This window comes from Hyla sarda, chromosome 2 (genome assembly GCF_029499605.1).
Source record: "Hyla sarda isolate aHylSar1 chromosome 2, aHylSar1.hap1, whole genome shotgun sequence".
Lineage (NCBI taxonomy): Eukaryota > Metazoa > Chordata > Amphibia > Anura > Hylidae > Hyla > Hyla sarda.
Window position 1 is genome coordinate 313,664,874 of NC_079190.1, and position 576,716 is coordinate 314,241,589.

Here is a 576,716-nt window from a genome sequence, read left to right on the forward strand (position 1 = left end):
CTCGGAATCAGAATGATAACTAAAAGCATTCCAGAGTTATTAATGTTTAAAGTGACAGTGGTCAGATGTGCAAAAAACGCTCTGGTCCTGAGGTGTAAAATGGCCTGGTCCTTAAGGGGTTAAAATAAAAGGTTAGTTAACCCCTTAACGACGCTGGGCGTAAATGTATGTCCTGGTGAGCTGGTACTTAACGCACCAGGACGTACATTTACGTCCTATGCATAACCGCGAGCATCGGAGCGATGCTCAGGTCATGCGCGGCAGGTCCCAGCTGCTTATAGCAGCCAGGGACCCACCGGTAATGGCGGACATCCGCGATCGCACGGATGTCCGCCATTAACCCCTCAGATTCCATGATCAATACAGATCACGGCATCTGCAGCATCGCGGTCACTAAAATGGATGATCAGATTGCCCGCAGCACTGCCGCAGCGATCCGATCATCCAGAACAGCAGATGGAGGTCCCCTCACCTTCCTCCGCTGCCTTCCACGGGTCTTCTGCTCTGGTCTGCAATCGAGCAGACCAGAGCAGAAGATAGCCAATAACACTGATCAGTGCTATGTCCTATACATAGCACTGAACAGTATTAGCAATCGAATGATTACTATAAATAGTCCCCTATGGGGACTATTAAACTGTAAAAAAAAAAAGTTACAAAAATGTGAACTGCCTCCCCCCCCCCCCAATAAAAATGTGAATTGTCCCATTTTTCCTATTTCACCCCCAAAAAGTGAAAAAAAAAATATTTTATATACATATTTGGTATCACCGCGTGCATAAATATCCGAACTATTAAAATAAAATGTTAATGATACCATACGGTGAACGGCGTGAAGGTAAAAAAAAAAAGTCCAATTTATAACATTTTATTCCCAAAAAAATTTATAAAAAATGTATTAAAAGTTTTATATAAGCAAATGTGGCATCAATAAAAAGTACAGATCACAGCACAAAAAATGAGCCCTCATACTGCCGCTTATTCCGAAAAATGAAAAAGTTATTGGGGGAGATTTATCAAAACCTGTGCAGAGGAACAGTTGCCCATAGCAACCAATCAGATCACGTCTTTCAATTTTATCAAGGCCTCTGCAAAATGCAACTCTGCAACTGGGAAACTTTTCCTCTGCACAGGTTTTGATAAATTTCCCCCATAGATCTTCAAATGGGGGATTTTAATTGTACTAATGTGGTTAAAAAGTTTGCTATTTTTTTTAAGCGCAACAGTAATAGAAAAGTATGTTATCATGGGTATCATTTTTATCATATTTACCCAAAGAATGAAGAACACATGTCATTTTTACCATAAATTGTATGGCTTGAAAAAGAAACCTTCCAAAATTAGCAAAATTGCGTTTTTTTCTTTTTAATTTCCCCACACAAATAGTATTTTCTTGGTTGTGCCATATGTTTTATGGTAAAGTGAGTGATGGCATTACAACAGACAACTGGTCTCGCAAAGAACAAGCCCTCATACTAGTCTGTGGATGAAAATATAAAAGAGTTATGATTTTTTGAAGGCTAGGAGGAAAAAACTAAAACGTAAAAATAAAATTGTCTGAGTCCTTAAGGCCCAAATGGGCTGCGTCCTTAAGGGGTTAAACTGCATGGTCGATGACTACTAGAATACAAAGTTGTGCATTTTTGGTCACTTCATGTACCATAAAAAAAATGTATAAAAAAAAAAAAGGCTCATCAAAACAAAAATGGTTACGATAAAAATTACAGACAACAGCACAAAAAATGAGCCCTTATAGAGCCCTGTATGCGGAAAAATAAAAAAGTTATAGGGGTCAGAAGATGACAAATTTAAACATACTAATTTTGGTGCATGTAATTATAAATTGGGTATCTTTGTAACCATATGGACCTACAGAATAAAGAAAAGGTGTCATTTTTATTGAAAAGTACACTGCATAGAAAAGGAAGCCTCCAAAAGTTACAATATGTTTTTTTTTGCACCCCACAAATAAGGTTTTTTTAATTTATTTTTTGCCGCAGATTGTTATAAGTGGTCATTACAAAGTACAGTTGGTGATGCAAACAACAAGCTCTTATATGGGTCTGTTGGTGCAAAATGGAAATTTTTAAAGGAGGAGGAGGAAAAACATAAGTGCAAAAACTAAAATTGTGTAGGGGTTAACTGATGCTCATCAATCATAGCGCAACAAGATGGATTATAACCAAACACCACTGGGTGTAGCCGTGTGTATACTGAGGGCTTCAATCACCTCACTTAATCCAGCATTCAAAAGAGTAATACATGGAACAAATATCACTTGCTTACTTTTTTTTTTTTATAGAAAACTAGTTGAGTACCTGGCTTAGCCCGGTTTTTCCATCCTCATTGGGGAGGAAAATCAACAAAGGGAGGAAGCTTTTGACTTCATATCCCATCCCCATAGTCCCGTCCCCATATCCCATCCTCCTCTCTTTGTGAGATGGGGTGTGGCTTGCAAGCCGGATTGACATTCACCAGGAGATGCAGAGTGGAGCTTGTGGAGTAAGGTACTGGAAGTCCCATATATTCGCATGGGACTTGAAACAAAAACCCATCTTTTATGTAAGGGTGTAGGTAAGGGTTAATTTAACTATCATATCTTTTTACTTGACATAAATAATGTGTACCAGGTTTTATTGAAATATCTCCAGTTGTACGGTAGTTTCCCCTTGATTTGCATGGGACTTTAAACAAAAACCCTGACCCTCACAAATGGGCTAGTTAAGGGTTAAATTAACTATCCCATATTTTAAGTGGACATATAAGCAACATGTGTCCAAGTATTATCGAAAATATCTCCATCCGTTTGGAAGTTATGCATTAACATATTTCCCATAGACTTGTATGGAACTTTAATCAAAAACCCTGACCCTGGCAAATAGGCATGAATAAGGGTTAAATCACCTATGCTATTTTTGTTGTTGATATATACCGTATTTATCGGCGTATAACACGCACTTTTTAGGCTAAAATTTTTAGCCTAAAGTCTGTGTGCGTGTTATACGCCGATACACCCCCAGGAAAGGCAGGGGGAGAGAGGCCGTCGCTGCCCGCTTCTCTCCCCCTGCCTTTCCTGGGGTCTAGAGCGCTGCTGTCGGCCCTTTTCACCCCTTGGTTATCGGCGCCGCTGCCTGTTCTGTCCCCCTGACTATCGGTGCCGGCGCCGATAGCCAGGGAGAGAGAAGCAGCGCCGACAGCCAGGGGGAGAGAAGGGGCAGCGGCACCCATTGCCGGCGCCGCTGCCCCGTTGCCTCCCCCCATCCCCGGTGGCATAATTACCTGAGTCGGGTCCGCGCTGCTCCAGGCCTCCGTCGTGCGTCCCCGGCGTCATTGCTATGCGCTGAACGGCGCGGCGCATGACGTCAGAGCGCCGCGCCGTGCATAGCAACGACACTGGGGACGCACGACGGAGGCCTGGAGCAGCGCGGACCCGACTCAGGTAATTATGCCACCGGGGATGGGGGGAGGCAACGGGGCAGCGGCGCCGGCAATGGGTGCCGCTGCCCCTTCTATCCCCCTGGCTGTCTGCGCCGCTTCTCTCCCCCTGGCTATCGGCGCCGGCACCGATAGTCAGGGGGACAGAACCGGCAGCGGCGCCGATAACCAGGGGGTGAAAAGGGCCGACAGCAGCGCTCTAGACCCCAGGAAAGGCAGGGGGAGAGAAGCGGGCAGCGACGGCCTCTCTCCCCCTGCCTTTCCTGGGTGTATATCGGGGTATACACGCGCACACACGCACCCTCATTTTATCATGGATATTTGGGTAAAAAACTTTTTTTACTCAAATATCCTTGGTAAAATGAGGGTGCGTGTTATAGGCCGGTGCGTGGTATACCCCGATAAATACGGTAAGTAACGTGTGCCAAGTTTCATGTTAATATCTTCAGCCATTTGGACGTGATGCTGGAACATACACACACACACACACACATTGGCCCTCATTTACTAAGAGTGTTGTGTAGGTTTCTTTGTGGGTTTTAATTCCCTACAATTTATTTTCCACGGTATTTTATAAGGTTTCCCTACATTTTCCACTTTCCCTACACTTTGCTTTTTTTTTTACACATGCTCTGACCTGTCTGGTTTTCTTCAGCTCAAATCCACCACATTTTATGTGGAAACCTTAGTAAATATGTTGGGTTTTTGTGAAAAAGTCGGGAACACGGCCCACCATGCCCTTTTCCCGGCAGCCATGCCCATTTTTCGAGTTTTTTTAGCAAAATGGAGAGTTAGTCGGGTTTTTTTCAATTCTGGCGCAATGCGACAGAATCTGGCGCACAACCCGACAAAACATGTCGGGTTTGCAATAGTAAATGAGGGCCATTGAGCTTTATATATATAGATAGTTATCTCTTCACACATTACAAAACAGTGAATAAAGCATATTCACCTAGGTGCATGAAGAGTCTGTACTATGTAGGCTTGGAATATGCATTTATTTTACTCCAGCAGGAGCCTTTAGTCTTGTTTTGTAATGTTGGAGGAGAAATTTTCTATAAAAATCATGAAGTAAGCAAGTAATATTTGTTCTGTGATAACCAATGCTCTACATGCTAACATATCCTTTATAAATTAATCATCCGTAACCACTGAGGTTTAGATGACCTATACAATCACTGGATCTTCAACACTTATTAATCCCTGATTGAGCTACTGTAGAAGTCCTATCCTCCATGCCAAAAATACTGACCCCCCCCCCCCCCTAATGCTTTGGAAGACCCAAAAGGATCCTACAAGACAATTCTTGATGCAAACCTGCTGATATCCCTTATTACTCATTAGTTGCCGTTAAAATCATTGTAGTTTTTTGGGACAGTTTTGAAACTTGAATGCTGAACAAGCACGCATGTTCATGCAGTTAGGGATCGTGGTCAGCAAAGCGCGCACCTGCCGTGGTGCAAAAAGATTCTTGCAGACAATTTGGTAGAAGAATGAATGAGCCACACTCACCGGATTCGGGTACAAAAGCAGTGCTGTTCTTTATTTTTCAAAGGTGCAGTAAAATCGTATATCGTAGCAGGACATAGAAGATGCCATTCAGATCATTCTTGCGTGGCAGCCGTTGCACGTGCGCATGCACACTTCATCAGACCCTTCCCTACTCCATGCACGTCACCATTAAATATCCTCACCTGGTGACGCATACGAAGGAGGACACTCAGGTTTACAATAAAACATACTTTAACCTCTTCAGGACACAGGGCGTATGGATACGCCCTGCATTCCGAGTCCTTAAGGACCGAGGGCGTATCCATACGCCCGTGGGAAATCCGGTCCCCACCGCTAGCCGGTTGGGGACCGGAGCCGTATGCCTGCTGAAATCATTCAGCAGGCACCCTGGCACATCGCCCAGGGGGGTCCTGAGACCCCCCCCATGTCGGCGATCGGAGAAAATCGCATGTCATTTCAGACATGCGATTTTCGCCAATTCCGGGCTGATCGGGTCTCTGGTGACCCGATCACCCGGAAAATAGGGCTGATCGGAGTTGTCAGCAACAACCCCGATCAGCCTAAAGGATTGGAGTGAGATCGCAAAGCTGCGATCTACTCCTATCCCCTGCCATTACTCAGAACGGAGTTCTGACCAATGGCAGCGCAGGACAGGGGGTTGCCATGGCAACCCCCCGTTCTGCCTGCCCCTGGATGTCGAGGGGCTCTGGGAAGAAGATGGAGGCCGTACCTGCAGGAGAAGATGCCTGGGGACCTGGGATCTTCGCTGGAGCCTGCAGGATCCTGATCAGGTAGGGAATCGACAGTGGGGGGGGGGGGGAATTGAAAGTGAAAGTAAATCGATCTTTACTGTGGCAACCACTAGGGGGGCCAAATTGCAACTCCCAGCATGCCCAGAGAGCCAAAGGCTGTCTGGGCATGCTGGGAGTTGTAGTTTTGCAATATCTGGAGGGTCACAGTTTGGAGACCACTGTTACAGTGGTGCCCAAACAGTAGCCCTCCAGATGTTGCCAAACTACAACTCTCAGCATGCCTCGACTGCCCAGGCATGCTGGGAGTTGTAATTCTGTAACATCTGTCCCTTCAGATTTAGCAATTTTCATGACATTTTTGAAAATTGCTGCTCTACTTTGAAGCCCTCTAATTTTTTCAAAAAGCAAAAGTATGTCCATTTTATGATGCCAACATAACGTGGACATATTGTATTTGTGAAGAAAAATTTAATTTATTTGGAATATCCATATTCCTTACAATTAGAGAGCTTCAAAGTTAGAAAAATGCAACATTTTCAAAATTTTCATGAAATTTTGGGATTTTTCACCAAAAAAGGATGCAATTAACGCCGAAAATTTACCACCAAAATAAAGTAGAATATTTCACGAAAAAACTATCTCAGAATCAGAATATTCGGTAAAAGCGTTTTCGCGTTATTAATTTGTAAAGTGACGGTGGTCAGAATTGCGAAAAAGGGCTGCGTCCTTAAGGGGTTAAAATCAACAACAAAAAAATAGAATGATATGATCCAATAAACTTGCAATGTATTCTACAAAAAGACACTGAAATCCAATCTTTCATTTAAACCGAGGTTCCCTTGTGCATTGGTTCTGATAATCCACCGGGCTTCTGCTTGAGGGTGCGTTCACACGTGAAGATTTTCTGCTGCAGATTCGATTTTGCAGATTTTGCTTCCCATTGAAGTCAATGGGCAGCAAAATCTGCAGCAAAAATACAGATGTGTGAACGCACACTGAAGGAGGATTTTCCTCAAATCACACCCTTCTCTCTTGAACACCCTTTGTAAACCTTGAAACATTAGAGGGGTACTCCGGTGGAAATTTTTTCTTTAAATTAACTGGAGCCAGAAAGTTACAATCCCACGTGGGACGCCAATCCCAGACCTTCCATTGCTCCCGGAATACCATCACCAGCAGACCAGTTGTCGCACCCGAGCCGACTGACACTCCTGCCGGAGTGCCAGACTAGTGCCGTCTGTGCTAAGCCGGTAAGCGAACGAGGTCCCGAGCGCTGCAACTGCCGCTTGCTCCCCTGCCATCGGAGCTCACGATACGCAACATCTATTTGCGCCCCCTTGCCAACGGGGCTGCTAAGGGAGATCTATCAATCTGTGCCCCCCTTCCACTCATTGGGGCACATGAGGAATATAAGGCTGCGACCCATCTACTACAACAGATCAAGCCAGAAGCATTGGTGTGAGATACTCACTATCATTCATTCAACAACTTTTTTATAAATTTTTTCATTAACTTTATGTTACAATATCCATACGTTTTTTACGGAATTATTTTTTATTGGTATTTTTATTTTTATATTTTTTTATCTGCAGATTCATGGACTTATTTAAATATTAATTCACACATTTTTTGATACCTCACTAGGGCCCAGTGAGATTTTCATTAGATTAATGCCAGTGTAATGTGATATTTTGCTACTATTTTATTTATATATATATATATTACATTTTATATCTGAATTAAAAGCAATTTTTGAATAAACGCTGTTACATCTATCTTTGTCCACACCATTATGCACCATTGGTGAGGTCCTAGAGGCATAAGCTATGGGTTTTTATTAATTTACATTATTGTTGCCGGTGGGGTCCGGCCTTAGCTTTAACTGCCTCGGTCCCTCTGTTGTGAGCTGCACCTTATTTTTAAATTTTTTTATTTACAAATCTGTTTAACTTTCTGGCACCAGTTAATAAAAAATAAAAAATAAAGTTTTCAACCGGAGTACCCCTTTAAGTTACTGCAATCTCCTCCATGTACCGCATTCAGGTGCTCAATGAATGAATCTTGGTGAGCCCTTCTTTGCCCGCACAGAATAGATGTGCTCACGGAACCTCGTGTGAACAGGTCTCTTCGTGCTGCCCATGTAGAGCCTACCGCAACTGCAGGTTATAACTTACACAACCCAAGGAGTTCTGCATGTAATCAGACTTTTTACTGTCACATCTACACCCCCAACACATGTTTTCCTGGTTTTAAATACGGACACCAGGTGCATGAACCGCCTACAGGGCCTAACTTAGTAAGCCAATCCGCGTCATGATTTATTTTAGAAGAAAAATAACTTTTCATTACCGGATCCTTCAGATTGTTACATCTGCGGAACATAACCATTGGTCTCTTAGGTACTAGTTTATTCAGTTCCGAATCGTTTTTAATCAGGGACCAATTTTTATGTATTGCTTTCCTTATTAGGTCAGCCATCGGGCTAAACTTAAAAGAGGAAGGGGTATCTTTTTTGCTGCTTCTCCCGAGGAGATCTTTTCTGTCCTGCGCTAAAGCTCTATTTAAGGCCCTATCCAGAATCTCATCTGGATAACCCCTCGCATGTAATCTCTCCCTCAGTTCTCCAGCTTGTAGAAGAACGTTCTCATCCGTACCATTAACCCCTTAGGGACTCAGCCTATTTTCACCTTAAGGACTCAGCAAATTTTCGTTTTTGCATTTTCGCTTTTTCCTCCTTCCTTTCTAAAAATCATAACGCTTTCAATTTTGCACCTACAGACCCATATAAGGGCTTGTTTTTTGCGTCACCAATTGGACTTTGCAATGACATCACTTTTTTTTTTATTTAACCTGCGGCGAACCCCCCCCCTAAAAAATTGGGCTAAAACATGCAATCTTCTGATTGCATACACTGATCAGTGCTCTGCCATTGCGCAGGCATGGAGCAGTAGGTCACTAATCTGACAACAGAGAGGCAGGTGAGCACCCTCCCATCGTCCGGTAAGCTGATCGGGACATCTAAGCTAAGCTCCCGGGATACTTTTACAATCGTTTTAGTCTCAGCAATCAACTTTGATCGCCCAGTGGGTCCTGGCTGCCCGTAGAAACCGGGACCCACCTGGTTTAACCCGTTCTCTGTTGGTGAGAACGGTATAAACACGGTAAACGGGACCAGGGCGTACAGGTACGCCCTGAGTCCTTAAGGATCGGGATGCAGGACGTATACATATGCCCTGCATCCCCAAGGGATTAATTCGGCACAACCGTAAAAATTGCCCATAGGGCACTGCCTTTTTTACATGAGTTGGATGATAGCTGGAGAAGTGAAGGAGAGAAATACATGCTGAGGGTTTTCTATAACTCACAGTGGTGACCTGTCCTTTGTCTATTTTCACAAGAACATCTAGAAACTCCAGTTGCGTACTTGCAACTTTGTATGTGAACTTGAGATTCATATTGTTTTCGCTGTTTAGGTACCTTACAAAATCCTCAAAGTTCGTCACAGTGCCATCCCAGGCCATGAACTCATCGTCCACGAACCTGAGATAGCACCGGACGAACATGAGGAAAGGATGTTTCTCCGTAAACACGAACCTACTGTCAAAAATAGCCACATACAAATTGGCAATGGTACACGCAACAGGGGTGCCCATCGCCACACTCCCCTATTTGCGTGTATCATTGCCCATCAAACTGAAATCAGTTGTTATTAAGAACAAATGTAAGAGAATTGCAAATAAACTGAATAGTTCCTTCTTGTCTGTCTGTGTGAATAGTTCTCTGATGCAATCCACTACTAGCTTCTGCTGTATACTTGTATACAACGACTCAATGTCAGTTGATGCAAGTAGACAGTTCTCTGACCACGGTAAGTCCTGTAGACAATTCAAGAACTGGTTAGTGTCCTTCACTAGCGCTGGTACTTCTTGCTAAAGGGGTCGCAGAATCCAGTCCAAAAATTGGACAATGGTTCTGTGACGGACCCCACCCCTGAAACAATAGGTCTGCCTGGGGGTGAGGTCAGGGTCTTATGAACCTTTTGCAAGAAGTACCATTGTGGGAAGGTGGGAAAAAGGGGAATTAGCTTCTCCGCTTTAATTTAGAGATAACACCCATTTCTACAGATTTTCTCAGTAATGTTTGCAAACCGGACTTGATTTTTTCCACGGGGTTCCCCCGCACAACCCTGCTATCAATTATAGACTTATAAGGGCAAGGCTCACCCTCATCCAATAAGTCTACCAAATTATCAAGACATTCAAGCTCTCTTTCAGAGGCTTCACACAGGGCACTAAATCCTAAGGGACCAATGCACACTGGTCATTCACCCTCCTGTCTTGCCTGCGTTATTGTTTTATCATTTTTATTAGCAAACATTTTTTTGAGATTCAGCTTACATACGTCTTTAAACATGTCTATCTCAAAGTCCACTACATCAACGTTTTCTACTACACAGAAGTACAATCCTTTTTTCAAAACATCATCAAACGGGAGACAAGGTAAGTTTATTACTGTAATGTCATCAGAGGTTACAGTTACTCCTGCCAAGTCACTTTTTTCCTCTTGAATTGTTCCTTCTTTCTGTAGGGTTCTACTTTTCTTCTTCCTTCACCCCCTATGTGTCCTTCTCCTAAAGGAGAATCCCTGAATTATATATATATAGTTGCATTGTCAGGCATTTCAGCGCTGTTCGCTACATTACTTGTTAGGCTACCAGCACCCTTTTTACTGTTGCTGGATAAAGACTCCTCTGTTCCACTCAACTCAGAGTCAGAAGTTCAATAGTCTGAGCTCCTTTTCTTTCCCTTAAGGTGCCTATGACGCTCTTGTCTAAATCGTAGTGCATTTTGTCGCATATTAACTTGTCTTTTTTTTTGTCTTTCACAATGGACTGGATTGCTCCAATATTTTTCTCCAGTTTTTCTCCGGCTAATTGTGCTACAGACATCGGGGCACATAGCACTGTTTTAGTTCTCAGCAAGCCCTCCCCAATAGTGTTGTATTCCTGCTTGTTGCGTTTTATGATAGCATGTAACATGTTCAGAGAGTACTCATGATGAATTTCTTGCCAAATATTCATGAACAGTGGATCCTAAGTAAATTGAGACGGTTCCTTGAAGTTCCTCAGACCCCTTGAGACCCGTTCACATTCAAGTAGGGCCAGATTAATGTAGGGGCGGATGGAGCGGCAGCTCCAGGCCCCTACGTTAACCCTACGTTGTTTTTTCGTGACATACTCTACTTTATTATGGTGGTAAATTTTTCTAACTTTGAAGCTCTCTACTTGTAAGGAAAATGGATATTCAAAATAAATTTTATTTTTCTTCACAAATACAATATGTCCACTTTATGTTGGCATCATAAAATGGACATATTTTAGCTTCAAAGGGCTTCAAAGTAGAGCAGCAATTTTCAAAAAATTCATGAAAATTGCTAAATCTGAAGGGACAGATGTTACAGAACTACAACTCCCAGTCCAGGCATGCTGAGAGTTGTAGTTTGGCAACATCTGGAGGGCTACCGTTTGGGCACCACTGTAACTGTAAGATGTTCCTTCCTAGTGGTTGCAACAGTAAAGATCGTTTTACTTTCACTTTCAATTACCCCCCCCCCCCCCCACCGACGATTCCCTACCTGAGCCAGGATCAAGCAGTCTCCAGCGAAGATCCCGGGTCCCCAGGCATCTTTTCCTGCAGGGGCCATGGCAACCCCCTGTCCTGGGCTGCCATTGGTCAGAACTCCGTTCTGCTAATGGCAGGGGATAGAAGGAGATTGCAGCTCTGCGACCTCACTCCTATTCCTTAGGCTGATCGGGGCTGTTGCTGACAACTCCGATCAGCCCTATTTTCCGGGTGATCGAGTCACCAGAGACCCGATCAGCCCAGAATTGGAGAAAATCGCATGTCTGAATTGACATGCGATTTTCTCCGATCGCTGACATGGGGGGGGGGGGGGGGGGGGTCTCAGGACCCCACTGGGCGATGTGCCGGGATGCCTGCTGAATGATTTCAGAGGACATCCTGATCCGGTCCCCAACTGGCTAGCGGCGGGGACAGGAATTCCAACGGGCGTATCCATATGCCCTCGGTCCTTGAGGACTCGGGATGCATGGCATATGCATACGCCCTGTGTTCTGAACAGGTTAAAATAGGCCCGGCGGCCCACCACAGCAATGTTAACAGTAACAGTAAAAGAGGGCCGGCCCTGCGATGTCCCAGGCCGGCCCACAGGCTTAGCTATGGCCCTGATGGTGACGTGGTTGCGTTACCTGCATGCAGGGCCATCAGGGGGGTACTGACCGGGCCTCATTGTCCGTGGCGGCCCTCACATTTCTACTAAATTACTTTTTTCTAGGGCGCGGGCCCCTTAAGAATAATAGCAGGGCCGGACAGGCCAGGTGCTGATGGGGGGGGGGGGGGGTAGTGAGAGGAGCAGGGGGGGGTGATGAGAGGTGCAGGGGGGGTTATTGGGGTGATGAGAGGTGCAGGGGGGGTGATGAGAGGTGCAGGGGGGATAATGAGAGTTGCAGGGGGGTTATGGGGTGATGAGAGGTGCAAGGGGTGGGTTATGGGGGTGAGAAGAGGTGCGGGGGGTTATAATAGTGGTGAGGAGAGGTTTTGCAGGGGGTGATGAGGAGTGATGAGGACACAGAGGATAAGAGGAGATGTATATGTATATGATGTGAATGCATGTGTGGCAGTATTATATTCCGGGTACAGTGTGTGGCAGGATTATATTCAGGGTACAGTATGTGGCAGTATTATATTGGGTGGATACAGTGTGTCGCAGGATTATATTCAGTGGATACAGTGTGGGGCAGATTATATTCAGGTTATAGTGTGTAGCAGGATTATATTTAGTGGGTACAGTGTATAGCAGCATTATATTCAGGTTACAGTGTGTAGAAGCATTATATTTAGTGGATACAGTGTGGGGCAGCATTATATTCAGGTTACAGTGTGTGGCAGGATTATATTTAGTGGGTACAGTGTATGGCAGTATTCTATTCATGGTACAGCGTGTTGCAGGATTATATTTAGTGGATACAGTTTATAGCAGTATTATATTCAGGGGTACAGTGTGTAGCAGTATTATATTCAGGGTACAGTGTGTGGCAGTATTTTATTTAGGGTACAGTGTGTAGCAGGATTATATTCAGTGGATACAGTGTGGGGCAGCATTATGTTCAGGTTACAGTGTGTAGCAGGATTATATTTAGTGGGTACAGTGTATAGCAGCATTATATTCAGGTTACAGTGTGTAGCAGGATTATATTTAGTGATTTAGTGGATACAGTGTGGAGCAGCATTATATTCAGGTTACAGTGTGTGGCAGTATTATATTCAGGGTACAGTGTGGGGCAGTATTTTATTTAGGGTACACTGTGTAGAAGGATTATATTTAGTGAATACCGTGTATAGCAGCATTATATTCAGGTTACAGTGTATAGCAGGATTATATTTAGTGGATACAGTGTGGGGCAGCATTATATTCAGGTTCCAGTGTGTAGCAGGGTTATATTTAGTGGGTACAGTGTATGGCAGTATTGTATTCATGGTACAGTGTGTTGCAGTATTATATTTAGTGGATACAGTTTATAGCAGTATTATATTCAGGGGTACAGTGTGTAGCAGTATTATATTCAGGGTACAGTGTGTGGCAGTATTATATTCAGGGTACAGTGTGTGGCAGTATTTTATTTAGGCTACAGTGTGTAGCAGGATTATATTCAGTGGATACAGTGTGGGCAGCATTATATTCAGGTTACAGTGTGTAGCAGGATTATATTTAGTGGATACAGTATATAGCAGCATTATATTCAGGTTACAGTGTGTAGCAGGATTATATTTAGTGGGTACAGTGTATAGCAGCATTATATTCAGGTTGCAGTGTGTAGCAGGATTATATTTAGTGATTTAGCTGCTGTAGTGTGGAGCAGCATTATATTCAGGTTACAGTGTGTGGCAGTATTATATTCAGGGTACAGTGTGGGGCAGTATTTTATTTAGGGTACACTGTGTAGCAGGATTATATTTAGTGGATACCGTGTGGGGCAGCATTATATTCAGGTTACAGTGTGTAGCAGGATTATATCTAGTGGATACAGTGTGGGACAGCATTATATTCAGGTTACAGTGTGTAGCAGGATTATATTTAGTGGATACAGTGTATAGCAGTATTATATTCAGGTTACAGTGTGTAGCAGGATTTTATTTAGTGGATACAGTGTATAGTAGTATTATATTCAGGTTACAGTGTGTGGCAGGATTATATTTAGTGGGTACAGTGTATAGCAGTATTATATTCAGGTTACAGCGTGGGGCAGGGATATATTTAGTGGGTATAGTGTATAGCAGTATTATATTCAGGTTACAGTGTGTGGCAGGATTATATTTAGTGGGTACAGTGTATAGCAGTATTATATTCAGGGTACAGTTTGGGGCAGCATTATATTCAGGTTACTGTGTGTGGCAGTATTATATTCAGGGTACAGTGTGGGGCAGTACTTTATTTAGGGTACAGTGTGTAGCAGTAATATATTCAGGGTAGAGTGTGTGGCAGGATTATATTCAGTAGATACAGGGTCTGGCAGTATTATATTCAGGGTACAGTGTGCGGCAGTATTATATTCAGGGTACAGTGCGTGGCAGTATTATATTCAGCGTACAGTGTGTGGCAGGATTATATTCAGTGGATACAGTGTGGGGCAGCATTATATTCAGGATATAGTGTGTGGCAGGATTCTATTTAGTGGTTAAAGTGTATAGCAGTATTATATTCAGGGTACAGTGTGTGGCAGGATTATATTTAGTGGATACAGTGTGGGGCAGTATTATATTCAGGGTACAGTGTGTTGCAGGATTATATTTAGTGGGTACAGTGCATAGCAGTATTATATTCAGGGTACAGTGTGGGGCAGTATTTTATTTAGGGTACACTTTCTGTCAAGGTTATAATGATTACTGTCTTCATGCAGAGGATGAGGATCTGCTGACAAAGTGAGGAGCCAATGATGTCTGGATGTCAGACTCTGCAGAGAAGATGGAGCTGGAGGAAGACCTGGTCTCTGGACCAGATGAGGAAGAAAAGATAACAGAGAAGATATCACTCAAGTCAGAAGACGTCACTCAGGTCACTGATATCATTGTGTATTCTCCTGACTGTCCCTTCAGAGCTGTAGTCACTTGTAAGTTCTGCATGGATAAAACTGTGTCCAATCTGTGTCTCTCCAGCTGTTACAAAACTACAACTTCCATTGCCAGAGGCTCTCCAGACATGATGGGAGTTTTAGCTTTCCAACAGCTGGAGAACCACTTCAACCGAGGTGAACGGTGGGGGTCTCAGCAGTCAGACCTCCACCCAAAAAATGGGCTGCTTATTATAAAATGCCCTGACCAGCCATAGTTTCCAAGACTTTTCGCCAAGGCAAACCATGTGAAGAACAGCGTGACACCGCCGTGCCCTTCACACATGGTATGCTGAAGGGCCACTGAGACTTGTCCGGGCAGTGGAGGCCTAAGACACAGTGGAGGATGTGGAGGCAGAGTAGCACACTGTCACAGGACCAATGGGCTGACAGAGTGTAGCAGGAAGCAGCATTGAGTACACACCAGGGCTTCAGAATCCCAAAGAAAAAACAACCAATTTTTTAAGAATATTTAGGACAGCGGGTGCTACCTATATATTGCCTGAATGACACAGCCTGGAGTTGGCTGATGCATGAGAACACACTAGGGCTTCACAATCCCCCCCCCCCCCCCCCCCAAAAAAAAACACAACAATTGTAGAAATTTATGAAGAAGACTTTTGGATAGCGGGTGCTACCTATGAGAAAATTTGAAATTCCCAGACCCAGGCCCAGCAGCGCCATCAGTAAACCATATATTGCTTGAATGACACAGCCTGGAGCTGGCTGATGCATGAGTACGCACCAAAGCTTCACAATCCCTAATAAAAAAGACAAACATTTTAGCTGAAAAATTTTTACGAAAATTTAGGACAGCGGGTGCTCTCTATATATTACCAGAATGATGCAGCCTGGAGTTGGCTGCAGCATGAGGAGACCATTGAAATGTGTGATTTTTTTATTTGAAATTTAAATCAAAATTTGTGTCCCGGACCCCGCCGTGTGGGTACAAAGGACCTAATCTCACAAGCACCCACAGGGCTCATGTGGCCATAAGATGTAGGCGTAACGTCTCCATAGCCCTGACCGGACATTTTTGGTTTTTGTACCTTTGTGTAAGAACAAGCGCATATCCAAGAGCCCAGAAGACTCTATAATGCAGGACGGTGGACTACCAAAAGACATTCTTCTATAAAATAATTTTTTATGAAATAAAGAAGCAGAGTTCATCCCTCTCCGTATTGTTTTTGAAAATTTTACTTTAAAAAATCACACGCAACAAGCGTTCAATGGTGTAATGGTTATTATTCTGGAAAATTCAAGTTTATTACTGTGATAATTATCAGAAAATTTGAAAAAAACACTACCCAAGAGTGTTTAATAACCCCATACATTGCACCATAAATGTTGAAATTTAAATTAAACATGTATGTATGTATTTCAAAAATCCTAAAATTAAAGGCCCAAGCCCAGAAGCATCATGAAGTCAAGTAGTTCCTGAAAGACACAGGAGTAGTCAGGAGTAGGCATCAGCAGTACCCAAGAGGCTTCAATAACCCCCTACATTGCGCGATCAATCGCGAGATCGAGCAATAACAGGTGTGTTATGCCCTCAGATGTCTGGGGCTGCACGCGCAAAACACTGAACGGACCAGCGTGTGTCTATCTTTCACCGACAGGTGTGGGTAACCTGCTGAACCCCATTCGCGATAGGGATCAGGGATTGCAATTATTTGCCAGGAAAGAAGAATCACAACTAAGTGCGGGTCATAAGCTCTTGTTCTTGCCCTTTGTACACACCGCATGTCTCTACTACCGATTGGATGGTTTAGTGAGGTCCTCGGATCAGCCCCGGCGGGGTAGGAGAAGGCCCTGGCAGAGCGCTGAGAATTTAAAGATCATTGTTGAAATGTGCATTAAGCATGTATTAGCTACTGCTAAACTTCCAAAAATTAAAGGCCCAAGGCCAGAAGCATCAGTGAGGCAAGTAGTTCCTGAAAGACACAGGATGAGCCAGGAGCAAACAATGGCAGTACCAAAGAGGGTTTCATAACCCTAATTGATAACCCAAGAGGGTTTCATAACCAACCATAATTGGGAAATGTTGGTGTAGCAGCATGGTCAATCTACTCTGAGGCATCTGGCATTGGTGGCTGGAAATCCTGGCTGATCCATCCCTGATTCATCTTGACAAACGTCAGTCTCTTCACATTTTTAGTGGACAGACGAGTTCGCCTTGGGGTGACTATAGCCCAGGCCGCACTAAACACCCGCTCTGACGGCACACTACTGGCCGGGCAGGACAGCTTTTCCAGGGCAAACTCTGCTAGTTGCGGCCATAAATCAAGTTTGGCTGCCCAGAAGTCCAGCGGATCTTCAATGGTTGTTGGCATGGTCATGTCAAGGTATGCCACCACCTGCTGGTTCAGGTACTGCTCCATGTCTACCTACTGCTGATGAGTTGCTTCACTATGCGGGTGAAGAAAGCTACTCATCAGCGACTGTAGACTCAGGCTGCTGCTGATTGAGCTGGTACTGCTCCTGCCACACCTCCCCTCCCCAGCAGCCATGGCAGTGGAAGGTGAGCGCAGAGGGCCCCCCCCCGAGTCAGACCTGCGAGTGGATGGACCATGTGGCCGATAGGCATCGGCCAACTGACTACGTAGAATCTCTCTGTAGTAGGTCAGTTTGTCCTCCCTCTCAGTGGGTGTAAAAAAGGCCCCCATTCTGGTATGGTAGTGAGGGTCTAATAAGGTGAAGATCCAGAAGTCATCCCGCTGACGATTTTTGACAATTCGGGGGTCACTACGCAAGCAACTGAGCATGTATCGTGCCATTTGCGCCAGTGAGTCGGAGGGACTGCCTGCCTCCATCTCCACTGCATGCTGCTACGGTGTGTCTGGGTCCTCTGTCTCGCCTTCCTCATAACCCTCCAGCTCCTCTGGTTGCTCCTGCTCCTCCTCTCCTGTGCTCCGCTCTGTCCCTCATCCTCCTCCTCCTCCAGTTCCGCCCCCGCAGGGCTCATGTAGCCTTGAGATGTAGGCGCAACATCTCCAATGCCGTGACCAGCCATGGTTTCAATCATTTGTTGTAGGAAATGTAGGAGTGGAATTACGTCGTTCATGTCGTAATCCAAGCGACTTACAAATAATGTGGCTTCCTCAAAGGGCCTCAGCAAACGGCACGTATGAGCTGCCACTGGTTCACATTGAAGTTACACAGGGGAGTACTCCTATCTGCTTGGATCATCAAGAAATCGGTGATGGCTTTTCTTTGTTTGTATAGTCTGTCCAACATATGGAGGGTGGAATTCCAACGTGTGGCAATGTCACAAATAAGACTATGTTGTGGGATACCGTTCTGACGCTGCAGCTCAAGGAAGGTGTGCTTGGCGGTGTACAAGTGGCTGAAGTGCATGCACAGTTTCCTTGCCATTGTCAGGATGTTTTGCAAAAGGGGTGAAGACTTGAGGAGGTGCTTGACAACCAGATTCAACACGTGTGCCATGCAGGGCACATGTTTCACACTTCCTTGTCGCAGCGCGGACACGATGTTCTTCCCGTTGTTGGTCACCATGGTTCCCATTTCCAGATTTCGTGGAGTTAGCCATTCTCGGATTTCTTTACGAATCAACTTTAGCAGTTCCTCCCCTGTGTGACTCTGTTCGCCAAGGCAAACCATGTGAAGAACAGCTTGAAACCGCCGTGCCCTACACACATGGTATGATGAAGGGCCACCAAGATTTGGACGTGTAGTGGAGGCCGAGGACACGGTGGAGGATGAGGAGGCGGCATCGCACACTGTAACAGGACCAACTGCCTGAGAGCAAGAGTGTGGAGGAGGAAGCAGTGTGACCTGTCCAAGTTGCTGTTGTGGCTGTGCAGGAACCACATTTACCCAGTGGGCCGTAAAAGACAAGTATTGTCCCTGCCTGTAGTTACAGCTCCACATGTCGGCGCTGCCGTGCACTTTTGAACACAACGACAGGCTCAAGGACAGGCCCACCTTCTCTTGTACAAACTTATGCAGGGCTGGTACTGCCTTCTTCGCAAAGAAATTACGGCTTGGGACTCTCCACCTCGGCTCGGCACAAGCCATCAATTCTCTGAAAGGTGCAGAGTCCACCACTTGAAAAGGGAGGGACTGCAACACCAGCAACTTGGACAGGAGCACATTTAACTTCTGCACCGTTGGATGAGTGGGCGCATACTGTTGTCTCTTGGACAAGGCTTCGCCAATGGATTGTTGGCGGAGTGGCTGACTAAAAGCGGGAGAAGCAGGAGCGACAGACGGAGGGTTTGACACACAGCTCCCTTCGGCTGAGGTGGTGGAGCCTTGGCTGGATGAAGGAGGGAGTGGATGGCCACTGGGTGATGCAGCAGGCTGGACCACTACATGGGAGCCACAGTTCTCCCTGGCCGCTTTATGGTGGCGAAGCATGTTGTGACGCAGGGCCGTGGTGCCGACATTGGGACCCTGGTCACGCTTCACCTTCTGCCGACAGATCTTGCATGTGGCTACGTGAACCTCCTCTGGATGCCTTATGAAAAACTTCCACACCGCCGAGTAGCTGATTTTCCCACCCGCAGTCCACACTAATTGACTGCTACTGGTGCCGTCTCCAGGAACCCCTGTTCCACTACCTCCCGGAAAGGTAGGCTGCCGCGAAGCAGGTGGTCTCCCCCGGGCATGTTTAGCTCCTGAATTACCACTCCTGCCACCACGCTGACTGCAAACCGTGCTACCGCCTTGCTGCCTCAAGGGCAACCTGCAACTCTCTTCTCCTGATGATGATGAAGCCCCTTCTGCACCCGGCTCACAATTGCGATCGGCATCATCAACAGGTGTGTGCACATCACTGATGTCCTCCTCAGGTTCCCCAACAGTGTCTGCTTCAGGACCCTGAACCCTTGCAACACCGCCTCCCACGTCACTCTCTGCATCACTACTTGGCCGCCTAGCGGAGCAAGCGGCGCATGTCTCCTCCCCTTCTTGGCTGTCCAGTAGCTGCTGACTGTCCTCTATTAGATCGTCCTCAGTAAATAGTGGAGCTGAACCCACAGCATAAGATACTTCTTTAGGAGAGGGAACAGCATAGGACAAAGGCAATGGGAGGACAGGGACTGCTCCCGGGCCATGCCAATTGAGGGTTATGTCTGAGGAACCCACCGTCTGTTGACTGGGGGTGTCAGATGTCACTTGTGATGATGTGGATGAGCGTGTTAACCAGTCGACGATGGCAGATGGGTTGCTGGTGGAGACACGACCGCTGGCTGATAACGGGAGCTCAGGCCTCTCGCTGCGACTCCTGCTGCCTCTCGCCCCAAGTCTGCTGCCAACTCTGCCTGAAGTATTTAGGCCTATGCCCCTCCTCTGTGCACGTCCTGGCACTTCTCTCCCTGACATACCTAGTGCGTTTATGAGGGAATTACAATACGCTACACTACTCTTCAAACAGTATTTGTCTAGAACAGCAGCAGTTGATTACTTATGGCTGTCCTTTCACAGTATGTAGGCCCTTTACAGATTAACAGGTACAAGATGGTACACTACTTGGATGTACGTATGCGGTATGCACTGATGAGGGCAGTAATATGTGCAACAATAGGCAGAAAAAACTCTGTATTTTTTTAAAACACCAGCCGGTGAATACTATTGTTTGGACTTTGACAGTATGGAGCACCTTGACAGATTAACAGGTACAAAATGGTACAATACTTGGATGTACCTATGCGGTATGCACTGATGAGGGCAATAATATGGCAACTATATGCAGAAAAAATAAGTATTTTTAAAAACACCAGCAGGTGATTACTTTTGCCAGGAGTCAGGACTTTCCCTGTATCTAGACTTGTTACAGATACAGAATAGTAGACTGCTTTGATGTAGGCATGTGGTATGCAAGTATGAGGGCAGACAAATGTACTACTGAAAAAGAACGTACCGTACTTGTGAAAAGCAGCAGGACCCAACATGCAGCACCACAATAAAAATAATACAGGGATTAAACCCTAAATTGCACTCTGTCACACAATTGTGAGCAGCAGATTATTTCTGGAGCAAAAAAAATACTGAATTGCGCTGAAAAATGAGGTGGTAAGATGGTTGATAAAGTGGATATATGTGAGGGGGGAAACTTTTCAAGATGGGTGGAGATCATGGCGACCATTTTAAAGTTGGCCATTTTGAATTCAACTTTTGTTTTCTCAATATTAAGGAGGGTCATGTGACACATCAAACTTATTGGGAATTTCACAAGAAAAACAATGATGTTCTTGGTTTTAACGTAACTTTATTCTTTCATGAGTTATGTACAAGTTTCTTACCACTTATAAAATGTGATCAATGCGCTGCCCATTGTGTTGGATTGTCAATGCAACCCTCTTCTCCCCCACTTCACACACTGAGAGCAACACCGCAGGAGAAATGCTAGCACAGGATTCCAGTATCCGTAGTTTCAGGTGCTCCAGAATGGGCAAAACAAAAATTGGAACAGGACCCTCAGTTTACGCAGAAGATTTTGTTCTGTGATGAGGCAAACTTTTATGTGAATGGTTAAGTTAACAAACAAAACCACCGCTATTGGTCTGACACTAACCCACATTGGATAGTTCCCTCCAAGACTGTTGGAAAACAAAAATTGATGGTATGGTGTGGTATATGGGGTACAAAGATAGTGGGGCCATTCTTCATCAATGGAAACCTCAAGGCCACAGGATATGTGAAATTGCTACATGATGATTTGTTTCCCTCTTTATGCACTGAAGCTGGCACGTTCCCTGAGTTTTTCCAGCAAGATGGTACACCACCCCATTATGGGTGTCAGGTCCGAGCATTCCTAGATGAACAGTTTCCTGGAAAGCAGATTGGTCGTCATGGGCCAGTTGAATGGCCCCCAAGGTCTCCCGATCTGACCCCCTTAGACTTTTATCTTTGGGGTCATTTGAAGACAATTGTCTATGCTGTGAAGATACGAGATGTGCAGCACCTGAAACTACGGATACTGGAAGCCTGTGCTAGCATTTCTCCTGCGGTGTTGCTATCAGTGTGTGAAGAGTGAGAGAAGAGGGTTGCATTGACAATCCAACACAATGGGCAACACATTGAACACATTTTATAAGTGGTCAGAAACTTGTAAATAACTCATGAAAGAATAAAGTTACGTTAAAACCAAGAACATCATTGTTTTTCTTGTGAAATTCCCAATAAGTTTGATGTGTCACATGACCCTCTTCCTATTGAAAAAACTAAAGTTGGATTCAAAATGGCCAACTTCAAAATGGCTGCCATGGTCACCACCCATCTTGAAAAAGTTTCCCCCCTCACATATACTAATGTGCCACAAAAAGGAAGTTAATATCACCAACCATTCCCATTTTATTAAGGTGTATCCATTTAAATGGCCCACCCTGTAGAATGATATTATGGTCCAATAAACATGCAATGTATTCTACTAACTACAAAAAGACACGAAAATCCAATCTGTCATTTAAACCGAGGTTCCCTTGTGCATTGGTCCTGATAATCCACAGGGCTTCTGCTTGGAGGAGGATTTTCCTCAAATCACACCCCTCTCTCTTGAACACTGTAAACCTTGAAACATTAAGTTACTGCAATGTCCTCCATGTACAGCATTCATGTGCTCAATGAATGAATCTTGGTGAGCCCTTCTTTGAGTGCACAGAATAGATGTGCTCACGGAACCTCGTGTGAACAGGTCTCTTTGTGCTGCCCACGTAGAACCTACTGCAACTGCAGGTTATAACTTACACAACCCAAGGAGTTCTGCATGTAATCAGACTTTTTACTGTCACATCTACACCCAACTTTTACCAGGTGCATGAACCGCACTGATGATTGCCTACAGGGCCTGACTTAGTAAGCCAATCCACGTCAAAATTTACTTTATTTTGGACTGGATTCTGTGACCCCTTTTGCAAGAAGTACCAGTGCTAGTGAAGGACACTAACCAATTCTTGAATTGTCTACAGGACTTACTGTGGTCAGAGAACTGTCTACTTGCATCAACTGACATTGAGTCATTGTATACAAGTATACCACAGAAGCTAGGAGTGGATTGCATCAGAGAACTATTGACACATACAGACAGACCAGAAGGTACTATTCAGTTTATTTGCGATTCTCTTATGTTAGTTCTTAACAACAACTTATTTCAGTTTAATAGGCAAAGGTACACGTAAATAGGGTGGTGGCGATGGGCACCCCCGTTGCGTGTACCTTTGCCAATTTGTATGTGGATATTTTTTACAGTAGGTTTGTGTTCACGGAGAAAAATCCTTTCCTTAGGTTCGTCCGGTGCTATCTCAGGTTTGTGGACGAGGTGTTCACGGCCTGGGATGGCACCGCGACGGACTTTGAGGATTTTGTAAGGTACCTAAACAGCTAAAACAATATGAATCTCAAGTTCACATAAAAAGTTGATAGTACGCAACTGGAGTTTCTAGACGTTCTTATGAAAATAGACAAAAGACAGGTCACCGCTGTGAGTTATAGCAAACCCTCTGCATTTCTCTCCTTCACTTTTCCAGCTATCATCCGACTCATGAAAAAAGCAGTGCCCTAGGGACAGTTTTTGCGGTTGCGCCGAATTAACAGTATGAGAACTTTTTTCTACAAGCTGGAAAAAAAAGAAAGGAATACCCCTTTAAGTTTAGCCGGATGGCTGACCCAATAAGGAAAGCAACACATAAAAATTGGTTTCTGATTAAAAACGATTCGGAACTGAATAAACTAGTACCTAAGAGACCAATGGTTATGTTCTGCAGATATAGCAATCTGAAGGCTCAGGTAATGAAAAGTTATTTTTCTTCTAAAATAAATTGTGACGCGGATTGGCTTACTAAGTATGGCCCTGTAGGCGGTTCATGCACCTGGTGTCCGTATTTAAAACCAGGAAAACATGTACAAATTGGGGGTGTAGATGTGACAGTAAAAAGTCTGATTACATGCAGAACTCCTTGGGTTGTGTAAGTTATAATCTGCAGTTGCAGTAGGATCTACATGGCAGCACAAAGAGACCTGTTCACACGAGGTTCCATGAGCACATCTATTCTGTGCGGGCAAAGAAGGTCTCACCAAGATTCATTGAGCACATGAATGCTGTACATGGAGGAGATTGCAGTAACTTAATGTTTCAAGGTTTACAAAGGGTGTTCAAGAGAGAGGGGTGTGATTTGAGGAAAATCCTTCTTCAAGCAGAAGCCCGGTGGATTATCAGAACCAATCCACAAGGGAACCTCGGTTTAAATGCAAGATTGGATTTCAGTGTCTTTTTGTAGTTAGTAGAATACATTTCATGTTAATTGAATCATATCATTCTATTTTTCTGTTGATTTTAAAGTATGTTTTATTGTAAACCTGCGTGCCCTCCTTTGTATATGTCACCAGGTGAGGATATTTAATGGTGATGTGCATGGAGAAGGGCAGGTCTGTTGGGGTAATAACTAATTTATGAATTATGGTCAACAAAAATATTAAAAATATTATGACCGTTATGAATTGCCAAAAATATACAAACAATGCAATTCACCATATCTGGGCCCGACTATTTTCCCAGATATGAGTTCTTTGAAGTAGTGGTAGAAGTAACTTTTGCAATATAATAAAATAATAAAGCAGTTATTATAAAAATTATATGTACATTTATTGGTTACAATTGATCAACATTAAAGAGTAATAAAACCAGACCATAATATACAGGTAAATGAAATTATATAAAGAATATCAATGACCTAATGTCAGATATAAATCAATGATACATTAGTAATGTTATTTAATAATTAAACATAATCACAGAAATGAGTTAGTTCAGACATCATCCATATTACTATGTATAGACACCATCACATTATATGATATGGTATGGGCATTTTACATATCTAAAGTGGGAGTAATGCCCTGCCCAGTTCTAACCACAACTATCTCTGGTAAGATACGGTATTAAATATATAATTTATAGTATGCTACTAATTAGGAAGACTTAAATTAAGTTTCTTTGTGGGAATTATTATATCGTGGTGGAGCAGAGCAAGATCCCATCAGACGATGCTAATATGCAATATGTGATTGCATTGATCCCCATAAGACGCACCCCGTTCATCTGCAGTAGAAGGGTATGTGGCTTATAAACTACTATTACCATCTCATAATTGAGAATATATAAGCCAGGTTTTCTCCTCTAAAAAATATAATTCTGTCCACATTAAAAATGAGGTAACTTACTCAAATATGAAGCCTGTGTATCTTACCGAGTGTATGTAAAAGTGATAACTATTTAATTAATGAATATTACCTTAAGCATTTAAAATCAGCTAATGGTTTATTGATTATAAATGATGCGCATTGAAGATGATTTTTCCCAATTTTTGAAAGCGCTCTGTATATTTTTATTCTTTTACATTTTGTTTTTGGTGAGAATGTGGGCCCTGTGTGTTGTATGTTGAGTATTTGTAAATGTTGGTATTGTTACATTTGTATGGCATGTCTCCATGTAGACACTGATTGCTCAAAAATGTTTGAGGAATGACCAAACTGAAAGGAAGACAAAAAGCCAGACTCAATGGGGTGGTGACCAGTGACAGAGGAGTGGGATGAGAAAGGCGGGGCTTATAGGAAGATTGACAAAACAGCCTTGGTCTAATGAAACACGGTCACATTAAATTGAAGGAAATACAAACCTACTGTTTAAACTTGAATGTGTTATAGTACCTGCATACACAATGTGATATACATTCTACATTGTATTTATTTGAATAACATCAATTTTAAGTGGATAACTTTATTATGATATTTAGTGTAATACGAAGATGCTGATTGTCTTGAACTTATAAGGTTAAAAAAAAAAAATTCAAGAGCCATGATAGGATATCAGAGAATCCATGTAATACATAAGACAGGATATATGGTGACCACATGCAGAATGAAGTATTACTGCAATAAACCACTCGATCTGAGCTGGTGGTTCAGAGAACTAGAGTTGAAGGTATTCACTGAGATGTGTAAGATATCTGAAGGTATGACACAATGAGTACGGGTACACTTTAATTACCGAAAGAAGAAATGTATAACCAATCCTCAAGGATTTTACCCCAAAAGGTACATAATGATATTCAAATAAAATAGGTTTGCTTCAGTTAACAATTTTATTAAATATATAAAATAAATAGAATAAATTGCACTATTTAGTACTCTGGCACAGATGTAATAAAAGGGGGTGAAAAACCACTGGGCCCTAGTGGTAATAATCACCTAAAAAAAATATTAAAAAAAAAAAAATATATATATATATATATAATGTCCCGTAATCTGGCAACTTTATAATTTAAGTATAGTTTGCTGAATAGTTCCGGTCTATAAGAGTTATTAAAAGTCCTCTTATGTGTGACTGATATTAGAATCTTTGCAATAGATATTGTAGCAAATGATATAACATAAGTATTGTAACTTGTGTCTTTCTCTGAGTATTATAGTCTCTTTGTTGAGCCCAATGGAATACTGCCAGTAATATTGTATCTCAAACGCTCTTGTGGGACTCTGTATGCAATATCCTCTCCATTCACCATGTACCGACGGCGTGGGCAAAGGCTGTTACTCCTGCAGGGATGGATTTTCGAGGGTATGCGCTTGGCACAGCGCCTCTTGCGACCTCCGCACTGATGTAATTATAGTGCGGGCAACGCTGTCACTGCTGCAGAGATGGACTTTTGCAGATATGCACTTGGCACAGCGCCTTTTGTGACCTCTGCACTGGTGTTGTTATAGTGCGGGCAACGCTGGATGGTGTGGCGTCCCTCGTGGTAAATGGATGGAGTCTTGGGCGGATGGATAGGTGAATCTCTCCCAGCAGGTTCAGGCTGTAGCAGGCATAGTAAAGATCCGGAACAGATAAAGCTGGAATGGTTGCCGATCGCGATCTCTTTCAATAGATCGCAGGTAATGGTGCCAGGTTCACATCTAGTAAATGGTTATGCGGTGCGATAGTGCATAAATGTATATATCCTAGACGTGTTTCAGGGTTCTTTTGCTGGATAACGCACGACCCTTTCTTCAGTAGGGATTAAAAGCAAATATGAATTGAAGCTTTTCCTATTGGTTTATATGGTGGTACACATTTGGATCTAATTATTTGTAGATCAGAACTAATATCTGGCCTGGACTATATATTCTTAATAGGATTTATAGCCTGATTTACATTATCTATATCCCAATTCACATTGGGCGATAGCGTTATTTGTAACCTAACATTGTTTGTAACCTAATTCACATCCTAAATTTATAATGGAGAGAGCAGCTAATTTATATGGACCAAAAAACAAGTAAAATACACAAACACAAATAGACAAAATAAGATAACTTTCTCAATTCTAGGCTGTATAATGCTAGACTCGCATGTATAAATTGAGTTCTAGAGTTATACTTTACATAGATGGAAGCAAATGAGTTGATATCTAACAATAATAAAAAATAAAAATAAAAGTGAGAATAAAAATGAAAATATGAATAAAAAATAAAGAATAAAAATTTTATAAAAAATAAATAAAAAATTGAAAAATTAAATAAAAAATAAAATTTAAATAAAGATAAAAATAATAATAAAAATGAGAATAAAAATAAGAATGAAAATAAAAATAAAAATGAAATAAAAAAGTTAAAAAAGAAAAATGTACAGCAATAAATATTTGTGCAGAATTGGAGACGGAGACAAATTCATATGAGAGTGAGGGGGGGGGGGGGTTGAGTCACCACCAGCGGGCGCCTTAAATATAATATACAAAGGCGTGCACTGGTCGCAAGGCAAACCCCCTCAAAGGAAACCTAATAATTCTAAACTTGAATTCAGACCATTAGGTTCCAGAGTGCCAAACTCAAAAATCTTCTTGCTTTCAGCTTTAGACTGAAAACCTCCAACCTCAAACCTCCAATTTGGTTTGACAGTCTGGAAACCTGTAAATAATAAACTTGATGGATCTTTTTTGTGATATTTGGTGAAATGTACCGATAACGGGTGTTTTTGATCCCCTTTTTTAATGTTGTTGATATGTTTGGCAATTCTAATTTTTAATGGTCTTTTCGTTCTACCTACATATTGTTTATTGCAGCCACATTTTAATATGTAGAGTACACCTTTTGTAGTACAAGTAATAAATTCATCTATTATCCATTTAAAATTGTTACTTGAGGATATTATTTCAGAGGTCTTCCTGGGTCCTGTGGTGTTTTTGCAATTATGACATTGTCCGCAACAAAAAAAAACTTTTGTGGCTAACCATGTTTCGCTCTCCTTTTGTTTTGCAGGGGGTTTAATAGAAGGTGCTATTAATAACCCTAAATTGGGTGCCTTTTTATAAACTACTACTGGATGTTCTGGTAAAAGGGTTCCTATTGATTTGTCCTCCTTAATGATTTCCCAATGTTTAGTAATAATTTTTTCTACTTTCTTGTAATGTCCATTAAAGGGTAAGATTATTTTTAGGTTTGAAGTGGGATTATTATCTTTCTGTGGTTGTGGCTCAAAAAATGTTTTTCTATCCATTTGTTTAACTTTTTCTAAAGAAATTTTTAATGTTTTATCTGAATAGTCTTTTTCTTTAAACTGTGTTGTTAAATGGTTTGCCTCCTCAAGAAATGTTATATCTTCTGTACAGTTGCGCTTTAAACGGCAATATTCCCGTTGGTACATTCAGTAGGCAACGGGGCAAGTGGCAACTTGTGTAATTAATGTAACTGTTTTTTGCAGTTGGCTTTTTGAAGGTGCTACAGAGCAAAGATCCATTTGACTCCCTAATTTCCAGATCTAAGAAATCAATGTGAGTGCTACTAACAGTGGACGTGAAAGACAAATTGTGATCATTGATATTTAAATTGTGAATAAAAGATAACAAATCATTATAAGGCCCATCCCAAATTAAAAAAATATCATCTATATACCTCCGCCAGAGCACCAGGTACGGGCCTATTGAAGTAAAAGTGTTCTTGAATCCTTGAGCGAACCAATCTGTAGTTTGTAATTCAAGTGTTCAAAGTCCGAGAGCGGCCAGAGAAAGGGGCCATCGTAAAGATCAGAGACACATGAAGGAAACAGCCTCAGAAGCCAAAGGGACTGAATGGTGAATGAGGCTGCCAAGGCTGCAGCGCTCCTGTTCTCCCACAATAACATGTACAAAGTGTACAGGTGGAAGGGCAATGGGGAATTTTTTGGTTAGGTCTCTTGCAGGAACCAGCTATGCATGCTGAGAGAGACAAATGGAAGAAGAAAGAGGTGGTACAGGGCAAAGACGGCATCCAGAGAGAGTTGGTTAGAAAATGTATGTGCCAGCAGTCTTGTACCCAGGGGCGGACACAAACAACAGAGGGCCCCTGTGCAAAGAATATGCCTGGGAACCCCCACCCAGGTAATATGTTTGCTAGGTAAGCAGGTAGTACGTTTGCAAGTAGTAAATTAGGTAGCTAGAACATTCTCTAAGTACCGTATATACTCGAGTATAAGCCGACCCGAGTATAAGCTGAGACCCCTAATTTCAACCCAAAATCCCAGGAAAAGTTATTGACTCGAGTATAAGCCTAGGGTGGGAAATACCTCATCCCCCCCTGTCATCATCCAGACCCGTCATTAACATCCTCATCATCATCCCCTTGTCATCATCCCACACATCCCCCCTACATCATCCCCTTATCATCCCACACATCCCCCCTTCATCATCCCCTTGTCATCATCCCACACCCCCCCCTTCATCATCCCCACCCCCCTTCATCATCCCCACACCCCCCCTTCATCATCCTCTTCTCATCATTCGCCCTCAGTGGTCTTCAACCTGCGGACCTCCAGAGGTTTCAAAACTACAACTCCCAGCAAGCCCGGGCAGCCATCGGCTGTCCGGGCTTGCTGGGAGTTGTAGTTTTGAAACCTCCGGAGGTCCGCAGGTTGAAGACCACTGCGGCCTTCAACATCATCCAGCCCCCCTCTCACCGCCTTTAGTTCTGAGTACTCACCTCCGCTCGGCGCTGGTCCGGTCCTGCAGGGCTGTCCGGTGAGGAGGTGGTCCGGGCTGCTATCTTCACCGGGGGCGCCTCTTCTCCGCGCTTCCGGCCCGGGAATAGAGGCGTTGCCTTGACAATGACGCAGAAGTACGTTGGCAATGAACGCACCTCTGCGTCGTTGTCACGGCAACGTGACTATTCTGAGGCCGGGCCCGAAGCGCTTAGAAGAGGCCTCCCCGGTGAAGATAGCAGCCCGGAACCACTATCCCACCGGACCACCTCCTCACCGGACAGTCCTGCAGGACCGGACCAGCGCCGAGCGGAGGTGAGTACTCAGAACTAAAGGGGGTGAGAGGGGGCTGGATGATGTTGAAGGCCGCAGTGGTCTTCAACCTGCGGACCTCCGGAGGTTTCAAAACTACAACTCCCAGCAAGCCCGGACAGCCGATGGCTGCCCGGGCTTGCTGGGAGTTGTAGTTTTGAAACCTCTGGAGGTCCGCAGGTTGAAGACCACTGCGGGTGGGGGAGTTCACTCGAGTATAAGCCGAGGGGGGTGTTTTCAGCACGAAAAATCGTGCTGAAAAACTCGGCTTATACTCGAGTATATACGGTAGGTAGGCAAGTAGTAAGTTGGCAAGTTATTTAGGCAGGTAGTGAGTTCAGTTGGTAGGAAGGCAAGTAAAAGGTTTGCCGCTAGGTAGGTAGGTTATACATTTGTTAGTTAGGCAGGAAAAGCATTTGCTTGGTAGGTAATATGTTTGGTTGGTAGGTAGGCAGGCATATGTTTGGTTGGTAGGTGGGTGGCCACGTTACATTTGGTAGGTAGGCCCTTAGTCCAGTGTTTTCCAAACAGGCTTTGGCTGTTTGGGCATGCTGGGAGTTGTAGTTTTGCAACAGCTAGAGGCACTCAGGTTGGGAGACACTGGACTAAGGGCCCAACTACCCACCAAAATGCCACCTTCTGTTGCAAAACTCTAACTTCCAGCTTAAGACTGTCCGGGCATGCTGGGAGTTGTAGTTTTGCAATAGTTGGAGAGACAATGTTTCGAAAACACTGCCGTAGTCAGTGTTTCCCAACCTGGGTGCCTCCAGCTGTTGTAAAACTACGACTCCCAGTATGCCCGGACAGTCTTAAGCTGGGAGTTTTGGTTTTTCAACAGCTGGAGGCACCCAGGTTGGGAAACACTGGACTAAGGATCTACCTACCAAACCTGAGTGCCTCCAGCTGTTGCAAAACTATAACTCCAAGTATGCCTGGACAGCTAAAGACTGTCCAGGATTCTGCTGGGAGTTGTAGTTTTGTAACAGTTGAAGGCACCCAGGTTGGAAAACAATGGACTAAGGACCTACCTACCAAACCCGAGTGCCTCCAGCTGTTGCAGAACTATAACTCCAAGAATGCCAGGACAGCTAAAGACTGTCAGGGGAATGCTGGGAGTTGTAGTTTTGCAACAGCTGGAAATGCCCAGGTTGGAAAATACTGACTAAGGCAGTGTTTTCAAAACAGTGTCTCTCCAGGTGGGGCCAAACTACAACTCCAAGCATTCCCGAACAGTCTCTAGTTGTCCAGGCATGCTGGGAGTTATAGTTCTGCAACAGCTGGAGGCACTCAGGTTTGGTAGGTAGGTCCTTAGTCCATTGTTTTCCAACCTGGGTGTCTCCAGCTGTTACAAAACTACAACTCCCAGCAGAATCCTGGACAGTCTCTAGCTGTCCAGGCATGCTGGAAGTTATAGTTTTGCAACTGCTGGAGGCACACTGATTTGTAAACACTGGTGTAACCGGGCAAAGGGCAGCGGGCCCCCTCACACGCTAGGGCCCCTGTGCAGCTGAACCGGCTGCACATATGGTATGGCCGCCCCTGCTTGTACCCCATAGTAACATATATGACCCCATACACAAAGCAACGGGGAGCTATGAGCATAGTAATGTCAGTACATTGGGTCGCCTCAGGATTCAACAATGCAGAAAGAAGGTTTGTACAGACGTCATCATTTACATCTGACATATGACCTAGGTAAAAACAATAAAAGGTACCTGACCAACACACTCCATAATCATCTTACCTGTTTCAGAGAATATGAGTAGACTTGATCTAACTGCCTGGGATGGGTCAATATCAGTATGTTCTTGTCTAATTGTACTGATCCCTAACCATAGATACAGTAGAGTATACAATTAAGAACCTTTTGTAAAATTGTACCTAGTTCAGATTCTTTAATTGTCACCCATTTCTTCAAAATCTATGCACGAAATAAGTGAGGAAAGAGATGATTGCATATGATGATCGCGTGTAGATGTATCTCTGATAACTGTTAAATCTATCTCTGTGCATAACCATGGTTGTTCCAAAGGGAAAGATAAACACAACGGATTGTTAGGAGGTGATGTTGTATGAGGAGAATCAGTAGGTGAACATGTACAGATAGCAGGATGAGTAAATGATAACTATCGTAAAGTATAGGATACTTGAGGATATGAGGCATAGAGTCAAATTAGGGAATTAAACTGGGGAATGCACATTAGTCAAGACACGTCTGCCTATACACACTTCCATTACCGAGCCTACAAAGAAATCTAAACCACACTTTAGAAGTAAACATGAAGCCCCTGCTGGGAGTTTTAATCCCTTTGTGTATATTGATGTTAAGGAGTCCCAAGGGGGCCCCAGATGAGTTTCATAGCTATAGGTCAAGTAAAAAGCCAGAGTTGAGTCAATAATATCCCAGATTTCCATTAGTAAAAATAATTATATCTATTATAACTAACAAAGATTAATACATTTCTTTGTAAATGCTCTTTAAGGTCAGGCCGAACAACTAAGAGCCACATCCGCTAAAATATTCCAAAATGGTACGGCATTAGATATGATGTATGGTGTAAGAGGAAAAAGGGGGGTATATAAGATGTTTGGGAGACTTGATGCGCATATATCTCAGCCAATATAGGATCATTAAGATAATTATACTTATAATTGTAATAATCTTGCTTTGTTGTGTGTTGTGTTTTGCCTTGCCTAAAGAAGAAGAGTGGGACGACCATTGAGAATGCCACGCCAGTGATGACAAATGAGGACTTTGAGAGAGCTTCAATGCCATCTATAACACCAGTGACCCATAGGGATAGCATCTGACTCAATATGTGTAAAGTCTGAAGCTAAGGGGGTTCATGGATAAGCCATGGGTCGTCTAAAGTACAGTGAAACATTCCAGAAAACACATTGGGGCAGATAAGTTAGGATGATGGAAATTAGGGAAAGGTAAAATCATCATTTTTAGGGGGGCTTGTAATAGATGTATTCCATGTAAAAAAAAAAAAAATCATTTAGGAGCCACCCCCCCCCCCTTCCCCATCTGCTTTCCCCCTTTGCTCCTTCCGGTATCTTGGCCCCCATCTGCTCTGACCCCCACCATCGTGTAGAGGAAGTGGAGTGCCACAAGGACAAGGCACATTCCTCATGATATTTGCTCACTCCTTATATGCTAGAACATCCCACTAGTGAGGGTGGGAACTTATGTTAATAACAAAGGTGATATAAACTTTGAACGATTTGAAATAAAGCTCAGTGGAAAGCACACAGAGAACGCAGAAGCATATGAAACCGACAATGACTCTGTCTGATTTACTTCTCTATGCTTTGGTATATACATTCTGTATACGGATTTGGCCGGGAGTAAGATAGCTACAAGAACACTGAGATAAGCCACCACAATAGTTCTTCTGGATAAAAGAAAGATGGCTGCCCGAGGTCCATGGGAACGCCTGTAGTCATAACCAGTTAGAAGAGAAGAGTGGGCTATGGGACATACTCTCTCCCTGACTCTTCATGGCTCCACCCCTTCAGATAGCCTCTGGGAACTTCTGTGGTGAGGATCTGTGTTGCTTCCTCTTGCTATCTTTTGCAGTTCTCCCCCTCTGTCTTCCTTACACCTGCTTTTAGCTTTTTTTGTGACTTAAAGATCCACCCAAACAAATATCAGATCATCCAATGATGACGGGGGTGGGTGTGTGTATAGAGATCAGGGCTAGTCACCTGTCTAGTCACATGACATCACAGCTAATCATTAATTATAACCGTATATTCTATGTGTGGTTAAATTCACCATAAGTGATAGATATATCTACATTATACAGTCATGGCCATAAATGTTGGCACTCCTGAAATCTTTCAAGAAAGTTAAGTATTTGTCACATAAAAGTATTGCAGTAACACATGTTTTGCTATACACTTGTTTATTCCCTTTGTGTGTATAGGAACTAAACCAAAATAGGGAGGAAAAAAAGCAAATTGGATATAATGTCACACCAAACTCCAAAAATGGTCTGGACAAAATGATTGGCACCCTTTCAAAATTGTGGAAAAATAAGATAGTTTCAAGCATGTGATGCTCCTTTAAACTCACCTGGGGGCAAGTAACAGGTGTGGGCAATATAAAAATCACACCCGAAAGCAGATAAAAAGGAGAGAAGTTCACTTAGTCTTTGCATTGTGTGTCTGTGTGTGCCACACTAAGCATGGAAAACAGAAAGCGAAGAAGAGAACTGTCTGAGGACTTGAGAACCAAAATTGTGGAAAAATATCAACAATCTCAAGGTTACAAGTCCAGAGATCTAGATTTGCTTTTGACCACAGTGCGCAACATTATCAAGAAGTTTGCAACCCATGGCACTGTAGCTAATTTCCCTGGGCATGGACAGAAGAGGAAAATTGATGAAAGGTGTTAACGCAGGATAGTCCGGATGGTGGATAAGCAGCCCCAAACAAGTTCCAAAGATATTCAAGCTGTCCTGCCGACTCAGGGAGCATCAGTGTCAGTGCGAACTGTCAACATTTAAATGAAATGAAACACTGTGACAGGAGACCCAGTAGGACCCCACTGCTGACACAGAAACATAAAAAAGCAAGACTACATTTTGCCAAAATGAACTTCAGTAAGCCAAAATCCTTCTGGGAAAACATCTTGTGGACAGATGAGTCCAAGATAGAGCTTTTTGGTAAAGCACATTGAAAATGGAATGAGGCCTACAAAGAAAAGAACACAGTTCCTACAGTTAAAGATGGTGGAGGTTCAATGATGTTTTGGGGTTGTTTTGCTCGGCTTTGGGTGCCTTGAATGCCTCGGCTTTGGGTGCCTTGAATGTGTGCAAGGCATCATGAAATCTGAGGATTACCAACAGATTTTGGGTCGCATTGTACAGCCCAGTGTTAGAAAGCTGGGTTTGAGTCCGAGATCTTGGGTCTTCCAGCGGGACAATGACCCCAAACATATGTCAAAAAGCACCCAGAAATGGATGGCAACAAAGTGCTGGAGAGTTCTGAAGTGGCCAGCATTGAGTCCAGATCTAAATCCCATTGAACACCTGTGGAGAGATCTTAAAATTACAGTCAGTACATAAACAAGGTGTATACAGGCACCGCTACACTATTTTAAATCTTTGCTGTAATCAGATCTCTGGATTTCACACACCTGGACATCAAAACTCCCTTCGGCCACAACTTCAGTAGTGCTCACCGCTTGAAACAGTAACAATAGACTTCACTTAAATGTAGAAGGAGAAAAGGAGCACATACCAGGAATGTAGAATGCCATGTTCACATTTATTTCTTCAATTTGGGGTAAAACAGTGTGGGGAAGAGGGGAGGGTGGACGACTTCTTTGGAGGAACATCACCGTGGGATACATAAAAAACTTTGACGTACAAATGGATCGGGAAGGATACATGAACAGAGAAGGTAAACATACAAATACAAAGTGATGATAAAAACAATACATCTTGTCTGAGAATCTAGAAGGTTGCAACAGACTTTTTATATGAAAACTCCCATTTCGTTAAATTCATTAAGGCCCAATGGCCCCGTTGCATTTTTGCGCAGAATCCATCTAGATTCCTGTAACAATAACTGTGGATGCATATCTCCGCCATTTAGAGATTGTTCAATTGTCTCCAGAACCATATATTTAAACACTTCCCCATACAGTTTTACCCCAAACTGAAGAAATAAATGTGAACATGGCATTCAACATTCCTGGTATGTGCTCCTTTTCTCCTTCTACATTTAAGTGAGATCTTAAAATTGCTGTTGGGAAAAGGCGCCCTTCCAATAAGAGAGACCTGGAGCAGTTTGCAAAGGAAGAGTGGTCCAACATTCCAGCTGAGAGGTGTAAGAAGCTTATTGATGGTTATAGGAAGCAAAGTATTTCAGTTATTTTTTCCAAAGAGTGTGTAACCAAATATTAAGTTACGGGTGCCAATAATTTTATCCAGCACATTTTTGGAGTTTGGTGTGACATTATGTCCAATTTGCCTTAATTTCTCCCTTTTTGGGTTTAGTTCCTATACACACACACAAAGGGAATAAATATGTGTATAGCAAAACATGTGTTACTACAATCTTTTGTTGAATTGAATTTTCTTGAAAAATGTAAGAGGTGACAACATTTACGTCCATGACTGTATATATCATGGCTACTATAGTTATCATTATGTGATATATTATTCCTGAATTAACTTATCAGGCAACACAAATTACATGATTGGACATCCCACACATTATTTAGACAATTGAACACAGCATTTAGCTACATAGCTGTATACATAATAATAATAATAATAATAGTTATAATGCCACTATCAGATATATATATCTATATGTATCAATATTGTTATAATAGCGGCAGGGACGGACTGGGTGTGAAAACCAGCCCTGGAAAAAATTACATACCAGTCCCATGGTATAGTTACGTCATTATACCAGCACGTCGTCATTTTCTTGTTCATAAAAGGTAAAATCATGCATTTTAAAGCATATTAATTTCCTCACATTAGGTGCAGTGTAGTTCTCCCCACATTAGGTGAAGTGTAGTGTAGTTCCCCCCACATTAGGTGCAGTATAGTTCTCCCCACATTAGGTGCAGTACAGTTCCCCCACATTAGGTTCAGTACAGTTCCCCCCACATTAGGTGCAGTACAGTTCCCCCACATTAGGTGCAGTACAGTTCCCCCACATTAGGTGCAGTATTGTTTCCCCACATTAGGTGCAGTATAGTTTCCCCACATTAGGTGCAGTATAGTTTCCCCACATTAGGTGCAGTATAGTTTCCCCACATTAGGTGCAGTATAGTTTCCCCACATTAGATGCAGTATAGTTCCCCCACATTAGATGCAGTATAGTTCCCCCACATTAGGTGCAGTATAGTTCCCCCACATTAGGTGCAGTATAGTCCCCCACATTGGGTGCAGTATAGTTCCCCCACATTGGGTTCAGTATAGTTGCCCACATTAGGTGCAGTCACTGAGGACAAGCAGGGATCTGTACACTGAGGACAAGCGGGGCTCTGTACACTGAGGACAAGCAGGGCTCTGTACACTGAGGACAAGCAGGGCTCTGTGCACTGAGGACAAGCAGGGCTCTGTACGCTGAGGACAAGCAGGGCTCTGTACGCTGAGGACAAGCAGGGCTCTGTACGCTGAGGACAAGCAGGGCTCTGTACCTGAGGACAAGCGGGGCTCTGTACACTGAGGACAAGCAGGGCTCTGTACCTGAGGACAAGCAGGGCTCTGTACACTGGGGACAAGCAGGGCTCTGTACACTGGGGACAAGAAGGGCTCTGTACCTGAGGACAAGTAGGGCTATGTACCTGAGGACAAGCGGGGCTCTGTACACTGAGGACAAGCAGGGTTCTGTACCTGAGGACAAGCAGGGCTCTGTACACTGGGGACAAGCAGGGCTCTGTACACTGGGGACAAGCAGGGCTCTGTACCTGAGGACAAGCAGGGCTCTGCGCACTGAGGACAAGTGGGGCTCTGTACCTGAGGACAAGCAGGGCTCTGCGCGCTGAGGACAAGCAGGGCTCTGTACGCTGAGGACAAGCAGGGCTCTGTACACAGAAGACAAGCAGGGCTCTGTGCGCTGAGGACAAGCAGGGCACTGTACGCTGAGGACAAGCAGGACTCTGTACCTGAGGACAAGCAGGACTCTGTACCTGAGGACAAACGGGGCTCTGCGCACTGAGGACAAGCGGGGCTCTGTACCTGAGGACAAGCGGGGCTCTGTACCTGAGGACAAGCGGGGCTCTGTACGAGAGAGCAGCCAGGGTGGCGGGCGCACTGATCAGTGGCACAGTTAACTCCAACGCTGCGCTGCTGCGCTTAGATGTGAGGTCACATCCCCGCCATGGTCACGTGACCTCATGTCTAAGCGAAGCAACACGCCACGCTGGAGTTCAAAGCGCCTCTCCCAGGTAGCTGACCACCCAGGGCCATAAGTAAGAAGCAGGGCCGGCCTGGGACAGTGCAGGGCCGGCCCTCTTTTTCTGTCAAGATATTTATCGTCGGCGCCAGGCGGCCTATGCGGGCCGCCTGTGCAGCCCGCTGGACCTATTTTCATGTAGGGGTCTGGAGCCCCTACATTAATCCGGCCCTAAAGCGCCCCCAGGCCCAGCCCACTGGGATAATTTCCCGGTATCCCGGTAGGCCAGTCCGGGCCTGAATAGGGCAAGACAGCATATTCATGCTACAGAGATCACATTATAAGATCATATATAGGAATGGTTTTATGAAGACATTTGTATTAACCTGTATTTCACCTTTGGCTGGCTGAATCTGCACCTTGTTGACTGATTCCCCTCAGGGACATGTCTTTTGTTTTTCATTAACCCCTTAACGACCAAGGACGTATATTTACATGCTTGGCCGCCTCCCGCGATATAACGCGGGGTCACGAAGTGACCCCACGTCATATCGGGTCGGTCCCGGCATGTATCTGAAGCCAGGAGCCGGTGCTAATAGCATTTGAACGTTGCGTCTAAAACGAAAGTGAAAGATGCCCGGCTGCTCAGTGGGACTGATCAGCTGGGACACGGGCGGAGGTCCTCTTACCTTCCTCCGGCATGTCCCTTCGGCGATTGATTGCTCCAAGCCTGAGATGCAGGTAAAAAAAAAAGTTAATAAAGATCATTTAACTCTTTCCCTAATAAAAGTTTCCCATAAAAAAAAAAACATGTAAATAAAAATAAATATAAACATATGTGGTATCGCCGCGTGCGTAAATGTCCGAACTATAAAAATATATAATTAATTAAACCGCACGGTCAATGGCGTACGCGCAAAAAATTACAGATTCGAAAATAACGTATTTTTGGTCACTTTTTATATCATGAAACATGAATAAAAAGTGATCAAAAAGTCCGATCGATACAAATGGTACCGCTAAAAACTTCAGATCATGACGCAAAAAATTAGCCCTCATACCACCCAATATGCGATAAAATAAAAAAAGGGTCAGAAGATGACAATTTTAAACGTTTAAATTTTTCTGCATGTAGTTCTGATTTTTTACAGAAGTACCACAAAATCAAACCTATATAAGGGGGGGGTCCATTTTAATCGTAGGGACCTACAGAATAAAGATAAGGTGTAGTTTTTACCTAAAAATTTAAAGTGTAGAAATGGAAGCCCCCAAAATTTACAAAATGGCGTTTTTTTTTTAAATTTCGTCGCACAATTATTTTTTTTTTTCAGTCTCGCCGTAGATTTTTGGGTGCATCATATGGATTTTAAGGTGCAAAATTGAAAGGGTTATGATTTTTAAAATGTGAGGAGGAAAAAATGAAAGTGGAAAGTCCTTAAGGGACCTATTGTGTTTTAATCTCTACTAACACAGTTAAGATAGAAAGAAGAAAAATATCTATTATTTGCTTCTCTCAAGACTCTGTCATTGTTTGGTAAAAACACTGTAGACAGACCATTGTCTCAAATTTGGTTTCTGTCTACATGTCTCTTAGAAGAGATAACACCTTTGCAATCATTGAAAGGAATACACATTTCTAGAGAGATACTTTGGCCTTCTTTGGGCCTTCTGAGAATTCATACAACATGGCAGACATTTTTCCATGTTTTATCGTTCATATATCTTTCATATCATAATATCTGATTATATTGGTAACCAAATAGCAACAGCTGTCACCCAGGAATGAGCTGAATGGCATCTGCTAGGTCCTGCTACGATATATGATTTTACTGCACCTTTGAAAAATAAAGAACAGCACTGCTTTTGTACCTGAATCCGGTGAGTGTGGCCAATTCATTTTTCTACCATATTGTCTTTTGTTCTTTTATTTGTTTTCTATGTTAGACCCTCTGCTCTTCCATCTTCAGTATGTTATGGCTGATCTAAAGATTCTATCCTACAATGTTAGATGCATTAACTTCCCAGCTAAAAGAGGCCAAATCTTTTATTACTTTAAAAAAGATAAAGTAAACATATGCCTACTACAAGAAACTCACTTCCAACATAACCAAATCCCTAAAATGACACGTTCTTACTTCAGCCAATGGTACCATTGTGGCTCTGTTAATAGAGCATCCAAAGGAGCCTGTATAGGCTTCCCCCACAATACACCTTTTGTCCTCTTATTTGAAAAAAGTAGGTTCATTTTTGGTAAAGGTTTCCTGAAGGACCCTTCCCTAGACTCCTCAACAAATAGATCCACTCTGTCATGTCGGCCATCCACTCTGTCATGTAGGGCGATCCCAGAAAAAATGCTGTGTGTGTCACAAGAGGGGGATACGGAAGGACACCACCACTCAATGTGACACTTGTCCCAATCATCCGGCCTCTGCATTAAAAACTGCTTCAGGGAGTATCACACTTCCATGCAGTACAACATTTTCCCTATTTATTTTAATTTCCCATAATTTGACCCCAATGTACCAAGTCCAGAGTACATTCCAAATTTGAACCTAATAAACCACAAAATGTCCCCCAAAAAGATTTCATAAAAAAAAAAAATGATGAGACCTCTGGGGGGTATTTTTTCCAAAAATGGGTCATGGGTCAATGAGTCACTATCATCGGGGACTTTTTATGTTGCCTCAAATGCGCAGCGCTCTCTTTTCACCTGAGCAGGGTGCGCATTTGAGGCAACAGATTAGGGACGGCCACACACATCACATTTCCAGAATGAGGATTCAGAGCATAGGGTTTGGGGTGGGCATATTTTTTAGTTTTGGCTCGCGGTCATAATTCTGGGAACATAACCTATTTTATTATTTTAGGCCCCCATGTACCCCACTTTAGTAACTTAGTGTACCCCATGTAATGCTCCTTGAGGGGGCTCCTGCTGTTCTGGCTCAATAGGCAGCTATGTAAATGCTCAAGGCCCCTGACTGTGCTCCTGCTCTTCCGAGACCTGGTGTGCACCTGCAGAGCTGTTTACATCCCAATATGAGGTATGTTCTTACTCCAAAGAAATGTATTTACACATTTATGGTGACAATTTCTACTGTTAACACTTGTGAAAATGAAAAATTTAGGGTAACCCCAGCATTTTAGTGTACCAAATAAAATTTTTCCTTTTCACATCCCATTTTAATGAACATTTATCAAACACCTGTGGGGTGTAAAGGTTCACTGTACCCCTTGTTACGTTCCTTGAGGGGGTGTAGTTTCCAAATTAGTAATGCCATGTGTTTTTTTTTTTGCTGTTCTGGCACCATAGAGGCTTCCTAAATGCTACATGCCCCCCCCCCCCATTTCAGCAAAATTAGCAAATGTGACTCCTTCTCTTCTGAGCATTGTAGTGCGCTCGTAGTACACTTAACATCCACACATGGGGTATTTCCATACTCAGAAGAGATGGGGTTACAAATTTTGTGGGGCATTTTCTCCTATTACTACTTGTAATAGTGTAAAAATTTGGGGGAAATTTACACATCCAAAGTTTTCAAACACTTGTGTTAAGGCTCACTGTACCCCTTGTTACGTTCCTGGATGGGTGTAGTTTCCAAAATAGTAGGCCATGTGTTTTTTTTTTGCTGTTCTGGCACCATAGGGGCTTCCTAAATGCGACATGCCCCCCAAAAACCATTTCAGCAAAATTTGCTTTCCAAAAGCCAAATGTGACTCCTTCTCTTCTGAGCATTGTAGTGTGCCTGCAGTGCACTTGACGTCCACACATGGGGTATTTCCATACTCAGAAGAAATGGGGTTACAAATTTTGGGGGGCATTTTCTCCTATTACCCCTTGTAAAAGTGTAAAAATGTGGGGGAAAACCAGCATTTTTGTGAAAAAAAATCATTTGCACATCCAAATTTAACAAAAAGTCGTCAAACACCTGTGGGGTGTTAAGGCTCATTTTACCACTTGTTACATTCCTTGAAGGATGTAGTTTCCAAAATAGTATGCCATGTGGGGATTTTTTTGCTGTTCTGGCACCATAGGGGCTTCCTAAATGTGACATGCCCCCCAAAAACCATATCAGCAAAATTCATTCTCCAAAATCCCATTGTCGTTCTTTCCCTTCTAAGCCCTCTAGTGCACCCACAGAGCACTTTACGTACACATATGAGGTATTTCCTTACTTGAGAGAAATTGGGTTACAAATTTTAGGGAGATTTGTCTCCTTTTACCCCTTGTAAAAATTCAAAAACTGGGTCTACAAGAACATGCGAGTGTAAAAAATGGAGACTTTGAATTTTCTCCTTCACTTTGCTGCTATTCCTGTGAAACCCCTAAAGGGTTAACACACTTACTGAATGTCATTTTGAATACTTTGAGAGGTGCAGTTTTTATAATGGGGTCATTTATGATGTATTTCTAATATGAATGCCCTTCAAATCCACTTCAAACCTGAACTGGTCCCTGAAAAGTTCCGATTTTGAAAATGTTGTGAAAAATTGGAAAATTGCTTCTGAACTTTGAAGCCCTCTGATATCTTCCAAAAGTAAAAACATGTTAACTTTATGATGCAAACATAAAGTAGACATTTTGTACATGTGAATACAAATATAAAATTTACTTGGTATGTCTATTTTCCTAATAAGCAGAGAGCTTCAAAGTAAAAAAAAAAAAAAAATATTTACATTTTTTCATCAAATTTTGGAATTTTTCGACAAGAAATGATGCAAGTATCGACAAAAAATTACCACTAACATAAAGTAGAATATGTCACCAAAAAACAATCTCGGAATCAGAATGAAAAGTAAAAGCATCCCAGAGTTATTAATGCTTAAATTGACAGTGGTCAGATGTGCAAAAAATGCCCAGGTACTTAAGGTGAAAATGGGCTGAGGTTAAGTTCGGACCTCTACGGCACGTTTTATTGGGCAATTTGCATATAACTGGTTGAAGATCAACATCCGCAACCAGAAAGTGCCAGTGTTTCCTCAAAATTGCCATAACTTTGTTGGTATAGCCGTCATAATTGCCAATACACCTTGTCTTCTGTTGGCCATCCTCCTATGGCGGTGTCAGAAGGGTGTTCCTGTCACTGATATGCTCCCTTTGAAAGGACCTTTTCAAATGTTTCCTTGGGTATTGGTGTTGTTTAAACCTCCTGTACAGGTTGCCACTTTCTGCTAGGAATTATTCTTCTACAGAGCAATTTCGCCTCACACGTAAATATTGTCTGACCAGAATGTTCCTTTTTAAGGAACCTGGGTGCCAACTATTTCAATGCAATAAAGCATTGGTAAATGTTGGTTTCCTGTAGATTCTCTTTTGAATATCACAGGACTCATCAAGGTTAATGTGTAAATCTTAGACATTAATTTCCCTACCACCAATTTCATATGTAAATAACATACCAATAGTGTTACTATTTAAAGAGGACATCTATTAAGCACCCCTTAAAATAGGACGTGACTCGTGTATAAACTGTGGTGTGAAAGAGAGGTGTACAGATGAGAGAGGGATGTAGAGGTGTGACAGAAGGGTATCAAAGGGGTGTACATGGTGACAAGTGTAAAGGAGTGTACATAGGTGACAGAGGAGCAGAGACCGAAAATAGACCTGGGCATTTTAGACTAAGCAGCCCATATCGGACATGGGTGTGGCTATGTATATACAGTATATACACTAACATAGATAAGACAATTTCCTATAATAAATACATGTGTAATGCTGCTGATTCGCAAGCATCTTAGTACTTGCTTTTCCTTCAATAGTTGACATTATTTTTACCATGTCTCTGCTGTGCATCCTGGTCTTCCTCCTCTGGATTCTCTCCTGCTGCTTCTGCCAGTGCTGCAGTTTCCCCTCTGGCCTCTAGGAATGCAAGCACTGGCTGAGACTTATAGGGCTCGTGTGTGCTCCCTATTGGATTTCCATCCAATCCTTTCCAATCCCTGAGCAATATTGTAGGTTTAATGCAGCAAACATTCCAGCTTGTTTTGTTCCTGTGTACCTTGTTCCTGACTCCTTATCTAGCCTCTTCCCTCTGTACCCTCCTTCCTCTACGACGCAGATCCCTGACCACACCTCTGCCTTCTAGCAGCTATGTTCATTTAGCTGCACCTGTGCTATACAGCTCTGCTTAACCCCTTAAGGACTGAGCCCTTTTTCACAATTCTGACCACCGTCGCTTTACGAGTTAATAACGCGAAAACGCTTTTACCGAATATTCTGATTCTGAGATATTCTACTGTATTTTAGTGGTAAATTTTCGGCGTTACTTGCATCCTTTTTTGGTGAAAAATCCCAAAATTTCAGGAAAATTTTGAAAATTTAGCATTTTTCTAACTTTGAAGCTCTCTACTTGTAAGGAAAATGGATATTCCCAATAAATTTTATTTTTATTTCTAAATCTGAAGGGACAGATGTTAGTTTGGCAACATCTGGAGGGCTACCGTTTGGGCACCACTGTAACAGTGGTCTCCAAACTGTGACCCTCCAGATGTTGCAAAACTACAACTCCTAGCATGCCCAGACAGCCTTTGGCTGTCTGGGCAGGCTGGGAGTTGCAGTTTGGCCTTCCTAGTGGTTGCCACAGTAAAGATCACTTTACTTTCACTTTCAATTCACCCCCACCGTCGTTTCCCTACCTGAGCCAGGATCCAGCAGTCTCCAGTGAAGATCGGGGGGTCCCCAGACATCTTCTCCTCCAGGTACCGGCCTCCATCTTCTGTCCATGTTCCCCTCGAATCAGTTCTGACCAATGGCAGGGGATAGGAGGAGATCGCAGCACTGCGACCTCACTCCTAGTCCTCAGGATGATCGGGGCTCTCTCTGACAGCTCCGATCATCCCGATTTTCCAGGTGATTGGGTCACCAGAGACCCGATCAGCCTGGAATAGCAGAAAATCGATGTCTTGCCTCTACAGAATCTGCTGCTGCACGTATTCCATCTGGTGTCAGCTCACCCCACCTGCCTGTATCCCTGTTGCTTGGCACCAGGGTTTTCTGGCCTGCTTGGCCAGCTGTCACTTAACCGGGACCACTATTGTGGTAGCAACCTGGTGTACCACTGCAGCTAAGACCAGCTTTCACATCGTAGAGTGGGATAAGAGGTGTAAACCAGTGGAACACTTAGATTCCACTACCAAGTTTGGCCCAAAGTGGTAACTGGCACAGCATCATATAGTTACCAAATAACACCGGTATATGGTGTTGAAGAAGATATTATAATATTACTGTTCATACTGTTACTGACAAAATCCTGTATACTGAGGCCAATATTACCAATAATACTACTGTAGTATACGTGGAGGAATATCAGCATAATACATATTACACTGTCACAGAATGTAGAAATGCCTGAAGAAGCTGATGCCAAAGAAGCTGCACAAGATCAATGAAACGTGTTGCATCTTGGGATTAAAGCTTTTATCGTTTTATTTGGCTGTGCGTACCTGAGTTCCGTCAGCGCCCTGTTGAGCCGGTGTTTCGATTGAAGCAGATCCCATCTACAATTACATTTTAGCCAGAGGGGAGCAAACGGCTCTATTCTTTCTATATGCGGTTACCATTGTTGTGTATGTTGCTACAGAACTTCTCAGGGTGAGCGGCATTCATGCATTTCCCCTATTTTCTAACTTTATATATGAATTACACTATGGAGCAATCTTACCTTTGCTTTTAGACAGAATGTAGAAAGGCTTTTTTTAAAACATAACCTTTAATTTCTTTAAAATAATATACAGGGTGGGCCATTTATATAGATACACCTTAATAAAATGGGGATGGTTGGTGATATTAACTTCCTGTTTGTGGCACATTAGTATATGTGAGGGGGGAAACTTTTCAAGATAGGTGGTGACCATGGTGGCCATTTTGAAGTCGGACATTTTGAATCCAACTTTTTTTTTTCAATAGGAAGGAGGGTCATGTGACACATTAAACTTATTGGGAATTTCACAAGAAAAACAATGATGTGCTTGGTTTTAACGTAACTTTATTCTTTCATGAGTTATTTACACATTTCTGACCACTTATAAAATGTGTTCAATGTGCTGCCCATTGTGTTGGATTGTCAATGCAACCCTCTTCTCCCACTCTTCACAAACTGATAGCAACACCGCAGTAGAAATGCTAGCACAGGCTTCCAGTATCCGTAGTTTCAGGTGCTCCAGAATGGGCAAAACAAAAATTGGAACAGGACCCTCAGTTTACGCAGAAGATTTTGTTCAGTGATGAGGCAAACTTTAATGTGAATGGTGAAGTTATCAAACAAAACCACCGCTATTGGTCTGACACTAACCCACATTGGATAGATCCCTCCAAGACTGTTGGAACCCAAAAATTTATGGTATGGTGTGGTATATGGGGTACAATGATAGTGGGGCCATTCTTCATCAATGGAAACCTCAAGGCCACTGGATATGCAAAATTGCTACATGATGATGTGTTTCCCTCTTTATGCACTGAAGCTGGCACGTTCCCTGAGTTTTTCCAGCAAGATGGTGCACCACCACATTATGGCTGTCAGGTCCGAGCATTCCTAGATTAATAGTTTCTTGGAAAGTGGATTGGTCGTCGTGGGCCAGTTGAATGGCCCCCAAGGTCTCCCAATCTGACCCCCTTAGACTTTTATCTTTGGGGTCATTTGAAGGCAATTGTCAATGCTGTGAAGATAGGAGATGTGCAGCACCTGAAACTACGGATACTGGAAGCCTGTGCTAGCATTTCTCCTGCGGTGTTTCTATCAGTTTGTGAAGAGTGGGAGAAAAGGGTTGCATTGACAATCCAACACAATGGGCAGAACAGTGAACACATTTTATAAGTGGTCAGAAACTTGTAAATAACTCATGAAAGAATAAAGTTACGTTAAAACCAAGCACATCATTGTTTTTCTTGTGAAATTCCCAATAAGTTTGATGTGTCACATGACCCTTTTCGTATTGAAAAAACTAAAGTTGGATTCAAAATGGCCAACTTCAAAATGGCCGCCATGGTCACCACCCATCTTGAAAAGTTTCCCCCCTCAGATATACTAATGTGCCACAAACAGGAAGTTAATATCACCAACCATTCCCATTTTATTAAGGTGTATCCATATAAATGGCCCACCCTGTATTTTAATCCTCCAGAACCACCTAGTGTGCAAAACATAAATCTATATATATAAAACTCAATGTGTGTGTGTGTGTGTGTGTGTGTGTGTGTATGTATGTATGTTTGTATATGTGTATATTCCAGCATCACGTCCAAACGGCTAAAGATATTAACATGAAGCTTGGCACACATGTTACTTATATGTCAACAACAAACATAGGATAGATGATTTAACCCTTACTCACCCCCATTTGCCAGGGGCGGGGTTTATGTTTAAAGTCCCATACAAGTCAATGGGAAATATATGTTACTGCATAACTTCCAAACGGCTGGAGATATTATGATAATACTTGGTCACATGTTACTTATATGTCCACTTAAAATATATGATAGCTCATTTAACCCTTAACTACCCCCATTTGTGAGGGTCGGGGTCCTATGCAAATCAAATGGAAATGTATGTTCCCACATAACTTCCGTACGGCTGGAGATATTTCAATACCTGGTACACATATTACGGGTCGGGCTATGAGGTCGGGATAGGAGATCGAGATAGGAGGACGGGATAGGAGGTCGAAATAGGAGGACGGGATCGGAGGTCGAAATAGGAGGACTGGATAGGAGGTCATGATAGGAGGTCGAGATAGGAGGAGGACGGGATAGGAGGACGGGATAGGAGGTCGAGATAAGAGGTCGAGATAGGAGGTCGAAGTAGGAGGTCGAGATAGGAGGTCGAGATAGGGGGACGGGATAGGAGGTCAGGATAGGAGGACGGGATAGGAGGTCGGGATAGGAGGTCGGGATAGGAGGTTGAGATAGGTGGTCGGGATAGATGGACGGGATAGGAGGTCGGGATAGGAGGTTGAGATAAGTGGTCAGGATAGATGGACTGGATAGGGGGATGGGATAGGAGGTCGGGATAGGAGGACGGGATAGGAGGTCGGGATAGGAGGTTGAGATAGGTGGTCGGGATAGATGGACGGGATAGGAGGTCGGGATAGGAGGTTGAGATAAGTGGTCAGGATAGATGGACTGGATAGGGGGATGGGATAGGAGGTCGGGATAGGAGGTCGAGATAGGAGGACGGGATAGGAGGTCAAAATAGGAGGTCGGGATAGGAAGTCGAGATAGGAGGACGGGATAGGAGGTCAGGATAGGAGGTCGAGATAGGAGGTTGGGATAGATGGACTGGATAGGAGGTCGAGATAGGAGGTTGGGATAAATGGACTGGATAGGAGGACGGGATAGGAGGTCGGGATAGGAGGTCGAGATAGGAGGACGGGATAGGAGGATGGGATAGGAGGACGGTATATGAGGACGGGATAGGAGGTCGGGATCAGGGCCGGCCTTAGGTGTTCAGGCGCCCTGTGCGAGCTAAACTTGTGGCGCCCCCCCCCTATTACCCCATAAACATACACAAAGATGAAAAAAATCTTTGTAACAAATATTTTTTTAAAATATTTAATCATTCCCCTGCCCCCTTAATGAGTCCCATGTCCCCCTTAATCAGATGCAGTATAGTTCCCCCACATTAGGTGCAGTATAGCTCCCCACAGTAGGTGCAGTATAGTTTCCCACATTAGGTGCAGTATAGCTCCCCACATTAGGTGCAGTATAGTTCCCCACATTAGGTGCAGTATAGTTCCCACACATTAGGTGCAGTATAGTTCCCCCACATTAGGTGCTGTATAGTCCCCCCACATTAGGTGCAGTATAGTTCCCCCACATTAGGTGCAGTATAGTTCCCCACATTAGGTGCAGTATAGTTCCCCCACATTAAGTGCCATATAGTTCCCCCACATTAGGTGCCATATAGTTCCCCCACATTAGGTGCAGTATAGTTCCCCACATTAGGTGCAGTATAGTCCCCCACATTAGGTGCAGTATAGCTCCCCCACATTAGGTGCAGTATAATGTTCCCCCACATTAGGTGCAGTATAGTTTCCCATATTAGGTGCAGTATAGCTCCCCACTTTATGCGCAGTATAGCTCCCCCACATTAGGTTGGCAGTATAGTTCCCCACATCAGGTGCAGTATAGCTCCCCCACATTAGGTTGGCAGTATAGTTCCCCACATTAGGTGCAGTATAGTTCCCAACATTAGGTGCAGTATAGCTCCCCACATTAGGTGCAGTATAGCTCCCCCACATTAGGTACGCAGTACAGTTCCCCCACATTAGGTGCTGTATAGCTCCCCACATTAGGTGCAGTATAGCCCCACATTAGGAAGAAGCAGGTTCCCCACATTAGGTGCAGTATAGCTCCCCACATTAGGTGCAGTATAGCCCCATATTAGGAAGAAGCAGTTTCCCCACATTAGCTAGTAGCAGGTTCCCCAAATTCGGTAGCATTGTCGTTCCCCCATTCCCCCCCCCCTCCTTCCCCCACCGACTCACACACACACAGGCAACCACACATGCACACACACACACAGACAACCACACATGCCCACACACACGCACACACACAGACAACCACACATGCACACACACACAGACACCCACACATACACAACCATACCTGACCTGTGCTTCTCTTCTCTCCGGCGGCGCCCTGACGAGTGACGTCACTGACGTCCTGTGCGGGTCTGCGGAGGTACGTCACATGTGCGACGTCCCTCTTCAGACTCGGGATGCCAGCCAACCGGAGACGCGGAGGAGGTCGGGGTAAGTGAAGCCTTCCGGTGTAATGAAGAAAACTGTGCCCTGAAGCTGAATGTGACCCTCCGCATAGGGACACAGTTGAGGGAGGGTAGTGGGAATGTAATGAGAGGGAGCGGCCTGCAAAGCAGAAAACTGTGTCCCTGTGTGAAGGGTTACATTCCGCTACAGGGCACAATTTTCTTCATTACACCGGCATTTAGCGCTGCTTGCACGAAGCAGGGCTAAATCTCGGGCGTCAGGCAATACAAATTATATATACTTGGTGCAAGCTGTGTCTGCCGCACAGCTCACACACCCCTAAGGCCCGCCCTGGACGGGATAGGAGGACGGGATAGGAGGTCGGGACATGAGGACGGGATATGAGGACGGGATAGCGGACGGGATAGGAGGTCGAGATATGATGACGGGATAGGAGGTCGGGATAGGAGGTCGGGATAGGAGGACAGGATATGAGGACAGGATATGGGTTTGGGATATGACAGCAATATATGAGGACGGGATATGAAGTCAAAAGCTTCCTCCTTTGTTTATTTTCCTCCCCAATAAGGATTAGGAAGGAAAAATCGGGCAACGAAGGGTACTCAGCTAGTAAGAGATGAAAATTAATACACAACATGCTTGAATATAGATATCAATAGATATCTAATGATGCTTGATGGGGTATAAGATATCCAACCCCAAGATTAACATTCAAGTACCGAAACCAATTCCTGCATATAAAACATCAAATACAATGAATATATCCCACAACCAAATCCTGCATATGAAACATCAAATACTATGTCTGTATCCCAATGTGTCCCCAACCCCCCCCCCTCCCCCCTGCATGTGATAATGACAACAATGACCGTGTTCATCAGGGGACCTTATAGTGCAGAATAAAATTGACCAAGATAAGGCTGCAGAAAAAAATGAGATACACAATAAGCCAGTGGGTGATAATAACCAGGTCCACAATGGGACAACTCACTCAGATCCAGGTGGTCTTAGCACTGGTTAAGAAAGAAACCTGAGGATAATGATGCAGTGGTGAAATAAAGTCTCTCCTACTTCTGGCAGTGTGAAACCCTGTTATGGGTAAGAAAGCAGCAAGTTGGCTGAGTTCTGAAGGGGGAAGGGAGCGATGCAATGACGGAAATAATGATTGCAGGGATTAATAAATGGGAGAAAATGGCTGAGCAGGATATATATCTGGGAATGGAACTGTGGTCGGGTCACAGGTGGGATATGAAAAAACAACTATCCTGGATTGAGCTCTGCAGATGGGGGGGAGAAACATTTTGATGGGTATACCAGAGAACAGATTTTGTACTGGGTTAGCCTTACCAATATAGGAAATAAGTGGAGTAGTGATAATACCTTTATTGGCTAACTTAGAGGATATAGATTGCAAGCTTTCAAGACTTCTTTGGTCCCTTTATCAGACATGTTTCCCGTAACATGCCTGATGAAGGGACATAAGATGTCTTGAAAACTTGCAAACTATATCCTCTGTTAGCCAATAAAAGCATCATCAATGCTCTACTTATCTTCCATACCAGAGAAAAAAACTTATAATGATTCTACTGTATCTGCTACCTATACAGGGATGGGGCGCTCTATACACCCACAGTCTACCCTCCTTATATCACTATATATACACTTCTGATATTAATATTTTACACTCCCTATATCACTATATATACAATGCTCAAAAAATTAAAGGGAACATTAAAACAACACAATGTAACTCCAAGTCAATCACACTTCTGTGAAATCACACTGTCCACTTAGGAGGCAACACTGGTTGACAATCAATTTCACATGCTGTTGTGCAAATGGAACAGACAACAGGTGCAAATAAAGGAGTGGTTCTGCAGGTGGTGACCACAGACCACTTCTCAGTTCCTATGCTTCCTGGCTGATATTTTGGTCACTTTTAAATGCCGGCGGTGCTTTCACTCTAGTGGTAGCATGAGACAGAGTCTACAACCCACACAAGTGGCTCAGGTAGTGCAGCTCATCCAGGATGGCACATCAATGCGAGCTGTGGCAAAAGGTTTGCTGTGTCTGTCAGCGTAGTGTACAGAGCATGGAGGCGCTACCAGGACACAGTCCAGTACATCAGGAGTATAAACCTACAAAGACATCTGCCCAAATTAAATAAATAAATGTCACAAATTGATAATCATAAAAATGTTATGCTTTATTTATACACAAAAATTTATATAACAAACAATGGATATACCCATCTTCCCCTAAAAAACATATACAAATGACATAAGACAATGTTAAAAAAATAAAGTAGATGGGGGGAACATCCTGGACAAGAGATAATGATATTAAAGAGTATAAATATATTCGCACTCACAGAGGTATATGACTAACAAGGAAATATATAAGAATATATGTTCATCAATATTGCACTATACCCATAACAAAGAAAATTATAATACTGTTCCTTATGTGCAAAAAGGAAAAAGGAGGTTCTACAAGTGATGATGATCACTGCAGCTTTAATAAAGTGACCAGTGCATGTGCACATTTGCAACATAAGGTGCAGGGCAAAGTGCAAAGTATCATATCATAGCATGTAACACTCTTCCAATATACCATACCCATCAGTCTGAGGTGCGCAGAGTATACTCCAGGATGTCCCCCCATCTCACACTCCAACGTGTTTCGTCAAGCTTCCTCTAGGAGTGGTGACCACAGACCACTTCTCAGTTCCTATGCTTCCTGGCTGATGTTTTGGTCACTTTTGAATGCCGGCGGTGCTTTCACTCTAGTGGTAGCATGAGACAGAGTCTACAACCCACACCAGTGGCTCAGGTAGTGCAGCTCATCCAGGATGGCACATCAATGCGAGCTGTGGCAAGAAGGTTTGCTGTGTCTGTCAGCGTAGTGTACAGAGCATGGAGGCGCTACCAGGACACAGGCCAGTACATCAGGAGACATGGAGGAGGCTGTAGGAGGGCAACCACCCAGCAGCAGTGCAAGGATGAGCAGGAGGGGCACTGCCAGAGCCCTGCAAAATGACCTCCAGCAGGCCACACATGTGTATGTGTCCACTCAAACGGTTAGAAACAGACTCCATTAGGGTGGTCTGAAGGCCTGACATCCACAGGTGGGGGTTTTGCTAACAGCCCAACACCGTGCAGGACGTTTGGCATTTGCCAGAGAACACCAAGATTGGCAAATTCACCATTGGCGCCCTGTGCTTTTCACAGATGAAAGCAGGTTCACACTGAGACAAGACACAGTCTGGAGATGCCATGGAGAATGTTCTGCTTCCTGCAACATCCTCCAGCATGACCGGTTTGGCGGTGGGTCAGTAATGGTGTGTGGGGGGGGGGGGGCATTTCTTTGGAGGGCCGCACAGCCTTCCATGTGCTTGCCAGAGGTAGCCTGACTGCCATTAGGTACCGAGATGAGATCCTCAGACCCCTTGTGAGACCATATGCTGATGCGGTTGGCCCAGGGTTCCTCCTAATGCAAGACAATGCTAGACTTCATGTGGCTGGAGTGTGTCAGCAGTTCCTGCAAGAAGAAGGCATTGATGCTATGGATAGTGTTGCTCGCGAATATTCGCAATGCGAATTTTATTCGCGAATATCACATATTCACGAATTTGCGAATATTCGCGAATATAGCGCTATATATTCGTAATTACGAATATATATATATTTTTTTTCCACAGTACACATCACAGTGATCATCCCTCTCTGCTTCCAGCTTGTGTGGTGTAAAGAAGGCTCTAATACTACTGTGTGAGACTGGTGTGTGAATTTTCGCATATGCGAAAATTAGCATATGCTAATTTTCACATATGCGAATTTTTGCTTATGCTAATTTTGTATATGCTGATTTTCGCATATGCAAATTGTCGCATACGCAAATTTTCGCGTATGCGAAAATAAAAGGAGAATATTACGAATATGCGAATATATGACGAATATTCGTTCATATATTCACGAATATACGCAAATTTGAATATGGCCTATGCCGCTCAACACTAGCTATGGACTGGCCCACCTGTTCCCCAAATCTGAATGCGAAGTCCCCGATATCCCAACTCTGCTGTGGGCTTCTTTTGCATGTGTCAGCATGCAGAGTACTTTGGTCGAAAAGAAAGGCTCCGCGGGCTGGTCCATGTCTCGCCTGTTTCTCCTGCCCCACTGGGAGAGGATCAGATGGGACAAGTGGGACAGCTCCATCCCTTACAACTGGCACACTCCCTGGTACTATGGGGATGTTGTCCGGTTCATAGGGGAACACCATCTGGAGGGACTCAAGCCCGATTTGTGGAAGCCTAAGACTGTTTACAAGCTCATCAGAGCTAAGGACTTGCTGGAGCCAGTTCCAGGGCATCTTAAGGCCACAGCAGAGATTGTTTGGGACAATGTAGCCTCTGCAAGGCTAATTAATGGACACAGGGACTTGTCGTGGATGGAATTCAGGGGGACTATCTCTGAGGTCATTCATGCATGTCCGTGGCCTGTGCAAAACCAGGTACTGCCCCAGGTGCCCCTATGCGGAGGAAACATCTATGCACCTCTTTTGGCAGTGCCCCTTTGCACAGGGCCTATTGAATGCCCTGGAACCTGAATTTAGAGACTCAGTACCCAGGAACTACCTATCGTACCATTCGGTGCTTTACGCTTTGCGCCATGGCCGTGTAGGCCATTTTCCGATACCCAAGTTGTAAATACAGAGTACTTCCAGTCAGCTATGTTCGTGTATCACCGAATAGCGCTTACCAGGGGTTAGAAGTTATGTACGGGACATCCCGGAATGCTTAATATGGAGCTGCTAATTTAAATTATCATAACACATTAGAGTATATAGTGTATCCCTTATCTTGTTATGTGGTTATAGTAAGTTTTCATTTACTCTTGATTTATATGGGGGCATGTGTTCTCCAAAATGAATTGCTGAATGGAGAAATACAAAGAAAACCACTACAACATGACTTAATAATTACCGTAGTCTCCTAAGTACATTGTGTATCCAGTATATGAGCTCTGTCAAGGGAGTGCTTTCTGTAATTCTCGCATTGTCACTGACAGAGTAGCCGTACAAAACAAAATGAACTTTTTACATATACCGTATATACTCGAGTATAAGCCGAGTTTTTCAGCACGATTTTTCGTGCTGAAAACACCCCCCTGGGCTTATACACGAGTGAACTCCCCCACCCGCAGCCATCGGCTGTCCGGGCTTGCTGGGAGTTGTAGTTTTGAAACCTCCGGAGGTCCGCAGGTTGAAGACCAATGCGGCCTTCGACATCATCCAGCCCCCTCTCACCCCCCTTTAGTTCTGTACAGTACTCACCTCCGCTCGGTGCTGGTCCGGTGCTGCAGGGCTGTCCGGAGAGGAGGTGGTCCGGTGGGATAGTAGTTCCGGGCTGCTATCTTCACCGGGGAGGCCTCTTCTAAGCGCTTCGGGCCCGGCCCCAGAATAGTCACGTTGCCTTGACAACGACGCAGAGGTACGTTCATTGCCAAGGTACTTCTGCGTCATTGTCAAGGCAACGCCTCTATTCCGGGCCGGAAGCGCGGAGAAGAGGCGCCCCCGGTGAAGATGGCAGCCCGGAACCACTATCCCACCGGACCACCTCCTCTCCGGACAGCCCTGCAGCACCGGACCAGCGCCGAGCGGAGGTGAGTACTGTACAGAACTAAAGGGGGGTGAGAGGGGGCTGGATGATGTCGAAAGGCCGCAGTGGTCGTCAACCTGCGGACCTCCGGAGGTTTCAAAACTACAACTCCCAGCAAGCCCGGACAGCCGATGGCTGCCCGGGCTTGCTGGGAGTTGTAGTTTTGAAACCTCTGGAGGTCCGCAGGTTGAAGACCACTGAGGGCGGATGATGAGAAGAGGATGATGAAGGGGGGGGGGGGGGTGGGATGCTGACAAGAGGATGATGAAGGGGGGGGTGTGGGATGATGAAGGGAGGTGGGGATGATGACAAGGGGATGATGAAGGGGGGTGTGGGATGATTACAAGGGGATGATGAAGGGGGGTGTGGGATGATTACAAGGGGATGATGAAGGGGGGGTGTGGGATGATTACAAGGGGATGATGAAGGGGGGTGGGGATGATGACAAGGGGATGATGAAGGTGGGTGGGGATGATGACAAGGGGATGATGAAGGGGGGATGTGTGGGATGATGACAGGTGATGATGATGAGGGTCTGGATGATGACAGGCGGTGATGATGATGAGGATGTTAATGACGGGGGTCTGGATGATGACAGGGGGGGATGATGTATTTCCCACCCTAGGCTTTTACTCGAGTCAATAACTTTTCCTGGGATTTTGGGTTGAAATTAGGGGTCTCGGCTTATACTCGGGTGGGCTTATACTCGAGTATATACGGTAATCAAAATTTGATATTCATACAGGAATTACTGTTCATTTTAACATAGACATCAGAAGTGCTCCCATTACTGTTTACACGTGTTCTTATTTAAAACAGTAGACTTTAAGCCAGGAATGAGCTTTGGTAGTTGTACTTCTATAACAATGACTTTGGGTTTCTGGATACAAAGTAAGGTGTCCCCCATTTGTAACCATGAGTCCTGTACAACTGCTCTGACCCTTAGCATTTCCACCTTGGAAGAGTGTAGACAGCTGTACATTGTTTCTCTCATCAGTCTGTACATTTAGACCAAATTGTATTTGCCACAGTATATATTAAAAAGGAAAGAGTAACAATGTTAATACACTATACTGTCTTGTTTGTTTTATTTCTTTAATCGGATGAAAAGCCTAAGTTGTATTGAGTTGATGGGGATTTTTTTTTTTATTGTCTGCATTATTTCTAATAAACTATTAAGATTAAAATTCTTTTTTTTAAATGTACACTACTGTTACACCAAATATGATTTGCATTAGTGTGACACAGAGCCCTGCAGGCCCCAAAATTCCCAAGTGTGAAGTAAACTGACTGATATTATTTCAAAAATTTACACTACTGTTACACCATATATGAGTAGCACTGGTGTAACACTGTGCCCTTGCAGGCCCTGAAATGCACTTTTGTGATGGAAACTGACTGTTATTATTTCACAGTCAAAACCTTTTTTTTTTTTTTTTTTAAATGCAAGCTATTGTGACACCAGATATCAGTGGTGGCACTGGGCAAGTGGGCACAATATACACTGTGAGCTAGCCTGGCACACACGCTGCCAGGCAGGCAAATGCTATTAGATTACACGGGGGGAAAAAATGCAGACTGATGTTTGAGCCATAAAAAGGGATTTTTTTGGGTGCTGTCCTTACAGCAGAGATCAGATGAGTCCTTCTGGACTTTAGTGGACACTGAATACTGTAGTTGATTGAAAGAAAACAAGTTTTCCACTGGAGTACCCCTTTAAAACAGTGGTTCCCAACCCGGGTGCCTCCAGCTGTTGAAAAAAAGAAGTGTGAAAGAAACTGACTGCTATATTACTGCTATATTGCAAGCTATTGTGAGACCAGATATCAGTGGTGCCACTGGGCAAGTGGGCACAATATAAGCTGTGAGGGAGCCTGCCACAGACGCTGCAAGGCAGGCAAATGCTATTAGATTACACACACGGGGGGGGGGGGGGGGAAATGCAGACTGATATTTGAGCCCTAAAAAGGGCTTTTTTGGGTGCTGTCCTTACAGCAGAGATCAGATTAGTGCTTCAGGAGTGTAGTGGATCCTGAATAAACCACTTAGCTATTGTTTTCCCTATTAAATCAGGAGCAGTTTCACTATCCCTCCTCTCTCTAACCATGCAGCTTCAGAATGAAGCTAAAATGGAGTCCGTGCAGGAGGTGGGAGGCTCTGGAAGGGAGGGTCTGCTGCTGATTGGCTGTAATGTGTCTGCTGACTCTGACACACAAGGTCAAAGTTTACTGCAATGATGACGAATAGGGGGCGGATCGAACATCAAATATGTTCGTGCGGGGAACAGTTCACCGGCAAACAATTTGCGACCTCTCTACTCCCCATATCACTATATACACTCCCTATATCACCATATACAGAGGCATAACTTAAACATGAGGCCCGCATCATTTTCTGCAGACTTCACATAGTAATTCGATCACCTGTGAGATGGCTGTGCTGTCGCTGCAGCACCAATTTCAAAGTGGCGGCGGGGCAGATATTAGATCAGGGGGGAGTAACTAGTGATCCATGGGTCCCATGGCAAATCCTGCCCAGTAGATCGAGACAAAATCCCCAATAATACCGGTATGTGAGGAGGAATATTATCACCATACATATTACCACAATATTGTTATGACCAAATCCTGTATACTGAGACCAATTTTACCAATGATACACTATACAGTGACCCCCCGACCTACGATGGCCCCGACATATGATCAAATCGACATACGATGGCCTCTCAGAGGCCATCGCATGTCGATGTCAGCATCGACATACGATGCTTTTTTATGTCGGGGCCATCGCATTAAGTGCTATCCGGCAGCGCCAAATGCTTAAGCTGCTGCCAGATAGCAGCTTAATGTTCCCCGTGTGGTGCGGTAAGTATTACTTACCCCTCCATGATGCTCCGGGGTGCCCTCCGGGTCCAGCGCTGGTCTTCCGGTGTTTTCTCGGCCCTCTCCGATGACCAATAGGAATGGCGTACGCAGCGGCGTAATGACGTAGCTACGCAGGCCAAGTAAGGCCTTGCGGAAGAAAGCAGAGGACCGGAGAAGACAGCAGAGGACCGGAGAAGACAGCGGAGGACCGGAGAAGACAGTGGAGAGCCCAGCGGAGGCCCGGGGACACCATCTCGAGCGGCGGGGACAGGTGAGTACAGCTTCCTATACTTTACATTGCACGAATCCCTCAACATACGATGGATTCGACAAACGATGGCTCGTTTGGAACGAATTACCATTGTATGTTGAGGGACCACTGTATAGGGAGAAATATTATCACCATATATATTACCACCATACTGTTACTGACCAAATCCTGTATACGGAGACCAAAAACACCAATAGGTGATGTCTTCTCTGAACTGAGTAATTTCCTTTTTCCTTTTCTTCTCTATCTGGATCAGAACGCTATGATGACTTCTCCCAGCCAATACTTGTCTCCGCAGAATCTGCCAGACAAAATTTTTGGTTCCTCTCTATAGCACCATCCCAACCTCTTTACAAACTCCCCATGTGTATTGCTTTATGTACTGTGACATCACTGTGTGTATTTTCCCTGTACTGTGACATCATTAAAGAAGTCTGGTGGTAGAGTTTTCTTTTCAGAACAATGCCTATAACTAGTAAATAAAATAATAAACCTGTACGCACCTCTAGATTTCTTGCTGTGTCTCTGGTGTTCTGTCCTGGTATCTAGCTATGATTATCTAGCTGCAGCTTGACTCCTAGGCCTGAAGTAATGTCCCGCCATGGCCAGTGATTGGCTGAGCAGCAGTGTTACACACTGGGCCCCGACGTCACTCCAGGTCCAGGTGTCATGCTGCAGCACAGGTAAAGAATCGCAGCTGGGGACCAGAGCAGGACACTGTAGACACAGCGAGAGTGCTGTAGGTGAGTACAGGTTTATTATTTTATATACTAGGTATAGGCATAGTTCTGAAAAAACCCTCCCACTGGATAACCCCTTTAACCCTGTACTGTGCACATTAACCCTATACTGTGATGTTACTGTGCATATTAACCCATATGAACGTTTTATATGTCTTTGTTTTTATTTTAGGGGTCTGCCTCCCACTAGGGCCATCACGTCCCCTCCCATAGACTTGAATTAAGGGGTAACGAGGGGGCGGAGCCGTGACGTCACGATGCTCCGGCCTCTGTATCGCACATCATTACAGACAGAGCGAGTTTGCTCTGTGCAGTCATGACAGCGGGGTGCCGCAGCCGAGATCACGGGGATCCCCAGCGGCGGGACCCCCGCGATCAAACATTTTATCCCCTATCCTTTGGAGGGCGGAGTACCCCATTAAGGCCCTTTTTTTTTTTTTTTTATTTGACATGTGTCTCTTTAACCCCTTAACGACGCAGGACGTATATTTACGTCCTGCGCCGGCTCCCGCGATATGAAGCGGGATCGCGCCGCGATCCTGCATCATATCGCTTCGGTCCCGGCGCTCATCAACGGCCGGGACCCGCGGCTAATACCACACATCGCCGATCAAAGCTGACCGCCGCTTCTAAAGTGAAACTGAAAGTATCCCGGCTGCTCAGTCGGGCTGTTCGGGACCGCCGCGGTGAAATTTCACCGCGGCGTCCCGAACAGCTGATCGGACACCGGGAGGGCCCTTACCTGCCTCCTCGGTGTCCGATCGACGAATGACTGCTCCGTGCCTGAGATCCAGGCAGGAGCAGTCAAGCGCCGATAATGCTGATCACAGGCATGTTAATACACGCCAGTGATCAGCATAGGAGATCAGTGTGTGCAGTGTTATAGGTCCCTATGGGACCTATAACACTGCAAAAAAAATGTAAAAAAAAAGTGTTAATAAAGGTCATTTAACCCCTTCCCTAATAAAAGTTTGAATCACCCCCCTTTTCCCATAAAAAAAATAAAACAGTGTAAAAAAATAAATAAATAAACATATGTGGTATTGCCGCGTGCGTAAATGTCCGAACTATAAAAAATATATCATTAATTAAACCGCACGGTCAATGGCGTACGCGCAAAAAAATTCCAAAGTCCAAAAAAGCGTATTTTGGTCACTTTTTACACCATAAAAAAAATGAATAAAAAGTGATCAAAAAGTCCGATCAAAACAAAAATCATACCGATAAAAACATCAGATCACGGCGCAAAAAATGAGTCCTCATACCGCCCTGTACATGGAAAAATAAAAAAGTTATAGGGGTCAGAAAATGACATTTTTAAACGTATAAATTTTCCTGCATGTAGTTATGATTTTTTCCAGAAGTGCGACAAAATCAAACCTATATAAGTAGGGTATCATTTTAACCGTATGGACCTACAGAATAATGATAAGGTGTAATTTTTACCGAAATATGCACTGCGTAGAAACGGAAGCCCCCAAAAGTTACAAAATGTAGTTTTTTTTTCGATTTTGTCGCACAATGATTTTTTTTTCCGTTTTGCCATGCATTTTTGGGTAAAATGACTAATGTCACTGCAAAGTAGAATTGGCGACGCAAAAAATAAGCCATAATATGGATTTTTAGGTGGAAAATTGAAAGGGTTATGATTTTTAAAAGGTAAGGAGGAAAAAATGAAAGTGCAAAAACGGAAAAACCCTGAGTCCTTAAGGGGTTAAACGGTAATAACTTTAGAATGCTTTTTGTGAGCAGAGCGATTCTGAGATTGTTTTTTGTGACATGTACTTTTTATGGTGCATTTTTGTTGACATATTTATTTTATGGTGTTCATTGTGCGGTAAAAGTGATGTTATTCTGTGGGTCAGTATGATTATTGCAATACCCCTTTTATGTAGCATTTTATGTTCTTTTTCCTTTTCTGAGAAAAAATCATTTTTTTCCCTTTTGTGTTATCATTTTCTGACAGCCGTAACTTTTTTATTTTTCATCAGACGCCAAAGAATGAGCGCTTATTTTTTGCGGGACAAGCTGTACTTTTTATTGGTATAATTTTTGCTATACATGCTACCATGATCTTTTGTATTCCGCTATTTGTACCAAAATTGGCGAATTTTGTGCTTTTTTGTTGTTGTTTTTTTTGTTTATTTATTTATTTATTTATTTATTTTTTGCGACGTTCACCGTGTGGGATCATTTACATTATAGCTTTAAAGTACATGTCATTACGGATGTGGCAATACCTAGTATGTATAAGAACGGGCTTTTATTGGGAAAGGGGCATTTATTTTATTTTTTTACACTTTTTTTTTACAGGTTATACTATGCTGCAGTACTTTTGTACTGCAGCACAGTATAACCTGATGAGCTGCTTAGAAACACAAAAAGTCCCCAGACTAGTACCAAGATCAAAAAGTACGGCACAAGTCGACAGGCACCAAGGTCTGCTGCGTATTAACTTGTATACAGCGTACCTGGACAGCCTGGGTTTGGCTAGGTATGTGCTGACATCAATCAACAAAGTTACTCACATACTCAGATGCTTTCTCAATAGCTTTCTTTATTTTCAGTTTCATAACTTCACATTACTTAAAGGGGTACTCCCGTGGAAAACTTAAATTTTTTTTTAATCAACTGGTGCCAGAAAGATGAACAGATTTGTATATCACTTCTATTAAAAATCTTAATCCTTCTAGTACTTTTTAGGGGCTGTATACTAAAGAAAAATCCAAAAAAGAAAAGCATTTCCTCTGATGTCATGACCACAGTGCTCTCTGCTGACCTCAGCTGTCCATTTTAGGAACTGTCCAGAGCAGGAGGAAATCCCCATAGCAAACTTATGCTGCTCTGGACAGTTCCTAAAATGGACAGCAGAGGTCAGCAGAGAGCACTGTGGTCATGACATCAGAGGAAATGCATTTCTTTTTTGGATTTCTCTTTACTATACAGCCCCTAAAAAGTACTGGAAGGATTAAGATTTTTTTTTGATAGAAGTGATTTACAAATCTCTTTAACTTTCTGGCACCAGTTGATTTAAATAAAAAAAAGTTTTCCACGGGAGTACCGCTTTAACGACAAAACTTCATGCAAACAGATGTCTGATCTTATGCAGGTCAGATCTACGCGTACATTTCACGGCAAACCCCCTTAGTTATGCGCACAGAGGTATCTCTCTAGATTATTTAATGGTGATGTGATATTTGTAAATGATAGAGCTTCTTGAATTTCTAGAGCAGAAAGAGTTAACTGTAAGATTGCTATGCCCTATATCTATCACTTGACCTGTCCTACCTGTGCTAATGTCTAAGGGGGTTTGCCCTGAAGCGTAGAGCGCAGCAAGATAGAGCACAGGTCTTTGTCCATTTGACCTGCGTAACATCAGACATCTGTTTGCATGAAGTTTTATTGTTAAATGATGTGAAGTTATGAAACTGAAAATAAAGAAAGAAAGCTATTGAGAAAGCATCTGAGTCCGTGAGTAACTTCGCTGATTGATGTCAGCACATACCTAGCCAAAGCCACGCTGTCCAGGTACGCTCTATACAAGTTAACCTGATGAGCTGCACACACTACAGCCTGTGTGATCCAGCCTGTGGCTGGATCTTACAGGCTTCCATAGGTGGCAGACAGGTGGCTACCATAGCAAGCAATGGCCACCCGCGATCGTATCGCGGTGCCGCCGTTGGTGAACAGGGGGCGCATCCTCCTCCTGTTAACGCTATAGATGCCTTTATCAGGATTGATCACCGCATCTACAGTGGGGATCATAAGTTTGGGCACCCCAGATAAAAATTTGTATTAATGTGCACAAAGAAGCAAAGGAAATATGGAAAAATCTCAAAAAGGCATCAAATTACAGATTAGACATTCTTATAATATGTCAACAAAAAGTTAGATTTTATTTCCATCATTTATACTTTCAAAATAACAGAAAACGAAAAATGGCGTCTGCAAAAGTTTTGGCACCCTGCAGAGGTAATATCTTGTTCTGCCCCCTTTGGCAAGTATCACAGCTTGTAAACGCTTTTTGTAGCCAGCCAAGAGTCTTTCAATTCTTGTTTGAGGTATCTTTGCCCATTCTTCCTTACAAGTCTTCCAGTTCTTTGAGATTTCTGGGCTGTCTGTCACGCACTGCTCTTTCAAGGTCTATCCATAGAGTTTCAATTATGTTGATGTCAGGAGATTGTGAAGGCCATGGCAAAACCTTCAGTTTATGCCTCTTGATGTAATCCCCTGTGGATTTTCGAGGTGTGTTTAGGATCATTATCCATTTGTAGAAGCCATCCTCTCTTTAACTTCAGCTTTTTCCCAGATGGCATCAAGTTAGCATCCAAAATTTGCTGAAATTTTATTGAATCCATTTTTCCTTCTACTCGTGAGATGTTCCCTGTGCCACTGGCTGCAATACAACTCCAAAGCATGATTGATCCACGCCCATGCTTGACAGTTGGACAGAGGTTCTTTTCATTAAATTCTGTCCCCCTTCTTCTCCAAACGTACCTTTGCTCATTTCAGCCAAAAAGTTCAATTTTAACCTCATCGGTCCACAGAACTTGTTTACAAAATGCATCAGGCTTGTCTATATGTTCATTTGCAAAGTTCAAACGCTGATTTTTGTGGTGAGGACGTAGAAGAGGTTTTCTTCTGATGACTCTTCCATGAAGACCATATTTGTACAAGTATCTCTTTATAGTGGAATAGTGTACCACAACTCCAGTGTCTGCCAGATGTTTCTGGAGGGATTGTGCAGTCAAACGTGGGTTTTGAATAGTTTTTCTCACAATCCTGCGAGCTGTTCTGTCTGATATTTTTCTTGGTCTTCCAGATCTTGCTTTAACTTCCACTGTTCCTGATGACTGCCATTTCTTAATTACATTCCAAACAGAGGATATTGACATCTGAAAACCTTTTGCTATCTTCTTATAGCCTTCTCCAGCTTTGTGAGCATCAACTATTTTCAGTTTCAGATTTCTAGACAACTGCTTAGAAGAACCCATGGTGCTGATTGTTGGGGCAAGATGAGTCTGGGCATTTAAAACCTTTGAGATTGACATTACCTGGTCTTCCCAGATGATGTTTGAGAACAATCCATGACACTGGCAGGTCTCAGCTTTGCAAAGGGGGCAGTGCATGCTATAAATTCTGCAGGGTGCCCAAACTTTTGCAGATGCCATTTTTTAGTTTTTCTGTTATTTTAAAAGTCTACCCCTGCCGATCTCTGAAGCTGCGCGTGGCAGAGAAGGAGATTGGCAGGACATATACATATGTCCCAGCGCGTGAACATTTTGAGTTCTGAGAAGTATGCACTATAATATATATTACAGTGATTTCACCCTGGGGTTAGCTCTGGGATCGTCCTTGACACAGTCACAGGACACGTTTATACTTCATTCAGCAGGCAAACAGCAGTTCTTTATGCAGTCTAGCTCCCCACCAGCTTTATTAGGTTGCAGGATAAGTAAAATCATAACACAGGAACAAACAAAATCCTAGACCGTCCAGTCACTAACTACACAACCCAGCATGCCCTGACTATCAACTGGAGGGCTTTTCCCTGCCAGTTAAAACATGTGTCCTGCAACCTTTTACTCACTATTCACACACAGCACATGCAGCCTCTTGCCTTTTGTCCTTCGACCCCTTGTCTGTCTTGTTCTGGAAAACGAACACTTCACCTGTGTTATCACAAGTTGTCACAGTCCATTACAATGTTTGGGTCACTCACAGCACCTGGCTTTGTACTCCTCACAAGTACCCTGTCTCCCCCTACAGCCACCTTGCTGTCTTCTGGGGAGAGCCCAGACTATTATGTTTCCTTTCCTTATATGCAGACTTACTACACTTCTGCTGGCCTCATTACCGTATTTTTCGCCGTATAAGACGCACTTTTTCTTCCCCAAAACTGGGGGAAAAAGTCGGTGCGTCTTATGCGGCGAATACACCCCTATCGCGGCGGTCCCTGCGGCCATCAACGGCCGGGACCCGCGGCTAATACAGGACATCACCGATCGCGGTGATGCCCTGTATTAACCCTTCAGACGCGGCGATCAAAGCTGATCGCCGCGTCTGAAGGGAAAGTGACACTAACCCGGTTGTTCAGTCGGGCTGTTCGGGACCGCCGCGATTTCACCGCGGCGGTCCCGAACAGCCCGACAGAATAGCCGGGTTAGTGCTTACAGGACACCAGGGGGGAACTTACCTGCCTCCTCGGTGTCTTCTCCGTTCAGGGATCCCCTGTATGGCCGGCGCTCTCCTTCCTCGTAATCACGTCGTCGCGTACGTGCGTCGGCGTGCGTAATGACGTGATGGCGGCGCCGGAGAGCGAGGATACCCGGCCGGCAGCAGAGACGTTCCGGAGCGACGGGGACACGGCGACAACGATGGAGCGACATCCAGGGTAGCAGCGTATTACCTCCTCCTGCAGTGGTCTTCAATCTGCGGACCTCCAGATGTTGCAAAACTACAACTCCCAGCATGCCCGGACAGCCAACGGCTGTCCGGGCATGCTGGAAGTTGTAGTTTTGCAACATCTGGAGGTCCGCAGGTTGAAGACCACTATTGGGTTCAAAATCTTTATTTTTTTTAGATTTTGCCCCTAAAAATTGGGTGCGTCTTATACGCCGGTGCGTCCTATAGGACGAAAAATACAGTAATTAGGCACCTGATGAGCATATCTGCTACCTATAGCTATATATATGTTTCGGTGGCAAGAGATCACCGAAACGTCTGCTACATCATGGAATCAACTACATGATTTTCTTGTGAGAAGGTGAGAGGGATGGTGGTCGATGGACGCTATGTCACTGTGAAGGGAAGAGTCATATAATCATATTTATATTGACTTATCTCATATCAACCTATGCCCTATAACAGACCTTTGTAGGAATGTTGTACAAACAGGAATATTTCTTACATGACTTGGGGCATGTCATAAAACACAATATAATGGCCATTAGAACAGGGGCATATTTTGGGATGTTTTATAAATTAACCTGGAATGGGCCAACCTAACCTGCCTCATGCACATAACATGGTAGCCTTGGGATATCTGGCCAGGTCATAGAGAGGCCAAAGCACAGGTGGCAGCACAGGTGGCATTGTCTCTCTGGTATGTGCCCACCAAACCTGTGTTGGTGCCTGGGGATATCTGGCCAGATAGGAGGGTCTTAGGACATTGTATAAAGTTAGCTATATATACCAAGCTGGATGAAAGGGAGGGGGTGATCCTGAGAGGCAGTTGTGGTGGCGGATGAGAGGATACTGTCTTGTGGAGGTGTAGGGTATTTAGGGTGTTGCTGTTCAGGATAGTTAAGGGAACTGTTAACCCTTGTCACTCGTGATGCCAGGGTGAGGGTTAAATGCTGGGTTTTCTTGATAGGCCTATTGCCACCCTGCCCATGAGTAATAGGTGATGCAGAAATAAAGGATTGTCCACAACCACTGTTAACTGAAAACTTGCTGGAACTTTTTCTGAAGAATTTCTGTACATGTAGTAATAGTAACAGTCCAAATAACAGAGTCTGTTTGCATATAGCTTGAGCAGCGATTGACAGTCGGTTGGGATCAGATAAGCCCAATTTAGCTTCTTAAGGATAGTATACCAGAGATCCGCTGGATTTAGGGGAGTATTTAGGTCCAGTGGTCTTGCAATGAGTAGCGGGGAATTGCTTAGTCTATCCGCTATGTTAGAGGCCTAGGCCGCAAGGCTTTTGCCTAGCAAATCGTCTTGTAAGCTGCGGAGGTCCTACCTCTTCCAGAGTCAGCAACCCAAGAGAGGGATCAAGATGGCGCAGGCCCCTTATATGGGCAGGAGCTGGCCGTTTTGGATTGGTCCGTAACGACTGTCACTCACCGTTACAGTGCATTGTGGGTGAACACGTCACAGGAACCTCCAAAGGTCCTGTAGCAAAACCATAGAGTTCTAACCTAATCACGTGACCCGCAGGTCCTGCTACGCTCCGAACAGGTAGATAACTAAATATATACATATTTATACTTATATTTATATTAATAAGAACTGCTATATAGTCATCGACTAAGTGAGAGGTGACAAGGGGAAAACTACAAAAGAGGGACCCCGACGTCCTAGGGACTCTGACTATGGGGACCTCTATATAGGTAACGTATATAATACGGTACCGGGACACCACAAACCCCCTTACTTAAAATAAGTCGACCTCGACGCCTGTCCCCTAAGGCAGAGAAACTAGGACTAGAACAGGATTATACATATGAAATGTTTTCTATACATCCTGACAAAACCTAAGTAAACATTACACACATTGACATTCTCTGGATACTCTTACTAGTATCTTGACTAGACAATATTGAAGCTATCTAGACATTAAGGAAACTATCTAACCTTTAGTTTCTAGCTCCTTAGACATTTTTTTATAGCTATTTATAACATTTATGAGGCTATAACTATACATTAGTACACATCTTTCATCTTTCATTTAGTCTCAAGCTGTCTAAACATTTTGAAATCATACCACATTTTTCTTTTTGCCACGATGAGTCACCTGTTAGTACACAGAAAAGTATATTGGCTTGCCCGAGGCTATCTACCAATAAGGATGGCTACTAGGGTCTATCGGCTACACGCTACTTACCCCTAGAACACAGCAGTATAACCTACCTAGGTTACCTTTAGAAATACGTGTTTAATTCTAAACTTGCAAGAGCAACTAATGGTAAAACAGCATATCTGGGTCCACTACACGGATTTTCCACATTTTCCGCCAGGTTTTGTTTATTAGTTCTAGTTTTAACCCCTTAAGGAATGTACGTCCTGGTTTGGCGGGACTTCCCACACCAGGACGTACATTTACGTCCTGTGTATGACCGCGAGCATCGGAAGTGTGCTCGCGTCATGCAAGGCAGGTTCCCGCCGGTAATGGCCGACATCCGCGATCGCGCGGATATCCGCCATTAACCCCTCCGATGCCGTGATCAATACAGATCACGGCATCTGCGGCATTGCGGCATTTTGATTGGATGATCGGATCGCCCGCAGCGCTGCCGCGGGGATCTAATCATCCAGCATGACAGCCGGAGGTCCCCTTACCTAGCTCCGGCCATCTCCCGGGGTCTTCTGCTCTGGTCTGCGATCGAGCAGACCAGAGCAGAAGATCACCGATAATACTGAGCAGTGCTGTGTCCTATGCATAGCACTGCACAGTATTAGCAATCAAACGATTGCTATAGATAGTCCCCTATGGGGGACATAAAAAGTGTAAAAAAAAAGTTGAAAAATTTAAAAATAAAAAGTGAAAAAAAGTTAAAAATCCCCTCCCCCAATAAAATAATTTTTTAATAAACATATTTGGTATCGCCGCGTGCGTAAATGTGCGAAATATCAAAATATAATGTTAATGATCCCGTACGGTGAATGGCGTAAACGTAAAAAAATTTAAAAAGTCCACAAATCCTGCTTTTTTGTCACATTTTATTAAAACATTTTTTAATAAAAAATGATCTAAAAGTTTTAGATATGCAAATGTGGTATCTAAAAAAAAGTACAGATGACGGCGCAAAAAAAGAGCCCTCATACCGCCCTATATACGGAAAAGTGAAAAAGTTATAGGTGGTCAAAATAGGGCGATTTTAGATTACTGATTTTGTACAAAAAGTTTTTTGATTTTTTTTTAAGCGGTACAAAAATATAAAAGTATCTAGCCATGTGTTACGCCGAGCGCTCCGGGTCCCTGCTCCTCCCAGGAGCGCTAGCGTTGTTCACCTCCATGCAGCGCCCCGGTCAGACCCGCTGACCGGGAGCGCTGCATTAGTGTCACTCGCGGCTCGCATCCCAATCCCCTCACCTGTCCCGTCCTCCGTCGGCTCAGTCCCGGCACGCGCGGCCCCGCTCCCTAGGGGGCGTGCACGCCGGCTCTCTGAGATTTAAAGGGCCAGTGCGCCATTGATTGGCGCCTGGCCCAATCAGTACTCACACCTGTGCCCTCATTATAAAAACCCACTTCCCCTTCCTAGTATCGCTGGATCTTGTTGCCTCAGTGCCAGTGAAAGCGTTTCTTGTGTATGTTCCAAGCCAGTGTTCCAGACCCTCTGCTGTTGCCCCTGACTACGATCATTGCTGCCTGCCCTGACCTTCTGCTACGTCCGACCTTGCTCTTGCTTAATCCCTTGTACCGCGCCTGTCTCAGCCGCCAGCTGGGGTTGAGTCGCTATCGGGTGGAACGACCTGGGGGTTACCTGCCGCTGCAAGTCCATCCCGCTTTGCGGCGGGCTCTGGTGAAAACCAGTAACCCCTTAGACTCCGTTCCCCTGGTACGGCCCACGTCATCACCCCACTGACACAGAGGATCCACCACCAGTATCCTCACTGTATACCCATCCGGATCCTGACACCATGGGTAGCATTTTAATCGTATTGACCCACAGAATAAAGAACACCTATCATTTTTACCGTAAAGTGTACAGTGTGAAAACAAAACCCTCCAAAATGTGCAAAATTTTGGTTTTCATTTAAATTTCCTCCCTAAAAAATGTTTTATGGTAAAATGAGAGGTTTCATTACAAAGTACAATTGGTTACACAAAAAACAAGCCCTTATATGGGTCTGTACATGGAAATATAAAGGAGTTATGGATTTTAGAAGGCGAGGAGGGAAAAACGAAAACGCAAAAATAAAATTGGCCTGGTCCTTGAGGTGAAAATGGGCTTGGTCATTAAGGGGTTAATAGTGTCCCTTGGGGATTTCAGAAACTTGTCCATCTTATTGTGACTAGTCATTTCGTGCAGACTGCCTCCGCCTGAGCGTCTTATCTGTTATGTTGGCTTATTAGGCATTACTATTTCCAGCACAGGGGGTTTCTCTATTTTTCCCTCCAAAATCCTCAGGAGTCTGCCTTTCTTTCCTTTATACTCCTTCTCACTCCCCTTTGCACGAGTGGACCTCCTGCGATCCTTGTTCCCTCACTACCAAAAATAGCATACAACATAGTTTCTTTATAAATACCTGCTCACGGAGTCACAGTGGACGCAGTCTTGCGGAAAGGTTCCTTACATACAGTTCACAGGCTATCCCCCTTATCTGAGGCTGATGTAAAATTTCTGAAAATAAAAGGAATTTTTTCCCTTTTAGAGACATGCTCCCACCACACATAAAAAGTTTTCCACTGGAGTACCCCTTTAACCCCTTAACGACAAAGGACGTAAATGTACGTCTTGGTGAGGTGGTGCTTAAAGCACCAGGACGTACATTTACGTCCTAAGCATAACCGCGGGCATTGGAGCGATGTCCGGATCATGCGCGGCAGGTCCCGGCTGTTGATCGCAGCCAGGGACCCGTCGGTAATGGCGGACACCTGCGATCACGCGGATGTCCGCCATTAACCCCTCAGATGCCGTAATCAATACAGATCACAGCATTTGCAGCTTCGTGGTCACTTAAATGGATGATCGGATCGCCTGCAGCTCTGCCGCGGTGATCCGATCATCCAGCATGGCAGACGGAGGTCCCCTCATCTGCCTCCGCTGCCTTCCGGGAGTCTTCTGCTCTGATCTGCCTTCCCGCAGACCAGAGCAGAAGATGACCGATAACCCTGATTAGTGCTATGTCCTATACATAGCACTGAACAGGATTAGCAATCGAATGCTTGCTATAAATAGTCCCCTATGGGGACTATTAAAGTGTAAAAATAAAAGTAAAAGTAAAAAAAAGTGAAAAACCCCCTCCCCCAATAAAAACGTAAACTGTCCCATTTTCCCTATTTCCCCCCCAAAAAGTGTTAAAAAAAATATTTTATATACATATTTGGTATCGCCGCGTGCGTAAATATCTGAACAATTAAAATAACATGTTGATGATACCGTACGGTGAACGGCGCGAACGTAAAAAAATAAAGTCCAAAATAGCTGCTTTTTTATAACATTTTATTCCGAAAAAAATTTATAAAAGATTTATTCAAAGTTTTATATAAGCAAATATTAAATATTAATATTATTATTAATATTAAATAAAAAGTACAGATCACTGCGCCAAAAATGAACCCTCATACCGCCGCTTAGACGGAAAAATTCAAAAGTTATAGGTCTTCAAAATAGGGGGATTTTAAACGTACTAATTTGGTTAAAAAGTTTGTGATTTTTTTTAAAGCGCAACAGTAATAGAAAAGTATGTTATCATGGGTATCATTTTAATCGTATTGACCCAAAGAATAAATAACACGTCATTTTTACCGTAAATTGTATGGCGTGAAAACGAAACCTTCCAAAATTAGCAAAATTTTTCTTTTTAATTTCCCCACACAAATAGTATTTTTTTGGTTGCGCCATACATTTTATGGTCAAGTGAGTGATGCCATTACAACGGACAACTGGTCGCGCAAAAAAAATAAGCCCTCATACTAGTCTATGGATGAAAATATAAAAGAGTTATGATTTTTTGAAGGCGAGGAGGAAAAATGGAAAACATAAAATTGTCTGCGTCCTTAAGGCCCAAATGGGCTGCGTCCTTAAGGGGTTAAAGGACAACTGCAGCGCTAGCAAATTAGGGCCCAAATGTAATAATAACACAAGCTATATAAGTTTCTAAATGGGATCCATTACCTGGCTGGTCCCGTTTCTCCGCTATGCCGCCACCGGAAGTCATCTCCTGGTCCCCTAACGCACGTAGCGTTGACCTATTATTCTCTATGTAGCCTCTATCTTGGTCGACGCTACGTCAGAAATGCCCATAATGCGCCGGGGGATTGCTTCATTCCCCTGGAAAGTTTGCCGAAGCTAGAGCGGTGAGGAGCGAGGGCAGAGGCACAGATCGCACGTCTGCAGGACATAAGCCACGCCCCTTGGGTTCGGAAATCTCACTTCACACCCCCCGCTCTTACATTACACAAGAAGCAGGGGGAGAGCGGGAACGTATACAGCTCTGTACACAGCTCCATGCACCGCTTCATCCCTCGCACACAGCTCGGTACTCGGCTCCATCCCCTCCCCCTGCTCTGTCTCCCCAGGACCTCATCTACCACGGGGAGGGTGCAAGTTTACACAGGGAAAACACAGAGCGGGGGAGGGGAGAGAGGACGTCCGTGCAGAGCTCCTTCACCTCCATAATGATGTGTGAGGAGACACAGACTGCACTGCATGGGGCTGAGGATTTGTGTGTGTGAGGAGGACAGACTGCACTGCACGGGGCTGAGGATTTGTGTGTGTGAAGGAGACACAGACTGCAGGGGAATAAATATCATACTGGGGATGAATTCTATGTGTGAGGGGGGGGGACTTCTGAATGACACATGCTGGGAGTTGAAGTCCCTGTTATGTGTGTGTATGCCAGTGTTTCCCAACCAGGGAATGCTGGGAGTAGTAGTTTTGCAACATATATACCGTATTTATCGGCGTATAACACGCACTTTTTAGGCTAAAATTTTTAGCCTAAAGTCTGTGTGCGTGTTATACGCCGATACACCCCCAGGAAAGGCAGGGGGAGAGAGGCCGTCGCTGCCCGCTTCTCTCCCCCTGCCTTTCCTGGGGTCTAGAGTGCTGCTGTTGGCCCTTTTCTCCCCCTGGTTTTCGCCCATCCCCGGTGGCATAATTACCTGAGTCGGGTCCGCGCTGCTCCGCTGCTCCAGGCCTCCGTCGTTGCTATGCGCTGAACGGCGCATGACGTCAGAGCGCCGCGCCGTGCATAGCAACGAAGCTGGGGACGCACGACGGAGGCCTGGAGCAGCGGAGCAGTGCGGACCTGACTCAGGTAATTATGCCACCGGGGATGGGGGGAGGCAACGGGGCAGCGGCGCCGGCAATGGGTGCCGCTGCCCCTTCTCTCCCCCTGGCCGATAACCAGGGGGTGAAAAGGGCCGACAGCAGCGCTATAGACCCCAGGAAAGGCAGGGGGAGAGAATCGGGCAGCGACGGCCTCTCTCCCCCTGCCTTTCCTGGGGGTATATCGGGGTATACACACGCACACACGCACCCTCATTTTATCATGGATATTTGGGTAAAAAACTTTTTTTACTCAAATATCCTTGGTAAAATGAGGGTGCGTGTTATAGGCCGGTGCGTGGTATCCCCCGATAAATACGGTGTATATATATATATATATATATTAGTGTGTTGTGTATAACGCTGTCTATATATATATATATATATATATATATATAAAAAGTGGTGGCCTCGCCCTGAGGTAAATACTCAGCCCCTTTTAGCTGCTCTCAGGCCTCTTACCCCAGCCAAGCCAGATCACCCTGCCCTGCACTGATGAGTGGCAAAAACCACGAAACAGCTGTCTGCAGATGGGTAGAAACTTCCCTTTTGGGGAGTAGTCTGGCTTGGCATAAAATCCCAATCAGCTTTTTATATTCCTTAACAGGAGCTAAGCTGATACCAGGGAACATTACCTGAAGAGGTGATGTAATGAGCTGCTTTGCATATTCCCCAATATATATATATATATATATATATATATATATATATATATATACACACACAGCGTTATACACAACACACTAATATATATATATATATATATATATATATATATATATATATATATACACACACACACACACACATATATATCCAAGGAAAGAGACGGCAGTACACAGCAGTTAATCCATCCAGGTGAAATTTATTCATCCCCAGGCACAATGCAAAGTGCTACGTTTCAATGACCTCACATCGTCTTTTTCAAGCAATGCTTGAAAAAGAAGATGTGAGGTCGTTGAAACGTAGCACTTTGCATTGTGCCTGGGGATGAATAAATTTCACCTGGATGGATTAACTGCTGTGTACTGCCGTCTCTTTCCTTGGATATCTTTGCTTTGGAATCTCTAACCAAGACCCGGATGATGGCGTGCACCGACATATGATCTACTACTCTTCGTGGATGTGCTGTTCTTTCTTCTCTTCTATATATACACACACACACACATATATATATATATATATATATATATATATATATATATATATATACACACAGCCTGTGCAGAATTATACACAGCACACTAATATAACTCAGCCCTGGTTGGGATACACTGGCATACACACACAAAAGGGACTACAACTCCCAGCATGCGTCATTCAGGAGGCTTCAGTCTGTGGTATAACACCAGCATGCTGCCTCTGTAGTCTCATGGGGGTTGTAGTTCACCTACACCTCTATTGTATCTCAGTAGTCTCCTGGGAGTTGTAGTTCATCAACACCTCTATTGTATCTCAGTCTCCTGGGAGTTGTAGTTCACCAACACCTATATTGTATCTCAGTAGTCTCCTGGGAGTTGCAGTTCACCAACACCTCTATTGTATCTTAGTAGTCTCCTAGGAGTTGTAGTTCACCAAAACCTATATTGTATCTCAGTAGTCTCCTGGGAGTTGTAGTTCACCAACACCTATATTGTATCTTAGTAGTCTCCTGGGAGTTGAAGTTCACCAACACCTCTATTGTATCTCAGTAGTCTACTGGGGGGTTGTAGTTCACCAACACCTCTATTGTATCTCAGTATTCTCCTGGGGGTTGTAGTTCACCAACACCTCTATTGTATCTCAGTAGTCTCCTGGGGGTTGTAGTTCATCAACACCTATATTGTATCTCTGTAGTCTCCTGGGAGTTGTAGTTCACCAACACCTATATTGTATCTCAGTAGTCTCCTGGGAGTTGTAGTTCACCAACACCTCTATTATATCTTAGTAGTCTCCTGGGAGTTGTAGTTCACCAAAACCTATATTGTATCTTAGTAGTCTCCTGGGAGTTGTAGTTCACCAACACCTATATTGTATCTTAGTAGTCTCCTGGCAGTTGTAGTTCACCAACACCTCTATTGTATCTCAGTAGTCTCCCGGGGGTTGTACACCTCTATTGTATCTCAGTAGTCTCCTGGGGGTTGTAGTTCACCAACAGCTCTATTGTATCTCAGTAGTCTCCTGGGGGTTGTAGTTCATCACTGATATTGTATCTCAGTAGTCTCCAGGGGGTTGTAGTCCATACACCAGTGTTTCCCAACCAGGGTGCCTCCAGATGTTGCAAAACTACTACTCCCAGCATTAAACACTGGCATACACACACATAACAGGGACTACAACTCCCAGCATGTCATTCAGGAGTCCCCCCCCCCCTCTCACACATAGAAATCATCCCCAGTATGATAATTATTCCCCTGCAGTCTGTGTCTCCTTCACACACACAAATCCTCAGCCCAGTGCAGTGCAGTCTGTGTCTCCTCATACATTATGGAGGTGAAGGAGCTCTGCACAGACGTCCTCTCTCCCCTCCCCCGCTCTGTATTTTCCCAGTGCAAACTTGCAGCCTCCCCTTGGTAGATGAGGTCCTGGGGAGACAGAGCAGGGGATGGAGCTATGTAGAGGGGATGGAGCTGTGTACAGAGCTGTATACGTTCCAGCTCTCCCCCTGCTTCTTGTGTAATGTATAGCGGGGGTGTGAAGTGAGATTTCCGAACCCAAGGGGCGTGGCTTAATTATGTCCTGCAGACGTGCGGTCTCGGCCTCTGCCCTCGCTCCTCCCCGCTCTAGATTCGGAAAACTTTGGAGAGCGAAGGGGAGGAGGGAGAGCAGCAGCTAACAGGAAGCTGGCGCAGGGAGTCATGGGAAATGTAGTCTTTATTACATGGCTGCTTACTGCTACAGGTGGCAATTATAAGAGAATGGCTGGGCCAAATTTGACAAATGAGGTATCGTTGGAAAGGTCTTTGAAAGAACTATCAGATGAGGTAAACTTTTTTTTTTTTATGTATGAGTGCTGCAGATGTCCTTTAACCCCTTAAGGACCAAGGACGTACAGGTACGTCCTTGGTCCTGCTCTCCTGATATAACGCGGGGTTACACAGTAACCCCGCGTCATATCACGGCGGGCCCGGCGTCATAGTGAAGCCGGGACCCGCCTCTAATAGCGTTAATAGCTAATAACCCTTTAGCCGCGCGCTCAGAGCGGCTAAAAGCGAAAGTTGCCGGCAAGCTCAGTCGGGCTGTTCGGGATAGCCGTGGCTAATCGCGGCATCCCGAACAGCTTACAGGACAGCGGGAGGGCCCCTACCTGCCTCCTCGCTGTCCGATCGCCGAATAACTGCTCAGTGCTCAGGCATGAGCAGTCATGCGGCAGAATCATCGATCACTGGTTTCCTATGAGAAGCCAGTGATCAATGATAAAGATCAGTGTGTGCAGTGTTATAGGTCCCTATGGGACCTATAACACTGCAAAAAAAAAGTGAAAAAAAAAGGTGAATAAAGATCATTTAACTCCTCCCCTATTAAAAGTTTGAATCACCCCCCTTTTCCAAAAAAAAAAAAAAAGTGTAAATAAAAATAAACATATATGGTATCACCACATGCGGAAATGTCCGAATCATAAAAATATATCATTAATTAAACCACTCAGTCAATGGCGTGCGCGGTAAAAAATTCCAAAATTCTAAATAGTGCATTTTTGGTCACTTTTTATATAATTTAAAAATGAATAAAAAGCGATCAATAAGTCCTATCAATGCAAAAATGGTACCGTTAAAAACTTCAGATCACGGCTCAAAAAATGAGCCCTCATACCGCCCCATACACGGAAAAATAAAAAAGTTATAGGGGTCAGAAGATGACAATTTTAAACGTATTAATTTTCCTGCATGTAGTTATGATTTTTTCCAGAAGTCCGACAAAATCAAACCTATATAAGTAGGGTTTCATTTTAATCGTATGGACCTACAGAATAAAGATAAGGTGTCATTTTTACCGAAAAATGTACTACGTAGAAACGGAAGCCCCCAAAAGTTACAAAACTGCGTTTTTTTTCAATTTTGTTGCACAATGATTTTTTTTTTCCATTTCACTGTAGATTTTTGGGCAAAATGACTGACGTCATTAAAGTAGAATTGGTGGCGCAAAAAATAAGCCATCCTATGGATTTTTAGGTGCAAAATTGAAAGAGTTATGATTTTTTAAAGGCAAGGAGCTAAAAACGAAAATGCAAAAAACGGAAAAATCCCCGGTCCTTAAGGGGTTAAGGTCAAAATAGGCTTGGTCCTCTATGGGTTAAGAACTACAGAAAAATAACATACTGTGATTTACCATAAGTGTAAAAAGTGTAGTGACATCTAGTGATAGTTATGAGAATTGCAGTCAATCCCCCTATGCTGTTTGGTACATCCCCCTATAAAGTACAGTTTCGAGCTTTGTGCCTACAGAACATACAGTGTAGAGTTGTGTGTGTATAGAGTATACAGTATAGAGCTGTGTTTGTGTGTAAAGTGTATAGAACAGGAGACCGGAGGTGTCTGAACAAGAAACGACTACATGAAAACTACCAACATCCCGACTCCTCCCATACATGTGACTAATCACGTGATGATGACATCACGGAAGGTCCTTTAGACTTCTGGGATTCAACATCTGACTTGTGAGTACACGGTGAAGTATGAATATTTGTGGTGCAGTGCTGGTGGTCTCCATAGATTGTGGTATTATTCAGCTACCCTTGTACTCTGTGTTTTTCAGCCATGGGCATTGTTATGTACTGGGGTTGTTTTATGTAAATGTAGCTGTGCGCTGTATCTCAAGAGCAGGCAAGTGAAGCTATTAGCAGCAGATTCCTTTTTATGTCTTTCTGTAAATTTATTGGAACTTTCTAGTAAGTAGAATAAACATAATCCCCCAAGTTGTAGTTTTTGTTTTGTAACATTGCTAGGATGTGATCACACGCATTTTCCATCCTTATTTGCAGGCAGATATTCCACAGCTGCAGATCTGCACCAAATCAATTTGTTTTTGATTCTACATGGTAAAGTTATGTGGAAAGGTGAAGGGTGTCCACTCACCCAGTTATTCATTAGGGTACGTTCACACTGCGGAATTCTGTGAGTAGAATTCCGCGCAGTGAACAGTACTATCAGTGTGAATGGTTCTTCCGTGAGATCCGTTCACACTGCGGAATTCACACTGCGTGAATGGTTCTTCCGTGAGATCCATTCACATTGTGGAATTTTAGTGGCGGATAATTCCGCCGCTGAAATTATTCAGCGCAAAGAAAGAACATGTTAATTCTTTGTGCGGAATTCCGCGAGTACTGCATAGCTATCAATGGTGATGGCGTAGTGCCCTGTGGTCCTACTGCCGACGACGGCGGCCGCCTGACAGAATCTCCGTTCATGGAATTCCGCAGTGTGAACATGCCCTTAGTCTACCAGCAATAGATAAGCAGAATTAAAAGGGGGGGGGGGGGGGAGGGGAGCTGGTCTGACGTGCGTAAAACTTTGCTTTTAATGAATAGTCTAAATAAAAATCACCTCAATATTGTGAAGTATATGTAGAGGCAGTCTACTGTGGGGCTGACCTCTGACACCTATTAGAAAGGATAACTTCACCACCTGTTAAAAGATAGTGGGGTGTCACATACAAATGTAATAAAGTATCTCATATGAATAATGTGGTTAAGCCCGTCTGTATTCCCTATGTGTTTCAGCTCACAGGTCTACGTGGCCTCATCAGGGGCAATCACAGGGTATGCTAATTTTTAGGGATGCACCGATATATCAGCGGCCGATACATATCGGCCGAAAATGGCTGTTTCGGGGAAATGCCGAAACAACAAAAAATGTGCCGATAATGACCCACCTCCCCTGCCCGCCCACAGCACAAGTTGCAAACACTGCCAGTGGCAGAGGCACTTGTGGGGGGTGCAGGGGGGGCCGGCCGCAACATCTGGGGGGGGGCGCGCTCTCCGGGATAGAAATACTTCTTTTTATGTACCCGGGCCAGCTCCCGTGTGAATACTGTATACTAAAAACCAGGGGGCCTCCAGCTGTTGTGAAACTACAACTCCCAGCATGCCCGGACCGGCAAAGTCTGTCCGGCATGCTGGGAGTTGTAGTTTCACAACAGCTGGAGGCCCCCTGGTTTTTAGTATACAGTATTAGGTTTTATATGCTCTGGCCGGCCCCCGCCTGCAGACACACACGGGAGCCGGCCCAGGCACATAAAAAGAAGTATTCCTATCCCGGACATCCCTGTGTCCCGAAAATCTTTTCGGGACATAAGGATGTCCGCCGGTCACTCACCATTCCCCGGCATCCTCCTGCGATCCTCCCTCGGTCCCTCGCTTCTCCGCATCTATGGTCATACGCACGGGACGTCACTGACGTCCCATGCATACAACCATAGAGACGCAGGAGGACCGCAGGATCGTTGCAAGAGAACGTGCGCTGGCTGGGGCCTGGTAAGTGACCGCGTCATCTTGTTCAGTGTTCCGGTCACCGCTCCCCCGGTCCCGGCACCTACTGCTATGGTCCATAGGCCATAGCAGTAGATGTGACCCCGGGCCGGAGGAGCGGTGACCAGATCACTGTGGGGGCAGCAGTACAGACATACAGCCTCCAGCCATACACTGTATATGGCTGGAAGCTGTATGTCTGTGGGGTGGGGGGGAGCTGCCTAATATTGTTGGGGGGCAGCTGCCTACAAATGTGGGGGGGGGAAGCTGCCTAATATTGTTGGGGGGGGGAGCTGCCTACAAATGTGGGGGAGCTGCCTAATATTGTGGGGGAGCTGCCTAATATTGTGGGGGGGAGCTGCCTAATATTGTGGGGAGGGGGAGCTGCCTACAAATGTGGGGGGAGCTGCCTACAAATGTGGGGGGAGCTGCCTAATATTGTTGTGGGGGAACTGCCTACTATTGTGGGGGAACTGCCGACCTAATGTGGGAGGGAGCTGCCTAATATTGTTGGGGGGAACTGCCTACTATTGTGGGGGAAATGCTGACCTAATGTGGGGGAGCTGCCTACTATTGTGGGGGAGCTGCCTATTAATGTGGGGGAACTCCCGACCTAATGTGGGGGAGCTGGCAATCTAATGTGGGGGAATCTAATGAGCGGAGCGCTGCATTTTACCAGAAGACGGGGAGAAGTCATTTTCGGTATCGGTTTCGTCCGGACATTTTTTTTTATTTCGGTTTCGTTTCGGTTCTGAAATTTCCATTTCGGTGCACCTTTACAAATTTTAGAATATCTGAGATACAATAAAATCCTGACAACAAGGTCAAATACAAAGGTTCTGCTGTTCAAAAATAAACCCGTTTAAGGCATACCGTAGCAGCAGTCAGACCTATGTATGCCATATAAGGATACAGGTATAGGTGAGTGCGCCATCCTGCCCATTCCACATAGACCTAGAAATGAGAAAAACAATGCAGTTCCTCCTATAAAGTCTGTTGGTGGACAGAGAGGATCAATGGATCTAGGGGCATAGAGTACTCACTGTTACTGGCATCTGATCCTCCGTCCGTGCCCTTGCAGTGGCAGGATGCTGTACAATACAGCCAGCTTCCAAGGCACGTGAGGACTGTGTGCTGGTGTGAGGTGAAAAATTGAAACCTGTGAAAAAATCGGACCGCCCCTTTCCGAAGTTGCCTTGGAAGCTGGCTGTATTGCATGGCTCCCCGCCACTTCGGGTGCACGGACGGTGGACCAGATGTTAGTAACCGTGAGTACTCTCTGCCCCTGGATCAATTGATTCTTTTTGTCCACCGACAGAATTTATAGGAGGAACTGCATTGTTTTTCTCCTTTCTAGGTCTATGTGGAACAGGCTGGATGGCGTACTCACCTATACAGTACCTGTATCCCTAAATGACATACGCATGTCTGACTACTGCTTCTACATGCCTTAAACTGTTTTCTACCGGAGTAGCCCTTTTTAAAAAAAATTTTTTTATCAACTGGGGCCAGAAAGTTAACCCCTTCAGGACCAAGCCCATTTTGGCCTTAAGGACCAGAGCGTTTTTTGCACATCTGACCACTGTGACTTTAAACATTAATAACTCTGGAATGCTTTTAGTTATCATTCTGATTCCGAGATTGTTTTTTCGTGACATATTCTTCATTAACATGGTGGTAAATTTTTGTGGTAACTTGCATCCTTTCCTTGTGAAAAATCCTAAAATTTGATGAAAAATTAGAAAATTTAGCATTTTTCTAACTTTGAAGCTCTCTGCTTGTAAGGAAAATGGATATTACAAATAAAAAAATGTTTTATTCACATATACAATATGTCTACTTTATGTCTGCATCATAAAAGTGACGAGTTTTTACTTTTGGAAAACACCAGAGGGCTTCAAAGTTCAGCAGCAATTTTCCAATTTTTCACAAAATTTTCAAACTCACTATTTTTCAGGGACCAGTTCAGGTTTGAAGTGGATTTGAAGGGTCTTCTTATTAGAAATACCCCACAAAAGACCCCATTATAAAAACTGCACCCCCCCAAAGTATTCAAAATGACATTCAGTCATCATTTTAACCCTTTAGGTGTTTCACAGGAATAGAAGCAAAGTGAAGGAGAAAATTCACAATCTTCATTTTTTTACACTCGCATGTTCTTGTAGACCCAATTTTTGAATTTTTACAAGGGGTAAAAGGAGAAAATGTATACTTATATTTGTAGCCTGATTTCTCTCGAATAAGCACATACCTCATATGTCTATGTAAAGTGTTCGGCGGGCGCAGTAGAGGGCTCAGAAGGGAAAGAGCGATAAGGGGATTTTGGAGAGTACGTTTTTCTGAAATGGTTTTTGGGGGGCATGTTGCATTTAGGAAGCCCCTATGGTGCCAGAACAGCAAAAAACCCTCACATGGCATACCATTTTGGAAACTAGACCCCTTGAGGAACGTAACAAGGGGTACAGTGAGCATTTGCCCTCCACTGGTGTCTGACAGATCTTTGGAACAGTGGGCTGTACAAGTTTTCATTTTCACGGACCACTGTTCCAAAGATCCGTCAGACACCTGTGGGGGGTAAATTCTCACTGCACCCCTCATTACATTCCGTGAGGGGTGTCGTTTCCGAAATGGGGTCACGTGGGTTTTTTTTTTTTTTTGCGTTTGTCAAAACTGCTGTAACAATCAGCCACCCCTGTGCAAATCACCTCAAATGTACATGGTGCACTCTCCCTTCTGGGCCTTGTTGTGCGCCCCCAGAGCACTTTGCGCTCACATATGGGGTATCTCTGTAGTCGGGAGAAATTGCGTTACAAATTTTGGGGGGCTTTTTTCCCTTTTACCTCTTGTGAAAATGTAAAGTATAGGGCAACATCAGCATGTTAGTGTAAAAAATAAAAAAATTTTACACTAACATTCTGGTGTAGACCCCAACATTTCCTTTTCATGAAGGGTTAAAGAAGAAAAAGCCCCCCAAACCTTGTAACACAATTTCTCCCGAGTACAGCGATACCCCATATGTGGCCCTAAACTGTTGCCCTGAAATACGACAGGGCTCCAAAGTGAGAGCGCCATGTGCATTTGAGGCCAAAATTAGGGATTTGCATAGGGGTGGACATAGGGGTATTCTACGCCAGTGATTCCCAAACAGGGTGCCTCCAGCTGTTGCAAAACTCCCAGCATGCGTGGACAGTCAACGGCTGTCCGGCAATACTGGGAGTTGTTGTTTTTCAACAGCTGGAGGCTCTGCTTTGGAAACAGTGGTGTACCGGACGTTCTTATTGGGGGAGGGGGGCTGTGTAGGGGTATGTGTATATGTAGTGTTTTTAACTTTTTATTTTATTTTGTGTTAGTGTAGTGTTTTTAGGGTACAGTCACGTGGGAGGGGGATTACAGCGAGTTTCCCAGCGCAAAATTTGCTGCATCTCAAGATGCGAGAAACCCACTGTAAAAGCCTCGCCCATGTGAATGTACCCTGTACATTCACGGGGGTGGGGGGGGGGGGGGTTGCACCAGCTGTTGCAAAACCACAACTCCCAGCATGCATGGTCTGTTAGTGCATGCTGGGAGTTATAGTTTTGCAACAGCTGGAGGCACACAGGTTAGGAAACACTGAGTTAGAAACAATGTTTCCCAACCAGTGTGTCTCCAGTTGTTGCAAAACTACAACTCCCAGCATGCCCAGACAGCTGAAGGGCATGCTGGGAGTTGTAGTTCGGCAACATCTGAAGGGCCAGATGTTGCTGAACTAAAACTCCCAGCATGCCTGGACAGTCAGTGCATGCTGGGAGTTGTAGTTTTGCAACAGCTGGAAGAGCACAGATTGGAGACCATTATACAATGGTCTCCAAACTGGGGCCATCCAGATGTTGCAAAACTACAACTCCCAGCATGCCCAGACAGCCAAAGGCTGTCTAGGCATGCTGGGAGTTGTAGTTTTCAGACTCCTAGAAGCAGCAGTGAAGATCTTCACTGCTGCCTCTGAGGACTACATACTTACCTGCCGGTCCCGTCGCTGCTCCTCCACGTGGCCGGTCCTGCCGCTGCTCCTCGGTCCCGCCAGGTAATTCCGCCGGTCCCCACGTGTTCCCCCCGTGTGCCGCAGGTCCCCACGAGCCCCCGCAGCCTTCGTCCCCCGTTCTGCCCGACTTCCAGGGGCGGGCAGTGCGGGGGATCTGAACTTTCACCCCAGATCACTGTGATTGGTCCACAGGGACCAATCACAGTGATCGCTGACCAGGACCATCAATGGATGGTCCTGGGGGGTGAAGCAGAAGTTGTCCCCTGCTGGAAACAGCGGGACTTCTGCCAGTTAACCCGTGCGATGCTGCGCATCGCCGGGTTAACTGAATGTCATTTATAATCGCCGGGATGCGCGAACGCACTGCACAACCCGGCGTTTATATATGCCATTCTGCGGGAAGGGGTTAAACAGATTTGTAAATTAAAAAATACAATGTAGCCCGGACCTTCTAGGTGAGTAGATAAAAATGGATATACGTGGATCGTGCTTCAATAATAATTATCATTTATTATAAAATATAGATAAGATTCCGACACTTCTCACAGGGCCCTTTGCAGAAGAACATACATATTAAAAGGCAACCTAACAATGTATTTAGGCAATAGTAATTAGAACTAAAAACTTGGCATAGAATAATAAAATGAAATAGCAGAATAAGATCTGTACCATACAAATATATATTAAAGAGTTGCTCTTCTAGATATTTAGGGTAGATATGTCCCTTTTAGATACAGTAGCAAACAGTCTGTAATATTAGAAATTTGTTACCGGTCTGTATATGGTAACTCAGACGAGTGTCCGTGGTGTGCACAGTTCTCTGTGCGGTGCTTCCAATTATGAGCCTGGTCCAGTAGGATCTGAGCGCGGTGGCAGTCGCTGTCGGCTGAGGCGCTGGCATGCGCCGAAGATCGCGGTAGTGTCCGGGGACTGCTGGCGCTGGCGTGCGCTGGAGTTGGTATTCCTCACCGCTTTACTAGTTGACAGACAGGACCATGTCCTGGAGGGCTGGAAGTTCACCTCGTGGTGCCGGCGTCTGACGTCAGAGCCGGGATGGCTACACCGGGATGGCTAAACCGGACCGGATCTGAACTGCTGAACCGGGTAGGTAGCAGAGTAAGAGCGCTAATGATGGTACAGTTCATAAAAGGTAACTGGCCATAAATTTAGGCACAGTTCAAGTACTACTATGCCAGTAGATAACGACTAGACGTGTTTCAGGGTTGTATAATGTAACCCTTTCCTCAGTACTACTGAGGAAAGGGTTACATTATACAACCCTGAAACGCGTCTAGTCGTTATCTACTGGCTTAGTAGTACTTGAACTGTGCCTAAATTTATGGCCAGTTACCTTTTATGAACTGTACCATCATTAGCGCTCTTACTCTGCTACCTACCCGGTTCAGCAGTTCAGATCCGGTCCAGTTTAGCCATCCCGGTGTAGCCATCCCGGCTCTGACGTCAGACGCCGGCACCACGAGGTGAACTTCCAGCCCTCCAGTACATGGTCCTGTCTGTCAACTAGTAAAGCGGTGAGGAATACCAACTCCAGCGCACGCCAGCGCCAGCAGTCCCCGGACACTACCGCGATCTTCGGCGCCTGCCAGCGCCTCAGCCGACAGCGACTGCCACCGCGCTCAGATCCTACTGGACCAGGCTCATAATTGGAAGCACCGCACAGAGAACTGTGCACACCACGGACACTCAGCCATTGCGGGAGCAATACCCATCGTCTGAGTTACCATATACAGACCGGTAACAAATTTCTAATATTACAGACTGTTTGCTACTGTATCTAAAAGGGACATATCTACCCTAAATATCTAGAAGAGCAACTCTTTAATATATATATTTGTATGGTACAGATCTTATTCTGCTATTTCATTTTATTATTCTATGCCAAGTTTTTAGTTCTAATTACTATTGCCTAAATACATTGTTAGATTGCCTTTTAATATGTATGTTCTTCTCACAAGGGCCCTGTGAGAAGTGTCGGAATCTTATCTATATTTTATAATAAATGATAATTATTATTGAAGCACGATCCACGTATATCCATTTTTATCTACTCACCTAGAAGGTCCGGGCTACATTGTATTTTTTGGTTTTTCCCTTTCTAGCAATTAAGGTATAGTTGCTTGCCAAGTCTGACCTCGGTGCGTAATAGTTGTGAGCTGCACACACCTACATAGTTTTTTCAGATTTGTAAATTACTTCTATAAAAAAAATTCTTAATCCTTCCAGTACTTCTTAGCGGCTGTATACTACAGAGGAAATTCTTTTCTTTTTGGATTTCTTTTGTCATGACCACAGTGCTCTCTGCTGACATCTCTGTCCATTTTAGGAACTCTCCAGAGAAGCATATGTTTGCTATGGGGATTTTCTCCTGCTCTGGACAGAGGTGTCAGTAGAGAGCACTGTGGTCATGACAGAAAAGAAATCCAAAAATAAAAGAATTTCCTCTGTAGTATACAGCCGCTAATAGGTACTGGAGGGATTAAGAATTTTGTAATAAAAGTAATTTACAAATCTGTTTAACTTTCTGGCACCAGTTGATAAAAAAAATAAAATAAAAATAAAATTCCACCGGAGTACCCCTTTAAACAGGTTTATTTTTGGACAACAGAACTTTTGTATCTCAGGTATTCTGAAATTTGCATAACCCTGATGAGACCACGTGGACCTGTGAGCTGAAACGCGTAGGTAATACAGACGGGCTTAACCACACATTATTCATATGAGATACTTTATTACATTTGTATGTGACACCCCACTATCTCCTACAGGTGGTAAAGGGTTACTCCATAACTCCATATACTTCACAATATTGAGGTGATTTTTTAGACTATTCATTAAAAGCATAGTTTTATGCACTCCCCCTTCTTTTTGATTCTGAATGGGAATAAAATGGGGTCAGTGTTTTTTTTATTTAAAGCTGTGCCTGCAATAGTTTTGGTGTAAATTTAAACCCTTAACCACGTAAGGACACAGCCCATTTTGACTATAAGGGTATGTTCACACTACGGAATTCCACGGGTAGAATTCCAGAAGCAGAAGTCCACGGTGGGAATTTAACATTAGTGTGAATGGGTCTCCGCGAGACCCGTTCACACTGCGGAATTTCAGCGGCAGACAATTCTGCCACTGAAATTGTTCCACGCAAAGAAAGAACATGTTCATTCTTTGTGCGGATTCCGCAAGCAGTGCCCCGCGGCCCTAACACTGAAGTATTTACGGCGGCGCCCGCCAGACAGAGTCTCCGCTCACGGAATTCCGCGAGTAGAGATTCCGCAGTGTGAACGCACCCTAAAGGAGATATCTCATACTAAAAGTTTTCAAATGAGGGGAGTCCAACTGCTGGGTCCCCCCCATAATCTCCTGTATGGAGCCCCATTTCTCCCCAGGAGAGGCATTTCACGCCTCACTCCCCCTATATATCTCTATGGGGGAGCCAAAGATTGCTGGGGCTCCGTACAGTAGATCGTGGAGGGCCCCAGCGGTCAGACCCCCCCCCCCCCCCTCAGTTTAAAACTAATCCCCTATCCTGTGGTGGAATTCAACTGAACTCTGCTGCTCCGGAATCTCTGTGCAGAATTCTAATGCGGACACAATGGGGGCACAAAAAGTGAAAGTAAAAAAAACTAAAAGTTTTATCACAGTGTTAATAAGCCTCTTCCCCAATAAAAAAAAAATGTATCTCCCCTTTTCGCATTTTACCCCCCCCCCAAAAAAAAGTGTTAAAAAATTAATAAAGTAAAAATATTTGGTATAGCCGTGTGCGTAAATGTCCGAAAAATGTAAATGTTATGTTAATCATCCAGCGCAGTGGACTGCAGTGGCCACATCACATTCCAGAAAAATGAAATAAAAAGTGATCAATAAGTCACATATACACAATAGTGGTGCTGATATAAACTACAGATCATGAATATGGAAAAAGGAGAAAGTTAAAGGGATCAGAACAGAGCGATTTTAAACATACCAATTTGGTTGAAATAACATTTGCTTTTTAACCCCTTAAGGTGTTAAGGACCCTTGACGTACGCGTACGTCATGGACAATTCCGGTCCCCGCCGGGCTGGGATCGGACCGGGATGCCTGCTGAAATCATTCAGCAGGCATCCCGTGCAAACGCCCAGAAGGGTCATTAGACCCCCCCCCCCCCATGTCGGCGATCGCAAAAAAACGCAAGAGAATTCACACTTGTGAATCGCTGCGATTCCGGTGATGCGGGTCACTGGTGACCCGCTGACCCGGAGATACAAGGTGATCGGGGGTGTAGGATACACCCCCGATCACCTCCTGTATCTATGGGGAGGTGGCGATTTCGTCACCCCCCCAGGATCGCTGCTATTGGCTGGATGATCGTCCAGCCAATAGCAGCCGGCAGGGGAGGGGTTAACCGCATCCTCCTGCAGCTCCCGCGACTGGCTGGGTTCAGTCAGCGGTCAGAGCTGCTGGAGGAAGACCGGGACCCCCCCCTCTGCTGAGATCGGAGCCCCCACAGAAGAAAAGAAGCCCCCCATAGATCAGGGAAAGAATGCAGCCCAGGGAAAGGTAGGGTAAAAAGTAAAATAAAAGTTAAAAAAAGTAAAAAAAAAAATTCTCCCCGACCCCTAATAGGTCCCCAAGGGTCCGCCGCAATTTTTCAGTGTGACCCGGGCCCTATTAGGTGTTCAGGGCACTGCATTTGGCCCCCCCATTTATTTATTTGGCCTCAGCGCTTCCCCCCCCCCCATACAGTTTATAGTGAAACCAATCACACACAGTACATACTCCCCACCCCCCAACACCCCCCCAACACCGCCACCCCACCACCACCCCCCGCCACCATAGAAAAAGGCGATGGCTCGCCAGGCATTTTCGGCAGCGGAGGCATACGCTTTTCTTGCCTCCAATTCCGAATCTGCCAGTGAGGACGATGAAGATCCAACATTTCTGTGTTCTTCATCGTCGTCCTCATCATCTAGTAGTGATGATGTCCCCCCTGTACGGCGGCGGAGACGCCGCCAGGCGAGGCCACGCACCCCCCATGACAGTGACCCAGTGGCCGGCACCAGTACAAGTGACAATGCCGCTGGTACTAGGAGTCCGACCCCCCAGACAAGTTTACCGGAGCCCCCTTCCGGTGAACCTGTCTGGAGACCCCCAGAGGGTTATCAGCCACGGGTTCCGGAGTTTGTTGGGGACTCCGGAATCCAGATTTACACGGCCGGGTTCACTGAAATTGACTATTTCAGTTATTTTTTCAGTGACGGCCTGGTCAATCTAATGGTGGAGCAGATGAATCTGTACGCCAGGCAGTTCATCGCCCACCACCCAGATTCTTTTTTGGCCAGGCCCAATGAATGGCGCGCCATTGATGCAGCAGAGATGAGGACATTTGGGGCCTCTTGCTGTATATGGGCCTGGACAAAAAGCCTAGTGTCAGGCGCTACTGGAGCGGGGACGTCCTATACAAGACCCCGCTTTACAGTATGGCCATGACACGGAAGCGGTTCGAGGCCATTCGGAAATGCCTTCATTATGCAGATAATGAGGCATGTCCGCCCCGAAGTGATCCCGCCCATGACTGGCTTTACAAAGTGAAGCTGGTCATCGATCACTTTGGGGCCAAATTTTTGGAGGCCTACGTACTGGAGGCCTACGTGAGCTCTCGGTCGATTAATCTCTTATCAGTTTTAAGGGGAGACTCATCTTCCGCCAGTATATTCCCTCGAAGCGGGCGCGATATGGCGTGAAGCTCTATAAACTTTGTGAGAGTACCTCCGGGTACACTTACAAGTTTAGAGTGACGAGATTCCCATATTGAACCCCCAGATTGTTCCCCCACTCTGGGTGTTAGCGGGAAACTCGTTTGTGAGCTTGTGCACCCATTGCTGGATAAGGGTTACCACGTGTACGTGGAAAACCGTGCGGAAAAAAACAGAGAGGCCTCCCTCTAAATTTCCTGCAGACACCTATTCCCAAGGGTGAGTCCCGTGCTCTTGCCCATGAAAACCTGTTGTTGGGGGGAGTTGATCTTTCTGATCAAGTCCTCAAGCCATACATGGCCATGCGCAAAACACGGGTATGGTACAAAAAAGTTGCAGTCTACATGGTACAGGTTGCCATGTACAACGCTTTTGTACTGTCCCAGCATGCAGGCAACACAGGGACATTCCTCCAGTTCCAAGAGGAAGTCCTAAAGGTCCTGATCTTTGGCGACCGAGAAAGAGCAGGCCGGACTTCCCAAGGAACTGGAGTAATAGGTGCCAGGATCGTCCCAAGCCAACACTTTCCAGGTGAAGTCCCCCACACTGGAAAGAAGGGACGAACCCAGAAAAGATGCAGAGTGTGTTACAAGAGGGGGATACGGAAGGATACCACCACTCAATGTGACACTTGCCCCGATCATCCGCGCCTCTGCATTAAGGATTGCTTCAGGGAGTATCACACTTCCATGCAGTACTAAATTTTCCCTTCTCATTTTAATTTTCCATAATTTGACCCTAATGTACCAAGTCCAGAGTACATTCCAAGTTTTAACCACATAAACCACTAAATTGCCCAAAATAATGTTTCATCTGAAAAAAAAACTGATAAGACCTCTGGGGGTATTTTTTTACAAAAAATGGGTCATGGGTCACTGAGTCACTATCATCGGGGACTTTTTATTTTGCCTCAAATGCGCAGCGCTCTCTCTCCACCTGAGCGGGGTGCGCATTTGAGGCAACAGGTTAGGGACGGCCACACCCATCACATTCCCAGAATGATGATTCAGAGCCCAGGGTTTGGGGTGGGCATATTTTTTAGTTTTGGCTATGCTCTGGGTCATCATTCTGGGAACATAATTTATCATTTTATGTCCCACTGTACCCCATTTTAGTTATTTAGTGTACCCCAGTTATTTACCCCACGTAATGCCTCTTGAGGGGGGGGGGGGGTCCCACTGTTCTGGCTCCATAGGAGAAAGCCATAGCTCAAGGACCCTGACTGATCTCTGGCACCTCTGAGACCAGTGTGCATGCTGTTTACGCCAAGATATGAGCTATGTCCTTACTCCTAAGAAATGTATTTACACATTTACAATGAAATTTTCTCCTTTTACCACTTGTGAAAATGAAAAATTTGGGGTAACCCCAGCATTTTAGTGTAAAACATCAAAATTTTCATTTTCACATCCCACTTCATGAATATTTATCAAACACCTGTGGGGTGTTAAGGCTCACTGTACCCCTTGTTACATTCCTTGAGGGGTGTAGTTTCTAAAATAGTATGCCATGTGGTTTTTTTTTTTTTTTTTTTTGCTGTCCTGGCACCATAGGGGCTTCCGAAATGCGATATGCCCCCCAATTTCAGCAAAATTTGCAAATGTGACTCCTTCTCTTCTGAGCATTGTAGTGCGCCCGCAGTGCAATTGACGTCCACAAATGGGGTATTTCCATACTCAGAGAAGATGGGGTTACACATTTTGGTTGGCATTTCTCTTATTACCCCTTGTAAAAATGTAAAATTTGGGAAAAACCAGCATTTTAGTGGAAAATAAGAATAAAAAAACATTTACACATCCAAAGTCGTCAAACACTTGTGGGGTGTTAAGGCTCACTGTACCCCTTGTTACGTTCCTTGAGGGGTGTAGTTTCCAAAATAGTATGCCATTTGTTTTTTTTTTTGCTGTCCTGCACCATAGGGACTTCCTAAATGGGACATGCCCCCAAAAAACCATTTCAGCAAAATTTACTTTGCAAAAGCCAAATGTGACTCCTTCTTTTCTGAGGATTGTAGTACGCCAACAGAGCACTTGACGTGCACATATGAGGTATTTCCATACTCAGAAGAGATGGGGTTACAAATTTTGGGGGTCATTTTCTCCTATTACCCCTTGTAAATATGTAAATTTTTGGGGAAAACCATCATTTTAGTGAAAAAAAATAAATAATAATTTACACGTCCAACTTTAACGAAAAGTCGTCAAACACCTGTGGGGTGTTAAGGCTCACTGTACCCCTTGTTACGTTCCTTGAGGGGTATAATTTCCAAAATAGTAGGCCATGTGTTTTTTTTGTTTTTTTTGCTGTCCTGGCACCATAGGGGCTTCCTAAATGGGACCTCCCCCCAAAAAAAAATTCAGCAAAATTTACTTTGCAAAAGCCAAATATGACTCCTTCTCTTCTGAGCATTGTAGTGCACCAACAGAGCACTTGACATGCACATATGAGGTATTTCCATACTCAGAAGAGATGGGGTAACAAATTTTTGGGGGCATTCTTTCCTATTAACCCTTGTAAAAATTTAAAATTTGGGGGAAAACTAGCATTTTAGTGAAAAATAAATAAAATCATTTACTCATCCAACTTAAAAAAAAAAGTTGTGAAACACCTGTGGGGTGTTAAGACTCACTGGACCCCTTGTTATGTATCTTGAGGGGTATAGTTTCCAAAATGGTATACCATTTTTTTTTTTTTTTTGCTGTTCTGGCACCATAGGGGCTTCCTAAATGTGACATGCCCCCCAAAAACTATTTCAGAAAAACTCACTCTCCCAAATCCCACTGTTGCTCATTCCCTTCTGAGCCCTCTACTGCGCCCGCCGAACACTTGACATACACATATGAGGTATTTCCTTACTCGAGAGAAAGTGGGTTACACATTTTAGGAAGATTTCTCTCCTTTTACCCCTTGTAAAAATTTAAAAAAACTGGGTCTACAAGAACATGCGAGTGTAAAAAATGAAGATTTTGAATTTTCTCCTTCACTTTGCTGCTATTCCTGTGAAACACCTAAAGGGTTAGCAAACCTTGAATATCATTTTGAATACTTTAAGGGGTGTAGTTTTTATAATGGGGTCATTTGTGGGGTATTTCTAATATGAAGACCCTTCAAATCAACTTCAAAACAGAACTGGTCCCTGAAAAATTTCGATTTTGAAAAATTGGAAAATTGCTGCTATATTTTGAAGCCCTCTGATGTCTTCCAAAAGTAAAAACATGTCAACTTTATGATGCAATCATAAAGAAGACATGTTGTATATGTGAATCAATATATAATTTATTTGGAATATTCATCTTCCTTATAAGCAGAGAGCTTCAAAGTAAAAAAATGCAAAATTTTTAATTTTTTCATCAAATTTTTGAATTTTTCACCACTAAATGGTGCAAGTATCGACAACATTTTACCACTAACATAAAGTAGAATATGTCACGAAAAACAATCTCGGAAACAGAATGAATGGTAAAAGCATCCCAGAGTTATTAATGTTTAAAGTGACAGTGGTCAGATGTGCAAAAAATGGCCGTGTCCTACAGTGAAAATTGGCTGGGTCCTTAAGGGGTTAAAGGGGTACTCTGGCGCTAAGACACCTTATCCCCTATCCAAAGGATAGGGGATTAGATGCCTGATCGCGAGGGTCCCACCGAAAATTGGCTGGGTCCTTAAGGGATTAAAAGGCATTTTCCCCCCAAATTTTACTTTTTTTCAAGGGGTAATAGGAGAAATGCCCCCCAAAATGTGTAAGCCCATGTGTGGATGTCACGTGCTCTGCTGGCGCACTATAATTCTCAGAAGAGAAGGAGTCACATTTGCAAATTTTGCTGAAAAGGGGGTGGGGGTCATTTAGGAAGCCCCTATGGTGCCATAACAGCAAAAAAAAAAAAAAAACACATGGCATACTATTTTGGAAACTACACCCCTTAAGGAACGTAATAGGGGCACAGTGAGCCTTAACACCACACAGGTGTTGGATGAATGTTCATTAAGTGGTATGTGAAAAGGAAAATTTAGATATTTTTTTTAAATTAAATTAAAATGCTGCGGATACCCCAAGTTTTTCATTTTCACAAGTGGTAACAGGAGAAAATGTCACTGTAAATTTGTAAATACATTTCTTTGTAGTAAGGACATACCTCATATCTGGGTGTAGGGAGCTCTGTGGGTGCTTTACATTCTCTGAGGAGCAGGATTGCCGTCAGGGTCCTTGAGCTTCTGCATTGCTGCCTATATAGCCAGAACAGTGGGACACTAAGTAACTAAAGTGTGGTACAGTGGGACATAAAATCATAAAAAAGGTTATGTTCCCAGAATGATGACCCAGAGCATAGCCAAAACTAAAAAAATATGCCCACCCCAAACCCTATGCTCTGAATCATCATTCTGGGAATGTGATGTGTGTGGCCCTCCCTAACCTGTTTGCCTCAAATGCGCACCCTGCTCAGGTGGAGAGAGAGCGCTGCGCATTTGAGGCAACATAAAAAAAGTCCCCCATGATAGTGACTCAGTGACTTATGACCCATTTTTTGAAAAATACCCCCAGAGGTCTTATCAGGTTTTTTTAAATGTTTTTTTTATAAAAGAGTTTTTTGGGCAATTTAGTGGTTTTACGGGGGTTAAAATTTGCAATGTACTCTTGACTTGGTACATTGGGGTCAAATTATGGAAAATTAATATGAAGGGGGAAAATCTAGTACTCCATGGAACTGTGATACTCCCTGAAGCAATCCTTGCAGAGGCCCGGATGATCATGGCAAGTGTCACATTTAGTGGTGGTATCCTTCCGAATCCCCCTCTTGTAACACACTGATTTTTTTTCTGGGATCGTCCCTTCTTTCCAGTGTGGAGTGTGTGTGTGTATCTGTGTGTGGTGGGGGGTAGTATGTAGTGTTGTGTGCTTGGTGCGACTGTATTATATAATGGTGTGTGATTAAAAATCACACACCGTTATATGGGGGGGAAAAAAGCTGCGGCCAAAAAAAATGGGGGGGGGGGGGGAATGCAGCGCCCTGGACCCCTAGGGCCCAGGTCACGCTATAAAAACTGGGGCGGACCCTTGGGGACCTATTAGGGGGTCAGGGATTTTTTGTTGTTTTTTTTTACTTGTAACTTTTTTTTTTAACTCCTACCTGTCCCTGTGATGTAATCTGTCCCTGCTCTAAGGGGGATCTTCTCTCCTGAGGGGCTCCGATCAAGGCAGGGCGGGAGGGGGGGGGTGTCCCTGCCCTGGCTTCCTCTTGAAGCTCTGACCGCTGAACTCAGTCAGCCGGCAGAGCGGCAAGAAGAGGTTATTAACCCCCTCCCCTGCCGGCTGCTATTGGACGGACGATCGTCTGGCAAATAGCAGCGATCCTGGGGGGGTGACTAAATCTCCACCTCCCCATAGATACAGGAGGTGATTAGGGGTGTATCCTATGTATCTTGGGGTCAGCGGGCCACACGTGACCCGCATCACCGGAATCGCCGCAAATCCCAAGTGTGAATTCACCGGCGATTTGTGGCGACATGGGGGGGGGGGGGGTCTAATGACCCCCCCCCCCCTGGGCATTTGTGCAGGGTGCCTGCTGATCGATATCAGCAGTCACCCCGGTCCAGTCCCCGCCCGGCGTGCGTCAGGGACCGAAATTCCCATGGGCGTACAGGTACGTCCTGCGTCCTTAACTTGTTAAGGACATAGGGTGTACCTGTATGCCCTACGCCCGGTCCCGGTGTTTAAAGCATCACATCGGGTCGGTCCCAGCTGCTATTCATAGGCGGGACCCTGGGCTAACAGCGCTCGGCACCGATCGTTGTGCCGCGCGCTATTAACCCTTCAAACGCGGCGATCAACGTTGACCACCACGTCTTAAAGTGACGGTAAACGCTTCCCGGCAGCTGAGTCAGGCTGATTGGGACGTTGCGATAAAATCGCAATGACCCGATCAGCTAGGACGCGAGCGGAGACCCCCTTAACTTGCTCCGTCGCGTCTGATCTGGGTTTGATTGCTCCAAGCCTGAGCTACAGGCTTGAGCAATCGAGCCCCTATCTCGCTGATCCATGCACAGCTATGGCTTTGCAGGGATCAGCAAAAGAGATCAGTGTGTGCAGTGATATAGCCCATTATGAAAGCTATAGCACTGCAAAAAAAAAAAGGGAAAAAAAAAAGTTAAGGTAATTTAACCCCTTCCCTAATAAAAGTTTGAATCACCCTTCTTTTCCCATAAAAAAACTGTGTAAATAAAAATAAACATGTGGTATCACCACGTGCAGAAATGTCCGAACTATAAAAATATATCATTAATCATCTGCAAACTTTACCTATTCCCCTGAAACACAAGGACATCAACACTCTAAATTCAGCCTTTACTTGTTTTATCTGGTCGGGCAGGCATCCTCGCATTTCCCTTCAAAAATTGATGCTTCACCGAGCTGATGGGGGAGTGGGTTTCCCCAATCTCCGAGGCTACAATTTATCGTGCCTCTTTAGACATGTTCTGGACTGGATATACACATCCAGCTTCCACTCCAATTTTGAGGTGGAGGCGGACTATACGTCCCCCTGGAATTAGCCTGGGAGGCTAAATTAGTGGGGTCATCCGGAATTTCCCCAGGGTAGAGAGAATGCACTGTTTGATCAGTGGAAGCGCAAGGGATTATGTATAGCTAAACAACTAATGCACCCTGAGATAGGTCGCTGGTTTACCCCAAGTGAGCTCTTACAGCACTTCGACATGCCTCCCTCTCACTTTCTACTGGTGTCGCAATTACTGTCCTTCTGTACCTCTAGACTCTGGGATCCTGTTTCTGAACTACGGTCCTCACCCCTGGAGGATTTGATAGGGACGCAGCCCACAAAGTTTTCTATCTCTGCCTTATATAGATGTTTCAATGACCGTTTTCTGAAAGTGAGAAAATTCAGCTATTTTGGAGGGAGGTGGTGGACTACATTTCCAAGTTTTGGAAGGTTAGCTTACCATTGACGCAGTGTGCTCTCCTGTTCCAGTCTGTTGATGCGTCCATTACAGAAGTGGCGGGCGTGCGGTCACTACCCAGGTTCATTCATGTCATACTCCTGGTGGCTAAACGTATAATTTTACGCGAATGGATCAAACCTGCGGTGCCGTCTTTGGCGGCAGTCGTGGAGGATCTCAAAGACTTTTTGGAGGTCGACAGACTGGACACGGAGAGGCATCGCGAGAGGGACGCTAAAAAATTCTTTGCTAAGTGGCAGACCTTCTTAGCTGCCCATTACACTAAACCACAAATAGACAAAATTGTAATGCCGTTCCGCTACACGGAATGGTACTCTTTGGCTACTCTCAGCAACACTTTGTGCCCACTCCGCCTTTCGAATGACAGGGGATGATTCTCACGTGCTTCTATTCTCTTCTCCTACAGCTACGTCTTCCGCGCTTCTCCATGTCTTCTTCCCCAGCCCTTTCTTATTTTTATTTTTATTTATTTTTTGTGCGTGAGTGGGTATGTGTGTTCGGGTGGATGTCATGTGTGGTATGTGGAGGAGGCCCCTGTGTGTGGGAGTGAGTGTTCTTGCACTATGCCGAAAAACGTACTGATTTGTTTCACTGTATTTTGGATTGCGATTGCCTGTCTTACGGTGATCTGTTTGTCCTCTGATGGGGACTTATATATCGTATTTGTTTTTGTGTCTTTAGGGTCCGGAGCGACCCTCTCTCTGTTCGCACACCTGCCTTGTTATCCTGACTGTTGTTTACCTTAATTGTAAAATTTTGAAAATCCTTTCAATAAACAAAGTTTGAAAAAAAATAATAAAATTGCACGGTCAATGGCGTACGCACAAAAAAATTCCAAAGTCCAAAATAGCGTATTTTTCGTCACTTTTTATATCATGAAAAAATGAATAAAAACTTCAGAACACGGCACAAAAAATGAGTCCTCATACCGGCCCGTATGCGGAAAAATAATAAAGTTATAGGGGTTAGAACAGGGGTCCTCAAGCTACGGCCCGCGGGCCACATGCGGCCTGCCGAGTACATTTATCCGGCCCGCCGCTGCCTGGGACATCCCTGTGTCCCGAAAGATGTTTTTGGGACACAGGGATGCGCTCTCGGAGACCCCACGTTTACTTTAAAAACGCTGGGGCTGCCGGGAAGGTGGTGCACGCAGGGACATCACTGACGCTGTGCGTGCGCCCATAGCAACGGAGCTCGGAGGAGCTGGGCAGCGATGAGGACGTGCGCTGGCCAGCTAGGTAAGTGTTACCAGCGGCACGTCAGCTTCGGTGCTCCGACCACCCCGCTCCTTCGGTCCAGGGAATTACTGCTATGTCCGGAGCACTGAAGTGGGGCAGAACACAGGCATACAGCCTCCAGCCATGCACTGGCTGGAGGCTGTATGTCTGTGGGGGAGCATACTGCACCTAATGTGGGGGAAAATACTTCACCTAATGTGGGGAGCTATACTGCACCTAATTTGGGGATCTATACTGCACCTAATGTGGGGGAACATGCTGCACCTAATGTGGGGAGCTATACTGCACCTAATTTGGGGGAGCTATACTGCACCTAATTTGGGGGATTTATACTGCATCTAATTTGGGGGATCTATACTGCACCTAATGTGGGGGAACATTCTGCACCTAATGTGGGGAGCTATACTCCACCTAATGTGGGGAGCTATACTGCACCTAATGTGGGGGAACATGCTGCACCTAATGTGGGGGAACATGCTGCACCTAATGTGGGGGAACATGCTGCACCTAATGTGGGGGAACATGCTGCACCTAATGTGGGGGAACTATATTGCACCTAATGTGAGGAACTATACTACACCTAATGTGGGGAGCTATACTTTACCTTCTTTACCGTGAGGACTGTGAAATTATGGAACGGTCTACCTCAGGAACTGGTCACAGCAGGAACAATTAACAGCTTTAAAACAGGATTAGATACATTCCTGGAACAAAATAAGATTAATGCTTATGAAGAAATATAAAATCTCATCCCTTCCCCAATATCGCGCCACATCCCTACCCCTTAATTCCCTGGTTGAACTTGATGGACATATGTCTTTTTTCGACCGTACTAACTATGTAACTATGTAACTGCACCTAATGTGGGGGAACATGCTGCACCTAATGTGGGGAGCTATACTGCACCTAATGTGGGGGAGCTATACTGCACCTAATGTGGGGGAACTATACTGAACCTAATTTGGAGGAACTATACTGAACCTAATTTGGGGGAACTATACTGAACCTAATTTGGGGGAACTATACTGAACCTAATTTGGGGGAACTGTACTGCACCTAATGTGGGGGAACTGTACTGCACCTAATGTGGGGGAACTGTACTGCACCTAATGTGGGGGAACTGTACTGCCAACCTTAATGTGGGGGAATTGTACTGCCAACCTTAATGTGGGGGAATTGTACTGCCAACCTTAATGTGGGGGAATTGTACTGCCAACCTTAATGTGCGGGAATTGTACTGCCAACCTTAATCTGGGGGAACTGTACTGCCACCCCTAATGTGTGGGAACTGCAACCTAATGTGGGGGATCTATACTGCCATCCTAATGTGGGGGGAACTGTGCTGCGTACTTAAAGTGGTAGTCCACTGATAAGATAAGTGTGCATAGGAATTTGTTCATGTTTTGTTATCTATAGTCCGGCCCTCCAACGGTCTGAGGGACCGTGAACTGGCCCCCCGTTTAAAAAGTTTGAGGACCCCTGGGTTAGAAGATGAGAATTTTTAACATATAAATTTTCCTGCATGTAGTTATGATTTTTTTCCGAAGTACAACAATATCCAACCTATATAAGTAGGGTATCCTTTTAACCGTATGGACCTACAGAAGAAAGATATGGTGTTATTTTTACCGTAAAATGCACTGCGTAGAAACGGAAGCCCCCTAAAGTTACAAAAGGACCTTTTTTCTTCAATTTTGTCGCATAATGGTTTTATATTTAAGTTTCGCCGTGGATTTTTGGGTAAAATGGCTATTTTACCCAAAATACGTGCAAAGTAAAATTGGTGGCGCAAAAAAATAAGCAATCATATGGAATTTTATGTGCAAAATTTAAAGCGTTATGATTTTTAGAAGGTGATGAGGAAAAAATTAAAATGCAAAAATGGAAAAACCCTGCGTCCTTAAGGTGTCAGGACATACCCGTATGCCCTGGGTCCTTAACAGGTTAAGGACCAAGCCCATTTTCACCTTAAAGGCTGTAGACTTTTGTTGAGGGGGCAGGCGTGACGTCACGAAGGGCGGCCGTGAACACGGAAGCCCGCGCTCAGCATTTGGAACAATAAACTTCTGGACGCTGGAGAGCGGAGCTCCAGAAGCAGGGCAGCGGAGTACCCCTATATGGACCAGAGCGTTTTTTGCGAATCTGACCACTGTCACTTTAAGCATTAGTAACTCTGGAATGCTTTTACTTTTTATTCTGATTCCCGAGATTGATTGTTTTTTTGTGACATATTCTACTTTGTCAATGGTATATTTTTGACAATACTTGCATAATTTCTTGGTGAAAAATTCATGTTATGAAAAATTTGAGAATGTTGAATTTTTTTTTACTTTGAAACTCTCTGCTTATAAAGAAAATAGACATACTTACTAAATAAATGATATATTGATTCACATATACAATATGTCTACTTTATATTTTCATCATAACGTTGACATGTTTTGACTTTTGGAAGACATCAGAGGGCTTCAAAGTTCAGCAGCAATTTTCAAATTTTTCAAAATAATTTTAAAATCTGAATTTTTCAGGGACCAGTTCTGTTTTGAAGTGGATTTGAAGGGCCTTCATATTATAAATACCCCATGAATTACCCCATTATAAAAACTGCACCCCCCAAAGTATTCAAAATGACATTCAGAAAGTGTGTTTACCCATTAGGTGTTTGACAGGAATAGCAGCAAATTGAAGAAGAAAATTCAAAATCTTCATTTTTTTACACTCGCATGTTCTTGTAGACCCTGTTTGAAATTTTACAAGTGGTAAAAGGAGAAAAAGCCCCCCAAAATTTGTAACCCAATTTCTCTTGAGTAAGGAAATGCCTCATATGTGTATGTCAAGTGTTCGGCGGGCGCAGTAGAGGGCTCAGATGGGAAGGAGTGACAATGGGATTTTGGAGAGTGAGTTTTTCTGAAAAGGTTTTTGGGGCATGTCACATTTAGGAAGCCCCTGTGGTGCCAGAACAGCAAAAAAACAACAACATGGCATACTATTTTGGAAACTACACCCTTCCAGGAATGTAACAAGGGGTCCAGTGAGCCTTAGCAGTCCACATGTGTTTGACAACTTTTCGTTAAATTCAGATGTGTAAATAAAAAATGTTTTCACTAAAATTCTGGTTTCCCCCCAAATTTTACATTTTACAAGGGGTAATAGAAAAAAATGCCCCCCAAAATTTGTAACCCCATCTCTTCTGAGTATGGAAAGGCACCATGTGTGGACATCAAGTGCACTATGGGCGAACGACAATGCTCAGAAGAGAAGAAGTCACATTTGGATTTTGGAAAGCAAATCTTGCATAAATGGTTTTTGGGGGATATGTTGCATTTAGGAAGCCCCTATGGTGCCAGAACAGCAAAAAAAACATATGGCATAAGATTTTGGAAACTGCACCCCTCAAGGAACATAAAGGGTACAGTGAGCCTTAACACCCCACAAGTGTTTGACAAATTTCCGCTAAAGTTGGACGTGAACATTTTTCATTTTCACAAGGGGTAATGCGAGAAAAAGCCTCTCAAAATTTGTAACCCCATTTCTTCTTAGTATGGAAATACCTCATATGTGGAGGTAAGTGCTCTGCGGGCGGACTACAATGCTCAGAAGAGGAGTGCCATTGAGCTTTTGGAGAGAGAATTTGGTTGGAAAAGAAATCGGGGGCCATGTGCGTTTACAAAGCCCCTTATTACATTACGTGAGGGGTGTAGTTTCCAAAATGGGGTCACGTGTGTGTGTGTGTGTGGGGGGGTACACTGTTCTGGCACTATGGGGCTTTGTAAACACACATTTCCTTAAATTTCGGACACATTCTCTCTCCAAAAGCCCAGTGGCGCTCCTTCTCTTCTGAGCATTGTAGTTCGCCCGCAGAGCACTTTACATCCACATATGGGTTATGTTCCTACTCAGAAGAAATGGGGCCACAAATTTTGGGGGGCTTTTTTCCTATTCTCCCTTGTGAAAATGAAAAATGTAGGGTAACACAAGCATTTTGGTGCAAAAAAAATGTATGTTTTCATCTTCACATCCAACTAGAGAAAAGTTTCTCATAGGAAACCATTGATCAATGATTCTGCCGCTTGACTGCTCATGCCGTCATTCAGCGATCGGACACCAGGAGGCAAGGTAAGGGACCCTCCTGCTGTCTCACAGCTGTTCGGGATGCCGCGATTTAGCCGCGGACATCCCAAATAGCCCCCTGAGCTAACCGACAATGACTTACTTTCACTTTAGACGCAGCGTTCAACTTTGAGGGTTAATAGGGATAATGTAAAGGGTTAATAGGGCGCGGCACCGTGATTAGTGCCGCGTGCTGTTAGCCCTGGCTCCCGGCCGTTGTTAGAGGCTGGGGCCTGACCCACTATGATGCGGGGCCACACCGCAGCGTTATAGAACGGGAGTGGACTAATGATGTACCGGTACGTCATGGGTCCTTAACGACGCAGAATGTAAATGTACGTCCTGGTGAGGTGGTACTTAACGCACCAGGACGTACATTTATGTCCTACGCATAACCGTGAGCATCGGAGCGATGCCCGGATCATGCGCGGCAGGTCCTGGCTGCTGATCGCAGCCAGGGACCCGCCCGTAATGGCGGACATCCGCGATCCCGCGGATGTCCGCCATTAACCCCTCAGATGCTGTGATCTATACAGATCACGGTATCTGCAGCATCGCGGTCACTAAAATGGATGATCGGATTGCCCGCAGCGCTGCCGCGGCGATTCGATCATCCAGCATGGCAGACGGAGGTCCCCTCACCTGGCTCCACTGCCTTCCCGGCGTCTTCTGCTATGATCTGCCGTCCCGTAGACCAGAGCAGAAGATGACCAATAATGCTGATCAGTGCTTTGTCCTATAAATAGCGCTTAACAGTATTAGCAATCGAGTGATTACTATAAATAGTCCCCTATAGTGACTATTAAAGTGTAAAAATAAAAGTAAAAAAAATGTGAAAAACCCCCTCCCCCCAATAAAAACGTAAATTGTCCCATTTTCCCTATTTCACCCCCAAAAAGTGTTAAAGGGGTACTCCGATGAAAAACTTTTTTTTTTTTTTTTTTTTTTTTTTTAAATCAACTGGTGCCAGAAAGTTAAACAGATTTGTAAATTAAAACAATTCATGTAGAAGAAGAATGAAGCAGTCGGCAACTCGCCAATCCTCAGTTCAGCAAAGTTCTTTATTGCACATATTCACAGTCTGGGTTGCCCAGGGAGAAGACAAAAAGATGGCATAAGCGGGGGGAGGGGGGGTACCACAGAGAGACGACAACGTTGTTTTGCACTACATAGTGCTTCAACTGGCCTACCTCTGAACCGGAACAGCTCACCTTATATACAGGTGTGTAATCATGTTAACCTATCGCCTTCCTTTCACCAAGTGAGGATTCAAACAGGGGGAGGGGAACGAAAACACATGATTATTAACACTTCGATGACCTATAGATACATCTACCTTGTCATTTAATCCTAAAACCCCCAGTGCATCGGTCGACAAAATCCAATGGGTTTCCCTTCTCAGGAAATTTTTGTCGGCCGATATGCCTGGTCTGGCTAGGACTTTTTCTAAACCTGCAAATCTCAGGCTTTCTGGACTTCCCCCGTGTGAGTCTATTACATGTGAAATGAATCTTGGGGCTCCCTTTTTTTTTTTTTATTCTAAGGGAGTAAAAGTGTTCCCTAATTCTGACACATAATTGTCTAATCGTTTTGCCTATGTAATAGTACCCACACGGGCAGAAGATAACGTATACTACATTTTTTGTTTTGCACGTGATGAGCTCTTTTACAGTATGAAACACTGGGCCTATTCTGAATGATTTTTTGCATAAATTATATTTACAAAAATTACAGTTTTTACACCGATAGTTACCTGTGGGGGTGCGGTCACTAAGCCATTCATTACTTTTACTGTTCTTTTTTTATTGTATGTCCTTTTATAGCATCACCTATTGTTCTATTTTTTCTGTATGATATAAGAGGCTTATTGATTGCTATATCTTTGATGTCTTCGTCGAGTTCTAATATATACCAGTTCTTGCGTATTGCTCTTTCTATTGTTTTGTTTACTGGGGTATTTTGAAAAGTGAACGTGAATCTTCTTACAATATCGTCTGAGTGTTTTTTTTGTTTTTACCTAATAATTCACTTCTAGTTCTACTCTCTGCCCTTTCCCTTCCCTTTTTAATTAAGTCTTAATTAGTATGTGCAATAAAGAACTTTGCTGAGCCGAGGATTGGTGAGTTGCCGACTGCTTCATTCTTCTTCTAAATTGTTTGGATTTATCTATTCATCAGTCTGAGCACCACATAAACCTCATTTTAGGAACTGTCCAGGGTAAAAGGAAATCCCCATAGCAAACATATGCTGTTCTGGACAGTTCATAAAATGGACAGAGATGTCAGCAGAGAACACTGTGCTCGTGATGTCAGCAAACAGTTTTGTGTTTCAAAAAGAAAAGAATTTCCGCTGTAGTATTCAGCAGCTAATAAGTACAGGAAGGATTAAGATTTTTTAATAGAAGTAATTTACAAATCTGTTTAACTTTCTGGCACCAGTTGATTTAAAAAAAAAAAATGGTTTTTCACCAGTGTACCCCTTTTAAAAAAATATTTTATAAACGTATTTGGTATCGCCGCCTGCGTAAATATCTGAACTATTAAAATAAAATATTAATGATACCGTACGGGGAACTGCATGAACGTAAAAATAAAAAAAAGTCCAAAATAGATGCTTTTTTACATTTTATTCCCCCAAAAAATAATAAAAAATTGATTAAAAGTTCTATATAAGCAAATATGGTATAAAAAAAAAGTACAGATCACGGCGCAAAAAATGAGCCCTCATACCGCCGGTTATACGGAAAAATGAAAAAGTTATAGGGGGATTTTAAACGTACTAATTTGGTTAAAAAGTTTGTGATTTTTTTTAAGCGCAACAGTAATAGAAAAGTATGTTATTATGGGTATCATTTTAATCGTATTGACCCAAAGAATAAAGAGCACATGTCATTTTTACCGTAAATTGTACAGTGTGAAAACAAAACCTTCCAAAATTAGCAAAAAATGCGGTTTTCTTTTTTATTTCACCACACAAATAGTATTTTTTTGGGTTGCGCCATACATTTTATGGTAAAGTGAGTGATGGCATTACAACGGACAACTGGTTGCGCAAAAAACAAGCCATCATACTAGTCTGTGGATGAAAATATAAAAGAGTTATGATTATGGGGGCGTGACCTGCTATGCACGCCGTCTAGCTGCTTTTTCTGTGAGCTCCGTGACTGCACGGGAGAGAGAGGCCCCCAATATCTGAATGATGGTGCGGAGGATGAAACTAAAAGGCCCCAAAGGCGTGGGAGGCTCCCGGGCTCCCCCGGTACCGATCTCAAATTATTTTACCCCTCTGGCCGGGCTCCAGGACTCCTTGGACGCATTCCCCCCAGGGCCGCCGCCATCTTCAGCTCCCTCACAGCAGCGTGAAGCCCCGCCCACCGTCAGCGGCACCTCACAGCAGGCGCCATCTCGGTCCTCAGGCGCAGGAGACAGGAAGAAGCGGCGGGGAAACCAGGCCTCCGGTGAGTGTGCGGGCCCGGAGGAGATACCCCCTGTCCCGCTGCTGATTGATTTGCCCGTTGGGGATCTGTGCTTACCTGCCCCAGCTGCTCCAACCTCACGGGGCGCCCCTCTGCTGCCGGAACCGCCGGGAGCTGCGGAGGCCGCTCTGCACACGCCACTGCAGCCCCGACCGTATCAGCCCTCAGCTCCCCTCTCCAGTCCTAGACCGGACACCACCTGGGCTGCTGAGCCCCTGCCCACGCCACCTGCGACAAAGGGAGTGCGGTGGCCCCTTCAGCTATCTGGGGTCCCCATCCTGGCTGGGGACATCACCACGGCAATGGCGGACTGTCCTGGATCGCTGGGATCCCCCCTGCTCTACTCTGCTGTGGCAGCCCCCTCATCACCTCCCCCCCTGGGCCCACTTTCCCGGGCCCCTGAGGGGGTGCAACCTCCTCCCTCACCGGCCCCCTCCTGGTCCTCCTCAGGGGGTAGCCCTTGGCCCCTGCAGACCCCGGCTGATGACTTTGGGACTGAGACTGTGGTGCCCTGCCCCCCACAGCTCTCGCAGAGGCCCCCACAACTGCCCGCTCCTGCACTTGTCCTGGACCCTATCCCACCAAACTCTGCTGCGGCCCAAATACTGCAATCCCACCCTGAGCTCCAGGCGTTATCTTTTTTACCTACCAAGGCTGATATTGTGGCCCTCAGGGAGGACTTGCGTTCTGCCTGGAGACGGGACCTCCAGGAGGTGCAGTCTGAAGTGCAAACCCTCTCCGCAACAGTTGGGACTCTGGAATCCTTTCAATCAGACACCCAGAAATCTATTGCTGAGCTTAGGGCTGCAGTCTCTAAACAAGCGGTTAATCAGAAGCTATTGCACTCTCATATGGACGATCAGGAAAAACGAAACCGTCGCAACAATATCAGACTGCGGGGTCTCCCGGAGGCGACGCGAACTGATGGTCTTCTGCCTACGTTAACAGACATCTTCAATTCTATCCTGGGCCGTCCGGCTCAGTCCCCAATTGCTATTGACCGGGCACACAGAGCTCTCCGTCCTCCCAGCTCAGACCCTGCTAAGCCGCGGGATGTTATCTGTCGCATTCACTATTTCTCTGAGAAAGAAGAGATTATGCAAAAGGCCCGACAGCTCAGGGACATTGACTTTGATGGGGCTAAGCTGCAGCTCTTTCCGGATTTATCAAGACACACGCTTCGCCTGCTGGCAGCCCTGAAGCCCCTCCTGCATGAACTGCAATCCCGCCACATTGTGTACCGCTGGGGCTTTCCGTTTGCCTTGCATGCTCATCACCAAGACAAGTCTGCTACCTTGCGCACCCTGGAGGACCTCCCCCATTTTCTCCGGGCATTTGATCTCCCTCCTGTGTCACTCCCGGGATGGGTGGAACTGTCTGCTGACCCCTTCTCCTCCCGCCCCAGCCTAGGATGCGCTCCTCCCAATCTGAGAGGTTCTCCCCGCGGCCCCAGCGCTCTCGACGCCGCCATCGCACCAGATCTGGCTCTGTGGAGAGGCCGGGAGGTTTCCGAGAGGGTTGATTGCTGTCTACCTGTGCTTTGATGTTATGATAATACCTGTGTATAGTGCTATTTACGCTGTCTCACTGGGTCTTTCCTTTTTTTTTTTTTTTTCTTTTCCTTTTTTTTTTTTCCATCTATTTTAGGTGCGGGTGACACAGGCCCATGTGGCCGAGCTGTAGCTATTGCCTGGTTGTTTCCCTCCCGTACATGCCCTCCCCTCTGCTGTCTCTCTCTCTCCTTTTTTTTTTTTTTTGCTACCCTGTCTCCCCGTGCCGGTCACTGGGGCTCCTCTCTCTTTTCTGGCATTTTCCTTCCTGTTGTGATGCTTTTGTCTCCACATTGCCCCCAATAGTTTGAGGCAGGATTACTCCCTGTCTGTGCTTAGCCTTGTGCTATATATTTAGTCCAATTTTGCAGCCGTTTGTTGAGCTGCTATTTTTGTCCTGGTTTTTGTACCTGTTCTCCCCTGAGTGTTCTCTTTGTCGTTGATTCTCCCTCCCCTCTGCCGTACTTGTTTTCCCTTTCTCTTTCCCCTCCTTGTTTATCCCTTCTCTCCTACTCCGGTGTTGTGTTTTTCTTGTCCCCCGTCTGTGTGGTCCTCTGATCCCGTCCCTTATTTCCCCTGACCCTTTTCCCCGCTCTCTGCCGACTCCTCGCTCTCTCTGCTGGGTATAGCTGGTCTGGGCCATGTCGTCCCTTAAAATTGCCTCCCTGAATGTCCAGGGCTTCAACGTCCCTGAGAAGAGAGCGAAGATTCTTTACTCTATGCACAAACAGAGGGCTATGGTGGTCTGCCTTCAGGAGACGCACCTCCTCCTGGATCATGCTGCAGTGCTTCGAAACCGCTATTCTCCTACGTGGTACCAGAGTAATGACCCTAGTCAGAAGGTTAAGGGTGTAGCCATATTGTTCCACAAGTCTCTATCGTTGCAGGTGTTGGACTCCAAGGTGGGGGAGGGGGGCCGTTATGTTTTTGTTACCTGCTCCATTCAAGGCAGGACTTACACGATTGCCAATGTGTATGCCCCGAATAGTGGCCAGCTGTCCTTCCTGCGTACAGTGTTGGATGACCTGACCGTGTTCCCCCAGGGGGTGTTGATGGTTTGCGGGGATTTTAATGTCTCTCTGTTTCCTTCCTTAGACTGTTCCTCGGGGACCTCTGTCATGTCTCATGCTCAGCTAAATAGGATCCGACAACTTCTCTACTCTATGCAACTGACGGACCCATGGAGACTGGCTCATCCAGACACACGTGACTACACTTTCTATTCTCACGCCCGTAAAGTATACACTAGGCCGGACTATATCTTTGTTAGTCACTGTCTTCTCCCTCAGGTACTGTCCTCCTCCATTGGTTCCATTGTTTTCTCATGCACCGGTTTTCTGTGACATATCACTGCCGAATGGTCCGAGGAGAGACTTTATGTGGAGACTTAATGAATCGCTCCTCTCTGACTCGCTGTGTCTGGCTGATCTGAGGGCAGCGATTGCTAATTTTACTCTGGATCATGCCAGCGATCCCACATCCCCTCAGTGCCATTGGGAAACGCTGAAATGTGTGCTTAGAGGCGTACTTATTAAGCATGGTGCCCGTCTTAAGCGGGAGGCATCCCAGAAGTTGCGAGACCTTCTCGCTCAACTAAATTCTTTGGAGTCTCGGCATAAATCCTCTCTCTCGGAGGAGGTCTACCTTGAGTTACTTGCGGTCCGGAGGGAGATACAGGTGCGGATAGATAAACAGCATAACAGATACCGTCAGATTTGCTCTAGTGTGTACTATGAAGGGGGTAATAAGGCGGGTAGGATGCTAGCTAGGGCACTGCAGGATAAAAGGGCGGCCCTCCATGTTCCCTCCATTAAGTCGTCCTCAGGCTCCCTGGTCCACCTGACCTCCCAGATCTTAGACTGTTTTCGTTCCTATTACACTGACCTTTATAATCTGGACTCTCAGACCCCTGCCTCGGGTGACCCCCCTCCAGCTCTCTTAGAATACCTGCGGAGGACCAAGCTGCCCACCCTCCCTCCCCAGTCACTTCTTGATATGGAGCGCCCTTTTGGCCTGGAGGAGGTAATGGAGACTGTTAAGTCCATGCTGTCCGGCAAAGCTCCTGGCCCTGATGGCTATACCTCGAAGTTTTACAAACTTCTTATTACAGAGTTGTCTCCGTGCCTCCTTGGGGCCTTTAATGCGGTTTCAGATGCCTCTCCTTTCCCTCAATCTTTTCTACAGGCCTTTATTACGGTCATCCCTAAAGAGGGCAAGGACCCCAACCTTTGTCAGAGTTATAGACCGATCTCCCTCATAAACGTTGATGCTAAATTGTACGCAAAGCTCTTGGCTGAGCGTTTGTCCCCCTTGCTGGGGGCCCTCGTCCACCCGGACCAGGTGGGATTTGTACCTACCAGAGAAGCTCGAGATAATACCTTGAAGACTTTCTCTTTGATGCATCATGCCCAGGTCTCTCGCATTCCTTGTATTTTACTATCCCTGGATGCCGAGAAGGCCTTTGACAGGGTGGCTTGGGGCTTCCTGCGAGGGGTCCTTTCTAATTTGGGTTTGGGCCCTTTGATGCTACAACGTATTTTTGCACTATACACAAGTCCTCAGGCTAGGGTACGCATTAACGGGTCCCTGTCTACCCCGATAGATATACGTAATGATACTAGGCAGGGCTGCCCCCTGTCCCCTCTTCTCTATGTGTTAGCTATGGAACATTTACTCCAGGCAATCAGACTGAGTACGGAGGTGAGGGGTGTCAAGGTCTGTGGCGAGGAGGTTAAATGTGCAGCTTTCGTGGATGACCTCTTAATATACCTCTCGTCCCCTGAGTCCAGTCTCCCGGCCCTCCTATCGCTCATCTCTGATTATGGTCAGTTTAGTAACTTCAAGTTGAACCTGACGAAAAGTGTAGCCTTGGATGTCTCCCTTGGCCAGATAGGGGTCTCGGCCCTTAAAAGTAGATATCAGTTTAGATGGGCTACTTCCTCTATCACATACCTAGGGGTTCAGGTCCCCAATGATCTCACCCGTACATATGACTTGAACTTTAGCCCCTTACTCTCCTCTTTCTCCTCTGACCTGACTAAATGGGACAGACGTGACTTTTCTTGGATTGGGAGGGTCAACATTATCAAAATGAATCTTTTGCCTCGTCTTCTCTATCTCTTTCAAACTATCCCTGTCCTCCTCCCCCGCACGTTCTTCACTGCCCTGGATAGAATGTGGACTAAATAAGTGTGGGGTCCAGTGGGCCATCGTATGGCTCGGAGTGCTCTGGTGCGTCCTAAGTCTGAGGGGGTCTGGCTCTCCCCGACCCCTTTCTCTATTACCTGTCGGCGGTAGCCACGAGAATATTGAATTGGTTCCACCACTCTAAGGGGAAACTTTGGGTGCGCTTGGAGACCCTCTTGACACCTGTCCCGCTCACTTCGCTCCCCTGGCTGCGAGTATCGTATTGGACATCCTCTCGAATGGCGAGCCTCCCGTTTGTGGCGCGGTCTGTGCTCCGGGTGTGCCATCGCTTTTTTGACAAGTTGGGTCTCCTGCGCCCCAGCGGCCCCCTCACGCCTATTCGTGATAACCCTGATTTCACCCCGGGTGCTGTAACTGGTCCCTTTCTGGGTAAGGTCAGGGGGACGGTCTTTGTTTGCGCCCACGTTTTACACTCGGGCTCCATTAAATCATTGGCGGAGATAGTTCCAGGTGGTTCCCCTGCTCCCCTTCACTTATGGCAATATATGCAACTTGCCCATTTTTACTCTAATTGGAAGCAGGTACTGGACCTTCATAGATCCCCGCTCCCCTTTTGAGTCACTCTGTTTGAGTACTGACCCCCCCTGGTCGTTTGGTCTCTGCTCTCTATGCCCTCTTACGTGATCATACCTGCTCTAAACCTTTGGCTCATCAGGGGGGATGGTCTCGGGAGTTGGGCTGCACTCTAGCCCGGCAGGATTGGACCAAGGCTTATGCCCTTTGTCATGGTGCCTCGGTCTCGGTGAAATTACAAGAGACCAACTTTAAAGTGTTGTCTAGATGGTATCGTATACCTGCATTGTTGCACCGCTTTTATCCCTCCATCTCAGATGTATGCTGGAGGTGTGGCGCTTCTCCCGGGACCATGTCTCATGTTTGGCTGGACTGCCCCCTTCTTCTCCCATTTTGGTCGGGGGTTCTGGAGATCATTAAGAGGGTGACGGACATTGTCGTTCCCCGTTCCCCACAGGCTGTATTGCTGTCAATGCTCCCGGGCTCGATCAAATCCTTGAAGGCGGGCCTGGTGTGTATTATTCTCTCCGCGGCACGTAGGGTCATACCTAGAAAGTGGAAATCTGCCCAACCCCCGACTGTTTCTGACTGGGTCCGTGAAGTAATCTATATACATGGGATGGAGGAATGCATGGCGGAGACGGCATCCAAATCTGAGCGTTTTTTGCTGCGATGGATGCCGTGGTCTGCGTTTTTGGACTCCCCCGCCTGCAGTGCCCTGCACCTGTCCCCTTGAGGTGGGGTCCTGTGGATGCACTTTTTGGGAACTGGTTGGACGCCCCTGGCTCTGGTGGTCCCTCTCCACGGTAGAGTTCCTCTCCCTTTCCCCGGGTTCCCCCTCCCTCTTTCCCCCTGTGTGTCCTTCTTTGTCCCCCCTTTTCCTTTTCTTCCCCTTTCCGTCTCTCTTTACTTCGGTTTGTGTTGTTTAGTCTCCCCTTCTTGTTGTTGTTTTTGTTTGATTTAGTTGATATGTTACGGGCTTATAGTGTCTTCCCCTGCCCATATTCCGCCTACTGATCATTTATTGTTTACCCGGCTTGATTATGCTGGTTTACTTGCTCTCCTGTTTCTTATTCTTATTATTATTTTCTGCATTGGCTGCTACACATCCCTTTATTGTGTACGGGATGACTGGGGGAAGTAGCTCCCGGGACTCCTCATATGCCTATTTGCTGCCTTTATTTGTATTTCCTGAATGTCAATGTATTGCTGCCATCTCATGCAGAAATGTTTATATATGCTTTCCTGTCAGAGGTTTTATATCTTGGCGGATGACGTTTCTAATGTTTTTGTATTACTATTGGTCCTTAACCCGTTCAGGACCCATGACGTAACGGTACGTCCCGACACCCTGGGTCTTAAGGACCCATGACGTACTGTTACGTCATGGGCAGTTCCGATCCCCGCCGTGCGCCGGGCGGGGATCGGAGCGGGATAGCTGCTGAAATCATTCAGCAGGCATCCCGTGCAAATGCCCAGGGGGGTCATTAGAACCCCCCCATGTCGGCGATCGCGACAAATCGCAAGTGAATTCACACTTGCGATTTGCGCGATTCCGGGTCATTACGGGTCTATAGTGACCCGGTGACCTGGAATGTAAGGGGGATCGCGGGTGTCTAAGACACCCACGATCCCCCTGTAGCGATAGGAGTGAGGTGGCACGGGTGCCACCCCTCCTATCCCTGCTATTGGTGGTCTAGACGCGACCACCAATAGCAGATCGGGGGCGGGGGGGTTTACTTTCGTTTTCCCCGTCCTGCCCACCCACAATAGGCGGGGCAGGACGGGGAAACGACGGGGACCGGCGCCGAAGATCCACTTACCGATCCGGGCGGGCGACGGAGGCTGCGGGCGACGGAGATCGGCGGGTGGCGATGACATGCGGCTGGATCCGACGGAAGCCGGTGAGTTGCCTAGCAACATCTGGAGGGTACAGTTTGACACCATTATACAGTGGTCTCTAACTGTAGCCCTCCAGATGTTGCAAAACTACAACTTCCAGCATGCCCAGACAGCTGTTTGGGCATGCTGGAATATGTAGTTTTGCAACAGCTGGAGGGCTACAGTTTGAGACCACTATATAGTGGTCCCTAAACTGTAGCCCTCCAGATCTTGCAAAACTACAACTCCTAGCATGCCCAAACAACTGTTTGCTGTCAGGGCATGCTGGGAATTGTAGTTTTGCAACAGCTGGAGGACCACAGTTTGGAGATCACTTTGCAGTGTTCTCTAAGACTGTAGCCCTCCAGATGTTGCAAAACTGCAAATCCCAGCATGTCCAAACAGCAATCAGCTGTCTCGGCATGCTGGGAGTTGTAGTTGCGTACCTCCAGCTATTGCATAACTACATCTCCCAGCATGCCCGTCGGCGATCAGTACATGCTGGGAGTTGTTGTTTTGCAACAGCTGGAGGCACACTGGTTAGAAAATGCTGAGTTAGGTAACAGAACCTAACTGAAGGTTTTCCAACCAGTGTGCCTCCAGCTGTTGCAAAAGTACAACTCCCAGCATGCACGGTCTGTCAGTACATGCTGGGAGTTGTAGTTTTGAAACAGCTGGAGGTTTGCCCCCCCATGTGAACGTACAGGGTACATTCACACGGGCAGGCTTACAGTAAGTTTCCTGCTTCAAGTTTGGGCAGCGGCAAATTTTTCGCCGCAGCTCAAACTCCTAGCGGGAAACTCGCTGTAACACGCCAGTGTGAATGTACCCTAAAAACACTACACTACACTAACATATAATAAAGAGTAAAACACTACATATACACCCCCTTACACTGTCCCCCCCCCCAATAAAAATGAAAACCGTATTGTATGGCAGTGTTTCCAAAACGGAGCCTCCAGCTGTTGCAAAACAACAACTCCCAGCATTTCCGGACAGCCACTGACTGTCCAGGCATGCTGGGAATTTAACAACAGCTGGAGGCACCCTGTTTGGGAATCACTGGCGTAGAATACCCCTATGTCCACCCCTATGCGATCCCTAATTTAGTCCTCAAATGCGCATGGCGCTCTCTCACTTTGGAGCCCTGTCGTATTTCAAGGAAACAGTTTAGGGCCACATTTGGGGTATCTCCGAACTCGGGAGAAATTGCACTACAAATATTGGGGGGCTTTTTCTCCTTTTACCCCTTATGAAAATGAAAAGTTGGAGCTACATCAGCCTGTTAGTGTAAAAAAAATATATATATATTTATACTAACATGCTGGTGTTGCCCTATACTTTTTATTTTCACAAGCGTTAAAAGGAAAAAAAGACCCCCAACATTTGTAAAGCAATTTCTCCTGAGTACAGAAATACCCCATATGTGGGCGTAAAATGCTCTGTGGGCGCACAACATGGCTCAGGAGTGAGAGCGCACTATGTACATTTGAGGCCTAAATTGGTGATTTGCACAGGGGTGGATGATTTTACAGCGGTTCTGACATAAACGCAAAAATATGAATACCCACATGTGACCCCATTTTGGAAACTACACCCCTCACGGAATGTAATAAGGGGTACAGTGAGCATTTACGCCCCACAGGTGTCTGACAGATTTTTGGAAAAGTGGTCGGTGAAAATGAAAAATTTTATTTTTCATTTGCACAGCCCACTGTTCCAAAGATCTCTCAAACGCCAGTGGGGTGTAAATACTCACTGCACCCCTTATTAAATTCTGGGAGGGGTGTAGTTTCCAAAATAGGGTCACATGTGGGGGGGTCCACTGTTCGCTTTGTAAACGCACATGGCCCCTGACTTCCATTCCAAACAATTTTTTTCCCAAAAGCTCAATGGCGCTCCTTCTCTTCTGAGCATTGTAGTGCGCCAGCAAAGCACTTGACGTCCACACATGGGGTATTTCCATACTCAGAAGAGATGGGGTTACAAATTTTGAGGGGTCTTTTCTGCTATTAACCCTTGCAAAAATGTGAAATTTGGGGGGAAGCGCACATTTTAGTGAATTTTTTTTTTTTTTTTACATATGCAAAAGTCGTGAAACCCCTTTGGGGTATTAAGGCTCACTTTATTCCTTGTTAGTTTCCAAAATGGTATGCCATGTGGGGTTTTATTGCTGTTCTGGCACCATAGGGGCTTCCTAAATGCGACATGCCCCCCGAGCAAAATTTGCTCTCAAAAAGCCAAATATGACTCCTTCTCTTCTGAGCATTGTAGTTCACCCGTAGTGCACTTCAGGTCAACTTATGGGGTACCTCCATACTCAGAAGAGATGGGGTTACAAATTTTGGGAGGTCTTTTCTGCTATTAACCCTTGCAAAAAAGTGAAATTTGGGGGGAAACATACATTTTAGTGAAAACATTTTTTTTTTCTTTACATATGCAAAAGTCGTGAAACACCTGTGGGGTATTAAGGCTCACTTTATTCCTTGTTACGTTCCTCAAGGGGTCTAGTTTCCAAAATGGTATGGCATGTGTTTTTTTTTGCTGTTCTGCCACCATAGGGGCTTCCTAAAGGCAACATGCCCCCCAAAAACTATTTCAGAAAAACGTACTCTCCAAAATCCCCTTGTCGCTCCTTCGCTTCTGAGCTCTCTACTGCGCCCGCCGAACAATTTACATAGACATATGAGGTATGTGCTTACTCGAGAGAAAATGGGCTACAAACATAAGTATAAATTTGCTCCTTTTACCCCTTGTAAAAATTCAAAAATTGGGTCTACATGCGAGTGTAAAAAATGAAGATTGTGAATTTTCTCCTTCACTTTGCTGCTATTCCTGTGAAATACCTAAAGGGTTAAAACACTTACTGAATGTCATTTTGAATACTTTGGGGGGTGCCGTTTTTATAATGGGGTCATTTGTGGGGTATTTCTAATATGAAGACCCTTCAAATCCACTTCAAACCTGAACTGGTCCCTGAAAAATTGTGAGTTTGAAAATTTTGTGAAAAATTGGAAAATTTGATGCTGAACTTTGAAGCCCTCTGGTGTCTTCCAAAAGTAAAAACACGTCAATTTTATGATGCAAACATAAAGTAGACATATTGTATATGTGAATCAAATTTTTTTGGGAATATCCATTTTCCTTACAAGCAGAGAGCTTCAAAGTTAGAAAAATGCAAAATTTTCAATTTTTTCATCAAATCTACGAATTTTTCACCACGAAAGGATGCAAGTATCGAGAAAAATTTACCACTATGTTAAAGTAGAATATGTCACGAAAAAACAATCGGAATCAGAATTATAACTAAAAGCATTCCAGAGTTATTAATGTTTAAAGTGACAGTGGGCAGATGTTAAAAAAATGGCCGGGTCCTACAGTGAAAAATGGCTGGGTCCTTAAAGGGTTAATAAACTTCTTTTTGAATTCGAAAAAAAAAAAGAGTTATGATTTTTTGAAGGCGAGGAGGAAAAAACGAAAATGTAAAAATAAAATTGTCTGCGTCCTTAAGACCCAAATGGGCTGCGTCCTTAACGCCTTAAGGACTTAGGACGTACTTGTACGTCCTAAGCCCGCTCCAGGTGTTAAAAACGGGGTCACGCCGTGACCCCGCATTAAATCGGGTCGGTCCCGGCTGCTAATCATAGCCGGGACCCTGGGCTAACAGCGCGCGGCATCGATCGTTGTGCCGCGCGCTATTAACCCTTCAGACGCGGCGATCAAAGTTGACCGCCGCGTCTGAAAGTAAAAGTAAATGCTTCCTGGCAGCTCAGTCGGGCTGATCGGGACATCGCGATAAAATTGCGATGTTCCGATCAGCTGGGACGCAGGCGCCCTGTGTCTGCGGCGTCCGATCAGGGTTTGATTGCTCCAAGCCTGAACTACAGGCTTGAGCAATCGAGCCCCTATCTCGCTGATCCGTGCAGAGCTATGGCTCTGCAGGGATCAGCATAGGAGATCAATGTGTGCAGTGCTATAGCTCCCTATGGGAGCTATAGCACTGCAAAAAAAAAGTTAACAAAGGCCATTTAACCCCTTCCCTAATAAAAGTTCAAATCGCCCCCCTTTTCCCATAAAAAAAAAACTGTGTAAATAAAAATAAAAATTAACATATGTGGTATCGCCGCGTGCATAAATGTCCGAACTATAAAAATATATAATTAATTAAACCGCACGGTCAATGGCATTTGCGCAAAAAAATTCCAAAGTCCAAAATAACGTATTTTTGGTTGCTTTTTATATCATGAAAAAATGAATAAAAAGCGATCAAAAAGTCAGGTCAATACAAAAATTGTACCGCTAAAAACATCAGATCACGGCGCAAAAAAATGAGCCCTCATACCGACTCATATGCAGAAAAATAAAGTTATAGGGGTCAGAAGATGACAATTTTAAACATATAAATTACCGTGTATGTAGTTATGATTTTTTCCAGAAGTACGACAAAATCAAACTGATATAAGTAGGGTATCATTATAATGGTATGGACCTACAGAATAAAGATCAGGTGTCATTTTTACTGAAAAATTTACTGCATAGAAACGGAAGCCCCCAAAAGTTACAAAATGGTGTTTTTTCTTCAATTTCGTCGCACAAATTTTTTTTTTTCCGTTTCGCTGTAGATTTTTGGGTAAAATGACTGATGTCACTGCAAAGTAGAATTGGTGGTGTAAAAAATAAGCCATCATATGGATTTTTAGGTGCAAAATTTAAAGGGTTATGAATTTTTGAAGGTGAGGAGGAAAAAATGAAAGTGCAAAAACCGAAAACCCCTCAGTCCTTAAGGGGTTAGAGGGGTACTCCGGTGGAAAACTTTTTTTTTTTTTTTTTGTTAAGTTAAACAGATTTGTAAATTACTTCTATTAAAAAAATCTTAATCCTTCCAGTACTTATTAGCTGCTGAATACTACAGAGGAAATTCTTTTTTTGGAATGCAGAGCTCTCACGAGCTATCACGAGCACAGTGCTCTCTGCTGACATCTCTGTCCATTTTAAGAACTGGCCAGAGCAGGAGATAATCCCCATTGCAAACACATGCTGCTCTGGGCAGTTCCTAAAATGGACAGAGATGTCAGCAGAGAGCACTGTGCTTGTGATGTCAGCAGAGAGCACTGTGTTCCAAAAAGAAAATAATTTCCTCTGTAGTATTCAGCAGCTAATAAGTACTGAAAGGATTAAGATTTTTTAATAGAAGTAATTTACAAATCTAAATGCAATAAGGAACACATACGTGCCCTCACCGCATAGCAGAGACAGTCAAGCCTTGAGGTCCAGTGGCGAAGACTCCAGAGGCCGGAAGAAGAACGCATCTATCTGCGAAACAGCCGGCGTAGCCTCCGAGCGCCACATACCAGCACCGATTCCGAGACCCGACCCCCCCGTCTTCGCCACCGGACCTCCAGGCTTTACTCTCTCTGCTATGCAGTAAGTGCACGTATGTGTTCTTTATTGCATTTACGTCGTATACTTCACACTATCATATGTGCACCCCGCAGGAGACTCGCTTTGCTTATATAAGGTGATATTGCTCTTAAGAGTGCTCTCCCCTTTTTCTGTTGCTTTTGTGGATGTTCTAATTTACAAATCTGTTTAACTTTCTGGCATCAGTTGATTTAAAAAAAAGTCCTCCTGAGTCCTTTCCCTTTCTAGAACGTTGGGCCCGGCCTCCTGTTAGAGACAGGGACCTGTGGCTAATAGTGCACGGCATTGATTGTGGTGCCATGTGCTATTAACCCTTTAGACGTTACTTTCAAAGTTGAACGCCCCGTCTAAAGTGAAAGTAAAACAATGCCGGTTAGCTCAGGGGGCTGTTCGGGATTGACGGAGGTGAAATCGCGGCATCCCAAAGAGCTGTGAAACAGCAGGAGGGTCCCTTACCTTGCCTCCTAGGGTCCAATCGCCGAATGACTGCTCAGTGCCTGAGATCCAGGCATGAGCAGTCAAGCGGCAGAATCATTGATCAATGGTTTCCTATGAGAAACCATTGATCAGTGTAAAAGATCAGTGTGTGCAGTGCTATAGTCCCCCATGGGAGCTATAACACTGCAAAAAAAAAAGTGGAAAAAAAGGGAATAAAGATCATTTAACCCCTTCCCTAATAAAAGTTTGAATCACCCCCCTTTTCCCATTTAAAAAAAAAAAAAAAAACCTGTGTAAATAAATATAAACATGTGGTATCGCCGCGTACGGAAATGTCTGAATTTTACAAATATATTGTGAATTAAACCGCGCGGTCAATGGCGTACGCGCAAAAAAAATTCCAAAGTCCAAGATAGTGTATAGTGTATAGTCCAAGAAGATGACCATTTTAAATCAATTTTCCTGCATGTAGTTATTGATGTAGTTATGATTTTTTCCAGAAGTACGACAAAATCAAATCTATATAAGTAGGGTATCATTTTAATCGTATGGACCTACAGAATAAAGAGAAGGTGTAAATTTTACAAAAAAATTTACTGCGTAGAAACGGAAGCCCCCAAAAATTACAAAATGTGTTTTTTTTCTTCAATTTTGTCGCACAATTATAATTTTTTCTGTTTTTTCGTAGATTTTTGTGTGAAATGACTGATGTCATTACAAAGTAGAATTGTGGCGCCAAAATCAAGCCATCATTTGGATTTTTTGGTGCAAAATTGAAAGAGTTATGATTTTTTAAAGTAAGGAGGAAAAAATTTAAGTGGAAAAAACCCTGGTTCTCAAGGGGTTAATAATGGTCCTGTACAGCAACCAGCATAAAGGGAAAAAATAAAATAGTACAAAATTGCTACTGTTTGGTCACATCTCATGCTAGAAACTTTTCCAAAGGATAGGGGATAAGATGTCAGATCGCCGCGGTCCCACTGCTGGGGACCCCCGGGATCGCCGCAGCGGCACTGCACTATCATTGCTGCACAAAACGAGTTCGCTCTGTGTGTAATGACGGGCAATACAGGGGACGGATCAGCATGATGTCATGGCTCCGCCCCTCGTGATGTCATGGCCCATCCCCTTAATGCAAGTCGATGGCAGGGGGCGTGACGACTGCCACGCCCCCTCCCATAGACTTGTATTGAGGGGGGCGGGCCGTGACGTCACGAGGGGTGGAGCCGGGACGTAACTATGCTCCGGCACCTGTATTGCCCGTCATTACGTGCAGAGCGAACTCGCTCTGTGCAGTAATGACAGCTGGGTGCCACAGCGGCGGGGTGCCCAGCAGCGGGACCCCAGCGATCTGGCATCTTATCCCCTATCCTTTGGATAGGGGATAAGATGTCTAGGGGAGGAGTACCCCTTTAAGGACGCAGCCCTTTTCACCTTAAAGGGGTAGTCCAGTGGTGAAAAATGTATCCCCTATCCTAAGGATAGGAAATAAGTTTGAGATCGCGGGGGTCCGACTGCTGGGGCCCCCTGCGATCTCTCCGTACGGGGGCCAGGCTCTCCAGCCAGATAGCGGGTGTCGACCTCCGCACGAAGCGGCGGCCGACACGCCCCCTCAATACATCTCTATGGCAGAGCTGGAGATTGCCGAAGGCAGCGCTTCGGCTCTGCCATAGAGTTGTATTGAGGGGGCGTGTCGGCTGCCGCTTCGTGCGGAGGTCGACACGCCCCCTTCCCGCGGGCTGTCGGGGCTCCGTACAGGAGATCGCAGGGGGCCCCAGCGGTCGGACCCCCCGCGATCTCAAACTTATCCCCTATCCTTAGGATAGGGGATAAGTTGTTCACCACTGGACTACTCCTTTAAGAACTGAGCCTTTTTTCGCAATTCACAGTCAATTTACGAATTAATAACGCGAAAACGCTTTTACAAAATATTCGGAATTCTGAGATAGTTTTTTCGTGACATATTCTACTTTATTTTGGTAAATTTTCGGCGTTACTTGCATCCTTTTTGGTGAAAAATCCCAAAATGTCCTGAAATTTTTTTTAATTTTGCATTTTTCTAACTTCAAGCTCTCTACTTGTAAGGAAAATAGATATTCCCAATACATTTTATTTTTCGTTACAAATACAATATGTCCACTTTATGTTGGCGTCATAAAATGGACATATTTTTGCTTTTGGAAAAAATTAGAGGGCTTCAAAGTAGAGCAGCAATTTTCAAAAATGTCATGAAAATTGCTAAATCTGAAGGAACAGATGTTACAGAACTACAACTCCCAGCATGCCTGGGCAGTCCAGGCATGCTGAGAGTTGTAGTTTGGCAACATCAGGAGGGTTACCGTTTGGGCACCACTGTTTTTGCACCCTCCAGATGTTGCAAAACTACATCTCCCAGCATGCCCAGACAGCCTTTGGCTGTCTGGGCATGCTGGGAGTTGCAGTTTGGCCTTCCTAGTGGTTGCCACAGTAAAGATCACTTTACTTTCACTTTCAATCTCCCCCCCCCCCCACTGTCGATTCCCTACCTGAGCCAGGATCCAGCAGTCTCCAGCGAAGATCCGGGGTCCCCAGGCATCTTCTTTGCAGGTACCCGGCCTCCATCTTCTGTCCATGTTCCCCTCGACATCCAGGGGTGGGCAGAACGGGGGGTTGCCATGGCAACCCACTGTCCTGCTCTGCCATTGGTCCGAGTTAGTTCTGACCAATGGCAGGGGATAGGAGATGACAGCACTGCAACCTCATTCCTAGCCCTCAGGATGATCGGGGCTGTCTCTGACAGCTCCAATCATCCCTATTTTCCGGGTGATCGGGTCACCAGAGACCCGATCAGCCTGTAATAGTAGAAAATCGCATGTCTGAATTGACATGCGATTTTCTGCGATCGCCGACATTGGGGGGGGGGTGTCTCAGGACCCCCTTGGGCGATGTGCCGGGGTGTGCAGGCATTCTGGTCCGGTCCCCAACCGGCTAGCGGCGGGGACCGGAATTCCCACGGGCGTATGCATACGCCCCACGTCCTTAAGGACTCGGGATGCAGGGCGTATGCCCGGCGTCCTGAACAGGTTAATATGGCCATTGTACGTAATTTTTCAAGTAGAATCAGCTGAACCCTTTTTTGTCATTTTTAAATTTTTCCCGATTAATCGATTAAATAATTATTAAAATAATCGTTAGCTGCAGCTCTAGTATATGTAGTGTTTTACTTTTTATTTTGTGTAAGTGTAGTGTAGTGTTTTTAGGGTACATTTGCACGGGAGGGGATTTACAGTGAGTTTGAGCTGTGGCAGAAAATTGCTGCATCTCAAACTTGCAGCAGAAAACTCGCTGTAAACCCCCTCCCGTGTGAATGTATCTCCTACATTCACCTGGGGGGAGGGGGGCAAACCTCCAGCTGTTGCAAAACTTCAACTCCCAGCATGTACTGACAGACCATACATGCTGGGAGTTGTAGTTATGCAACAGCTGGAGGCACATTGGTTGCGAAACACTGAAAGTTTGTTTCTTAACTCAGTGTTTCGCAGCCAGTGTTCCTCCAGCTGTTGCAAAACTAGAACTCCCAACATGTACAGTCTCTCAGTGCATTCTGGGAGTTGTATTTTTGCAATAGCTGAAGGCACACTGGTTGCACAACTCTTTCACAACCAATGTGTCTCCAGCTGTTGCAAAACTATAACACTCAGCATGCATTGACAGTAGAAGGGCATGCTGAGAGTTGTTGTTTTGCAACAGCTGGAGGCACACTGCTAAAACTCCCAGCATGCCCTTCGGATGTCCGTACATGCTGGGAGTTGTAGTTATGCAACAGCTGGATGCACACTTTTTCATAGAAAAAATGTGTCTCCAGCTGTTGCATAACTACAACCCCCAGCATGCACAGACTACCAAAGGGCATGCTGGGAGTTCTAGTTGGAACTCCAGCTGTTGCAAAACTATAACTCCCAGCATGCCCTTTGGCATGCCCAAGCATTTGTACTTCAGGCCTGCTGAATGATTTCAGCAGGCATCCCGCTCCAGTCCCTGTTCTGCGCGTGGCGGGGACCGAAATTCCCACGGGCGTACAGGTACGCCCTGCGTCCTTAACTGCCCGTACGCCCTATGTCCTTAAGGGATTAATGTTTTTAAATGCTGTGATCACTATTTATCACAACATTTTAACCATTCAACCAGCTCCGATGTCCATCATTACCTGCAGATATCAGCTGCTGATAGCAGTGGGAATCTGCCGGTTATGACACAAACCTGACCTGCAATATACCTGTACTGGTACGTCATAGGTTGGGAAGGGGTTAACTTATCAGTAACAACATTAGGGCTGCACGATTTGGGGAAAATGTGCGATTGCAATTTCGATATGCGATTGCGATATAATAAACAAATGGTGAAAGCCCCCCTATTTCATGTCCAGTCCCTTCATTTTATATAGACAACCCCCCCCCCACCATTTCATTTTCATTGACTGAATATAAAATTGAAGGGATTTGATATGAAATGGAAAGAAAAGAGCCTAATTTCTCCCCTGCATTTTATGTGCCTGGCCTGGCCTGTAGTCCGCGTACTCTCCTGGCCTGGTATAGTGTAGTCTGCGTACTCTCCTGGCCTGGTATTGTCTGCTACCAGCAGTTTCTTTGGCATTTTGGATGCCGCGATCAACTTTGATTGTGGCGTTTAAAGGGTTAATGCCAGACATCACTCCGATCGACTCCTGAGCTCTCTTTACACACCCACTGCACGGTTGTACCATTTATTAATAACGACCGTGGTGGGGTTAACTTTCCTCCCAGCGCTGGGCACTGCTTGGAGGAGAGACAGTCAGCCGCACATTTAAACAAGGGAGCAGAGCCAGGCTCCACCTCTTAAGTGTCGTCTTCTGCGTGGCACGGCCCCTCCATGGTGTGGCCCACTGTTTAATTGCAAAATATTGTGAAGGGCTGCATTGACATATCACAATCCCCAATTATCACAATTCGATTGGGATTGCAATGTATCGTGCATCCCTAAACAACTTATAGAGAATTTGGGGATCTGACAGTGCCCATTTATGTCCTATCACTGCTATATACATCATAGGCAGGAACACATTTCTGTCTTAATGATCACAGACACTCAGAAATGGAGCCACGGGATCTGTGGTGTGATTTGGCATGTTAATTACAGCCAGGGTCACGCCACAACAATTCAAAGATTGCGCTGGTATGTGCAGTTTAACCTTATACATGCCACTGTCAGTACTGACCGCTGCATTTATAGGTTTGACGGGGAGTTTCTTCCTGTCATCCTATTAGCGACCCTGCCATGCAATTGTCAGGCCAAATCATTGACTCTGGGTCTGCCATGTGTGGAAGCCTGTAAGGCCCAACCACAGGCTGGGTGTCACAGGAGAACTGTCAATGCAGTACTGACAGCTATACAGATGTACTGCTGTATACTATACTTGCTATCAAATGATTGTGGCTTCAAGTACCCTAAGGGTACAAAAAATAAACTGATTTAAAACACAGTGTAACAAGAAAGAGAGCACTATATTATATGAAAAAGAGAAAAAAAAAACTGAAGAAAAAAAATACATAATAGATATGGCCACATTCATAATGTAAAAATGTCATTTAACCTGCACTATAAAAGCTGTACCTTCAAAAAAGCTGTACATTCAAAAAAGCTAAATAAAAATCATCAAAGGGTAGAATGTAGTGCAAAAATGTTACCACTAAAAATACAGCTAGTCCTTCAATAAGGCTTCCTTTACATTTGTGCGTCGTTATTCCTTTTCCCCTCTGACGCTGTAGAAAATGCACTGGAAGGAAAATGAAGCAAGAATTGATCCCATTCATTTGATTAAGACAGTTCACAATATTTTGGCATCTCAGTTTGGATGCCGGATGATTGGACTCACTGGACCGCCACTGACAGGGGAATGCATCTTGCTGCGTTCCCCTGTCCGGCGATCACAAACAATGGATGCCGGATGAAATACATCTGATGCACTTCTGGCATCAGTTGTGGCAAGTTTCGCCCAGTTTCACTGGAGGCGGATATATGTAACTCTAGCTTTAGTGATTTTTTTTTTTATGTGATGTTTTGTCGTGAAAAGAAAGAAAAACATAAATACAAAAAGTATATAAATTGGGTGTTGCCATAATCCTATTGACCCGCAGAATAAAGATATGTCATTCCTACCTTTTAAAAATAATGTATCTGTTAAAGGGAACCTGTTATCAGATTTTCCCCTATATAACTTTTGGCAGCACGTTCTATAGGGAAAAATAAGCTTTCTTACCATATCCTGATATAGATGGACATTTATCATTCTCTTTAGTCTTTAGAGCCTTTTCTTTGTTTGGTGCATGAAATGTCGCTTGTGCACCGAAGGCCTTTGTTTTTGCGACTTTTGAATGTAAGCAAAAAGCTACATATGATCTTGCAAAAGTCAGTTTCACTTTTCACTCTGTAGTGGTAACGGATTTATTAACCTGTCCATTACCAAGGGCCTACAGGTATGCCCTTGGACCCTGGTACTTAAGGGCCAAGGGCGTACCTGTATGCACTGGTCCCGTTAACTGGGTTTAAACTGTTCTCACAGCAGAGAACGGGTTAAACCCGGTGGGGCATTAACCCTTTAGTTGGCGCGATCAAAGTTGATCGCGGCATCTAAAATGAAAGTGAAACTGTCCCGGCAGGTCAGCGGAGCTGTTCGGGACTATCGCAACAAAATTGTGATGTCCCGATCAGCTTACTGGAAGACGAGAGGGTCCTCACCTTCCTCTTCGCCGTCCGTTCGGTGTAAAGTGTAAAAAAAAAAAGTTAATAAAAGGGAACTTACCTATTAAAAGTTTAAAGGAAAACGGTCACCCGTTCACCCGCATTATAACCTGATACACAGGGTTATAGTGCGGGTGAACAGGAGACAGATGCGGGGTCTCGGACTGCAATACCTACCTGCAATCTAGAGCCCCGATCCTCCAAAAGTCCCCCTCTTCCAGCGCTGATTTGCGCTCTGGAGGCGGGCCTGCCAGCTAGATTAAAATATTCATAAGTGCCGGTCATGTGAGCGCTCAGTAAGCACGAGAGCAAGTCAGCGCTGAAATAGGGGGACCTTCAGAGGATTGTGGCTCCAGAATGCAGGTAGGTATAGCAGTCTGAGACCCCGCATCGGTCTCCTGTTCACCCGCACTATAACCCAGTGGGGTGACCATTTTCCTTTAAATCACCCCCCTTTTCAAATGTTTTAAACAAAATAATAAATATAATCATATATGGTACCACCGCGTGCGTAGATGTCCAAACTATTAAAATATAAGGTTAGCTAAACTGCACTGTCGATGGCGTACGCGTAAAAAAATGACCAAAGTACAAAATTGTGTATTTTTGATCACTTCATATACCATAAAAAAACAAATAAACTAATAAAAAACTATACCATAAAGAACATAAACACTAAATTAACTAAAAAGGGTACCAATAACAACTACAGACCAAGAGATGTAAGGTGAACTTCAGAAACGATGGGAATATCGGCGCTGACCTCTCCTTGGTCAGCGCCGATATTCCCATCGTTTCTGAAGTTCACCTTACATCTCTACGCCATCTCTGGGAAGGCTGCAGACCGAGATCATCATACTAAACGCACATCTTGGTTGTGTGGGAGTACGCACAACCTGGCAGGGTGAGCCTTACTTTTCCCTCCCCCTCCCACACACCTGTGATCCCGTTGGTTCTTCACAAGGGAGCGCCTGTTTTTCTCTTTGCTTTACAACTACAGACCAAGGCACAATAAATTAGCCCTCATATAGCCCCGTAAATAAAAGTTATAGGAGTCAGAAGATTACAATTTTAAACACACTAATTTTGGTGCATGTAGTTAGGATTTTTATAATGTAGTAAAATAAAATAAAACCTACATAAATTGGGCATCTTTGGAACAGTATGGACCTACAGAATAAAGATAACGTGTCATTTTTACTGAAAATTGCACTGTGTAGAAACAGAAGCCCCCAACGTTTACAAAATATCTTTTTTTTTTTTTTTCCAATTTCACCCACAACTATATATTTTTGGGTTTTGCGGTAGATTTTGTTATTAACCTCCCTGGCGGTATGATTATGTCTAGAAATTTTTACCAAAAGTGGTACAATTTTTTTGCATTGAAATTTCACATCTCCCCCCGCCCATTTCACATCTCCCCCCGTCACATTCTCCCTCCCTTGTCTCATTCCTCCCCCCCCTTATCATATTCCCCCCCCCCCCCTTATCACATTCCCCCCCCCCCTTATCACATTACCCCCCCTTATCACATTCCCCCCCTTATCACATTCCCCCCCCTTATCACATTCCCCCCCTTGTCACATTCCCCCCCTTATCACATTCCCCCCCTTATCACATTCTCATCCCCCTTGTCACATCCTCCCCCTTGTCACATCCTCCCCCTTGTCACATCCCCCACCCTTGTCACATCCCCCACCCTTGTCACATCCCCCACCCTTGTCACATCCCCCACCCTTGTCACATCCCCCCCCCTTGTCACATCCCCCCCCCCTTGTCACATCCCCCCCCCCTTGTCACATCCCCTCCCCTTGTCACATCCCCCCCCCTTGTCACATCCCCCCCCCCTTGTCACATCCCCCCCCCCCCTTGTCACATCCCCCCCCCCCCCCTTGTCACATTTCCGCCTTTCACATTCATCCCCCCCTGTCACCTTATCTTGTCCTGCAGTAACATACACTAGGTTTGCCGGACAGATTTCAAACCTAGTGTATTATTTGCTGCAGAACAAGTCCTTTCCCCTTCAGCCAATCACTGGCTTGACAAGTGACACCACTGCAGCCGGTGATTGGCTGAAAAGGGAAATGTCTTACAAGGTGAATAATGAAGAGAGGACACCCCGGACCGCACGGAGGGGAACGGCATCTGCAGGGACAAAGGGGGAGATTTATCAAAACCTGTGCAGAGAAAAACTTGCCCAGTTGCCCATAGCAACCAATCAGATTTCTTCTTTCATTTTCCACAGGCCTTTTCAAAAATGAAAGAAGAAATTTGATTGGTTGCTATGGGCAACTCAGCAACTTTTCCTGTGGACAGGTTTTGATAAATCTCCCCAATGGTGAGCAGAAGGTTTTTTGTGTTTTTCTACCAGGGTGCCTCCAGCTGTTGTGAAACTACTACTCCCAGCATGCCCGGACAGCCTTTGGCTGGTTGGACATGCTGAGAGTTGTAGTTTTGCAACAGCTGGAGGCCCCCTGGTAGGGAAACGCTGACTTTTAGTATTTTGTCTTTACCTGCTCTGGCCGGCCCCCGCCACAGGAGCCGACCCGAGCAGATAATCGCATGTTTTCCCGGGGGCTCTATCGCTATATCGCAGAAAGCAAAAATTGCGATTCCATTGCTTTTGCGATATATCGTGCAGCCCCGCCGGAAACTCTGCAATTCTACCCCGAGCGTGACTCGGGGTTACCGCCCCTGGTAGGGAAAATTAACCCCGAGTCACGCTCGGGATAACCGCTAAGAAGGTTAATTGATTGATGTCATTACAAAGTACAATTGGTGGCGCAAAAAACAACCATTCATATGGGTCTGTAGGTGCAAAATTAAAAGCGGTATGATTTTTAGAATAGAGGAGGAAAAAACTAAATAGCAAAAAGGAAAATTGTCCTAGTCCTTAAAATGGTACTCTGGCGCTAAACATCTTATCCCCTATCAAAAGGATAGGGGATAAGATCTTAGATTGTGTGGATCCCGCCGCTGGGACCCCGCGATCTCTCCTGCTGCACCCCTGTACATCAGCAGCCTGGAGCTATGTTTGCCTCGTGGCTGATGACGGGCGTTGCAGAGTATTGTGATGTCCCGGCTCCACCCCCTCATGATGTCACACCCCGCCCTCTCAATGCAAGTCTATGGGAGGCGTGTGGCGGCCGTCATAGCTCCAGGCTGCTGATGTACGGGGGTGCAGCAGGAGAGATCGCTGGGGTCGCCAGTGGCAGGATCCCCGTGATCTAACATCTTATCCCCTAACCTTTTGATAGGGGATAAGATGTTTAGCTCTGGAGTACCCCTTTAAAGGGGTACTCCACCTTAGACATCTTATTCCCTATCCAAAGGATAGGGGCTAAGATGTCTAATCGCTGGGGACCCCCGCGATCTCTGTTGCAGCACCCCGCACTGTGCGTAATGACTGGCGACGCAGTCTATGCAGCTGAGATTGCGGGGGTCCTGTCCTTTTGAATAGCGGACAAGATGTCTAGGTGAAAATGGGCTTTGGACCTATACCTGTTGGGGACGAAGGTGTATGCATACGCCCTTGCCTCCTGGTACTTAAGGAGGAAGGGTGTATGCATATGCCCCTGGGAATTTAGGTGCGCTCCGGGTGGGGACCAGAGCGGGTGACTGCTGATATCGATCAGCAGGCACCTTGCGTAAATGTCCAGGGGGGTCATCAGACCCCCCCCCCCATATCGGCAATCGGCGCAAATCGCAAGTGAATTCACACTTGCGATTTGCGCTGATTCTGGGTCATACGGGATCTATGGTGACACGGAATATAAGGGGCATCGCAGTTGTCTAAGACACCTATGATCCCCCTGAAGGGATAGGAGTGAGGTGGCAGGGGTACCACCCCTCCTATCCCTGCTATTGGTCGTCAGAAGCGACGACCAATAGCAGATCGGTGGCGGGGGGGTTAACTTTCGTTTTCCCCGTTCTGCCCACCCACAATAGGCGGGGCAGAATGGGGAAACCGAAGAGGACCGTCGGCAGAAGATCCACTTACCCATCCGGAGGCAGCGGGTGACGGTGATCGGCGGGCGGCAATGTCGTGCGGCAGAAGAGGACGGCTCCCTGTATCCTACGGAAGCTGGTAAGTTGCCTAGCAAATCTGGAGGGCTACAGTCTGAGACCACTATACAGTGGTCTCTAACCTGTAGCCCTCCAGATGTTGCAAAACTACAACTCCCAGCATGCCCAGACAGCTGTTTGGGCATGCTGGAATATGTAGTTTTGCAACAGCTGGAGGGCTACAGTTTGAGACCACTATACAGTGGTCTCTAAACTGTATCCCTCCAGATCTTGCAAAACTACAATTCCTAGCATGCCCAAACAGCTGTTTGCTGTCTGGGCATGCTGCGATTTGTAGTTTTGCAACATCTGGAGGGCCACAGTTTGGAGATGACTGTGCAGTGGTCTATAAACTGTAGCCCTCCAGATGTTTCAAAACTGCAAATCACAGCATGCCCAAACAGCTGTCTCGGCATGCTGGGAGTTGTAGTTGCGTACCTCCAGCTGCTGCATAACTACATCTCCCAGCATGCCCTTCGGCAATCAGTACATGCTGGGAGTTGTAGTTTTGCAACAGCTGGAGGCACACTGGTTGGAAAATACTGAGTTAGGTAATAGAACCTAACTTGAGGTTTTCCAACCAGTGTGCCTCCAGCTGTTGCAAAAGTACAACTCCCAGCATGCACGGTCTGTCAGTACATGCTGGGAGTTGTAGTTTTGAAACAGCTGGAGGTTTGCCACCCATGTGAATGGGTACATTCACACAGGAAGGTTTACAATAAGTTTTCTGCTTCAAGTTTGGGCTGCGGCAAATCTTTCACTGCAGCGCAAATTCCTAGCGGGAAACTCACTGTAACACGCCAGTTCGAATGTACCCTAAAAACACTACACTAACACAAAATAAAGGATAAAACACTACATTGCCCCCCCCCCCCCCCCCCAATAAATATGAAAAGCATATTGTATGGCAGTGTTTCCAAAACAGAGCCTCCAGCTGTTGCAAAACAACAACTCCCAGATTTCTGGACAGCCACTGACTGTCCAGGCATGCTGGGAGTTTAGCAACAGCTGGAGGCACCCTGTTTGGGAATCACTGGCGTATAATACCCCTATGTCCACCCTATGCAATCCCTAATTTAGTCCTCAAATGCGCATGGCGCTCTCTCATTTCGGAGCCCTGACGTATTTCAAGAAAACAGTTTAGGGCCACATATGAGGTATTTCCGTACTCGGGAGAAATTGCACTACAAATTTTGGGGGGCTTTTTCTCCTTTTACCCCTTATGAAAAGGAAAAGTTGGGGTCTACATCAGCCTGTTAGTGTAAAAAAATAAAAGAAAATTTACACTAACATGCTGGTGTTGCCCCATACTTTTTATTTTCACAAGCAGTAAAAGGAAAAAAAGACCAAAATTTTTTTACGCAATTTCTCCTGAGTACGGAAATACCCCATATGTGGGTGTAAAATGCTCTGCGGGCGCACAGCAAGGCTCAAGAGTGAGAGCGCACCATGTACATTTGAGGAATAAATTGGTGATTTGCGCAGGGGTGGCTGATTTTACAGCGGTTCTGACTTAAACGCAAAAACATAAATACCCACATGTGACCCCATTTTGGAAACTACACCCCTCACGGAACGTGACAAGGGGTATAGTGAGCCTTAACACCCCACAGGTGTTTGATTAATTTTCATAAAATTTTTATGGGAAAATTAAAAAATATATTATTTTCACTAAAATAATGCTGGTGTTACCCTAATTTTTTCAATTACACAAGGGAAAGTAGGAAAAAAGCCCCCAACATTTGTAACCCCATTTCTTCTGAGTAAGAAAATACCCCATTTGTGGATGTAAAGTGCTGTGCGGGTGAACTACAGTGCTCAGAAGAGAAGGAGCGCCATTGGGATTTTGAAGAGAAAATTTGTCCGGAATTGAAGGCCACGTGTGTTTACAAAGCCCCCATAGTGCCAGAACAATGGACCCCCCCATTTTAGAAACTACACCCCTCCTGTATTGTATTAAGAGGTGCAGTGAACATTTACGCCCCACAGGTGTCTGACAGATTTTTGGAACAGTGATCCGTGAAAATGAAAAATGTAATTTTTCATTTGCACAGCCCACTATTCCAAAGATCTGTCAAATGCCAGTGGGGTGTAAATACTCACTGCACCCCTTATTAAATTCTGTGAGGGGTGTCGTTTCCAAAATGGGGTCACATGTGTCACACTGTTCTCACACCACGGGGGGCTTTGTAAACGCACATGGCCTCTGACTACCATTCCAAATGAATTTTTCCAAAAGCTCAATGGCACTCCTTCTCTTCTGAGCATTGTAGTTCATCCGCAGAGCATTTTACGTCCTAACATGGGGTATTTCCATACTCAGAAGAGATGGGGTTACAGATTTTGGCAGGCATTTTCTCCTTTCACCCTTGGTAAAAAAAAATAGTAAATTTGGGGACAAACTGCACTTAAGTGAAACATTTTTTTGTTCATTTACACATCCGATTTTAACAAAAAGTCGTCAAACACCTGTGGGGTGTTAAGGCTAACTGGACTCCTTGTTACGTGCCTTGAGGGAGTGTATTTTCCAAAATGGTATGCCATGTGGGGTTTTCTGCTGTTCTGGCACCATAGGGGCTTTCTAAATGTGACATGCCCCCCAAAAACCATTTCAGCAAAATTCACTCTCCAAAATCCCATTGTTGCTCCTTCCGTTCTGAGCCCTCTAGTGCGCCCGCCGAAAACTTGACATCCACATATTAGGTATTTCCTTACTCGAGAGAAATTGGGTTACATATTTTGGGGGGCTTTTTTTCTTATTACCAAAATTCAAAAACTGGGTCTACAAGAACGAGTGTAAAAAATGAAGATTTAGAATTTTCTCCTTCACTTTGCTGCTATTCCTGTGAAACACCTAAAGGGTTAACACACTTACTGAATGTCATTTTAGATATTTTGAGGGGTGCAGTTTTTATAATTGGGTCATTTGTGGGGTATTTTTAATATGAAGGCCTTTTCAAATCCACTTCAAAACTGAACTGGTCCCTGAAAATTTCCGATTTAGAAAATTTGGTGAAAAATTGGAAAATTGCTGCTGAACTTTGAAGCCCTCTGATGAAAGCAAAAACATGTCAACTTTATGATGAAAATATAAAGTAGACATATTGTATATGTGAATCAATATATCATTTATTTGGAATGTCTATTTTCCTTACCAGCAGAGAGCTTCAAAGTTAGAAATGATGCAAGTATCGACGGAAATTTACCACTACCATAAAGTAGAGTATGTCAAGAAAAAACATTCTCGAAATCAAATTTATAAGTAAAAGCATCCCAGAGTTATTAATGCTTTAAGTGATAGTGGTCAGATTTGCAAAAAAATGCTCCTGTAAATCAACTGGCTCCAGAAAGTTAAACAGATTTGTAAATTACTTCTATTAAAAAATCTTAATCGTTCCACTAATTATCAGATGCTGAAGTTGAGTTGTTCTTTTCTGTCTGGCAACAGTGCTCTCTTATGACCTCTCTGCTTGTCTCGGGAACTGCACAGAGTAGAAGAGGTTTGCTATGGGGATTTGCTTCTATTCTGGACAGTTCCCGAGACAGGTGTCATCAGAGAGCACTTCGACAGAAAAGAGCAACTCAAGTTCAGCAGTTCATAAGTACTGAAAGGATTAAGATTTTTAATAGAAGTAATTTACAAATCTGTTCAACTTTCTGGAGCCAGTTGATATATAAAAAAAAATTTTTTTTTCCTGGAAAACCTTTTTTTTTTTTTTTTTTTTTTAAATCAACTGGTGCCAGAAAGTTAAACAGATTTGTAAATCACTTCTATTAAAAAATCTTAATCCTTCCAGTACTTTTTAGGGGCTGTATACTAAAGAGAAATCCAAAAAAAAATGCATTAGTTTTGCAAGATCTAGAGTGCTACAGTATAGAGATCACTGTGCAGTGGTCTCTTAACTGTAGACCTCCAGCTGTTGCAAAACTGCAAATCCCAGCATGCCCAGCAGCTGTCTGGGCATGCTGGGAGTTGTAGTTTTGCAACATCTGGAGGGCTACAGTCTCAGACTGTAGCCCTCTAGATGTTGCTAGGCAACTTACCGGCTTCCGTCGGATCCAGGGAGCCGTCCTCTTCTGCCGCACGACATCGCAGCCCGCGCCGATCACCGCCGCCGATCCCGTCCCGCAACTTCCACCGACTGGTAAGTGGATCTTCGGCGTTCGGTCCCCGTCGTTTCCCCGTTCTGCCCCGCCTATTGTGGGAGGGCAGAACGGGGAAAACGAAAGTAAACCCTCCTGCTCCCGATCTGCTATTGGTGGTCGCGTCTAGACCATTAATAGCAGAGATAGGAGGGGTGCTACAGGGGGATCGTGGGTGTCTTAGACAACCGCGATCCCCCTTATATTCCGGGTCACCATAGACCCGTATGACCCGGAATCGGCGCAAATCGCAAGTGTGAATTAACTTGCGATTTGTGCCGATCGCCGACATGGGGGGGGTCTGATGACCCCCCTGGGCATTTGCACGGGGTGTCTGCTGATCGATATCAGCAGTCGCCCCAGTCCGGTCTCCGCCCGGCGTGCAGCGGGGACCGAAATTCCCACGAGCGTACAGGTACGCCCTGGGTCTTTAAGACCCAGGTACAGAAGGCGTATCCATACGCCCTAGGTCCTGTACGGGTTAAGGGATTAAGTGCATATGTTAGATTAAAAATGGCAAAACCCCTCCAAAATAACGCACCTCTACACCAGCCCAGAAATGGCTTACAAAACTGCTGACATCATGGCTCTGCTGCTTTCTGAAGTTTTACAAGCCCAGAAGCTGCTTTATGAGCAGGAATAGTGTTGTTTCTGAGTCTGTGAAGGATTTCAGTTAAGAGTGGTGCCCAGGTTGTCACACACTGAGTATTAATGTGATCACTAGTGAGGTTTATAAGAATTTTCTAGTTTTCCTGCTGCCAAAGCCCTTGGTGCTTGAGTTAGTGAAATCGGAGGGCTCTCTTCCTTGCTCAATACTTAAGACCATATTGGTGCTCCTTCCAAAGCCTGTTAAAGATTTGCTGCAAATGTCGATTTATATGTTGTGTTCTGATGTTAAACTACTGGCTCGGGCGCTTTTAGATTGCCGGGAGAAAGTCATCATCTTCTTAATCCACAGGGACCAAACCTGTGTTATGCCGGGCAAGTCTACTGTGGATAATGGTGGCTATGTCTTTCTCAATCTGCAGATGACTCAAGAAGGTGCTGAGTCTAGGTCTATTTTTCTACTCCATGCTGCCAAAGCTTTTTATAGTGCCAAGTGAAATTACCTGTGGAAAGTTATGGGGCTTATAGGTTTTGGGCCTAGATTCATGTCCTTTGTTCCACTGTTTATTAGAAGCTGTTGGCCGAATTAGAATCAACAGTTAGCTCTAGGACCCGTTTGAGCTGCAGAGGGGCATGCAGCAGGGGCCCCCTATCACTGCTATTCTTTGCATTGACTATTAAACCTCTGGGTTGCTTGGTGAGATCGTCTGTGGATGTTGTGGAGTTCGGTTATAGTGGCATTGCAGAGTGCATAGCATTATGTGCGGATGATATTTTATTGTTTCTGGGTGATACAGCAGGATCAGTAGCCCCTGTTATGTGTTAAGGTTCTGGCTTACTAATTAATTGGTATAAGATGGTCCAGATGTCCCTTTGTTTCCTCTAATCTGCTGCCTAACTTATATAAGAGTTCTCAAAAAATATTAGTTTGGTGCAAATAGCCTTTGTCTTGTTGGCCGTGCTAACCTGACAAAGATGGTGCTGATGACCCAATTATTATAGATTTAAAAAAATTCTCTAGTGTGGATTGCGATGGCGTACTTTTAGAAGATACATGGTCTCTTCAGACAGGATTCAGTTAGAGACTTTGCAACTGGGTAAGGCTTCCGGTGTGTTGGCTTTACCCAAACTTGGGGCTGGGTGGGTTTGTACCTTTATGCCCTACAGGTAAACTGTTTAAAGGGGTTCTCCGGTGCTTACACATCTTTTCCCCTATCCAAAGGATAGGGGATAAGATGCCTGATCGCGGGAGTCCCGCCGCTGGGGACCCCTGGGAGCATGCACACGGCACCCCGTTTGTAATCAGTCCCCAGAGCGTGTTCCCTCTGGGACTGATTACAGGCGACCACAGGGCCGGCGGCGTGTGACGTCACGCCTCAGCCCCCGTGTGACGTCACGCTCCGCCCCTCAATGCAAGCTTACGCCCCCTCCCATAGGCTTGCATGATGATAGATTTTGGGAGAGAAGTTCACCAATATCTGCAACTTTGGCATGTTTATGAGGTTCAGAGTAGGTCCAGATCGCAGGTGATTCATTGTAGCGCTACACTGGAATTTATTGTCTACTCTTCAGATTGTGCTGACGTTATCTTATTGCTCTATAAAGAAATGTTACATTCTTTCAGTAAGAAATTCCCCTTATTGGTTCACAGTAAATGGGAGGCTAATCTGGGACCTTTTTCGGATGAGGATCGGTCTTCTATCTTGTCATTTATACCACTTTTATCTCTTTCTGATGCTAATCGTTTATCACAGCTGTTCCTTTTATACAAGGTGTATAAAACTCTGTTGCCCCTGCATAGGGTTAGTCTCCAACTTGGCTCCACCTGTCAGCAATGTGGCCAGTTGTGGGCCCCCTTGTTTCATACGCTATGAGAATACCCTCTTTTAGTTTCTTATTCGAGAGATTTGATTAATGGGGTACTCCGGTGCTTACACATCTTATCCCCTATCCAAAGGATAGGGGATAAGAAGCCTGATCGCGGGAGTCCCGCAGCTGGGGACCGGCGGGATCTTGCACGCGGCACCTCATTTGTAATCAGTCCCCGGAGCGTGTTCGCTCCGGGTCTGATCACGCTCGACCGCAGGGCAGGCGGCGTGTGACGTCACGCCTCCGCCCCCCGTGTGACGTCATGCTCCGCCCCTCAATGCAAGCCTACAGGAGGGGGCATGATAGCTATAGATTCTCAACTTGCGAATACAGCTACGGCACTGGCGGGAGCCATTATGGGTTCATATGAGACTCACTAACACCCTGTATAGATACACTCCTTCTTCTAGGTAACCATCTCCTACCAAAACGGTGGCGGGGGTGTGGGCGGTGGTCTCCAGCTGCTTCCCGTTGCCAGCCTTGTCTCCCAGAGCACCCCTGTGGGGTAATCCTCACTTTGAGCATCTGCGGGAGTTGGAGGCGGCCGGCTTCTGGAACGATCATGGGATCAAGTCTGCTATACATTTATATGGGGAATTTCAGCCTTTACCTTACATTTTACGAATTGTTCCATAGAGTGCCCATTATCGGTACCTCCAATTGAGTCATGCAATTGTGGCGCAATTTGGCTCTCTTGATGTGACTCCAGCTTTTTCCGAAGTGGAGCTGCTGTTGGGTACCACCAACCTCGCCAAACCCCTGACACAGGCGTATGAGCTTCTACAGTTGGTGGGTCCTGATCCCTTTGCTTTAGCGTTTGTAAAGTGGGTGGGTGATATCCCGAAGTTGACAGAGAACCAAAGGGAGGAGGTTGTTAAAACAGATTATCTAACTGTGGAAGTGCCAGGGATATGCTTATACAGACTAGACTAATACTTCATCTATACTATACTCCTGTTAAATTATTTCATATAGGGCTCCTCTTCTGATACTTTTTACCGCTGTCAGTCGGAAGTGGGCTTCCTTCTTCATGCTTTGTGGAGTTGTCCGTGTGTTGAACCCTTCTGAAGAGCTGTTATGCAGTTCCTGTCTGATCAGTTAGAATTCCCCTACGTGTTTTCCCCGGTAGTTTGTTTGTTTGGGAGTTATCACTGACCTGGAATCGGGTTCCCACAGACTCCTGCTGATTCGTTTCCGTTCTGTGCACGAAAAGTTGTAATCATGGCATGGAAGGACACTAGCAGCCCCCCTATTTCTAGGTGGTTTAACAGGGTTAATAAATATATCCTCCTGTATAGACTGTTATATATCAGTCGAGGGTGCTCGAAGAAATGTGATAAAGTGTGGCTGCCATGGCTGAGTCAGTGGTCCCTCAGGAGCATGTTAGTTCTCCACAGTAATAAATGTTATCCTTAAGCTGAAGGGTTGGGGTGCTTCTCTGGGTGTGTGAGAGGGGAGTGTATGGGTGTTTGTTTGTTGTGGTACAGTGCAGCCTAGTGCTGGGCCTCAAGGATAGACCGTTCTTTTATTTGCCTGTTGTATTTTTTCTGTGCATTTCTTTACTGGTCGCAAGGGCTGGAGGAACTCTGTACTAGTGCGGTATTGTTTCTTGTCTGTTGTTGTTATTTGAAAAAGTTTTAAATAAATGCCTAAAAAAATAAAATTAAATAAAAAGTGAGACTCACTGCACAGAGCTCTGCTTGTCCTCAATGTACAGAGCCTTGCTTGTCCACCCATACTCCTCACAGAGACACACAAACAATAACTGTAGGGACAAAATATACACATTTTTTTAGGGATGTCCCGATACTGATACTAGTATCGGAATCGGGGCTGATACTATCCATTTGCATGGTATCGGGGACTCGTTTAGTGTCCCCGATACCATGTCCGATACCTCCATAGGACGCCATGATATGGACTGGAGGGGGGGCTGTCTAAAGGGGGGGCTGCAGTGTAAAGGGGGGGGACCCACAGTCTAAAAGGGGGGAGGACCCGCAGTCTAAAGGGGGGGGGGGGGACCTGCTGTCTAAAAGGGGGACCTTCAGTCTAAAGGGGGTCCCTGCTGTCTAAAGGGGGTGCCTGCTGTCTACAGGGGGGAACTGCTTTCTTAAGGGGGGCCTGCTGTTTACAAGGGGGCTGCGGTCTACAGGGGGCCTGCTACTAATGTCTACAAGGGGATACTTCCTACTTTTAAAGGCAATCTTTCAGCAGAGACACCTGCACTAACTTGAATTTATAGATAGATAGATAGTGCAGGTGACCCGGTTTCATCCGCTGCTCACCATGTGAACATCGGTCATCGGTCTCATCGCCAAAGCAAATTCCCTTTTTTGCCCAATGGAGAAGAGAGAAATCTTGGCTCTTACTACAGCCGCCTCCATTGCATACAACAAGGAACATATCATCAGGGTAAGCAGCGCCAGAAACTGGGTCACCCTGGTGTCAGATTCCCTTTAAGCCCTTAAGGACTGAGCCCTTTTTCACCTTATGGACTGAGCCCTTTTTTGCAATTGTGACCACTGTCACTTTATGCATTAATAACTCTGGGATGCTTTTACCAATTATTCTGATTCAGAGAGAGTTTTTTTTGTGTGACATATTCTACTTTAATACAGTGGTAAATTTCCGTCGTTCCTTGCATCCTTTCTTGGTGAAAAATCCACCAAATTTCATGAAAATTTAGAAAATGTACCATTTTTCTAACTTTGAAACTCTGCTTGTAACGAAAATGGATATTCCAAATAAATTATATGTTGATTCACATATACAATATGTCTACTTCATATTTGCATCATAAAGATGACCAGTTTTTACATTTGGAAGACATCAAAGGGCTTCAAAGTTCAGCAGCAATTTTCAAATAAAAAAATCCAAAGTGGAATGTTTCAGGGACCAGTTAAGTTTTTAAGTGGATTTGAGGGGTCTTCTTTTTAGAAATACCCCATCAATGACCCAATTATAAAAACTGCACCTACCCCCCCCCCCCCCCCAAGTATTCAAAATGACATTCAGAAAGTGTGTTAACCCTTTGGGTGTTTCACAGGAATAGCATGTTCTTGTAGACCCAGTTTTAGAAATTTTAAAAGGAGAAAAAGCCCCCCAAAAATTGTAACCCAATTTCTCTCGAGTAAGGAAATACCTCATGTGTATGTCAAGTGCTCTGTGGGTGCACTAGAGGCCTCAGAAGGGAAGGAGCGACTGTGGGATTTTGGAGAGTGAGTTTTTTCTGAAATGGCTTTTGGAGGGTATGTCCCATTTAGGAAGCCCCTATGGTGCCAGAACAGCAAAAAAACAACAACATGGCATACCATTTTGGAAACTACACCCCTCAAGGAACGTAACAAGGGGTCAGTTGAGCCTTAACACCGCGCAGGTGTTTGTCGACTTTTCGGTAAAGTTGGATGTGTAAATGAATTATTTTTTTTTTCCACTAAAATGCTGGTTTTCCTCCAACTTTTACATTTTTACTAGGGGTTATAGGAGAAAATACCCCCCAAAATTTGTAACCGCCATCTCTTCTGAGTATGGAAATACCCCATGTGTAGACGTCAAGTGCACTGCGGGCGCACTAAAAGAGTCACATTTGGCTTTTGGAAAGCAAATTCTGCTGAAATGGTTTTTTGGGGGAATGTCGCATTTAGGAAGCACCTATGGTGCCAGAACAGCAAAAAAAAAAAAAAAAAAAACACATGGCATACTATTTTGGAAACTACACCCCTCAAGGAATGTAACAAGGGGTACAGTGAGCCTTAATACCCCACAGGTGCTTGACAAATTTTCGCTAAAGAGCAATTAACATCCACATATGGGGTATGTTCTTACTCAGAGGAAATGGGGCTACACATTTTGGAGGGCTTTTTTCCTATTCTCCCTTGTGAAAATGAAAAATGTAGGGTAACACCAGCATTTTAGTGAAATTTTTTTTTTTTCATTTTCACATCCAACTTTAGCGGAAATTTGTCAAACACCTGTGGGGTGTTAAGGCTCACTATACCCCTTGTTACATTCCGTGAAGGTGTGTAGTTTCCAAAATGGGGTCACATCTAGTTATTTATTGTTTTGCGTTTGTCAGAACTGCTGTAAAATCAGCCACCCCTGTGCAAATCAGCAATTTAGACCTCAAATGTACATGCTGGTGTCAGCATGTACTGACAGACCATACATGTACTGACAGACCATACATGCTGGGAGTTGTAGTTATGCAACAACTGGAGGTACATTGGTTGCAAAACACAGAGTTAGGTAACAAACTCTGTTTCACAACCAATGTTTCTCCAGCTGTTGCAAAACTGCAACAATCAGCATGCATTGAAGGGCATGCTGGGAGTTGTAGTTTTGCAACAGATGGAGGCACACTGCTACAACTCCCAGCATGCCTTTTGGTAGTCTATGCATACTGGGAGTTGTAGTTATGCAACAGCTGGCTGCACACTTTTCCATAGAAAAAATGTGCCTCCAATTGTTGCATAACTACCACCCCCAGCATGCACAGACTACCAAAGGGCATGCTGGTAGTTGTAGTAGTGTGCATCCAGCTGTTGCAAAACTACAACTCCCAGCATGCTCTTTGGCTGTGCATGCTGCGAGTTGTTGCTAAGCATCAGCAGGAGGTGAACAGGACTCACCTCCTGCTGTATTCTGCTGCCAGGACCACTGCTGCTGTATCCTGCCGCTGGGACCGATCCTGCTGCTCCTGTCGCCGCCACAGATCCCAAGGGGACCCCCGCCGGATCGTGGCAAGGTAGGACACCCCTGCTGGCGCCGATCTCCTCCATCTTCGCCGTCCCGATCGCAGCCCAGCAGGGTCGTGATTGGTCGGTCGTTCCGACCGATCAATCACGTGATCGTGAGGCGGCACCCGTGCCACCTCACTCCTGCTGGGTAAGGGTGAATGGGGCTTTCTTGGACAGCCCCATTCAACCTTTTTTTCCAGGTCACCAGAGACCCGCTTGACCCGGAAAAGCCCCAAATCGTTGGTCTGAATTGGGGGGGGGGGGGGGCTCGGAATCCCCCCCAGGTGTTTGCACGGGTTGCCTGCTGATAGATATCAGCAGTCACCCTGGTCCGGTCGCCGCCCGGCGAGCGGCGGGGACCGGAATTCCCACGGGCGTATCCATATGCCCTCAGTCCCTAAGGACTTTAAAACGGGGGCGTATGGATACGCCTGCTGTCCTTAAGCGGTTAAAATAAGAATACTCATACTTGGTATCGGCGAGTACTAGAATTAAAGTATCGGTACTCGTACTCTGTCTTTAAAAAATAGTATCGGGACAAAATAAAGAGTACATGTCGCCAAACTCAGGAAGTGCGTGTGGGCATGGCGAGGCAGAGCCCTCCCAGGCTTCAGTGATATTGCCCCTTTCCTGACGATGCTCACACAATGTGAGCAAGGGGAAATGAAGCTCGGAATTTTTTTTTTAAAGGCATTTTTTTAAGGGTATTTCTAACAGAAAAGGATTGCAGTAACGCATGTTTTGCTATATACATGTTTATTTCCTTTGTGTGTATTGGAACTAAACCAGTGCTGACGTAATTCCACTTCCTGGGGACGGGGACGCCGCAGAGCCGTTGGCGTCTCACCTGCTGTAGCGATGTCCCGCCCCGGCCGGTGATAGGCTTAGCCCACTGTCATGTAAGAAGCCGGCCAGAGCTCCTTACAGGACAGTGGGCTCAGCCTATCACAGGCCGGGGCAGGACATCGCTACAGCCGGTGATACGCCGACGGCTCTGCGGCATCCCCGTCCCCAGGAAGTGGAGTGACGTCAGCACTGCCGGACCGTGAGGCCTGTGCCGGACCAACGGGGGCTCATAGGAAGATATGTATGAGTTTTGTTTATTTTTTAGGCACGGGCATATATAAATGTGTACCACTGCAGTTGTCCTTTAACCCCTTAAGGACGCAGCCCTTGTTCACCTTAAGGACTGAGCCCTTTTTCACAATTCTGACCACCGTCGCTTTACGAATTAATAACTCGAAAACGCTTTTACCGAATATTCTGAAATTGTTTTTTCGTGACATATTCTACTTTATTTTGGTGGTAAATTTTCGGCGTTACTTGCATCCCTTTTTGGTGAAAAATCCCAAAATTTCATGAAAATTTAGCATTTTTTGAACTTTGAAGCTCTCTACTTGTAAGGAAAATTGATATTCCAAATAAATTTTATTTTTATTCACAAATACAATATGTCCACTTTATGTTGGCATCATAAAATAGACATATTTTTGCTTTTTGAAAAAATTAGAGGCCTTCAAAGTAGAGCAGCAATTTTCAAAAATGTCATGAAAATTGCAAAATCTGAAGGGACAGTTGTTACAGAACTACAACTTCCAGCATGCCTGGGCAGTCTAGGCATGCGGAGAGTTGTAGTTTGGCAACATCTGGAGGGCTACCGTTTGGGCACCACTGTAACAGTGGTCTCCAACCTGTGACCCTCCAGATGTTGCAAAACTACAACTACCAGCATGCCCAGGCAGCCTTTTGCTGTCTGGGCATGCTGGAGTTGCAGTTTGGCCTTCCTAGTGGTTGCCACCATTAAGATCACTTTACTTTCACTTTCAATTCCCCCCCCCCCCCCCCGTCAATTCCCTACCTGAGTCAGGATCCAGCAGTCTCCAGAGAAGATCCAGGGTCCTCAGGCATCTTCTTTGCAGGTACCTGGCCTCCATCTTCTGTCCATGTTCCCCTCGACATCCAGGGGTGGGCAAAACGGGGGTTGCCATGGTCCTGCTCTGCCATTGGTCAGAGTCAGTTCTGACCAATGCCAGGGTATAGGAGGAGATCGCAGCACTGCGAGCACAATCCTAGCCCTCAGGATGATCGGGGCTGTCTCTGACAGCTCCGATCATCCCTATTTTCCGGGCGATCGGGTCACCAGAGACCCGATCAGCCCGGAATAGCAGAAAATCGCATGTCTGAATTGACATGCGATTTTCTGCGATCGCCGACATGGGGGGGGGTTCTCAGCAGGCATTCCAGTCCGGTCCCCAACCGGCTAGCGGCGGGAACCGGAGTTCCCACAGGCGTATGCACACGCCCCACGTCCTTAAGGACTCGGGATGCGGGGCGTATGCATATGCCCGGTGTCCTTAAGAGGTTAAAGTTTGCACAATAGGTGCAAGGTCACTTTACAGTACTTATTCTGTACTGATCCTGATTTATATCCTGCATTATACTTCAGAGCTGTACTCACTATTATGCTGGTGGAGTCACTGTGTATGTACATTACTTATCCTGTACTGTTCCTGAGTTACATGCTGTATTATACTCCAGATCTGCACTTACTATTCTGTTGGTAATTTTTTTTAACGTGGAATTTAAGAAAGATGTGGACAAAGAAGAGTAGTTATGATCTCACTGTTAATAAGGAGAAACAGTGACCCCACTGCTGCCATCATTAACCCTTTAGATGCTGTGAGCAATGTATTGATCACGCCATCTAAAGTGAAAGATGCCAGTAGCTCAGTGAAGCTCATAAAACCCTGTGATGTAATAGACACTGCAGTGATGCAGCCTTGGAAAGCCAGGCTGTATCAGCAGAGCGCTGATCTAACTGTTCAATCTTATTCTATAGCATAGCATTGAACAGTGAATGCAATCTTATCATTGCATGTAAAAATCCCTCATGGAGACTTAACCTCTTAAGGACCAGGCCAATTTTTGTTGTTGCCCTTTCATTTTTCCTCCAAGCACTTTAATAGCCTTCTTCCATCTACACACCCATATAAGGGCTTGTTGTTTGCAGGACCAATTGTACTTTGTAATGTCTTCATTTAGCTTTCCATAACATATGCTCCAAAACAAGAATAAAAATATTGGTGAGGTAAAATTGAAAAATAAATATAAAAATTTTGTTTTTGCTAATTTGTTTTCATTTTTACACCATTCACTGTGCGCTGAAAATAACATGAAATCTTGATACTTTAGGTTGTCACGATTAAAACAATACCCAAGTTGTATAGTTTGCATTATGTTTTACTATGAGGTGTGTGATGACTCGCTCTTGCAAATAGGTGCAGTTGCAGTATAGAAGCATGGAGGCAACCTTTACCAAATCAAAGTTCAGTGTTTTATTCACACACGGCACACGGCAAACAGTCTTTAAACTTAGAACAAAGGAAAATGTAACAAAAAGTCCACCTGTAGTCCTTAGGGATTTGTTCACACCTGAGTTCACGCCATACAGCGTCAAGCAAGTCTTTGCCAGGCCTCCAACTAGGCTGTCCAGCAGCATCCACTCTTGGAGCTAGCACAAGAAAGAACTCCACACACAGCTTTCTCTGTCACTGTTTGCTGCAACTAGCAAATCCCCCTCAGATGGTGAGGTAGCCTAGCTTTAAGGCCAACAAAAGCCGGCCTGGATTGTGGGGAATGCCCCCCACCCTACACTTGGTCATTCCCAGTAAGAGCCATCCCGGATTGGCCTTCCAGCCATACTATGGCCACAGTATCAGTCTGCACCGCAGCACAGACACAGGAAATTTACAGGCTCTTACCTCACCAAGGCCAGTAACCTTGGTGACACATACCGCCCATCAACGACCATACCTTTCACCTTCTCACATACACCCCCTTTGTTCAAAGCTGAGGGGGTGAACACTTGTGCAACAGTGGACTCGTGATAGAGCGTCGGCATTGCCTATCAAACGACCCGCTCTGTGTTCAACCTTGAACTTGAAATTCTGAAGCGACAGAAACCACCCTGGCATTTTTGTCCTTGGCCTGGCACATCCACTTAAGTGGAGAATGATACGTCACAAGACGAAACTTCCTGCCCAACAGATAATAGCAGAAAGACTCGAGTGCCCACTTAATGGGCAGGCACTCCCTCTCCACTATACTATACCTGGTCTCGGCCGGGGTAAGCTTACAGCTGAGAAAGACAACTGGATGCTCTTCCCCATTGACTTCCTGGGAGAGTACAGCACAGAGACCTCCCTCAGAAGCATCGGTCTGTACCACAAATTCCCTTTTGGTTTTCACCAACATTGGATACACCTTAATAAAATGGGAATGGTTGGTGATATTAACTTCCTGTTTGTGATGGGTGCTGACTATGGCGGCCATTTTGAAGTCGGACATTTTGAATCCAACTTTTGTTTTTTCAATAGGAAGAGGGTCATGTGACACATCAACCTTATTGGGAATTTCACAAGAAAAACAATGATGTGCTTGGTTTTAACGTAACTTTATTCTTTCATGAGTTATTTACAAGTTTCTCTTTGTTTACAACCATTGACATGTCGTTGAGGTTAACACGTGAGGAGCGGATAGAAATTGTGTTGATGTCTGGTGAACGCAGTAACTGGGTCATTGCAGCAGATTTCAATGCAAGACACCCTACGAGACCACCCATCTCCCATGCTACAGTTAGCAAACTGCTTGCTAAGTTTCGTGAAACTGGTTCAGTGTTGGATTTGCCAAAATGTGGACGCATGAAATCTGTCACTAATGAAGATACTGTTACGCCGAGCGCTCCGGGTCCCTGCTCCTCCCCGGAGCGCTCACGGCATTTCCCCCTCTGCAGCGCCCCGGTCATACCCGCTGACCGGGAGCGCTGCACTGACACTGCTGGCGGGGATGCAATTCGCATAGCGGGACGCGCCCGCTCGCGAATCGCATCCCAAGTTACTCACCTGTCCCGATCCCCAGCTGTCACGTCCTGGCGCGCGCCAGCTCTCTAAGATTTAAAGGGCCAGTGCACCAATGATTGGTGCCTGGCCCAATCAGTCTAATTAGCTTCCACCTGTTCCACGTCCATATAACCTCACTTCCCCTTCCCTGCTTTGCCGGATCTTGTTGCCCTTGTGCCTAGAGAAAGCGTTTACTGTGTTTGCCTTACCAGTGTTCCAGACCTCTTGCTATCTCCATTGACTACGAACCTTGCCGCCTGCCCTGACCTTCTGCTACGTCTGACCTTGCCTCTGTCTAGTCCTTCTGTCCCACGCCTTCTCAGCAGTCAGCGAGGTTGAGCCGTTGCCGGTGGATACGACCTGGTTGCTACCGCCGCAGCAAGACCATCCCACTTTGCGGCGGGCTCTGGTGAATACCAGTAGCAACCTAGAACCGGTCCACCGACACGGTCCACGCCAATCCCTCGCTGACACAGAGGATCCACATCCAGCCTGCCGAATCCTAACAGATACATCAGTGGCTGTCCTAAATTCATTCAGCAAGAGCCCACAGCGTATCACTCGCCGCATGTTACTGGAGAGTGGCATTAGTCGAACATCCTTTCGGCGGATATTAGCTACTCACAAATGGCACCCTTACAAACTCCAGCTACTGCAGCATCTTAACGAGGATGACACAGATCGTTGCACTGAACTTGCAGAATGGGCAAAAAAAATATTTGGAACAGGACCCTCAGTTTACGCAGAAGATTTTGTTCAGTGATGAGGCAAACTTTTATGTGAATGATGAAGTTAAACAAAACCACCGCTATTGGTCTGACACTAACCCATATTGGATAGATCCCTCCAATACAGTTGGAACACAAAATTTGATGGTATGGTGTGGTATATGGGTACAAAGATAGTGGGGCCATTCTTCATCAATGGAAACCTCAAGGCCACTGGATATGCGAAATTGCTACATGATGATGTTTCCCTCTTTATGCACTGAAGCTGGCACGTTCCCTGAGTTTTATAGCAAGATGGTGCACCACCACATTATGGGTGTCAGATCTGAACATTCCTAGATGAACAGTTTCCTGGAAAGTGGATTGGTTGTCGTGGGCCAGTTTAATGGCCCCCAACGTCTCCTGATTTGACCCCCTTAGACTTTTATCTTTGGGGTCATCTGAAGGCAATTGTCTATGTCAGTGTGTGAAGAGTGGGAGAAGAGGGTTGCATTGACAATCCAACACAATGGGCAGAACATTGAACACATTTTATAAGTGGTCGGAAACTTGTATACAACTCATGAAAGAATAAAGTTACGCTAAAACTAAGAACATCATTGTTTTTCTTGTGAAAGTCCCAATAAGTTTGATGTGTCACATGACCCTCTTCCTATTGAAAAAACAAAAGTTGGATTCAAAATGTCCGACTTCAAAATGGCCGCCATGGTCAGCACCCATCTTGAAAAGTTTCCCCCCCCTCACATATACTAATGTGCCACAAACAGGAAGTTACTAATACAAACGAAAAAAAACACAGGAGGTGCGCCCCTAGTGAGGACCGTTTAACAATGATAAGAGTTGACATAAAGATGGGTTCTTACCCCTTGGTGTTGCGCTCAGAGCACAACACCTGCAGTAGCATCAGTGTATGGAAGATAAAGGGAAACCGCTGCCACGAGGAACAAGCCCGGTGAGACGCTCGTCAGTCCGGTAAGTAGCAATAGAGATAATCCGTAAATAGGTTCCTCTCAAGAAGGCGCTGGTACCCGGGGATAGAGGTAAAGTTCTTTTATTTGCAACGCGTTTCGATCCCTGACGAAGATCCCGGTTCGGGATCGAAACGCGTTGCAAATAAAAGAACTTTACCTCTATCCCCGAGTACCAGCGCCTTCTTGAGAGGAACCTATTTACGGATTATCTCTACAAACAGGAAGTTAATATCCCTAACCATTCCCATTTTATTAAGGTGTATCCATATAAATGGCCCACCCTGTAGAACAAAAAGGCCAGCTGTAATCCTTAGGTGTTTGTTGACGCCTGAGTTCACGCCATGCGGCGTCAAGCAAGTCTTTTCCAGGCCTCCAGCTAGGCTGTCCAGCAGCATCCACTCTTGGAGCTACCACAGGAAAGAACTCCCCACACAGCTTTCCCTGGCATTGCATGCTGCAACTAGCAAATCCCCCTCAGCTGGTGAGGCAGTCTAGCTTTAAGGCCAACAAAAGCCGGCCTGGATTGTGGGGAATTACAGGCTCTTACCTCACCAAGGCTAGGAACCTTGGTGATACATACCGCCCGTCAACGACCATACCTTTCACCTTCTCACAGGTCATAAAAAAACAAACACAATTCTGGTGTGTGGAATTTTGTACGCTTATGCGGTTCCTCATACGGGATAAATAATGTTTTATTTTAATCGTTCCAACAATTATTTATGAGGCGATACCAAATATGTGTAATGTCCGTTTATTTGTTTTTGTATTTTTCTGTTTAGGTGTGTATTCACACACTAGTTTAAGAGCAGTTTGCTATTCCACCTGGAGAGGGAATAGTTAATGCTCTGACCGAATGAGAACTCGGGTGGAGGTATTTAGCCAGAGTTCTCCTGCATTCTGGTGCTGGTTAGTGAGTGCAATACTACCATTGTTAAGGATGCCTTAAACTGTGAGTGACTACCGCTGTGCTATTTTGCAGAGTGTCGACACGAGCAAATTCCGACCAGGCAATGTTGGTATAAATTCCCTTCTCCGCACTGACTCCAGGGAGTTCTGTTTATTATCTGGAAATCACATTAGTTTTTACAATCTGACAAAAAAGGGGAGAGTAAAACTATGCATCAAATCATTGTTTTTTATGCTGATTGGTCATTTGAGCATGGCGTAGCATAAGTCACTTATGTTGCAACGTCTCTAGCTTGAGATTTTTCCATCCTTCCACAAAGCCCAATGTTTACACTTCTTGTATCCACAGACTCCATCTCAAGGTTCTAGTCTTAATAACAAGCAAAGAGCAAGCTGAAATGTTTTGAATTAAGGAAAGCAAAGTTCTTCTGTGATATTTAGCAATGGCATATAGCATTTAATAAAGGCATACGAGTATAAATATAGTGATCAATATATCAGAATATTATAGATCCAACACTATGTATGTTTGTGCAATACACTTCCAAGTCTGCTTGAGCATTCACCTTGTATTTATCTTGCCATTTTATCTGGGTTTTTAGCCATGGTTATATAGCATGCTCCTTGTATTTTAGTATGTGTTAAATTAGTCAGTTTTAGGATTATGTCTGTTCAGCTTTGTCGGTGTTCACACTTTGTCTGAGTCTTGCTTGTTACATGTGCCCTGTATCCAGTTTGTATGTTCCGTGTCCCAGTGTGAACAGTGTCCTATATTTATATCCTGTTTGGTTGATCTGATCCTTTGCACTTGTACCTGCTTGTGATAATTCTTAGTAACCTATCTGTTGAGTTTAGTGTTTTGTCTCTGTTTTTCCGCTATCCCCTTCATCTCCTGGATTCTGCTGTATACTCCTATCATGCCTAGTCTTGTTCATTTTATCATGTCTGCAGTTTATCTGATATCTGGTTTAGTGAACGGTTTATTCATTCACTATATTCTGTTCTGTTTGTGAGTTTATATTCTGCCCTCTTAGTATTTGTATTGTCTTGTAGGTTTCTGTTTTCCCATCACCATGACAGCACCACCTGACAGAGGGACTCTGCCAGTAGGGACAGGAGACCTTGGAGAATAAAAGGAAGTCCACTCCTCTCCATCCTCATTGGTTTCCTGTCCCTGTGGGAAGCCCGGAGAAGAGCCCTGTCTCAAGTGGGGCTCTGATTTTTGAATGGCTGTGCAATCTTTTATGCTGGGCCCCTAGGTGTAGGAGGTACGGGATCCCTATATGAGCCCTGGTTGAGGATCTCAGCCAGGCTCACAAACTTTCCTCATGTTTAAATCTCCCACCCTTCCCCCTCTCCCCTCTGCTTGCGGCCCGCAGACTTACTGAAACATTAAACCCCCACGCTGGTATGCGGGCAGGTTGCGGCAGGGCTGTCGGCTGTTTATCGCGGGCTGCTAGCGGAGGATCCCGGTATCTGCGAGTTCAAAGCAGATAGCTCCGGGCGGCTGCGGCCATGTAAGGGGCGGAGGTTAGCGGTGTCACTACTGGTAGTGACGCTGCGGAGGAAGTCGGAGGTCAAAGGAGGCGGATGTGACGTTACACACCGGGCCTCCGATGTGCAGGAGGCGGCAGATTTAGAAGGAAGTCTTCTTCTGCCATTTTGCCTGCTGTTGTGAGCTGGCCAGTCATTCCATAACTGTCCAGCGTTGGAGTGACAACCCAAAGCGTACTCCATCTGACTCATATGCAAAGACTTCATCTTCGTCTTCATCTTCGGTATCAGTGATTTCTGAGTGAGTGTATTCTTTCTATGTTTTTAAAAACTTATTTTCTAAATTATGGTCTTTTGGTTATTTTCAGCACGGTGATAATGCACCTAGAAAATCTTCCAAAAAGACAAAAAATCGTGAATGTCACATATGTAAAGAATTACTACCTCCTGAATATGAAAAAGCTTCATGTCAATCTTGCATTAATAAGCTGATTACGTCGGAGGTTCCAGCCTTAGTTCTGTCTCTTCTGGGACAAATGCAGGATCTTATTAGAAAAGAGATCCAGTCATCCATTCACAATTTAACAGCTGCTATTCCTGTAGTCACTGATTCCCCACCTCTTCCCACTGCTTAAAATATTGTTACTATTCCAGTGGTCTTAAATCAATCTGATTCTGATGAAGAGGGTATTTTTGTGCCATATGGGTCGGACTCGGGAGAGGAGTCAGAGGAAGACTTCTCAGGGAAAGCATTTTTTTTCCTTTGAGGACACTGATCATTTAGTGAAGGCTGTACGTTCCGATCTAAATATGGAAGAGCCCAGGGAACCATGGTCAATTCAAGATATTATGTTTGAGGGTCTTGATTCTAAAAAACACAGAGTATTTCCTATTCCCAAAATTATCTATAAAGTTATTCTTAAGAAATGGGAGAACCCTGGCAAAAATACTTTTTTGCCTAAAGCTCTAAAGAGAAAGTATCCGTTTGCTGACACTGAAACTAAAACTTGCGATCACCCTCCCAAAAATTGATGTCTATTTCTAAAATCTCTATGAAGGGGTCTCTTCCCTTTGAAGACCTTGGGACCCTTAAGGATCCAATGGATAAAAGAATGGACATGTTTCTTAAAAGAAGATGGGAAGCCTCAGGGGCAGCCTTGAAACCTAATGTAGCAGATCTGTGGCCAGATCTGTATTAATTTGGTTAGATCAGTTAGCCTCTAGCATACAAAATAAAGTACCAAGGGAACAGCTCTTGTCTTCCATCTCCACTATCCGTAAGGGGGTCGCCTTTTTAGCTGACTCCACCCCTGATTCTCTAAGGTTATCTTCGCGTCCTGGGGCACTATCAAATTCAGCTAAGAAACAGGCCAGGTGAAGTATCCTCAAAAAATTAATTATGTGCCATCCCCTTGAGAAAGCAAATGATAGGAAGAAAGGTTTTCCCTTTGAATCTGGCAGACGTAACCAGCCCTTCCGTTTTAAGGGGAGAGGTGGAGGTCAGAGTAGAGGAAGAGGTCAGTCGGCGTGCTGGAATAGTGGCCTCATGTTCAACCAGCCCCAGACCTCCTCAAAAAAACAGGGTCTCAATGACGGGGTCCTGCGAGTGGGTGGCAGACTGCATGGTTTCTTTCCAACGTGGCAAAAAATTGTAGGCAGTTCCCAGGTTCTGGACATCATTCAGAATGGTCTGCGCTGGGAATTTTGCTTCCTCCCACCCACTCGCTTTATCATAACCAAAAGTCCTGTAGGGTCAATAGGTCAAATCTCATTACAACAAAAAGTTCCTCTGTTAATGGAAAAAGGGGTTCTAGTACAGGTACCTTCAGGTCAGGAATGTCAGAGATTTTATTCCACACTGTTTCTGGTGAAAAAACCCAACAATACCTTTCGGGTAATTATAAATTTAAAACCTCTAAACAGATTTATAAAATACCAAAGATTCAAAATGGAAACACTAAGATCAGCTGTAAACCTGCTTACAAAATTTTTTTCATGGCCTTACTGGACTTAAAGGATGCCTATTTCCATGTGACCATACATCCGGACTTTCAAAAATACTTAAAGGGGTACTCCGCCCCTAGACATCTTATCCCCTATCCAAAGGATAGGGGATAAGATGTCATATCGCCGCGGTCCCGCTGCTGGGGACCCCCGGAATTGCCGCTGCGGCACCCCGCTGTCATTACTTCACAGAGCGAGTTCGCTCTGCACGTGATGACCGGCAGTACAGGGGCCGGAGCATAGTTACATCACGGCCCCGCCTCTCGTGACATCATGGTCCGCCCCCCTCAATACGAGTCTATGGGAGGGGGCGTGGCGGTCGTCACGCCCCTGCCATAGACTTGTATTAAGGGGGCGGGCCGTGATGTCACTCGGGGCGGAGCCATGGCGTCACGCTGCTCCGTCCCCTGTATCGCCCGTCATTACGCACATAGCGAACTCGCTCTGTGCAATAATGACAGCGGGGTGCCGCAGCGGCAATCCCGGGGGTCCTCAGCAGCGGGACTGCGGCGATCTGACATCTTGTCCCCTATCCTTTGGATAGGGGATAAAATGTCTAGGGGTGAAGTACCCCTTTAAGAATTGCTGTGCACCTAGGCCCCAACCTAATGCATCTTCAGTTTTGTGCCCTTTGCTTTGGGATCTCAGTAGCTTCAAGGATCTTCACGAAATTGGTATCAGAGATGGTAGCACACATAAGGGAAGGGGAAGGAATATTCATCCCATACCTGGACGATTTTCTCCTGGTGGCAGACTCAGCTTCAAAGGTACAGTTTTTTTGTTTCTTGCACCTTACAAATTATAGAAAAACTAGGCTGGATAGTGAATTGGGAGAAGTCGTCTCCATCACCAATCCAGCAAAAAGTTTTTTTTGGGCATTATTTTCGATTCTATACAGGAAAAATGCTTCCTTCCCCAGAATAAAATTGTAAATTTTGTTGAAGAAGTTATTAGTTCCCCTCAAATTACCATTAGGAAAGGAAGGTCTTTTATTAGGTTTATTTACAGCCTCATTTCCAGCTGTGCCCTGGGCTCAGTTTCATTCCTGCTGCCTTCAGGCTGAACTTCTAAAAGTCTGTAATGGGTCACCTGAAGATCTTGATAGAAGTTTTATTTTGTCTCCCGAGACTCTGATGTCTCGCTTTTGGTGGCAAGATAGGAAAAACTTATCAAGGGGGTTAGATTGGAGAATTATGCACCCCACTATTGTTACAACTGATGCTAGTCCTTGGGGTTGGGCAGCTCGTATTGGTGACCAACTGGTGTGGAACCACGGAGTTAGGAAACAGACTCTAGCTCAGTGTTTCCAAACCAGTGTGCCTCCAGCTGTTGCAAAACTACAACTCCCAGCATGCACTGACAGCCGAAAGGCATGCTAGGAGTTGTAGTTATGCAACAACTGGGGAAGAACAGTTTTGAGACCGCTAAGTAGTGGTCTCCAAACTGTAGCCCTCCAGGTGCTGCAAAACTACAACTCCAAGCATGCCCAGACTGTCCACGAATGCTGGGAGTTGTAGTTTTGCAACATCTGGAGGCCATGTCTCCCCCCCCCCCCACACACACACACTCTGCCCGGACTTCAATCGGTGGGCAGAGCGGGGGAAATGAACTTTCACCGCCCCCAACTGCTATTGGTCGGTCAGCAGTCATCCCGGTCCGATCACTGCCCGGCGAGCGGGACGCCCTTCGTCCCCAAGTACCAGGACGCGAGTTTGTACCTGTATGCCCTCTGTCCCTAACAGGTTAAATATTATGCTAAATGCGTTTGGGCCTTTCTAAACCAATCGAAATTTCCTATAGAAATATTTTTTTATATACTCTTCTTCTAGAGCTTTCATTTTGGTCCTCAGATTTTTCTAAATTTTTCTAAAACTTTTAATTAATATTTAACATTTAAATAATACCCCCCTATGGAAAGCCTTAACCCCTTAAGGACCAGGCCATTTTACAACTTAGGACCAGAGCGTTTTTTGCACATCTGACCAGTGGCACTTTGAACATTAATAACTCTGGAATGCTTTTAGTTATCATTCTGATTCCGAGATTGTTTTTTCGTGACATATTCTACTTTAACATAGTGGTAAAATTTTGTGGTAACTTGTATCCTTTCTTGGTAAAAAATCCCAAAATTTGGTGAAAAATTTGAAAATGTTGAATTTTTCTAACTTTGAAGCTCTCTGCTTGTAAGGAAAATGGATATTCAAAATATTTTTTTTTATTCACATTTCCAATATGTCTACTTTATGTTTGAATCATAAAATTTAGAGATGAGCGAACTTAGAGTAAATTCGATTCGTCACGAACTTCTCGACTCTTTCCTAGGAATGTATCCACCTTTTCCAGCCCACCGGAGCACCTGAAGGCTGAACTAATTTACGCAGGAAAAGTCATCAACTGCTGAGCCGAGAAGTTCGTGACGAATCGAATTAACTGTAAGTTCGCTCATCTCTAATAAAATTGACGTGTTTTTACTTTTGGATCACATCAGAGGGCTTCAAAGTTCAGCAGCAATTTTCCAATTTTTCACTAAATTTTCAAACTTACTATTTTTCAGGGACCAGTTCAGGTTTGAAGTGGATTTGAAGGGTCTTCATATTAGAAATACCCTACAAATGACCCCATTATAAAAACTGCACCCCCCCCAAAGTATTCAAAATGACATTTAGTAAGTGTTTTTAGCCTTTAGGTGTTTCACAGGAATAGCAGCAAAGTGATGGAGAAAATTCACAATCTTCATTTTTTACACTCGCATGTTCTTGTAAACCCAATTTTTTTATTTTTATAAGGGGAAAAAGGAGAAAATTTATACTTATATTTGTAGCCCAATTTCTCTCGAGTAAGGACATACCTCATATGTCTATGTAAATTGTTCGGCGGGCGCAGTAGAGGGCTCAGAAGCGAAGGAGCGACAAGGGGATTTTGGAGAGTACGTTTTACAGAAATGGTTTTTGGGGGGCATGTTGCATTTAGGAAGCCCCTATAGTGCCAGAACAGCAAAAAAAAAAAAAAAAAACACCACATGGCATACCATTTTGGAAACTAGACCCCTTGGGGAATGTAACAAGAAATAAAGTGAGCCTTAATACCCCACAGGTGTTTCACGACTTTTGCATATGTAAAAAAAATATATATTTTTTTCACTAATATGTGTGTTTCCCCCCAAATTTCACATTTTTGCAAGGGTTAATAGCAGAAAAGACCCTCCAAAATTTGTAACCCCATCTCTTCTGAGTATGGAGGTACCCCATAAGTTGGCCTGAAGTGCACTACGGGCGAACTACAATGCTCAGAAGAGGAGGAGCACCATTGAGCTTTTGGAAAGAGAATTCGTTTGGAATACTAGTCAGGGGCCATGTGCATTTACAAAGCCCCCCGTGGTGCCAGAACAGTGGACCCCCCACATGTGACCCTATTTTGGAAACTACACCCCTCACAGAATTTAATAAGTGGTGCAGTGAGCATTTACACCCCACTGGCGTTTGACAGATCTTTGAAACAGTGGGCTGTGCAAATGGAAAATTACATTTTTCATTTTCACAGATCACTGTTCCAAAAATCTGTCAGACACCTGTGGGGCGTAAATGCTCACTGTACCCCTTATTACATTACTTGAGGGTTGTAGTTTCCAAAATGGGGTCACATGTGGGGGGGGGGGTCCATTGTCCTGGTACCATGGGGGCTTTGTAAACACAAGTGGCCTTCAATTCCAGACAAATTTTCTCTTCAAAATCCCAATGGCGCTCCTTCTCTTCTGAGCATTGTAGTGCACCCATAGAGCACTTTACATCCACATATGGGGTATGTTCTTACTCAGAAGAAATGGGGTTACAAATTTTGGGGGGCTTTTTTCCCTTGTGAAAATGAAAAATTTAGGGTGACGCCAGCATTTTTTTTTCATTTTCCCATCCAACTTTAATGAAAATTTGTCAAACACTTGTGGGGTGTTCAGGCTCACTATACCCCTTGTTACGTTCCGTGAGTGGTGTCGTTTCCAAAATGGGGTCACATGTGGGTATTTTTTTTTTTTTTTGGGTTTATGTCAGAACCGCTGTAAAATCAGCCACCCTTGTGCAAATTACCAATTTAGGCCTCAAATGTACATGGTGCGCTCTCATTCCTGAGCCTTGTTGTGCGTCCGCAGAACATTTTATGCCCACATATGGGGTATTTCTGTACTCAGGAGAAATTGCGTTACAAATTTTGGGGGTCTTTTTTTCCTTTTACCTCTCGTGAAAATAAAAAGTAGTGGTTTTTTACACTAACAGGCTGGTGTAGACCCTAACTTTTCTTTTTCATAAGAGGTAAAAGGGAAAAAAAGCCCCCAAAATTAGTAGTGCAATTTCTCCCGAGTAAGGAGGTACCCCATATGTGGCACTAAACTGTTTCCTTGAAATACGACAGGGCTCTGAAGTGAGAAAGCGCCATGCGCATTTGAGGACTAAATTAGGGATTGCACAGGGGTGGACATAGGGGTATTCTACGCCAGTGAATCCCAAACGGGGTGCCTCCAGCTGTTGCTAAACTCCCAGCATGCCTGGACAGTCAGTGGCTGTCCGGAAATGCTGTGAGTTGTTGTTTTGCAACAGCTGGAGGCTCTGTTTTGGAAACACTGCCGTACAATACGTTTTTATTATGGGGGGACAGTGTAAGGGGGTGTATATGTAGTGTTTTACCCTTTATTATATGTTAGTGTAGTGTAGTGTAGTGTAGTGTTTTTAGGGTACATACACACTGGCAGAGGTTTACAGTGAATTTATCGCTAGGAGTTTGTGCTGCGGCGAAAAATTGGCCGCAGTTCATACTTGAAGTAGTAAACTTACTGTAAACCCGCCAGTGTGAATGTACCCTGTACGTTCACATGGGGGGGGGGGGGGGGGCAGGCAAACCTCCAGCTGTTTCAAAACTACAACTCTCAGCATGTACTGACAGACCGTGCATGCTGGGAGTTGTACTTTAGCAACAGCTGGAGGCACACTGGTTGGAAAACCTTCAGTTAGGTTCTGTTACCTAACTCAGTATTTTCCAACCAGTGTGCCTCCAGCTGTTTCAAAACTACAACTCCCAGCATGTACTGACAGACCGTGCATGCTGGGAGTTGTACTTTAGCAACAGCTGGAGGCACACTGGTTGGAAAACCTTCAGTTAGGTTCTGTTACCTAACTCAGTATTTTCCAACCAGTGTGCCTCCAGCTGTTGCAAAACTTAAACTCCCAGCATGTACTGATCGCCGAAAGGCATGCTGGGAGATGTAGTTATGCAACAGCTAGAGGTACACAACTACAGCTTCCAGCATGCCGAGACAGCTGTTTGCTGTTTAGGCATGCTGGGAGTTGCAGTTTTGCAACATCTGGAGAGCTACAGTTTAGAGACCACTGCACAGTGGTCTCCAAACTGTGGACCTCCAGATGTTGCAAAACTACAACTCCCAGCATGCCCAGACAGCAAACTGCTGTGTGGGCATGCTATCAGTTGTAGTTTTGCAAGGTCTGGAGGTGCACAGTATAGAGATCACTGTGCAGTGGTCTCAAACTGTAGACCTCCAGCTGTTGCAAAACTGCAACTCCCAGCATGCCTAAACAGCTCTCTGGGCATGCTGGGAGTTGTAGTTTTGCAACATCTGGAGGGTTACAGTTTAGAGACCACTATAGTGGTCTCAGACTGTAGCCCTCCAGATGTTGCTAAGTAACTCACCGGCTTCCGTCGGATCCAGGGAGCTGCTTCACCGTCCTCTTCTTCCGCCGATCGTCGCCCGCTGCCGCCGCCGATGGGTAAGTGGATCTTCGGCGCCGGTCCCTGTCTGTTTCCCCGTCCTGCCCCGCCTATTGTGGGTGGGCAGAACGGGGAAACCGAAGGTAAACCCCTCCGCCCCCGATCTGCTATTGGTGGTCGCGCCTAGACCACCAATAGCAGAGATAGGAGGGGTGGGACCTCTGCCACCTCACTCCTATTGCTTCAAGGGGATCGTGGGTGTCTAGGACGTCCGCGATCCCCTTTATTTTCCGGGTCACTATAGACCCGTATGACCCGGAATAGCCGCAAATCGCAAGTGGGAATTCACTTATGATTTGCGGCGATCGCCGACATGGGGGGGTCTGATGACCCCCCTGGGCATTTGCGTGGGGTGCCTGCTGATAGATATCAGCAGTCACCCCGGTCCGGTCCCCGCCCGCCGCGCGGCGGGGACCGAAATTCCCACGGGCGTACAGGTACGCCCTTGGTCCTTAAGTACCAGGGAGCAAAGGCGTACCTGTACGCCCTTGGTCCTTAAGGGGTTAAAGGCACCCCACACTATTAGAATTCTCGCAGTGCCCTTAATGCGTTTTATGCTGTTTATGATGAATATTAACAGAGATTCTTGCAGCATAAGCTGTGCCGGGAGAGTAAAAATTTATTTGAGCCAATTTTTTATCGATTCGATTTACCCCTTCACTCCTTAACCTGTTTTGGACCTTAACAACCATGGCTAACTTTTTAAATCTGACTTATTTTAAATCTCCCTTATTTGGTAATAACTTTGGAACGCTTTTACTTATGAAATTCTAAGATTTTTTTTGTGACATATTGTACTCTACATTAGTGGTAAATTTTGATATATTTTGCGTTTTTTGTAAAAAAAAAATAATAAAAAAAAAACTCCAAAATTTTGCAAAAAAAATGAAACATTTGTATTTTTCTAGATTTTATATTTTCTGCTTGTACGACAGTCATAACGCACCAAATTAATGATTACTTCACATCTACAATATGTTTACCTTATGTGCTTATCATTTGATAAACATTCTTTTTCTTTTTATAGAATGTTAGAATGTTTATAAGTTTAGCAGCAGCTTTCCAGATTTTCAAGGAAATTTCTAAATCTGATTTTTGAGGGGCCAGTTCCGTTCTGAAGTGGATTTGAGTGGCCTGTATGTTAGATACCCTTATACATTATCCCATTTTAAAAACTTCTCCCCTTAATTTATTCAGAATGACATTAAAGAAGTTTATTAACCCTTTACGCATTTCACAGAAATTAAAGCAAAGTGGAGGCGGAATTAAAAAAAAATTTTTTGCAGATTTTTTAATTTTAATAATTTTTTTTTCTTTAAAACAGTAGATATTGACAGAGAAATGCAACTCATGATTTATTTCCCGGAATTCTGACATATTTAGAAATATGCCATATGTGCCTCTTGTGCACTGCGTGACTCACACATAGGCCTCATGAAGGGGTGCTGTGTGGCTTTTGAGGCCTCCTTTTAGTTTAGGTTATTTTGCTGGCATCATATAAAGTTGCAGAGGCCATGGGGTGCAAAAATATTTTTGAGAGACAAGTTGTTGCTTTCATTAGTACCATTCTGGGGTACATGTGACACTGAACTTTGATGTGGAGGTCAATATGATTATGGCAATACCAAATGTGTGTGTGTGTGTGTATATATATATATATATATATATATATATATATATATATATATATATATATTATGGCAATACCAAATGTGTGTGTGTGTGTGTGTGTGTGTGTGTGTGTGTGTGTATATATATATATATATATATATATATAACAGAATCAAGAGGTATGGGGAGCACCGTGAAACAGGATTCAAGATCCACGTGGGTGCCAGGCTCCGGGAACAGACCAATTCCCACGAAGTGTAGATAAAAGGTAGAAGCGGCACTCCGGCTTGTAGGTGAAATAATCACAAAATTTATTCACACATCTGTGCAGGCAACGTTTCGGCTCGACAATAGAGCCTTTCTCAAGCCAATATATTTTTATTTTATTTTATTTTATTACATTCATATATAAAAACGATTTTCATAAAAAAAAATCCTGTTTGTAAGTCGCCGTATTCTGAGAGCCATAACATTGGAATTTTTTCACCAAACAATTGTGTGATGCTTCTCTTTTTGTGAGAAATGTTGAAGGTTTTGGGGGGGGGACTATTTCTGGGTGTGTGTATGTGTGTATATATATATATGTGTATTTGTGTTCGGGGTCTTAATGCGTGCCGTACCTACCTAAAACTGACCACCTGATGAACTAGCTAACAGACAGTCTGAGTTGTGCCATGTACTGTCGCGTGTAGGTACACATGAATAAAATAGAGGGCAAAACTCCAATATTTAAAACAAAATGCTTTATTAAACAAACCACTACCTAAGGATTTAATGCAAATATGTATAATGAATAAATGATGTAGTAGTGAGTGCCGTCCCACTAACAATAACAGTAGCTGACCCCCACTAGCTCCTAGACGTGCGAAAGGAAAGCTTTCAACACTCGAACTGGGCGCCACTCGTGAGGGATAGGATCAGAACAAAGCGCTATTAACATACGTGATGACCACATGACCAATGACTGAAATGCATCGTGCACTACTGACTATGGAATAGGGGTACAGTGCGTGTAGCACTGAATTCCCAGCACCCTGATTTCTTAACCACGTATGCTGGCACACCATGATGTGACATCTGTGCAGCAGCCCCGATGCTTGGAGAATGACTGGATATAATGGACGGATCACTACAAAGGATTTGACAAGAATACGTACATGTCTGACAAACAACGTAGTAGGGAGTGCTTGCCCCCTAAAGAATAGCAGCGTCTGATCCCGTTGGATCCTAAACATGCGGAAGCAAAGATAGCCAACTCGAGCTGAGAATCACTCATGGGACTTGAGAAAATGCAGTATGATGACAACCTGACCGGACAATGACATTCTACTGCTATACAATTCCCATGCATAAACCTGCAACCTAACTAAATTAATGTAACTACGGCCATACACCTACATGTAATTCCCCTAAACCTTAGGAAACCCGATAACTCAAGAACAGCGCGGCTTCTAATGTTAAGCTATCTTGATGTCCTAATGGGGAAATACCTAAAGCGCCAGCTAACTAACTAAGCCAGCTGCAGGGCGGATGGCTAGAGGGCTTGCAAACCTCCCTCTTTGCGCACTCTTCAGAGCAGATTCGATGGCCTGGGACGCAAACAATGACGCCCTGTAAAAGACAGATACACTTTGATAGTATTATGCTAGATGCAAAGAAGAGTGGCAATACCCGATGAATGCAAATAGGAATAAAATGGCGAGTGAGACAACCTCTGGTACTCTAATGTAAAATATCAGGTAAGAATTCCAGGCTGCGTGTTGGAAGCTCACTGTGAGCTGTAACAACCCTATGCCCGTATGCACAACTTGAAGTGCTAACAAATGACTACCTTGTCGCCAATCTAAACCTGTGTGAGGTTATCACTGTAACCAACCTGTGGATGTGACGGCAATGAAACCACTTATGCAGCAAACATGACAATGAAACTCAACCAACATGTGATTACTATCATAGTCAACCTAAGCCGAGACAAACAAACCCAACCACCCAGAACCAAGCTACATCCCTTTACGCACAACCCAAGGACACATAACGGTGTTGCCGCCTACCTGAAGTCGTGTCAGGTTGTAACTGAACCGACGTGTAGACGTGACAGGCCGAAATAAATGAAAGGTTCAACCAAATCTGTAACTAATAGTATGACCATCAACCTGAACCAAATCAGGTTGTAACCATGATAGACCTATAGACGTAACAATTAACAATGGATATATAAACTATCTCTGTAGCCTAACCCAACTGCTGAATAAACACAACGTATTCAAAGACGTTGTCGCCAACCTGAAGTCATGTCAGGTTGCATCCGGACTGACCTGTAGATGTGGCTGGTCTAGCCGGATTAAAAGCTGCAACCAACATGTATGACTACTAGTATTGACGTAAACCTAAAGTCGAGACAGGTTGTAACCATGATTGACCTATAGACGTGTCAATTCACAATGGAAAAGTAAAGCTATATCTCTGTGCATAGCCCAACAGCTGAATAACACAATGTATATGATGACATTGTCGCCAACCTGAAGTCGTGTCAGGTTGTATCCGGGCTGACCTGTAAACGTGACATGTCTAGCTGAATTTAAAAGCTGAAACAATTCGTAACCATGCTAAACCTGTCGACTTGGCAAGTAATAAACCATACCCCAGCTATTCACGTATGCACACCTCACTATTTACAAAAATGGTGACCCACCGGATTATCCGTGCACAGATTCGCCCAATGACATGGGTGTATGGCCTAAACACCATAACATAGCACAGCCAGACATCATGAAACATATGTGCCTAATAAACCAATGAATGTATACCGAAAATGAACAAACTAAAGGTATGTCTAGCATGACTCCTTGACCCATATGCAGACCATGACAGTTTGAACGTGGGCCCAGCATAACCATCAAGACCATATGTACCTCACTAACACCACGACCGTATGCTCAAACAACCCACAACCGTATACACGGACAAAACTATGTAGGCATATGTATAAAACTTTAAGTGCGTGCACCGAGCAAACTGAACGTATGGCTAGAAAAAACTGAGCGAGCATATGCACTGAAAAAACTATATGAGCAGATGCACAGAGCAACTTTTCCACACATATGCCCAATACAACTATATAATTGCATGAAGCAATGATGTATGATACAACACATGAATTTATAAATACGATGTCTGTCCTACTGTACAATAACTAGAAAGCACAGTTCTGAAGCAAATTTTCCCTTTTTTTTTTTTTTATTGCGGACATGGCAGGTATAATGGGTATACACCGCTTATGTGTCGTGTTATTGTTGTTCTGAAGACGTGTCCGTAACAACAACTATGCAATGTACCCCCCTGCAGACGTGGCAGGCATAATGGGTATACACCGCCTATGTGTCGTGTTATTGTTGTTCCGAAAACGTGTCAGTAACAACAATTATGCAATGTATCCTACTGCAGAAGTGGCAGGTGTAATGAGCAGCCAGAAAGCGTGCTGGCATGTGATTAACCCCTACTGTAATATGCTGAGCGGAATAGCCAGAGCGTACCGGCACATGATTATCCTCTACTGTAATGTGCAGAGCAGTCAGAGAGCATGCCGGCATATGATTGTCCCCTTCTGTAATGTGCAGAGCGGAGCAGTCAGAGAGCGTGCTGTTATATAATAAACCCCTTATAGTAAAACGCAGAGCTGAGCAGCCAGAGCGTGCCGGCATATAATTAACTCCTTATAGTAAAGTGCAGAGCTGAGCAGCCAGAGAACGTGCCGGGATATAATTAACCCCTACTGTAATGTGCAGAGCGGAGCAGTCAGAGAGCGTGCTGGCATGTAATTAACCCCTTACTGTAATGTGCAGAGCGGAGCAGTCAGAGAGCATGCTGGCATATAATTAACCCCTTCTGTAATTTGCAGAGCGGAGCAGTCGAGAGCGTGCTGGCATATAATAAACCCCTTACTGTAATGTGCAGAACGGAGCAGTCAGAGAGCGTGCTGGCATATAATTAATCCCTTATAGTAAAACGCAGAGCTGAGCAGCCAGAGCGTGTCGGCATATAATTATACCCTTTATAGTAAAGTGCAGAGCTGAGCAGCTAGAGCATGCCGGCATATAATTAACCTCTTATAGTAAAGTGCAGAGCTGAGCAGCCAGAGAACATGCCGGCACGTGACTTCCCCCCCCCCCCCCCCCCAAACAAACCCGGTAACCGACACACAATAGACTCTACATAACAATGACAGGTGCTGGGGGTATGATGAAAGCCTGTAATCTTCCCCAACACAACAAGCAGGGGCCAGAAAACCTGAGGCGACAGCACCCACCCGGCTGTAGAAATACCGGTTCCGTACTGCCGTGGGTGTTCGTGGGGGAGCGAAGACTCATGCAGCCATCCCCAGATAATAGCAGCATGCCCCCATCACGGGTCCCACTGCCGGTGGGGACTCGCTGTGCACTACCGTGCCTGACCGGCCGGGAGAAGAGAACTGGCCACGTGGGACGCGTGTCCCCCTGTTGCTTAAACCGGGGCCTGGCCAAGGATACTCCCCCTCCCCCCCCCCCCGAACTCCGGCTTACCACCGGAGAGGAGGCTGCGCAGAAACGCTGCCACCCAGGCCAGCCCCGGCCATTTACCCGTACACCGCCGCTGGAAACAGTTTCCGGTCAGCTGACTCGATGTCAGCTGACCTCTCATCACGTGAAGAACCGGCGGCGTGAAGAGGTGATGATACCGCAGGCTCTTATGGTGGTACACCGCCCCCCTCTAACAAACACAGGCCAGCTTCGCCGGCCTTCCCACATTATATATATATATATATATATATATATATGTATAAAATTTATTTTATTATTCTTCATATATCTATATATATATCTATATCTATATATATATATATATATATATATATATATATATATATTTTCCACATTTTTTACATTTTATTTATCCTTTACTATCACACACATAATTCAGTGGAGTACACATCTGTACTGCACTGAATTATGCCTATGCCTGTCTGTTTTACACATAGTATAGAAGATCAGACTCTACTTTAGGTAGAGGCTGATCAGCTACTGTAACCATGAAAACGGAGGCCATTGTATGTGTGTCACCTTGCAGAGTGCTGATCTGGAACAGAGGGAGCTCCCTCCCTGTGTAACCCTAATAGACGCTGCAGTCACTGTGACTGCATTGTCTATAGGGTTAACTCAGCATCAAAGCCCAGTTCTGATACTGAGGGCTGCGACTGACGTCCCCCTTCGCTGTTAAAAGCAACGGAGGAGAGGGGGAAGGAGGATACCCCGCAAATATCACTCCTATTGGTCCTTCAGCACTGATGAACCAATAGGAGTGATTGCCTGCCAGGGACCGCAGCAATGTGTCCCTAGCCGGCTTCAGGGATGCTCGGCTGTGCAGCATAGCCAAGTTCACTAAACTGTCACAGCACCTGGTGACGGTTTAAATCCATCAGGTACATGTACGTGGTGATGCAGCAAGTCAACCTTAATTGCCATGTACATGTACCTGATTTTGCAGGAAGAGGTTCAAAGCTTGTTTGTCAGATGAGCCTTAAGTATAGTTACAAATGCAGGAACATGTCGAATAATCTGATAAAAAATGGCTTTTATTTTAATTCTGTCCCCTATGCTTTTGACATTCCATGTCAATATTTCAACAGACACTTAAATAATACCTGTCACCATACTAAACTTTTAATATATTGTTCCTATTGTAATTATAAGACAATTTGCTATTTACTTTCTATTAATATTCTAAACCTTTATATGTTTTTAATGTGATTGAAAAAAATGGCCACTAGGTGGCTCTGTTCTATTCCCTGCCACCCCCTACCCCCAACTACCTTGACCTTGTATTATTCCTATAAAAGATCTCTAACCAGTGCTATATTTCTCCACTCTCATCAACCCCACCTGAATGAAAATAAGAAAAAAAGGAAAACAGATTACAGTGCACGTCCCTCCATTCCAGGTATCAACCTTTGGTGGTGATGGAAAAATAACACCTTTCCGTCATAAATAATTCTAATTCCTGTGGGAAAAATAGGGATTATTGAATATTTGCCTGAGGTAATCGATGTTTGATTTCTTTAATAGGTAATATTTTTTAAAACTTATTTTATTCAAAATGTCATTTAGAAGAAAACAGTTTACAATGGCATAGCGGTCATGAAAGTGCAACAAAATAAATCTCCAACAAAATTTGCATAAAGGTATATTGAAAAGCGACCAATGTCCATAGATTGTGAAATAAGACAGTCCCCATATGAATGCATATCCTGGAACGGCAAAGAAGGCGTATTGTGCATATACAGAGCATATGGTTGAGACGGACAGCAGGGAATAGATGGAAAAGAATAGCTGCAGAGGAAAATGAACAAGATACCATGAATCACCTAGGTAGGGAGCAGGGATGTGGAAATCGTATCACCCGATGCCCGGGACATGTAGTTTCGGGTGCCGAGCAGGTGAGTTTTTCAGACATTTAGCCCTGTATTGAGCAAGCAGGGCTGGGCTGTTTTCCCCCTTTATTTTTGTAATGTTGGTGCTCAGGGTGTATAAAGCAGGCTCCTAACTCAAGCTTGCTCCATATCCAGCAGTCCCCAGCTTATTTCAGTAGCTGGGGGCCGCCGCTAATAGTACATCATGCCTCGGCCAGCTGTTAACCCTTTAGATCACAGTGTCAAAGTTGACAGCAAGTCTAAAGGGATCTTATAACTCTCCCTGGTGGTCTAGTGGGGTGGATCTCTCTTCACCGTGCAGTCACGGGTAGGTGATCCACTATGGAAGTAGCCAGAGGGCTTACCTCATAGTTACATAGTCACATAGTTACATAGTTAGTACGGTTGAAAAAAGACATACGTCCATCAAGTTCAACCAGGGAATTGAAGGGTAGGGGTGTGGCGCGATATTGGGGAAGGGATGGGATTTTATATTTCTTCATAAGCATTAACCCCTTAACGACGCAGGACGTATATTTTCGTCCTGCGCCGGCTCCGGCGATATGAAGCGGGATCGCGCCGCGATCCCGCATCATATCGCGTCGGTCCCGGCGCTCATCAACGGCCGGGACCCGCGGCTAATACCACACATCGCCGGTCGCGGCGATGTGAGGTATTGACCCTTTAGAAGCGGCGGTCAAAGCTGACCGCTGCTTCGAAAGTGAAAGTGACCCGGCTGCTCAGTCGGGCTGTTCGGGACCGCCGCGGTGAAATCGCGGCGTCCCGAACAGCTGACCGGACACCAGGAGGGCCCTTACCTGCCTCCTCGGTGTCCGATCGACGAATGACTTCTCCGTGCCTGAGATCCAGGCAGGAGCAGTCAAGCGCCGATAACACTGATCACAGGCGTGTTAATACACGCCTGTGATCTGTGTAAAAGATCAGGGTGTGCAGTGTTATAGGTCCCTATGGGAGCTATAACACTGCAAAAAAAAGTTAAAAAAAAGTGTTAATAAAGGTCATTTAACCCCTTCCCTAATAAAAGTTTGAATCACCCCCCTTTTCCCATAAAAAAAAATAAAAAAGTGTAAAAAAAAATAAAAATAAACATATGTGGTATCGCCGCGTGCGTAAATGTCCGAACTATAAAAATATATCATTAATTAAACCGCACGGTCAATGGCGTACGCGCAAAAAAATAAAAAAAAGCGTATTTTGGTCACTTTTTTATACCATTAAAAAATGAATTAAAAGTGATCAAAAAGTCCGATCAAAACAAAAATCATACCGATAAAAACTTCAGATCATGGCGCAAAATATGAGTCCTCATACCGCCCTGTACGTGGAAAAATAAAAAAGTTATAGGGGTCAGAAGATGACATTTTGAAACGTATACATTTTCCTGCATGTAGTTATGATTTTTTCCAGAAGTGCGACAAAATCAAATATATAAGTAGGGTATCATTTTAACCGTATGGACCTACAGAATAATAAGGTGTCATTTTTACCAAAATATGCACTGCGTAGAAACGGAAGCCCCCAAAAGTTACAAAATGGCGTTTTTTCTTCCATTTATTCGCACAATGATTTTTTTTTCCGTTTCGCCGTGCATTTTTGGGTAAAATGACTCACTGCAAAGTAGAATTGGCGACGCAAAAAATAAGCCATAATATGGATTTTTAGGTGGAAAATTGAAAGGGTTATGATTTTTAAAAGGTAAGGAGGAAAAAACGAAAGTGCAAAAACGGAAAAACCCTGAGTCCTTAAGGGGTTAATGTTAATTTGTTCCAGGAATGTATCTAACCCTGTTTTAAAGCTGTTAATTTTTCCTGCTGTGACCAGTTCCTGAGGTAGACTGTTACATAAGTTCACAGTTCTTATGGTAAAGAAGGCGTGTCGCCCCTTGAGACTAAACCTTTTCTTCTCCAGACGGAGGGAGTGCCCCCTCGTCCTTGGGGGGGGGGGGGGGTTTAACCTGGAACAGTTTTTCTCCATATTTTTTGTATGGGCCATTAATATACCTATATACATTTATCATATTCGCTCCTCACAGCTAAGATGTTCCATGCCCCATATTAGTTTAGTCGTGCGTCTCTGCACCCTTTCCAGCTCCACAGTGTCCCTTTTATGGATTGGTGCCCAAAACTGAACAGCATATTCCAGGTGAGGCCGTACCAATGCTGTATAAAGGGGGAGTATTATGTCCCTGTCCCTCGAGTACATGCCTCTTTTTATACATGACAAGATCCTGCCGGCCTTGGAAGCAGCAGCCTGACATTGCATGCTATTCTGAAGTCTGTGATCTACAAGTACATCCAGATCCTTCTCTACCAGTGACTCTGCCAGTTTAATCCCCCCTAAGACATACAACGCATGCATGTTATTAGTACTCAGATGCATAATTTTATTTGCCAAGTGGATGCCCAGACACTTAGTCTATCCAAGTCATCTTGTAACCTATACACATCCTCTATAGACTGTACCGTGCTACAAAGCTTGGTGTCATCTGTAAAGATAGAAACAGAGCTGTTCATACCATCCTCTATATCATTGATAAATAAATTAAACAACAGCAGTCCCAGTACAGAACCTTGGGGTACGCCACTAATAACCAGGGACCAATCAGAGTACGAATCATTGACCACCACTCTCTGGGTACGATCCATGAGCCAGTGTTCAATCCAGTTACAAACTAAAGTTTCCAAACTCAAAGACCTTAACTTACCTGTCAGACGTCTATGAGGGACAGTATCAAACGCTTTAGCAAAATCCAGAAACATTATATCCACAGCCATTCCTCTGTCAAGGCTTCTACTTACATCTTCATAAAAGCAAATTAGATTGGTTTGACAACTTCTATCCTTAGTAAACCCATGCTGGCTATCACTTATAATACAATTATCCCCTATGTATCCCTACCCCATGGATCTGCAGTTGATTGAACTTGCCTTGAGCAGGCTCAACCAAATGACCACAGATCAATTAAGTTCAATAGAACTGCATTGATCTGTATGAGGAACCTAATGATTCTTCCTAAAGTGTATTTAAGAAAATAAGTGTTTAATAAAAAAAGTTCTAAAGAAACACCCAATAACCCCTTCCATATTAAAAGTTCATATCACCCCTTTTGCCATTTTCCATATAAAACTAGATAAAAAATAAACATATTTGGTATTGGCGCGAGTGTAATTGTTTTAACTATTAAAAAATAACATTTTATATCCCGTACGGTCAATGGTGTTAATGTAAAAAACAAAACAAGCTACAGAATTACGTTTTTTATGTTTATAACATCATATTCCAGAAATAAATTAAGTAAAAAGTGTTCAAAAAGTTAGATCAATATCAAAATGGCACCGATACAAACAGTAGATTACGGCCGCAAAAGATGAGCCCTAATACAGCCGGGCATACAAAAAAATAAAAATGTTATAGGGGTCAGAAATTTTTTTCAAAAAATGAAAAAGTTTAAAAAGAAATATATTTTATATTATTAAAACATGACGGAAACTAAACAAATTTGGTAGTGGTGTAATCAGGCCGACCTAAAGTTTCAAGATATCATGTAAGTTTGACCACAAGGTGAATGGCAAAAAAAGAAAACATTTGCATTTTTTTATTTTACCGCACAAATTATTTTTTTTTAGTTTCAGAGCATAAGTTATGGAAAAATGAAAGGTGTCATTAAAAAGTATAATTGGTCCCGCAAAAAACATGCCTCATATGGGTCTGTAGATGGAAAAATAGGAGTTATAGCTATTATAGGGCGTGGAGGAAAAAATGAAAGTGCAGAAAGCAATACAGACCTTATTTACAGAATATTTCGGTTGAAATTATTTGGTCTACCAGGACAAGTGGATTTTCATGAGACAAATAGATTGTGTTCCATTTTAGTCCCTTGGACAAGTAGTTTTTTTTTAGTTTTTTTTATTTCCACACCCCTGTAGGGAGTGTCAGGGCCTCAAAGGAATCTCCAACAGCAATCAGGCAGTACCTTTCTGTCAGGATGAAATGGCTTACAATCACCTCTATGTCCCCTACATAGTAATGGGAAATTATATATCCATTTTTTTATGACACATTCTCTTTAAATCAAAAACTTATGTATTGCTGTAAAAAAGTAACTTTTCTGCTTTGTGTTTCAGTTATATGTATGAGTACCGTACACAGAAGTTTTTTGGTTATTCATGACCAAAATGATCTCTACGTGCTGGATAGGGAGTTCTTATACAAGGACCAGATTGTGTCTCAGACAAAGGTATGTAATGTTTTTTTTATGTGTCTACAGCCATAGTTAGGCATTTCTTCACCTATTTAAAAAAAAATATATAATAATAATGTTTATTATTTTGCATTATAAAGAGTTACAATGTTTGTACACAATAAGAAAAGCGACATATAAAGCAAGGAGTACAAAGACAAAAGCCGAATAATCTATACCTACAGTCATGGCCGTAAATCTTGGCTCCCCTGAAATTCTTCAAGAAAATTAAGTATTTCTCACAGAAAAGGATTGCAGTAGCACATATTTTGCTATACACATGTTTATTCCCGTTGTGTGTATTGGAACTAAACCAAAAAGGTAGGAAGAAAAGCAAATTGGACAATGTCACACAAAACTCCAAAAATGGGCTGGACAAAATTATTGGCACCCTTTCAAAATTGTGAATAAATACGATTGTTTCAAGCATATGAATATGCTCCTTTAAACTCACCTGGAGCAAGTAACAGGTGTGGGCAATATAGAAATCACACCTGAAAGCAGATAAAAAGGAGAGAAGTTCACTTAGTCTTTGCGTTGTGTGTCTGTGTGCCACACTAAGTATGGACAACTGAAAGAGGAGAAGAGAACTGTCTGCGGACTTGAGACCCAATATTGTGGAAAAATATCAACAATCTCAAGGTTACAAGTCCATCTCCAGAGATCTAGATTTGCCTTGGTCCACAGTGCGCAACATTATCAAGAAGTTTGCAACCCATGGCACTGTAGCTAATCTCCCTAAGCGTGGACGGAAGAGAAAAATTGATGAAAGATGTCAACACAGGATAGTCCGGATGGTGGATAAGCAGTCCCAAACAAGTTTCAAAAATATTCAAGCTTTCCTGCAGGCTCAGGGAGCATCAGTGTCAGCGCAAACTATCTGTTGACATTTAAATGAAATGAAACACTATGGCAGGAGACCCAGGAGGAACCCACTGCTGACACAGAGACATAAAAAAAGCAAGACTACATTTTGCCAAAATGAACTTGAGTAAGCCAAAATCCTTCTGAGAAAACATTTTGTGGACAGATGACACCAAGATAGAGCTTTATGGTGAAGCACATCATTCTACTGTTTACCAAAAACTGAATGAGGCCTACAAAGAAAAGCACACAGTACCTACAGTGAAATATAGTGGAGGTTCAATGATGTTTTGGGGTTGTTTTGCTTCCTCTGGCACTGGGTGCCTTGAATATGTGCAAGGTAAAATGAAATCTGAGGATTACCAATGGATTTTGGGTCACACTGTACAGCCCAGTGTCATAAAGCTGGGTTTGCATCCGAGATTTTGGGTCTTCCAGCAGAACAATGACCCCAAACATATGTCAAAAAGCACCCAGAAATGGATGGCAACAAAGCGCTGGAGAGTTCTGAAGTGTCTAGCAATGAGTTCAGATCTAAATCCCATTCAACACCTGTGGAGAGATCTTAAAATTGCTGTTGGGAGTAGGCGCCCTTCCAATAAGAGAGACCTGGAGTGGTTTGCAAAGGAAGAGTGGTCTAACATTCCAGCTGAGAGGTGTCAGAAGCTTATTGATGGTTATAGTAAGCGACTGATTTCAGTTATTTTTTCCAAACGGTGTGCAACCAAATATAAAGTTAAGGCTGCCAATAGTTTTGTGTAGCCCATTTTTCGAGTTTTGTGTGACATTATGTCCAATTACCTTTTTTTTCTCTCCCTTTTTTTTTGGTTTAATTCCAGTACACACAAAGGGAATACACATGTATATAGCAAAACACGTGTTACTGCAATCCTTTTATGTGAGAAATACAAAATTTTCTTGAAAAATTTCAGGAGTGCCAACATTTACGGCCATGACTGTACAGCACTTCAAATGACAACAGATACTCCTTTCATGCAGAGAAAGTCAAGATCACTAAAGAAAAAGAAAAAAAAAACAGACCAAACCTAACAAACTTGGTGCTCGTCATTAGTAGGTTCTCAGAAGAAAACTCCATGTAGTTAACCAGGACAACATGGAGGAAGAAGCAAAAAAGAAAAAAAAAAACCATGAAAAAGGACAAACACAGACATGGTAACGCAATACAGAAGACCGAGATGGTAACTAAATCAATCAAACAGGTACAAAGAAAGTCAAGTGTCAGAAGGCCGGGATCAGCCTAGAAGTCATTCGCAACAGCCCCTACCTACCTCCCCTAAGTCGGCTGAGTCTCGGTCACTTTGAGTACTCCAAGGAAGTCCTTTAACCCCTTAAGGACGCAGCCCATTATGAACTTAAAGACCAGAGTATTTTTTGCACATCTGACAGCTGTCACTTTAAGCATTAATAACTCTGGGATGCTCTTCCTAATCATTCTGATTCCAAGATTTTTTTTGTGACATATTCTAGTTTGTTAGTGGTAAATTTGCATCAATACTTGCATAATTTCTTGGTGAAAAATTCCAAAATTTCATGAAAAATTAGAAAATGTAGCTTCTTTTCTAACTTTGAAGCTCTCTGCTTGTAAGGAAAATAGACATTCCAAATACATTTTATAGTGATTCACTTATACAATATGTCTACCTTATGTAGACATAAAGTACTTTTTACTTTTGGAAGACATCAGAGGGCTTCAAAGTTTAGCAGCTATTTTCAAATGTTTCACAACATTTTCAAAATCTGAATTTTTCAGGGATAAGTTCAGTTTTGAAGTGGATTTGAGGGTCCTTCATATTAGAAATACCCCATAAATGACCCCAATATAAAAACTGCACCCCCTCAAAGTATTCAAAATGACATTCAGAAAGTTTAACCCTTCAGGTGTTTCACAGGAATTGCAGCAAAGTGAAGTAGAAAATGCAAAATCTTCATTTTTAACACGCACGTGTTCTTGTAGACCCAGTTTTTGAAAGGAGAAAAAGCCCCCCAGTTTTTTTTACCCAATTTCTCTCGAGTAAGGAAATACCTCATATGTGGATGTAAAGTGCTCTGTGGGTGCACTTAGAGGGCTCAGAAGGGAAGGAGCGACAATGGGATTTTGGCGAGTGAATTTTGCTGAAATGGTTTTTGGGGCATGTCGCATTTAAGAAGCCCCTATGGTGCCATAACATCAAAAAACAACAACAAAAAAAACACATGGCATACTATTTTGGAAACTACACCCCCTCAAGGAATGTAACAAGTAGTACAGTGAGCCTTAACACCCCACAGGTGTTTGATAAATTTTTATTGAAGTGGGATGTGAAAGGGAAACATTAGATTTTGTACACTAAAATGCTGGGGTAACCCCAAATTTTTCATTTTCACAAGTTGTAACAGGAGAAAATGCCCCCCAGAATTTGTAAATACATTTCTTTGGAGTAAGGACATACCTCATTTTTGGATGTAAACTGTTCTGCGTACGCACACCAGGTCTCAGAAGAGCAGGCGCGCCATTCGGCTTTTGGATAATTTTCAGGGGCCTTTAGCGTTTACAGAGCTACCATTGTGCCAGAACAGCAAGACCCCCCTCAAGTGCCATCATTTTAAGAACTACACCACTAACAAGGGGTACAGTGAGTATTTATACCTCACAGGTGTTTTGAACAGTGGTCTGTAAAATGACAAAATTGTTTTTTTTTTTTCACACACATGCTGGTGTAACCCCAAATTTTTCATTTGCAAAAAGGGTAATAGGAGAAAATGCCCCCCAAATTTTGTAACCCCATTGCTTCTGAGTATGGAAATACCCCATATGTGGATGTAAAATGCTGTGCGGGCACATAAGAGGGCTCAAGAGTCATAGAGCTATGTTTGCATTTGAGGCTTATGGCATAGCAGTAGCTGACGTTACATATATTCAGCGGAAAATAACAAAAAGAAACACCCACATGTGACCCTACTACAGACAATACCCCCCCTCCTTATGGGGAAAATGAAAATTACAATTTTACTACTGAAATGCCAATTATGTTCCCAGAATGATGACCCAGAGCATAGCCAAAAGTAAAAAAAATATGCCCATCCCAAACCCTATGCTCTGAATCATCATTCTGGGAACGGGATGTGTGTGGCCATCCCTAAATTGTTGCCTCAAATGAGCACCCTGCTCAGGTGGAGAGAGAGCGCTGCGCATTTGAGACAACATAAAACCAGGGCTATTTAGTCGGTATATAAATGTTCCGACTCCGCAGTTTTTTTGTACTTCCGACTCCCCGACCCCTCTGTATTAATATGCAAATGTATTTATACTTTTCTTGAAGGAAAGAAAGGCAACATACATGTCATTCCCACAGGACTACTGGCTGGGAAGCCAACAGTCTACTGTATTGAAAAGTTTGTGTGCTGATCTGCTGCTGAAGATAGGGCAGTGGGAGGATCCAGGAAGGGGCATTTATTATAAAACACGATTTCCCTAGTAGAATCCCATAGTCATGTTTAAAGTTTAAAGGGGTACTCCGCCCCTAGACCTCTTATCCCCTATCCAAAGGATAGGGGATAAGATGTCAGATCGCCGGGGTCCCTCTACTGCGGCCCCCGGGATTGCCGCTGCGGCACCGCGCTATCACTACTGCACAGAGCGAGTTCGCTCTGTGCGTAATGACGGGCGATACAGGGGACGGAGCAGCATAGCATCATGGCTCCGCCCCTCGTGATATCATGGCCCGCCCCCTTAATGCAAGTCTATGGCAGGGGGCATGACGACCGCCAAGCCCCCTCCCATAGACTTGTATTGAGGGGGCGCCACATCACGAGGGGCGGAGCCATGCGGTAACTATGCTCCGGCCCCTGTATTGCCATTCATTACGCGCAGAGCGAACTCGCTCTGTGCAGTAATTATAGCGCGGTGCCGCGGCGGCGATCCCGGGGGTCCCCAGCAGCGGGCCCCCGGCGATCTGACATCTTATCCCCTATCTTTTGGACAGAGTACCCCTTTAAGCTAACAATCGCATTTACAAGTTTTTATAGCCTTAGCTATAGCCTGGCAGCAGTTTTTCCAATGGTTTACAGCTTCACTCTTGAACTATTCACCCTCCGTTCGCTTCACTTCTACAAGTGTCTCTAGTCCTGCAAAAAACATATTTACTTAATCTCTTATCAGTGAGATGCTAGGTTACCCATGGGTTCCCTGTAACAGCAGAACACAACAGTATGGAAAGTATAAATATTGCCGCTCCTAATTGTGCGTTGCGTGCCATATAGTGAAGCGCATGAAAAGCATGCTTCTTCACGGCCACTTGACGTGTTTGTTTTGCGGTTACGTGAGGCACTGCATGCATTTGTCTTTATTCTTAAAGTAGAGAAGTCATTAATTATAACTTTTTGTGAATTGGAACATTTAAACTTCCTTTTTTTAATTTTTATTTTTTTATTCCAGTCTAAATTTAGTAGGAGTCGGAGTCGGTGCATTGTTTGCCGACTCCGACTCCAGGTACCCAAAATTTTTATCCGACTCCACAGCCCTGCATAACCCCCCCCCCCCCCCTTCCCGATGATAGTGACTCAGTGACCCATGACCCATTTTTTAAAAAAATACCCCCAGAGGTCTTATCAGGTATGTACTCTGGACTTGGTGCATTGGGGTCAATTGGGAAAATTAAAATGAAAAGGTAACATTTAGTACTTTAGTGATACTCCCTGAAGCAATCCTTAATGCAGAGGCCCGGATGATTGGGGCAAGTGTCACATTGAGTGGTGGTATCCTTCCGTATTCCCCTCTTGTGACACACACTGCATTTTTTCATGGATCATCCCTTCTTTCCAATGTGGGGGACCTCACCTGGAAAGTGCTGGCCTGGGATGATCCTGACACCTATATATCCAGTTCCTTGGGAACTCCGGTCTGCTCTTTCCCAGTCGCCAAAGATCAGGGCCTTTAGGTCTTCTTCTTGGAACTGGAGGAATGTCCCTGTGTTGCCAGCGTACTGGGACAGTACAAAAGAGTTGTACATGGCAACCTGTAGACCGCAACTTTTTTATACTATCGCATAGCTTTGTATGGCTTGAGGACTTGATCAGAGAGATCAACTCCCCCAATATACTGATTGTAGTCCAGAATACAATTGGGCTTGAGGACTGTTGTTGTGGTACCTCGCACAGGGACAGGTGAGCTGCCGTTACCATGAATTGTGGTCAGCATAAGGAAATCCCTCTTATCTTTATACCTGACCAGCAACAGGTTTTCATGGGTAAGGGCATGGTACTCACCCTTGGGCTAAGGTGTCTGGAGAAAATTTTGAGTTAGACCTCTCTGGTTCTTCCGCACAGTCCCACAAGCAAACGTGGATCTGGCAGCGAGGGGTGTGAACAAAGGGATACTGGTATAAAAGTTGTCCACGTACAAGTTGTAACCCTTATCCAGCAGTGGGTGCACAAGATCCCACACGAGTTTCCTGCTAACACCCAGAGTTGGGGGACATTCTGAGGGTTCAATATGGGAATCCCATCCCTCAGTTTCCTGCCATACCGCACCCGCTTCTAGGGAATGTACTGGTGGAAGATGATTCTCCCCTTAAAATTGATAAGATACTCATCTACAGAGAGCTCCCTTAGAGGTACGTAGGCCTCCCAAAATTTGTAAAGCCGATCATAGGCAGGATCACCTTGGGGGGGACATGCTGCATTATCAGCATAATGCAGACATTTCCATATGGCCTCAAACCGTCCCCGTGGCATGGCCATACTGTAGATCGGGGTCTGGTAGAAGACGTCCCCGCATTTGTATTGCCTGACTGTTTTTTTTTTTGACTAGGCCCATATGCAGCACGAGGCCCCAAAATGTCCTCATATCAGCTGCATCGATGGTGTGCCTAGCCAAAAAATGAATCTGGGTGGTGGGCAATGAACTGTTGGGCGTACAAGTTTGTTTGCTCCACCATTAGATTCACAAAGTCGTCACTAAAATAAAAACGAAAAAAGTCAATTTCAGCGTATCCATCTATGTCAATCTGGATTCCTGAGTCAAACTCAGGAATCTGTGGCTGATATCCCTCTGGGGGTTTTCAGATTCAGACAGGTACACGGAAGGGAGCTCCAGTATGCTTGTCTGGGGGGGTCGGTCTCCTATTACGAGCGTACTAGTATGGACGCTCGTACTAGTGTCAGCCAATGGGTCACCATTCAGGGGGGTCCGGGGGGGGGGGGGGGGGTGGCTCGCCTGGCGGTGTCTTCGCCACCTTCTGGGGGGCTCCTCATCAGCGCTAGGTGATGAGGAGGACGAGGAAGAACACAGGAAAGTAGGATCTTCCTCCTCCTCACTGGCAGATTCGGTGTCAAGGCAAGTAAGGCATATGCCTCCTCCACCAAATATGCCCGGCGAGCCATCACTTGTTTTTTCTACTGTGGGGGGTGGGGGGAAGTGTGTGTGTGCTTGGGTGCAAACTATATAACGGTGTGTCAAGTCACACACACAAGTCACTCAAACACATAAGTCACACATTATATTAGAAGAAGAAAATATGCTGCGGCCAATAAAAAAAAGGGTGGCAAATCGCAGCGCCCTGAAGCCCTAATAGGGCGTAGGTCACGCAAAAAAAAAAATGTGAAGTGGACCCTTGGGGACCTATTAAGGGGTTGGGGGGTAGGGGGTTACTTCTTTATTATTTAACACCTACCTGTCCCTCAGTAAATCTCTCCCTGCACTAAGGGTGGCAGGAGGCCACTTTCTCTGCCATGAGGGGCGCAGATCTTTGCAAGGGGGGGGGGGGGCCTGGCACCTTTTCTGCCTGCTGATTGAGGTAGGTGGGCTGGCAGAGCTTAGAGAAGGGGACATTAACCTCTCCTCTGCCAGCAACTATTGCTCGGACGATCAATAACTGCTCTCCTGGAGAGGTGACGTCATCGCCACCTCCCCCTAGCAACAGGAGGTGATCGGTGGTGTATAGTACACCACCAATCACTTTCTGATTCCAGGTTATCGGGTCACACGTTCCCTGTGTGGGGATCGCAGACATGGGGGGGGGGTCCCCCCTCCCCCCAGGTGTTGTCACAGTATGGCTGCTGAATGATTTCCTGTTACCGGTGGTGAACGGAAACGTTCAGGGCGTACAGGTATGCCCTGGGTCCTTAAGTCCCAAGATGCCTGTGCTTACCTGGACAGGTTAACACCTACAAAGCATACCATTTAGTCATTTCATATTTTGCCATCAGGTGTTGCCTATCTTCTTCAGGCATAACCACCTCAATAACTGTTTGCCAGAGAAGAACGCCTTTGCATGTCTGTCAGTGTCCTTAAGCGTCTCCATAAAGTCAAAGTAAGCTGGGTATCCACAACTTACGACAGGGTCGGCACCATATCTTTTAAGCCTGTGTCTCAATAAACACTAAACTCCACCAATCAGGTCAGATACCTTTCGATGCCACCGTGGGAGTAGGGTCGAGGAAGAAGTATGTGGAATATAATGGAAAATATAATGTAACGCAATGCCAGAGACAATGTAGTTCCAACTTATCTAAATGACACTTGCGGCAGGCTTTCTGGTAATGGGGTGGACCACTCTATGAAGGGTCTTAAAATGCATCTCTTTCCAGTCTTCCCCCACTACCATGCCTCTCACATGCCTCTGGCCCTGAAGCAATTTAGAAGTTAGGTCATCAGTAGTTACATCTTTGGCCCAATGTTCAAAGATTGATGAAGCCATGGTATGCATGCAGTGTTCCCGTAGAGACCCATAAATATTAGATTGAGAATATAAGCTAGTTTGTTGTCAGATCGTTAACTTCAGGCCACGTTTAGAAAATGCCTCTAGGGAACAATAGGAGATCCCTCAAAGTGGCCACCCCCTGTCAACCCATAGTTTGTAGAGTTTGTTATCTCGTCCAGCCTTGAACGCTGAGGATCCCTAGGATGATATATACCTGGATATCCAAAAGGGTAGATTATAACGTTTCCTAATAGCTTTCCAGAAGGCTATCGTGTCACGTGGGAGGGCACTAGGTCGTATCACAGTTGGTAGTTCAGAATATTTAGAGTGAAGAAGTGCGTTAACTTCCCTGGCTGTCAGGAAACTATGTACCCCCTAGCACCCAATCTCTAACATGTCAGATTAAAGCTGTCAGGTCATGTGCGAATGCATGGCATATTTAACCCCTTAAGAACCAATCCCATTTTGACCTTAAGGACCAGAGCATTTTTTGCAAATCTGACACCTGTCACTTTATGCATTAACCCCTTAAGCATTTCTACTCAGCACCTAAAAATCCATATGATGGCTTATTTTTTGCACCACCAATTCTTCTTTGTAATAACATCAGTCATTTTACCCAAAAATCTATGGCGAAACAAAAAAAAATCATTGTGCGACAAAATTGAAGTAACTTTTGGGGGGTTTGCATTTTCGGTAAAATTTACCTTATCTTTATTCTGTGGGTCCATATGATTAAAATGATACCCTAATTATATAGGTTTGAATTTGTCTTACTTCTGGAAAAAATCATAACTACATGCACAAAAATGAATACGTTTTTAATTGTCATATTCTGACCCCTATAACTTTTTAATTTTTCTGCTTATGGGGTGATATGAAGGCAAATTTGCTTGCTGCGTGATCGGAAGTTTTTATTGGTACCATTTTTGTTTTAATCCAACTTTTTGATTGCTATTTATTCATTTGTTTTAAGGTGTAAAAAGTGGTAAAAAGATCTGCTATTTTGGACTTTGGAATTTTCTTTACGCCTATGCCATTGATCATGCGGTTTAATTAACAATATATTTTTATAGTTCGGACATTTACGCACATGCCAATACCACATATGTTTGTTTTTATTTACACCGTTTTTTTTTGTTTTTTTTAATGGGAAAAGTGGGGTGAGTCAAACTTTAGAGGAGGGGTTAAATCATGTTTATTAACATTTTTTTTTTTTTTTGCTTTTATTTTTGCACTGTTATAGGCCCCATAGGGGACTATAACATGCAATACACTGATCAATGCTATGCCATAGCATAGCATTGATCAGTGTTATCGCTGCTTGACTGCTCCTGCCTGGATCTCTTCATTCTTGACCCCATGTTATTGAAAGGGAACGGGCTCAGGGCGTACAGGTACGTATAGCGTCCTTAACCTCTTCAGGACCCATGACGTATGCATACGCCATCACACCCTGGGTCTTAAGGACCCATGACGTATGCATACGTAATGTCTTTTCCTGGTCTCCGCCGCTCACCCGACGGAGATCGGAAGCGGATCCCTGCTGAAATCCTTCAGCAGGGATCCAGGGCAAACGCCGAGGGGGGCCATGTATGCCCCCCATGTCGGCGATCGCCGTAAATCGCAAGGGAAATCGCCCTTGCGATCTGCAGCGATACCGGGCTGATCGGGTCTCTGGGACCCGACCGCCCGGTAATTTTGCATGATCCCGGCTGTCACAGACAGCCAGGACCATGCTGAAGTATAGGAGCGAGGTGGCAAGCCTGCCACCTCCTCCTATTCCCTGCGATCTGTCGGTTAGTTAACCGACCAATCGCAGGAGGGGGGGTGGTTACTTCCTCCCGTCCTGCCCGGCCCCTTGAAGTCCGGAGAGGACGGGAGGAAGACCGGAGGATGCGGCGGGGGACGGGGGAGTGCTGGGGACCGGCCCCGGTACTTACCTCGTCCCTGAAGACCCGGATCCCGGCGGGGAAGATGGCGGCGGCGACAGGTGAGTAGATCTTCAGCCGCGGTCGGGGCCTTTACAGCAATGCACGTCGCCGTAAAGCGACATGCATTGCTGTATTGGGACCCTATATACTACAACTCCCAGCATGCCCAGACAGCCCTTGGCGCCTGGGCATGCTGGGAGTTGCAGTTTTGCAACATCTGGAGGTCCACAGTTTGGAGACCACTGTGCCCTTCCAGATGTTGCAAAACTACACATTCTCAGCATGCCCTTACTGTCCAGGCATGCTGGGAGTTGTAGTTCTGTAACATCTGGCCCTTCAGATGTTGCCGAACTACAACTCCCAGCATGCCTGGACAGTAAGGGCATACTGGGAGTTGTAGTTTTGCAACATCTGGAAGGGCACAGATTGGGAACCACTGTAGTAGCGGTCTGCAAACTGTAGTCCTCCAGATGTTGCAAACTACAACTCCAAGCATGCTGGGAGTTGTAGTTCGGCAACATCTGGCTCTAAAGATGTTGCCGAACTACTACTCCCAGCATGCCTGAGAATGTTTGGGAGTTGTGGTTTTGCAACAACAGGAGACACACTGGTTGGGAAACATTGTCTGTTTCCTAACTCAGTGTTTTCCAACCCGTGTGCCTCCAGCTGTTGCAAAACTATAACTACCAGCATGCACTGATAGACTGTGCATGCTGGGAGTTGTAGTTTTGCAACAGCTGGAGGTCCCCCCCTTGTGAATGTACAGGGTACATTCACATGGGCAGGGGGCTTACAGTGAGTATCAGGCTGCAAGTTTGCGATGCAGCAAATTCTGCACGGCAGCTCAAACTCGCTGTAATCCCCCGCCCATGTGACTGTACCCTAAAAACACTACACTACACTAACACAAAATAAAATAAAAAGTAAAAAACACTACGTATACACATACCCCTACACAGCCCCCCTCCTTCCCCAATAAAAATGAAAAACGTCTGGTACGCCACTGTTTTCAAAATGGAGCCTCCAGCTGTTGCAAAACAACAACTCCCAGTATTGCCGGACAGCCGTTGACTGTCCAAGCATGCTGGGAGTTTTGCAACAGCTGGAGGCACCCTGTTTGGGAATCACTGGCGTAGAATACCCCTATGTCCACCCCAATGCAAATCCCTAATTCAGGACTCAAATGCGCATGGAGCTCTCACTTCGGAGCCTTGTCGTATTTCAAGGCAACAGTTTAGGGTCACATACGGGGTATCTCCGTACTCGGGAGAAATTGCCTTACAAATTTTGGGGGGCTTTTTCTCCTTTCACCCCTTATGAAAAGGTGAAATTGGGGTCTACACCAGCATGTTAGTGTAAAAAAAAAATTTTTTTTACACTAACATGCTGGTGTTGCCCTATACTTTTCATTTTGACAAGAGGTAAAAGGGAAAAAAGCCCCCCATAATTTGTAATGCAACTTCTCCCGACTACGGAGATACCCCATATGTGGGCGCAAAGTGCTCTGGGGGCACACAACAAGGCCCAGAAGGGAGAGTGCACCATGTACATTTGAGGTGATTTGCACAGGGGTGGCTGATTGTTACAGCGGTTTTGACAAACGCAAAAAAAAATAAAAACCATGTGACCCCATTTCGGAAACTACACCCCTCACGGAATGTAATGAGGGGTGCAGTGAGAATTTACACCCCACTGGTGTCTGACAGATCTTTGGAACAGTGGGCTGTGCAAATTAAAAAATGTGTACAGCCCACTGTTCCAAAGAGCTGACAGACACCAGTGGGGGGTAAATGCTCACTGTACACCTTGTTACGTTCCTCAAGGGGTCTAGTTTCCAATGTGGTATGGCATGTGGGTATTTTTTGTTGTCCTGGCACCATAGGGGCTTCCTAAATGCGACATGCCCCCGAGCAAAATTTGCTCTCAAAAAGCCAAATATGACTCTTCTGAGCATTGTAGTTCGCCCATAGTGCACTTCATGTCAACTTATGGGGTACCTCCATACTCAGAAGAGATGGGGTTACAAATTTTGGGGGCTATTTTCTGCTATTAACCCTTGCAAAAATGTGAAATTTGGGGGGAAGCACACATTTTATTGAAATTTTTTAAAATTTTTTTTACATATGCAAAAGTCGTGAAACACCTGTGGGGTATTAAGGCTCACTTTATTCCTTGTTACGTACCTCAAGGGGTCTAGTTTCCAAAATGGTATGCCATGTGGGTATTTTTTGCTGTCCTGGCACCATAGGGGCTTCCTATATGGGACATGCCCCCCAAAAACCATTTCAGAAAAACGTACGCTCCAAAATCCCCTTGTTGCTCCTTCCCTTCTGAGCCCTCTACTGCGCCCGCCGAACACTTTACATAGACATATGAGGTATGTGCTTAGTCGAGAGAAATTGGGCTACAAATAGAAGTATACATTTTCTCCTTTTACCCCTTGTAAAAATTCAAAAATTGGGTCTACAAGAACATGCGAGTGTAAAAAATGGAAATTGTGAATTTTCTCCTTCACTTTGCTGCTATTCCTGTGAAACACCTAAAGGGTTAAAATGCTGACTGAATGTCATTTTGAATATTTTGGGGGGTGCAGTTTTTATAATGGGGTCATTTGTGGGGTATTTCTAAGATGAAGACCCTTCAAATCCACTTCAAACCTGAACTGGTCCCTGAAAAATTGTGATTTTGGAAATTTTGTGAAAAATTGGAAAATTGCTGCCGAACTTTGAAGCCCTCTGATGTCTTCCAAAAGTAAAAACTCGTCAATTTTATGATGCAAGCATAAAGTAGACATATTGTATATGTGAATAAAATAAAATATTTGGAATATCCATTTTCATTACAAGCAGAGAGCTTCAAAGTTAGAAAAATGCTAAATTTTCAAATTTTTCATCAAATTTTGGGATTTTTCACCAAGAAAGGATGCAAGTTACCAAACAATTTTACCACTAAATTAAAGTAGAATATGTCACGAAAAAACAATCTCGTAATCAGAATGATAACTAAAAGCATTCCAGAGTTATTAATGTTTAAAGTGACAGTGGTCAGATGTGCAAAAAATGGCCGGGTCCTAAGGTGTAAAATGGCTGGGTCCTTAAGGGGTTAAAGGGGTACTCCGGTGAAAATCTTTTTTTCTTTTAAGTCAACTGGTGCCAGAAAGTTAAACAGATTTGTAAATTACTTCTATTAAATAATCTTAATCCTTCCTGTACTTATTAGCTTCTGAATACTACAAAGGAAATTATTTTCTTTTTGGAATTCTCTCTGATGACATCACGAGCACAGTGCTCTTTGCTTACGTCATTATAATTATAATAATAATAACTCTTTATTTATTGTTGTCCTTAGTGGGATTTGAACCCAAGGCCCCAGCACTGCAAGGCACCACTGAGCCACCATGCTGCCCTTAGCATACATCTGCTATGCACGGTTGCTAAAATGGACAGAGATGTCAGTAGAGAGCACTGTGGTCGTGATGCCATCAGTGTTCCAAAAAGAAAGGGATTTCCTCTGTAGCATTCAGCAGCTAATACGTACAGGAAGGATTAAGATTTTTTAATAGAAGTAATTTACAAATATGTTTAACTTTCTGGCACCAGTTGATTTAAAAGAAAAAAGGTTTTCACCGGAGTACCCCTTTAAGAGGTTATTAACTCTGTGATGCTTTTACTTATGAATTTGATTCCGTGATTGTTTTTTCGTGACATATTCTACTTTAACCCCTTAAGGACCTATAGCGTATGGATACGCCCTGGCTTCCTGGTACTTATAGGGGTACTACCGTGCTGACAACTTATCCCCTATCTAAAGGATAGGGGATAAGTTGCCTGATCGCGAGGGGTCCCACCGCTGGGGACCCCCACGATCTCGCATGCAGCACACTGCTCTCATCCGGCCCCGGAGCGAACATCGCTCCGGGTCTGATGACTGCCGATCATGAGGCCGGAGTATCGTGACTTCACGGCTCCGCCCCCATGTGATGTCACGCTCCGCCCCTCAATGTAAGTCTATGGCAAGGGGTGAGACAGCTGTCTCGCTCCATGCCATAGACTTGCATTGAGGGGCGGAGTGTGACATCACACGGGGGCAGAACTGTGATGTCACGATCACCGGCCCCGTCATCAGACCTGATGAGAGCGGGGTGCTATGTGCGAGATCGCAGAGATCCCCAGCGGTGGGACCCCGCACGATCAGGCAACTTATCCCCTATCCTTTAGATAGGGGATAAGTTGTCAGCACGGTAGTACCCCTTTAAGGACCCAGGGTGTATCCATAGACCCGTGGGAATTTCGGTCCCCATGTCGGCGATCGGCACAAATCGCAGGTGAATTCACACCTGGGATTTGCGCCGATTCCGGGTCATACAGGTTTATGGTGACCCGGAATATAAGGGGGATTGCGGTTGTCTAAGACACCTACGATCCCCTTGAAGAGATAGGAGTGAGGTGGCAGGGGTGCCACCCCTCCTATCCCTGCTATTGGTCACCAGAAGCGACAACCAATAGCAGATCGGGGGAGGGGGGTTAATGTTCGGTTTCCCCATTCTGCCCACCCACAATAGGCCGGGCAGGACAGGGAAACCGAAGAGGACCGAGGGCAGAAGATCCACTTACCCATCCGGAGGCAGGTGATCGTCGGGCGGCGATGTCGTGCGGCTGGCTCACTGGATCCCACGGAAGCCGGTGAGTTGCCTAGCAACTCGCTCCTAGACAATTGGCGCTCGCAGTACATATCCTTTTTTGGGTGTATTGTGGCGGTAAAAATGACAATCCTCCCGAAACTCCTCTATTTTTTTTAAACATTGCCGACCCGTGTGCCTCTGTCTGTCCTTCATTCTTTTCAGCTGGCCATCTTTCATTTCATTTGGGACGGTAGGAGGCATCGACTCCCTATGTCCATTATGATGGCTAGTAGGGCCGGGACGTGGTCAAATATTGGGCTGCACATTTGCGCCATCTGGCGGCATGGTCATCTTACCATTCATATAGTCGTTGGATGGAGCTGGAGAAGTTCTGGTTAGCCCCCATACATTCCAACACCCTTCCCTGGTCTCCCTCGGCTTCTACTGTCTCTTCTTCTCCTCTGCTGGGCCCTATGGCGTTCTCTAAATATGTCTGGGGGTATTGCTCTGTGAAATTCTGACTGTTTTCTCCTACTTCCCCTCTGCATTCCTTCCTTTATCACCCTGCCTTTCCCCCCGGTATGCCTTCAGATATGGTGAGGTAGTGGGGTTCCAGGGGCCTTTTCTGCTGGGCTGATGTAGTTGACCCTCTCTTGCGTTCTCTCCTGCCCTTTGAACAGCTGATGAGTCGTTGGGACCTCCCCTCGTCTGAGCGCTTTCACTACCTGCAGTTGCGACATTATATGTCATCTATGCATTGCTCTACAGTGGTTTCCTTGCCTACTGGATTTGAAAGATTATGCCGTGGTGGGCCTCAAGTGAGGGGTCTTCTCTCTGACATTTATTCCTTGCTTCTCCAGCCTCCTGGAGGAGCCCACTAACGCACCGATATATATGTATAGCTAAGAGGAGGCTCTCAACACCACTATAGCCCTTCCTCAGTGGCGGGCTATCTGGGAGAGGGCTTCTAAGGCCTCGATTTGCACGGCCTACAAAGAAAGGCAGTATAAATTGATTATGATCTGGTATCATACTCCAGAATTATTTCATAGGCTTAATTCTGATATTCCTCCTCAGTGTTGGCGCTGCGGGGTGGGACTGGGCACAGTGTTCCATATAATTTGGTCATGCCCCCTCTTAACGGACTACTGGAAAAGAGTGCAGAGACTGCTGTATGACATATTGGGTGTATCGGTCCCTTTGGACCCCCTTATTTATCTTCTCGATCTTTCTCACCCTACCTTATCTAGGAAGCCCATTAAGCTCTTCCAACATATTGTTATAGCTGCCAAAACCCTTGTTGCTAAGCATTGGAAGAAGACTATTTTAAATGTTTTATATATGATTGATCCTACGAGGTGGACATAAAACCCCTCAAAAAGAGTTCAAGGATAGGTAATTATGTTGTGCAATTATTAAAACGGTACAAACGTCTGCAAAATATATAAATGGTTTAAAGGAGTACTCTAGAGCAGAGTATTCCTGCTCCGTCCTGCCCGGGCTGCAAACTAAATGAACATGAACCATCACTCACCTCCCTGGGTTCCCGCGCAGCGCCACTACAGCTGATCGGTCCTCCGGTCCATCTCCTTCATACTTCCGTGTGTAACGAAGCGTCACATGGCACTCAGCCTATCGCCGGCCGCCGCGATGTTCTGCCTCGGCCGGCGATAGGCTGAGCGCCATGTGACGCTTCGTTACACCCGGAAGTATGAAGGAGATGGCCCGGAGGACCGATCAGCTGTAGTGGTGCTCCGTGGGAACCCAGGGAGGTGAGTGATGGTTCATTTTCATTTATTTTGCAGCCCGGGCAGGACGGAGCTGGAATACTCTGCACTAGAGTGCTCCTTTTAATATACAATTAATTAAAATACAATCAAACTAATCAATACAAGACCCAATAGTACACAATAGCATGCAGTATACAATTTCGGCCACAAGATGGCTCTACCACAACAAAACTGTCTCTACCACCTTAAAACACAAGGGGGCAGCAGAGCCACCCTGAATATGGCAGGAACTATAATTATACCCATATTTGCTCTGCTCAGACTATAACCAATCTCAGATATCTGGTAGTATAATTACTTGGCTTGATATTAAAGGGGTATTCCAGGCAAAAACTTTTTTTTTATATATCAACTGGCTCCGGAAAGTTAAACAGATTTGTAAATTACTTCTATTAAAAAATCTTAATCCTTCCAATAGTTATTAGCTTCTGAAGTTTTCTGTCTAACTGCTCAATGATGATGTCACGTCCCGGGAGCTGTGTATGATGGGAGAATATGCCTTGCATGATGGGAAAATATCCCCATAGGAGCTGGACAGCTCCCGGGACGTGAGTCATCAGAAAGCAGTTAGACAGAAAACAGCAACTCAACTTCAGAAGCTAATAACTATTGGAAGGATTAAGATTTTTTAATAGAAGTAATTTACAAATCTGTTTAACTTTCCAGAGCCAGTTGATATATAAAAAGAAGTTTTTGCCTGGAATACCCCTTTAACTCCCCAGAAAATGAATTCCAGGGCTGAGATTTTCCTCTGAGTCAAATTAGATACAATATTCGGTAATATGCATCTTTACCGAATAGCACTAAGATAATGACTTAGCACCTTTAACAATACACCTCCGTAATAAGGCAGGAATGACTAAATATCAAGCCAACTAATTATAACCCTTGCTACAGGTAATCAATGTACTAATACTTTACCAGATATCTGGGCCTAATAGATTCAGGAATGCAGGCAATATCCAGGGCCTTTAGGAAGGTCAGCTCTTTGGATCAAGTCTGGTTTCTCTGATGTGGTGTCTGTTTGATAGATTCCTCCATCAGGCTTCCTCGGGTCTCTTTCTTCCTTGTTAGTCCCCTCAGGTTTTTAAACCTTTCTTTATCTAAAGCCCACCCTCATCAAATATGATGTCATCTGGTGGGTGTAACTATGCAATTAACCTTACAATTTCACTTGTGCTATTCCTAACATTAACTATAGGGGTCAGTCTGTGACAGGGTATGTATTTTAAAAACAGCCATATTTTCTATAATTGGGGTCTAGTTATGTCATGTGACTATAATATTGATGCAATCTATTTAACATAACTATTTGCTCTTCCTGTCCAATTAGATCAGAATAATATCTACATATTTAAATCTCAAATAGATGACTGGAAATAGATGGACATTATGTATTAAAGTGGTATCCACATGTGTTTTCAATCTGCATGGACAGTATTTTAATATGCCTAAATTATATATAACATTTGTATGGTCATCATAAATACATTTTATACTGTGGTATATCATAACACTAATGGCGAATACTACCATAAGAAATTATATAAAATATATTATTTAGATAAGTCTGACTATATCTACAATTTCACAAGGATTTCTGGAGGGAAAACAGATGTGCATAGAACAGCCATATGACTTCCATTGATAAGGCAGGTTTCACCTTGTCAACTGGTAATGGTAAACATTGAAACATATTGTTCTATCTCAAGCTAACACAGTTCATATTATAATGCATTGTCTTGCCTTCACACCTCCTGTCTTCCTCAAACACGTACATTCAATGGCCTGTGGAAGTATACACATGAGAACTTTGAAACCATAGTGTCTCATACTTAAGCTAATCTTGTCCTATCTCATATGGGTTTTGGACATCTGGACTTAACCCCTTAAAGGGGTACTCTGCCCCTGGCATCTTATCCCCTATCCAAAGGATAGGGGATAAGATGTTAGATCGCCGCGGTCCCGCTGCTGGGGACCTCGGGGATCGCTGCTGCGGCACCCCGCCATCATTACTGCTCAGTGCGTAATGACGGGCGATACAGGGGCCGGAGCAGCGTGACATCATGGCTCCTCCCCTCATGACATCACGGCCTGTCCCCTTAATGCAAGTCTATGGCAGGGGGGCGTGATTACCGCCATGCCCCCTCCCATAGACTTGTATTGACGGGGCGGACCATGACCTCACGAGGGGCAGAGCCGTGATGTAACGATGCTCCGGCCCCTGTATTGCCCTTCATTACGTGCAATGTACATTACAAACCTGTTTCAAAAAAACTAATGTAAACATAGTCTTGCTCTTAAAGGGGTAGTCTGGTGAAAAACAACTTATTCCCTATTAGGGATAGACCGATTATAGGTTAGGCCGATATTATTGGCCGATACTCACGATTTTTGACATTATCGGTATCGGCAATTACCTTGCCGGTATGCCGATAACGAACCGCCCCCCCGCCTCGAGACCACCGCCGCTGCTGCCCCATTGCCTCCCCCTTCCCCAGTTTTATAATTACCTGTTCCTGGGGTCCGCGCTACTTCTGGCTGGATGGTGGAGGCAATGGGGCAGCGCCGGTGGTTGGACTAGGGAGGACCCCAGGACAGGCAGGGGAGAGAAGCGGGTGGCGGCGGCGTTCCATGGCCCTGCAAAAGCCACTGCAGTTCATTGATTTAAAGCGCCGGGAATAGCCGGTAACGTATACCGGAATATCGGTATAAGTTATCGGCTATTGGCCTCAAAGTTCACATATTATCGGTATCGGCCCTAAAAAATCAATATCGATCGATCCCTATTCTCTATCCACAGGATAGCACGTGCTCCTCTCAGAGAGCAGGGGCATCGGGCAGGAGATCATGTGGTTTCCCCATATTGTGTCTTCTCTGAATGTTTACAAGTCCACTGTTTTTCATGATGACCTCCTAAATTTTCTATTCAAGTAATTTTATTAGGTTTTCCTGAAATACAAACAGTATAACAATTCAAGTGAGACATTACTTCATGCCTCTCTGTAAATTAGTAAAATGTAACAGAAGTTAGTCAGGTATTAGCGAGCGCACTAATTTTGTAGTCTGAGTATTTTTCCTCATTACTAAGTATAGTAATGATACTATTGTATGAATTTGGATAATACAATGAGTTGCTTAATATATGAGCTAAGTACTATCTATAGGTATGATAGGTGTAGATCAAATATTGTATCGATGTATATGATAAAACATTACCTTAGATTTATAGTCCTCATCAATCTGCTCCGTCCCTCCGTCTCCCCCGCTCATCCAGAACCATATCATCATAGTGTTAAATAGGACATTAAATGTGTAAAAGTGTTGCACATTCATGTGATTTAGAAGTAACAAAGTAATCATTGATGTAATCAAGTCATAGGTCAGTATTGTAATATTCCAATCTCAAGGACCGTTTATTATCTTTATTAACACCAAATATGTACCACTGTAATGTAATTATAATCCCTTTAAACCAAAGCGTTCAGACCAGCAACGCCAATGTACTACACATTTACTAACCCTGCCAGAATGCCATTCAAATGTATTTTCATGGAAATAGGTCAACTACACTCTGTCTATAATATCTTGGAAAGTAGGTATGGTCTGCTTCTTTCATCTGGATGCCAGTTCGAGTCTTGTTGCGATAATAGATTGGCAAATCTGCTTTCTGTATTCTGGTTTGATCTCATGTAGACCAATGTTAAGGATGAAGATTTCAAGAGATAGACTGAACTGTTGTTTAGTAAGGATATTAATCAAGGAGTTTACATCTTTCTTCAATTTTAATAGTTTTGGACATGTCCAAAAAATGTGGTACCCCTATTTCCGCAACCCCTCCAGCATAGACATGGGAAATTGAGATCTATGATTTGAAGTCTAGAAGGTGTCAAATATCACCTAGTAGTCACCTTAAATAGTTGCTTTACATGTCCCGCACAAACAGTAGCTTTCTTTAAATTTTAGAATAATAAACAGTAAAACAATAACACTACAAAAGGGTCAAGAACCTCTCTCCCCCCCCCCCCCCCCCCAAATATTAGGATAACAATCACATCCTCATTTCCGGCTTTAAGACTGGTAAGGGGATAACCCCCAACCCTGGGAAACATAGGACAACAACACAAGACAAACAAACACATCCACACACACACCCAGAGAGCCCCCCCCCCCATCCCACAATTTCATGGTGACACCAAATCACTTAATTAGGAGAATCCACCCTTTCTTGCGGCACCACTGAATCATCAATCAATAGCCATGGCATCCAAATTTTATCAAACTTTTTGCGGCATTTACGGCTTATATAAAACACTCTATACATGGGGACGTATTTGTTCACCAAATTAAACCACCTTGTTAAGGGAGGAGACGAAGAGTCTTTCCAAGCCATGATTAGCACTTTCCTAGCACAGAACAGCAAGAATCTAATGAGGAGACGTCTATGAGATCCCGTAGCAAGATCATTTATCATTCCCAAGAGGCATACCTCAGGGGAAAACACATATGGGAACTCCAGTTGGTCAGTCAGAAACTGCATCACCCCTCTCCAGAAAGGTTCAACACGGGAGCAATTCCACATAGCATGTAATAGAGTACCCACCTCCTCCTGACGTCTAAAACATAAGTTAGATTCTGAGACCCCTATGCAACACAGCTTAACCGGAGTATAATACAGGCGAAGTATAAATCTCATCTGGATTAGGAGATCCCTGGCACTCACCACCGTGGGGTAAAAAGATGTAACAACCTCCCTCCATTGTTCTTCCGTTAGACCTGAAATGTCTTCCACCCATTTGACATAGGCTAGCTCAAAAGGATCAGGGCCCACAGATTGCAACAGGGTGTATGATTGGGTCAAGGGCTTGGACAGGTCAGCTGTGCCCAAAAGCAGCTCCACGCCAGAGAAGGCCGGGGTCACATCAAGGGTACCAAATTGTGCCAGCACCGCGTGTCTCAACTGGAATTACCGAAACTGGGCACCCCGAGGGAGACCAAACTGCTCACTTAATTCTTGCAGAGAGGGAAAGACAGGGTACTCCCCAAATATGTGCATGGCAAACTTGACCCCATGATCGCTCCAGAACCCAGCTGCCTCCAACTCTTGCAGGTGGGCCAAATTAGGATTCCCCCACAAGGGTGCTCTAGGAGATACAACCGGTTGTGGAAAGCGCCCGGAGACCACCGACCACACCGCAGCCACCGTCTTTATAGGAGTCAGTAACCTAGAAGTAGGAGTATATCTATACAGAACATTAAAGTCTCATACGAACCCATCAATGCTCCGGCCAGGGCAGTCGCTGCATTCGCCAGATCCAAGTTCAACCACCAGGCTGCATATACCATTTGAGATGCCAGGAAGTAATTATACATGTTCGGGGCAGCCAGACCACCTCTCTGTTTGGACACCTGAAGCAAAGCCTGAGCCAGTCTTGGTGGTTTGTCCTGCCAGTAGAAACACCTCAAAGTACCACTCAGTCTCTTAAAAAACTTTTTCGGGGGGAGCACAGGAGATAGATGAAAAAGATATAGAAATTTGGGTAAATATATAATCTTGAAGATGTTGATTCTACCAGCCAGGGAGAGAGGCAGGGCACTCCAAGATTGCAGCCTAGTGGACACCAACTCTAACACCGGATTAAGGTTAAGTCTCATGAAGTCCAACACAAAGGGAGAAACCTCCACTCCCAGATATCTGAACTGCGTAACTAATCTCAGTCCATGAGAAACCCCCAAGGGAGGCCTAACCTTTCTAGATAGAGCCATCAATGAAGACTTACCACAATTAACTTTAAGGCCCGAGAATGACCCAAAAATATCTAGCAACGAAAACAGAGCCTCCAAAGATCGTCCAGCATCCGCTAAATAGACTAATGTGTCATCCGCATACATAGACACCTTTTCCACTATGGAGCCCCTAGGGACCCCCCAATGTCACAGGAAGTTCGGATGGCAGAAGCCAGGGGTTCCATTGCCAGAGCAAATAACAAGGGAAACAGCGGACAGCCTTGTCTCGTCACCCTGGCTAACAAAAAGGGCTCTGAGTCTTCCAAATTAGTGCAGACTCTCGCCCTAGGTCTATCATAGAGGACTTGTACCCATGCCCGGAACCTGCGGCCAGACCCCAACCTCCCCAAAACTCCTCTCAGGTATAGCCACTCAACAGAGTCAAAGGCTTTATAAATATCAAGACTGATAACATAGCCCTCCAATCCATCTCTTAAACAGTAGCTTTCTTAAATGATTTAGGGTTTGTTTACACAGCCGCCTGCTCCCGTCAAAAAATGCCTGTTATGCCCGTTTGCTAATTTTTCAAACGGGTTGTAAAGGGCTCTAAACGGATCCCATTGATCTCAATGGGATTTTTTTTACAGTCCTTAATCACCCGTTTGCACCCGTTATGTTTCTAACCCGTTATTTTTGACGGGCAAAAATTTTTTTGCCCGTCAAAAATAACGGGTGAAAAACAGGTCTTTTAAATTTAACATTGAAGTCTATGGGAAACGGGTTACAAACAGGTTACCCTTTAATGTACCCGTTTGTCCCCGTTAATTTCAATCCGTTTTTCACCTCTACTTTCTTCTGAGCATGCTCAGAAGAGGTGACGTGAACCAGGAATTAACGGATTAAAACGGGTGCAAACGGATATAATAAAGGAGTTTTCAATCGTTAAAAAAAACGGGTTACTAGACCCATTTGCAATCTGTTTGCACCAGTTGGTAACCCGTTTTTTTCCTTGAGTTTTTTTTCATGAGTCTCTTGAGCACAAATAACATCACAATGTAATGAGCGAGCTTCTCTCCAGAAGTGAGATCGCTTGTGAGGTGAGTTCAGACCATTTACATTTATGATAGCGGTCTTAACTACCATTGTGTACTAATAAAACATGAGCTTGTATAAACAGTTCAGTTACATTAGGATAGGAAAGCACGCCTCCCAGCCAGCACACGCTTCCCTTGATGTATGCAGGAATGACACTTAAAGTAAATAGGTAAAAAAGCAATGCATATAGCAACATTGGTGGTTTTGGATTAATCAAAAATAAACAAGAACAAAAACTGAAAAAACAGTAAATGAAGCTCCAACATGTGGAACTTGTGCAGATGAGTGGGGCAAGAGTCCTCACTGTAACCAAAGGGCACAGGCCAGTGTCACGAGGCCTGAGACTAAAGTAATACCAACAGTGTAGATACCGCCATAGCTTTAAGCAACCGACCATTCTTTAGGAAGTCGTGGGATAGGTGTGTAAGCAGGAGAGGGTCCTTTATGCACTGGAACAGGTGAAGTGTAGAGAGCAGATCTAGTCCCTCTTCCAGAAAGCGAATCACATGTAGATTGTCCTTGCGAACCAGGAGGCGCATCGAGAACACCCATCTATAGGCAATCTTGGCTGAACGGAGAGCCTGTGTGACTGGTTGAAGGGTTCTTCAGGCTTGAAGATTGGCTGCAGATAGATCAGCCTAAATGGCCACCTTGTGGTACGGAGCTAGCAAGCCCTCATTCTTTCTAGAGTATTCCATCACCCGTTCCTTAATGGTAAAGAAATTAATTCTGGAAAGGACACCTCTTGGGATGGAGTCCTCTAGGTGTCTCGGACGAGGAACTCTGTGTGCCCTGTCCACTTCTAGTTCGTGAAGCGAACAGGAAGGGAGGACTGCTTGCAAGAGAGAGCATACATAGAGGAATATCTGCAGGTAGAACAGATTCTTGTATCCGGCGCAGTTTAATATTATATCTCCTGCTCCTATACTCTCAATCCGCCACCTTAGATTTCAGTGCAGCTACCTCATCTTCAAGGTCTGTGTGCGAGTCTATAAGAGCAATGTGTCAAATTTGGTCTCGATATGGTAGACTCTGCCTCCCAGCTCATCTATAGCCGTTGTGACTGGAGCTATCATGGTATTAATGTCTCCAAGAAATGCTTGCCTCAGGGCCACTAGCATAGCTTTCAAAGCAACATCAGTCATCATTTGGCCAGAAACTGCAATGTCATCAAGGGAGGTATTTACAGGCAGTGTGGAAGGAAAAATATCTCCCCATTCAGAGGCTCCTCTGTCAGTTGCTGCAGACGAGATCCCTGGTCTCTGCTTGGCTGGGCTGGAAGATGGAGAAGCAGCCGGCATGCAGGAAGCAGGAGTAGATAAGAGAGTGGGGAAGTCGACATGGTGGGTACGCAGATCTTCCCCGCTGCGGGCAGAAGGTGAAGGGTGCACTCCTGGGCTCCGTGAAGCAGGTAGATGCGGTGAGGTAGCAGAGAGTGTCGGGTCTGAGTTGGAGCAGCGTGGGTGCAAGTAGAGTGGATGTCCATGCGCACCGTCTGCTGCAGCTGAGGGGAAGGAGCGCTGACTTTGTGAGCTGCGCCATTTTGAGACACTATATTATGAACTGTATTATGAACTGCACTAACGTTACAGCCCCTGTAGCATAGTCAAATAAAAAAAAAATCCTGGAATACCCCTTTAACGCCGAGCATCATCCCAATGAGCGATGTCTGGTTTTCCGGTTTCCGGTAAAAAAAACTTTTTTTTTTTCTTTTCAACTGGTGCCATAAAGTTGAACAGATTTGTATTATGCAAATAAAATTTTTCTCATTTACCTAAATAATTGATGTAAATAACAGTCAGCATAATTCTCATGTTATCCACTATTAAGAGTACAATTAAAATTTTAATGAACAAACTTCCTAATGATAACAGTATTTTTTTTAAACATAAAAAACTTACAATGCACTGTTCCAAATTATTACGCACAGTATGTTTCAAAACACTTTATAGGTTGTAAAGAACTGAAAATTGTCATTTGTTGTGTTTGCAGCATATTTACTGAAATCAAATGCTATTTCGATCAAACTTCTAACAACATTTTAACTTTTTTAAACATTTTAACTTTTTTAAACATTTTAACAGGTCACGTTACATTTTAACATAGGACCCCTTATTTCATAGCAGCTTCACAAGTCTTTAATCCATTGAACTTGTGAGTTTTTTGACAGTTTCTGCTTGAATTTCTTTGCAAGATGTCAGACTAGCCTCCCAGAGCTGCTGTTTGGATGTAAACTGCCTCCCACCCTCATAGAATTTTTGCATGAGGATGCTCCAAAAGTTCTCAATAGGGTCAGGGGAGGATGGAGGTCACACCATGACTTTCTCTCCTTTTATCCCCATAGCAGCCATTGATGCAGAGGTAATCTTAACAGCATGAGATGGTGCATTGTCATGCATGAAGATGATTTTGTTACGGAAAGCATAGTTCTTCCTTCTGTACCAGGGAAGAAAGTGGTCAGAAACTTCACATACTTTGCAGAGGTCATCTTTACACCTTCTGGGACTCTAAAGGGGCCAACCAGCTCTCTTCCCATGATTCTGGACCAAAACATGACTCCACCACAGTCTTGTTGGAACCAAACCTCCACTACTCCATCCATCTAGACCATCCAGGGTTGCTGGGCACTCATTAGTGTTGGTCTCATTAGTGTTAGTCTAATTAGTCGTCATGTATTTTTCTGCCCAATGCAGCCGTTTCTGCTTGTGAGCATCGGTTAGCAGTGACTGAATAGAAGGTTTATGCACACTTGCAAGACTGGATGACTTTACACCTTGATGTCCGTGGGTCTCCAGAGGCCCCAGCAGCTTCAAATATCTGTTTGCTGCTAATAGTAATGTAATGGTATTTTAGCAGCTGCTCTCTTGGTCCAATGCATGGATCTGGCAGAAATCTTCCTTAACCCCTTAAGGACCATGGACGTACGTGTACGTCTAAGCACCCTGATAGTTAAGGACCAAGGACGTACGCGTACGTCCGTGGGAATTTCGGTCCCTGCCCCGCACCGGGTGGGGACCGGACTGGGGTGACTGCTGATTTAGATCAGCAGGCACCCTGCGCAAATGCCTAGGGGGGTCATCAGACCCCCCCCATGTCGGCGATCGGCGCAAATTGCAAGTGAATTCACACTTGCGATTTGTGCGATTACGGGTCTATGGTGACCCGGTGACCCGTAATATAAGGGGGATTGCGGTTGTCCAAGACACCCACGATCCCCCTGAAGGGATAGGAGTGAGGTGGCAGGGGTGCCACCCCTCCTATCCCTGCTATTGGTGGTCTAGACGCGACGACCAATAGCAGACCGGGGGTGGGTTAACTTTTGTTTTCCCCGTTCTGCCCACCCACAATAGGCCGGGTAGGATGGGGAAAAGAAGGGACTGTGGCCGGAGTCCACTTACCCTGCGGGCGACTATCTGTATCGGAGATCGGCAGGCGGCGATGACTTGCAGCAGGCTCCCGATCCAACGGAAGCCGGTAAGTTGCCTAGCAACATCTGGAGGGCTACAGTCCGAGACCACTATACAGTGGTCTCTATATTGTAGCACTCCAGATGTTGCAAAACTACAACTCCCAGCATGCCCAGACAGCTGTTTGGGCATGCTGGGATTTGTAGTTTTGCAACAGCTGGAGGGCTACAGTTTGAGACCACTATAAGGTAGTCTCTGAACTATAGCCCTCCAGATCTTGCAAAACTACAACTCCTAGCATGCCCACACAACTGTTTGCTGTCGGGGCATGCTGGGATTTGTAGTTTTGCAACATCTGGAGGGCCACAGTTTGCAGTGGTCTCTATACTGTAGCTCTCCAGATGTTGCAAAACAGCTGGGAGCATGCTGGGAGTTGTAGTTGCGATCCCTCCAGCTGTTGCATAACTACATCTCCCAGCATACCCTTCGGCGATCAGTACATGCTGGGAGTACTAGTTTTGCAACAGCTGGAGGCACACTGGTTGGAAAATATTGAGTTAGAAAACCGAACCTAACTTAAGGTTTTCCAACCAGTGTGCCTTCAGCTGTTGCAAAAGTACAACTCCCAGCATGCATGGTCTGTCAGTAAATGCTGGGAGTTGTAGTTTTGAAACTGCTGGAGGTTTGTCCCCCCATGTGAATGTACGGGGTACATTCACACAGGCAGGTGTACAGTAAGTTTTTTGCTTCAAATATGAGCTGCGGCAAATTTTTCACCGCAGCGCAAACTCCTAGCAGGGAACTCACTGTAAACCTCCACCAGTGCGAATGTACCCTAAAAACACTACACTACACTACACTAACACAAAATAAAGGGTAAAACACTACATATACACCCCTTACACTGTCTCACCCCCCCCCCCCCCCCCCAATAAAAATCGTCTTGTACGGCAGTGTTTCCAAAACGGAGCCGCCAGCTGTTGCAAAACAACTCCCAGCATTTCTGGACAGCCACTGACTGTCCAGGCATGCTGGGAGTTTAGCTACAGCTGGAAGCACCCAGTTTGGGAATTACTGGCGTAGAATACCCCTATGTCCACCCCTATGCAATCCCTAATTTAGTCCTCAAATGCGCATGGCGCTCTCTCATTTCAGAGCCCTGTCGTATTTCAAGGAAACTGTTTAGGGCCATATATGGGGTATTTCCGTACTCGGGAGAAATTGCACTACAAATTTTGGGGGACTTTTTCTCCTTTTACCCCTTATGAAAAGGAAAAGTTTTGGTCTACACCAGCCTGTTAGTGTAAAAAAAAAATGTATTACGCGAACATGCTGGTGTTGCCCTTTACTTTTTATTTTCACAAGAGGTAAAAGGAAAAAAAAGACCCCCAAAATTTGTAATGCAATTTCTTCTGAGTACGCAAAATGATCTGCGGGTGCACAACAAGGCTCAGGAGTGAGAGTGCACCATGTACATTTGAGGCCTAAATTGGTGATTTGCACAGGGGTGGCTAATTTAACAGCACTTCTGACATAAACGCAAAAAAATAAATACTGACATGTGACCCCATTTTGGAAACTACACCCTTCACGGAATGTAACAAGGGGTATAGTGAGCTTTAACACCCCACAGGTATTTGACAAATTTTCATTAAAGTTGTATGGGAAAATGAAAAAAATATTTTTTTTTTCACTAAAATGCTGGTGTTACCCAAAATTTTTCATTTTCACAAGGGAAAATAGAAAGAAAGCCCCCCAATATTTGTAACCCCATTTCTTCTGAGAAAGAACATACCCCATATGTGGATGTAAAGTGCTCTGCGGGCAAACTACAATGCTCAGAAGAGAAGAAGCGCCATTGGGATTTTGAAGAGAAAATGTGTCTGGAATTGAAGGCCACGTGTGTTTACAAAGCCCCCATAGTGCCAGAACAATGGACCCCCCAACATGTGACCCTATTTTGGAAACTACACCCCTCTTATAATTTAATAAGGGGTACAGTGAGCATTTACGCCCCCCAGGTGTCTGACAGATTTTTGGAACAGTGGTCTGTGAAAATGAATTGAATGAATTACATTTTTCATTTGCTCATCCCACTGTTCCAAAGATCTGTCAAATTCCAGTGGGGTGTAAATGCTCACTGCACCCCTTATAAAATTCTGTGAGGGGTGTAGTTTCCAAAATGGGGTCACATGTGGGGAGGTCCATGGTTTTGGCACCACGAAGGGCTTTGTAAACGCACATGGCCCCTGACTTCCATTCCAAACAAATTCACTCTTCAAAAGCTCAATGACGCTCTTCCTCTTCTGAGCATTGTAGGTGGACTGCAGAGCACTTGACGTCCACACATGGCGTATTTCCGTACTCAGAAGCAATGGGGTTACACATTTTGGGAGTAATTTTCTCCTATTACCCCTTGTAAAAATGTAAAATTTGGGGAAAAAACTGCATTTTAGTGAAAAAATTTTTTTTTTCATTTACACATCCAACTTTAACAAAGAGTTGTGAAATACCTGTGAGGTGTTAAGGCTCACTGTACCCCTTGTTACGATCCTTGAGGGGTGTAGTTTTCAAAATAGTATGCCATGTGGGTATGTTTGCTGTTCTGGCACCATAGGGGCTTCCTAAATGCGACATGCCGCCCAAAAACCATTTCAGCAAAATTTGCTTTCCAAAAGCCAAATGTGACTCCTTCTCTTCTGAGCATTGTAGTTCGTCCGCAGAGCATTTTACGTCCTAACATGGGGTATTTCCATACTCAGAAGAGATGGGGTTACAAATTTTGGGGGGCATTTTCTCCCATTAGCCTTTATAAAAATGGTAAATTTGGGGAAAAAACTGCACTTTTTTTTTCATTTACACATCCGACTTTAACGAAAAGTCGTCAAACACCTGTGGGGTATTAAGGCTCACTGGGCCCCTTGTTACGTGCCTTGAGGGGTGTAGTTTCCAAAATGGTATGCCATGTGGTTTTTTTTCTGCTGTTCTGGCACCATAGGGGCTTCCTAAATGTGACATGCCCCCCAAAAACCATTTCAGAAAAACTCACTCTCCAAAAGCCCACTGTCGCTCCTTCCCTTCTGAGCCCTCTACTGCACCCGCCGAACACTTGACATACACATATGAGGTATTTCCTTTCTCGAGAGAAATTGGGTTACAAATTTTGAGAGGATTTTTCTCCTTTTACCCCTTGTAGATTCAAAAACTGGGTCTAAAAGAAGAATTTTCTCCTTCATTTTGCTGCTATTCCTGTGAAACACAAAGGGTTAACACACTTACTGAATGTCTTTTGAATATTTTGAGGGGTGCAGTTTTTATAATGGGGTCATTTGTGGGGTATTTCTAATAAGAAAGCCCTTCAAATCCACTTCAAACCTGAACTGGTCCATGAAAAATTCTGATTTAGAAAATTTTGTTAAAAATTGGAAAATTGATGCTGAACTTTGAAGCCCTCTGATGTCTTCCAAAAGTAAAAACATGTCAGCTTTATGATGCAAACATAAAGTAGACATATTGTATTTGTGAATCAATATATCATTTATTTGGAGTGTCTATTTTCCTTACAAGCAGAGAGCTTCTAAATTTTCCATTTTTTCATAAAATTTTCTGAATTTTTCACCAAGAAATGATGCAAGTATCGACAAAATTTTACCAATAACATAAAGTAGAATATGTCACGAAAAAACAATCTCTGAATCAGAATGAAAGGTAAAAGCATCCCAGAGTTATTAATGCTTAAAGTGAAAGTGGTCAGATGTGCAAAAAACGCTCTGGTCCTACAGTGAAAATGGCCTGGTCCTTTAGGGGTTAAAGGGGTTATCTAGGAAAAAACTTTTTTTTAAATAAATATATATATATATATATATATATATTATATATATATATCAACTGGCTACAGAAAGTTAAATAGATTTGTAAATCACTTCTATTAATTTTTTTTCAGTACTTATGAGCTTCTGAAGTTGAGTTGTTCTTTTCTGTCTAAGTGCTCTCTGATGACACGTGTTTCGGGAACCGCCCAGTTTAGAAGCAAATCCCCATAGCAAACCTCTTCTACTCTGTGCAGTTCCCGAGACAAGCAGAGATGTCAGCAGAGAGCACTGTTGCCAGACAGAAAACACCAACTCCACTTCAGCAGCTGATAATTATTGAAAGGATTAAGATTTTTTTAATAGAAGTAATTTACAAATCTGTTTAACTTTCCGGAGCCAGATGATATAAAAAAAAAAAAAAGTTTTTTCCTGGAATACGCCTAAAATTTGCCTTTAGCTGCACTAACCCGTCTGTGCTCTGAATCAGCCACAAATCTCTTAATAGTGCGATGATCACGCTTAAGTTTTTGTGAAATATCTAATGTTTTCATACCTCGTCCGAGGCATTGAACTATTTCTCACTCTTCATGAGTTAAACTGAAAAGCAAAATATTTTATGTTTGTGACACTTAAATATCATATCCATAATAATTTGAAGCAGGATGTATTGAAAAATCTTAATCATTCCAGTACTTATAAGTTACTGTATACTAGAGGAAGTTGAGGTTTTTTTTCTGTCTGAACGCAGTGCTCTCTGCTGCCACCTCTGTCTATGTCAGGAACTGTCCAGAGCAGGAGAGGTTTGCTATGGGGATTTGCTTCTGCTCTGGACAGAGCTTAACTTCCTGTGGAGCATACAGTAGCTGATAAGTACTGGAAGGATTAAGATTTTTTTTTTTTTTTTTAGAAATTATTTACAAATCTGTTTAACTTTGTTTTCCACGAAACTACCTCTTTTACCCTGGGTCCTGGCTGCTGATATCAGTCAGGACCCACTGCGTATGAAGCTTGTGAACATGCTTCAAACAGCAGTAACAGGACTAGGTTGTACAGGTATGCACTGCGTCCTTAACTACCAGGACTCAAGGGCCTACCCATAAGCCCTGCATCCTGAAGGGGGTTAATGAGATTCCACCCAGAATTCTGTAAAATTTAAAGACCTGTTTAGTGTTTTTGCAGAATCTGGAAAGCAGAATTTTTACAGTGGAAATTCCTTGATGTGAATGGGACAGCGGAATCCCCATTTAACACAATGTGAAGTAAATTCTTCCAGCATTCTGCCATGTGAACGTAGCCTCCTAGTAGAGGATTGGGCTGTCAATGTGAAAAGGAGCATGCAGCGCCCATCAGGACATCACATAAAAGACCAGGTTGCTGACATAAGGACTGCTCCAAAAGCCCATTTATTTTCATAGGGTTAGTGAAAAGGTGTTCATTAGACTAGGTTTGCATACAGGTTTTTTTCTGGTGTTTTTTTTGGGGGGGGGGGGGGGGGGGAAACTGCCAAAGTCAGAAGTGGAATCAGCATGAAGAAGTAGTAAAAGCCCTTCCTGTTAATTTCTTAGAAGTGTTTAAAGGGGGTAAACCCGTGGAATTTTTTTTTTTTTAAATCAACTGGTGCCAGAAAGTTAAACAGATTTGTAAATTACTTCTATTACAAAATCTTAGTCCTTCCAGTACTTATTAGCTGCTGAATACTACAGAGGAAATTCTTTTCTTTTTGGAACACAGTGCTCTCTGCTGACATCTCTGTCCATTTTAGGGACTGTCCAGAGCAGCATATGTTTTCTACAGGGATTTTTTCCTTCTCTTGACAGTTCTTAAAATGGACAGAGATGTCAGCAGAGAGCTCTGTGTTCCAAAAAGAAAAGAATTTCCTCTGTAGTATTGAGCAGCTAATAAGTACTGGAAGATTTTTTAATAGAAGTAATTTACAAATCTGTTTAACTTTCTGGAACCAGTTGATAAAAGAAAAAAAAAAGGTTTTCCACCGGAGTACCCCTTTAAAAAGGAATGGAAAATAAACAGGGAGGACTTACACTTTTCCTTCATGCTGAATACACTTATGGCTTTGGCACAAAAACTACAGTGGCAGTTTACCAAAAAATGCCAGAAAAAACCTGCGTGGAACCTATCTATAGAAGTCCATATACAGTCAACGATAAATGTTATGCTAAACTGTCTTGCCATTTTTCCTTAAATAGGATTCTTATTGAACAGAGGAGTTGGTTCAGAAAAATTTCAAGAAAGACTGAAAGAGTTGAAGCTGAGGTTTGGCGTAACAGTGGGTCAAGAAATTCCATTGCAGAACCTACTTCCTTTTCTCGTGGCAGCATACTGAGAAATCTGTATAAACCATTTCTATTTACTGTTGGGGTAAGTGTTTATAAAAGTAGATTGCTTGAAAAGTAAATTTTCTGTACCATTTGCTGATTGCTTAAAGGGGTTAGCCACCATAAGGTGATTGGCAGACAGTAATGGACATGTTTAGGAAGGATCTGCGCTTGTCTTGGGGCTAAATGGCTTTGTTGTGAGATTACCATAACACTGTGGCTAGCTTTTTGTGAACTGCTATTTCCTGTTTGACTTTTCTTTTTTTGGCTACAAATCCCGCAATTCCATCTTCCTCCCTCCCACACATCAGCTACCCCACCCATTGAAACATAAATGAGCTGAATTCCATTCAAATCAGTGTGGTTTTCAATGAGGGTGCCTACAGCTGTTGCATTAGTTGCAGATTGATCCCTCCACCCATTGAAGCAGACAGGCTCCCTGTCATCAGCTGACTAGTGAGTCAGGTCTCGGCCGCATTGAAACCTGGGAAAAATCTGAGACAACAGTAATTTTGTATGCTGGTAAAAATAAATATTGGAGTGAAAATCACAGAAGAATTGTCACACACAGGTACAGACACTATATTATCAAGTACACTAACTTTACAGCCCCTGTAGCATAGTCAAATAAAAAAAAATCCTGGAATACCCCTTTAAGTTCTTTATAACAGAGGTATGAAAGGGCAAACATTTTAGTTCTTGTCCAGGATTGTGGAATATCTACTTTCCATTTCATCCCTCGACAGCACACAAAGGGTTAATATCTTTCCTTTTCCTACTGGACAGAAGTGACTCATTAATTAATTAATTAATTAATTAATTATTTAAATTAAACTATTAAACCTTAGCCACACCTGGATACTGCACCTCCCCCTAGGGCCTCCAGCCCCTCTCTGGTTCATGTCTCTTCCCAGAGATTCTAGGAAGCGCATGTTGGCAGCTCAGGTAAGTTACTGAGACGGGTCTAGTATTGGGACCTGTCTCTTTTTATATCATCGCATGATGTTCGCTGCCTTACCGGCTCCCCGACGTGGGTTTGAAATGCGGCCGCGACGTGCTTCCGGTGAAGGATGACGACTTCCGGTCTGCGGTGCAGGGGCGCACAGCGGAGGCTTCGGGTCGCCTGAAGATGACGTCACTCTAGCAGTGACGTCGCGCCGCACAGGGGATCGTGCCAACAATCCAAGGGGAGGTACCGGATGAAGTATTTAGAGCGGCAAGAGACGCAGTACTGTCCTGCACTAGCCAGATGCGCGTTCTTGCCAGCATTCAGGTCGGTGCTCGGAAATGCAGCAGAGTTATGCTGCTTATTCTTATACAAAGCTGTCTTGAAATGAGCATAGGGATGCAAGGTTTGTGGGTCCCTATGCTAAGTATTATCTGGCCTATATTGTAGTACTATATGGCTATGCTGTTGCTCTGTGTATTATGTATCATCTCTTGGCATTGATATTTCTGCAGAAGGCCTGATGTGCTTTATCTGTGTAGTCCAGGGATACTCAACTATTTTTAGTGAGAGTCCGCTTATCCAGGTCTGCCATCCAATGAAGGTCCGAGCTGAACGCTAAGGCCTGTTCACAAATAGTGGCCTCAGTGCCAAACAGATACAAAAAACCTTGGGGATGCAACTCCCCTCAGGGTGAACCCTGAATAGAGACCCTCTCTGGTCTAAAACTTAACTTTTAATTTTTCAAATGATAACTATATTACTGTGCTCAAAATTGCCCACTAGGTGGCAGTGTGTGATTTAAAATTACAATCCCGTATTCATTTATTTTCAGTTTTGTGGCATATTATGCTTGGATGTATCAGACCGCGGGGCTCTGTATACAGTGCTCTGCTCGGATGCCGTCTATAGACTTAGCATCTCAGAGCTCCGTGGTCCATCCATATGTTACTGCCGGGATTGAGCTAAAATCTGTTCTCCTCTATATCAACGTTTCGCCGGTGAGACCCGGCTTTTTCAAGAGTCTGAGGTACACTGCGTTATGGCCACTTTCTTATTTATGCCCTCGCTACTAACAGTGCCAAACAAGCAACTGTAGTGTGGAGGATGTATGACCTGAATACTGCCACACACTGTACCCCTGAATATAATACTGCCACATACTGTACTCCTGAATATAATACTGCCACACACTGTACCCCTGAATATAATACTGTCACACACTGTACCCCTGAATATAATACTTCCGCACACTGTACCTCTGAATATAATACTGCCGCACACTGTACCCCTGAATAAATTACTTCCACACACTGTACCCCTGAATAAATTACTGCCACACACTGTACCCCTGAATAAATTACTGCCACACACTGTACCCCTGAATAAATTACTGCCACACACTGTACCCCCGAATATAATACTGCCACACACTGTACCCTCTGAATATAATACTGCCTCACACTGTACCCTCTGAATATAATGCTACCACACACTGAGCCCCTGGTATATTACTGCCACACACTGGGCTCCTGGTATATTACTACTACACACTGTGCCCCTGAATATAATACTACCACACACTGTACCCTCTGAATATAATAATGCCACCCACTGTACCTCTGGTATATTATTGCCACACACTTTACCCCTGAAAATAATTATGCCATACACTGTACCACATACCATACTGCCATGCACTGGGCCCCTGGTATATTACTGCCATATACTATGCCCCTGGTATATTACTCCCACACACAATTCACCTGCAATATTACTGCCACACACTATGCCCCCAAATACATTTTCGACAAACACTGTGCCCTGTACCGACTAATTGTACCTCTGTACCCCAAATAATTGATGCCACTGTGCCCCAAATAATTGATGCCACTGTGCCCCCAGAATTAATGATGCCACTATGCCCCCAGAATTAACCCCTTAAGGACCGAGCCCTTTTTCACCTTAAGGACCGGAGCGTTTTTTGCAATTCTGACCACTGTCACTTTAAACATTTATAACTCTGGAATGCTCTTAGTTATCATTCTGATTCCGAGATTGTTTTTTCGTGACATATTCTACTTTAACTTAGTGGTAAAATTTTATGGTAACTTGCATCCTTTCTTGGTGAAAAATCCCAAAATTTGATGAAAAAAATGAAAATTTTGCATTTTTCTAACTTTGAAGCTCTCTGCTTGTAAGGAAAATGGATATTCAAAATAATTTTTTTTGGGGTTCACATATACAATATGTCTACTTTATGTTTGCATCATAACATTTATGAGTTTTTACTTTTGGAAGACACCAGAAGGCTTCAAAGTTCAGCAGCAATTTTGAAATGTTTCACAAAATTTTCAAACTCGCTATTTTTCATGGACCAGTTCAGGTTTGAAGTGGATTTGAAGGGTCTTCATATTAGAAATACCTCATAAAAGACCCCATTATAAAAACTACACCCCCCAAAGTATTCAAAATGACATTCAGTAAGTGTATTAACCCTTTAGGTGTTTCACAGGAATAGCAGCAAAGTGAAGGAGAAAATTCAAAATCTTCATTTTTTACACTCGCATGTTCTTGCAGACCCAATTTTAGAATTTTTGCAAGGGGTAAAAAGGAGAAAATTTTTACTTGTATTTGAAACCCAATTTCTCTCGAGTAAGCACATACCTCATATGTCTATGTTAATTGTTCGGCGGGCGCAGTAGAGGGCTCAGAAGGGAAGGAGCGACAAATGGTTTTTGGGGGGCATGTCACCTTTAGGAAGCCCCTATGATGCCAGGACAGCAAAAAAACACACATGGCATACCATTTTGTAAACTAGACCCCTCAGGGAACATAACAAGGGGTAAAGTGAACCTTAATACCTCACAGGTGTTTCACGACTTTTGCATATGTAAAAAAATTATTTTATTTTTTAACCTAAAATGCTTGGTTTGCCAAAAATTTTACATTTTTAAAAAGGGTAATAGCAGAAAATATCCCCCAAAATTTGAAGCCCAATTTCTCCCGAGTACGGCGATACCCCATATGTGTCCCTAAACTGTTGCCTTGAAATACGACAGGGCTCCAAAGTGAGAGCGCCATGCGCATTTGAGGCCTAAATTAGGGATTGCATAGGGGTGGACATAGGGGAATTCTACGCCAGTGATTCCCAAACAGGGTGCCTCCAGCTGTTGTAAAACTCCCAGCATGCCTGGACAGTCAGTGGCTATCTGGCAATACTGGGAGTAGTTGTTTTGCAACAGCTGGAGGCTCCGTTCTGGAAACAGTGGCGTACCAGACGTTTTTAATTTTTATTGGGGAGGGGAGCGGAGGGGGGCTGTGTAGGGGTATGTGTATATGTAGTGTTTTTTACTTTTTATTTTATTTTGTGGTAGTGTAGTGTAGTGTTTTTAGGGTATAGTCGCACGGGCGGGGGGTTCACAGTAGTTTCTCGCTGGCAGTTTGAGCAGCGGCAGAAAATTTGCTGCAGCTCAAACTTGCAGCCGGATACTTACTGTAATCCTCCGCCCATGTGATTGTACCCTGTACGTTCACTTTGGGGGGGGGGGGGGGGGGGAAACATCCAGCTGTTGCAAAATTACAACTCCCAGCATGTACGGTCTATCAGTGCATGCTGGGAGTTGTAGTTTTGCAACAGCTGGAGACACACAGGTTGTGAAACACCGAGTTTGGTAACAAACTCAGTGTTTTGCAACCAGTGTGCCTTAAGCTGTTGCAAAAGCTACAACCCCCAGCATGTACGGACAGCGGAAGGGCATGCTGGGTCTTGTAGTTATGCAACAGCCGGAGGCATACTACATTGGCTGGGGATGCTGGGGATTGTAGTTATGCAACAGCTGGAGACACACTGGTTTACTACTTAACTCAGTGTGCCTTCAGCTGTTGCAAAACTGCAACTCTCAGCAGTCACCGACAGCCAACGGGCATGCTGGGAGTTGTAGTTATGCAACCACCAGATGCACCACTACAACTCCCAGCATGCACTTTAGCTGATTGTGCAAGCTGGGAGTTGTAGTTACACAACAGCTGAAGGTACACTTTTCCATAGAAAGAATGTGCCTTCAGCTGTTGCAAAACTACAAGTCCCAGCATGCTCATAAGGGCATGCTGGGAGTTGTGGTGGTCTGCCTCCTGCTGTTGCATAACTACAGCTCCCAGCATGCCCTTGTTGCATGCTGGGAGCTGTTGCTAAGCAACAGCAGGAGGCTGTCACTCACCTCCAACGATCCACACTGCAGGACTGTCCCTCGCCGCCACCGCTCCTGTGGCCCCGATCCCAACAGGGACGCCGGGGATCGGGGTCCCCAGCACCCGGGGTCGTCTTCCCGCACCCGCTCACGTCCTCCGGAAGAGGGGCGGAGCGGGTTGCGGGAGTGACACCCGCAGCAGGCGCCCTGATTGGTCGGCCGGTAATCCGGCCGACGAATCAGGGCGATCGTGAGGTGGCACCAGTGCCACCTCACTCCTGCAGGCTCTGGCTGTTCGGGGCCGTCTCTGACGGCCCCGATCAGCCAGTAATTCCGGGTCATCGGGTCACTGGAGACCCGATTGACCCGGAATCCGCCGCAGATCGCTGGACTGAATTGTCCAGCGATCTGCGGCAATCGCCGACATGGGGGGACATAATGACCCCCCTGGGCGATATGCCGGGATGCCTGCTGAACGATTTCAGCAGGCATCCGGCCCCGGCTCCCCTCCGGCTAGCGGTGGGGGCCGGAAATGCTCAGGGCGTATCCATACGCCCTCGGTCCTTAAGGACTTGGAAACGGGGGCGTATGAATACGCCCTATGTCCTTAAGGGGTTAAGGATACCACTGTGCCGCACAAAATTAATGATGCCACTGTGTCCCCAGAATTAGTGATGCCGCTGTGCCCCCAGAATTAGTGATGCCGCCGTGCCCCCAGAATTAATGATGCCGCTGTGCCCCCAGAATTAATGATACCACTGTGCCCCAGAATTAATGATGCCGCTGTTGCTCTCCCCAACCCATCCATCCACAGTCTCCTCATCCCCATCCATTAACAGTCCCCTCACCCCCCCATCCATTCATTCTCCTTCCCCCCCCCCCCCCCCAACCCATCCATCCACAGTCTCCTCACCCCCCCCCCTCCCATCCATTATCAGTGTCCTCAACCCCCCCCCCCCCCCCAACCCATCCATAGTCTCCTCACACACACACATTCCCCATCCTTCCATCCATGCAGTGGCGTCTCCAGCATTCATATTTAACCCCTTAAGGACGCAGGACGTAAATGTACGTCCTGGTGCGGTGGTACTTAACGCACCAGGACGTACATTTACGTCCTAAGCATAACCGCGGGCATCGGAGCGATGCCCGTGTCATGCACGGCTGATCCCGGCTGCTGATCGCAGCCAGGGACCCGCCGGCAATGGCCGACGCCCGCGATCTCGCAGGCGTCCGCCATTAACCCCTCAGGTGCCAGGATCAATACAGATCCCGGCATCTTCGGCAGTGCGCGATTTGAATGAATGATCGGATCTGATCATTCATAACGCCGCACGGAGGTCCCCTCTCCTTCCTCCGTGCGGCTCCCGGCGTCTCCTGCTCTGGTCTGTGATCGAGCAGACCAGAGCAGGAGATGACCGATAATACTGATCTGTTCTATGTCCTATACATAGAACAGATCAGTATTAGCAATTATGGTATTGCTATGAATAGTCCCCTATGGGGACTATTCAAGTGTAAAAAAAAATGTAAAAGTTAAAGTTAAAAAAAGTGAAAAATCCCCTCCCCCAATAAAAAAGTAAAACGTCCGTTTTTTCCTATTTTACCCCCAAAAAGCGTAAAAATTTTTTTTTAGAGACATATTTGGTATGGCCGCGTGCGTAAATGTCCGAACTATTAAAATAAAATGTTAATGATCCCGTACGGTTAACGGCGTGAATGAAAAAAAATAAAAAAAGTCCAAAATTCCTACTTTTTTAATACATTTTATTTAAAAAAAAATTATAAAAAATGTATTAAAAGTTTTTTATATGCAAATGTGGTATCAAAAAAAAGTACAGATCATGGCGCAAAAAATGAGCCCCCATACCGCCGCTTATACGGAAAAATAAAAAAGTTATAGGTCATCAAAATAAAGGGATTATAAACGTACTAATTTGGTTAAAAAGTTTGTGATTTTTTTTAAGCGCAACAATAATATAAAAGTATGTAATAATGGGTATCATTTTAATCGTATTGACCCTCAGAATAAAGAACACATGTCATTTTTACCATAAATAAATTTAAATATCTAAATATTTAAATATCTCAAATATATATATGTGTATATACACACTGTGCAGAACATGTTTAATTTAAAAAATTGAATTTAAAATCTTCATGCATTCTTGTTGCACAATGATTTTTTTTTGCCGTAGATTTTTTAGGTAAAATGACTGATGTCACTACAAAGTAGAATTGGTGGCGCAAAAAATAAGCCATCGTATGGATTTTTAGGTGCAAAATTGAAAGGCTTATGATTTTTAAAAGTTGAGGAGGAAAAAACTAAAGTTCAAAAACAGAAAAACGCTTGGTCCTTAAGGCGTTAAAACTTTTGGACACTACAATCAACTTTGATAGCGGCATCTAAAGTGTTAATGTCGGACATTAGCCTGATTGGTGATGTCTGTCATTAGCCGAGGGTTCTAGCTAATGATTTATACAGCACAGTGGGAGCAGGCACTATGTGTACACATATGCCTTGTGTCCTTAGGTCTCATTTACACAGATGGATCCCCAGCATATTTTAAGCTGCGGATCCGCCAACAATGGACCCTACAGTGTTGCCTCCACCTATGCCTGCTCAAATCAGCAATCCTCCGCTACGAGCAGACACTCTTTGATGTGTATACTCGCCCACATAAGAGAGCAGGAGGAGCGGCCATGATGTGCGCGAGTATACACATCAAAAGCGTGTCTGCTCGTAGCGGAGGATTGCCATTATGAGCAGGCACAGATAGAGGCAGCACTGTAGGGTCCATTGTCGGTGGATCCGCAGCGTAAAATACACTGTGGATCCACCCCTTCAGGAGCCCTTAGGGTACGTTCACACATACAGGATCTGCTGTATATTTTTTTTTGTCTATTTTGCTACCTATTGAAGCTAATGGGTTGCAAAATCAGCTGCACAAAATATGCAGCAAAAATATGCAGCAGATCCTGTACATGTACCCTTAATGTACCCTTAAGGGGTTAATGATAAACAAGCAATGTTGTCCTTCCAGAGGGGTCAATTTCCCTCCTCCAGTGTCCAATTTATGGAAAAATTGCGGCAAAAATTGCACGGTTTTACCGCGATTTACGAAAAATCGCGGTAAAACAGCGCAATTTTGGCCGCAATTTTTCCCAAAAATTGTTCTGGTAATGTGACCTGTTGGTGACCTGTGGACACTGGAGAAGGGAGAGTGACCCCACTGGACTGCTACCATACACATCACCCAGCCCCAGGATAGACTGCTAGTCACGGGGGAGAGAGGTAGGACACGGGGACATCACTCACCATCACATGAAGCTGCTCTGTGTTCCGTGGAGGCCTGTCAGCTCTCGGGCCCCGTCCTCTCCTGTGCTGGGGGTGGAGCCAACAATTAGTCCTCTTTATCCCTGCTCTGCCTGTCTCTGCTAATGGTACGCAAATCAGGAGCAGCGCAGGGATATCCTCTTTACCCAGCCGGTCAGTCCGCCTCTGGCCCCGATACTAGTATCGGGACATCCGATTGGGATGGCACGCCACTGTCACAGGTCTCCTCACCTCCCCCCTCGGTCTTCTCCCTCCTCCCCCACCAGTACACTCACCCTCCAGTGCTGCTGGTAATATGTGAGGTAGCGCAGAGGGTGCTGTTTCTGTGCTCCTGTGTGCACTGCTGGTGATCTGTGGGGTCAGACGCAGAGACCTGTCAGGGGCTTGGAGCATACGTGCGCGTCTGCTCCCAGCAGCCCTTGACCTGTCCTGCCCTGCACAGCGCCAATCAACCAAAGAGGTCTTGGGGTTTTCTCCAGGGTCTTTGCAGTACCAAAAAAAGGAAGGTTCTTGGAGGTTGGTGATAGATCTATCCGATCTAAATTCTTAAATAATCAAGAAAAGGTTCAAGATGGAATCAATTCGGTCGGTGGTGGCAACACTGGAGCGAAACAATCTCATGGCCACTATCGACTTGAGCAGGGATGTGGAATTCCTATCGCCCGGGACATGCAGTTCCAGGCGCCAGGCAGGGGCATTTTTCCGGCCCTCAGCCCGGCTTCGGGCAAGCCGGGCTGGACCTGACAATTGCTGCGGCGCTCTGCAGTCTGTATGGAGCTGGCTCGCGACTCGTGCCCGCTCAGTACTCTGCAGCCCCTGGCTATAAAAACTTGCGTCCTCCGAATGCAGAGCAGGGGGAGGGGAGATGAGAAGCTGTGTACGTCCTATCTCCCCTGCTCTGCCTTCTTTCTCCCCGTGCAGACCTGCGTTCACTCCCCCCAAGCTCTAGCTTTGGAAACCTTTGGAGAGCTGAGGGGAGGAGTGGACGCAAGTCTGCACGGGGCGCAAGTTTCCACCTCACACCGCCGCTAATAGGCAGCATGCGGCGCTCAGCAGTCTGTATGGAGCGGGCTCCGGACTCGTGCCCGCTTCATACTCTGCAGCCCCCAGTTGTTTTCAGTAGCCGGGGGTCGCCGCTAATAGCCCAAATGCGGCGATCGCTGGCTATTAACCCTTTAGATCGCCACTGTCAAAGCTGACAGCGGCGTCTAAAGGGACATGTGAATGCTCCCTGGTGGGCTAGTGGAGGTGGATCGCCCCCCCATAGAGTGCTGTCCCGTGGCTCTGTAATTGATATATCCTAGCTGGACTAGGCTCTATCAATGGATCGCAGTGCACACAGATCAATTGAGTTCAATAGAACTCTATTCATCTGTATGAGGAATCTAATGATTCCTCCTAAAAGTCTAATAAAGTGTTTAAAAAAAAAAAAAGTTTTAATAAAAGTTAAACCCCTTAAGGACCCAGCCAATTTTCACTATAGGACCCGGCCATTTTTTAAACATCTGACCACTTTCACTTTAAGCATTAATAACTCTGGGATGCTTTTACCTTTCATTCTGATTCCGAGATTTCTTTTTCGTGACATATTCTACTTTATGTTAGTGCTAAAATTTTGTCGATACTTGCACCATTTCTTGGAGAAAAATTCCAAAATTTGATGAAAAAATTGAAAATTTAGCATTTTTTTTTACTTTGAAGCTCTCTGCTTATAAGGAAAATGAATATTCCAAATAAATATACAACAGGTCTACTTTATGATTGCATCATAAAGTTGACATGTTTTTTCTTTTGGAAGACATCAGAGGGCTTCAAAGTATAGCAGCAATTTTCCAATTTTTCATAACCTTTTCAAAATCGAAATTTTTCAGGGACCAGTTCTGTTTTGAAGTGTATTTGAAGGGCCTTCTTATTAGAAATACCCCATTATAAAAACTGCACCCCTCAAAGTATTCAAAATGATATTCAAAAGGTTTGTTAACCCTTTAGGTGTTTCACAGGAATAGCAGCAAATTGATAGAGAAAATTCAAAATCTTCATTTTTACACTCGCATGTTCTTGTAGACCCAGTTTTTGAATTTTTACAAGGGGTAAAAGGAGAGAAATCTTCCTAAAATGTGTAACCCAATTTCTCTCAAGTAAGGAAATACCTCATATGTGTATGTCAAGTGTTCGGCGGGTGCACTAGAGGGCTCAGAAGGGAAGGAGCGACAGTGGGATTTTGGAGAGTGAGTTTTTCTGAAATGGTTTTGTGGGGCATGTCACATTTAGGAAGCCCGAACAGCAAAAAAAACAAAAAACCCACATGGCATACTATTTTGGAAACGACACCCTCAAGGCACGTAACAAGGGGTCCAGTGAGCCTTAACACCCCACTGGTGTTTCACGAGTTTTTGTTAAAGTTGGATGTGTAAATGATTTATTTATTTATTTTTTCACTAAAATGCTAGTTTTCCCCCAAATTTAATGTTTTTACAAGGGATAAGAGAAGGAGTCACATTTGGCTTTTGAAAAGCGAATTTTGCTGAAATGGTTTTTGGACGGCATGTCACATTTAGGAAGCCCCTATGCTGCCAGAGCAGCAAAAAAAAAACACATGGCATACTATTTTGGAAACTACACCCCTCAAGGAACGCAACAAGGGGTACAGTGAGCCTTAACACCTCACAGGTGTTGCATTGGATACTAAGGTCGAATGCAACAGGCCCTTTGGGGTTAAATGAAAGAGCAGATACAGCGGTATACCTATGATTTGCTCCTCGGGAGTTTTACATCACATGTGTGGGTGGTCACTAATGGGTTTTACCTGAATATAAAGTGCACTTGTCCAGACAGAGTGGTATGGCCGGATGAAGCACTGATCAGTGCGAAACGGAGCTTGTCGTCTGTTTGTATTAGCCCTGTAAATGTCCCCTCCCTATGAATTCATGTGAGTATTTCTCTAAATAAAGAAGTCGAAAGGCGTGAATTTGGTGAGTCGACGTTTTTTTTCTATACCTTTGCTTTATTAAGAAGTACATTTACACATACTTAATCCGCTGCTGGTTTTCCACAGTGGAAAAATTGCAAGCTTATTATGTTCCTACCCTTGACTTCAATGGGTCTGCAGAAAATCACCTGCATTGTAATGACTTTCCTTAATTCTGTGATAGAAACAGGAAATATATGTTGATGTTGTGTAAGATTTGATGGACCCCATTGACATAGTGGCATCTAATGGGCTCTGTTGTGGTGTTCTTCATTTTGTCAGAAAATATATTACGGAATGCTATGTTCTGTCCTCTGTCATATATGACCAAATCGGTAACTGGAGCTCCAATTCCGTTATGAGCTGAAGCAAATATACATGGAAAAGACAAATTACAAAATAATGTTGGCTGTCTAGATATTTGTGCTCTTCAAAAGTATGCCAGTAGAGATTGAATAGACTGAAAACTATGTAGATAGATAAACAGCAAAAAGAAATCTTGTCCACAGCACCAATTCCAAAAAAGTGTAGATTTTATTCCATAACAGGTGTCAGTACAGCAGCGACGTTTCAGTCAGCTCAACCTGACCTTTCTCAAGCAGTATATGCATAGTGTTAACCACATTTATATAAGGGTATCAATCACACCAGATACCAAATAGAATAAACAGCAATTAGTGAATAAAGTGCATCATAGTGCATAACCAAAGTGCATATAAAATATTCAACCACAAAAAATTAATCACACAATATATCAAAATTGTATACATAATTGTAAAAAACACACATATCAAACAGTGCAAAAGATATTAATTTAGACTAGTGATACACATGTGTAGAAAATAATAAAGATTAAAAAGGTGGGGGGAGTAAACACTCACCAGATGATCACATAGTCAGCGCCATTACAGTAACTAGCGTGGGGTAATGCAGACTGCGCCTGCGTCACCTATTCAATGAGTGTTTGTCCATGTCTACGTAACTCAACCTATCAGTTGCAGGCATTGTGGTTCCCAAGGAGACGGGCGCAGCATCACAGCACGCATGCGCACATCCCCATGAGTTCGACAGCGCCATCTTGAAAAAGGGAATGAAGCCTCCGTAATAAATATAGATGTACTAGTAAAATAAAATGAAAAAAATTTTTTTTTGTAATATACAATCTGATTTGTCCCTGTTTGGGATATGCACAGTGGTAGGGATGCATCCCAGTCCCCCATTCAAAGAGATCACTCGCTCTTTTACAGGCTGCCAGCATAATCAATGCATAACCTAACCCCGGGAAACGGAGCCAGGTGCCGCATAGTGTGCACGCAGTCATGTACCCCCGCACGTAAGTGCGAGGGGACATGTATGCAGCAACATAAATCGCTGGCAGCCCTAGGACCCTCTCGGTCCATCAATCACATTCAGAGACTCACTCCCAGGGACATAAAGGGACCATCAACTACTAACTAGTGAAAAAACTTTTTTATAAAATAAATAAATAAAGTAATAATAATAAAAATTAAAAAATTAAATAAAAACAAAGAATACAAAATAAAAATTGTGCAAAAGAGCACCAAAATATGTAAAAAACAAAAAAACTAAAAAATTAAAAATATTAAATAAAAAAGAGAAAAACAGAAAAATAATTAAAAAAATTATAATAAAAAATAACAAAATTGAATAAATATTCTTACGAGGTCTCATCCCCTTTGTTACGTTAGTTGGACATGCAAACAACTCATGAACAAATAGGTAATAGTATACACAAAATATTTTATTTCTTATACTAATAATTATACAAATATGCAAATCATCAGATGAGTGTTCAAAGATTCCCCAGATCCACCTAAAAAACACAAAAGAAGGGCAGATTAGTATAATTACGTATAGTGATAACACAAAAAGATATAGCATTACCAAGCTTCAATACCCCGAATTACATATATTGGAGGATTATTGTGCAACCACCCTATGGGGGGTCTTAAACTCAACGTTCAGGCCCCCTGGTTTCAATGAACCAAGTTTAAAAATCCATTTCAACTCTAATCTCTTTAAAACAGCTTGTCGATCCCCACCTCGTTTGAGTGGAGGGACATGATCGACTATAACAAATTTTAATTCCTTTTCTGTGTGTCCAAATCTGCCCTTCTTTTGTGTTTTTTTAGGCGCTGACTATGTGATCATCCGGTGAGTGTTTACTCCCCCCACCTTTTTAATCTTTATTATTTTCTACACATGTGTATCACTAGTCTAAATTAATATCTTTTGCACTGTTTGATATGTGTGTTTTTTACAATTATGTATACAATTTTGATATATTGTGTGATTAATTTTTTGTGGTTGAATATTTTATATGCACTTTGGTTATGCACTATGATGCACTTTATTCACTAATTGCTGTTTATTCTATTTGGTATCTGGTGTGATTGATACCCTTATATAAATGTGGTTAACACTATGGATATACTGCTTGAGAAAGGTCAGGTTGAGCTGACTGAAACGTCGCTGCTGTACTGACACCTGTTATGGAATAAAATCTACACTTTTTTGGAATTGGTGCTTTGGACAAGATTTCTTTTTGCTGTTTAAATAATTTTTGGTCCTCTAACCAAGGATCCAGGATCTGCGAGCACCTCTGTACGGATATTTTTGAATTGGATGTGCTGCTCTTCTATCTTCTTCTATGTAGATAGATAGATATTTTTTATTAAAATATTAGTCTTTACATCATGTTGACAAATACTGATACAGACGATAAATGGGAAATTTTCAAATCAACACTGAATAACTATACAGGTAAATTTATTCCTATGGGGAACAAGTATAAATTATGAAAACATAATCATACATAGCTGGCAACTATTGTTAAAAGAGCAATCAACAACAACAAAAAAGTGCATTTAAAGGAGTTATCCAGGAAAAAACTTTTTTTATTTATCATCAGGCTCCAGAAAGTTAAACAGATTTGTAAATTACTTCTATAAAAAATCTTAATCCTTTCAGTACTAATGAGCTGATGGAGTTGAGTTGTTCTTTTCTATCTAAGTACTCTCTGATGACGCCTGTCTCGGGAACTGTCCAGAGAAGAAGCAAATTCCCATAGCAAACCTCTCCTACTCTGTGCAGTTCCCGAGACAGACAGAGGTGTCAGCAGAGAGCACTGTTGTCAGACAGAAAAGAAAACTCAACTTCAGCAGCTGATAATTATTGGAAGGATTAAGATTGTTAAATAGAAGTAATTTACATATCTGTTTAACTTTCTGAAGCCAGTTGATAATGATAATTGGGAGGTAGTTAAAGGGGTACGCCGGTGGAAAACTTTTTTTTTTTTATCAACTGGTGCCAGAAAGTTAAACAGATTTGTAAATGACTTGTATTAAAAAATCTTAATCCTTCCAGTACTTATTAGCTGCTGAATACTACAGAGGAAATTCTTTTTTTTTTTTTTTTTTTTTTTTTTGGAACACAGTGCTCTCTGTCCATTTTAGGAACTGTCCAGAGCAGCATATGTTTGCTATGGGGATTTTCTCCTACTCTGGACAGTTCTTAAAATGGACAGAAATGTCAGCAGAGAGCACTGTGCTCGTGATTCAACAGAGAGCTCTGTGTTCCAAAAAAATAATAATTTCCTCTTTAATATTCAGCAGCTAATAAGTACTGGAAGGATTAAGAATTTTTAATAGTAATTAAAAAAAAGTTTTCCACAGGAGTACTCCTTTAATAATGATAATGGGGAGGTAATCACTAGCGATCAAGAGTTCTTTATGAAAATATAAAGAATGGGTTCTTTAGTTCTGTATTTATGAAGGAAGAGAGAAAAGCAGATGCAGGCCAGGCCAGTGCTGGTAACACATCATGCAATGTACTAAACTGGCATAACGTAGATATGGTCCGAGGTAAATTAAGTAAAGTAAATGTAAACAAATCTCCAGATGGAGATTGATTAAAGTTCTGAGAGAATTAAAGGGGTAATCCACTGGAAAACATTTTTATTTTAAATCAACTGGTGCTAGAAAGTTAAACAGATTTGTAAGTTACTTCTATTCAAAAATCCAGTACTTATCAGCTGATGTTATGATCCACAGGAAGTTCTTTTCTTTTTGAATTTCCTTTCTGCTTAACCACAGTGCTCTCTGCTGACACCTCCATTTTAGGAACTGTCCAGAGCAGGAGAGGTTTTCTATGGGCATTTGCTCTCACACTGGACAGTGCCGATAATGGGCAGAGGTGTCAGCAGAGAGCACTGTGGTCAGACAGAAAGGAAATTCAAAAAGAAAATAACTTCCTGTGGATCATAACAGCAGCTGATAAGTACTGGAAGGATTGAGATTTTTTTAATAAAAGTAATTTACTAAATTTCTGCCACCAGTTGTTTAAAAAAAAAATGTTTTCCATGGAGTACCCCTTTAACTTCAGTAATGTATGTACCCTTGTTCATGATATTTAGAGATTCTCTGGGATCTGGTATTGTGCCGAGGGACTTGCGCAAGGCAAATGTGGTATCAATTTACAAAAAGGGCTCTAGGTCTTCCCCAGATAATTGTATTAGGGGAACTAGACAGGAAAAAAAGAGAGTGCAGAGCTTCCCATAGAGTAGTATTGTAATGTAAGGAATGGTAGGTGGTAGCTCAAAGAAAAAACTGCTCACCTTTAATTGTGTTTCTCAAGACACAACAATTTATAAAAGCATGAAGGTATATCTGTGGTAGTGGTGCTGCCTCACGGTTATCGGTGTCACGGGTTCCCCGGACCGATGGATACAATTCAGTGGCTGGAGGGTAGAAGGTAATGCCGGGTATCAGGCGCGATCCACTAGAAGAAACTTGCTTCAGATGAGCAGTTTATAAAGATTGCTTTAATCCTCAAACAGTAGACAGACTCTTTTCGAGGTATAGCAACCTCTTTCTCAATGTGAGTATGGCATAACACGAATCAGAGAAGTTACAGGTTTAAAAGTAAAAAACGGCGCCAACTCCTGATGACGTCAGAGGGATGTAACAGCTGACGTATCAGATTACATAAAAAAACAAATGATAAAGCTAATTCTTAAACCACAATAAAATTGATCAACAAGGGTTAACAAAAGGCATATGCATATAAACATTGTGTCAAGTTAAAAATTATTTCATGGTTAAGCACTGTGTGTTCAGAGAAGTGCTGACGGTCCAAAATGCTGTGAATGATACACTGTGCAATGTATGCGCTGGGTTGCCGCTCGGTCCTAGGTGCCAACCATGTATGCTTGTAAGCATATGCTAGAAGTCCCAGCGTGCCCGAGAGCGGGTAAGAAGTAGTTGATTGCGATGTGTGTGCCGAAGAGTCTCCGAGCATACATAATCTACTCATCTGAAGCAAGTTACTTCTAGTGGATCGTGCCGGATAGCCGGCATACCCAGCCGAAAATTTAGTCTGTGCTTGGCCAAAAACCGAAACTGAAATTGCATTGCCCCGCCCCCTTTTCTAAAATCATTTTTGTCACATTGTATTACTTTTTGTGGAATGTGATGTGACCAAAATCAGTAATTTTTGCATTTAAAATTTTTAAATAGAAATAATAATTTTTTCATATTTTTTATATGGAAAATGGGAAAAGGAGGGCATTTAAACTTTTATGGGAGGGGGTTAATGGATGTTTTTTTTTTTCTCTACTTTTAAAGGGTTAATAGCCAGCTGCAGTGATCGCCGCATGTCGGCTGTTAGTGGCAGCCCCCCGCTAAAAAAATCAGCTGGGGACCCTTGGGTATGGTGGGGGCTCAAGTCAGGAGCCTGCGCCATACACTGTGGCAACTAGTTAAATGACGGAAATCGGCGCAATCTCCGATGTCCGTCATTACAGGCAGCGGTCAGCTGCTGATAGCAGCAGTCATCTCCCTGTTATGATGCAGACCCGACCCGCGGCCCACGTCATGTCCTCACCTGATCCATGATGTATATGTATGTCATGGGTCGGGAGAGGGTTTACGACACACCCACCGAAATTATCGGCGGAAAATTCAATCACCCAAAAATGCCTAAAGAGGTATTTTCGGCGGCCGAAACTAATTAAACTATAATAATTACTAAGGATAGAAGGTTGTCAAACCAACCTAATTTGCTTTTATGAAGGTGGAAGCAGAAGCCTTGACAGAGGAATGGCTGTGGATATAGGGGGACATTTATCATCGTTGCTTTGGTAAGCAAGTTCTGTAGGCATTTTTTTTTTTTTTTTGCGTTCGTTTTGCTTATGTATGGCACATTTATCATACTACCACAGGGGGTTGATAAATTTTGGCTCACATAAGCAAAAACCAATAAATCACTTTTGAATACCATTTTCTCTTAGCACACATAAGCAAAAACCAATAAATGACTTCAGAACACCAATTTTTAGCTTTGGAAAAAATGTGTGATATATATATATATATATATATATGTGTGTGTGTGTGTTTATTATATTTCTTTTTCTTTTAAATGGTTAACGAGGGCTTTTGGGGGAGTGTTTTTTTTTATAACATTCTTTTTAAATGTGTTGTGTTTTTTTTATTTTATTTACTTGACAGGCTTAGTAGTGGAAGCTGTCTTATAGAGTCAATTACTAAGCCGAGCTTAGTGTTAGCCACAAAAACAGCTAGCGCTAACCCCCAATTATTACCCTGGTACCCACCGCCACAGGGGTGCCAGGAAGAGTCGGTATCAACAGGCCCAGAGCATCAAAAATGGGGCTCCTGGGCCTAGGCGGTAACAGGCTGACGTTATTTAGGCTGGGGAAGGCCAATAACAATGGTCCTTGGCCACCCTGGTAATGTCAGGCTGTTGCTGCTTGGTTGGTATTTGGCTTAGAATGAAAATAGGGGGAACCTTTATGCTCTTTTTTTTTTTTTTTTTGCATAAATAATTAAATATAAAAAAAAATAAAATATGCATAGGGTTCCCCCTATTTTTATTTTCAGACAAATACCAACCAGCAGCAACAGCCTGACATTACCAGGGTGGGCAAGGACCATTGTTACTGCCCTTCCCCAGCCTAAATAACGCCAGCCTGTTACCATCTAGGCCCAGGAGCCCCATTTTTCACGCTCCGGGCCTGTTGATACCGGCTCTTCCCGGCACCCCTATGGCAGTGGGTACCAGGGTAATAATTGAGGGTTAGCGCTAGCTGTTTTTGTAGCTAACGCTAAGCCCAGGCTTAGTAATGGACTCGGTCTATAAGACAGCTTCCACTACTAAGTCTGTCGGGTAACTAAAAAAAAAAAAAACACAACACGTTTAAAAAAAATTATTCCAAAAAAACACTCCCGCACAAGCCCTAGTTAACCATTTTATTAACATTAAACAGAAAGAAAAGAAAAAACGCTGATCACCGACGCAGTCCACCGAATCCAAAGTAGTCCACAGGATACACAGATCTGAAATGAGAAAAAAATAAAGAAATATAGGTTAATACATTTATTGTCATCCGCCCGAGCATCTCCCGTGCCGCACGACCACAACTCCCAGCATGCCCTTACAGTAAGGACATGCTGGGAGTTGTAGTTGTGCAGCAGAGGGCAGGTGACAAGCTTGTCACCCACCCCCACTGCACAATTACAACTCCCAGCATTTCCTTACTCTAAGGGCATGCTGGGAGTTGTAGTCGTGCAAGCCAGGGAAGCGGGCGGTAATGCGCTCCGCTCCCTGGCCGGCGGTGATCTGAAAATCACTGTAATTTCATATTTCCCGCAAAATTTGAAATGACTGTAAACTCCGCGGCGCCATAGCAAAGGGAGCCCGGGCTGACATAACACTGCAGCCGCCCGGGACTCCCGTGCCGGGCCGGGAGATGTGCAGGAGCCATCCCCGCATCCCTCAGTGTGTATTGCAGCGCTTAGGGATGGCAGGGGCAGCTCCTGCACATCCCTCAGTCCGTCTGCAGGAGTCCCGGGCAGCTGCAAAGGAATGCCAGCCCGGGCTCCTTTTAACATCTGATTTTTAGTCCCTACTGAGTTTTTGTCCCTACTGTAAGATCAAATTTCCCGCCGGGTCCAGTATTTGGCTGCTCGGTCCCGGCCAATCATGGGACCCAACCGGAAATGTGAAATTACATTAGAGACTCCAAAAACTCCACGGCGCCGAGATTCTATCCCTCACTTAATGACGGGGGCACTGATTTACATCTACCCCTTGTCTCCTACCCGTGCCGCACATCTCCCGCCCGCTACCTGTAGCAAGACTACAACTCCCAGCATGCCCTCACTGTAAGGGCATGCTGGGAGTTGTAGTCTTGCTACAGGTAGCAGACAGATGGGAGATGCGCGGGCGGGTGGGAGACAAGGTGGGGATGTAAATCAGTGGGATCCGTGATCAGGTAGTCAGAAAAGCAGAAACATAAGCAAGGTTCAAGCTGGTGTAGATTCCTGGAGCTTTTTAATCAGATGCGCCTAGATCTGCGACAGTCACAGTTGATAAATCAGGGGGCACTGAAAAGTGAAAAAACGTCTGCGTGAGCAAGATGTCAAGATGAGCAATGGGATGTAAACAAAAAAAGTCGCAAATAAGTGTAGTTGCACCAAAGTTGCGCCAAATATATGGGAAAATAAGCTCTACAAACTTTGATAAATCTGGGCTACAGTGTTTTTGGATTTTGCAAAAGCGTTTGATACTGTCCTTTATAGACGTCTGATAGGTAAGTTAAGTCTTTGGGTTTGGAAATTTTAGAGAAACTGGAAAATATATACAGCTCACCCTCGTAGTGTTCGGTCTCATCCAGTCTGGGTGCACGGGAAACGTGGCCGCTCCACGAGACAAACAATACAGGAAGAGATCACTTGAAAAAATCCATAGTGAAAAACTCCAGCACTTCCAGAGGGGATAAAAAAAGTATAGAATTTATTCAATCTCCGTGGAGGTAAAAAACATGCATAGAAGGCAGGAAAATACGATAAAAACGGACGCGTATCGTATGAGGCTATATGAGGGCTTATTTTTTTACTCCGTGGTCTGTAGTTTTTATCGGTACCATTTTTGTTTTTATAGGATCACTTTTTATTTAATATTTTTATGGTATATGAATGGCCAAAAATTCACATTTTTGGACTTTGATTATTTTTTTTATTTATTATTATTACATTATTTTATTTAATAAAACAGGAAAAGGGGAGGGGTGATTTCAATTTTTATTGGGGGGGCATATTCACATTTATTCTCTTATTTTGTTTACCACTTTTTGCTCTTTTTATATATTTTTTTTTTAAAGCCTTCTATAACATTCTAGACCATGCAATCTTTTGATTGCATACACTGTTCAATGCTATGCCATAGCATAGCATTGATCATTGTTACCGGCTCTCTGCTGCTCTAGCCTGGCATGGAGCAGTAGATCACCGATCGGACAACGAGGAGGCAGGTGAGGACCCTCCCATTATCCAGTAAGCTGATCGGGACATCACGATTCTGTCGCGATAGTCTTGATCAGTTCCGAACGCAAATAAAAATAAAAAAAACACGAACATGTGACCCCATTTTGGAAACTACACCCCTCAAGGAATGTAACAAGGGGTATAGTGAGCCTTAACATTCTACAGGACTTTGACAAATTTTCGTTAAAGTTAGACGTGAAAATTAAAAATTTGTTTTTTTTCCCCTGAAATGCTGGTGTTACCCCAATTTTTTCATCTTCACAAGGGGTAATAGGAAATAAGACCCCCAAAATTTGTAACACCATTTCTTCTGAGTATATAAATACCCCATATGTGGAAGTAAAGTGTTCTGCTGGTGAACTACAATGCTCAGAAGAGAAGGAGCGCCATTGGGCTTTTGGCAAGATAATTAGATGTGTGTTTACAAAGCCTCCGTGGTGCCACAACACCCCCCACATATAACCCCATTTTGGAAACTACACCCCTCACATAATGTAATAAGGAGTACAGTGAGCATTTACACCCCACAGGTGTCTGACAGATTTTTTGAACAGTCGTCTGTAAAAATAAAAAATGAAATTTTTCATTTGCACAGCCCACTGTTCCAAAGATCTGTCAAACACCAGTGGGTTATAAATGCTCACTGTACCCTTTATTACAATCAGTGAGGGGTGTAGTTTCCAAAATGGGGTCACATGTGGGGGGTTCACTGTTCTGGCACCATGGGGGCTTTGTAAACGCACATGGCCCCTGACTTCCATTCCAACCCAATTCTCTCTTCAAGAGCCCAATGGCGCTCCTTCTCTTCTGAGCATTGTAGTTTGCCCGCAGAGCACTTTATATCCACATATGAGGTATTTCCATTCTCAGAAGAAATGGTGTTACAAATTTTTTTTTCCTATTAGCCCTTGTGAAAATGAAAAATTTGGGGTAACACCAGCATTTTATTGAAAGTTTGTCAATCACCTGTGGGTTGTTAAGGCTCACTTTACCCCTTGTTACGTTCCTTGAAGGGTGTGGTTTCCAAAATAGTGTGCCATGTGTTTTTTTTTTTTTTTTTTTTTTTTTTTTTTTTTTTTTTTTTTTTTACTGTTCTGGCATTATGGGGGCTTCCCAAATTTGACATGCCTCCCAAAAACCATTTCAGCAAAATTCGCTCTCCAAAAGCCCAATGTCGCTCCTTCCCTTCTGAGCCCTCTAGTGCAACCGCAGATCACTTAACATCCACATATGATGTATTTATTTACTCGAGAGAAATGGGGTTACAAATTTTGGGGGGCATTTTCTCCTATTACTCCTTGTGGAAATGAAAAGTTTTGGGTAACACCAGCATTTTAGTTTTAAAAATCCATACTGAGAAGAAATGGTGTTTCAAATTTTTGGGGGCTTTTTTCCTATTACCCCTTGTGAAAAAAAAAATTTGGGGTAACACCGGCATTTTATTGAAAAAAATTATTTTCACGTCCCAATTTAACGAAAGTTCGTCAATCACCTGTGGGGTGTAAAGACTCAATTTACTCCTTGTTACTTTCCTTGAAGGGTGTAGTTTCCAAAATCGTGTGCCATGTGTTTTTTTTTTTTAACTGCTCTGTCATCATGGGGGCTTCCTAAATGCGACATGCCCCCCAAAAACCAATTCAGCTAAATTTGCTCTCCAAGATCCCATTGTCGCTCCTTCCCTTTTCTAGTGCACCCACAGAGCACTAAACATCCACATATGAGGTATTTCCTTACTCGAGAGAAAATGAATTACAAGTTTTGGGGACCTTTTTACCATTTACCCCTTGTAAAAATGGGAAAATGGGGCTACAATTACATGTTAGTGTAATAAATTTAGATTTTTATTTTTCTCCTCCATTTTGCTGCTATTCCTGTGAAACACCTAAAGGGTTAACAAACTTTTTGAATGTAATTTTGAATACTTTGAGGGGTGTAGTTTTCATGGTGGTTTCCATTATAGGGGATTTCCAACATAAAGACCCTCATATTCACTTCAAAACTTAACTGGTCCCTGAAAAATTCTGATTTTTACATTTTCGTGAAAAATGGGAAAATTGCTGCTATACTTTGAAGCCCTCTGATGTCTTCAAAAAGTAAAAACATGTTAACTTTATGATGCCAACATAAAGTTAAAGGCGTTATCCATGAAAACCTTTTTTTCTTATCTATCAACTGGCTCCAGAAAGTTAAACAAATTTGCAAATTTAAAGCAAAAAAGGAAGAGGAGGGCACTCATAGGAGCAGTATCACCTTTGCATATGTATGAAGCAGTCCTCAGCGACCTCTGACAATGTCTCCTGCGGGGTGCACGTACAACAGTATAAAATATACAATTTGAATGCAAAAAGAAGCACTTCAAGAGGCTGGAAGAAGCACGCACTAGTTTGCGAAACAGCCGGCGTAGCCTCTGAGTGCCACACACCAGCGCCGACGCCGAGACCCGGCATCCCGTCACAGCCACCGGACCTCCAGGATTGATTGTCCCTGCTTTGCAGTGAGTGCACGTATGTGCTTCTTTTTGCATTCAGATTTGTAAATTACTTCTATAAAAAAATCTTAATCCTTTCAGTACTTATGAGCTGCTGAAGTTGAGTTGTTCTTTTCTAAGTGCTCTCTGATGACACGTGTCTCGGGAAATACCCAGTTTAGAAGCAAATCCCCGTACAAACTTCTTCTACTCTGTGCAGGTCCCAAGACAAGCAGAGATGTCAGCAGAGAGCACTGTTGCCAGACAGAAAACAACAACTCAAATTCAGCAGCTGATAATTATTGAAAGGATTAAGATTTTTTAATGGAAGTTATTTACAAATCTGTTTAACTTTCTGGAGCCATTTGATATAAAATATTTTTTTTTTTGTAAATATGAATCATTGTGTAAATATGAATCAAGGAAAAGCATCCCAGGTTATTAATGCATAAAGTGACAGTGTAAACACGACTACAAGGGCGTGGTCTAAGATGACAGGCAGTGCTCAAAACCAAAATGCGGATGTGCATTTATACTAAGGGAGAGCAGGTCCTACACTTATGGTCTGTTGCTATGGGCAATCCCCAGCAAAAAATGCATACAATGGAGGATGCCTGCAACCGACCGCAAGTACCACAATGGCATCCTTCCCCTATGATGGGTGTGGATGTAAATCCTATAAATTACAGTAGTACAAAAACACAACAACTACAAATATAGGTGCACTACTGTGGTGGATGTAACAAGGACATTAGCTAACCCTCAAAACTGATATAAAATTGAGACATTAGCCAGTATATCCTTATATGAAGGACCTACCTGAGCCCGCACACTAACGCCAAGGTTTCTCAAAATGACAGTGGTCAGATTTGAAAAAATGCTCACGTGCTTAGGGTCATAATGGGCTCCGTCCCCAAGGGGTTAAGTACCCGGGCATTTTTTGCACATCCGACCACTGTCACTTTAAGCATTAATTACTCGGAGATGCTTTTACTTTTCATTCTGATTCCGAGATATTTTTTTGTGTGGCATATTCTACTTTGTTAGTGGTATATTTTCGTCGATACTTGCATCATTTCTTTGATAAAAATATTGAAAACTTTGAAAGTCTATGCTTATAAGGAAAATGGACATCCCAAATAAATGACATATTGATTCACATATACAATATGTCTACTTTATGTTGGCATCATAAAGTTGACATATTTTTACTTTTGGAAGGCATAGGAGGGCCTCAAAGTTCAGCAGCTATTTTCCAATTTTTTCACAAGATTTTCAAAATTGGAATTTTTCACGGACCGGTTCAGGTTTGAAGTGGATTTTAGGGGCCTTCATATTAGAAATGCTCCATAAATTACCCCATTATAAAAACTCCACCCCTCAAAGTATTCAAAATGACATTCAGTAAGTGTGTTTACCCTTCAGGTGTTTCACAGGAATAGCAGCAGTGAAGGAGAAAATTCAAAATTTTCATTTTTTTTACACTCGCATGTTCTTTTAGACCCAGTTTTTAAATTTTTACAAGGGATAAAAGGAGAGAAATCCCTCCAAAATTTGTAAACCAATTTCTCTCGAGTAAGGAAACACCTCATGTGTATGTAAAGTGTTCGGCGGGCGCAGTAGAGGGCTCAGAAGGGAAGGAGCGACAATGGGATTTTGGAGAGTGAGTTTTTCGGAAATGGTTTTTGGGGGGGCATGTCCCATTTAGGAAGCCCCTATGGTGCCAGAACAGCGAAAGAAAAAACCCGCATGGCATACTATTTTGGAAACTACACCCCTCAAGAAACGTAACAAGGAGTACAGTGAGCCTTAACACCCCACAGGTGTTTGATAAATGTTGATTAAAGCGGGATGTGAAAAGGAAAAATTTTTCATTTTCATAAGTGGTAATAGGAGAAAATGTCACAGTAAGATTTGTAAATACATTTCTTTGGAGTTAGAACATACCTCATATTAGGTATGTAAACTACTACTGCAGGTGCACACCAGGTCTCGGAAGTGCAGGAGCACAGTCAGGGGCCTTGATCATTTACAGAGCTACCTATGGAGCCAGAAAAGCGGGACCCCCCCCCCCCCCTCAAGGAACATTACATAGGGTACACTAAGTTAATAAAGTAGGGTACAGTAGGCCGTAAAATTACAAAATAGATTATGTTCCCAGAATGATGACCCAGAGCATAGCCAAAACTATAAAAAATATGCCCACCCCAAACATTATGCTCTGAATCTTCATTCTGGGAATGTGATTGATGTGTGTGGCCGTCCCTAACCTGTTGCTTCAAATGTGCACCCCGCTCAGGTGGAAAGAGAGCGCTGTGCATTTGAGGCAACATAAAAAAGTCCCCGATGCTAGTGACCCATGGGGATGTGTGTGGGGGAGGCGGGGAAGTGTGTAGTCTAAGGGCTTGGTGTATACTACATATAACAGTGTGTGATTTTAAATGCAGCGCCCTGACACCCTAATAGGGCCCGGGTCATGCTGCAAAATCTTTTTTTTTTTAATCACCTACCTGTCCCTGTACACTGAAGCTCACCCTGACTACATGGCTCTTCTTCAGCCCTGAAGGGCGCAGATCTTGGCAGAGGGGGGTCCCTCGCTTCTTCTCTGAGCTCTGCCCGCTGACTGAACTTGGTGGGCTAGCAGAGCTGAGAGAAGGGGACATTAACCCCTCCTATGCCGGCTGCTATTGGTCCGACCAATAGTAGCGCTCCTGGGAAGGTGACTGGATCGCCACCTTCCTCCAGCTACAGGAGGTGATTGGTGGTCTATACTACACCGCCGATCAACCTTCTAAGTCTGGGTCATCAGGTCATACGTGACCCGTATGACCAGAATTGCCGCAGATCTCAGGACACCCCTCGGCATTGTTACAGGATGCTTGCTGAATGATTTCAGCAGGCATCCCGCTCCAGTCCCTGCCACGTGGGAACCAAAATTCCCACAAGCATACAAGTACCCCCTGGGTACTTAAGTACCAGGGTGTCAGGGCGTACCTGTATGCCCTGGGTCCCTAAGTGGTTAAGTTATTTTTTATGATATAGAGAATGGGATTAACAGCTCTGTTTCTATTTGCAAATGACACCAAGCTTTGTAGCATGGCACAGTCATTAGAGGATGGGCATAAGTTACAAGATGACTTGGATAGACTAAGTGTCTGAGTATCCTCTTGGCAAATGAAGTTCAATGCGGATAAATGTAAAGTTATGAATTTGGGTACTAATAACCTGCATGTCTCGTATGTCTTAGGCTGGGTTCACACTACGATTTGTAACTACGGTTCCCGTATACGGCTGGGAGGAGGGGGCGGGGCTTAATCGCGGCGCCCGCACTTAGCCGTATACGGGAACCGTATTTAATGCATGTCTATGAGCCGACAGTGAACCGCAGCCTCCGGTTGGCTGCTTTTTCGGCCGTATGCGGTTTTCTGACCGTAGGCAAAAACTCGGTCGATTAAGCCCCGCCCCCCTCCTCCCAGCCGTATGCAGGAACCGTAGTTAAAAATCGAAGTGTGAGCCCAGCCTTAGGGGGGTTTAACTGGGAGAGTCACTGGTAGAGAAAGATCTGGGTGTACTTATAGACCATAGACTACAGAATAGCATTTCAGGCAGCTGCTTCTAAGTCCAGCAGGATAAAGTCACTTATCAAAAGAGACTTGGACTCGAGGGACAGGGACATAATGCTACCCCTTTATAAAACATGGGTACAACCTCAACTGGAATATGCTGTACAGTTTTGGGAAATAGTTCATAAAAAGGATGTTGTGGAGCTGTAAGGGGTGCAGAAACGTGCAACTTAACTAAAAAGGGGCATGGAACAACTTAGCTATGAAGAATTATTAAAATAACTACATTTGTTTAGTCTTGAGAAGAGACGGGGGGGATATGATCAACGTATATAAGTATACAGTATAACTGGCCCATACAAAAAATATGTGGAAAAACTGTTCCAGCTTAAACCCTTTTAAAGGACAAGGGGCACTCCCTCCATCTGGAGAAGAAAAGGTTTAGTCTCAAGGGGCGACACGCCTTCTTTACCATAAGAACTGTGAATTTATGTAACAGTCTACCTAAGGAACTGGTCACAGCAGGAACAGTTGAAAACTTAAAAATAGGGTTAGATACATTCCTAGAACAAAATAACATTAATGCTTATGCAGAAATATAAAAATCAAATACCTTCCCCTTCATCCAACCATACCTCTTCCCTTCAATTCCATGGTTAAAATTGATGGATGTATTTCTTTTTTCAACTATACAAACTATGTAACTATGTAACTAGTATGCAGAGGCTTACTAAAAACTGTGGTCAGTTTTCAGGTTGCTCTTTTGGTGCTGCTGCAATCTGGCAATATGAGTCCCTAAAAAATCGAATGAAGAATTATCTCGATGACATGCGTGCAGACTGGCTGGAAAGGATTCAGCCAGCCAAACATGGGGACTTCAGGAAGCAGGTACTGTACTAGCCTAATATTTGTTTATATCTGTATACTATACACTAACACCAGAGAGTTCGCAGACATATGCAGTAAATGCCAGCATCCATATTTGGCGCACTCAGTCCACGAGGAGTTACCGTATATACTCTAGTATAAGCCGACCCGAATATAAGCCGAGGCCCCTAATTTCACCCCCAAAAACCCAGTAAAAGTAATTGACTCAACTTTAAGCATAGGGGGGGAAATACATAATCCCCCCCCCCCCATGTCATCATCCAGACCCCCGTCATTATCCAGACCCCCTTCATCATCACCGCCTGTCAATCCCTTCAGCCATCGGGCATGCTGGGAGTTGTAGTTTTAAAACCTCTGGAGGTCCGCAGGTTGAATACCACTGCGGCCTTCGTCATCATCCAGACCCCCGTCATCATCCCCCCCCTTCATCATCACCGCCTGTCAATCCTCATGATGATGACGAAGGCCGCAGTGGTCTTCAACCTGCGGACCTCCAGATGTTGCAAAACTACAACTCCCAGCATGCCCGGACATGCGAACCTCTGGAGGTCCGAAGGTTGAAGACCACTGCGGCCTTCGTCATCATCCAGACCCCCCCCCCCCCTTTAGTTTTCTACTCGCCTTCCCTCGGTGGGAAGGAAGGGTGAGCTGGTCCGGGCCATCTATGCTGCAGGGACCGTCCGGTGGGGAGGGTTAGTCATTATGGGCTGTCCATTTTCACCGGGGGGGCCATCTTCTCCGCGCTTCAGGCCTGCCACCGACTAGTGAATAGTGTTGCTCACGAATATTCGCAATTCGAATTTTAATCGTGAATATCGCGAATTCGCAAATTATTTAAAATATAGCACTATATATTTGAAATTGCGAATATTTGCTTTTTCCCCCGCATATTCACATATGCAAATATTCACATATGCGAGTATAATGAAAATGCGAAATTCGCCAATATAGGACGAATATACGTCTATATATTCGCGAAATATCGCGAATTCGAATATGGGCAATGCCACTCATCACTACTAGTGACGTTGCCTTGACGACGATGCACAGGGACGTTCATGCGCACTGCCCCGGCCAGCGACCGCCACTGCCCCATTGCCTCCCCCATCCCCAGTTTTATATTTACCTGTTCCCGGGGTCCTCGCTACTTCTGGCTCCGGCGGCGTCCTGAGCTGTCACTGTGCGCACTGACGATGATGTTGCGTTGAGGAAGTCACTCGTCATTGCGCAGAGCACAGCGTAACGCAGGACGCCGCAGGAGCCAGAAGTAGCGCGGCCCCGGGAACAGGTAATTATAAAACCGGGGATGGGGTAGGCAATGGGGCAGCGGCGGTCTCTGGCCGGCGCGTTGCGTGGGGGCAGGGCATTATTGGATTATTGGCAAGGTAATTGCCGATACCGATAACGTCCAAATTCGTGAATATAGGCCGATAATATCTGCCAAACCGATAATCTGTCGATCCCTAGTTTATTCTCCTTTTTTTTAGGACTATTTATCTTCACAGAAGGACAAGTAAATACGGCACACAGTGCTGACAGTTCCATATCTTATTCTTTTGATTTACAGCAATAGAACATTGAAAAATATCATAAGTAGCATATGTTTAATGACAAAGACTATCAATAATCTGAACTATGTGTTGTACATGTCTTTTGAATGTTTATACTGAACATAAGTATTTTTTATCGGCGCGAAGTACAAATAGGCGGACTATTACCTTATACTCCATATTTTTATTCTATTTTAGTGCAACAATGTTATACACACTATACTTTGCTACATTCAAAAAGAGTTAAACTACAATTTTTATGTATACATAATGTATTCTATTTTATTATTTTACCCCATATAGATACATACTTTTAGATATTGCAGTAACAGAGAGCAGCTGCAAGGGCCTTACAGTTAGCACTCATTGTTATAAGTGTGTCTTTATTAATTTACTAAATAAATGTTTTTATTTTTAAACACTATAACAACTAGACTGATTGGATAATTTTTTATATACTGTATATTGTGTTTTAATTACAACAACCAGAAACTATCATAGTTTCTTTGTAACAATTTCTTTGTTACAATTGTATTAAAATGCAATAATTTCTCTAAAGACCAGATTAGAGGACAGTGTATACCAATCGTGTTTCCCTCTTTTAGTTGAGCCCCCTATCCCCTTTTTTGTTTTTATAGTACTAGGTTCATTGACTTGATAACTTTAATCCATTCAGTGGGGCTACATACAGTATTCTATGAAATACATGAACAAATCCCACCCAAATAAGAGCGTTGAGCTAAACTGCAGCTTTATTGTTAAAATAATTTTCTCTATCAACTCCATTGGGGGACACAGACCATGGGTATATGAGGCTGCCACTAGGCAACAAGAAAAGTCGGCCCCTCCCAGCAGGATATACCCACCCACAGGCAGCTGGGCTAATCAGTTTTAGCTTAGTGTCTATAGGAGGCAGACGCGGGTCTGGGGTTCTCCAGACCTGGTCTATTCTTTTCTTATTTTTGAGATTAGGGATATATAGAGGAGCGATTAAAGGAGTTACAATTGTTTAGTCTTGAGAAGAGACGTTTAAGGGGGGATATGATAAATGTATATAAGTATATTAATGGCCCATACAAAAAATATGGAGAAAAACTGTTCCAGGTTAAACCCCCCCAAAGGACGAGGGGGCACTCCCTTCATCTGGAGAAGAAAAGGTTTAGTCTCAAGGGGCGACACGCCTTCTTTACCATCAGAACTGTGAACTTATGGAACAGTCTAGCTCAGGAACTGGTCACAGCAGGGAAAATTAACAGCTTTAAAACAGGGTTAGATACATTCCCGGAACAAAATAACATTAATGCTTATGAAGAAATATAAAATCCCATCCCTTCCCCAATATCGTGCCACACCCCTACCCCTTAATTCCCTGGTTGAACTTGATGGACTAATGTCTTTTTTCAACCGTACTAACTATGGAACTATGTATATCTGCCCAGGACGTTCCCCCAATTTTGGCCGCTCTCAAGTGTCCTAGGAGCTTTTTCCTCTGGTTCATCTCCAGAGTCTGGTTCATCTCCGGAGCTTGGTTCTCGACTGTTTGGAAAACGCCTCGATGAGATTATCTCAGAGCTGGCTGTAAGGGTTATTTATTGCTGCTAAATAAATCTTGCAGTACCGACTCCCGAAGGAAGTCAACCTCTTTTCGTTCTTTTCGGACCTATGGCTCCAATAGGACGACCGGATCGGCATCTGGGGGCAAGAAGGTCCCTTCCTTTAAGGCCCATCTCTCCTGGAAATTGGATACTCTCTCCGGCCGTTTCGCAGCCAAGGCAGGCGTCTGCAAGACTACCTCTGCCTGAAGGGTCGACCCACCCGTATATTTTTCTTGGGTGGGAGGGTGTTTGTCACTCTTCCAGGAAGTCTGGTCTGCTCACCTGAAGGACTCTTGGGTCCCAGCCGCCATCTACTTCTCCGTCATTTTCGTATGGAGTCCCTCCTTTCGGTGGTGGCGTCCATGGATCAAGGGGAGTTTCTTTCCTTGGTAGACATCTGTGATGCCTACCTCCACATTCCTATTTTTCCAGCACATCAGCGATATCTTCGCTTTGCTCTCCCGGAGGGCCATTTTCAGTGTGCGACTCTTTCCTTCGGACTAGCCAATGCTCCGAGGGTCTTCACCAAGGTCCTGGTGGCAGTGATAGCCATTCTATGAGCATGGGGTGTCATCAGTCATCCCCTACCTGGACGAAATCCTGGTCAAGGCGTCAACCTGGGCCCAGAATCAGGAGACAACGCAACAAATAACCCTAGGGGGTTAAATATCCTCTAAATTACATGTGCTACAATACTAAAACATAACTTTTATTACTCTTATGTATAAATAACAAAAAGGTGAGAAACACAAGATTAAAATTCCACTACCACTAATCAGTCCATCTCCTTGATAAAGCCACATTTGTGGTGAAACATGTCGGGGGGTGACAGTATATGGTTTTAACCCAGTCCACTATGTCTTAAATGTACCTCTAAAAGAAAGATTTACAAAATTAGATAGGGTCAGATTAGGCCAGTGAGCCTTCTAGCCTCACCTGCGGTGCACAGCAGGTTACGGTGATTGAGTGCCGTATAGCCACCGGGAGCAGTCCTACAGTGATTTCCATTTGATATGTGTGGCTGAGTAATCCCATGTGAGAGCCATTGTAATAGTGATATTAACATCTGGCTTTTCCACCTTGGTGTTGCACCTAATAAAACAAATGTGGTGCCTACATTATAAAGCGTATAAAAGAGGGTAACAAGACCCCTGATTCAGCTATATAGCAAGAGACACAGAGCTGCTGAGTGTGACACTAGATTATTTAAATATAATATCTTATTAACTGTTTACAATCCATGGTGGTTATACCGGCTATGACCCATAGTGTTGGTTTTCAGATACCTAATTGACATTAGTGGTACTGGAATTTTAATCGTGTGTTTCTCACCTTTTTGTTATTTATACATAAGAGTAATAAAAGTTATGTTTTAGTATTGTAGCACATGTAATTTAGAGGATATTTAACCCCCAGGGTTATTTGTTGTGTTGGCTTATTACCTCTACATGTGCTATTTGGCTTAAGAGAGTAGTATGATCAGAATCAGGAGAGTCTCATTCTACAGACCCTGTTGGCTGGTTGGTCAATCAAGACAAGTCCTATCTACTCCCTCTCAGTCCCTAATCTTCGTGGGTCTGCAATTTGGCTCACCGCATGCCCGGATTTTTCTTCCGCCGGACGAGCGCCTGGCCCTATTATCAGGGGTTCGGAGTCTCCGATGTCCTGTTTCCGTTTCCATTCGGTTCTGCATGCAAGTCCTGGGTCGAATGGTGGTGGCAATGGAAGCTTTCCTTCAGCCCAGTTTCATTATCAACCTCTTCGGAGTTCTCTTTTGTCCCGATGGGATAAATCTCCACTGACCCTCGATTGGAGAATCTTTCTCCCTCCCAAGACTCGCCAGTCCCTCCTGTGTGGCTTCGGTCCTCTTTTCTTCATCAGGGAAAATCCTTCTGCCCCTCTACTGGCAGGTCATCTTGACGGATGCCAGTCTCAGCGGTTGGGGAGGAGTTTTCAGGGACCGGACGGTCCTGGGACTTTGGTCCACTCAGGAAGCTCTTCTCCCCATCAACATTCTGGAGCTCAGAGCAATCTACCTTTGTCAGAGCAATCGCCATTGAGAGTGCCTTCTCCAGGACCCCCTGTTCGTGTACAGACGGACAATTCCACAGCTGTGGCATATGTCAATCATCAGGGCGGCACACGCAACTTAGCTCAGCTTAGCGGCTATGGCCGAAGTCTCCAAGATCCTTCTATGGGCGGAGCTCAGTCCCCTCCATATCAGCTATTCACATACCAGGTGTGAAATCTTGGGAGGCGGACTTTTTCAGCCGCTCCTCAGCCGACCCCAATGAATGGTCTCTTCTTCCGGAAGTGTTCGCGGAAATCTGCAACCTCTGGAGCACTTCAGGCTTGGACCTTTTCACGTCTCACCACAACCACATAGTTCCTCGGTTTGTGGCGAACTCCCTGGACCCCCTGGCTCCAGCCGTGGACCTGGTGATTACTTAGTCCCACTTCATCCTCCCATATCTTTTCCCTCCTCTTCCCTTTTTTCCAGGGTCCTGAGGAAACTCAAGCAGAGGGCGTTCCCGCCATTCTAGCTCCGGACTGGCCAAGGCGGGCGTGGTACGCAGACGTGGTTCGTCTGGTGGACGACGTGCCACCGTGCCTTCCATTTCAATGAGATCTGCTTTCTCGGGGTCCTCTTGCCACCCCAATTTACAGTCCCTGCATTTGTCGGTGTGGTGGTTGAGACTGAGAGCTAGGGGATTCTCTCCCCAAGTAATTCACACTGTGATCAGAGCGCGCAAGCCCTTTTCTGCGAAGATTTACCACCGTACTTGGCGGTCTTATTTTCATTGGTGTGAGTCTCACTCCTTTTTCTCCAGTTGCATTCTCTCTCCCACGACTTCCTTCCTTCTTACAGTCGGGGTTAGAACAACACTTGGCTATCCGTTCCCTTTACAGGTCACCTGCTCCCCCCTGGGATCTCAATCTGATTCCCGGGGCCCTACAGCGGCCTCTTTTTGAACCTCTCAGGGATGTTCCTCTTCATCTCCTTTCTTGGAACGTGGCCTTCCTTATTGCAGTCACTTCTATTAGGAGGGTTTCGGAGCTGACAGCCCTATCCTGCTGATCTCCCTACCTGGTTTTACACCAGGACAAAGTGGTCTTTTGCCCGGTTCAGTCCTTTTTACCTAAGGTTGTTTCTGCTTTTCACTACAATAAGGACATTGTCCTTCCGTCTTTTTGTCCTGCTTCTTCTCAACCCAGGGAGCGTTTTCTCCATTGGCTTGATGTGGTACGAGCTGTTCGGATTTACCTCTCAGTCACTTCTTCCTTTCACTAGTGTGACTCCTTCCTTGTCTTTATAGAAGGTAGTCATATGGGACTTCCTGCTTCAAAGTCAATCATTTCGCGATGGATCCGTTTCGCCATCTCGGTAGCTTACCGCTGCAAAGGGAAGACTCCTCTTTTCAGGGTCTCAGCTCTTTCCACTCGTTCTGTCAGGGCCTCCTGGGCTTTCCGCAACAAGGCTTCTGCCTTGCAAATCTGTAAAGCGGCCACCTAGTCATCTTTACACACTTTTACAAAATTCTACCAGGTACATACCTTCTCATCTGCTGATGCTATTCTGGGTCGCAAGGTGTTGCAGGCGGCTGTGGATCAGCCTCCCACCTGAGTTGGAAATCATTTACCCACCCCGGGGACTGCTTTGGTACGTCCCATGGTCTGTGTCCCCCAAAGGAGCCGATAGAGAAAAGGATATTTTTATGCTTACCGTAAAAATATTTTTCTCGGAGGATCCATTGTGGGGGGGGGGGGGGTTGACACAGCTCCCTCCCATTTGTCCTGGTTTTGTTGCCAGTCCGAGGGTGTTTTCAGTAAATTTTTATTCTGTGGTTCCTCGGACGGTTCTGTTTTTTTTTTCTGATCTGTCAGTCCTCTCCTACTACTCTGGGACTAAACTATTTTGCCCAGCTGCCTGTGGGCGGGTATATCCTGCTGGGAGGGGCTGACTTGTTGCCTAGTGTCAAGCCTCCTAGTGGCAGCAGCATATACCCATGGTCTGTGTCCCCCAATGGATCCTTGAGAAAAAGATTTTACGGTAAGCATAAAAATCGCCTTTTCTAGGGCATATTCAAATGCTGCTAATTCAATGTGCAAAAATTCAGCATTTTTACATGTGGATTTTTGGTAATACTTGGACTACAATATGTGAAATCTGCTTATGTTCAGGTGATATTCTTTAAAAGTAGAACCAGCATGATGACTGATTTCATGTTATCTCATTTATAGTAAATGTAGGCCCAAAACTTTGTGAAGTTTTATTTCATAATAAATTTAGAGCTGGAAATCCATGTTTTCCTTCACATAGCCATAAATTTCATATTAAAATTCTTGCTTGCTTGCATATACTACAAAAGAAAATTTCACTGTATGCATCAATTAATTTTTTTTAAACCTGTTAAGGACCCATGACGTACCGGTACGTCATGAGTCCGCTCTCGTTCTATAACGCTGGGCCGCGGCAGCCGCTATTAACCCTTTAGACGCGGCGTTCAAAGTTGATTGCCGCGTCTAAAGTGAAACTAAAACGTTGCCGGTTAGCTCAGGGAGCTGTTCGGGATCGCTGCAGCGAAATCGCGGCATCCCGAACAGCTTACAGGACAGCCAGATGGTCCCTACCTGCCTCCTTGCTGTCTGATCGCCTAATGACTGTTCAGTGCCTGAGAATCCAGGCATGAGCAGTCAAGCGGCAGAATCATCGATCAATGGTTTCCTATGAGAAACCATTGAAAGATATAAAAGATCAGTGTGTACAGTGTTATAGCCCTCTATGGGAACTATAACACTGCAAAAAAAAGGGCAAAAAAAAAAGTGAATAAAGATCATTTAACCCCTTCCCTAATAAAGGTTTGAATCACCCCCCTTTTCCCATAAAAAAAAAAAAAAAACAGTGTAAATTAAAATAAAAGTAAACATGTGGTATCGCCAGGTGCGGAAATGTCCGAGTTATAAAAATATATAATTAATTAAACCGCACGTTCAATGGCGTACACGGAAAAAAAGTCCAAAAAAGTTAATTTTTTTAAATTAAAAAATGAATAAAAAGCGATCAAAAAGTCAGATCAATACAAAAATGGTACCGCTAAAAACCTCAGGTCACGGCGCAAAAAATGAGACCTCATACCGCCCCATACGCAGAAAAATGAAAAGTTATAGGGGTCAGAAGATGACAATTTTAAACATATAAATTTTCCTGCATGTAGTTATGATTTTTTTCAGAAGTACGACAAAATCAAACCTACATAAGTAGGGTATCATTTTAATGGTATGGACCTACAGAATAAAGAGAAGGTGTCATTTTTACTGAAAAATGTACTGTGTAGAAACGGAAGCCCCCAAATTTACAAAATGTCTTTTTTTTTTTTTTTTTCAATTTTGTCTCACAATGATTTTTTTTCCGTTTCGCCATAGATTTCTGGGTAAAATGACTGATGTCATTACAAAGTAGAATTGGTGGCACAAAAAATAAGCCATCATATGGATTTTTTGGTGCAAAATTTAAAGAGTTATGATTTTTTTAAGGTAAAGAGGAAAAAAATGAAAGTGCAAAAACTGAATGACCCCTGGTCCTTAAGGGGTTAAAGGGGTACTCCACTGGAAAACATTTTTTTAAATCAACTGGTGCCAGAAAGTTAAACCGTGTATCAGCCACTTCAAGAGCGTTATTTAACAGTTGATGGCTACCAGCAAGGCCTATATGATTTTTTAGAACAAAGATAATTGCTTAGTGTAATGTGAATAAATATGGGGGGGGGAGGAATTTTTTTCCGTTTCGCTGTAGATATTTGGGTAAAATGACTGACGTAATTTCAAAGTAGAATTGGTGGCGGAAAAAAATAAGCCATGATAGAGAAAAATAACAAAAAATAAATAAGCCGTGATATGGATTTTTAGGTGCAAAATTGAAAGAGTAATGATTTTTTTAAAGGTAAGGAGGAAAAAACAAAAATGCAAAGACGGAAAAACCGCGGGTCCTTAAGTAGTTAAAGCTTCACTTTAAAGGGGTACTCCGGTGGAAAACTTTTTCTTTTTTATATGAACTGGTTCCAGAAAGTTAAACAGATTTGTAAATTACTTCTATTAAAAAAATCTTAATCCTTTCATTACTCTCTATCAGCTGTATGCTACAGAGGAAAATCTTTATTTTTTGAATTTCTTTTTTGTGTTGTCCACAGTGCTCTCTGCTGACAACTGATGCCTATATCAGGAACTGTCCAGAGCAGGGGAAAATCCCCATAGCAAACCTATGCTACTCTGGACAGTTCCTGACACGGACAGAGGGGAGAGCACTGTGGACAACACAAAATATAAATTCAAAAAGTAAAGAATTTCCTCTGTAGCATACAGCTGCTAAAAAGTACCAAAAGGATTAAGATTTTTTAATAGAAGTAATTTACAAATCTGTTTAACTTTCTGGCACCAGTTCATTTATAAAAAAAAGTTTTCCACCAGAGTACCTCTTTAAAGAGATACTCTTCTGGAAAACTTTTTTTTTAATCAACTGGTGCCAGAAAGTTAAACCGTGGATCAGCCACCTCAAGAGCGTTATTTAACAGTTGATGGCTACCACCAAGGCCTATATGATTTTTTAGAACAAAGATAATTGCTTAGTGTAATGTGAATAATTATGTGTGGGGGGGGGGGAGGAATTAATCAGTGCTTGACACCAGGAAAATAGTGTAATAAAGGTGCACATTTGATTTTGAACAAATAAAAGATTGTTCTAAAATATCCGTCAATTTTTCACCAAAGCCCACACAAAAACCTTTGTTAAATTTCGCCACTACAATTATTTTTTTGCTTTTTAAAACAGTTTGGTTTTCATAAGGTTCAGTAAGGATTTTTTTTTCTTTTAGGGGGTTCACACAGTTTTTATTGCAGGTTTGTGGCTGTTTTTCATTTATATTTTTTTCAGCCTAAGTAACAAGTGGCTACAACAGGTAGCTTAAGTATAAATCCTTACTTTTATGTTCATTGCAATGCTCTCTGTGTGAACCTTCCTCCAAGGGCAGATTGCTTATGGATTTTATTGCCCTGTTCTGCATCTGTAGGATGGACATATCTTTTTCTTTAACATTAAATGTGCCTATGCATATTTCCTTGTAGGTGAATGAGTGGTGGAACAGCCTAAGTGATGGACAGAAGACTGTGTCAGGTAATAATTTATAAATAGCAGTATATAAATAAAGTTTGACCTGAAAATAAAGTTTTACCTGAAAATCTTTTTAATTACCTCCCCTGATCAATCTTTCTACAGGAATAATTGCAGCTAACATTCTCGTATTCTGTTGTTGGAGAGTACCCAGCATCCAACGTATAATGGTCAGATACTTTACTTCCAACCCTGCATCTAGTAAGTGTCTTCTACCCCTGATTTCAAACAATTGCACTTCCTTATTTATTTACTTGCTAGTGATATAATGAAATTTTTTTCAACACATTTTTGAGTTAATTAGATTAATTATCTTTCATTATGCACTACAATTTGTGTTTGCAGTTGTTGAATGAGATTTCAGTGTATGTGAGTTGGCTGCATTCACACCACGATCTGACCTTCCGATGCACAGATACGATATCGGAAGCTCATATCGCCTGAAATTGTATCTGTGCATGGATAGGTACGGACAGATATGGAGCCATTAACTATTATGGGGCTGCGGACCTTATCGTAGTCAGCTAGTGACTACGATCTGGTCATTTTCTCAGGGGATCTGGACTGACTCGGACTTGGATTGAAAATCATGGCAGATCGTAGTCACTAGCTGACTATAATCGGGGCCGCAGCCCCATAATAGTTAATTGCTCTGTATCTGTCTGTACCTATCCATGCACAGATACGATTTCAGGCGATTTGAGCTTCCAAAATCGTATCTGTGCATCGGAAGGTCAGATCGTGGTGTGAATGCAGCCTTACATGATAGCTCTTGTTTTAAACAACTTCCCTTAGTGTAATAACCAATGTGGGCGAAAAACATCTCTAAAATTTTAGCCACTAATTTTCTTACTTCTTTGCAATCTGCTATTCATTTCCTTTTGTTAGATGAGTTCCTTCTCCTTAACTGACAGACCTGGACCTTAAACATGAAGTGAGGGCAGGGCTTAGTATCTACTATGTGCAGGAGAAGAGAGCCTGATTGTATGCTTGAAATCTGTGAGTCTGTCTTCCTCCTCAACAAGGATCAAAGCTTTGCCTAAAAAGATAATCAATACTTCCCTCTTTTCCTTAATATATGTGTATATATATATATATATATATATATATATATATATATAATTTGCCTTTTCCTCTGCAGTTTGAATTGATTCAAAAGAAAAGAAAAAGCAATATCACTGCTTAGACAATCATAACAAATAAATAGCTTGAGGTGGTATTAGCTAAATTTGCTGTAAGCGAATACACAATCCACACACCCACCTTCTAAATCACTTTTAATGGTTTAACAACCAATCCTTTGTTTTAAGGGGGACAATGACGGAGATTCATCAAGACCATGGCTCAGGAAAAGTCGACCAGCTGCCCATAGCAACCAATTAGATTGCTTCTTTTATATTTCAAAGGCCTTTTCAAAAATAAAAGAAGCAATTGGTTGCTATGGGCAACTGATCAACTTTTCCTCAGCACAGGTTTTGATGAATCTCCTCAAAATTCCCCTGAAGATAGAACTACCACACTGCAGGTCGAGGGTATGGTTCTACTTGGGGCCCCCTGAAGATGTAAAACTCTACTGGAGCACCCTAAAGTCTGGACTATTGTTCCCCCGAAATGCCACCCTATCTTCTAGTCTTCTCTAGCATGTCCTGTGGGCTCATATGTGCAGGAAATGTCATTACTAGAGGCTGCTTGTACTGGTGTTTAAGCAGGGAGTGCCAAGTCATCCCCACCCCCCCCCCCCCCCCCCCCCCCCCAGCCCTGCCCGACACCATTTTTAAGCTATAGAGTATGGGAGATGATATCTTGGAGAGCCTGTGCATTGCACCCAACCAGTCCTACAGCCTTGCTTTTAACCTGTTGAGCTCTCTCTTGTGCAATATGTTAAAGGGCTCTGGAGAAGGAGCAAGGCGGTTCCAAGCCCTTTAGTCCAGTACCATGGTTATCTTCAGGAGTCTTTTGTTAATTGCAGACTTAGAAAGAAAACTGATTCTAATTACCTCTACTGCTATGTCCCTTTCTTAGGGTTCTAAATCCTCTTTTTAAAAAGCTACTGCTAAGACCCATCATAGAGAATGCCTAGTGTGTAAAAAGTCTTCAACTGCCTTATACCTCAAAGCTCCACTGTCACCATCATAATTTATTGATATGTTTAAAGGAGATCTGCAGTGAAAATAAACTTATCCCCTAGGATAGGGGAAAAGTGTCTGATCTTATCCGCAGGATAGGGGATAAGTGTCTGATCACGGGGGGGTCCAACCGCTGGGACCCCCCAGCGATCTCCAGAATGGGGCCCCATCATTGCCGCACTGTGCACTGGCTAATGCGCGTGTCGTAGACCTCACTGAGTTCGACTGCACATCCCCGCCCCTTACAGCTCTATGGGAGAGGCGCGAACGCTGCATCCCCGCCTCTCCCATAAAACTACATAGAGGAGGCGGCTGGGATGCAGGGTTATGGGGATGTTGTTTTTTTTTTTAGTGGTCGAACCCCCTGCGGTCAAACACTTATCCGGTATCCTGTGGATAGGGGATAAGTTTATTTTAATGCAGATTTCCTTTAAAATTATGCATATATTACCTAGTATTTTGCCTTTACATTTCCAGCCACAATAGGATTGTTAAAAACATGATCCTAATAACAGTGTGAATAACATCCTTAGGGTTTTTTTTTGTTTGTTTTTTCCCTTGGTGACAAGTATGCTTTAAGTCACTCAGCCAGCCTTGCACCAAAAAGCTCATTGATCTGTCAGTGGACCAGCCTTGGTACTGCCAGAGCAGAAAAACTTATTTAGCCCGGTCCCAGTAGTGCACTCCCTGGAACCTCATCTAAACTTAATAGCATGGAAGCTAAAAGGTTAGTTTTGCATAACTATTTAACAAGTTATTTTAACTATGCTTGCGAGCAGAACTAAAGTTATCTTATCTATTAAAGGGTATGGAGGGCCTTCGATTTGCTGGGGATAACTTTGAACAGTTAAGCAACCCAAATGTTTCTCCCATATTGAATCTTCTCCAGGCCGGTTTGGACAAGAAACTAGCACCTTACATGTTTAACTTGATGCTCTCATCTCATTACTAGACTCCAGGTTAGCAGAGCACCCCTGGATAAAAGGAGTTATATCCGCTGCAGTTAGATCAAGTCTAGGGTGCTACCATGGAACCTAAATCTAGTGTTCTCCTTATTGGTACCATCTTTGAGCCTATAGATCTCATTTTAATTACTTTTCTCACTTTTACCACTGCTAGAAGTGTTTAGTAAAATCCAGGCTGTGTCAGCAATTCCACCTCACACCACAATTTTAGATGATAGAGTCATCATTAGAATGTTACTTGTACTGTTTCAGGACATTATTCTTCTGTTCTTTTGTAACAACCCTAAAAACTTCAAGGAAGAGTTCTTGTATGGTCTTGATGTCAGAACATTCCTTATTCTTACCAAGAGGCTACAAAAGAGTGGTGCAAATCAGAAAATGTACTTGTTCAGTTTCCACTGGGTCAGCTTTTTTCTTTGTGCTCTGGAGACCCACTGCAATCCTAATGAATTATTTTTTTTTTTAAATCAGATATTTTTTATTGACATTTTTTCATAAACACAGAAATAAAGAAACACACAGAGTATGACCCAAAATCAGATATAAGGGACATGACAGGCGCTAAGGAGAGGGCTATATCCCCCAAAAACAGCAGCATGTCATCCGCATATAGCTCTTCCCGCTCCTCAATGGACCCATATCGAAATCCTAACACACTAGCAAAGGACCTAATTAAGCAGGCCAGAGGCTCAATAGCCAAAGCAAAGAGCAGAGGCGATGGCAGGCCCTGCAGTGAAACAGTAAATAATACATACCTCTGTAAATAACAGGCAGAAGAAATAACCCCCATAAAAATAGCATCAGTAACCCTCCACCCCCCACATCTTAAAGAAGAACAATGTCCGTACCAAAAGCAAAAATGTAGAACAATGGTTCAGCAGAATATACAATGTAGAACTATACATATGAAAAATTGGCAAAAAAAAAGCATGGCAGCAGTAAACAAATGTACAATAGTCCACTGGATAAGCGACAACACAGACTAAACAGGGCAGTTCAGTCCGTGGCAGGACCCGGCATAGCTGGGATTTGTGAGCAGCCAGCGGATGGCTGTGTCCACCCTATCAAAGAAATGTGTGGTACAGCATAGAATTCTGGACTTGAATGGAGCACAGCCATCTCTTGATGTCAATGAAAGAGGCACGTTTCTTCTGCACCTCCGGAGAGAAGTCAGGGGAAATGGAAATGACATGACCATCCACTTAGATAGGCTGTTTTTCCCTAGCAAGCCGCAGAATCAACTTCCGATAATGTAGAAGCTTCACAAGCATGGACTGGGGCGGGCCCCCCGGCAGGAATAGTTTGGTTAGGACTGGATAGGCACGTTCCACAGCAAAAAGCAAAAACCTCTTTCAATCAGGATTCCATATATTCCGTGGGATACCGCCCTTCACACTTCTCCGGGAGTCCCACAACCCGGACATTATTTCTGCCTAACCTGTTTTCCAGGTCGTCAGCTTTAGCTTTTAAGAAGGCAATGTCCTGACCGTGTCTTGTGGAGTCTCGCACCAGGGGGACAACCGCATCCTCAACATCACTTATCCTGCCCTCAGTAGCAGATGTACGATCCGTGACTTTCTCTAGATCATGACAAAAGAGTGAGATGTCAGACTGCACAGTTCCCACCTGAGTAGTTAGTTGAACAAGAGTCATGTTACACCTCTGTATTTCCGACAGCAGGCGGGTGGCCTGGGTGAGGTGGCAGCCGCCGCTGCAGCAGTCATGGCAGATGGGGCAGGGAAACATGTGAGTCAGATTAAGAAGCCTGCATGAAGGCATCATAGCCCTCCAGAGGGTCCACTGGAGCCTCAACATCAGGCAGGGGGAGAGGAGCTCCCCTACGATCAGGAGAGTCCGGTGAAGGAGACCGCAAGGCGAATTTCTCCAACTTATCCACCACCTCTTTTTGTAGCGCCAGTTTATTCCTCAGATTGGCAGACATTCCGGACCCCTGTTGTGAGGAACCAGTTCCGTTCTTGTTCTTCTTCCACTTATTAGCGGCCATTGATTGTAATAGAAAATGCCACATCAAGGGATGATGCAGCAAACACCAAATACAGACTTGAAAGCTCAACACCGAGGAAGCATGGCGGGAGGAAGTAGCAGCTAACTCCTCCTCCTCCTGGTGTGGAAGCCCCGTGCTTGGCTATGTTGCACTAAGGCCTAGCGCTAATACTGGCAACTGCTGAGGACTGCTGGATACCTGATGCTGGAGCTCTAGTCGGTGTCCCTGGACTTGCCTTTGTTCGTGGAGGGGAGGCGGCGCCCTCATCCCGGGATGCCCGCTGGGTCCGGTGGTCCTGTTGGGGGCGTGGGTCCTAGTCCAGGACCTGCGAGGCTGAGGGACATGCGAACCGGTGTGCGGAGGCTCCGGAGTGGAGGTCACGCAAGAGGACGGGGTTGCGTGCTGCTACACGTGACCACCAACGGACGCCGGCGTTGGAGCGCAGAGACGGAGCATGGAGGAGCAGCGGGGAGAAGCAGGCCGTATCGGAGGGCCGGAGCTGCGGGAGAGAGCCCGGAAGAGAAGCCGAGAGACTGCACGGAGGCAGAGGCCCCGAGCGGGATACAGGCTGTGTCCTTGACAATGGGCCGGAGAAGATCTAAGCCGGTGGGCACTAAGTAACAGGGAGCCGGGCAGCAGGAGATGGGACATATCAGATTGGTGAGACCGCTCCAACCCTAACTTTTTTATTCTACTATGGCAGTTTTGCATAAATAAGATATCTGTACTAAGTTGCGTTTTAATATACTTTTATGTCTGAAGGCGAAGGAGTATAAGCAGTGAGTTTAGGTAAACCCAAGTTTGAAGGTGCAAGATTCTTACTATAGTAATGCCAATTTAGAGACTGGAAATTGATCTTTCTAATATAGTGATACAAGTTGCGAGACTTTCCAACACGCCGGCAATGCATAAATATGGATAATGTTTGATAGATGAGTTAATACAACACTTCTCTTTTTTCTTTGTATAAAGGATATTGTAAGCTCTGTGCGGGCACTGTATAATCCAATACAGTCACAACATACGGCCTCGATGGTACTGTAAACTTTGGCGATTGATACTAGGAAGTGTATGGAGGAAAAATAGCAGTGGTTAATGAGATTGTACTTGTATCTATATAACACAAGTGGTATTGTATTAATCTGTATTAGTCATTGGAAGGAGTGTAGATGAGCAAATATGGGTCCTAGGGCCAGAAAATCGTCCAGTCCGGTTAAAGACAAAAATTTAGTGAAGATGGATAAATATTTCGCTTTCCCATGGGCAATGCCCAAAAATCGTGGGCAAACGAAATATAATACAACAGAAGATGTAATAATGTAGGGGGATAAGGAAGCAGCTACAGAGCCTTTAAATACCACCTTGGAGACCATTTTGGGAGCAATAAACAAATGTAACTCCTCCATAGACTCCCTGGCGAATCAAGTAGGAGCTATAGGCTTAGATATAACTATAATTAAAGATGATTTGAAAAATATCAGAGAGGTGCTCGGAAATGGAAGAAAGGCTCTCCTCAGTAGGGGATGAAATGCAACTTGTGAAAGATCAGGTAGCAAAAATGATAAGTGAAAATAAAGCCCTGAAAAGAAAAAACAATAGATCTAGTAGACCGCTCCAGAAGGAGCAACTTGAGAATTATAGGACTTCCAGAGGGAGTTGAAGGCAATGATTTAGCAAGTTTCTTACAAAAATGTATGCTATCCCTATGTGGAGAGCAAAAATGTTCGTCATTTTACCATATAGAAAGGGCACATAGGGTACCTAGCCAGCCTCTACCGACTGGAAGTCATCCAAGGGCAATTATTGTAAAGCTGTTAAATGCTAGAGATAGGGATATTTTCTTACAGATAGAGGAAAAAATGATATAATGTATGAAAATAGATGAATTATGGGTTTTCCTGATTATGCAGTGGAGACACAGAGGAAAAGAGCTACATACAAAGAGGTTAAAAAAAATTGCACCAAAATGGGGTAAAATTTTCACTATTTCCAGCAAGATTGTGCATCAGGTATAATGAGCAGAATTTTTTCTTTAGTGACGTAAAGGAAGCATCTGAATGGATGGACAAACAGGGCCTTAAAAACATTTTGGTAGAATAGAGATGGGGTCAGCAGCCAGGAATCATGTAAGGCAAGGGATCCCCTTCTTTTTTTTTTTTCCTTTTTTTTCTTTTTCTTTTCTCCCTTCTTCTCTCTCCCCCACCCCTTTTTTCTTTTCAAATATCACTCCCCCAGTAAGAGATGATTAAAAAAACTTAGATGGGTACACGTTTGGGTAAAGAGGATAGCAATTATGGAGGTTATAAAAAATCACTTACCAGGGGGTTATAGGGTTATTGGAGACGCACTTAACAAATGAAACAACAAAAAATAATTGGTGGTCTCACGGTTATCACTCATGTTTTACATCACGCTCTAGAGGAGTGTCAGTATTGATACACAAAAAGATAAAATGGGAATTACTTGGTAAATGCATAGATAAATACGGAAGATATGTTATATTGCAAGGAAACTTAGAATGATTAATATTCATAATGGAATTTGTGTATATACCACCCCCATATTCACATAAGTATTTCTTCCAAAACCCTGAGTATTGTGGAAGGAAAAATAAATGTCCAATATTTATACAGGGTGATATGAATTGTGTAATGGAAGAAAAAATAGATAGGCTTAGAATGAATCACACTAAAGGGGGATATAGGGGTTCACCTTCATTTAAATATTGTCAAGAAGTGGGTTTGGTAGATTGGTGGAGAATAAAAAATCAGGAGAAGAAAATTTATTCCTTTTGGAACAAAACTTGTCAAACCCTATCTAGGATAGATTTGTCTGGTGAATAAAGAAGGATGCTTAAAAATAGAGATTATACAGTATTTGACTCACTGTATATCAGACCACACACCATTAGAAACTATGGTTAGCACCCACACAATGGTAATTAGTAGAAGGAAAAAAATAAATCCATATTGGTTGGAGTTGATATATCTAAAAAGGATAGAGGATCATCTCAAAGGGTTTTTCCGATTTAATTGGGATGCATCATCAGACCAGATGGTCTGGGATACAGCGAAGTCATTTTTAAGGGGAGAAGTAATGTGGTCTATATCAAAGAAAAGAATTTAGGACAAAGGTAATGGATTTAACATCGGAGGTGAGGGAGGCGTAAGTTAATCATACTCTAGACCCACTCAATATTGAAAAGCAGGAAGTATGGAGGATTAAACAAGATTATTTGAATAAATATCTAAGAGAAAAAGTGAAAATAAGTTAAAATTCCTGGGACAACAAAAGAAATCTGAATCGGGTAAACCAAATAAGAGATTGATGAATATAATACAAAACCCACAAAATAAATATTATATTGCAGAAATAAGAAGTGCAACAAGGAGGATATGTAAAGACCCCAACGAGATCAGAGAAGAGTTTGCACAATATTATAAAAAAAATTATATATATCAGAAATAAAACACTCAAAAGAAGATACAATAAAATATCTGAAATAAAAAAAGGGACTGGGTGAACCAATAACTTTGGGCGAACTAGAAAGGACACTAGGTAGGATAAAAGGAAATACATCTCCCGGGGGAGATGGATTCCCCTTTGAAATATACAGAAAGTTTAAAAAAATATTACTACCGGCATTACTTAGAACCATAAATAGTTCTCTAAGAGCAGGAATTCTTCCCAAATCGATGAGAGAAGCAGAAATAATTTTAGTTCTGAAGCCTTATAAAGATAAAACGGAGTTGGAGTCATATCGGCCGATATCACTGTTAAACACGGATGTAAAAATATTGGCCGGGGACGGATTGACCACCCTTCCCCCCTCACTTTCCTTGCGCTCCCCCCCCCCCACCCCTCCTGGCCCTGACTCATACCTGTACACGTCCCTATACACATCCCCCCCCCCCCTTCCCTACTGACTGCTGAGCTTAGTGATATATTGACCTGACTACTGGACGACCCCCCTTTGGTGGAGGATGGCGAGGATGCGAGGGGGAGACGGTCGGAGGTCCTGAGGTGTGTGCTCCTTCTCTACTTTTTCTTCCTACTACCTACACCTCCTGTCCCTAATCTCTCCCCTCTTCCCCCCTCCCCTCCCTTCTTTTTACTTCTCCCTCTTGTCTCTATTCTCCTGCTCCCACTCCTTCCTGTTTCCTCTATATCTGTTTCTGGCTCTTTTTATCCCTCATGTTCAATACTGTTAGACAGTTCCCACTGAGAGGGTTATAGCTTGCAGCCAGCAATCTTTTCAGTTACTATGAGATAGTCTATCTTCTTATATTAGATTATTGTGCTGCATTTTCCGTTATTTGTTCTTGATATAGACAACTTATGTATACCTCATGTACAACCGCTTTGGTATTGTGTACTATTTCTATGGCTTTCTAATAAAACTCGTTTTGGAAAGTTAAAAAAACTATTGGCCGGAGTTCTGGCAACACGTTTGCAAAGTATAATCGGGGACCTGGTACATGAAGACCAATGTGGATTTATTCCAAATAGGATGACCAAGCATAACATCTACAGAACCATGGCCAATATTCAACATAAAGAAGATAGTGAAGGGACCCACTCCATCCTGTCCCAAGACGCAAGCAAAGCGTTTGACAGGGTGGAGTGGGAATTTCTATGGCAAGTACTTGATAGATGTGGGTTTCAGAAGGAATATATAGACTTTGTTAAATTGATATATACGGGGGCAGAAGCAAGAGTGAACATTGAAGGGAAAACATCAGAAAGATTTGACTTGACAAGAGGTACGAGACAGGGATGTCCCCTCTCCCCCCTGTTATTTGCATTGGCAGTGGAACCACTGGCAATAAGAGTCAGAACAGACCAACAAATTTATGGTTTTGGTATAGGGGGTAGAGGGGATAAAATAGCTCTATATGCCGACGAAATATTGTTCTTTTTAGATGAGCCAGAAAAATCTTTGAATAGAGTCATGAAGGTGATCGGAGAATATGGAACATATGCGGGTTTAGTTATAAACTGGACAAAATCAGTATTGTTACCCATTGGAAAAGGGGAAATAGGTCAAGTTAAGGACCTAAGGGTCTTGGAGAGAGGAGAGAGATTTACTTATTTGGGTATCCAAATATCAGGGGTAATAAGAGACTACCACAAAATAAACACCAGTCCTCTAATAAAAAAGATGGAAAAATGGAAAACAAGGTCAGGGTGTGGAATTAGATGAATCTATCAAGGGCAGAGAGGATTGTTATGATTAAGTCTATAGTATTGCCAACATTTCTGTATATATTTGGGGCGGCCCCTATCTGGTGCGAGAAAGGGATTTTCAGTAAAATAATAGCTATGTTTAATGCCCTAATATGGTGAAGGACAAGAACACGAGTAAAAATAGACTATTTGTGTTAGAAGAGAGAAAAGGGTGGTTTCAATTTCCCAGAAATACAAGGATATTACTTAGCAAGCCAAATGTATTTTTGGGGGGGAATGGAGAAGATTTGGGTTATTCAAGAATATAATAGAAAATACTAAAGGAAATTATGAAAATATATTTCAGGTACTTGAGTCAGGACAGTTAGGAGAAGGGGAATGGAAAAAATATATAATAATCAGAGGAATTAGTAAGACATGGGAAAAATTTTAAAAGGAAATAAAAGCAGAAGGAATGCTAGAAACCAATATGGTACAACTTAAATCTGAAGGAAACAGCTAAAAGGAAATAAATAAGTTGTATAGGAGCGGCTGTAAAATAATTAAAGATGTCTGGGAGAATGGTAGGATGAAGAAGTGGAGTGAGGGGAGGGAGGAGTTCAAGCTAGGAAAAGGTGTATGGCTAGAATTTGAGAGCTTAAGGACATCCCTCACCAGATCACTCAGAGATGGGAAAATAAGTATAATAAAAGAAACAGAAATAATTAATAAATTAGAAGAGGGAAATATTGGAAAAAGAGTGATGGCAAAAATATATCAAGAAATAAGGAAAAATAGAAAGAGTAATAGGAAACATAAATGCTTCCAACAATGAGAGCAGAAAATAGGGGAGATAAATAAATGTAATTGGATAAATGTATTTAGAAATAAGAAAAAAAAAATTCTCCAAGCTTAGATCACCAATTGATACAGTGGAATATTATATATAGAATTTAATACACACCAACATTTTTATATAGGATCCGGAAAAGGGAGAGTAGCAAATGCCCGAGATGTAATTAGGAAAATGCAGGGTTTATACATATAATATGGGATTGTGAGAAGATTCAGGAATATTGGAAAAAAATTATTAAAAATATATAGAAAAAAAAAATGTAAAATAGAAAATAATATAATACTTATAATCTTGGGAGATGACAGTAGAGGGAATCTAACAAGAAAGGAAAAAAGAAGGCTGCTGGTGATGCTTTTTTATGTTAGATTATTGATAATTAGGAGATAGTTATCTCCAAATGTTCCCAGGCTAGAGGAGTGGAAGGAGATGTCGGCAGAGGTTCTAGAAAATGTAAATGAAACGGATACAAACTAGGGGGACAACCAAGGGAAAATAGAAACAGATTAGTAGATTTGATAACAATAATTAATAATAAAGAGTGATATAATTGTGAGAAAAATGTGTTATTTTGGGGTAGGATGGGTGTCCCCCTGATTCCTACCCGTCCGGAAAATATATATGTAGAGGGGGAAGCGGAGGGACCGGGGATTCATTTATGTATTTTAATATATCTTGAATGAATTTTGAAAAATGTAAATTTATATATTGGAAAAAAAGAATAAGCTCAACACAATGCAGTCCAGCAGTAGTGGTGGGGAGAGGGATAGTATAAGGCTCTCTAAGTGGAACACAACCCCCAGCAAGTAGACAGCAGTCCCCAAGCAGGAGAATGCAGGCAGGGTCAAGACAGCAGGACACTCGGGGGGGGGGAGCAGGCCCTCAGTTATGGAAAATGTCCCCAGGCACGGGCCCTAACAGTTAGGCAGAGAATAGGCTGGCCCCAGTAATGTGAGGGAGAGCGGGAATAGGGTGTCTGCAGGAGAGTTCTACAATGCCCCAGGGAAGTTCAGCACCCCACCACTGCAGGGGGTACACTATGGCAGACTTCTCCTACTTCACCCCCAGGAGGCACAGATCCCCTCCTAAAGCAGGCTCCCCCTATGGCAGCCTCCCCCAGGGAATACACACACAGTCTAGCTACTGCCCGGCTCCTTAAGATGGCGGCCGGCACCACAGCTGTAGCACAGCCTCCCCTCACCTCCTCTCCTACGTTGCCGGACAATTCCTGGCGGCACACAGTGGTGGACCCGCAGCGGAAGATGGGGGATGGCAGCCACTGTCCTCGGAGGCACCAACAGCTCCGGCAGCCACAGCGGCAGTCAGCAGGGCCCTAGCTCCGGAGGCCCAACTTGGCGGGCGGGCAGCAGCAGTAGGCACCAGACCTGACAGTCCCCCCAGTGGCACTCCCATCATGTTGAGGGGGCCGCACGGAGCACACTGGCAGCGGAGGGGATCCCGGCAGCAGGCAAGTCCCGAGGCAAGGAAGGAGCCGTGCTCCGATCACGGGGAGAGCTTCTGGTCGGGCAGTTGTGCAGCAGGCGAGACCAGGGCTTCAGGGCCTTCCCGCCACGATGTATCTGGTTGTTCAAGTACAAAAACTTGAACAACCAGATAAGTCTAGTTTTTTTGTTGTTTATTGTATGGTTACTAGAGTGAATACATAAATAGAAAAAGAGATTAGGTGAGTGTATTTATGAAACCACTTGATTCACTTCTTCTAGCACTTATTAAGGGGGTACTCCGGCCCTAATACATCTTATTTCCAATCCAAAGGATAGGGGATAAGATGTATGAATGCGGGTGTCCCACGGCTGAGGACCCCCGCAATCTGTCATTGTGTACCCACCTTTGTGAGCTCCCGCAGCGCTGGAGGCTCCGAGTGTGTAACGTGACAACCACGGGCCGCAGTATCGTGATGTCACGACTCCGCCCCTGTGTTAAATCATGCCCCGCCCCCTCAATGCAAGTTTACTAAAACATTCACACTTCTCGCAAAGTTGAGGCAGCACAACTCTTTTGAAAAAACTTCAAATGTATGGGTTCAACATTCAAAAATATGTTCTTTGAAGAAGATATGCAGCATAAGACTTTTATGTCCACCTGTGCCCGGGCTTTAAAAACAAATAAAACAAACTTTAACTCCCCTTCCTACGTTCCCCCATTGCTCTGATATCGTCATCCTGCTACTCCACTGGCGGGACATCACTGTAGACGGTGATACGCTGACCACAGCGTGATGTTTCGAGCCTAAGAAGCACGGGGCCCAGCAGCAGTGGAGGAACGGGACGCTGAAATTGGGGGGAACGTAGAAAGGTGAGTTAACATTTGTTTTATCTGTTTATGCAGCCCAGACACAGGGGGACATAAAAGTTTTATGCTGCATATGTCCTTTAAGTTGTTCTTCATAACCCTGTCCATTCTCTGATATGGTGGAATCTGTCCTTTCAACAACTGTTCTATAGTGTAAAACAGTAGTACTCCAGAGATTATAAGAGGCATTTTAATATATCTTATTAGAGGTGATTCCCTCTTTCTCCACTTACTCCAAATACTGCTTCTCCCTGTCTCTTGCACTGACCGTTCACTCTTAATTCACTGATGAAATCCATCTCATCAGCTGAATGAGGGATCAGGCTCCATGCTGTCTATTGTAGCCTATGAAGAAGTCAACACACAGACACAAAGACACTGCAGGCACTACAAAGTTTGTGGAAACAACAGTGTCTATTACATCCTGATGAAGGATTTCTTACCCAAAGCATGACATGAATTTTTAAGAAGCACTTGAACCATATCAGTAGGAGACAAATGTCTCCTTTCTACACTTGTTAAATATTGAGACTCTTGATATGAACAAGTAAATCCAGGAATCTAAAATTAAAAAACTTACTGAACTGGTTGAACTTGATGGACATATGTCTTTTTTCGACCGTACTAACTATGTAACTCTTATGTTTTCTGGAGTAGAAGTTGGAAAAATATTTTTTTCAGCAAGGAAGAGTATAGAATTTTTGTCCATTCAATGACATTATACACCGTATACTTAACCCCTTCACAACTAAAGATGTATATTTTTGTCCCTTGCATGCTTGGGGTGTATGAAGCGTACTTACAAGCTTAGCGCACTTCATACCTGGTGAGTACTGGTTGATGTTCAACAATCACCCTTTAGATGCAATTGCAAATGCAATTTAGATCAATGCCGATTGCGGCATCTAAAAGTGTAAGTGACAGTTGCTAGTTGGCTATGGGCACTTCTCACTCGGCCCCACCCCCTGCAGCATGATCAAGGGGAGTCTGATGAGTAAAGATGGCATTCCAAAGTCTCTTCCTTACCTCTGTGCTGCTTCGTGTGGCTCTTCTAGTATAGTCTGCCTTTAACACTGATCAATGCTATGCTATGGCATTGAACAGTGTTAGTAATTGAAAGATTGCATATAGTGGTCTCATATGAGGACTTAAAAATTGTGAATAAATAATGAAAAAATGGATTTTAAAAACATAAATAAGCCCCCTTCCCCTCAACAAAAAAATTTAAAACACACCATTTTTCCTTTTTATAACTCAAATAAATGGAAGGGAGGGGAGGAACAGGTTGAACAGGAAAGAGCCTGCCGCAATGATCCAGAAATGTCCTTAAACTCTTAAAGGGGTACTCCACTGCTGAGCGTTTGGAACAAACTGTTCCGAATGCTGGAGCCGGCGCCAGGTGCTCGTGATGTCATAGCCCGCCACCTCATGCTGTCACTCCCCGCCCCCTCAATGCAAGTCTATGGGAGGGGCTTGACGGCCGCCACGCCCCCTCCAATAGACTTGCATTTAGGGGGCGGGGCTATGACACCACGAGCTCACGGCGCCTGCTCCAGCGTTCGGATCAGTTTGTTCCAAACGCTGAGCAGTGGAGTACGCTTTAATCATGTCCATGTAATCAGCAGACCCCTGAAAGACTGACCAATACCACGTATGGACAAACTAGGCATTCTAGTTATGCAAGTGCGTTGTTAAAGGGGTACGCCGGTGGAAAACATTTTTTCTTTAATCAACTGGTGCCAGAAAGTTAAACAGATTTGTAAATTACTTCTATTAAAAAATCTTTACCCTTCCAATACTTTTTAGCAGCTGTATGCTACAGAGGAAATTCTTTTCTTTTCAAATTTCTTTTTTGTCTTGTCCACAGTGCACAGAGCAGGAGAGGTTTGCTATGGGGATTGTCTCCTGCTCTTGACAGTTCCTGATACGGGTATCAGGTGTCAGCAGAGAGCACTGTGGACAAGACAAAAAAGACATTTGAAAAGAAAATAATTTCCTGTTGCAAACAGCCGCCAAAAAGTACTGGAAGGGTAAAGATTTTTTAATAGAAGTCATTTACAAATCTGTTTAACTTTTTGGCACCAGTTGATTTAAGAAAAATGTTTTCCACTTGAGTACCCCTTTAACCATACGCCCTGCATCCCGAGTTCTTAAGGACGCGGGGCGTATGCATACGCCCGTGGGAATTCCGGTCCCCGCCGCTAGCTGGTTGGGGACCGGACCGGAATGCCTGCTGAAATCATTCAGCAGGCATCCCGGAACATTGCCCAGGGGGGTCCTGAGACCTCCCAATGTCAGCGATCACAGAAAATCACATTTCAATTCAGACATGCGATTTTCTGCTATTCCGGGCTGATCGTGTCTCTGGTGACCAGATCACCCGGAAATAGCGATGATCGGAGCTGTCAGGGACAGCCCCGATCATCCTGAGAGCTAGGAGTGAGGTCGCAGCGCTGCGATCTCCTCCTATCCCCTGCCATTGGTCAGAACTGTTTCTGACCAATGGCAGAGCAGGACAGTGGGTGGCCATGGCAGCCCCCTGCCCACCCCTGGATGTTGAGGGGAACATGGACAGAAGATGGAGGACGGTACCTGAAGGAGAAGATGCCTGGGGACCCCCTGATCTTCGCTGGAGACTGCTGGATCCTGGCTCAGGTAGGGAAACTACGGTGTGGGGGGGGGATTGAAAGTGAAAGTAAAGTGATCTTTACTGTGGCAACCACTAGGCAGGCCAAACTGCAACTCCCAGCATGCCCAGACAGCCAAAGGCTGTCTGGGCATGCTGGGAGTTGTAGTTTTGCAACATCTGGAGGGTCACAGTTTGGAGACCACTGTTACAGTGGTGCCCAAACGGTAATCAGTTCAGGTTTGAAGTGGATTGGACTGCCCAGGCATGCTGGGAGTTGTAGTTCTGTAACATCTGTCCCTTCAGATTTAGCAATTTTCATTACATTTTTGAAAATTGCTGCTCTACTTTGAAGCCCTCTAATTTTTTCAAAAAGCAAAAATATGTCCATTTTATGATGACAACATAAAGTGGACATATTGTATTTGTGAATAAAAATAAAATGTATTGGGAATAGCTATTTTCCTTACAAGTAGAGAGCTTCAAAGTTAGAAAAATGCAAAATTTTAAAAATTTTCATGAAATTTGGGGATTTTTCACCAAAAAAGGATGCAAGTAACGCCGAAAATTTACCACCAAAATAAAGTAGAATATGTCACGAAAAAACAATCTCAGAATCAGAATATTCGGTAAAAGCTTTTTCGCGTTAATAATTCGTAAAGCGATGTTGGTCAGAATTGCAAAAAAGGGCTCAGGTGAAAAACGGCTGCGTCCTTAACCTCTTAACGACGAAGGACGTAAATGTACGTCCTGGTGATGCGGTACTTAACGCACCAGGACGTACATTTAAGTCCTAAACATAACCGCGGGCATCGGAGCCCGGATCGGATGCCCGGATCATGCGCGGCAGGTCCCGGCTGTTGATCGCAGCCAGGGACCCGCCAGTAATGGCGGACATCCGCGATCCCGTGGATGTCCGCCATTAACCCCTCAGATGCCGCAATGAATACCGATTATGGCATCTGCAGCATCGCAGTCACATAATTGGATGATCGGATCGCCCGCAGCGCTGCCGCGGCGATCCGATCATCCAGCACGGTAGCTGGAGGTCCCCTCACCTGCCTCCGCTGTCTTCCGGGAGTCTTCTGCTCTGATCTGCCTTCCCGCAGACCGGAGCAGAAGATGACCGATAATCCTGATCAGTGCTATGTCCTATACATAGCACTGAACAGGATTAGCAATCGAGTGGTTGCTTTAAATAGTCCCCTATGGGGACTATTAAAGTGTAAAAATTAAAGTAAAAAAAAAAAGTAAAAAAAAAAGTGAAAAAAACACTCCCCCAGTAAATTGCCCTGTTTTCCCTATTTCACCCCCAAAAAGTGTTAAAAAATATATTTTATATACATATTTGGTATTGTCGCGTGCGTAAATATCTGAACTATTAAAATAAAATGTTAATGATACCGTACGGTGAACGGCGTGAACGTAAAAAAAAAAAGGCCAAAATAGCTGCTTTTTTATAACATTTTATTCCCAAAATTTTTAATAAATGTATTAAAGGTTTTATATAAGCAAATATGGTATCAATAAAAAGTACAGATCATGGCGCAAAAAATGAGCCCTCATACCGCCGCTTATATGGAAAAATGAAAAAGTTATAGGTCTTCAAAATAGGGGGATCTTAAAGGTACTAATTTGGTTAAAAAGTTTATGATTTTTTTTAAGTGCAACAGTAATAGAAAAGTATATTATCACAGGTATCATTTTAATCATATTGACCCAAAGAATAAAGAACACGTCACTTTTACCATAAATTGTACGGCGTAGAAACGAAACCTTCCAAAATTAGCAAAATTGCGGTTTTCTTATTAATTTCCCCACACAAATAGTATTTTTTGGGTTGCGCCATACATTTTATGGTAAAGTGAGTGATGGCATTACAACGGACAACTGGTCGCGCAAAAAACAAGCCCTCATTCTAGTCTATGGATGAAAATATAAAAGAGTTATGATTTTTTTGAAGGCGAGGAGGAAAACTGAAAATGTAAAAATACAATTTTCTGCGTCCTTAAGGGCCAAATGGGCTGCGTCCTTAAGGGGTTAATTCCTTCATATGTTAAATGCAAGGAGGGGGCCTCTGGATGCCCTGGCGACATTCACATGATGAAGAAGTGAGCCCTTGTTAGTCTTTACTGGTATAGGGGAGAAGTGAAGAAGGAAAAAATCCAGGGAGAAAGGGAAAGTATGGTTTGTATCGGTGGAGACCATTCTACAGATATCATAGTTTTTTGGGCTCATCTTTGTGCTGTACATGCTTGAAGATGTCATTGCACCCCTCCCCCCACTCTCATAAAAGGCAATTCCAGATTTGAAGTCTGGCAGCAGTTATACCGTCATCCTCTTGAGAGATGCATACATGTGAAGAATAGTTTTTAAAAGCTATTGAAGGTATATGGGCACCTTAACCCCTTGGGGACGGAGCCCATTATGACCCTGAGGACAGGAGCATTTTTTGCAAATCTGACCACTGTCACTTTAAGCATTAATAACTCTGGAATGCTTTTACTTATAAATTTGATTCCTAGATTGTTTTTTCGTGCCATAAATTTTCGTCGATACTGGCATCATTTCTTGGTGAAAAATGCAAAAAAAATTAGAAAATGTTAAAATTTTGCATTTTTCTAAATTTTAAGCTCTCTGCTTGTAAAGAAAATAGACATTCCAAATAAATTATATATTGATTCACATATACAATATGTCTACTTTATATTTGCATCATAAAGTTGACATGTTTTTACTTTTGGAAGACATCAGAGGGCTTCAAAGTTCAGCAGCAATTTTCCAATTTTTCACAACATTTTCTAAATCTGAGTTTTTCAGGGACCAGTTCAGATTTGAAGTGGATTTGAGGGGTCTTCATATTAGAAATACCCCATAAATGACCCCATTATAAAAACTGCACCCCTCAAAGTATCCAAAATGACATTCAGTAAGTGTGTTAACCATTTAGGTGTTTCACAGGAATAGCAGCAAAGTGAAGGAGAACATTCAAAATCTTCATTTTTTTTTACAAAAGCCCCTCAAAATTTGTAACCCAATTTCTCTCCAGTAAGGAAATACCTCATATGTGTATGTCAAGTGTTCGGCGGGCGCAGTAGAGGGCTCAGAAGGAAAGGAGCAACAATGGGATTTTGCTGAAATGGTTTTTGGGGGGCTTGTCACATTTAGAAAGCCCCTATGGTACCAGAACAGCAGAAAACCCCACATGGCATACCATTTTGGAAACTACACCCCTCAAAGCACGTAACAAGGGGACCAGTTAGCCTTAACACCCCACAGGTGTTTGACGACTTTTCGTTAAAATCGGATGTGTAAATGAAAAAAAAATGTTTCCACTAATGTGCCGTTTTTTCCCCAAATTTACCATTTTTACAAAGGGTAATGGGAGAAAATGCCCCCCAAAATTTGTAATCCATCTCTTCTGAGTATGGAAATACCCCATGTTAGGACGTAAAATGCTCTGCGGGTGAACTATAATGCTCAGAAGAGAAGGAGTGCCATTGAGCTTTTGGAAAGAGAATTCGTTTGGAATGGTAGTCAGGGGCCATGTGCGTTTACAAAGCCCCCCCGTGGTGTCAGAACAGTGGACCCCCCACATGGGACCCCATTTTGGAAACTACACCCCTCACAGAATTTAATAAGGGGTGCAGTGAGTATTTACACCCCACTGGCGTTTGGCAGATCTTTGGAACAGTGGGTTGTGCAAATGAAATATGACATTTTTCATTTTCACGGACCACTGTTCCAAAAATCTGTCATACACCTGTGGGGTGTAAATGCTCACTGCACCCCTTAATACATTACATGAGGGTGTAGTTTCCAAAATGGGGTCACATGTCGGGGGGTCCATTGTTCTGGCAATATAGGGACTTGGTAAACACACGTGGCCTTCAATTCCGGACAAATTTTCTCTTCAAAATCCCAATGGTGCATTGTAGTTCGTCCACAGAGCACTTTACATCCATATATGGGGTATTTTCTAACTCAGAAGAAATGGGGTTACAAATATTGGGGGCTTTTTTTTCCCCTATTTTCCCTTGTGAAAATGACAAATTTAGGGTAACACCAGCATTTTAGTGAAACATTTTTTTAAATTCATTTTCCCATCCAAATTTTATGAAAATTCGTCAAACACCTGTGGCGTATTAAGGCTCACTATACCCCTTGTCATGTTCTGTTTGGGGTGTAGTTTCCAAAATGGGGTCACATGTGGGTATTTATGTTTTTGCGTTTATGTCAGAACCGCTGTAAAATCAGCCACCCCTGTGCAAATCACCAATTTAGGCCTCAAATGTACATGGTGCGCTCTCACTCCTGAGCCTTGTTGTACGCCCACAGAGCATTTTAAGCCCACATACGGGGTGTTTCCGTACTCAGGAGAAATTGTGTTACAAATTTTGGGGGTCTTTCTCTCCTTTTACTGCTTGTGAAAATAAAAAGTATGGGGTAACACCAGCATGTTAGTGTAAACATTTTAACAGGCTGGTGTAGCCCCCAACTTTTCCTTTTCATAAGGGGTAAAAGGAGAAAAAGCCCCACAAAATTTGTAGTGCAATTTCTCCAGAGTACGGAAATACCCCATATGTGGCCCTAAACTGTTTCCTTGAAATACAACAGGGCTCCGAAATGAGAGAACGCGATGCGAATTTGAGGACTAAATTAGGGATTGCATAGTGGTATTCTACGCCAGTGATTCCCAAACAGGGTGCTTCCAGCTGTTGCTAAACTCCCAGCATGCCTGGACAGTCAGTGGCTGTCCAGAAATGCTGGGAGTTGTTGTTTTGCAACAGCTGGAGGCTCCGTTTTGGAAACACTGCTGGACAATATGTTTTTCATTTTTATCGGTGGGGGGGAGAGACAATGTAAGGCGGTGTATATGTCATGTTTTACACTTTATTTTGTGGTAGTGTAGTGTAGTGTTTTTAGGGTACATTCACAGTGGCGTGTTATGGTGAGTTTCCCGCTAGGAGTTTGCGCTGCGGCGAAAAATTTGCTGCAGCCCAAACTTGAAGCAGGAAACTTACTGTAAACCTGCCTGTGTGAATGTACCCTGTACATTCACATGGGGGGCAAACCTCCAGCTGTTTCAAAACTACAACTCCCAGCATGTACTGATTGCCGAAGGGCATGCTGGGAGATGTAGTTTTGCAACAGCTGGAGGTACGCAACTACAACTCCCAGCATGCCGAGACAGCTATTTGCTGTTTGGGCATGCTGGAATTTGCAGTTTTGCAACATCTGTAGGGCTACAGTTTATAGACCACTGCACAGGGATCTCCAAACTGTGACCCTCCAGATGTTGCAAAACTACAAATCCCAGCATGACCAGACAGCAAACAGCTGTTTGGGCATGCTAGGAGTTGTAGTTTTGCAAGATCTGGAGGGATACAGGTTAGAGACCACTGTATAGTGGTCTCAGACTGTAGCCCTACAGATGTTGCTAGGCAACTTACCGGCTTCCGTAGGATCCAGGGAGCCGCCCCCTTATTCCGCACGACATCGCCGCCCACTGATCACCTTCGCCAGCTGCCTTCGGATGGGTAAGTGGATCTTCCGTCGGTCCTCTTCGGTTTCCCCGTTCTGCCCCGCCTATTGTGGGTGGGCAGGACAGGGAAAACGAAAGTTAACCCCCCGCCCCCGATCTGCTATTGGTCGTCGCTTCTGATGACCAATAGCAGGGATTGGAGGGGTGGCAACCTCACTCCTATCCCTTCAAGGGGATCGTAGGTGTCTTAGACAACCGCGATCCCCCTTATATTCCGGGTCACCATAGATCCGGTATGACCTGGAATCTGTGAATTCACTTGCGATTTGCGCTGATCCCCGACATGGGGTGGTCTGATGTTCCCCCCTGGGCATTTGCGAGGGGTGCCTAATGATCGATATCAGCAGTCACCCCGGTCCGGTCCCCGCCCAGCGCGCGCAGGGGACCGAGATTCCCACGGGCGTATGCATACACCCTTCGTCCCCAACAGGTTATGGACCAAGGGCGTACATGTACGCCCGTAGGAATTTTGGTCCCCGGCAGGCGGGGACCTACCCGGGATACCTGGGGGGGTCCTGAGACCCCCCATGTCGTCGATCGCCGCAAATCGCCGATCAATTCAGATCGGCGTTTTGCAGCGATTCTGGGATGATTGGGTCTCTGATGACCCTATAGCCCGGAAAATAGGGATGATCGGAGCTGTCAGACACAGCTCCGACCATCCTGAAGGATAGGAGTGAGTTTGCAGGGTAGCCACCTCCTCCTATCCCCTGCGATTGGCTGATCAGGATTGACCGGCGAATCGCAGGGCAGGGGTGAGGGGCTGAAAGTTCAGTTCTCCCGCTCTGCCCACCCCTGGATGTCGGGGCAGAGCAGGGGAAGATGGCGGTGATGGTGCAGGGGCTGTGGATACGGCAGTGACCAGCGGCAGTTAACTGCGATCACGGTGCGGGGACCAGGCACCGGCGGCAGGCAAGTGCATGCAGCGGCTGCAGTGGTGTCAGATGCAGCAGTTAAGATCTCCGTAAAGTGATCTTAACTGCTGCTTCTAGTATGCCTAGGTGCAGTGGTCTCCAAACTGTGTCCTTCAGATGTTGCAGAACTACAACTCTCAGCATGCCTGGACAGTCTGGGCATGCTGGGAGTTGTAGTTTTGCAACATCTGGATGGGCACAGTTTGGAGACGACTATACAGTGGTGTCCAAACTGTAGCGCTCCAGATGTCAATTCAAAGCATGCCGAGACTGTCCAGGCATGCTGGGAGTTGTAGTTTGGCAACATCTGGCCGTTCAGATGTTGCTGAACTACAATTCCCAGCATGCCTGGGCAGTGTGGGCATGCTTGGAGTTGAAGTTTTGTAACATCTGGAGGGCTACAGTTTTGAGATCACTACACAGTGGGCTCCAAACCTCTCCTCCAATTTTTCAGTTTTTGCATAACTACAACTCCCAACATGCCCTTTGGCTGTCTGGGCATGCTGGGAGTTGTAGTATTGCAACAACTGGAGGCACACTGTTTGGGAAACATTGTCTGTTTCCTAACTTAGTGTTTCCCAACCCGTGTACCTCCTGCATTGCAAAACTAACTCCCAGCATGCACTGACAGACCATGCATGCTGGGACTTGTAGTTTTGTAACAGCTGGAGAAACATGGGTTGGGAAACACTGAATATGGAAACAGACAGTGGTGCGGAAACACTGCGGTAGTCTGTTACCTAACTCAGTGTTTCCGAATCCCAACCAGTGTGCCTCTAGCTGTTGCATAACTACAACTCCCAGGATGCACGGCCTGTCAGCAAGTTTCCCGCTTCAAGTTTGAGAAGCGGCAAATTTTCCACTGCAGCGGGAGACTCACTGTAAACTCGCGCCCGTGTGAATGTACCCTAAAAACACTACACTAACCCTAAATAAAAAGTAAAACACTACATATACACTACACCCTTACACTGTCGCACCACCCCCCCCCCCAATAAAAATTTTAAACTTCTTGTACATCAGATTTTCCAAATCGGAGCCTCCAGCTGTTGCAAAATAACTCACAGTATTGCCGGATAGCCATTGACTTTCCAGGCATGTTGGGAGTTTTGCAACAGCTGGAGGCACCCTGTTTGGGGAAAACTGACGTACAGTGTTTGTGGTGGAGGAGGAAAGTGTAACGCTTGCATCCGGGTACACCCTATGAAAATCCCTAATTTAGACCTCATATGCGCATGGCGCTCTCTCACTTCAGAGCCCTGTCTTATTTCAAGGCAACAGTTTAGCACCACATATAGGGTATTTCCGTACTCGGGAGAAATTACGCTACAAATTTTTGGTGGCTTTTTCTCCTTTTTGAAAAAAATCTGATATTTTTTAAACAATTTTTTTTAACATACAAACAATTCACACCCAAGAAACCCACCCCACTCACCTCCCAAATGAACATTCCGTCTCTCCCCATTGCAGCAACAAAAATACACACTCGTAGTTAACTAGAGGTTGAATTATGCTTTTATCCCGATGGGCATACTCCCTCACTCCTCATACAGGCTTTTTCTCCTTTTACCACTTATGAAAAGGTAAAGTTGGGGTCTACACCAGCATGTTAGTGTAAATTTTTTATTTTTTTTACACTAAACATGCTGGTGGTGCCCGATACTTTTCATTTCATAAGAGGTGAAAGGAAAAAAAAGACCCCCAAAATTTGTAACACAATTTCTCCTAAGTACGGAAATACCCCATATGTGGACGTAAAATGCTTTGCAAGGTGCACAACAAGGCTCAGGAGTGAGAGCGCACTATGTACATTTGAGGCCCTTTTTGTTTAGGTTTTTTTTTCCCCTAGGGTGTGTAGTCGTTACATATTAGCTTCTTTTATTTGCACAGGGGTGGCTGCTGGTTACAGCGGTTGTGACATAAACGCAAAATAATAAATACCCACATGTGACCCTTATTTTGGAAACTACACCCCTCACGGAACGTAATAAGGGGTATAGTGAGCCTTAACACCCCACAGGTGACTGACAGATTTTTGGAACAGTGGTCCCTGAAAATGAAAACTGTAATTTTTAATTTGCACAGCCCACTGTTACAAAGATCTGTCAAACGCCAGTGGGGTGTAAATGCTTACTGCACCCCTTGTTATGCTCCTTAAGGGGTTTAATTTCCCACATGGGGTGTTTTTCGCTGTTCTGGCACCATGGGGGCTTCCTAAATGAGACATGCCCCCAAAAACAATTTCAGCAAAATTCGCTTTCCAAAAGCCAATGTTGCTTCTTCCCTTCTGAGCCCTCTAGTGCATCCGCAGATCACTTTACATCCACATATGAGGTATTTCCTTACTCGAGAGAAATGGGGTTTCAAATTTTGGGGGACATTTTCACCTATTATCCCTTGTGAAAATGAAAAATTTGGGGTAACATAAGCATTTTCACATCCAACTTTTTTGAAAATTTGTCAAACACCTGAGGGGTGCTAAAGCTCACTGTACAACTTATGTTCCTTGATGGGTATAATTTCCCCAAATAGTATACCATGTGGGGTGTTTTTCACTGTTCTGGCACCATATGGGCTTCCTAAATGTGATATGCCCCTCAAAAACCATTTCAGCATAATTTGCTCTCCAAAATCCCATTGTTGCGCCTTCACTTTTGAGCCTTCTAGTGTGCCCCCAAAGCACTTTACATCCACATATGAGGTATTTCCTTACTCAAGAGAAATTGGGTTACAAATTTTGTGGGGCTTTTTCTCCTTTTACCCCTTTAAAAAATATGGGTCTACAAGAACATGTTAGTGTAAAAAAATGAAGATTTTGAATTTTTGCCTCCACTTTCCTGCTATTCCTGTGAAACACCTAAAGGGTTAACAAACTTTCTGAATTTCATTTTGAATACGTTGAGGGGTGCAGTTTTCATAATGCGGTCCATTATGGGGTATTTCTAACATAAAGACCCTCAAATTCACTTCAAAACTGAACTGTCCCCTAAAAAATTCTGATTTAGAAATTTACTTGAAAAATTTGAAAATTGCTGCTGAACTTTGAAGCCCTCTGATGTCTTAGTACAAACATGTCAACTTTATGATGTCAACATAAAGTAAACATATTGTATATGTGAATCAATATATAATTTATTTGGGATGTCTATTTTCTTTACAAGCAGAGAGCTTCAAAGTTATAAAAATGCAAAATGTGCAAATTTTTCATGAAATTTTTGAATTTTTCACCAAGAAATGATGCAAGTATCGACGGAAATTTACCACTAACATAAAGTAGAATATGTCACAAAAAACATTCTCTGAATCAAATTCATAAGTACAAGCATCCCAGAGTTATTAATGCTTAACATGACAGTGGTCAGATGTGCAAAAAATGCTCCCGTCCTTAGGGTCAAAATGGGCTTGGTCCCCAAGGGGTTAATATTCCGGGACTCTATAGTGACAGGGACTGTTCCCCAGGAAGCCGCATGGCAAATGTGGTGCCAATATTTGAAAAGGGGTCAAAAGGTGACCCTGGGAATTATAGACCTGTTAGTGTAACCTCTGTTGTATGTACAACAATTCCACATAAAAGGTTGGTGCATTAAAATGAGAAGGATTGGGCTGGGGGAGAATGTGTGTAAGTGGGTAAGTAACTGGCTCAGTGATAGGAAACAGAGGGTGGTTATTAATGGTACTTATTCTGATTAACTGTTACTAGTGGGGTACCACAGGGGTCCGTCTTGGGTCCTATCCTATTTAATATATTCATTATTCACCTTGAGCGGTTGAATAGTAAAGTAGCAATCTTTGCAGATGATACTAAACTCTGTAAAGCTGTAAACACAATAGAGGACAGTGAACTGTTACAAATGGATCTGGATAGGTTGGAGGTTTGGGCTGGGAAGTGGCAGATGAGGTTCAACACTGATAAATGTAAGGTAATGCACATGGGGAAGAAAAATCCGTACTGGGATTATGTATTAAATGGGAGAACACTTGGGACGACTGACATGGAAAAGGACTTGGGAGTCTTGGTTAACAGTAAATTTAGCTGTAGTGACCAGTGTCGGGCAGCTGCTGCCAAGGCAAATAAAATCATGAGTTGCATCAATAGGGGCATAGATGCCCATGACAAGGAAATTATTCTACCGCTGTACAAATCACTAGTCAGACCACACACAGAATACTGTGTGCAGTACTGGGCACCAGTGTACAAGAAAGATATAGTGGAGCTGGAGAGGGTTCAAAGACGGGCAACCAGGGTAATACGGGAATGGGAGGACTACATTACCCAGAAAGATTATCAAAATTAAGGTTATTTAGTTTAGAAAAAAGAAGGCTTAGGGGAGACCTACTAACTATGTATAAATATATCAGGGGACCATGCAGAGATCTCTCCCATGATCTATTTATACCCAGGACTAATCTATACTAAGGAGACATCCTCTACGTTTAGAGGAAAGAAGGTATCTCCAGCCCAGACCGGGGTTCTTTACTGTAAGAGCAGTGAGACTGTGGAATTCTCTGCCAGAAGTGAGGAGGTGGTCGTGGGGAACTATGTAAAAGAGTTCAAAAAGGGGCTGGATGCATTTTTCGAGAATAATAACATCGCTGGTTATGTATACTAGATTTATAGGGACAGAACATTGATCCATGGATTTATTCTGAGTACAATATTTGGAGTCGGGAAGGAATTTTTACCTCTAGTATGAGTTTTTTTTTGCCTTCCTCTGGATCAACTTAGTAGGGACTTAGTAGGGTTATAGGTTGAACTTGATGGACTCTTGTCTTTTTTCAGCCTTATGAACTATGTTACTATGCAATAGCTACCAATAAAGCATAAGATACTGACAGGCACCAGAAAAAAAAAAAGAAAAACAGGAGAGGAAAGCCCACAAAAACAAAAAGAAAAACAAAACAAACATCAAAGATCTAGAATGCCAGAAAATATATTAGCATGAACTGGCATACTTCCAAGCCCACAAACCGGGGAGAGGGCACAGTAGTCCGGTCACACTCGGCTTCCAACAAATAGAGTGGGCAGCAAGCAAGAAACGTCCACAAGGAACATCAAAGAACACAGTCAAGTCCCTCTGGGTGAACCAATCTGCTAATGGGAGTTGCATGGTGAGGAAGGAACCTGGGTCCAGGACCGAGTTGGGCGGGCATGGAGGTAAGGCCGGAGGAGCTGACCAGCTGATATTCTCCTTGATGAGGGCATCCTGAACATCCCAAAGTGACCTAACATGGTAGGAGTGTCCATTTATCTGGAAAGCCAGGGAAATGGGAACCCCTAATGATATTTAACATTCTCTGGGACAAATGCCAAGGTAATAGGGTGAAAACTGCGTCTCTGCTCCAGGGTAGAGTGAGATCAGAGTGAAGTCTCACCTCAGGAGGCATGCCCGGTAAAGCAGGTAGGTTGCGGGCAGCATGGAGTAGTTGATTTCTCACCTCGGGGTAATGAAGCTTGAGAACCACATCCAATGGTGTATTTGGAGAGTGGGGGAAGGGTCTTGGGCCCAGTGAACCTGGTCTATATTGAGCAATTTGGGCTCAAGTTGAGGCATGAGGGCCTGAAACATATTGTCAACCACCACTCGAAGATCAGTCTCCCCCCTGAGATCTGAATGTTCGCCCTGCATGAGCAATTCTCCAGGTCCTCTAGCTTAAGCTCCATAGATTCCAGCTTAGCAGCGTATGAGTCAATGTCCTTACGGTCAGTCTCGGCGACATCCGCCAACTCATCCAGCTTGCTCTCATTATTAGAGACCTGTTGGCCCAGCTCCGGTGCCTGTATTGTAAAGTCCATGACCGCCTTCTGCAATTCAGCCCGAAAGAGTTGCATGATATTGCGAAACATTTCCTCCGGAGACATATGGGCCAGACCCACCCCGTCATCTTCATAAGACACCATATCTGAGTGCTGAGGTGAGGCCGCCGCCATATTGGGCCCGGGAGAGGTCCAGGATGGACTGCAATAATCCCAGGGAAAGCTTTTTATTTCTCTTCCTTGCGGACCGGGACATAGTCTGGATACAAAAAAGCAAAACCCACTGCAATAGGAGCCAGAATGGCGCTGAGAGAAGCTGATTAAAGCGAGACCGGCACGGAGCTTACATCACCTGCATCCGGCCTTGTGAGCCGCGTGCATGCACCCATTTTGTAATTTTATACATCTGGTTATATGCAGTGTTGGCTGCTATAAAGGCTGGTATTTCACAAGGCTATGAATATATTTCATTGTGCAATGATGTATATTATGGAGATATTTAATCTGCATGTTTATGTATTTTCTCTAATTGTTTATGAAAAGCTGACTTATGTACAGTTTTCAATTTTATGCATTTTTTTATTTAAAAAAAATTGGACATTTCAGCACACGGCAATACTTATGTTGTCCTTTAAGAAAAAGTCACCTTTTTTATGGAAAAAGAGTAATTAATATTTTTATTATGCTGGATTTGAAGGAAAAAGACAGAAAAAGGTGCACAGCAATGTGCCGTTACTCCTGGTATGACAAACAAAGGCAGTTGTTGGTTATGTGAATTCGGTTAGAAAAACAGACATGGTGAACATCTACAATCTTGTATAATGATCTGATTGCTTCTCAGCATAATATCAAAAACTAACTGGTTGTTAGTATACATTTTTGATCAAAAAGTACAAGCCCACTCGCCACGTCAAGGCCACCTATTCAGAGTGGGTCCCTAACGTCCCTAGCATAAAATGGCGCCGCACCGGGCGGCCACCGCTGCGACACCAATGCCCACAGGGGGGGAACGACCCACCGGCAGAGCAGCTCCAATGCCACTCAAACCAGTCTGTGGGCCGCACCCCCCCCGCAGACACGGCGCCACGGCAGCAACGGACACCGCACAGCACCACACCAGTGTGAACAAGGTGTAATCGCTCACTTACCATGCTCTCCCAGTCAGACTGGGAGGCTGCTAGGAAAGAAATGGCCCATGTGTAGCTAACTACTACTTATATAGGGTTGGGCTGAGGGGGTGGGGAAGAGTGCAGCACATGTTAAAACAAAAAAAAGGAGGGGATAGAAATCACAGTGTGAATTCGGGTAGAAAAACAGACTTGGTGCACATCTACGATCTTGTATAATGATCTGATTGCTTCTCAGCATAATATCAAAAACTAACAGGTTGTTAGTATACATTTTTGATCAAAAAGTACAAGCCCACTCGCCACGTCAAGGCCACCTATTCAGAGTGGGTCCCTAACGTCCCTAGCATAAAATAGTGCAGCTCCGGGCGGCGACCACCACCGCCGCGACACCAATGCCCACAGGGGGGGAACGACCCACCGGCAGAGCAGCCCCAATAGTTATGTGCTCACCTGGTGATGTTGTACTGAGTGAGAGCACAACATCTATAGAAGCATATCGCCCAATTGCAGGGCAATAAGCCGGGGTGCATCCAGGAGCTCTCCCGTCCAAAATTCGTCTTGGGTCGGATCAGGCAAACGGAGGTGAAATCCACATCAGTGGACAAAATCAAGGCTCCAATCGGCACTTCGCCCGTAATCCCCAGAAGAGTGATAAAATCAGGAGGAATAGAGTCGGACCATCAGGTAATAAAAAAACAAATTTTATTTTACAAGAACGCTTGGACTACGCGTTTCAAAGGGTGGGACCCCCTCTTCATCAGGTCCGGTGATTGGCAAGTCCATCACAGTGTCATATTTATACACGAAAAAGTCTGCGAAAGTGGCGGTATAATTAATTCACATTTACAGCATATATAAAATTAACAAATATATACTCGCAAACGGTCTAAAAGTTATTGATAGCACGAGTGTTCTTATTAAACAACTAGAAAAAGAAGACGACATTTCTGGTCATTCGATGTAGAATCAACCTATCATAATATTAACTGATCTTTATCATATCTATTCGTTAAAAGTGCAATTGTATACCAACGGGAGTTCTCTATAGTTAAGCACTGGGCTCATCTCTGATCAGCAGCAGCATCCTTCGGGAGACGGCAGACAGAGAAAGTTCCAAAGGGATTGCAGGAAGAAGGCACTTACATACAAGCCACAGTAATGGTCTCAAATTTATAGGTTGGACAACAACATTATGTCCATAAAATGATCATAAGGAGAGATCATAAAAAAATCTATACGTATAAATATATATTTATAGAGCTGGTTTAAAAATTATATTGGGAATTCCTAGGTGAACTGGTAAATATTCATATTTAACTTGGTGGATTAATTCAGTTGCCTCATTTAGGCCATGGGGTTGTAAGGAGTGAAGAGTGTACATCCAGAACATCTCCTTTCTTGATAGGGATTTAAACCTGTTGTTAATATGCGGTGGAATGTAATTGATAGGTAGAATGGATATAATATTATCTGTATCGTCTTCATTCGGATGTGCCATAGCGATATGTTTCGACAGACTAGGTTTCATAAACCGTTTCCTAATGTTGTTGCAGTGTTGGTTGAGGCGATGGTGAAGCTTTTGAGTAGTGCGCCTCTCATACTGTTTACCACATTTGCAGTCAATCAAATACACGATGAAAGACGATTGACATGTCAAATTAAACTTGATCGGGAATTGTTCCCCAGTATGTGTGCTGGTAAATCTAGTTTTATTATGTTCAATTGTCCTAGCAGCGTGGTTTCTTGCACTGATATACTCCTTTCTTGAGAGAAGTAAGTATCGAAGGTGCTAGATCCTTAGTCATATGACTAAGAATTTTTGGTAATTTTTTTTCTAATATAAAATGTTACTATATTCCTATTTTTAAAATAAATGTTTAAGTATATGGGGCTAATTATAAAAAAAAAAAAACAGTGATACATTCCCTCAAAGCATTAATGTCATTAGAGACAACTTTTGACATGTCAATTAGACATGCCCAAAGTCGTTTAATGCATCTGCGCTCAGTGCTGAGACCTGCTGTAATGGTGAGTTATTAGCCGTGGAAGCACACAGCATTGCTTTCTGTTCCCCAGCCAGCTGGGAAATCCGTCCATTTCTCTGCTATTTTTTTTATTTTTATAATTTAGGCATTAACTAGTGCATACAAATGTTATTTCTAATCAATATCGTGTCCATAACTGCAATTACTGCGACACTATGGTGTAATAAGCTGTGCTAAAGCAGCCACAAGGGTTAACTCTAAAGACTGTGTCTGGACTAGTATGATGATCTAAGTTGTAAAATTTGCAAACTTTATTAAGGGTGTGTTGACGGGTTCAGATTGTAAATAGCAATTATCGAATACAAAGCTAGGAATTGTTTTAATAAGATGTTCCAGTTTTTCGTTTGCACAAATCCTCCATTTATAGAGAATTAAAAACATGTTTACACACCCTAAAGCGTACTTGTCATTTCAGGTGACTTTTAAGGATAAGCTGCCCTGTGTGTGTTCATGAGAGGCAGCACTATTTCTGAGCATTATATGACTTGAAAATGATATTTTTCAGCAGATTTCTGCTCGGCAAGCTTCATCTCTAATTTGAAGTTTGACCAGAGCTGGTGGATGGAGCTTCCCTTCTTTCCTCTTCATAGACTTCTATTGCTTTGTTTCTAATAATTGCTTGTACTATTGATATATGCCGAATTTTGTTCAAATGACATTGCCAGCTGGGAAAACTGTGTTTGTTTTTGTGGTGCACATGATTGATGTGACTGATCTGACACAGGGTAGGGGTAGGAGGATGGCAACGGCTCATCTTTTCACCTCTATATTGTCAAAAAAAACTATATGGAGCAGTCAGAATGAACATACACTGTCTAGTAAGGAAATGTTATGCATAAACAGAATTTAATGTATCACACCCCTAGGGGTTATACTTAGGCAAAATCACAGTAGTTGACCACTCCCCCCCAATATCATGCAGCTCCATGCTTCAGTCAGTTATTGCAACTTAACAATTGCAAAAGCCCATGACTTCCAGTATTTAATACGTAAAGGGGTGTTTTGATGTTTTGTTTACACAATGGATCCCAAAGCAAAATGTTCGATATAACTCAGACAAACATTTGCGCCATTGGATAAACAGGGCCCTAAAGATAGCGTGGGTTTAGATGTTATAGATAGGTGGGGGATTATAAGATGAGTGTAATGGATTAAGGTACAGGTGAGAGCCCCTCAGTAGATGATTATTCTCATAATTTCGATGCAGTGATGAAAATAGGGAAAGTGCAGTCTGACAATAGACCACCCTCCCCACTGTCCCTACCTTTTGAGGTGCCCACCTCCTTAATAGGGTGGCCTCAACCACGGTACTGTTCCCATCCTGAGATAAGGTGAGGGAAAAAACAACATATAGAAAAAGGTAGGAATCCAAGATGTATCACAAAGGTGTACCTAGTCCTGTTACTCCAAAGGAGCAATAGGAAAACAAGGTACAGTGGGGATCAAAAGTTTGGGCACCCCAGGTAAAAATTTGTATTAATGTGCATAAAGAAGCCAAGGAAAGATGGACAAATCTCCAAAAGGCATCAAATTACAGATTAGACATTCTTATAATATGTCAACAAAAGTTAGATTTTATTTCCATCTTTTACATTTTCAAAATAACAGAAAAAAATGGCATCTGCAAAAGTTTGGGCACCCTGCAGAATTTATAGCATGCACTTCCCCCTTTACAAAGCTGATACCTGCCAGTGTCATGGATTGTTCTCAATCATCATCTGGGAAGACCAGGTGATGTCAATCTCAAAGGTTTTAAATGCCCAGACTCATCTGACCTTGCCCCAACAATCAGCACCATGGGTTCTTCTAAGCAGTTGTCTAGAAATCTGAAACTCAAAATAGTTGACGTTCGCAAAGCTGGAGAAGGCTATAAGAAGATAGCAAAATGTTTTCAGATGTCAATTGTTTGCAATTGTTTGTCCGAGTTATATCGGCCATTTTGTTTTGGGATTTTTTGTGTGGTGTGCTCACAATTTTTTGAGGTGATTCTTATTGTTTTTTTATGGTATACCTATTAAAGGTTAAGTTTTAGCCCATTTATTTTTTGTCAATTATAAGGCTCTTTTCTTAGTCTGTGAATCTGTTTACCACCTCATAGTCATCAGGTGCTGTGATGCACATCATCATATATTGATCTATTTCGGTGATTTATTTGTTTATGCAATGGGAAACAATTTTTCACATTTGATCACGTGCCTTTTTTTATTATTACCTTACAGATAATCTTTGCCTACCTATGATTCTATCCACATTTAGCCATTTTTCTCTCTTCCATATGGCTGCAAATATGTATGTATTATGGACATTTTCCTCCAGTATTGTCTCTATTCTGGGCCAGGAACAGTTTTTGGCACTTTACATGTCAGCAGGTAAGACTATAGAATCCTTATATGGAAATACGCTCAGACAAAAACCAGAGGCGTGGGATCCAAAATCATGTTTAGACCTGCTTTCGAGTAATAGGCTGAGTTCACTGTATTTTGGTAATTTTGTTATTTTAGACAAAACCAAAAGTGGAACCGATACAGAGAAAAACTGTAATGGAAAGATTTCTTTCTGCTTTTTTTAGATCCACTTTTTGCTTTGGCTAGAAAATAAATAGACAAAACGAGAACCAAATACGGAGCAAAATACTATATGTAGACCCTGACCATCTAGTTCTAAAACTGCAGTGTCCTTATGTTGCATACCGTACATGTGAATACAATACTAATCAGATGCAGTGAGAGGTGAGTAAATAACTTAATGCAGTCACTCATGGTTGAGCTAATCTCTGATAGTGGTTGTCTGCCATATCATTTCTTCTTATTCTTCCCAGACTGCTATGAAAACTTTTTCAGTTCTGATCTGTTTTTGCAGAGTTTGTTGTTCAGACACCTTTGACTCTTCATTTCTTATGCATTTTTCCACCACCTATAGAAACACAAGTTTTCCAACCTGCTTCATCTTTCTAGACTCTGTCCACACTGCTGAAATTCTGAATCACAATGTTTTCAGTGGGATTCTATTGCTCTGTGCATACTTCATCAAAGGATGAACATGTTATAATCATGTTCCCGCCTCTCTGACAGATTGAGGCTCCTCAGAGTGGATACAAAGCATCAATATGCTATAAAAAAAAAAATGATCCTCCCTAATGTATGTAAGGCTGGGTTCACACCACGTTTTGTTAAATACGGCTCCCATATACGGTTGGGAGGAGGGGGCGGGGCTTAATCGCGGCACCCGCACTCAGCCGTATTCGGGAACCGTATTTAATGTATGTCTATGAGCCGACCGGAGTGAACCGCAGCCTCCGGTCGGCTTCGTTTTTGGCCGTATGCGGTTTCACGACCGCAGGCAAAAATGTGGTCGACCAGGTTTTTGCCTGCGGTCGGGAAACCGCATACGGCCGAAAACAAAGCCGACCGGAGGCTGCGGTTCACTCCGGTCGGCTCTTAGGCATACATTAAATACGGTTCCCGAATACGGCTGAGTGCAGGCGCCACGATTAAGCCCCGCCCCCCTCCTCCCAACCGTATACAGGAGCCGTATTTAACAAAACGTGGTGTGAACCCAGCCTAAAGGATATTCAAATACATTTTTTTATCAGCGGCCAGGTGTTTTCTAAATATATTTAGTGTAAACAAAGCCGTAAAACAGCAGAACAAACAAAAAAAAATCAGCATGGGAAAAACTATGGAATTTAACGACCATGTCCTTGTTAAAGGGGTGGTCCGAGGAACTACACTTTTCTCCTATCTAAAAGGCAGGGGATAAGTGTCTGAATGTGAAGTTTCCGACCACTGGGGCCCTTGTGATCTCCAGAATGGGGCTCGGCTCCATTATGGAGTTTGCAGGGGTCCCAGCGGTCAGACCCCCTGTGATACTATTAGATAGCAGATAGGGCAAGGAATCACATGGGACCTATTATATATCTGTCTATGCTTTCATAACAGAAAAGAAAAGCTTTTGTTCTCCAGGTTTTCAAGAGGTGTTTACAAACCCCTTAAAAGCTCAGGGCTTGAACACTTCTTTGCTCCCCTAATATTCCTATTCTTGCTTAATTGCCAAGCCTTGTATACAAATTTTATTACTGCGCTGTGCGTACAAATTGTACACAGGTGGTTGATTTGGAAACAGAACTTCCAGCTGACTATCAATCATGCTGAAACAGGGATGTGAGGAGGCTTTGACACTTGGCATCAGAGATTAAAAGCATTTTTCTTCATTATGAAAGTACAGACTGATATATGAAAGGTACAGTGTGTATCCTTGCTATAAGAGTGATCTAACAGTGCCAGCAGTTAGAAACATGAATTGCAGCTGACGGATTCCCTTTAAGAATAGTCAAAGCGCTGAATGTATTACTACTACAGAAGTATCTTTCTCATCTCCTTTAAAGGAAATCTGTCACCAGTTTCACCTGCACTAACCTGTCGGTACAGACACTTACCTGGCCCCGTTCTCCCGCAATCTTCCGCCGTATAGTCAGTTCGAGGGCCATCTTGGAGCATGGACAGACCTTCGTGATGTCACCACTGTTTCTCTGCTGGGTCCCGCTGCTAACAAACAGCAGCTGTGTTGTCACAAAGCTCAACTAATGCTCCAAGTCAGACCCGGAATGGAAGATAGTATTGCTGTCATCACTCACTTGCGCTATCTGTTTGTATCAACAGATTAGTGCAGACAAAGCTAATGACAGATTTCCTTTAAAATAAAAAATGAAGATTTTCAAACTATTGGTTATGTACGTACAAATGTAAATTACTAATCTGCAGAATTCTAATTATTTGTTTTTATATTGCAGGAGTTGTATCTACATTTGCAAGCTATGTGTGCAAAGCGGCCACAGGACGTTTTGGGCCATCTCTCGGTGCTGTAGGTATTGTATTTTATTACACAATTTAATGATGTTAAAGCAGCAATGTTTTCGATTCATCAGAAGTTAAAGATTTTAATGTCTAATGAAAATGTAAACATCCACACTTTTTAACATTAGTGGTCATTTTTTAAAAAAAGGCATGGTGTTCCAATAATAATGATAGTTTTTTCAGGGTAAAATATACCATCATACAGTTACGGAGTAAAAGCCAATATAAAGGTTGGAGACATTGCAATGGAGAAATGCTTCCGGCAGACTGGCCCTTCCGAACCCCAGGTTAAACAATTTGACCTTCCAACTACACCAACTTAGAGTATTGGCTGGGATAGCGACTCTGAGCCCCACTGGCAAATTATTTATGGCAAACCATGTGGGACATATACTGATACATAGCCTGGAAATTGGTGCCCTCACTAGGCCACTGGCTGCCTCACCCACTACCCAGTTGTTGTGTAAGGTATGGAGACATGCTGGAAGTATTCTTGGGGTATTGGGATGCACAAAAATGTTGACCATGTGGCACAATCCTGATCTGTCTGAGTTTTCTTCTTTCCAGGATGTGGGGTTCTTTGTGAATTGTGTGTGAATGGTGTATCTCCAGACTATACTCAGAGGCTCAGAGTAGATCGAGGATGCTGGAGATCCATTCTAATGCTGTGTTAGAAACACTGGTTACTAACTCTCTGGCTCTGCTGGGGTTATTTCATGGCTTTATCAAGAACTTGTATGATCTTTCCATGAACAGGTTCCCTTATTGGTTTGGGGTAAATGGGATGGGGGGGGGGGGTATCATGGCCCCTTGTCGGATGAGGAAAGGAACACTGTTTTGCCACATGCTCCCTTGCTGTCCCTCTCTAAAGCCAATCACTTATCGCAGCTGTTCCTTCTGCACAGGGTGTACTAAACCTTAGCACTTCTATATAGGCTAGGTCTATGTCCTGATTCTAATTGCTCATGGTGTGGTCGGGTGGGGGCCAACTTTTTTCAGATGGTCTAGGATTTCACATCATTGGCTCCTTACTGGAGGGAGGTGCTCTCCCTTGTTCGTACGATGTATGGGATTGTTGTGCCAATGTAGCCTAAGCCACGTGTACTAGGTCTCATAGGGTGTGATACTGAGCCTTCTGTATCCTCTGCATATTGAATCATGCCAGAAAACTTATAGCTCAAGGGCTAAGGGCTATTCCCCCTACGGTTGTTGACCTGGTTGCCCAGGTTTCACTTATTGTCTGGTGGGAAAGAAAGATTTATGAAACATTTAAGGTGATGTGTAAATTTCATGGGATATGGGGTCCCTGGGAGCGTGAGTATAGGCTGGGTCTGGATAACCCCTAATGAACATCTGCTACCTTGTTTCTCCGAAAATAAGCGGGTAGGGCTTATTTATTTATGGGGGGCTGCAGGAGTATGGAGGATGGGGGGCTGTAGCAGTGTGGAGGATGGGGGGCTGTAGCAGTGTGGAGGATGGGGGGGCTGTAGCAGTGTGGAGGACGGGGGGGGCTGTGGGAGGATGGGGGGGCTGTAGCAGTGTGGAGGATTCCGCACCCCCCCCCATCTTCCACACTGCTACATCCTCCCACAGCCCCCCATCCTCCACACTGCTACAGCCCCCCATCCTCCCACAGCCCCCCATCCTCCACACTGCTACAGCCCCCCCATACTCCACACTGCTACAGCCCCCCCATCCTCCACACTGCTACAGCCCCCCCATCCTCCACACTGCTACAGCCCCACCATCCTCCACACTGCTACAGCCCCCCCATCCTCCACACTGCTACAGCCCCCCCATCCTCCACACTGCTACAGCCCCCCCATCCTCCACACTGCTACAGCCCCCCCATCCTCCATACTGCTGCAGCCCCCATCCGCCATACTGCTACAGCCCCCCCATCCTCCACACTGCTACAGCCCCCCATCCTCCACACTGCTACAGCCCCCCATCCGCCACACTGCTACAGCCCCCCATCCGCCACACTGCTACAGCCCCCCATCCTCCACACTGCTACAGCCCCCCATCCTCCACACTGCTACAGCCCCCCATCCTCCACACTGCTACAGCCCCCATCCTCCACACTGCTACAGCCCCCCATCCTCCCCTTCCCCCGTTGTCCTCCACACTCCTACAGCGCCCTCCACCCCTCTGCCATACTAAACTACCGTACCTTCCACCTTCATACCGTATGGAAGCTGCAGCTCTCGACGGCGGCGGGACCTCCTTCTGTTACTTAGCAGCCGGGGGCAGGGACACGTTCGTGACGTCGGCCGTGCATATGCGCCGACGTTTTAAAGTGACAGCATCCCTGCCCTGGCTGCTAAGCAACAGAAGGAGGTCCCACTGCAGATTCCGTATGGTATGAAGGTGTAAGATAGATAGTTAGATATGGGACCATCAAAGGAGGGCGGGGGGTCGGGTCTGCGGGCATTACTGGCGGCCACGGTCCGGATCTGGATTGCGGTCCGCCAGTTGATTATCCCTGGCCTAGGTCTTATTTTCGGGGTAGGGCTTATATTGCAGCCCACCCTGAAAATACTGCTAGGGCTTCCTTTCGGGGTAGGGTTTATTTTCGGGGAAACATGGGAGCCTGAGGGGGGGGGGGGGGTTACACCGTGGATCACTGACCTTTTCTCCTGTCTTGTTTTCATATTCCCCATACACCGAACCATATAGAAGTACATCTACATTGGTTCTGCAGACTGTGATTACTCTATTGTATACATATTCCTCATCTACAGTGGGGCAAAAAAGTATTTAGTCAGCCACCAATTGTTCAGGTTGTCCCACTTAAAAAGATGAGAGAGACCTGTAATTTTCATTATAGGTATACCTCAACTATGAGAGACACCATGAGAAAATAAAAATCCATAAAATCACATTGTCTAATTTACTAAGAATTTATATGCAAATTATGGTGGAAAATAAATATTTCATCAATAACAAAAGTTCATCTCAATACTTTGTTATATACCCTTTGTTGGTAATGACAGAGGTCAAACATTTTCTGTAAGTCTTCACAAGGTTTTCACACACTGTTGCTGGTATTTTGGCCCATTCCTCCATGCAGATCTCCTCTAGAGCAGTGATGTTTTGGGGCTGTCGCTTGGCAACACGGACTTTTAACTCCCTCCAAAGGTTTTCTATGGGGTTGAGATCTGGAGACAGGTCAGGCCACTCCAAGACCTTGAAATTCTTCTTACGAAGCCACTCTTTCGTTGCCCAGGCGGTGTGTTTTGGATCATTGTCATGCTGAAAGACCCAACCACGTTTCATTTGCAATGCCCTTGCTGATGGAAGGAGGTTTTCATTCAAAATCTCACGATACGTGGCCCCATTCATTCTTTCCTTTACACGGATCAGTCGTCCTGGTCCCTTTGCAGAAAAACCGCCCCAAATCATGATGTTTCCACCCCCATGCTTCACAGTAGTATGTTGTTCTTTAGATGCAACTCCGTATTCTTTCTCTTCCAAACATGATGAGTTTAGTTTTTACCAAAAAGTTCTACTTTGGTTTCATCTGACCATATAACATTCTCCCAATACTTTTCTGGATAATCCAAATGCGCTCTAGCAAACTTTAGACGGGCCCGAACATGTACTGGTTTAAGCAGGGGGACACGTCTGGCACTGCATGATTTGAGTCCCTGGTGGCGTACTGTGTTACTTATTGTAGCCTTTGTTACTTTGGTCCAAGATGAACAAATGCTGTTTCCACAGCAGAAGATGATGTCCTTGCGGCGCTCCTCCAGCACAGACTTGAAAATAAAAAAGGTTTATTGCGATCTAAAATAGCGGACAACACGTTTCGAGGGGCATGACCCCCTCTTCGTCAGGTCCTTTCATAGGACCTGACGAAGAGGGGATCACGCCCCTCAAAATGCGCTGTCCACTATTTTAGATCGCAATAAACCTTTTTTATTTTCAAGTCCGTGCCTACGGTTTTCATTAATTATACCCGCTGGAGGAGCACCGCGAGGACATCTTCTTTGCTGTGGACACAGCGTTTGTTCATCTGATCTTCAATACCGCCCGAAGGACGGGACTGTTGTCGGCAGCACCCCAGCTCCAGTAAGCCACAAATTGGGATGGCTATACGTGTATAGAGGTATTGTACTTGGAGTACAACACAATCAGGTGAGCGTGCCCCATTACAGCACACCACCTACTTTTCACCTGTAAGGATTAACCACACATAGCTGCGCTATTTTCTGTCCCATTTTTTCCATATACGTATCCATTACTTTGGTCCCAGCTCTCTGCAAGTCATTCACTAGGTGTGGTTCTGGGATTTTTGCTCACCGTTCTTGTGATCATTTTGACACTACGGAGTGAGATCTTGCAAGGAGCCCCAGATCAAGGGAGCTTATCAGTGGTCTTGTATGTCTTCCATTTTCTAATAATTGTTCCCACAGTTGATTTCCTCACACCAAGCTGCTTGCCTATTGCAGATTCAATCTTCCCAGCCTGGTGCAGGTCTACAATTTTATTTCTGGTGTCCTTCGACAGCCCTTTGGTCTTGGACATAGTGGAGTTTGGAGAGTGACTGTTTGAATTTGTTAGTATAAAAAACACCTGCCCAAAACCTCAAACAGGTGCCATTAATACAGGTAATGAGTGGAGGACAGAGGAAACTCTTAAAGAAGTTACAGGTCTGTGAGAGCCAGAAATCCTGTTTGCTGACACCATAATTTGCAAATAAATTCTTTAAAAATCAGACTGTGATTTTATGGATTTTTTTTTTCATTATGTCTCTCATAGATGAAAATTACAGGCCTCTCTCATCTTTTTAAGTGGGAAAACTTGCACAAATTGTGGCTGACTAAATACTTTTTTGCCCCACTTTACAGTGCTCCAAACATAAACTATTACCCCCATTAGTACCCTCACAGTAAAAGTGGGTCGGTAGGTGCTTTCCAGTAGGTTGGTCCCCCACTTACGTAGGTACGTTTAATCAGTAGATAGGTTCCCCCATTATTTAGGTTGGACACTCATTACAAAGGTACTTCTCACCAGTAGATAGGCCCCTTATTGCATAGGTAAGTCTCCCCAGTTCGGTAGGTCCCCCAAGCACATTGGTACATCTCACCAGTTGTTAGGTCCCCATTACATAGATACTGTATGTCTTCCCAGTAGGTATGTCTCACTAGTGGGTTGTTCCACATTACATAGGCAAGTCTCCCATAGACCATAATTATTTTGCCATAGGATTAAATAAATAATGCAGGGAAATGTTGTGCTGCATTTATAAGTATCATAGACCTCAGTATAGGCTATTGCTATGCAATTTATTGAAATGTTTCCTGTGCACATATATATATATATATATATATATATATATATATATATATATATATATATATATATATATATAGGCAATCCTCCCAAAAGCCTACTTCTGCCTGTGCACACTCTATATTTATATGTATGTATGCATATGCCCTCGTCCTCTGGTACTTAAAGACGCAGTGCGACAACTTAAGGTCGACGACTGTGAAATTGCAGCGTCCTGAACAGCTGAGAGGACAGCAGGAGGGAGCTTACCTTCCTTCCTGCTGTCCGATCGACGCTCTGCTGCTCCATGCCTGAGATCAAGGTTGGAGCAGCTGAGCACCGCTAACACTGATCAATGTTATACTATGGTATAGCATTGAACAGTGTATGCAATCCAAGGATCGCATGTAAGAGTCCCCTGTGGGGACTAAAAGACAAATGTGAAAAAAAGGAAAAAAATAAGTTAATAAATGGGATTTAACCCCTTCAGTAATAAAAGTTTGAATCACCCCCCTTTTCCCATTTAAAAAAATGTAAATAATGTAAATGTCTGAACTATAAAAAATATAATGTTAATTAAATGGGCAATGGCGTACACGTAAAAAAAATTCCAAAATTGGGTATTTTTGTTCACTTTGTATATTCTAAAAAAAAAAAAAAAAGCTATTAAAAAGTCCCATCAAAACAAAAATGGTAGCGATAAAAACTTCAAGGGCTCATTTAAAAGTTATAGGGGTCAGAAGATGACAATTTTACACATCCTAATTTTGGTGCATGTAGTTTTATTGTTTTTTAAGTAATAAAATAAAACCTATATAAATTAGGTATCCTTGTAACCATATGGACCTACAGAATAAAGATATGGGGAGACATTTATCATTAGGTGTGTATTGTAGACACAGATCTACCCCTTTACACTGCCTGTCTAATTTACACTCTTACACTCATGCTCAAAATTTACAAAAGTTGAGCACGTCCTTTGATAAATTTTGCACAAATATAGAAACACCCCCCCCCCCACCGTGCACTCCTTCTCTACCTCACAATTCACAGAGCTGCACTTCACAGACCTGTGGCATTTTCCCGTGGTACACTGCTCACATAGCTAGAAGTGCTGGAGCAGGAGTGCACAATAATAAAATCATAAATCTTTATAAAGTACACAGAATGTCTGGGTTTAAAAAATATGTAATTTTGCTAAACAATCTGTCCCCTTACCTCTATATCAGTGTTTACCAACAAGAATGCCTCCCAAGTGTTGCAAAACTTGGCATGTTGGAAGTTGCAGTTTTGCAACAGCTGGAGGCACCCTGTTTGGAAAACACTGTGTACATGTACCAGAGCTGAGTGTGTGATCATGTACAGGTAGCATAAATTAGTGTTCGGCATGTGTATGGAGCAGAGCTGAATGTGTGATTATGTGTATGCATGACCACGCACACACTCTGCTGCATACACATGATCACACACTCAGCTCTGCTGCATACACATGATCACACACTCAGCTCTGCTGCATACACATGATCACACACTCAGCTCTGCTGCATACACATGATCACACACTCAACTTTGCTGCATACACACGATCACACACTCAGCTCTGCTGCATACACACGATCACACACTCAGCTCTGCTACATACAGTCACACACTCAGCTCTGCTGCATATACACAATCATTCACTCAGTTCTGCTGCATATACACAAACACACACTCAGCTCTGCTGCATACACGTGATCACACATATACAAAGACCTAACAGCCGTACCTCCTTCTCCCTTCCTGCACATACAGTAAAGAAAAGAAGAGAGGCGCTCCCTGTGGAGTAAAGCCAGCACAAGGGTGAGGGAGGGGAAAGGGTAAATATTCGTGCTCACCCTGCTAAGTTGTGTGAGGACATACACAACTTTGCTGAATGCATGTGATTTTGAGGATCACAATCCTGTTGTCTGCAGCCCTCCTGGAGAATATGTAGAACAAAACAAGACTTCAAATGGAACCAGGATTTGCGGCGCTGACCATGGAAGAAATATCGGAGCCCAGGTAAAGGAATGAGGTTTATTAGCAATGCGTTTCACCGCGCTTGGGCGGCTTCATCAGGCTCCTACAGTGGTATTCTTAGCTATACGATCACCATGGTTACTAGGAATGAGCGATTCGAATCTGACAAATCCGAATTCCTTACGAATTTCAGGAAAAATTCGATTTACAGCGAATGTTAATATCGCCGCGATTGCATAGCGTAAATCGCTTCATTAAAGCGTACCTGTCATAGTGCAAAAAAAAAGAAAAAAAGTTATATGTTACTCAGGACCCAATCCTGATCATGTGCATATAATTTTTCTGTGTGTCAGACCTATATATCCAGAGATATAAGCATTTATCTGCTGGTGAGTTACTTTTTCATTATCCAGGCTGGAGGGGGCATGTCAGTCTGTCTCCCTCACAGGAGCAAGCCTGGGCAGTCAGCCAATCAGTACTCTCTACTCTGTAACCCTTTCCTCTCTGGTTTTATGCTGCGTCATGTTACACAGAGAAAGATACTTGGAGCTTGCCTGCAGTAATCAGAAGACATTATGGTGAATTCATAACAGGATAAAATGTATAAATATAAGAATAGATCTTTATAAAATTAGTGCAAGGATTTTTTTTAGATAAAAGTACAGCATTTTTATAAATACATGTTCTATCTGTTTTATCTTCTCCTAGTAAAGCTGGATGCTAATCAGCATAGCTGTCACTATGTGTGTGTCATTTATCTTTTACAGACTCCTGAATGTCTGATAAACTTCTTTGTCATTCAGGAATCCGAGAAAGCTTTGACTATTTCAGCATGCTGGGAGTTGTAGTTTAGCAACAACTGATACTGCAATGTTTGTAAATAACTGTGTTAGAGTAGTGTTGCCTCCAGCTGTTGTAAAACTACAGCTCCTAATACTGTTTTTAAGTGTACTGGAGCGCATTGTCCTCCCCTCATAAGTTCATACCACATAAGTACATCTAAGTGGTGTACCATTTTATTCCTGTTAAAGTCTTAAGGGCCTAGACACTGTTAAAGGCCAGCCATAAGTACACACCTGTTGGTGTTGTAGACAAATAATGTTTTAATTGCAGTGGCGCATATTATACTCCCCTCATATACGCACTAAGTATGTCAGGCAGAGAAGTGCCAGGACATGCACAGAGGAGTGGCAGAGGCCTAAATTCACCAGGCAGAGGTTGTAGCATACTAGAGGAGAGACAGACAAGGGGTGCAGTGATAGATGAGTCCATGCAGTGATAAGCTGCAGAGTTACATAACGCCCCTGAGCACACTGACTGTCTTTCCTGTGTGCAGATTCTCTAGTGTGTCTTATGTGATGCAGCCTGATACAGCTCTCTCCTGTGCGTGAGAGATTAAAACCCCCACAAGGAGATATACTGCAGCTGTTTCACATACCCATATTACACTGAAACCCCTATACAAGGAGACAATACTGGAGTTGTATCACATATGCTGCATTAAATAAGTAAAAATATAAAAAACATTCCTGGAGTTCTTCTTTAAATGTCATGAAGCATGTTTACTAAATGCCCTTGTGTTTTTTAAATTACTTTCTCAGTCTGGAGCAATCATGACAATCCTCGCTGTGGTGTGCACCAAGATGCCTGAAGCCAAACTTGCAATCATTTTCCTACCTATGTTTACATTTACTGCAGGAAACGTATGTATAAAAAATGCACTCTTTGTGTTTTATTTTATGTACATATACTGTTGCCATATAATTTTTTAAGGATACATCACACCTGTATGTTCACATACATCAAATATGCTTTGGAAATGTCCCATATGTTTCTGGTTATTTCTGCAATGTGTCTATGAATCTCTGTTAATCCCATTAACTCTTTAACACCCTGTGACATAAAGCTATGTTGGACAAGGATAATTAATCGGATAGCCCCAACTTTGGTGCTAGTCCCTACTCTACCAAGGTGCAGGGCATAGTGAAGTCAAAGAAAAAAAAACTGTACAGAGGTCAGGGAACAGGTCTGGACACACAAGGTAAACAAGGAACAGACCAGGGTACACACAGTTGTACAGCAAACAAATGAGTGGGGTCAGGCAAACTAAGGTTACCCGGGCGGACTACTGGGTACAGGATGGCAGGCAAAATAATAGGTAAAGCAGAGAGGTCAGATACACAAAAGCAAGATAGATAAGTAAATGCTGGTGAAGGTAGAAGCTACAAGAACTAGCAGGGCTGGAACACACTGCAGTGATTCAACCCCTAGAGGACACAGGTAAACCCTGAGTGTCTGGGAGTTGCATGATAGAGCGTAACTACTAGCTGCTATCAGTAGCCAGGGACCTGCCAGTAATGGCAGATCAATACTGATCACAGCATCTGCGGCAATTCGGCAGTTACAGTGGCTGATCTTAACCTCCCTGGCGGTATGATTCTTTCTGGAAATTTGTACCAAAAGCGGTACAATTTTTTGCACTGAATCTCACATCTCCCCCCCGCCCATTTCACATCTCCCCCATCACATTCCCCCTCCCTTGTCACATTCCCCCTCTACCTTGTCACATCCCCCCGTCACATTCTCCCCCCCTCCTTGTCACATTCTTCCCCCCTTGTCACATTCCCCCCCCTGTCACATTCCCCCCCTGTCACATTCCCCCCCCTTGTCACATTCTCCCCCTTCATGTTACATTCCCCTCCCCCTGTCAAATCCCCCCTTTGTCACATCCCCCCCCCTTCATGTCACATTCCCCCTCCCCTGTCACATTCCCCCCCCCCCCTTCATGTCACATTCCCCCCCCCCCCCCCCCCCCTTGTCAAATTCCCCCCTTCTCACCTTGTCCTGCAGCAGTATACACTAGGTTTGCCGGGCAGATTTCAAACCTAGTGTATTTGCTGCAGAACAAGCCCTTTCCCCTTCAGCCAATCACAGGCTTTACACCACTGCGGCCTGTGATTCGCTGAAAAGTGAAAGGTCCTGTAAGATGAATAGAGCAGGGACCAGAGCGCACGGAGGGGAACGACATCTTCAGGGACCGGGACTAGGTGAGCAAAAGGTTTTTTTATTTTACTACTTTTTCCTTTTACATTTAGCTCAGTGTTTTTCTGACAGGGTACCTCCAGCTGTTGTGAAACTACTACTCCCAGCATTCCCCGACCACCTTTGGCTGTTCGGGCATGCTGAGAGTTGTAGTTTTGCAACAGCTGGAGGCCCCCTGGTAGGGAAACACTGACTGGCCGGCCCCCGCAACGGGAGCCAACCCGAGCAGATAATCGCAAGTTTTCCCGGGGGCCGCATCGCTATATCGCATTGCTTTTGCGATATATCGTGTAGCCCGGCCGGGAGCTCTGTAATTCTACCCCGAGCGTGACTCGGGGTTACCGATCCTGGCAGGGAAAATTAACCCCGAGTCACGCTCGGGAATACCGCTCAGGAGGTTAATGCCTGCTGCACAGCCAAGATTGCGGCCGGAGGTCTCCTTACCTGCCTCCTGCATTTTTCCAAAAAAATAAAAAATCTAATAACATATTTGGTATCACCGCGTGCGCAAATGTTCGTTCTATAAAAATGTTATGGGAAGGCTCTAAACTGGTCGAATGAAAAACTGCCTGTGCAATTAATCTGAGAATCCAATGAAGCAAAAAAAAAAGGGGCATTAAACAAGAGTACAAGATGACTCGAGAAAAAAAAAATGCGCAGCTCAGCAAATCCTGGGATGTGATTGATGGTGGTCTGTAAATGACGGCCACTAGTATCTTTCAGCTGTTCCTCTATTCAGCACCCTGGTGTTGACTGCAACATTCATGTAATGTCCACTCCTAAAGTAAGACCAGGGGTGCCAAACAGAGGTGGGGGCTCGGCGCAAAGGTAAGCAGGGGCAGTCTGAAGGCATGGGGGGGGGATGTGAGCTCTTTAGTCCATGCCATGCTAATGTCAGCTGCTACCCTCACTGCTGTTACCCTATCCTTTATGGCAAGAAAATAGTAGCAAAGAGAAAAAGAGAGCCTCAGCACAGCAGGTGGCTGATTTCAGTATAAACGTGGGAGTGAATAAATCCTGTCAGTGTGATTATAGGGTGCTAACAAGCATTAGAAGAAAGATAAGGTAGCACTCACCATCTTTAGATGTCTTCAACCTTTATTGCAGAATGAGCTTCATAACCTATGACGTAGAAACGCTGCAGGAAAGTGCAGGCAGGGAAAACAGGTGCGGGGGAGAGTTGAGACGACAGAACAGTTTCGTCCAAAAAATACCATAAATAGCATACCATGGTATTCAGTGTGGCCACAAAATCGGATATGGTGCAAAACTGAGCCAACCAGATTCACTATCTGACTCCAGTCGGCTCATTCAAATGATTGAAATGCTGGCAGGGTTACGGTATGGGATGGTTTTCACATCTCCCCGCTGGATCTGGTGACAGTATAAAGAAATTGTGGTGTGAATTCACCCTTAATTACACATCAGAAGTTGTTTGAAAGTTTAGGTACACCTTAAATCCACTGATGGTGAAGTGGTAATTACTGATATTTTGATAATGGCAGCTGTAAAGGTGTGGAATATTTTAGGCAGCAAGGAAAGATCTTTTTTTTTTAAACTGCCGTGTTGGAAACATAAAAAATAGGCAAGCACAAAAATCTTAGCGACTGACGAGTGCCAAATTGTAACAACTTGATGACTGGGGTAAGAGTACTTTTAAAGTAGTAGGTCTTGTTGGGTATTATTCACAGTATGCAGTGTTTAGTACCCACCATAAGTGGTCCAAGAAAGGAGAACTGGTGATAGGGTCATGGCACATAAGGCTTATTAATGCTTAGGAGGAGAGAAAGGTAGCCATTCTAGTCCAGTCCAAAACTTATGTTAGTGTTCCCTGAGGTCAGTGTGGTCATGCTTTTAGTGTTCCTTGAAGTCAGTGTGATCATACTTTTAGTGTTCCCTAAAGTCAGTGTGGTCATGCTTTTTTATTTATTTATTTTTTGTTTACCTAATTTTGATTCTGTTTTTACACACCACAAGCTTTGCAATTGGCATGTGAAAAGTGGAATTATAATGAAGTGCATATCAGAAAGTTGATCTAAATTCTAGTTGCTGCCTCTGAATTAGCTTTTTAATTCAATCATTATGCAAAAATTGAATAAAGACGTGCTTAAAATGTAATGGAATTTACAGTACATTATGTGTGAACTGGGTTTTCAAAATCCCATCTACATGCAGTCGAAAACTCTAACTAAAATTCATAGCTTGCTGCATGCTCATTACATACATATATATATATGGGGGAATTTATAATTGTTTATAGAGCTGTTTTGTGTCTATTTTTTTTGCGCAAATATATGCGCAAGTGTTTTTTTCGCGTCTTTTTTTGTGCAAATTATGATAGAATTTTTATCCACTTGTTTACCAGTTTACCAGAGAGCACTTTCTACTGTAGAACACGGGAGCCTTGTTTGTTGAATAGCTATTAACCAATCAGAGCTCCCCTCTCCTGGTGGGGATTATGAATTATAAGAGCTGTATATAGGAGTCTTCAGGCAGCGTGATGTAGACGCATGTACCTCCGGCGTGTATAGTTAATAAATGCGGATCGCAGGAGAGTGATCTGCAGTGATCTGCCCCTCTGTCCTTGGACTACTACTCCTATCATGGGACAGAGTCTATCCCATGATGGGAGTAGTTGTAGTACCGCAGTGCTGCTGAGGGATGGCACTTGCACATCCCCCGGCTGGGGGACTATTAGAACTACTCCTCCCATCATTGACAGACTCTGCCAATGTTGGGAGTTGTAGTCCAGGGGGTGAGGTGCAGATCGTATCAGGTCATTCTGCAAAGACCCGGTGCGATCCGCATTTATTAAGATAACAAGCCGGCGGGTACATGCGACAACACTGCACTGCCACCAGCTTCTATATACACTGTCATAATTCATAATCCACGTGCCGGGAGCTCTGATTGGTCAATAGCTATTCACCAATCAGAGCAGCTGTGTTCCGGCAGGGATTATGAATTATGACAGTGTATATTGCGGCAGCGCAGTATAGACGAATGTACCGCTGGCTTGTATAGTTAATAAATGCGGATCGCAACAGATCCCCAGAGAATGATCTGCTGCGATCCACAAATTGAAATTTTGGGGGCTTCCGTTTCTACGCAGTGCATTTTTCGGTAACAATGACACCTTATCTTTATTCTGTAGGTCTATACGGTTAAAATGATACTCTGCAGGAAAATGTATACGTTTAAAGCGCAGCTGTCATGAGATTTTAGCCCCCCAGACTACTACAATGTTGTTACAGAAGTCCATAATGTGAGTGTAACTATACCTTCATGGGTTTTCCTCCTTCTATTATAACTTATAAAAATCCATTTATCCACTGGTCAGGCAGTGGTCTGGGGGTCTAAAATCTCATGACAGTTGCGCTTTAAAAATGTCCTCTTCTGACCCCTATAACTTTTAAATTTTTCCCCATATGGGCTAATTTTTTTGCACCGTGATCTGAAGTTTTTATCGGTACCATTTATGTTTTGATCAGACTTTTTGATCGCTTTTTAAAAAAAATTTGTATGATATAAAAAGTGAGCAAAAATACGTTATTTTGGACTATGGAATTTTTTTTTTACGTGTACGCCATTGACTGTGCGGTTTAATTAACAATGTATTTTTATAGTACAGACATTGATACACACGGCAATACCACATATGTTTATTTTTATTTACATAATTTTTTTATGGAAAAAGGGGGGTGATTCTCACTTTTATTAGGGAAGGGGTTAAATCACATTTAGTAACACTTTATTTTTTTATTTTTTTTGCAGTGTTATAGCCTCCATAGAGGACTATAACATTGGTCATACTGATTTCCTACACTGATCACTGCCATGCATTAACATTGCATTGAACAGTGTTATGTCCGCTCGACTTCTCCTGCCTGGATCTCTGGCACGGTGCAGTCATTCAGCAATCGGACATGCAGGAGGCAGGTAGGGATCCTCCTTGTGTCCCGAACAGCCCGACTGAGCTGTCGGGATGGTTTCGGTTTCACTTCAGACGCGGTGGTCAACTTTGATAACGATCGGTGATGTCAGGTATTAGCCGTGGGACCCAGCCGTTGATGGCCGCCAGGACCGACCCAATATGACGCGGGGACCCTGCATTGTATCGCAGGAGCTGGTGCAGGACTTAAATATACGTCCTGCATCGTTAAGGGGTTAAAGTCCCATACAAGTCTGTTACTTATATGTTAATGCATAACTTCCAAACAGCTGGAGATACCGTATTTATCGGCGTATAACACGCACTTTTTAGGCTAAAATTTTTAGCCTAAAGTCTGTGTGCGTGTTATACGCCGATACACCCCCAGGAAAGGCAGGGGGAGAGAGGCCGTCGCTGCCCGCTTCTCTCCCCCTGCCTTTCCTGGGGTCTAGAGCGCTGCTGTCGGCCCTTCTCACCCCCTGGTTATCGGTGCCGCTGCCCGTTCTGTCCCCCTGACTATCGGTGCCGGCGCCGATAGCCAGGGGGAGAGAAGCGGCGCCGACAGCCAGGGGGAGAGAAGGGGCAGCGGCACCCATTGCCGGCGCCGCTGCCCCGTTGCCTCCCCCCATCCCCGGTGGCAAAATTACCTGAGTCGGGTCCGCGCTGCTGCAGGCCTCGCCGTGCATAGCAACGACGCTGGGGACGCACGACGGAGGCCTGCTGCAGCGCGGACCCGACTCAGGTAATTATGCCACCGGGGATGGGGGGAGGCAACGGGGCAGCGGCGCCGGCAATGGGTGCCGCTGCCCCTTCTCTCCCCCTGGCTGTCGGCGCCGCTTCTCTCCCCCTGGCTATCGGCGCCGGCACCGATAGTCAGGGGGACAGAACGGGCAGCGGCGCCGATAACCAGGGGGTGAGAAGGGCCGACAGCAGCGCTCTAGACCCCAGGAAAGGCAGGGGGAGAGAAGGGGGCAGCGACGGCCTCTCTCCCCCTGCCTTTCCTGGGGGTATATCGGGGTATACACGCGCACACACGCACCCTCATTTTACCATGGATATTTGGGTAAAAACTTTTTTTACCCAAATATCCTTGGCAAAATGAGGGTGCGTGTTATAGGCCGGTGCGTGGTATACCCCGATAAATACAGTATTTTTATAATACTTGGTCCAATGTTACTTATATGTCTACAAAAAATATAGGGTAGTTAATTTAACCCTAACCTACCCTCATTTGCAAGGGTTGGGGTTTTTGTCTAACAGCTTGAGGACGCAGGGCATACGCATACGCCCCCGTTCCCAAATTCTTAAGGACTCAGGGCATACCTGTAAACCCTAGTCCTGTTAACATTGTTTAAACCGTTCTCACGACTGGAGAACGCTTTAAACCCCATGGGTCCCAACTGCTATCAGCAGTCAATAGCCAGGGTTAATGCTGGGCAAGGCCGAAAGTTGATGGTAGCATCTAAAACTAAACCAAAAGTATCCCAGCAGCGGAGCTGATCAGGACTATTGTGACATAATCGCGATGTCCCGATAAGCTTACTGGATGAAGAGAGGGTCCTCACCTGCCTCTTTGTCATGCGTTCGGCGATCTGCTTCTCCAAGCTATGGTATAGCCAAGCTTCTCCAAGCTATGGTATAGCATTGATCAGTATATGCAATCAGAAGATTGCATGGTAATGCAAAAAAAAAAGTTTATTAACCCCTTCCCTATTAAAGGGGTACTACCGTTGGTCTGACAACTTATCCCCTATCTAAAGGATAGGGGATAAGTTGCCTGATCGCACGGGGTCCCACCGCTGGGGACCCCCGCGATCTCGCACGCAGCTCCCCGCTCTCATCAGGCCCCGGGTCTGATGGCGGTGTCGGTGATTGTGACGTCACAGCTCCGCCCCCGTGTGACATCACGCTCCGCCCCCTCAATGCAAGTCTATGCCATAGACTTATGTTGAGGGGGTGGAGTGTGACGTCACACGGGGGCGGAGCCGTGACGTCACTATACTCCGGCCCCGTGATCGCAGTCATCAGACCTGGAGCGATGTTCGCTCCGGGACCTGATGAGAGCGGGGTGCTGCGTGCGAGATCGAGGGGGTCCCCAGTGGTGGGACCCCGCACGATCAGGCAACTTATCCCCTATCCTTTAGATAAAGGATAAGTTGTCAGCACGGTAGAACTCTTTAAAAAGTTTAAATCACCCCCCCTTTTCCCATTTTTTTAATAAAATAATGTAATACAAAATAAAAATCATGTGTGGTACCGCCGTATGTGTAAATGTCCGAGCTATTAAAATATAAGGTTAGCTAAACCGCACTGTTGATAGCGTACATGTAGGAAAAAATACTAAAGTCCAAAATTGTGCATTTTTGGTCACTTCATATACCATAAAAATATTCATAGAAAGCGATAAAAAAGTCCCATCAAAACAAAAATGGTACCGATAAAAACTACAGACCATGGTGTAAAAAATGAGCCCTCACATAGCCCCGTAAGCAGAAGAATTAAAAATGGAAAGATGATTGTGAGATACTCACACCACTTAAAAATTATATACCAAGGTAGTCCTTTAGGACTGTTTAGTTATTTCTACATTTTTGGCACCACAACAGGTACGTGCAGTACCTGTTGTGGTGCCAAAAATGTAGAAATAACTAAACAGTCCTAAAGGTATATAAATTCTAAAAATACACAGGATATGACCAGTTGACAATAGAAATGTTTAATTACTAACAATAAAATTATGTTCTGACAGGGCCCTTGCCAGAAACACACATTGGACCATATATATAAAATGCACAAAAAAAGGAACCAGTATAAAAAATACTAGCTGTAATCACGTATGCAGAGTATTAATAGCCACCTATAGGTAGATATGTAGCAAATAGTAAATGTCTCTTGGTAGATGTAATAAATGTCTCTTAGTAAATAGTAGTTAGATAGATATATTAAATGTTCCTTATTAGCAGTTTTAACCCCTTAAGGACTAGGCCATTTTTCACTGTAGGACCAAAGCGTTTTTTGCACATCTGACCACTTTCACTTTAAGCATTAATAACTCTGGGATGCTTTTTTACCTTTCATTCTGATTCTGAGAGTTTTTTCGTGACATATTCTACTTTGTTAGTGGTAAAATTTTGTCGATACTTGCATCATTTCTTGGTGAAAAATTCCAAAATTTGATGAAAACATTTAAAATGTTGCATTTTTCTAACTTTGAAGCTCTCTGCTTGTAAGGAAAATAGATATTCCAAATAAATTATATTTTGATTCACAAACACAATTATGGACATTTATCAATGGGTTTAGTCAGGTTTTCTTTACTATAATTGTCGCAAAATTGTCACAACTGCGACTACGCGATTTTTCGTGCGACATTTTGACTGGAAAGCGAGAAAAATTTTCCAAAAATTAACTACGTAGTAATAATTTAAAAATGGACTACGGGTAGTCAGGTATTTATTAACTGCGACAGTCGCAACTGCGCAAAAAAAAGGTTAAACAGGGTTAAAAAAAATTGACTAAATTTACTCCAGCTCAAACATGGAGCAGAAAATGCTACTACCAAAGTAAAAAAGGAAAAATTGCTTACGTGAAAGAAATTTATCAACAGGCTGAAACCAGTTGATAAATAAGTCACACATAAGCAAGAAAAAAGTAAGGAAAAAATTACTAAAAAAATGAATACATAAGCAAACATTGATAAATGTCCCTCAATATGTCTACTTTATGTTTGCATCATAAAGTTGACATGGTTTTACTTTTGGAAGACACCAGAGGGCTTCAAAGTTCAGCAGCAATTTTCCAATTTTTCTAAAAATTTTCAAAATCAGAATTTTTCAGGGACCAGTTCAGGTTGGAAGTGGATTTGAGGGGCTTTCATATTAGAAATACCCCATAAATTACACCATTATAAAAACTGCACCCCTCAAAGTATTCAAAATGACATTCAGTAAGTGTGTTAACCCTTTAGGTGTTTCACAGGAATAGCAGCAAAGTGAAGTAGAAAATTCTAAATCTTCATTTTTTACACTCGCATGTTCTTGTAGACTCAGTTTTTGAATTTTTACAAGGGATAAAAGGAAAAAAATTGTCTCAATTTGTAACCCAATTTCTCTCGAGTAAGGAAATACCTCATGTGTATGTCATGTCATGTCATGTGTTCGGCGGGTGCACTAGAGGGCTCAGAAGGGAAGAAGCAACAATGGGATTTTGGAGAGTGAGTTTTTCTGAAATGGTTTTTGGGGGGCATGTCACATTTAGGAAGCTCCTATGGTGCCAGGACAGCAAAAAACTCCCCACATGGCATACTATATTGGAAACTACACCTCTTAAGGAACGTAACAAAGGGTCCAGTTAGCCTTAACACCCCACAGGTCTTTGACGACTTTTCGTTAAAGTTGGATGTGTAAATGAAATTATTTTTTTTCACTAAAATGCTGGTTTTCCCCCAAATTTAACTTTTTTATAAGGGGTAATAGGAGAAAATGCCCCCCAAAATTTGTAACCCCATCTCTTCTGAGTATGGAGATACTCCATGTGTGGACGTCAAATGCACTGCGGGCGCACTACAGGGCCCAGAAGAGAAGGAGTCACATTTGGATTTTGGAAAGCAAATTTTTCTGAAATTGTTTTTGGGGGCATATCACATTTAGGAAGCCCCTATGGTGCCAGGACAGCAAAAGAAAAAAAAAAAAACACATGGCAGTGTTATCTACTTAGTTGAATAAATCTACACCTAAGGGCAATTACAACTGTGACCATAGTAAAGCCTGTGACTTAACCCCTTAAGGACCAGGCCATTTTACACCTTAGGACCAGAGCGTTTTTTGCACATCTGACCACTGTCACTTTAAACATTAATAACTCTGGAATGCTTTTAGTTATCAATCTGATTCCGAGATTGTTTTTTCGTGACATATTCTACTTTAACATAGTGGTAAAATTTTGTGGTAACTTGCATCCTTTCTTGGTGAAAAATCCCAAAATTTGATGAAAAATTTGAAAATTTAGCATTTTTCTAACTTTGAAGCTCTCTGCTTGTAAGGAAAATGGATATTCAAAATATTTTTTTTATTTTATTCACATTTCCAATATGTCTACTTTATGTTTGCATCATAAAATTGACGTGTTTTTACTTTTGGAAGACACCAGAAGGCTTCAAAGTTCCGCAGCAATTTTCCAATTTTTCACAAAATTTTGAACCTCGCTTTTTTTCAGAGACCAGTTCAGGTTTGAAGTGGATTTGAAGGGTCTTCCCATTAGAAATACCCCACAAATGACCCCATTATAAAAACTACACCCCCCAAAGTATTCAAAATGACAATCAGTAAGTGTTTTAACCCTTTAGGTGTTTCACAGGAATAGCAGCAAAGTGAAGGAGAAAATTCACAATCTTTATTTTTTACACTCACATGTTCTTGTAAACCCAATTTTTGAATTTTTACAAGGGGTAAAAGGAGAAAATGTATACTTATATTTGTAGCCCAATTTCTCTCGAGTAAGCACATACCTCATATGTCTATGTAAATTGTTCAGCGGGCGCAGTAGAGGGCTCAGAAGCGAAGGAGCGACAAGGGGATTTTGGAGAGAACGTTTTTCAGAAATGGTTTTTGGGGGGCATGTTGCATTTAGGAAGCCCCTATGGTGCCAGAACAGCAAAAATAACCCACATGGCATACCATTTTGGAAACTAGACCCCTTGGGGAACGTAACAAGGAATAAAGTGAGCCTTAATACCCCACAGGTGTTTCACGACTTTTGCATATGTAAAAAAAATATTTTTTTTTTCCACTAAAATGTGTGTTTCCCCCCAAATTTCACATTTTTGCAAGGGTTAATAGCAGAAAATACCCCCCAAAATTTGTAACCCCATCTCTTCTGAGTATGGAGGTACCCCATAAGTTGGCATGAAGTGCATTACGGGCGAACTACAATGCTCCGAAGAGAAGGAGTGATATTTGACTTTTTGAGAGCAAATTTTGCTCAGGGGGCATGTCGCATTTAGGAAGCCCCTATGGTGCCAGAACAGCAAAAAAAAAAACACATGGCATACCATTTTGGAAACTAGACCCCTTGAGGAACGTAACAAGGAAAAAAGTGAGCCTTAATACCCCACACGGGTTTCACGACTTTTGCATATGTAAAAAAATATATATTTTTTTTTCACTAAAATATGTGTTTCCCCCCAAATTTCAAATTTTTGCAAGGGTTAATAGCAGAAAATACCCCCCAAAATTTGTAACCCCATCTCTTCTGAGTATGGAGATACCCCATAAGTGGACCTGAAGTGCACTACGTGCGAACTACAATGCTCAGAAGAGGCTTTTGGAAAGAGAATTCGTTTGGAATGGTAGTCAGGGGCCATGTGCATTTACAAAGCCCCCCATGGTGCCAGAACAGTGGACCCCCCCACATGAGACCCCATTTTGGAAACTACACCCCTCACAGAATTTAATAAGTGGTGCAGTGAGCATTTACACCCCACTGGCGTTTGACAGATCTTTGGGACAGTGGGCTGTGCAAATGGAAAATTACATTTTTCATTTTCACGGATCACTGTTCCAAAAATCTGTCAGACACCTGTGGGGCGTAAATGCTCACTGCACCCCTTATTACATTACATGAGGGGTGTAGTTTCCAAAATGGGGTCACATATGGGGGGGTCCATTGTTCTGGTACCATGGGGGCTTTGTAAACACAAGTGGCCTTCAATTCCGGACAAATTTTCTCTTCAAAATCCCAATGGCGCTCCTTCTCTTCTGAGCATTGTAGTGCACCCATAGAGCACTTTACATCCACATATGGGGTATGCTCTTACTCAGAAGAAATTGGGTTACAAATTTTGGGGGGCTTTTTTTTATTTTCCCTTGTGAAAATGAAAAATTTAGGGTGACACCAGCATTTTAGTGAAAAAAAAATTTTTTTTTCACTTTCCCATCCAACTTTAATGAAAATTTGTACGGTGTTCAGGCTCACTATACCCCTTGTTACGTTCCGTGAGGGGTGTCGTTTCCAAAATGGGGTCACATGTGGGTATTTATTGTTTTGTGTTTATGTCAGAACCACTGTAAAATCAGCCACCCCTGTGCAAATCACCAATTTAGGCCTCAAATGTACATGGTGCGCTCTCACTCCTGAGCCTTGTTGTGCGTCCGCAGAGCATTTTACGCCCACATATGGGGTATTTCTGTACTCAGGAGAAATTGCGTTACAAATTTTGGTGGTCTTTTTTTCCTTTTACCTCCCGTGAAAATAAAAAGTAAAGGACAACACCAGCATGTTAGTGTAAAAAAAAATTTTTTTTTACACTAACAGGCTGGTGTAGACCCCAACTTTTCTTTTTCATAAGGGGTAAAAGGAAAAAAAGCCCCCAAAATTAGTAACACAATTTCTCCCGAGTACGGAAATACCCCATATGTGGCACTAAACTGTTTCCTTGAAATACGACAGGGCTCCAAAGTGAGAGAGCGCCATGCGCATTTGAGGACTAAATTAGGGATTGCACAGGGGTGGACATAGGGGTATTCTACGCCAGTGATTCCCAAACAGGGTGCCTCCAGCTGTTGCTAAACTCCCAGCATGCCTGGACAGTCAGTGGCTGTCCGGAAATGCTGGGAGTTGTTGTTTTGCAACAGCTGGAGGCTCTGTTTTGGAAACACTGCCGTACAATACGTTTTTTATATTTTATTAGGGGGACAGTGTAAGGGGGTGTATATGTTGTGTTTTACTCTTTATTATGTGTAGTGTAGTGTTTTTAGGGTACATTCACACTGGCGGGCGTTTACAGTGAATTTACGGCTAGGAGTTTGCGCTGCGGTGAAAAATTTGCCACAGCCCAAACTTGAAGCAGAAAACTTACTGTAAACCCGCCAGTGTGAATGTACCCTGTACGTTCACATGGGGGGGGGGGGGGGGGGCAAACCTCCAGCTGTTTCAAAACTACAACTCCCAGCATGTACTGACAGACCGTGCATGCTGGGAGTTGTACTTTTGCAACAGCTGGAGGTACACTGGTTGGAAAACCTTCAGTTAGGTTCTGTTCCCTAACTCAGTATTTTCCAACCAGTGTGCCTCCAGCTGTTGCAAAACTTCAACTCCCAGCATGTACTGATCGCCGAAAGGCATGCTGGGAGATGTAGTTATGCAACAGCTGGAGGGATCGCAACTACAACTCCCAGCATGCAGAGACAGCTGTTTGCTGTTTAGGCTTGCTGGGAGTTGCAGTTTTGCAACATCTGTAGAGCTATAGTTTAGAGACCACTGCATAGTGGTCTCCAAACTGTGGACCTCCAGATGTTGCAAAACTACAACTCCCAGCATGCCCAGACAGCAAACTGCTGTCTGGGCATGCTGGGAGTTGTAGTTTTGCAAGATCTGGAGGTGCACAGTATAGAGATCACTTTGCAGTGGTCTCAAACTGTAGACCTCCAGCTGTTGCAAAACTGCAACTCCCAGCAAGCCTAAACAGCTCTCTGGGCATGCTGGAAGTTGTAGTTTTGCAACATCTGGAGGGTTACAGTTTAGAGACCACTATAGTGGTCTCAGACTGTAGCCCTCCAGATGTTGCTAAGTAACTCACCGGCTTCCGTCGGATCCAGGGAGCTGCGTCGCGGTCCTCTTCTTCCGCCGATCGTCGCCCGCTGCCGCCGCTGATCGTCGCCGCTGCCGTCGCCGATGGGTAAGTGGATCTTCGGCGCCGGTCCCTGTCGGTTTCCCCGTTCTGCCCCGCCTATTGTGGGAGGGCAGGACGGGGAAACCGAAAGTAAACCCCTCCGCCCCCGATCTGCTATTGGTGGTCGCGTCTAGACCACCAATAGCAGAGATAGGAGGGGTGGCAACCCTGCCACCTCACTCCTATCGCTACAGGGGGACACCCGCGATCCCCCTTCTATTCCGGGTCACCGGGTCACCATAGACCCGTATGACCCGGAATCGGCGCAAATCGCAAGTGTGAATTCACTTGCGATTTGCGCCGATCGCCGACATGGGGGGGTCTAATGACCCCCCTGGGCATTTGCGCGGGGTGCCTGCTGATAGATATCAGCAGTCACCCCGGCGCGATCCCCGCCCGGCGGGGACCGAAATTCCCACGGGCGTACAGGTACGCCCTTGGTCCTTAAGTACCAGGGAGCAAAGGCGTACCTGTACGCCCTTGGTCCTTAAGGGGTTAAAGGGGTACTCCGCCCCTAGACATCTTATTCCCTTTCCAAAGGATAGTGGATAAGATGACTCATCACAGGGGTTCCAGCACTGGGTCCCCCGCAATCTCGGCTGCGGCACCCCAGACATCCGGTACACGGAGCGAAGTTCGCTCCGTGCCAGATGACTAGCGATGCGGAGGCTCGTGAAGTCTCGGCCATGCTCCCTCAAGCAAGTCTATGGAAGGGGGCGTGATGCCCCCTCCCATAGACTTGCATTGAGGGAGCGTGGTCCTGACGTCACGAACGGGGCGAGCCTCCGGTGCTGCACCCTACGCTCTAAACGAACGCTGGGTGCAGCAGGGAGATCGCAGGGGATAGGGGATAAGATGTATAGGGGTGCAGAGTATCCCTTTAATGTCTAAGACCAAATCTTTGCAGAATATGCATACAGGCAAATCATTTTCCATCTATAATTTCATTAATTGCAGCACAAAGGATGTAATCTATCTGGCCACCTGCACCTGCCATATACAATACAGTATGTGTGGAAGACTATTAGAGATTTGAGAATGTGTCCTGAAACATCTCGGAATCATTAGAAATAATTCTTATAAACTATCAGCTGAGCATGTTAATGCCCACCAAAGAGGAGATGCTAAAGTGCTGAGCTTTTGTGGCATTGAAAAGGTCCACCCATCCCAGAGAGTTGGTAACTGAGACAAAATCTTCTTACTTGGAGATAGCTATACATTACTGACCAGGCTAGGGGGAACCCTAGTTTGCTACCTTGGAGCTTTTGTATAGACAGTCTCTAGGTATAGGGCCACCCAGGGCAATTTAGAGAAGGACGGTTCTTTTTTGGACAGCCACCCCACCTAGGTGTAGGTTTTTAATTCCTGTCTAACGGGCAGAACAGTTTTAAACGTGCTACCTGTCTACCCCCACTTACACAGTCACACATCTGTCAAGTACACATTGCTCTGACAAAGATGCAGGGGTTAAACAATCTTGGTGCTGTCTGTGTGATTCCCTTTATCTCCCAGAACTTTCATTGTACTCTTTGCTTAACTTATCCTCAACACATACTATTATTGTTTAGGATATTACAACTTGCTTCCAAGTCTAACTTAAAGCCATTCAAGTCCCTTTTTATTCTCTGAAATGGTTTCTCTGTGGAAAAACGACTAAGGCAATCTTGAACAGTGGGGGAAGGGATTCATCATGATATAATGCACAGAAGTGTATATCACTAGATGTTACATTGGAAGCGGGGAGATTATGTCAAATGCCACCCGCTTATCAGCAGTGCCCTCTAGAAAACAGCCTTGTGTGTAATCACATTTTTTTTAGCATGTAGTGTGTTTGAAAAGTAACGCTCAATGGCCCTTATTTACTAAGAGTGGAGGTTTGTGGGTTTTAATTCCCTACAATTTATTTTCCACGGCATTTACTAAGGTTACCCTACATTTTCCACTTTCCCTACACTTCGCTTTTTTTTTTTACACATGCTCTGATCTGTCTGGTTTTCCTCAGCTCAAATCCACCACAATTTATGTGGAAACCTTAGTAAATATGTTGGGTTTTTGTGAAAATGTCGGGAACATGCCCCTTTTCGAAGACCACACCACCTTTTGCCGGTGACCATGCCCCTTTTTCAGGTTTTCATAGCAAAATGGAGAGTTAGTCAGGGTTTTTTCAATTCTGGCACAAATTCTGGCGGAAAATCTGGCGCAGACAGGGCAAATGTCTCTAATTTATCAATCAACAATCAAGACGTGGTCTCAAATGGCTGGAGGTGCTCAACCCCAAACGCAATTGTGCATATATACTGGGGGAGCAGATCCTGCCCTTGTGGTCTGTTGCTAAGGGCGATCCCCAGCATAAAAATGCATACAATGGAGGATGCCTGCAGCAGACTACAAGTGCCACAATGGCATCCTACACCAGATAAACAGTGTGGATGTGTAACAATTAGAATAATACAATACAGGAATATAGGTGCACTACTGTGTTAGATGTATACAATGACATTGGCTATCCCTCAACACTGATGTTAAAATTGAGACATTCGCCAGTATATCCTTAGATGAAGGACATACCAGAGCCCGCACACCAACGCCAAGGTTTCTCAAGTGGCACAGGACCGAACAATAACCTACCTGTGCGTGATAAGCAAAAACCAGGGGCCAGTGGGCAATTACAGCAGCATTAGGCCGACTTGCAGCCTTCTCCCAGTTACCTCCGGTGTGACTGGGCACACATACAATGGAAGGAGGGAGGCAAACTAAAAGCCCCACCTAAGTTGGCTGATATGTGTGCCAGCCTCACAGGTAAACCTTTAATGCAAATTTAAGTTATCAATCAGCCAGAAACCCTCATTGTCTGTTTTTTTTTCAATAGCAACCAATCACAGCTCAACTTTCAATTTACTTGAGCTTGTTAACCCCTTCCCGCAAATGAATGTATATTTACATCCACCTACTTACGTATTTACATATTTACTGTATGACGAGCACTCAGCAGGTGCGCACATCATACCCGGTGGGTCCCAGTTGCTATCAGCAGCCAATACTGGACACCGCCAATCCTGTATCGCTCCGTGCGTAATGACGGGCGATACAAGAGCCTGAGCATCGTGATGTCATGGCTCCGCCCCCCCCCGTGATGTCACGTCCCGACCCCTTAATGCAAGTCTAGGGGAGGGGGCGTTACAGCCGCCACGCCCCCTCCCCTAGACTTGTATTGAGGGGGCAGGCCGTGATGTCACAAGGGGGCGGGGTCATGACATCACGATGCTCTGGCTCCTGTATAGCCCATCAATACGCATGGAGCGAGTTTGCTCTGTGCCGTAATGACAGCGGGGTGCTGCAGCCGAGATCCCCGGGTTCCCCAGCAGCGGGACCCCCGCGATCAGACATCTTATCCTCTATTCTTTGGATAGGGGATAAGATGTCTAGGGGCGGAGTACCCCTTCAATATATTGTTGCACAAGCTTTTGAGGTAGTCACTGCAATCAAGTGATTTCTGTCACTATCAATGAGACTTCTGCACTTGACTACAGGTATCTTGGCCCTGTCTTCAAAATGTTCCAGTTGTCTCAGGTTTGAAAGGGGCCTTCTCCAGACTGCATGTTTCAGATGTGTCGACAGATGGTCAATAGGATTCGGATCAGGGCTTATAGAAGGCCACTTCGGAATAGTTCAATGTTTTGCTCTTAGCCATTATTGGGTGTTTTTAGCTGTGTGTTTTGGGTCATTATCCTGTTGGAGGACCCGTGACCTGCTTGCACACATCGCTCCAAACAATGGCCTATTCAGAGTCTAGTCTGAGTATTTGGTGTTGGTGAACAGAAAATAAGGTGTTAATTACAGAACTTACAGGTACGTAATGCCCCCAGGTAGAAAGTGCCCCATGTGGGTAGTGGCCCCTAACATCATGTCCCCAGGTAGGTAATGTCCCCCAGGTAGGTAGTCATGCCCTCTATTAACTTGATTCTTAGTCCCCATATTAGCTAGGTAGGAATGTAGTGTATAGTCCCCCAAATTAGCTAATCAGCAGAAGTCCCCCACGTTAGCTAGGCATCAGAAGTCCCCCACGTTAGCTAGGCATCAGAAGTCCCCCACGTTAGCTAGGCAGCAGAAGTCCCCCACGTTAGCTAGGCAGCAGAAGTCCCCCACGTTAGCTAGGCAGCAGAAGTCCCCCACGTTAGCTAGGCAGCAGAAGTCCCCCACGTTAGCTAGGCAGCAGAAGTCCCCCACGGTAGCTAGGCAGCAGAAGTCCCCCACGCTAGCTGGGCAGCAGAAGTCCCCCACATTAGCTAGGCAGCAGAAGTCCCCCACATTAGCTAGGCAGCAGAAGTCCCCCACATTAGCTAGGCAGCAGAAGTCCCCCACATTAGCTAGGCAGCAGAAGTCCCCCAAGTTAGCTAGGCAGCAGAAGTCCCCCACATTAGCTAGGCAGCAGAAGTCCCCCACGTTAGCTAGGCAGCAGAAGTCCCCCACGTTAGCTAGGCAGCAGAAGTCCCTCACGCTAGCTGGGCAGCAGAATTCCCCCATGCTAGCTGGGCAGCAGAAGTCCCCCATGCTAGCTGGGCAGCAGAAGTCCCCCACGCTAGCTAGGGAGCAGAAGTCACCCACGCATTAGGTAGGTAGCAGTAAACCTGCCCCGCTTACCCTTACCTTTGGTTTGTGCAGCTCTTCTTTCTCTTTCCCCGCCAGCTCCAGCAGCTCCCTAAGGCCTCTATTTTCCTCTGCACTCCAGCGTCTGATGACGTCACTTGTGCACAGGAGAGCAGAGGAAGGGTTTGGCCTCTTGTGAGTGATTGATAGGGTAAGGAGCTAATGCCTCTTCACCATGTCAAGATGTTCACCAGAGGTATGCAGAAGCAGGAGACCGCTGTTTAAACAGTGGTCTTCTGCTTCTGTGCGGCGGCTGCTGCAGGAGTTACAGCGGGAGCCTCCACTTGCTCCAGAATGCCATCATAGTCTTCAGTTTTTTTTCTACCGTGTACAGACTTGAGACACCCCAGGCCAGATGAAACAAAGCAGTTCCAAAACATAACCAAGCCTATTTTCCCACTTTTATTTGGGGGGTGGGTTTGACTAGCGTGAATCTTAATTATCAAGAAGGTGCAGCAGGAAGGTAAATTTTGCACAGCTCTTCTGTGGGTGGGAAAAGCTCTACCACATACATTTTTTCTAGATGCTTGTGAGGGAGGGAAGTAGACACTTTCCCAACTCCTGAATTTGGCAGGTTAGGTGTTTTTACTTACTTTCACAGAGCTGCCGTGAAATTTTTACTTGCATTTTAGATGCTACAATCAAATTTGATTGCAGTGTCTAAGGGGTTAAAGCCGGCATCACTGTGATCGGTGATGTCTGGCATTAGAGATGGGTCCTGATAGATGTTTGGGTGTTACTCACCAAGCGGCAGAAAGAGGCTCCCCCGCACCCGTCCCTCCCGCATCGGCTCCTGGCTCACTCCTTCCCCCATGAAGCTCCTGTCCTGGGTGCCTCCAGTTGTTTTACTACTACAACTCCCAGCATGCCCTGACAGCCAATAGATGTCAGGGCATGCTGGGAGTTGTAGTGGTGAAACAGCTGGAGGCACCCTGTTTGGAGAACTAAGGGCGGAAGTTGACCCCCCCAGCAGGCATCAGTGACGTGGTGCCTGCTGGGGAAGTCTGCCTGGTAGTGAGCACACTACCAGGCAGACTAAATGCCATATTAAAAATAGTAAAAATAAATAAATAAAGGCAGGGAGGGTGTTGGGGATAGAAGGGCAATAGGCCGGGACAGAAAAAAAAAACATGATGGTGGGAGCTACCCTTTAAAGGTTGAATTGCGGAAGGTAGAAGTGATTCTCATGCCTACTGGTAGGTGGTGTAGCTTTGCGCCTAAAAAAGTTTCCGCCTGAACTGCGCCAAAACATACAAAAAAATGCTATAAAAGCAATGATAAATCTCCCCTATGTTCTTTTCTTTGTATGCTTCATTTTTTTGTCATTTTGCGAACATAGAGCTGATAGTGACTTGCCAAAAAAGCTCCAGTTTTGTCTCATCTGTCCAAAGCTTTGTGGCTAGTTATTTGGACATATGAGACAAAGTTGGACCATCATGGTTGCAGGGGCGGATCCAGAGTCTAGTCTCGGGAGGGGCACTATTAGAGAATTTCGTTTTGGTGGACAGAAAATAAGGTTTTTCTTAAAGAACTTACAATATTATTAAATGTATCCAGTATAATAATCAAATATACCAATTGCCACAGAATGGGAAAGCGCTAAAGAAGTTTTTACAATTTAAAACTACAGCTCCCAGTATGACCTAAGTAGTGGTGAGGAGATGCTGGGAGTTGTTGTTTCACCCATCATTACTGCAAAACTTACAAGTGACTACAGCTCTGATGGGACAGTCAGGACAATACACAATGATATCAGTGACTACAGGTGACGTCTTCTCTATAGTCTTTCCTTATCTAATTCAGATGGTACATACCGCCAGGTCCAGCTAACTGTTCTCGCTGAAGAACTTGATGCCCAGACGGCTCCTCACTATGTCAGCGGATTCTGAACCTCTATATGAAAACAAGCATTATTATAATACTGCCAAACACCATATCCTTCGAATATAATTCTGACACACTGTACCCTCCGAATATACTACAACTCACTTTACCCTTTGAATATAATACTGCCACACACTGTACCCAATGAATATAATACTGTCACACATTGTACCCACTGAAAAATACTGCCACACATTGTACCCACTGAATAATACTGACACACATTGTACCCACTGAATATAATACTGCCACACATTGTACCCACTGAATATAATACTGCCACACATTGTACCCACTGAATACTGCCGCACAATGTACCCACTGAATAATACTGCCACACACTGTACCCACTGAATTTAATACTGCCACACACTGTACCCACTAAATTGAATACTGCCACACACTGTACCCACTGAATTTAATACTGCCACACATTGTACCCACTGAATACTGCCACACATTGTACCCACTGAATATAATACTTCCACACATTGTACCCACTGAATATAATACTGCCACACATTGTACCCTCTGAATATAATACTGGCACACACTGTACCCTCTGAATATAATACTGCCACAAACTGTACCCACTGAATATAATACTGCCACACATTGTACCCACTGAATATAATACTGCCCACACACTGTACCCAATGAATATAATACTGCCAGACATTGTACCCACTGAATATAATACTGCCACACATTGTACCCACTGAATAATACTGCCACACACTGTACCCCTGAATATAATACTGCCACACACTGTACCCCTGAATATAATACTGCCACACACTGTACCCCTGAATATAATACTGCCACACACTGTACCCCTAAATGTAATACTGCCACACACTGTACCCCTGAATTTAATACTGCCACACACTGTACCCCTGAATATAATACTGCCACACACTGTAACCTCAGAATATAATACTGCCACACACTGTAACCTCAGAATATAATACTGCCACACACTGTAACCTCAGAATATAATACTGCCACACACTGTACGCTCTAAATATCCCTCTGAATACAATACTGTGATGTATTGTGGCTAATGAAAACCGTACTACCCCAGAAATTCCTTCTACTCTGTGCCCCTCATATATAGTAATAATGCCCCATCCTGTGCCTGCACATATAACTGTGACCTGTCCTGTTCCCTCTCATAATAATAATGCCCTCTGTCCTGTGCCCCTACCATATAATTCCCCCCTGTGCTGTGTAAGGGGCACATAACAGGGTGCATTATAAGTAAAGGGCACATAACAGGGCATTATAAGTCTAAGTACATTATATGTTAGCGGCTCAAGACAGGGGGGCATTATAAGTGAGGGGCCCAAGACAGGGGTGCATTATAAATGAGGGCCTGTAATGCCCCCCTGTCATGTGCCCCTCACATTGAATGCCCTCTGTTATGTGCCCCTCACTTATAATGCCCCCCTGTCATGTGCCCCTCACTTATAATGCCCCCCTGTCATGTGCCCCTCACATTTAATGCCCCCCTGTCATGTGCCCCTCACATTTAATGCCCCCCTGTCATGTGCCCCTCACATTTAATGCCCCCTGTCATGTGCCCCTCACATTTAATGCCCCTTCAATGTTCCCCTCACATATAATGCCCCCTGTCCTGCACCCTCAGGGGGCATTTTAAGTAAGGGGCACATAACAGAGAGCATAAGTGAGGGGCACATGACAGGGTGCGTTAAATGTGAGGGGCACATGACAGGGGGGCATTAAATGTGGGGGCACATGACAGGGGGGCATTATACGTGAGGAGCCCCCGTCATGTGCCCCTCACTTATAATGCCCCCCTGTCTTGGGCCGCTAACATATAATGTGCTTCGACTTATAATGCCCCGTTATGTTCCCCTCACATATAATGCCCCTTGTCCTGCACCCTCAGGGGGCATTTTAACTAAGGGGCAAATAAAAGGGGGCATTTATAAATCAGAGCACATTATTTGTTAGCGGCACAAGACAGGGGGGCATTATAAGTGAGAGGCACATAACGGGGCCCTGTGAGTCTGCCGGAAGTGGACTTTCCAATGTCCCCTGCAGGAAGCCGCGGCCAACACATGGGATACATGGAGGGGGCATGTCGGCCGGCACTCCGTGCAGGGTTCAGCACACCCCCTTCCAGCAGACTGCAGGGGCCCTGTTCAGGAGATTGTAGGGGGTCCTAGCGCTCGGATGCCCCACAATCTATAACTTATCATCTGTCTCGGCGTCTAAATAGGCTGTAAATAAATGAAAAATAGATGCTTGCAGCAGTGGGATAGATAGAAAGGTAGATATGAGATAGATAGATAGATATGACATGGATAGATATGAGATAGATAGATATGAGAGAGATAGATAGATATGAGAGAGATAGATAGATAGATATGAGATAGATAGATAGATATGAGATAGATAGATAGATAGATATGAGATAGATAGGAGATAGATAGGAGATAGATAGATATGAGAGATAGATTGATAGATATGAGAGATAGATAGGAGATAGATAGACAGATCAGTGTTCCCCAACCAGGGTGCCTCCAGCTGTTGTAAAACTACAACTCCCAGTATGCCCACAAAGCCAAATATAAGCTGGGAGTTGTAGTTTTATTACAGTTAGAGGCCTCTGCTGGGAAACACTCATAAGAGTTCCCCTTTACCTCTCACTGTCTCCTGACCCCCCCCCCCCCCCCTCCTCCTCACCCCAAAGTTACTTACCATGAAGGGCAGCAGCAGGGTGGGCAGGGGGGGTCTGGAGGCATTGGGTGGGTGTCCGGGCCTGTGGTGGAGGTGCAGGAAACTCAGCCCGGCCTGCAGGAAATACAGAGGAGTGAGAGGGGGAGGAGCTTATCTCTTCCCAGCCCCTGCACAGTGTAATGGCTGCAGACTGAATGATGCTGAGACCGGAGCATCCTCAGTACTGACAGGCAGCCTGCAGAGGATGGTGTCCCCCGCGGTTCACACGCTGCAAATGCTGCAGGTGAGGGGACAGTGGAGCCGGGGCTGACAGCTTCCGCTCATCACTAATATAGTATCGGGAGGGGCAGCAATCTCGGGGGGAGGGGCAATTGCCCCGTTGCCCCCCCCCCCCTGGATCCGCCACTGCGTGGTTGTCAAGTTTCATTATTTTGTTTTTAAAATTATTCTGTTGAACCAATATTCAAAAGCAATGTCTAATTTTTCTTAATTAATTTTCAGAAATTTTTATTCATTCTTACTTTTGTCAGTTTCAGGGAGTGTTGTGTTTTTTTGTGTTTAAATGGGCACTGTCACATTCAAAAACTTTTTATATGTTGTACAACTTGACAAAACATTAACCTTTTTTTAAATACTTCATACGAAAATGTTATTTCCTTTGTATAGAAATCATGGCTTATAAAGTCATGGCTTTGTGCAAGCTGAAGCACAGATATGGACAAGTAAGTGTTCTCCTCTGTGCTCTCTCCTGTCCTATCAGACAGGAGAAAGCACAGAGGAGTGTTAGCTCACCTGTAAGCTGACCCCTGATTAGTTTATATGGGCTTGATAAATCTACTTGTGAGCACTGACAGATGCTTTTCCATACACGTCATCATAAAAAGCATTGCCATTTTGATTTTACAGTGTGTAAATATAGCCTTAAAGCGCAACTGTCATGAACTTTTACTGCAATAACCTGCACACAGCATGTGGTTTGTATAACAACCTTTCTACCTAATAGTTCCCGGCTTTTATTACCCTAAAAAAGGCTTTTTATGAAAGCCACGGACAGTCGAGTAGGCGTGGAGCGAGGTCCGCGATGCCCCGCCCCCTGACTGTAATTCAGCGCTGGGACTCTGCGTGCCGCTGCGTATAATGCTTGCGAGCGCTCACTCCCCCACTGAACGCTCGCTCCCGCTGCTGTCTTTCTACTCAGGGCGCCTGCACAGTGCGCCCTGAGTAGAAAGACGGCAGAGGGAGCGAGCGCTCGCAAGCATTATACGCAGCGGCGGGCACATTAGAAGAAATGAACGGCGCATGCACTGGGACCTGTGTGTCAATCACACAGAGTCCCAGCGCTGAATTACAGTCGGTGTGCGTGGCTGGCGGTGGGGCATCGCAGACATCGCGCCACGCCTACCCGAAGATTCGAAATTAGCAAATGATGTGCCCATTCACAAAAAAAATAGTAGAGAGAAATCAGGCAACTATAGGCCAGTAAGCCTCACATCATTAGTGAGAAAATGAATGGAAACCATACTTATATGATTGTGAAACATCTTAAAGGAGATATGCAACATAGAACTTTTATGTCCCCCTGTGCCCAGGCTGCAAAAACAAATAAAACAAACTTTAACACATCTTCCTACGTTCCACCATTGCTCTGGTATCGGCGTTCCGTTCCTCTGGTGCTGCTGGTTTCTTGAGCTCAAAACGTTAAGCCTCGGCCGGTGATAGGCTGAGCGCACTGTCATGTAAGAAGCCGGCCAGAGCTCCTTACATGACAGTGCGCTCATCCTATCACCGGCCGAGGCGGGACTTCGCTGCCGCTGCTGACCGCAGCGTGACTGCAGCGTGACATTTTGACACTGACCCACATAATACATATCAATAAACTGCAGTTTTTGAGCATGGACTCTCATATTGTTGAATGAAGTATGCAGTAGCTGAGTGACAGACAACAGAAGGTTGTAGTCAATAGAGTTAAGGTGTACCTGTCACCAAATAAAACTTTTATTATAGTGTTCCTTGTGTAATTAGCAGACACTTTCCCATTCACTTGCTTTTAAAATTATCAACATAAATATGTTTAAATGTAATAGAAAAAATGTCCGCTAGGTGGCTCTGTTCTGGTCCCTGCCACATTTAATACAGTGAGTTTGGTCTCCTCCCGGCCTGACAGGAGACCAAACTCAGGAAGTGCTTCTCTATGCACTGAGCTTGATTGACAACTGCACATAGCCTCACCAAAAGCTGAACAGACTGAAAGCTACACAGAGCCTAACTGAAAGCTACACAGAGCCTCAATGAAAGCTGCACAGAGCCTCGCTGAAAGCTACACAGAGACTGAGGTCTTTTATTCATCACAGTGCTACAAAGATGTAAGGGTGTAAAGTGGTCCCCCAGCAGGCTTCAGTGATGTCATGCCTGCTGGGGAACACCCACTTTCTCCTTATGGAAAATTTGAGCAAGAAGAATAGTAAGATACAGAGCTTTTAAAAGCTCTCAAATTTTTTAAAGGTGGGAGGGTAGTTAGGAGTAGTTAGGAAACATAGCTTGAGTTAGTTTAGAAAAGTTTCTTTGGTGACAGGTACTCTTTAATTCTGAGTAAGGTGTTGTTATCACTGGGGTACCTCAGTGACCTGTACAAGGAACAAGTTTATTTTATATGTTTATTAGTGATATTTCAGAGGGCAAATGATTTAGGTAAACTATAAAAATGGTCAGAACTCTGGAAACTGACATTTAATGTGGATAATTGCAAGATAATGCACCTTGGGTGTAAAAACCCAAGGGCAGAAAGTAGAATATTTGATACAGTCCTAACCTCATTATCAGAGGAAAGGGATTTAGGGGTCATTATTTCAGAAGACTTAAAGGTAGGCAGACAATATCATAGAAACGCATGGAGCAGTCCTGCCAGGCTAGGGGTATAAGATGAAAGATGAAGAATAGAATATTAAAGAGATAGTAGATGAAGAGTTGTGTCAAATATTAAACATTTATTAGATTACATTAATTACAATAGTTTCATAGTGAGGTCCTCGGCAGGGCCCTTGCTTCGGACGACACACAAATAATATTAACCATGTATAAAAAAAATGAGTAAAATACAATTGGGGCTAATATTGCACTAGAGGGATATATGGGACAGAAGGTGTCAAGCAATAGTCCAGGGGATGACGGTGACCTATCTCTGTGGATGATAGGTAATGAAAGTAATAGTCTTGTAATAGTCATATAGCATACATAACGCTGATAGGGTTAATCTACAGTAGTTTTGGCATTCTGCAGCGCTGTAGGTTTTCAGAAATTAGACCACTTTCCCTGTCTGCGCAGGGTTTGCTTTAAATAGATGCGCGTAATAGCGCTGCAGGCGTATCAGGTTATATACAGTTGTGCAAGATGCGCTCTTCTATACCCGAGCGGCACGGGACAAAATACAAGAAGAGGTCAATGAAGAACGGGCACTATGTGCCTCTTACCGAATTCGAATAAGCATGTCAGCGCTGGAGGTCCTCCGGTGCCTGCCCTCTGTGACCCGACAGCATGGGAAAACAGGAGCAGGAGAGGGATGGAGGTCCGTGAGATGCCGTTGCTGGCTGTAGCGCTGGGAGCTGGTGCTGTCTGCGGCTGACCAGCGGTGACTGTTCCGGACTCTGCTGTGGTAATAGAATGCTCTGATGTGTCCCAGTCTCTGAGCAAGTAAGCAGTCTGTACCAGACGTGTTTCAGGGAGCCACATCCCCTTTTTCAATGGTAGGGATAAAAGACACAAATAAAAAGGGGACGTGGCTCCCCGAAACGCAGACAGCACCGGCTCCCAGCGCTACAGCCAGCAACGGCATCTCACACCGGACCTCCAACCCTCTCCTGCTCCTGTTTCCCCATGCTGCCGGGTCACAGAGGGCAGGCACCGGAGGACCTCCAGCACTGACATGTGCATTCAAATTCAGAGGAGCCGGTAAGAGGCACATAGTGCCCGTTCTTCATTGACCTCTTCTTGTATTTTGTCCCTGTGCCGCCGGGGTATAGAAGAGCGCATCTTACACAACTGTATATAACCTGATACGCCTGCAGCGCTATTACGCGCATCTTTTTAAAGCAAACCCTGCGCAGACAGGGAAAGTGGTCTAATTTCTGGAAGCCTACAGTGCCGCAGAGCGCCAAAACTACTGTGGTTTAACCATATCAGCGTTATGTATGCTATGTGACTATTACAAGACTATTACTTTCATTACCTATCATCCACAGAGATAGGTCACTGTCTTCCCCTGGATTATTGCTTGACACCTTCTGTCCCATATATCCCTCTAGTGCAATATTATCCCCAATTGTATTTTACTCATTTTTTTATATATAGTGTAAAGGGTTTCACTCTGGGATTGTCCTTTGCTGTAGCCAAAGGACACGTTTTTCCACAATAAACCGGCAAACAGCGAGTCCTTTCTGCAATTCTGGCTCCTCGCCAGGTTTATTAAACGGGGTGCAGGATAAACAAAATAAACAAAACATAATAATAACTCCTAGGCCGTCTTGCCACTCACTACACATGTAGCATGCCCTGACTAATAACTGATGGCCTTTTCCCTGCCAGTTTAAACACAATAAGTCCTGCAGTCTTATAAGACACAGTTCACATTTGAACATAAAGTCCCATTCGTACAGCCACCTGCTATATGTTACAGGAGCCGCGTCTCTCACTCCGGGAGTCCACGCTTGTGTCCTCAGCAGCCCTTGCTGTGCCCGCCTGGCACTGGACACTGTGTCTCCCCCCTATAACAGCCACTTCTGTCTAGGGGAGAGCCCAGATTATTCTGTTTCTCTTGCTTTTAAGGACCCTTCCCCTTTCTGCTGCCTCATTGATTAGTCCACAGGTGGAGATTTCTGCAGGATCAGTGTGGGAAATGCACCCTTTCCTTGCCAAACCCCTAGCCTGGCAGGACTGCTTCATTTATGTGTTTGTAGCATTTTTGGCACATTGGGTGGGTGCAACGCAGTATCCTCAGCCTGGGTTTTATGTTTTATGTAGAGCTCCCAATCCTGCATTTTTTTTTTGTATTTAGACAATATCATAGATCAGCAGGAAATGCTAGCAGAATGCTTGGGTGTATAGGGAGAATTATCAGCAGTAGAAAGAGAGAAGTGCTCATGCAGCTGTACAGAACACTGGTGAGACCTCACTTGGAGTATTGTGGCAGTACTGGAGACCGTATCTTCAGAAGGATATAGATACATCAGAGAGAGCTCAGAGAAGAGCTACTAAACTAGTTCATGGATTTTAGTATAAAACTTACTATTGAAGGTTTGAGGATCTTAACATGTATAACTTGAAAGAAAGACGAGACAGAGGGGATATAATAGAAACTTTTTAATACATAATCAACACGGTAAGAGAGGAGGGTATATTTAAAAGAAGTACTACTAAGAGGAAACATAGTTTTAAATTACAGTGGTCTCTCAAGTTACAATATTAATCGGTTGCAGGATGACCATTGTATGTTGAAACCATTGTATCTTGAGACCATAACTCTATGAAATCCTGGTAATTGGTTCTGAAGCCATCAAAAAGTCATCCAAAAATAGATAACTAATATAGATAAAGCAAGTCATATACAGTGGGGATCAAAAGTTTGGGCTCCCCAGGTAAAAATTTGTATTAATGTAAATAAAGAAGCCAAGGAAATATGGAAACATCTCCAAAAGGCATCAAATTACAGATTAGACATGATTATAATATGTCTACAAAAGTTAGATTTTATTTCCATCATTTACACTTTCAAAATAACAGAAAACAAAAAAATGGTGTCTCCAAAAGTTTGGGCACCCTGCACAGTTAATATCTTGTACGGCCCCCTTTGGCAAGTATCACAGCTTGTAAACGCTTTTTGTAGCCAGCCAAGAATCTTTCAATTCTTGTTTGAGGTATCTTTTCCCATTCTTCCTTACAAAAGTCTTCCAGTTCTTTGAGATTTCTGGGCTGTCTGTCACACACTGCTCTTTTAAGGTCTATCCATAGATTTTCAATTATGTTGAGGTCAGGAGATTGTGAAGGCCATGGCAGAACCTTCAGTTTACGCCTCTTGATGTAATCCCCCATGGATTTTGAGGTGTGTTTAGGATCATTATCCATTTGTAGATGCCATCCTCTCTCTAACTTCAGCTTTTTCACAGATGGCATCAAGTTAGCATCCAAAATTTGCAGAAATTTTATTGAATCCATTTTTCCTTCTACTCGTGACATGTTCCCTGTGCCACTGGCTGCAATACAACCCCAAAGCATGATTGATCCACCCCCATGCTTAACAGTTGGACAGAGGTTCTTTTCATTAAATTCTGTTCCCCTTCTTCTCCAAACGTACCTTTGCTCATTCCGGACAAAAAGTTCAACTTTAAAGGGGTACTCCACTGGAAAACATTTTCTTTTAAATCAATCGGTGCCAGAAAGTTAAACAGATTTGTAAATGACTTCTATTAAAAAAATGTAACCCTTCCAGTACTTATCAGCTGCTGTATAATACACAGGAAGTTCTTTTCTTTTTGAATTTCCTTTCTGCCTGACCACAAGTGCTCTCTGCTGACACCTCTGTCAACTTCAGGAACTGTCCAGAGCAGGAGCAAATCCCCAAAGCAAACCTCTTTTGCTCTGGGCAGTTCCTGACGTTGACAGAGGTGTCAGCAGAGAGCACTTGTGGTCAGGCAGAAAAGAAAAGCCTGTGTATCATACAGCAGCTAATATGTACTGGAAGGATTGGGATTTTTTTTAATAGGAGTAATTTGCAAATCTTTTTAACTTTCTGACACCAGTTAATTTAAAAGAAAATGTTTTCCAGTGGCGTACCCCTTTAACCTCATCGGTCCACAGAACTTGTTTCCAAAATGCATCAGGCTTGTCTATATGTTCATTTGCAAAGTTCAAACGCTGATTTTTGTGGTGAGGACGTAGAAGAGGTTTTCTTCTGATGACTCTTCCATTAAGACCATATTTGTACAAGAATCTCTTTATAGTGGAATAGTGTACCACAACTCCAGTGTCTGCCAGATGTTTCTGGAGGGATTGTGCAGTCAAACGTGGGTTTTGAATAGTTTTTCTCACAATCCTGCGAGCTGTTCTGTCTGATATTTTTCTTGGTCTTCCAGATCTTGCTTTAACTTCCACTGTTCCTGATGACTGCAATTTCTTAATTACATTCTGAACAGAGGATATTGACATCTGAAAACGTTTTGATATCTTCTTATAGCCTTCTCCAGCTTTGTGAGCGTCAACTATTTTCAGTTTCAGATTTCTAGACAACTGCTTAAAAGAACCCATGGTGCTGATTGTTGGGGCAAGGTCAGATGAGTCTCGACATTTAAAACCTTTGAGATTGACATCACCTGGTCTTCCCAGATGATGATTGAGAACAACCCATGACACTGGCTGGTCTCAGCTTTGCAAAGGGGGCAGTGCATGCTATAAATTCTACAGGGTGCCCAAACTTTTGCAGATGCCATTTTTTTGTTTTCTGTTATTTTGAAAGTGTAAATGATGGAAATAAAATCTAACTTTTGTTGACATTATAAGAATGTCTAATCTGTAATTTGATGCCTTTTGGAGATTTTTCCTTCTTTCCTTGGCTTCTTTATGCACATTAATACACATTTTTACCTGGGGTGCCCAAACTTTCGATCCCCACTGTAAAAGTAAGAAAGAGCTGCTGGGAGCTGTAAATCACTGTCTATGTAGAGGACAGGAGCTTCTTCAGGGTCCTGTACAGTACACACAATGTCCTAAAAAAAAAAAGTCAAATGAAGCTGTCCTTACTTGTTGTCCAAAGGAGCAGCTAACTGTGGCATGGGTTAAGAGTAGTACAGAACATGCAGTACCTTTCTGTACTGTAGGGAGGTGCTACCAGGCAGGAATTCAGGGCATACGCTTAAGTAATACAGTTGTTTTACCAGTGAATGCCCATTCCAATTGGTCAGTTCTTCCAGCCATTGCCATGTTTCGCAGGTCTGGACTGTCCGTAGCATTGTATGTCGAGTATGGTTTCAAGGTATAATGGTCCAGAAAAGACCATTGTATGAAGGAAAAAAAATTGTATGTTGAGGCTATTTTAATTTGCATGCATGATTCACAACCAATTTAAAAAACTCGTGTGAACAGGGAGGGATGCATTGCTATAGAGGGTTGCCACTCTCCCTCACTTGCATTGCAAAAGAAAAAAACTGAAAACTAGGCAGCCCAACTACCTAATACATGGGTAGATGCTGCTACAGCAGCATGCACCCATGTATTAGGTAGTTGTGCTGGCTATTTTTCTGTGTCTTTTCTTTTTGGACAAAGGTTTAAAAGTAATATCAAGAAGTATTATTTTACTGGGAGAGTAGTGGATGCATGAACTAGCCTTCCTGCAGAAGTGGTAGCTGGCAATACAGTAAAGGAGTTTAAGCATGCATGGGATAGACCTAATACAATCCTTAATATAAGATGGGGCTACGGACTATCAATAGTATTCAGAATATTGGGCAGAGATGGGGCGAATGTTTTTCATCTGCTGACACATTTTATGTTTTTGTTTCTATATTGTATGGAACCATCCACACAGGATAAGAATGCCATTTAGCACACCTTTCCCTTACTGGAGACAATCTGTGGTCTACATGGGACCTGATAGGTTCTCTTTTATCAAACAATAAGTAACTAGGGATGTCCCAATACCATTTTTTTAAGACTGAGTACGAGTACCGATACTTTAATTCTAGTACTCGCCGATACCAAGTACGAGTACTTTTATTTTAAAGGTAATCTGATCCCAGGGTGACCCGGTCTCTGGCGCTGCTTACCGTGCTGATATGTGGGTTCCTGTTGTGTGCAATGGAGGCAGCTGCTGTAGTATGAGCCAAGATTTCTCTCTTCTCCATTGGACAGAACAGGGAATTTGCATTGGCGGCAAGACCGATGTCTCCGGAGCGATTGCACTGACGTTCACATGGTGAGCAGCGGTAGAATCCGGGTCACCTGCACTATCTACCTATAAATTCAAGTTAGTGCAGGTGACTCTGCTGTAAGATTGCCTTTAATAGTAGGTAGTATCCCCTTGTTGGTAGTATAGATAGTTGCAGATATTAGTAGCAGCCCCCCTGTAGACCACAGCCCCACCTTGTAGACAGAGCCCCCCTCTTGTAGACTGCACCCCTCTTGTCCCCCTTGTAGACAGCAGCCCCCCCCCCCCCTTTGTAGACAGTGCTCCCTCTTGTCCCCCTTGGAGACAGCAGGCCCCATCCCCTTGTAGACAGCAGCCCCCCCCCCCCCTTGTAGACTGCAGGCTCCATACCCTTGTAGAGAGCAGGCCCCATACCCTTGTAGAGAGCAGGCCCCATACCCTTGTAGAGAGCAGGCCCCATACCCTTGTAGAGAGCAGGCCCCATCCCCTTGTAGACAGCAGGCCCCCCCCCCCCGCTTATAGACAGCCGCCCCCCCTTATAGACAGCAGGCCCCCCCTACAGACAGCAGCCCCCTCCTATGTAGACAGCACTCCCTCCTGTCCCCCTTGTAGACAGCAGTCCCCCCCTTTGTAGATAGTGCTCCCTCTTGTCCCCCTTGTTGACAGCAGGCTCCATCCCCTTGTTGACAGCAGGCCCCATCCCCTTGTAGACAGCAGGTCCCCCCTTATAGACAGCAGGCCCCATCCCCTTGTAGACAGCAGGCCCCCCCTTACAGACAGCAGCCCCCCCCTTATAGACAGCAGGCCCCATCCCCTTGTAGACAGCAGGCCCCATCCCCTTGTAGACAGCAGCCCCCCCCCCCCCCTTATAGACAGCAGCTCCCCCTCCTCCTCTTCTTGTAGGCAGTGCTCACCTGCGGCTGTCGATCTCCCGATTGCATCATGGCGTCCTGTGGAGGAGCATGGGACATACATGTCCCTCTGCTTCCTCCATAGCGTTACGCTGGGCGCAGGGGAGGAGAAGTGACGTGTGTCACATGCTCCTCCATAGGATGCCATGATGCAATCGGGAGAACGGGACAGCGGAGCGGGCCGCACAGCAGCAGGTATCGGACATTGTATCGGGGACATTAAACGAGTCCCCGATACCATGCAAATGCCGAGTATCGGGACATCCCTATAAGTAACTATTGTGATCATGTAATTTACGTAAAGCTTAGATTGTTAGTAACGTAACAAAGTGAGTATTTCAGTTTACTGTCTCATATATTATCTGCTGGTTGTCCTACGTAGGCTCTCAAGGTTATAATTTCTTTGGATTCCATGGGTTTACTACTGGGCTGGAATTTTTTTGACCATGCAGCTCATCTTGGAGGGGCCCTATTAGGAATGTAAGTATATTGCTTTATTTTGGTGTATTTATTTATTTATTTATTTATTTTTTAACCTATATTTGTTTCTGTAAAATTAGAAACTTATTTTAATCAATCTGATTATATCTAACAAAAAAATCTAGCTCTTTGTTGCAGAAACCAATTTTAATTGTTTGTGTTAATATAATTATTATGTTTATTGCCTTGCATGTGTTAATTTGGTTAAAATTTACTTGGACAGACATTTGTTGGTGGCTCTAAAGTAAAATGTTTTGTGAACCACTACGTTCTGCATATAGCTGCTGCATGCTGAGAACCCACGGGTGTGAGGTGATCTGCGCACACGGGATCTTAGCACATAACTACATGCAGAAGAGTGTAAGTGTGAATATTTATTAGGGGCAGGAATCAGAAATTAGCCAAGAAGAACTACTAATGCACCTTAGGGCTAAGAAACGCCCAAGAGCTTAATTTACATATTGGAATTTTAACAATATATGGGAACAGTGGAACCTAGGGAAATTAAGTAAAATCTATTTTGATCAGCAACACCTGTATTAATGGACAGTATCAGCTGGTTATTGCAGGTGATGCTGCTGACAGATTACCTTTAAATATTATATTATTATATTATATTAAAAATATATACCGTATATATATATTAGCCATTTTCAGTTTCACCTAAGACCCCTCAGCTGGTTCAAGTGTGTTACTTGCTAACGTTTTTGTACAAGTATCCACTAATATATCTGTATTTAAAAAAAAAAAATGTTCAGGAAAAAATAAATAAAAAATAAGTGTCAGTTTGTCTTGCCAGTATGACTTGCCAAGTTGGCTATTAAAGATGAACAAGCTGAGCCCCAAGAACCTGGATTCCATCTGAATTTCAGGGGGACCATGGCTTGCAGATCTTTCAAACATTGCCAAGTTCGGTTCATGCGTTTTGGCACCTACAGGAGAGGAGGAAGTACTGGGACAGTGAGATGACATCAGGGTATACCCAGAATACTTTGCAGCTACCACATGACCCCCGGTTATGCAATCATTTGTGACTCCCAGGCCAGTAGGACAAAGCACAGGGGTAGGTTTTAGACACTGATAAAGCCCCATGTACTGCAAGCAGCCACCATTTTGGAGAGGGGAACACAGAATACTGAAAGCCTTCACAAATTCTAATCCATACAATTCAACATAAAGCTGAGCACAGCATTAATCTGTAGTCTGATCTCAGACAGAGACCTTTTGTCCTATCCCTACCTGCAAAAGTCTGTTGGTGCTCTACAAATCCCAGCAAGTAATGATCCAGCCCGTAAAAAAAACTCACATACAAATATATAGCAAACTGGGCAAAGCAGTTGGCTGATCTGTATTTTTGCAATACATATTAAAAGTGTGACAAACGCAGCATAACTGTCTAAAATGCCGTTGGGTTTAATCACACAAAGTTAATTTAAAGTCTAACATAACAACGCAAGCGTTAAAAGCGTTAGAATTGAACACAGGACTTACGGTTTCGGCGCAGGCATGTGAGGAGCACAGAGACAGAGCTCCTGCACACCAGACCCCATACCCGCACCATACTGGCTGTCGTGTGCAGTACTCACGCCCGGCACATCAGTGTGGGTCCCGGGAAGCAGCGGGGCAGCCGTCACAGCATTGTCCCGTTCCTGACAGCTCCGGAACCCAGCTTCTCTACATGGCCTCTTCTGGTCTCCTCGGGAAGGCGCCATCTTGGAGCAGCACACAGTGCTGACTGCACAGAACACCTGTACCCGATAGCCCAGCGCTAGGAGGTAACGGGCAGGGGATTTGAGCGTTGCAAGGTACGGCATTCTCTATAACTTGCAGTCTCATAGTCTACGCTACAGTAAGGATCAGGCCTATATCTCTACAGACCCCACGTGGCCATTGCCTTCATAGCGTGCCTGGCTGTTTCCAGGGCAGACCCACTGCTCTCCAAGCCTCCCAGGTGCTACAGTTTGCCAGGGGCATTGCCCACTATTGCCCTGTTGTGCCCAGTGCCCTCTCTCTTCCCGCCGACATAACTTTGTTTGGAGAGACAATTCCACCAGTTGCCACCCAGCTTTTTATACCTCTGCAGACCTCCCATCATACTCCACAGAAGGGGGTTTGTACCTACACCATATCCCTTAGCACTTAACTACACCTGGTGATATGGAGCGCTTTTTTAACAAAGGGCCCAACCGAACGGACTCGCCTGCTGTGGCGCGTCCTTCCACCCTGGCAACAGTCTCAAGTTCTATACCTGTCCAGGCTGGACAGAACCCAATGGCAGCCATGGAAGTTGCCAACAGTCAGTTCCTGTTTACTCCCGTGGATGGGACTTTGGCTCCGGCTGTGCCTCACTGTGCCCCACTTCCGCCCTTGGCGGATGCCACTCATGTCTCTATCCACCCCTATGGATCTCCAAACATTAGCGGCAGCTTTGGTCAAGTTGATCACCCCTACTATATAATTGACACTTGAGACCACTATGCGCTTTACGCTAACACAGCTTCAGACAGATCTGGGTGCTCAGATCGGTTGTTTGGATAAGGCAGAATGGAGAATTATCGCTTTGGAGCATGAGAATAGTGGTCTTGCCCTCGACTCCACCAGACTGAAACTGATCTCTGTTATGTAAGCGAGAAACTTGAAGATCTGGAAAATCGTTCCAGCCAGAACAATGCTGAAATGTCCTGCCCGAGGCAAGTCATCCTGAAGTTGCTGACTACAAGGACAAGGTGGAGATTCTCCGGGCTTACCGTAGGCGTGCTACTCCGCTCACTTTCCATAACAAGAAAGTGCTGATTTGTGAAGATTTTTCCACTGATGTTGCCAAGCGGAGGAGGACCTATGCCAAAATCTGCATGGAACTGTTTAAGGCGAAGAAACGTTTTCAACTCCAGTATCCTGCTACATTGAAAGTGTTTTGTCCAGATTAATCATTTTCTTCTTACCTGACTCCTGCTTCCGCAGAGGCGGCCTTGCAAGATCTGAGGGAACCGGCTCTTCGCCCCCGATCTCCTCCTAGTCGCTCACAATCTACCGAGGGGCCGGGGTGAACCTGCTTCTCATTTATGTAGATGTCGAGGGAGACACCAGGAAGCATAAGAAGTCAGCGGGATGGCGCAGCCTGAGCAGGAGCAGTAAATCGTACTCTCCAGACTGAGTATCTTTTATATATGCCATGCTGTTTTTTTCTAGCTGGAGGGTCTGAAGTCATCTGATGATTCTGTCCACACTGTTTTTAAGGGACAAGAGTATATGGGCTTTATGGGGCTCGCTGAGTATCTCCCCTGTTGTATATGTATTACTGTTCCTTACTAAGCTGTGGGTTCTCAGTACATAGGAGTGTAGTTGTCTGAGTATTCTCCAATGTTGGTTGTTCCTCTTATGTTATGGTTAGTACATGGGGGCCGGGGTTTTCTTGCGCAGTTATTTTCAGCTCAACGCTCCCGCGTATACTGTTCCTGACTTTCTCCGGGGCCTCTCCTCCTTCTACTGACCCGTGTTCTGGGTGCCTCTTTATTTCACTATCATACGGGCCCTTGTACTTGGTAACCTGGTATGCTGGGGGTCTGGGGTGGGAGCTCTGGTTTCCACATATGCCTGAAAAAAAGTCCTCCACCCGATTGATGGATGCCTGTACCACACCTCAGGTGTTGGCCTATTGTAGGATTTACTTGTTTGTTCCCCTGTTTTGTTTCCGGTTCTATTGAATAGTTTTTTATGTTATGGTTTTCCTCAGCCCCCCCCCCCCCCCCCCCTGTCTGCGCCCTCTTTAACTGTATGACATACCTGTAGTCTCCTCTCTCCCTTGAGTCATCCATTCCCTACGTTCCCTCTCCTCCCTACCCGGTCTCATCCCCCCTCCCCCGTCTGTTGTCTGCTATGTCTCCTTCCTCTCATTTGTTCATCGATCATTGGTATGCCCTTCCATCCCCTTTAGCCCCCCAGGGGATATTGGTCTGTCATGTGTAGGATTATTACTTGCAATGTTAAGGGGCTGTGCTCCCCTCTGAAACAGATGAAAATTCTGCGTTTTCTGTAATGACTGCGTCCAGATATAGTCCTCCTCCAAGAGACACAGGGTTCTCCCTCCTTTCCTAACACAAACAGGCTTTCAAGATGCGTGGTGTCACCTCCACCCGGATGGTCGTGAGTACACGCTTTTCTCACACATTCACAGTTCTTGGTCTCGCATTGACTATTTTCAGGTCAGTCCCGTTATGCTCTCGTCTGGGCGCTGTGGACGTCCAGGATTTAGTCATTTCGGATCATGCTCCAGTGGTTCTGGAGCTCCTGCCATTGTGTCCCAAAGTTTCAATTTTCTTGTGGCGGTTTCCGTCCTATCTTATGAAAGATGAATGTTTCCTGTGTCTTCTCAGGGGTTGATGACTGGAATTCCAGACTGACAATGCACCACATAGAGACAATCCCACTCTTTATTGGGAAATGGTGAAAGTGGTACTGAGGAGTAAGATCCTGTCCTATAGCAACACGATCAAACGTAAAATTCTGGAGTGTCATGCAACAGATAGCGCAGCTTTGGCGGAAGCGTACTCTCCCTTTCTTGACTCCCCCACCCCGGCCCATAAACTTAAATGGCAGGAGGCAAAGTCCTCTTATGAACTTTGGTTGGACAGAAGAGAGTGGATATATAGATCTCACTTTGAGGCTGACTTGTTTTGGCATGGCAACAAGGGGGGTTGCCTTTTAGCATGGGTGGCAAATGGGTCCCGTGCGCCTATTTATGTTTTAGCACTGCGGGATCCAACGGGGCTAGTTAAAACTGAGCCGTACTCTGTGAATGCTGTTTTGAGCTCCTATTATGCTGCTGTCATTTTCTGCAAAAATACATACCCCAGGTATTTTATCAGCTTCCCTTACTCTAGCGAAAGGCATGCACCAGGGATGCCCTCTGTCGCCCTTACTATTTGATTTGGCGATTGAGCCTATAACACGCCTTCTGGTTTCCGCTGATCTCTATAGGAGCATTAAAGGAGCAGTCCAGTGGTGACTCAGTGGTGAGCAACTTATCTCCTATCCTAAGGATAGGGGATAAGTTGCAGATCGCAGGGAGTCCGACCGCTGGGGCCCCCTGCGATCTCCTGTACGGAGCCCCGACAGCCCGCGGGAAGGGGGTGTGTCGACCTCCGCACGAGGCGGCGGCCAACACGCCCCCTCAATACAACTCTATGGTAGAGCCGAAGCGCTGTCTTCGGCAATCTCCGGCTCTGCCATTGAGATGTATTGAGGGGGCGTGTCGGCCGCCGCTTCGTGCGGGAGTCGACACCCGCTATCTGGGCCGAGAGCCGGGGCCCCGTACAGAGAGATCGCAGGGGGCCCCAGCGGTCGGACCCCCCGCGATCTCAAACTTATCCCCTATCCTTAGGATAGGGGATAAGTTTTTCACCACTGGACTACCCCTTTAATGTGGGTGCACAGGAGTAGAAGCTGTTGATGTTTGCGGATAATGTCCTTTTGTATTTCAGTAACCCGAGGGAGGCTGTCCCTAGACTTCTTGAATTTTTATCGTCGCTGGGGGTTTCACGGGATACAAAGTCAATGCTTCTAAAAGTATGCACTTTTAGCCCCTGCTAGGTGGCTTCCTGATGCCCTGGGTGTGGAGTTATGTTCCGGTATTGGGAAAACACCTGATACGCTTTATTCACTTAATTGTGTCCCCCTCTTTAAGTGCATTTTTGCAGAGTTGAAGCATTGGGAGCCTTTACGGTTATCCTTCCTAGTGTGCTGTCATCTAGTCAAGATGATAAGTTTCCCATGCCTTTTTTATCCCCTACAGACGCTACCACTGCTACTCAAAAACAAGGATGCTAAACACCTTAATTCTGCCTTCCAGCGCTTTCTCTGGCTGGGTAGACGCCCCGTATAGCTTTTCAAAAACTAATGCTGTGTAATTTCCCGAATGTGCGAGGCTAAAATCTGGCTTGTTTGTTCCGAATTGCCCTAGACTGGCTTCATGACTCCTCCTACTTCTCCAATCCTGGGGTGGAGGCGGCTCTGGCCGCGCCGTGGTCCCTGAGGGTGTTTCTACATACTGCTTGTGCCAGACTGCCGGGTGAGATCAAAGGCTCGGCACTGCTCCGTGACACGATAGTATCTTGGAGGGAGGTGAGGAAGGTGTTTGGCCTCCCATTCCTCCTGTCCAAAAGAATGCCCTTGCTTCATCATGCAGAGTTCCCACAGGGTACGTCGTCCTCCTGGTTACAGTTATGGGTGGCTAAAGGGGTTACAATAGTGGGTTCCCTTATGCAGTGTGAGGATCGTAGATGGCTTCGCACGTTTGGGGTCCCTCACTTCCATATACCGTATGCCAATCAGGTTTATTCCTTTTGCTCCTCCAGACTTAGGGATCTATAATGCAGGATGAGCCTACGCATTCCCTAGATGACACTGTAGGTGATGCACCCTGCAGGGCGTCGATTTCTGAGCTCTACTTAGCTCTTCGCAATGGCTTTTTAAAAATCAACCCTAAACGACAGTTTCGTACATGGGAAAGGTGGAGAAGGAATGATGACATCACCAACGTCATTTTGACGTGATGGGAGGTGGTGCATAGGAATGTTATTAATGAGAGATGGAGGGAGACTTACTTTAGGGTTGCTCATTCCGCTTTATACGGTTTTAATATTTTGCTCTCTCCTACCTTCCCTAACAGGATCACTAAGTACCCCAAATACAAATTTTTGTCATGGGATCTGGGAATGCCCTTCCACGGCCGCGTACTGGTGATTGATACAGTCCTACATATGGGATCATTGGCGGGTGCGGATTCTGTTCACGCCTCAAATCCCACGGTTTCTCCATATTGTCCTTTTAGTGGCATTGTGGAGTCTTTTTGCCAAATTGTTAGACTCTGTTACTCCAGATTTGCCGATTTCTCAACTGAAGACTTTTTTGACGGTGGACAGACTAGATGCCGAATGGCATAGTGATTCGGGCACTAAATGCTTTTTTCAGAAATGGAAATCTTTTATTGTAACTCACATTGACTCTCAGAGGATAGTGGAAATTGTTTGCCCATTTCGGTATACTACCTGGTACTGTTGAAGCTCTGAGGGGTTCCCTGGGAGCTTTGCGCTTACCAGATGCTTAGTTTGTCCTTCTTGTCTCATCTTCGCATTGATGACACTTCACCCTCTTCCAAATTATTATGCAAATTATATTTTTCTTATTTACCTAAATAATTGATGTAAATAACAGTCAGCATAATTCTCATGTTATCAACTATTAAAGAGTACAATTAAATTTTTATTGAACAAACCTAATGATAAGTCATTTTTTAAGCATAAAAAACTTACAATGCACTGTTCCAAATTATTACACACCGTAAGTTTCAAAACACTTTATAGGTTGTAAAGAACTGAAAATTGTCATTTGTTGTGTTTGCAGCATATTTACTGAAATCAAAAAAAGCTATTTCAATCAAACTTTTAACAACATTTTAACTTTCTAAACATTTTAGCAGGTCACGTTACATTTTAACCCCTAATTTGATAGCAGCTTCACAAGTCTTTCATCCATTGAACTTGTTAGTTTTTGGACAGTTTCTGCTTGAATTTGCTTGCATGAGCCTCCCAGAGTCGTTGTTTGGATGTAAACTGCCTCCCACCCTCATAGATCTTTTGCTTGAGGATGCTTCAAAGGTTTTCAATAGGATTAAGGTCAGGGGAGGATGGAGGGTACACCATGACTTTCTCTGCTTTTATCCCGTTTAACATGATTTTTATTGTTTTAATTTTTTTCAAAGAATTAAACAAAAGGAACATTTCAACAATTAATTTGGAATGTAATATAGAACAAATTAATATATATTCATCCATAGAAGACAGTGGGGTTTATTTACTAACAGTGGAGTGTAGGTTTCTTAGTGGGTTTTGATTTCCAACTGGTATTTTCCCAAGGTATTTACTAAGGTTTCCCTACATTTTGCACTTTTCCCTAAGTTTTGCCTTTTTTTTTTAAGACTGTACTGATCTGTCGGGTTTTCCTCATCTCAAATCCACCAAATTTTCATTTGGAAACCATAGTAAATATGTTGGGATGTTTCAAAACTGTCGGGGCCACGCTCCTTTTGTCGGGACCACGGCCACTTTATCCTGTGGCCACGCCCCCTTTCGGGTTTTTCTTGTAAAATGGAGGGTTTGGGGTTTTTTTGGTCACAAATTGTGTTGCATGGGATGTGCGACACAATTTGGGCACAAAACCCGACAAAAAAAGAGTCGGGATCACGTTAGTAAATAAACCGCAATGTTATTAATAATGCATTTGTTGTAATAATGTTGCATTATATATAATCTTATGATCGTTTGTGTCAGCCATAGATACAGAAGTATTCTTTGCAGCATGAGATGGTGCATTGTCATGCATAAAGATGATTTTATTATGGAAAGCATAGTTCTTCCTTCTGTACCAGGGAAGAAAGTGGTCAGTCAGAAACTCCACATACTTTGCAGAGGTCATCTTTACACCTTCGGGGACCCTAAAGGGGCCGACCAGCTCTCTTCCCATGCTTCCGGCCCAAAACATGACTCCAACACCGCCTTGCTGATATCGCAGCCTTGTTGGAACAGGGTGGCCATCCACCAACCATCCACTACTCCATCCATATGGACCATCCAGGGTTGCACGGCACTCATCAGTGAACAGGACTGTTTGAAAATTAGTCTTCATGTATTTTTCTGCTCAGTGCAGCCGTTTCTGCTTGTGAGCAGTGGTTAGTGGTGGCCGAATAGAAGGTTTATGCACAGTTGCAAGACTCTGGAGGACTCTCTTGATCCAATGCATGGATCTGGCAGAAATCTTCCTCAATTTTCCTTTATCTGCACAAACCCGTCTGTGATCTGAATCAGCCACAAATCTCTTAATAGTGCAATGATCAGGCTTAAGTTTTCGTGAACTATCTAATGTTTTCATACCTCGTCCAAGGCATTAAACTACAGTCAGCTACATAAATATTGGGACATCGACAGAATTCTTACATTTTTGTCTCTATACACCACCACAGTGGATTTGAAATGAAATTAACAAGATGTGCTTTAAATGCAGATTGTCAGCTTTAATTGCAGGGTATTTACATCCAAATCAAGTGAACGATGCTGGAATTGCAACAGTTTGCATGTGCCTCCCACTTTTTAGGGGACCAAAAGTAATGGGACAGAATAAAAATCATAAATAAAACATTCACTTTTTAATACGTGGTTGCAAATCCTTTGCAGTCAATTACAGCCTGAAGTTTGGAATGCATAGACATCACGAGATGCTGGGTTTCATCCCTGGTGATGCTCTGCCAGGCCTCTACTGCAACTGTCTTCAGTTCCTACTTGTTCTTGGGGCATTTTCCCTTCAGTTTTGTCTTCAGCAAGTGAAATACATGCTCAATTGGATTCAGGTCAGGTGATTGACTTGGCCATTGCATAACATTCCACTTCATTCCCTTAAAAAACTCTTTGGTTGCTTTTGCAGTATGCTTTGGGCCAATGAAGCATTTTGCTGAATATGAGCAGATAATATTGCCCAAAACACTTCAGAATTCATCCTGCTGCTTTTGTCAGCAGTCAAATCATCAATAAATACAAGAGAACCAGTTCCATTGTCAGCCATACATGCCCACGCCATGACATTACCTCCACCATGCTTCACTGATGAGGTGGTATGCTTAGATTCATGAGCAGTTCCTTTCCTTCCCCATACTATTCTCTTTCCATCACTCTGGGACAATTTGATCTTGGTCTCATCTGTCCATAGGATGTTGTTCCAGAACTGTGAAGGCTTTTTTTAGATGTTGTTTGGCAAACTTTAATCTGGCCTTCCTGTTTTTGAGGCTCAACAATGATTTACATTGTGTGGTGAACCCTCTGTATTCACTCTGGTGAAGTCTTCTCTTGATTGTTGACATGCATACACCTACCTTCTGGAGAGTGTTCTTGATCTGGCCAAATGTTGTGAAGGGTGTTTTCTTCGGTAATCCACCACAGTTGTTTTCCTTGGTCTTCGGGGTCTTTTGGTGAAGCTGAGCTCACCAGTGTGTTCCTTCTTTTTAAGAATGTTCCAAACAGTTGTTTTGGCTATCTCTCTGATGGGTTTGTTTTGTTTTTTCAGCCTATACCCTCAAATTAAAGATGAGAGTCTGCAGTTAAAGCACATCTTGTTCGTTTCATTTCAAATCCATTGTGGTGGTGTATAGAGCCAAAAAATTTTAGAATTATGTCGATGTCCCAATATTTATGGACCTGACTGTATTTCACTCTTTGTGGCAGAAGAGAGATCCTTTTTCTTCCCCATATTGCTTGAAAATGGTGCTCTGCTTAACCTGTTGAGTACAAATGGCGTAACTGTACGCCCTGCGTCCGCTCCCTTTCTATAACGCGGGGGTCGCGCCGTGACCCTGCATCATAGCGAGTCGTGCCTGGACTCTAACAACATCTGGGACCCGTGGCACATAGCGCGCGTCAATGATCGCAGTGCCGCGTACTATTATCCCTTTAGACGTAGCGATCAAAGTTGATCGCCTCGTTTAAAGTTGTAAAATTTATTTAACCCCTGGGGGTTAACAAAAAACTCTATGTAAGTTTGTGTTCTATTAAAATATAACTTTTATTATCAAAATGTAAAAAAGGTGAGAACCAAAATCACACGATTAAAACCACTAACCCAATAACATCACAATAACTTCACAATTGTGTCACAAAGCAGACAAGTCCCTATCGGTTGTCCGTCTGTGTCCACATTGGTCAGTACACTTAGCAGTAGAGTGTGTTGATTGAATAATCAATTTCTTGCCACTGTGTGTATAAGTAAATTAATGTGAATAAAGGGTGCCCAAATACCCTCAAAGTGTTGCTCATAGATACCACCCTGTGTGGCAAAGACGGTTCACTCATTATTAAACTATTTATATCACTCTTCAGAGCAACACTACCAAGTGATAAGACCATATGATTTACGTATCACTCCTAGGAGTAACACCCCCAATTGATAGGACTGTCTGAACCACTCCGTATTTATGTATCTCGAACCCAGTATCCTGCTGTGCACCGCAAGTCTGGACTTATTGGGCTTATGATCGCCAACTATGTGGTTCCTAAAAATACATCTAATAATTGTAAGATGCATTGGGAAAGCATTTAAAAGGTCAGACTGTCACATGCTGACATTTTTCGCCACTCACGTGGCTTTATCAAGGAGATTAACTGACAGCATTCAGTGTCAGTAAGAAATGAGCCCTTATTATATATGTATCCTTAATGATGTCATCATCACATTAGCCAATAAAGACCACTATGTTGTCAGCCAATCAGGTCCAACATTGACCTGCTATGTTTCCATACACTATTCCTTATACTAGAACCTTTCTCAATACACCAATCTGTGTTCCGATTCTTAATGACATTAGCCGCCATCAGCGATGCTCATTTTCTGGCTGAGGCCGGGGCTTACCGAGTTCCGTGCCAATCAGCTGTCTCTCTGATGTAAACATCTGCTGCATCATTGCGAGGATGTGCCGTCTCAGCTCTCCTTCTCAGCTGGACTCAAATCATGTGACCATCATATCTCCTCATCAGCCCTTAGTATCGGCCAATATCTCCTCATTATGTTAATGACTTGGTCTGATATGTTGTCTTAAGTTCCAATACAACAAATGACCTTCCTGATTTAATCATCCTTCCTGCAAAAGTTCCGTTCTGGAGGTATTCCTTGTCCTTTGTAGGGCTTTCTGGAGGCAATTTATTGGATAGCCTCTATCCTTGAATCTTTTCATTAGTTTACTTCTGCTAATAGGTACTCTCCTGAGAGCAGTTCTGCCTCGCTCTTAGGAACTGGCCCACTGGTATACCCTGCTTAAGGGGTGTCGAGTGCCAGCTATTCCATTCCAAAAGGCTATTCACCACCATGTCTTTGCGGTACATAGATGTTTGAATGCAGCCGCTATCGTCTATTTCAATAGTGAGATCTAAAAAATTAATTGATTTGTGTCCAAATTCAAAGGTGAATAGCATACCAATCTCATTGTGATTTAAAACAGAAAAAAATCGTGAAAAAGATCCCTACAACAATCCCACAAAATCAAAATATCAACAATGAAACCCCCCCAAAAAAGAATGTGCTCTGTGAAATTACAATTGGCCTAAGTGAAATCTACCGTGTCTTCCCACCACCCAAGAGATAAATTTGCGTACGTGGGTGCACATATCGTGCCCATGGCCGATCCCTTTATTTGGTGATAAAATTTGCCATTAAAAGTGAAAAAATTGTGCGTGACGAAACGTAAAGGTGACAAAACAAATTCATTGTGTACGTGAAATTGTGTACCCTTAGTGCTCAGAAAGTGAGTAACTGCCCTCATTCCAAGTTTGTGTCTGATGTTGCTGTATAAGGACTCTACCTTCAGACTTGCTAGACATGTGTTCCCCTGTACAGCAACATCATTGAGTTTACACACTGTATCTTTGGTATCCTGTAGATAGGATGGCAGACTCTGAACAAAAGGAGACAGAATGTGATTGACATAGCGGCTGCCTTCCTGGGTTAAATTGTCATTACCCAATACAATAGGCCTTCCCGGAATGGTGGAGACCTTCACTTTTGGGAGGACATAGAATGTTGCCATTACTGAAGCCGGATTAAACAACACTTTAAACTCCTCTTCCGTAATGAGGGTTTTTTCTCTAGCTTCCATTAGAAGGGTTTTTAATTCCAACTGATAGGTCCTCGTTGGGTTTGAGGATAAGACTTCATAAGTGGTAGAATCCTGAAGAAGCCGTAGGGCCATGGCAACGTAGTGGTCCTTATCGAGGATGACCACGTTGCCACCCTTATCTGCTGGCTTAATTTCAATTTACTCATCCATCTTTAGAGTCCATAGGGCCAATCAAAAGAGCTTAAATTGCTAGGTCTACCTTTCTTATTAGACCTCACTTGACACAAATCTTGAGTCACCAGTTGTACAAAAGGTTCTATATTACTCTACAAACTCAAAGGTGGGATATTTTTGCTTTTGACCTTTAGGTTGGAAAACGGTGCCTTTGGTAGAGGTGGTCCACTGCTGTTCTTGTCCAGCAAAGCGACTTAATCCTCTACCACTCGTTCAAATGTTTGCTGCATGCCTATTTCCGTGCGTGCCTGGATGGTGTGATAATTTGTTTGCACGCAAATTAGCATTACATAAATAATATCCTTCACCCAGGTAAATAAATCATAATTTGGGGTGGGTACAAATGAAAGACCCTTCGATAACAGTTCAATTTGTCCCTCAGTCAATATTTTACTCGACAGGTTAATAACCTGTAAACTCTCACTTGCATAATTCACAGAAGGATCAACATCTAGTTCGCCATTTTCCTGATCCATAGAGGGATCAGTAATTACTTCCGAATCCCTAAAAGGACTGAGTTGGGTAGTAGAAGATGCTGTTATTACCACAGATGCCAGCTCTTGGGGTTGTCGAGCACACTTATGAGGGGAAAACTTTTAGGGCTCATGGAGCTCTCAGGACAGATCCCTCTCATCAAATTACATAGAGGGTATTAAAGGGTTATTAATTACATAGAGGGTATTTAAGGGGTTAAAAATGTCCACCTTAAAGGTTCAGGTTTCGGCACAAGGTGCTCTATACAATTCCAAAATGGATGACCATCCATTAATACTTCAATTTTTTTAATGCTGTCAAAAGACTTGTGGTTTTCAATTCTTAGATGTCAGGAAGTGTGGTCTACAGTATTTAGACAGGATTAGATCCTTTAGGAAGTCCTCTGCTCTTTTTGACCAGTTCTCAGATCCAAACAAAGGAGCTAGAGCAAGTGCTAATTCCATACCAGGTAGATTAAGCAGGCCATTGCTTTAGTCTATTCTTCTTTGGGTCTATCTCCTCCTATTGGTCTCAGAGCACACTCCACTAGGTCAGTTGAGATGAGAGGTACCTCTGTGGATCAAATCTGCAAAGCGGCAGATGTGAGTGACTCTTTTGGCCATAAAGTATTACAAGCCGTTATCCCATCCTAAAGATTTTCTCTGATATACTCTCAGGTGGTGTTGTCATGGTGACCGGGAAATCCGGTAATTGTGTTTCCCGAGCCATGACAGCACCAGGGCATTCCCACCCTATTCTTTCCAGGTGTTTTATTTTCTTTCGTGTGTGTAGGTTCACTTATTTTTGATATTACTATTAATTTAGTTCATTTGTGTATATGCTTATAACATAGTTGGGCTCTCTGGCCTCGGAAACTCACTGAGGCAGGAGAGGAGGGCTCTTCTTTTTATTCTGCAGTTTTCCTGTCCCTTGAGACTGAGTCTCTCTCTCAGGTGGTGCTGTCATGGCTCAGGAAACACAGTTACCGATGAGTAATTAACTGGATTTAATTCTTTATATTACAAATTTTAAATGTAAGCAAATGACACAACCATCCCTATGCAGAGGCAACAACACAGGCATTGGAAACCAACTATGGAAAAAGCCAGCAGGAAATGCAGTATGACCGCCACTAAGCGGTCCATCATAGATTAGCAGTGTAAGTGCAGGAGCAAGAGGGAGAGAATGGAGGGGAGAGGGAACAGAGGGGGAGGGAAAGAGGGACGGAATTGGGAAGCAGAGGATAACATAGACATAGACTTTAATTGGCTGAATAGTCTAACTGGGGGAGATTTATCAAAACCTGTGCAGAGGAAAAGCTGACCAGTTGCCCATAGCAACCTGATTGCTTCTTTTATTTTTCAGAGGCCTTTTTAAAAGTAAAAGAAGCAATCTGATTGGTTGCTATGGACAATTGGGCACCTTTTCCTCTGCACAGGTTTTCATAAATTTCCCCCATTGTGATTATGTTCAGTCCATTTCTTGAACATATTCTGTATTTTTGCGGGGCTCAAAAACTTGGTAGACCACATTGATAAGTCCTACACAGAAGCAGGATATGTGTGTTTCTCTGCCTATATTTGTAGTAACCAACTCCTTCTTTCCTATTTCACAGCTCCCCTTCTTTACTTTCCTGTATGTATTGTATATGTTAATGTCACTTATGGGCAGGGAAGAGTGAAGCCCTAAACTCACCCACTCCCACTTGCCCTGCCTACTTGCATACCCGCCCTGGGCGACATGTCCACAACCACTGTAACAGTCCCTGCCTGAATAAGTTCAGGGAGTCAAACATCAACAAAATAAACTATAATACAGATGGAGGTCGGGACACTGTATGGAAACACACACACTAACAGAATTAATAACTAAGCATACACACACAATAAGCAATAATAACTAAACATACACAATAAGCCACAGTCCACAAGCCGAGTCAGTATCAAGAGATTACAGAAATGCAAAATCACAGAAACAGGAGAAGAGTCAGAGAGCAGAGCCAATGGGTCAAATATGCCAGAAATTCAAGATACAATACAAATGCTAGCTAGGAGTAAGAGCTCTTTCACAGGCAAGGTATAAGAGCAGACTGCCAGCTTAAATAGGAGCCAGACCAGGTGCTCTCATCAAGGTCAGCTGACCAGTCCAGGCAGCAGGGTGTAGCCCAAGAACCAGAATGGTTTAACCCCAGGGGTTCTGCCAGTTAATTCTGAGTCAGTGCACAGCCTTGTAGGGTGGTGAGGAGACTCGTATGTTAGGGGAAAAAAATGTCTTTAATAAGATAATTTTTTTTATAATTTTCTTGTACTATTAATATGGAATTAATTGCCATGATTAAGGGTACTACTACTCAAAACGCGTAGGAAACTACGCTCTGCTGTATCATACTTTGCCTTTAATAAAGAAAGTTCGATTATGCCTGCTACCTGGTGTTTGACATCACTTCTTTCTGCGTTACTATTAATTCATGTAAAGTTATTTATATTTAAAAGTACACTTTTATAAATAATTTTTTTAACCTTTTCTGACTTGTAGATTTGTACTGAGTTATTGTTTCCCTTTCAGCTGGTATGCATTGTATGGCCATGAGCTTATCTGGAAAAAGAGGGAACCTTTAGTGAAAATTTGGCATGAGTTCCGGAGTAACCCCCCAAGAAGTGGATGATCCTGATATTTAAGTACAATAGCATCAAATCAACAGTCTCATTTGTTAATGCTGGCAATGATACATGGGATCTTCAGTGCTGAATTAATTTGGATACCTTTTGAATATATAAGTTTTGATGATTGCATTATAAATGTTCATGTTGTAAAGAAACTTGTTTAACATATAAAAATTAAATGCGATACATACATTTTTGGCAGAGTGGTATTTTTGGAAGAATAATATACAGTATATTTTCCTGTGCCTTCAAACTTCCTTGTGTGTAGTAATAATAATTTTTAAACCCCAGTTGGAAATAAAAATAAGATTAGGAAACAAAAGGGTTAGCTTTTTTTCTACAATCCTGTCAGGTATATTTTTTTTAAATCCAATTCATGGCTATTATTTCTACAAATTCCATAATCGGCCTAATTGAATTATGTGTGGAACTGAGACAGAAATCTACATTTAGCCTTGGATTTCTGCCACAGATTCCTTGACCTGTGTAAACATAACCTAAAAGTGGCACCTTTTCTGTTAAATGGGTACTGTCAGATCCAAAAACTTTTTATATGTTGTTACTGATGAAAATTAAAGACCTTTTGTAATATGGTTGATTAATTTTTTTTAAATATTTCATTAAGAAAACGTTTTCATCCTGAAAATCCCACCACTAGGGGTCCCGATACCTACTGGACACTAACCAGTCCTGCAGCAGCATCAGCTTGTCCATGAGCCAAGAGAAAACTTACGGATAAGGCTGCATGAGCAGGGGCACTAATCATCTCTCACCACCAACTCCCATAGCAACTAGTCACAACTCATCCTTATTTCAGACAGATTGATAAATCTGAACAAAGGAACTGTGTGTGAACATGGTCTTCGTGAATCAATTCAGAAGGTTAAAGATCAGTTTTGCAAATTAAAGAAAATAGGCAAATTGATTCTATCTTTGTATTTTGTGGACTAGTAAATATGTGAAACCATAAAAACAAGCTTCTTTTTTCACAGTCTAATGGCTTTCTTGTGGGTCAGAGGCAGTTGAATGAAAATTGCATGTATATATATATATCAGTTGGCACATATTTATACCACTGCTCCTTGGAAAAAAACATCCTCAAGGCTGTATAGTTTAACCCCTTAAGGACCACGGGTTTTTCCGTTTTTGCACTTTCATTTTTTCCTCCTCACCTTTTAAAAATCATAACCCTTTCAATTTTGCACCTAAAAATCCATATGATGGCTTATTTTTTGCACCACCAATTCTACTTTGCAGTGAGATCAGTCATTTTACCCAAAAATCTACGGCAAAACGGAAAAAAAAAAATCCTTGTGGGACAAAATTGAAGAAAAAATGCCATTTTGTAACTTTTGGGGGCTTCCGTTTCTACGCAGTTCATTTTTCGGTAAAAATGACACCTTCTCTTTATTTTGTAGGTCCATACGGTTAAAATGATATCTTACTTATATAGATTTGATTTTGTCGTACTTCTGGAAAAAATCATAACTACATGCAGGAAAATGTATACGTTTAAAATCGTCATTTTCTGACCCCTATAACTTTATTTTTCTGCATACGGGGCGGTATGAGGGCTCATTTTTTGCGATGTGATCTGAAGTTTTTATTGGTACCATTTTTGTATTGATCGGACTTTTTGATCGCTTTTTATTCACTTTTTCCTTATATAAAAAGTAACCAAAAATACGCTATTTTGGATTTGGAATTTTTTTGCGCGTACGCCATTGACCGTGCGGTTTAATTAATGATATATTTTTATAGTTCGGACATTTACACACGTTGCGATACCACATATGTTTATTTTTATTATGTTTATATATTATTTATATGGAATTTGGGAAAAGGGGGGTGATTTAAACTTTTAATAAGGAAGGGGTTATGTGTGTGTGTTAAACTTTTTTTTACCTTTTTTTCTTTTACACTTTTAGTCCCCTTAGGGGACTTTTAGGAGGAATCATTTGATTCCTCATACAGATTAATGGGATTACATACAATCCCATTCATCTGTGTGTTCTGCGCTCGATTGATAAAGCCTGGTCCTGCCAGGCTGTATCATTCAGAGAGCCGGAGCCAACACAGGAGGAGAGGTAAGCCCTCAGGGTACCTCAGTAGTGGATCGCTCCCCCGCGATCGCGCTGCGGGGGAGCGATCCACCCCACTGGACCACCAGGGACTGGATACAGGCACCTTTAGATGCCTTTGACAGCGGCGATCTAAAGGGTTAATAGCCGGCCGCGGCGATCGCCGCATGTCGGCTATTAACACCGGCCCCCAGCTGCAAGAATCAGCTGGGGGCCGGCCTGTATGACGCAGGCTTGAGTCTGGAGCCCGCGTCATACCTCTGTAACAGCCATTGGACGTGTATACACGTCCATGGTCATTAAGGGGTTAAAGGGGTTTTCCAGGGATAGAAAAAAAGAGCTAAATTCTTTCAAAAAGATCACCTCACATATTGTTAGGTTGTGTCTTTTATTACAATTTGGCTCCTTTCGCTTTAATTTGAGTTGCAATACCACATACATCCTGAGAACAGGTGTGGTGTTGTTTTCAAAATAAATCAGCTCTGGTTTCCTAATCCTGGATAACCCATTAATAATGTGTTATAAAAGGGTTGTGGGTTAATGGCGGACATCCGCAATCATGCTAATGCTCGCCATAAACCCTTCAGATGCCGTGATCAATACTGATCATGGCATCTGCAGCATTATCAGGGCTCGACTCGGACTCATCAGGCCACTCATCTGCCTACTGGGTCATTACACTGTGGGGGTCCGTTAAGTCAAAATGGCTGCCTGACGTCCCCTCACCTGCCTTCTAGCAGGCTCTGGCAATCTTCTCCTGTGGCCTGCCTTCTAGCAGACAAGAGAAGTAGATTGCCGATAATACTGATCAGTGCTGTGCCTATGCATAGCACCAGTGGCGTAGCTATAGAGGTCGCAAGGGTCGCAACTGCGACCGGGCCTCACGGCCAGGGGGGCCCGCAGGGCCCCCTGCCACTATTTTATGTGGTGCAGCACGTCGGATGCTGCCCGAGAGCCCGGCCCTGAGGAAGGGGAGTCTGTCGCTGCCAGCACATCTCCTATGCCGGGTGCGGGCCCTTTAAAAATTACTGCAGGGCCGGAGATGCCGGGGGCTGCTGGGACAACACACACGCACGTCTTCTCCAAGCCCCTGACGTCTCCCTGCCTCCGACCCTGCTATTACATTTCTGACACTGACTGGGGCCTCCTCACTATTTATCAGCACCGCGGAGGGAGAGAACTGGCTGCGGAGTGAAGAGAGCAAGGACGGGGGAAGGAGGAGGTGAGCTGTGGAGATGTGTAAGGGAAGGGTGGGGGGCTGTGGAGATCTTTGTGAGGAGACCGGGTCACCGAGGAGGGGGGTGGAAGGGGAGATGTGTGTGAGGAGATAGGTGACGGGGGAAGGAGGAGGTGAGCTGTGGAGATGTGTAAGGGAAGGGTGGGGGGGCTGCGGGGATCTGTGTGGGGTGACCGAGGAGGGGGGGTGGAAGGGGAGATGTGTGTGAGGAGATAGGGGACGGGGTGGAGTAGGATGAGGGACAGCATTGCTTGGAACATTCCTGGACAGTCCATTAATATTGAGGATTCTTAACATTATACAGTAAAGTGAAATTTTACATACAAATATATTGTACAGGACATTGTTGCTGCAAACCAGAGGACAGTGTAAGCTGAGATACTAGCTGGGGGAAAGCACCTGAGGTGTAGCTGGGACCAATGAATCCACATCCCTGTAGCTCAGTGGTCTTCAACCTGCGGACCTCCAGATGTTGCAAAACTACTGTCCGGGCATGCTGGGATTTGTAGTTTTGCAACATCTGGAGGTCTTCAGTTTGGAGATTACTGCTGTAGCTCATGGTTCTGTATAAGTACAAGGTTCTGCATAAAGACTTAGCAGAACAATCTTATGTTCTCATGGGCCAGCACAGATAATCATCATTTAATACATGGAGACACAGTCTCTTATTAATCTCTCTCTGAGGCCGAGCAGGAAGCCGACTTTGGCCCTTACCTCATCTATGCTGCGCTCCTGTGTTTTCCTAACAGGGTGCCTACAGCTGTTTCACAACTACAACTCTCAGCATGCCCTGACAGCTATTGGCTGTGAGGGCATGCTGGGAGTTGTAGCTGTGAAACTAGAGGCAGAATCTTAGGAAAACACTTAGGGCAGGTATATATATATAGTTTACAATATAATTTGGCCACAGAATCATCTGAACAATCCCCCCCCCCCCCCCCCCCCCCTTGATAAATCCTGTTTGGTAGATTTTATTCATTTTCCCCAAGTAAAATTAGACCTCAGATTAGACTTACCCGTACAGGACATGTACAGTCCCAGAGCATCAGCGTGGCAAAAAATAAACATTTCATATGTAGTACCCAATAGGGCAATCACCTACAGATCCATGGATATTCAATTTCTGTTTCTTTTATTTCTTTAAAACCTAGTATAACAAACTTTCTTAAATAGTAGATACAGACACGGCATGCTGCAGTCTTTGCCTCTGACTCTCCCAGCCATGGATGTAACAGCGTTTTGGGAGTGGAACCCCCTAGTTATGCATGATTAAGGGGGTCCACCCCCCGAAACGCAGTTACGTCCATGGCTGGGAGAGTCAGAGGCAAAGACTGCAGCATGCCGTGGCTGTATCTACTATTTAAGAAAGTTTGTTATACTAAGTTTTAAAGAAATAAAAGAAACCGGAACGGAATATCCATGGATCTGTGAGTGATTGCCCTATTGGGTACTATTTTTTTGTGCTACTTCCCCGCATATTTACATTTTGAACATTGATGCCTTTGAAGAGTTAAGGGAAGCTCCAAAAACGGATTGAAAATCTATGCTACAAGTTGCAGGTTGTGCTGATTATTGTCATATGTACTTATATTCAGAAGGTGCAGTGTGTGGCAGTATTATAATCAGGGGTACAGTGTGTGGCAGTATTATATTCAGGGGGTACAGTATGTGGCAGTATTATATTCAGGGTAGAGTGTGTGGCAGTATTATATTCAGGAGGTACAGCATGTGGCAGTATTATATTCAGGAGGTACAGTATGTGGCAGTATTATATTCAGGGTACAGTATGTGGCAGTATTATATTCAGGGTACAGTGTGTGGCAGTATTATATTCAGAAGTTACAGTGTGTGGCAGTATTATATTCAGGGTACAGTATGTGGCAGTATTATATTCAGGGGGTACAGTATGTGGCAGTATTATATTCAGGGTACAGTGTGTGGCAGTATTATATTCAGAAGTTACAGTGTGTGGCGGTATTATATTCAGGGGTACAGTGTGTGGCAGTATTACTTTTAGGGAACACAGTATGGCAGGGTTATATTCAGAAGGTACAGCATTTGGCAGAATTATTATAATTATTATCTTTAGAAAAAGGATGCGGATCGGCTGACAAAGTGAGGAGCCAATGATGTCCGGGTGTCAGACTCTGCAGAGGACGATGTAGCTGGAAGAAGACCTGGTGCCTCGACCAACAGAGAAGATGTCACTCAGGTCAGTGATATCATTGTGTATTCTCCTGACTGTCCCATTAGCTCTAGTCACTTGTAAGTTCTGTGGGGATGATAGTTGACACTCTACCCCAATCAATGGCTCTCCAGCTGTTGCAAAACTACAACTTCCATAATTCCTGAGGCTCTCCAGACATGATGGGAGTTGTAGCTTTGCAACAGCTGGAGAACCACTTGAACCAAGGTGATTGGTGGAGGTCCCAGCAGTTGGACTCCCACCAAAAAAATTGACTGCTTATTCTAAAATGCCTGGGCCTGTTTTTGGTCTAAGCCCAGCCCTGGGGTGGGGGCCCAGGGCAATTTTTTGCACCTGGGCCCTGTGGTTTCAAGCTACGCCCCGGCATAGCACTGAACAGTAATAGCAATCTATTGATTACTAAAGATAGTCCCCTATGTAAAAAATGTAAAATGAATCAGCCCCTCTTCCAATTAAAATAAAAATTCCCCCCTTATACATAAAAAAAATAATTGTATAATAAAATAAACTAACTTATTTAATATCGCTTTGTTCGTAAATGTTCGAACATTATTAATCCTGTACGGCGAACAGTGGAAATGTTTTTTTTTTAAAAGTCCAAAATTGCTGCTTTTTTATCACATCACATTTCAGAAAAATTAAAAATAAAAAGTCACATATATGCAAACGTGAAATTAATAAAAACTATAGATCATGGTGCAAAAAATTAGCCCTCATAGAGCCTCTTATATGGAAGAATTTTAGGGGATCAAAATAGGGTGATTTCAAACATACTTTTTCTGTTAAAAAAAAAAGTGTTATTTTTTTTAGTATAATAATAGAAAAACATGTAAATTTAGCATTTTTCTAAATTTGAAAGGGGAAAATCCCCATAGCAAACATATGCTGCTCTGGACAGTTCCTAAAATGGACAGCAGAGGTCAGCAGAGAGCACTGTGGTCATGACATCAGAGGAAATGCTTTTCTTTTTTGGATTTCTCTTTAGTATACAGCTCTTAATAAGTACTGGAAGGATTAAGATCTTTTAATAGAAGTGATTTACAAATCTGTTTAACTTTCTGGCACCAGTTGATTTAAAAAAAATAAAATAAAAAATTTCCATGGGAGTACCCCTAAAGGTGAAACAAACACCCCTCCAAAAGGAAGAGGTAACGGTAGCAGATGAAGGGTGAGAACGCTGTGGGAGCATTAGGTTAAAGGGGTACTCTGGTGGAAAACTTTTTTTTAAATCAACTGGTGCCAGAACAGATTTGTAAATAACTTCTATAAAAAAAAAATCCTAATCCTTCCAGTACTTATCAGCTGCTTTCTTTCCAGTCTTACCACAGTGTTCTCTGCTGTCACCTCTGTCCATTTCAGGAACTGTCTGCAGCAGGAGAGGTTTGCTATGGGGATTTGCTCGTGCTCTGGACAATTCCTGAAATGGACAGAGGTGTCAGCAGAGAGCACTTTGGTCTGACAGAAAAGAAATTCAAAAAGAAAATAACTTTCTCTGTAGTATTCAGCAGCTGATAAGTACTGGAAGGATAAAGATTTTTTAATAGAAGCAATTTATAAATCTGATTAACTTTCTGGCACCAGTTAATAAAAATTAAAAAAAATTCCACCCTTTAACCCCTTAACCCCTTAAGGACCCGGGCTTTTTCCGTTTTTTCATTTTCAATTTTTCCTCCTTAACTTTAAAAAATCATAACTCTTAAAAATTTTCACCTAAAATTATATATAATGGCTTAATTTTTGCGTCACTAATTCTACTTTGTAATGACATTTGTCATTTTACCCAAAAATCTACGGTGAAACGGGAAAAAAAATCAATGTGCGACAAAATTGATGAAAAAACACTATTTTGTAAGTTTTGGGGGCTTCTATTTTTACGCAGTACATTTTTTGTCAAAAATGATACCTTATCTTTATTCTGTAGGTCCATACGATTAAAATGATCCCCTACTTGTATAGGTTTGAATTTGTATCACTTCCGAAAAAAATCATGAATACATGCAGGAAAATTTATACGTTTAAAATGGTCATCTTTTGACCCCTATAACTTTTTTATTTTTCTGTGTTCAGGGCGCTTTAAGGACTCATTTTTTGCGCCGTCATCTGAAGTTTTTAGCGGTACCATTTTTGTTCTGATCAGACTTTTTGATCACTTTTTATTCACTTTTTTGTGGTATAAAAAGTGATCAAAAATGCGCTATTTTGGACTTTGGAATTTTTTTGCGCGTACGCCATTGAACGAGCGGTTTAAAAAGCGGTATATTTTTATAAATCTGACATTTCCGCACGCGGCGATACCACATATGTTTATTTTTATTATTATTTACATAATGTTTTTTTTATTTTTGGAAATGCCGGGTGATTTAAACTTTTATTAGGGGAAGGGATAATTGAAAGGGTTAATGATTTTTTTACACTTTTTTTATGCAATATTATAGCTCCTATAGGGGGCTATAACATTGCATTTACTGATCTTTTACACTGATTGATCCATCTCCATAGGAATGGATCAATCAGTGTTTTCGGCGATTGAATGCTCAAGCCTGGATCTCAGGCTTGAAGCATTCATTCGGCGATCGGACAGCACAGGAGAAGGTAAGAAGACCTCCTCCTGTGCTACAGCTGTACGGGATGCCGCGATTATACCGCGGCGATCCCGAACAGCTCCCTGAGCTAGCCGGGCACTTTTACTTTCGTTTTTAGCCGCGCAGCTCAGCTTTGAGCGCGCGGCTAAAGGGTTAATAGCGTGCGGCACAGCGATCAGTGCCGCGCGCTATTAGAGGCGGGTCCCGGCTTCACTATGACGCCGGGCCCGCCGCGATATGATGCGGGGTCACCGTGTGACCCCGCGTTATATCGCAGGACCGGGACCCATGACGTATGCATACGTCATGGGTCCTTAAGAGGTTAAGGACGCAGCCCATTTGGCCGCAGACAATTTTTTGTTTTTTCCTCCTTGCCTTCAAAAAATCATAATTCTTTTATATTTTCATCTACAGACTAGTATGAGGGCTTTTTTTTGCACGACCAGTTGTCCTTTGTAATGCCATCACTCACTTTACCATAAAATGTATGGCGCAACCAAAAAATACTATTTATGTGGTGAAATTAAAAAGAAAACTGCAATTTTGCTAATTTTGGAAGGTTTCTTTTTCATGCCGTACAATTTACGGTAAATATGACGTGTTCTTTATTCTTTGGGTCAATACGATTAAAATGATACCATAATAACATACTTTTTTATTACTGTTGCACTTTAAAAAAATCGCTAACTTTTTTTTTCCAATTCAAAAAGGTTTTATTAAGTAATTAACACATGAACATACATAGAGCATGCAATGAAAGGCAATGTGGATGCATAGATGACCATGTAGGTCCAGGTAATGCATACAATGCTCAAATGGTATCAAACATAGAATAAATGGCATAATATTTTTTATTTATTTTTTTAAATCGCTAACTTTTTAACCAAATTAGTACATTTAACATCCCCCTATTTTGAAGACGTATAACTTTTTCATTTTTCCGTATAAGCGGTGGTATGAGGGCTAATTTTTTGCGCCGTGATCTGTACTTTTTATTGATACCATATTTGCTTATATAAAACTTTTAATTAATTTTTTATAAAAAGAAAAATTGGAATAAAATGTTATAAAAAAGCAGCTATTTTGGACTTTTTTTTTTTTTATGTTCACCGTACGGTATCATTAACATTTTATTTTAATAGTTCAGATATTTACGCACACGGCGATGCCAAATATGTATATAAAATATTTTTTAACACTTTTTGGGGGTGAAATACGGAAAATGGGACAATTTACGTTGTTATTGGGGGAGGGGGGTTTTTCAAATTTTTATTTATTTTTTACTTTTTTTACTTTTATTTTTACACTTTAATAGTCCCCATAGAGGACTATTTATAGCAATCATTCGATTGCTAATACAGTTCAGTGCTATATATAGGACATAGCACTGATAAGTGTTATCGGTCATCTTCTGCTCTGGTCTGTGGGAAGGCAGATCAGAGCAGAAGACACCGGGAAGGCAGGTGAGGGGACCTCCGTCTGCCATGCTGGATGATCGGATCACCGCGGCAGTGCTGCGGGCGATCCGATCATCCATTTTAATTACCGCGATGCTGCAGATGCCGTGATCTGTATTGATCACGGTATCTGAGGGGTTAATGGCGGACATCTGTGGGATCGCGGATGTCCACCATTTTGGGCGGGTCCCTGGCTGCGATCAGCTGCCGTGCATGATCCGGGCATCGCTCCAATGCTCGCGGTTATGCTTAGGACGTAAATATACGTCCTGGTGTGTTAAATACCAGCTCACCAGGACGTACGTTTACGTCCTGTTTCGTTAAGGGGTTAAGCCAAAGCCCCACATCTTTCTGACTCTATCTAATTTGTGGATGAACAGCCAACTTATTGCGAAACATTTCGTCATAAGATAACCATGCAAAACCACCTATAACCCATGCAAACCTCAAAAATTATGTCCAAATGTTGAAAAAGGCTAGAGCAGAGCTGCAGAGTTTGCTCCCTCACTATTGTTGCATAAATGCAAAAACCTGCAACCAGTTGTAAAAAGACCTGGAGAGGCAGTGAGTTTGTGCTCCTCCTCCTTCACATCTTTTTTGTTGTTTTTTATTTTTTTTTAATTTTTTTATCAGACTTGATAGGCTCTTTTTTTTTGTTTTCAAACTTTATTTATGAAAGTTTTACAAGTGTATATAAAAGCAAACAGGAATAGCATGAAATAAAGACAATGTGACTCGTAGGATACAATAATAGCCTGTGGAACCCGGAACAGGGAAGGAGGGGATGGGAAGGATACATACAGGGAGTACCGACAAGGGATAGAAGGGGGGAAAGGGGAGGGGAAATGCACAATCCCAAGGCTTAGTATTTTGGCATATGAAAAAGAATGCACAACGGTTAAAGGGGTACTCTGGTGCTTAGACATCTTATCCCCTTTCCAAAGGATAGGGGATAAGATGCCTGACCGCGGGAGTCCCGCCGCTGGGGACCCCCGTGATCATGCACGCGGCACCCCGTTTGTAATCAGTCCCTGGAGCGTGTTCGCTCCGGGTCAGATTAAGGGCGATTACAGGGTGGGCGGCGTGTGACGTCACGCCTGCGCCCCTGTGTGACGTCACGCTCCGCCCGCCGTCATGCTCAATGCAAGCCTACGGGAGGGGGCGTGATAGCTGTCACGCCCCCTCCCATAGGCTTGCATTGAGGGGCGCAGGCGTGACGTCACACGCCGCCCGCCCTGTGATCGCCTGTAATCAGACCCGGAGCAAACACGCTCCAGGGACTGATTACAACAGGGTGCCGTATGCAAGATCACGGGGGTCCCCAGCGGCGGGACTCCCGCGATCAGGCATCTTATCCTCTATCCTTTTATCTTTTGTATAGGGGATAAGATGTCTAAGCACCGGAGTACCCCTTTAAGTAATATAAATCAATGGCAAATCTAAAGACTGTGGACAATGCAGGGACTGAAAACCGTGTGAATAACGTGAGAACAATGTCCGACATGAAATCCTAAAGGAAAATAGAAAGAGAGCTCAGGTATTCATGTGGCCACGAACTGACTACGTGCGGTAGACCGCAACCATTTGTCCCACATTTTGAGGAAGTCCTGTTACCAGCCTAGTCTGCGGGCTATTAATTTTTCCATCCCGCACGAGTAATTTACTTTGGCGTACACAATGATAGACTCTTTAATAGAAGGTAAAAGAAAGAAAACAACCACACACTCACCCTTCCAGATCTTCTCCTTCCTATTCATAGGCATATGACAACCCAAAGGAGAAACATCACAAGTGAATGCCTCCTTTGAACAAACTCCTGGAGGGATGAGACACGGATGCAGAAACATCACGGACAACAGAACCAGCAATAGTATCTGAAGGAGAAGAAACATTATGTATTAACTGCTGCCCCCAACTAGAGGGGGATTAACCAATCCAGAATTAACCCATGGAACAGAACAAACCGGGAGTACCAATTGCTCAGCCCTAACTGAGGGCTAATTAAAGGGGTTACCCAATGAACAGAATTAAGAGAAACAAAACGAAGATGCAAGGTAACTGTCCGATGCTGATCTATTATTATACTGTGACCTTTGTATCCCCTGCACGTGGCCCTAATAACCCTTTCTGCCCTCCTACTTGTTCCCTTCCCTGCACGCTGTCTTTAAACTACAGGTCCCAGAATTCTTTGCTGCCTCTCGGTGTTCACTTCCTCATAACTGCCGTTTTCTGCCCCAGTCCCTTGGCCCACCGCTTGGAATGTTATTAAGCAACCATTCAAATCCTGCTTTCATCTGCTGTACTATATAGCAATGATTTACAAACTGGGTGCCTTCATCTGTTGCAAAACTACAGCTCCCAGCATTCCCAAAAAGTCAAAGTCTATCTGTGCATGCGTGGAGTTGAAGTATTAAAGATTTTAAACAGCTGAAGGCACTCTTTTTGGGAAACACTGCTACACAGTATAAATAAACAAATATATGATTTTTTAAAATATACCATATTTTAGTATTGCTATAGTGTATTTACATAATACGTATACATGATCCCTCAACTTACAATGGCCTCAACATACAAAAGTTTCAACATACAATGTTTATTTGTGGACCATTGTAACTTGAAACCAGACTCAACATACAATGTACAGACAGTTCACATCTGTGATAGACAGGTCAATGGCTGGAAGAACCGACCAATTAGAATGGGCATTTTACTGGTAAATCACCTGTATTACTGAAGTGCATGCACTGACTGGCTGTCTGGTAGCGCCCCCTACAGTACAGGGAAGAACTATAAGTTCTGTACTACTCCTTACATGTGCCGGGGTTAGCTGCTCCTTTGGACACCAAGTAAGGGCGGCTCCATTTGGGACATTGTGTGTACTGTATAGGACCTTGAAGAAGCTCCTGTCCTCTAAATAAACCATTGTTTCCCAACCAGGTAGCCTCCAGCTGTTGCAAAACTACAAATCCCAGCATGCCCGGACAGCCAACGGCTGTCCGGGCATGCTAGGAGTTGTAGTTTTGCAACAGCTGGAGGCACCCTGGTTGGGAAACACTGACATAGACAGTGATTTACAGCTCCCAGCAGCTCTTTCTTACTTTTATATCTAAGGTCTTGTTTTATCTATATTAGTTATCTACCTACAATTCTTTAACCCCTTAAGGACACATGACGTACTGGAACGTCATGTGTGCGCTCCCGATCTATAACGCGGGGCCACTGCAAAAAAAAAGTGAATAAATATCATTTAACCCCTTCCCTATTAAAAGTTTGAAACACCCCCCTTTTCCCATAAAAAAAAAACACAGTGTAAATAAAAATAAACATATATGGTATCGCCGCGTGCAGAAATGTCCGAATTCTAAAAATATATAGTTAATTAAACCGCACGGTCAATGGCGTGCACGCAAAAAATTCCAAAGCCCAAAATAGTGCATTTTTGGTCACTTTTTATATAATGAAAAAATGAATAAAAAGCGATCAATAAGTCCTATCGATGCAAAAATGGTACCGTTAAAAACTTCAGATCACAGCGCAAAAAATGAGTCCTCATACCGCCCCATACACGGAAAAATAAAAAAGTTATAGGGGTCAGAAATGACAATTTTAAACGTATTAATTTTCCTGCATGAAGTTATGATTTTTTCCAGGAGTACGACAAAATCAAACCTATATAAGTAGGGTATCATTTTAATTGTATGGACCTACAGAATAAAGATAACGTGTCATTTTTACCAAAAAATGTACTACGTAGAAACGGAAGCCCCCAAAAGTTACAAAACAGCGTTTTTTTTTCAATTTTGTCTCACAATGATTTTTTTTTTCCATTTTACCGTAGATTTTTGGGCATAATGACTGACGTCATTACAAAGTAGAATTGTTGGCGCAAAAAATAAGCCATCATATGGATTTTTAGGTGCAAAATTGAGAGTTATGATTTTTTAAAGGCAAAGAGCAAAAAACGAAAATGCAAAAACGGAAAAAACCTCGGTCCTTAAGGGGTTAATCGTCACAGTTTCCTATTTTTGATGACATTTTGGGGCTTCAGAACCAATTACCAGGTTTCCATAAAGTTATGGTCTCAACATACAATGGTTTCAACATACAAAGGTCGTCCTGGAACCAATTAATATTGTAACTTGAGGGACCACTGTATAGGTATGTATTTACGTATATAACTATATAGTGTGTGTATATATATATATATATATATATATATAAGATATCTAGGGGTGGAGTACCCCTTTAAGAGTCTCCTCAGTCCTTCACTCGTTACCTATATTAATGGCACCTGTTTGAACTTATCATTATAAAAGACACCTGTCCACAACCTCAAACAGTCACACTCCAAACTCCCCTATGGCCAAGACCAAAGAGCTGTCGAAGGACACCAGAAACAAAATTGTAGACCTGCACAAGGCTAGGAAGATTGAATCTGCAGTAGGCAAGCAGGTTGGTGTGAAGAAATCAACAGTGGGAGCAATTATTAGAAAAGGGAAGACATACAGGACCACTGATAATCTCCCTTGATCTGGGGCTCCACGCAAGATTTCACCTTGTGGTGTCAAAATGATCACAAGAACGGTGAGCAAAAATCCCAGAACCACTCAGGGGGACCTAGTGAATGACCTGCAGAGAGCTGGGACCAAACTAACAAAGGCTACCATCAGTAACACACTACGCCTCCAGGGACTCAAATCATGCAGTGCCAGACATGTCCCCCTGCTTAAGCCATCACACGTCCGGGCCCATCTGAAGTTTGCTAGAGAGCATTTGGATGATCCAGAAGAGGATTGGGAGGATGTCAGATGAAACCAAAGTAGAACTTTTTGGTTAAAAACTCAACTCGATGTGTTTGGAGGGGAAATAATACTGAGGTGCATCCAAAGAACACCATACCCACTGTGAAGCATGGGGGTGGAAACATCATGCTTTGGGGCTGTTTTTCTGCTAAGGAACCAGGACGACTGATCCATGTAAAGGAAAGAATGAATAGGGCAATGTATCATGAAATTTTGAGTAAAAACCTCCTTCAATCAGCAAGGGTATTGAAGATGAAATGTGGCTGGGTCATGACAATGATCCCAAACACACCTCCCGGGCAATGAAGGAGTGGCTTTGTAAGAAGCATTTCAAGGTCCTGGAGTGGCCTAGTCAGTCTCCAGATCTCAACCCCATAGAAAACCTTTGGAGGGAGTTGAAAGTCTGTGTTGCCTAGCGACAGCCCCAAAACATCACTGCTCTAGAGGAGATCTGTATGGAGGAATGGGCCAAAATAGCAGCAAAGTGTGTGAAAACCTACAGAAAACGTTCGACCTCTGTCATTGCCAACAAAGGGTATATGACAAAGTATTGAGATGAACTTTTGTTATGGACCAAACACTTATTTCACACCATAATTTACAAATAAATTCTTAAAAAATCAGACAATGGGATTTTGTGGATTTTTTTTTCTCATTATGTCTCTCATAGTTGAGGTATACCTATGATGAAAATTACAGGTCTCTCTCATCTTTTTAAGTGGGAGAACTTGCACAATTGGTGGCTTTCTAAATACTTTTTTGCCCCACTGTACACACCTCTGCTTCATAAGAGACACAGTTTGTCTCATCACACATCAAGATCTCTCCTGCTTTCCCCACATTTGACACAGCGTCTTCCTTAGTCTCTCCCCCGCACAGCTAAAGATTTCTGCACCCAAGTCCCCGGCTTCTAAACCCGCTCACTCCCTCAGAGTTGTCAGATCTTTCTTCTGTGCAGATGCTTCTATGGTTTATTACCAAACCCCTGTGCCTTAGCCAGGGGTATAAACCCCTATTGAACAACCCCTAAAACGTAACTTTTACTGTGTGCTGTTAAAATATTGTTAATCCCAATAATGGTATAACTGGTAACCAGGTGACCTGTAAAGAGATCTGATCTTATCTAGGTACCCCTGGTACCGAACTTCGGTGGTTAGCTTGATTTAAGTCTTTATCTGGATCCAGGAGAATGAATCTACCAGAAATAACACGTAACAACAGTTTGTCTGGTCAAATTCACTCTAGTTTATTCAGCAGTCCGTAAGCACGTAATATAGGGGGGGGGGGGGGGGTTGCACCCCTCCTTCCGTCACTCAAATATTTGGTATAATCTCTAGCCTATAATATTAGGTATACGGAGGTTTCTGAGAGAATTCATGGGAGAGACAGATGATCGAGAAAGCCATAACACATGTAAGAATAGGAAGTCCTAATATGGTTAATTAACCTTCGCGGCTACATTCCTAGCAAGAGATAACATTAAATGCTGACAGGATAAAGACACTGTGTGATGGATACATACAATACAGTAACCCCTTCAATCCCCTCTTAGAACCTTATATTATTTTATACTATACGGTTCTCCTTTTTTTAACTTCCTTTCTCTGTAGAGTTTTAGGTATTGCATGTATCCACTGGGTGTAGTGTCTTCATTAGCCAATGAGGGCGTGGCCTGGTAAAATGTGACCGTAGCATTGGCGACTCCCTTTTCTAGCAACCTCCTAATACATGGTATCACACATAGAGAAAATGCAGCAATAACTATAATGATTACAAAAATTATAATAGCTAATTGCGTTAATGCATGTTTCTAGTTAGTAAACCATCCAAAATATTGATCCCAGGGATCTGTAATACCTGAGTTCTTTTTTAGTTCGGCAGACAGGTCCTCTAACTTTTGTATTGCAATAGTTACTTTACCATTGGGACCAGTGTTGTTAGGTATGAAGGTGCAGCATGATGTAGGATCCTCAAGCACCTTGCACACCCCACCTTTTTCTGCCAGAATCATATCTAAGACCATTCTGTTCTGAAATGTCATAATGGAATCAGCTTGGAGCTGCTCTGCAACACCTCGTAACGCATCCCTTGTGTAGTTTACAAACCTTTGTTGATTATAGTAAATGTAATTAATCCAGTCTACATTTTTGTTCACAGTGATTATAGCAAGAATAGATTCAAAGCCTGCAGCTACTTGATTCCTGGCTTTGAACTCATCAGGGACCCCTCTTGGGACCCCTATCGTGTCTATGTATACATGTGGATCGAAGCTACCTGCAGGTGTTGACCTCTTTATCCTTTTTGTGGCAGAGTTTACGTGTTCTCCCCCTTCTGCGAATATGTGAATGTTCATAATGGCTTTAGCTAGAACACACTCTCCTTTCCACTTCCCCTCTAGCTTGAACCTTATTTTACCATCGCCACAGATCCAGTAACTGTCACCAATTGAAAAAACTTGGTTCTGAGTGAGTGACACTTCTACAGAGCTATAACTAGCACAATATCCCTTTGTAAAGTTCTTTCTATTGACACCTTTCTTTTCTCCCCTATAGCATGTGTAATTCCCTGGGTATATGTGTATACCTGCCCCTGAGTGTGGGGTCTCTGTTAGCAAAGGGTATTTCATTTTACAGGTTCCGCAATCAGTGTCATTATTAGAAATTAACTGCCAGAACTCATGAAGACTTTCGCTTAGTTGGGGGTCAGGGCTGTCTGCCCCCGTTTGTACCCCTTCTTCGCCTAGTTGCGGGTCAGGGCTGTCTGCCCCCGTTTGTACCCCTTTTCTGCCTTTTTCGAGGTCAAGGCTGTCTGCCTCCGTTAGTACCTCTCTTTTCTTTAACAGCTTGATCCTTGTGGTGTGGATCCAGGTGGGTGACTGCTCAGTGAGGACTGCTGTTTTGGTGATGGTGACTACCTCGGTGGGTTGTCCGTAGATGAAGCTCCCCGGCTTATTTCCCTTCTGGAGGGCCTTGACAATCACCTGGTCTCCTACCCGGAGTTGGTTCCTGTGGAAGAGAGGGAGATTTACAAGCAACTTTTTCTTCAGTTTTACTGATGACCTTGATCAGATTAATAACATACTCATCTCTGATCAGGTCCAAATCCCCTTCCTGTATCACTAAGGGGCGTTGTGCCCAGGGTGTAGGGAAGGGCCTACCCATTAGAATTTCAAATGGTGACAAATCTAGCTTCTTATTAGGTGTCATTCTGATCTCTGCAAGTATTATGGGCAGGATTTGTTTCCATTTTTCGAATGTTCCAGCAGTGGCCTTCCTAAGTTTGTCTTTCACTGTTCTGTTCATCCGTTCCACGACCCCTGAACTCTCTGGGTGATATGAAATATGGAATTTCTACTCCACCTGTAATAGTCTTGCTATCTCCTTGTTGAGCTTTGAGGTGAAGGCCGGCCCACAGTCTGATTCAATGACCAGAGGACGGCCCCACCTTGGGACTATCTGTTGGGTCAGGATTTTGGCTGTAGTTTTAGCATCCTCTGATTTTGTAGGAAAGACTTCTGGCCATCTGGAGAACATGTCCACTATCACTAATGCATATTCCTGTTTCCCTTTTGTTTTAGGTCTATGCGTGTAATCCACCTGCAAGTGAGTGAATGGTGTAGTGGGGTAGTCAAGGTGTTGGTGAGGAATTATCAATGGGTTGTTAGGATTGTTTCACAAACATGTTATGTATCTGTGTATGTAGTCTGTGACTAACTGCTTGGCATCAGTGATGTGGAAACATCAGTAGAGAGACTCAAGGTTGTGAAGGGAAAAGCATGTGAAGCAGCGTGAGGAATGTAGGATTAGCGGAGCTGAAACTGTATAAAAATGTGCAATGAAGACAGATGCACTGTGTTTTGGTATGCACGGCTTCCCCTCTTTGCAGATCAATCCTGTTTTTGGATTTTCTGGAAAATTGGAAAGCCCCAATCTTTGTGCTGCTGACTTGTGCTGTGTATGTACACCTTTGAGTAAGCCTACAACATCATGTGTGGTGTGCAGGAAGGTCAAGTGTCCCAGGGTAATAGGAGTTGTCAGTTCTACCATCATTGCACAGGCTGCAAGGGAACGCAGACATGCCGGCATCCCCTGTACAGAGGTGGGCATCACCTTTGAGAAAAATGCACAAGGACGTAACTTGTCTCCATGTTCTTGTGTCAGTACCCCCGCCATGGTTTTACAATTTTGGTGTGCAAACATGTGAAAAGGCATTTTATAGTCAGGGAGGCCAAGCCCCGGACTCGACATGAGCAAACATTTCAAATAATCAAATGCATCATACATTCCAGGAGACCATTTTACCAAATCTGGACTCTGTTCCAGAGTGGCTTGCCTCATAACATTGTCATAGTAGGAGCAATCAGGGATCCATTGTCTACAGTAGTTTATCATACCAAGGAAGGAAAGCATTTCTTTCTTGGTGTGCGGGGTGACCAGGCCCGGAATAGACTTGACCCTTTCTGTGCTGATTCTCCTTTCTCCCTTCGTGAGGACAAACCATAAATATTTCACCTGCGTTTTACACCATTGCATTTTCTTAAGCGCCACTTTGTGACCACATCCTGATAACCATTGTAACAGTGATAAACCATCCTGAATGCTGGCCTCCGCTGACATGCTACATAACAACAAATCATCGACATATTGCAGCAGCACAGAACCTTGGGGGGAGTACCATGGTTGCAATGTGGCTTGGAGGACTATGCTGTACACAACAGGTGAATCAGCATATCCCTGGGGCATTCTGCACCCGGTCAGTTGACGTCCGTCAAAGGAAAAAGCAAAAAGTGGTCTGGTCACCTTATCAACTGGGATAGAAAAGAAAGCATTCTTCAGATCTATCGCACTGAAATAGACAGCGTCTGCAGGAATGGCAGAAAGAAGTGAATTGACATCTGGGACAATAGGAGCAATAGGCACAATGATGTTGTTTATTGCCCTCAAATCCTGTACAAAGCGGTTAGTACCATCTGCCTTTGTCACTGGATTGATGGGCGTGCTGTAGGGTGAAATCACCTCTTCCAGGATTCCTTTTTCTAGGAATTCTTCTATCATTGACCTAAGTTCATCAAGTTTTTCTCTTAAAAGGGGGTATTGTTTCTGATATACAGGTGTACTGCCTTCCCTTTAGGGTAGCTTTGTATGGTGTGCAATCAATGAGCCCTGTGTCATAGTCCCCATTTGCCCACAGTGATGGGTCTATGTCCCCTAGCTTTGGGTGTTCCTGTATGTTTGTAAAAATCAGTGGAGTTACAATGGGCAAAGTATCAGAGTATATACTGATACCGTTGTTTTCACCTGTGAGCTGCAATCCCAGCTTTACAAACAGATCTCTCCCAAGAAGAGTCACGGGGCACTCAGGTATAATGCTGAAAGTGTGATCTGTAATGTATTCCCTGTCAATGGTCTCTAGATCTATGGGCTTTTTTATAAGATGCTGTCCTGCTGTTAGAAAAGGGGAAAACATTTTAACTTCTTCACTTACTTCTTGTTTATCAGACATACTGCGGGTCTGGACCCCCCCACTAGTAACTCCTTGAGCACCAGCGTCCTTATCTCTTCCTGCAGCTCCCTCCCCTCCTGCTAATTCTGCTAAAGGTTGTGGCTGGGGAGCTCTCCTAGTTATGACTGCTGTGACTGCATCTTCTTCATCTGGAGTCAACACTGGGTACTGAGGCACTACTGGAGGGGGTCTGTTATACGGTGAAGGGGGTGGTAGTGGAAATTTCTGGTCTCTCCCTCCCAAACTTATTTCCCGTTCTATCTCATGAAGGGACCTATCATCTTTGGGACAGCTGTGGTTCTTTTTCCTTTTCTTATTACCTGCATCATACCAATGGGGGGCTATTTCTAGCCACTGTTCCCCTCCCTTGGACATATGTCCATGTCCCAGGAAGGGTCCGCATCAAAATGCGGCCAGGCTGCCTTATAACCCAGACATAGTCCTTTGACCATATGCATATGATACACACTATTGTCACCGTCTCTGGGGAATGGATCTGCAGCATGCATTACCTCAGTCCAGCCTGCTAAATCGTCTACCCATGGATTGATCAGGTAATAGTTTTTTTTGGAATAACACGGGCTACATAACATTTGCAAGTTTCCCCTGGCTCTGGTTTAGGGTACTTAGTTTTAGAGCCTTTTGCTCCCATGTTAGTATGTTTGGTTTTGGAGTGTGATCATACAATCACTGTCAGGACTGGCTGTATTGAACCGCAAAGGCTCCGACAATTCCTGTCAACTGATCAGCGGACTCGTGTCTTAATGTTTGCTCACTCTCCCAAAACCCCTATCGACTAGTGCTGTTTTGAGTCACCACTTGCGTTCACCGGTCTCTGGGTCAACAGATTCTCTCCTAGCCAGAGGGGTGGGGCGTCTTGCAGCTCTCCACAACGCATGCAATTTTACACAGTCAATGATGTTAGTACAAAAAAATCACAGTGAGATTTTACCGTACACTTACCACCCGGTCAACGTCTCACACAAACAAATGATCTTATCACTTCTAAAATTTCTTATTATTACAAACTACATATATATATAAGAGTTAAATCAAGCTTGTAACCTTCTGTTCCCCGAACAGCTTCTTTTAGTTTTAAGTGCACTTATCTCTGACTAAGGTGATATGGGGCTCCCGGAGCACCTCTTATAATCACCTATGACTCCCTGAGCCTTTGTCTATTGTGTCCCTGACACTCTGTGTCCCAGACACAGCAACCTCCCGAAGTTTCTAAGTAAATGGTTCTACTTACTTGGATCGAGACGCTGTCAGTGCCCTCGGATCAGACAGAGGATAAAACAGATATCCCTCATACGGATCCGGGGATGACTTTCTCGACCCCGGACTGGGCCCCCAGATTGTAAGGAGATCTGATCTTATCTAGGTACCCCTGGTACCGAACTTCGGTGGTTAGCTTGATTTAAGTCTTTATCTGGATCCAGGAGAATTAATCTACCAGAAATAACACGTAACAACAGTTTGTCTGGTCAAATTCACTCTAGTTTATTCAGCAGTCCGTAAGCACATAAAGTTGCACCCCTCCTTCCGTCACTCAAATATTTGGTATAATCTCTAGCCTATAATATTAGGTATACAGAGGTTTCTGAGAGAATTCATGGGAGAGACAGATGATCGAGAAAGCCATAACACATGTAAGAATAGGAAGTCCTAATATGGTTGAACTTGATGGACATATGTCTTTTTTCGACCGTACTAACTATGTAACTATGTAACTATGTAACCTTCGCGGCTACATTCCTAGCAAGAGATAACATTAAATGCTGACAGGATAAAGACACTGTGTGATGGATACATACAATACAGTAACCCCTTCATGACCTAATAATAAATTACATTTAATTAAAGAGAGACCATCTCAGCCCTGCAGTGGCTGCTATATTCACAGTCAACTGGTATTGCTTAAAATAAAGCTATCCAATTGCCGCCGCTACATGTTTCACCGTGTCACCGTCTTTCTCAAGAGGCAATGATGGCTATGGCAATGGCTGTTTCAAAATGGCACTGGGGGTATTTATAACCCTCCTCTATTGCATCATCATCATGGGAGCAAACCCTAAAGCCTATCATGTCAGACATACCATCTGTTGCTGACATACCTACCAATCCTAGGGATTGCCTAGTAATCTACACCTGTGGCTATCATGTTACCACCAATCACGTACCTCACTGGTGCTTACATCACCAAACAGCCTGTATGTATCCCCTGTTGTCATATATCTGCGCCAGTCCTCAGCATCTGTGTCATCTCCGTGCGCCGCGCATGTCAGATGGGCCACGCACGGGACTAGTACAACAAGTGACAGATCTATCATTACTGCTTGTGCGCAAATACTTAGCTGAAAATTTGTTTCGGCCACGCACAAGACTTATATAATATTGCTTCGGCCGCACACTGCGCATGTATCTGCACTTTAGAGTTTGAACCCAGAGACAGCTCCTCATTGGTGTGCGGCTGTTATGGAGATACAAGAGTGATGATATAGAGCTAATTAATATATAATACCTACATTAGCAACTCTGCTGATTTGTAGAGAGTAAGACTTCTGATACCTCAGATGTTTTAGTCTACTCAATAAGGAGAGACATATCACCATCATGACCTATAGAAGAGTCTTATGAATTAATTGTACATCTAAGTCCATATACATGATATGGTGAGGAACACTCGTGTATCCAATATGGTAATATAGTACTGAAATGATGGCCCTATTGGTTGTACGACGATACCCGTACGTACTTGCATCCACCAACTAGATTTGGTATGTTACCCTAATGGTACCTGCATTGCTCAGATTCTAGGCTTTATACTAATATGGGGAAATGGAAAAAGGTCCTAGTGAGTCAAACAAGGTAACAGCCAGCCAATAAATGAACAAAAAGAAAAGCCTTCATTCATGCCCAGTGGGGCTTGGCTGCATAATCGCCAGATCCACTTCGCTTCCTCTTGTAAAAGCCGTGTGTCGATATTCCCTTTCCGAAAACCCAATTTTAGTTGACGCAGTCCCATGAATTCCAGATCTTGTAGTCTACAATTATGTACCGCATAATAGGGTTATGAATCCCTATTACTCCCAATTCACATCGGGAGGACCAGACCTTTATTAAAGGCTGGGAACCGGTTCTAACCGAGAACTCCTTACGCATGATCCACTACCTTTTAGAATACGAGAAAGCACATTTGACCAAGGTTGGTCAGGAGCTAGAAACTCAATTAAAAGCCATACAGAATTTCAGTGCACACCCAGAATACGGTGTATTAGAACTGAAACTACAAAACTATCTTGAACAGTTTAAAAACGAGATTAAGGATAAGAAACATAAAAAAATACATCAGAGACTTTACAGATTTTGCTCAAGACCAAGTGTATACATATCGGGGCCATAATAACTCACGCCCGTATAATAGGTCAAATCATCCAACACAAGTAAACACCAGAACTACAGATATAGCTGAATCAGAAACCTCAGGTACGGAGGGTTTCTTATCTGACACCAATAACACAACAACCCTACCAAAAAAGAAAAACTAAAACTCATAGGTTTAAACAGTCCCAAGCAAAATGACCCACTCCACAATATACTACACCACAGGTGAGAGCTATATCACAAAATACAATATGTTCAAGTGGCCCTCAGATGGCACAATCGTCACATGCTGGTACATCATTTATTTCTGTACCTTCGGCTTTGGGCTCTTTATCCGGCCAGAGCAATTTAATTCAACCCACAAGTGGTGCCACGGGCAACTCAACACGGGACATGGCCAATATATGCATGGGCCCTGCAAATGCTCATTGGGGCATTACAACACCAATGACACAAATGTCATCTTCACAAATGAATATGATACCAACACAAAAACCTTTGTTTCCACCTCCAACACTTTTCTGACCACGCATATAGGGGCAAACTGCCAAGCCCAGGACTCAAGTACGGCACTTCAGATTTACAATATCTCTAAATACAATCTTAATGAAGCTGAGAAATCTTTACTCAGCAAAGGGTTATCTTTCACTCCGGTACCCAGGTTTGACCACTTTATCTGGATAAAAGACATTAACCTATTTGCGCGCAAACTTGCACTGCATAAGTGGCACACACAAAGAGAACACGACTCACGAGCACAGTTACAACAAGATGAGATGGTCAGACACACATTACATGAATTAATGATGGAAAGTGAAGGGAATTAACCCAGATTTGAAGCTCCTATTACAAAAATTACTCCATGTTTCTCTCAATACCCTAATATTGAAATATTTGTTGACATTGTCACTAAGGAAATAAGCAAGATCCGCCCTATCAGAGGAAGGGAATGCTCTAATTTAGAGAAAGAGGAAGACAGCCCTGGCAACCCAGAGAGATAACGACACGATTGTCATTAATCCCAGTGACCAGGGCGGCAATGTGGTTGTCATGGATAGGGAGGAGTATATTGAAATGGCCATACTATCGGATTCCACAAAGTATGAAAAGTTATCATCTGATCCTACGACCATCTATTTACAAGAGTATAAGAACCTGTTAACATCTGCCAAAGAGAACGGTTACATATCCGAGGATGAATTTAGAACAATGTACAATCCCTGTCCTACTATTGCCACTTTCTATGCACTTCCCAAGATGCATAAATCCACGGTGCCCATTAGGGGGAGACCTATTGTCTTGGGTAATGACCGTCTCACACAGGGTGGTAGTTTCTACATTGATCACGTCCTTTCACCTTTTGTCAATACACTTCCCTCTTATCTGCGAGACACGAAATATATAGTTCTGAAGTTAACAGACATTACGGTAACAGATATACACTATACTAACAAGCCTAGACGTAGAGAGTCTCTACAGTAACATACAACATCAGCTAGGCCTAAGAGCTGTCTCCAGATACTTAAACACTAAAAGCACTTTATTTCACGGGCACAACCAATTTTTTTAGAATTACTTGAATTTATACTCACTCACAATTATTTTATTTTCAATGGAACTTTCTATCACCAAACACAAGGCACCGCTATGGGGGCTTCATGTGCACCAAATTATGCTAATTTGTTTTTGGGGTGGTGGGAGAGCACATTAGTTTTTTCTGATGAGTTGAGTTTTTACACAGAGCATATTTTATTTTTTTGGACGGTATATAGATGACGTCCTAATTCTTTGGGATGGGTCATCTGATCTTTTTCAAGAATTCACTGATAAACTGAATCATAACAATATAGGTATGATCTTTACCTCGGAGATTGGAGGCAGATTGATCAATTTTATGGATCTTAGGATCTGTATTGATGGTCAAAATTACATTCAGACGGACATCTATCGTAAGCCCACCTCGACCAATTCCCTCCTGCACTTGGGGGAGCTGGCACCCGGGTTCTCTCAAAAAGGGTATCCTGGTAGGCCAGTACCTCAGAGCAAGGAGGAATTGTTCCGAGGAGGTTGGGTTTCAAAGGGAGAGCTCTCACCTATTTCAAAGATTCAGAGAGAGGGGTTACCCTCGTAAATATTTGAAACGGACATACCATAGAGCATGTAATTCAGAAAGAAATACCTTGCTCACGAGCTCAAGATTGGCAGAACCATGCAAAAAAGTGAGATGTATTGGCACATATGAAGGCCATACCGATCAAGTGATGTCCATTTTGAGGCGTCACTGGCATTTGTTGTCAAGAGACACAGACTTAGCACCGGTCATTGGGAATACACAGAGTGTGACTTTCTAGAAGGGCCCCAGTTTGAGGGACCAACTGGTGCACAGTCACCTCCAGATGGGTAGTATAGGAGGAACTTGGTTATCTAATGTTACTGTGGGCACATTCCCATGTGGCCACTGTACCCTCTGTAGACATGTCAAGAAGACAAAAGAAATTTTTTATCCCGTTGATCGGTTCTATCAAATTAGACAGTTTATTAACTGTGGGTCCCGCAATATCATATATGTAGCCCGCTGCGTGTGCCCCAAAATCTATGTGGGTAAGACCACTCAGGAATTTCGCCGGAGAATTTCACAACATCTCAGTAACATCCGGACACACAAGGATACCCCCCTGGCGAGGCACATTCATGCGGTACATAATGGTAGACTACAAGATCTGGAATTTATGGGACTGTATCAACTAAAATTGGGTCCTCGGAAAGGGAATATCGACACACAGCTTTTACAAGAGGAAGCGAAGTGGATCTGGCGATTACGCAGCCAAGCCCCACTGGGCATGAATGAAGGCTTTTCTTTTTCTGCCTTCTTATGATGAGCCGTGGGAATTTTTACCTCGGCATATGCACATTTGATTATTGATTTATTGTATTATTTTCCCACCTTTGTTCATTTATTGGCTGGCTGTTACCTTGGTTGACTCACTAGGACCTTTTTCCATTTCCCCATGTTAGTATAAAGCCTAGAATCTGAGCAATGCAGGTACTAGAGATGAGCGAACTTACAGTAAATTCGATTCGTCACGAACTTCTCGGCTCGGCAGTTGATGACTTATCCTGCATAAATTAGTTCAGCTTTCAGGTGCTCCTGTGGGCTGGAAAAGGTGGATACAGTCCTAGGAAAGAGTCTCCTAGGACTGTATCCACCTTTTCCAGCCCACTGGAGCACCTGAAAGCTGAACTAATTTATGCAGGATAAGTCATCAACTGCCGAGCCGAGAAGTTCGTGACGAATCGAATTTACTGTAAGTTCGCTCATCTCTAGCAGGTACCATTAGGGTAACATACCAAATCTAGTTGGTGGATGCAAGTACGTACAGGTATCGTCGTACAACCAATGGGGCCATCATTTCAGTACTATATTACCAGATCGGATACACGAGTGTTCCTCACCATATGAATTAATTATACATCTAAGTCCATATACATGATAAGACTCTTCTATAGGTCATAATGGTGATATGTCTCTCCTTATTGAGTAGCCTAAAACATCTGAGGTATCAGAAGTCTTACTCTCTATAAATCAGCAGAGTTGCTAATGTAGCTATTATATATTAATTAGCTCTATATCATCACTCTTGTATTTCCATAACAGCCGCACAACAATGAGGAGCTGTCTCTGGGTTCAAACTCTAAGTGCCGATACATGCGCAGTGTTCGTGCACGCGCAGTAATGATAGATCTGTCACTTATTGAATAAGTCTCGTGCGCGGCCGAAACTAATTTTCGGCTAAGTATTTGCGCACGCGCAGTAATGATAGATCTGTCACTTGTTATACTAGTCCCGTGCGTGGCCCATCTGACATGCACGGCGCACAGAGATTACACAGAAGCTGAGGACTGGTGCAGATATATGACAACAGGGGATACATACAGGCCGTTTGGTGATGTAAGCACCAGTGAGGTACTTGATTGGTGGTAACATGATAGCCAAAGGTGTAGATTACTAGGCAATCCCTAGGATTGGTAGGTATGTCAGCAACAGATGGTATGTCTGACATGATAGGCTTCAGGGTTTGGTCCCATGATGATGATGCAATAGAGGAGGGTTATAAATACCCCCAGCGCCATTTTGAAACAAAAGTGTTAATTGGCCTCTTACTTCCCTTGGGTATTTTGGTCATTAGTATTTGATGCTTCTAGGGGGCATGGCTTACATTGATTCAGAGAAAGAATTGCCAGCCAGGCCCCATAGACAGCATAAAAGTCACATGGTCTCTGTCTCCAAGGGTAGGGGCCAGAGGCAGTTAGGGGAAGAAAGCAGTGACAGAGTGGATGCAGGATTGCACTGATTAGTGCTTTATAAAGCTCTGCAACTGTGCATTACTTATAATTACTTGCTTGGGAAGTTATATTTATCATTACATGAGGGCATTAAATAAATGATATTTTAACTAACTGGACTACCCCTTTAACCCATCCAGGACAAAGGGCGTACAGGTACCCCCTGACGCTTAAGGACCCAGGGCGTACCTGTACATCCTGAGTCCCGTTAATGGAGTTTAAACCGGTGTCATGAGCGGAGAACGCATTAAGTGGGTCCCAGGTGCTATGGGCAGCCAGGACCCATTGCTAATGTCGGGCACAGCCTATCGGGCCGATGCCTGTCATTAACCCTTTAGATGCCGCGATCAAAGTTGCAGTTTCTAAAATGAAACTAAAACTATCCCGGCAGCTCAGCGATGTCCCCATCAGCTTACTGGATGACGAGAGGGTCCTCACCTGCCTCTTCGTTGTTTTTTCGTCGATCTGCTGTTCCAAGTCTGCTCAACAGGCTAGAGCAGCAGAGCGCCGAGAACACTGACCATGCTATAGCATTGTTCAATTCAAAAGATTGCATTTTATAGCCAAGGGTTAAAAAAAAGTGTAAAAATAAATGTTAATAGAAGTAAATTAACCCCTTCCCTATTAAAAGTTAAATCCCCCCCCCCTCCATTCCCATTTTTCAAATAAAATTGTGTAATGTAATAAAAAATAAAAATAATCATATGTGGTACCGCCGCATGCGTAAATTTCCTAAATAAATTAAAATATAAGGTTAGCTAAACCACACGGTCGATGGCGTACAAAAAAAATACCAAAGTCCAAAATTGTGCATTTTTGGTCACTTCATGTACCATAAAAAACTTATAAAAAGCGATCAAAAAGTCTCATCAAAACAAAAATGGTACAGATAAAAACTACTGATCATGGTGCAAAAAATGAGCCCTCATACAGCCCCGTATGCGGAAAAATAAAAAAAGTTATAGGGGTCAGAAAATTTTAAACATACTAATTTTGGTGCATGTAGTTACGATTTTTTTTAAAGTAGTAAAATAAAATAAAACCTACATAAATTGGGTATCCTTGTAACTGTATGAACCTACAGAATAAAGGTCAGGTGTACTTTTTACCAAAAATTGCACTGTGTAGAAACAGAAGCCCCCAAAAGTTACAAAATGGCTTTTTTTTTTTTTTTCAATTTCACCCCACAAATATATATTTTTTTGTTTCTCAGTAGATTTTGTTATTAAATGGTTGATGTCATTACAAAGTACAATTAGTGGTGCAAAAAACAAGCCCTTATATGGGTCTGTAGGTGCAAAATTGAAAGCGGTATGATTTTTAGAAGGATAGGAGAAGAAAAACGAAAGTGCAAAACCGAAAATTTCCCTGGTCCTTAAGGTCAAAATGGGCTTGGTCCTTTAAGGACAACTGTAGTGCAAGACTTTTATATATTCCTGTGCCAGGGCCTCAAAAATAAACAAAATAAACTTTAACTCACCTTTCTACGTTCCCCCGTCGGTCCAGTACAGGTCCAGCGGTGCTAACCTCATCCAACTTCCTGGGGACGGGGACGCCACAGAGCGGTCGGCGTATCACCAGCCGCAGCAATGTCCCACCCTGGCCAGTGATAGGCTGAGAGCACTCTCATGTAAGGAGCTCTGGCCGGCTTCTTACATGACAGTGCTCTCAGTCTATCACCGGCCGGGGCGGGACATCGCTGCAGCCGGTGATACGCCGACGGCTCTGCCGCATTCCCGTCCCCAGAAAGTTGAATGAGGTTGGACCGTGAGGCCTGTACTGGACCGACGGGGGAACGTAGGAAGGTATGTTAAAGTTTATTTTTGAGGCGCGGGCAAAGGAATATATAAATGTCTTGCACTACAGTTGTCCTTTAAGGGGATAACCAATACACGGCAGCAGCCCCAACTGGATTAACCACAGGTGGAGTACTAAACTGCTCCCCCCTTACAGAAGGGGGATTAACCCAAGCAGATGTGGCGCCTAAGGATGGCATCGCTCTGTTGACATTAACAGGCATAGCCGTCATCAATTCCAAGAAAGCAGCTAGCCCGGACATAAAAGACTGACCAGAAGCCCCAGGAGCATCCCTAGCAGATACATTAGGACAAACTGTGCAGTGCGCAAGATGGCCCCACTCACCATGAGCCAGACACCTGGGTGGGATCCACACCAGAAACAGCTGGAGGCATGGCAAGATTCTGCTCAGGAGGAGGGAAGGAGGGGACTCAACTCCTGTGAGAGGTGCTGCTGCTGCGGTCAGCAGCCGGAGATCGTCTTCTCTTAGATCAGGTAGAGGAGCATTGGGACGGGTGCACCGCAGCGCTACCCACTGGCAGATCCTCAAGCGCTGCAGTGTGATGCATATCCAAATGGCCGGAGCCTTATACGTAGCAGGTGAGACAGAGGAAGCAGGCATTACTTCAGTGGAGTGTCAGGACCAAATTGTAAGCAGCGGCGCAACCACTCTTCTCCCCCTGTGGCACCACAAGTCCCCCCCTCCCCCTGAGCTGATCAAATAACTGGACACCTGAAGCTGGTGTACATCATCTAACATATTGCTATCCATTATCTTGCAGGGAGAGAGCAGGGCAGCTGAAACCATAGGATGAAAATGATGATGAAACCCACCCCAGGATACTAGCTTATATAAACAAGTGAGTTCCCGCCACATCAGCAAGGCAGCAATCAGGTAAGGTCCACTTCAGCTCAACTCCAGTGGAAGTCCAATTCGGCCCAAAGCGCATCGGGTGACACCACCAAGCAGGAAGTAATCCCGCGATGGTGTCACCCCAGCAACACAGGGCACTAGAATGGTGGAGCGGGAGCTGTCAGCTCCCGCTCCACCATTTACACTCACAAGCTGCAAGCACTTCATGATTGCAGCATGTTAGCAGCAGGGATGTGATCCACGGCAGGCCAGCGTGATGATGTGACGTCATCACGCCTGCCCGAGATGCCATCCCGGCTCACACGCTGCAGGAATGAAGAGGAAGAGAGCTGCCCGTGGATTTGGTGAGTACAACAGTTTTTTTTTTTTTTATATTTGGTGCACTATGGCACTGGGGGCATTACATGTGAGCAGGGCCAGTTTTAGACTAAGTGTGGCCCTGGGCAAAAAGGAAAAATGGGGCCCCCAGATTGCGTGATCAAATATCACAAATGGCTGTGACTACAACATGAGAAACATAATAATTCCATCCAGGATGAATTTGTGGCTGTGGTAATTTGGAGGTCACAATGTGACCCCATTTAGTGCAGATTAGATCAGCTCCCCTCTTTGCAAGAACGAAGTGCGCGGACACCTGTGGAGCAAGAAATCCAGGGCAAAACAGCATCATAAAATGTATGGTCACAGGAAACCACAGGGTCACAGGAAGCCAAACATTTTATGATGCTGTTTTATGGCTTTTATAAACCCCCCAAAGAGCAAGAACTGATTTGTGCTGGATTTCTCTGTGTGACCACATTTACTTACATTAGCTGAGATTCAGCATGATTCATGGAGAACAACATGGCGATCTTTGATTGTGGAACTCATTTTTGCCATCTAGCCCTAACCTAATACGGTCACCTTGATCTTTATACAGAAATAGTCACCACACACAGATAAACAGTGATCTCAATGCTACCTATCAGTAATAGCGCCCACATATACTATAAGGCTATGTTCACAGACAGAATGTCCACATGGAGAATCTCCATGCAGATATTCTAATAATATGCCGGCACTAGGACTGCACAGGAATGCGCCGTCTCACAGAAAATGGAATTTCCGTGCCGGAAACATCTGTGGATCCATTTTGTGCCTCCAGCTGTTGCCACCCCTTTCCCCCGCCTCTGGTCTGCTGAAAATGTTCCGAACACTGGGGCAGTGGACTACCCCTTTAAGTACGCAGCATAGTTCCCCCCCATATTAAGTTGGCAGCACAGTTCCCCCCCACATTAGTTTGGCAGTATAGTTCCCCCACATTAGGTTGGCAGTATAGTTCCCCTACATTAGGTTGGCAGTATAGTTCCCCCACATTAGGTTGGCAGTATAGTTCTCCCCACATTAGGCTGGCAGTATAGTTCCCCCACATTAGGTTGGCAGTATAGTTCCCCCACATTAGGTTGGCAGTATAGTTCTCCCCACATTAGGTTGGCAGTATAGTTCTCCCCAAATTAGGCTGGCAGTATAGTTCTCCCCACATTAGGTTGGCAGTATAGTTCCCCCCCACATTAGGCTGGCAGTATAGTTCCCCCACATTAGGTTGGCAGTATAGTTCCTCCACATTAGGTTGGCAGTATAGTTCCCCCACATTAGGTTTGCAGTACACTCCCCCCACATTAGGTAGGCAGTATGTTCCCCCACAGACATACAGCCTACAACGATATACAGTGTATGGCTGGAGGCTGTATGTCTATGTATTGCCCTGCTTCAGTGCTCCGACCACCACTCCTCCTGGCTTATAGTCTATAGCAGTAGGTCCCGGGACCGGAGGAGCAGTGGTCGGAGCACTGAAGATGACGTGCTGCTGGTGACTTACCCTGCTGGCCAGCGGGCGTCCTACTGCTCGATGCTCTGCGCCTCCGTTCCTATGGGCACATGCACGGGATGTCAGTGACGTCCCGGTGTGCGCCCCTGTGTTTTTAAAGTTAATGCGTGCAACATTGTGTCCCGAAAAGATCTTTGGGGACACAGACATGTCCTTAATAGTGATGGGCGAAATTAATTCACCAACACCCCCCCCCCTCCACATCCACCACTGATACTTACACTACCAATACTGCAAGTGCCATCTTTAATTTTTTGCCCCTGCCCCCCCCCCCCCCCATTTTTTGCCACCTTAGGCAAAAGCTAATTTTTCCGCCCCTTGACTCCCACCTTACTACTGGGGTGACACACTGTAACAAACCTCCTCCTCACCTTACTACTGGGGTGACACACTGTAACAAACCTCCTCCTCATGTAATCACCTTACTACTAGGGTGAAACACTGTAACAAACGGTGAAATCGCGGCGTCCCGAACAGCTTACAGGACACCGGGAGGAACCCTACCTGCCTCCTCGGTGTCCGATCGGCAAATGACTGCTCCGTGCCTGAGATCCAGGCAGGAGCAGTCAAGCGCCAATAACACTGACCCAGGCGTGTTAATACATGCCAGTGATCTGTGTAAAAGATCAGTGTATGTAATGTTATAGGCCCCTATGGGGGCTATAACATTGCAAAAAAAAAAGTAAAAAAAAGGGTTAATAAAGATCATTTAACCCCTTCCCTAATAAAAGTTTGAATCACCCCCCTTTTCCCATTAAAAAAATAACAGTGTAAATAAACCGCAGGGTCAATGCGTACACGTAAAAAAACCTCCAAAGTCCAAAAAGCGTATTTTTGGTCACTTTTTATACCAATAAAAAAGTGATCAAAAAGTCAGATCAAAACAAAAATGGTACCGATAAACTTCAGATCATACCGCCCTGTACGTGGAAAAATAAAAAAAAGTTATAGGGGTCAGAAGAGGAAATTTTTAAACGTATAAATTTTCCTGCATGTAGTTATGATTTTTTCCAGAAGTACGACAAAATTAAACCTATATAAGTAGGGTACCATTTTAACCGTATGGACCTACAGAATAGTGATAAGGTGTAATTTTTATCGAAATATGCACTGCGTAGAAACGGAAGCCCCCAAAAGTTACAAAATTGTGTTTTTTCTTCGATTTTGTTGCACAATGATTTTTTTTTCATTTCGCCGTGGATTTTTTGGGTAAAATGACTAATGTCACTACAAAGTAGAATTGGTGACGCAAAAAATAAGCCATAATATGGATTTTTAGGTGGAAAATTGAAAGGGTTATTATTTTTAACGAAAATGCAAAAACTGAAAAACCCTGCATCCTTAAGGGCTTAAAAATTGTCTTCTTCTGACCCCTATACCTTTTTTATTTTTCCCGTATATGGGGATGTATGAGGGCTCATTTGCACCCTGACCCGTAGTTTTCATTGGTGTTATTTTTGTTTTGGTTAGTTTTTTTTATCGCTTTTTATACTTTTTTTTTCAGATATATGATGCTTTACGTTTATGCTAGTCACTGTACGGGATCATTATAATAGATCAGATATTCCCATATGGGGCAATTTCAAGTATATTGATTTATTTTTTACTCTTTAGATTGCTAATACTCATCAGTGTTTATCTGTGATCTACTGCTGTCATGCAGACCAGAGAAAAAACTACATGATGTCAGCAGGAGGCAGATAAAGTGAACTCTACGGCTACCATCTTAACTGATCTGATCCCTGCCGCCGTGCCGATGGCGATCAGATCAGCCACCGGAGCCACCGCAGATGCCGTGATCAATTGATCATGGCATATGAGGGGTTAAAGTCGGACTTTAGTGTGATTGTTAATATCGGCCCTTACTCGCGTATCCCTGGCTGCTGATAGCAGCCAGGGACCCACGGTCTAGGATGCAAGCTCAGCTGTTGCACTAGCTTCATAGCTGTGGCTGGACATAGGATGTACATGTACATCCTGGTGTGCTAAGCCCCAGGCGCCCAGACTGTACCTGTACGCTATTCGTCCTCTAGAAATTAAAATTGTCCTCTTCTGACCCCCATAACTCTCTTATTTTCCATATGTGGGAATGAATAATGGCTAATTTTTTGTGCCATGGCCTTTAGTTTTTATTTATGCCACATTGTTTAAAGGGGTATTCCAGGCAAAAACTTTTTATATATATCAACTGGCTCCAGAAAGTTAAACAGATTTGTAAATTACTTCTATTAAAAAATCTTAATCCTTCCAATAGTTATTAGCTTCTGATGTTTTCTGTCTAACTGCTCTATGATGATGTCACGTCCCGGGAGCTGTGCATGATGGGAAAATTTCCCCATAGGGACTGCTTCATACCCCTGCCGTGCCGTTGTGCCATGTAAAGACGGCGTTCTGCAGTAAGAGATTAATACAAAATGTTAAAGGGGTTGTCCAATTTAAAAAAATTCTAAATTCATGAATTATGTGAAAGTAAACATAGTTAAAAATATACTTGAATTTCTATGTACTGCTTTAGAGATATAGGTGGAGATTTATGAAAACCTGTGCAGAGGAAAAAGCTGACCTGTTGCCCATAGCATAGAAAAAAAATGAAAGAAGAAATCTGGATGCTATGGGCAATTGGTCAACTTCTCCTCTGCACAGGTTTTTAGAAATCACCTCCACAGAATTACTAATACCCCATGTGCCTGCATTTCTGTTGCTCTTGGTTATGACCCACTGAGGACCCACTAAAGTGGGTCACACATGCTTAGTTCAACTGCTGTCTCCTAAATGTAATTGCAGCTTGTCTCCACTGCACATACTAGCAAGGTGGACCTTACCTGGCAACAACAGGGTCAGAGAGGAAACCAGGAAGAGATCAGATCCATGGTTAAAAACAACACTACAGGGATAGCGGTAATTCTACCTAAAAACAGTACATTTGTACTCCTTTACACACATATGTGTGTGTGTGTGTGTGTGTGTGTGTATTTTTCACATCTGATTTCACCAACTTTTCTTTGTGGGACGGTAGGAGACACCTCCTACCGTCATTGTGTTTGATTTAGTCCCTCCATGTTTAAGTTTCCAAGAGATGCAGTATACAGTTAATGCTGTTCCTCTGCATCAAGTAAACTGTGAGTATTACTAATGTTTTACTATACAGACTGTTTGTGCGCTGTATCAGCCAATAGTGTAGATATATACGTGGAGCTCTAATGTGGCTAATCATGAGACTTCAGCCGGGTCCTGTTTTACTTTCGTGTAATGTGGGAGTTCAGGAGAAGCCATGTGTACAGCTGTAATTGGAGAAGGGGTCGCTCTCGGCTGCACTGAGTTATCTCCGGCTGCTTATTTAACTGCCGCCTTGTTTCTGCTTTGGTCATGCACCACGCCAAGTGAGCGGACCGCTGCAGAGGCAAAGATTGGTGGTATTTCATTTCTCCTACACATAGCTATTTTTGAGTTATGGTCAGAATCTTACGCACACTTTTGTATGTGTATCCTTAGATGCCCAGCCAGAAAGGGGAAAAAAACAGCAAGTCCAAGCATAGGCTTTGTCTCTCCTTTATTAAACCACTGCCAGATGGTTTTCCTGAAAGCATCTGTACTACCTGCTCTCCACCAGAGATCAGTGGTGGAACGGAAGTGGAAACAAACACCTATTTTTCTTGGTTTAACTCCTTCCCGCAGATGGCTGTATATATACGGGGGTTTACACGATACCTTTGTGCATTCCGCCGTATATATACGGCGTTCATTAAATATGCGCTCACGTGGCGCTGATCGGGTTACAGTGGGGATCAAAAGTTTGGGCACCCCAGGTAAAAATTTGTATTAATGTGCATAAAGAAGCCAAGGAAAGATTGAATAATATCCAAAGGGCATCAAATTACATATTAGACATTCCTATAATATGACAACAAAAGTTAGATTTTATTTCCATCATTTACACTTTCAAAATAACAGAAAACAAAAAAATGGCGTCTGCAAAAGTTTGGGCACCCTACAGAGTTAATATTTTGTACTTTCCCCTTTGGCAAGTATCACAGCTTGTAAACACTTTTTGTAGCCAGCCAAGAGTCTTTCAATTCTTGTTTGAAGTATCTTTGCCCATTCTTCCTTACAAAAGTCTTCCAGTTCTTTGAGATTTCTGGGATGTCTGTCACGAACTGCTCTTTTAAGGTCTATCCATAGATTTTCAATTATGTTGAGGTCAGGAGATTGTGAAGGCCATGGCAAAACCTTCAGTTTACGCCTTTTGATGTAATCCCCCATGGATTTCAAGGTGTGTTAAGGATCATTATCCATTTGTAGAAGCCATCCTCTCTTTAACTTCAGCTTTTTCACAGATGGCATCAAGTTAGCATCCAAAATTTGCTGAAATGTTATTGAATCCATTTTTTCTTCTACTCGTGAGATGTTCCCTGTGCCACTGGCTGCAATACAACCCCAAAGGATGATTAATCCACCCCCATGCTTAACAGTTGGACAGAGGTTCTTTTCATTAAATTCTGTTCCCCTTCTTCTCCATACTTACCTTTGCTCATTCCAGCCAAAAAGTTCAATTTTAACCTCATCGGTCCACAGAACTTGTTTCTAAAGTGCATCAGGCTTGTCTATAAGTTCATTTGCAAAGTTCAAATGCTGATTTTTGTGGTGAGGACGTAGAAGAGGTTTTCTTCTGTTGACTCTTCCATGAAGACCATATTTCTACAAGTATCTCTTTATAGTGGAATAGTGTACCACAACTCCAGTGTCTGCCAGATCTTTCTGGAGGGATTGTGCAGTCACACGTGGGGTTTGAATTGTTTTTCTCACAATCCTGCGAGCTGTTCTGTCTGACATTTTTCTTGGTCTTCCAGATCTTGCTTTAACTTCCACTGTTCCTGATGACTGCCATTTCTTAATTACAGAGGATAATGACATCTGAAAGCGTTTTGCTATCTTCTTATAGCCTTCTCCAGCTTTGTGAGCGTCAACTATTTTCAGTTTCAGATTTCTAGACAACTGCTTAGAAGAACCCATGGTGCTGATTGCTGGGGCAAGGTCAGATGAGCATTTAAAACCTTTGAGATTGACATCACCTGGTCTTGCCAGAAGATGATTGAGAACAATCCATGACACTGGCAGGTATAAGCTTTGCAAAGGGGGCAGTGCATGCTATAAGTTCTGCAGGGTGCCCAAACTTTTGCAGACGCTATTTTTTTGTTTTCTGTTATTTTGAAAGTGTAATTGATGGAAATAAAATAAAATTTTTGTTGACATATTATAAGAATGTCTAATCTGTAATTTGATGCCTTTTGGAGATTTTTTTCCATCTTTCCTTGGCTTCTTTATGCACATTAATACAAATTTTTACCTGGGGTGCCCAAACTTTTGATCCCCACTGTATACACTAGTCGCCCAATGGTGTTTAACTCCTTAAATACCTTATTCAAATTGCAGAAAATGTATGCAGTTGGCAAGGTTGGCACCCGTTTTCTTGCCAATCCACTTTTTGGGCCCGGCTGGAAACAGTTGGGTATTGTAGAGGGGCCCTTAATCATCAGTTACTTATTCGTAATACACATAAGCAACTTGCATGGTCGGCACTTGTTTTCTTGATAATCCACTTTTTGGGCCAGTCTGGAAGTAGTTGGATATTATGTAGGGGCCCTTACTCTTTATATTTACCCCATCAGGTTTGTGGCACAATGGTGCTTAACCCCTTGAATTCAAGTAGTTGTCAAGGTTGGCACCTGTTTTCTTGCCAATTCACATTTTGGGCCATGCTGGAAACAGTTGGGTATTATGCAGGGGCCCTTACTCTTTATATTTCCATCCCTAGATCAGTGGCCCAATGGCATTTATCCCATAGAAATCATCAGTTATTCAAAATTATGAAAATGTAAGTAGTTGGCAAAGTTCTTGCCAATCCATTGTTTGGGCCAGGCTGGAAACAGTTGGGTATTATGCAGGGGCCCTTACTTCTCATATTTCCACCATCAGGTTAGTGGCCCAATGGTGTTTATCCCTTTAAAAATCATAACTTCTTCAAAATGCAGAAAATGTAAGTAGTTGGCAAGGTTGGGACCTATTTTCTTGCAAAGCCACTGTTTGGGCCAGGCTGGCAACAATTTGGTATTATGTAGGGGCCCTTACTCTTTATATTTCCACCCCTAGGTTAGTGGCCCAATGGTGTTTAACTCCTTAACGACCACGGACGTAAATGTACGTCCTGGCTTGGAGGTACTTCGCGCACCAGGACGTCATTTTCGTCCTGTATATGACTGCGACCATCGGAGCAGTGCTTGTGTCATACACGTCAGGTTCCGGCTGCTGTCAGCAGCCTGGGACCAGCCAGTAATGGCCGACATCCGCGATTGTGCGGATGTCCGCCATTAACCACTCTGATGCCGTGATCAGTACAGATAACAGCAGCTGCGGCAATGCGCAAGTTAAAATAGATGATCGGATCGTCCGCAGCGCTGCCGCGGCGATCCGATCATCTGTAATGGCGGATGTAGGTCCCCTCACCTGCCTCTGTCCGTCTCTCGACGTCTCCTGCTCTGGTCTGAGATCGAGCAGACCAGAGCAGAAGATAGCCGATAATACTGATTAGTGCTATGTCCTATGCATAGCACTGAACAGTATTAGCAATCAAATGATTGCTATAGATAGTCCCCACTACATTAAAAGTGTAAAAAAAAAAAAAAGTAGAAACATTTTAACATATTTGGTAATGCCGCGTGCATAAATATCCAGTCTATCAAAGTATAATGGGACTGGCGCAAGGCTAATGTGGTACCAATCTTCAATAAGGGCTCTAGGTCTTCGCCAGGCAATTATAGACCGGTAAGTCTAACGTGCATTGTGGGTAAATTGTTTGAAGGACTTATAGGGGATTACATACAGGAATACATAGGGGATAATAGTATTATAAGTGATAGCCAGCATGGGTTTACTAAGGATAGAAGTTGTCAAACCAATCTAATTTGCTTTTATGAAGAGGTGAGTAGAAGCCTTGACAGAGGAATGGCTGTGGATATAGTGTTTCTGGATTTTGCCAAAGCGTTTGATACTGTCCCTCACAGACGTCTGACAGGTAAGTTAAGGTCTTTGGGCTTGGAAAGTTTAGTTTGTAACTGGATTGAACACTGGCTCGTGGATCGTACCCAGAGAGTGGTGGTCAATGATTCGTACTCTGATTGGTCCCCGGTAATTAGTGGTGTACCCCAAGGTTCAGTACTGGGCCCGCTGTTGTTTAATTTATTTTTCAATGATATGGAGGATGGTATTAACAGCTCTGTTTCTATCTTTGCAGATGACACCAAGCTTTGTAGCACGGTACAGTGTATAAAGGATGTGCATAAGTTACAAGATGACTTGGATAGACTAAGTGTCTGGGCATCCACTTGGCAAATGAGGTTCAATGTGGATAAATGTAAAGTTATGCATCTGGGTACTAAGAACATGCATGCATCGTATGTCTTAGGGGGGATTAAACTGGCAGAGTCACTGGTAGAGAAGGATCTGGGTGTACTTGTAGATCACAGACTACAGAATAGCATGCAATGTCAGGCTGCTGCTTCCAAAGCCGGCAGGATATTGTCATGTATAAAAAGAGGCATGGACTCAAGGGACAGGGACATAATACTCCCCCTTTATAAAGCATTGGTACGGCCTCACCTGGAATATGCTGTTCAGTTTTGGTCCCCTGTTCATAAAAGGGACACTGCGGAGTTGGAAAGGGTGCAGAGACGCGCGACTAAACTAATATGGGGCATGGAACATCTTAGCTATGAGGAGCGATTAAAGGAGAGTCTTGAGAAGGTCTTGAGAAGCGACGTTTAAGGGGGGATATGATAAACGTATATAAGTATATAAATGGCCCATACAAAAAATATGGAAAAAAACTGTTCCAGGTTAAAGGACGAGGGGGCACTCCCTCCGTCTGGAGAAGAAAAAGTTTAGTCTCAAGGGGCGACACGCCTTCTTTACCGTGAGGACTGTGAATTTATGGAACGGTCTACCTCAGGAACTGGTCACAGCAGGAACAATTAACAGCTTTAAAACAGGATTAGATACATTCATGGAACAAAATAACATTAATGCTTATGAAGAAATATAAAATCCCATCCCTTCCCCAATATCGCGCCACACCCCTACCCCTTAATTCCCTGGTTGAACTTGATGGACATATGTCTTTTTTCGACCGTACTAACTATGTAACTATGTAAAAATGCGTGGTTGGCACCTGTTTTCTAGCCAATCCACTTTTTGGGCTAGGCTGGCAACAGTCTGGTATTGTGCAGGGACCCTTACTCTTTTTATATTTCCACCCTTAGGTTAGTGGTTCAATGGTGTTTAACCCATAGAAATCATCAGTTATTCAAAATTATGAAAATGTAAGTAGTTGGCACAGTTCTTGTCAATCCATTGTTTGGGCCAGTCTGAAAACAGTTGGGTATTATGCAGGGGCCCTTACTCCTCATATTTCTGCCATCAAATTAGTGGCCCAATGGTGTTTATCCCTTTAAAAATCATCAGTAACTTCTTCAAAATGCAGAAAATGTAAGTAGTTGGCAAAGTTGGGACCTATTTTCTTGCCAAGCCACTGTTTGGGCCAGGCTGGCAACAATTTGGTATTATGCAGGGGCCCTTATATTTCCACCCTTAGGTTAGTGGTTCAATGGTGTTTAACCCCTTAAAATAATCAGTTTCTTATTCGAAATGCATTCTTTTGTACATTGTTTACTAAAGTTTTTTTCTGCAAAAACATAAACAATCTAGACATTTTTTTCTCAGCCTGATTGTTCCCAAATAATATTCATCGATGTATAAAAAAAAAAAAAACAGGTTTACTGCAGATAAATAACAGGAGAAAAGGTGGTTTATTTTTTAATATTTATAGAACATTTTCTATAAGAAAATGCTCGAATAAGAAACCAACTTCAGCCTCGTAGTGAAACCCTCTTTATTTTCAATGTGCGAATTTCTTTGTGTGGTCGGATTAACTCTAGCATGCTTGTACAGCCGTTGGCAGTCCGCGTATGCTGGGAGTTCTAGTTTTTCAAAAGCTGCAGGCCCACAGCGATTTTCATTTTTATTTTTTTTTCACAGTCTGTGACTAACTGATCTGGAGGACTGGCCACACGAAACTAAATCCGCACTGCGTCACCGAAATTGGTACAGCCGGTGTGCGTCCAATCCTCCCCCAGCTCTCCGAAGATTTCCGAAGCTAGAGCTGGGGAAGGGCAGAGCAAGGGGAGAGAGAAGTACACGCCCCCTCCTTCCTCTCCCCTCCCTGAGCTCAAGACGGACGTAGATCTCCACGGGGAGAAGTACACGCCCCCTCCCTCATCTCCCCTGCTTGAGCTTTGTCTGTTTTTACTGTACACGGACTGGGGATGTACTGCAGGGACTGGGAATAAATCTCTGACTGGGGATGATTTCTATGTGAGGAGGAGGGGGTCCCTGTTATGTATGTGTGTATGCTGGGAATTGTAGTCCCTGTTATGTGTGCATGTATGCTGAGAGTTGTATTCCCTGTTAGGTGTGTGTGTGTGTGTATGCTGGGAGTTGTAGTTCCTGTTCGGGGTGTGTGTATGCTGGGAGTTGTAGTCCCTGTTATGTGTGTATGTATGCTGGGAGTTGTAGTCCCTGTTACGTGTGTGTGTGTGTTTATGCTGGGAGTTGTAGTCCCTGTTTGGTGTGTGTGTGTATGCTGGGAGTTGCAATCCCTGTTATGTGTGTGTATGCTGGGAGTTGTAGTCCCTGTTATGTGTGTATATGCTGGGAGTTGTAGTCCCTGTTATGTGTGTGTATATATATATGCTGGAAGTTGTAGTTGTAGTCCCTGTTAGGTGTGTGTGTGTATGCTGGGAGTTGTAGTCCCTGTTAGGTGTGTGTATGATGGGAGTTGTAGTCCCTGTTAGGTGTGTGTGTGTATGCCAGTGGTTCCCAACCAGCGAATGCTGGGAGTTGTAGTCTGTTAGGTGTGTGTGTATATGCTGGGAGTTGTAGTCCCTGTTAGGTGTGTCTGTATGCTGGGAGTTGTAGTCCCTGTAAGGAATGTGTGTGTATGCTGGGAGTTGTAGTCCCTGTTAGGTGTGTGTGTATCCTGGGAGTTGTAGTCCCTGTAAGGTGTGTGTGTGTATGCTGGGAGATGTAGTCCTTGTTAGGTTTGTGTGTATGCTGGGAGTTGTAGTCCCTGTTAGGTGTGTGTATGCCAGTGGTTCCCAACCAGGGAATGCTGGGAGTTGTAGTCCCTGTTAGGTGTGTGTGTGTGTATGCTGGGAGTTGTAGTCCCTGTTAGGGATGTGTGCATGCTGGTAGTTGTAGTCCCTGTTAGGTGTGTGTATGTATATTGGGAGTTGTAGTCCCTGTTAGGTGTGTGTGTATGCCAGTGGTTCCCAACCAGGGAATGCTGGGAGTTGTAGTCCCTGTTAGGTTTGTGTATGTCTGTGTTTTCCAACCATGTAGTGCTGGGAGTTGTAGATTTGCAACACCTGGAGGCACCCTGGTTGGGAAACACTGGTGTATGCCCTGTAGAGGTGTGGTGAACTACAACTCCCAGGAGACTACAGAGGCAGCATGCTGGTGTTATACCACAGACTGAAGACTCCTGAATGACACATGCTGGGAGTTGTAGTCCCTTTTGTGTGTGTATGCCAGTGTATCCCAACCAGGGCTGAGTTATGTTAGTGTGCTGTGTATAACGCAGGTTTCCTCATGCTGCAAGGGGGGGGGGGGGGGGGAAAACAAACTGCACTGGCTGGCTTCTGCTATTTCATTGGGTGTTTATTAGCCCCATAAAGAGGACATGGAAATGAATGGGGTTTGCACAGGACATGAACATCACTGTATGAACCCTGTGCATTTATATGTCAGAGTTCATACAGGAAAGCAGAAATGCACGGGGTTCACACAGGAAAGCAGAGATGCAGGGGGTTCACACAGGGAAGCAGAGATGCACGGGGTTCACACAAGGAAGCAGAGATGCAGGGGGTTCACACAGGGAAGCAGAGATGCACGGGGTTCACACAGGGAAGCAGAGATGCACGGGGTTCACACAGGGAAGCAGAGATGCATGGGTTTCACACAGGGAAGCAGAGATGCATGGGGTTCATACAGGGAAGCAGAGATGTACAGGGTTCATACAGGGAAGTAGAGATGCACGGGGTTCATACAGGGAAGCAGAGATGCACTGGGTCTGTACAGGGAAGCAGAGATGCACGGGGTCCGTACAGGGAAGCAGAGATGCACGGGGTCCGTACAGGGAAGCAAAGATGCACTGGGTCCATACAGGGAAGCAGAGATGCACGGGGTCCGTACAGGGAAGCAGAGATGCACTGGGTCCATACAGGGAAGCAGAGATGGACGGGGTTCATACAGGGAAGCAGAGATGCACGGGGTTCATACAGGGAAGCAGAGATGCATGGGGTTCATACAGGGAAGCAGAGATGCACGGGGATCATACAGGGAAGCAGAGATGCACGGGGTTTTTACAGAGATCTTCATTTCAGCGTTTATTGTAATGCAGCTTTGAGAGAAAAATCATGTCAGGAGGGACGTACAGGAGAAGTAACACTCTAGCATGTACAGCTTCATCCAGGGGAAATTGAGAAGGAGGGCAAAACGGATTTTGTCGGCGGCCGCCAATTGAAATCTGCAAGTTGAGTTTTAGATTAAATCATTAACCTGTCTAGGACCAAGGGCGTACCTGTACGGCCTCAGGGTTTCCGGTCACCATCGGTAACTGGGCGGTGAACGGAACGGGATGCCTGCTGAAATCGTTCAGCAGGCATCCGGTGTGAATGCCTGGGGGGCTCCTGAGCCCCCCCATGTTGGTCAATTCAGACCGGAGATTTGTGGCGATTCCAGGTCATATGTGGCTCCAGTGACCCGGTAAATAAGGGTGTTCAGGGCTGTCCAAGACAGCTTCGATCATCCTGAAGTGATAGGAGTGAGGTGGCGGGGGTGCCACCCCACCTATCTCTGCTATTGGTCGGTCAGAAGGGACCGACTAATAGCAGATCGTGGAGGTGGCGCATGGGTTAAAATTCAGTTCCTCCGCTCTGCCCACCCACGGTAGTCCGGGCAGAGCGGGGGAACTGTGATGTGAGCAGCGGTGGAGGTCCCTTACCAATTGCGTACGGTGATCCTCCTCTAAGTGTGGCGGGCAGCGATCGTGCTGTTGACGGGAGCCAGGAGCTGAGTACTTTCCTAGCAACATCTGGAGGGCCTCAGTTTGGAGATCACTGTGCAGTGGTCTCTAAATGGTAGCCATCCAGATCTTGCATAACTACAACTCCCAGCATGCATGAACAGCAAATGGCTGTCTGGGCATGCTGAGAGTTGTATATGTGTACCTCCAGCTGTTGCATATCTAAAACTCCCAGCATGCCCTTCGGTTATCAGGGCATGCTGGGAGTTGTAGTTTTGCCACAGCTGGAGGCCAACTGGTGAGGAAGCACCCAGTTAGGTAACAGAACCTAATTCAGTGCTTCCCCACTAGTGAGCCTCCAGCTGTTGCAAAACTACAACTCCCAGCATGTATGGTCTGTCAGTGCATGCTGTGAGTTGTAGTTATGCAATATCTGGATGGCCACAATTTAGAGACCGCTGCACAGTGATCTCCAAACTGTGGCCCTCCAGATGTTGCTAGGCAACTACTCACCTCCTGGCTCCCGTCAACAGCATGATCGCCGCCCGCCACACCTAGAGGAGGATCCTCGCCCGCAGTCGGTAAGGGACCACCGCCGCTGCTCACATCACAGTTCCCCCGCTCTGCCCGGACTACCGTGGGTGGGCAGAGCGGAGGAACTGAACTTTAACCCTCGCGCCACCTCCCCGATCTGCTATTGGTCGGTCGCTTCTGACGGGCCAATAGCAGAGATATGTGGGGTGGCACCCCCGCCACCTCACTCCTATCACTTCAGGGTGATCAAAGCTGTCTTGGACAGCCCAAAACACCCTTATTTACTGGGTCACCGGAGACACATATAACCTGGAATAGCCACAAATCTCCGGTCTGAATTGACCAACATGTGGGGCCCTCAGGAGCCCCCCAGGCACTGGCACGGGATGCTTGCTGAACGATTTCAGCAGGCATCCTGTTCCGTTCACCGCCCGGTTACTGGTGGTGACCGTAAACCATGAGGCCGTACAGGTACGCCCTTGGTCCCAGACAGGTTAATTGTGGTGTCCGGATACCGTATTGCATACCGTACCTTGTATGGTGGTTCCCAAAGTCAGAGTAACTACGCTCAGGTAGGGTCCCCCAGGTGGGACAGCCCCTAGTCGCCTCTCCTCTACTCTAATTCTGTAATGTTTATACATGGACATATTTGGTAATAATGTATATTTAATACAATGGATAGTATACTTACCTTGCTAGCGTCACAGGACCCATAATCCTCTGTGAAGGTGATTGACATCAGTATGGACAAATTAGCACTAGTCCAGCCCCTGCCCATATAAGGGAGCTGTATGCCAATGATCGCTCTCTTGGGTTACTGCTCTCGTGGATGCCAGACTAGCAGGACGGATCTGCACAACTTTCAAAGACACTCTAGGCCTAACAACTTAACGGCCTCTGCAGAACCTAAACCGTGAGTTCTAAACTAATCCCCGCTAAAACTAGCGTGACTACTGGACCGAAACTAAATCCCCCTAAATCCAGTGGAACAACACATATTATCCTAAAGACTCTAAATTGCTTAAGGTCCCAACCTTTGTCAATCTCCAAGAGAATTTGCATTTGTAGAGACTGTTCCTATTGTGAAGTTTGCATAAAATCTTCAGTAAAAGATCCAACTGTTTTCAGCAAACTCTCCGATTGTGGACATTCAATTATTCTATACCTCCCTATCGCTCTTGGGAAGAGTGGTGGTAGGACAAGCATTACAGAGGAGCCCTCATCCTGGCGTTACGTATAGCAAGGGTTAACCAGACACCCTTTAGTCACTGCACAGCTACACTCCCCATACCCTACTCCCCCAGGCTATCACATAATGATTTAATCTAAAACTCCACTTGCAGAATTCTGCAAGTGTAGATTTCAATTGGCGGCTGCTGCCAAAATCCGTTTTCCCCTCCTTCTTTATTTCCCCTGGATGAAGCTGTACATGCTAGAGTGTTATTTCTCCTGTACGTCCCTCCTGACATGATTTTCTCTCAAAGCTGCTGTGCAATAAACGCTGACATGAAGACCACTGTATGAACCCCGTGCATCTCTGCTTCCCTGTATGAACCCTGTGCATCTCTGCTTCCCTGTATGAACCCCGTGCATTTCTGCTTCCCTGTACGGACACTGTGCATCTCTGCTTCCCTGTACGGACACTGTGCATCTCTGCTTCCCTGTATGAACCCTGTGCATCTCTGCTTCCCTGTATGATCCCCGTGCATCTCTGCTTCCCTGTATGAACCCTGTGCATCTCTGCTTCCCTGTATGAACTCTGACCTATAAATGCACATGGTTCATACAGTGATGTTCATGTCCTGTACAAACCCCATTCATTTCCATGTCCTCTTTAAGGGGCTAATGAACATCCAATCAAAAAGCAGAATCCAGCCCATGCAGTTCGTCCTCCCCCTTGCATCCCAAGGAAACCTGCGTTATACACAGCACACTAATATATATATATATATATATATATATATATATATATCTCTATCATACACAGCACACATATATATACACACACAGCGTTATACACAGCACACTAATATATATATATATATATATATATATATATATATATATACACACACACACACACACACAGCGTTATACACAGCACACTAACATAACTCAGCCCTGGTTGGGATACACTGGTATACACACACAAAAGGGACTACAACTCCCAGAATGTCATTCAGGAGTCTTCAGTCTGTGGTATAACACCAGCATGCTGCCTCTATAGTCTCCTGGGAGTTGTAGTTCACCACACCTCTACAGGGCATACACCAGTGTTTCCCAACCATGGTGCCTCTAGGTGTTGCAAATCTACAACTCCCAGCATTACCTATTACCATTACCTGGGAAACACAGGCATACGCACACCTAACAGGAACTACAACTCCCAGCACACACACACACACACATAACAGGGACTACAACTCCCAGCATACACACACACACACACACCTAACAGGGACTATAACTCCCAGCATACACACACCTAACAGGGACTACAACTCCTAGCATACACACACTTAACAGGGACTACAGTTCCCAGCATTCCCTGGTTGGGAACCACTGGCATACACACACCTAAAACTACAACTCCCAGCATACACACACCTAACTGGGTCTACAACTCCCAGCATACACACACCTTACAGGGACTACAACTCCCAGGATACACACACCTAACACGGACTACAACTCCCAGCATACACACACCTAACAGGGATTACAACTCCCAGCATACACACACCTAACAGGGACTACAACTCTCAGCATACACACACACATAACAGGGACTACAACTCTCAGCACACACACACACACACAACAGGGACCCCCTCCTCCTCACATAGAAATCATCCCCAGTCAGAGATTTATTCCCAGTCCCTGCAGTACATCCCCAGTCCGTGTACTGTAAAAACAGACAAAGCTCAAGCAGGGGAGATGAGGGAGGGGGCGTGTACTTCTCCCCGTGGAGATCTACGTCCGTCCTGAGCGCAGGGAGGGGAGAGGAAGGAGGGGGCGTGTACTTCTCTCTCCCCCCTTGCTCTGCCCTCCCCCAGCTCTAGCTTCGGAAATCTTTGGAGAGCTGGGGGAGGATCGGACGCAAGTATTCACGGGGCACAAAAAACCATCTCACACCGGAAGGTTTTTGGTTATGATACAGAATAACGAAAGCAGGGCCTCAACACTCTCGTTGAGCGGCGAAAACGCGATTCCAGCAATGAAGTAACTTTGAACACTCGTCGTACCGTAGTTTGCGTTCTTCCCGCGTGATTTCCGCTGTCCTGTTCTGACGTCGTTGCTGTGTGTTGTGGCGGAACAGGAAGGAGCTACCGTGCACCATGACTAACGGTAACCGAGTCGTTGTGAATAAGCGGGGAGACAAACACAGTGTTACATGGGGCTCTCTGCAGTGCTTGTCACAAGGAGCAGTCAGCGTACAAGTATCCTGTAGACGTGGCTCTGGATAGCAGTCTGAGGTGGAAGAGCCTGCGTGTAACTTGTTGTTATAGCCCAGTGTTTCCCAACCAGGGTGCCTCCAGCTGTGGTCAAACTACAACTCCCAGCATGTCCGGACAGCCAAAGGCTGCTGGGAGTTGTAGTTTGACCACAGCTTGAGGCACCCTGGTTGGGAAACACTGTTACAGCCCTATGAATATGTTAGCTTTTTATTTCCACGTCTCTAATATTTCAGAGATTGACGGCATATTTTAGACTTAGTGGCGCAGATTTATCAAACTGTGAGAGAAAAAATAGTGATTTTCCCACAACAACCAATCACAGCTCAACTAACAAGCTGAGGTAAAGTGAAAGCTGAGCTGTGATTGGATGCTGTGGGAAAATCACTTTTTTTCCCCTCTCACACAGTTTGATAAATCTGGGCCAGCGTGTTTTTTATTTATTTTTGCACTACTCTAGAGGTATCCTTTGGCGTCCTGTCAATAATGGAATGCCCTTTTCATATCACTGGCCTGAACTGAGTCACGTAGTTTGTGCCGCCTCATGCTAGTATGCTATAATTTGATGGGTCTCTATAGTGCAGCAGGCAGCGCTATTGAGTCCAATTGTAGGAATCCATTCAAATTACGGCTTTTTTGAGTGGAATTTCGCTTGGCAAATAGGATGCAGTAGCCTCCCATTGTTCTCAATTGGGTTCTTGCTACACCATTCACACTACGAACATTCCACCGCGGAAATTCCGATTCCCAAACTCCACCATTATATTGAATGTGTTCATTCTTTTGGCGGAATCCGCACAGGAATCCATTGCTATCCATTGAGATGGCGCATTTTGGAACGGTATTATTGCCAGCGCCGGCTCTAGGTGGAATTTCCATCCGGGCTAAGATTCTGTAGTGTGAATGAGCCCTAATAGTGTATATTAGCGAAAAGCTGCCCTATTGGAGTCACTTGATGAATGGTGCCCCCTGCTTGGAGTCTCAGCTTGGTGGCGGTAACTGCAACATATTAGGATTATTATAAAAGTAACATTAATTTGATTGAAACAATAGGTCCTTTTCTGGTGACACATTCCTTTTAACTGCTTGATGGCGTGGTTATCTGTGCCTTAGGCTCGTTCACATTAACCCCTTGGGGACGGAGCCCATTATAACCCTAAGGACGGGAGCATTTTTTGCAAATCTGACCACTGTCACTTTAAGCATTAATAACTCTAGGATGCTTTTACTTATAAATTTGATTCCGAGATAGTTTTTTCGTGACATATTCTACTTTATGGTAGTGGTAAATTTTTGTCAAAACTTGCATCATTTCTTGGTGAAAAATTCCAAAATTTTATGAAAAGTTAAAATTTAGCATTTTTTTAACTTTGAAGCTCTCTGCTTGTAAGGAAAATAGACATTCCAAATCATATATTGATTCACAAATACAATAGGTCTACTTTATATTTGCATAATAAAGTTGACATGTTTTTACTTTTGGAAGACATCAGAGGGCTTCAAAGTTAAGCAGCAATTTTCCAATTTTTCACAAAATTTTCAAAATCGAAATTTTTCAGGGACCAGTTCAGGTTTGAAGTGGATTTGAAGGGCCTTCCTATTAGAAATACCCCACAAATGACCCAATTATAAAAACTGCACCCCTCAAAGTATTCAAAATGACATTCAGTAAGTGTGTTAACCCTTTAGGTGTTTCACAGGAATAGCAGCAAAGTGAAGGAGAAAATTCAAATACTTCATTTTTTACACTCGCATGTTCTTGTAGACCCAGTTTTTGAATTTTTACAAGTGGTAATAGGAGAAAAAGCCTCCAAAAAATTGTAACCCAGTTTCTCTCGAGTAAGGAAATACCTCATATGTGTATGTCAAGTGTTCGGCGGGCGCAGTAGAGGGCTCAGAAGGGAAGGAGCAACAATGGGATTTTGGAGAGTGAATTTTTCTGAAATGGTTTTTGGGGGGCATGTCACATTTAAGAAGCCCCTATGGTGCCAGAACAGCAGAAAACCGCACATGGCATACCATTTTGGAAACTACACCCCTAAAGGCATGTAACAAGGGGTCCAGTGAGCCTTAACACAACGCAGGTGTTTGACGATTTTTTGTTAAAATCGGATGTGTAAATGAAAAAAAAAAAATGTTTTCTCTAAAGTGCAGTTTCTTCCCCAAATTTACCATTTTTACAAAGGGTTATGGGAGAGAATGCCCCCCAAAATTTGTAACCCCATCTCTTCTGAGTATGGAAATACCCCATGTTAGGACGTAAAATGCTCTGCGGGCGAAATACAATGCTCAGAAGAGGAGGAGCGTCATTGAGCTTTTGGAAAGAGAATTTGTTTGGAATGGTAGTCAGGGGCCATGTTCGTTTACAAAGCCCCCCGTGGTGCCAGAACAGTGGACCCCCCCCCACGTGACCCATTTTGGAAACTACACCCCTCACATAATTTAATAAGGGGTGCAGTGAGTATTTACACCCCACTGGCGTTTAACAGATCTTTGGAACAGTGGACTGTGCAAATGAAAAATAAAATTTTTCATTTTCACGGAGCACTGTTCCAAAAATCTGTCAGACACATGTGGGTCGTAAATGCTCACTGTAAACCTTATTACATTACACGAGGGGTCACATGTGGAGGGGTCCATTGTTCTGGCACCATGGGGGCTTTGAAAACTCATGTGGCCTTCAATTCCGGACACATTTTCTCTTCAAAATCCCAATGGCGCTCCTTCTCTTCTGAGCATTGTAGTTTGCCCGCCGAGCACTTTACATCCACATATGGGGTATGTTCTTACTCAGAGGAAATGGGGTTACAAATTTTGGGGGGCTTTTTTCCTATTTTCCCTTGTGAAAATGACAAATTTAGGGTAACACCAGCATTTTAGTGAAAAAAATGTTTTTTTCATTTTCCCATCAAACTTTAATGAAAATTCGTCAAACACCTGTGGGGTGTAAATGCTCACTATACCCCTTGTTAAATTCCTTGGGGGGTGTAGTTTCCAAAATAGGGTCACATGTGGGTATTTATGTTTTTTCATTTATGTCAGAACCACTGTAAAATCAGCCACCCCTGTGCAAATCACCAATTTAGGCCTCAAATATACATGGTGCGCTCTCACTCCTGAGCCTAGTTGTGCGCCCGCAGATTGTTTTACGCCCACATATGGGGTAATTCCGTACTCAGGAGAAAGTGTGTTACTAATTTTGGGGGGCTTTTTTTCCTTTTACTTCTTGTGAAAATAAAAAGTATGGGGCAACATCAGCATGTTAGTGTAAACATTTTTTTTTTTTACACTAACAGGCTGGTGTAACCCCCAACTTTTCATAAGAGGTAAAAGGAGAAAAAGCCCCCCAAAATTTGTTGTGCAATTTCTCCCGAGTACGGGAATACCCCATATGTGACCCTAAACTGTTTCCTTGAAATACAACAGGGCTCCGAAGTGAAAAAGCGCCATGCGCATTTGAGGACTAAATGAGGGATTGCATAGGGGTGGACATAGGGGTATTCTATGCCAGTGATTCCCAAACAGGGTGCCTCCAGCTGTTGCTTAACTCCTAGAACGCCTGGACAGTCAGTGGCTGTCCAGAAATGCTGGGAGTTGTTGTTTTGCAACAGCTGGAGGCTCCGTTTTGGAAACCCTGCCGTACAATACGTTTTTCTTTTTTATTGGGGGGGACAGTGTAAGGGGGTGTATATGTAGTGTTTTACTCTTTATTATGTGGTAGTGTAGTGTAGTGTTTTAGGGTACATTCGCACTGGCGTGTTACGGTGAGTTTCCAGCTGGGAGTTTGAGCTGCGGCGAAAAATTTGCCGCAGACCAAATTTGAAGCAGGAAACTTACTGCAAACCTGCCCGTCTGAATGTACCCTGTACGTTGACAAGGGGGGGACAAACCTCCAGCTGTTTCAAAACCACAACTCCCAGCATGCACTGACAGTGCATGCTGGGAGTTGTACTTTTGCAACATCTGGAGGCACACTGGTTGGAAAACTTTCAGTTAGGTTCTGTTACCTAACAGTATTTTCCAACCAGTGTGCCTCCAGCTGTTGCAAAACTACAACTCCCTGTTTCAGCATGCTGGGATTTGCAGTTTTGCAACATCTGGAGGGCTACAGTTTATAGACCACTGCCCAGTGATTTCCAAACTGTGACCCTTCAGATGTTGCTAAACTACAAATCCCAGCATGTCCAGACAGCAAAGAGCGGTTTGAGCATGCTAGGAGTTGTAGTTTTGCAAGATCTGGAGGGATACAGTTTAGAAACCACTATATAGTGGTCTCAAACTGCAGCCCCCCAGCTATTGCAAAACTACATATTGCAGCATGCCCAAACAGCAAACAGCTGTCTGGGCATGCTGGGAGTTGTACTTTTGCAACATCTGGAGTGCTACAGTCTCAGACTGTAGCCCTCCAGATGTTGCTAGGCAACTTACCGGCTTCCGTAGGATCCAGGGAGCCGTCCTCTTCTGCCGCTCGCCGCCCGCGCCCATCTCCGTCGCCGCCCGCGCCCATCTCCGTCGCCGCCCGCGCCCATCTCCGTCGCCGCCCGCGCCCATCTCCGTCGCCGCCCGCGCCCATCTCCGTCGCCGCCCGCGCCCATCTCCGTCGCCGCCCGCGCCCATCTCCGTCGCCGCCCGCGCCCATCTCCGTCGCCGCCCGCGCCCATCTCCGTCGCCGCCCGCGCCCATCTCCGTCGCCGCCCGCGCCCATCTCCGTCGCCGCCCGCGCCCATCTCCGTCGCCGCCCGCGCCCATCTCCGTCGCCGCCCGCGCCCATCTCCGTCGCCGCCCGCGCCCATCTCCGTCGCCGCCCGCGCCCATCTCCGTCGCCGCCCGCGCCCATCTCCGTCGCCCGCAGCCTCCGGAGGGGTAAGAAGACCTTTGGCGTTCGGTCCCCGTCATTTTCCCCGTCCTGCCCCGCCTATTGTGGGTGGGCAGGACAGGGAAAACAAAAGTAAACCCCTCTGCCCCTGATCTGCTATTGGTGGACGCATCTAGACCACCAATAGCAGAGATAGGAGGGGTGGCACCCCTGCCACCTCACTCCTATCGCTCCAACCACGATCCCCCTTCTATTCCGGGTCACCATAGACCCGTAATGACCCAGAATCGGCGCAAATCGCAAGTGTGAATTCACTTGCGATTTGCGCCGATCGCCGTCATGGGGGGGGTCTAATGACCCCCCTGGGCATTTGCACGGGGTGCCTGCTGATAGATATCAGCAGTCTCCCCGGTCTGGTCCCCGCCAGGCGCGCGGCGGGGACCGAAATTCCCACGGGCGTATGGATAAGTCCTTCGTTCCCAACAGGTTAATGTCTTTCCCAGTTAATTCATGTTCGTTTTCAAATCCATTTGATACTTATGCAAACGACAGTAAAAGGATCCCATTGATGTCAATGGGATTTTTGTACACTCCTTTGTCACCCGTTTGCTTCCTATTCTGTTTTATTTTATTTTATTTCTTTTTTGATGGCGTAAAGATGTTGCATGCAGTATATTTTTCTCTGTTAAAAAACGGGTTATTTAAAATGGACATTGAAGTCTAAGGCATTTTTCCATTTTTTGCACTCCCCCCCCCCCCCCCCCCCCCCCCAATCTAAGGTGAGAACCTGAAAGATAATAATTTTGGGGCAAAATTGAAAGGAAGAAGAAAAGGAAAAAACGCCCCATTTGTAAATTTTGGGGGCTTCTAGTTCTACGCAGTGCATTTTTTTCAGTAAAAATGACACCTTATCTATATTCTGTAGGTCCATACATTCACAAGAATACCTAATTTGTTTAGGTTTTATTTTATGCACCAAAATGTGTATGTTTAACCTGTTCAGGACGCCGGGCAGTGGGACGTGGGGCGTATGCATACACCCGTGGGAATTCCGGTCCCCGCCGCTAGCCGGTTGGGGACTGGACCGGGATGCATGCTGAAATCATTCAGCATGCACCCCAGCACATCGCGCCCCCCCCCCCCCCCCCCACACCCCCCATGTCGGCGATCGCAGAAAATCGCATGTCAATTCAGACATGCGATTTTCTGCTTTTCCGGGCTGATCAGGTCTCTGGTGACCCGATCACCCAGAAAATAGCAATGATCGGAGCTGTCAGGGACAGCCCCGATCATCTTGAGGGCTAGGAGTGAAGTTGCAGAGCTGCGATCTCCTCCTATCCCCTGCCATTGGTCAGAACTGATTCTGACCAATGGCAGAGCAGGACAGTGGGTTGCCATGGCAACCCCCTGTTCTGCCCACCCCTGGATGTCGAGGGGATCGTGGGAAGAAGATGGAGGCTGGTACCTGCAGGAGAAGATGCCTGGGGACCCCGGATCTTCGCTGGAGACTGCTGGATCCTGGATCAGGTAAAGTGAAAGTAAAACGATCTTTACTGTGGCAACCACTAGGAAGGCCGAACTGCAACTCCCAGCATGCCCAGACAGCCAGAGGCTGGAGGGTCACAGTTTGGAGACCACTGTTACATTGGTGCCCAAATGGTAGCCCTCCAGATGTTGCCAAACTACAACTCTCAGCATGCTGGGAGTTGTAGTTCTGTAACATCTGTCCCTTCAGATTTAGCAATTTTCATGACATTTTTGAAAATTGATGCTATACTTTGAAGCCCTCTAATTTTTTCAAAAATATGTCCATTTTATGATGCCAACATAAAGTGGACCTATTGTATTTGTGAACCATCTTCTGCAGCATCCCGGTCTCTGCCCTCCATTTCTGCTTCAGAGAGGGTGCTTGCATATCAACAGTTTTGACTGTAGATTAGCCAGGCAGTAAAGTGTGCGAAAATGCAATTTCATAGCCTATCCCGACATCAATTTTCACCCCTTGAGGTCAGCCAAAAATCTTAATTACCCATCCTTATATCACTTGTAGGGTCATCTACCCTTGTACGTCAAGTCTACGTCATAGTTGTAGAGAGTGGGTGTTCTTATTGCCAATTTTTACTGTAAATCAGCATAAGTCTGTGATCACCGACCCGTTGCCCCCCTTCCTGTGATCAAAGCAGGCCTGAAATTTGGGTTGGTGCCATGTCTCTCCTGAACCCAGCCAGCAAATCAGCAGGTACAGGGGTGTGTGAAAAAAAAAAAAAAAAACACTTGTCCAAGGGACTAAAACTGAGCACAATCTACTTGTACCTCATGGTGATCCACTTGTCCTGGTACACCAAATAATTATAACCAAAATAATAAGTAAATAAAGTCTTTAGTAGTTTATTACATTTTTGCACTTTAGTTTTTCCTCCTCACCCTATAATAGCCATAACTCCTATTTTGCCATCTACAGACACATATGAGGGCTTGTTTTTTGCGGGACCAATTGTTCTTTATAATGACACCTTTTTATTTCTTAACATATGCTCCGAAACCAAAACATTTTTTGTTTGTGAGGTGAAATTGGAAAAAATAAATCCAGTTTTGCAAATTGGGGGGGTTTCTCTTTTATGCCATTTCACCTTGTGGTTAAACTAAATGTTATTTTAATACTTTAGGTCTGTCTGATTTAAGCGATGCCAAATTAGTTTGGTATCTGTCATGTTTTACTGAGGGAAAAAAAAATTCTAAACTTTTTAGAATTAAATTTTTTTTATTGACATTTTCTGACCCCTATAACATTAAATAATGTTGCAGGCTGCAAAAAAAATTTAAAATAAACCATCACTCACCTGCCTGGGTTCCCGTGGAGCGCCACTACAGCTGATCGGTCCTCCGGTCCATCTTCTTCATACTTCCATGTGAACGAAGCGTCACATGGTGCTCAGCCTATTATGGGCCGAGGCAGAACATCGCGGAGGCCGGCGATAGGCTGAGTGCCATGTGACGCTTCGTTCACACGGAAGTATGAAGATGGACCGGAGGACCAATCAGCTGTAGTTGCGCTCCGCGTGAACCCAGGAAGGTGAGTGATGGTTTATTTTAATTTTCTTTGCAGCCCGGGCAGGGCGGAGGAGTAGTAGTCTGCTCTAGAGTTCTCCTTTAAATAAGTAATAATTGTGACTCGGGGGTGTGGAAATTTTATTTAAAAAAAACGACTTGTCCACGGGACTAAAATGGAGCAAAATCTACTTGTCCCTTATGACGATCCACTTGTCTGGGCCAATTTTCGCTTTTACACTCTAATTTTTTCCTCCTTGCTCTATAATAGCCATAACTACCTACTATAATGATACCTTTACATTTTTCAATAACATATTCTCTGAACCAAAAAATATATATTTAGGTGAAGTGAAATTGAAATAGTAAAAGATTATTTTGCAGATTTGGTTGGTTTTCTTTTCTACGCCATTTACCTTGTGGTTGAGATAACATGTTAGTTTCGCACTTTAGGCCGGCGTGATTACAGCGATACCAGATTTGTATAGTTTACATCATGTTTTTCAAATAAAAAAAAAAAATTCGGAACTTTTTAGAATTTTTTTTAATTGCCATTTTCCCCCCCTGTAGCTTAATTTTTTTTCCACATACCAGGCTGTATGAGGGCTAATTTTTTGCGGCATAATCAGTTTTTGTATCGGTACAGGTATTGATCTGACTTTTTAATCACTTTTTTTTTACTTTTTTTTTTCTGGGATATTATAAAAATTGCAATTCTGTGGTTTGGTATTTTTTTTTTTTTTTTTACATTTACCGGACAGGATACATAATGTTATATTTTAATAGGTTGTATAATTACGCACGAAGCGATAGCAAATATGTTTATTTTTATTATGTTTGCATGTTTTTATATAGGAAAAGGGGTGATTTGAACTTTTAACATGGATGGGTGTTTTTTTTTTTAAACTTTTATTAAAACTAGAGGTGCACCGAAATGGAAATTTCAGAAACGAAACCGAAATTAAAAAAAATGTCCGGCCGAAACCGAAAATGACTTCTCCCCGTCTTCTGGTAAAATGCAGCGCTCCGCTCATTAGATTCCCCCACATTAGATTGCCAGCTCCCCCACATTAGGTCGAGAGTTCCCCCCACATTAATAGGCAGCTCCCCCACAATAGTAGGCAGCTCCCCCACAATAGTAGGCAGCTCCCCCACCTTATGTCAGCAGTTCCCCCACAATAGTAGGCAGTTTCCCACAACAATATTAGGCAGCTCCCCCCACATTTGTACTCAGCTCCCCCCCCCCCACATTTGTAGGCAGCTCCCCCCCCCCCACAATATTAGGCAGCTCCCCCCCCCACAATATTAGGCAGCTCCCCCCCACAATATTAGGCAGCTCCCCCCCACAATATTAGGCAGCTCCCCCCCAACAATATTAGGCAGCTCCCCCCCAACAATATTAGGCAGCTCCCCCCCCCACAATATTAGGCAGCTCCCCCCCCCCCCACAATATTAGGCAGCTCTCCCCCACAATATTAGGCAGCTCCCCCCCACAATATTAGGCAGCTCCCACCCACAATATTAAGCAGCTCCCCCCCCCCACAATATTAGGCAGCTCCCCCCCCCACAATATTAGGCAGCTCCCCCCCCCCCCCCACAATATTAGGCAGCTCCCCCCCCCCCCCCCACAATATTAGGCAGCTCCCCCCCCCCCCCCCACAATATTAGGCAGCTGCCCCCCAACAATATTAGGCAGCTGCCCCCCAACAATATTAGGCAGCTGCCCCCCAACAATATTAGGCAGCTTCCCCCCACCCCACAGTCATACAGCTTCCAGCCATATACAGTGTATGGCTGGAGGCTGTATGTCTGTACTGCTGCCCCCACAGTGTTCCGGTCACCGCTCCTCTAGCCCGGGGTCACATCTACTGCTATGGCATATGGACCATAGCAGTAGGTGCCGGGAGCGGTGACCGGAACACTGAAGAAGATGACGCGGTCACTTACCAGGCCCCGGCCGGCGTGCGTTCTCCTGCGACGATCCTGCGGTCCTCCTGCGTCTCTATGGTTGTACGCACGGGACGTCAGTGACGTCCCGTGTGTACGACCATAGAGGCGGAGAAGCGAAGGACCAAAGGAGGATCGCAGGAGGACGCCGGGGAATGGTGAGTGACCGGCGGACATCCTTATGTCCCGAAAAGATTTTTCGGGACACAGGGATGTCCGGGATAGGATTAGGAATACTTATTTTTATGTGCCCGGGCCGGCTCCCGTGTGTGGCTGCAGGGCGGGGGCCGACCAGAGCAGGTAAAAACTAATACTGTGTACTAAAAACCAGGGGGCCTCCAGCTGTTGTGAAACTACAACTCCCAGCATGCCCGGACAGACTTTGCCGGTCCGGGCATGCTGGGAGTTGTAGTATCACAACAGCTGGAGGCCCCCTGGTTTTTAGTATACAGTATTAGGTTTTATATGCTCTGGCCGGCCCCCGCCTGCAGCCACACACGGGAGCCGGCCCGGGCACATAAAAAGAAATATTCCTATTCCGGAGAACGCGTCCCCCCCCAGATGTTGCGACCGCCCCCCCCCCTGCACCCCCCACGAGTCCCTCTGCCACTGGCAGTGTTTGCAACTTGTGCTGTGAGCGGGCAGGTGGGTCATTATCGGCACATTTTTTGTTGTTTCGCATTTCTCCGAAACAGCTATTTTCGGCCGATATGTATCGGCCGCCGATATATATCGGCCGCCGATATATCGGTGCATCCCTAATTAAAACTATATATTTTTTTTTTTTTTTACACTTTTTATTAGACTTATAGGAGGGATCATTAGATTCCTCATACAGATGAATAGAGTTCTATTGAACTCAATTGATCTGTGTGCTCTGCGATTCATTGATAGAACCTGGTCCAGACAGGATCTATCAATGACAGAGCAACGGGACAGCAGGAAATAGAGGTAAGCCCTCCAGCTACTTCTATAGTGGATCGCACCCCTCGCTATCATGTTGCGCGCAGGGGGGGGGGATTGGGGGGGGGGGGGGCGATCCACCCCACTATCCCACCAGGGAGCATACACATGTCCCTTTAGACGCCGCTTTCAGCTTTGACAGCGGCAATCTAAAGGGTTAATAGCCAGCCGCGGCAATCGCCGCATGCTGGCCATTAGCGGCGCCCCCCCAGGGGCTTCAGAGTATGGAGTGGGCAGGAGCCCGCTCCATACAGACTGCTGAGAGCCGCATGCTGGTTATTAGCGGCCGTGTGAAACTTGCGACCCGTGTAGACGTGCGACCGCTCCTCCCCTCAGCCCACTTCGTACAGACTGCAGAGTGCCGCAGGGCTTGTCAGGTCCGGCCCTGCTTGCCCGAAGCCCGGGCTACGGGCCGGAAAAATTCACAGATCGGGCGATAGGAATTCCACATCCCTGTGACCTATGGGTGGGCAAAAAAGTGAACTCCAGCTGCCTAAAAATATGCCTGTTGTGTCCCAAAATGGTGTGACCCTTTAACAGTGTGCATCAAAGGCAAAATGGGAAGTTTGGTTTTCCCTTACAGCCATTGCTGTGTCGATTGTTCAAGGTACCTAAAGTGCTTAAAATGGTTCTGAGGTGAAGCTTTACTGTGGAAATGAAAATATGTGCGTCTCTTTTGAAACTTTAACTTATAGGTTGTCTTTTTTTTTTTGCCTTCTAGCTTACACCTTGGATGGACTTCTAGTCTTTGCTCTGCTTTTTGTCTGTACCTGCGCTTATTTCAGAAAAGTTCCACGTTTACGTTCTTGGCTTTTGTCTGAGAAGAAAGGAGTATGGGGAGTTTTCTATAAGGGTAAGTGTGTAGGTTTCAATTTTATAGTAAAGTCCTGTTATCAGACTAAACACATGCTTCTAAAGAGTCTTCCTTTCTCCAGAAGATGAACACACCTACCCTTAGGGCTCGTTCACACGAGCAGATTTCAGACTGGCAATGGATCTCCCGCTGTGAGTCTAAAAAGGGGCAGGGTCTCCGTGCCCTACCCGCAGCAGATTTTCGCCAGCAGAATCTCCGCTGTTTAAAATCTGCCACAGACTCTATTGACTTTACTGGGGTCTGCCACGGATTTTCAACAGCAGAGATTACACTGGTGAAAATCTGCTGCGGGTAGCACACGGACACCCTGCCCCTTTTTCAAACTCTCAGCTGGAGATCCGCTGCAAGTTTAAAAATAAATCTACATGGCTGACATGCAGGCTATCAGAGCATGATGGGAGTTGAAGTTTTGCAACAGCTGTAAGCAGACAGCTTGTGGCAACACTGCTGGAAACATGTGTCTCCAGTTGTTGCAAAACTACAACTCTATCCCTGGACAGCTAAATGGATGTGTGGGCATTCTGGTAGTTGTAGTTTTGAAACAGCAGGAGGGACCCAGCTTGCAGCAACATTGCTGTAACACAGAATTATACCAATCGTGCCTCCAGCTGTTTCAAAATTACAACTCCAAGCATGCCTGGTAAGCCAAAGGATGTTTGGGCATGCTGGGAGCTGTTGTTTTCAATTGCCAGCGTTTACGGTGTATGTGTCTGTATGTCTATAGCATAAAGCCAGAGAGGAAGCCGTGCAGTGATTGGCTGTCTGCCAGGCTCCCTCCCGAGACCATAAAGTCAGAGCAGACTGAGGGAGGGTGAGGAGTCATCATAGTGAGGGGAAAAAGAGGGACACACCTCCTCCCTCTGAGAGACTCAAAAAGACAGTGAGCAAGATTAGCAAGAAAATAAAAGGTAATTCTGAGAGAGTTATATGGATCGTAGACACGCAAAAATTAGATGTACATGATCAGGATGAGGAACTTGGTAACCTATAACAATTTTATTTTATTTATTTATTTTTTGCGGGATCTGACTGGTACGTATTAAATAAAAATCACCATAACCATGCTGCATAAAGCGGAGCATGGCATAAAGCTAATTTAAGGACCTCTACGGATGTTATTTTATTACATGACAGAAGATTGATAAGTGTGTGTACATATTCTTCAAAATGGCTTCCAAATAATAACTATCACTGTTTGGACTGAGTAGTTTAGCCAAAACACTTTACAATTAATATCACAAGAAATGGGGCGTGGCTTGGCCGCGAGACGAGATGGCCGCTTAACTGTACAGCTCCGCAGCAAGCCCGTGGGATAAAGCTACTTTCTCCCTGCCAGCGACTCACCCAGCGACTCCAGGTGCTTACACGGCACCATGGCGACTTGGAGCAGGAAAAGGACGACCAACCCAGGAGAACATAAGACTTTAAAGCACTTTTTTGCTCCGGGCTCGGATTCGGCGCGAGGGAACAAGGATGGCGCTGCCTCTTCTCGCTATGGCGCTGACACAGTGAGTCCTACCCTGCCTACATCCCTCGGGACCCCTTCCCAGGCTGCGACTACCTCTGATCACCCCTCTGGGTCCATGTCCCCCTCCAGAGCCGGTCCTACCTGCTATCTGCCGACTGATTGGGCTGTCGCCACAGACCCCGGCCAGGAAATGGCGACGGAGGGAGAAGACGATACCCTACCGCTACAGCCTAGTGATGTATCTGCCTTGCTGGAGGCTGAATCTAGCTCACCACCACAGCGCTGTGCCTCTTCTCCCCTTGCTAGTCCGGCTAAGCAAAAACCGAGGCTCTCTGCTGCCACAGAGGACCCATGGACCGCTGACCCCATAGGAGACGCTAGCGGAGGGGTGAGTGGAGAGGATGTCTTCGCCTCTTATCAGGCCTCTAACAGAACGGTCTCGGAGGCGACTCTGAAGGAGATGCTGCAGCTACTCCGGTCCTCCCTACACATGGACTTCGCTTCGCTGCTAACGCCTGTCAGTTCCTCGGTTAAGGCCTTAGAACGCAAAGTGGTCCATACCGAATCTAAGATGGCAGCCTTTGCTGTGGCCCACAATAGCCTGGTGGATGCGCATAACGCACTAGATGACAAGATTGCAGCTGTACAGGAGAAACTGGTGGACTCAGAAGACCGCAACAGGAGAAACAATGTCAAATTCAGGGGCATCCCTGAGACGATCCCAGGCTCTCAACTGTCAATCTATGTAAGGGAGCTGACAAAACATCTTCTACCTGAATTGGAGCCCTTTGAGTACAGCATTGACAGGGCACACCGAGTGGCTAAACCAAGTTCTTTGCCTGATGAAGTTCCGAGAGATGTATTGGCCCGCTACACTTTCTTTAAGACTAAGGACTCACTCCTGCGTATTTCGAGGAAAAGCAAATCCCTTCCAGCGCCTTATGAGGGTATCCAGCTTTTCGTGGATCTCTCAGCTGCCACACTCCGAGCGAGGAGGAATCTTAACCCCATCACCCAGGAACTCAGGAAGATGGGGGTCCCTTACAGGTGGGGCTTCCCCACGAAGCTCCTTGTGCAACACCGCAACAGGATGCACGCCATCTCCTCGGTCTCGGAGGGACATGAGCTTTTAAATGGATGGGACCTTGAGGCTCCTGGACGCTTCGATTCACGGCCCCGCTCCCCTGACCAGGGACCCTCGGCGCCTCCCTAAGCCGGACTGTGAGCTGTCAACTACAGACCTTCACTGCCAAGATTGGTTGTCTCCTGTCTGAGAGCGTATTATCCCCTATGGCTTTAGCTGCTTAGTACATACTATAGTTGATTATTTTTCACGTTCCCGAATTATAGGTGTCTGTTGATATCTACTCCATTGTTTTTGTCATGTTAGTTTGCTTTTACTTTTTTTTTCTTTGGCTTGCAGTGCTTTCCACACCAGCTTCATTGACTGGGCGTCCTGTGACTGGAGGGGGCGGTGAGCGGCGGGTGAGTCTTGCTGCATTGGTGCATCCCCTTTTTCTTCTCCCTCTTCTTCTCCCCCTTACTCGCTCTTCGTTATTATTTTGCCACTCTCCCCCCTCCCCCCCACATCCCACCGCCTCATCTCTGGCTCCTTTTCCTCCTCCGCACCTATTAGCTGATTCCTACTTAGTGGTTATGGGTATGAAGGTGATGTCCCTAAATGTGAACGGACTTAATAGTCCTCAGAGACGAAACTTTCTCTGGCGGGAGGCGTTGCGCAATCCTGTGGATATACTGTGCATCCAGGAGACACATGTGTCCTCTGCTCATCCCCCACCTCTGCGTCATAGAAAGTTCCCAACTATTGTCTCTTCTGAATATGTCAAGAAGAAACGGGGGGTCCTGATAGCGTTTAGCGATAATCTTGCAGTCAACATACAGCAAACAGTGATTGATCCTCAAAGTCGCTACATCATCATAGTGGGTCTCATTGATAATATTGAATACACTATAGTGAATCTATACGCTCCTAATACAGGTCAGGGTCGTTTTTTACTGAGATTGATGAAGAGGGTGGACAGGATCCGGAGGGGTTCCCTGGTGGTGTGTGGAGACTTTAACTCAGTAGCGTCTCCTCCTCTAGACTGCTCCACCAATATTAGCACTCGCAGCTTTTCACTAACAAATTTCCTAATGGCTCATGACCTTTTTGATATATGGAGACTGCAGCATGCTACAGAGCGTAGTTACACACACTGCTCAGCTAGATTTCATTCTTTCTCCCGCATAGACATGATTCTGATAGGTAGGCCCCTACTAGATAGAATTTCAGGGTCTGACATTGGTCTTAGGACGTGGTCAGACCACGCGCCGGTCTTTGTGACCATATCGGATGTTTTCCCTAAACACTCAGATTTTGTGTGGCGTGCCAATTCCCACCTCATTGCAAACAACACTCATGCTTCCTTTTTAGAAACCGTCCTGACAGAATACTTCACCCTGAATACGACCCCTGACGTCGATCCCACAACAGTATGGATGGCCCACAAGGCGGTGGTGAGGGGTGCATTTATTCAGTTAGGGGCCACCCTGAAAAGACGTAGGACACTTGAGCTAAACGAGTCCCTTAATAAGATCAGGGCTTTAGAGGCCATTCAGCATTCGTCCCCAGCTGGTGATGTTGGAGACACTGCTGAACATCTGCGGGCCGAGCGGCTGCATATGAGGAGACTCTTGTTGCATGACTACGAGAAATCACTTAGGAAGTCTAAACTATCTTACTATGTACATGACAATAAAGTAGGATCACTTCTAGCGAAAAAACTGAAACCTGAGTTCCTCAAGCAGCGTATCTCTACCCTTAAACACCCTACTACTCTGCAGCCTCAAACCTCCCCCCGACAAATAGCAAACGCTTTTAAAGAGTACTATGAAGCACTCTATAATCTTAATCAAGATCCCTCGTGTCCCCAGCCTCTTCAACCTGACATTGACGCCTTTCTTGCCTCTTTACATCTCCCTCAACTCTCCCCTTCTGCTTTATCTATTCTAAATCGACCTATCTCCCCTCAGGAAATAACTGACGCTGTTAGGACTATGCCCAACAACAAGGCACCGGGACCGGATGGTCTCCCCAATGAGTACTATAAGAGATTCTTACCCATATTACTCCCTCACTTACACCTAGTGTTCACGACATCTGTAGAGACGGGCTCTCTTCCAGCAGATATGCTAGATGCCCTCATAACTACTATCCCGAAGCCTGGCAAATCCCCTGACTTGCCTTCAAATTATCGCCCTATTTCACTCCTTAACGGGGACATTAAGCTATACGCGAAGGTGATTGCGGCCCGTCTTCGGTCCTTTATGCCCGCTTTACTAGGGGAGGAGCAGGTAGGGTTCACACTGGGTCGCCAAGCCCCCGACAATACACGGCGGGTTATCTCCCTGTTACAACATTGTGAGGGTGGGGGAGTCCCTGCGATCTTTTTGACCCTAGATGCGGAGAAAGCGTTCGACAGGGTGAGCTGGCCTTATGCTTTTTCTGCCCTAAGGGCCTTTGGTTTTGAGGGCCCTATCGTTTCCGCTATACAGGCTTTGTACTCTAACCCTGTGGCGAAGGTTTTTACTAATGGAGCACTCTCTGGCCGGCTCACCCTGTCGAATGGAACCAGACAGGGTTGCCCCCTTTCGCCCTTGATCTTTCTCATTGCTATAGAGCCCCTAGCCCAAGCGATTCGCTTACACCAGAACATTTCGGGGATTACAGTGGGGGACAGGGAGCATAAATTAGCACTTTTTGCTGACGATGTGCTCTTGACCTTGGCGAACCCAGCCTCCTCTTTGCCCTCTCTTTTTGAGACTCTAGACCACTTTAGCAAATTATCGTACTATAAGTTGAATGTCACCAAAACTCAGGCACTCCCAGTAGGACTCCCCATCGAGTTGTTGGAGTCCCTCCGCCCCCGGTTTCCTTTAGATTGGCAGCGTCACTCTGTTGACTATCTGGGTATTAAACTCACCTCACCCTCCTCTTCTCTGTTTGCCTCCAACTTTCTACCGCTCCTTTCCGCTCTGTCCACTTTTCTCTCTACCTATGACAAACGCATGCTATCCTGGTTCGGCCGTATTGCGGCATTCAAAATGATGCTTCTGCCGAAGATGCTATACCTCTTCCGAACTCTCCCCATAGCCATTCCCCAATCCTACTTTAAATCTGCTAACAGGCTGCTGGATGATTTCATCTGGCAGAATAAGAGACCTAGGGTCTCTAGGCGAGTCATGACACACCATAGGGGAATGGGAGGCCTAGGCAGACCAGACCTGGAAGATTACTATAGGGCGGCTATTCTAGAACAGATGACACATTGGTGGTCAGGGAACTCCAACAAGTTGTGGGTATCTGTTGAGACAGCCCACAGCACGGATTGCTCCCTAAGATCAAGAATTCTGGCTCCCCTAGCAAATAAACCACCTCTTCCCACCCCTCTTTCAGCAATTAATGTCACGGACAGGATCTGGGCTACTAGCATTACAAAATTTCCCACTCTAACCCAATGTCCTGCTAACCTTATCCCCCTTGAGCAACTACTCCTACACATACCTGACCTGGATCTTTCTTTGTGGAAAGCTGCGGGCATTCATAACATACAAGACATTTTAGATGACTCAGGCACAGTTCATTTCCCATCAATTCGAGATCGTTTCAACATCCCACATACGGAATTTTACAAGAGCCTTCAGATTAGAAGCCTACTTAACACGGGATGGCTACGCTCTTTTAGACTACCTCCGAGAATGCTAGGCTCGCTGGGATCATCGGGCCCCCTGAGGGGTGGGATTACACTTTTCTATGATATGCTGAATGGAAAGACGGAACTCGTCCCTCTGCCATTCATGTCCCGTTGGGAGAGTGAACTTGGAGTCTCGATCTCCTTAGAACAGTGGAAACTGGCCTTCCAGACTGTTAGAGATAGCTTCAAATGCGCAAACCATCAAGAAGCAATGTTTAAGACAATTCATAGGTGGTACTTTACACCCCACAGATTGCACAAAATAGACACTGCCTGCTCAGAGAGGTGTTGGAGGGGGTGCGGACGAGAGGGGACTTTGCTGCACGTCCTTTGGGACTGTCCTGCTCTGGGTAATCTTTGGAGAGGGATCGAGTTAGTGGTCTCTAGGATGATGGGGATAACCTTCTCACTGTCTCCTCTAATGGCCCTCTTAATGATTGGTCTGGATGAGATCCCTTATGACTCACGCACTGTGATTGCACACCTCCTCATGTCAGCTAAATTATTCATTACCAGGCACTGGAAATCTCCTACTGTGCCTACCCTATCTGAAATATTGGCCAACGTAAACCTCTCCTATGACTATGAAAGAGCGTTCGCCTTGGCTAACCTGTCTGAACCCTGTTTCCAAAAGAGGTGGGAGGTGTGGAAGCACAGTGCACATTATGTCCCCCTGGGAATGCATACTGGCTGAAGTCCTTCCACATGATCTTTCACTGTCTTCCCTGACTCCGCTACGTCCCATCTGCTCCCCTCCCTATCTTTTCCCAAGGGAGATGCACCACGTGTTGTTCACGCAGTGCTTACACTTTCTCTTGCTTTTTGCCCGCCTGCTTTTTGCCTTTTTGCCTCGCCGCCTTCTCCAGTTCACATAATGTCACAAGCCAACTTGGCCTTCTCTAGGTGCTGATCGGAGCGGCTGCTCCGAGCCGACAGTCTTTAAGATGTACTGCTACATTAATATTAATACTCTTGATTGTTTCAACCAATTTGTTTGTGTTTGATATATGGGTAACGGTCTTTTTTCTTTTGCACCTTGTTTGTCAGCTCTAAGACACTGTCAATTGTACTCATATGGAAAGTTTATTACTTTGACAGTAAAGAGGGGTCTATAGTTCGTTACATATTACATCTACCTACAGTTTAATATCTAACTGACCGCACCCATAATGGATGCACTACCTATATACTCTCCATTCGGATAGCTATACCCTTCCCTACTATATTCTAAGATCCGTTTACCTTTTTTGGTTCAATTAGTTACTGTTTTTTCCAGGATGCAGAGATTGCTTCGACTAGTAACTATGTTTTCCCCACACTTTCTCCTCTGCAATGTTTCTCTTGTGTCATAGCCTATTGTGTGGTGTCCGTTTTGTATTGTAAAACTTGAATAAAGATTTTAAAATGAAAAAAATATCACAAGAAATAACATGCCTGGACAGATCCTATACAGTTTACAAAGGTTAAGACCAAAGTTGATATACCTGTAATGTGAAATATTGTTGGATTACTACAGATTTTTTGAATCGGGGGAGAGAGAAGTATTAGGACAAGTATTTACCACTTGTGAAAGAAGTTAAAGTAGTTATACCTAGTCTGCCGATAATACATTGCCCAAATATGTGTGAGCATGGTTCTAGCATCATCCATGCTCATAGTATTTATAGCTTCTTCATCTATTTGATGCTTAACTGTGTATCTGGACGTACTCTGTCTGGCTGATTTATGTCTATATTTTTCCTAGGTGAAATGTAGTTGTCTGTGGTACAGCTGTAGCCTGTGTGTTTAGTAATTGGTCATTACTAGATGCCTTTTTTCAAAGGAGACTATGCTTGAATGGGTGGGGGGGTTGGGCTAATAATTTTTTTTGTTTGTATTTTATCATCTCTCTCCCAATCTCAATGAATGCACCTCTAACAGTTTATTCTTGCTTCTTTAACCATTGGTGCCTGTTGGAAGCAGCATTTCCAGTTTTTCTAGAAGGACTTGGGAATTTTCATGAGTAAAGAGATATTAAACAAACAAATGTAACATATGAAAGATTGCTATCCAGTTAAAATATTATTGATATTAAATGTGATACTCTGGTACCTCAACTTACAATGACCTCGGTTTACTAGATTTTCAACATACAATGCTACAGGCAGACCAGATCTGTGAAACATGTCAATGGCTGGAAAAACTAACTGATCAGATTGTTAAAAACACCTGTACTACTGAAATGCATGCACTGACAGGCTGTCTGGTAGTGCCTCCCTACAGTACAATAGTTCTGTACTACTTTTTACCTATGCTAGTTGCTCCTTTGGACACCAGGTTAAGTGTACTGTGTGTACTGTACAAGACTCTAAAGAAGCTCCTGTCCTCTACATAAACAGTGATTTACAGCTCCAGCAGCTCTTTCTGACATATAAAAGTACTTGCTTTATCTGTATTAGATATCTACTTATCTTTCTTTTAAAGGGGTACTCCCCCAGAATTTTTTTTTTTAAATCAACTGGTGCCAGAAAGTTAAGCAGATTTGTAAATTACTTTTATTTAAAAATCTTAACCCTTCCAGTACTTATCAGCTGCTATATTTTCCAGAGGAAGTTCTTTTCTTTTTGAATTTCCTTTGTCTGACCACAGTGCTCTCTGCTGACACCTCTGTCCATGTCAGGAACTGTCCAGAGCAGAAGCAAATCCTCATAGCAAACCTATGCTGCTCTGGACAGTTCCTGACATGGACAGAAGTGTTAGCAGAGAGCACTTTGGTCGTGACAGAAAAGAAATTCATAAAGAAAATAATTTCCTCTGTAATATACAGCCCCTAAGAAGTACTGGAAGGATTATGATTTTTCATAGAAGTAATTTACAAATCTGTTAAACTTTCTGGCACCAGTTGATTTAAAAAAAAAAAGTTTTCCAGCGGAATCCCCTTTTAATTCCGGGAATCGCTGATCGGGACGATGCCTGGCATTAACCATTTGCACGATGTGATCAAAGTTGATCGTGGTGTCTAAATGCGGGAGTTAACGGTGCCGGTTAGCTCAGCGGAGCAGTGAAATTGTGGGTCCCGATCAGCTAAGTCAGACCTGGGCATTTTACAGCCGACAGTCAGCGCGGGCCAGTCAGAGCCAATCAAAGGACCATATGTGGCCCGCGGGCCGTACAATGACCAGGTCTGAGCTAAGTGGACGGCAGAAGGGACCTTATCTGCCTCCTTGCCGTCCAATCAGTGCTCCAAAGCTCTGGCCAGCCATGGCAGGCTAGAGCAGCAGAGCACCAATAACACTGTTCAATGCTGAGCCAAAGCTCAGCATTGAACAGTATATGCAATTGCAAGATTGCATGTTATAGCCCCCTATGGGGACTAAAAAAAAAAAGTTAATAAAAGTGAATTCCTTCCTTCCCTAATAAGAAAAAAAGTTAAAATCACCTCCTTTTTCCCATTTTCTTAAAGGGGTTATCCAGGAAAAAACTTTTTTTTATATATATCAACTGGCTCCAGAAAGTTAAACAGATTTGTAAATTACTTCTATAAAAAAATCTTAATCTTTCAGTACTTATGAGCTGCTGAATTTTAGTTCTTTTCTGTCTAAGTGCTCTCTGATGAAACCTGTCTCAGGAACTGCCCAGTTTAGAAGCAAATCCCCATAGCAAACCTCTTCTACTCTGTGCAGTTCCCGAGACAAGCAGAGATGTCAGCAGAGAGCACTGTTGCCAGACAGAAACCAACTAAACTTCAGCAGCCAATAATTATTGAAAGGATTAACAATAAATTATAGAAGTAATTTACAAATCTGTTAAACTTTCTGGAGCCAGTTGATATATCAAAAAAAACGTTCTTTCCTGGAATACCCCTTTAAATAAAATAACTGGGCTAAAAGCCTGAAGAATTCACCTGCCCGGTGCCCGGACCTGCATGTCCCGGGCGTCGGGCGGTATAATCTCGACATCCCTGTCTTAGAAGACAAGGAGGGAGAAAACAAAAATACAAAAGTTAAATTGTCTGTGTCCTTAACTCCTTGGGGACGGAGCCCATTTTAACCCTAAGGACGGGAGCATTTTTTGCAATTCTGACCACTGTCACTTTAAGCATTAAAGGGTAACTCTCATCGAAAAAACTTCTGATATATTTCAGATGAATGTATGCAGAATAACTTTACAATTGCATGTCATTAAAAAATATGCTTCTTTCTATTTAATTTTCCACTTTGAAGAAATGACCACTAGGGGTCTCCCTACCAGTCCTGGCAGCAAGCATTTCAGACTCATGCTGGAGTCCTAAACACTACGAGCTGCCAGTCTGCTTTGTTCACAAAGGAGAACTCTCAGAGCTGCCAGCCTGCTTTGTTCACAGCCTGTTTGGCTGTGAACAAAGCAGGCTGGCAGCTCTGAGTGTTTAGGACTCCAGCATGAGTCAGAAATGCTTGCTGACAGGACTGATCGGGAAAAATACAATAGAAAGAAGCATATTTTTCATTAACATGCTATTGGAAAGTTATTCAACATTCATTAATCTAAAATATATCAAAAGTTTATTTGATGAGAGGTACCCTTTAATAACTCTGGGATGCTTTTAATTTTCATTCTGATTCCGAGAGTTTTTTCGTGACATATTCTACTTTATGTTAGTGGTAAATTTTTGTCGATACTTGCATCATTTCTTGTGAAAAATTCCAAAATTTGATGGAAAAAAATAGAAAATGTTGCATTTTTCTAACTTTGAAGCGCTCTGCTTGTAAGGAAAATGAATATTTCAAATAAATTATACATTTATTCACATATACAATATGTCCACTTTATGTTTCCATCATAAAGTTAACATGTTTTTACTTTTGGAAGACCTCAGAGGGCTTCAAAGTTCAGCAGCAATTTTTCAATTTTTCACAAAATTTTCAAAATCGGAATTTTTCAGGGACCAGTTAGTTCACTTTTGAAGTGGATTTGAAGGGCTTTCATATTAGAAATACCCCACAAATGACCCCATTATAAAAACTGCACCCCTCAAAGTATTCAAAATGACATTAAGTAACCCTTTAGGTGTTTGACAGGAATAGCAGCAAAGTGAAGGAGAAAATTCAAAATCTTCATTTTTTACACTCGCATGTTCTTGTAGACCCAGTTTTTGAAATTTTACAAGGAGTAATAGGAGAAAAAGCCCCCCAAAATTTGTAACCTAATTTCTCTCGAATAAGGAAATACCTCATATGTGTATGTCAAGTGTTCGGCGGGCGCAGTAGAGGGCTCAGAAGGGAAGGAGCGACAATGGGATTTTGCTGAAATGGTTTTTGGGGGCATGTCACATTTAGGAAGCCCCTATGGTGCCAGAACAGCAAAAAAAAACACTTGGCATACCATTTTGGAAACTATACCCCTCAAGGCACGTAACAAGGGGTCTTGTGAGCCTGAACACCCCACAGGTGTTTGACGACTTTTCGTTAAATTCGGATGTGTAAATGAAAAAACATTTTTTTTCACTAAAGTACTGTTTTTCCCCCAAATTTACCATTTCTACAAAGGGTAATGGGAGAAAAATCCCCCCAAAATTTGTAACGCAATTTCTCTAGAGTACGGAGATACCCCATGTGTGTCCCAAAACTGTTGCCTTGAAATACGACAGGGCTCTGAAGTGAGAGAGCGCCATACGCATTTGAGGCCTGAATAAGGAATTTGCAGTAGGGGTGGACCCAGTTACAAGGATGGGGCTTGTCTCCACCAAAACCCTACAGCAGTGTTTCCCAAACAGGGTGCCTCCAGCTGTTGCAAGACTCCCAGCCTGCCAGGACAGACAATGGCTGTCCGGCAACACTGGGAGTTGTGGTTTTGCAACAGCTGGAGGCGCCCTTTAGGAAACACTGCCGAATGAGACGTTTTTCATTTTTATTTTGGGGGGGGGCGGCGATGTGTAGTGTTTTACTTTTTATTATTTGTTAGTGTAGTGTAGTGTTAAGGGGACATTCACACAGGCAGAGGTTCACAGTATAAACCCGCCCACAGTATAAACCCACTACAAACACGCCCGTGTGAATGTACCCTGTACATTCACATGGGGGGGGGGGGCCCCCAAACCTTCAGCTGTGGCAAAATGACAACTCCCAGACAGACCGTACATGCTAGGAGTTGTAGTTTTACAACAGCTGTGGGCACACTGGTGGGGAACCACTGAGTTAGAGAACAGACTCTAGCTCAGTGATTCCAACCCATGTGCCTCCAGCTGTTGCAAGACTACAACTCCCAGAATGTACGGTCTGTCAGTGCACTCTGGGAGTTGTAGTTTTGCAACAGCTGGAGGCACACGGGTTGGAATCAGTAAGTTAGGAAACAGACTCTAGCTCAGTGTTTCCCAACCAGTGTGCCTACAGCTGTTGCAAAACTACAATTCCCAGCACGGCCAGTCAGTCAGGGCATGCTAGGAGTTGTAGTTATGCAACAACTGGGAAAAAACTGTTTGGAGACCGCTAAGTAGTGGCCTCCAAACTGTAGCCCTCCAGATGTTGCAAAACTACAACTCCAAGCATGCCTAGACTGTCCAGGCATGCTGGAAGTTGTAGTTCTGCAACATCTGAAGGGCCAGATATTGCAGAACTACACGCCCAGCATACCTGACTGTTTGGCCATGCTGGGAATTGTAGTTTTGCAACATCTGGAGGGCTACACTTTGGAGACCACCATATAGTGGTCTCCAAACTGTGCCACTTCAGATGTTGCAAAACTACAACTCCCAGCATGCACAGACAGCCTTTGGCTGTGTGGGCATGCTGGGAGTTTTAGTTTTGCAGCTTTTAGAAGGCCACAGTGAAGATCACTTATCGCGATCTTCACTGCAGCCTTCTCCGCCGCACTTTCCGGCCGCCGTTCCTGATGCCACCTCCGAAGGTCCGGGTAAGCCGGGCCATGCTCCCCCCTCTCCGCCCGTGTTCCCCTCGCTCTGCACCGACTTCGATCGGTGGGCAGAGCGGGGGGAAATTAACTCTAACCCCCCGCCCCCCTCCTGCCATTGGCAGGGGATAGGAGGGGGTGGCAAAACTGCCACCTCGCTCCTATGCATTAGGCTGTCTCTGACAGCTCCGATCATGCTTATTTTGCCGGGAGATCAGGTCACCAGTGACCCGATTTGCCCGGATCGCGGCAAATCGCAGGTCTGAATTGACCTGCGATCGCCGACATGGTGGGGTCTCAGGACCCCCCTAGGCATTGCCACGGGATGCCTGCTGATAGATATCAGCAGGCATCCCGGTCCGATCGCCGCCCGGCAAGCGGCAGTGATCGGAAATACGGAGGGCGTATGGATACGCCCTCCATCCTTAAGTGACGGGACGTGAGGGCGTATGCATACGCCCTCCATCCCCAAGGAGTTAAAGGGGTACTCCGGTGAAAAACTTTTTTTTTTTTTTTATATCAACTGGTGCCAGAAAGTTAAACAGATTTGTAAATTACTTCTATTAAAAAATCTTAATCCTTCCTGTACTTATTAGCTGCTGGATACTACAGCGGAAATTCTTTTCTTTTTGAAACACAGAACTGTCTTCTGACATCACGAGCACAGTGCTCTCTGCTGACATCTCTGTCCATTTTATGAACTGTCCAGAACAGCATATGTTTGCTATGGGGATTTCCTTTTACCCTGGACAGAGATTTCAGCAGACAGCTCTGTTTTTCAAACGGAAAAGAATTTCCACTGTATTATTCAGCAGCTAATAAGTACAGGAAGGATTACGTTTTTTTAATAGAAGTCATTTACAAATCTGGTTTACAAGAAGATAATTTGGGCTCAGGGTAAAGGATATGAGGACACCGCTGGTTTAATTATCAAGATGTTATTATTTATTAATAATAGAATACATTTTAGAGACGCAGTGAGTCGTGATCTGCAGGGCCCTTGTAGAATCACAGCACTCACTGTATAATAATATATATAAAATAAAATATACTACTCTAAAATGTATTCTATTATTAATAAATAATATCTTGATAATTAAACCAGCGGTGTCCTCATATCCTTCTTAAACCAATTATCTTCTTAAACCAGTTTTATTTTTTCACCTTGGGTATAGGTGTTATTTATTGGGCAGCCAGGGTAACCATTGGTTACAGTTGAACAAAGAGCCACTCCAATTCTCTTCTAATTTACTTTCTGGCACCAGTTGATTTAAAAAAAAAAAAAAAAAGTTTTTCTGTGACGTTGGTGGGCGGAGTCTTGCGTTACTGCACTGAGGAAGGAGTTTACATCAGGAAGGAAGACAGCACAGCACCAAGAGGCACAAACAATAGTGAAGCCACAAAAAAAAAAAAATAAATAAATAAATAAATAAAAAAGTCTCTGTACGTTTACCACCCCAAAATGTAAATGTTTTTAAATTTATTTTTTTTTTAAGGAAAAATTTTAGTGCCACATATGGGTTATTTACGTGGTCTGTAAAAATTCTAACAATTTTGTGCCTTATTCTATTTTAACACAACAATCATTTTAAAATGTAGTGAGTACGCCAGCATGTACGTGTCCTAAAATTAACAAGGTGTGCAGTGTGTATTTTCAACCTTAAAATTAAGAGTTGTTAGTTATATAATACATTTTTCTTTAATTAACATTAACCCCTTAGGGATGGAGGGTTTTCCAGTTTTTGCACTTTCGTTTTTTCTTTCTTACCTTTTAAAAATCATAACCCTTTAAATTTTGCAGCTAAAAATCCAGATGAGGGCTTATTTTTTGCGCCACCACTTCTACTTTATAAGGACATCAGTCATTTTACCCAAAAATCTACAGCAAATTGGAAAAACAAAATCATTGTGCGACAAAATTGAAGGAAAAAATGCCATTTTGTAACTTTTGGGGGGCTTCAGTTTCTACGCAGTACATTTTTCGGTAAAAATGACTGCTTATCTTTATTATATAGGTCCATACGACCAAAATGATACCCTACTTATATAGCTTTGATTTTGTCGTACTTCTGGAAAAAATCATAACTGCATATAGGAAAATGTATACGTTTAAAATTGTCATCTTCTAATTTTTTGTGCCGTGATCTGAAGTTTTTAGCGGTACCATTTATGTATTGATCGGACTTTTTGATCACTTTTTTTTTTTTTTTTTATTGGGAAAAGGGGGGCGATTCAAACTTTTTTATTTATTTTTTTTGCAATGTTATAGCTCTCATAGGGGGCTATAACACTGCACACACTGATCTTTTACATTGATCATTGGTTTCTCATAGGAAACCAGTTATCAATGATTCTGCTGCTTGACTGCTCATGCCTGGATCTCATTCGGCGATCGGATAGCATGGAGGCAGGTAGGGACCCTCCGGCTGTTCGTGATGCCGTGGCAAAATCGGATGCCGCAGCGATCCCGAACAGCTCCCTGAGCTAACCGGCATTAGTTTACTTTCCCTTTAGGCGCAGCGTTAAACTTTGAACGCCGCGTCTAATGGGTTAATAGCGTGTGCCACCGCGCACTATTAGCCACGGGTCCCGGCCGTTGTTAGAGGGGCCCCGCGTTATAGAAAGAGAGTGGGCTGAGGGCGTATAGGAACGCCCTCCATCCCCAAGGAGTTAATATAGTAGCTTTATTTCATGATGCAGAACAAGAACAGTTTTTAAAGTGGGTGTTAATTTCCTTTTCTGCAGACGTATGCACTTTCTGTAAGCCAGGTTGGACCTGGAATACATATGCGACTTTGAAATGGAGATGCAACTGTTTTTCTTTATAAATAGCAACTATCGCATTAAAAAAAATACATAACCACTGCAAAGTAAAAAAAAAAAAATTACTACATGAGCAGATTTCAAAAATGGTGCTTTGGTGTAAGCAAAAATAATAAAGTCACAGCATGTATAGAAAAGTCACACATGCGCAGCTTGATAAATCTCCTTCATAGTCGTTAACAAAAACAACACGTAATGTTTATTTACTTGAAACCTATTATGAGTCTCGGCTATTTTGGCTGCGGCCAAGACTCCACTCATCTGGTCCCAGTGTGGGTAGCAGCCTTTTTAGCAGTCTAGATGGTACCGGTGAGTGGAACATAGAATGTGTCTGCAGAAAAGAACCATTTGGCCCATCTAGTCTGCCCAATATTCTGAATACTATTGATAGTCCCTGGCCCTATCTCATGCATGCTTTTGCACTGTATTTGCAGCTATCACTTCTACATGAAGGATATTTCAAGCCTCCACTATTATAATACAATATTCAATAAAGTAATATTTTCTGATATTACCGATTATCGATATCGACCGATTATCGGTTTGGCTGATATTATCGGCCGATAATTACGATTTTGGACATAATCGGTATCGGCAATTACCTTGCCGATATGCCAATAATGCCCCGCCCCCGCCCAGAGATGACCGTCGCCGCCTCTGCCCCATTGCCTCCCCCCATTCTCTGCCCACATACTGCCGCCGCTGCCCCATCCCCGGTGTTATAATTTCCTGTTCCCAGGATGCGCGATACTTCTGGCTCCTGCGCTGTTGCTGTGCGCTGCGTAATGACGAGTGTCGTCCCCAACGCGACGTCACCGTGCGCACAGTGACAGCGCAGAACGCCGACGGTGCCAGAAGTATGGCGGACCCCGGGACCAGGTAATTATAACACCGGGGATGGGGGGAGGCGATGGGGTGGCAGCGTTATGTGGGCAGATGATGGGGGGGGCGCGGCGGTATGTGAGCAGAGGATGGGGGGGCGGCGGTGGTATGTGGGCAGAGGATGGGGGGGGAGGCGATGGGGCAACTGTGGTGGTTACTCAGGCCCCCAGGACAGGCAGGGGGAGAGAAGCGGGTGCCCGCTTTAAATCATTGATCTGCAACAGCTTCTGCCCCGCCGGGGGGGTTTGTTGAAATAGCCGATAACTTATATCGGAATATCGGTATAAGTTATTGGCTATCGGCCTGAAAGGTGACCGATTATCGGTATCGGCCCTAAAAAATCGATATCGGTCGATCCTATTTTAAACCTTTGCCCCTCTAATTTTAAAACTATGTACTTTTGTGGTAGTTTTTGATCCTTTCCGTGTTGATCCCCTTTATGCATTTAAAAGTTTCTATCATGTCCTCTGTCTTTTCTTTCTTCCAAGCTAGATGCCCAATCCACAACTTATTGATTCTCAAAATAGCTGTTGTCAACTATTTTCATATTGATGAGGTGGTCATAGGGCTGGGCGGTATACCGGTTCATACAGAATACCGAAATTTTTTCCCTGCACGATATGAATTTTTCCCATACCGCAATACCGGTCGGGGCACTTTAAATGAATGACTTGCGGGACGCCGGCGCTTTAAATGAATGACTTGCGGCTGCGGCGCTTTAAATGAATGACTTGCGGGCCGCCGGCAACCTGTCACTTCCCCGTGCAAGCGCTAAAAGCCTGGCTTTTAGCACTTACAAGGGGAGGTGACTGCTTCCGGCTCGCAACTTAAAGGAAAACTTCCCTCATCCACACTTATACAAGTTAGGGAGAATAGGGAGGGACATTTAATTATCTAGGGCACTCACCTGTACCCCATTTCCCTCCCTTCAATAAGCCAACAGGCTTAAATCAAGTTTTCCATCCTTATATATAATATTGTAATTGGATTATTGCTGAAGATATTTATGTAATGTTGTTACTCGATTCTATATTGTTTTTGTCACTATTCATGCTTTGTCTTTTTATAAAAATTAAGTAAAAGTTATATTTAAAATACCTACCGTATATACTCGAGTATAGGCCGAGTTTTTCAGCACGATTTTTCGTGCTGAAAACACCCCCCTCGGCTTATACTCGAGTGAACTCCCCCACCCGCAGTGGTCTTCAACCTGCGGACCTCCAGAGGTTTCAAAACTACAACTCCCAGCAAGCCCGGGCAGCCATCGGCTGTCCGGGCTTGCTGGGAGTTGTAGTTTTGAAACCTCCGGAGGTCCGCAGGTTGAAGACCACTGCGGCCTTCAACATCATCCAGCCCCCTCTCACCCCCTTTAGTTCTGAGTACTCACCTCCGCTCGGCGCTGGTCCGGTCCTGCAGGACTGTCCGGTGAGGAGGTGGTCCGGTGGGATACTGGTTCCGGGCTGCTATCTTCACCGGGGAGGCCTCTTCTAAGCGCTTCGGGCCCGGCCTCAGAATAGTCACGTTGCCGTGACAACGACGCAGAGGTGCGTTCATTGCCAACGTACTTCTTCGTCATTGTCAAGGCAACGCCTCTATTCCGGGCCGGAAGCGCGGAGAAGAGGCGCCCCCGGTGAAGATAGCAGCCCGGACCACCTCCTCTCCGGACAGCCCTGCAGGACCGGACCAGCGCCGAGCGGAGGTGAGTACTCAGAACTAAAGGGGTTGAGAGGGGGGCTGGATGATGTTGAAGGCCGCAGTGGTCTTCAACCTGCGGACCTCCGGAGGTTTCAAAACTACAACTCCCAGCAAGCCCGGACAGCCGATGGCTGCCCGGGCTTGCTGGGAGTTGTAGTTTTGAAACCTCTGGAGGTCCGCAGGTTGAAGACCACTGAGGGCGAATGATGAGAAGAGGATGATGAAGGGGGGGGTGTGGGGATGATGAAGGGGGGTGGGGATGATGAAGGGGGGGTGTGGGATGATAAGGGGATGATGAAGGGGGGATGTGTGGGATGATAAGGGGATGATGAAGGGGGGATGTGCGGGATGATAAGGGGATGATGAAGGGGGGATGTGTGGGATGATGACAAGGGGATGATGAAGGGGGGATGTGTGGGATGATAAGGGGATGATGAAGGGGGGATGTGTGGGATGATGACAAGGGGATGATGAAGGGGGGGGATGTGTGGGATGATAAGGGGATGATGAAGGGGGGATGTGTGGGATGATAAGGGGATGATGAAGGGGGGATGTGTGGGATGATGACAAGGGGATGATGATGAGGATGTTAATGACGGGTCTGGATGATGACAGGGGGGGATGAGGTATTTCCCACCCTAGGCTTATACTCGAGTCAATAACTTTTCCTGGGATTTTGGGTTGAAATTAGGGGTCTCGGCTTATACTCGGGTCGGCTTATACTCGAGTATATACGGTATGTCTTATTGGTTGAGTTTTCAAACAAATACTTGCTAAAGGTCTCTCCAAAGTCTAGCATACCGATTTCACTTAGAGGAGTGAATAACAATCTGGATTTCCCCTGTGGTTAAACTGTTAAAGGAAAACTGTCAGATATTTTCTCTTGCTGGTGGATAGTGCGGGAGATGCTGATTAAAACGAGCCCTACCTTACCCGGATCCGCCCGGCCGTTCGCCTGCAATTGTAGTTTTATTCTATGTGTATATCTTGCTGTAATTGGCACGGGCGGGGCTTCTGCAGGTTAACTAGCACTGATGTCCGCGCCGCTTATGAATATTCATCCCCCCCTCCCTCCAGTTAGGAGCAGCGAAGAGAGGGAGAACTGGAGGTAGGGGGGGGATGAATATTCATAAGCGGCTCTGACGTCAGTGCCAGTTAAGCTGCAGAAGCCCCGTCTGTGCCAGTTACAGCAAGATAAACACATAGAATAAAACTTCAATTGCGGGCGAATGGCCGGGTGGATCCGGGTAAGGTAGGGCTCTTTTTTATCAGCGTCTCCCGCACTATCCTCCAGGAAAGTGCGGGCGAAAATATCGGACAATTTTCCTTTAATCTTTTCCAATGCCGCGGCTCGCATCTCATTCATTTAAAGTGCCGGCGGCCCGCAAGTCATTCCTTTAAAGCTCCGCGGCCCACATTTCATTAATTTAAAGTTCTGCGGCCTGGAGGAGAGGGGGGGGGGGGCGGTAGAGGTTTAGAGAAATATAGCAGCGTCTGGGGTGGTGGAATACCGTTAAATACAGTGGAACCGCCATAACGTGCAAAAATACAGTGATATGCATTTTTGGTCATACCGCCCAGCCCTACGTGGTCATTCAGTTTTCAAAGTTAGCGATTATCACAATGGATATAGGAAGTGTGTGTGTGTGTGTATATATATTTATATTTATTATACATACATGCATGCAACTGCAGTCCCCGGCAGCCTGTGTAGTGAAGAGGGGACCCAGCACACACGATTTTTCGCTTCCTGCGTGCTTGGTTGTCAGGCTCTGGTACTCGGAATAGTTGCAGAGAAGCAGGAAGTAAAAGATATGACACGTAGGATGCAATTGGACAACCAGGGAATGCACTCTCTCCCCTCTTTGCCACAGGTAAGAAATAGGAGGAATAACATCTTATAAAGACAGAAAGAAAAACAAATGGATTTTGACTAAATTATTTCATAACCTGGGCAGGAAAGTAAAATGTTCTATATTGTTCTGTAGTAATTTTCTTTTTGGTTGAATATATGCACTTTTCCTGAACAGTTGGGAGTGTGTAAATTTCATTGCAAAAACAGGTGTGAATGAGGCTCGGGTTGTGAATATGTGGTTTCTAGGGACTTATTATACTGCCTCGCCAGCCATCGTTTATAGAGCTTTCCCTATTTGCATATAGAAAATAAATGAGTCAAAGCTAGGGGGCAGAGAGAAGCCACTGAGGGCAGCCTCAATGACTAAGAGACCCCTATTCCCTGCTGTTATTGTGTTAAAATCTTCTGAAATACCACAATGTTTTACATTGAATCATTCATCATTATAAGGGAGGCTGTCCCAATTTCGTGCTACCCATTAATCATGCAGCATAAAAATGGTGACACATAATCTTTTTAATACCTCTCTTTGCAAAGACATGTCCCTAAACATCATCCATTTATTTCTTGCAGCGTAATAGCAACCACACCACCACAGATTAGGTACTTTTGTCAAATTTATTCCCACATGAATAGTTTTAGTTGTCCCATATGGCCTTTGTCCAGCATATTGTCACTGTCTTACATAATAAAGTGGGGGCCAGAGAGATCCAGATTCCCCTATGCCACTTGCACACACACACACTCGATTGCAGACCATACAAATGGATGACGGCAGAGTCTTACTGAACAGGTAAGGGGACCTCTGGCCACCACCATGACTCATTGGAGCCATGCAGTTGCGCTACGTGTGGTCTGATGTAGGGATCGACCTATATTATTTTTTTTTTTAGGGACGATAACTATAATCTGTGAAGTTTCAGGCCGATAACTTATACCAATATTCCGGTACAACTTATTGGCTATTTCTACCCCATCGATCCCCGGCCACGCAGAAGCCGCTGCAGATCAATAATTTAAAGCGGGCACTTTAAATCAATGAATTGCAGTGGCTTTTGCGGGGCCAGAGACCGCCGCCGCCGCAACCCCATTATCTCCCCCTGCCTGTCCTGGGGTCCTCCCTAGTCCAACTACTGGCGCTGCCCCATTGCCTCCCCCATCTCCAGTTTTATAATTACATGTTCACGGGGTCCACGCTACTTCTGGCTTCGGCGGCGTCCTGAGTGGTCACTGTGCGCACTGACGGTGACGTCGCGTTGAGGACATCACTTGTCATTGCGAAGCGCTCAGCAATTGGCAGGACGCCACAGGAGACAGAAGTAGCACGGACCCCGGGAACAGGTAATTATACAACCGGGGATGGGGGAGGCAATGGGGCAGCGGCCGTCTTTGGCCGGGCAGGGCATTATTAACAAGGTAATTGCCGATACCGATAACATCCAAAATCATGAATATTGACCGATAATATAGGCCAAACCGATAATCGGTCGATCCCTAGTCTGATGAGTCTTAAAAAGCTCAGGTAATACTTACTGTAATGCAAAAAAAACAGGCTTAACTCACAAAAATATGAATCATGGGGTGTTGCCTAAGTATTAGTGCCAAAACATGTTGAAATCCAAGAATAAAAGGAAAAACTAAAACTGGTGAGCACCAATTAGTACAAATAATGATATTCAAAGGTTTATTATTATTATTACAGAAAATCACATAAGAATACATGCAAGACAATACATTAAAAACAGTAACAAATTGGTCAAACACAGAGCTAACTCCACACCCAGGTTCATGGCCCCTTCACAAATGTTGCCCATTCAACAATACCAGAAATTGCTATATCACCAGCCCTACAATAAAATGCTATATACAGGGTGGGCCGTTTATATGTATACACCTTAATAAAATGGGAATGGTTGGTGATATTAACTTCCGGTTTGTGGCACATTAGTATACGTGAGAGGGGAAACTTTTCAAGATGGGTGGTGACCATGGTGGCCATTTTGAAGTCAGCCATTTTGAATCCAACTTTTGTTTCCTCAATAGGAAGAGGGTCATGTGACACATCAAACTTATTGGGAATTTCACAAGAAAAACAATGATGTGCTTGGTTTTAATGTAACTTTATTCTTTCATGAGTTATTTACAAATTTCTGTCCACTTTATAAAATGTGTTCAATGTGCTGCCTATTGTATTGGATTGTCAATGCAACCCTCTTCTCCCACTCTTCACACACTGATAACAACACCGCAGGAGACATGCTAGCACAGGCTTCCAGTATCCGTAGTTTCAGGTGCTGCAGAACGGGCAAAACAAAAATTGGAACAGGACCCTCAGTTTACGCAGAAGATTTTGTTCAGTGATGAGGCAAACTTTTATGTGAATGGTGAAGTTATCAAACAAAACCACCGCTATTGGTCTGACACTTACCCACATTGGATAGATCCCTCCAAGACTATTGGAACACAAAAATTGATGGAATGGTGTGGTATATGGGGTACAAAGATAGTGGGGCCATTCTTCATCAATGGAAACCTCAAGGCCACTGGATATGCAAAATTGCTACATGATGATGTGTTTCCCTCTTTATGCACTGAAGCTGGCACGTTCCCTGATTTTTTCCAGCAAGATGGTGCACCAACACATTGTGCGTGTCAGGTCCGAGCATTCCTAGATGAACAGTTTCCTGGAAAGTGGATTGGTCGTCGTGGGCCAGTTGAATGGCCCCCAAGGTCTCCCGATCTGACCCCCTTAGACTTTTATCTTTGGGGTCATCTGAAGGCAATTGTCTATGCTCTGAAGATACGAGATGTGCAGCGCCTGAAACTATGGATACTGGAAGCCTGTGCTAGCATTTCTCCTGCGGTGTTGCGATCAGTGTGTGAAGAGTGGGAGAAGAGGGTTGCATTGACAATCCAACACAATGGGCAGCACATTGAACACATTTTATAAGTGGTCAGAAACTTGTAACTAATGAAATAATAGTTACGTTAAAACCAAGCACATCATTGTTTTTCTTGTGAAATTCTCAATAAGTTTGATGTGTCACATGACCCTCTACCTATTGAAAAAACTAAAGTTGGATTCAAAATGGCCGACTTCAAAATGGCCGCCATGGTCACCACCCATCTTGAAAAGTTTCCCCACCTCACATATACTAATGTGCCACAAACAGGAAGTTAATATCACCAACCATTCCCATTTTATTAAGGTGTATCCATATAAATGGCCCACCCTGTACAATGAGACAATAGGCACACACCCAAAAGGCTGCAATAAGTCCTACCCAGTCACTATAAAGCACAGATGCAACACAGGTGATCAAATACATACAGTGATGTGGGGTAGAGAAACTAACAACCAGAGGGCTGAAGGGTCGGACGGAAAATGGAGCAGGTATAAGCGGTGCAACCCAGGTGCTACATCGTCTCCTTTGGGGGGGTGGCACCCCTGAGGAAACCGCAGGAAGGGGGGGGGGGGCAAGCACCCCTGAGATAATCGCAGGAGGTTGCTACACAGATTGTATACATTACAGGGCATAATTGTACTCTGCTTAAAGGGCTAAAGGGGTCCGTTCACAATAGTACTTATGTAAACAATGTACTCTGTTAAACAGCATTTAATTTTTAAATAAACTTTATTCTGCATGGTTTGAATTGGGTCTTATCAAAATTAGCAACAAAAGGAAGAGACATTGGATAAATAAGTGTACCTCCTGTGTTTAGGTACTTGACATCAGAAAATCCTTTTAATGACTGTTGGTATTAATGTGATCACTTGTTAACATGCCAAAGCAATACAATCTAATGCCAAATATTTATTTTCTAGCTGCAGTGATTGGATCACGTCTACACTTACCGGTTGCTTTGTCCTGTTTTGCCATGGCCTTCTATGTCTTGTTTATAAAGTGAAACGGTGATATCTTCAAAGGATCTCCAATCACTGTTCTTGTGTTATGGCCCCAGCCACAGAAATATGGAAAAGTATAACGGAACCCTATCATCTTAAGCCAAAATACTCTTGGTGGACACCTGAATGGACTATACAAGAATGAAGTGAACTTAATGATTTTTTTTCTTGCTGAAATATATTTTAAGTGTCTATCCACACGTACAGTATCCTGCGCATATTTGAAGCGCAGGATTTGAAGCTGCAGATTTGATGCTGTGCTCAAGTAATTTAGTTTACATTAATAAATGCAGCATAAAATCTGCAACTTCAAATCCTGCGCATCAAATATGTGCAGGATACTGAATGTGTGAATGCAACCTAAATCTAATTCTGTTGTACATCATCTTGTCAATGTTTCTACAAGAAAATACAAATGCATATCTTTCTTTCTTTCTAACACTTTGATAAGGCCTGTATAATTTTTTGACACCTTACCCTAGAAATATACAAAACCAGCTACAAGAGGTGCACTTTTCATTTAGCACAATGTTTGTCATCTTATGGTAGCCCATAAAAAGCAGGACACTGTTTTAGGTTTAAAAGCAGACCTTTTTTTCCCCCTAATCCTGAACATCATCTTGAAGGTAATAATAATAGTAGTGAAACAATACGTTACCTTTCTCGCTCCCTGGCTGTTCTTTCTCAGCTTAGTCATCCTTGGCCAATAAGTTTTTCTCTAGCTTAAAGGGGTACTCCGCTTCTTAACATCTTATACTCTATACAAAGGATAGGGGATAAGATGACTGATCGCAGGGGTTCTTCGCTGGGACGCCCCCTGCAATCTCCCGCACGGCACCCCAGTCATCCGGTGCACGGAGTGACCTCCGCTCCATGCTGGATGAGTGGGGGGGGGGGGGGGGGCACAGCAGTAACGCCTCCTACATTCATGTCTGTGGAATGAGGAGTGAAAGCTATGTACTAGCAGTCATGCCCCTACTCACAGTCATGAATGGAGGGGGCATGTTGAGAGCGCCGCAAAGATCGCAGGGGGGTCCCAGCGTCTGGACCCTGCACGATCATACATTTTATCCCTTATGCTTTGGATAGGGGATAAGATGTTTAGAGGGGAAGTACCCTTTTAAGTAGCTTAAGCTTTGAATGTGGGGCAAAAACTATGGTAAAACCATGCCCACATGCAGTCACCAGTGGTTAAGGATAGCCATTCAATTACTGACACAAAGGCCCAAAAGGAGTTATCCAGGAAAAAACTTTTTTTTTTTATATATCAACTGGCTCCAGAAAGTTAAAACAGATTTGTAAATTACTTCTATAAAAAAAAAAGCTTAATCCTTTCAGTACTTATGAGCTGATGAAGTTGAGTTGTTCTTTTCTGTCTAAGTGCTCTCTGATGACACCTCTCGGGAACCGCCCAGTTTAGAAGCAAATCCCCATAGCAAACCTCTTCTACTCTGTGGAGTTCCTGAGACAAGCAGAGTTGTCAGCAGAGAGCACTGTTGCAAGACAGAAAACATCAACTCCACTTCAGCAGCTGATTATTGAAAGGATTAAGATTTTTTTTAATCAAAGTCATTTACAAATTGTTTAACTTTCTGGAGCCAGTTGATATATAAAAAAAAGTTTTTTTCCTGGAATACCCCTTTAAAGTTTAAAAAAAAAATTGTCTAACAAATTATTTCATTGAGAGAATGTGTAGAGGAATGCTTTACACATTTGAATACTTTTTGCTAATTTTTGGGAATAGGTTGACTTTTAAATAAATTATACCCTTTTTTTCCAAGTATTGTTTATGCTACATAATTTATAGATTCAGTACAATATATATATTCCACCAGTAGCATCAGAGGCTTAGAACATCTTAGAAGTACAAAACAAGATAACATTTGTGAGGTGGAAAACCTAAAGCCCAAATCCATAGACAGAACAGAATTTGATGTCAGCAACTTTCTCAAGTGGTACCCCTTTTCTGCACTGGTATTTGTCTTTTTTTTTATGTCATTTATAAATCCACTAATATTATTTTCTGTCTCAATGACCGCAGTCCAATTAGGACAATTTTTTTTTTCTATTAACCTCCTATGCTTTCTCATATATTTGGTGACTAAAGTGGTAACCTAATTGTTTTGTCAACAGTAGGACACTTCCAGGCAGTGCAACAGAGAGGTGGTAACTATAAAATAAAGTACAATAAGAGATTGTGTGAGCTAGCGATCGTGTGAAAGTATACAATTGAGTGTAAGTATAAAAGTGAGGGGGGGGGACTCAAAATTAAGGGACTTTAAATTCAGGGAGTTTAATTGAAATATTTGCTACTGTTTATTTTTACAAGCCGCAAAACCAAGATGGCCTCCATGTTGGAAAATGCAGTCCAGTGTACATCTTGCATGATTTATGCAATCCTTGAACACCAGTTTGAGGGTGCATATTGTTGTGTGAGAGTTGTTCATTTGTAAGCCAAGATCCTGGATCTAGAGGAGCAACTGGCAACACTGAGTCGCATTGACAACTTGTAGAGGAGTCTCCTGCTCACTGAGCAAGCACTCTTGGTGATAGAGGTGGGGAGGATATCGGGATGTAGGTGCAGGACAGTCAGGCTGGGTAACTGCTAGAAAACCAGGTAGAGGGAAAAGTGAACTGGCACACCCCAACAAGTTTGCCCGGTTGGCAGATGAGTGGGATGTCATTTCAGAGCTAGCAGTACTGCAGCAGGACTCGACCTCTGACCGCCTGGGGGGTGTCTGCTCCAATAAGGAGGGAGGGAGGGGTGCAGGGTAGGCCATACATGTACTGGTAGTGGGGGATTCAATTATTAGTGGGACAGACAGGGCGATCTGTCACAAAGACCGGGATTGCCGAACAGTGTGTTTAAACTAGGGACTGTTTAAACTAGGGACTGGGGGGAGGGAACCTACAACACAGAGGGGGAAGATAGTGTAGATAAAGAGGTGGGACTAATTTAATGTACTTGGGGGTGGAGCGGAGGGAGGCGTTAGAATAGTTAATAGGGATAGGCTTCATAGGAAAAAAACATACACCTTTGAATTGCATGTTGACGAATGCCAGAAGTAAATAAAACCAATAAAACTGAAGAACTGGAGTTGATAATTCCCTGGTTGAACTTAATGGACGTATGTCTTTTTTTCAACCGTACTAACTATGTAACTATGAGGAGAATTATGACCTAGTGGGTATATCAGAGACATGGTTGGACGATAGCTGTGACTAGAGAGTCAACATACAGGGTTATAGTCTATTCAGGAAGAATCGGACAAAACGGAAAGCGGGGGGGGGGGGGGGGGGGGGGTGGAGGAGTTTGTCTTTATGTAAAGTCCAGTCTGAAATCCGCACTGTGGGAGGTTATACGGGAGGGAAGCGATAATGTGCAGAGTTATATGGAGATAAAAAAAAATTCTCATGGGGGTTTGCTATAAGCCACCAAATATAATGGAAGAGGCAAAAGATCAATTACTGAGGCAAATAAACAAGGCAGCAAATCAAAATGACGTGATAATAATGAGGGACTTTAACTATCCTGATATAAACTGTGAGACAGACCTGTGAATCTCTTAAAGGAAACAGATTTCTGACTATAGCTAAAGACAATTATCTGTCCAAAATGGTACAGAGCCCAACCAGAGGGGGCGCCCTACTGGATCTAATATTAACCAACAGACCTGACAGAGTAACTAATGTGCTGGTAGAAGGACAACTAGGAAATAGTGATCATAATATAATACATTATAACTTTTCCTGCAATAAGGGAATCTCTCGAGGGGCCACAAAAACAACGAACTTTAGGAAGGCAAACTTTGATAAACTCAGAGAAGCCCTTAACATTATAAATTGGGAGAATGTCCTGAAAAACAAGAATACTGATACTAAATGGGAGATTTTTTTAAATATCTGAAATTATCACTGTAAGATGTGTATACCTTTATGGGAATAAATGGGTCAGAAATAAAAGAAAACCAATATGGATGAATAAGAACATTAAGGGGGCAATAAATGACAAAAATAAAGCATTTGAACTACTAAAAGAGGACGGCAGTGAAGAAGCATTAAAAAAGCTACAGAGAAAAATGTAAAATATGTAAAAAATTAAAAAAAAAAAACAGATTAACCCCAGAGCGTTTTTTGCACATCTGACCACTGTCACTTTAAGCATTAATAACTCTGGGATGCTTTTACCTTTCATTCTGATTCCGAGATTGTTTTTTCGTGACATATTCTACTTTATATAACCCAATTAGGGACCAATATATGGAGGGTTGTTTCAAACCAATTAACCAAAAGATCACCAAGGAGGTGATCCACTAATCCCCTATATTTCCCATATATTAAAATACTATAATCTTTATTGAACACAAAACACCAAAAAACTAATGGGTTAAAAGTATCAGCGTGTCTCTCTTCCCATAGTATTAGTTGTTAGAGTGCCATTCTGGCGTCACTGTATCTCCATCTGTCCGTGCGCATCTGCAGTATGCGCACTATGAGGGAAGAGTGTGCACTGTATTTAAAACCTACTCGCGGCCCCCCTCGACATGTTTCGCCGTACTATACGGCTTTATCAAGAGGTTTTAGGGCACTGAGCGAGGAACGCTCCTCGCTCAGTGCCCTAAAACCTCTTGACAAAGCCGTATAGTACGGCGAAACATATTCTACTTTATAATATCAAATAACACTAGGTGGGGGTACTTTATCTATCTAAGTAGTGTATTGTCCGAGAAATTTGCCTAAAATGGTATCCTCAAACCACTGGAGAAAATAATATAAAACAGAAAGGATTGGCTGGTTCTCAAGGACTGGGTAAGAAATAAGTAATAAGGTAAAAATAAATAAATAATGGATGTGATGGTGTGTGTCAGTAAAGAATTGTGTGGATGTGAAGGAAAGCGGTGTTGGTGTGTTCTAACAAATGAATCCAGTGGATAAATAGATATTAGTGTGTTGCAACACACTAATATCTATTTATCCCCTGGATTCATTTGTTACAACACACCAACACTAACCAACACCGCTTTCCTTCATATCCACACAATCCTTTACTGACACACACCATCACATCCATTATTTATTTTTACCTTTATTATTTATTTATTATTTATTTCTTACCCAGTCCTTGAGAACCAGCCAATCCTTTCTGCTTTATATTCTACTTTGTTATTGGTAAAATTTTGTCGATACTTGCACCATTTCTTAGTGAGAAATTCCAAAATTTTATGAAAAAATAGAAAATTTTGAATTTTTCTAACTTTGAAGCTCTCTGCTTGTAAGGAAAATAGACATTCTAAATAAATTATATTTTGATTCACATATACAATATGTCTACTTTATGTTTGCATCATAAAGTTGACATGTTTTTGCTTTTGGACGACATCAGAGGGCTTCAAAGTTCAGCAACAATTTTTCAAATTTTCACCAAATTTTCAAAATCGGAAATTTTCATAGAACAGTTCAGGTTTGAAGTGGATTTGAAGGGCCTTCATATTAGAAATACCCTACAAATGACCCCATTATAAAAACGGCACCCCTCAAAGTATTCAAAATGACATTCAGTAAGTGTGTTAACCCTTTAGGTGTTTCACAGGAATAGCAGCAAAGTGAAGGAGAAAATTAAAAATCTTCATTTTTTACACTCGAATGTTCTTGTAGACCCAGTTTTTGAGGTAAAAGGAAAAAAAATCCTCTCAAAATTTGTAATCCAATTTCTCTCGAGTAAGAAAATACCTCATGTGGATGTCAATTGTTCGGCGGGCGCTGTAGAGGGCTCAGAAGAAAGGGAGCGACAACGGGATTTTGGAGAGGGGTACAAGGGGTACAGTGAGCCTTAACACCCCACAGGTATTTCACGACTTTTTGTTAAAGTCGGATGTGTAAATGAAGAAAAAAAAATTTTCACGAAAATGCTGGTTTTTCCCAAAATTTTACATTTTTACAAGGGGTAATAGAAGAAATGGGGTTACAAATTTTGGGGGTAATTTTCTCCTGAGTATGGAAATACCCCATGTTAGGATGTCAAGTGCTCTGCGGGCGCACTACAATGGGTCAGAAGAGAAGGAGCGCCATTAAGCTTTTGAAAAGGGAATTTGTTTGGAATGGAAGTCAGGGGCCATGTGTGTTTACAAAGCCCCCCAGTAGTGCCAGAACAGTGGACCCCCTCCACATGTTACCCCATTTTGAAAACTACACCCCTCACAGAATTTAATGGTGCAGTGAGCATTTACACCCCACTGGCGTTTGACATCTTTGGAACAGTGGGCTGTGCAAATGAAAAATTACAATTTTCATTTTCACGGACCACTGTTCCAAAAATCTGCCATGTGGGGCATAATTGCTCACTGTACCCCTTATTACATTACATAAGGGGTGCAGTTTTCAAAATGGGGTCACATGCGGGTATTTATTTTTTTGCGTTTTATGTCAGAACCGCTGTAAAATCAGCCACCCCTGTGCAAATCACCAGTTTAGGCCTAAAATGTACATAGTGCACTATCACTCCGGAGCCTTGTGCGCTCGCTGAGCATTTTACGCCCACATATGGGGTATTTCCATACTCAGGAGAAATTGCGTTACAAATTGCATTTTTTTTTTCACAAGGAAAAAAAAAACACCAGCATGTTAGTGTGAAAAAAAAAATGTATACTAACATGCTGGTGTAGACCCCAACTTTTCTTTTTCATAAGGGGTAAAAGGAGAAAAAGCTCCCCAAAATTTGTAGTGCAATTTCTCCCGAGTACGGGAATACCCCATATGTGACCCTAAACTGTTTCCTTGAAATACAACAGGGCTCCGAAGTGAAAAAGCGTCATGCGCATTTGAGGACTAAATGAGGGATTGCATAGGGGTGGACATAGGGGTATTCTACGCCAGTGATTCCCAAACAGGGTGCCTCCAGCTGTTGCTAAACTCCCAGCATGCCTGGACAGTCAGTGGCTTTCCGGAAATGCTGGGAGTTGTTGTTTTGCAACAGCTGAAGGCTCCGTTTTGGAAACCCTGCCGTACAATACGTTTTTCATTTTTATTGTGGGGGGAGGGCAGTGTAAGGGGGTGTATATGTAGTGTTCTACCCTTTATTATGTGTTGGTGTAGTGTAGTGTAGTGTTTTTAGGGTACCTTCACACTGGCGTGTTACGGTGAGTATCCTGCTAGGAGTTGGCGCTGTGGCGAAAAATTTGCCGCAGCTCATACTTGAAGCAGGAAACTTACTGTAAACCTGCCTGTGTGAATGTACCCTGTACATTCACATGGGGGGGGGGGGTTAGGCAGACCTCCAGCTGTTTCAAAACTACAACTCCCAGCATGTACTGACAGACCATGCATGCTGGGAGTTGTACTTTTGCAACAGCTGGAGGCACACTGGTTGGAAAACCTTCAGTTAGGTTCTGTTACCTAACTCAGTATTTACCAACGAGTGTGCCTCCAGCTGTTGCAGAACTACAACTTGCAGCATGTACTGATCGCTGAAGGGCATGCTGGGAGATGTAGTTGTGTACCTCCAGCTGTTGCATAACTAAAACTCCCAGCATGCCGAGACTGTTGTTTGGGCATGCTGGGATTTGCAGTTTTGCAACATCTGTAGGACTACAATTTAGAGATCTCAAAACTGTGGACCTCCAGCTGTTGCAAAACTACAAATCTCAGCATGCCCAGACAGTAAACTGCTGTTTGGGCATGCTAGGAGTTGCAGTTTTGCAACAGCTGGAGGTCCACAGTTAGAGATCACTTCCAGTGATCTCCAAACTGGGGCCCTCCAGCTGATGCAAAACTACAAATCCCTGCATGCCCAAACAGCTGTCTGGGCATGCTGGGAGTTGTAGTTTTGCAACATCTGGAGGGTTACAGTTTAGAGACCACTGTATTGTGGTCTCAAACTGTACACTCAAGATGTGGCTAGGCAACTTACCGGCTTCCGTCGTATTCAGGGAGCCAGCCGCACGACATCGCCGGGGCTTCCGTCGTATTCAGGGAGCCAGCCGCACGACATCGCCGGACTCCGATCTCCTCCACCGATGGTCGCCCGGAGCCTCGCCCGCGGGGTAAGTGGACGTCGGCGCCGGTCCTCTGTCGGTTCCCGGTTTTGCCCTGCCTATTGTGGGTGGGCAGAACGGGGAAACCAAAAGTAAATCCCCCCGCCCCCGATCTGCTATTGGTGGTCGTGTCTAGACCACCAATAGCAGGGATAGGAGGGGTGGCACCCCTGCCACCACACTCCTATCAGTTCAGGGGGTTCATGGGTGTCTTGGACAACCGTGATCCCCGTTATATTCCGGGTCACCGTAGACCCGTATGACCCGGAATAGCCGCAAATCGCAAGTGTGCCCCCTGGGCATTTGCGCGGGGTGCCTGCTGATAGATATCAGCAGTCACCCCCGTCCGGGCCCCGCCCGGCAGGGACCGAAATTCCCACGGGCATACAGGTAAGCTCCCTTAAGGAGCTTGGTCCTTAAGGGGTTAAAGCCACAAAAGTAGAGACAGAAAGACTCCTTGCCAAAGAAAGTAAAACTAACCCCAAAATGTTCTTTATATAAATAGCAAAAAGGTCAAAAATTAAAGTGTAGGCCCTTTAAAAAATGAGTAAGAAATTATAGATGGGTATCAGGGGAAAGCAAACATATTAAACACATTCTTCTCCACTGTATTCATAAAGTAAAATGAAATGCCAGGTGAAATTACAGCAAGATGAGAGAAACTCCCCAGTACAGGTCACCTGTCTAACCCAGGAAGAAGCACAATGCCGCCTACAAATAATCAAAATAGACAAATCACCAAGTCCACATGGCATTCACCCCCCGTGTTCTAAAGGAATTAAGTAATGTAATAGACCCCTATTTTTAATATTCAAGGACTCTATAGTGACAGGGACTATTCCCCAGGACTGGCGCATAGCAACTGTTTGACAGTTTATTTAAAAAGGGGTCAAAAAGTCACCCCGGGAATTATAGGCCTGTCAGTTTAACCTCTGTTGTATGTAAATTGTTTGAGGGTTTTCTAAGAGATGCAATTTTGGAGTATCTTGATAAAAATAAATGTAAAAGCCCATATAAGCATGGATTTATGAGGGATTGGTCCTGTCATACTAACCTGATCAGCTTTTATGAGGAGGTGAGCTCCAGACTGGACCGGGGGGGGGGGGGGGAATTGCTGGATGCCGTATATCTGGATTTTTCAAAAGCATTTGATACGGGGTGCCACATAAAAGGTTGCTGTATAAAATGAGAAGGATTGGGCTGGGGGAGAATGTGTGTTAGTGGGTAAGTAACTGGCTCAGTGATAGAAAACAGAGGGTGGTTATTAATGGTACTTATTCTGTTTGGGTGACTGTTACTAGTGGAGTACCACAGGGGTCCGTCTTGGATCCTGTTCCATTTAATATATTCATTAATGACCTTGTTGAGGGGTTGAATAGTAAAGTAGCAATCTTTACAGATGATGATAAACTCTGTAAAGTGTTAAACACTATAGAGGACAGTGCACTGTTACAAATGGATCTGGATAGGTTAGAAGTTTGGGGCTGGGAAGTGGCAGATGAGGTTCAACACTGATAAATGTAAGTTAATGCACATGGGGAAGAAAAATCCGGGCTGGGATTATGTATTATTTGGGAGCACACTAGGGACGACTGACGTGGAAAAGGAGTTAGGGGTCTTAGTTAACAGTAAATTTGGCTGTAGTGACTAGTGCCGGGCAGCTGTTGCCAAGGCAAATAAAATCATGGGGTGCATCAATAGGGGCATAGATGCCCACGACAAGGAAATAATTCTACCGCTGTACAAATCACTAGTCAGACCACACATAGAATACTGGGTATAGTACTGGGCACCAGTGTACAAGAAAGATATAGTGGAGCTGGAGAGGGTTCAAAGACTGGCAACCAGAGTAATACGGGGAATGGGAAGACTACAGTACACAGAAAGATTATCAGAATTAGGGTTATTTAGTTTAGAAAAAAGTAGTCTTAGGGGCCACCTAAGAACTATGTATAAATATATTGGGACAGTACAGAGATCTCTTCCATGATCTATTTATACCCAGGACTATAGCAAGGGGGCATCCTCTACGTTTAGAGGAAAGAAGGTTTCTACACCAGCACAGATGGGGGCTCTTTACTGTAAGAGCAGTGACACTGTGGAACTTTCTTCTGGAGGAGGTGGTCATGGTGAACTCTTTAAAAGAGTTCAAAAGGGGCCTGGATGCATTTTTGGAGAATAATAACATTACAGGTCATGGATACTAAATTTATAGGGACAGAACATCGATTCATGGATTTATTCTGATTGCCATATGTGGAGTCGGGAAGGAATTCTTACCTCTTAAGATGAGGGTTTTTTGCCTTCCTCTGGATCAACTCAGTAGGGATATAGGTTGAACTTGATGGCCTCTTGTCTTTTTTTAACCTTATGAACAATATATATTGCTGATAAATTAAAAGTAAAGCTATCTGAAAAAGAAAGTACTCTTTAACCCCTTAAGGACTCAGGGTTTTTCAGTTTTTGCACTTTCGTTTTTTCCTCCTTACCTTTTAAAAATCATAACCCTTTCAATTTTCCACCTAAAAATCCATATTATGGCTTATTTTTTGTGTCGCCAATTCTACTTTGCAGTGACATTAGTCATTTTACCCAAAAATGCACGGGGAAAAAAAAATCATTGTGCGACAAAATCGAAGAAAAAACGCCATTTTTGTAACTTTTGGGGGCTTCCGTTTCTACGCAGTGCATATTTCGGGAAAATTTATACGTTTAAAAATGTCATCTTCTGACCCCTATAACTTTTTTATTTTTCCACGTACAGGGCGGTATGAGGACTCATTTTTTGCGCCGTGATCTGAAGTTTTTATCGGTATGATTTTTGTTTTGATCAGACTTTTTGATCACTTTTTATTCATTTTTAATGGTATAAAAAGTGACCAAAAATGCGCTTTTTTTGACTTTGGAATTTTTTTGCGCGTACGCCATTGACCGTGCGGTTTAATTAATGATATATTTTTATAGCTCAGACATTTACGCACGCGGCGATACCACATATGTTTATTTTTATTTTTTTTACATTTTTATTTTTTTTACATTTTTATTTTTTTTATGGGAAAAGGGGGGGGGGGGTGATTCAAACTTTTATTAGGGAAGGGGTTAAATGACCTTTATTAACACTTTTTTTTTACTTTTTTTTTTTTTTTTGCAGTGTTCTAGGTCCCATAGGTACCTATAACACTGCACACACTGATCTCTCATCCTGATCACAGGCGTGTATTAACACGCCTGTGATCAGTGTTATCGGCGCTTGACTGCTCCTGCCTGGATCTCAGGCACGGAGCAGTCATTCGCCGATCGGACACCGAGGAGGCAGGTAAGGGCCCTCCCGGTGTCCTGCAAGCTGTTCGGTCCCGAACTACCCGACTGAGCAACCGGGTCACTTTCACTTTAGAAGCGGCGGTCAGCTTTGACCGCCGCTTCTAAAGGGTTAATAGCGCACATCGCTGCGATCGATGTGTGGTATTAGCCGCGGGTCCCGGGCGTTGATGAGCGCCGGGACCGACGCGATATGATGCGGGATTGCGGCGCGATCCTGCTTCATATCGCGGGAGCCGGCGCAGGACGTAAATATACGTCCTGCGTCGTTAAGGGGTTAAAGGAGTACTCTAGTCAAAAAACAAATGTTTTCAAATTATCTTGTGCCAGAAAGTTATACATACTTGTCAATTTTTTATTTAAAAATGCTGATCCTTCCAGTACTTATCAGCTACTGTATGCTTCAGAGGAAGTTGTGTAGTTCTTTCCAGTCAGACCACAGTGCTCTCTGCTGACACCTCTGTTCAGGTCAGGAACTGTCTAGAGTAGAAGCAAATCCTCATAGCAAACCTCTCCTGCCCAAAGGATAGGGGATAAGATGACTAAACACGGGGGTCCAGTCCCTGAGACCCCTGCGATCTCCATTCAGAACGCTTGGTGCTGGTGGCCGTGGCTATAGGAGGGGGCGTGGTGTGACATCAAGCGGCCAGACCCCCACGATTTGATATCTTATCCCCTATTGTTTTTAATAAGGGATAAGATGTCTAGGGGCGGAGTACCCCTTTAACACAAACTAGACCAAAATGTAGAAACAATATAAAAAAAGTTTAGTACACCATTATTGTTTCCATTGGAATTCAAAGGGTTAATTACAGCCAGGTACTGCTAGTAAAATGCCTTTATATTAATTGATTATTAGCAAGCGAGACCACCTCTATAAAAGCAAAGATTTTAGCAGTTTGTTGCTCTTGGAGCATAGTAACATAGTTCATAAGGTTGAAAAAAGACCAGAATCTATCTTGTTAAACCTATTTCCCTAATGAGTCCCTACTGAGTTGATCCAGAGGAAGGCAAAAAAACCCTCATTCTAGAGGTAAAAATTCCTTCCCGACTCCAAATATGGCAGTCAGAATAAATCTCTGGATCAACATGCTGTCCCTAAATGACTAGTATACATAACTAGAGATGAGCGAATTTACAGTAAATTTCGATTCGTCACGAACTTCTCGGCTCGGCAGTTGATGAATTTTCCTGTATCAATTAGTTCAGTTTTCAGGTGCTTCCGTGGGCTGGAAAAGGTGGATACAGTCCTAGGAGACTCTTTCCTTGGACTGTATCCACCTTTTCCAGCCCACCGGAGCACCTGAAAGCTGAACTAATTTATGCAGGATAAGTCATCAACTGCCGAGCCAAGAAGTTCGTGACGAATCAAATATACTGTAAATTCGCTCTTCTCTATACATAACCATCAATGTTATTATTCTCCAAAAATGCTTCCAGAACCCTTTTGAATTCTTTTACAGAGTTCATCATGACCACCTCCTCCGGGAGAGAATTCCACAATCTAACTACTCTTCAGGAAAGAACCCCGTCCGTGCTGGTGTAGAAATCTACTTTCCTCTAGACTTAGAGGATGCCCCCTTGTTATAGATACAGTCCTGGGTACAAATAGATCATGGGAGAGATCTCTATACTGCCCCTGATATATTTATCCATAGTTATCGCCCCTAAGCCTTCTTTTTTCTAAACTAAATAACCCTAATTTTGATAATCTTTCTGGGTACTGTAGTCCTCCCATTCACCTTATTACTCTGGTTGCCCGTCTTTGAACCCTCTCCAGCTCTCCTCAATACACTGGTGCCCATTACTGTACTCCGTATTCTATGTGTGGTCCAATGCCAAAAAGGATATATATCAGCCATGACCTTACAGAAGCAATTGAAGTCCATGATTATATAGTGAAAAAGATTATTCATAAGAGGAAACATTCAAGATTGAACAGTCATTTCAGAATGGATGAACCAGCTCATTTACTTTAAGGGTAGGGTCACATGTGCTGTATTTTCCTGCATATTTTCTGCTGTGGATTTTCTTACCTATTGAAGTCAATGGGTAGCAAAATAAGCAGCTGATTTTTTTTTTTTTGCCATTGACTTCAATGAGTAGGAAAATACACAGCAGCAAATAAGGCAAGTGTGACCCTACTCTAATGCTCAGTGAAATTGCAAATATCCTAAGAGCTACATCTAAGAATTTACAGGCCTCAGTTAGGATGTTGTATGTTTATGTTCATGGCGGTACAATAGAAAAAAAACTGAAAAAGTTTGGATGGGTTGCCAAAAGAAAGCCATTACATCTTTGTAAAAAGAAGATGGCAGCATGGCTTACATGTGCAATGTTGCACCTGAACAAACCACAAGACTTCTGGACCAATGACCTTTGGACAGACAAGACCCAAGTAAAGATGTATGTCCTTATAGACAGCGCTAGTGACGGCGAGGATAAATCGATACTTTCATCTGCATTCTCATACTTGCCCTCGTCCTCATCCTCTGAGAGTGATGAGCCCCCACCACAGCGGAGAAGTGTAGCTGCAGAGCTTCAGTCTATGGACACAGACGGCATGTGGGAACCTGCTACCAACTATGCCCTCCTCCCCCCCCCCCCACCTCCTCATGGTCAAGTTAACACAGAAGGATTCCAGGAGATAGTTTTATTTTTTTTCATGGAGGAATTAGTGAATAATATGGTCCACCAAACTAATTTTTATGCCCAGTTACTCCTTGCCTCCCTTCCCACATCGTCTATCTCCCAAGGGCAACATTGGACCCCACAAACCCATAAATTTTGGGTCCTTTTGTAATATGAGAATAATTAAGAAGCCAACCATCAGGGACTATTGGTCCACTGTTATATTGTATAATACCCCTCTTTACCGATCTGTTATCAGTAGGACCTGCTTTGAGATCCTTCTCAAATGTCTCCATTACTATGACAATACCCTCTGCCTGCCCTGCCAAGACCCCAATTAGGCCCCTAATGGATCACCTAAATTTGCAGAAGTATATACCTCCCCAAAAATATAGCGGTTGACGAATCCCTAGTAAGCTTTAAAGGGAGGCTGGTGTTCCGGCAGTATCTCCCTAACAAAAGTGCCCATTGCCGGATCAAAATGTATAAGGTGTGTGAAGGTAAAAGCGGCTAAACACACCGCTTTAAAGTTTTCTTTATTTGTTTTATTGAACAGAAAATAAAGACTACAAAACAAGAAAAACCAAAACATATGGCTCCGCACAAGCCATGTTTACACACGACAAAATACCCATGTAGGGGTGACATGGTTGTACATAGGTAAGAACAAAGCACAGCAGTCAGGTGTGAATCATACAATACAAGTGCACCGCTATCATATAAAACAGATTCATTTATCAAATCCAACTACCTTTGGGCATCAACAGACTACGGCTACTGTTGAATCAAGCAAAAAGAAATGATGGGGGGGGGGGGGGGCAGACAAGAAGGGCAAAGAAGACTAAAGGAGCAATAACATAGAAATCAACAAAAAACAGGACCAAAGGGAGGAAGGGGAGTGCACAAAAGAGAAAAACATAGAAAAGAATGGAAAAAGAGAAAGAAAAGAAAAGGGATCTCGTGGAAGGCCCCTAGGCAGATAACAATCAGCATCCAGTTAGGGTGGAGTGTGGGACAACAACACGTCCCTAGAGGAGCGGAAGTCATGGGCCGTGAACAAAGTGTCAGTGGAAGCACACCCCACACCTTATCAAACTTAGCTTCACAATTCCTATGTTTATATACTAGGCGCTCAAACGGCAATACAGTGTTAATCAATGTCTTCCAAGTAGACATAGTAGGGGGTCTAGGATCCATCCATTTTAAAGCCATAGTCTTACGAGCCATGAACACTGATTCTCGTAGCAGAACTCTAGTGAAATAGGGCCAACTTTCTGCATCGAAAATACCAAACAAACAAGACAGGGATACACAAGGAACCGTCCTACCCAATAAAGACGAGAGAAAGGAGATCACCTCCCTCCAGAAAGAGCACACATATGGGCAAGACCAAATAAGGTGCCAAAAATCCGCCTTGGGAGAGCTACACCTATGGCACTGATCACTCTGAGCTCAACCCATACGATATAATCGGATCGGTGTAAGATAGCAGCTATGAATGATATAAAGTTGGGTAATCTTATTATTCGCAGCGGGGGACACCAGTGTGTGAGATGATTGCACCTCCCGCCACTGTTCCTCCGTCAAACCAGGTACATGAGATCTCCAGTATGCCTCAGCAGGGAGAGGTGTCCGAGTATGCTTAGTCTTAATAATATGAGAGTAAAGGGCAGAAACCAACCCACCAGGGCCTTGAGACCGAAGAACTCCTATCAATGGGTAATCAGAAATTTTAGTTGTGGATGGGGGGAATTGAGTCAGTAGGGCATGACGCAACTGCAGGTATTTATAAAAGGCCGTCCTAGGTAAGTCATATTTTTCTTGTAACTGAGTAAAAGAAGAAAGAACATTATCTGAGTATAGGTGAGTCAATTCTCTAATTCCATGAGTTTTCCAAAAAGTTGGGTCTAAGTGAGCCGTCAAGTGTGTCAGGTACGGGGCGTCCCAAAGAGGGAGGTCAGTCGCTACGTCCTTAAAGTCATGTATCTGCTTAACTATAGTCCATACCTGTGAGGCCAGATGATGCAAAGGCAGAAGTCTACCACTCCCAGAGGAAGGCCTGTCTAACCAGGCTCTCAAATGGGACTGATGAGTATAATGGGCAAGGTGGTGTTCCGAGTTGGGCAGTGGTTCTGTCCTGACCCATGAGCGAATCAACCTCAATTGTCCTGCCAAGTAATACACCTGGAAGTCCGGGAGGGCATAACCCGCCTGGGCCTTCATGAGCTGCAAAGTCGACAACTTCAGTTTGGAACAGGAATTACCCCAGATAAATGAGGGCAAAAGGGAGTGGAGAGATTTAAAGAAAGACATGGGCACAGGGGTAGCAGCATGCTCCAAGATATAAAGACATTTAGGCAAAATGATCATTTTGATCAAATTGATCTGACCCGGGACAGACAGAGGTAAGGTAGCCCAGACCTTGAACATGTCTTTAATCAAGGAGAGGAGTGGAAGGGAGTTCAATGTGAAGTAATTGGACATATCTCTATGGACCAGAATACCCAGATACTTAAACTGTTCGACCACCCGGAGGCCCGCAAAAACAGAGGGCCGAAGAGGAAGTAAAAAGGACTTGGACCAGTTGATAACAAGACCAGAATACACCCCGAAGCCATCAATCTTAGAAATGACCAGAGGGAGAACAAAACCATGTCGTCTGCATATAGACCGATACGGTCCTCTCTACCACCGTATACTATGCCTGAAACATCCCGGTCCCGTCTAATTTGGATAGCCAACGGCTCTGCCGCTATAGCATACAACGGGTGAAAGCGGGCACCCCTGCCGGGTGCCTCTCCCCAGACTAAAGAGGGTAGAACAAATCCCATTAACGCACACTTGCGCCCTGGGGTTTGTGTAAAGAATGCGTATCCAGCGAATGAACTTAGCTCCAAAGCCAAACTTCTGTAATACTGCAAGGAGATAAAGCCATTCGACCGAATCAAAGGACTTGGCCGCGCCAAGCGAGGCCAAGGCCCAGTCCTCTCCTAACGCTGACCCCAGCTGTACCGCCATCTGTACTCTCCGTATATTGTCAGTAGTGGACCTGCCCGGCATAAAAAATGTTTCTTCCATGTCCAAAATGTATTGCCCTTCACTTCAGCACAGTTGTTTTTTTTCTATGGCTTGATACAGTTTTTGGTCAGCTGCGTAATTAACATGATATTGTCGTATTTACACGAATTCAAAGTTAGTGCCATTCATTTTAACTGAAGCTTTTGTTCAACAGTGCTATCAATACAGACATGCTTCACAAAAGATTCTTGTTCTTTTTATGACAAATTCAACCAAAATCCCCTATAATCTCAATAATCAGAAATGAGGTCACTTATGGTTGTACTACATTATTTGCACATGCAGTGGGGCCTAAAAATAATGTAAGGTAAAATTACTATACCTTCTCAGTCCTACCATGTGGCCAAAAAGCTGCTTATGACCACATATGGGGTATTTCGTCACTTAGAAGAAATTGTGTTACAAAGTTTGGTAGTTTTTTTCTCCTCTTACCCCTTTGAAATAGCTAAATTTGGGTTTACAACAGCATTTCAGTGTAAAAACAAATCTAGTTTTCCATATTTACGAACAACTGTTGCAAACATCTGTGTGGTATAAAGAGCCACTAAAGCTCTTATGTTCCTTGAGGGGTTTAGTTTCCAAAATGGTGTCACATGTGGGTGGGCTTCTGTTGTTTTGGTACCATGGGGGCTTGTTAAACACGACATGGCCCCCGACTTTTATTCCAGCCAAATCCATCTGTGAGGTGTTTAGGCTCACTATACCTCTTGTTACATTCCTTGAGGGGTGAAGTTTCCAAAATAGTATGCCATGTGGGTTTATTTATTTATTACACTTTTTTTTTGCTGTTCTGGCACCATGGGGGCTTTCTAAATGCAACATGGCCCCCAAAAACCATGACTACAAAATTTGTTTTAAGAAATCCAACAGTTGCTCTTTCCCTCTTGAGCCAGGTTGTGAACCCGCAGAGCACTTTATGTCAACATATGAGGTATATCCACACTCTAGAGAAATTGGGCTACAAATTTTGGGGGACTTTTTCTCCTTATGCCACTTTTAAAAATGAAAAAAAAATGGGCCTACAAGAACAGGTTAGTGTAAAAAATGCAGATTTAGATTTTTCTCCTCCACTTTGGGGTAATTTATGGGGTATGTCTCGCAAAAAGGCCCCTCAAATCCACTTTAAACTTAACTGGTCCGTGAAAAATTCAGATTTTGACATTTTCGTGAAATTTTTAAAAATTGCTGCTATAATTTGAAAAGTAAAAACGTCACCTTATGATGCCAACATAAAGTAGACATATTGTATTTGTGAATTCATATATAATTTATTTGGAATATCCATTTTCCTTTCAAGCAGAGAGCTTCTAAGTTAGAAAAATGCATAATTTTCTAAATTTTCATGAAATTTGGGGATTTTTTACGGAGGGAACAGGGTGACGACGCATGGCACTAACTTATAGTTCATCTACACAGGGTGCCTCCAGCTATTTCACTACTACAACTCCCAGCATGCCCTGACAGCCAATAGATGTCAGGGAAAGCTGGGAGTTGTAGTGGGTAAAACAGCTGGAGGCACCCTGTGTAGATGAACTATAGACGGAAGTGTCGGCCCCAGCAGGCATCAGTGACGTGGTGCCTGCTGGGGAAGTCTGCCTGGTAGTGAGCACACTACCAGGCAGACACAAAGTTATTTTTAATATCGTTTAAAAAAATTTAAAAGCAGGGAGGGGGTTATGGATAGATGTGCAATAGGCAGGGACAGAAAAAAAAATAGGATGGTGGGAGCTACCCTTTAAGGGGTTAATCAGGCTGCTAATACCTTGTTCCTTGTTAGACTTATAAATGGGTTGAGGTTGGTTCACATCATGTGTAGTTTTGATTTGTTTTCTTAATCAAAGTGTGTTTTTTAGAGAAATATTGGCATTAGGCAAAAGTGACTTGACCTATAATAACAATTAACCCCTTAAAGGAGTTCTCCAACTGAAATTTTTTTTCTCCCGCTGTGCCCGGGCTGTAAAACTATGCATAATAAACTTTCACTTACCTGCCTACGATCCCCTGTTGTTCCGATATCGCCGTCCCGTTCTCCGGTCCCGGTCTCTTCCACTTCCTGCGGGTCGGTGACTTCACTCTGTGCTCAGCCTATCAGCGGCCGCGACGGGGCATTGCTGCGGCCACTGATAGGCTGAGTGCAGAGTGAAGTCACCGACCCGCAGGAAGTGGAAGAGACCGGGACCGGAGAATGGGACGGCGATATCGGAACAACGGGGGATCGTAGGCAGGTAAGGGAAAGTTTATTATGTATAGTTTTACAGCCCGGGCACAGCGGGGGTTAAAAGTTTTACCTTAGAGAACTCCTTTAAGGACCCAGCCCATTTTCACCTTAGGGACCCGGCCATTTTTTGCACATCTGACCACTAATAACTCTGGGATGATTTTACCTTTCATTCTGATTCCGAGATTGTTTTTTCGTGACATATTCTACTTTATGTTAATGGTAAAATTTAATCGATACTTCGATCATTTCTTGGTGAAAAATTCAAAATTTTTTACTTTGAAGCTCTCTGCTAATAAGGAAAATGAATATTCCAAATAAATTATATATTGATTCACATATACAATATGTCTACTTTATGTTTCCATCATAAAGTTGACATGTTTTTATTTTTGGAAGACATCAAGACATTTTTGGAGGGCTTCAAAGTATAGCAACAATTTTCCAATTTTTCACAAAATTTTCAAAATCGAAATTTTTCAGGGACCAGTTCAGTTTTGAAGTGGATTTGAAGGGCCTTCTTATTAGAAATACCCCATAAATAACCCCATTATAAAAAAAACTGCACCCCTCAAAGTATTCAAAATGACATTCAAAATGTTTAACACTTTAGGTGTTTCACAGGAATAGCAGCAAATTGAAGGAGAAAATTCAAAATCTTCATTTTTTACACTGGCATGTTCTTGTAGACCCACTATTTGAATTTTTACAAGGGGTAAAAGGAGAGAAATCTTCCTAAAATTTGTAACCCAATTTCTCTCGAGTAAGGAAATACCTAAAATGTGTATGTGAAGTGCTCTGTGGGTGCACTGGAGGGCTCAGAAGGGAAGGAGCGACAGTGGGATTTCGGAGAGTGAGTATTTCTGAAGTGGTTTCTGGGGGCATGTCCCATTTAGGAAGCCCCTATGGTGCCAAGACAGCAAAAAAAAAAAACACATGGCATACTATTTTGTAAACTACACCCCTCATGGAACGTAACAAGGAGTACAGTGAGCCTTAACACCCCACAGGCGTTTGACGACTTCTGATGTGTAAATTAAAAAATAAAATTTCACTAAAATGCAGTTTTTTTCCCCAAAAAATGTTTACATTTTTACATGGGGTAATAGGAGAAAATGTGTAACCCCATCTCTGCTGAGTATGGAAATACCCCATGTGTGGACATCAAATGCACTGCGGGTGCCCTACAATGCTCAGAATAGAAGGAGTCTTATTTGGCTTTTGGAAATCAAATTTTGCCGAAATGTTTTTTTTTTTTGGGGGGGGGGGGGGGGGGCACCGGTCACGGAAGAGCAGGAGTAGAAGCTCAGGGCCTTGAGCTTCTACATAGCTGCCTCTGGAGCCAGAACAGTGGGACCCCCCCCCCCCTCAAGGAGCGTTACATGGGGTACACTAAGTTACTAAAGTGGAGTACAGTGGAACGTAAAATCATAAAAAAGGTTATGTTCCCAGAATGATGACCCAGAACATAGCCAAAACTAAAAAAATATGCCCACCCCAAACCCTATGCTCTGAATCATCATTCTGGGAATGTGATGTGTGTGGCCGTCCCTAACCTGTTGCCTCAAATGCACACCGTGCTCAGGTGGAGAGAGAGCGCATTTGAGGCAACATAAAAAAAGTCTCCGATGATAGTGAACAGTATGTTATAGTGACTCAGTGACCCATGACCCAATTTTGGAAAAAATTCCCCAAGAGCTCTTATCAGGTTTATTTATTTATTTATTTATTTATTTTTATAAAATAGTTTTTTGGGCAGTTTAGTGATTTTATGGGGTTAAAATTTGTAATGTACTCTGGACTTGGTACATTGGGGTCAAATTATGGGAAATTAAAATGAAAAGGGAAAATTTTGTACTGCGTAGAAGTGTGATACTCCCTGAAGCAGTTTTTAATGCAGAGGCCCGGATGATCGGGGCAAGTGTCACATTGAGTGGTGGTGTCCTTCCGTATCCCTCTCCTGTGACACACTCTGCATCTTTTCTGGGATTGTCCCTTCTTTCCAGTGTGGGGGACTTCACCTGGAAAGTGTTGGCCTGGGACGATCCTGGCACCTATAACTTCAGTTCCTTGGGAAGTCCTGTCTGCTCTTTCCCGGTCGCCAAAGATCAGGACCTTTAGGACTTCCTCTTGGAACTGGAGGAATGTCCCTGTGTTGCCAGCGTGCTGGGACAGTGCAAAAAGAGTTGTACATGGCAACCTGTACCATGTAGACTGCAACTTTTTTGTACCATACCTGTTTTTTGCGCATGGCCATGTATGGCTTGAGGACTTGATCAGAAAGATCAACTCCCTCCCACATACTGATTGTAGTCCAGAATACAATCAGGCATGAGGACCGTTGTTGTGATACCTTGCACAGGGACATGTGAGGTGAGGTCCTGCTAACTTCCAGAATGGGGGAACATTCTGGGGGTTCAATACAGGAATCTCGTCTCTCATATACTGTAAACTTGCAAGTGTACCCGGAAGTACTCCCACAAAGTTTGTAGAGCTTCACGCCATACCGTGCCCGCTTCGGGGAATATACTGGCTGAAGATGAGTCGCCCCTTAAAACTGATAAGACACTCATCTACCGAGAGCTCCTTGAGTGGTACGTAAATGCCTCCAAAAAATTTGCCCCAAAGTGATCTATGACCGGTCTCACTTTGTAAAACCGGTCATAGGCGGAATCACTCATGCCGCATTATCAGTGTAATGGAGGCATTTCTGAATGCCCTCGAACCGCTTCTGTGCCATGGCCATACTGTAAAGCGGGGTCTGGTATAGGATGTCCCCACTCCAGTACTGTCTGACACTGGGCTTTTTGACCAGCCTCATATGCAGCATGAGGCCCCAAAATGTCCTCATTTCTGCTGCATCAATGGCGTACCATTCATTGGACCTGGCCAAAAAAGAATCTGAGCGGTGGGCGATGAACTGCTGGGTGTACAGATTCGATTGCTCCACCATTAGATTTACAAAGCTGTCATTGAAAAAATATCTAAAATAGTCAATTTCAGTGAATCCAGCCGTGTCAATCTGGATTCCTGAGTCGCCAACAAACTCAGGAATCCGTGGCTGATAACTCCCTGGGGGTCTCCAGACAGGTTCACTGGGAGGGGGCTCCGGTATGCATGTCTGGGGGGGGGGGGGGTCGGACTCCTATTAAGAGCGTCATGGCCGCTCGTACTAGTGTCAGCCACTGGGTCACTTTCATGGGGGGGGGGGTGTGGCCTCGCCTTGCGGCATCTCTGCTGCCTTCTGGGGGGCTCATCATCAATACTAATGATTAGGAGGACGAGGAAGAACACAGGAATGTAGGATCTTCCTTGTCCTCACTGACAGATTCGGAGTCGGAGGCAAGAAAAACATATGCCTTCGCCGCCGAAAATGCCCGGCGAGCCTTCACCTTTTTTCTAAAAGGGGGGGGGGGGGGGGGAGGAGGGAGTATGTAGTGTGTGTGTTTGGTGTAACTTTTATATATAATGGTGTGTGATTATAAATCGCACACAGTAATATGGGGGAAAAATGCTGTGGCCCCCCCAAAAAATTGTGGGGCTAAATGCAGCGCCCTGAACCCTAATAGGGCCCAGGTCATGCTGAAAAAACTGCAGCGGACCTATTAGGGGGTCTGCGGGAATTATTTACTTTATATATTTTTTTTTTTTACTTTTTTCTATTTTGAACCTCCTACCTGTCCCTGCATACAAACTCACCCTGACTAAAGGACCCTTTTTCAGCCCTGAGGGTCTTCTGCACTGATCTGCCTTCCAGCTGAGCCTATGCATCTAATGATTGCTATAAATAGTCCCCTATGGGGACTAAATAAGTTTAAAATAAATGTGAAAACAAGTAAAAAAAATGTGAAAAAGCAACTCCCTAATAAAGTTTTAAATCACCCCTTTTCCCCATATTAATAAAAAAAAGCGTAAAAAAACAATATTTAATATATTTGGTTTTGTCATGTGTGTAAATGTCTGCACTATGAAAATGTTAATGATCCCCTATGGTGAATGGCCTAAATGTTTAACCCCTTAAGGACACAGCCCATTTTCACCTCTAGTACGCAGCCCTTTTTTGCACATCTGACCACTGTCACTTTAAACATTAATAACTCTGGAATGCTTTTACTTATCAATCTGATTCCGAGATTGTTTTTTCGTGACATATTCTACTTTAACATAGTGGTAAATTTTTGTGGTAACTTGCATCCTTTCTTGGTGAAAAATCCCAAAATTTGATGAAAAAATTGAAAATTTAGCATTTTTCTAACTTTGAAGCTCTCTGCTTGTAAGGAAAATGGATATTCCCAAAATTTTTTTTTTTTTGATTCACATATACAATATGTCTACTTTATATTTTCATCATAAAATTGACGAGTTTTTACTTTTGGAAGACACCAGAGGGCTTCAAAGTTCAGCAGCAATTTTACAATTTTTCACAAAATTTTCAAACTCGCTATTTTTCATGGACCAGTTCAGGTTTGAAGTGGATTTGAAGGGTCTTCATATTAGAAATACCCCACAAATGACCCCATTATAAAAACTGCACCCCCCAAAGTATTCAAAATGACATTCAGTAAGTGTCTTAACCCTTTAGGTGTTTCACAGGAAAAGCAGCAAAGTGAAGGAGAAAATTCAAAATCTTCATTTTTTACACTTGCATGTTCTTGTAGACACAATTTTGGAATTTTTACAAGGGGTAAAAGGATAAAATTTATACTTGAATTTGTAGCCCAATTTCTCTCGAGTAAGCACATACCTCATATGTCTATGTAAATTGTTCGGCGGGCGCAGTAGAGGGCTCAGAAGCGAAGGAGCGACAAGGGGATTTTGGAGAGTAAGTTTTTCTGAAATGGTTTTTTGGGGGCATGTTGCATTTAGGAAACCCCTATGGTGCCAAAACAGCAAAAAAAAAAAAAAAAACATGGCATACCATTTTGGAAACAAGACCCCTTGAGGAACGTAACAAGGAATTAAGTGAGCCTTAATACCCCACAGGTGTTTCATGACTTTTGCATATGTAAAAAAAAAAAAAAATTTCACTAAAATGTGTTTCCCCCCAAATTTTAAATTTTTGCAAGGGTTAATAGCAGAAAATACCCCCCCAAAATTTGTAACCCCATCTCTTCTGAGTATGGAGGTACCCCATAAGTTGACCTGAAGTGCATTACGGGCGAACTACAATGCTCAGAAGAGAAGGAGTCATATTTGGCTTTTTGAGAGCAAATTTTGCTCGGGGGGCATGTCGCATTTAGGAAGCCCCTATGGTGCCAGGACAGCAAATAAAAAACGACATGGCATACCATTTTGGAAACTAGACTCCTTGAGGAATGTAACAAGGGATAAAGTGAACCTTAATACCCCACAGGTGTTTCACGACTTTTGCATATGTAAAAAAAAAATATTTTTATTTACCAAAAATGCTTGGTTTAGCAAAAATTTTACATTTTTAAAAAAGGTAATAGCAGATAATACCCCCCAAAATTTGAAGCCCAATTTCTCCCGATTCAGAAAGTGGCAGTGTACGTGTGTATATGTAGTGTTTTACTCTTTATTTTATGTTAGTGTAGTGTTGTGTTTTTAGGTTACATTCACACTGACGGCGGAGTACACTGAGTCTCCCGCTAGGAGTTTGAGCTGCGGCTGCTGCAGCTCAAACTTGAAGCAGGGAACTCACTGTAATCCGCCGCCAGTGTGAATGTAACCTGTACATTCACATGGGAGGGGGGGGGGGGGCAAAACTACAACTCCCAGCATGCACTGACAGAACGTGCATGCTGGGAGTTGTAGTTTTGCAACAGCTGGAGGCACACTGGTTGGAAAATACTGAGTTAGGTAATAGAACCTATTACCTAACTCGGTATTTCCCAACCAGTGTGCCTCCAGCTGTTGCAGAACTACAACTCCCAGCATGTACTGATAGCCAAAGGGAATGCTGGGAGATGTAGTTATGCAACAGCTGGAGGCACGCAAGTACAACTCCCAGCATGCCGAGACAGCCATTTGCTGTTTCTGAATGCTGGGAGTTGTAGTTTTGCAAGATTTAGAGGGGTTCAGGCTGGAGATCACTGACAGTGGTCTCTAAACTGTGGCCCTCCAGATGTTGCAAAACTACAAATCGCAGCATGCTAAGACAGCAAACTGCTGTCTGGGCATGCTGGGAGTTGTAGTTTTGTAATATCTTGAGGGCTACAGTTTAGAGACCACTGTCAGTGATCTCCAGCCTGAACTGCTCTAAATATTGCAAAACTACAACTCCCAGCATGCCAACACAGCAAACAGCTGTCAAGGCATGGTGGGAGTTGTAGTTTTGCAACATCTGGAGGGCGACAGTTTAGAGACCACTCTCTAAACTGTCGCCCTGCAGATGTTGCTAGGCAACAGACTCCCGGACACGCGGCGCCATACTTACCTCCACCGCCGCCATGATCACAGCCTCCGCCGGGTAAGTGACCGCCGCTGCCGCCGCCGCCGCTGCTACACGGTTCCCCCCACTGTGCCCGGACACCGATGGATGGGCATAGCGGGGGGGAACCGAACTTTAACCCCCCCGCCCCCAGTCTGCTATTGGTCGGTCGCTCGGCCGATCAATAGCAGGGATAGGAGGGGTGGCAACCCTGCCACCTCACTCCTATCTCTTCAAGGGGGATCGAGGGTGTCTTGGACACCCTCGATCCCCCTTATTTTATCGCGGAGCCGCCGTTGATGGGCAGTGGGAGAGTGCTCCCCCTGCAAACACTATAGATGCCGTGATCAGAACTGATCACGGCAACTATGGGGTTAATGCTGCCGGGGACGGCGCGATCGCGGCCCCGGCAGCTGCGGTGGGACTCCGGCTGTGATTGACAGCTGAGTCCCACCCGCGATATCCTGTGCTGCCAGCGGCAGAGCAGGAGATCGCTTGAACGTATGCATACGTCCATTTGCGCGAACGTGTAATTCGCCTGGACGTATGCATACGTCCAATAGCGGGAAGGGGTTAAAAAAAAAAGTACAAAATTTCAGCTTTTTTGTCACATCAAACTGCAAAAAAATTTATAGAAAGCGATCAAAAAATCACATATACACAAATTGTTACAGTGGTACTAAAAAAAAAAAAAAGGTTGAGATTTTTTTTAAAAGCAGTACAGTAATAGAAATGTATGTAACAATGGGTATCATTTTAATCGTATTGACCCAGAGAATAAATAAAACATGTAATTTTTACAGTAAAAGTGTACTGCGTGAAAACAAACCCCCCAAGTTTGCAAAATCTTAAAATTTCCTTACACAAAATTTTTTTTTTGGGGGTGGGGGGGGGGGGGGGGGGGTGGTTACCATACATTTTAGGATAAAATGACTGTTGTCATTCCAAAGTACAACTTAAATCCACTGGTGCCAGAAAGTTAAACAGATTTGTAAATTACTTCTATTAAAAAAAATCTTAATCCTTCCAGTACTTATTAGCTGCTGAATACTACAGAGGAAATTCTTTTCTTTTTGGATTTATTTTCTGTCTGTCCACAGTGCTCTCTGCTGACACCTCTGTCCATGTCAGGAACTGTCCAGAGCAGGAGAAAATCCCTATAGCAAACATATGCTGCGAGAAAATAAAATACCCCACCACTCCACTTGCTTTTCAGGCACTTGAAAGAAAAGCTAGCTTAACGCCGCTAGTAGGGCTACTTACGGTCCCATTGTAGAATCAGGGATGTGGAATTCCTATCGCCCGACGCCCAGGACATGCAGTTTCGGGTGCCGGGCAGATGAATTTTTCCGGCCCTTAGCCCGGCTTCGGGCAAGCAGGGCTGGACCTGACAAGCGCTGCGGCGCTCTGCAGTCTGTATGGAGCAGGCTCTGGACTTGTGCCCGCTCCACATTCTGCAGCCCCCGGCTGTGGAAACTCTCGTCCTCCGAATGCAGAGCAGGGGGAGGGGAGATAGAAGCTGTGTACGTCCTATCTCCCCTGCTCTGCCTTCTTTCTCCCCATGCAGACCTGCGTCCTTCGGAGAGCTGAGTGGAGGAGCGGTCGCATGTCTGCACGGGGCGCAAGTTTCACACCGCCGCTAATAGCCCGGCATGCGGCGCTCAGCAGTATGTATGGAGCGGGCTATTAGCGGGTTATCTATTCATCTGTATGAGGAATCTAATGATTCCTCCTAAAAGTCTAATAAAGTGAAAAAATAAAAATAAAGTTTTAATAAAAGTTACACATTAAAAGAAAAGAAACACATTAACCCTTTCATGTTAAAAGTTCAAATCACCCCCTTTTCCTATATAAAAACATGCAAACATAATAAAAATAAACATATTTGGTATCGCTTTGTGTGTAATTGTACGACTTATTAAAATATAACATTATGTATCCCATACAGTAAATGATGTAAATGTAACAAAAATACCAAACCCCAGAATTGCAATTTTTATAATATCTCAGAAAAAAAGTTAGAGTGATTAAAAGTCAGATCAATACCAAAATGGTACCAATACAAAAAACAGATTATGGCGCAAAAAATTAGCCCTCATACAGTCTGGTATGCGGGGGGGGGGGGGGGGGGGAAGAAGCTACAGGGGTCAAAAAATGTTTTACTATTTCAATTTCACTTCACCTAAATTATATATATATTTTGGTTCGGAGAATGTTATTGAAAAATTAAAAATCATTATCATTATAGTAGGTAGTTATGGCTATTGTAGGACGAGGAGGAAAAAATGAGAGTGTAAAAGCGAAAATTGGCCAGGACAAGTGGATCATCATGAGGGACAAGTAGATTTTGCTCCGTTTTAATCCCGTGGACAAGTAGTTTTCCATAAAATTTCCACACCCCCGAGAATGGTGCACGGTCAGAGCGCTAACCCGCAGTGGCGGAGAGCCGTGTGTTTACTCACAGCTACAATGCGCTCTCAGCCCATGTCCTCCGGCGTCTGACATCATATCCTGTTGCCAGAGCGCTACGTCAGAGGCCGCGTCCGCTGTGACATCTCAGCAGGGCGGAGTAAAGGTGCCGATCACGTCGGTTGTAATACTGGCCGGACTATTTATGTTACTGTGATTTGGGCTATTTAGTATGAATCTAAAGTGAACTGGAAACCATAATATTAAAGAAGCTTAGGAAATTAGTAACAAACTGTAATTATGATATTACTATGTAGTGTTAAATCCATAATCCATAGTAATCCTGAGATTTCAGCTAGGACCTTGAGTAAAGGTCTTATTATCACCAGCTGACATGACATAAGAGGTCATGTCATGTTTACAAAGCCATGGTGCCTGAACAACAGAAACACCACACATGTGACACCATTTTGGAAACTACACCCCACAAGGAATATATCACGGGGTTGAGTGAGCATTTACACCCCACACATGTTTGACAGATTTTTCAAGCATTGCAATTTGAAAATGAAAATTTTTATTTTTTTACACTAAAATGCTGGTATAACTGATCATTTTTCATAAGGAGTTGAATGTAAAAAAAAAATGCCCCACAATATTTATAACAACTTTATATTTATTACCCCATACTTGGCAAAAAATTCCTCAAAAGTGGTGTAGGTAAATGTCTTTTTACCCCTTTAACCTGTTAAGGACCCATGGCATACAGGTACGCCTTAACACCCTGGTTTTTAAGGGGTTTGCACCCCCCCCCCCATGTGAATGTACAGGGTACATTCACGCAGGCAGGTTTACAGTGAGTTTTCTGCTTGAAGTTTGAGCTGCAGCTAATTTTTCTACGCAGTGCAAACTCCTAGAGGGAAACTCACCGTAAACCCACCAGTGCAAATGTACCCTAAAAACACAACACTACAGTACACTAACACATAATAAAGGGTAAAACACTACATATACACCCCTTACACGTTTTTCATTTTTATTGGGGGGGCCCAATAAAAATGAAAAAACTATTGTACGGCAGTGTTTCTGAAACGGAGCCTCCAGCTGTTACAAAACAACAACTTCCAGGCATGGTGGAGGTTTAGCAACAGCTGGAGACACCCTGTTTGGGAATCACTGGTGTAGAATACCTTTATGTCCACCCCTATGCAATCCCTAATTCAGTCCTCAAATGCGCATGGCGCTCTCTCACTTCGGAGCCCTGTCGTATTTCAAGGAAACAGTTTAGGGCCACATATGGGGTATTTCCGTCCTCAGGAGAAATTGCACTACAAATTTTGGGGGGCTTTTTCTCCTTTTACCCCTTATGAAAAGGAAAAGTTGGGGCTACACCAGCCTGTTAGTGTAAATTTTTTACACTAACATGCTGTTGTTACCCTATTTTTATTTTCACAAGCGGTAAAAGGAAAAAAAAGACCCCCAAAATTTGTAACACAATTTCTCCTGAGTACAAAAATACCCCATAGGTGGGCGTAAAATGCTCTGCGGGTGCACAACAAGACTCAGGAGTGAGAGCGCACTATGTACATTTGTGGCCTAAATTGGTGATTTGCACAGGGGTGTCTGATTTTCCAGCGGTTCTGACATAAACTCAAAAAAATTAATTCTGACATGTGACCCCATTTTGGAAACTACACCCCTCACGGAATGTAACAAGGGGTATAGTGAGCCTTAACACCCCACAGGTGTTTGACGAATTTTCATTAAAGTTGGATGTGAAAATGAAAAAAATATATATTTTTCACTAAAATGCTGGTGTTACCCTAAATTTTTCATTTTCACAAGGGAAAAAAGGAAAAAAAAAGCACCCCAAAATTTGTAACCCCATTTCTTCTGAGTATATAAATACCCCATATGTGGATGTAAACTCCTCTGTGGGCTCACTACAATGCTCAGAAGAGAAAGAGCACCTTTGTGCTTTTGAAGAGAAAATTTGTCCCGAATTGAAGGCCACTTGTGTTGACAAAGCCCCCAGAACAATGGGCCCTCCCCACATGTGACCCCATTTTGGAAACTACACCCCTCACGTAATGTACCAGTGAGCATTTTCGCCCCACAAGTGTCTGACAGATTTTTGGAACAGTAGTCTGTGAAAATGAAAATTTTTATTGTTTACTGCACCCCTTATTAAATTCTCTGAGGGGTGTAGTTTCCAAAATGGGGTCACTGTGGGGGTCCACTGTTTTGGCACCATGGGGGGCTTTGTAAACGCACGTGGCCCCTGACTTCCATTCCAAACAAATTCTCTTTCCATAAGCTCAATGGCGCTCCTCTTCTGAGCATTGTAGTGCACCAGCAGGGCACTTGACGTCCACACATGGGGTATTTCCATACTCAGAAGAAATGGGGTTACAAATTTTAGGGGTCATTTTCTCCTATTACCCCTTATAAAATGTTATATTTGGGGAAAAAACTGAATTTTAGTGAAAAAAAATTTTTTTTTCATTTACACATCCAACTTTAACAAAAAAGTTGTCAAACAACTGTGAGGTGTTAAGGCTCACTGTACCCCTTGTTACGCTCCATAAGGGGTGTAGTTTCCAAAATAGTATGCCATGTGTTTCTTTTTTTTTTTCTGTTCTGGCACCATAGGGCTTCTTAAATGCGAAATGCCCCCCAAAAACCATTTCAGCAAAATTTGCTTTCTAAAAGACAAATGTGACTCCTTCTCTTCTGAGCATTGTAGTTCGCCCGCAGAGCATTTTACTTCCTAACATGGGGTATTTCCATACTCAAAAGAGATGGGGTTACAAATTTTGGGGGGCATTTTCTCCCTTTACCCTTTGTAAAAAATGGTAAATTTGGGGGGAAAAAACTGCACTTTAGTGAAAAAAATAATTTTTTTCCTTTACACATACGACTTTAACGAAAAGTCGTTAAACACCTGTGCGGTGTTAAGGCTCACTGGACCCCTTGTTACGTGCCACGAGGGGTGTAGTTTCCAAAATGGTATGCCATGTGTGGGTTTTCTGCTGTTCTGGCACCATAGGGGCTTCCTAAATGTGACATGCCCCCCAAAAACCATTTCAGAAAAATTCACTCTCCAAAATCCCATTGTTGCTCCTTCCCTTCTGAGCCCTCTACTGTGCCAGACAAACACTTGACATACACATATGAGGTATTTCCTTACTCGAGAGAAATTGGGTTACAAATTTTGGGGAGCTTTTTCTCCTATTACCCCTTGTAAAAATTCAAAAACTGAGTCTACAAGAACATGCGAGTGTAAAAAATTAAGATTTTGAATTATCTCCTTCACTTTGCTGCTATTCCTGTGAAACACCTAAAGGGTTAACACACTTACTGAATGTCATTTTGGATACTTTGAGGGGTGCAGTTTTTATAATGGTTTCATTTGTGGGGTATGTCTAATATGAAGGCCCACTACAAACCTGAACTGATCCCTCTATCAACTTTATGATGCAATCATAAAGTAGACATATTGTATATGTGAATCAATATATAATTTATTTGGAAAATCTATTTTCCTTATAAGCAGAGAGCTTCAAAGTAAAAAAAAAAAATCGACATTTTCAATTTTTTTTCATCAAATTTTGGAATTATTCACCAAGAAATTCTGCAAGCATCGACAAAATTTTACCACTAACATAAAGTAGAATGTCACAAAAAAACAATCTCTGAATCAGAATAAAAAGTGAAAGCATCCCAGAGTTATTAATGCTTAAAGTGACAGTGGTCAGATGTGCAAATAATGGCTGGGTCCTACAGTGAAAATTGGCTGGGTCCTTAAGGGTGTTGTTGAAACTGTGTGTGTGTGCCAAATTTATTAAGCCAGGTCAGGGCTGGTGTAGATTGGCAAAAAATTGCTGATAAATTCCTGATCACTGCAAAAAGTTAACCAGTCTATGGCATAGATACACAACTTTTGGAAATGCTTCTAAAGCAAAAGTCACAGAAGTTGCAAATTTTACACTGAGACGAATCATGAAACAAAATTAACCCACTTTCTTAACCATAAAAAGCAGGTAAATACTTAGATAAATTTCCCCCCCAACAGAGCTCAGGAGTGAGAGAGCATGTACACATTTGAGGTCTAAAGTCATGATTTACACTGCAGGGGATGATAGTTGCAGATGTTTTGACATAAAATCTAAAAAAAAAAAAAAGAATAAACCCTGGCAAGTTACCCCAATTTGGAAACTGCCCCTCAAGGAAGGTAAGAAAAGGTGCATTGAGCATTTAAACCCCAAAGGTGTTTTGTATTTTTTCATTTTCACGCCCCACTGTTCCATTTTTTACCCTAAAAAGCTGACATTTACATAAATTTAGAGAAAAAAAAAAAAAGAAATAACCAAGTATGGCTGGGTTCACACTACGTTTTCTCCCATACGGGAGCGCATACGGCAGGGGGGAGCTAAAACCTCGCGCTCCCGTATGCCTTCGTATGTGCTCCCGTATGTCATTCATTTCAATGAGCCGGCCGGAGTGAAACGTTCGGTCCGGTCGGCTCATTTTTGTGTCGTATGCGCTTTTACAACCGGACCTAAAACCGTGGTTGACCACAGTTTTAGGTCCGGTTGTAAAAGCGCATACGGCGCAAAAATGAGCCGACTGGACTGAACGTTTCACTCCGGCCGGCTCATTGAAATGAATGACATACGGGAGCGCATACGAAGGCATACGGGAGCGCGAGGTTTTAGCTCCCCCCTGCCGTATGCGCTCCCGCATGGGAGAAAACGTAGTGTGAACCCAGCCTATGACAGTACAGTACAGAAAGTACACCGCCCGATAAATGTGTGTAGGGATGTAGTGTACATTTTGACAGCACAGGTGTTTCATCAAAATGTTTTCAAAAAATGTATGTAATGCAGTGTGTGTGAAAAATTAAGAACTCCGTAGATTGAGTGTTTAGTTTAGAAAAAAAGACGGCTGTGGGTCGACCTAATGACTATGTATAAATATAGCCATGGCCATAAATGTTGGCACCCCTGAAAATTTTCTACAAAATGAAGTATTTCTCACAGAAAAGGATTGCAGTAACACATGTCTTCCTATACACATTTTTATTCCCTTAGTGTGTTTTGGAACTAAACCAAAAAAGGGAGGAAAAAAAAGCAAATTGGACATAATGTCACACCAAACTCCAAAAATGGGTTGAACAAAATTATTGCCACCCTTTCAAAATTGTGGAAAAATAAGATTATTTCAACCATGTGACTCACCTGGGGCAAGTAACAGGTGTGAGCAATATGAAAATCACACCTGAAAGCAGATAAAAAGAAGAAAAGTTTACTTATTCTTTGCATTGTGTGTCTGTGTGCGCCACACTAAGCATGGAAAACAGAAAGAGAAGAAGAGAACTGTACAAAATTGTGGAAAAATATCAACAATCTCAAGGTTACAAATCCATCTCCAGAGATCTAGATTTGCCTTTGTCCACAGTGCGCAACATTATCAAGAAGTTTATAACCCATGGTACTGTAGCTAACCCAGTTTGTAACTGGTACATGTACATGGTACTGTAGCTCCCTGGGTGTGGACCGAAGAGAAAAATTGATGAAAGGTGTCAACGCAGGATAGTCCGGATGGTGGATAAGCAGCCCCCCAATCAGCCCAAACTATCCGTCGACATTTAACCCCTTAAGGACCAGGCCATTTTACACCTTAGGGCCGGAGCGTTTTTTGAACATCTGACCACTGTCACTTTAAACATTAATAACTCTGGGATGCTTTTACCTATCATTCTGATTCCGAGTTTGTTTTTTCGTGACATATTCTACTTTATGTTATTGGTAAAATTTTGTCGATACTTGCATCGTTTCTTAGTGAAAAATTCAAAAATTTGATGAAAAAATTGAAAATTTTGCATTTTTCTAACTTTGAAGCTCTCTGCTTGTAAGGAAAATGGATATTCCAAATAAAAAAAAATTTTATTCACAAATACAATATGTCTACTTTATGTTTGCATCATAAAATTGACGTGATTTTACTTTTGGAAGACACCAGAGGGCTTCAAAGTTCAGCAGCAATTTTCCAACTCACTATTTTTCAGGGACCAGTTCAGGTTTGAAGTGGATTGGAAGGGTCTTCATATAAGAAATACCCCACAAATGACCCCATTATAAAAACTGCACCGCCCAAAGTATTCAAAATGACATTCAGTCAGCGTTTTAACCATTTAGGTGTTTCACAGGAATAGCAGCAAAGTGAAGGAGAAAATTCACAATCTTCATTTTTTACACTCGCATGTTCTTGTAGACCCAATTTTTTATTTTTACAAGGGGTAGAAGGAGAAAATGTATACTTATATTTGTAGCCCAATTTCTCTCGAGTAAGCCCATACCTCATATGTCCATGTAAAGTGTTCGGCGGGCGCAGTAGAGGGCTCAGAAGGGAAGGAGCGACAAGGGGATTTTGGAGAGTACGTTTTTCTGAAATGGTTTGTGGGGGGAATGTTGCATTTAGGAAGCCCGTATGGTACCAGAACAGCAAAAAATCCCCACATGGCACACCATTTTAGAAACTAGACCCCTTGGGGAACGTAACAAGGGGTAAAGTGAACCTTAATACCCCACCGGTGTTTCACGTCTTTTGCATATGTAAAAAAATATATATTTTTTTTCACTAAAATGTGTGTTTCCCCTCCAAATTTCACATTTTTGCAAGGGTTAATAGCAGAAAATACCCCCCAAAATTTGTAACCCCCATCTCTTCTGAGTATGAAGGTACCCCATAAGTGGACCTGAAGTGCACTACGGGCGAACTACAATGCTCAGAAGAGAAGGAGTCATATTTGACTTTTGGAGTGCAAATTTTGGTCGGGGGGCATGTCGCATTTAGGAAGCCCCTATGGTGCCACAACAGCAAAAAACCCTCACATGGCATACCATTTTGGAAACTAGACCCCTTGAGGAATGTAACAAGGAATAAAGTGAGCCTTAATACCCCACAGGGGTTTCACGACTTTTGCATATGTAAAAAAAAAAAAATAAATAATCACTAAAATGTGTGTTTCCCCCCAAATTTCACATTTTTGCAAGGGTTAATAGCAGAAAAGACCCCACAAAATTTGTAACCCCATCTCTTCTGAGTATGAAGGTACCCCATAAGTGGACCTGAAGTGCACTACGGGCGAACTACAATGCTCAGAAGAGAAGGAGTCATATTTGGCTTTTGGAGAGCAAATTTGCTCGGGGGGCATGTTGCATTTAGGAAGCCCCTATGGTGCTAGGACAGCAAAATAACCACAACATGGCATACCATTTTGGAAACTAGACCCATTGAGGAACGTAACAAGGGGTACAGTGAGCATTTACCCCCCCCCCCCCCCCACTGGTGTCTGTAAGATCTTTGGAACAGTGGGCTGTACAAAATGTTTAATTTGCACAGCCCACTGTTCCAAAGATCCGTCAGACACCTGTGGGGTGTAAATTCTCACTGCACCCCTCATTACATTCCGTGAGGGGTGTAGTTTCCAAAATGGGGTCACATGTGTTTTTTTTTTTTTTTTTTTTTTTTTTTGCGTTTGTCAAAACCGCTGTAACAATCAGCCACCCCTGTGCAAATCACCTCAAATGTACATGGTGCACTCTCCCTTCTGGGCCTTGTTGTGCGCCCCCAGAGCACTTTGCGCCCACTTATGGGGTATCTCCGTAGTCGGGAGAAGTTGCATTACAAATTTTGGGGGGCTTTTTTCCCTTTTACCTCTTGTCAAAATGAACAGTATAGGGCAGGGGTCTGCAACCTTTACGACAAAAAGAGCCACTTGGACCCGTTTCCAAAGGGAAAAAAAAAAACTGGGAGCCGCAAAACCATTGTGACATTTAAAACAAATATAACACTGCATATATTGTTTCTTACCTTATTGCTATATATACAGGATCGTGCAGTCAGCTGTCAATCTGAAGAAAAAAAGGACTTTCACTTAACAATGTAAAATATATTTTTGAAAATTAATAGCTAATTGAAATATTTAATTTACCTGGTTAATGGGACTTTTGCTCCTGAACCTCAGTGCTCAGTGTCTGCACATCAGGGCTGTAAGACATCACCTTCATTTTCACACAGGCTAGCTAGCAGTAGCACCCTCATCATCCACCAGAAACACCCTCCATTTGGTAATAGCACCCCTCATCATCCATCAACAGGATTTGCTGGTGGATGATGGGGGTGCTACTGCTGGGGGGAGGGTGTTGCTGGTGGATGATGAGGGTCCTACTCAGGCCTGTCTTTAATGTGGGGCAAAAGGGGCAGCTGCAACAGCTGGAGGCACCCTGATTGGGAAACAGAGCACTTCCCCCTACCCAGGGGCTTTTTAGCTGTTGCAAAACTACAACTCCCAGCATGCCCAGATAGCCAAAGGCTGTTCGGGCATACTGGGAGTTGTAGTTTTGCAACAGCTGGAGGCACCCTGATTGGGAAACAGAGCACTTCCCCCTACCCTGGGGCTTTTCAGCTGTTGCAATACTACAACTCCCAGCATGCCCGGATAGCCAAAGGCTGTTCTGACATGCTGGGAGTTGTAGTTTTGCAACAGCTGGAGGCAGTCTGATTGGGAAACAATGTAGAGCACCTTCCCCTACCCTGGGGCTCTTTAGCTGTTGCAATACTACAACTCCCAGCATGCCCGGATAGCCAAAGGCTGTTCTGGCATGCTGGGAGTTGTAGTTTTGCAACAGCTGGAGGCAGTCTGATTGGGAAACAATGTAGAGCACCTTCCCCTACCCTGGGGCTCTTTAGCTGTTGCAAAACTACAACTCCCAGCATGCCCGGATAGCCAAAGGCTGTTCGGGCATGCTGGGAGTTGTAGCTTTGCAACAGCCGGAGGCAGTCTGATTGGGAAACAATGTAGAGCACCTTCCCCTACCCTGGGGCTCTTTAGCTGTTGCAAAACTACAACTCCCAGCATGCCCGGATAGCCAAAGGCAGTCCGGGCATGCTGGGAGTTGTAGTTTTGCAACAGCTGGAGGCACTCTGATTGTAATCCCCCCCCCCCCCCCCCCCCCCCAGCCAATTTAATTCTCCCCTGATCCATCCGGGAGGGGGGGGGGGGGGAGAGAATCTCAATGAAAATACCACAGGGGGATCAGGGGGGTTCAATTTAAACCCCCCTGATCCCCCTTAGCAGGTCTGGACCCTACTACAAGATCCTGGGCCGGCCATACATTTGCCTAATTACCCCCGGTGGCTCCCCCGCCCACAGCCACTCATTAAAATCTCTCCCCCCCGAGTCCCCCGGCCCCACATGATAACCCGGCCCTTCATTTTGTCACCCGCTCGCCGCTCCCTTACCCGCCGGCCGCCATGCTGCCCAGGCTATCCACAGCCTTTGTGGCGCCAGCAGTGGAGGGCTGCCCCTTCAGTGACGTAAGACGTTCTCCTGCGTGGAGGAGGACGTCGTCACTGACATCAGGCCCGGACCCAGGGGCGGCCAGCGGAGTCTCAGACCGGAGCGGAGCCGCGGCAAAGGTTTGAAAGAGCCGCATGCGGTTCCGGAGCCGCGGGTTGCCGACCCCTGGTATAGGGCAACACCAGCGTGTTAGAGTAAAATATTTATATTTTTACACTAACATGCTATTGTAGACCCCAACTTCACCTTTTCATAAGGGGTTAAAGGAGAAAAAGTCCCCCAAAATTTATTAGGCGATTTCTCCCGAGTACGGCGATACCCCATATGTGACCCTAAACTGTTGCCTTCAAATACGACAGGGCTCCAAAGTGAGAGCGCCATGTGCATTTGAGGCCTGAATTATGGATTTGCATAGGGGTGGACATAGGGGTATCCTACGCCAGTGATTCCCAAACAGGGTGCCTCCAGCTGTTGCAAAACTCCCAGCATGCTTGGACAGTCAACGGCTGTCCGGCAATACTGGGAGTTGTTGTTTTGCAACAGCTGGAAGCTCCATTTTGGAAACAGTGGCGTACCAGACGTTTTTCATTTTTATTGGGAGGCGAGGGGGGCTGTGTAGAGGTATGTGTATATGTAGTGTTTTTTTACTTTTTATTTTAGTTTGTGGTAGTGTAGTGTAGTGTTTTTAGGGTACAGTCACATGGGCGCGGGATTACAGCGAGTTTCCCGCTGCGAGTTTGAGCTGCCGTGCAAAATTTGCTGCATCGCAAACTTGCAGCCTGATACTCACTGTAAGCCCCCTGCCCATGTGAATGTACCCTGTACATTCACAGGGGGGGACCTCCAGCTGTTGCAAAACTACAACTCCCAGCATGCACAATTTATCAGTGCATGCTGGTAGTTATAGTTTTGCAACAGCTGGAGGCACACGGGTTGGGAAACACTGAGTTAGGAAACAGACAATGTTTCCCAACCAGTGTGCCTTCAGTTGTTGCAAAACCACAACTCCCAGCATTCTCAGGCATGCTGGGAGTAGTAGTTTGGCAACATCTTTAGAGCCAGATGTTGCCGAACTACAACTCCCAGCATGCTTGGAGTTGTAGTTTTGCAACATCTGGAGGACTACAGTTTGCAGACCACTAATACAGGGGCTCCCAATCTGTGCCCTTCTAAATGTTGCAAAACTACAACTCACAGTATGCCCTTACTGTCCAGGCATGCTGGGAGTTGTAGTTCTGCAACATCTGAAGGGCCAGATGTTACAGAACTACAACTCCCAGCATGCCTGGACAGTAAGGGCATGCTGAGGATGTGTAGTTTTGCAACATCTGGAAGTGGTCTCCAAACTGTGGACCTCCAGATGTTGCAAAACTGCAACTGCTGGGAGTTAAAGTATACAGGGTCCCAATACAGCAATGCATGTCGCTTTACGGCGACGTGCATTGCTGTAAAGGGACCGACCGCGGCTGAAGATCAACTCACCTGAAGATCAACTCCCCAGCACTTCCCCGTCCCCCGCCGCATCCTCCGGACTTCAAGGGGCCGGGCAGGACGGGAGGAAGTAACCGCCCCCCCCCCCTTGCGATTGGTCGGTTAGTTAACCGACGGATCGCAGGGGATCGGAGGAGGTGGCAGGCTTGCCACCTCGCTCCTATACTCCAGCATGGTCCTGGCTGTCTGTGACAGCCGGGATCATGCAAAATTACCGGGCGGTCGGGTCCCAGAGACCCGATCAGCCCGGTATCGCCGCAGATCGCAAGGGCGATTTCCCTTGTGATTTGCGGCGATGGCCCCCCTCGGCGTTTGCCCTGGATGCCTGCTGAAGGATTTCAGCAGGCATCCGCTTCCGATCTCTGGCCGGCGAGCGGCAGAGACCGAAAATACAACAGGACGTTCTCTAACGTCCTTGGGCATTAAAGCCCAGGTAGTGGAGAACGTCCTATGTCCTTAAGAGGTTAAATGAAATGAAACGCTATTGCAGGAGACCCAGGAGGACCCCACTGCTGACACAGAGACATAAAAAAGCAAGACTACATTTTGCCAAAATGAACTTGAGTAAGCCAAAATCTTTCTAAGAAAATGTGTTTTGGACAAATGGGACAAAGGTAGAGCTTTTTGGTAAAGCACATCATTCTACTGTTTACTGAAAACAGAATGAGGGCTACAAAGAGAAGAACACAGTACATACAGTGAAAGATGATGGCGGTTTAATGATGTTTTGTTTTTTTTGCTGCCTCTGGCACTGGGTGCCTTTAACCCCTTAAGGACGCAGGACGTAAATGTACGTCCTGGTGCGGTGGTACTTAACGCACCAGGACGTACATTTACGTCCTAAGCATAACCGCGGGCATCGGAGCGATGCCCGTGTCATGCGCGGCTGATCCCGGCTGCTGATCGCAGCCAGGGACCCGCCGGCAATGGCCGACGCCTGCGATCTCGCGAGCGTCCGCCATTAACCCCTCAGGTGCCGGGATCAATACAGATCCCGGCATCTGCGGCAGTGCGCGATCTGAATGAATGATCGGATCGCCCGCAGCGCTGCTGCGGGGATCCGATCATTCAGAACGTTGGACGGAGGTCCCCTCTCCTTCCTCCGTGCGGCTCCCGGCGTCTCCTGCTCTGGTCTGTGATCGAGCAGACCAGAGCAGAAGATCACCGAAAACACTGATCTGTTCTATGTCCTATACATAGAACAGATCAGTATTAGCAATCATGGTATTGCTATGAATAGTCCCCTATGGGGACTATTCAAGTGTAAAAAAAAATGTAAAAGTAAAAAAAAAGTGAAAAATCCCCTCCCCCAATAAAAAAGTAAAACGTCCGTTTTTTCCTATTTCACCCCCAAAAAGCGTAAAAATTTTTTTTTATAGACATATTTGGTATCGCCGCGTGCGTAAATGTCCGAACTATTAAAATAAAATGTTAATGATCCCGTAAGGTTAACGGCGTGAACGAAAAAAAATTTTAAAAGTCCAAAATTCCTACTTTTTTAATACATTTTATTAAAAAATTATAAAAAATGTATTAAAAGTTTTTTATATGCAAATGTGGTATAAAAAAAAAGTACAGATCATGGCGCAAAAAATGAGCCCCCATACCGCCGCTTATACGGAAAAATAAAAAAGTTATAGGTCATCAAAATAAAAGGGATTATAAACGTACTAATTTGGTTAAAAAGTTTGTGATTTTTTTTAAGCGCAACAATAATATAAAAGTATGTAGTAATGGGTATCATTTTAATCGTATTGACGCTCAGAATAGAGAACACACGTCATTTTTACCATAAATTGTACGGCGTGAAAACGAAACCTTCCAAAATTAGCAAAATTGCGTTTTTCGTTTTAATTTCCCCACAAAAATAGTGTTTTTTGGTTGCGCCATACATTTTATGATATAATGAGTGATGTCATTACAAAGGACAACTGGTCGCGCAAAAAACAAGCCCTCATACTAGTCTGTGGATGAAAATATAAAAGAGTTATGATTTTTAGAAGGCGAGGAGGAAAAAATGAAAACGTAAAAATTAAATTGTCTGAGTCCTTAAGGCCAAAATGGGCTGAGTCCTTAAGGGGTTAATGTTTGTAAGGCATCATGAAATCTGAGGATTACCAACGTATTTTGGGTCGCACTGTATAGCCAAGGGTCAGAAAGCTGGGTTTGCGTCCGAGAGCTTGGGTCTTCCAGCAAAACAATGACCCCAAACATACGTCAAAAAGCACCCAGAAATGGATGGCAGCAAAGTGCTTCAGAGTTCTGTAGTGGCCAGCAAGGAGTCCAGATCTAAATCCCATTGAATCCCTGTGGAGATATCTTAAAATTGCTTTTGGGAAAAGGCGCCTTCCAATAAGAGAGACCTGGAGAAGTTTGCAAAGGAAGAGTGGTTCAACATTCCGACTGAGAGATGTAAGAAGCTTATTGATGGTTATAGGAAGCAACTGATTTCAGTAATTTTTTCCAATGGGTGTGCAACCAAATATTAAAGGGGTATTCCAGGCCAAAACTTTTTTTATATATCAACTGGCTCCTGAAAGGTAAACAGATTTGTAAATTACTTCTATTAAAAAATCTTAATCCTTCCAATAGTTATTAGCTTCTGAAGTTGAGTTGTTGTTTTCTGTCTAACTGCTCTCTGATGACTCACGTTACGGGAGCTGTGCAGTTCCTATGGGGATATTCTCCCATCATGCACAGCTCCTGGGACATGACATCATCATTAAGCAGTTAGACAGAAAACTTCAGAAGCTAATAACTATTGGAAGAATTAAGATTTTTTAATAGAAGTAATTTACAAATCTGTTTAACTTTCCGGAACCAGTTGATATATATAAAAAAAGGTTTTGCCTGGATTACCCCTTTAAGTTAAGGGTGCAGGGGCGTACCTAGAGCATTTCGCACCCAGGGCAGACCCTTTGTTTGGCACCCCCTCCCCCCCTTAATTACACCCCCTCCCCTCCCCCCAGGGGCGGACTGACAACACTCGGGGCCCCCCGGACCAAAAAAAATCTTCTGCCACGCTCCCATTCCACCCAAATCCCACACACAATAAATTTAAATTTATATACCGTATTTATCGGCGTATAACACGCACCCCCATTTTAACAGGGAAATTTAAGTAAAAAAAATAAAATGTAAAATAAATGACTTGGACTAAATGCCACGTCATCCCCCCAACTTCGTTTTCTTCTGCACCTGTTTGGTCCCGTCCCCTCCAGTGCCACATCATTCCTTCCCTTTTATCAGTCCTTGTGCCACATTTACCCCTCTCATCGCCACCCCCCATGTCTCATTATCCCCCCTTGTCTCATCATTTCCCCCTGTCATAGACCACCACTAGCCATACAGACATTAAGCATTTAGTGCTTCCCCACCATCATTTCACCCTGTCTCATCATGTCCCCCATCATTCCCCCCTCATCATCCCCCCCACACTGTCTCATCATCCCCCACCCTGTCTCATCACGTCCCCCCTCATCATCCCCCCACCCTGTCTCATCGTAACCCAACCCTGTCTCATCATGTCCCTCATCATTCCCCCTCATCATCCCCCCCACCCTGTCTCATCATGTCCCTCATCATTCCCCCTCATCATCCCCCCCACCCTGTCTCATCATCCCCCCCACCCTGTCTCATCATGTCCCTCATCATTCCCCCCTCATCATCCCCCCACCCTGCCTCATCATCCCCCCCTCATCATTTCCCCCTGTCTCATCCCCCCATCATCCCCCCCCCTCATAATTTCCCGTCTCATCATTCCCCCCCCCCATCATTTCCCCGTCTCATCATTCCCCCCCCCCTCCCCCCCCCGGGCATGCTGGGAGTTGTAGTTTTGCAACATCTGGAGGTCCGCAGGTTGAAGACCACTCTTCCCCTTTCCGCTTCGGCTGTCTTGCAGGCTGCGGGGTCAGTGAAGCAGATGAGTTACGTCCTCTCCCGGCTTCTCTGTGCGGCATCAGGGATGTCACTTTTCGGCGGCGACTACAGGGAATGAAAAGTGACGTCAGTGATGCCGCACAGAGAAGCCGGCAGAGGAGACGTAACTCATCTGCTTCACTGACCCCGCAAAACCCTCTGCCTGACCTGACCTGCCGAAGTGCAGCCAGGTAAGGAAAATAAACAAAACTATAAAAAGCAGGAAAAGGGGGAATGATGAGGGAGGGGGGAGGTTCTCCCGCACTATACACAGGTACTGGTGGATAGTGCGGGAGACGCTGATTAAAAGGTAGGGCAGATCCGGACAAGGTAGGGCTCATTTTAATCAGCGTCTACCGCACTATCCACCACACCAGTACCTGTGGATAGTGTGGGAGAAAACAAGTGACAGAGCGGGGAGGAGACGCCGCTGGTCACTTATTTAAAGTGGCCGCGGCCATGCTGTTAATACTTAACAAGCAGACGCTGCTGCGGCCTCTTTAAATCAGTGACAGGAAGACTTATCGGCGTATAACACGCAGACAGACTTTTTGCCTTAAATTTTAGTTTTAAAAGTGAGTGTTATATGCCGATAAATACGGTATGTAAGAAACACTTTAAAGTAGGTAAATTTTAATGACCAATAATATTGGTATACAAGGAGTAAATACATACCACCACACAATAACTGAATAATATCGCCATACTGTACTGAATAAAACCACTATACACAGACCACTATACTATAAAGAATCTGTATACAATATAAGTGATTATATACAGGACCATATGGCGGTAGATATCAGCTATACACAGGGTGTGTACACCATATAAGTGATTACAGTTACATTTTGGGACTCACAATTATGTCTTTTCTGATCAGCTGCGTCCTCTTTCCTTTTCTTCTCCGTCCGGATATGTGGATATCTTAACATCTGCAGGAAAAACATGTCAGACTCTGCATATATTCAATGCCCTCCTCTACACAATCTTTCCATCTATAGGCCCACAAACTGTAATAATGCCCTCCTTGGTGTCCTGCACAGTAAAAGGGCAGGTAGGTAGGTAGCCAGGTAACCCCCGCTTTCTCATAGGTATATGCAGAGTTACACCCCCCCTCTTTCCCATAGGTATATGCAGAGTTACACCCCCCCTCTTCCCCATAGGTATATGCAGAGCTACACCTCCCCCCTTCCCCATAGGTATATGCAGAGCTACACCCCCCCCTCTTCCCCATAGGTATATGCAGAGCTACACCCCCCCTCTCCCTCCCTTTCCCATAGATATATGCAGAGCACCCCCCTCTCCCTCCCTTTCCCATAGGTTTATACAAGCACCCCTCTCCCTCCCTTTCCCATAGGTATATACAGAGCACCCCCCCCCTCTCTCCCTCCCTTTCCCATAGGTATATGCAGAGCACCCCCCTCTCCCTCCCTTTCCCATAGGTATATACAGAGCACCCCCCCTCTCCCTCCCTTTCCCATAGGTATATACAACGCACCCCCTCTCCCTCCCTTTCCCATAGGTATATACAGAGCACCCCCTCTCCCATAGGTATATACAGAGCACCCCTCCTCTCCCTCCCTTTCCCATAGGTATATACAGAGCACCCCCCTCTCCCTCCCTTTCCCATAGGTATATACAGAGCACCCCCTCTCCCTCCCTTTCCCATTGGTATATATAGAACACCCCCCCTCTCCCTTCCTTTCCCATAGGTATATACAGAGCACCGCCCTCTCCCTCCCTTTCCCATAGGTATATACAGAGCACCCCCCACTCCCTCCCTTTCCCATAGGTATATACAGAGCACCCCCCCTCTCCCTCCCTTTCCCATAGGTATATACAGAGCACCCCCCCTCTCCCTCCCTTTCCCATAGGTATATACAGAGCACTCCCTCTCTTCCCCATAGGTATATACAGAGCACCCCCCCTTCCCCATAGGTATAGGCAGGGTTAGTAAAATAAAAAAAGGATGCTCACCTGATATCCCACGCAGCGATCTCCTCAGCTGCAGGGCCCTCGTCTTCTCCCCTCCACAGTACAGGCGCCGGATGAGTGACGTCACCGGCGCCTGTACTGCGTGGGGGCGGAGCAACGTGTCCTCTGTGTAGCTGCAGATGCGGCTCACACAGAGGGGACGCCTTCTCCTGTATGTGCGTGTATCGTGCATACAGGAGAATGTAGTGCTGTCTGCTGGGGATCTGGGACGAGTGTCCCAGATCCTCAGTAGTTGCAGTGGCGATGGCGGGTCAGTCCGCCCCTGGCACCCCCCTTGAGAGTGGCACCCGAGGCGGGCCACCCCCTGCCCCCCCCCCTTGATACGCCACTGTAAGGGTGCCAATAATTTTGTCCAGCCCATTTACATTATGTCTAATTTGCTTTTATTCCTCCCTTTTTTGGTTTAGTTCCAATACACACAAAGGGAATAAACATGTGTATAGCAAAACATGTGTTGCTGTATTCCTTTTCTGTAGGAAGTACTTCATTTTCCAGAAAATTTTTAGGGGTGCCAACATTTACGACCATGACTGTATAACAGGGGGCAGTACAGAGATATCTTTTGGGACTTATTTATTCCCAGGACTGTATCTATAACAAGGGGGCACACTAAAGAGACAAAGAGATAAAAATACTTCTACATAAGGGTGCGTTCACACGCTCTTTGTTTTTGCGTGTTTTCCGCAGCGTATTTGAAAGGGGAGGGCTCTTCTCGGCTGTCCATAGCAGATTGTCTGCGGCGGAATTTACGCTGCGGAAAATCCATCGCAGTCCCTACTGACTTCAATGGGGCTTGCGGCGGATTTTCCGCAGCGTAAATTCCGCCGCGGACAATCTGCTATGGACAGCCGAGAAGAGCCCGTCCCTTTCAAATACGCTGCGGAAAACCCGCAAAAACAAAAAGCGTGTGAACGCACCCTAAAACCAAGTATTTGGCCCATAAAAAAGCTATTAGAATTAGTCAAAAACGAATTGTCAACCTATAGAAAAACATGCCTGTATTCCCATATATACAAAAATATCAAGATTTGCACAAAAAAAAAAGCTATTGTGATTTGCGCATAAATAAACAATTATCTAGATGAGAGTTGTCAGCCTATAGAAAAGCACATTCATGTGTATACATAGCAGATTTTTGGTGACACTTTTTCTTATAGTATGAGAGACATCACAGACAGGTTAAGTAAACTGAAAAGGTGTATTGCTGATAAGTGCAGAATGACATGAAATGCAGTAATATTAGTGAACTTACCACTCCTCAATGGTAGTAGAATGAGAGGGTGCTGCAGAGAGGCAGGAAAAGTGGGATGAGGTATTGCAGAAGGGGAGATAGAAATTGTGGAGGCAAAAAGCATGTGGTAAACAAGAATACCTGGTAGGGATCCTATGTTGTGCAGCGCTGGCGTGGTCTGACAGCGTGTGTCCCGGGAGTGCGCGTATTAGGCAAGTGAATTGCCGATACGTCAGGATTTGCCGACCACGTCAGTGCTGCACAACACAGGATCCCTACCAGCACCCTCTCATTCTACTACCATTGAGGAGTGCACTGTATATTTGGACCTGAGGAAGCCACTCCTTGTGTGCCGAAACGCATCGTCCGTATTGCCAAAAATAAAATATTTATTGTCCTGTGCTGGCCTGAGTCTATTCAATTTGTGACTTCCTCTTGAGCAGCGCCTCCAAGACCGTTCCTCCCTATTCTGTTATTTGCATTGCTTTTTGCACTGTGATCTGTAGCTTGTAATTGGTATTATTTTAGTTTTGATGGGACTTTTTGATCCTTTTTTACTAACCCCATAAAGGGGTTCCCTGATTGTTGGAATCCAGCTCCTGGAACACAACCCCAGTAGAGTCAGCTAACAATCTCTGGTAAAGTAAAAGCTGAGCTGTGATTGGTTGCTGTTGGAAAATCACTCCACTTTTTCTTTCACACTGTTTGATAAATCTGGGCAATTGTCTTTTATTCTGTAGGCCCATACCATTAAAATTATACACAACGTAAATAGGTTTTATTTTATTTTACTAGTTTCAACAAATTATAACTTTTTGTTAGAAAATTTGTATGCTTTAACACCTTAAGGACCAAGCCCATTTTGGCCTTAAGGAACAAGCCAATTTTATTTTAACGTTTTTGTTTTTTCCTCCCCGCCTTCTAAAATCAATAACTCTTTCATATTTCCACCCACAGACCCATATTAGGGCTTGTTTTTTTGTGTGACCAATTGTACTCTGTAATGACATCACTGATTTTACCATAAAATGTGTGGCAAACCCAAAAAATTATTCTTTGTGTGAGGAAATTTAAATGAAAAATGTTGATGGGTTTAATTTGCACGCTGTACACTTTATGGTAAAAATGACATGTTTTCTTTATTCTGTGAGTCAATACGATTAAAATGATTCCATGTTTACATACTTTTCTATTATTGTACTTCTTTAAAAAAAAGTTTTTTCAAAATAAGTATGTTTCAAATTGCCCTATTTTGCACACCTATAACTTTTCCATTTTACGGTATACGGGGATGTATGAGGGCTAATTTTTTGCGCCATGACCATTATACATTTTTTGGGGAATGTGATGTGACCAAAAAGATGCAATTCAGACATTTATACATGCGGAGAAACCAAATATGGTTATTAATTATTTGTTTTTATGCTTTTTGGGGGTAAAATGGGAAAAAGTGGCAATCTACATTTTTTATTTTAGGAGGGGATTTTTCACATTATGTCCTGTACATAACACGGTAGTGCTTGTGTCATGTACAGGACATAAATGTACATTCTGGTGTGTTAGGTACCACCACATCACAACGTACATTTAACCCCTTAAGGACTCAGGGTTTTTCCGTTTTTGCACTTTCGTTTTTTCCTCCTTACCTTTTAAAAATCCTATTCTGACCCCTATAACTTTTTTTTATTTTTCCACGTACAGGGCGGTATGAGGACTCATTTTTTGCGCCGTGATCTGAAGTTTTTATCGGTATGATTTTTGTTTTGATCGGACTTTTTGATCACTTTTTATTCATTTTTTAATGGTATAAAAAGTGACCAAAATACGATTTTTTGGACTTTGGAATTTTTTTGCGCGTACGCCATTGACCGTACGGTTTAATTAATGATATATTTTTATAGTTCGGACATTTACGCACGCAGCGATACCACATATGTTTATTTTTTTTTTTTTACACTGTTTTATTTTTTTTATGGGAAAAGGATTCAAACTTTTATTAGGGAAGGGGTTAAATGACCTTTATTAACACTTTTTTTTTTAAATTTTTTTGCTGTGTTATAGGTCCCATAGGGACCTATAACACTGCACACACTGATCTCTCATCCTGATCACAGGCGTGTATTAACACGCCTGTGATCAGGGTTATCGGCGCTTGACTGCTCCTGCCTGGATCGGCACGGAGCAGTCATTCGTCGATCGGACACCGAGGAGGCAGGTAAGGGCCCTCCCGGTGTCCGATCAGCTGTTCGGGACGTCGCGATTTCACCGTGGCGGTCCCGAACAGCCCGACTGAGCAGCCGGGTCACTTTCACTTTAGAAGCGGCGGTCAAAGCTTCTAAAGGGTTAATACCGCACATCGCCGCGATTGGCGATGTGTGGTATTAGCCACGGGTCCCGGCCGTTGATGAGCGCCGGGACCGACGCGATATGATGCGGGATCGCGGCGCGATCCCGCTTCATATCGCGGGAGTCGGCGCAGGATGTAAATATATACGTCCTGCGTCGTTAGGGGTTAAAGGGGTACTCCGGTGAAAACCTTTTTTCTTTTAAATTAACTGGCTCCGGAAGGTTAAACAGATTTGTAAATTACTTCCATTAAAAAATCCTAATCCTTCCTGTACTTATTAGCTGCTGAATACTACAGAGGAAATTCTTTTCTTTTTGGAATGCTCTCTGATGACATCACGAGCACAGTGCTCTTTGCTGATGTTATTATAATAATAATAATAATGAGTCTTTATTTATTGTTGTCCTTAGTGGGATTTGAACCCAAGGCCCCAGCACTGCAGGGCAGCAGTGCTAACCACTAAGCCCCCATGCTGCCCTTAGCATACATCTGCTATGCACGGTTGCTAAAATGGACAGAGATGTCAGCAGAGAGCACTGTGCTCGTGATGTCATCAGTGTTCCAAAAAGAAAGGAATTTCCTCTGTAGCATTCAGCAGCTAATAAGTACTGGAAGGATTAAGATTTTTTAATAGAAGTAATTTACAAATATGTTTAACTTTCTGGCACCAGTTGATTTAAAAGAGAAAAGGTTTTCACCGGAGTACCCCTTTAAGTCCAATGTCCTTAAGGGGTTAAATAGTCTTCTTTTGACCCCTATTGCTTTTTTTTCTCACCATATATGGGGTTATATGAGGGCAAATATATTTGTACTGTGATCTGTAGTTTTTATTGGTACTACTTTTGTTTTGATGGGACTTTTTGATTACTTGGTGTGTGTATGTATATATATATATATATATATATATATATATATATATATAAAAATACACATATAAATATATATATGAAATACGCAATTCTGGACTTTGGTATGTTTTTTTACATTCACGCTATTTACAGTGCAGTTTAATTAATGTTATATTTTAGTAGTTTGAACATTTACATATGCAGCAATACAACATATCTTTGTTTGTTTACATTATTTTATAAAAAAAGAAAAAAAAAGGGTGTTGAAACTTTTATTAGGCAAGAAGTTAATTCACATTTATCTTTCTTTTTTTTCCTGCTATTTTTTTATAGGGGACTTTTACTTGCAATCTTTAGATTGCAAACACTGAAAATACTGAACATTGCTGCTACAAAGAACAGCATTGATCAGTATTATTGGCGCTCTATTGCTACAGGGTGCTGACATTTCCTGCAGCATTGAAGCGCCGATCGGACGTTAAGGAGGCAGGTAAGTACGCTCCTGCCTCCTCTCAGCAGACTGGGACCCCACAATTTTGCCACGGATGTCCCGATCAGCTCTACTGAGTTACTGCAGAGAAATTTTCCCTGTTTTAGAAGTGGCGTCTAAAGGGTTAATGTCGGGTATTGGACCATCGGCGATGTCCGGCAATAGCTGTGGGTCCTGCTTGCAGATAGCAGCCTGGACCCATAGGGGATTATTACATGCAATCTTACGATTGCACACAATGAGAAATTGGCTCTCCATTACTATAGTGTAGGAGGGCCGATCGGACGGGACAGAGCTAGTTAAGGAACCTGCGTCCGCCCTCTCAGCCTGATCTGCGATGTCTGGCACTAACCACGGATCCTGGCTGCTGATAGCAACCGGGACCCACTGGATTTGAAAAGTGTGTCACATTACAGGAGAGGATGTACATATATTTCCTTTGTCCTCAAGGAACAAAGGATTTAAGTCTTATTTTGGGTCCATTTGTGAATAGGGTTGCTTTTACAATGTTCTATCTATATACCTTCATATGTGTCCCTTTCTACCAGCAGCATCCTAGCAAGGGATTCCAATTAAAGAGGAGTAACATTTGTGGGTAGCCTTGCCTGGTTCCTTTTGTTTACCCAATAGATTGGGACAGAAAACCAGCAGTATATACTATACTGCTGTTGGAGCTAGTTGGAAAAGTGCATGTGGTAAATGACCACGCCAAGTCAGCTCCATTTATATATATTTTTTTATTAATTATATGAAGATTTTAATTTATTTGTACCAGCCAACAATTTGGGTTTTACATTTTTGGTGATAGGTCTTCTGTGACTGAGCTGTGCATAAATGAATGCTCATGAACCTCAACGAATCAAAGAAACATTGTACCGGACTGCAAATGGCATTAGGATCCAGTGGGTTGCACAGGACCTGATATAAAATTTGGGGGAGCAGGCTGGTGCGGGTGGTCAAACAACACACATCGGGTCCCACTAAATCTTGTGCAGTCCTGCAAACTTTTGAAATGCCACAGGGGACTAATGAAATGGCACAAGGGTGTGATGAAATGGCACATAAGAGATGTAATGAAATGGCACAGGGGGGGGGGGAGCTGTCATATGTTGCGGGTGGGAGTGGAACACACACCTTGTGGAAGTGGGCGGTAATGGTCAGAAATCCACGGGGATCAGGATAAAGATAACAGGCCTGCACAGAGCTTTACAACTTTGTAAAGAAGAGTGGGCCAAAATTCCTGTGCGGCACAGGCGGGTGATAAATGTGCGAGCAGGTTGGGGAAAGGCTGTGGAGCGCTCCTCTGGCTGCGCGGCACAGTCTGTCTAAGCAGCGGGGAGATGTGCAGAGAAACTGTGTGCCTGTCCCCCTGAGAGAGGGATGTGGGGATGGAGTGAGAGGGAGCCGGCTGTTTAGCAGAAAACATAATTTTCTTCATTACACCAGATGGAGCAGCAGGATGAGGTAAGTGGATGTCGGCTTCTTTATACAGTATATACAGCCATCTATAGATAGCTGGATATACTGTATAGCCCCCAAAGCGGCAGCAGGGAGTCCTTTCAGTATAGTACTATGCATATAGCACTATGTACCTTTGTATTCTATAAAGCCTGTAGAGGTGAGTAGTGATGTTATGCACCCAGTATATGTATATGCTATACATCACTCCTTACCTTCTTATACTCCGTGGGCCAGACGCTCTGCATCCGACCCACGGAATGGTACCCTGAAGGCAGTAAAAAAACTGTCAAGGGTACAAAATTGTCTGTTTCCACAAACCAGCAAAAACACCAGAAAAACTGCCAAAATGCAGGAAAAAGCTGTGGCAGTTTTTCATATGTGGCACTGATTCATATTTGCCGCTCAGAGCAGTGATTGGCCAGATGGTGCCAGCCAATCACAGCTCTGAGCGGCATATACGAATCAGATATGTGAAGAGTACAGGAGCAGAAATGCGGAGCGCTGCAAAGAGCCGCTTCGCATCTCAGGAATATGAAGGACAATATGAAGGCAACTTGAATCTGTCCCTTACTGCAGGTACTACTGCTCCCAACATGGAGCACTTTCTGCTCCATGCTGGGAGCTGTAGAACGTGCACTAATAGACAGATCGCAGTGGGTGTCACTCCTGACACCTGTTGCGATCGTCCTTTCATAATCTGAATAAGTGGGCGGCACGCCGCACTTCTCTGCTCCCCTGCTTGGCACTGTACTTGACTGTGATGTGAAGTTCTCTTCACATCACAGATTGTATTTGGCACCATCCGGCCAATTACAACTCTCAACATCAAATATGAGAACTTCACATCACAGCCAATTACAGCGTTGGGCAGGGGAGTGGAGGAGTGCGGGGTGCCGCCCGCTTCTCCAGATTATAAAGGACGATCACAACGGTTGTCAGGAGTGACACCCACTGCGATCTGTCTATTAATGCAGGTACTACAGCTCCCAGCTGGGAGACTTTTCCATGCTGGGAGTAGTAGTAGTACCTAATTTCGGAAATATACAGAATAAAGTTGAAAAGTAGTAAAAAGCACACATTATTAAAAAAAAGTTAAACAAAATTTATGAAAAAATATATATAATTTTTACAATTACATGGCCCCTTTATCCATTTTTAATATTGACGGCTAAATTTTTATGTCCCTGTCCTCTCACATAAATTGGTCCCATTTTGAAAATAAAAAAAAAATTGTTCTAAAAATATAAACTTTGTTCTCTACAATTCTTTCCATCCCTACTGCATCTTTTTTTAAATGGTAACATACGAAATTTAATGCAACCCATGTGGCTTTTTTTTGGTGGTTTTTCACTCAATGGGAGAAAAACGCTAAAAGTCTCAACATGAGGTTGTTTTTCATAAACTGCCAGGGAGCCTAAAATTGCAAGAAAAATAAAAAAAAATAAACGCTGAAAGGATTAAAAGAAGTAAAAAAAAAAATGACAAGTGGATATGGCATTTTGCAGTTGCTTATTCACATGCAGCTAACATCTGGCCGCTGCATTTTTCCCCAGAAAAAAATGCAGTGCAGTATAATGGGCGTTTGTTTGTTTTTTTTTTTTGCATTTTTGCTAAAAAAGAAAAAAGAAAGTGGAAACCTAGCCTCACAGATAGAGTTCCTATTTTTTATTTTTTTATTTTTTACATATAGCTGATGACACATTACATAACTGTGCTTGGACCTAGCACTATTTAGACGCACAAGCCCAATTACATAAATGAGGCCGGATGAAGCACATTCTGAGTGCCCCATGCTGGACCTGATCCTTCCATCCTTCGGTGTTTCTATGTAGGAAACTTATATGCGGTGAGTGCAGGAGATCCTTTCTTCTCTGTCCATGGTTAAGCATATTGCAATATAACTGATGGAACAACATACATCTCTTGATGTACAGTGGGGATCAAAAGTTTGGGCACCCCAGGTAAAAATTTGTATTTTATTTCCATCATTTATACTTTCAAAATAGCAGAAAACAAAAAAATGGCATCTGCAAAAGTTTGGGCACCCTTTAGAGTTAATATCTTGTACTGCCCCCTTTGGCAAGTATCCCAGCTTGTAAACACTTTTTGTAACCAGCCAAGAGTCTTTCAATTCTTGTTTAAGGTATCTTTGCCCATTCTTCCTTACAAAAGTTTTCCAGTTCTTTGAGATTTCTGGGCTGCCTGTCACGCACTGCTCTTTTAAGGTCTATCCATAGATTTTCAATTATGTTGAGGTCAGGAGATTGTAAAAGCCATGGCAAAACCTTCAGTTTACGCCTCTTGATGTAATCCAACGTGGATTTTGAGGTGTGTTTAGGATCATTATCCATTTATAGAAGCCATCCTCTCTTTAACTTCACAGATGGCATCAAGTTAGCATCCAAAATTTGCTGACATTTTATTGAATCAATTTTTTCTTCAACTTGTGAGATGTTCCCAGTACCACTGGCTGCAATACAACCCCAAAGCATGATTGATCCACCCCCATGCTTAAAGGGGTACTCCGCCCCTGGCATCTTATCCCCTATCCAAAGGATAAGGGATAAGATGTCAGATTGCGGGGGTCCCGCCGCTGGAGACCCCTGGGATCTCCGCTGCAGCACCTCGCTATCATTACTGCACAGAGCAAACTCGAGTTCGCTCTGTGCGTAATGACAGGCGATACAGGGGCCGGAGCAGCGTGACGTCATGGCTCCGCCCCTCATGACATCACGGCCCATCCCCTTAATGCAAGTCTATGGCAGGGGGCGTGACGACCACCACGCCCCCTCCCATAGACTTGTATTGATGGGGGCGGGCCGTGACATCACGAGGGGCGGAGCCTTGACGTAACGATGCTCCGGCCTCTGTATTGCCCGTCATTATGTGCAGAGCGATCTCGTAATGATAGCGGGGTGCTGCAGCAGCAATCCCCGGGCTCCCCAGCAGCGGGACCCCGGCGATCTGACATCTTATCCCCTATCCTTTGGATAGGGGATAAGATGTCTAGGGTTGGAGTACCCCTTTAACAGTTGGACAGAGGTTCTTTTCATTAAATTCTGTTCCCCTTCTTCTCCAAACGTACCTTTGCTCATTCTGGCCAAAAAGTTAAATTTTAACCTCATCGGTCCACAGAACTTGTTTCCAAAATGCATCAGGCTTGTCCATATGTTCATTTGCAAAGTTAAAACGCTGATTTTTGTGGTGAGGACGTAGAAGAGGTTTTCTTCCAACAACTCTTCAATGAAGACCATATTTGTACAAGTATCTCTTTATAGTGGAATAGTGTACCACAACTCCAGTGTCTGCCAGATCTTTCCCGAGGGATTGTACAGTCAAACGTGGGGTTTGAATTGCTTTTCTCACAATCCTGCGAGCTGTTCTGTCTGATATTTTTTCTTGGTCTTCCAGATCTTGCTTTAACTTCCACTGTTCCTGATGACTGCCATTTCATAATTACATTCCGAACAGAGGATATTGACATCTGAAAACATTTTGCTATCTTCTTATAGTCTTCTCCAGCTTTGTGAGCATCAACTATTTTCAGTTTCAGATTTCTAGACAACTGCTTAGAAGAACCCATGGTGCTGATTGTTGGGGCAAGGTCAGATGAGTCTGGGCATTTAAAACCTTTGAGATTGACATCACCTGGTCTTCCCAGATGATGATTGAGAACAATCCGTCTAATCTGTAATTTGATGCCTTTTGGAGATTTTTCCATCTTTCCTTGACTTCTTTACGCACATTAATACTAATTTTTACCTGGGGTGCCCAAACTTTTGATCCCCACTGTATTTATTTGCAGTAGTTCATCAGGCTACATAATAAATACTATTGTGCGACCTGTTTACTAGGCAAATCTTAATTTTCTATTATCTATAACCTAACAACAGACAATGGACGTACTCCTACGCCCCCGTTTCCGAGTCCTTAAGGGGAGCCGGAGGGGAGCCGGTGCCCGATGCCTGCTGAAATCGTTCAGCAGGCATTGCGGCATATCGCCCAGGGGGGTCATTATGCCCCCCCATGTCGGCGATGGCCGCAGATTGCTGGACAATTCAGTCCAGCGATCTGCGGCGATTCCGGGTCAATCGGGTCTCCAGTGACCCGGTGACCCTGCTGCGGGTGTCACTCCCGCACCCGCTCCGCCCCTCTTCCGGAGGACGTGAGCGGGTGCGGGACGTGCACCCCTGGTGCTGGGGACCCCGATACCCGGCGTTAATGTTGGGATAGGGGCCCCAGGAGCGACAACAGCGGCGGCGGCGGGACTGACCTGTGCGGCGATCAAGCAGCAGCAGGAGGTGAGTGACAGCCTCCTGCTGTTGCTTAGCAACAGCTCCCAGCATGCAAAAAGGGCATGCTGGGAGCTGTAGTTATGCAACAGGAGGAGGCAGACCACCACAACTCCCAGCATGCACTTATGGGCATGCTGGGACTTATGGTTTTGCAACAGCTGGAGGCACATTCTTTCTATGGAAAAGTGTACCTTCAGCTGTTGTGTAACTACAACTCCCAGCTTGCACAAACAGCTAAAGTGCATGCTGGGAGTTGTAGTGGTGCATCTGCTGGTTGCATAACTACAACTCCCAGCATGCCCGTTGGCTGTCGGTGACTGCTGAGAGTTGTAGTTTTGCAACAGCTGAAGGCACACTGAGTTAAGTAGCAAACCAGTGTGTCTCCAGCTGTTGCATAACTACAATCCCCAGCATCCCCAGCCAAAGTAGTATGCCTCCCGCTGTTGCATAACTACAACACCCAGCATGCCCTTCCGCTGTCCGTACATGCTGGGGGTTGTAGCTTTTGCAACAGCTGAAGGCACACTGGTTGCAAAACACTGAGTTTGTTGCCAAACTCGGTGTTTCACAACCAGTGTGCCTCCAGCTGTTGCAAAACTACAACTCCCAGCATGCACTGATAGACCGTACATGCTGGGAGTTGTAGTTTTGCAACAGCTGGATGTTCCCCCCCCCCCCCAATGTGAATGTACAGGGTACACTCACATGGGCGGAGGATTACAGCAAGTATCCGGCTGCAAGTTTGAGCTGCAGCAAATTTTCTGCTGCAGCTCAAGCTGCCAGCGAGAAACTACTGTGAACCCCCTGCCCGTGTGACTGTACCCTAAAAACACTACACTAACACAAAATAAAATAAAAAGTAAAAAAACACTACAAATACACATACCCCTACAAAGCCCCCCTCCCCAATAAAAATGAAAAACGTCTGGTACGCCACCGTTTCCAAAACGGAGCCTCCAGCTGTTGCAAAACTACAACTCCCAGCATGCACTTATAGACCCTACATGCTGGGAGTTGTAGTTTTGCAACAGCTGGATGTCCCCCCCCCCAATGTGAATGTACAGGGTACACTCACATGGGCGGAGGCTTACAGTAAGTATCCGGCTGCAAGTTTGAGCTGCGGCAAATTTTCTGCTGCAGCTCAAACTGCCAGCGAGAAACTACTGTGAACCCCCCGCCCGTGCGACTGTACCCTAAAAACACTACACTACACTAACACAAAATAAAATAAAAAGTAAAAAACACTACATATACACATACCCCTACACAGCCCACCTCCCCTCCCCAATAAAAATGAAAAACGTCTGGTACGCCACTGTTTCCAAAACGGAGCCTCCAGCTGTTGCAAAACAACTACTCCCAGTATTACCAGACAGCCACTGACTGTCCAGGCATGCTGGGACTTTTACAACAGCTGGAGGCACCCTATTTGGGAATCACTGGCGTAGAATACCCCTATGTCCACCCCTATGCAAGTCCCTAATTCAGGCCTCAAATGCGCATGGCGCTCTCATTTTGGAGCCCTGTCGTATTTCAAGGCAACAGTTTAGGGTCACATATGGGGTATCGCTGTACTCGGGAGAAATTGTGTTACAAATTATTGGGGGTATTTTCTGCTATTACCCTTTTTAAAAATCTAACATTTTTGGGAAATCAACATTTTAGGTAAAAAATTTTTTTTTTTTTTTACATATGCAAAAGTTGTGAATCACCTGTGGGGTATTAAGGTTCACATTACCCCTTGTTACGTTCCACGAGGGGTCTAGTTTCCAAAATAGTATGCCATGTGTTTTTTTTTGCTGTCCTGGCACCATAGGGGCTTCCTAAATGCGGCATGCCCCCAGAGCAAAATTTGCTTTCAAAAAGCCAAATGTGACTCCTCCTCTTCTGAGACCTGTAGTGCGCCAGCAGAGCACTTCTCACCCCCATATGGGGTGTTTTCTGAATCGGGAGAAATTGAGCTTCAAATTTTGGGGGGGTATTTTCTGCTATTACCCTTTTAAAAAATGTAAAAATTTTGGGAAACCAAGCATTTTAGGTAAAACATAATTTTTTTTTTTTTACATATGCAAAAGTCGTGAATCACCTGTGGGGTATTAAGGTTCACTTTACCCCTTGTTACGTTCCCTGAGGGGTCTAGTTTCCAAAATGGTATGCCATGTGTTTTTTTTTTTGCTGTCCTGGCACCATAGAGGCTTCCTAAAGGTGACATGCCCCCCAAAAACCATTTGACGCTCCTTCCCTTCTGAGCCCTCTACTGCGCCCGCCGAACAATTAACATAGACATATGAGGTATGTACTTACTCGAGAGAAATTGGGTTTCAAATACAAGTAAAAATTTTGTCCTTTTTACCCCTTGCAAAAATTCAAAAATTGGGTCTACAAGAACATGCGAGTGTAAAAAATGAAGATTGTGAATTTTCTCCTTCACTTTTCTGCTATTCCTGTGAAACACCTAAAGGGTTAATACACTTATTGAATGTCATTTTGAATACTTTGGGGGGTGTAGTTTTTATAATGGGGTCATTTATGGGGTATTTCTAATATGAAGACCCTTCAAATCTACTTCAAACCTGAACTGGTCCATGAAAAATAGCGAGTTTGAAAATTTTGTGAAAAATTTCCAAATTGCTGCTGAACTTTGAAGCCCTCTGGTGTCTACCAAAAGTAAAAACTCATAAATTTTATGATGCAAACATAAAGTAGACATATTGTATATGTGAACCCAAAAATGTTTTATTTTGAATATCTATTTTCCTTACAAGCAGAGAGCTTCAAAGTTAGAAAAATGCTAAATTTTCATTTTTTTCATCAAATTTTTGGATTTTTCACCAAGAAAGGATGCAAGTTACCATAAAATTTTACCACTAGGTTAAAGTAGAATATATCACGAAAAAACAATCTCAGAATCAGAATGATAACTAAAAGCATTCCAGAGTTATTAATGTTTAAAGTGACAGTGGTCAGAATTGCAAAAAACGCTCTGGTCCTTAAGGTGTAAAATGGCCTGGTCCTTAAGGGGTTAATCTAATTAGAAATATATAATTAGAAAATAAAATAAGATTAGGGACAGGCCCCGGGGGGCGGGCCACGTGGTGGGAGGGGGGGGGCCCCAGGCCTTGAGCTGCGTAAGGGGCCCTGAAATTTCTGATGGCAGCCGCAGCCCTGGTTATACTTGTCTATTTTAACCCCTTAAGGACCAAGGACGTATGAGTACATCCTTGGTCCCGCTCCCGTGATATAACGTGGGGTCCCACGGTGACCCCTGCATCATATCACGGCAGGCCCGGCGTCATAGTGACGCCGGGACCCGCCGCTAATAGCGCGTGCCACTGATCGCTCAAAGCTGAGCAACGCGTCTAAAAGTGAAAGTAAAAACTGCCGGTTAGCTCAGTGGGCTGTTCGGGATAGCCGCAGCAAAATCGCGGCATCCCGAAAAGCTTACAGGACAGCCGGAGGGTCCCTACCTGCCTCCTCGCTGTCCGATCGCCGAATGACTGCTCAGTGCCCCTTTTCCCATAAAACAAAAAACACAGTGAAAATAAACATATATGGTATCACCGCGTGCGGAAATGTCCGAATTATAAAAATATATTGTTAATTAAACCGCACGGTCAATGGCGTATGCGCAAAAAAAATCCAAAGTCCAAAATAGTGCATTTTTGGTCACTTTTTATATCATGAAATAATATCAATCAATAAGTCCTATCAATGCAAAAATTTTACCGTTAAAAACCTCAGATCACGGCGTAAAAAATTTGCCCTCATACCGCCCCATACGCGGGAAAAATAAAAAAGTTATAGGTCAGAAGATGACAATTTTAAACGTATTAATTTTCCTGCATGAAGTTATGATTTTTTTCCAGAAGTCCGACAAAATCAAACCTATATAAGTAGGGTATCATTTTAATCGTAGGGACCTACAGAATAAAGATAAGGTGTCATTTTTACCGAAAAATGTACTACGTAGAAACGGAAGCCCCCAAAAGTTACAAAACTGCGGGTTTTTTTTTTCAATTTTGTCGCACAATGAATTTTTTTTCCCGTTTCACCGTAGATTTTTGGGCAAAATGACTGAAGTCATTACAAAGTAGAATTGGTGGCGCAAAAAATAAGCAATCATATGGATTTTTAGGTGCAAAATTGAAAGAGTTATGATTTTTTAAAGGCAAGGAGCAAAAAAAACGAAAGTGCAAAAACGGAAAACCCTCGGTCCTTAAGGGGTTAATTCACATCATACATGCAGAATGAATGTCAGTTGTTAAGTTATGAACTAATACCAAGGATGAGCCAGTGCAGTAGAGGTGTGCCTTAATATTAAACCCTTCCCCTCTCCTTGATAACAGGTGATAGCTTTAAGTACGCTCTGCTGTACTTAACCGCTCCCATTTTTCCTTTTCAAGCAGACAGGTGTATGCTGCTCAAAGCAAGTCATGGCTGCACCAACTCTATTCTCTCAGATTATTCGTCTTTATTTCCTCAGCAGTCTGGTATTTCTTTTAAACTTCAGACCACTCCGAGGAGAGCAGCTCCATGCATGTAAAGAGGTAAGATGAATGAGAACATGGAATGAATGTAAAAGAAACATTGCTAAATCAACGGCCAAAAATACATTTCTAGTTACCAAAAAGAGCTGACCGAAAAAAAAGTATTTCATAGGGACATGGAAGAGTTAACACAAACAGGGTGTAGATAAATGTGTTAGCTTTTTAATAAATTATGTTGTTATAAGGTTGTGTAAGTTCCTGGATGCCTGACAGCTGTTGAAACTCTCAGGGCAGTGCCCCATGTGCTTTCTTATATGCATAAGCAGCACAAAGAAACTCTTGGTTGTTGTACACGAATAATAATGACCATAAATATTTTGTGCAGAGCTGGAATATGTAGGAACAATATGTTAGAACATTTTGTACACTGCTTCTAAGTTATACTTTTATAAATATCTTTCACCTTGTGCAACATAAATTGTAAAGTATTTTATGGGAGGTGTAATACATTTTACTCCTACTTTTATGTAAAGTCAGAATCAGTAGTGCTACAAACATTCTGAGTAGCCTGTGCCTCATTTTAAGGGGCCTTCATACTTTCTGTGTGCACGTAGCAAAACTGTCTACTGTGCTTTCACCTTTTTAAATCCAAGTCATTCCAGAATGAGTTGTGAATAATCCTCTTAGAGTGCGTTCCCACAGGGCGTTTACGCAGTGTATTTGACGCTGCGCAAAATTTACGGCAGCAGCGGGAAATACGCTACATATTCCTTGCTCACTATACTCACAGGGCTTTCCGGCAGCAGTCCTATGCGTGTAGTGAGTTGTGCCGGCGTGACTTTGACGGGCGGCTCCGCCTCCAAAACTTACAACACGCATAGGGCTGCCGCCGGAAAGCCCTGTGTGTATAATGAGCAAGGAATATGCAGCGTATTTCCCGCTGCTGCCGTAAATTTTGCGCAGCGTCAAATACGCTGCGTATACGCCCTGTGGGAACGCACCCTTAATGTGTAAAATTCTGTTAAATAAAATCATACAGACTATATATGGGGTTTAAAATGGTAAAATCATATTCACATATGTTCACGCGTCGGAATGTCTGCACGAAAAATCTCCAATGTAGGCATTCCGCAGACTGCAGGCACCAGCATACCATGCCGGCGCTAGGACCACGGGAATGCGCCATCTCATAGATTGCTATACTTTCCGTGCGGAGTCTGCAGAAAGAATGGAATGGTTCATTCTTTCTGTGGACACGGAAATCGGAATTTCCGTGCCAGTTATTTCTGAATTCAATGGGACTCTACTACAGCGGAATCTCCATGCAGAATTCCAATGTGGAATTCTGCTCAGAAATTCCGAAGTGTGAACACAGCCTTACTGTACTGCACTTTTGCACTTTTGTTGCAGATTGCACATGGCTGTTCAACAGCTAATCTGCAATCACTTAAGAATTTTGAAAATGACATTTCATTCAGATATCGACAGCTCAACAAGGAAAGCAAGAAATTAGAACTTTAGGTGACATTAGTAATGTTTTTACTGGGCAGCTGTTTTTTTTTTTTTTTTTTTTTGAGGGGGTGCAGATTTTTGTTTTTATGACGCCCAGGAATCTTAATTGACCCCACAGTCTTCTTGTCTGACACTAAAATTTTTAATTTTTTTTTTTCAGTAACCTACTGGTGTTGTACCATTAATTTCATTTTTACAAGAGGTAAAATGTGAAAAAGACCCCCAAAAAACATGATTTCTCCCCAGTATGTTATTACCCCATATGTGGAGGTGATTTGCATTTGAATGGCTGAGGTTCTGACATAAACAAAAAAAAATGCTCACTGCATTCCTTGCTCATTGCATTCCTTGTGGGGTGTAGTTTTAAAAATGGAGTCACATGTGGTAGGTTTCCATTGTCTGGGCACCATGTGGGCTTTGTATATGGAACATGGCCTTCAAAAACTATTCCAGCCAAATTCTCTTGTCTGGAATCTTCTTTTTCACCAGCATTTAAAGGGGTACTCCGGTGGTAAACATGTTTTTCCTTTTTTGACTTACCCTATTTGTTTTGTTTCATTTCTATTCTTGTTGTTTAGGCTACTCTTTTTCCATTCTTTGTCTTTTTTATCCCCCACTTTGTTTTCCTATCTTTTCTTCTATTTCCTGTTTCTTGCTGGTTGCTGGTTTGGGGCAGCTCCCTTTTTTTTTTTTTTTTTTTTTTTGTTCCCCGGTTTACGCACCCTACTATTTTCCCAGGTCGGCCCATTTATACACAGCACACTAATATAATCAGCCCTGGTTGGGATACACTGGCATACACACACAAAAGGGACTACTCCCAGCATGTGTCATTCAGGAGCCAAAAGCTGTCCGGGCATGCTGGGAGTTGTAGTTTTGATACAGCTGAAGACACCCTGGTTGGGAAACAATGCACTTTTGTTTGTAATATACTGAATTGTCTAGAACAGTGTTTCCCAACCAGTGTGCCTCCAGCTGTTGAAAAACAACTCCCAGCATGCCCAAAGACTGTCAGGGCATGCTGGGAGTTGTAGTTTTACAACAGCTGGAGGCACACTGTTTTGGAAACACTGGTGTAACGTGATGTGTATGCTGAATAGGCTAGGACAGTGTTTCCCAACCAGTGTGCCTCCAGCTGTTGGAAAACTACAACTCCCAGCATGCCCTGACAGCCTTTGGGCATGCTGGGAGTTGTAGTTTTGCAACAGCTGGAGGCACACTGGTTGGGAAACACTAGCATACAGTGGGGATCAAAAGTTTGGGCACCCCAGGTAAAAATTTGTATTAATGTGCATAAAGAAGCCAAGGAAAGATGGAAAAATCTTCAAAAGGCATCAAATTAAAGATTAGACATTTTTATAATATGTCAACAAAAGTTAGATTTTATTTCCATCATTTACACTTTCAAAATAACAGAAAAAAATGGTGTCTGCAAAAGTTTGGGCAGAATTTATAGCATGCACTGAACCCTTTGCAAAGCTGAGACCTGCCAGTGTCATGGATTGTTCTCAATCATCTTCTGGGAAGATCAGGTGATGTCAATCTCAAGGGATTTAAATGCCCAGATTCATCTGACCTTGCCCCAACAATCAGCATTATGGGTTCTTCTAAGCAGTTGTCTAGAAATCTGAAACTGAAAATAGTTGACGCTCACAAAGCTGGAGAAGGCTATAAGAAGATAGCAAAACGTTTTCAGATGTCAATATCCTCTGTTCGGAATGTAATTAACCCCTTAAGGACCAAGCCCATTTTGGCCTTAAGGACCAGAGCGTTTTTTGCAAATCTGACCACTGTCACTTTAAACATTAATAACTCTGGAATGCTTTTACTGATCATTCTGATTCCGAGATTGTTTTTTCGTGACATATTCTACTTTAACATAGTGGTAAAATTTTATGGTAACTTGCATCCTTTCTTGGTGAAAAATCCCAAAATTTGACAAAAATTTTTTAAATTTTGCATTTTTCTAACTTTGAAGCTCTCAGCTTGTAAGGAAAATGGATATTCAAAATGCATTTTTTTTATTCACATATACAATATGTCTACTTTATGATTGCATCATAAAATTGGCGTGTTTTTACTTTTGAAAGACACCAGAGGGCTTCAAAGTTCAGCAGCAATTTTCCAAATTTTCACAAAATTTTCAAACTCAATATTTTTCAGGGACCAGTGCAGGTTTGAAGTGGATTTGAAGGGTCTTCATATTAGAAATACCCCATTATAAAAACTACACCCCCCAAAGTATTCAAAATGACATTCAGTAAGTGTGTTAACCCTTTAGATGTTACACAGGAATAGCAGCAAAGTGAAGGAGAAAATTCAAAATCTTCATTTTTTACACTTGCATGTTCTTGTAGACCCAGTTTTTTAATGTTTGCAAGGGGTAAAAGGAGAACATTTTTACTTGTGTTTGTAGCCCAATTTCTCTCGAGTAAGCACATACCTCATATGTCTATGTTAATTGTTCGGCAGGCGCAGTAGAGGGCTCAGAAGCGAAGGAGCGACAAGGGGATTTTGGAGAGTATGTTTTTCTGAAATGGTTTTAGGGGGGCATGTTGCATTTAGGAAGCCCCTATGGTGCCAGAACAGCTAAAACCGCCCACATGCCATACCATTTTGGAAACTAGACCCCTTGAGGAATGTAACAAGGAATTAAGTGAGCCTTAATACCCCACAGGGGTTTCACAACTTTTGCAAATGTAAAGAATAAAATAAAAAATTATCTAAAATGCTTGGTTTCCCAAAAATTTTACATTTTTACAAAGGGTTAAAGCAGAAAATACCCCCCAAAATTTGAAGCCCAATTTCTCCCGATTCAGAAAACACCCCATATGGGGGTGAAAAGTGCTCTGCTGGCGAACTACAGGTCTCAGAAGAGAAGGAGTTACAAATTTTGCTCTGGGGGCATGCCGCATTTAGGAAGCCCCTATGGTGCCAGGACAGTAAAAAAAAAAAAAAAAAAAAAAAAACACATGGCATACATTTTGGAAACTAGACCCCTTGGGGAACGTAACAGTGTTACAGTGAGTACTTACACCTCACAGGTTTTTTGAACAGTGGGCCGTAAAAGTGAAAACATTTATTTTTTTGCACAATTTTGATAGTGTTACCCCAAATGTTTCATTTTCACATTGGGTAATAGGGCAAAAGGCCCCCAAAATTTGTAGAACAATTTTGTCTGAGAAAAAAAATACCCCATATGTGGATGTAAATTGCTCTGTGGATGCACTGCAATGCTCAGAATAGGAGTGAAAATTTTGTTGTAATTGAAGTCGGGGGTCATGTGCATTTATAAAGCCCCCATTGTGCAATAACAGCCAAAAAAAACAAACACATGTGACATCATTTTAGAAACTACACCCCTCAATGAACGTAACAAGGGGTACAGTGGGAAATAACACCTCACAGGTTTTTTGAAAAGTGGGCCATAAATTGAAAAATTTGATTTTTTTGCAGTATTGGGGTTACCCAATTATTAACATTTTCACAAGGAGTAATATGAGAAATTGGGTAACAAATTTCTTAGGGCTTTTCCCCCTGACTATAAAAATACATCCACATATGGGGTAACGTGCTGGATGGGCGCACAACAAGGCTCAGAAGTCATAGAGGTCACTTTGTATTTGTGACCTTTGGCATATCAGTAGCTGACGGTTACATACATTCCGAGGAAAATACAAAAACTAAACACCCACATGTGACACCATTACAGAAAGTACCCACCCTGAGGAATGGGTATAGGGGTAAAGAGGACATTTTTAATGCACAGGTGTTTCCTAAATTTATTTTCCAGGAAGGGATGAAGGGTAGCTTTTGAAAATTGCAATTTTCAACCTATACTCTGGTTAATTTTTCTGGGAACAACTAACACGTGACTCAGAATTGTCGCCTGGAAATACGACAGAGCTCAGGGAGAACTCTTCGCATTTGAGGCGGATCTTTTGTTACGGACCTTCAGAGGAAAATACAAGAAAGGAACACCCACATGTGAGAATACTACAAACAGTACACCCCCTAGGGAAGGTGTATAGGGTGAAGTGGAGATTTGGAACAGACGGGTGTTCCCTTCATTTATTTTCCAGGAATGGATGAGGAGTACTATGGGGGGGGGGGAAGAAAATTGCAATTTTAGAACTGATATGCCAATTATTTTCCCAGAATGATGACCCAGAGTACAGCCAAAAGTAAAAATGATGCCCGCCCCAAACCCTATACTCTGAATCATCATTCTGGGAAGGGGATGTGTGGGGCCGTCCCTATTCTGTTACCTCAAATGCGCAACCTGCTCAGGTGGGGAGAGAGATTGAGGCAACTGCAAACCTCCAATGCTGTTGACTCTGTGTCCCATGACCCATTTTTGGGGGACAAAGATATTATGAGGGGCATTGGGAAAGAGGTTTTGGGTTCGATTTTTTTTTTTGGGGGTAGGGTATTTTGGTATAACATTTGGAAGATAATGTACCCTGGACTGGTACATTGGAGCCGAATTTAGGGCAAAGGATGGAAAATTTAGTACTCCATGGAAGTGTGATACTCCCTGAGGCAGCCTATACAGAGGCCCGGATGATCGGGGCAAGTGTCACACTGAGTGGTGGTGTCCCTCCGTCTCCCCTTCCTGTGACACACTCTGCATCTTTTCTGGGTTCGTCCCGACCTTCCAGTGTTGGGGATCACACCTGGAAAGTGTTGGCCGGGGGCCTAAAGTTCCAGAGATGCTCTGACCCGCGCTTTATCGGTCACCAAAGATGAGGGCCTTTAGAACTACCTCTTGGAACTCCAGGTATGTCCCTGTGTTGCCAGCGTTCTGGTACAGTATAAGAGTTGTACATGGCAACCTGTACCATGTAGACCGCAACCTTTTTATACCATACGCGTGTTTTCCGCATGGCATTATATGGCTTGTGGACTTGATCAGAAAGATCAACTCCCCCCATATACCGATTGTAGTCCAGAATACAATCGGGCTTGAGGACCGGTCCCGCGGTACCTCGGACAGGGGTGCTGCCATTCCCATGAATTGTGATGAGCATAAGGACATCCCTCTTGTCCTTATACCGGACCAACAACAGGTTCTCATGGGAAAAGGCACGGGACTCACCCGGGGGATAGGAGCATGTAGGGAATGATGGGGCGGAAGGCCTCTTTGATTCTTCCGGACTGTCCCACAAGCGACCATGGATCTGGCAGCGAGGGATGAAAAGAGAGGGATACTAGTATGAAAGTTATCCACGTAAAGGTGGTAACCTTTATCTAGCAATGGGTGCAAAAGGCCCCAAATGATTTTCCCGCTAAAACCCAGAGTGGGGGGACATTCTGGGGGTTCAAAACAGGAATCTCGTCCCTCATACACTATAAACTTGCAAGTGTACCCGGTGGTACTCTCGCAAAGTTTATACATCTTCACGCCATACTGCGCTCGCTTGGTCGGGATGTATTGCCGGAAGCTGAGTCTCCCCTTGAAGCTGATGAGCGACTCCTCAATAGAGACCTCCCGCCCCGGGACATAGGCCTCCCAAAATCTGGCCCCGAAGTGATTTTATACAGGCGGTCATACGCGGGATCAGTTCGGGGGGGACATGCCGCATTATCAGCATAATGCAAACATCTCCGAATGGCCTCGAACCGGGAGCGTGCCATGGCCATACTGTAGAGGGGTGTCTGGTAAAAGACGTCCCCACTCCAATATTGCCTGACACTGGGTTTTTTAACTATACCCATATGCAGCGCGAGGCCCCAAAAGGTCCTCATTTCGGCTGCATCGACTGGAGTCCAGCCGCCGGGTCTAGCTAAAAGTGAGCCCGGGTTAGCGGCGACGAACTGTTGGGCGTACAGATTCGTCTGTGTAACCATCAAATTAACAAAGTCGTCACTGAAAAAATTACCGAAAAAGTCCTTTTCAGTGAACCCGGCGATGTTAATTTTTATTCCTGAGTCGCCAACAAACTCAGGAATCACGGGCTCGTGGTCCACTGGCTCAGCCCAGTCAAGTTCTCCGGTACGAGGTACCAGTGACCTTGGCAGGGGGGCTTCACTAGTATGAGCGCCAGGGGAACTCATACTAGCATGGGGCACAGGGGCAAGGACAGAGGAGGTTTGCGGCACCGAATGGCGGCGAGTTCGCCGCCTTGGTGGCTCATCATCTGAACTAGATGATGAGGAGGACGATGAAATAAGGAAGGTGGGGTCTTCATCGTCCTCTGAGATGCTTTGAGAGTCGGAGGCAATTAGGTCATATGCCTCCTCCGCCGAAAACACTCTGCGGGCCATTTCCCTACTCTAATGGGGATACGGGTATGTGTGTGTGTGTGTGGGGGGGGGAACTTTATTGGTGTGTGTGTGGTGTGGTGCGATACTACCTCCCTAACCCGCCCTAGCCTAACCTAACTAAACTAACCCGCCCTAACAGAAAAAAATATAAAATAAAAAGGGGACTTTAAAAGAAAAAAAAAGGGGGACTTCTAGCACAAAAAAAACCCTGCGCCAAAAAATAAGCATTTATCTAATCAGTGGTGTGCGCACTGATTAGCGCTTGTGGCGGCAGGGGGCGCAGAAGTCAGTGGGGGGTCCGGCCACTGAGCCCAGGACAGTGGCTGGTGGCTTGTTCAGACCCCCACACAAAAAACCCGAAAAATAAAATAAAAAAACGCTTTACCCCGAAAAAAACGCACCCGTCTGAACCAAAAAAAAAACACGCTGATCAGTCATAAATCACCGACAGCGGTGGGACAGGCTGCACACACGGATACGGTCCGTCCACACAGTACACGCCTGCTACTGGTGGCACGGACCGCCTATGGATGCAAAAACACGCTAGAAAACCCGATAAAAAGTGTCGGCACCACAAAAAAAAAACGCTGATCAGTACTACGGGACTGATCAGCGGTGGGAGGGCTTTAACAAACGGTGGCGGACCGCTCTTTTATAACTAAGAGGGTCCGCACACACGCTTAGTGAAAAAAAAAAATAATAATCTGCGCACAAAAAATAAAGGCTGGCGGCAGACCGCAGCGACCCAGCAGGGTCGGGGTCACGCTGCTAAAGGTGCTACGGACCCACGGACACCCACTGAGGTACACCGAAAAAAAAAAATATTAAAAACTATTTTTATTTTTATTTTTTTTTTAAACCCTAACCTGTCCCTACCTAATCTAAAGCTATCCCTGGGGATTTCTGTGCCAAGGGGCCACAGAAAGGGGGCAAGGGGCACTTTTTTTTTAACTGAGGGGATGGTGGGCGCTCCATCCTGCACACCAGATCTCTGTGAAATGGCGGGCAGAACGGAGCAACATGCTCCTAGCCCACCAGATCCCCTCCCATTACATTGTGATTGGTGTGGCCACTTTGGCCACCCAATCACAACTGTACTGAGGGGGGTGGCTACAATGCCAGCCCCCAGTACAGCATGGATGGTGATTGGTGGTGTATACTACACCACCAGTCACCATCTATATCCGGGTCACAGGGTCACACATGACCCTAATGATCCGGAACCGCTGCAGAACGCCGGTTAGTAGTTACCGGCGTCCTGCAGCGATCGCCGGTATAGGAGGTCCTCCGGACCTCCTCCGGCACACTGCCGGGATGTCTCCTGATAGAAATCAACAGACATCTGGCTCCGATCCCCACCCGGCGAGCGGCGGGGAACGGAATCGCAGCGCATCGCTCGTCTGAATTGACGAGCAATGCGCTGCGATCGCCGACATGGGGGGTCATCATGACCCCCTCCCCCCCCGCCCCCCCCCCCCCCCCCCCCCCCCCCCTGGGCGATATGCCCCGATGCCTGCTGATCGATTTCAGCAGGCATCGGGCGCCGGCTCCGCTCCAGATGGTTGCGGGGGGCCGGTAAAGCACATGACGTTCTCATACGTCATGTGTCCTTAAGGACTCGAACATGGAGACATATGAGAACGTCATGTGTCCTTAAGGGGTTAAGAAATGGCAGTCATCAGGAACAGTGGAAGTTAAAGCAAGATCTGGAAGACCAAGAAAAATATCAGACAGAACAGCTCGCAGGATTGTGAGAAAAACAATTCAAAACCCACGTTTGACTGCACAATCCCTCCAGAAAGATCTAGCAGACACTGGAGTTGTGGTACACTATTCCACTATAAAGAGATACTTGTACAAATATGGTCTTCATGGAAGAGTCATCAGAAGAAAACCTCTTCTACGTCCTCACCACAAAAATCAGCGTTTGAACTTATGAACATATAGACAAGCCTGATGCATTTTGGAAACGAGTTCTGTGGACCGATGAGGTTAAAATTGAACTTTTTGGCCGGAATGAGCAAAGGTACGTTTGGAGAAGAAGGGGAACAGAATTTAATGAAAAGAACCTCTGTCTAACTGTTAAGCATGGCGCTGGATCAATCATGCTGTGGGGTTGTATTGCAGCCAGTGGCACAGGGAAATCTCACAAGTAGAAGTAAAAATGGATTCAATAAAATTTCAGCAAATTTTGGATGCTAACTTGATCTCGTCTGGGAAAAAGCTGAAGTTAAAGAGAGGATGGCTTCTACAAATGGATAATGATCCTAAACACACCTCAAAACGGTGGATTACATCAAGAGGCATAAACTGAAGGTTTTGCCATGGCCTTCACAATCCCCTGACCTCAACATAATTGAAAATCTATGGATAGACCATAAAAGAGCAGTTCGTGACAGACAGCCCAGAATTCTCAAAGAACTGGAAGACTTTTGTAAGGAAGAATGGGCATAGATACCTCAAAAAAGAATTGAAAGATTCTTGGCTGGCTACAAAAAGCGTATTGGCTTTTGGCTGTGATACTTGCCAAAGGGGGCTGTACAAGATATTAACTCTGCAGGGTACCCAAACTTTTGCAGACGCCATTTTTAGTTTTCTGTTATTTTGAAAGTGTAAATGATGGAAATTTAAAATCTAACTTTTGTTGACATAAGAATGTCTAATCTGTAATTTGATGCCTTTTGGAGATTTTTCCATCTTTCCTTGGCTTCTTTATGCACGTTAATACAAATTTTTACCTGGGCTGCCCAAACTTTTGATCCCCATTGTACACACACATAACAGGGACGACAACTCCCAGCATGTCATTCAGGATTTCCCCTCCCCTTCACACATAGAAATCATCCCCAGTCCCAGATTTATTCCCCTGCAGTCTATAGATTTCCAGCCCGTGCACTTTGTTATCCTCCCCTTCAGATAACACTCTTATCTTCGCTGTCTTCTTTCAGTGCAGACCTGCATCCTCAGAAGACAGAGCAGGGGGAGGGGAGATGAAGAGCTGTGTACGTCCTCTCTCTCCCCCTGCTCTAGCTTCTTTCTCTCATGCAGACCTGTGTCCTCCAGGAGGGGGAGATGAGGGGCATGGCTTCTTTCTCTCATGCAGACCTCCGGGCTCTGAATTAACAGAGAAAAAAAAAAGCCCTGACGCGTTGTCCACAGCCTAATCCTAACATGGCCGACGCTGTGGACGACAGTAAGAGATCCAACACAGAACTACAGAATTTCCTGGCCCACAAACGGGTAAGAAAAAAAGACACAGATGCTACACAAACATATAATACATGTCAATTGCAAAAAAACATGAACACTAAAAGAAGATGCAATATAGCCAAAAATCTTAATCACCGGAGTACCCCTTTTAATGTAAAAATATAAACTTTTCATGGTCCACTGTTCCAAAATTATGTCAAACACCTGTGGGGTGTAAATTCTCACTGGAGATGCTCTTGGCATGGGACCTGCTTTCCTTCAATAAATGATGGCGCTCTATGCAGGTGTGACAGCACAGGTCCGTGTCAACGGTACGCTTTCTTCCCCCTTTTCTGTACACAATGGGACCAGACAGGGGTGTCCCCTTTCTCCTCTCAAATGTCACCACCATGGAATATCTGGTGGTGGCGCTGAGACAGAACTCCTTTTATCCCGGATTTGGTGCTTCACGGGGCCTCTTATAAATTGTACCTATACGTCGATGACTTACTTCTGTATGTTACCTGTCCTCATATTTCCCTCCCGGCTATCATCTCTGAATTCTCAGAATTCGGTGCCCTTTTAAACTTCGAAGTTAACATCCATAAGTCAGAGTTGCTCAATGTCTCTCGGTCACCGTAAACGCTCTGCTGGCTCACCTCCCAATTCCCCTTTTAAGCTTCAACACCGTTTGCTTTGCTATCTTGGAGTACACCTTGTGGCGGACTTGAATGACTTATTTGCCCTTAACTATCTCCCACTGTTGTCCATTATTGACAGGGATTTGAGGCAGTGGGGCCTGTCCTGTCCTGGTTTGGAAAAATGGCTGCCCTTAAGATGCTCCCCAGGATTTTATACCTGATGCAGACCTTGCCCATCCGCATTCCTGCCACCTTCCTGAATCGCCTTTGCTCAGCTTGTTCCAGATTTCTGTGGTCCCGTGGGGGCCCGAGACCTCTGTTCTTATTAGGCGTGAGGAGAAAGGGGGAGTGGGACTCCCCGATTTCTGTCTCTATTACATGGCCACGGTCTGCACCAGGGTCCTGGACCTCTGCCATTACTCCCGTATGAAACAGTGGGTCAACTTGGAGATCCACCTTTCTCCCCTCCACCCTGCCACTTTGCCCTGGATCCCTCCGGAACATCGTCCGTCTTGATCTCACTTTTATCTCTAGGGTCCTGCTCCCCATATAGGATTCCGTTATGGTACGTTGGAAACTATCTAGAAGGCCGGTTCCCTTAACGCCTCTTTTTGGCAACCCCCAATTTGCAGAGGATTCTGGTATCAATACTCTCCTGGGGCTCCAATCCGCATTTGCGGCAGGTGCTTTTGGGTGCCGATCTCATTGCTGCCCCATCTGGTTCTCCCTCCCTTCCCAGTGCGTAGCTGTTGTACAGACGGTTGTGCCAGCCAAGGGAACAACTTCATAGACAGCCTACTTTTTTTGAGCAGTTGTGTGTCCTCTCTTCACCTCCTTCTCATAAAATTCCTCTGATGTATGGAGCGCTATAGTGAAGCCACCTTATATACTTAAATGGGAAGCTGACTTGATTGTTTCATTCTCAGATGCCGAGATATCTTAGTTATTTGTGCTTACTCATAGGACCTCTCTCTCATCCCGGTCTCAGGAACGTAGCTTTAACCCCTTAAGGACCATGGATTTTTCTGTTTTTGCACTTTCGTTTTTTCCTCCTCCCCTTTTTAAAAATCATAACCCTTTCAATTTTGCACCTAAAAATCCATATGATGGCTTATTTTTTGCGCCACCAATTCTACTTTGCAGTGACATCAGTCATTTTACCCAAAAATCTACGGCGAACTGGGAAATAAAATCATTGTGCGACGAAATTGAAGGAAAAAACGCCATTTTGTAAATTTAGGGGGCTTCCGTTTCTACGCAGTACATTTTTCGGTAAAAAGACACCTTATCTTTATTCTGTAGGTCCGTACGATTAAAATGATACCCTTCTTATATAGGTTTGATTTTTGTCCTACTTCTTGAAAAAATCATAACTACATGCAGGAAAATGTATACGTTGAAAATTGGCATCTTCTGACCCCTATAACTTTTTATTTTACGGCGTATGGGGCGGTTTGAAGGCTCATTTTTTGCGCAGTGATCTGAAGTTTTTAGCCGTACTATTTTTGTATTGATCGGACTTTTTGATCCCTTTTTTATTCATTTTTTTCATGATTTAGAAAGTGACCAAAAATATGTTACTTTGGAATTTTTTTGCGCGTACGCCATTGACCGGGCGGTTTAATAAATCATACATTTTTATAGTTTGGACATTTACGTGCACGGCGATACCACATGTGTATGTATATTTTTTATTTACATGTTTTGGTTTTTTTATGGGAAAAGGGGGGGGGGGTGATTTGGACTTAAATTAGGGAAATGGTTAAATCCCATTCATTAACTTTTTTTTTTTTTTTTTTTTTTTTGCAGTGCACACACTGATCTTATATTCTGATCACTGCAAAGCCATAGCTTTGCACTGATCAGTGGTATCGGCGGTCTATTGCTCAAGCCTGCATCTCAGACTTGGAGCAATCAATCGCTGAAGGGACATGCCGGAGAAAGGTAAGAGGACCTCCGCATTTTCCCTGTAGTGGTCCCGATCAGCCCCACTTAACAGCCGGGAAGCTTTTACTTTTGTTTTAGATGCGGCATTCAACTTTGAACTCCACGTCTAAAGGGTTAATAGCGCGCGGCAACGCGACCGCTGCTGCTCCCTATTAGCCCCGGGTCCTGGCATGAGTTACATGCTGGGACCGACCCGATATGACACGGAGTTACCGCGTGACCCCGGGTTATATCGCCGAAGCCGGCCAAGGACGTAAATATATGTCCTTGGTCGTTAAGGGGGTTAAAATCCTCTCCTGGTTGTACAGGTGCCCAGACCGGATTCACAAGATATTCCCCAGCTATGTGCTGGCGCTGTAAGGGGGCTATAAGTTCTTACATCCATGTCTGGTGGGACTGGGTTCTAATCCATCCGTTCTGGGCATCTGTTTTTGACCTGTACAATAGAATTTGTGTGGATTCTTTCATTCCCACACCTGCCATCGCCCTCTTGTCCCTCTACCCTACCTCCATTCCCCATGCTAAAAGGGGCCTCCTGCGGCACTTCTTGTGTGCTGCACGGAATTCTCCCGTTGGCTCTCTTGGGGGACTACTGTCTCCCCCCCCCCCCCCCCCCCCCCCTTTTTTTTATTTTTTTTTTATTTTTTTTGTCCTTTTTCTCCCCATCCCGTTTCCTTTCCCTCCTTCCTCCCCCGGACTCGTTTCTCCTGTGTCTTGTCCGCCCATGTTCGTCATTGTCCTTGTCTATTGTGTCTCCTTTGTCTTTTTTTCTTTCCCCTCTTTTTTCCTTCTACTGTTGGTGTTGTTGGTGTTTGTTTGTTTGTTTGTTTGTTTGTTTTTTCTTTTTCCTCCATCCCCTCTCCTTTTTCCTTATTGCACTGACCATGCCAGTAATGTGAATTTATCATGTTGGACCTGTGTGTCCTTTGCCAGTTTACCTTATTTCATGCTGTATATGGACTATGGTTTGCACATTTGCTGTTTTTCATTTTTTTTATGTGTTGAAATACCAGTACACGCAGATTTGCCATAAAGTCTCACTAGACTCCTTTATTACATTTCTTGAGGGGTCTAGTTTTCAAAATAGTGTCACATAAGGGGGGTTTCCACTGTTTCTGCACCACGTGGGCTTTATAAATGTAACATGGCCCCCAATAACGATTCCAGACAAATTATTTTGCTCCAAAAGCCAAATATTGCTCATTCCCTTCTGAGCTCTGCCATATGGGGTATTTCCGTACTTGAGAAATGCCGGGTTACAAATTTGGAGGGGCTTCTTTTACTCCTTGTAAAAATCTAGACTTTGGGGCTTCAACAAAATATTAGTGTAAAAAATGGAGATTTTGACTTTTTACCTCCGCTTTGCTGCTATTTCCATTAAACACCTAAAGAGCGATAATAATAATCATTTTATTTTATATAGCGCCAACAGATTCCTCAGCGCTTTACAATAATAGGGTACAGAACACAAAGAGATCCCCAAGGGTAACTGACCCAACATTAAACGTAGCAAAAACCAAGAAAACAATTGCGTTTTTTGGGATCAAGTTTTAATATCACAAAATTACAGACAATACAAGAAAAAATCATAAGAACAATTAAAAGCAAGTTAAGGGGAAATCCAGAAATAGTAGTCCAATGTACAAGAACCAATCGGCGGTGACTAGGGTCACAAATAAATATTACTCTAGGGGGATCAGATACTAATCATAATGATAGGACACCAGGGAGGTAAGTACAAATAAAGTGCATAAATAAACTCATGTATTAGGAGGCACATAAGCATAGTATGATAAAGTGCAATAATCATATACATTAAATAACACCACTTTCCCTCTGAGTTACCAAAGGTAAGTAAATGGCGTAAAGTGCAACAGATGAGAAAAATAAAATAAATAGCAGAACCTATACTACATATAAATGGCTACATATAGGAAAATACATATATAAGCATGGTAGCAAATACATAATACAACCTGGTGTACAGAGCCCTAGTCAACCGCCAGACCCAACGTTTCGCTTATCGCTTCAACGCAATTGTTTTCTTTTTTTTTTTTTTTTTTTTTTTTTTTTTAAATAATGGGATACAGATAAAGACAAGTATCAGACATAACAATATTACACACTAATTATTCAAACAGGAGGAGTGAGGGAAAGGGGTTGAGACAGGAGGCAAAGGGGATATGTTAATACAATGGTCCAGGCATACTATATAAATAAGGGTTACATATAGGAGAACGAACCATTCGCTAGCCAATTGCTAAAGGTCTAACTGCATAGAGAATATGGGAAGACTGTCAGATATGAAGCTTTGGATATCTCCACGCCCCAGATGTCTGAAGAGGGGTGAAGTGGTAGTAATGGAGGCCAATTAGGGAATGTTATACGCATACTTGAAGAGATGTGTTTTTAGGCCACGTTTAAAACTGTGGATGTTGTGGTTGAGTCTGAGGGATCGAGGTATAGCATTCAAGAGAACTGGTGCAGCACAAGTGATGTCTTTGAGATGGGAATGAGAGGTTCGGAATATAAAAGATTTTAGTGTGAGATCATTATCAGATCTGAGAGAACGTGTTGGACGGTAGACAGAGATGAGGGAGTAGATGTAAGAAGGTGCAGCACTGTGGAGAGCTCTGTGTGTGAGAGGATTTTGTACTGTATTCTGGACTGAATGGGTAACCATTGAAGCAGTGGTGTACCAAGGGTGGGTGGGTGCCCCGGGTGCCACTCACAAGGGGGGTGGAGTCACCCCCCCCCCCCCCCCAATCCACTGCTGCACCACGACGCCATTCCGCCCGGTGCCTGTGTGAGGTGGAAAGTTGTGATCCGTGCAGACTTGCGACTGCTCCTCCCCTCAGCTCTCTGAAGGTTTCCGAAGCTAGAGCTGGGGGAAGCGAAGGCAGAACAGAGGATGCAGGTCTGCACGGGCGAAAGAAGCCACGCCCCCTCATCTCCCCCTCCTGGAGGACTCAAGTCTGAACGGGAGAAAGAAGGCAGAGCAGGGGTACACGTCTCCTCATCTCCCCTGCTCTGCCTTCGGAGGACGCAAGTTTCCACGGGGAAAAGAAGCCAGAGCAGGAGAGAGAGGATGTACACGGCTCCTCATCTCCCCTTCCTAATGATTTCTATGTGTGAAGGGGGGACATGACAGCACAAAAGCTGGGAATGATTTCTATGTGTGAAGGGGGACATACTGCACGGGCTGAGGATAAGGGTTGGGGGGGGCATACTTCACAGGGTGGGGGGGGGGGACATACTGCACGGGCTGGGGATAAGGGTGGGGGGGGACCTCACAGACTAGGAATGATGCGTCCTCCGACAGCAGAGTAGGGGGAGGGGAGATGAGGAGCCGTGTATGTCCTCTCTCCCCTGCTCTGCCTTCTGCCTCCCATGCTGATCTGTGTCCTCCGGGAGGGGGGCATGGCTTCTGTCTCCCATGCAGACCTGCCTTCGCTCCCCCCAACTCTAGCTTCGGAAACCTTCGGAGAGCTGAGAGGAGGAGCAGTTGCAAGTCTGCACGGGTTGCAACCTTCCACCTCACACTAGCATCTGTGGAGTAATAGCAACAGGGGGAGGAGTGTTGCAGCGGCACGCAACGTGATGTCACGACGCTGATGCCGCCTTCACGGATCGCTTAAAGGAGCAGAAGGATGTAATTAAAGGGGGGGAGGAGGGAGGGGGTGTAATTAAAGGGGGGGGGGGGGGGAGGGAGGGGGTGGCAAACAAAGGGTCCGCCCCAGGTGCCAAATGCTCTAGGTACGCCCCTGCATTGAAGTGTCTGGCACAGGGAGGAGGCATTGGTGGAATGGCTGGAGAGGAAGAGGAGTCTGGTTGCGGCATTAATGATTGACTGGAGAGGGAAGAGTTTGGAGAAGGGAAGGCCTATTAGTAAAGAGTTACAATAGTCAAGCCGGGAGTGAATCAAGGTAACAATGAGAGATTTAGCAGTTTCAATAGTGAGAAACAAGCAGATTCTAGAAATGATTTTGAGGTGCAGGTGACAAGAATGTGAAAGAGACTGAATATAGGGAGATATATAGACAGATCAGAGTCTAGTATAACCCTAAGAAAACAATATAATGTTAATTAGACCGTATGGTGAACGGCGTAAACCTAAAAAAAAAAAAAATCCAAAATTGCAGCTCTTTTTTTTGGGTCACATTTTATTCAAAATAAATTAATAAAAAGTGATTAAAAATTAAAATATCTAAGCAAAAGTGGTACTGATAAAAACTACAGACCACGGCGGAAATAAATTGCCCTCATATCGCCCTATATACGGAAAAATGAGAAAGTTATAGGTGGTTAAAATAGGGCAATTTTAAACATACTAATTTTTTTTTATAGTTTGAGATTTTTTTTTTTTAAAGCGGTACAATTATAAAAAAAAAAAAAAAACATATAACATTCCCGTAAACTGACATATAGGTGGTACTACACCCCGGTTAGACTGTCAAAAATCTATTCTTCTGTTTCCTCGGTGTGCTGGAGATGTGGTGTGGCAGATGGTACACTGTTGCATTTGTAGTGGACGTGCCCACAGATCAAACCTCTATGGGGGAAGGTCAGGTGTCTAATAGATAAATTGATTTGTGTACCATTTGCTTGGGGACCGGAGGTGGCACTTTTGACTTTGAATGTAGATATACTACCTCCTACGTGTGTAACTGTTTTATTTCATATTCTCACGGTGACTAGAACTGCCATAGCTAGATGCTGGAGATTGAGGGACATACCGGATATCCAAGCAATCAAAGCTATGACTTGTCATAATTTGGTTATGGAGGGTATTATAGCTAAACGCTTGTGCCTCTCTAAACCGCGTGTTGATCAATGGTTTGAATGGGAAAAAAACACTCCAAACTGAATTAAGATTCTTTGTTTCTTATACCCTCTCTATATGGAATTAATTTATGCTTGATGTACTGACCAAGTTGATGCATGTGATAATGGGTCGAATAATACTCTGGTTCCTGTTTGATTGTTGTGTTCTTATGTCTCCATTTGGAGATTACCCTGTTATACTTTGAAATTCAAAATAAAGTATTACCAAAAAAAAAAAAATATGGATATCATTTTAATCGTACTGAGCCACAGAATAAAGAAAACATGTAATTTTTACCATAAAGTGTACAGCGTGAAAACCAAACCTTCCAAAATGTTATAAATTGCCGTTTTCTTTTCAATTCCCCCAAATAAATTTTTTTTGGTTGTGCTGTACATTTTTATGGTAAAATGAGTGATGACATTACAAAGTAAAATTGATGATGCAAAAAACAAGCCCTCATATGGGTCTGTGTATGAAAATAAAAAAGTTATGATTTTTAGAAGGTAAGGAGAAAAAAAACGAAAATGCAAAAATATAATTGGCCTGGTCCTTAACCCCTTCACGACGCGCGACGTACATGTACGGCGCCGCGAAGTGTCACTTGGCACGCGGCGACGTGCAGGGGTTCCGGGAGCGCCGCGTCACCGGTAGCGGTGATCGGGCCGGGATGATTGCTGTTATCTAACAGCAGGCATCCCGGAACATCGCCGAGGGGGGTCCTGAGATCCCCCCCCCCCCCCCCCCATGACTGCGATGGGCGCAAATCGCAGGTCAATTCAGACCTGCGATCTGCGCGATTCCGGGTCATACTGGTGACCCGGAAAATAAGAGGGATCGGGGGTTTCCGAGACACCCTCGATCGCCCTGAAGAGATAGGAGTTTGGTGGCAGGGGTGCCACCCCTCCTATCCCTGCTATTGGTCAGCCGAGCGACTGACCGATAAAAGACCGGGGGAGGGGGGGGGGGGGGGGTAAAAGTTTGGTTCCCCCGCTTTGCCCACCTATCGGTGTCCGGGCAAACTGTCCAGGGCAGGTCGGAGCCGAAGGTCCCTTACCTGGATCCCGGTTACCAGAGCGCCATCCTCCATGCGGGGGATCCCCCATGTGCGGCGGCAGCAATACATCCGGGTCCTGCTAGGTGAGTTGTTGCCTAGCAACATCCGGAGGGCCACAGTTTACAGTGGTCTCTAAACCGTGGCCCTCCAGATGTTGCAAAACTACAACTCCCAGCATGCCCAGACAGCTGTTTGCTGTGTTGGCATGCTGGGACTTGTAGTTTTGCAATATTTAGAGGGGTTCAGGTTGTAGATCACTGTCCAGTGGTCTCAAACTGTAGCCCTCCAGATGTTGCAAAACTACAACTCTCAGCATGCCCAGACAGCAGTTTGCTGTCTGGGCATGCTGTGAGTTGTAGTTTTGCAACATCTGGAGGGTCACAGTTTTGAGACCACTGGACAGTGATTTACAACCTGAACCCCTCTAAATCTTGCAAAACTACAACTCCCATCATTCAGGAACAGCATATGGCTGTCTTGGCATGCTGGGAGTTGTACTTGCGTGCCTCCAGCCGTTGCATAACGACATCTCCCAGCATGCCCTTCCGCAATCAGTACATGCTGGGAGTTGTAGTTTTGCCACAGCTGGAGGCACACTGGTTGAAAAATACTGAGTTAGGTCATAGAACCTAACTCAAGGTTTTCCAACCAGTGTGCCTCCAGCTGTTGCAAAACTACAACTCCCAGCATGCATGGTCTGTCAGTGCATGCCGGGAGTTGTAGTTTTGACCCCCCTCCCATGTGAATGTACAGGCTACATTCACACTGGCGGCAGATTACAGTGAGTTCCCCGCTTCAAGTTTGAGCTGCGACGGAAAACTCCTAGCGGGAGACTCAGTGTAATCTGCCTCCAGTGTGAATGTAACCTAAAAACACTACACTAACATAAAATAAAGAGTTAAACACTACATATACGCACGTACACTTCCCCCCCCCCCCACCACCCCCTTCCCCAATAAAAATGAAAAGCGTATTGTACGGCAGTGTTTCTAAGACGGAGCCTCCAGCTGTTGCAAAACAAAAACTCCCAGCATTTCTGGACAGCAATTGACTGTCCAAGCATGCTGGGAGTTTTAAAACAGCTGGAGGCACCCTGTTAGGGAATCACTGGCATAGAATAGCCCTATGAAAGTCCCTAATTCAGGCTTCAAATGCGCATGGCGCTCTCACTTTGGAGCCCTGGTCATATTTCAAGGCAACAGTATAGGGTCACATATGGGGTATCGCCGTACTCGGGAGAAATTGCCTAACAAATTTTGGGGGGCTTTTTCTCCCTTTACCCCTTATGAAAAGGAACAGTTGGGGTCTACACCAGCATGTTAGTGTAAAAAAAAATAAACATTTTTACACGAACATGCTGGTGTTGCCCTATACTTTTCATTTTCACAAGAGGTAAAAGGGAAAACCCCCCCCCAAAATTTGTAACGCAATTTCTCCCGAGTACAGAGATACAAAATGCTCTGGGGCGCACAACAAGGCCCAGAAGGGAGAGTGCGCCATGTACATTTGAGGTGATTTGCAGAGGGCTGGCTGATTGTTACAGCGGTTCTGACAAACGCAAAAAAAAAAAACACACCCACATGTGACCACATTTTGGAAACTACACCCCTCACGGAATGTAATAAGGGGTGCAGTGAGAATTTACACCCCACAGGTGTCTGACAGATCTTTGGAACAGTGGTCCGTGAAAATGAAAAATTTTGCACAGCCAACTGTTCCAAAGATCTGTCAGACACCAGTGGGGGGTAAATGCTCACTGTACCCCTCATTTCATTCTGTGAGGGGTCTAGTTTCCAAAACAGTATGCCATGTGTTTTTTTTTTTGTTTGTTTTTTTTGCTGTCCTGGCACCATAGGGGCTTCCTAAATGTGACATGCCCCCCGAGCAAAATTTGCTCTCAAAAAGCCAAATATGACGCCTTCTCTTCTGAGCATTGTAGTTCGCCCGCAGTGCACTTCAGGTCCACTTATGGGGTACCTTCATACTCAGAAGAGATGGGGTTACAAATTTTGTGGGGTCTTTTCTGCTATTAACCCTTGCAAAAATGTGAAATTTGTGGGGGAAACCCACATTTTTGTGAAATTTATGCAAAGTCGTGAAACACCTGTGGGGTATTAAGGCTCACTTTATCCCTTGTTACATTGCTCAAGGGGTCTAGTTTCCAAAATGGTATGCCATGTGTGTTTTTTTTTTTTTTTTTTTTTTTTTTTGCTGTTCTGGCACCATAGGGGCTTCATAAATGCGACATGCCCCCCAAATCCATTTCAGCAAAACGTACTCTCCCAAAATCCACTTGTCGCTCCTTCGCTTTTGAGCCCTCTACTGCGCCTACCGAACACTTTACATAGACATATGAGGTATGTGCTTACTCAAGAGAAATTGAACATGCGAGTGTAAAAAAATTAAGATTTTGAATTTTCTCCTTCACTTTGCTGCTTTTCCTGTGAAACACCTAAAGGGTTAAAACACTTACTGAATGTCATTTTGAATACTTTCGGGAGTGCAGTTTTTATAATGGGGTCATTTATAGGGTATTTCTAATATGAAGACCCTTCAAATCCATTTCAAACTTGAACTGGTCCCTGAAAAATTGTGTTTGAAAATGTTGTGAAAAATTGGAAAATTGCTGCTGAACTTTGAAGCCCTCTGGTGTCTTCCAAAAGTAAAAACTTGTCAATTTTATGATGCAATCATGAAGTAGACGTATTGTATATGTGATTTTCACCAAGAAAGGATGCAAGTTACCACAAAAATTTACCACTATGTTAAAGTAGAATATGTCACGAAAAAACTCTGAGTCACAATGATAAGTAAAAGCATTCCAGAGTTATTAATGTTTTTAAAGTGACAGTGGTCAGATTTGCAAAAAAGGGCTTCGTCCTAGAGGTGAAAATGGCTCTGTCCTTAAGGGGTTAAGGGGTTAATGACCCAGGTTGGATTTGAAAAATTTGTCTGTGTCCTTAACCTCTTAGGGTCCAAGGGCGTACCTGTACGCCCACATCCTTTTCCCGCAGTTTGAAGAGTGCTCATGAGCTTAGCGCACTTCATACCTGGTGGTTCCCAGTTGCTATGAGCAGCCAGGACCAATGCTAAAAGCTAGACTTCGCCGATTGGGCTGATGCACGGCATTAACCCTTTAGACCCCACAATCAAAGTTGATCGTGGCTTCTAAATGCGGGAGTGAATGTTGCCGGTCTTGTCAGGGAGCTGATTGGGACATCCACGGTGAGAGAGCCCTTACCTGGCTCCCCACCGACCAATTGATGCTCCAAGAAGCTGATAACAATGATCAATGCTGAGCCAGGACCCAGGGTTAATGCCAGGCAATAAGCCTTTAGACTCTGCGATCAAAGTTGATTGCTTCATTTTAAATTAAACTGAAAGCATCCCGGCAGCTAAGTGTGGTAACTGGGTATGATGAGGGTGAATGTTGTTACCCTAGGGGCAGATGGCATTATCCCCTTGTATTCATGACTCCAGGGCGTGGTTTATCCTCTTTACCACCCAAAGGTATACCGCTAGATCCTGGGCTAGGCACGGGGGCAATAATGACTCAAACGCCAAGTTACGGATAACGGTAGCTTTACTGAGGTGACGGGTGACTCGGAGACCTTAAGGGCTTGCTGGGATGTAGTAGTAGATGGGGTCAATGTAATGCAGGCCACGTTCACTTGACAAATGGTGACTGTGACTGACTTGACTGACAATACCGAGGCTGTGGCTTACTTGTAGCTGCTTGTGGCTGCAGACTGGACTAGAGGCCTCCTCTGACTATGGATACTCTCTAGGACTAGACTTGACCTCAGCAAAGACTTGTAAGGAAGAGAGAGTTAGCTAGCTCCACCCAGGGCTTATATGGGGGAGACTAGCAGGGAGCCCATACGTCACCCCTGGGATCACCTGGTCAATGGTACCTCCTGGGTAACAATCACATCACAAGTCACATGGTAAACAGTCTTAAATTGACAACGCTTTCTGAACACATTACATGATATAATGCATTAGAAATATATTTACATGGGGGAACAGATGCAAGGGGGCCCAGGGGACACTGTAGGGAGGCTGCCTCAGTGGCGGATCCAGGGGGGGGGGGCAATTGGGCAATTGCTGCTTCCCGCCCCCTAGCATGATGGAGCCGAAGCTGTAAGCTCCCGCTCCACCATTCACTAACCTTGGCTTTCACACGCACACACTGCAGGCCAGCGCAATGACGTCACATCATCGCGCCGGCGCCCGGATATACCGTCCCCGTGGCCCACATACTGTAAGTACTGAAGAGAATGCTCAGGGCCCAGGGGATTAGGGGGACAGAATATGTGCCACTGTTAGGGGCACTATATCGCACAGGAGGAGGGGGATTTAAAAACTTGGGGGGCAGAGAAAAGGTTAATGAGGGACTGCAGGGCAAAGCACAGGGGGCATTATATGTGAAGTGCACATGACAGGGGGGCCCCCTGTTCTGTGCCCCTCACATATAATGCCCCCTATGCTGTGCCCCACACATATAATGCCCCCTATGCTGTGCCCCACACATATAATGCCCCCTGTGCTGTTCCCCACACATATAATGCCCCCTGTGCTGTGCCCCTCACATATAATGCCCCATCATGCGCCCCTCACATATAATGCCCCCTGTGCTGTGCCCCACACACATAATGCCCCATCATGCGCCCCTCATATATAATGCCCCCTGTGCTGTGCCCCACACATATAATGCCCCTTGTGATGTACCCCACACATATAATGCCCCATCATGCGCCCCTCATTTATAATGCCCCCATCATACACCCCTCACATATAATGCCTCCTGTGCTGTGCCCCACACATATAATGCCCCCTGTGATGTGCCCCTCACATATAATGCCCCCTGAGGGGGCAGGACAGGGAGCATTATATGTGAGGGGCCCAGCACTGGGGGCATTATATGTGAGGGGTGCATGATGGGGGCATTATATGTGAGGGCCAAAGAACGGGGGCATTATATTTGAAGGGCACAGCACAGGGGGCATTATGTGTGGGGCACATGACAGGAACATTATGTGAGGGGCACAGTACAGGGGGCATTATATGTGAGGGGCGCATGATGGGGGCATTATATGTGAGGGGCGCATGATGGGGGCATTATATATGAGGGGCACATGATGGGGCATTATATGTGAGGGGCAAATAAGGGGGGCATTACATGTGAAGGGCACAGCACAGGGGGCATTATATGTGAGGGGCAAAGAACGGGGGCATTATATGTGAGGGGCACATGACAGGAGCATTATATGTGAGGCACAGCACAGGGGGCATTAGATGTGAGGGGCACAGCACAGGGGGCATTATTATTATGTGGGGGGAACAGGATGGGTCATAATTATTATATGTAGGGGCACAAGATGGGGCATTATTACTATATGTGAAGGCACAGAGTGTTTTGCATTTTAGAAGTATAGTGTATATTATGAGGTATTTCTGGGGTGGTACGTTTTTTATGGGCCACAATATATTACGGTATTTTATTCAGAGGGTGCACTACACAGCAAGTTATATTCAGAGTGCAGTGTGTATTAAATTTAGAGGATACAGTGTGTGATAGTATTCAGAGAGTGCAGTGTGTGGTAGTATTATATTCAGGGGGTACAGTGTCTCAGAATTATATTCAGATGGTGTGTGCCAGTATTCTATTCAAAGAATACAGTGTTTGCCAGTATTATAATAATTGTTTTCATATAGACGATTAGAGTCCGCTGACATAGTGAGGAGCCATCTGGGCATTAAGTTCTGCAGAGAGAAGATTTAGCTGGAACAAATCCTGGTGGTATGTACCAGCTGAATTAGATAAGGAAAGATTATAGAGAAGACGTCACCTGTAGTGACTGATATCATTCAGTATCCTCCTCACTTTGTCCAGCCAGAGCTGTAGTCACTTGTAAGTTCTGCAGTTATAATGGGTGAAACAACTCCCAGCATCCCTTCACCACTGCTTAGGTCATACTGGGAGCTGTAGTTTTAAATGGTAAAAACTTCTTTAGCACGTTCCCATTCTGTGGCAATTGGTATATTTGATTATTATTCTGACGTGTGACCATGGCCTGAGAGTCTTAAAAAAGGTTGGGACTGTATGATACATTTAATAATATTGTAAGTTCCATAAGCAACATTTTATTTTCTGTCCACCAACACAAAATACTCTAATAGTGCTCCTCCCGAGATACTCTGGATCCGTCCCTGGGCTGCCTGACAGGGTACGGGGTAACGCCTCCCGTACTGGGCCACCGCATAAGCGGAGCTGATCGAGACTATAGCGTCAAAATCTTGATATCCCGATCAGCTGAGAGGACGGCGGGAGGGCCCTTACCTGCCTCCTCGCCATCCAATCGGTCTGCTATTGCTCCAACCCTGCCATGTAGGCTAGAGCAGCAGAGCACCGATAATACTGATCAATGCTATGCTATGGCATAGCATTAAGCAGCGTATGCAATCAAAAGATTGCATGGTATAGCCATATTAAATGTGAATGAGCCCGTCCCCTAATAAAAGTTTGAATCACCCCCCCATTTCCCATTTTTAAAAATAAAATAATGTAATAAAAAAATTAATGTGGTAACGTTGCGTGCATAAATGTCCGAACTATTAAAATATAAGGTTAGCTAAACCGAATGGTCGATGGCGTACACGTAAAAAAAAAAAAAAAAAATGCCAAAGTGCGAAATTGGGTATTTTTGGTCTCTTCGTGTACCATAACATTTTTTATAAAAAGTGATTGGCTGGGAAACCAGGCGGCATGACGTGAGGCATGACATGAGGCCGCATTACTTTGACTCCTCCCCCTTACCTCTGACGAATGCAGCTTGCTACCACAATGTTACTTGCGGGATCTGGGTTGATGGTACCCCTGAATGGGACCTTTCTGATGTCCCCCCCCCCCCTAACTTTCCCTGCTCCCGGACTCTGTCGGTGTGCGGGGGAGAAATGGTGTGGGGCCGCGGGCTGGTGCCCTTTGGCAGCATTCGACTGAGGGATCTTGGGAAAGTTGCAGGAGTATAGGCCGGAGGAATTGGCCCCCTCCTCCCCTCTCCGGACTGGGACTCCGAGTTAGGAGGCATACCATGCGCCTTTCGAGGCGCAGTGGCAGCACCGGAACTACATGGAATCCCTCCGCAGCCGAAACTAGAGGGACGACGCCACGTTTGCAGGCGCCATAGGAGGAATAGAAACAGACCAGGCACCGCGGCATAGCGTCTCTCACCTCCTATCTCCACATAAGAAATTGCTGGACCGTGAATACAAGAGACTTTCATTGTGGACAAGGGGGGGGTTTGAATCGGACACAGTTGAATTTAACTGAATTGGACTGAACTGTAAATTAAACCACCCCGTAACAAGTTATGGGCACCTGGTGAGGGGAGGCTGAATAAAATATAGGTTTGTTATTATGTGGACTCCCCCCACCCCAATGGAGAGAGGGAAAGTAAACTGTAACTCACTGAAATAAGTATGCCTTTAACCTGTGACATTAAATTGGCCCTTTAGTGGCTAAAAAAGATTCTCCTTGCACAAAGGCGGAGGTAGCGGTCCCGCTGCTAGGTTGTTGACCTCCTACGGCCTCCTCCACATCTCTTGATGTACTGGCCTGTCTCCTGTTAGCACCTCCATGCTGAATAAGTAGGAGTAGCAGCTACCATTAGGTGGTAGTAGTAGTAGCAGCCCCCTTTTTAGGTAGTAGTAGAAGCAGCCCCCTTTAGGTAGAAGTATTAGTAGTAGTAGTAGCAGCCCGATTTAGGTAATAGTAGTAGCAGCAGCAGCAGTCCTTTTTAGGTGGTGGTTGTAGTAAAATCAGTCCACTTTAGGTTGTAGTAGTAACGATGTTCATTTTTAATCTCACTTGAGAATTTTTTGTTTATGATGTTTTAAAGAAGCTAAAATAAAGATTTGAATTTTTTATAATTTATGTGGAACTAGAGTACTCACCTATACTGGTGGCAGCAATAGCAGCCCCCTTTAGGTGGTGGTGGTATTAGTAGTAGTAGTAGTAGCAGCAGCCCCCCTGTGGTGGTGGTGGTGGTGGTAGTAGTAGTAGTAGCATCCCTCTTTCGGTAGTGGTGGTAGTAGCAGCTCCCTTTGGTTAATAGTAGAAGCAGCACCTTTATGTGGTGGTGGTCCCTTTAGGCAGCAGCCTCAGCAGCCTCAGCAGCAGCCTCAGCAGCAGCAGCAGCAGCCTCAGCAGCAGCAGCAGCAGCCTCAGCAGCAGCCTCAGCAGCAGCCTCAGCAGCAGCCTCAGCAGCAGCAGCAGCAGCAGCCTCAGCAGCAGCAGCAGCAGCAGCCTTTTAGGTAATAGTATCAGCCCCCAGACCCAATAAATTTTGTACAATGCTGTAATGACACCTTTTATTTTACAATCAAATGTACTGCAAAACCAAAACATAGTTTTTTTATGCATGGAAATTGGAAAGAAATTTTTTGGGGAGTTTGTTTTTCACACAGTGCACTTCATAGTAAGAATTACATGCTTTCTTTATTTTGTCAATACGATTAAAATAATTTTTTCTTTTTCCCCCACAAAATTTGTATGTATAAAATTGTCCTATCCTATAACTTTTTTCATATACAGCGGTGTATGAGGGCTAATTTTTTTTCGACATATGTAGTTTTTATCAGTACCATTATTGTTTCGATGGGACTAAATACAATTTTTTTTCGATAGATAAGATTTAAAATCAGTATTTTTGTAGTTTTTTTTTTATGTTTACCCTGTTTACCATGCTGGATTATAAGCATTGGGGGTCTTGTGTGCCAATATTTGTGCCCAAAAAAACCTTTAAACCCGACCATCACTCCATTTTTCCAACAAAACCAGAAAAAAGGGGTGAGTCTGCCTAGGGAAAGCAGTGTTTCCCTGACAAAAAGAGTGTGCTTCCAATAAAAAGGGCATGTCCCCGACACATTTAACAAAGGTTTCCACATAAAATGTGGTTGATTTGAGGTCTGTAAAACCCTACAGTTTAACTGTTGTAAAAAACATTTTTAAAGGCAAAACGTAGGGAAAAATAACGGTCTAAGAAAAAAAAACACAGAAAACTACACTTTACTCTTAGTAAGTCAACCCCAATTATATTTTAACCTCTTCCCGCAAATGGACGTACATGTACAGCAGGTGAGTGCGCATCATACCCGGTTGGTCCCGGCTATCAGCAACCAGGACCCACGGCTAATGCCGGACAACGCTGATTGGGCTGATGTCAGGCATTAACCTTTGAGATGTCGCGATCAAAGTTGATTGCGGCGTCTTAAAAGCGGTTCATTCTGTACCAGGCTAGCTCAGTGGGCTGATTGGGACAGCTGCGGCGAAACCACGGTATCCCGATCAGCTGAGGACAGGGGGAGGTGTCTTACCTTCCTCCCTCCCATCTGATCGCTGCTCTAGGCTTTCAGTCAGCTTTGCCAGGCTGAAGCAATGGAGCACTGATAACACTTATCAATGCTCTCCTATGGAGAAGCATTGATCAGTGTATGCAATCTAAAGATTGCACGTTAAAGTCCCCTATAAGGACTAAAGATAGTGTAAAAAAAAAGACATTATGCATTAATGCCCCTTTTCCAATTTTTCAAATAAAAAAAAATGTAAAAAATAAAATAAAACCTGAGCATGTGTGTGGTTGTGGTAGTGCCGTGTGCTTAAATGTCCAAACTATTAAAATATAATGTAAAAAAATTAGTATTTTTGGTCACTTCATATACTAGGAAAAAAATGAATAAAACGTGATCAAAAGGTGCTGTCAAAATAAAAATGGTCCCGATAAAAACTTCAGATCATGGTGCAAAAATTAACCCTCATACATCCCATATACGGAAAAAGAATATTAATTATAGGGGTCAGAATTGGACAATTTTAAACATCCTAATTTTGGTGCATGTAGTCATAATTTTTGAGTAAGTAGTAAAATAAAATAAAACCTATATAAATTAGGTATCCTTGTAACTGTATGGACCTACAGAATAAATATAAGGGGGGACATTTATCAAAGCATTTAGTAGGTTTTTTTTGCTTAAAATTGTTGCAAAAAAGTCGTACGTGCGAGTACTGTTGATTTTGTTGTGAAATGATTGCAAAGTATTGCAGAGTAAAATTGTTGGCGCAAAAAACAAGCCCTCATATGGGTCTGTAGGTGGAAAATTTAAATGAGAAGGTGAGGAGGAAAAAACAAAAGTGCAAAAATGAAAAATGGCCTGAGAGGGAAGGGGCTAATAGTTTGGAAATTGTGCATGCAGTGATACCAAATATGTTTATTTCTATTATTTCTTTTTTGTAAAATGGGAAAATAATGGTGGTGCTTTCAATAATTCTTTCAGGGTTCACAACAGTAAATCTGACATGCTATCTTTTTTCTATTGGTCTGTACGATTCCAGTGATACTAAACTTGGGTAATTTTTGTTTTGTTTTAACCCCTTAAAGGAGGACTCCGGAATAGGAAAATTGTCCTACATACTGCCGGCAGTAAAAAAATAAACAGGTACATATCTTCCTTTGCTCCTCCGGTAACCGTCTCCGGCCTCCGCCGCGATCCTTTTCCTGGTTGCCGGTGGTCGGCGAGTCATACTGCACTCACCAATCACCGGCTGCAGCGAAGTCCCGACTTGGCTGGCGATAGGCTGAGCGGCAGTGTGAGAACGCTTCAAGACACACAATTCTTCACTACACTGGCACCTGCTGCTGACGCAGAAAACGTCACACTGCCGCTCAGCCTATCGCCGGCCAAGTCGGGACTTCGCTGAGTGCAGTATGACTCGCCGACCACCGGCAACCAGGAAGAGGCCGGAGCCGGTTACCGGAAACACCGGGGGAGCGAAGAAAGGTATGTACCTGTTTACTTTTTTACTGCCGGCAGTATGTAGGACAATTTTCCTATTACGGAGTTCTCCTTTAAGGACGCAGCTCTTTTTTGATAATCTGATCACTGTCAACTTATATATTATTATCAGTTATACATAACTCTGGGATGCTGTTACCTTTTAATTCTGATTCTGAGATTTGTTTTTTCGTAATTACTTTCATCCTTTCTTGGTGAAAAATGCCCAAACTTTATGAAAATTTTGAAAATTTAGCATTTTTCTAACTTTGAAACTCTCTACTTGTAAGGAAAATGGATATTACAAATAAATGATATATTGATTGACAAATACAATGTCTACTTTATGTTGGCATCATAAAGTTGACATGTTTTTACTTTTTGAAGACATTAGAGGGCTTCAAAGTTCATCAGCAATTTTCCAGTTTTTCACGAAAATTTCAAAATCTGAATTTTTCAGGGACCAGTTCAGTTTGAAGGGGATTTGAGGGTCTTTCATGTTAGAAATACCCCTTAAATTACCCCATTATAAAAACTGCACCTCTCAAAGTATTCAAAATGACAATTAGAAAGTTTGTTAACCCTTTAGGTGTTTCACAGGAATAGCAGCAAAGTGAAGGAGAAAATTCAAAATCTTCATTTTTACACTGGCATGTTCTTGTAGAGCTATTTTTTTTTTTTTTTTACAAGGGGTAAAAGGTGAGAACCCCTCCCCCACCAAAATTTGTAACCCCATTTTTCTCGAGTAAGGAAATACCTCACATGTGGATGTAAAGTGCTCCGTGGGTGCATTAGAGGGCTCAGAAGGGAAGGAGCAACAATGGGATTTTGGAGAGTGAATTTTGCTGAAATAGTTTTTTGGTTGGCATGTTTCATTTAGGAAGCCCCTATGGTGCCAGAACAGCAAAGGGAAAAAAAAAAAAACACATGGCATACTAAACTACACCACTCAAGAAATGTAACAAGGGGTACAGTGAGCCTTTACACCCCACAGATGTTTGTTAAAGTGGGATGTGTAAATGAAAAAAAAACAAAACACTAAAATGCCAGTTTTCCCCCAAATTTTTCATTTTTACAAGGGGTAATAGAAGAAATGGGGTTACAAATTTTGGGGGGGCATTTTCTCCTGAGTATAGAAATACCCCATATGTAGATGTAAAGTGCTCTGAGGGCAAAATGCTCTGAAGAGGAGTGCCATTGGGCTTTTGGAGGGAGAATTTGTTTGGAATGGAAGTTGGGGGGCCATGTGTGTTTACAAAGCCCCCATGGTGCCAGAATAGGGGACCCCTCCCACGTGACCCCTCCCACGTGACCCCATTTTGGAAACTACACTCTTCACAAAATGTAATAAGGGGTACAGTGAGCATTTACACCCCACTGGCGTTTGACAGATCTTTGGAACAGTGGGCTGTGCAAATGAAAAATTAAATTTTTCATTTTCATGGACCACTGTACCAAAAATCTGTCAGACATCTGTGGGGCGTAAATGCTCACTGTACCTCTTATTGCATTATGTGAGGGGTGTAGTTTCCAAAATTGGGGTCAGATGTGGGGGGTTCCATTGTTCTGGCACCATGGGGGCTTTGTAAACACACGTGGCCTACAATTCCGGACATATTTTCTCTCCAAAAGCCCAATGGCGCTCCTTCTCTTCTGAGCATTGTAGTGCACCAGCAGAGCACTTTACATCCACATTGTGAAAATGAAACATTTTGGATAAAACCAGCATTTTAGTGAAAACATTTTTTTTCCTTTTCCCATCCAACTTTAACAAAAATTCGTCAAACACCTCTGAGGTGTTAAGACTCACTATACCTCTTGTTACATAACGTCAGGGGTGTAGTTTCCAAAATGGGGTCACACGTGGGTATTAATTTTTTTTGCACCCCTGTGCAAATCACTAATTTATTCCTCAAATGTACATAGTGCGCTCTCACTCCTTAGCCTTGTTGTGCGTCCGCTGAGCATTTTACGTCCACATATGGGGTATTTCCATACCCAGGAGAAATTGCGTTACAAATTTTGGGGGTCTTTTTTTCCTTTTACCTCTTGTGAAAATGAAAAGTATGGGGCAACACCAGCATGTTAGTGTAAAAAATGAAAAAAAATTACAATAACATCCTGGAGTAGACCCCCAACTTTACCTTTTCATAATGGGTAAAAGGAGAAAAAGACCCCAAAATGTGTTATGCAATTTCTCCCAAGTACAGAAATACCTCACATATGGCCCTAAACTGTTGCCTTGAAATAAGTCAGGGCTCTGAAGTGAGAGCGCCATGCGCATTTGAAGACTACATTAGGGCATTAGGGATTGCATAGGGGTGGACTTAGGGATATTTTACGCCAGTGATTCCCAAACAGGGTGCCTCCAGCTGTTGCTAAACTTCTGGCATTCCTGGACACTCAATGGCTGTCCAGGAATGCTGGGAGTTGTTTTGCAACAGCTGGAGGCTCTGTTTTGGAAACACTGCCGTACAATGTTTTTTATTTTATTGGGGAGGGGGGGGGGCGGGTATATGTAGCTTTTTCCCCTTTTAGTATGTGTTAGTGTAGTGTTTTTAGGGTACATTCACACTGGCGGGGGTTTACAGTGAGTTTCCCGCTAGGAGTTTGCGCTGTGGCGGAAAATTTGCCGCTGCTCAAACTTGAAGCAGGAAACTCGCTGTAAACCTGCTCCATGTGAAAGTACCCTGTGCATTCACATGGGGGGGGTCAAGCCTCCAGCTGTTGCAAAACTACAACTCCCAGCATGCACTGACAGACTGTGCATGCTGGGAGTTGTACTTTTGCAACAGCTGGAGGCATAAAAAAATTGAAAACTTGAAAAAGAAGAAAAAAAAGTTTGTTCAATGCCATGTTCTGAACCCTATAACTTTTTTTTTTATTTTTCCACCTACGGGGCTATGTTAGGGTTTTTTGCGCCATGAGCTGTAGTTTTTAACTGTACCACTTTTGCCTATACGGTAAGGGAATAATAGTGTCCACTATTGATAGGTGTCCCTATTGGGGGGAAAAAAGGCTAAAACATCTTTCGAAATGACCGAATACTGTTCTGTACTCGCTCCAGAGTGTAATTACCTATCAAACATGATAAAAAGCAACATTACAGTACAATCTCCCTGTGCCGTTTAATCACCCCTTATCCCACCTGTATAATTTTATCCCCCTTTTTACTTTGGCTCCTTATTCCCCAATGACTTGTGCCAAATTATCCCCCCTTACCCCCTGTGCCACATGATTTCCCCTTGATCTCCCTGTGCCATTTCATTCCCCTTTATTACCCTCTGTGTAAATTCATCACCCCACTCTTTATGAAGTGGCACAGGGGGATAAAGGGGGAATGAAATGGCACAGGGGGTGGTAAAGAAGGGGTGATGAATTTTCACATAGGGTAATAAAGGGGTAATGAAATAGCACAGGGGGGGGGGATCAAGAGAAAATGATGTGGAACAGGAGGTAATAGAGGGGGATGATTTGGCACAAGGGAAATTGGCTGTACCCCGACTGCAGCCCTGTGTACAAGATAGGGCACATAAGCCTGGTTGTCCTGGGAGTGTTTTGTCCCCCAATGGGAGTGTTTTGTCCCCCAATGGGAGTGTTTTGTCCCCCAATGGGAGTGTTTTGTCCCCCAATGGGAGTGTTTTGTCCCCCAATGGGAGTGTTTTGTCCCCCAATGGGAGTGTTTTGTCCCCCAATGGGAGTGTTTTGTCCCCCAATGGGAGTGTTTTGTCCCCCAATGGGAGTGTTTTGTCCCCCAATGGGAGTGTTTTGTCCCCCAATGGGAGTGTTTTGTCCCCCAATGGGAGTGTTTTGTCCCCCAATGGGAGTGTTTTGTCCCCCAATGGGAGTGTTTTGTCCCCCAATGGGAGTGTTTTGTCCCCCAATGGGAGTGTTTTGTCCCCCAATGGGAGTGTTTTGTCCCCCAATGGGAGTGTTTTGTCCCCCAATGGGAGTGTTTTGTCCCCCAATGGGAGTGTTTTGTCCCCCAATGGGAGTGTTTTGTCCCCCAATGGGAGTGTTTTGTCCCCCAATGGGAGTGTTTTGTCCCCCAATGGGAGTGTTTTGTCCCCCAATGGGAGTGTTTTGTCCCCCAATGGGAGTGTTTTGTCCCCCAATGGGAGTGTTTTGTCCCCCAATGGGAGTGTTTTGTCCCCCAATGGGAGTGTTTTGTCCCCCAATGGGAGTGTTTTGTCCCCCAATGGGAGTGTTTTGTCCCCCAATGGGAGTGTTTTGTCCCCCAATGGGAGTGTTTTGTCCCCCAATGGGAGTGTTTTGTCCCCCAATGGGAGTGTTTTGTCCCCCAATGGGAGTGTTTTGTCCCCCAATGGGAGTGTTTTGTCCCCCAATGGGAGTGTTTTGTCCCCCAATGGGAGTGTTTTGTCCCCCAATGGGAGTGTTTTGTCCCCCAATGGGAGTGTTTTGTCCCCCAATGGGAGTGTTTTGTCCCCCAATGGGAGTGTTTTGTCCCCCAATGGGAGTGTTTTGTCCCCCAATGGGAGTGTTTTGTCCCCCAATGGGAGTGTTTTGTCCCCCAATGGGAGTGTTTTGTCCCCCAATGGGAGTGTTTTGTCCCCCAATGGGAGTGTTTTGTCCCCCAATGGGAGTGTTTTGTCCCCCAATGGGAGTGTTTTGTCCCCCAATGGGAGTGTTTTGTCCCCCAATGGGAGTGTTTTGTCCCCCAATGGGAGTGTTTTGTCCCCCAATGGGAGTGTTTTGTCCCCCAATGGGAGTGTTTTGTCCCCCAATGGGAGTGTTTTGTCCCCCAATGGGAGTGTTTTGTCCCCCAATGGGAGTGTTTTGTCCCCCAATGGGAGTGTTTTGTCCCCCAATGGGAGTGTTTTGTCCCCCAATGGGAGTGTTGTGTTCCCTTTTGGGTGTGTCCGCATCCGCTATTGGGAGTGTCCCCTATTTGGTGGGTGCAAATACATTAAGTCTTATGGGACTCTGCCAAGGAATTAAAAACTGTCTGCTATTGGGAGGTGTCCCCCTATTGGAGGTGTCCACTATGGGAGATTCTACTGTATAAGACTTTTTGATAACTTTTTATAACTTTTTTTTCTGAGACATATGACCAAAAATCTGTAATTTTGGTGCTGGGAATTTTTTTGCGTTATGCCTTTTACCGTGCAGCATCAGGAACATGATAATTGTAATAGTTTGGAAATTACATACGCAGCGATGTCAAATATGTTATTATAATTTTTTTTTATTTTTTTTTTTTTTGTGTTTGATTTGAACCATTGGAAAAGGGGAGTGATTTGAACTTTTATTATTTTACACTCTTTTTTTTTTTTTTTTTTTTTTTTTTTTTTTTTTCCCCCCCCACCTTTTTTAGCCCCTCTAGGGACCTATCATAAGCCATAATTAGATGGCTTACATAGATCAATGTAATGCTTTTGCATTACATTAATCTAGGTTTTCAGTGCTCGATTACATCAAAGTTTCAGATGGGTCCCCTAGACAGGGATTACCGGCATTTAATGTTTAAATGCCATGATCGCTATTGATCATGGCATTTAACCATTTCAATGCTGGAAATCAGAGCCAGCTCATTACCCGCAGATGTCAGCTGCTGATAGCAGCGGGGACCTGCCGGTTATAATGTGGATCCAACCCGCAGGCCCTTGTCATATTCCCCTCACCCGACCCGACCCATCGGGGGAATAGACACTGCCCGTCATTAGCAATGAATGTCCGGCTACTGATAGTAGCTGACACTGACTGCTATGTAGCGAGCTCAGCTTCTGCGCTCACTTCAAAGTTACCTAACCCTCCATGGTGTACAGGTACCTGTGTACCTGATGTCCCCAATGGGTTTATTGTTTCTATTTGTTCCCCACAGAGATTAATTTAGCAGTATAGGTAATAAGTGTTGATTTTAAAAACTCTAATTTATCATCAGTATTTTACGACTTCACCCGGTCTATGTCCTGAAGTGCAGCTCTTAGCCCAAGGAAATTTGCCTTTTTAAAATGATATGTTTTTGCTCTCCCAACGTAGTAACAAAAGTTACTACTATATTGTGATCACTATTACCAAGGTTTTCATGCAGTTACATTTCCAACCAGCTCTGCATTGTTAGAAATGACCAGATCCAACAAAGCATCACTTCTTGTTGGGTCCTCCGCAAACTGGCCCATAAAGTTATCCTGGAATACATTTAGGAATTGTCTCCCCTTTGTAGTTTTAGCTAATCCCTGTCCCCAATCTATATCTGGATAGTTAAAATCTCCCATTACTACTGTACCGTCCTGGGCAGCCCTCTCTATTCGTGTATGCAGCTGACCTTCTATTTTCTCATTGGTGTTGGTGGATCTATAGATTACACCAAAACATTCTAATCAGTGTTAACCTGTTTTTGTAATTTTACCCACTAGGATTTCACGTTCTCACTATTTTTACGCTACCTTACATATCACTTCTAACATACATACTCCTTCACCTTTTCTTTATACCCTATGCTTTCAAAACCATATAAACCCCTGCAGATAGACATGGCTAGTCTCCTTACATGACTGGGCTGTCAGTTAGTGACACCAACTACATTAGTGTGTTCCTGTATTTGACAGTTATAGGTAGTTGTCTCAAAAAGACTGCATAACAAAATTTACATGATATCGTTAATGCCAATAACCTATAACTTAATAACACTAAATATCCAGGCAAAAGCTATGAAAATGGTGGTAAAGATGAAAACTTAAAGAAGATGTCCAGCCAAAAAATAAAAATAATGTCTCCCCTATCTGCAGGATAGGGGATAAGTGTCTGGTCAGCTGGTCAAAACATGCCCCCTCCATTCATCGTTCGTGTGTCTCCACCTTTCTCATAAAGATGAATGGAGAGGGTTTGTTTCGATCATCTGGGTACGAACCTGCACAGCGCCCGGGCCACAAAATTTCGTTCCGTGGGCTGGGAGTTTGAGACCCCTGCTTTAAAGCTATACCACTGGGCAGGCAAGACTACAGAAGCTGGAGGTGCACCCTTCCAAAGTCATGACCTTTTTTTGCTTAGTGGTCCATTGGAGTATTTTATTGTTTGTTTAAAAGTCTTACACTTCATTTGTCTATAAGTTTCTGAAAATATCAGGAACTGTGTTCTATTCATGCTTCGTCTCATGCATCCTCCCCCCACATTTAGTACCATCTGTTCATGTATGCTTTTCAAAGGGCGAAAGAAAGAAAACACCTGAATTGTTTGTCTTATCTTCTGTAATCAAGGGCATAAGTAATCCAGCAACTGCTAAAACAAGGTGCACTAGTTCTGTTACAGATTGTGATGAATAATGGCTCCGATTGTTAGTGCAGAATGTGTTTGCCAGAGCTAAAAACATTTATTTAGGGAGTAAATGACTACCAAAGAAGACTCAAAAATAAAAACTTCCCCTAGTAACTTCTGAGCACAAACATTGTATCAGGAATAACTGATCTTTAGGATACCTAACTTCAGGGTATGTTCATACATCCATCAATTTGCTGTCGATTTCCTATTCATTGACTGCACTGGGGAAGCAAATCAGCAGCAGCAGCAAAATATACACATGTAAATGTACACTCATATGTGAAGTAGATGAAGTGGTACAAAACCGGAATGTGTTGTTCTGTAACAAGTAAATGGTATGATGCAAGTTTTATTAGATTTTACATAAAAGTAGAACAATAAGGAGTACATGCATTACTAAATGTGTATTATTTTTAATATAGTGAAGGTATATTTTAGACGTAGAAAACCATGCTTGTTTTCTTATAAAAAAAAAGGGTGGTGTGTGGTATTGCAGCTCTGCTCTGTTTAAAGGGATACTATAAAACTTATTCCCTATCCAAAGGATAAGGAATAAGTGTCTGATTGCAGGGGGTCTGTCTACAGGGAACCCCTGCGATCTCCTGCCTGGCGCCTCAGCCTCTCTATGCACTGAGTGGGCACCCTCTTCCATAGAGATGCATGGTGAAGGCCTATCAACCCCTGATTTGCGCAAGGAGAGGTGTCCGAATGGGGAGAGCCTGGGGGGAGGGACCTGTGGATAGGGGATAAAAAATTTTAAGCAACGGAGTACCCCTTTCAGTGAATGGGAATGTATGGCTTGTGTGAACGGGCCCTAAGTCAATGTGCACACGCTGTTTTTGATGTTTAGAATCTCCAAAACAGCTGTTTATCAGACAAAAAAAGTAACAAAAAAGAAATATGATTTGTTGCTTTTTTCACCCTCAACATTTTTAGGGTGTAGTGTTTTGTTGTGTGGTGTTTTGTGTATGTATGTATATATGTGTGTGTGTGTGTGTGTGTGTATATGTATATGTGTGTGTGTGTATATATATGTATATATATGTGTGTGTGTGTGTGTGTGTGTATATGTATATGTGTATATATATGTGTATATATATGTGTATATGTATATGTATATGTATATGTATATGTATATGTATATGTATATATATATGTATATATATATATATGTATATGTATGTATATATATATATATATATATATATATATATATATATATATATATATATATATATATATTCTCTCATATACACACATACATATGTTAATGCTTTTGGGCTACAGCTAACCCTACAGGCCAATAGAAACATAGAATGTGTCAGCATATACAGTTAGAACCGGCCTCTCTAGTCTGCCCAATATCCTGAATACTATAAATAGTCCCTGACCCTATATATCTTATATAAAAGATAGGTCCTTATCCTATCCCATGCATGCTTAAACTTTTTTAATGTATTGGCAGCTACCACTTCTACAGGAAGACTGTTGCATTCATCCACTACTCTCAGTAAAGTAATACTTACTGATATTACTTTTAAACCTTTGACCATATAATTAAAATCTATGCCCTCTTGTGGTAGTGTTTCCTCTTTTAAATATACCCTCCTCCCTTACTGCGTTGATAACCTTTATGTATTTAAAAGTTGGCGGATCTAAAATGGCGGATCCACATGTGAGGACATGGGGAAAGGAACTCTGGGAAGGCAGGTAGGTGGGAGGACCCCGAATCACATGCAGGATGTAGCCTATCAACAGCCAGTCACCCCTGTGATGTTACAGCCCTGTATAATCGGCAGCCATCTTCCGATTAGTCACTTCATTCATTACACTGCAGAGATATAGGACGGACAGCCTGTGTGTGTTACACAGCAAAGCTTTTTCCAGCAGTGTTTCACCTCCTAGTCTCATCAGCATTCTGGTGGACAGAGAGCAGTGCTTTATTTCACTGAAAAGGATTTTTACTGCCATTAACCATTAACCTTCCAGTCACTTTCTACAGCATTGTATTACAGAGAGGGGCAGAGAGCTGAGTGTTGCCTCATACATTTCAACAAGTTGCCTCAACTTCATAAACCTTAGCTGAGGAGGCAGGAATAATTTTTCAGTGCAATTCTGTGTCTTTGTTCCACAACAAATCTGCTGGTTATACTAGTCTGTAGATAGTATAATACCCAGCAGTCCATTTGTGTTCTGCAGAACTGATGTGTACTGCTGGTGTTGTGCAAAAATTTTTAAGCGTACTGTAGCACATTTTTCTGCCCTCATAAGTGCATACCACATACGTACATCTAAGTTGTGTACTATTTTGTATCTGTTAATCTTTCAAGGACCTAGATACTGTGAAAGAACAGCCAATTGTACACACCGGCTGCTGTTCTAGACAAATACTGTTTTAAGCGTAGCGAAGTGTATTGCACTCCCCTCATATACGCAATAAATATGTCAGGCAGAGTAGTGCAAGGACGTGCACAGAGGAGTGGCAGAGGCCTAAATTAATCAGGCGCAGGCAGAGGTCGCAACAGAATAGGGGCGTGTGGCAGCCGGAGTCTACAGGTATAGTGCAACTCAGTACCTCAGTATAAGGCATACCATCAATTATAGTGTGTAGCCACCCGAACTCTCAGCTTTAAAAAAAAATTGAAATCGCCCCCTTTTAAATTTTTTTTAAATAAAACACTAAATAAAAAAAATATACCACATATTTGGTATCGCCGCGTGCGTAATTGTCCGTACTTTTACATGGTTTTGTTTATGATCATGCACGGTGAACGGAGTAAACTCAAAAAAATTCCACACATTGCGGGGGTCCCCTTGAGCTCCACTGAGCTACCGGCATGTTCCACTTTTACTTTAGACGCCTTAACCTTAACAGGTAAAATTTTATACTTAATGTATAATCTGGCTACCTTGGTTACAATAAAGATTAAATGGGCACTTTTATTAACCCCTTGGGGACGGAGCCCATTATGACCCTAAGCACGGGAGCATTTTTTGCAAATCTGACCACTGTCACTTTAAGCATTAATAACTCTGGGATGCTTTTACTTATAAATTTGATTCCGAGATTGTTTTTTTCGTGACATATTCTACTTTATGTTAGTGGTAAATTTTCGTCGATACTTGCATCCTTTCTTGGTGAAAAATTAAAAAATTTCATGAAAAATTTGAAAATTTAGCATTTTTCTAACTTTGAAGCTCTCTGCTTATAAGGAATATGGATATTCCAAATACATTTATATAGATTCACATATACAATATGTCTACTTTATGTTTGCATCATAAGATTGATGAGTTATAACTTTTGGAAAACGTCAGAGGGCTTCAAAGTTCAGCAGCAATTTTCCAATTTTTCGCAAAATTTTCAAAATCTGAATTTTTCAGGGACCAGTTCAGGTTTGAAGTGGATTTGAAGGGTCTTCTGGTTAGAAATACCCCACAAATGACCCCATTATAAAAACTGCACCCCTAAAAAGTATTCAAAATGACATTCAGTAAGTGTGTTAACCCTTTAGGTGTTTCACAGGAATAGCAGCAAAGTGAAGGAGAAAATTCAAAATCTTCATTTTTTTACACTCGCATGTTCTTGTAGACCCAGTTTTTGAATTTTTACAAGGGGTAAAAGGAAAAAAATCCTCTCAAAATTTGTAACCCAATTTCTCTCGAGTAAGAAAATACCTCATGTGTATGTGAAGTGTTCGGCGGGTGCACTAGAGGGCTCAAAAGCGAAGGAGCAACAATGGGATTTTGGAGTGAGTTTTTCTGAAATGGTTTTTGGGGGGCATGTCGCATTTAGGAAGCCCCTATGGTGCCAGGACAGCAAACCCCCCCCCCCCCCCATCGCACACTATTATGGAAACGACACCTTTCAAGGAACGTAACAAGGGGTACGGTGAGCCTTAACACCCCACAGGTGTTTGACAACTTTTTGTTAAAGTCGGATGTGTAAATGAAAAAAAAAGTTTCCACTAAAATTCTGGGTTTTCCCCAAATTTTACTTTTTTACAAAGGCTAATAGGAGAAAATGCCCCCCAAAATTTGTAACCCCATTTCTTCTGAGTATGGAAATACCCCATGTTTGGACGTCAAGTGCTCTGCGAGCGAACTACAATGCTCAGAAGAGAAGGAGCGCCATTGAGCTTTTAGAGAGATAATTTGTTTGGAATGGAAGTCAGGGGCCATGTGCATTTACAAAGCCCCCAGTGGTGCCAGAACAGTGGACCCCCCCACATGTGACCCCATTTTGGAAACTACACCCCTCACTGAATGTAATAAGGGGTACAGTGAGAATTTACACCCTACTGGCATTTGACAGATCTTTGGAACAGTGGGCTGTGCAAACACAAAATTCAATTTTTTATTTTCACGGACCACTGTTCCAAAAATCTGTTAGACACTTGTGGGGCGTAAATGCTCACTGTACCCCTTGTTACATTCCGTGAGGGGTGTAGTTTCCAAAATGGGATCACATGTGGGTATTTTTTTGCGTTTATGTCAGAACCTCTGTAAAATGAGCCATCCCTGTGCAAATCACCAATTTAGGCCTCAAATGTACATGGTGCGCTCTCACTCCTGAGCCTTGTTGTGCTCCCGCAGAGAATTTTACGGCCACATGTGGGGTATTTCTGTACTCAGGAGAAATTGCGTTACAAATTTTGGGGGTCTTTTTTTCCTTTTACCTCTTGTGAAAATAAAAAGTAAAGGGCAACACCAGCATGTTAGTGTAAAAACATTATTTTTTACACTAACAGGCTGGTGTAGACCCCAACTTTTCCTTTTCATAAGGGGTAAAAGGAGAAAAAGCCCCCCCTAAATTTGTAGTGCAATTTCTCCCGATTACGGAGATACCCCATATGTGTCCCTAAACTGTTTCCTTGAAATACGACAGGGCTCTGAAGTGAGAGAGCGCCATGCGCATTTGAGGACTAAATTAGGGATTGCATAGGGGTGGACATAAGGGTATTCTACGCCAGTGATTCCTAAACAGGGTGCCTCCAGCTGTTGCTAAACTCCCGGCATGCCTGGACAGTCAGTGGCTGTCCGGAAATGCTGGGAGTTGTTGTTTTGCAACAGCTGGAGGCTCCGTTTTGGAAACAATGCCGTCCAATATGTTTTTCATTTTTATCGGGGGGGGGAACACAGTGTAAGGGGGTGTATATGTAGTTTTTTACTCTTTATTAGGTGGTAGTGTAGTGTAGTGTTTTTAGGGTACATTCACACTGGCGGGTTACGGTGAGTTTCCCGCTAGGAATTTGCGCTGCGGCGAAAAATTTGCCGCAGCTCCTACTTGAAGCAGGAAACTTACTGTAAACCCGCCCGTGTGAATGTACCCTGTACATTCACATGGGGGGGCAAACCTCCAGCTGTTTCAAAACTACAACTCCCAGCAGCATGTACTGACAGACCGTGCATGCTGGGAGTTGTAGTTTTGCAACAGCTGGAGGCACACTGGTTGGAAAACCTTCAGTTAGGTTCTGTTACCTAACTCAGTATTTTCCAACCAGTGTGCCTCCAGCTGTTGCAAAACTACAACTCCCAGCATGCACGGTCTGTCAGTACATGCTGGGAGTTGTAGTTTTGCAACTGCTGGAGGCACACTGGTTGGAAAACCTTCAGTTAGGTTCTGTTAACTAACTCAGTATTTTCCAACCAGTGTGCCTCCAGCTGTTGCAAAACTACAATTCCCAGCATGTACTGATCACAGAAGGGCATGCTGGGAGATGTAGTTATGCAGCAGCTGGAGGTACGCAACTACAACTCCCAGCATGCCGAGACAGCTGTTTTCTGTGTGGGCATGCTGGAATTTGTAGTTTTGCAACAGCTGGAGTGCTACAATTTAGAGACCACTGAACAGTGATCTCCAAACTCTGGACCTCCAGATGTTGCAAAACTACAACTCCCAGCATGCCCACACAGAAAACAGCTGTCTGGGCATGCTGGGAGTTGTAGTTTTGCAACATCTGGAGGGCTACAGTCTAGAGACCACTATAGTGGTCTCAGACTGTAGCCCTCTAGATGTTGCTAGGCAACTACTCACCGGCTTCCGTCGCATCTAGGGAGCCGCCCTCTTCTGCTGCACGCCGCCGCAGATCTCAGTCGCTGCCCGCTGATCCCCGTCGCTCCGCAGCCTCCGGAGGGTTTAAGTGGACTCCGGCGACACTCCTCTTCGTTTTCTCCGTTCTGCCCCGCCTATTGTGGGAGGGCAGGACGGGGAAAACGAAAGTAACCCCCCCTCTCCCCCCCCCCCCCCCACCCCTGATCTGCTATTGGTGGTCTGCTATCGCTTCTAGACCACCAATAGCAGAGATAGGAGGGGTGGCACCCGTGCCACCTAACTCCTATCTCTTTAGGGGGATCGTGGGTGTCTTGGACACCCGCGATCCCCCTTCTATTCCGGGTCACCATAGACCCGTAATGACCCGGAATCGGCGCAAATCGCAAGTGTGAATTCACTTGCGATTTGCGCCGATCGCCGACATGAGGGGGGTCTAATGACACCCCATGGGCATTTGCACGGGGTGCCTGCTGATGGATATGGAAACGCCCTTCGTCCTTAAGTACCAGGACACAAGGGCGTATGCATACGCCCTTCATCCCCAACAGGTTAAACATGATTTTTAATATTTGATATCTTATGCCAAATAAATAACTTTTGTAATTGGCTTCCAAAAAAATAAATAATAATAAAAATAATAATATATATATATATATATATTTATTAGTTTTTCTGCTGTATACTTCTGGCCACCAGGGGTCTCCCTTCTTGGCCAGAACACATTCTGTCTGGTCAAAATCTTATATTTTGTTATCCTGCTTGTAATGGCAGGAGACCAAACTCAGTAAGTGTTTCTCTGCACTGAGGTTGTTTGACAGCTGCCTGCACAGAGCCTCCCTGAAAGCTGTAAAGAGCCTCACTGAAAGATACACAGACTGAAAGCTGCTGTACAGACTAAAAGCTGAACAGAGCCTCCCTGAAAGAAGTACAGACTGAAAGCTGCACACAGCTTGAGGTCTTCTATTCATCACAGCGCTCCAGCCATGTGAGGGCAGAAGTGGTCCCCTAGCAGGCTTCAGTGATGTCATGCCTGCTGGGAAACACCTACTTTCTTCTGCGGGGAAATTGCACTATGTGAGCAAGAAGAAAGGTATGATACAGAGTTTTAAAGCATGGGAGGGGTGTTAGGAGTAGTTTGGGAACACAGCCTAAGTCAGTTTAGAAAAGTTTATTTGGTGACAGGTACTCTTTTAAGTAGTTTTTATGTCATTCTAAAGGCAAGAGACGCAATTGGACATTTATGATGCCTTTTGCAAAAGGCCACCCTCACACACTCTCTTTTTCCTTAATGGCCGATCCGGATTTGGCCCTAAAATTTCTGGGCTGGATTCCCAAGGGTTTAAGACATTAAGTGGCAATGCATATCATCACCACTTGCCTCCCTTGGGCCATTGAGTAGGCAGCAATGGATAACATATTGCTTATTACTGTCTTTGGCCCAACAATAGAGCGCCCTGAAATCTAATTACTGAGCAGCAGGCATATGCTGTATACCTCCTGTTCAGTGAACAATGAGTCTTAGCAGGTAAATGTCAATGCATAGTGCATTGTCACATAAATTCACTTGGCTGGTAAATCTAAACTTAGCAGCAGGCATTGCACAGTAAGTACAGAAGCATGGACTACATTCTTTGACAGGAATCCCTGCTCTCGTACCGATTTCATCCAAAGTGAATCATGGAATTTATTTATTTTTTTGTAACATTTTTTAACAACTTGTTTAGATCCAAATCAGTTTGTTCATTTACAAGTCATTTGATTATTTGTTCAATGTCATTACTTCTCAAGAAGAATATGACAAAGGGCACAAAAATGCACCTTAATAAGCCATACGCATTGCCACATGCATTTTTTTTTGAGCAGGGGAAAAAAAAAAACCTCTGACATAGTGCTTTACCACAGATACTTACCTGAGTCAGATGGGACTCTTTCCCTGGGGGCTTCCATCTCCTCTGCATGCAGCGCGACTGACATACAATGGGCGGCAGCCATGTGGCACCTCATGTTACCTCCTAGGACTCCCGGCTGTCCCACCAATACAAATCTGTGCTCAGCAGAGACCCCGCTTATCTCCAGCAGAGCCTACTTCAGAGGTACTAACTGGGACCCCCTCTTTCTCCTCACTACACAGGGGAAGGATGCTCTAGGTACTATCTCAATATCACATCAGTCCTTTACGGATACCACCATGAAGGCTATGCTATTAGCCTTACGCAGAGTTCTTTTGAGTTCTACAGTACAGGACTTGTGTCAAAATGGATCATGATCAAACTAAATTTGAGGAGTTCTCTGCTTCCCACAACGTTCTCATTGACTCCCATACTGAAGTAGAGGAGGATGCGGGAGCATTGAAAATGAAATTGTTGGACATTGAGGACAGAAGCCACTGCAATAACTTAAAATTGCGGGGTGTTCCTGAGTCCATTCTACCTGCGGACATTCCAGATTATGTTTGCTCCTTGATTTAAAGCAGTTTTACAGTCCTGCAACACCCTTTGAGGTTGAGGTGGATATAGCACACAGGATCCCTTGCACGATACACTTAAAGGACACTGTCCCTAGAGACATTCTGATGAGAGTCCACTGATTCACAATTAAGGAAAAAGTGATTGGAGTACTCCCGCAGGAATGGAGGCCTTCCCACACCTTGTTACACCCTGTTCCAAATTATTTAGCAAATTCTATTTGTGTCACAAAGATTAAATATTACATTTTTCACTCTAACTCATGGATGGCATTGTGTCTCAGGGCTCTTTTGATGACTGAAAACAATCTCGGACACCTGTGATAATTAGATTGCCAGGTGAGCCCAATTTAAGGAAAAACTAAAGGTGGGTGTTCCACATTATTAAGCAGAGCACCATTTTCAAGCAATATGGGGAAGAAAAAGTATCTCTCGGCTGCCAAAAAGAGTGAAATAGTTTAATGCCTTGGCCGAGGTATGAAAACATTAGCTATCAAGAAAACTTAAGGCGTACTTTTTTTTTTTTTTTTTTTTTAACCCCTTAAGGACATAGGGCGTATCCATACACCCCCGTTTCCAAGTCCTTAAGGACCGAGGGCGTATGGATACGCCCTGAGCATTTCCGGCCCCCACCGCTAGCCGGAGGGGAGCCGGAGCCGGATGCCTGCTGAAATCGTTCAGCAGGCATCCCGGCATATCGCCCAGGGGGGTCATTATGTCCCCCCATGTCGGCGATTGCCGCAGATCGCTGGACAATTCAGTCCAGCGATCTGCGGCAGATTCCGGGTCAATCGGGTCTCCAGTGACCTGATGACCCGGAATTACTGGCTGATCGGGGCCGTCAGACGGCCCCGAACAGCCAGAGCCAGCAGGGGTGAGGTGGCACTGGTGCCACCTCACGATCGCCCTGATTCGTCGGCCGGATTACCGGCCGACCAATCAGGGCGCCTGCTGCGGGTGTCACTCCCGCAACCCGCTCCGTCCCTCTTCCGGAGGACGTGAGCGGGTGCGGGAAGACGACCCCGGGTGCTGGGGACCCCGATCCCCGGCGTCCCTGTTGGGATCGGGGCCCCAGGAGCAGCGGCGGCGGCGGAGACGACGAGGGACTGACCTGTGCGGCAGGATCGTTGGAGGTGAGTGACAGCCTCCTGCTGTTGCTTAGCAACAGCTCCCAGCATGCAACAAGGGCATGCTGGGAGCTGTAGTTATGCAACAGCAGGAGGCAGACCACTACAACTCCCAGCATTCCCTTATGGGCATGCTGGGACTTGTAGTTTTGCAACAGCTGGAGGCACATTTTTTCTATGGAAAAGTGTACCTTCAGCTGTTGTATAACTACAACTCCCAGCTTGCACAATCAGCTAAAGTGCATGCTGGGAGTTGTAGTGGTGCATCTGGTGGTTGCATAACTACAACTCCCAGCATGCCCGTTGGCTGTCGGTGACTGCTGAGAGTTGTAGTTTTGCAACAGCTGAAGGCACACTGAGTTAAGTAGTAAACCAGTGTGTCTCCAGCTGTTGCATAACTACAAGACCCAGCATGCCCTTCCGCTGTCCGTACATGCTGGGGGTTGTAGCTTTTGCAACAGCTGAAGGCACACTGGTTGCAAAACACTGAGTTTGTTACCAAACTCGGTGTTTCACAACCTGTGTGTCTCCAGCTGTTGCAAAACTACAACTCCCAGCATGCACTGATAGACCGTACATGCTGGGAGTTGTAGTTTTGCAACAGCTGGATGTTCCCCCCCCCCCCCCCAAATGTGAACGTACAGGGTACACTCACATGGGCGGAGGATTACAGTAAGTATCCGGCTGCAAGTTTGAGCTGCGTCAAATTTTCTGCCGCAGTTCAAACTGCCAGCGAGAAACTACTGTGAACCCCCCGCCCGTGCGACTGTACCCTAAAAACACTACACTACACTAACACAAAATAAAATAAAAAGTAAAAAACACTACATATACATATACCCCTACACAGCCCCCCTCCCCTCCCCAATAAAAATGAAAAACGTCTGGTACGCCACTGTTTCCAGAACGGAGCCTCCAGCTGTTGCAAAACTACTCCCAGTATTGCCAGATAGCCACTGACTGTCCAGGCATGCTGGGAGTTTTACAACAGCTGGAGGCACCCTGTTTGGGAATCACTGGCGTAGAATACCCCTATGTCCACCCCTATGCAATCCCTAATTTAGGCCTCAAATGCGCATGGCACTCTCACTTTGGAGCCCTGTCGTATTTCAAGGCAACAGTTTAGGGCCACATATGGGGTATCGCCGTACTCGGGAGAAATTGGGCTTCAAATTTTGTGGGGTATTTTCTGCTATTACCCTTTTTAAAAATGTAAAATTTTTGGGAAAACAAGCATTTTAGGTAAAAAAAAAAAAATTTTTTTTTTTACATATACAAAAGTCATGAAACACCTGTGGGGTATAAAGGTTCACTTAACCCCTTGTTACGTTCCCCGAGGGGTCTAGTTTCCAAAATGGTATGCCATGTGTTTATTTTTTTTTTGCTATCCTGGCACCATAGGGGCTTCCTAAATGCGGCATGCCCCCAGAGCAAAATTTGCTTTCAAAAAGCCAAATGTGACTCCTTCTCTTCTGAGACCTGTAGTGCGCCAGCAGAGCACTTTTCACCCCCATATGGGGTGTTTTCTGAATCGGGAGAAATTGGGCTTCAAATTTTGGGGGGTGTTTTCTGCTATTACCCTTTTTAAAAATGTAAAAATTTGGGGAAACCAAGCATTTTAGGTAAAAAAAAATAAAAAATGTTCACATATGCAAAAGTCGTGAAACACCTGTAGGGTATTAAGGTTCACATTACCCCTTGTTACTTTCCCCGAGGGGTCTAGTTTCCAAAATGGTATGCCATGTGTTTTTTTTTTTTTTTTTTGCTGTTCTGGCACCATAGGGGCTTCCTAAATTCGGCATGCCCCCAGAGCAAAATTTGCTTTCAAAAAGCCAAATGTGACTCCTTCTCTTCTGAGACCTGCAGTGCGCCAGCAGAGCAATTTTCACCCCCATATGGGGTGTTTTCTGAATCGGGAGAAATTGGGTTTCAAATTTTGGGGGGTATTTTCTGCTATTACACATTTTAAAAATGTAAAATTTTTGGGAAACCAAGCATTTTAGGTAAAAAAAAAAAATTTTTTTTTTTACATATGCAAAAGTCGTGAAACACCTGTGGGGTATTAAGGTTCACTTTACCCCTTGTTACGTTCCCTGAGGGGTCTAGGTTCCAAAATGGTATGCCATGTGTGTTTTATTGCTGTTCTGGCACCATAGGGGCTTCCTAAAGGTGACATGCCCCCCAAAAACCATTTGCCGCTCCTTCCCTTCTGAACCCTCTACTGCGCCCGCTGAACAATTAACATAGACATATGAGGTATGGGCTTACTCGAGAGAAATTGGGTTTCAAATACAAGTAAAAATTTTCTCCTTTTTTCCCCTTGCAAAAATTCAAAAATTGGGTCTACAAGAACATGCGAGTGTAAAAAATGAAGATTTTGAATTTTCTCCTTCACTTTGCTGCTATTCCTGTGAAACACCTAAAGGGTTAATACACTTACTGAATGTCATTTTTAATACTTTGGGGGGTGTAGTTTTCATAATGGGGTCTTTTATGGGGCATTTCTAATATGAAGGCTCTTCAAATCCACTTCAAACGTGAGCTGGTCCATGAAAAATAGCGAGTTTGAAAATTTTGTGAAAAATTTCAAAACTGCTGCTGAACTTTGAAGCCCTCTGGTGTCTTCCAAAAGTAAAAACTCATACATTTTATGATGCAAACATAAAGTAGACATATTGTATATGTGAACCCAAAAAAAAAAATATTTTGAATATCCATTTTCCTTACAAGCAGAGAGCTTCAAAGTTAGAAAAATGCAAAATTTTCATTTTTTTTCATCAAATTTGGTGATTTTTCACCAAGAAAGGATGCAAGTTACCATAAAATTTTACCACTAAGTTAAAGTAGAATATGTCACGAAAAAACAATCTCGGAATCAGAATGATAACTAAAAGCATTCCAGAGTTATTAATGTTTAAAGTGACAGTGGTCAGAATTGCAAAAAACGCTCCGGTCCTTAAGGTGAAAAAGGGCTCGGTCCTTAAGGGGTTAAATCAACTGGTGCCAGAAAGTTAAACATATTTATAAATTACTGTTGTTAAAAAATCTTAATCCTTCCTGTACTTATTAGCTGCTGAATACTACAGTGGAGATTCTTTTCCGTTTGAATCACAGAGCTGTCTGCTGACATCATGAGCATAGTGCTCTCTGCTGACATCTGTCCATTTTAGGAACTGACCAGAACAGCATATGTTTGCTATGGGGATTTCCTTTTACTCTGGACAGTTCCTAAAATGGACAGAGATGTCAGCAGAGAGCACTGTGCTCATGATGTCAGCAGACAGCTCTGTGTTTCAAACGGAAAAGAATCTCCACTGTAGTATTCAGCAGCTAATAAGTACAGGAAGGATTAAGATTTTTTAAAGAAGTAATTTACAAATCTGTTTAACTTTCTGGCACCAGTTGATTTAAAAAAAAAAAAAAAAAAAAAAAATTTTCACCGGCGTACCCCCTTTAAGCGTGATCATTGCACTATTAAGAAATTTGTGATTGATTCAGAGCACAGACAGGTTCATGCAGATAAAGGCACATAGAGGAAGATTTCTTCCAGATCCATGCATCGGATCAAGAGAGCAGCTGCTAAAATGCCATTACATAGCCGCAAACATATTTGAAGCTGTTGGTGTCTCTGAAGTCCCACGGACATCAAGGCGTAGAGTCCTTCAGAGTCTTGCAACTGTGCATAAGTATGTGGAGTTTCTGACTGACCACTTTCTTCCCTGGTACAGAAGGAAGAACTATACTTTCTGTAATAAAATCATCTTCATTCAGGACAATGCACCATCTCATGCTGCAAAGAATACCTCTGCATCAATGGCTGCTATGGGGTTAAAAGGAGAGAAAGTCATGGTGTGGCCTCCATCCTCCCCTGACCTCAATCCTATTGAGAACCTTTGGAGTATCCTCAAGCAAAAGATCTATGAGGGTAAGAGGCAGTTTACATCAGAACAGCAGCTCTGGGAGGCTATTCTGACACCTTGCAAACAAATTCAAGCAGAAACTGTCCAAAACTCAAAAGTTCAATGGATGCAAGACTTGTGAAGCTGCTATCAAATAAGGGGTCCTATGTTAAAATGTAACGTGACCTGTTAAAATGTTTAAAAAGCTAAAATGTTGTTAAAAGTTTGATTGAAATAGCTTTTGATTTCAGTAAATATGCTGCAAACAAAACAAATGACTATTTTCAGTTTTTTACAATCGAAGTGTTTTGGAACAGTGCATTTTAAAGGGGTATTCCAGGAATTTTTTTTATTTGACTATGCTACAGGGGCTGTAAAGTTAGTGTAGTTCATAATATAGTGTCTGTACCTGTGTGTGACAGTTTTCTCACAATTCTTATGTGATTTTCACCCCAATATTTATTTTTAACAGCATACAATATGACTGTCTCAAATTTTTCCCAGTTTGCAATGCGGCCGAGACCTGACCTCACTAGTCAGCTGATGACAGGGAGTCTGTCTGCTTCAATGGGTGGAGCGATCGCTTGGTGGGAGAGAGATCAATCTGCAACTAATGCAACAGCTGTAGGCACCCTGATTGAAAACCACAGGTCTTTTGAATGGATGCAGCTCATTTATGTTTCAATGGGTGGGGTGGCTGATGTGTGGGAAGGAGGAAAATGGAATTATGGGATTTGTAGTCAAAAAAGAAAAGTGAAACAAAGTTCACAAACAGCTAGCCCCAGTATTATGGTAATCTCGCAACATTGTCTTGGGGCTAAATGGCTAACGCTGATCCTTCCTAAGCATGTCTATTACTGTCTGCCAGTTACGTACTAAATTCACCTTATGGTGGATGACCCATTTATGTTTAAAAAAAATACTGTTATTAGGTTTGTTCAATAAAATTTTAATTGTACTCTTAATAGTTGATAACCTGAGAATTATGTTGACTCTTATTTACATCAATTATTTAGGTAAATGAGAAAAATAGCATCTGCATAATAATTTGGAACAGGGTGTATAAGATCTGTGCAAGTGTAGTTCACGAAGATCCAGCTCGCTCCACCGATAAGCCCCCGACACGGATCCGCACCCAGCCCGGTGCACACAGATTCAAACAAGAAGAAATTATCCAGCGTGGGTCAGTAGAAATCCAGACTTTATTAGAACTCACAGTAAAAGCAGGGCAGTCAACCAGCAGATCAGACTCGTTTCAGGCGCATGCGCCCTTCGTCATCACTGCTTGCTTGCTGAGACTTTCCAGCTCGCATGGATCTCCAGCCGATTACTCAAGCCCTCTGCTCTGCTAAAATAGCCGACAGATGGGGCTTCCCTGTCTGCCTGCCTAATAGAAGAGGAGCTCTTCTACATGTAGTTTGTTCCCTGAAGAGGATGTATTGTTGCTGTCATCCTGTAACCCAGCTTTTCCAAGAAGACCCCTCCTGTTATATCCCCCCAGTTTCGTGCAGCTAAGAACTGATCTTTAGCTCCTGCTCAATGGCGGTAACTCTTATACATTTTACAGGCTTGGTTGATGGCCCATACTTCCAGGGCTTTGGTGTGGACTTTTGCTCCACTCCAATATGGATATTTTCGTTTTAAACAAAAAAAAGGTCATCAAACAGAAGCGTCAGTTGAAATTAATGGCACTAACTTTGTATTCGTGTAAATATGACAATATCATGCTAATTACGCAGCTGACCACAAACAGTGTCAAGCCATAAAAAACAACTGTGCTGAAGTGAAGAGCAATACATTTTGGACATGGAGGGAAAAAAAATTTGAACTTGTTCCCTGGATGAAAGAACTGCAACAGGGCTACATATTTTTTTATTTTTGGTTATACGGGACTGGTTGTACGTGTTTCTAGCCCCATTAACCACTTAAGGACCAATGACGTCCCAAGACGTCATGGCGTTTTCCGGTCCCTGCCGCACGCCGGGCAGAGATTGGAACGGCATGCCTGCTGAAATCGTTCAGCAGGCATGCCGTGCAAATGCCTAGGGGGGTCCCGGGACCCCCGCATGTCGGCGATCGCAGAAAATCGCATGTCCATTCAGACAGGATTTTCTCCTATTCCGGGCTGATCGGGTCTCTGGTGACCCGATCACCTGGAAATTAGGGATGCTCGGACCTGTCAGTGACAGGCCCCAGCATCCTGCAGGGTAGGAGTTAGGTCGCAATGCTGCGATCTCCTCCCATCCCCTGCCATTGGTCAGAACTGATTCTGACCAATGGCAGAGCAGGACGGTGGGTTGCCATGGAAACCCCCCGTTCTGCCCACCCCTGGATGTCGGGCAGAACGGGGGGAGAACATGGAGGCTGGTACCTGGAGAAGACTTGTGGGGCCCGGCAATTATCGCAGATATTCACCGGAGATCCTGGCTCAGGTAGGGAATCGACGGTGGGGGGGAGAAATGAAACTGAAAGTAAAGTTATTTTTACTGTGGCAACCACTAGGAAGGCCGAACTGCAACTCCCAGCATGCCCAGACAGCCAAAGGCTGTCTGGGCATGCTGGGAGTTGTAGTTCTGTAACATCTGTCCCTTCAGATTTTGCAATTTTCATGAAATTTTTGAAAATTGCTGCTCTACTTTGAAGCCCTCTAATTTTTTTCAAAAAGCAAAAATATGTCCATTTTATGATGCCAACATAAAGTGGACATATTGTATTCGTAAATAAAATTTATTTGGAATATCCATTTCCTTACAAGCAGAGAGCTTCAAAGTTAGAAAAATGCTAAATTTTCAAAATTTTCATGAAATTTTGGAATTTTTCACAAAACAAGGATTCAAGTAATGCCGAAAATTTACCACCAAAATAAAGTAGAATATGTCCCGAAAAAACAATCTCGGAATATTCGGTAAAAGCATCTTAGAGTTATTAATGCTTAAAGTGACGGTGGTCAGATGTGCAAAAAACGCTCTGGTCCTAAGGTGTAAAATGGCCTGGTCCTTAAGGGGTTAATCCCTATATAAGGGACAAATGTACCAGTTGACATTGGCACACGAAGAGATTCCTGCCCGGCAAGGTAGGAACGGAAATGTGCGCAAAACAACCAATCGCCTGCAGACATGGCAATGTCAAACACCACTCATGTGCAGAAAAGGATACTATTAGGCATTATCAGGTATAGCAAAATGCCTCCAAAAAAAAGGCACAAAACAATGAACAAGCCCATACTGTATTGATCATTTTTCAGATATCCTTCAACCATAAAGAACTATGCCCATATCACCAGTTCTAACAATGAAGATGACAGCTTTATACGACATGACAGTCATAAAAACTAGTCAAAAAAGTAGCAAAATTTGGCAAAATGCCAGTTTAGCGCTTTTGTTAGGCCCCATTTCTACAGTTATACCACGTAAAGTATTCATCTAGGGGTAGAGAGAATTTTTTTTACACATATTACAATTTAGTGTGATCAATTGTAAAGGAATATCCCTCTATGTATTCATCTAGGGGTATAGTGAGAATTTGTAATGTCTAAGTTACGTTAAAAGGATAGCAACAAACGCTGGTTGACGGCCTGGACTTCAACGTGTAGCGACAGACACTGTAGGTTAAGTCCAAGTCCTGACCGTGCTTTGTTTTTTTTTTTGTTTTTTTTTAAATGTCAACAGAAAAATAACGGCCTTAATGTCAGGCCAAATGTACAAAATAAAAACTTGCACGGCTGAGCTCTACCTAAACAAGGAAGGACTCTCACCATACCAGAGACACACTAAGTGCCCCTGTACATGAAACAGACAGAAGTACCATGGGCTACTCACAGCATTGTTTTTAGCATTCCACCAGCAGCCGTACACAGGCCTACAGACCCAGGCTTTATAGAGCCTGAACCCAGCCTCACCTGGTACGTGGGAGTGATCTGCCACCCATCTCTTGTGTATGTTGTTTTACACATATTTTAATTTAGTGTGACCAATTGTTGTAGAGATAATCCCACTAGGGAATTTAGAGGGATGTTCCCTTCCAAGTGGTCGAGGAGCCAACCCGGAGGGAGGCCATTTTGGATTTGGTATTCACAAATGGGGATTTGGTATATGATGTTGTTGTAGGGGAGAGCTTGGGATCTAGCGATCACCAGTCAGTGTGGTTTAATATAAGAACAGTGAAGGAGTCATACCACACAAAAACAAAAGTTTTAGAAAAACAGACTTTAAAAAAAATGAGATTAGTAATAAATGAGTCCCTATGAGACTGGCACGGATTACATGGAGTCCAGGTGAAAAGGGACTACTTAAAAGACGCATTATTGAAGGCAACAGAAAATAGCATTAGACTTGTCAGTAAAAGCAGAAAAAGGAAGAGACCACTGTGGTACTCAGCAGAAGTTGTCAAAATCATAAACTAAAAGCTAGCATTTAGTAATTATGAAACAACCCAGAGCAATGAAGATGGGGAAATCTACAAGACTAGGCATGAAGAGGCCAAGCAACTTATAAGAACTTCTAAAGCGCAGGCAGAAGAAAAAAGACATTCTTCAGATATATAAATTAAAAAAGGAAATTAAAACAAGGAATAACTTCATTAAAAACAAAGGAAGGAAGGAAGGTATGTAGAAGAGAATAAAGGGCTAGCGGCTGCCTTAATGAATACTTCTGTTCAGTTTTTACAGAAGGAAAAGGACCTCCATTAGGGAGGAAGACTAATAAATCGTTTGATGCATGTGTCTTTATAGAGGAAGAGGTTCTGTTTGCTGTCTAAAGCGAAGACAAATTAGTCACAGGGGCGTGATGGGATACACCCAAAATTATAAAAAAAAAAAAAAAAAAAGCTTAGTGGTGAGCTATCAAAACCGTTAACAGGTTTATTTAACCAATCACTGGTTACCGGAGTCGTCCCGAAGATTGGAAATTAGCAAATGTCGTGCACATTCACAAGAAAGGTAGTAGGGAGGAATCGAGCAACTATAGGCCAGTAAGTCTGATATCAATAGAGGGCAAATGAATGGAAACCCTACTAAAGGATAGGATTGTGGAAAATCTAAAATCTCATGGTTTGCAAGATGAAAAACATGGGTTTGCTTCAGGGAGATCATGTCAAACAAATCTTATTGATTTTTTTGATTGGGTGACTAAAATAATAGATGGCGGAGGAACAGTAGACATCTCATATCTAGATTTTAGTAAGGGTTTTGACACTGTCCCACATAGACTTAAAAATAAACTGCAGTCATTGAGCTTAGAAACCCATATTGTTGAGTGGATTAGGCAGTGGCAGACAACAGAGGGTTGTAGTCGATGGAGTATATTCAGAGCAAGGTCTTGTTACCAGTGGGGTACCTCAGGTATTTGTACTGGGATTAATTTTGTTGAATATCTTCATTAGTGATATTGCAAAAGGTCTCGATGGTAAGGTGTGTCTTTTTGCTGATGACACAAAGACATGTAACAGGGTTGATGTTCCTGGAGGGATACGCCAAATGGAAAAGGATTTAGGAAAACTAGAAGAATGGCAACTGAAATTTAAAGGAGAACTCCAGAATATAAAAATTGTCCCCCCATACTGCCGGCAGTAAAAAAATAAAGATGTACATACCTTCCTCTGCTCCCCTGGGGCCTCCGGTAACCGGCTCTGGTGTCCGCCGCGATCCTCTTCCTGGTTGCCAGTGGTTGGCAAGTCGTACTGCGCTCAGTCTATCACCGGCTGCAGTGAAGACTCGGCCAGCGATAGGCTAAGCGGCAGTGTGAGAATGCTTCAGGACACAAAATTCTTCACTACACCGGCACCTGCTGCCGGGGCCAAAAACATCACACTGCCACTCACCCTATCGCCGGCCGAGCCAGGACTTCACTGCGGCCGGTGATTGGCTGAGTGCAGTATGACTCGACGACCACCAGCAACCAGGAAGAGGATCGCGGCTGAGACCGGAACCGGTTACCGGAGGCCCCGGGGTTATGTACATCTTTATTTTTTTTACTGCCGGCAGTAAGGGGGACAATTTTTTTATATTCTGCAGTTCTCCTTTAATGTGAATAAGTGCAAGATAAAGCACCTGGGGCGTAAAAACCCTCGCGCAGAATATAGAATATTTGACACAGTCCTGACTTCAGTATCTGAGGAAAGGGATTTAGGAGTAATTATTTCAGAAGATTTAAAGGTAGGAAAGTGCGCTGCGAACCAGTAAGTTATTGATGCTTTTACTCCTTCTAAACGATATTATGTGGTTTTCCCCACAACCACAATTCATTTTTTCATTCAAGTACAATGTGCTGGCAGACACAATAAAACAAGTAATAAAAAACAATTGGTTCCTCATAGAAAACGATCCTATGTTCAAAGAAGCTGCGGTTTAAAAACCGATAATATCGTTTAGAAGGAGTAAAAGCATCAATAACTTACTGGTTCGCAGTGCACTCCCTCCTACTCAAAAAGAAAAGGACTGGCTATCGGCAACAATTCCTTTAGGCAATCATAAATGTGGTAACTGTTCACACTGCAAGTTTTTCTTACCTGGTAAAGAATATCAGCTTGCCGGGAAGGAAATAAAAGTTATTGATTTCATCTGCTGCAGGATTGAATACGTTGTTTATGCAATAGTCTGCCCGTGTATGTGCTTTTATATTGGATCTACCATTCGACCGCTGAAAATAAGGTTCCAGGAACATTTTAAGGTCTATTCACACCGGACACGGTTGTGCCCGTCTCATAACGCACATACGATCAGCACATTCAGAAGACGCCAACGTCATGTGCTTTTTCGGGATCGAAAGAGTTAAAACCTGCTCACCAGGGATTGATCGTCACAAGACATTGCTGCGCAAGGAAGAGAGATGGATCATGCGCACAAGAGCGCTTGAAGGAACGGGACTTGATGATCGTCAGGATCTCAGTGTTTTTTTATAATTTCACTTTTTCTTTAATTTTTGATGAATTTTTTGTCCCTACATCCTTTTCTCCCCTCCCCCCTCTTTTTACCCCCGTTTTTTTTTGTTTCTTTTGATTGGATATTTTTGTGTATAAGTTTAACCAATCTTTTTTGCATATGTTTAAGTCATCAGTTTGGCGTTTTAAATCCCTCCTTTTCCTGCCAACTGATGTAATCAAGTCAGCCAGAGAAAGCGCCGACTGGCGCGAAACTAGTCGCGTATGGCTTTTTTTTCTCCTCCACGTCCTGCACCTGTTACACCGATCTTATGATCTGAAATAAACCTCCTGTGTTCCCGGCTTTTGACAGTGGGTGAGTGCGGTATTCTCTTCTTTACCTGCTTCTTGGATTAATATCAGGAAGTATTACTTTACTGAGAGAGTAGTGGATGCATGGAATAGCCTTCCTGCAGAAGTGGTAGCTGCAAATACAGTGAAGGAGTTTAAACATGCATGGGATAAGCATAAGGCTATCCTTCATATAAGATAGGGCCAGGGATTATTGATAGGATTCAGATTATTGGACTAGATGGGCCAAATGGTTCTTATCTGTCAACACATTCTATGTTTTTGTTTTTCTGTGTATTCATCTAGGGGTATAGGGATATTTTTAAAGTCAGCTTGGGGAGGGGTTAAAGGGGAATTCCAGGCAAAAACTTTTTTTTATATATCAACCGGCTCCGGAAAGTTAAACAGATTTGTAAATTACTTCTATTAAAAAATCTTAATCCTTCCAATAGTTATTAGCTTCTGAAGTATTCTGTCTAACTGCTCAATGATGATGTCACGGGAGCTGTGCATGATGGGAGAATATCTCCATAGGAGCTGGACAGCTCCTGGGATGTGGGTCATCAGAAAGCAGTTAGACAGAAAACAGCAACTCAACTTCAGAAGCTAATAACTATTGGAAGGATTAAGATTTTTTAATAGAACTAATTTACAAATCTGTTTAACTTTCCGGAGCCAGTTGATATATAAAAAAAAAAAGTTTTGGCCTGGAATACCCCTTTAATAAAATGTTCAGTGGGGCGTACAAGTTAAAACAAAAATGAATTTAAAATGGCCAATGGGGTATAAAAGACTAAAGAGAAGGGGAAAAATTTAAAGGATGTATGGTAAATTTGGAAGCATTCTTTCATGCAAAGGCCAGGTTTGGAGGGGCATGTGTTGCACTAATATGTAAAAAAAAAAATTCTTATCTCTTTACGGGCACAGACCCGACACCGCATCTGTGGTCTCTTTTGCATCTCTGTTGAGAGGATCTCTGAGGGGAAATGTTGCCAGGGAACAATACGGCTGATGTTTACGCCAGAAACGGAGGCCTCCTCTGCAGAATTGCTGAAGATAAGGGCCTTTATTACTTTTTCCTGAAACTTTAGGAAAGAGCTACTGTTCCCTGCCTCCCGTGCCACTACAAAAGCATTTTAAAATGCAATCTGGATGAGGTGGACTACCAGCTTTTTATATAATGTCCTGGTCTTTCTCATGGCCTTTTAGGGTTTGATGACTTGGTATGAGAGGTCCACCCCACCAATGTAGGGGTTGTAGTCCAGTATTGATATTTTTTTTCTGGACCTCTGTGCTTGACCCCCGCCCAGGAACAATTCTGTTTTCATCTGGATGAACGGAGGACAGAATTAGAACCTCTCTTTTGTCCTGGTATTTCAGAAAGAGAATGTTCTCTCTGCAAACTGCCCTACTTTGCGCTTTCGGAAGCGGTGTGGAGAGTAAGGTTTTTGGGAGGCCCTTTTGTTTTTTTCTAATAGTTCCACAAGCTACGGTGGACCTTGCAGTAAGGGACTTAAGCAGGGGAATATTGTTATAAAAATTATCTATGTACATGTGATATCCCTTGTCGAAAAGAGTGTAAATCAAATCCCATACAATTTTTCCCATAATGCCCAGGGATTGGGGGGGGGGGGGGGGGGGGCAGGCAGGCAATCAGGGGGTTAAGGCATGAATCTTTTCCCTCGTAAACTTTAAAGTGGTGTTTGTAGCCGCCGTTACTTTCACACACCTTATACATTTTTATCCGGTTCCGGGCTCTCTTGTTAGGGAGGTACCTCCAGGTCATCAGCCTCCCTTTTTAAAGATTTTTTTTTTTTTTTTTTTTGTGGGGGGGTATATACTTCTGAAAATTTAGAATTTACGTGATCCATTGGGGGCTTAATTTTATATAACCGATCATAATTGGGCTCTTGGCCGGGCGGGCAGAGGGTATGGTCATTGTAATGGAGACATTTGAGAAGGATCTCAAAGTGGGTCCTACTCATAACTGATAGGTAAAAGGGGGTATTATACAATACATCAGTGGACCAATAGTCCCTGATGGTTGGCTTCTTAATTATTCCCATATTTAAAAAAATAAAATAAAAGGCCCCAAAATGTACAGATTTCCACTGGGTGTGTGGGGGTCCAATGTTAGTTTGGTGGACCATGTTATTCACTAATTCCTCTGTGAAAAATAAATAAAAAAAAATCTATTTCTTGGAATCCCTCTGTATTAACTTGGACACCTGAGGAGGCAGTAAAGTTGGAAACCTGGGGGGTGTAGTTGGTAGCAGGCACCCATATGCCGTCTGTGTCCGTAGCTTCAGGCTCTGCAGCTACTCTTCTGTGCTGTGCAAGGGGCTCATCACTCTCAGAGGATAAGTGTGAGTATGAGGATGCAGATGACAGTATAATTTCATCTTCGCTGTCTGTATAATTGAATATCATAGCAAAGGCCTCCTCTGCGCCATGTTTTTTTTTTTTTTTTTTTACTACTACTACTACACGGATCTGATGACCTGAGAACACAGATCAGATAACTGACAGCACAGATCCAATGACTGAACCTGATCTGATGACTAGCAACTAACAATTTAATTTATTTAGTTTTTTTTAAGTGGGAAGGGTTAAAACAATTACTACACGGATCTGATGACTGACAACATGGATTAAATGACTGACTGCACGGGACTGAACAAACAACTAACAATAACATTTTTAGGGGGGGTTCTGTTATTTAAAAAAATTACTGCACGGACGTGGTGACTGACAGCACAAAAGTATTGACTGACAGCACAGATTTGATCGCTGACAGCACAGATTTAGTGGCAGTGACTAGTGATTTTAATTTTTTTCCAAGTGATTCTTTGTTGAGGCAGCACACTTGGGGGGTGTATGTATATGAATATGGAAGTGAGAACAGATGAGATCCTTAAAGCTGAAGGCAGCACACAGGCTTACAGAGATCTGACACAGGAGGCAGCAGATCTCTCTGGGGATATGTTTTACTGGGCTGGGGATATATGATTTGGGGGCACACTGCGGAGAACTTATTTGAGATCTAGAAATGGAGCCTGAGATCAGGTAGCAGACTCATAGTGATCATTGATCTGTCACAGGAGGCAGCAGATAACACAGGGGGCTATATTTTTTACTTGGGGGGGGGGGGGGGAAATGTATGTGATTTGGGGGGCACACTGGTGGGGACTTATGGGAGATCACTGACAGGTACATGGAGCAGAGATGCAGCAGCAGGCTCTCAGCAATCTGTCACAGAAGGCAGCAGATCACTCAGGGGGTAACACTTTTTTTTTTACCTGGGGGGGGGGGGGGGAGATCTGTATATTATATGGGGAACACACTTGGGGGAATACTGAGGAGTACTAATGTGAAATTGTTGACAGCAATCTCCCTGATGGAGTTGGAGATCAGCCTAATACAGCAAAGGCAGCAGGTTCACAGCTATCTCACATAGGAGGCAGCAGATTGCTCAGGGGGTAATACTTTTTTTACTTTTTTTACTTGGGGGGATCTGTATATGATTTGGGGGCACACTGGTGGGGACTTATGTGAGATCGCTGACAGCGATCTCACTGGCAGGAACGGGAGCCAGCCGCAGCAGGTGGATGGATGCAGGAGCTGCCGGCACAGGATCTGAAGGGTGATCGGGGGATAATCTGGGGATAAATCGCTTTCTTTTAGACTTTTTTTTTTTTGCTGGGTCTCCAGTTAGACTATCAAATCTGAGAAGATCAGGCAGAGAAATGAGCTTCTCAGATTCGGTAAACACTGCGAACCCTGCAAGTCGCTTGTCATTGGTCAGTCACTTACTAACTGGCCAATGACAATGATCAGCAGCAGGGGACCATTCTGATTGGTCCCCAGCCGCATAGTAACATCAGTCAGCTGTTCAGAACAGTTGTAATGATGTTTCTATCACCATGTCAGGGGACATGGTGATTGAAAATGTATTGGACGTGACAAGAAAAAATGGACGTTAATACACGTCCATTTGCGGGAAGGGGTTAAATATGGCTCTATTCTCAAAAAAACAAAAGAAGCAGAAAATGACTGCTCTCCTAGCTCAGATTCATATTAACCCATTAACAACCATGGACATCAGGCTCCCAACTCGAGCACGCCTCATACCAGCCGGCCCCCAGCTTGATTCCTGTAGCTGGGGGCCGGCGTTAATAGCAGACATGCTGCAATCGGCCAGCTATCAGCCAAAGCTGACAGTGGCGTCTAAAGGTGCCTGTATCCCATCCCTGGTGGTCCAGTGGGGTGGGGGAGGGCATCCACTGTGGAGGTAGGCTGCGGGCTTACCTCTCCTCCTGTGTCGGTTCCAGAGCTCAGAATGATAAAGCTTGGCAGGGCCAGGCTTTATCAATCGAGCGCAGAGCACACAGATCAATTTGGTTCTATGGAACCATATTGATCTGTATGATGAATCAAATGATTCCTCCTAAAAGTCCCCTAAGGTGACTAAAAGTGTTTAAAACACAAACATTAACCCCTTCCTTATTATAAGCTTAAATCACCCCTCTCTTACCAAATTCCGTATAAAAAATATATAAACATATGTGGTATCGCCGCGTGCATAAATGTCCAAACTATAAAAATATATGGTTAATGAAACCGCACGGTCAATGGCATACGCGCAAAAAAATCGAAAGTCCAAAATAGCGTATTTTGGTCACTTTTTATCCAGTTCATTCAGCGGGCAGAGCTGCGAGAAGGAGCCAGGGACCCCCCCTCTGTGAAGATCGGAGCCCCTCAGAGCAGAAGACCCCTTATTAGAGCAGGGAAAGAATACAGCAAGGGACAGGTAGGGATAAAGTAAAAAAAAAAAAGTAAATTGTAAAAAAAAGTTACTATTTTTTTTCCCCGTAATGGGACCTAAAGGGTCCGCCACAATTTTTTTTTTTAGCTTGACCCGGGCCCTATTCGGGGGTTCAGGGTGCTGCATTTGGCCCCCCATTTTTTTTTGGGCCGCAGCGCTCCCCCCCCCCCCCCCCCCCCCATACAGTTACAGTTACACCAAGCACACACACTACATACTCAGCCCCCCAGCCTGCCAGTACTGGAGCGGGGACATTCTATACCAGACCCCGCTTTACAGTATGGTCATGGCACGGAGGAGGTTTGAGGCCATTCGGAAATGGCTCCATTACACTAATAATGAGGCATGTCCACCCCGAAGTGATCCCACCTATGACCAGCTTTATAAAGTGAGGCCGGTCATCGATCACTTCGGGGCCAAATTTTTGGAGGCCTACGTACCCCTCAGTGAGCTCTTGGTCGATTTAATCTCTTATCAGTTTTAAGGGGAGACTCATCTTCCGCCAGTATATTCCCTCCAAGCGGGCGTGGTATGGCGTGAAGCTCTATAAACTTTGTGAGAGTACCTCCGGTTACACTCTGAGGTTTAGAGTATATGAGGGACGAGATTCCCGTATTGAACCCCCAGATTGTTCCCCCACTCTGGGTGTTAAAGGGAAAATCGTTTGGGAGCTTGTGCACCCATTGCTGGATAAAGGTTACCATGTGTACATGGACAACTTTTATACCAGCATCCCTCTGTTCACATCCCTTGCCGCCAGATCCACGTCTGCTTGTGGGACCGTGCAGAAAAACCAGAGAGGCCTCCCTATAAATTTGATCCAGACACCTATGCTCAAGGGTGAGTCCCGTGCCCTTACCCATGAAAACCTGTTGCTGGTCAGGTATAAGGATAAGAGGGATGTCCTTATGCTGACCACTATTCATGGTAATGGCAGCTCACCTGTCCCTATGCGAGGTACCACAACACTGGTCCTCAAGCACCATTGTATTCTGGACTACAATCGGTATATGGGGGGAATTGATCTTTCTGATCCAGTCCTCAAGCCATACATGGCCATGCGGAAAACACGGGTATCGTACAAAAAAGTTGCTGTCTACATGGTACAGGTTGCCATGTACAACTTTTGTACTGTCCCAGCACACTGGCAACACAGGGACATTCCTCCAGTTCCAAGAAGAAGTCCTAAAGGTCCTGATCTTTGGCGACCGGGAAAGAGCAGGCTGGACTTCCCAAGGAACTGAAGTTATAGGTGCCAGGATCGTCCCAGGCCAACACTTTCCAGGTGAGGTCCCCCACACTGGAAAGAAGGGACGATCCCAGAAACAATGCAGAGTGTGTAACAGGAGGGGAATACGGAAGGATACCACCACTCAATGTGACACTTGCCCCGATCATCTGGGCCTCTGCATTAAGGATTGCTTCAGGGAGTATCACACTTCCATGCAGTACTACATTTTCCCTTTTAATTTTAATTTTCCATAATTTGACCCTAGTGTACAAAGTCCAGAGTACATTCCAAATTTTAACACCATAAAACCACTACTCTTATCTAAAAAAAAAAAAAAAAAAAAAATAGTATTTGGGAATCAGTATATAATTTATTTGGAATATCCATTTTGATGAGTTCAGGTGACGGCGATGCTGCTGCATGTTCAGGTTCTGTTAAAAACCATCCAGGAGGGGGGCAATCAAGTAATGCAGTTCCTGTACGATATTCTCATGTCTGGAACTTATATTGCCACGTTCTATGCATCAGGTAAGGTGGAAAAGGTAGTCTCTGCAAACAGGAGGTAAGCTGTGGCCAGGGTCTGAGTGTAGGAACTACGTCTCTATGTAGGCATATGGAACGTCATCACAGGGCCTGTGGGATAGTCTAGACAACCACGTGAGAAAAACGCTGCTTGTACTGATGGTCCTCTAGATCCCTTCCAACTGTTTAACAGGCAGGACATTATTGGGATTTGCCTCATCTGTGTCGAGCCCTCCTCCTCTCCAATCCTGTCAGTTATTAATTGGTGCATCCATGTCCACCAGACAACAATATTCTCCCAGTCATCCCGCCTCCATTCGTACCTGGCCAAGTTGTTGGAGGTGCAGGCCCTATTTTGTTGACCCCACGGCCTTCGGGCAACTAATGAGGTATGGCCAGGCTAGGTGGTACATATCTAGTCACCATTATTTTGCAAAGAAAGCCTGCTTTGCACAATCATGTGGCAGAGAGGGTGGGCCACTACATAAACTTGTCTGTTTGCAGAACAGTGCTGCCACGGTTGATACATGGAGTAATGACTATGACCAGGGGCAATGAACCAGAGATACTTTATGCCGCTTTATTTTGTTGTGAATTAGCCTCATTTATATACAAGTTGTAATAGTTACCATGGGATACCGCATGTCTTCATAACTGAGCCTTAAAACACTTTAAAACTACTTAAATACATTCCTAACAGTGTTAGGGGTTCGATGGTGTTAGGCAGTGTTATAAACATGTTTAGGGGCTTATTTCATTGCCGGTTTGAGCTGAACCAAACTCGCACTTTCCGAAAAGTTCAGCGAGTCCGGCAAACCAAACTTTTCAAAAGTTCCCTAAACTCTAATGATGAGCCAACAAAGCATCTTGGGCATTCCAGAATGTATTTTACAGAATATTGAGTAAGAAAAGGCAGTCACAGACTGTGACGTCTAGACAATGCTCTTGCATAAATATAATACTGTTAGGAAGACTTAGTAAAGTAGAAAATTGTTTTATTGGGGTTAACTATAATTGTAAGGGGACTGAAAGCAGCATGAAGCACAGGATGGTACTGTTAAAGGGAGTGCAGAGTGGGAAAGTTGTTTAGAGGATAAAGACCACTGTAGATGTGATGGAGAAAGCGAGTGACCCAAAGACCTCTAAATGGGAAGCTCTGCAGAAACTAGTTGTGGCTGTCTAGGCTGGATAGAGATGTGTTGGCCCAGTACGGGAGTTGTTACCCCGTACCTTTGCTGTCCTGTCAGGCAGCCTTTCTGCAGTGTCCCCTGGGCCCCCCCCCTGCATCTGTTCTACTGTAATTGTATATTACCCCCTATGTTATGTATATTAGAATGTTGTATCTTTAACCCCTTGGGGATGGAGGGTTTTCCAGTTTTTGCACATTTTCGTTTTTCCCTTTCAATTTTGCAGCTAAAAATCCATATGATGGCTTATTTATTGTGCCACCAATTCTACTTTGTAATGACATCAGTCATTTTACCCAAAAATCTACGGCGAAATGGAAAAAAAATCATAAGACAAAATTGACGAATAAATGCAATTTTGAAACTTTTTGGGGCTTCCGTTTCTACGCAGTACATTTATTGGTAAAAATGACACCTTATTTTTATTCTGTAGGTCCATACGATTGAAATGATACTATCTAGATAGGTTTGATTTTGTCGTACTTCTGGAAAAAATCATAACTACATGCAGGAATATTTTAACGTTTAAAATTGTCCTCTTCTGACCCCTATAGCTTTTTTATTTTTCTGCATACAGGGCGGTAAGAGGGCTGTGATCTGAAGTTTTTAGCGGTACCATTTATGTATTGATCGGACTTTTTGATCACTTTTTAAAAAAAATTTATGATATAAAAAGTGGACTTTGGCCATGCGGTTTAATTAACAATATATTTTTATAATTCTGACATTTCAGCACACGGCAATACCACATATGTTTATTTTTATTAACACAGTTTTTTTTTATTGGGAAAAGGGACTGATTCAAACTTTCATTAGGGAAGGGGTTAAATGATTATCTTTACAGCTGTTCGGGATGCTGCGATTTCACTGCGGCGATCCAGAGTCACAGCATTGTCAGTCACAAATCGGTCAAGTCAAAGTAATCTGTCAAGTCAGCGTGGCCTGCACTAAATTGTCCCGTTCTACTACAAGTTCCAGCAAGCTCTTATTGTCTCTGAAGTCACTGGTCACCTCCGTGGGCCTGGCTGAACTGTATAGACTTTTCCACCTGTCTAGCATCAGTAAAGCTACTGTTGTCCGTAACTTGGCGTTGGAGTCATTATTGCCCCCGTGCCTAGTCCAGGATCCAGTGGTATACCTTCGGGTGGTATTGAGGATAAACAATGCCCTGGCGTCACAAATACAAGAGGTTAATGCCATCTTCCCCTAGGGTAATTCCATCTGCCCTCATCACACCCCATACCACAAAGAAAAGGGAAAGGTTGTGATTCTGATAAGTGACGTCACCTATATGTTGCTGGAAATAACTGTACTGTGACCACGTTTATAGTTATTAGATTGCCTGAGTAGAACCGGTATCTACCACTGTAGGGGCACTATATAATGGTACTATTTGTCAATGCGTAGTGTATTTTATTTAGTAAAACGCTGGTAATATGTGGTTAAGATCTGGCAGTATTACTTAGTCGCAATATAGTGGTATTATCCAGTCATTATGTTCAGGGCTGGTGCAAGGAATTTTCCCCCTTGACTCCACCCATTGGTGAAAATTGACGTGCCCCATGCTGGCTGAGTGAGTGGTTCAGATGCTGGTTATCTAACTCTCTTCCAGCAGCCAGAGCGGCACCTACCCCCCCCCCCCCTCAAGAGGGCCTTCTAGGCGGCTACCTATTTTGCCTATAGGCAGAACCAGCCCTGATTATGTGGTAGTAAAACATGGACTCCAACTTTGGTATTATATCAGATCCCTCTGATATCTCTGGTACTCTGATCATCTGTAATTTTGATTTATATCCGGACTTTTGACATATTTAAGGTATTTATTTATATTAGAAGGTGAGACCACATGTTGCATCCAAAGCTCAGTCGATGCAGAAAGCATGTTGTTTTACCACAGGTAGTTTGGTTTTGCAGAGTGCCTCAATTTTTCTTATTTTTATTTTTTTTTCCTATAAAAATGTTAAACTACTGCAAAAATGCACCACCTAAAACATGTTTCAACACTGCAACATAATTTACCACTACATTTTGCCTTACCCTGAAGAGGTTGAGAATCGAAGAATAGAGAATGCTGTCTAAATTCCCTTAACCAAATGAAATAACTGGCAAAGATTTATGGACCTTCATTAAGGAAGAAAGAAAAGGCCTTGGGCTTGACGTTATATCCTGGATCCGGCTCGCTTATTCATTTTATATTTATTTATTTTAACTAAATATATGCTGCCAAGGCAAACAGGCACATGTGAAGCCTCAAGTACAATCACACCACAGGTACAGTAATATTAGCTTACACTATTTAGCATTGTGGTACAGGTTTAGTAAAAAAAATAAATCACATCACAAAACTGCTAAAATAATTTTCTGACTTCACACACACAACTTAAAGCCAATGTCAAATACACTGCTCAAAAAAAATAAAGGGAACACTTAACCAACACAATGTAACTCCAAGTCATTCTCACTTCTGTGAACCACACTGTCCACTCAGGAAGCAACACTGATTGACAATCAATTTCACATGATGTTGTGCAAATGGAACAGACAACAGGTGGAAATTATAGGCAATTAGCAAGATACCCCAAGTTAAATGAGTGGTTCTTCAGGTGGTGACCACAGACCACTTCACAGTTCTCAGTTCCTATGCTTCCTGGCTGATGTTTTGGTCCCTTTTGAATGCTGGCGGTGGTTTCACTCTAGTGGTAGCATGAGACTGAGTCTACAACCCACACAAGTGGCTCAGGTAGTGCAGTATGGAGGCACTACCAGGAGAGCATGGAAGCACTACCAGGAAATGCGGAGGAGGCTGTAGGAGGGCAACAACCCAGCAGCAGGACCATTACCTCCGCCTTAGTGCAAGGAGGAGCACTGCCAGACTCCATGAAGGTGGTATGAGGGGCCGACGTCCACAGGCGGGGGTTGTGCTTACAGATTTACAGAGAACACCAAGATTGGCAAATTTGCCACTGGCGCCCTGTGCCCTTCACAGATGAAAGCAGGTTCACACTGAGCACATGTGACAGACGTGACACAGTCTGGAGACACCGTGGAGAACGTTCTGCTGCCTACAATATTCTCCAGCATGACCAGTTTGGTGGGTCAGTAATGGTTTGGGGGGGGGGATTTCTTTGGGGGGTGCACAGTAGTGTTGCTCGCGAATATTCGCAATTCGAATATTATTCGCGAATATCGCATATTCGCGAATATAGCCCTATATATTCGTAATTACGAATATTCGTTTTTTTTTTTGTTTTGTTTTCTTCACAGTACACCTCACAGTGATCATCCCTCTCTGCTTCCAGCTTGTGTGGTGTAAAGAAGGCTCTAATACTACTGTGTGAGACTGGCGTGCGAAAATTCGCATATGCGAAAAGTAGTATATGCGAATTTACGCATATGCGAATTTTCGCGTATGCTAATTTTGTATATGCTAATTTTCACATCTGTAAATTTTCGCATATGCGAAAATAAAACGAGGATATGACGAATATGCGAATATTCGCGAATATATGACGAATATTCATCCATATATTCGTGAATATTCACTAATTTGAATATGGCCTATGCCGCTCAACACTAGTGCACAGCTCTCCTTGTGCTTGCCAGAGGTAGCCTGATTGCCATTAGGTACCGAGATGAGATCCTCAGACCCCTTGTGAGACCATATGCTGGTGCGATTGGCCCTGGGTTCCTCCTAATGCAAGACAATGCTAGACCTCATGTGGCTGGAGTGTGTCATCAGTTCCTGGACTGGCCCTCCCAATCCCCAGACCTGAATCCAATTGAGCACATCTGGGGCATCATGTTTCGCTCCATCCATACCACAGATTGTGCAGGAGTTGTTGTTTTTCTGTCTAACTGCTCTCTGATGACTCGCGTCCCGGGAGCTGTGCAGTTCCTATGGGGATATTCTCCCATCATGCACAGCTCCCGGGACGTGACTTCATCATTGAGCAGTTAGACAGAAAACTTCAAAAGCTAATAACTATTGGAAGGATTAAGATTTTTTTTATAGAAGTAATTTACAAATCTGTTTAACTTTCCGGAGCCAGTTGATATATATAAAAAAAGTTTTGCCTGGAATACCCCTTTAAGTCCAGGTCTGGGAGGACATCCCTCAGGAGACCATCTGCAACCAAATCAGGAGCATGCCCAGGCGTTGTTGGGAGGTCATACTGGCACGTGGAGGCCACACACACTACTGAGCCTCATTTTGACTTGTTTTAGGGACATTGGGGGAGATTTATCAAAGGATTTAGACAGTTTTTTCCCATCTAAATTTGTCGCACAGAAAGTCTCAGCCTAAATTTGTGACTTTTTTGCAACTTTTGCTTTAGAGGATTTTTAGAACATGATGCATTCTAGGCTATTTTTAGACGGAAACATGCATTGGTGCTGAATTTATCAATAGCGACTTTTCTGCGAAAATTCGCATCAGGCGAAAGTATGCTGAAATGTCAGACCATGCTGGAGAAGGTTTAAATACAGTCTAAACTGTAGATCTTGAAGTCCATGCACACAATTTATCAAGGGCCGTGCGACTTTTGATAAATTAGGCACACAATAGACCAGCCTAACACTCTGTAGTTTGGTCTATATTGATGCGGGAAATAGACAGCTTTGATAAATCTCCCCCATTATATCAAAGTTGGATCAGCTTGTAGTGTGGTTTTCCATTTTGATTTTGAGTGTGACTCCATATCAAGACCTCCATGGGTTGATTAAATTTGATTTCCATTGATAATTTTTGTGTGCTTTTGTTGTCCGCACATTCAACTATTTAAAGGCAAAAGTATTTCATACAATTAGTTCATTCAGATCTAGGATGTGTTATCTTGGTGTTCCCTTTATTTTTTTGAGCAGTGTACATTGTATATAAACTTTTTTTTTTTTTTTTTTTTTTTACAAATACATGAAAACACTGGTAATTGAGGTATTGTAGATAACACAAATGGGTAAAGCAAAGCAAAAATTGGATGTTAAATGGTTGTTGTGTAAAGCATGTATGAATATGGTGAACAATTGAACGCCCTTTGGCCAACAGGAACAATGAAAGAATAGAGCATACTCATGGTTATGAGGGAAGTGCTTTGTACCATTCTACCTATCAGGAGTAGGAGTTGTGTATAAGTGGTGTATTTCTAGTAAACTTCTTTTAAACAGATTTGAAAAGATTTACGCTGCTGCATCTTTGGTGGTGTTGACAGTTATTTTCATTCCATTTAACCTCTTCAGGACCCATGACGTAACGATACGTCATTAGTCCGCTCCCGTTCTATAGGACCAAGCGTTTTTCAGTTTTTGCACTTTCCTTTTTTCCTCCTTACATTTAAAAAATCATAACACTTTAAATTTTGCTCCTAAAAATCCATCTGATTGCTTTTTTTTGCGCCACCAATTCTACTTTGTATTGACATCACTCATTTTATCTAAGAATCTACAGCGAAACGGGGAAAAAAATCATTGTACGACATAATTGGAGAAAAAACGCCATTTTGTAACTTTTGGGGGCTTCTGTTTCTACACAGTACATTTTTCTGTAAAAAATGACACCTTATCTTTATTCTTTAGGTCCATACGATTAAAATGATATCCTACTTACATAGGTTATGATTTTTTTCAGAAATTTTGTGACAAAATCAAACTACATGCACAAAATTTAATACGTTTAAAAATTGTCATATTCTGACCGCGATTTAATTGCGGCGGTCCTGAACCGCTCCGCTGAGCTAGCTGTTATGGATTTCTCCTGTTTTAGATGCCGTGATCAACTTTGATTACGGCGTCTAAAGGATTAATGCAGGACATCAGCCAGATCGGCAAAGTCCGGTTTTAGCCGTGGGTCCTGGTTGCAACCGGGACCCCGAAGATCCGAAGCTCAGGATCGTAAGCCGGCCACGGACGTAAATAGATATACGTTCGTGGTCGTTACGGGCTAATAATGCGTTTTATAAAGTGTGTGTGATTTATACTACTTTTCAACTTCATTCTGTATATTTCCAACATTATTTAGGTACTGCTACTACTCCCAGCATGGAACAGACTGTTCCATGCTGGGAGCTGGAGCACCTGCACTAGGAGACAGATCACAGGGGGGTGTCACGCTTTACACCTGTTGTGATCGGCACTTATATTCCTGAGATTTGAGCACTGCAGCACTCCCCATCTCTGCACTGTACGATCACAGCGGGTGTCAAGAGTGACACTCACTGCGATATATCCCTTACTGCAGGTACTTCTGCTCCCAACATGGAGCACACTTTGTTACGTGCTGGGATCTGTAGTACCTGCACTAACAGACAGATCGCAGCAGGTGTCATAGCAGTTGCGATCGTCCTTTACAAGCTGGAGAAGCGTCTGGCAGGCCGCACTTCTCCTCTCCCTTGCCCGGCACTGTACTGCGCTGTGAAGTTCCCTTTACATCACAGATGCATGTATGCGGCTGAAAGTTGGGATTGGCCAGAGTACAGTGCAGAACAGAGATTGCAGGGAAGTGTGGTGTGCCACCTGCTTCTCCAGATTATAAAGGACGATCACAACAGGTGTCAGGAGTGACACCGACTGCGATCTGTCTCTTAGGGCAGGTACTGCAGCTCCCAGCATGCAACAGTCTGCTCCATACTGGAAGTAGTCGTAGTACCTAAAAATTTCAGAAATATACAGAATAAAGTTGGAAAGTTGTAAAATTCTCAAACAGTTTATAAAACACATTATTAAAATAAATTAATAAAAAGTTTCACAAAATTTAAAAAACGGCAATGTTAGAACCCACATGGCTTTTTTTCTTGGCGTCTTTCAGACTACTATGAAAGAAAACTGTTTTCCCCCCCCCCCCCCTCAAAAAAAAAAAAGCCTAAGTCTCAACATGAGGTTGTTTTTTTTAACCCCTTAAGTACCCAGCCAATTTTAACTGTAGGACCCGGCCATTTTTTCCACATCTGAACACTTTCACTTTAAGCATTAATAACTCTGGGTTGCTTTTACCTTTCATTTTGACTCCGAGATAGTTTTTTCGTGACATATTCTACTTTATATTAGTGGTAAAATTTTGTCAATACTTGCATCATTTCTTGGTGAAAAATTCCCAAATTTAAAAAATTTGCTTTTTTTTACTTTGAAGCTCTCTGCGTATAAGGAAAATGGATATTCCAAAAAAATGATATATTGATTCACATATACGATATGTCTACTTTATATTTGCATCATAAAGTTGACATGTTTTTACTTTTGGAAGACATGAGAGGGCTTCAAAGTATAGTAGCAATTTTCCAATTTTTCACAAAATTTTGAAAATCGAAATTTTTCAGGGACCAGTTCGGTTTTGAAGTGGATTTGAAGGGCCTTTTTTTATTAGAAATACCCCATAAATGACCCCATTTTAAAAACTGCACCCCTCAAAGTATTCAAAATTACATTCAAAAGGTTTGTTAACCCTTTAGGTGTGTCACAGGAATATCAGCAAATTAAAGGAGAAAATTCAAAATCTTTATTTTTTACACTGGCATGTTCTTGTAGACCCAGTTTTTGAAAATTTTGCAAGGGGTAATAGGAGAAAAAGCTCTCCAAAATTTGTAACCCAATTTCTCTCGAGTATGTCAAGTGTTCGGCGGGCGTAGTAGAGGGCTCAGAAGGGAAGGAGCGACAATGGGATTTTGGAGAGTGAATTTTGCTGAAATGGTTTTTGGGGGGGCTTGTCACATTTAGGAAGCCCCTATGGTGCCAGAACAGCAGAAAAAACCCCACATGGCATAGTATTTTGGAAACTACACCCCTCAAGGCACGCAACAAGGGGTACAGTGAGCCTTAAAACCCTACAGGCATTTGACGACTTTCCGTTAAAGTCGGATGTGTAAATGCAGGTTTTTTCGCAAATTTACAATTTTTACAAAACAATTTCTACGTCACACGGAGCTTCAGCCTATCACCAGCCGAGACGGGACATCGCTGCGGTTGGTGATAGGCTGAAGCTCCGTGTGACGTGTCGGGCTAACAGGAAGTAAGAAGAATACAGCCCGGGGACCGAACACCTGTACCGGAGTGTACCGGAGCTCCGAGGGCTTGTTGGCAGGTAAGAGAATGTTTTATAATATTTTGCAGCCCGGATGGGATAAAATGAAAAAAGTGCGCACCGGACTACTCTTTTAATGGGTGAAGAGCTGAGATCTGAAGTGATACAATGGAGACATGATTGGAGGTTATTAAAGATTTTATGATAGGTCAATATGGGTGTCAATCATCAAGAAGACTCTGGATTGATGGATACCTGTAGGAGTTATATAAACCCCCTAGGTGGCGTTTTTTCATTGTCAGTGCCCCATAACCTCTGAAGACATCACATCTGTGATGAAACATGTTAGAAGGGGCGCTGTGAGAAGTTTTTAAATCACAGCATTGGCACTGTTTGTGAGCACACACTAAAGGTGTGCTTTACAAAAATAGGAAGACAGTCGTGTAGGGCGTCAATATGTGTTAATACACCAGTGCATAGAATGCTGGGCTTTTAATTCACTTGTTAGCTCACACTATTATTCATGAATTATTAAAAGTTACGTTTTACGGTAATTTGCAGTGATGGATAAAAAGTGGACTCTTTACTCAGTCCTTTGGGCTCTGTTGCTCTATATATAACGTATGTGAAGTCCACCCCTCACTTGGATCTTTGATCCTTGGGATCTTTGAGTTGAGTCTCCATTTCCATAACAATTGTGCTTAGGGTCACCGAGGTCTCCATCATTTTTGTTCAATTTGTTTTTCTTCATCATCCCTTCTTGAGAGAGGAAGCAGGGTAGCTGAATTGAGGATTGTGCATCTCTGAAGGGTGACATTATCCGGGAGTAAAAGAGAGCATTGAAGTCTCGCTTGTCTTTGTAGAGAAAGTGGATTTCTTTGACGTTGTGTTAGAATAACTTTCAGGTCGTGTGAAGCGAGGATAGTGATAGCATGTCCAAGAATGATGTCTGAAGTCCTGTCCAAAAGGTCTTTAGCTGCTATCACAGCTCAAAGGCAGGTGGGTGCAGTTTGTGCAACAGAATCTAGTCTGCATGAGTAGTATGCCAAAGGTCTCAATTTGTATTAGGTACTTGGCTTTAAAGGAACCCGGCTCACGGTGCTGATCGACCAGACAGGAAGCTATGCATAAAAGAGGATTTATTGACCAGAATGCAATGCGTTTCGCTTTGCATGCGCAGTTTCCTCAGGCATGGCAAAGGGAGGACACAGAGGGTTTAAATAGGTAAGATTAACCATTTACATGACAAATCCACAAACGGGGAAATGCAATTGCAATCATCTGTGTGTAGCAATACACATGCTGTGAATAGTCATGAGGCGCCTTTACACACGGAGTCCCCATCACACCACAACATGCGTTTACAATTAGATATCACATATACAGAATATAACAAAATATTCACATTTATAAAAATCCATATTGACTATCATAAAATATGCATGACCATATATAACAAAAGTAAAAACTAGAAAATATATTATACTCTGATATAAAGAATATACATATATACAGAAAAAAATCAGAAAGAGAAGAATAAAAAGAAGAAATATAGATGGAAAAATAATAATAATAAAATAATAATATAATAAAGAAAAAACAAGAATTAGAGAGAAATAAAGATTAAACAAAGAAATTTGTGAAATGTATACATTGGAAACAATCTATCAAATTACAATTTCAACAATTATCGGACATTTTCTATTGATTCATTGAGTCCCTGAGGCGTCATAGTGGCAAGTTTGAAAATCCAGTATGACTCCCGATTAAAGGGGTATTCCAGGAAAAAACTTTTTTTTATATATCAACTGGCTCCAGAAAGTTAAACCGATTTCATAAATTACTTCTATTAATTTTTTTTAATCCTTTCAGTACTTATGAGCTTCTGAAATTAAGGTTGTTCTTTTCTGTCTAAGTGCTCTCTGATGACACGCGTCTCGGGAAATGCTTAGTTTAGAAGAGGTTTGCTATGGGGATTTGCTTCTAAACTGGGCGTTTCCCAAGACACGTGTCATCAGAGAACACTTAGACAGAAAAGAACAACCTTAACTTCAGAAGCTCAAAAATACTGAAAGGATTAAGATTTTTTAATAGAAGTAATTCACAAATCTTTTTACCTTTCTGGAGCCAGATGATATATAAAAAAAAAAGTTTTTTCCTGGATAACCCCTTTTAATTAGTTTTTGATAATGGTTTGGAGTTTTCGGGAATGGTTTCTATAATAACTAGATGTAAATCTTGTATAATATTATTGTGTGCTGTAGAGAAATGACATGAAATACTATGTAATAAAAAAACTGTTTTTGATGTTGGATCGATGCTTGCAGAAACGCGATCGCACAGTTTGAATTGTGCTACCTACGTATTGCAGCCGACAATTACAAGATAACAAATATACTGCAAATTGAGTATCACAACTGACTCTATGATCAATAGAAAATGTCCGATTGGTTTGAAATGATTGAAAAGTATAACTTGGAGTGCTGATCATGGCACAGCATAGGCAACGTGCTTTATTGCAAGGGTAACAACCCACTGGCAGTTTCAGTTTCCAAATCGTAATTTTTTTTTTAACCTATTAGGGGCTATGAGGCTCTGTAGATTTTTATAATGCCTAAATGTTGTTATTCCGGGGGTGGATAGTACAATGGTTTTTAATATGGGGTCACCACAAATGATCAGCCAATTTAGCTATATTTTGTATTTCTGATGCCCGACAACTGTATCCAGTGATGAAATTATATTTAAATTTCTTTATTTCAGAACCATTCATATTTTCACTTTGTATCTCAGGATCTTCGTCTTTCTTTTTTCAGAAGTAACTAATTCGATTTGTTTCATATTTTTAACTTTTTTGAAAGCATTATTAAGGATACTCTGTGGGTATCCCTTGGCCGAGAAGCATCCCCTAAGTAGATCTGCTTGTTGTACAAAGTCAGCATCCGAGGTGCAATTTTTTCCGCACTCTCAGATACTGACCATAGGGGACGCTCCTCAGCCAACCAGGATAATGAGCACTTTCGAATTAAAGGAAGCTATTCACATCCACTGATTTGAAGTGGGTTCTAGTAGTAATTTGTCCAGAATGGTTCAGAATTTCAAGATCTAAAAATTGTATTGCATCCGTACAAAAATTAAGAGTAAATTTTTATCCCCATATATTTTAATTCAAATGCTCCACAAAATCCACGGCCTGTACTTGAGTTCCTGTCCAAATAATAAATAGGTCATCAATAAATCGTTTGAAATATGTAATGTAGGGAGAGAAGACCAGGGACTGTGCTATGTGGAGCGCCTCGAAAACAAAAGCATAACTGGGTGCGAAGCACGTCCCCAGAGCACAGCCCCTGGTCTGCCTGTATAAGGTGTCAGAAAAGGAAAATACATTGTGTTCTAAAATGAATAGTATAGATTGTAACAGAAAATCAGCTTGTTTTGTGTCTAAAGTGGAGTCACGTAACAAATATTCTTGTATAGCTGTCAAACCTAATTTTTTGTCAGTTAGAATAAAGAGAGCAAACATCTAGTGTTAAAATGAAAAAGATGACGGTAAAGTAATATTACTGAGTTCATAAATTAATTGTGTAGAATCTTTAAGGTAAGTGGCTAATTGTAAAACAGACCTGTAAAAATAAATCTACATAGTGTGACAAATTAGCTGTAATGGATGACACCCCCGAAATAATGGGGCGGCCCGGGGGTTTTGTGGGTGTCATCCATAACAGCTAATTTGTCACACTATGTAGATTTATTTTTACAGGTCTCTGTTTTACAATTAGCCACTTACCTTAAAGATTCTACACAATTAATTTATGAACTCAATAATATTACTTTACCGTCATGGGGTAAAGAATAACTTTTTACGGATAAAAAAAGCTGACTTTTTTTTTTTTTTTTTTTATTCAGAAAGCCATTCATATTTGCTGTCATGATTAATTCTGAATATTGTATAAAATATTCTGGTGATGGGTCTGTCGAAAGCACTTCATAATATTCGACATCAGAAAGTATTCTATTGGCTTAATCAATATAACCTTTGCGGTCCATGATAGCTAGCCCCCCCCCCCCACCCTTATCCGCAAGACGGATGATGAATTCCTGGTTACTCTGTAATGTTTTTACGGCTAACCTCTCATCAGGAGTTAAATTGTCATGTTTATTTTTAAATATTATAGATTTTTCAGTTAGATTACTAAAGTCTTTCATAACGACCGTGTAAAACATGTCTAATTTCCACGGTGATGAATCGGATAAAAGGATGATTGAGGTCTCACATCTACATGTTTAATTTGAGTCAAATTGGGGGCAATATCAATATCCAAATTATTGGAAACATTAGTAACATCAATATTGTCAACCAATGTAGTATCTTTATAGTTATCCTTTGTTTTTGATGGAAAAATGTTGAGCCAATGTTAACTTTCTTATAAAATGATTCAAATCTAAAAATAATTGAAACTCATTTGGGTATGTAACCGGGCAAAAAGATGAACCCTTAACTAAAAGACTAATTTCATTTTCAGATAAAATATAAGTAGACAAATTGAATAATTTTATTTTTTTCTCGTTTAATTTTTACTTTTCAATTCCTGATTGTAGGGAGGTTTAGTGCAATTTATGTTTTCCTCCTCTGCAGCCCCTAGGTTTTGTTTTCTTTTTAGTGTAGTTTTGATGAGGGGTGTGAAATATTGAGTTGGACAGTGGGGGTTGATCCGTGAGACAAAAAATAACAAATCTTTTTTCCGAATATGAAAAAACTTGTATATTAGAAATGCAGCATGGTATTGATGCTTTGTTTCTACAGAGATATTTAAAGGACAACTGCAGCGGTAGGACACTTATCCCCTATCCACAGGATAGGGGATAAGTGTTTGCGGGGGTTCGACCGCTGGGACCCCCCGCGATCTCCCTAACAGGCGCCGCCATTAGCGCTCATGGTGAGCGCTAAGGCGCGTAGCGTCGACGGTGACTCCCCGTCTCCTCAGTTCTATGGGGGAGGCGGGGAGGCACAAACGCTGCCTCCCCGCCTCTCCCATAGAGATGTATGGAGGAGGCGTGCCGGCTGCAACGTCATGCAGCAGCCGGCACGCCCCCTGCACGGGACAGCCGCGGACCCATACAGGAGATCACAGGGGGTCCCAGCGGTCAGACCCCCCGCGATCAAACACTTATGTTGTCCTTTAACTGATAATTTTTCACCAAGAGGGTTTTGGCTACCCTTTGACTCATCCTTCCCGGATGACCCCATTTTCTGTAAAGAATGGGACGAATATACTGAGTTGTGTTCTCGTGGGCTCATGGAACGTCTACTGACGAAAAGAAAATCCTTGGCCAGTGTTTACACTGAAATGCGTTCTCAGACGTTCCCTGACTCGTTTTGTTAAAACACCTGAGCAGGGCTGCCATCAGAAATTTTGGGGCCCCTTACACAGCTCAGGCCTGGGCCCCCTGGACACCCCTCACAGTACCGCCAATTGCACATATCGCGTTGCGCGTCCTACGACGTATAACATGATACCAGTATCAGCATTACAAATTGGGCTGCTATCCCCATGCAGTCTCCCCCTTGATCATCCTCTGTGCCATTTCAACCACACTCCACTGTGCTATATCATTTGCCACCCCCCTGATCCTCCCCATGCCACTTTATTTCCACTCTCGGATCCCCCCTGCTGCTTTATTCCCCCCCCCTCTGATCCCCCCTGCCACTTTATCCCCCCTGCCACTTTATCCCCCCTCTGATCCCCTGCCACTTTATTCCCCCCGACTGATCCTAACCCCCCCCCCCCCCCCGCCACTTTATTCAGAGATAATGGGGAAGAATTATCAGATCCTGTGCAGAGGGAAAGTGGAGCAGTTGTAGATCGCTTCTTTCATTTTTCAGATGCCTTTAAAAAAAAAAAAGGAACAATCTGGTTGCTATGGAAAACTGCTCCACTTTCCCTCTGCACAGGATTTGATAAATCTCCCCCATTAGCTCTGAATTTCATGTGTGTTGTGGCCTCTGTGCTTACTTGTGGTTTTCTCCTGATGCCTCATATACATACATGTTTTTAATTTGGTTGGTGTTAACAAAGTGAACTTTTAGCGATATGTGGACACTTTTTTTTGTTTTGTGTAGGAAATTTGTTTTGGAGTTTTACCCTTACAGTTACAGTCGCCGGCAGATCAGCCAGGTATTGTGGTAGCAGTGGTGGCCGGTCACAGGGGGCTCAGTCATGATTGTGACAGCTGCGACCATGATATTTACCACTTGCATATTAGAGCCATAATACTTTTCATGTTCAACTTTCAGACCTATATGAGGCTTGTTACTTTTTGTGCCACCAATTTTACTTAGTAATGGCATCAATCATGCTACCATGAAATACACAGTAAAAAAAAAAAAAAAAAAAAAACGCCATTTTGCAACTTTTGGGGGCTTCCGTTTATACAAAAAGTAGTAAACCGTATTTATCGGCGTATAACACGCACCCCCATTTTAACAGGGAAATTTAAGTTAAAAAAATAAAATGTAAAATAAATTACTTGGACTAAATGCCACATCACCCCCCCCCCCAACATTGTTTTCTTCTGCACCTCTGTTTGGTCCTGTCCCCTCCAGTGCCACATCATTCCTTCCCTTTTATCAGTCCCTGTGCCACATTTACCCCTCTCACCGCCACCCCCATGTCTCATCATTTCCCCGTCATAGACCACCACTAGACATACAGACAATAAGCCTTTAGTGCCTCCCCACCATCATTTCCCCCTGTCTCATCATCCCCCACCCTCTCATCATGTTCCCAATCATTCCCCCCTCATCATTTCCCCTGCCATTATCCCCCCCACCCTGTCTCATCATGTCCCCCATCATTCTCCCCCTTATCATTTCCCCCTGTCTCATCATGGTCCCCATCATTTCCCCCCCCCCATCCTCCCCCCACCCTGTCTCATCATGTCCCCATCATCCCCCCCCACCTCATCACTTCCCCCCTCATCATGTCCCCCATCATTATCCCCCATACCCTGTCTCATCATGTCCCCATCATTTCTCCCCCCTCATCATTTCCCCCTCATCATTTCCCCCTGTCTCATCCCCCCCATCATTCCCCCCTCATCATCTCCCACCCTGTCTCATCACCCCCCCCTCATCATTTCCCCCTGTCTCATCCCCCCATATCATTTACCGTTGCATCATCCCCCCCCCCAGTGGCCTTCAACCAGCGGACCTCCAGATGTTGCAGAACTACAACTCCCAGCATGCCCGGACAGCCAACTGCTGTCTGGGCATGCTGGGAGTTGTAGTTTTGCAACATCTGGAGGTCCGCAGGTTGAAGACCACTCTTCCCCTTTCCTTACATGTCTGCCCTTTGGCAGGTCAGGCGGGGGGGGGGGGGGGGGGGGGGGGGCTTGCGGGCTGCGGTCAGTGAAGCTGATGAATGACTTGCCGGCTTCTCTGCGCGCCGTCACGGATCTCACTTTTCGGCGGCGACTACAGGAAATGAAAAGTGAGATCCGTGATAGCGCGCAGAGGAGCCGGCAGAGGATGTCACTCATCAGCTTCACTGACCGCAGCCCGCAAGACCCCCCTCCCCGCCTGACCTGACCTGGCGAAGCGCAGACAGGTAAGGAAAATAAACCTATAAAAACCAGGCAAAAGGGGGGAATGATGAGGGAGGGGGGAGGTAAGGAAAAGGGGGAATGAAAAGTGAAACTCACTTGTTTTCTCCCGCACTATCCACAGGTACTGGTGTGGTGGATAGTGCGGGAGATGCTGATTAAAAGGTACGGCAGATCCGGACAAGGTAGGGCTAAGCGTCTCCCGCACTATCCACCACACCAGTACCTGTGGATAGTGTGGGAGAAAACAAGTGACAGAGCGGGGAGGAGACGCCACTGGTCACTGATTTAAAGTGGCCGTGGCCGTGCTGTTAATACTTAACAAGCAGCCGCTTTAAATCAGTGACCAGAAGACTTATCGGCGTATAACACGCAGGCAGTCTTTTTGCCCTAAATTTAAGTTTTAAAAGTGTTTACGCCGATAAATACGGTACTTAAAATCATCCTCTTCTGACCCCTATAACTTTAGCATTTTTCCATATACTGGGATGTGTGAGGGCTCATCTTTTGCGCTTTAATCTGTAGTTTTTACTGGTTATATTTTTGTTTTGATGCGACTTTTCAATCGCTTTTTATTTTTTTATGGTATATGAAATTACAAAAAATTTGCAATTGTGGACTTTGGTATTTTAACAATTATGCCGTTGACCATGTGGGATAATTAACGTTATATTGGAATAGTTTGGACATTTATTTTTTTGATTCTTAAATCAATAAATGTGGTGGGAGTGTTAAATGCAGTGTGTGGGAATTATATAGTGCAGTGTTTTCCAAACAATGTATTTTCAGCTGTTGCAAAACTACAACTCCCAGCATGCCCAGACAGCCGTTGGCTTTCTGGGCATACTGGGAGTTGTAGTTTTGTAACAGCGGGAGGCACACTGTTTGGAAAACACAGACATAGTAATTTGTGTGTGAGTATGTAGTATAGGTTACCTTCACATGAAACACATTCCCCTATACAGGAACTTCTTCCTGGGCCTCCATTGCATAGTAGTCAGGCTCCTCCCACCCATGGGACTGATCACATGGTAATGACATCACCAAAGGTCCTCTGCCTCCCATACACAGCCCGATGTTCGGCAGTTATCGCTCCATTGTGCCGCTGTCATCTGTAAGAGCCTTATCCAGGGAGGAGAGGACAGATGGCAGGAAGTATTTTGCAGTTGCCAGTGAAAGCAGGAGGGTGCTGCTTAAACAGCAGTATTCTGTGCTGGGGCTGCTGCAGGGGGGTGCAGCAGGGGCCCGGGCCCCCCTCGAAGACGGGGCCCCTTACTGGAGTACTGGCTGTACCCCCCTGATGGCGGCTCTGCACCTGAGTATAGAAAATTGGACAGTATAATTTACAATAGATTACATAAACTGGAGATAGAGTTAATAAACAAGAAAGTTCACAAATATAATAGGGACAAACAGGATTATGCCTGCGGACAAATACACAAATGGCCGTAGAATAATCCAGGGACATATAAAAATAATGTTAATTATGCACCAAAAGCAGCTACAAAATCATCAGATATTTCACTCCATTCAGTTCAAAATAGTCCTGATGTCAACAATGGGAATATTAATAAGATGAAACAACTGATTCCTGTTAGATCTTGAACAGTCAGGAACTCATCTCGGAATTGCATCCCTAAAACACCAGCTCCTTCATCCTCCTTACCAGGTGAATCATTAGAGAACATTACAATTTCCAAAATAACGCAAGGTAGAGGGACATACCACAGGTCAGATCAGTAACCATAGATCTGATCTTGTGACCTCTGATACAAGTGTGAATGGAACACAAACTACAGGTAGATCCGCTCATGTTACCACGAACAAAAATTCTACTAAGTCCAACCCAAATGACTTGGACCTATCTACATTTCGACATGATTCCAATATGATTTGTCCATTACTACCACCTTTAGTTACATCTCAGTTATCTAATACATCATCTTCTCATAACACATATGTACTTAATTCCGACCAATCTCTTCACAATATATCTTTATTTACAGTTCATTCTTCACCTTCATGATCTGAATATAATTATTTTAATTCTACACTCACTTCTGATTCTTTTGTTCCACCCACTTCACCTTGTTTTTTAGGCTCTGTCCACGATCTTATTCACACTGCACCGTCCCACCCACATCCTTCCCCACTTGTCTCACGGATCAACCCCCACCGTCCAACCACCGGATAACTAAATATTTCACACCCCTCATCAAAACTACACTAAAAAGAAAACAAAACCTAGGGGCTGCAGAGGAGGAAAACATAAATTGCACTAAACCTCCCTACAATCAGGAATTGAAAAGTAAAAATGAAACGAGAAAAAAATAAAATTATTCAATTTGTCTACTTATATTTTATCTGAAAATGAAATTAGTCTTTTAGTTAAGGGTTCATCTTTTTGCCCGGTTACATACCCAAATGAGTTTCAATTATTTTTAGATTTGAATCATTATATAAGAAAGTTAACATTGGCTCCACATTTTTCCATCAAAAACAAAGGATAACTATAAAGATACTACATTGGTTGACAATATTGATGTTACTAATGTTTCCAATAATTTGGATAAATTACCCCATTTTTATTTTTTGCCTAAGTTACACAAGTGCTCCACAAATCCCCTGGGCCGTCCCATTATTTCGGGGGTGTCATCCATAACAGCTAATTTGTCACATTATGTAGATTTATTTTTACAGGTCTATGTTTTACAATTAGCCACTTACCTTAAAGATTCTACACAATTAATTTATGAACTCAATAATATTACTTTACCGTCATCTTTTTCATTTTTAACACTAGATGTTTGCTCTCTTTATTCTAACATTGACACAAAATTAGGTTTGACAGCTATACAAGAATATTTGTTACGTGACTCCACACAAAACAAGCTGATTTTCTGTTACAATCTATACTATTCATTTTAGAACACAATGTTTTACATGTATAAGGTGTCAGAAAAGGAAAACACAAAGAAAAACAGACGCTGCCTTCTGGAGAATCAACGGGATCACAGGTGTGTGGGAGGGGAGGGTAAAAGTGAAGGCTCACCCTGCCAGGTTGTGTACATTCCCACACAACCAGGATATGCGCTTGATAAGATGATCCTGGTCTGCAGCTTTCCTAAAAACAGTAAGGAGATGTACGGCAAACTTGGAGGAGGTTAGGAATTCCGGCGCTGACCAAGGAGGAGACAATGGAGCCAGGTGTGTAACGAACAGATTTCAGCGTTTCACCGCTTGCGCGGTTTCATCAGGCATGGCAAACACTTCTCAGGGAGGGGTTTATATACATGCAGGTATTAACCCCTGCCTGACAAAGTGGATTTTCACATCAAATATATAAATATAAACATATGTAGTCATAAAATACGTATGGTCACTTAATAAAAATTATTAGTAAAACAAAACCAAGGAAAAATATTAATAATGATAGATAAAAATAGGGAGGAGGAGAAAAGGAAAAGAAACGCATAATGTGTATAGAGACGTGGACCATAAGAAATATGTCATCACAATCCCTTATCTACATGTGGTCAGGATGTAACAAATAACAAAAAAAAAAAAAAAATATATATATATATATAGAGGAAAAAAACATCAAATGTGTAATAAATAAAACAAATTACCGTATTTATCGGGGTATGCCACGCACCGGCCTATAACACGCACCCTCATTTTACCAAGGATATTTGGGTAAAAAAAAATTTTCTACCCAAATATCCTTGGTAAAATGAGGGTGCGTGTGTGTGCATGCATATACCCCGATACACCCCCAGGAAAGGCAGGGGCAGAGAGGCCGTCGCTGCCCGCTTCTCTCCCCCTGCCTTTCCTGGGGTCTAGAGCCCTGCTGCCGCCGCTTCTCTCCCGCTGGCTGTCGGCACCGCTGCCTGTTCTCTCCCCCTGACTATCGGTGCCGGCGCCCCATTGCCGGCGCCGATAGCCAGGGGGAGAGAAGGGGCAGCGGCACCCATTGCCGGCGCCGCTGCCCCGTTGCCTCCCCCATCCCCGGTTGCATAATTACCTGTTGCCAGGGTCGGGTCCTCGCTGCTTCAGGCCTCCGGTGTGCGTCCCCTGCGTCATTGCTATGTGCTGCACGCATATGCAGCGCATAGCGACAATGCAGGGGACGCACACCGGAGGCCTGAAGCAGCGAGCACCCGACCTCGGCAACAGGTAATTATGCAACCGGGGATGGGGGAGGCAACGGGGCAGCGGCGCTGGTAATGGGTGCCGCTGACCCTTCTCTCCCCCTGTCTGTCGGCGCCTCTGCTCCGGATAACCAGGGGGAGAGAAGGGCCGGCAGCAGGGATCTAGACCCCAGGACAGGCAGGGGCAGAGAAGCAGGCAGCGCTGGCGGTCTCTGCACCTGCAAAGCCGCTGCAGTTCATTGATTTAAAGCGCCCGCTTTTAATCATTGAACTGCAGCGGCTTATCGGCGTATAACACGCAGGTAGACTTTAGGCTAAAAAATAGGCTAATAAATACGGTATATATGGGTCAAAAATAAAAAATGCTAATTAATAAATAAAATATAAAAAGGGGCGATTTTTTGCTACATGGATATAAATCTCATAAAAGTGTCTCACATAAAACAAAGTATCACGTAACAGCAACCTTATACTAGAAGGAATCAAGACCATCCCAGTAATCCGAACGGGCGATATAAGGTATCTGACTGACTATTGAAAATAAAAACGTGTGCTATTACTTATTGTTACTTTATAATTATTTAAGGTGATCCTGTATTAAGAAAAATGGATCGTTGATATACAGCTGTGGAGGGGACAACAAGAAAAAATGGGCTCACATGAGATCACAGAAGTCACCAAAAAAGAGGGAATTCCGATCACTTTCTGATCACACACTATTTCCCGGTTGCACCGATATCACCAAGGAACCACAACAAAAAATCTATAAAAAGAAAAATAGATACAGAGGCTGCAGAGGAGGTCGGGCCTCCTCTAAAAAATCCAACTCTAGTGCACAGCAATCTAAAGTTAATCAAATAAAGATTTTTAATTTATCACAGTATGTTCTGACAGAGGGGGAGATCAACCTATTGGCTAGGGGTCTCTCCTTTTGCCCGACCACTCTCCCCAACGATTTTCAGTTATTTCTCGATCTGAACAGTTATATACGTAAGTTGACACTTAACAGGCATTTTTCTATTCTTGACAAATTAAAGTAAACCAAGCGCAAGACATAAACTCAGGTGATGTGGACTAAAAATATTATCTGTTAGTACATCAATGTGATCTTTCTATTAGACATGTGGACCCCAGTCTAATTTTTACTCTGTGCACCACACTTTCTATTCATTAGTCAACAGAGATTTTAATAGATTATGTGAGAAATCTGTCATAGGTCAGAGTATGGACAACCTCAGTAAGTCCGAACGGGCGGCTATAAAAACTTTACAAAATAACGAAAATGTGATTATCCGCCATGCCGATAAAGGGGGCGGAACTGTCATTTTGGATCGTGGTGCATATGTGGAGGAGTCACTTCATATTTTATCAGATACAAATTATTATGAGACACGATCTACCAACCCATCTACCATTTACTTTGAATTATATCGTAATTTAATTAAGGAGGCTGCTGATAGTACTTTTTTATTTAACAAAAAAACATGTTTTTTGTCCATCAAACATTATAATTTACCGTATTTTTACTACCTTCCCAAATTACACAAAAATCCTAATAAACCTCCTGGTCGCCCCATTATCTCTGGGGTGGGCTCTATGACAGCCAATCTTTCACATTTCATAGACCTTTTTTTTTTTACAGCCGTATGTAATTTTGCCTTCCATCATACCTTAAGGATTCTACTCAACTCATACATGAACTCAGCACAATATCTCTACCAGAGAATTTTTATTTTTTAACTTTGTTCTCTTTACTCTAACATTGATACAGAATTAGGACTGAATGCCATTCGGGATACATTTGGGAATGACCCCTCTTTATCCATAAATCAATCTTCATTTCTATTAACCCTTTAAGGACCAGGCCATTTTACACCTTAAGGACCAGAGCGTTTTTTGCAATTCTGACCACTGTCACTTTAAACATTAATAACTCTGGGATGCTTTTAGTTATCATTCTGATTCTGAGATTGTTTTTTCGTGACATATTCTACTTTAACCTAGTGGTAAAATTTTATGGTAACTTGCATCCTTTCTTGGTGAAAAATCCCAAAATTTGATGAAAATAATGAAAATTTTGCATTTTTCTAACTTTGAAGCTCTCTGCTTGTAAGGAAAATGGATATTCAAAATAAAACATTTTTGGGTTCACATACAATATGTCTACTTTATGTTTGCATCATAAAATTTGAGTTTTTACTTTTGGAAGACACTAGAGGGCTTCAAAGTTCAGCAGCAATTTGGAAATTTTTCACAAAATTTTCAAACTCGCTATTTTTCATGGACCAGTTCAGGTTTGAAGTGAATTTGAAGGGTCTTCATATTAGAAATACCCCATAAATGACCCCATTATAAAAACTGCACCCCCCCCCCCCCCAAAGTATTCAAAATGACATTCAATAAGTGTATTAACCCTTTAGGTGTTTCACAGGAATAGCAGCAAAGTGAAGGAGAAAATTCACAATCTTCATTTTTTACACTCGCATGTTCTTGTAGACCCAATTTTTGAAATTTTGCAATTGGTAGAAAGGAGAAAATTTTTACTTTTATTTGAAACCCAATTTCTCTCGAGTAAGCACATACCTCATATGTCTGTTAATTGTTCAGCGGGCGCAGTAGAGGGCTCAGAAGGGAAGGAGCGACAAATGGTTTTTGGGGGGCATGTCACCTTTAGGAAGCCCCTATGGTGCCAGAACAGCAAAAAAAAAACACATGGCATACCATTTTGGAAACTAGACCCCTCGGGGAACGTAACAAGGGGTAAAGTGAACCTTAATACCCCACAGGTGATTCACGACTTTTGCATATGTAAAAAAAAAAAAAAAGTTTTACCTAAAATGCTTGGTTTCCCAAAAATTTTACATTTTTAAAAAGGATAATAGCAGAAAATACCCCCCAAAATTTGAAGTCCAATTTCTCACGATTCACTAAACACCCCATATGGGGGTGAAAAAGTGCTCTGCTGGCGCACTACAGGTCTCAGAAGAGAAGGAGTCACATTTGGCTTTTTGAAAGCAAATTTTGCTCTGGGGGCATGCTGCATTTAGGAAGCCCCTATGGTGCCAGAACAGCAAAAAAAAACCACATGGCATACCATTTTGGAAACTAGACCCCTCGGGGTACGTAACAAGGGGTAAAGTGAACCTTAATACCCTACAGGTGTTTCACGACTTTTGCATATGTAAATAAAAAAAAAAAATTTACCTAAAATGCTTGGTTTCCCAAAATTTTTACATTTTTTAAAAGGGTAATAGCAGAAAATACCCCCCAAAATTTGTAACACAATTTCTCCCGAGTACGGCGATACCCCATATGTGACCCTAAACTGTTGCCTTGAAATACGACAGGGCTCCAAAGTGAGAGCGCCATGCGCATTTGAGGCCTAAATTAGGGACTTGCATAGGGGTGGACATAGGGGTATTCTTCGCCAGGGATTCCCAAACAGGGTGCCTCCAGCTGTTGTAAAAGTCCCAGCATGCCTGGACAGTCAGTGGCTGTCTGGCAATACTGGGAGTAGTTGTTTTGCAACAGCTGGAGGCTCCGTTCTGGAAACAGTGGCGTACCAGACGTTTTTCATTTTTATTGGGGAGGGGAGGGGGGCTGTGTAGGGGTTTTGCAACCAGTGTGCCTTCAGCTGTTGCAAAAGCTACAACCCCCAGCATGTACGGACAGCGGAAGGGCATGCTGGGTGTTGTAGGTATGCAACAGCTGGAGACACACTGGTTTGCTACTTAACTTAGTGTACCTTCAGCTGTTGGAAAACTACAACTCTCAGCAGTCACCGACAGCCAACGGGCATGCTGGGAGTTGTAGTTATGCAACCACCAGATGCACCACTACAACTCCCAGCATGCACTTTAGCTGATTGTGCAAGCTGGGAGTTGTAGTTATACAACAGCTGAAGGTACACTCTTCCATAGAAAGAATGTGCCTCCAGCTGTTGCAAAACTACAAGTCCTAGCATGCCCATAAGGGAATGCTGGGTGTTGTGGTGGTCTGCCTCCTCCTGTTGCATAACTACAGCTCCCAGCATGCCCTTTCTGCATGCTGGGAGCTGTTGCTAAGCAACAGCAGGAGGCTGTCACTCACCACCTGCTGCTGCTGATCGACGCCGCGCAGGTCAGTCCCGCCGCCGCCGCCGTCGCTCCTGGGGCCCCGATCCCAACATGAACGCCGGGGATCGGGGTCCCCAGCACCCGGGGTGCACATCCTGCACCCGCTCACGTCCTCCGGAAGAGGGGCGGAGCGGGTGCGGGAGTGACACCTGCAGCAGTCGCCCTGATTGGTCGGCCGGGAATCTGGCTGACTAATCGGGGCGATCGTGAGGTGGCACCAGTGCCACCTCACCCCTGCTGGCTCTGGCTGTTCGGGGCCATCTCTGATGGCCCCGATCAGCCAGTAATTCCGGGTCACCGGGTCACTGGAGGCCCGATTGACTCGGAATCACTGCAGATCGCTGGACTGAATTGTCCAGCGATCTGCGGCCATAATGACCCCCCTGGGCGATATGCCGCGATGCCTGCTGAACGATTTCAGCAGGCATCGGGCACCGGCTCCCCTCCGGCTAGCAGCGGGGGGCCAGGAATGGACAGGACGTACTCCTACGTCCTCGGTCCTTAAGGACTCGGAAACGGGGGCGTAGGAGTACGTCCATTGTCCTTAAGGGGTTAAAATCTATTAGGTTAATTTTAGAACATATTTTTTGTGTTGATGATAATTTGTACAGACAGACCCGGGGCTGTGCCATGGGGACTCTATTCGCCCCAAGTTATGCAAATCTCTTTATGGGGCTTTTCGAGTCCCTTGTCATGGCACAGTCTCGGGATTTTATTAATTTAGTTTCCTTTTTCTGTAGGTATATTGATGACCTCTTTTTCATTTGGGGGGGGGGGGGGGCACATTTTCTGAAGCTGAAAATTCCGTCTATGAGTTGAATCAGAATTCTTGGGGTCTACAATTTACAATGCATTATTCTGTTAATACCATTCAATTTCTTGATTTAGAACTAACCAGGTAAGAAACAGGTCAAATTACCACTAAAACATTTTTCAAAAAAGTAGATATTAACAGTTTTCTTAATTTTGACAGTCCAAATATACAAAGAAAGGAGGAATGGCACTCACCGCTTACTGTAATTTCTTATCTTTTATTCTTCATAAAGTGCAGGTGCTTTTAAAAGGCATTTCACCCAGCCGGGTGTGGACGCCAGTGCGCGTGCTACAGGTAACAATTGTTTCGCTCTGGCTTGAGCTTCAACAGACCTTCCTTAATTTTGAAAGTGCACACTATCCGGCATGGCTGAGGGGTGTCCCCTATGGACAGTACCTGCGCATTCGAAAAAATTGTACCTCGGATGAGGATTTCGATGCGCAGGCTGCTGTCCTCTGGATACCCCTTTTCTGAGAAACGTCCCCTAACAAACTCTTCATCAATTCCTACAACACAGTAAAAAACAAAAAACAGTCAGACTTAGTAATTCCCAAAGTATATATTATCAATACTTCAAATAGCTCTACCAATAATCCAAATAGCTCATCATGTGTACAAACTTCTGAATTCAAAACAAATTTTGTGACTAACTATAACAAGGAAGTTTCACAAATAAAACAAATATTACACAAACACTGGCCAATCATACTCCAAGATCCAGTTCTTAAGGAGTTAATTCCCCCCCACTCCCAGAGTTACCTTTAGACGGGCGAACAACCTGCAGAACATGGTTGCTCCAGGTAAATACAAGACTAAACTACGTCTCTTTAACATCTAAAGACGGCTCTTGTACCCCCTTGTGGAATTTTTCGCTGCCTTTGTTGTAGTTTAATTAAAGAATGAACTACATAATTTTGCTCCTCCCAAACTCGGTTATCATACAAATTTAAGGATAATGTTACCTCCTTTGCAATTTACCTGTTAACATGCAGTTGCAATCTTCAATACGTGGGCCGCACTGTACAAACAGTGCGGTCGCGTATGAATAAGCACCGCTGGAACATTAAACATAAGTATTTGTTACATAGCGTGTCAAAGCATTTCACCTTCAAACATGATAATAATTTAGAGTCTTTAAAACTAACAATTCTTGAAACAATTCCATCCGATTATTTAAACAGGTACCAACGTCTCATTAATCGCAAATCCTACTGGATTCACAAGCTTTTAACATTGACCCCTAATGCGCTTAATGAGACCATAGAGAATGTTAAATGACACCTACCTTTATGTAATGTTTCCCTCTTTTTTGGTGACTTCTCTGTGGTCTCATGTGAGCCCATTTTTTCTTGTTGTCCCCTCCACAGCTGTATATCAACGATTCATTTTTCTTAATACGGGATCATCGTAAATAATTATTAAGTAATAGCACACATTGAGCGTTTTTATTTTCAATAGTCAGATACCTTATATCGCCCGTTCGGATTACTGGGATGGTCTTGATTCCTTCTAGTATAAGGTTGCTGTTACGTGATACTTTGTTTTATGTGAGACACTTTTATGAGATTTATATCCATGTAGCAAAAAATTGCCCCTTTTTTATATTTTATTTATTATTTATGTTTTATTTTTGACCCATATATAATTTGTTTTATTTATTACACATTTTACGTTTTTTCTATATATATATATATTTTTATTTGTTACATCCTGACCACATGTAGATAAGGGGTTGTGATGACATATTTCTTATGGTCTACGTCTCTATACACATTATGCGTTTCTTTTCCTTTTCTCCTCCTCCCTATTTTTATCTATCATTATTAATATTTTTCCTTGGTTTCGTTTTACTAATAATTTTTATTAAGTGACCATACGTATTTTATGACTACATATGTTTATATTTATATATTTGATGTGAAAACCCACTTTGTCAGGTAGGGGTTAATACCTGCGTGTATATAAACCCCTCCCTGAGAAGTGTTTGCCATGCCTGATGAAACCGCGCAAGCGCGGTGAAAAGCGTCACATTGGATTAAATCTGTTTGTTACACACCTGGCTCCATTTTCCTCCTCCTTGGTCAGCGCCGGAATTCCTATCCTCCTCGAAGTTTGCCGTACATCTCCTGACACCTTATACAGGCAGACCAGGGGCTGTGCTATGGGGACGCGCTACGCACCAAGTTATGCTAATTTATTTATGGGTCTTTTCGAGGCGCTCCACATAGCACAGTCCCTGGTCTTCTCTCCCTACATTACATATTTCAAACGATTTATTGATGACCTATTTATTATTTGGACAGGAACTCAAGTACAGGCCGTGGAATTTGTGGAGCATTTGAATTCAAATATATGGGGATTCAAATTTACTCTTTACTCTTAGATCTTGAAATTCTGAACCATTCTGGACAAATTACTTCGAGAACCCACTTTAAAATTGAAGGAAGCTATTCACATCCACTGATTTGAAGTGCTCATTATCCTACTTCACGATAAAAACAAGATGTCTCCAAACAACAAAGCATCCCTTTGTGCTTTTTTATTTCATTATCCTGCTTGGCTGTGGAGCCTATCCTATGGTTAGTATCTGAGAGTGCGGAAAAATTGCACCTCGGATGCTGACTTTGTACAACAAGCGGATCTACTTAGGGGACACTTCTCGGCCAAGGGATACCCACAGAGTATCCTTAATAATGCTTTCAAAAAAGTAAAAAATATGAAACAAATCGAATTAGTTACTTCTGAAAAAAGAAAGACGAAGATCCTGAGATACAAAGTGAAAATACGTTGGTTCTGTAATAAAAAAGAAATTTAAATATAATTTCATCACTGGATACAATTGTCTGGCATCAGAAATACGAAATATACTACAGCGAAATTGGACGATCATTTTGTGGTGACCCCATATTAAAAACCATTGTACCATCCACCCCCGGAATAACATTTAGGCGATCTAAAAATCTACAGAGCCTCATAGCCCCTAATAGGTTAAAAAATAACGATTTGGAAACTGAAACCCCTTTAAAACTGCCAGTGGCTTGTTACCCTTGCAAGAAAGAACGTTGCCTATGCTGTGCCATGATCAGCACTCCAAGTTATTCTTTTCAATCATTTCAAACCAATCGGACATTTTCTATTGATCATAGTCAGTTGTGATACTCAATTTGCTGCAATACGTAGGTCACACAATTCAAACTGTGCAATCACGTGTCCAACATCAAAAACAGTTTTTTATTACATAGTATTTCATGTCATTTTTCTACAGTACACAATAATATACAAGATTTACATCTAGTTATATTAGAAACCATTCCCGAAACAACTGCGATCCGTTATCAAAAACTAATTAATCGTGAGTCATACTGGATTTTCAAACTTGCCACTATGATGCCTCAGGGACTCAATGAATCAATAGAAAATGTCCGATGATTGTTGAAATTGTAATTCGATTGTTTCGAATGTATACATTTAACAAATGTATTTCTTTGTTTAATCTTTATTTCTCTCCAATTCTTGTTTTTTCTTATATTATATTATATTATTATATTATTATTTTTCCATCTATATTTCTTCTTTTTCTTCTTCTCTTTCTGATTTTTTTTTCTGTATATATGTATATTCTTTATATCAGAGTATAATATATTATCTACTTTTTACTTTTGTTATATATGGTCGTGTATATTTTATGATAGTCTATTTGGATTTTAAAATGTGAATATTTTGTTATATTCTGTATATGTGATATCTAATTGTAAACGCATGTTGTAATGTGATGGGGACTCCGTGTGTACGGGCTTCTCATGACTAGTCACAGCATGTGTATTGCTACACACAGGTGATTGCAATTACGTTTCCCTGTTTTGTGGATTTGTCATGTAAATGGTTAAATCTTTCCTATTTAAAGCCTCTGTGTCCTCCCTTTGCCCTGCCTGAGGAAGCTGCGCATGCGCAGCGAAACGCGTTGCATTCTGGTCAATAAATCCTCTTTTAAGCATAGCTTCCTGTCTGGTCGATGTGAGCCGGGTTCCTTTAAAGCCAGTACCTACTACCACTTATACTCCGAAGGGCAGCAGATGACCTTTTTTCTACATACCTATCCCATTGTTGTGTATGTGCTTACACAACCACCCAGGGTGAGCAGTTCTAATATATATATATTTCTCTATCGGCTCCATTGGGGGACACAGACCGTGGGTGTATGCTGCTGTCTCTCGGAGGTGTGACACTATGGTAATAAAAAAAAAAAGTCAGCTCCTCCCAGCAGGATATACCCGCCTTCAGAGCTAGTCAGTTTAAGCTTGGTGTCTAAAGGAGGTGGACATGGTCTGGATTTTCCAGACCAGGTCTTATGATTTTTTATTTTCCTAGTATAGGGACGTGTTAGTTTTTTATTCCTTTTTCTTTTCTGTTTTCAGGTGGGGGCTCAGGGACTCCGGTTCCCTGTTTCTCCATTGCGAGTAAGGGGGCACAGAGACTGCGTATATGCGCTGTTCACCCCCCCCCCTCGCCAACGGTCAGCGTCTAGGTTGGTACCTCATGGGTCCGGGTCCCCCTTTTTCTCTGCTCGCCTCGCTCGCGCATAGCAGCTAGGCGTGATGCAGGGACATAAAGCTGACTGAAGACTTCACTGAAGACTCCATTAGGTAAGTTCTTCTGACTGAGGTAACTACTCCCCCCCCCCCCCCCCCTTTTCTCCATAGGTACGGACTCACAACCTCTGGAGACCCCCTGTTTTTGGCCCACCTTCAGTTTATGGGGCTGGATTATACAGGGGGAGCACTTTATTCTGGGGGAGCAGTGGCACCTAAGGGGGCATATATTATAGGGCACTTTACTTTCTGGGGCATGTATTATGGGGCACTTTACTATGTTGTGTGTGTGTTTGGTGCAACTACTCCAGCGCCTTATATGCGGCTGTCAGCCGCGGCGCTGTTTTTGGGCCGGGTGCTGTCAGCGCCGGATTACTTTCATATTGCCTGCAGCGCCTTATACGCGGCTGACAGCCGCGGCGCTGCTACGAGCCGGGCGCTTCAGCGCTGGCTTACTTTCACCGGCCGTCTCTGCCGGCGTTTAGGCCGCCCGCTCTAGTCCCTTTGAGCGCATATTCGGACTAGACATGGCGCATGGGACAAGGAGCAGGCGCCATGACAGTTCTTATTCGGCCGGTCTGTAGCTCCGCCCACTCGGCTGGGAGCTCTCAGAGGCGCGAAGCAGCATCCAATCAGCGCCGTGGGTGCGATTTTCAATGTGAAGGGGTCGGTTACTGTGTGCCTTGCTTCAGGCACGCCTCTCCCTTCCTATTGGCTTGCCTGTTCAGTCTCTCTTTCTGCACGGAGCGAGTTCTCCTCACTGCAGCTGACAGGGGACACAGACTAGGGTGAGAAAGTTCCTGTTTCCTTTTTCCCACATTATGTCCGTACCCAGGGCTGTTCCTCCCTCTAAACAGAAACCTGGAAATTCAGTGACTTATTATATCTGTAAGCACTGTAATACCAAGATGTCTGGCTCTGCTGAGCCCACTTGCCCTGCCTGCTCCACTGCTCCCCCAGACCCCCTGGTGCCCCTTCGGTCCCGGTGGGTTCAGCCGCTCCTCCAGCCTGGGTTTCTTCCCTGACCCAGTATATGGCTGACTTGACCCAAGTCTCCCATTCGGTGGCTGAGGCCTCCCGGGAAATGGTGTCTGCCTTGAAGGGGTCTTCCCTGCGCAGGACCTCTGAGAGGGCTCGCTCCTCGTCTCCTTGTACTTCACGCTCTCACAAGCATACTAGGGGTGCCTTGTCTGACTCTTCCATTGAGTCTTCTGATAGACGTGAGCGTTCCCCGCGCAGGTCCCGCCCCCTATCATCTGGGCACAAACGTCGCTACTCCAGAGGACGTTCTCGGAGTCTCCGCTCCTACGCCTGAGCCGAGTACCCGGTCTGGGTCGCCCCTCTCCAGGACTGCCTCTACTCATTCACATTCCCCTGGTGGACGAGGCTTCTGAGCCGGCATCTGACTCAGAGGACCGCTCAGACTCTATTGCAACGGTGAACTCATTGGCGACAGCCATAAGAGACACCTTTCACTTGGAGGACCCAGGATCTTCGGATGTCAATCCAGGAGTACCCTTTCATCGTGCTAAGCTCTCACGCTGACTTTGACGACGTTCTGGAATCCGCATGGAAACATCCAGACAAGAGGTTCCCGGGAATCAAGACCATTCAAGAACGTTATCCATTTGACAAGGACTTTGTCGCTAAGGTGGTTTCCCCTCCCTCTGTGGATCCACCAATCTCCCGGATCTCTAAGGCGACTACACTGCCTCTGGCAGATGCCACTGCCTCCAAGGATCCCACGGACAAGAAGGTAGAATCTTTAGCGAAGTTCGCTTCTGAAGCAGCTGGCTCTTCTCTTCTTCCCATCTTCGCCTTGACATGGGTGTCCAAGGCCCTGTTGGAGTGGTG

At 43.9% G+C, this 576,716-nt stretch overlaps 4 protein-coding genes across 12 annotated transcripts in view; 3 read left to right on the top strand and 1 right to left on the bottom strand.

Moving 5' to 3' along the window:
- The first annotated feature begins 77,513 nt into the window (after positions 1 to 77,513).
- On the top strand, positions 77,514 to 336,256 carry PARL (presenilin associated rhomboid like). Of its 6 annotated transcripts, none has more exons than XM_056557710.1 (11): positions 77,519 to 77,630; positions 169,156 to 169,268; positions 202,426 to 202,597; positions 230,135 to 230,275; positions 240,540 to 240,588; positions 240,691 to 240,786; positions 274,248 to 274,397; positions 276,818 to 276,888; positions 285,761 to 285,862; positions 319,239 to 319,336; positions 335,259 to 336,247. In XM_056557710.1, the coding sequence occupies exons 2-11, from the start codon at positions 169,198 to 169,200 to the stop codon at positions 335,356 to 335,358; spliced, it is 1,050 nt and encodes a 349-aa protein (XP_056413685.1). In that variant the 5' UTR covers positions 77,519 to 77,630; positions 169,156 to 169,197; the 3' UTR covers positions 335,359 to 336,247. The 6 variants fall into 6 exon arrangements, with proteins under 6 accessions (XP_056413689.1, XP_056413685.1, XP_056413687.1 ...); XM_056557712.1 differs by lacking the exon at positions 77,519 to 77,630 and adding an exon at positions 77,662 to 77,691 and having other exon boundaries at positions 335,259 to 336,248; XM_056557713.1 differs by lacking the exon at positions 77,519 to 77,630 and adding an exon at positions 77,778 to 77,796 and having other exon boundaries at positions 335,259 to 336,248.
- Positions 336,257 to 351,017: 14,761 nt separating this feature from the next.
- On the bottom strand, positions 351,018 to 381,476 carry LOC130357913 (uncharacterized). The gene is made up of 2 exons (XM_056560666.1): positions 380,854 to 381,476; positions 351,018 to 352,729 (listed from the first exon to the last, which is right to left on the bottom strand). The coding sequence occupies exons 1-2, from the start codon at positions 380,874 to 380,876 to the stop codon at positions 351,535 to 351,537; spliced, it is 1,218 nt and encodes a 405-aa protein (XP_056416641.1). The 5' UTR covers positions 380,877 to 381,476; the 3' UTR covers positions 351,018 to 351,534.
- A 1,713-nt stretch (positions 381,477 to 383,189) lies between these two features.
- Positions 383,190 to 422,636, top strand: TMEM167B (transmembrane protein 167B). Its single transcript, XM_056557716.1, has 3 exons — positions 383,190 to 383,510; positions 395,113 to 395,244; positions 419,433 to 422,636. The coding sequence occupies exons 1-3, from the start codon at positions 383,501 to 383,503 to the stop codon at positions 419,513 to 419,515; spliced, it is 225 nt and encodes a 74-aa protein (XP_056413691.1). The 5' UTR covers positions 383,190 to 383,500; the 3' UTR covers positions 419,516 to 422,636.
- Positions 422,637 to 479,401: 56,765 nt separating this feature from the next.
- Positions 479,402 to 576,716, top strand: part of ELAPOR1 (endosome-lysosome associated apoptosis and autophagy regulator 1) — a 438,781-nt gene continuing 341,466 nt past the window's right edge. The window contains exon 1 of one of the 4 annotated variants that reach the window (XM_056557720.1): positions 479,402 to 479,581. In XM_056557720.1, the coding sequence (XP_056413695.1) occupies positions 479,468 to 479,581 (114 nt within the window). In that variant the 5' untranslated portion in view covers positions 479,402 to 479,467. Of the gene's footprint in view, positions 479,582 to 532,941; positions 533,048 to 576,716 lie in introns of those variants that run through there. The other 3 variants (XM_056557717.1, XM_056557718.1, XM_056557719.1) reach the window with 3 other exon arrangements.

Coding starts and splice junctions, on each gene's coding strand:
- PARL (XM_056557710.1), top strand. CDS start 169,198: ATGACCAAAATGATCTCTACGTGCTGGATAGGGAGTTCTTATACAAGG. Junction 202,598..230,134: donor CATTTCTATTTACTGTTGGG/GTAAGTGTTTAT, acceptor AACTGTGGTCAG/TTTTCAGGTTGCTCTTTTGG. Junction 230,276..240,539: donor ATGGGGACTTCAGGAAGCAG/GTACTGTACTAG, acceptor ATTTCCTTGTAG/GTGAATGAGTGGTGGAACAG.
- LOC130357913 (XM_056560666.1), bottom strand. CDS start 380,876: ATGGGTCCTGTGACGCTAGCAAG. Junction 352,730..380,853: donor GGTCCTGTGACGCTAGCAAG/GTAAGTATACTA, acceptor TCTCTTCCACAG/GAACCAACTCCGGGTAGGAG.
- TMEM167B (XM_056557716.1), top strand. Junction 395,245..419,432: donor ATGGGGAGTTTTCTATAAGG/GTAAGTGTGTAG, acceptor TTTATTTTCTAG/CTGCAGTGATTGGATCACGT.